General features: G+C 43.3%; 2 protein-coding genes across 6 annotated transcripts in view; one reads left to right on the top strand and one right to left on the bottom strand.

The window, feature by feature from the left end:
• Positions 1 to 5,501: 5,501 nt before the first annotated feature.
• Positions 5,502 to 322,114, top strand: STAU2 (staufen double-stranded RNA binding protein 2). Of its 5 annotated transcripts, none has more exons than XM_088471437.1 (16): positions 5,502 to 5,607; positions 18,103 to 18,340; positions 21,890 to 22,020; positions 25,175 to 25,334; positions 25,673 to 25,726; positions 34,384 to 34,519; positions 98,627 to 98,786; positions 111,446 to 111,553; positions 125,974 to 126,186; positions 156,329 to 156,466; positions 164,619 to 164,750; positions 166,247 to 166,304; positions 180,832 to 181,139; positions 231,134 to 231,247; positions 318,081 to 318,166; positions 320,972 to 322,114. In XM_088471437.1, the coding sequence occupies exons 2-16, from the start codon at positions 18,112 to 18,114 to the stop codon at positions 321,066 to 321,068; spliced, it is 2,124 nt and encodes a 707-aa protein (XP_088327563.1). In that variant the 5' UTR covers positions 5,502 to 5,607; positions 18,103 to 18,111; the 3' UTR covers positions 321,069 to 322,114. The 5 variants fall into 5 exon arrangements, with proteins under 5 accessions (XP_088327563.1, XP_088327564.1, XP_088327566.1 ...); XM_088471438.1 differs by having other exon boundaries at positions 25,190 to 25,334; XM_088471440.1 differs by lacking the exon at positions 231,134 to 231,247.
• Positions 322,115 to 563,486: 241,372 nt separating this feature from the next.
• RDH10 (retinol dehydrogenase 10) overlaps positions 563,487 to 576,716 on the bottom strand; it is a 19,105-nt gene continuing 5,875 nt past the window's right edge. The window contains exons 3-6 of the mRNA XM_088471570.1: positions 567,625 to 567,723; positions 566,881 to 567,026; positions 564,680 to 564,811; positions 563,487 to 563,898 (exon numbers count right to left, since the gene is read on the bottom strand). Coding sequence (XP_088327696.1) covers positions 563,775 to 563,898; positions 564,680 to 564,811; positions 566,881 to 567,026; positions 567,625 to 567,723 — 501 coding nt within the window. The 3' untranslated portion in view covers positions 563,487 to 563,774. The remainder of the gene's footprint in view (positions 563,899 to 564,679; positions 564,812 to 566,880; positions 567,027 to 567,624; positions 567,724 to 576,716) is intronic.

Genomic DNA, 576,716 nt, shown 5'->3' on the forward strand with positions numbered 1-576,716 from the left:
GGTTCAGGATGGAAATCTTACGATCCATCACACATGGGTGGTTGATCAATTGGAAAAAGTCCTCCCTAATTCCCTCACTGAGGATGGTTCATTTGGGAGCCCTTCTGGACTCTCACCAGCAGAGAATCTTTCTGACTCCAGAAAAGATCTCGACACTGCAGCTGCGAGACACAGATGTCTCCGCAGTCACCGGGTGTCAGTCCACTCGGCGATGAAGGTTCTGGGATCCATGGTGTTCACATTCGACATGGTGGATTATGCTCAGTTCCATTCCAGGCCCCTGCAGGTGCTGATCCTTTCCAGGTGGGACGGATTAACCCACCGGATAAGAGCTCAGATGATGGTACTCTCTCCGGAGGTGCATCTGTCCCTCTCTTGGTGGCTGCAGACATCTCATCTAACAAAGGGTTGCCCCTTTTGGATCCCAGACTGGATACTCAACAACGGATGCACAGTGACCGGTCCTCACTTCTTTCAGGGCTGGTGGACAACGGTAGAGGCATCCCTACCCATCAACATATTGGAACTTCGGGCTGTGTACAGGGCCCTCATGATGGCAATGCACATTCTTCACGGAAAGCCCATGCAGGTTCAGTCTGACAACGCCACCACAGTGGTGTTCATCAACCATCAAGGATGCACTCGAAGTCGGGCAGCAATGACAGAAATGTCACGCATTCTGACATGTGCAGAATCTCATCTCCTGGCCATTTCAGCAGTGTTCATTCCGGGAGTTCTCAATTGGGAAGCAGACTTCCTCAGCTGTCACGATGTGCATCCAGGGGAATGGTCTCGTCACCAAGAGGTGTTTCAACTCCTAGTGGACAAATGGGGTCTTCCAGAGGTGGACCTCATGGCCTCCCATCACAAGTTATCAGTGTACGGGTCCAGAATAAGAGATGCCGAAGCAAGCCTGGTGGATTCTCTGTCAGTAAAATGGACCTTCCGGTCTGCGTACATATTTCCTCCTGTCACCCTGCTTTCTCGAGTTCTTTGGAAGTTCAAGGAAGACGGAGGCACTGTCCTGCTGGTGGCTCCAGCTTGGCCCAGACGTCATTAGTACTCAGATATTCGGAGTCTCTCCATCGACACTCCGTTCCTGCTGCCTCAACGTCCGGACTTGTTGTCTCAGGGTCATTGCCTTTACCCACACCTGGATCGTCTGTCTTTGACGGCATGGCTCTTGAGACATCCCTACTAAGGTCCAAAGGATTCTCTAGCTTGGTCATCAACACGATGCTTACAGCACGTAAACCTGCCTCCGCCAGGATCTGCCACAGAGTGTGGCATACATATTTCCAGTGGTGTCGTACAAAGGCTTATGACCCTCGGGTGTTTTGAATTTCCAGAATACCGGCATTCCTTCAAGCGGGGTTGGACCTTGGCCTACGCCTGGCCTCGTTGAAAGTGCATGTCTTTGCCTTGTCAGTGTGGTTCCAACATAGAATTGCTCTGCTTCCGGTTATCCGCACCTTCCTCCAGGGTGTCCTCCGGATTCAACCTCCCTTTGTCCCACCAGTGGCTCCTTGTGATTTGGCAGTAGTTCTATGGGCCCTCCATTTGAACCACTAGATTCAGTGGATCTTAAGTGGTTAACAGCTAAGACTTTTTTTTTTTTCTTCTTCTGGCCATTGCATCTGGCTGGAGGGTGTTAGAATTGGGAGCGCTCTCCTGTCTTCCTCCTTTTCTGATATTTCACCAGGACAGGGTGGTGCTTCGTACTCGCCCTGAGTTCCTTCCTAGAGTGGTTTCTAGTTTCCATATTAATCAGGAAATTATAGTACCGGCCTCTCTGTCTCCAGACCTCTCAGCAATGGAGGCCTCATTGGATTTGGTCTGCGCCCTCAGGATTTATGTTAACCGTACCAGTTCTCTTCGGAAATCTGACTCCTTGTTTGTGCTCGATGGATTCCACAAGAAGGGATGGCTAGCCAATAAGCAAACATTGGCTAGATGGCTTCATATGACTATCTCAGAAGCTTACATGCAGGCAGGCCTGCTTGTTCCGTCTTCTGCTAAGGCTTATTCTACTTGGTCTGTGGGTCCCTCATGGACAGCTCGCCGTGGCGCCTTGGCTATTCAGCTTTATTAAGGCGGCCTGTGGAACCTATGGACCCTGAAGAAGAAAATGAGTTATGGTAAGAACTTATCATTGTTAACTCTTTCTTCGAAGTCCATAGGTTCCACAGGGCACCCGCCCTGACGCACCTGGCTTCATATGGGCGATATTGCTAGTCACTGGTTTCCCGTCTCCTTTTCTGTGAGAGTGTTTCTTGAGGTTACCAGTTTTCCTTCTCTCTTATCCTCCTCCGGCCTTTGGCTTCTTACCAACTGAGGTGGCTCGGGGGTGGGGTATAGGGAGAGTGGACCCAGTGCATTCTGGGAGCTAAAGCTTTAACTACGTGGTGCCCGGATTGGTTCCCATCTTCTACACCCCAAGGTCTCCCTGTGGACCCTATGGACTTCGAAGAGAGAGTTAACAAAGGTAAGTTCTTACCATAACTTTCATTTTATTGACTTTTCATTAGTGCTCGTCTATTCTTTTCAAGATTCTGGCTTAGTGACGGAATCTACTGTGCATGTGCGGCTCTCCGGCAAAACTGTGCCAGCGTATTATTCCAAATGGCCACTGCCTGACACTGCAGAGCAGCACTCTGGAGTCTTCAGAGATGTAAGATAAACTATATATGGGTGCAGGGTTTGCGGTGTGGGCCCATAATAGATACACCATTGGATAACACCTAAGCAGTGAGCTTGTGCGGTAGGGTTGATTACCATCAACAGTGATAGAGATATCAAGTTTGCAAATACTACTGGCCAGTGGAAATATTAATTCTGTGTTGGAAATATTAAGTTTTAGGTGGCGAGATGACATCCAAGTTGAAATGGCAGAAAGGCATTCAGTGACACGGACCAATACAGATGATGACAAATCTGGGTAGGATAAGTAGATTTGAGTATCATACGCATACAGATGATGCTGAAATCCAAAAGAGCTGATTAGTTTGCCAAGAGATGTGGTATAGATTGAGAAAAGCAAAGGAAATGAGACTGAGCCTTGCGGTACTCCACCATATAATGCAGAGTGTGTCGCAGTGACCGCCATATAATGAGGTTTGTCTCGCAGTGACCGCCATATAATGCAGAGAATGTCGCAGCCACTACCATTTATTTACAACGATCATCGCAGTGACCAATAATGCTCAGAGCATTGCAGTGCCCACCATATAGAGCAGAGAGCATCGCAGTAAGCTTTGCAGTGACTGCCATATAACACAGAGACCATTACTGCCCACCATATAATGCAGAGCGCGTTGCAGTGTCGGTATTACCTGCCATACAGATATCCTCATACATCTAGCCGCAATACGCCATGTAGCGCGACTTGATTGGCATGAAAGAGCTGCCAGGTCCTGTACTACTCTGCTAGCGTCGGGCTCTCTCTCTTTCGCTGAAAATGTGCCTAAGTTGCGATGCGATGAGAATGCAACAGCAGACTGCAGATTGATTTAATGTGTGACAATTTTATATGTGTGCGCACCTGAGTCCTGTATATGAAGCACAACAGAACTTGGAATGAAAAAAGCTGCTGCCACTACATTGTAGCACTTTCTATACAGATTGAGATGTACTAATCTCTGGAAAGTGATAAACTACCAGCCACTCAGCTCCTAACCATCATGTTACAGGCTGTGTTTGAAAAAATTACAGGAGCTGATTGTTTGGTAGTTTATCACTCAACAATTTATCACTTTCTAGAGCAGGGGTTCCCAACCATGGTCCTCAAGGCACACTAACAGTCCAGGTTTTAAGGTTTGCCATACTTGAGCACAGATGACTTAATTAGTACCTCAGTTACTTTGATTTAACCATCTGTGCTTTAGCATGGATATCACTAAAACGAGGATTGTTAGACTGTTGTATGATGATGACATTGGTTATCTACCTACACAAACAGGCATCTTCCGGGCCATGTGATCTCCTACACACGAATAGTGAATACTGACTGAAGACACTGTTTGCCCAGGGAGGATCAATTTCATCAGGGGTTCTCGGTTGCAGAGAAACAAGCATATAGGTAAGGTGTATTTTTATTTGGTACACAAAAAAAAAAAGAATAAAAACTCTGCTGAGGGGGGAAAATGTATCCCTTCGCAGCACTACAGAGAGGGGCAAATGTCTCCTTTTACAGTGCTGCTAAGGGGGGCAAATGTCTCCTTTTACAGTGCTGCTAAAGGGGGCAAATGTCTCCCTTTGTAATGCGCGGCACCACAAAGGGGGCTGGCCACGTCTCCTGGATTTGGTCACACCTCCCCATGTCCTATATTTTGCCAGAACAAGATGCCAGCCCTAGGTAATAGTAACGAGGGGATTGTTTTCATGTTTTAAACTGCACTATAAAAATATCAGAATCTGATCAGGGAAACAACATTTTTTTGCAGATTTTCTTTTTAATCCTTTGCACCTACTTTAATAAATATTAGCCACTTGTTGAGAGCCTAAATGGTTAACAGAATGAAAATTAATTTGTTTTGAGTTCAGATACAGAACTACGGTGTGTCCTTAGGGTGCGGCCACTACAGAGCCCGGAGGTGAGGGCTGCCCGGGTACGTTCAGCAACATTGCCAGGCCTCTACCTATGGTTTGCTATGGGGCCCAGTGATGCACTGTTATCACCCTGCTTGGTAAAACGGGTATATACTTTCAGTATAATTTATGCTTCATCTGTCCTAACTATCCGAGTTGCAGAATAATACATACTAGCACTCCAGGGGGTCTATTTACTAAGCAGTGTTAGGAGACAGAGTGAAAAGTGATAAGGTGCCAGCCAATCAGCTACTGTCATTTTTCAAACACAGCTGAGCTGATTGGTTGGCACCTTATCACTTTTCACTCAGTTTTCTAGCACTGCTTAGTAAATAGACCTTCCAATCTTGTAGGAATAATTTCTGTATAAAACAGCAGCTAGAAAAATACATGGCTGTCTAGTTACTAAGCAGTGTTAGGAGACAGAGTGAAAAGTGATAAGGTACCAGCCCCCCCTCCCCCCTCCCTCTGTCCAGAAACTGCGTGATTTATTTATTGGGACAATTGTTTCCCATTGTGATTGCTGCTTCCAGTAACTTCCTCCCCTCCTCCTCCTCTTTCCTTTATCCCGCTGCTGCTTTTCTTCCTTGCTGCTCTTCTATGGGCAGCAGTTAATCTAGCTGCAATGCTGAGACTGGCCACTGGGGGCCGCTAGTGCTGCGAATAATGGCTGCTTTTTATTACCGACGAGCGTGAGGGCGGCGGCCTATACCACTACGTATACGGGGGGATACAGATATGCTAGGTTTCCGATGTAACCATAAAACTCGCCGTGTAAGAACGAACGTATATGAATATAGATATATAACATGATAAAAAAAATATATTGACGCTCTGCGCTCTGTTTGTCCGGTGTCGCTGGTGAAACATACAGCACCTAGGTGTGCCTGGCCTCCCCCCTGCGCCGCGTATTGGTTCGAGCCATCACTGTCAGGGAATGGGGGCGGTGCGTGGCCGCTCTCATTCTCTTTAGTGTTTGTCAATGTTGGAGGTGTGACCAGCCCGGGCCGGGACAGCCAGGTAACTGTGCAGCACATATATGTCAGCCAGGTATCACCGTGACATGCATGACATCTGGCTAGGGACCACAGTGCCTGCATCATATCAAATATCAGGGTATCCCCGGGCATCACACAACCTTATCAGTCATTTAGTGCATCATTATCCTGTGCATCATAAAACACATGCATAAAAAGCAGTGGCTCTGTCTGGCCATGTAGGATACAGTGCACCATAATGTATAGGCAGGTGGAAAGGTGTATTGCAATTTATTTGCATATAGAATAATGCTTTGCAAGTCTTGGGTGCAGCACAATGCATCACAAATTAGACCTCTCGCAATTAGACCACAAGATCTTGCATTCTAGGTAGTAAATTGCAAAGCTCACCTGTACAGCTCATTGTATGACAATATCTTGCATTATAGGGTAGTGTACATTGCATAGCTCACCTATACAGCTCATTGTATGACAATATCTTGCATTATAGGGTAGTACATTGTATAGCTCACCTATACAGTTCATTGTATGACAATATCTTGCATTATAGGGTAGTACATTGCTTAGCTCACCTAAACAGCTCATTGTATGACAATATCTTGCATTATAGGGTAGTGCATTGAATAGCTCACTTATACAGCTCATTGTATGACAATATCTTGCATTATAGGGTAGTGTACATTGCAAAGCTCACTTATACAGCTCATTGTATAACAATATCTTGTATAGGGTAGTGCATTGCATAGCTCACCTATACAGCTCATTGTATGACAATATCTTGCATTATAGGGTAGTGCATTGCAAAGCTCACATACACAGCTCAGTGATTCACAGCATTGAGGCAGATGTCACAATATGTGTAAAATGCACAGTGCAGCACAAAACTCATGTAGATATCATACTGGTGTCACAGTGAATAAGAAAATGCTACACAGGCATGCTCATGCACAGCAAAACTAACATGCTACATACTACACCATGCAGAACTCATTGTATCACTAAACACCAGACATAGATTACACTGCAATACCTCTGACAAGTGTAATAACATGTCACAAAATTATATTTATCCCAACACAGGCGCTTTACTCCATTGCTCTGATCTGCCTCAATATCCAGACAAATTGCATTATGCATCATAAGCCCCATAGTTTTAGATTTCCGTTGTTATATGGTATAGTACAACGCTACTACATATCATAGTATATCTGAGCCATTTCAGGCAGAAAATGGCATGGCTACACCTTACTGTTCCTTGGTATGTAGAACACTGTTTTACAAAGTCTTTCCATGTAATCTGGAGCAATACGATGTGTTAAGAATTGTTAGTATGTATGTTGGGCCTTGCTACAAGGGTTATGTTGTGGTCTGGGTTCTTTGCACACTACAGTAGTATGGAGAGGGTACTGTGGCCTGATACTGTATATAATCTAGTTATAAGCATGAATGGCACAAGTACAGTACTCCGAATAACCTAGGGGATGTGTTGACAGAGCCAGTAATACCATTAGATTAGTGCATGTGGCAGTAAGATACAGCTCTTGTAATTTATGCAGAATAAGCAGTTACTGATGATTATGATGCATTATGGTGATGCTACTGGTTTTTATAGCTGTCTTGTACATCTCAGTTGTGCAGATTTGCAGCCCTCCTATGCATTATAAGTATAGGCTTATGAAATAGTATCTACCTCATTGTAAAATATTGAGTGGCTTATTCAATTGTAAGGCGCAACGGCATATGCTGGTGTTTTACAAGTAACCGTTAATAAATAAAACTACACTTGAGTAGATCTGGACAACTTGGTCTGTCGGAGGTACTGGAAGGCAGGGTAACAAGTTTGAGAATTACTGTTGTGTAATGTGGTTTAAATTGGGTGATGATGTAACAGTTATTTTGATTCTAATTTAACAACATTTATTTTACCCAATTGTTTAGGTAATGTGGGCACAGTGGCCGCAAGATAACTTTGTATTAAGCTACACACATGGGTTAGTCCTAACAAATGGAGTACATTTTCGTTGGTGATTGCCAAATAGAAAGTGATGCAGCTATTTAGCTACAAAGGCCAAGTAGCCTGATCTAATCTAGCATTGCAGGGTCTGGTTATTGCAGTCAGAGGATGACCCTCACAGGTATAGTGGTCTTTTTCTGACTACATTTTTCAACATTCTCTAGGTAATATGAACTCTGCAATATCGCCACATGTTTAGCTAGCATGTGCCTGTAGCCGTACCTTCCAATGTGGCACAAGTCAACTCTGAGACGGTAGTCTGCTCCGTCTTTCCCTATTTCCCTGTGCAGTTGTTGATGTTCGGTATGTATTTTTTTTGGTGGCCCATTTTCACAAGTTTGTAGTAAGTTTTGTTGAAAGGTGGCACCCTGAAACATACTGGGACTTTTATGATACTGGTGATCTGGTACCTATGTAAAACAAAAATTGTTACCGATAGCAACCAGTGTACAGTTACAGTATATACAACAAAAGGAAAGATTTGATTGGTTGTTGTGGTTCACAGCACATGTATTGGATGAATAGCGCTATATAAATTTACTAGCGTCCCACCCCGGCTTCACACGGGAGCAATTTCATCTCACCACAACACCCTGCATCTCACAAGAGGCTCCTGCTTCTAAGTCCTACCCTTTGCATCTCACAACAGCCTCCTGCTTCTCACTACTTCACTACTGCCCCCTGCATTTCACCACAGCATCCTATATTTCACTGCTGTCTCTTGCATCTCACTACAGGCCCCTGATTCTCACTCCTGCTTCTTACCACAGCCCCTTGCATCTCACCACAGGCCTCTGCATCTCACCACAAACCCCTACTTCTCATTTCTGCCCTCTCCATCTCACCAGTGTCACCACAACACCCCCCCTCACCACCCCCTGCTTCTGCCCTGCAACTGGCTGGGGCACGGCCACTGGGATGTGCTAGGAAGGGTAGGAGTATCATGGATGACAGATTTCTATTGCAACTACCATAAGCATTAGCGGCAGCATGTCCCTGGGGCTGGGGTACCTGTGGATATTTTCCCAGCCTCTGTCCCTTCTCGGCTGCCAAATATGGCGATGAGCAATGTCCTCTTTGCACAATTTACCCTGTATTTCCTGGTCTTCCTGTTGAGCTTCCTCGCCGTGGTGCCCCTGTCTGAGAACAGCACTGACTTCCATGGGATGTGCCTCCTGTTCACCATGGGTGTGTGGCTCAGGAACATTCCACTGGTGAGGAATCACTTCACGGTGGAAGAGTGGCTGTTGTTCACCTGCAAGTTCAGCTTAGGGATGGATATTGGAATCCGATGGTTACTAACCATCAATATTTTTGTTCCAATAGTGGTGTTTTCACCATTTGATGGTGGCAGTCTGATGTTTGCCACCATCAAATGGAAATCATTTGATGGTGTTCTGATGTTGTTTTCTTTTAATTCCTGATAGCTATGCCTCCCCTAGCTCCTACTTGGCTACTGTATCTGCATCAGGGCATCTTCATGGGTTCGTTAGAGGCTGTCTCTCACTCTGTTTTCCTCAGACATGAGCCTTCTCAGTCCCTAACTACCTACCACTCTCTAGACTGCTGCTAAGCAACAGGCACATTGCTATCTCTGATTGGCTCCCACTGTCTCTTGCTGTTTCAACACTCTGGCCAGCTACTGTACAGCAGACTGGTGCAAGATCATTTTCTGTGATTTTGCTTCACTAAAATAATCATTGCTCGGCTCCCTTTTGCCACAAATGAGTGGTTCATACACCTAAACCTACCTCAACTAAAGCTGTATAGAATAGTGAAAACTCCATCAAAATCTGTCCAGTGGTTCAAGAAATTAGCCCGAATGAACAAGCAGGCCCCTAAACTTGGGACTTTATTTTAATATCCCACTAGGCGGTTTTAGTGGGACCCAAGCCAAGCCAAGGTACCTATTCAGGCGCTACACAGGGCTGCTTTGCTAGCAGCTGTTTAAAAAGGAGATAGTCTCCAGGGTACAATAAATATCAGAAATGGAAAAAACAGAGCTTATTCGGAGAGAATGAATCCTATATAGCGCAAAATTAATTCAAATTAATATATATATTAAAATATCATAAAATGCAATTCATGATGTAATCTGACATACTAAAACACACTTTGAGCAAGCATAGCCCCTGGTCAGTCCATTAGAGATCTTTAAAGTAGGTGGGCCTAGATCTGGGATACAGTCCTGTTCCTATTATAATCTCCAGTAAGTGAAAAAGCCTATGTAATTGGATGTCCAGCAAATAGTGGTTCTAGTTATCGCTTGTGTGAATAGGGTCCTGTGTAAGTAGCGGAAAGCATGGCAGGAATAAGGATCCCTTGTAATCGGCACTCGGCAATCTTGGCTAATGTACCCTTTTTTATGTTTCTGAATTTTTTTTTTTTTTTATCCATTCATGAGAATTAAGATGAAAACTTCCACTTGTGACTTTTTAGCCTTCACCAAATTGAAGACTGTAGAAAGTATAATGGTTCATTGGGAGCTGCATGTGTAGACTTGATATAATAAATTTGCAGGCACTGCTCGTGCAGATGATTTGATACATTTTAATATAATTGTAGAAATAATTGTTAGTAATGGAATTTAAAATAGTTACATAAAATTATTTAATTGCGGTGTCAATGTAAAAAACAAAAAATCTGGTTTATAGAGGTTTTACATGTCTTGGAGAGCCAATTATGTAGTAAAACGGAGGTTAGTGCAAGATGCAATACAGTCAGATCATAATTAAGGCAGTTGTGTCAATAGACCAACATGTTAGAGATGGGTTAATGGACTGGCATTTTATTCAAGCTTCCATAAAATATCTCAGGATAAGTAATAGATTAGGACAGTGGTTCTTAAACCGGGTGCCGCAGGGCACTGCCAGGGGTGCCACAGGGTGGTGATCCAGTGACAAATAAATACACTTTTGGTCTATGCCAATCATAAAATGTGTACAGTGAGAAGCGCTAGCCTGTCCGCCACCACATAACTGGACCTAAGGGTGACAGGTGAGCTCAATTCACTTAATTTAATAATTTCTCAGTAAGAAACTTTTGGTCTGTGGGTGTCGTGGAAAAAATGTTGATGCTCTAGCACGCCGTAATTCCAAAAAGTTTGGGAACCACCAGGATTAGGATATATTTGGGTGTAAAAGATAACTCCTGCCAACTGCTAAAGCTGGGTAGAAATTATGCCATCTGTCTTTTAAAGCGGATCAGAACAATGTATCGTGCGGATTGTACAATGTGTACACCTGATCGCGCGTGCACAATGGTCGTTTATGCCGTTGTCCCATCTGCTGTGCTGATGCAATGAACAATGCCATGCTGCTAAAAGCGGCATAGAACTATATATCGCATGGTTGTACACCGCATCGTGTAATGTGTGTACCCAGCTTAAAACTAGACTAAGTATGAATTAACTTGCTCCTTGCATCTGCTGGCACTAGCTGGGGCATCCCCGCAGCCTCCCTCTGCTCACTTTCTAAATATCTCCCAAATGTCCGCTGCCCAAGCCTGTTGTTTTTCACCCCTGGAAATTATCTGATTGATCCCTGGGAATGTTTTTTCTTAGGTTTTTATTTGCTAAGATATGTGGATCTCTCTTATTCTAGTATATGCATTACAGTTTTGATTCATTCACTTCTTTCACAGTAAGTATCCTTCCAAAATAACCAGCTTTCTTAGTCTGGTGTTGTGCAAGAGGGGGATGAGCATATAAATAGAACTGCATTTAGATGAGTGCTAGTCAGCATCCCGACAGGATGCCGGCAGTCACAGTCCCAATAGCAGCATCCCGACTTTCAGAATCCCCATAGATTGCGGAGGTAAGTATTGGGGTCAGCGGGAGGGTTAGGGTTTGGCACTAAGGGGAGGGCTAGGTGTGGGAGGGGAAGTTACGGTTAGAATGCGGGAGGGTTAGGGGCGAGAGGGGGGTTAGGCTGGGAGCTGGGTGGGTTAGGGTTAGAATATTTACAGAAATCTGATGGGATTCTGACTGTCGGGATGCGGCTGTCTGTATTCTGACCGTCTGCATCCTTGCCATTGGGATCCTGTACACAATCCATTTAGGTTGGGGATATATTTTACCTGTCCTGTTTGAATATTTGACTCTCCCATGTGCTGAGGTTCTTGGCTTGGGAAGCCACATAATAGTTGTACAGATATGGAACTATGAGATTCCCCTTCGTGTAGTGTGTAACCTGTACTTTTGCCCTGCCCATAAAAATAAATCGGAATAAAGAGTGTTTGAAAATGCATTTGGGAAGCAAAGCAATGTAGGAGCAGCATATGAGCTGTGTTATAACCCTCATTCTAATGATGCTTATGGCTGTGGAGTGGACAGGGATAGGGATCTCCGATGTTCGTTTTTTTGCTGTGGACGTTCGTCTCCAGAGTGATATTAAAACTAATTCTACCTGGATGTTAAATATACAAGAACGTATAAGTATGAAGAGCTTGCGCATACCATGGGGCTGGAAGGCAAATCAGGGATAGGCTGAGAATAAATAAGAACCTCACATCATCCATAGCCTAATGAGTGAATCATATTCTTTTTAACAGTGTTGCCATTAGAGAAGTGTGATTCAGACAGAAACATTAGTGTCAACAACATAGAAAACTGCCCATTTGTGTAGATCCCTCGGCCCTAAATCCCATGACTCATGAATTTGTGTTTTGGTCTGTACATTAATGGGCAAATATGTACGCAGCCATACATTGAGGCGATGTACAGTGGCACATTGCACTTAATTGAATTGACCACTAGGACTTAGAAAGTTGATGATTTGAATATAGACATTGTTTAGTATCCAATTTGGTCCAGGATTTTATGTTGTAAAGCTGAGCAGATGATTACATTAATTTTCTCTGCCTTTCTTGCATAACCTAGTGCCTTTCTGTTATTTACATCAGTCCCGAACAACAAGACCAGCATAGATCTTAAACAGAACAGGGGGTGGATGTATTTTTTGTTACGCAAGTAGGGAGGGGGTGTTTATGATATTGGTGAGCAAGATCAGACGTTATAGAGAAGATGAGAAGAAGGTTCAGTTGCATTGCCATGGGGCGAATGGTTACGGGAACGAGCTCCAGGGGATGTAGTTATATGTATTTTTTTGAGGGGAAGGGGGTGGGTGCCAAATTAGGAAGATCCATAATTCTTCCAAATTTAGAGATTGGGAGATTTGCAGCCCCGCCTTCTAATAAACAAAAGATCAAGAAAATATTCTAATTTCTCCCATTTTCTAAGAATCCTGAGTACACCACCAGTATGGCATTTGGGCAAAATAGCCCCATCTCCTTGTAAATCAAGATCTCCTCCAAGAATATTGATAGCAGGCTGCTTTATTAATGTAGTTCAGACATAAATAATGACTGTTTAGTAGTAGTAGTAGTAGTTTAGTAGTAGTAGTGTGCAAGCTTCCGCCTCGATTACAGGACTTTGGCCTCTGGCATAGGAGAGGTACCTGTGAGTGTAGATTATTACAGTTGGGTAGGGTAGGTGATTTAGACCTGTGCCAACCACCCTTCCAGAAATTGTTCCAAGGATGATTATTCAGCCTACTCTGGGAGAGACCCAATATTCTCATATTGTTATGCTGGAATTAGTTCCTGAAGATCTCAGTTTGGACTACCCACTACAAGCACCCCAAACAAGGTCACTTATTTTCCAAGTAGGTGTAACCTGTCATCTATTCCAAATATGCATGTTTCAGCTTCAGTAATAAGATCTCTGACATTAATAAGCTCCTGTCTCATTAGAATCTTGACCTGTACTTTATCCAGAACTTGTGACTTTTGCTTCGCTTTTTGAAGTTTGTCAGCAGGAGCTGGAAATGGAATTGTTGAAGTATAATGGGAGAGCAGTCTCAATAGATTATGCAGGATACTTATGAAGCCGTAGCAAAAACACTTTCCCAGCTCAGTATGTGCTCTGTTCTCTCTATACTAATCCTAAGGCTGGGTGCACACTAGATCACCCGGTAATCTCTCCAATGGTGAGAGCGATTACCCTTCGCCCTGGACCATGCAAGATTGCCAGTACACACTAGGAAGATTTACCGAACAATGGAATGATCACTCGTTCTGTCATTCATCAAACTACAAAGTACTCCATTTATTATGAAGTCAACTTAATGTGATCCAGATCCCTGAGTAATGAGAATGTGATATCTGTGGTGTTGCTCTGTGCAGACCATATAAGGTCTGATTCTGAGTCACGTAAAGTGGCTGTAGCTGCGGGCAACCGAAGAAGCCTTTTGCTACCTTGTCGGTATCTGATCAACTATTGTGGAGGATTGTGTGTGTGTGAAAGCCTAAACCCCATTGACCATACACTGGCCACCGAAACAGTCATCGTTTGTTTCTGCACTTGCTCCAGCCCCAAACTAGGTACAACAGATAGGTATGAAACAGGATTCCCTACCCCGTATGCACCACTCACAGAGCTTTTTGGTACACGCTCATCAGTCAGGGTGATTGCATGCGATCTTAACTTTTGGCCTCTGGACTAAGCAGTCGCATCCTGGCGAGCTCTTTACTCAGGGGCCCAGGATTTCCCAAAATCTGGGTCCCCGGACCATCTAGTACCACCTGACAGCCACACTTAGATGAAGTGGAGATCCCTACAGACCAAACCCGCCCAAGGCAGCAAAAGTTACCTGAGACCCGATCAGCTCCCATTGCATGCACTTCTATGGACTGGCCATCCTGCCCAATGTAAACTATGTAGTGCGCCCTAAATATCTTCCTCACCTGGTACTTTCAAGGGTAGGATGGGCAACCATGAAATTGCTTGCCTAGTGAATACTCTGTTGAGTCACTGTTCATTTTATCCCTGTGCGTCCTCCTTCCATGTATTGCTTATTCACACATGGTGACCAATGAAGTGCACCCAATATGGCTGTTTCACCAGGTGCTCTGTGTATAGCGAAAAAATGATGATTTTACAAGGATCTTGCTGTTTCATTTAATCTTGCAAATTATTATCTGTCATCAGTTCCAGGTATTGCATATTCTACCAGGTGTAATCCTATGTAGTGCATCTAAAATGGCTGCCTCACCAGGACCTCTTTATTCGTAGGATGAATAATCTCTGCAATTGATGACTCAAAATTGCTGCTAGTAATTCCATGGTATCAGTATCTCTTGGAAAGCTAATCCCCTTTATTGTTGTTAATGACTATATATTGTATTTTGTTCCTATAATCCGTTAAACTGAGTGCTATTGGAGAAAGGGCGCTATATAAATAAGATGATTATTATCTCTGTGCAGCTTACGCCCGAAACTCCCTTTTTTCACGGACAGATATCCGGCCAAGTTGTGTCTCGCTCAGAATTGGATGGACATATGCAAAGATGCGTATATTTGCATGCACTCTATGCAAAAACTCGTAGATAATTGTGTTGTCTCAAGACTATCCAGGGAAGCAGAGGAGAGATACAGGGGTAACCACTGTCCATGGGCGGTTTGCTTGCAGTGATGAAGCACACATTGAAATTGATGAAGGTTGGATTAAATGGGATGTAGTTATGATCCTGGTGGTCGGGATGCCGGAGCTCAGAATTCTGGTGCCGGGACCCCAACACCAGTCAGAATCCTGGCACCAGCATCCGAACCGCTGACATCCCGAGGGTAAGTACTGGGTTAGGGGTAGGGTTAGGGGTGACGTATAGGCACTAGAGGAAGGGTTAGGCTGCGGGGAGGATTAGGTTTAGGGGGTAGGGTTAGCCTACTTAGCGGTAGTTGTCGGCATTGTAAACCAGTCGGTATGCTGGCGGTCGGAATTATGAGCACTTTGAATTAAACCGCTATCCCATTTGTCATGATCATAATCCACCACTGGTGTGTTATACAAATGAAGTATTTCAGCCCACACTGTGAAAAGGGTTTTACTGAGCAGTAGATTGACATAAAAAGAAAAATCCTCTTAAGTTACTGCTGCCTCCCTCTTAGTGACTGTGGGAGTCTCTCTTGGAACCTCCATTGCTGATTTTGGTTATACCATTTCCAGGCCTGGGAAGAATCTGGATTACAGATCTAAATCACTGAATTTGACAGAAGACTTAAAACTGTTACGGATAAGAAAAGAGAGGAAGTAAATCTGGCTCCTGGTTAGAATGCCTTCACACCTGTCAGACCACATGCTGCATTTATTACCGCACTCATTTCCCTATTAGTTTTTACTGTACAGTACTGCAGCCCTGAAAACTGCTGGGATCAGGGCTGATTATCACAAAACATTGTCACTCTCATACTAAGTTATTATACAAGGGAAGATTCTTATTGTTCTTATTGTTACCAGTTATTAACTGGGCAATGTGTCATTACAGAGTGGAGGGTTTTAATGTCCAGATCTCCCTATACAACCTTCAGTAAACTCAGGTGGAAGCTCATTTGATGCAGTAGGTTGTCTATTGGGCTACCATATTGGCTCCACACAATTTTGGTAACCTGTGTATTATCCTGCTTTTTCCTGTCTTGGAAATGTAAAGTATTCTTGGTGGTTATTTAATAAAAAAAAATAGTTTGTTCTTTTCTTACAATTTCAACAAAAAGAAGTATAGACACTTCTGCCTGTTTTGGGTAGATTTTATGTCCCGTGCAGGAGGAATAAGTAAAATAATAGCTAGTTTCTGAAAAACCAATAATAAGTGTTGATTTGTGTGGCTAAAGTATAAAAAAATTACTGATATTGAAACAGGTCTGAACAGACTGGAAAGTGCCAAAATAAGACAGACCTAAGACAATCCTCAGTGATGAATGGGTTTAGAATGGAAGTTAAATACTTTTTTTTTTCGGGCTTTCTGATAAGTATTGTTCTTAACTCTGTACTTATACAAGTCGTTATCTCCTTTTCACTGACTCTCTGGAGGTCAATCAAAATGACTTCCAATTTATCACAGCTCATATTATGTGATGGCAGATGGGGTGGAGAAGAAGGGGGATGGTGCAACAGAGCATACACGAAACACATTGGCCCTGATGCCTAGTTTGAATTGTCCGTAATTACTCCGGCATTGCATGCATGACAACATAGGCAGATTTTTGCACGTATGCAGAGTTGTATGTATCTTTTTAGTGTACCCACCCTCTGTTTGTATGCTTGGATTCATTGTCATCTTCAGCGCACACTTGTACCAGCCAGTGCAAATGAAACGCCCGGAAACAGGTGTACTAAGTATGTACGGTAAAGCTTTACATGATAAGATTTAAGTATTGTTACTGTAATGTAGTAACACTATACTTTCATGGTTGTCCAATTCATTTGGGATTCGTAAACTGCTTTGTTGCCATGTCAAACTGCATTTCTGCTGTATACCAAGAGAGTATGTTGAAGATATTTTGTCTATGAAAATTATTGTTAGTGTACAGTATGAGTTGCCTACACACAGCGCAGGTAGTTGTTTTGTTGATTTATTCATGAATATTGGTTCACAATTAACAAAGTATTATCAAACTAGTAACCTCTCTGACCTGTAAGGCACAATGCCTGTTTTGTGACTTAAATTCCTCAGTTTAAAAACGTTCTACATGAATCCTAAATTACACACAGCGCCGTGATAGAGCACATTACCGTATATTTACTCAGCAGTGATGTGCAGAGGAACCACTTTCCCGAAACTTGAGACTCACTGTGTGCAATACATCAGGCTGATGAATCACTCAGGACTCAAGTCTTTGGTCAAGAGTAAGTTTCTGTGAAGTTAGAGCCACTTTGTTGATTAATGATATTATTACTGTGGTGGTGGTGATAGTTTGCAAACTGAACGTTGACCAATAAATAATATATTTATACAAATGTACACAACTGAAGAGATAATAGACATATATGGCTAGATTCAACTGGCTAGTGTTGACATTATTCATATATCCATTATTAATGTCTACAATCCGGCTTTGTAGGTTCATGTGCTAAAGGTTGGTGAACATGTCGACATTACAGGTTTAGGGTTAGTGCTATCACAGTAGAAAAATTACTGTTGACATGGTGGAAGGGGTCAGGCTCCCCCTATGGCACAATATTAATGGCTATCTGCTTCCATCCCATTTGTAAGGCAGACAAAGTGTATTTCCATTCTAGCGGGACAGTTCAATTGTTTGTGCTCCTGCCTTCTGTAGCTTCTGTCTAAAGTGGCTGGGAGCTAATTTAATTGGTTTGGGCGCCCTGTACGTATTACAGACCCTTCTGAGGTGCGAGCAGAAGTCCGCGTAAAGTAGGGCTTTGGGCCTGGTCGCGAGTGCTTGACACGCCTTAGCAGCGTGCCCTGCACTTAGCACAAGAGAAGGTTGGTAATCCTGTGCATTTGGGCGTGAAAATGGGGCTATCGCGACCAGCGCGAGAGTGGTCATCCAAAACAATTGAATAGCTCCAGCAACGTGCGCGATAAATAATTGAATCGTCCCCTAATTGTTCACTGAGTATGTTCCTCACATTTACGTTAGGTACAAGAGAAATTAGATATTGCATTTGACATTGTTTTTATGGTGGTTTTTGTTTTTGCATGTTGCAGAGCTAGAGAATGGCACACACCAAGGCACCATCACCTGCGTCCATGTGTGACTCTTCTTTTCCCTCTGTGCTACCCGCACCTGCAGCCGGTGCCAGTCAGACGAGTGCACAAAGTTCCCTGAATGGATCTACTACGGAGACTACCACGGACAGTCCCACTGAAAGTCTTGTGGACTCTTCATCCTCTCTTAGCTCTCCAGGCGTGGTCGCTGAAGAAGAGCAAGCCAAATTCTTGGAAGGTACATATTCCGTTTGTGTCATGTACTGTGCATAGGACTGCCTCCGTACATAATACCCTTTATTGCTAATTTCTAACTTGAATCTTGTTCCAACTAGGGGCATCAGGAGTCTAGATAAGCATTCTAAGTGAGTGATCTCCAACAAGAAGGGTCTATCCTCTGATAGCTGATAATATGAGGGTCATGGCTATACTGTAGTGGAGTCATGAAAAGAATATTTTGTTGTTAGTTCTCTATTGTCCTAAAGTGAACGACTCCTTTACATGATAAATTGTGATTCTATACATAGTTAGGATGCTGAATTCTGGATACTTGGACTATAGTAAAAGTTTATTAATTATGGGTATATAGCAGGGCTTGACAATTTTTTCTAAAATCCAGGAGCCAGGATGAAAGTGTAGGAGCCAGATCACCCAAAAATAATTACAGGAGTGATTGAGGAGCACAGCTCTGTGTGTTATGCAACTTTTCTACACACTATACTAGTCCACAAAATGGATATAGTAACATGGAGGCCCCCTCGCTGCTCTGCACAACTCCCCTGCTCCACCCCCCACCCTCCAGTAGTAATGGCCCACATTTCATATAAAACAATGGTGCCAGAAAGTACAACAGAACCCCTCTCCTCTCGTGGTCACACCACTATCCCTCTGAAGCTGCTCTGCAATCCCTGGCCACGCATAGACCCTACTACCGGGGAGCTCTGTGCAGCCAGAGATAGGCGACAGTAGACAGCCGGGACATACAGGAGGATCACCGTAGACTGAGACAGACCGCATGGGTCAGAGCAGGACAGGAGGATCCAGCGCAGACCAGGATGGACACAGGCACAGCAGTCACCGCAGACGACACTCAGCACATGCACTCCTGTGCATGAAATGAACGCCGCAATATTATAGGCACAAATCTCTGCGGGGGCTGATGAGGATCTGCTTCCTCCTTCACTGCAAAATCTGGTAGCCAGGCAGCAAAATCTGGTAGCCATGGTGACCTGGCCCCTGCGATTTGTCAAGCCCTGGTATATAGTATTTTTCACGATTACTCAAAGCGTGTCTTGAGACCTATAATAGCCCAGATTAACCAGTTCAAAACTATCTGGTTAAACATCACAATAGCCTAACTGGATGTGTATAGAGGTTGTCTCTCCCATATCCAAATATTCCGAAATACAGATTTATTTTTTTCAGCGTGACTGAGATAGTGAAACCTTTGCTTTTCGATGGTTCAATGTACACAAACTTTGTTAAGGCGCAAAATTATTAAAAATATGGTATACAGTTACCTTTAGGCTTTGTGTATAAGGTGTATATGAAACATAAATTAATTTCATGTATGTACAGAAACTTTGTTTGAGCCAAAAAATTATTGAAAATACTGAATAAAATGACCTGCAGGCTGTGTGTATAAGGTGTAAATGCATCATGTGTTTAGATGTGGCTCCCATTCATAAGAAATTTCATTATAGTATGCAAATATTCCAAAATATGGAATATTCCGATATCCAAAATACCCCTGGTCCCAAGCCTTTTGAATATGGGAGACTCAACCTGTATTTGTGTTTTATATAATATTTGGTGCTCATTCCTCCTTGGAGCATGGCTGTCAGTGACTACATCTGTAAATCGCCCGTAAATGTGTCTAATTAGCCGCGTGCTACAGTGTTTAATAAGAGTTCTTAAGAGGTGTTGAATTGGGGTTGTCATGTAAACCTGGTGACTGCATCCAGTGAGGGGGACCAGCGGGAGATGCGATTCCTTTTGGCATATTAAATCAACACACTCAAAAACTGCTATAGTATTAAGGAAAATTAATTGTCCCAATTTTTGTGGATTGGCATGAAATTCTTAAAATGTTATCTATTCATCCCAACCTATCCTACCGTATCTTATTCCCACTTTAATAACTGGTTCCAGTTACTGCTGTACGAGCAACTTTATTGCACATGGAGTAAATCTAAAAAAGTTGCAACTGTTCCTGGGATTGTTAGCGTGAGTTCAGGTGTGAGGGCAGGCTTGTCTTTGCTTTGGTATTAGCCAAACAGTATTTGAAACACTAAGGGGGGAATTTAATTAGTCACGGTAATTTACAGCAGGCTAATTGATCCCCCGGGGCTATTCAATTAACCTCGAAGTGCAGCACTTATCGGGGATTTTTTTTCACCACTGCACAGACAGTGTAAAAAAAAATCCCTGATAACTAGGTGGTTAACGGGTGCTATGACCCTGTTAACGCACAAATCCGTGAACTTTTCACGGATCTGTGTTAAGGCCTGTTAACACGTCAATTTAATGGGCGTTAACAAAGGTATCTTAGGAAGCCTAATTGATAAGGTCTAAGGCTACCTCCCTTTTTCACCCGTGACAACTTTTCATGGCTAATTGAATTGGATTTTAAGGTAATCTGTGCTGTGCGGTCTATGTGCAGTCCTATTTTCTGAAAATAGCACTGGGTTTCTGAATGCGGACAGGTAGATGCAAATTGTTTCTATTGCATTTTATTGCAGACATTTTTGTTTAGCAGTATATGCTTTGTTGCACCATTGTAGAAATGGATCAAAATTTTTAACCTGTAAATTTGCTGTGCAAAAGATATAACGGTGTATTCTGTATCTGTAAGGTTCTTTTGTCATGACCTGGTTCCAACCATGCTGATCAAATCCCGGACCCAAGATACATACAGCTTCTAAAAACCTTCTCCTGGTGCATTTGTTAATTTCTTGGCTTTAATGTAGACACTTAGGGGTGTATATATGCTAAAGTGAGAGTTTTTAGAAGTGGGGATGTTGGCCATAGCGACCAATCAGATTCTCCTTAACATTTATCTAGCACCTTCTAGAAGATAATAGCTAGAACCTGATTGGTTGCAATGGACAACATCTCCACTTCTAAAAATTCTCACTTTAGTAAATATACCCCTTACTGTATTCTTTTCCTCCAAGATGTGGCAAGCTCATAGAGACTTATCCAAAGCGACTTGCAGCTGTAATTGCCGCAAAAGGTGGCTAGACAAAGTACTGACTTTAGGGGGTGAATAGTTATGCATGCTGAAGTTTTCTGTTAGGTTGTTTGATTCACAATATAAAAAAAAAACACAACTTCACAGTTGTAGGCATGTTCTGTGAATGTAATAATGCACACCTTCAAACAATCCATCTTAATTCCAGGTTGTGAGGCAACAAAACATGAAAAATGCAAAGGGTGTGAATACTTTTGTAACGCACTGTACAACACTGGGGGCATTATGCCCGATTTTATATGTACGGCATAATAATGTATATAAGTTATTGTCTCCAATTTCCCCAGGTCCTCCCTCTGTCCCATAGGTTACCTGTTGCCTTTAGTATCTCCTTTTATATTTATTGCAATATGCTGTTTGTTTACATTTGATATTTTCACAAAGATTACAATAAATTATTTCAAGCTAAAACTTAGAATAATGAACATATGGATGTTGTTTAGGGCCTGTTGTGTCGTTATTGCCCTAATTGGTGCCTGTTCACATTTGAAGATAACTTCATCTCATTAGTTTGTACTTCCTCTGCTTATTCAGTGCCTCTCCATGAAAACATGACAAACCCCAAAGAGAAAACGCCAATGTGTTTGGTGAATGAGTTAGCCCGCTTTAATAGGATTCAGCCACAATATAAACTATTGGATGAAAGAGGACCAGCACATTCCAAGGTAAAGTCACATCGCAACTGTTCTGCTGGGATATAGTTGACATCCTTGCTGTTGGGATGCAGGCCCGGGACTCCGACACCAGTCAGAATCCTGGCGCCAGCATCCTAATATCAGAGAGGGTTAGGCTGCGGTGGGTGGGGTGGTTAGGTTTAGGCTGCGGGGAGGGAGGGGTATGGTTAGTATACTTACTGAGAGGAAGTCATTATCCTAACCCTGTCGGGATGCCAGTGTCTGCATTCTGACCGTTGGGATCCCGTGCCCAACCCATTCTGTTTGTATAATATTTTTCCTGATGAATAAAACACACTTTTCCGTTACCCTCAGAATAGTATTGTTGTATGGCAAATACTGGTATTAATATCGGTATTCATGTGATACATCCTTTTCCGCCCTCTCTTGTATTTTTTGGTGCTTTAGGAAGCCAACTTATCTTTATGTGCAAAATATATGTTACTACTTAATCTAACACATCCTGGATCAGGGCTTGAAACCTCAGTGATTTTTGCAGTTTTGCTAGATATGTCTGACTACCTCTGTAGTGACTGCTCCTTTGAAGAATTGGTTCTATAGTATTATTCCGGATGGGATGAACATCTAAAGGTGCCCACACACACAGCGATATTTTACCCAATCTGGCAGATTCCGACACATTGGAACATCAGATCGTGTAAAATATGACCAAATCCGGAGTAAATCGTGAGTCCCCCACTCACGATCACGATGCGATTCGCGTCCCCGCTGGTCGCACATCGCATCTTCAGATCTGCCATGCTGTAGGGCAGATCTGACAATCTAGGAGGCGATGCACTGTGACAGTGTGGATGCAGGAGAGATTGTATGAAGATTGGACACCAAATCGTGTGCATATCGTGTGCAGAGCTGCCGGAGAGTTTCAAGAGAAATCGTACACAAATCGTACACATCGGTTGATGGTGTGCAGATCGCCATGTGTGTGGGCACCTTAATACGTGATGCTTCCAGCTACTCCTCTTTATATTGATTTTCTTATTTTATTCTCAGGCCCTTGAACAGTACTCATTGTGACATTGGTACCTATATTAAAGTATGAACTGCTGTTCTTTAATACTATGAAATAAATTATCTTTATTTTAGGTCCGACGAATGTTATTACAAGAGATTGAGGACTTGTGCGAAATAACCTTTTTAAAATATGATTGCTAACTATTCTATTAGGTAGTAGTACTTTGTATGTTTATAGGGAGAGAATAAGGTTTGACTATGCTGATTAACTGGTAAAACACCTTTTTAATAGCTGATATATAAATAAAATCTAGATATAAAATGCATTAAGCAATTTGGTATTGTAATTAAAAAATTTATTATCAAGGAGATATTTTTATAGATGTAGTTGTTAGTGTCTAACAACTACTATCCTTGCGCTAGGTTCACCTACCTAGGCTGCTGAAAGTCCAAATGGTCTGTTACCAGCTGACCCAAAAAGGAGCGCACTCACAAAAGAAAACATATGTACATGGATAAACATATACACACGTGTTCACATATACACCTGTACATATATATGGGACTGCGCCAAGGTGGTGAAAATATGCATCACATTTTTTTTGCTTGGATGTAAAGGTATTAACCACTTAATATAACAAGGCTTCTCTCAATAAAAGAATAATATATTTAATATCAACATAATACACATATTAAAAAAACAATACAGTACAATGTTAAATATGTGCAATGAGATAAAAATTATTGCTGGTACCACTTGTGGTTCAGTGTGTATAAGTGGAATGATGATTCTTATTAGTCCAAGAAAACTTTGATCCTTACAAGTGTTGAGAGTCTCTCATAATAAAAGATATAAAAGTATCACAAAGTTTAAAATCTGCTCATCGGCCGAGGTAGCTATACAGTATTATTCTCTTACCTGTAAGTATACTTGTAAATCGGCCGAGTCTGTAGTATGGTGGGCTGAGACAGCCTGTGTATACTCCGCACTGGGTAACCCGAGCTGGCTTTATACCATATGCTCCGTGCTAGCGTGGGCTGTGCGTCCTCTGGAAATGTGGAAAACACCAGGCTGCAATGTAGGTAGCGCCCGCTACAGAATGGGTGTCAACTTGATTACCAGGTACACTGTGCTCTGCACGAGTAACGGGTGTCCTTGTAATTAGGCAGATTGTGGCACAGATCGGTAACTGAGCAGAAGGACTTGGTCTCACACAAGTGGTTAGGGAGCCCCTATATCGACATGTTTTCTCTTCAACCTGGAGCTTTTTCAAGACCTTCAAGGTTAGGGAGCCTCGATATAGGGGCTCCCTAACCACTTGTGTGAGTCCAAGTCCTTCTGCTCAGTTACTGATCTGTGTCGCCGATCTGCCTAATTACAAGGACACCCGTTACTCATGCAGAGCACAGTGTATCTGGATCAGTGTACCCAGTAATCAAGTTGACACCCATTCTGTAGCGGGCGCCACCTACATTGCAGCCCGGGGTTTTCCACATTGCCAGAGGACGCACAGCCCACGGGAGCATATGGTATAAAGCCAGCTCGGGTTACCCAGTGCGGAGTACACACAGGCTGTCTCAGCCCACCATACAACAGACTCTGTCGATTTACAAGTATACTTACAGGTAAGCGAACAATAATGTTTGGCTACCTCGGCCGATGAGCAGATTGGAAACTTTGTGATACTTTTATATCTTTTATTATGAGAGACTCTCAACACTTTTAAGGATCAAAGGTTTCTTGACCTAAAAAGGATTATCATACCACTTATATACACTGAACCACAAGTGGTACCAGCAATAATTTTTATGTCATTGTATATATTTTAACAATTTGTTTATATTGTTTTTTGTTTTTTTTTGTGTGTGTTTTTTATGTGTATTATGTTGATATTAAATATAATATTCTTTTATTGAGAGAAGCCTTGTTATGGTAAGTTATCAGTCAACCAGTACCTTTACATCCATGCACAAAAATGTTTTATGCATATATTCACCTTGGCGCAGTCCTATATATATGTATAGGTGTATATGTGTACACGTGTGTATATGTTTATCCATGTACATATGTTTTCTTTTTTGGATATTTTTATTTTTACATAGTATACTGTATTTGTATTTTGCTGTTTAATTAGTTGGTGAATTTTTTTATTTTATTTTTTTACTTTAAAAGTTATTTACTGTACAGCTGACACTTGGTGAACAAATGTGGGAAGCGGAGAGCACGAGCATTAAGAAAGCGCAACATGCTGCCGCCACACTCGCTTTATCGGAAACCACACTCCCCAAACCTGCCATGAGACAGACACGGAATATCATCAACAATAATCCAGGTACCATCTTTTATTTTATTTTTCTTAATAAAATAAATAACTAAAAATCATGTGTATTATTCTTTAGCATTTTAGGCTGTTGTGGGGTTTACGGTTGTCTACATATTGCTTCCTGTCTATGGAGGCGTCCAATTTGTGGGTTGAAATAATATTTGAGACTGAAGTTGAGTAATTCACTAGGAACCTTATGCCTTGCTGACATCACTGGTTTCTAGTGAATGCTTAGGAATATTGGTTGAGCAGGGTATTGGTGATTGGTGCACTTTAATAGGTAATTTTGAAGTAACAATCCCTACCTTAAGGATGCATGGTAATTGTTTTTATCTGCCGCTACACAGAAGCTGCTCAGCTGCATGGAAATAAATATACTTCAGCAAGACTCTCTGCTAAAGGTAAATAGATCTCAGGATTTGCTGTGGGGTCACGTTCCTGTCACATTGTTACCATTTATTAATGCTGTCTTTTGAGAACAGGATGTCTGCTGGCATATGGAAGATGCTTCTGTTTTACACTTTATCCTAATTTGTAATCTATTTTGATTGCTGCAATTAGCACATTATGAATGAGTTGCCGAAACTCTGACCAATGCTTTTGGTTGTGAGAAGGGGGGCGCTCTCCCATGTGACTGGTTCCTCCGCACCACCACAGTCCAAAATAGTTTATTGCAGGAAAATGTACAGTGTGACACACCCATCACCTTGTAACCTCAACTGCTGGGGATAGGTTGAAATGCATTGGGGAAGAGAGATTGTTCCTAATGCTGGCCATACACGCTACAATTATCAGGGCGATCCGCCTGATATCGGGGAGGGCGACCGAGGGTTAAATATTGCTCGGTCGGGCATGCCGGATTGTCCAGCATGCCCGTCCGATGCAATATTTCCCGGTAAACTGTCGGCCGCATCGGGCAGTGTATGCCCAGCCGCGGCCGTCAGACAGACAGACACATTTCCTGTGTTCCTTCCTACGGAAGAAACAGGGAAATGTCTCCTCCCCCGGGGGCAGAGCGCGGATGTCAGGCTGATCCACTGTGTCGGTCTGACAGACATTTTATCTGGCCGTGTATGCCCAACATAAGTATTCACCAACTAAGACGCGGTTCTTGCCTTGCATTATGGGAGGAGCTGCATTCTGTGTAAATCACTGAAACGCTTTCCTGCTACAGTCGACTTCAGCTACGGGTGTGGTAAAAGAGATAGACAGTAATTAGTCAGACAATGTCTTGATAGACACCAGATTTTAGACAGTCAATAGTTAGACACAAACAAAAGTCAGACACATTAAAGTTAGACATGTAGAAAGTTCGACAGGTACAAAAGGTCGATAGGGTCAAAAGTTCGACATGAAAATGGTCGACACAAGAATGGTCGACAATTATTATTTTTTGTTTTTTAGCCCTAATCTTAACCCATAACACCTCCCTTGGTTGCCTAACCCTAACCGTCTGGGTAAGTGCCTAACCCTCCAGTAAGTGCCTAATCCTAAAAAAAATGTGTAGACCATTGTTGTGTTGATCTTTTTCATGTCGAACTTTTGACCCTGTCGATCTTTTGTACCTGTCGAACTTTTTAAATGTCTAACTTTAGTGTGTCTAACTTTAGTGTGTCTGACTTTTGTCTGTGTCAAACTTTTATCCTTGTCTAACTATTAACTGTCTAACATCTGGTGTCTATCGAGACATTGACTAACTAATTACTGTCTATAGTCCGGAACCCTCAGCTACAGCATGATAGAAGTAGATAAACTCATTAAAAATGAATGCTTTTTTTGTGCAAAGTCTGTAGAAAGTGTTATGATATTAATACTTTAATTCAATAAAGATACAAACATGAATGAAGCCATTTTTATTATTATTCTTTATTTATATGTCACCACCAAGTGTCCATAGCGCTAACAATGACATTGAAAACACAACCACTTCAATATAGAAAGTACAGCAAGAACCGTACAAAGCTATAGACTGAACAATGAAATAGAGAACTTCGTGAGTGACAATAAAACGTTCTCACTCAATGACCCGGTGCCCTGTGGTAGGCAGACAGATAGGATCATTGACCAAGAACATGTGTGGGAGCGCACACTGTGGACACGGATAGTGCTGGAAGAGAGCAAGGAGGTGGAGGGTTTTGCTTATGAGAGCTTACAGACTAAGGGGTCTAAGTACTAAACCTTGGAGAGAGAAAGTGCCAACCAATCAGCTGCTAACTGCCATTTTTCAAACACAGCCTGTAAAGTGACAAGACTTTATATTTCTCCAAGTATTAGTACATATGTATCAAAGCTTGGAGAGAGATACCAAACAATCAGCTTCTGTCATTTTTCAAACACAGTGTGTAAAGTGGCATTTAGAAGCTGATTGGTTGGTACTTTAGCACTCTCTAAGGTTTCATACATCTCCCCTTAAGGGAGACATATTATGTTGCTGTTTCTTAGTTGGAGTAAAATTATAATTTTTTTTTTTTCATGACTGATTGTTTTGGAAATTAACCCAAGAGCAGCCGACCGTTCTTTCATAGGCTGTTTGTGTTACTCTTTATACTGTATATACTCAGAGGGTTGGTATAATGTATTTGCGGTGATGTGGGATTCACTGGTAAATGCAATAAAGACAGTATATAGTGTTTAATTTTTCTCATTATATAGGCATGTAATTTGTGACGTCCGTGATTGTGGTGACCACACTATGTACTTTTCATTTTATTTGAGGGAAATATCCTAAAACAAGAAGATCGTCAACTTCAAGCAATTCCTTATTTGTTGTCCCTTAATTGCCACTCAGACCTCTTCACAGGCTGATAGACTTCCCTACGTCCTTCAGAAATCCTCACATGGCAACAGCTCAAGCCACATATCCCCCACATGTCCTCCAATGTTATCATATGTCTCTGGGATCACCCACACATGCTCTGAAACCACCCCGTTTAGCTGATACGGCCATCAGATCCGCCACATGCCCCCTATAATGCACATTACATTCCGTAATGCTGCTAGTACATGACAGTCAGCGTCCTGTGGATGTTGCACAGTTAGCGGTTTATTGCTTGTTATTGTACACTGCACAAAGCTCAGCGGACTCTTTGGAACTGACATCAGTGGTGCCGTACAGGAGCTCTCTGCAGTTAGTGCACAGAACCATATACTACCCTGGCTCTACCACCACTGACATTAAATATATATATATATATATATAAATGTGGAATTTGGAAAAGACATGCGCCTGATAGTGTAGTATTACGAGTGAGAAATGCACGTGCTCAAAACAAAATGTGCATACCGAATAATAAATCGGTCCCAACGCGTTTCGCCTAATAAGACTTCCTCAGGGGTATGTGTGTGTATATATATATATATATATATATATATATATATATATAAATATATATATATATTTCCAGAGGATAGGGGTGCACTCACCAGACTTCATAAGTTTTTTCATAAGAATATAGTTTTTATTTAAATCTTCGTAATAAAAGTACAGCCATCGATGTTTTGGTCCAATCCAAGGACCTTTGTCAAGATGCAAGTACATGTAACATTAAACACATATCAATTGTACAATTAACAATGGCAAGTTCCTCCCACCATGGTCACCTGTAATGTATCAGCTACACTCATCGGTAAAGTCATATAGAGCACATATAGTATTCAAGCTGTTATTAATATCCACCAATAACTATCAGGAGTAAACAAAATAAACATATGAGCGTTCACCAATCTCTGAGCTTTGTTCAGTACTGAGTCTCCAGCGTGCGTTCCAGCCACTACCTGTTCCTCCTTCTGGAACACACACCCTCGGTGCCAAAGAAACTGCATCCGGAATGTAGACAAATAACTAGCGTTATTCAAGGCAAAAATGAATAACGCTAGTGGCCGGAATACACTCCGGTCATCTAGCTGTGGTCTACTCCCACTTAACTCCATGGAAACATGACAACAAAAAACAAATGTTGTCATAAATACACACATATGGTATGCGATCCAGTCATTGCTTCTTACACTGGAACACACGCTCACCAGGCAACCAGGTTAAAAAGAAAAATACATTCTGCTAAATAAAGAGCAAAAGATCTAACACTATACTATAAGACACGTCCCCGTTCTCCATGGAAGCAAAAACGGTCAATGTAGCGAACAGAAGGTATACTCAGTAAACCTAAGAAAACACTCAAAAAAACTAATTCAATACTAAATATAAATGATACATAACACAATTAAATAACAATTAAACAACTGAATAAACACAAAAAAAAATAAAAAAATAAAAATAATAATATGAAAATATCAAAAATACCACAATGACACACAACACATAGCTCTCCATCAATCATCAGAAAATGAATAAATGGAAAAACTGAATGTAAAATATATATAAAAAAAATTTATACAGATATTGATGGTGCACCCCTATTTGTAAAGTCACAAGAACATACTCCAATGTGCTGCTTCATTGAGACCCTTTGGGTAAATAGTGTCAAGTTTATGAGTCCATAACGCTTCCTTTTGAAGCAGCAGTTTACCACGGTCTCCTCCTCTGCTCGGTGGTGGCACCCAATCTATAATTATGCATTTCAGAGTAGATAATGGATGCTTCAGTTCGCAGAAATGTCGAGTGACCGGTTTATCGAAGGTCCCATTCGTCAAAGCAGATCTAATGGATGACCTATGATTGGCCATTCGTTCACGAAATGGTCTTATAGTCTTGCCAATATAGTATAGCGAGCACGGACAGATAAGAGCGGTGCAGGTAACTGTATGCCGAATCCAGAATTTGCGACCAGCACGTGGATGGCAGAACGTCTGACCAGTGAGCATGCTTCTACAGGTGGTGCATCCAGCACAACGATGGCACCCTGGTTTAGGAGCACTCAGCCAAGTGTGTGAAATGCTTAAACTCGGCCGATCTGGGCGCATCAAAATGGATACATATATACAAAAAACATGCGCTCCTCCAGCACTCTGTTAGCATAGGGCATACAGCCTAACTGGCTCTGGTGCACTCCTGTTATTGTGTAATATATATATATATATGTGTGTGTGTGTATATATATATATATATATATATATATATATATATATGTGTGTGTGTGTGTGTGTATATATATATATATATATATATGTGTGTGTGTGTGTGTATATATATATATATATATATGTGTGTGTGTGTGTGTGTATATATATATATATATATATATATATGTGTGTGTGTGTATATATATATATATATATATATATATATATATATATATATATATATATAGAGGCCAGTAGTCATCAACAGAGAGGTGTAGTGTGTATGTATATATGTGTGTGTATATATATATATATATATATCTATCTATCTATATCTACACATCTACACTAGCGCCACCTCTCTGTTGCTGACCACTGACCTGTATTACCCCCACTGTCATTGCATGTATTGGGGGAGATGTATCAAAGCTTGGAGGGAGATAAAGTACCAACCAATCCGCTCCTAACTGTCATTTTTCAAGCACAGTCTGTAAACTGACAGGAGCTGATTGGTTGGTTTTTTACCTCTCTCCACTCTATGGGGCCTATGTACTAAGTCTAGGAGACAAAGTACCAGCCAATCAGATCCTACCTGGCTTAGTACATCGATTCCCCCCTAATCTCTCCAAGGCTTGATACATCTACCCCTTCTCATCTGCTGCACATGAATCTGTATTGCCCACATTGACATAACCAAAACTGAAAATCTAGTCTTGGGAGGAATATCTTAAATACAAACTGATACCTGTAGGTCACTTATGTAGGTTAGGGCATTCAGGCTGTTGGATCCCTCAGTGCCTTCCACTTGCCCAGTGCACCCTCCTGTACGCTCATTGCATCAGCCGGAGTGTGAAGCTTGTAGTAGACATGAAAGGACTCTCTTCGCTCCGGCCATCTCCGTCTTTTAGCGAAGCAGCGTGAGTGTACTGTGGCAGACACGTGCTAAAGTAAGGAAACCTTCCAGCTATCCTAAATGCTGGATCGTAGATGATTAACCTTTTTTAGAACATGATTGTATGTTAAAAATATTCCACTCAAAACTCTGTTTTTCTTTGTGGAATTGGCCTCAAAATCTGCTAAACTGATGAAAGCAGTAATCTGATTAGATGTACTGCTGTCAGCATGTTTGTAAAACCGAAGTCCTGTCTGAGGCCGTGTGGGTGCAGCAGAGTTGGCCACCATTGTGCCCCAAATCAAGGTTGCCAAATGTGTTCACTAAAAGAGCCACCGTAGCATGTGCACCAGGTCTAGTTTAGGCGTAATACTTACATCTACTATATCTTAACCATTTATTTGGTTTGCAAAATACGCATTCGCAATTGGGTTTAAAAAATTAAACCAAAAAAAACCTTCCTCTAATACAGCAGCAGGTACAGCTCTCCATCTCGTGTAACGGAAGAGAAAAATGACATGCAAATATACGCTCACAAAAATACAATTTATGCCTGTAGACATAGAAAGCACCTATCTGTGTTAGCAGAGCATTTGTAATCAGCCAATCATAAGTGTTTTAGTGCTGGCAACAGTCATCATCCTGTAAGTGCTCCTGCCCGTGACCACCCACAAATAACATGGCTCTCACAGACCTTCTGCGTTATATGCTGGTCTGCATGTGCAATTGTGCAAACCTGCTCTTACTGTCCTCGGCATATATTAGAACGCCCGTTTCCTTCCCCATGCCATCTCCAAGAACAAGGGGCAACATGAGCCAAAATCACTATGGGCCATATTCAATTTGGCTGTGAAAAGTCGGAATCGCATGTTTCAATTATCCCCGTATTCAATTTAAATGACTTTTCACCGGTGCGAGAAGTCTGTGAAAAAAAACGGGGATAAGTTTTCACCATGTTTTACATGGCGAAAAAAAGTGCAGAATTGGGGTTTAGGTGTCTGGAAAAGTTTTTCAAAAACATCGGGACACCACAAAAAAGTAACTTTAAATTTGGGGGTGAAAAAAAATAAAATAATAGGGGAACATGCCAAACTAACGAAATTAATTCTGGTGGGATCCCCAAGTATGCGGCAGGAGTTTTCTTCATTGCGCAGAGTAGCGGCAGGTGCATTTCTGCAGAATTTTTTTAATTAACTTTAGGGAATTAAAAATATGCTTACCCTCATTTTCATGTACCCCACATTTGATAGGAACAACTCATTTTTCAAAAAAAAAATCTAAGTGCTATTCTTCATCACTTCTTCCTAGCCACAAAAAAAACAAAACACATCTGCCGCGGCCATTTAAAAACGCTAATTACCTTCAGCAGGGAAAAACGGGGGTACCCACAGTGATCCCCCATGTCAGGACATCATTAGGGGGGTCCCAGGATGAATTCCCGAAAATTCCCCTATTTTTCCCGATACTTACCTTTTCGCCGGCTCCTGTTTTCGCCGGCTCCAAATTGAATACGGGGATAAAGCGGGCACGCACCCGATACTTTATCCCCAGAAAAGCTCCGATGTGGAGCGAAAAGTCCAGCACGGACATCTCGCTCCATGTTTGAATATGGCCCCAAATCTTCATAGGAGCACCTGCATGTGGATAATTTTCTGGACACATGCATAGCAATCTTAGGCATTTTAAGCATCACAAACGGCATCGATCTCTATCTGCATCAGTCCCTGGGGGAGAAGTGATAAAGTGGAGGAAGATAAAGCACCAGTTAACCAGCTCCTAACTGTCATGTTACAGGCTGTTTTTGAAAAATGACAGGAGCTGATTGGTTGGTACTTTATCTCTCCAATTCTTAGACATCTCCCCCCCCTTTGTGCACACCGTATAGGACACCACGTTGTCAGCTGTACATCAGTGGAAAGACACCAGCCGTGTAGAAGAGCATAAACTCACTTAGATTTTTATACTTGTAACATTCATCTTATCGATACTTTATATTGAGACCTTATTACCAGTACCCTGTGCAAAACTAGACGTGGGCAGTTTGGACAGGCAAGTACCAGTAATATTATGTATTTTCCACAGTGCGTAAATAGCATTGTTGCAGCATGTTTATTATATTGTGCAATGTACCCAGCTGTTGACATCTTTGTGATAGCTTCCAGTAGCATCATATATTTCACACTCGCTTACCCAATGTCTAATAATTTACATCTCAATTGGAGATGCCAGTGACGTGAATCAAAGGAGGACAATATTATTGACAATAGGTATCTGCGTAGGCAACTCTATATATGGGACATACAGTAGTACTAGTAATTAAAATTGAAATGTAGCTGTTTGTGTCTACGCCTATGCTACCTGAAATGGCTGATGACAGAGGACAATAGCTTGCAGTTATAGTGTAAACTTTTACACTTGCACTATAAGCATTTTTTTCCCCTGACGCATCGACTTATATTTTAGGTTTTGTGAGCCTTCAGTTTAAAAATGTAATGTTTCTAATATGTACTGATGCGGGGGCCAGGGGCATTGTAACTAATATGACTTCTTTTCCTTTTCTGTGTGACTGTGTTTTGTTGTTTTTTGCCTGTTTAGCTGTGACTTTCTAGTTCACATAATAAAACTTGTTTTCCCATGATGGGAAACCTGTTGACTGTGCTTCCAGTTTATGTTACCTTATCGTCCACGCGTAAGAGGTATATTTTAGCCATTATCCAATTTTCTGTCCTGAAGGAAATACAGAACGCAACAGGGAGTGTGATAGATACATTTTCTGACATCTAAAACATCACAATAATTAGTATTTGTGTCTTTGAAAAAAAAATAATTTTAGGAAATCAATAGGTAACGTATGGAAAGATGTTGTATTTCATAGCAACCACTCTTATTGTGGCTGTAACTTGTCAAGTAAAATGAAAGCTGATGTCTGGTTGCTGTGCGTTACAGCATAATATCCTCACATTACCCGTGAACCAGTTTCCATGAGTGTTACCCAGTCTTCAGTGTCATCTTGGTCTCCTTGATAATTAGATGGTCCCTTCTCATTTTTAGATGTAACCCCGTATTAATACAAAATGGGTAATGATTTGTTTTGTATTTTATCTTTAATATTTTTATAGTCTAATTCTCAGTGTTCTGTCGTTGCAGGTAGTATAACACCAACAGTTGAGCTGAATGGTCTTGCTATGAAGAGAGGTGAACCTGCCATCTACAGGCCGTTAGATCCCAAACCACTTCCAAACCACCGAACTAATTACAATTATCGTGGCATGTACAATCAGAGGTTAGTATGAGAGTATTGTATAAGTCTTTACTGTATACCTTTCAATCTAGAGATGCTGGATCCAAGTTTACCGTGAGATTATGACTTCAAAGTTGCTGATCTGTTTAAATTTGGTTTCCCTTTGACCAAAGCGACCTATGGTGTAATATGAATGTTGGAACTATTTATTATCAATATTATTGTGCAAGCTGGATCAGTTGCGCTTTGCAATGGACTATAATTGTTTTATAGAGATGCTTTCCAAGATCAACTAAACGCATTGTAAGTTTGATGGGTGAAATTTGAATTTGTATGCGGGGGTGGGGGAAGCCATCGGTACCACAGTCACATCCCTGCTATGTGCTGTTGGCAGACCCTTTAAGGGGTAAATTTACTATGCAGCGCTTTTCAAAAACAATGAGTCTTGGGCGACTTTGGCCATTGGTTTTAAATGGGCAATAATATTAAATGCAGAAAATACCTGGTTTTGTATCTGACATTATGGCCCCTTTCGATCCAGCCCCCAAAGTCTGCGAGTATGTGACATTCCGCCTGCAATTATTCCATTCCTCACAGTTGTGGACAGGTCACTGGCTCCCACGGTAATGACACACGATAAGCTCTCTGGCTGTATACATTCCCACTGTCTGATAGGATACAGTTTGTTCTGTAAAAGTCCACTTCAAGATTGGGTCATACTGAAGGGCAGGAAATTGAATATGGACCCCAGACAAATGCACTTTGCGACCTGAAAATTTGGCAATTTTAGTGGGAGAGAGAAGTTGTCTGTACTGACCAATCAGCTTCTAACTGTCATTTATCTAGCCCAGCCTGTAAAATGACAGAAGCTGATTGGTTGGTATGGGTAACTTCTCCACTTTAGGTTTCTCCTTAACGAAACAATGTAAAAGTAATATAATGGCAAAACAAAAATTACCAGGTAACCTTTAAGTCAATGATGTAACTGATGAGTTTATAAATTAAAGCAGTGCTTCTCAAATCCAGTCCTCAGGACATACTAACAGTGTATGTTTTCCAGGTCTCCTGACAGAGGGCCTGATTCAGACCCTGGCGCAAGTAAAACATTTTACATATGAGCATGCGTCCCAATGGTCACTGCCTGGGGACCTAGATCAGAACTGCATGGAGAATTACAAGAGAAATAATTAAAGCCACCTGTGTATCTTTCAAAAATGTGTAAATCGGTAATGAATATATCTTTGCTTTAGCAAGGAGATATGGAAAAGATGCATTGTTAGTGTGTCCTAAGGATTGGATATAAGAAGCACTGAATTAATGTATAAAATGTGAAGGAAAGTCTTTATCTGTAATTCCAACTCTTGTCATTAGGGGCTGCTATATGCTGTAGAAATACATTGCATTAAAGTCCCAGGCTTAGAGGTATGGTACAGTGAAGATGAAAATATGTTTTGTTGTTCGTCGTCTATTTTTTTTTAATGTTTTTTAATTTGGATGTGTTTCTTTACTCTGAAGGATGAGTGGGATTCGTCCACCGCATGTACTTGAAAACTGTGGTGTATGAGCCCCACTAGTCTACCACAGTGACAGGCAACATACAAGTAAAAAATAAAAGAACTTACTGACATGTTCCCCTACCAGTCCAGGCCACCAGTGGGGGAAAAAAGAGAGAGATGGACAATGGTGGGTGAGGAACTTTAAGTGCCCTATAACTCCCCCCTCCCTGGCACGCACAGAAATGGAGGCCCCCTCGTTTGAAAGAAGGGAGTCCCCTCTTTCAAATCTGCTGCCCCCATAAAAAGCTAATGTATGGGGATATGTAACCAATACAGTGCAGAAATATAATGGAGTCCAGGGATGGGGTAAGATCTCCCCCCAATATGGTATCCATAAATAAAGGAACACTGTGCCCTATTTTCAACACATAGGGGCATCCTTTTTTTAAATGGTGCTCTATTGGTTGCTGTTGTCTAGTGAACAACAGATTAATTCACTAAAACAGTACAGAAAAAAATCTAATGTTCCACAGATGGGATTGGCTCTAAAGCCCAGATCTCCCCCATCGTGCATCAAATAAAAAATGGGTCCCCTCATTTAATGCATTAAGTTTTCCACTTTTTAAAAAAAAATGGCAGGGCTTGTTGGGCTACAATATTATTTTTACATATTGCAAGCTTTTAAACCAAAATAGTGAAAATTATCAAATTAAAAAATGTATGATCACTTTTAGGTGCAGATTTCTTGTGTAAAAACCTCTGCATAGTATCCTGCTTTTGGCCATTTTAGAAATTGGAGTATTGCCACAGCAAGAACCATAAAGCTTATATTTGAGGTGTTTTATATATATATATATATATATCAGTTCGGGTTGGTCCACACTCACGTCCTCATAGTTAAATTGCTGGGGTAGCTTACCCAAAAGGAAGTCCAAAAACCACCCATAAAGAACAAAAATATGCAAAAATGGGGTGCACTCACCAGTCTTCCAATAAAATCCTTTATTTAAATGTTACATAGCAGCAGGTATCATAGTATGTCGACATACTATGATACCTGCTGCTATGTAACATTTAAATAAAGGATTTTATTGGAAGACTGGTGAGTGCACCCCATTTTTGCATATTTTTATTTATATATATATATATATATATATATATATATATATAAAAGCCAACGTTGCTGTGGCTCAATGAAAAAAAAAAAAAATCACCTTTTTTGGCTATTTTGGTTACATTTCCTTTGACGTGTTAAACAGAGCAAAATTACTAATGTTATTTCCTGAAAAATAGTTTGTGTAATGCATGAAAAATTATGTGATATTGAAATAGAAAAATGGCCTCAGCACAGGTGTGAGAAAACCCTCAGCAGCACAGGGGTTAAAGTTAACATTTTTCTTTTTGATCACTGTGCAGTTGTTTTCTTAAAAGAACAGCTAGGCTTCACTTTATGGGGTCTGTTGTTCCATTTAGATCAGCAGGAGGAGTAATAGTGACAGGCTACAGCTGTCCGCACTCTGCATTATCTATGCTATCTGTATATTGGCCCAATGTCATGGTGTGAAAAAATCATGATTGTTTAAAAGAAAAAAAAAAAAAAAAATCAGATTTGTTTTTTATTTAATTTTTTGTTTTATTTAAATTGTTTTTGTTAAATTTAAATTGGATTTTTATAAAAATGATCAAGTAAACAAATAAACCAAGTAAAAACAATAAGAATTTATTTTAAAATACTGTAACTTTAATATTTTTTATGTAAATGGCTTGACCATGTCACTATGAGGCATGGCATGGCACCGCAAACTACACACAAATCACACACACTGCAAAAGAAAAGAAGCAGCAATGATGTTAAAAGTTACAGTAGTAACTTGCCTTGCCTGATTTGTAAATCTGAATAAGCCTACACATTAGGTTTATTGAACGCCTTAAAAAGAAACACAAGTTTTGCAGCTTTGTCAGTACCCAAGCGGTTTTTCAGTTTTGACTGCACCAAACCAAATGTCGAAAATATTCTTTCTACTGAAGCTGATGATGCTGCAGCTGCAGTTTCTGAACCAATGTGCATTTTCCACCAAATTTAACAATATATTAAACACCATGATTATTATTTTTTTTAAATCATGTGATTTAAATCAAGTTGATTTAAATCAGCACACCCTGCCCAATGTATCACCTTGTATGTGAAATTACAACACTTGTGATGCCCGATATTGAAATTGATCTGTAGCAGGCCTATGCAGCAAGTGATCTTGCTACATGGCCCAAGCACCGCCCACCTAGGGGTAAATGTACTAAAGGACAATTTTTATTGTTTAAAAATCAATCAACAACATTGATGTTGTCTTGCACATTTACTAACACTTAAAATTCAATATGAAAAAAAAATCGTCTGTTAATGTGTGATTTAGCCACGGAAACAGCAACATCAATGTTGATTCATTTTTGTCGATTAACATCAACCTTTATCAAATTTACCCACTAGATTTCATCCAATCTGACCACCCATAAGCGTAGACAAATAGGACAGTGGTTATATTCTTCGGCTTGGTGCAGGAAACCGACAGTAAAAACAGTTTCCGTAATAAAACTAAATTTGAACTTTCTGTGCAAAATGTTATTCCCACAAAATAGGTTGCATAAAGAAACGTTTTTAATGTTATATTTTAATATACAAATTGGACACACTTTCCCATTTTAAAGCGATTTATTAGTGTAGTGATCAATAGGGCCGAATCAATGCAGCGCACTGTTGATGGCCGGGAGAGAGCTTCCAGAGCTAATCAATTCAGCGCGCTGTTAGGTCGACTAAATGATATCTTCTCGCACCCACCCGAGGGTACGTGGAGAAATGCGACAATAATGCCAGCCGCGAGGCTGTTTTACGGCTTAGCTCGGCGCTAGCAGCCTCTCGGCCGGCACTTTAGGTTCCTGCGACTAAACAACCAGGTTAAGTAGCGAGAACCGGCATTCTCCGACTTAACTAGTAAGTGCTGCACTAAACAGCGCGCTGAAATGAATAGCTCAGGGACCAACTTCCTGGCGCTATTCAACTGCTGAATTGAATCACCCCCGATGAGATACTGGGATAAATTGTATTTGTATTCGGCAGGAGGAGAAATAGTGTGACATTGAGATGTGATGTATATGTCCATTGAAATGCAGTAATTGCATGACAGTCAAACCAGTCCAAACCCACAATACCATCCTAGTTCTAGAGACCCTGGCAGGCGCCACCTCACCACCTTGTGACTCTAGCCTTGCCACTGCTGCCAGCATGCTGAAAGATTAAGCAGGAAAGTGGGTGGGGATGTTAGGTGTAGATGTAGACAGGAGGTACAGTTATGAGGGGCTGTAGACAACAGTAGGAGTTTTGGTGGTTTTGAGATTAGTGTATTTACCCTCCCTGCAGATGATTTGCCATGCCATCAATTGGAATATATATATATATATTTTTTTTCATTATTCTGCGGTGTTGATTGTACAGCAAACAGGATGGCTTGCACAGTGGCTCTCATTGAACAAGTCCAACCACAGCTTGCAATAGAGCTCTGTGGCAGAGCTTGTCGCTGGTTCTAGCCACGGGATTTAAAAAAGCAGTAATAATAAAAGCAAAACCAGCAGTGTGTGCATGTAATATTATTGCCCTTTTAAATCTAGCGGCCAAGACCTCTGACAAGTGTTCGCTTTGAAACTGGCAGCTTTGTAAATGTTCACCAATATGTTTGCTGAAAGGAAATGAGCAGCGTTACTACATTTCTATATATATTTGTAAAATGCATAATGTACCTTAACTGAATATTAATGTAACAAGTAAAAATTGGTTATAGTCGTACTATTCATTACAAATGAATAGGTTTTATATGAGAGTACATTTTCCTGATTACGACTGCTAATTTATTTGGCATCCCAGAATAAAGATTTAAATGTTAACGGTGCCTGCAATCCTTTTTTTGACACTAGATGGTGCTATACACTGTCTAATACAGGAGCTTTCCACCTCTTACTTTCTCTGCCCTCCTCATGCTTTACCAAATCTTAAGGTGCGTACACACTGGACGATATTTTGCACGATTTTCATTATTTTCACGCATCGGAACGACAAATCGTGTAAAATATGTCCAAATCGTGAGTGTCCACTCATGATCACACCTGCCTAGAGCAGGCAAGATCTGCCAATCTCTTACACGATGCACTGGAAATCGTTAAGGACGCACGATAGGTCACTGGTCAGATTGGACACTTTTAAGCACCATATCGTGTCCCGGAGTGCCGAGGAGAGTTCAAGGGAGATCGGTAACGATATATCGCATCGTAAGCGCATCGTCTAGTGTATACGCACCTTAAGTCCCACCTGCTTCACAACAACTTACTTACTACATCTGCAGCACTAAATGCTACTAGTTATGCACTGAAATACTTTTCAGCACCAAATGTAGTCTCATATTTTTACTTCCCAACATTTTACTCTATCCAAGGGGGAGAATTATAATAACAGATTTTGTTTTTAACGTAGACTTGTTCCACTTTTTCTCCCCATGCAGTTCCCACTTTTTCCTAAATCGTGCACTGTCCATCTCCCTTGTTTCCTCCTTACTAGCAGCAATGCCTTCTCTTTGCACTCTCTCACTATTCTCCTTGCCCATCCACACTCCAGACCCCCTTCATCCCCCCATGTTGATTGGAAGACATGCAACAATAAGTGACAGAGCTTGGTCCAAAGTGCAGCCGCAGCCAATGGAGAATAATTTCCTCCGCCACTCTGGTTATGGACCTCTGTGTTCTTTTTTCTTTTTTAAATTTTAGGTTTATATATAACAAGTTGCATTGGCGCTGAGTGAATAAGCATGCTTGTTACCTTAACTCACATTGCGGTATAGAATAAAGGTACAAAACCGTAAACCATTCTTATAGTTTAACATGAGCGTACACACTGCACAGTATCTGGGCTTTGTCTTTTTTATAATCTATCCTTCCTGATACCCAAATTAGGTTTTAATTAGCTCTGTGTGCCCACAACAATGCAGACTTACGGTCTTCTCTGTAAGCTTACATCTGTTTCTGTAGATAAAGATTGGGGTTCTGCATAAAATACTATAATCTTTAAAATCTTTCAAAGCCTCGGCAAATGTTTTGACTGCAAGTCAAAGCGGTTATATTGACGTTGTGATCACTGTTATGTGAGTAATCTGCCCATTTCATATCATTGGTGCATTTATCCTATATGCCGATAGTGCTGCTTAATTAAAGCAAGATCCTCTGCCGCGGTGTTTGTGTACTATCAGCGGGAAAGGTGAAAGTTCTTATAAAGCCTCTGGTAGCTTATTTGGGACAGCAACAGCTTGGTTCATTACTAATGTTCTATGCCACAAGGGACTACTGTACCAGGTTTGATGTAGGACAGTGTCCAGAATGTTAAGCTCTCTGGTGAAGCTGTGTCCCAAGGAGTCCAGGTTGCCCTGATGGCAAATGGTAGAGGTACATCTAGAATAAATAATCAATAATATAATAAATGGTAGTTACATCTAGTTATTAGGTAGATGTGCCTATTTTAGGGGAGTAGTAGAGGGATACTTGGAGGGTTACTTACAGGTTTACAGACTTTACTTGCAGAAACTTATTTGAGGCAGTTTAAAACCCGGACCCGGGTCTTCCATCTAACGTTGGACGTTTGAAGATGATGTCCTCTCCAAGCACTACTGTGCCTGCCAATCAAATCCTTTTAGGCATGACCCAGGTCATCAAGAGCCGGGTTATGACTTTCAGACATAAATCCGCCGGGCCAGTGACACAGGTTGCAAGTCCCCGGGAATAACCCTAGTCAATTGCAGGGTCGTGGACATGGGACTGTCAACCCAGGTCAGACCCTTTCAGAAGTAATCAGGACTCCGGTCGACTCGCCATGCTCTGGCAAATTCTTTTGCTTATGTCTGAAAGTGGCATTAGAAACTGGTTGCAACTTCTCCACTTTATACATCTCGAAGATTTGATAAATCTCTCCCTACTATATTTTAGTCAACGAGTTATAGCTGAAATGTTTGATTTAGTGGTCCTTTATAATAGCTATTGGTCCCACATAATAGCGACTGGTTACAGAGAATTACATCAAGGGCTGAATTCAATTAGCCTCAAAGGGCTAATAAGCCGCGATGCAGCCACTTAACGCAGATTTCTATTCACCTTCTCCTGAGGCTCGAAAAGAAATCTGCGTTAAGTATTGCTTGTTCCCCTCATCACGGCCACCGAAAGCGCCTTAACCCATAGCTCTGGGTATTTATCCAGGAATAACGTGCATTAGCTGGAGATTTACTGCGCGGGGAAAAGGGCTTCTAATTGAATAGCCTTGGGCGTAAAAGTCCCTTTTCCCCACGCTGTAAATTAACGAGGCTAATTGAGTCCAGTCCTTAATGTCTTAACATGGTAAGTTTTTTTTTTTTTTTACTTTGCTCCTTTTCTGAGTTTTCTTTTCTGGCCGTATAGCAAAAAATGTTCTACCTAAGTTTCTGCAAATATCTTCTCTGATTTATTGCAATGTTCTTTCTCTTTACTGAAGCCAAAGTAATCTCTACCAACAGCAATTTAATTAGTAATGTGAGTAATATTTCCCTTTTGTAATTGGGTTTTTCTGCTTGCCTTCATTTATCTTTCTATGAAGGGCTACACGTTTTTTGTAATGACTTCTGGATGCCAGATTGGAATATAAAATACCTTATTCTTGTACCCCAACAGTTCTCACATCCCGTGGGCAAAGTAGTGGTCCCAATATTGTCTATTTAAGACGTATGTGCATAAATTCCATTATGCACAGTATATATAAAAAGTGTGTGGTTTGGGTTATCTCAATTTATTGTTGTTCATAAAATGGTATGACTACTTTGACAGCTTTCTCCCCAGGAAATTATGAAATTATTAAGAAGTAGCCGGATAGGGGGAGTGTAATCTAGCTGGACAGAGAGAATTTTGGAAGCCACTTGCAGATATTGTGCACTTGCTGAATGGACAGAAATATAATTGTGTCCAGCAATGTACACTGAGGAGGTGCAGGTCTGCAATGTTCCCGTCATCCAAATTGCGCCCTGGCTCTTAAAGAGGGAGGAGGGATCTCTGTTATTGTGCCTGTCACAGTAACGTAAGCGCAGCACGATTCTGATTTTGGGAGTCAAACCCCAGGAGCAGGATAGCGCTAGGTGACATGTAGAAAAAGCCGGATGGAGCGTACGTTATAAATACGCAAAGAAGATAGTTGCCCACTTTCCCCAAATTTATAGGAGACTCTCCGGTTTGGAGGAGTTCTCCCGGCTTCTGGTATAATAGGCAACTCACCTGCATCCCACTCAGTTCTCTTATGAAGTGGATGGGGTAGAGGCATGATGACCTGAGTCGTTATACAACATAATAATGATGCGGCCAGGATGATGTAAATGAGTCATGTGCCTCCCACCTGGACTTGCCCCCACCATAAATGTGGTATGTATGGCACACTGTTAAGCAGTATTTTCAGTTTACCACATTTATTATTTTCTTAAAGGGATACTGTAATTACATGTTACAGATGTGTCCTCATACACTGTTGCTGCAGTCGTGCTAAACAGCCCTTCATGATGTGTCAGGTCCTTTGTGAATCTGCTTGTGCCGGGTGTAATTTTCACCTGAAAATGCGTCTTAGTCGCAAAAACGGATGCGTCATACCGCTCCATGAGACTGCACTGATTAACTGGATATGCGACACTGTTATATCTGTTCTGTGACTGAGTCTGAATCTATATACAAAGTGCCACGATGCAGCAGCTGTGCCTTCTTCCACACCAAGTTATGTTGTGCTTCATTTCTAATGAATAAGTACAGTCTCGTGAAGTGGTTTTTCAGATCAGTTTGCGACTAGAGGCGCATATCCACTACACGAGAAAAATGAGCGATTGAACGATTACGACATAGTTATCGTTCAATCGTTCATTAATCATGCAGTGATGCGCACTCCCGCTGGTCGTTGCCGGCATCGGTCATCGCCTGAACATGCAGATCAACCTTCCGATATCGTCAGGTTGTGCATGTTCGGGCATGAGGGAGGGTGCCTGCACTGAACACCATATCGTTCAGTGTGGGCACATTATCCATTGCACAGGATGGTGAACGATTACGATGTTGTAATAATACAGTTTTTGTACACTTGTGTAGTGGATACGCACCTTTAGGTACATTTTTGGCATCTGCATTGCATATCGAGGCTAGATCTTTATTATGTTGTGAGTTATTTTCTTTTAATATAAGCTCTCTTTTAGATATAAGTTTTCATTTATGTTGTGGGTGTGGCACACTAGACACAATTCCTTTTAAGACTCTGGATGATATTTAATTCTCTATTATTGGCATATGGTAGCTCCAATTAACAATAACTTAGGTATTTATCAACATAATAAATACCGGAGACCGTAGTGGTTAGCATTGCTGACTTTACTGTGCTGTGGTCATGGGTTAGATTCCTAAAATGGCCCTTATATGTGTGAACTGTGTATGGTTCTCCCCATGTACAGTATGTGTGGGTTTCCTACCACAATCCAAAAACCTACTAGTAGATTAAATGGCTGATGACAAAATGAACCCTAGTGTCGGCCTGTGTGGTTGGAAAATTAGTCTGTAAGCTCCATTGAGTCAGGCACTGATGTGACTAAATATTCTCTGTGAATTGCTGCGTAATATGTAAGTGTTACATAAGAAACTGTTAAAAAAAATAAAGATAGGACGTGCCTTCCGTTTAATTTTTTTCTTTATTATATTTTTATTTAAGAGAAACATACAGAAGAAAGTAAAACTTGCCAGACAATAACATCACACTTAGAACAAGAATACATGGACCAACATAAAGCCTGGACAATGTGGAGTTGGTAGTCATGAATTGAGAACACGACCTGGCGAAAGCTTATGTTAACGGAAGTCTAAAGGCAAAAATCTGTGTCCAGATGTGTCCACGTACATCTATCCTTTGTGCGCTAAGTGTCGCGTTACACATAACGCATTGTGCGACGCTGTAGCGCCGAGCACAGTTTCATGCGACTTTTTCCATTACAGTGCATCTTATTCCCACAAGCAACTTATGCTGATTAAAGTGATCTGCGGCATGCCTATAAGCTGTGTGACACTGCGCTTATATCTTCATGCGAAATGCTTAGTCACAGTGTCAGCGGCCGTGACACTGTAACGTAGCATTTCGCATGCAGATACAGCTTTAGTCGCACACAGAATATGGGCATGCCACATATAATTGTAATCAGCTTAAACTTCTTGTGCGCCCATTTTGCGAATTAGACGCACTGTAAGGGAAAAACGCACAAGAAGATGCTCTGCGCTACTGAGCTGTTCCACGGCATGGCACGACTAGAAGAGCTGTTTAACGCGCAAAGAGGCTAGATGTATGTGGACACATCTGTAGAAAGTAGGTTCCCATTTTTTTGAACATGTATGTCCTCTCTTTAATGTTATATACATGTTCTGTGCAATACACAGACATAATTTCCTCCTCATCTTATTTATCTTTATATTTCTATTTCATGTTTTAATCGCTCACATCTGTCCCTGTCCTATGGGATCTTACAGTCAAAATTATCTACCACCGGTGCACACGCCAGGAACCGTTCCGTCTATAGCCAGTTTACTGGAATTTTTGGGTGTGGACTGAAAGCGGAAACGGAAATACCTGGAGGAAATCTATGTGAACTTGGAGACGCCATACAACCCCCAGACATTTAGTAGCAATCATGGCCGCTAACTGTGAGGCTGCAATGGTGACCAATGTGCCACCATGGTTATATACGGTTGCTTGTACTCGGCAATAGGACCTCGTCTACCGGAGCTTGGTAAATATGATCGCTTTGCAGTCCCATAGAAACCTAAGGGAGCTGCGGCTTCTTTCTTAAATGAAGGGTGTTTTTTAGTTACTGACCATTGAAAATTGGGCACCCCCCCTATAAATATGCATATAACGAAAGACCAAAACCAGATTTGAATTCATTGTTAGGTTTCCAAATATTCACCATTCACAATTATTAATGAATAATATAACAATTGGTCTGAATTGCAAACATTACATGAGTAATTATCCACCCTACACACATTAATAGTAAGGTCATGGCACCACCTTTCACTGTACCCCCAGGAACCCCTGATGAAAACGGTCTTATACATAGGAGGGTCCCAGTGTGCGGATCTTGCCACAGTCTCCTTATTGCTTCAGTGCACTAACACCTATGGGGCTTTGGAATGGTAATATGCTATTATTTTTTATTTATTTTTCACCATTTGAAACGTGTAAGGTCTTTAAAAGTTGCATAAAAGCATAGTCTTTTTTTATTCTCAAATATTCCTTTCTAGAAAATCCGTCCTGTGTTGTAGCTCTGATTGTGGAGATACGTGTAACGCAGCCCAGCCAGTTGAGCTGCTTAGGCTGTTTTTTTTTTTTTTTTTTTAAAAGGTGGAAGGTTGATTGCTTCCAACACTGAACACATGCATGAAGCTGTCAAACATTTTAACAGTCTTTGCAAAACTAAAGTCATTTTGTCGGCACGGAAAAAAAAAAAAAATCCCGTGGAAGGTTGATGCATTGAGAATGTTTATAGAGCACATTCCAGAGATCTTATCTCTTTAGTTTTATACCTGGTTTATCTTAAGTAAAAAGGGAAAAAAAAGTTGGCATGCTAATTTAATAATTTTAAACTCTTTGAAGTAACATTGGTGAGTATGGGATGTGGAGGTCCTATCGTGAATGATCATAATGAGTGTTTGCTGTGTGCCTTGTTATTTGAATGACACAGTACCTTACTGTGCTGTAGTCATGCTTCAGCAAGTCCAGTATGCCCTAGATGTATAGCTTGTATTATCAGCTAGAGCGACAGAAGAATGACTGTGACATTTCCTCATTGGGATACTGTACTCTAGAGGACATAGGGGTTTATATTCTAAAGTCTGGTGGTGTATGTTCACGTGGACGTAAATACTAAATCCTTCCTTCAATTTTGTTGCAAAATGAAACAGAATTTTTGCGGAAACCAGTCGACACAGCATGTGCACTTCAATTAGAGATGTCAAGTCGCCGGCGTTGCACTGAATCAGCTTGCGGACTAGGGGAAGTGCATGGAAGTGAGACACTCGTCCTGAACCCCGACAACTTCTGTTAGTGGTCATAAGCAAAGTATGGGAGGCTGTTTGAAGGTGTCAAATGGTTGATTTTTACAGCTTTTATAGGTCACTACCCCCGGAAACAGAGGCATGTCGCTCCCGTTTTCTGGGAAGGACAAGGCCAGGGTCTGCGTCGGTGGGCGCAGATTTTTGAAGTGACCAGCAACCGGTCAGGATGCGGTAAGCTTCAGCTCTCGCAGCCTGGCCAAAGTAGCAACCATCAAGACCGTTGGTTTCGATGGTGATCCCAGCCTGTGACATCGGTTCGCAGTGCTGGGATCGCAAATGCAGCAAGGAGGTGTCTGATACCGCCATTTGCACCTGAGATGGATGGAATTGCGCGGCCGCTTGTGTGCGTCTTTGCAAATCTGTCCATCTCTAAATCAGGCCCTTAATTAGTACCTCAGTCAATTTGATTTCATTTGATTTAACTGCCTGTGGCCAACATTGAATATCCTTAAATTGTACTGTCAAGCTGGATACATGCTATACAATGTATCGCACGGACGCGGATCGGAATGCTATATCGTACACATTGTTTAGTGTGTACACCTGATCCATCGTTCACCTCATCGTCCCATTTGCTGTTATGCATGGCGATGTGACTAAGACGCACCAGCAGACTTTGCTGGTTCATTTGATATGCGACATTTGTATATCTAGCGTAGCACGGAACCTGGCGGCTCACTTATGCCTGGCAAGTCTCTCTGCGTTTAAAATAAGAATGATTTTTCTCATTTTCATTCAGTCTGGAAGTATATGAACTAAAAGCCACAATTTCTCCTATTGAAACCTGCATTCATTTAATGCAGATTTCTAATTGAATAGCAGAAAGTTGCGGCTACAGGTTTTACTTGGGTAAAAGTCTCACAGCCTAGTTCATGTCTAAATGAGACTGCTCCTAGGAGACCAAGATGTTTGCTTTTAGCTGGCACCATTCAGCCTAGTGTTTTTAGTTTAAATTACCAATATAATAATATAATATAATATAATCTTATTCCAGGCATGTTTAGAAGTATGCGAAATCTAAATACAGTTCTGTTTGATATTTATCTTTTCAATTAATTCTTAATATGTATTATGTCAATGGAGACGGACACATTTGTATATGTACATATTGGGAGCTAGTGCTGTACTATTCTCCAATGGAAAGTTGTCAATTTCAGAACTTCTAAGGATTTCCATTTCCACTCAACATTGCCCTTGCTGCACCCATATGTACGTCGTGACTTTGGTACTGTAGATTCCAAGGTTCTAAAGAAACCCCAGATGCATACTGTAGATTTCATAGACATGGACAACATCGGATAGATGCATGTATTGGAGGCACGGCAATATGGGGTAGATGAAGGTATTGGCGACACTGGCAACATGGGATAGATGTAGGTATCCGAGATACTGGCAACATGGGATAGATGTAGGTATTGGAGACACTGGCAACAAGGGATAGATGTAGGTATTGGAGACACTGGCAACATGGGATATATGTAGGTATCAGAGACACTGTCAACATGGGATAGATGTAGGTATCTGAGACAGGGGTAACATGGGATAGATGTAGGTATCGTAGACACGGGCAACATGGGATAGATGTAGGTTTCAGAGACACTGGCAACATGGGATATATGTAGGTATCGGAGACACGGGCAACATGGGATATATGTAGGTATCGGAGACACGGGTAACATGGGATAGATGTAGGTATCGTAGACACGGGCAACATGGGATAGATGTAGGTTTCGGAGACACGGGCAACATGGGATAGATGTAGGTTTCAGAGACACTGGCTAAATGGGATATATGTAGGTATCGGAGACCCGGGCAACATGGAATAGGTGTAGGTATCGGAGACCCGGGCAACATGGAATAGGTGTAGATACCTGAGACACGGGCAACACAAGATTTCCAGGTCTCTCACAGCACATCCGTTTGTTTGTCTTGTCTGACTATCATGTAATCCTGGATTTAGGGAAATAGCCCGGGTAAGAGATATACAGGCTGATTATACCATAAATATGCTTCATTAATCAATACAATGAGGCAGGAAAGCAATACTATCCAAGCCTGGTATATATAAAATCATGTCTTAAAACATATTGGAAATTCTCAGTGGCCTTTGATCGACTGTTCATTCCTGTAAATAATATTTGACTTAACGGTGAGTTTGTTGCTATCACGTCTGTATTCTTTAAGTGACCTAGGGGCAGGTTCAACTAGGCGGAACCCCACAAGATGAGGGTCCGCTGGATGTTAATGGTTTAAAGCACTGATTTTATTAAAATTCAAATAATATCCCCTCCGTTCCATTTCTGGCAAGTGAACAGAGGAGGGACGCTCCCTTAGACATTTGTTGATCTTGTTATATAAAGGCATTGGTACAGTCCATATATTTGCTTGTCTAGACCGGCTATATGAGCAGAGTGGAGGTAAATGCTTTACTCTTGTGAAACCATCATTCAGATGCATTGATCGCTCCTGTAACCGGATTATTTGCCAGTGTCAGCTGTTGATAACATTGCTACTTTAGTAATGATGGGGAGATGTATCAAAGCTTGAAGAGAGATGAAGTACCAACCAATCAGCTCCTCACTGTGATTTTTCAAACACAGTCTGTAACTTGACAGTTATGAGCTGATTGGTTGGTACGTTATCTCTCTCCATACTCTGATAAATCTCCCCTATAAGATGGGGCTCCAGCAGTAACAACAGGCTTCTATTTGGCAGTTACCTACCTTCATTTTAATTTTTTTTAGCTCCACTCCTATGGATATGGTAATAGTTCCCCAATTAGAAAGTCTTTGTGTTTGCACGTTACTGGCTCCGTCTCTAACACACCCATTCTTCAAACAGTTACACACCACACCCAAACTGCAATACGAGAAATCTAGCCCACCCAAATGGATGGAACGTTGTTTTCAGAATGGAAATGGCATTTCTCACATATTCCAAGTGTGGTTTAGTTTGGAAGCAAAATTTAGTTTTCCTTTTAGGTATTTGTATAATACGAAGGTTTGGCAAAGCTACAGATACAGATTTAATTGGTCTTTCTTTGTGGTACGGTAACAATGTATGTTAGCTGAAATATTACATAGCATTGGATATTTTTAATGAAATTTGAATTCATTTAATAAACCCAGTTGCTGTTTCACACTTGGCAGAGGTGTTTTTCACTATGGTGTCTTCAGAGGTCCCTTTTTTTTTTTTTTTACCTTTGTTTCATCTGAACATCAATGGTTTATCCATTTTTCTTTCATGGTGATAAAGTATTATTACAGCAATATTTCACCATGGCTCATTGCCACTGCCTGAGATTTATGACCAAAAAAAGAAAAGGAGCGTGAACAAAATACATAGTGAAAGACTAGACATCTGTTTGTCATTAGATGTTTGTTCTCTCATCGCCTGATGGCAAAATAGCCTGTTGAAGATGACCTTTGCTGCTTAGTCTTGGGCCTAGTCACCTAGTTTGTATTACCATCGCTGTATTGACATTTTTGGTGTGCGTTGCTTCTTTCTTATATAACACACAGTTCTTTAATTACGTTACCCACCTAGACAACAAAGCTGCTTTATTTTTAAAAGGTTACATTTTTTTTCGTGAACCGTTAACCTACTGAAGCTTATGCATTATTCAGGTTTTTCATTTACTAGGAGCTATTGATGATATGCATACTAGTGCCCCCATTGGAGAGACGCAGTCAGTGTAGCACAGCTTTGCTTGAATTCAAAGCTCCATCTCGGCTGCGTAATAGTTTACTCCCTTCCGATTTGCATTCACTGTTAGGTTAATTGATGCTGAGCTTGGGTATCAAACCCACAGTCAACCCAAGTTCTGCACTTACCTGTCACACCTGTTAGAGAATACTGCATCCTGTCTGTGTATCGTTGTTTTGATATACATATTATAATTTCTCATTTATGATTAGGGATTCTGAGTGTGCTAGTCTTGCCATTGGAAATCTGTAGCTGATTGAAGGTAGAATAATACAGGGCCATAACTAGGGGTGTGCGAGCAGTGCCGTGGCACACTGTCCCTGCCTCACAGCCCTTGCTTCTGGCTAGCAGGTTGCCTGTAACTGCATCCTGCAGCCATGATCGTTGCTGCAGTATTGCCTGGGGCATTCTTTATATGCTCTAGACATGCACCCTGCAGCCCTGTACAGGCTCTTGATGCTCCGGGCAGAACTGAACGTCCTGGCGCTGGCAGCCCCACCCCCAGGTCACCTGGTCAGGGGGCGTGGCCAGCACATGGTGCCGTGCCGGCTAGTTATAGCACTAGAATAATCCAATGATCATCTTCCTACATTTTTGTGAAAAAATGGCTTGTCAAATTTCCTATCTCACAGGTGTCTGCATATTCTATTTAAGATTACTGGTGCCCTATTTATAATATACAGGGTCTATTTACTAAGCAGTGTTAGGAGACAGCGGGCCTGATTCAGAGCTGCTCGTAAGCGGCCACTCGTTCACTCCGAGCGATGTTCGCACATCTGCGCATGCGTATGGGTCGTAATGCGCATGCGCCAACCAGTCATTGCGTTCGGAAATCGAGCGCTCGCAAAATAGCGAGTGCCTGCTAATTTGAGTGACAGGATGAGGCGTTTGTGGGTGGTAACAGGGGAAGGTGCTTGAAAACGGGGAGTGGAGATCCGAACGCAGGCATGCCAAACGGTCAAAACGGGCATTTTAAGGGTGTGCATAATTAACAAAGCAGCGTCATCGGCCACGTCACATCAGCCTGGACTGTTCGCATGATTGCGGTAGGAAAATCCAACCATAAGCACTGCGAGCAGTTCAGACGCCTTTCGATGTACTCGATTAATCTAATAAATAGCGGAGATGACGTAGGATCCGCGTGGCCAGTGGGCGTCTTTACAAAATAGCGAGCGCATGTTTCGTTCGTTCGCTCACACATAGAGGCGTCAACAGACCGCAAAGAGCGAGCGCTCAATTTAAATAGCCAACCCCTTTTTCTGAACGAGCGAGCGCAAATAGCGTCCGGCTCTGAATCAGGCCCAGAGTGAAAAGTGATAAGTCTGTGATAAGGTACCAGCCAATCACCTCCCAACTGCCATCTCACAAGCTGTGTTTGAAAAATGACAGTTGGGAGCTGATTGGCTGGCACCTTATCACAGACTTATCACTTTTCACTCTGTCTCCTAACACTGCTTAGTACATAGACCCCTATATGTTTGTTTTCTTTTGTAAAATTGATTTTGTAGTTTACAGAAACAGAGCTCTATGAATGCTCGTGGCCATGCTGACCTCCTCTGGAAGAGATAACTTGGCTGCCAACAGTTAATTGCTCCACACTGATGACTCACAAAAAATAAGTTATTTTAATGATGATCTCTGGTATATAATTAGCTATTTTCTTTCCGTTTTTATGAAGTTGCTGCAATTATTAGGTGCTCTCATGCTTTTACCTTCTATTTATATGCAGAACTTGCAAAAAGTTTTCAGACAAGGGTACAGCGAGATTGCCTTTCATTAGCTGAACATTTAATTACAGCATTAAAATGACTTGGAACATTTCAAGGGTCCATTGGGCTTAGTAGCTACGCACATGGGGAAATGTTTACAGCTGACAAGACACCATTTATCCTCCAGGCAATGGTACTTTTGCCGTCATCTTGTGAAGAATTGCATCTTGCTCTGTGAAACGTTATACTTTGCGCAGTCCCTGCTAATGAAAGCGACAGCATGCCTCTAATAGTATATGGTTTATGCTGCATCTGAGTCATAAAGCAATGTCAGTCCCTCATTTTGCATTGCTAAGGGCAAGTCCTCATTATTATGCTCATCTGTTCTTCCTGTCGCACCACACGGTACGTCCTCAAAAAAACCAATCTCCGTTTGCATACATGAGTTCATCAAATCTGATTTGCATGATATAGAGAGCTTTGAAAAACGTGTTCCATAAAGGAACATATACAGAGAGGATTTACATTTAAGACATTTCCATGATGACCTTGAGAACATCAATCCATACATTGAAGCAACTGTGCAAACTTCTTTTACAACAGATTTATGTTTCAGAGAATAAAATCGTACAACTACTATCAAATAGGCTACGTCATTTATGTCTGTGCTCTCATCCAAAGTGAGACTAAAAACGTCACATTTTTCTCGATCAGTTTTCTACTGTCCATCAACCTCCTCAGTCAGGTCCCATATACGACATTGAACAGTTCGGGCTGAAAGCAGTCTATCTCGAATTTGAGCAATTTTATATATATTTTTTTAGCTTTGAAATGTCTTGAAAAAGGTCGTCAGAGCATTGTAAGAAGGTCTTTCTCCAAACATCTGTCATACAATGCACATAGCTACGGTGTTGCTTACTTTTGAGAAATTTCATGATGTTTTATAAATTTAATTACATTACTGGTTTGTTTTTCATAAGTCAACACGCTTCCTTAAATATTCAAAGTGGTGCAGACAAGATACAATATTTATATGCTGGTTGTGTGGCCAAAATGCCCTAGGGGTTGTATTTACTAAGCAGTGTAAAGGGGGTTATCCACTAGACGATAAAGTTGAACGATAATGATAAAATCGTTCGATAATCGTTCAAACATCGTTTGAATATTGTTTGCAAATCGTGCAGTAATTGTTTCTAACGATGTACGATGCGCGCTCCCGCTGGTCGTTTGATCGTCTCCTCCATCGACTGAACATGCAGGTCAATTTCACTTGATTGCTTACAAATCGTTTACACATCATTTACACATCGTTAACACATCGTTCACGCTAAACGATCAAACGATGAACCACTATCTGCCCACTATAGCTGAAAGCTCTCAATCACAGATTAAAACAACATAGGGCCTGATTCAGACCCACTCGCGAGCGGCTGACCGCTCGCAAGTGGGTCGATGGTGTGCACTGAGCATGCGCACGACGGAGGGAGCTCCGTCGTGCGCATGCGCCAGACGCGACGAGCGAGGGACTTTCCTTCGCTCGTTGTGTCAGATCAAAGGGGGCGTGCTGTCGATGTTGATTGACAGCACGCCCCCTTTGGTGGGCGTGCCGGGGGCGTGCCTCCCAGACGGGGGCGTTCCCAAGGGAACGCCTACCGTCAGAAGCCAGCCCACTGACATCACTAGTGATGTCAGTGGGAGTGATTTTGGCTCTGATAGAGCCAAAATCACTTCGGGCCTTGCGGCTGAGAAACTCAACCGCAGGCTCCGGCTTGCAGTGGCGATGGTCGCGATGGTCTTGACCATCAACCTGCACGCTCGTATAGGCTGTGGGTGGTCACCCACAGCTATACGAGCGTCCAGGAGGACGCTCCATTTTTATGGAGATCGGCCTTCATTCATAGCGTGCGCTCTGCTCAGAGCGTCCGGCTCTGAATGAGGACCATAGTTTGTTAGATCTTTTGCAAATCGTTTGCAAATCTTTTGCAAATTGTTCAGAGTGGAAGATCATATTTCAAGGGAAACTTCAAGGGAAAATCAAGGGAAAATCGTTAAGAGGTTGGACAGGGATAAAATCGTCTAGTGGATGCCCCCCATTAGGAGACAGAGTGAAAAGTGATAAGGAAGTGATAAGGTGCCAGCCAATCAGCTCCCAACTGTCATTTTCCAAACACAGCCTGTGAGATGGCAGTTGGGAGCTGATTGGCTGGCACCTTATCACAGACTTATCACTTATCACTCTGTCTCCTAACACTGCTTAGTAACTAATTTTGCAATGCGATCAGGGCATGCAGTACCGCCCCTGATCGCATTGCAAAATGCGATCCTATCTGCCGGATGTATTATCCGGGACATGCCGGGAGACGGGCTCCGAAAAGAGCCCGTCCCTGCGATGTCTCCTGAGGGCAGTCGGGGCTTCTGCGCATGCGCAGTCCTGCGGACTGCACGTGAGCGGCGCCCATTGCCGGCGGAGGGATCTGGCAGATCCCTCCGACGGCTGATATGCGGTAAGTGCCCATAGGAAACAGCGGCTAACGCTATCTTTAGATAGCGTTAGCTGCTGGGGCCAATATCGGGAATGCTTCGCATTCCTGATATTGATACATTTGGCAGCATCGCATCCCCCATAGAAACCTATGGGGGAGGCGGCTGCCGGCGGCAATGGAGGGATCGCAGCAGGTATCGGAGATACCTGCTACGGTCCCTCCTTCATACATTCGGGGGATACTAAGTATTTGAGGTAAACCCCCGAAAACGGGTGTTTTCGGGGAATTTACCTCAAATGCACTTTGATAAATGGGCCCCTTAGTCTCCTATGGTGTGGCTGCCCAGGCACGCTTAAAATGTCTCTGCTCTGACGAAGAAGAGGTATAGCAGGAAGGGCCTAGCAGAAGCAGGAAGGGTGGGGCCAAATTCTTGGTTGCGTTAAGAGGCACATCCACTAGACGATCTACTCTCTGTCCAATCTCTAAACGATTTTCCCTTGATTTTTTCCCTTGAAATTTTATCTTTCAGTCTGAATGATTTGCAAACGATTTGCAAACTATCTTTAATAGATCAAGTGAAATTGACCTGCATGTTCAGTCGACTGACGAGACGATCAAACGACCAGTGGTAGCGCGCATCGTTGATCGTTAACGACCAAACACTGCACGATTTATAAATGATTGAATGATAACGACGTTATCGTTCAATCACTAGCTAAAATCGTGTAGTGGATGCCCCCCTTAACAGATTAATCAGCACAGCCACACAACATGACAGAGTTTGGGATGGAAGACCTCTCCTAAGTGCCCGAGCTGTGGCACTAAAGTTCTGCGTGCCAAAGGTTGCCGACCCCCAGATCTGGGAGAGGCTACCGTAATGGTGCAGTTCAGTCATTTAGACTTCAATGGGGACCTCACTGCTCAACCCCTGTAACCTGCTGCATGACACGTGCTAAAAATGGCTTCCTCCTTGTCATTGCATTTGTGATGTATACAGAAGTTCCATTACTTTGATTACTCCATCCCTTTTCATTGGCTTCAAGGTGGGATAAACCTGTTGGCGCTGACTGCTTAAAATATTTCATGTTGTCAGGCTTCTCTTTTGGCATTTGAATTAGTCCCATAAAACTTGACTGTTCATTAGTGTTAATTGGCTGTTAAGGACCAAGTCCTGCAGTGCTGTTTGGGGAATAATAATAATAAAGTTAAAACATCTCAGATGCTGTTGGCAATGATGAATCTAACTTTAAAAGGGATTTTATAATAATAATAGGTGTTGTAGATCTTTTCGCTGACTGAAGCAGAAGTGTTCTTATTAGGAAGAGATCCCTCTGTGCATGTTTCCTGGAATAGACTAATGTAAATTACCCCTGGTAGCCAGCATCTTTCAGGTGTTCCCTATTTGTTACATGGCTCAGGAGTATCACGTCATTTCCTCAGAAATTGGGTCTGTTTTCACGTTCTCTAAAGGTATAACAACAAAAATGTTACAGCAATAGTGCACTGTATACTGTTCTCTCGTCTACACTTCTAAGGTAAAGTCACATTTGAATATAGATTATCTTAGTCATTCCAATTTTAGTTGAACACACTTAGTGGGATGTAGTCAGCGTCCCGACAGAATCCCGATGCTCACAATACCGGCAGCGGGATCCCGACTGGTCAGAACGCACAACGTTAGGATTAGCCTGTGAGAGGGTTAGCGTGAAAGTACTTAGCGAAATTCGCCGGCATATTCACCGTCGGGATCCCGCTGCCAGCATTCTGACCATGGGGATTCAGACTGCCGGGATGCCCAACGCCACTTAACACTTTCTATTAAGAATGTCTCTTTGGTACAGCCTGCACTGTACACGCCAGATTAACCTGCTGTCAGGTGAACACTGTATTGATTATTTAAATAAATCAGTATGTCATACATATTCCATCATCTCGTTTTCCAGTCCACATTGCCCTGAGGGGTTTATTTGCTAGTGTATTTGAAATCCTGACTCTCCCCACTAGTAGCAAGAAACTGTAGAATTCTACACACAAAGGATCTAATTGTGAGCCTGATTCAGAGTTGCTCACAATGCCAATATTTCCGCAGATCGAGCGATTGTTCACTATCGCGCATGAGTGTAAGCCACACTGTGCACGCATTGCAATTGTTTTGCGACTACGCTTGCACAGAGGAGTCAATCTAAGTGACCGGTACTCAGTGGAGGTAACAGGGATGGTTAGGTAATGGCAGGCGTGTCTGACCATGTAAATTCCGTATCATGGGCGTGCATAAATTAGCCATTGCAATCTCCTTCACAGCATGAGAGCTCTCTGCGTGTCAAGAGAGACGCTGTGTTTGAGACTGGTCAGACTTGACTTACATGCTACATTACTGCCTGATCTGCGTCAATGTTACCGATGTTTACGCTGGCGTCAGAGCAGTGTGCGTCCCTATGCTTGGGTAAGCTTTGGAAACAGCATATTTTCGCTATTGTGAACAGTGAAATTGAAGCTGTGATTGCATTAGTGTACATATTGTTGAAGCTGAATAATTGGCTGAGACAAGTTCAGTTTAAAATTTAATCGCAGCGACGCCATCTTTCGAATGGCCGCAAGACGCCATCTTGAAAATGAAATTGCAAGATGCCATTTTGCGAATGGCCGCCTAAGCGCCATTTTAGGTAAACTCACATTTTAGTACATGTGGCGATAATACTAATAGCACCATGCGATTGCATTTTTCATCATTTCCCATACGCACATTAATACACACAATAGCGCTGTTAACTAGTCGCATATTAGCGAATGCATAGGACTTTGTATGAAACCGCTGTTTTATTAGCTTTATGCGCACGCATCTGCCCCAAGTTAACTAGCGTCCTTATATCAAACCCTCAATACCCACACATTACATATTCACATATAAGGCTCAATAAGCTTTAAAGTGTATGATTTAAGTAGGTTCAGTTAGTTTAAATGCTAAGAAATAAAGATATTTGATAACTAAGGTATTATACATGCTAAACCAGTCGTGTTTGGAGTTGTACTGATGCGTACTCTTTTCACAGTATTCCGGTGTTATCGGTGGGGCGATCGCATCATGCATTCCTGAGTTATGGATCGCAGAGCCTACAAGCAACAAAATGTATATTTTAGAAACAACTGTTAGGATGCTGACGGAGGCGTGAAGAGGAAGACCCCCAGCTGTTAGAGGCAGGGAGAGTCTGTTTGAACCAGCCTGTTAAATGTGCTGTAACAGATGCTTCACCCCTGAGAACCAATGATATCAGCAACAGACTTCCCTTTTGTCCTGTTTATTCTGGGGGGGTATAAATATGAGTGCACGAACGCTGATTCTCAGTCTTCGTGCTGAATGACGAGGGGTCTCTTGCTGAAGCCTATCTCTGGGTCCGGAAGCGCCTGCGTATGTATACTGTACTTGTGTCTGTATAATTTCCTTTTGCGCCTAAATTGTGTCTTGATCAATTGCGTGTAACTGTCTGAACTTTTACCTGAATATCACTTGTGCTTTGGAACCACAGATTCCACGTCTAAGTCTTTATTTATGGTGTTAGCGTCATCCTTAGAAGGTATAGGCAGGACATTAGAAGGTATAGGAAGGTGTGTATAGAGGTTCTGATGCAGTATCGTTAGTTGGGGGTTCGTAGTGAAGTCACTTATCTGCTCACACGGTACATACGGTCATCGATATTTCAGCAAAGGGTGGAGTGGCCACATGCAGGGTTTGCCTGCAACCGCTTTGTGCTGAAAAACCGCTATCCGTCTCCGTGTGAATCAAGGGAGCTCACTAGAATCCAGGGACAAGAGAGGAAAAAGTTTGTTTTCCTCTGTTGATAGAACCTTACATTTAAAGGGGTGTCGCAGTACTGAGTACGCAGCTAAGTCGCAGGTTTGCGCATAGCAAAGACGCACTTTTGCGTACGCAGTTAAAAAGCCATTATATGGTTGTGGGGTAGTCGCATTATTGTGTATGTGGCTGGTCGCACAATAGCGTATACGTACTTCCGGTTGTGCTGCCACGTGCTTGAACAAAGCCATTGAGGTTTTCATTTTTTTCTATTACCAATATCTGGGTTAACGTGCATTTTTCTGCGCAGGAAAAAAGTGTGTAACAGTGAATATTTGTTGAACAAAGTTAAGGGTATCGTATGATCCTTAAAGGCTAGGTGCAAGGGTTAGTCTAGCCGCTCGGTAAGCAGCTTTACCGTTCTATACACAGTAGCAGGTGTACATGTTGTCTTTGTTGTAGAGAGGTGCGTGAGAGTAGCCGACATACAAACTCTCATAGGTGTGGAAGTTGCCTTACTAAATCTTATCCGGGTGTGGAAGTTGCCTTTTTCAAATCTTATCCAGGTGTGGAAGTGGCCTTACTAAATCTTATCCAGGTGTGTGGGTGCCACCGACTTAAATCGTCCACAGGTAAGTGAAAGTGTCTTGATTGTCTTTCATCGGTTTAAATCTTTATTGAAAAGCGTAGGAGTTGTCTCAGAATGGGATCCACGCAAACAGTAGAGATGTTAGGCAATGATGTGCTGCTAAAGGAGGCGCCGATTGGATCGGCCCGTCATATCATGCATACCAAATACGGTACTTATGCAATAAGGTATTGTGATTTATGGTTTAATATGACGAGAAAGAGTGTTAGACCGTTTCCCAGAATTGGTAGTTTCGATAAAAATGTGTTAGACAATGTCCGGGATCACATCAGTTTGATGCGCTCCCGATAGAAAAAGGTGAAATATTTTGAATGTTTAAAACTGTGGCAGCATGAAGGGGATGCGTGGCTTAACAATGTGGAAATGACGCAAACTAGCGTCACGAGCACATTGTCAGACAATACATCTGCGACGCTAAATTGCAATACGGGCGAGCCGCAAAATGGCGCGCACGTGCGACAAGGTAGCGTCGTGGAGAGTATTGCCAGCAGTTCACGCTCACCTCCCCCACCTTATGTGGATGGAGGTGCAAGTACAGTAACCAATAATACCCATAAAAATGTAACAAGCACCTTGTACCCTCTCTCAAACAATTATAAAGAAAATGTTCATGATGCGGATGATGAGCCTATTGTAATGTCTGCCATTTCCCATGCTGTGCAGATGATAGATGCTGCATCACCACAATCACGAGTGGTGCCGCCATCTCCATCGGTAACAGCAAGGGAAGTGTTAATGCCCTCTGCACCCGTAGAGGAAGTTGTTCATACCATACGTAGCAGCAGCAGACTAAACCCCCAGCCAGGTAATCAGATCAAAGGTAGCAGCGCTACCAGTCTGCATCCCATTCGGACAATAACTGTTCCAAATGGAAATGCAGACGCAAACGGTACAGTGCCCACGAGGGAAGTAGTAATGCATTGTCCTTGGACAAGAGCAGAACTAAATTCCATCATAAATGATTTACCCGATCCCAAAAAGGAATTAGCCAAATGTCAAAGATTTTTGAGAAATTTGGGTAGTTCACATGAGCCCACTAATAAAGATTGGCGTGTGGTGTTAAGGGCCTGCCTGCCACGCAATACCGACGTGACAAAATTTATCACGGATTGTGTATTGGATGGTGACGTTCCCTTAACAGACCAAGTAAACCAAGGTAACATTTCCCGCATTGTAACTCAATTGGGTATATATTTTCCAGTAGTAGTTAACTGGAACAAAATTTTCACCATTAAACAAAAAGAGAGTGAGACTGCAGAAGATTACTGCAATCGGGCTCTGCAGGCTATCACCCAGTACACTGGGATAAAAGATATTAAAGATAGCACTCACCACAGGGGAATGATAGTTACGGTACTTGTGGACTGTCTGAAAGAGAGTTTAAAAACTCGGGTTCAGACCTCACAGCCTGGCTGGCGGGGACTTACAATAGATACCCTCATAGAAACCGCTATTGAACATGATAAAAACATCTCCAAAAAGAGAGAAGCCCAGAGCAAAAAACTAATGGCTGTCAGTATACAAGCTCTGGAGGGAATGACGGTAACACCACAGCCAACAGGCACACTTGCACACACACTCACTTCTGAACAAGTATGTGCTCTCACTAACCCCACTCAACAACAAACACAACTCTATCCCACTAACCCTATGCAACCACAGGTCCCAGGCTATCCACCAACCTCTTATCCCCCACAATACCCTTACCCTCCCTATCCTTACCCATATCCACCACCTTTACCCTCTGCGCAAACCTCACAACACCACATGTCTTCACCCGAAACACGAACATGTTTTAACTGTAAACAAACAGGACACTTAAGTAGAAACTGTACAGTAAAAGGAGTAGGGATCTCACATCAGGGAAGACCTAGATATCCCCATAAGGGATATGCACAGAGGCCAGCAAATGTTCAGCAGGCACCAACGATAGGGGTCAGGTCATACCTGTAGTCTACAGATGGTCAGGTTATCGGGAAGTACTAGGGAAGAACCGGTCATGATGGTTGATGTAGCTGGTACTGAATATCCTTTTCTTGTAGACACAGGGGCGACCAGGTCGGTGATAAAATCTCCCGTTAATTTGCAGGTGACCAACGAGACAGTACCAACAATGGGTGTAACAGGTAAAGTGGAACATTATCCTTTAACAAAGTCCACAGAGGTTACTATTGGGCTGTTGCATACCAGACATTCTTTTCTCCTGGCTGCTGCTGCTCCAACTAACCTGCTGGGCAGAGACTTGTTATATATTGCACCCCTGATGGTGTATTTTTAGATATCCCAGAGAGAATGGTATACGAGGTGCGGGATATGTTAGACACTCCTCAAAGGAGAATGTATCACTCTACCGTTTTAAATGAAACTCCATCACAAGTAGATGAAATGTTGTCCCTAATTCCAGATTCCCTTTGGACTAAAGATGGACAGGACACTGGATTAATGGCAAACGTAAGCCCAGTAATGGTAAATTTAAAAAGCGGAAGGCAAGCTCCAAAAATTCCCCAGTACCCACTAAAGCAGGAGGTAGAACTAGGAGTTTTTCCAATAATTGAGCGATTATTGCAACAGGGAATATTAGTTCGTACAGCTAGTGTAGCCAACAGTCCCATCTTTCCAGTGAAGAAGAGTGGTGGGAGGGGTTATAGGCTGGTACAAGACCTTAGAGGTGTTAATAAGGTAGTAGAGAGCCAATTCCCCGTAGTGCCGAATCCAGCTGTCATTTTGATGCAAATCCCACCAAATGCAACCCATTTCACTGTCATTGACCTCTGTTCAGCTTTCCTCTCTGTGCCTCTCCATCCTGACTGTCAGTATCTATTCGCATTTACATACAGAGGTTTACAATACACATGGACACGGTTACCCCAAGGTTTCATAGACAGCCCCGGTATCTTCTCCCAGGCATTGCACGACTGTTTACAATCTTTTCAACCTGCCAATGGATCTGTTCTAATTCAATATGTGGACAATTTATTGCTATGTTCTGACTCGTTTATGTCATGTTTGAATGATACTAAACTTTTATTACTTCATCTCTCACAAACAGGACACAAGGTGGCTAAGGACAAACTACAGCCGTGCCAATCCAGAGTAAAATATTTGGGACACTGCCTAACCCAGGGGTTACGACACCTTACAACAGATAGAATCCAGGCCATACAAAACATGACACTGCTGCAGAATCAACAGCAAATTCGTACCTTCTTGGGAATGTGTGGATACTGTAGAATGTGGATACCAGGTTTTTCTATTTTGGCCTTACCTTTACAGGAATTAGTCTCTTCCTCAAAGCCCGATCGTGTCATACACACAGAGGAATCAGAACAGGCTTTCCTCAATCTTAAGGATAGTCTGACAAGAGCTCCTGCATTGGGAATACCTGATTATGAAAAACCTTTTGATTTGTATTGTACGGAAGCCAATGGTTGTTCTGCAGGTGTCCTTACACAAAAACATGGTGATGCCAGTAGGCCCGTAGCATACTACAGTGCCCAATTGGACACGGTAGCAAAATCACTCCCCACCTGTTTGAGAAGTGTAGCAGCTACCGCTTTATTGGTGAGTAAAAGTGAGGACGTAGTATTGGGCCATGATATGATTGTCTACACTCCCCATGCTGTATCTGCTCTGTTGAACTCAGCTCAAACCAGACACGTCTCCTCGGCTCGGTTCCCCAATGGGAACTAGCTTTAATCGCTCATGCAAATATTACAGTTAAACGTTGCAGTACGCTGAATCCAGCAACATACCTACCATATGTACAACATGATGTACAAAGGGTGGAAGGAGAGGAGTTGCTGGCGGGAGGTGAGTTCGGCAGACATAATGATACGCACGAATGTATGACATCTGAATCAGACCTTTACTGCTAGACCTGACATACATGACACACCTTTAGAGAATGTGGATGTAACTTTTTATACGGATGGGAGTTGTCATAGACAAACAGACACGGGTGAATTATGTACAGGTTATGCTGTTGTAAATGACACAGACACCATAGAAGCTAAACCTCTCAGTCCTCCTCACTCAGCCCAGGTGGCAGAGTTAGTAGCACTGACTAGAGCATGTGAACTGGCAGCAGGCAAATCTGCTAACATTTACACTGACTCGAGGTACGCGTTCGGGGTGGTGCACGATTTTGGGGCTCTATGACGTCTGAGAAATTTTATGACAGCAGCAGGCACACCAGTTGCACATTCCCGACACATAAAACATATTTTAGAAGCAATCCAACTGCCCAAAGCAGTGGCAGTAATTAAATGCAAAGCCCACACATGTGAGGATGACCCGGTGTCACTGGGCAACAACAGAGCTGACGAAGCTGCAAAATGGGCAGCAGGATTAAAAATGTTTCCTCCAACTGAAACAATTATGTCATTTCAAACTATTGATATGCTGAAGTTAATTGAGATGCAAAATTTGTGTTCAATTCAGGAAAAATCCATTTGGAAGTCCAAGGGGGTGTGGGCAAGAGTCCTCTGGGCTCTGGAGGGACGGACATGGAAAGCCAGTAGCCCCCAAGGCATATTACCCCAGCCTGGCTGAGGCAGCACACGGTCTGACTCATTTGGGTAAACAGGGTTTGTGCAAGATGGTGAGGACATACTGGTGCGCACCAGGTTTTTCACAAGCAGAGAAGATAGCAATGTCCTGTCTGACCTGCTTGAGAAAGAACATAGGGAAAGCGATCCCTACCGAACCGTCCCACATTCCACCGACTGATGGACCTTTTCAGGTGATACAAATTGATTTCATCCAATTACCACCCTGCAGGAACCTTAAGTATGTATTAGTGTACACAGACGTATTTTCTAACTGGGTTGAGGCTTACCCAGCGGCCACTAATACTGCTGCGTTTACTGCTAAGAAAATAGTTCAGGAATTTTTATGCAGGTACGGTATCCCTAAAATCATCGAGAGTGACAGGGGAACCCATTTCACAGGTGATGTTTTCCAAAATATGTGTTACCTGATGGGTATTAATAGCTGACTTCACACCCCCTACCGCCCGCAAGCCAGTGCCAAGGTAGAGAGGATGAACGGGACTATTAAAAATAAGTAAAATCATGGCAGAGACTGGACTAGGATGGCCAGAAGCTTTACCTTTTGTCCTACATAGCATAAGGACCACTCCTAGACCTCCTCTGAATCTGTCCCCATTTGAAATATTGTTCGGTAGACAACCTCATTTGATTATAAGTCCACAGGAAGATCTAAAGGGTAACAACGAGGTAACTGTGAAGTATCTTATATCAATGAGTAAGCAGTTAAAGCAACAGCAGCAGAAACTGAAATTGTTGTCTAATGATATGCCTGAAACGAACTGTCATGATGTTGAACCAGGAGAATATGTAATGATCAGAAATTTCTTGCATTCAGGTTGTTTGACTGATCGGTGGGAAGGTCCGTACCAGGTGCTGCTGACGAGTACTACATCTTTGAAGGTGGCCGAGAGAGATACCTGGGTCCATTCCACTCACTGCAAAAAGGTCAATCAACCGGTGGAGAAACAAGTCGGAAACAAAGCTGATAGCGTGGATCTGTCGCTCGCGAGCTTGTTCCGGGAGGATTGAAAAGGTCGTAGTAAGATACCCGAACTGAGAGAAATTTGCAGGTCTTGTTGTGACAATGGACGGGCCTGCTGTGTTCATTTTCATATTCTCTTTTAGAGTGTTCACCATCCTGGTCAGTCCAGGGATATCCAGTGTCTGTGATGGAGGACCGATTGAGGAAACGGGAGCTGATGGCAGTGCTGATGAAGTGGAATCAGGAGGAGTGCAATGTCAATCAGGGGAGTACCTTTCCAATCTTAGTACTGTTGTTAAAAGAGCTGTCATTACGGATACTCGGGGAAGGTGTGGAGGGTTATCGCCTGAAGATTCCTGTATTTGTGAGCTTTGTGGGTCCCTAGTTGATGAGAACTGTATCCAACGGTGCCAACCTAAATATAATCCGTACTGGGGTGGGTATCCTCTAGAGGATTATCATAGCATGGTAGGCAAAGTGTTAAATCAAACTGATTGCTGGGTGTGTTCACATGTGCCCCAGGGACAGCATAACGTAGGGTTGGTGCCATTTCCGCTGAATATCACGGAAATTTTAGAATTACAAAAAGGGAAAACATTTAATGGAAAATTCCTCTCATCCAAACCACCTCATTTCAAACACTATCAATTCCAAGTAGATAGATCACTTTTGTGTTTAAACATAACCAACCCCAATAAATCCGGGAGTTGGGAAGTGACGGGGAATAATCAGACGATGACCTTCTCACAAAGAGCTGATAATGAGTCCATAAACCATGATCTGCTGCGCTCCATTAAGTCTGGTGGGAAACATTTTAGGTATCGGTATACATTGAGTTCCACCAAAGAAATTATTGGTAAGGTGCCAAATGGTTATTGTGCTAAAATAATACAGCCAGAAACTTGCATGTACCAGATGGAAGAACCAGAAATAGGATTGTTTGCAAGGGAAATGTGCTTAATGATAATGATGCATACCATTCCTTATGTTCTCCCTGATAATGTATATTTCATCTGTGGAAGAAAAGCGTATAAATGGCTCTCCCCGAGTTCCGAAGGTTTGTGTTACCTGGGAAGAGTAATCCCAGAAGTTATGACCCTCACACATGTTGAAATGCTGGGTATACATAAAAACACACAGTCACCATATCTTCACACACTATATGAACACAGAGGCAAAAGAAATATGGTACCTGGTGATATACATAAAGCCACTCAGTTAATCAGTGAGACAACTGGCTTTCAAGTTCTGGTCGCATTGGACCCCACCAGGATCGGTCGGGGTACATTAAATTTTAGATATATCCAGGAACTTGCTAAATTAATAGATAATATCACCGAGATGTACGATGACACATTTAGGTATACAGGGAAAGAATTGCAAGCGTACAAGAAAGAACTGGTGCAACACAGGCTAGTGTTGAATTATTTAACTGCTGTTACTGGAGGGTATTGCGTAACATTGGCCACCCAATTTGGAGTAAAATGTTGCACCTATGTCACCAACGATACCAGCGACCCTAAGGAGGTGATCGACCGGAAGATGGATGAAATTCTGCAGCTAAAGTGGGAGTTTCGCAAGAACCATAACGCTTCAGTGGCTGAAGTAGGGGAAAAGATAGAAGGATGGGTGTCATGGCTGAACCCAGTGAAATGGTTCTCAGGTCTAGGGGAATGGGTCCAGGAAGTGATCGCCAGCATAGGCAAATTCTTAATCCTTTTACTGATTGTCATCATAATAATTGGCATATGCGTCCGGTGTGTTCCTATTGTGTTGAAGTATGGAAAATGTAAAAACAGAGTGAAACGAAAGAATGAAACTATGATGGTGATTAGTAATGACAATATGTATACTGAGGTAAATATAGAATTGCATTACAACCCTGAACTAGGAAATACAATTGTTTGATGTATTATATTTAGACATGCATAGAATGTATTATTGAAATGTTATTCATAGAACACCTCAGATGATGTAAAGTCTCAATTCCTCTTCAAGACTGCTATTATAAGACTGGTGCATTCCCACACCTTTCACATGATCTTCCAAGATCCGCGGTGTGCATATCATAGTAGTTTTATGTCCCCACCCAGAGACATATTATTGATGGATTAAGAACCACCTTGTGCCATCCCATAATAACACCAAATAATATGTAAATGTAAGCCTAAATTCAATTCTAATAGATTGTGATAGCATGTTGTTTGCTATCAAAGGGTGGACTGTCGAAGCTGAATAATTGGCTGAGACAAGTTCAGTTTAAAATTTAATCGCAGCGACGCCATCTTGCGAATGGCCGCAAGACGCCACCTTGAAAATGAGATAGCAAGACGCCATTTTGTGAATGGCTGCCTAAGCGCCATTTTAGGTAAACTCACATTTTAGTACATGTGGCGATAATACTAATAGCACCATGCGATTGCATTTTTCATCATTTCCCATACGCACATTAATACACACAATAGCGCTGTTAACTAGTCGCATATTAGCGAATGCATAGGACTTTGTATGAAACTGCTGTTTTATTAGCTTTATGCGCACGCATCTGCCCCAAGTTAACTAGCGTCCTTATATCAAACCCTCAATACCCACACATTACATATTCACATATAAGGCTCAATAAGCTTTAAAGTGTATGATTTAAGTAGGTTCAGTTAGTTTAAATGCTAAGAAATAAAGATATTTGATAACTAAGGTATTATACATGCTAAACCAGTCGTGTTTGGAGTTGTACTGATGCGTACTCTTTTCACAGTATTCCGGTGTTATCGGTGGGGAGATCGCATCATGCATTCCCGAGTTATGGATCGCAGAGCCTACAAGCAACAAAATGTATATTTTAGAAACAACTGTTAGGATGCTGACGGAGGCGTGAAGAGGAAGACCCCCAGCTGTTAGAGGCAGGGAGAGTCTGTTTGAACCAGCCTGTTAAATGTGCTGTAACAGATGCTTCACCCCTGAGAACCAATGATATCAGCAACAGACTTCCCTTTTGTCCTGTTTATTCTGGGGGGGTATAAATATGAGTGCACGAACGCTGATTCTCAGTCTTCGTGCTGAATGACGAGGGGTCTCTTGCTGAAGCCTATCTCTGGGTCCGGAAGCGCCTGCGTATGTATACTGTACTTGTGTCTGTATAATTTCCTTTTGCGCCTAAATTTTGTCTTGATCAATTGCGTGTAACTGTCTGAAATATCACTTGTGCTTTGGAACCACAGATTCCACGTCTAAGTCTTTATTTATGGTGTGACTGCGTACGCAAATTAGCGTCATCCTTAGAAGGTATAGGCAGGACATTAGAAGGTATAGGAAGGTGTGTATAGAGGTTCTGATTCAGTATCGTTAATGTCTCAAGTCAGGTCCTGTGTTCGATGGAGCTTTCTGCTTTAGAAGGATTCATATGCCTGCGAGTGACTTATTAAAGAATCCTATAGATGTGTCCTCATACACAGCCGGTCTCGGTGCGCCAGTTCCCGGGCAACTCGGTCACGCTGACCATCTTTCTCGCTCAATGTGCGCCTTATTCATATAAATTAAACTGGAAGCGACAAAACTACTAGATTACACTGATTAATTAGAAGTGTGACATATGTACGTCTGAGTGCGACTGCGTCTGAATCTGTATAGGAAGTGCCTCGCTGCAGCTGCCGTGGTTTTTTCTCACGCCAAGTTTTGTTGTGCTTCATCTGCGGCTTTGTACGTGTGTAAAACGAATTCCCGTGCGGCTAAACTTACATCCCAGAGTTTGTAGCGCAAAATTTCAAGAAATGGACTGTACCCTACACCTCTCTGAGCGACTTTGCACCGGGCGTCTTGCGCCGTATGGTGTACTAACACTAGGTGTGTGAGGACACATCTGTAAGTGTTTCATCATTAAAAATGTTGCCACCATAGCCACACTTTTATGATGAATTCTGATGAATTAAGGTTCATTTTGAAGCCTAACTTGCATTTAATTTATTAAAATGTTTTTTTTTCCTTTTTTAAGAGACCTGCAGTTAAAATTATTTATTTAAACCAAAATTGCTGTGCTGATTTGCGCATTGCGCTGGTCAGATTGCTATTCTAGTAGTCTGATTTTTAAGTGGCAGGTGTCCGGTGACCGTTAATCCCTTTCGTGCGTATTTAAGCTGCTTTCATTCACAAAAGTAAAAATTACCTGTCCATCATTCCTTGCTTAAATGCCTGGAAACTTTATGCTCAGACAGAGCATCAGTCAAAATAGGGAACAGGTGCAACTTCTTTTCAGGGTAGAGCTGTGCTTCTTCATTTAAAAAAATAAATAAATAAAAGACTTGTTTTTGTTTTGTTTTTTGTTTTTTTAGAGAATACATTATATTTAAAATAGCCAAAGTAGCCACCTGTACTTTGACGAAGTTGTTTTATAGCCCCTTCTAAAAAGTTGAGCAGAAGTACTGGATTGATAATTCTCCTCTGGAGGTCTTTCCATTGGAAAGGTTTTAGAACTTTTTAAATAGCTTAATTTGCAAGCACATGCGTGTACAGCCTACATACTGCATTCTCCCCTTGGGCTCTTATTTGCATTTTTTTTATGGCCTAAAGTTTACTTTATTGAATATAAATCACATGTAACTTTAAACAGCAATCTCTATCACTATGGTGATCGCAATGGGCCATTCACATTGTAACTTGGAGCAATGCATGGTATAGTCGGGGGGAAAAGTACGTCGAACATTGACTCATTGTTATCTGGAGTGGCTGCATGAGTTACTATTGTGAGCACTATATTTTGTTTAAGGTGCATTCAGGCTCATGGAGAGTAGATGGAGGAACTCAGTGGTTTATAAAAGATTGTCCAACACTGGTTCAGCTAGTTAGCTGTCCTACCAGTGGATGTTTCATGAGAAAATCTGAAAATGCGTGTGCGTGATTGTAGGTCTCTCCTGTTCTTACCTGCCTTCCTGTAGAAGGACATTGCAGTGAGCATTCAGTAGCCTTAAAGGGAGATATTGAGAGTGTGACTGCTTAAATTTGTCACCTGGTGCAAATGTGTTGCTATACCCTAAAGCTGACCACACACTAGACCAACTTACATCCAACCAGCCAACTTGTTGATTGGTTGGAATGAAAATTTGGTAAGGAATGGGAGTAACTGATGATCAGCAATTTGCTCCTAAATGCCAGAAAACTGATGAAAATGGTCGTTCAGACAAGTTTGTTAAATGTTTGATCTAAACTATTTGTTCAAACAACAGTTTTGATCCATTTTCCAGCGTTTGGGAGCAAATTGCTGATTGTCATTTGCTTTCATCCCTTACCAGATTTTCATTCCAACCAATCATCTAGTTGGATGGTTGGATGTAAGTTGGTCTAGTGTGTGGCCAGCTTAACACTCCAAATTGTATTATATAAAGTCTTGCACCACTCGTGTTTCACTGGGCTCTATTAGTGCAGTTGGATGGAGATGTAGTTATAATGCTGACGCCCGGGTAGCCGTCTGACGGAATCCAGTCATCGAAATACCGACATAGCATATCTTTAGCCCGGAAACGGAATCCCGACTGACTGCTTTCCAAACGAAGGTAAGTGGGGACAGGTTTAGCGTTAGGCACTGGGAGGGGGGGTTTATGTTTAGGCACCCCCGGGGGGACTTACAGTTAGTCACCGCCCGGGAAGTGTTAGGATTATATACCCAACCTGTTGGATGATGGACACACACACACACACACTAATATTAATGATCTACCTGCTGCATTTACCAGCGCAGACGGTAATGACTATATTGATTTTGATACCATCGTAATAGACATTGCAGTAGTTTTGGGTACACACCCAAGTGTCAGGGATACCGGTCGATTGGTCAACATTCAGAATGTCGACACATTCTAATTGTCGACATGGTCATTAGAGCGACCATCACTTTGTAGACATGTATTTAGCTTGACCAGGTTAAATGGCTGACAGAGTCAAAAAGTTGACATTTAACATGACAGCACTATTTTTCATGAGGGTTAGGCTATAAATAACACAATGTGTCAACACATTAGTGTCCACATGTTAAATGATGACATTTTGACTGTCATTTAACCCTGTTGACCTAAACACGTCTACAAAATGATGGTTGACCTAATGACCATGTCAACCTTTTTACTGTCTACATTCAGAACCGTTTAACCTTTTGAATGTCGACCTTTATATTGTCTACATTTTTATACCACACCCAGTGTCAGGTAGGTACGTTACCAGATATTGGCAGCTTTTGGCCAGCATTACACATGAAGGAATAAATTGCTCATATGTGGTATCTGATGTATTAGGCTTTCTGATCCAATCACAGAGTAGAAGGACCACCTTCTACTGCCAGTACGGCTGCTGGAATCATGTATTTGAACTAGCCCGGTGAGTGTCTCTTAAATATATGCTCTTAGTAAAAGGATCTTTTTAAAGTGTGCAGTAATTGCTGGCAGTTATATGATTTATTCTTAATTGCCTCTGTTTCTACATGGTTTCCCAGGTCATGTTTGATAATGGCTCAACCACGAAGTCATTTGCTGACGTAAAACGCAATACAATACAGTGTAGTTCTTTTGTGGGTAGGAAATTGCATGACAGATTAGAGCCGCTTTCTTCATAACATTTTGTTCCGCTCGTCCATATTGGTAAATCTCAAGTAGTGGGGAGAAATGTCAGTGTTCTCCTGTGTGAATCATTATTTTACTCATTGCTAGTTTACGGTCTTCTAGAGAACAGGCTTACATGCTATTTTATGTGTTGGTAAACTCCAATAGTCCAATCAATAATCTGAACCCTGGTGGAAATAATAGTAAAAAAGTTTTGTGGACAGTTACACTCATTGTTGTCTTACATTTGCTTCTGAGATGTTTACTGGCTAGATCAGGAATTAAGTTCTAAAAGCGTTTAAACACGCTCATTGACTGCACACAATTAAGACATCCATTTTGTGTGCTGAACCAGTCATTATGAAAAAGTGGTATTTCCAGACAAAAGTTACTAGCTGAAGTACCCGGCGTTGCTTGGGTTTAAATCTTCACGTTGTTAAGTTTTATTTTGTGATGTTGTCCAAATCCATCCAGTGGAAGGCCCAGAACAGGCTCCCCTGGTCAAAGTTCTGCCCATTGTACACCAATGGGAGGTCCGTCCAGGACCCCAACCCCGCTAAAACCTGGACAGGAACCAACTGGACCACCTAGATGGCTACCAGACAAGCAACAACCACTCTGTACATATGTTTTTAAGCATATCTCTGATAAGCATACACCCTGTAAATTTCACGTGTGTAACCTAACACACGTGCTGAATGCCTCTGAATAAGGAAACACTTTTCAAAGAGTTTTGTCTTCTGCAAGCCATGCACCATATTAATAGTTTTAGAGGCACAGGTTTGCTTTGGTTCCTTAGTCCAGTATAGTGATGGTGATCTGAGTAGTTGTAAAGGCTGCTTTGGCCATGTCAAGGCTCTGTCTTCTAGTAGAAGAGTGTGCATATATTTATGCAAGAATGTATATGATTATGGTGTACTGTACATGGTTTGAGGGGCAGTGGCGTTACTAGGATATTTGGAGCCCAGGGCAAAAGGAGAAATTGAGCCCCCCCTATGTGCACGCCGAAGTGGTCGTGGCCACATGCCACAAGGGGCGTGACCACTGGAAAATGTCAACATGACACACCATTGTTTCTCGTCACTCTGGGAACATTCCTTTCCATTCCATATGTCCCCAGTAGTAGTGCCCCTCATGCAATGCCCACTGGGGTAGTGCCCCCCCGAGTAGTGCACCCTTATACAGTTCCCCTTATACAGTGTCCCCAGTAGTGGTCCCCATATGCGGTTGTCCCCATGTGCAGTGGTCCCCTCTATGCAGTGCCCCCAGTAGTGGTCCGCCCTATGCAGTGCCTCCAGTAGTGGTCCCCCCTATGCAGTGCCCCTTACATATATCACAAAGACGCACACAAAACACAATATTTAAATCCCCGCTCCTGAGCCCGCCGCTGACCACTTCTCTGTCCTCCTGCTCGGCACTATGTGAGAGACGTCCCTTCACCCACTGAGTGAGCTCCGGCCGTGGGTGCAGCAGCCAATGAGAGTCTGTCTGACCCTCATTGGCTGCTAAAACAAACACAGCCGCCGCCAGGTAGTAAGAGTGTACTACCCGGCGGCTGTGTTTTTTTTTTTTTAATGTGTAGTTCACCACATTGCGTGAAACGGACCGCGGCGCCCAGGTCACGAGCCCTGGCTGACACCTCCCTAGTTTCGCCACTGTTGAGGGGTGTTTTTTTTATATACAGTTAGCAGAGTACAGTTGGATCTATTTACAAATGGTCATGTGACAGTTGGAAGTAGTTCAGGTGAATATATCTGTGTACATCTGAGTCTGTATACAAAACACAATGGAACATGGTGTGAAAAAAGGCTGCGGCAAGTGTACTATAGCTATTCGTATACAGATTCAGACAGTCGCACACAGATATACAAGTATCACATATCAAATTATTCAGTGCAGTCAGTGAAGACACATATTCGTGCGATAGACGGTCGGCGCAAGCCAAGTCACACAGGTTCTGGTGCGACGAGAAGGGCTGTTTGGTGCAAGTGCAGCAATAGTGCGTGAGGACACGTCTGTATGAATGAAGGGGTTGGTTCTCTTTTTTGACTGGTCTCTCTGTCTACTTCCTGGGTAGACAGACTTGCTTCCGAAGAGAATGAAATTAGGCATTACAGAAGTATTGGACACTGGCAATCAACGGTCTCCCTGAATCTAACCTCACATTTTGTGTCTGACACACTCAAACCAGGGAACCAGGGAAGATTTGCATACTTAGTACAGTAGGTCGCTGTATCTACACCAGAGGTTCCCAAACTCCGCCATTACTGTTCCCGTTTTAAGGATATCCATGCTTGTGCATAGGTGACATTAGTATCTCAGTGAATTTGATTTAACCATCTGGACTCAAGCATGGATATCCTTTAAAACCTGGACTATAATGGTGATGTTTGAGGACCACTGATCTACACTAATCTGGAACTTGAGCCACTGCTTTCTTTGATACTCTGCGTGGGGTTCGAGCACTTTGTGGTCAGCTTGAAAAGATTAGAAGATTTTTAGGAAAATCTGTTTCAAAATAGGGATAGACAATTGAAATTCCTCCATTGGTGCAGGAATGGGCCCAGTGCATCAGTGACTTTATTCATTGTTGGGGAAGCACCCGATATTTAGCAATATTGATGCGCCATGCATGTGCACAGGAGACCCGCTTTTTCTTTCACAGAATGCAGCAGAGTGACATGCCCCCCCCCCCCCAGTCCTTTCCAGTGAGCAGGCTGCACTTTCAGAATTATAGAGTTTCCCCCAATGAGGATGTGTGACTGGGGGGGCTGTGAGTGTCAATGGGGGGAGACAGAAGGCAGCACCACACAGCTGGTCAGAGGGGGCATCTCTGGGAAATAAAATCAACGGAACTCATTGTTCTGGCCGATATATTGTACTTCCCTGATTGATATAAAATAGCGCTAGCAGCAAACACCAGTGATTGGTGGTTTTGCTTACATCAGTCTCTACTGCAAAACTTAATGATAGCAGTATTCATAGTGTCCACATTGTAGTTTTTGCCTTATTTAAAACCCAGCCTGGGTTCGGCCGCTGGATTTAAGTGGGCTATATAATAATAAAAGCAAAACCAGGTGTGTATTATAATTAATATAAAAAAATTAAATTTTTAAGTCCATTTCTTTTGTACTTTTACAATATGTTGCCTTTTCTGTGCATCTTTTCAAAATACATTTTATCTAACAAAACCAATAGGGTGGAAATGCTGAAAGCTTAGAATAGTATTAAAAGAAAAAGATCTGCCTAGTTGCCAAGTTAATGAAGGGATCAAATTTGATAAAATCAGAGTAGACAGGCAGGAAATGGCTAGGGAACGATCAAGGACCTAGGACTTTCTCAGCTTAACTATAAACAGGAAAAATGCTTTTAACCATATGTGAACGTATATTGGTTGGTTCATGAGGGACACCACTACAGTATTTTGCCTTAAAAGTGCTTGTTTTAGTATATTTTTAAGGTCGCTACTGCCGCATTATATTGTCTGATTTTCTGTTCATGAAATTTTCAGTCTTTCTAAAACATGATACTCAGATTGTCACATTAAAGAGACATACTGGTCAGGACACAATATTACTTGTTGGTAATTTATATATGTTGTAAGTGAGTTGGGTACGGAATGCCGACAGTCAGAATCCCAATGCCAAAAGGTAGGTTGCCTAACCTTCAACCCCCCGCAGCCTAATCCTAACCACAAACCTCCTCGCAGCCTAAACCTAACCCATAATACTTACCGTCAGGTGGTAGCATCTCCCAGAGATTTCTGCTTTTTTTGGTATGATAAATATTTAATAACAATAGTAAAAAACTGTGGGTGGAATTAACATTCTTCTATAATGTCACTTCGGACAGCTCCTGTAGGTCAGTAATAACCTCCTCAGCCAAGTAAAGTTTGTGAGACACGTATGTGGTCAGATGAAATGGCTAGATCCAAAGTGCAGCACTAGCATGGATAATCATCTGAGGATACTTCTCGCCGGTCCTGAAGAACCTCTTCATTGACCCAGTAGTTTGTGCTTGCAGACGATGTGACGCGCTTCTATTTGCAGCACCTTTTAGTTTCAATGCTAGGAACAGGTGAAGTGAGCTGCTCAGTGTATTCAGTGAAGATACGAAATAAGCATATGTATCAGGAATTCAATAACTTGGCATGTGCCGCCGAGCATCGCTGCCATGTTGGACTGCCCACATATCACCTAGTTATGTTCTCCCGATGTTGCCCATTTTTTTCTTCCTCTGTGGGGTCTAGGCAAAACGTACGATGTGCTTTTCTGGAATGGCACAATGTGGCAATTCAATTGAATCTTCCCCCATAGATTCTTATATTCAGTTTAAACTAGGGGTGAGCGGGTTCGGATTTCTGAAATCCGAGCCCCCCCGATCCGAGGCCGATCCGAGTCAGGCTCGACTTTTCCCGCCTGACTCGAATCTGAAATCGAGGCAAAACGTCATCATCCCGCCTTCCGGGTCTCGCAGGTTTTGGATCCTATATAAGGTACCCGCGTCAGCGCCATTTTCTCACTCGGCTGTGGACAGTGAAGAGGGAGGGTGGGAGTTAGGGCTGGCTGGGCTGTGTAGTGTAGTGCAGAGTAGTGTTGTGCTGCGCTGTGCTGCTGTTGTCCATAGGGGCTGTGTCCACTACTTCAAAGTCCATAGGGGCTGGCTCTGTTGTGCTGTGCTGCTGTTGTCCATCGGGGCTGTGTCCACTACTTCAAAGTCCATAGGACTGTGTTGTGCAGTCAGTTGTCCATAGGGGCTGTGTCCACTCCAAAGTCCTGTGCAGTGTCCCAGTCCTAAAGGGGTGCTGTAGTGTTGTCCAGGGGGTGCTCTGTCCGTCAGGGGTGCTCCTCCCAAGTGCTAAAAAAAAATATATTTTTTCTGTATTTGTGAATTGTGTGCGCAGTAGCCGCACGTGCATCAACAAAGTAGTGCCAAGCGTGCGCCTGTGTCATAAGTAAAGGGCCGGCTGGCTTGACCGTTAAAGGGTGCTGTAACCCCCAAAGTACACTCCAAACCAAATAAAAAAATATTTTCTGTGTTTGTGAATTGTGTGTGCAGTAGCCGCACCTGCATCAACAAAGTAGTGCCAAGCGTGCGCCTGTGTCATAAGTAAAGGGCCGGCTGGCTTGACCGTTAAAGGGTGCTGTAACCCCCAAAGTACACTCCAAACCAAATAAAAAAATATTTTCTGTGTTTGTGAATTGTGTGCACTGTGGCTGCACGTGCATCAACAAAGGAGCAGCGCCAAGCATGCGCCTGTGTCCCATAAGTAAAGAGCCGGCTGGCTCATTTCTTAAAGGGTGGTGTAACCCACAAAGTGCACTACTCTCCAGCAAAAATAAAAAAATATTTTCTGGGTTTGTGTGCGCCTTAGCCGCACGTATATATCAATATAACATAAATGGAGGACCAAACTTTCTCCGATAAAAATAAAATAGGGAAAGATCAAGAACCACTTCCTCCTAGTGCTGTTGCTGCTGCTGGGAGTTGTTCATCATTCCAGAGAGGAAGTAGGAACACCACTACTTTTACTAAACAATTGACCCTCCAACAGTCCCTAGCGATGAGGATGAAGTACGACAGCAGTCATCCTGAAGCAAAACGTATAACTGAGGCCTTGACTGCTATGTTGGTGTTAGACGTGCGTCCGGTATCCGCCATTAGTGCAGTGGGATTTAGACAATTGATGGAGGTAGTCTGTCCCCGGTTCCAAATCCCGTCTAGATTTCACCTGCATCCTCAAAGTAGCAGCGACAAGCGTGCGTCTGTCTGTTAAAGGGTGGTGTAACCTTCAAAGTGCGCTCCACAAACAATAAAAAAATTCTTCTTTTTTTTTCTGTCTTTGTGAAATGTGTGGGCTGTAGCCGCACCTGCATCCTTAAAGCAGCAGCGACAAGCGTGTGTCTGTCTGTTAAAGGATTACATCGGTGACAGCATCCAAGTAGGCATGTCAGACAGTCCATACCTGTACTGGCAGGAAAAAGAGGCAATTTGGAGGCCCCTGTACAAACTGGCTCTATTTTACCTGAGTTGCCCCCCCCTCCAGTGTGTACTCCGAAAGAGTGTTTAGTGCAGCCGGGAACCTTGTCAGCGAAAGGCGTAGGAGGTTGCTTCCACAAAATGCGGAGAAGATTATGTTCATAAAATGAATTATCAACTCTTCCAGGGAGACCAGCCTCCAGAACGTACAGGGGGACCTGTGGTTGTGGATTCCAGCGGGGATGAATTAATACTCTGTGAGGATGAGGATGTACACAACACTGAAGAGGGTGAGGAATCGGTGGATGAGGAGGATGAAGACGACATCTTGCCTCCGTAGAGCCAGTTTGTGCAGGGACACATTAATTGCCAGCTTGTTTTGTGGGGGCCCAAACGAACCAATCATTTCAGCCACAGTTGTGTGGCAGACCCTGGCGCTGAAATGATTGGTTTGTTAAAGTGTGCATGTCCTGTTTTTACAACATAAGGGTAGGTGGGAGGGCCCAAGGACAATTCCATCTTGCACCTCTTTTTTTTCTTTGAATTATGTACAGTTTGGGGCCTAGTTTTTCAAACTGCCATCCTGTCTGCCACTGCAGTGTCACTCCTAGATGAACCACGTGTTTGTGCCACCCACTCGTATCTCTTAGCATAGTCATCCAGCTACCTCGGTGCAACCTTTTGGATATAAAAACACTATTGTGAGGTGTTTAGAATAGACTGGAAATGAGTGGAAATTAAGGTTATTGAGGTTAATAATAGCATAGGAGCAGAAAAACACACAAATTCTGTGATTTTAGCTGTTTTTATGCTTTTTTAAAAAAAAATACAGATCCAAAACACAAAACCCAGAACCCAAAACACGGAAGGGTGGTTTTGGCAAAACCAATCCAGATCCAAAACACGAAGAAAGATGCAGATCCAAAACCAAAACACGAAAAGTGGCCGGTGCACACCCCTAGTTTAAACTATATATTACAGATGAAAGTTAATATCCCATTGCTGCTCGATTGAAGTTTAAAACTTTATATAATGTTTTTTACGTTTTAGATCAAGGGAGGAATTCAATTGGCCACAAAGAACCCTGATTTAAGGAAGAAATGTCGGGACTTGGTTCAAAACTACTGGGACACACGCCTTAATGACTAATTAGATAAAATTAAGGGCCTGATTCAGACCCGGTCACTATCTGCCGTTCGCTCGCTGCTGCCGATGTTTGCTAATCTGCGCATGCGTAAGCATCGCAGTGCGCGTGCGTGAACTACTCATATCGATCGGAAAGCGCTCGCTCGCCCTGCAAAGACAGCCCAGTATAATGAGTGACAGGAGAGGCCGTTTGTGGGTGGTAACATGGGCAGTCCAGTAAAAACGGGGGAGTGGAGGTGTGAACGCAGGTGTGCCTGAGTGTTTCAACGCCTTTTTAAGGTGTGCATAATTAACAGGCAGCGTCATAGTTCACGTTACTTGGCTGTTTTTTACACTGAAGTCCTCGCAGTGATTGTGGTAGGGTAAGGCAACCACAAGTGCTGCGTTAGCTTCCGATGGTGCTCGATGTACCAATGTTTTAAGCAGGGGTGTATCTAGTGATCCAAGCTCCCCTGGCAATGTAATGGACTGCCCCCCCCCTCCTATGCAGTGCCCCCAATAGTAATCCCCCCTATGCTGCATTGCCCCCTGTAGTAGCCCCCCCTATACAGTGCCCCCAGTAGCAGTCCCCCCATACAGTGCCCCCCAGTGGTAGACCCCAGTAGTAGCCCCCCCCTATACAGTGCCCCCAGTAATAGTCCCCCCCTATACAGTGCCCCCAGTATTGGCCACCCCCCCTAAATTGCCCCCAGTATTGGCCACCCCTATACAGTGCTCCCAGTAGTGGCCACCCCCATAAAGTGCCCCTACTCCTATACTTTGCCCCCCAGTAGCGGCAACCCCCTACTTCAGTCCCCCCCCCCCCCCCTCGTAGTGCCAGGCTTGCACACACAAAAAGAGCAAAAAAAATTTCAACTTACCTGCTCTGAGTCCCGGCCGCTCCTCTCCTGGATGGGAGAGACATCATGACGTATGACGTCTCTCCCATCACCCGCTGCGGGGGGAGCCGGGACACGGAGCTCATTAGTGAGCTCCAGCCTGCACCCTCCGCGGTCGACGCAGCAGCAAATGAGAGTCTGTCTGACTCTCATTAGCTGGCTGCTATTACAAACACACAGCCGCCGCTGGCGGATGTGTGTTTGTGAACGGTGTAGAGCAGACCACTATCACTGCGTTCTGCCCTACACTTGTGGGGCCGGGGGACTTGTCCACCCCATGGCTACTGGTGGCACTGTCGGGTGGCACCCCTCCTTTGGTCGGCGCCCCTGGCGAGTGCCATCCTGGCCAATGGGTAGATACGCCCCTGGTTTTAAGACACTTCCAGGAGATGATGTGCGCTAGTGGGCGGCTCTGCATACTCTGATGGGCGGCTGCATACGCTGAGCGATCGCCCGCACAGCCAAAGTGGGTGTGCTTTTGTTTTGGCGAGCGATCGCATCCCGTGATGTCAATTTTAAAAACTAGCATATGCAGGATGCAAGTGGCCGCAACATGCGAGTGGGTCTGAATCAGGCCCTAAGTTTTTAATTAGCATAATTTGGCCAATAATGACATGTCAGTTTTGGGGTGATAAAGTGCAGGAAAATGGGCTAATGGATGTGGGACAGGTATATGGGGGTGCTGTATGAATGGGACAGGTTTTTTTAAGATTGCAGGTGGGTGTTCAAGGTGAATTTTGTGAGTTTTTTAAGTGTCTTTAAATGACACAATTATATAAGCCATTTTTATGCACCCCCATTTTACTAGAATATTTATTATGCCAAAAACACATGCTTTCTAACATTGTGACTGTTTGCATATAGCAGCCATATGACACAATTTAATAACGCCAAAAACTTTTATTAGGGCCACTAATTCACTTCTTTACTGTAATCTTATATAACTTTGCCTTTCTGGGGGGTACAGGCAAATTTCCCCATTTTCACCTACACTTGTTGCGGGTAAAAACAACAAGAATTATCGTGTGAATGCCGCAACACGACTTTTGCAATTGGATTGCGTGAAGAATGGGAGCGCGCATAGACGCCTTACGTGAAATTATCGCACGATGGGTGTGATAACTTAATACGCAGCAAGTTATCGCTTTGACGTGGCTAATTGAATTGCTCCCTTAATTTTAAAAACAGTATGTTTGAAGCAGAGTTAAATGTATGCCGGATTATGGTGCCTGTCTAACGTGGCATTGCACTATGTATGCTCTGAAAATGGTCGTACATTAAGTAGGGGAATTACATCTATATGGTGATAATTGTCAGTCAGGCATTTGTCAGTTATTATAAGTACACCGCAGAATAGTGATGACACCCTTAGGTATTATTGGTGGCATATCTTTGTGTTTTTCAGTAGAATATTTGCCATATGTTGCTGTAGACTGATACTGAATGCCTTGTCTTTTACTATCCTAAATTTGAGGTCTGCTAAACTGTGACAGAAGCTGAGGATCATGAATTGTGGCAGGAGACCTGACCGGGTCCTTCCTACCCCAGGCTCACTTCATTTAGCCACTTTTGCAATCTTCAGGTGCTATTAATTGGAGACGTCCATAAATCCTAGCCATGCATGTTATTTATCTGCAAATTGTAATACCTCCTATTGCAAAAAAGTATAAATACAATTTTTGGAAAGCCCTCATGACCTTTTTAATGAAGCCCAGGGGCCTCACACAACGTAGTTTAATGACTAATACACATCTGTCACTAACAGGAATTTCCTTCCTGATTTAGTAGTATTGTGATCACCGCATGGGGTGCTGGGACTCACAGAGCAGCCTAACAAGCAGCCGTTTGTGCCCCCTATGTGCTTGATGCCATTCCAGTTTGTCAGAACATGTTTTTCTGTATTTGGGGCGGTGATAGGGGTTGTACCATGCTAAAGACGGTAACAGCTGCTGCTGGAGAATTGATATTGATGTGACAGCACTGTGTTGCAGTATGTTATGTGGGTTCCATCTTCTTTGGAATACAGTAATATGTGGTTTGTTGAATGTTTGCTTGTTGCATGATAAATTGATTGTATAGTTCCGCAAGACGTTAAGTACGAAACCTCAGCCCAACCACCCAATTTTTGGAGACAAGTTAAATCATTGTATGTACAAAAGAAAATCTATGGGGTTTTCTTCACAAAAAACTAAACATTGCTCCTTCCTGTTGACTGTTTAAAGGGTCATTATAGTGCAATATGCATTTCTGAAACGTATGTTTCAGTTTGGGTATGAAATCCCGGCTGTCGGGATGCCGCTGGTTAGAATCACGACAGCCAGAATCCTGACACCCATAAGTATTTTCCTAACCCTCCCTGGTGCCTAACCCTAACCTCCCCCCCCAGTGCCTAAACCTAACCTCCCCCTCCCTGCACCCTAATCCTAACACTCCCTACCCGGTGCCTAACCCTCACCCTAATGCCTAACCCTAACCCCGCTACCTAACGCTAACCTCCCCCTAACACCCTGATACTTACCTTTGGGATGCCGACGGTCAGGATTTCGGCGCCGGTATTTAGACCGTCGGCATCCCGCACGCCGAGATGCCGACTGCATCCCATATCAAAGATATCCCTGTGTTTGTATCATCAGACCTGGGGGAATATTAGGGTCTATTATTTATTTTCCTTGGCTGAACAAGCAGGACTGCAGCCCTGATTCATGTGTGATAAATGCAGATATACAAACGTGCTTTGCAGGATACCATATTCCCACTCACAGCTTGGTGGCCCTGGAGCTATTGGATTTTATCACTGTTGCTGGCCCACATGACTGTTGCATACAGCACTTAAATTGAATGTGGGAAAACAATGTTTATGGAGTGCACAACACGCACTGCAAGGTGTTGCTGGATTTGCTCAAGTGCGCCTGGATTTTCTCCAAGTAACATAAGTTTACAGGGTAAGATGTCAGTGTTTGCGGAAGCACAGAGCAGGAATTGCACAGTAGTGGAGTTCATGCATTGGAGCGCCTTGGCTGAAACAAGATTTTATATTTTGGAGCAATATTATTAAATAAGATCAAGGGGTGGAGTAGGGGTGTTTTTAGGGAGGTTCTTTTCTCTGCGGAGAGACAGACAGCTGCTTTCTCTTAACTAAAGGACTCAAATAAGGGGCGGGTATACTTTTGAACTACTGCAAACATCTTTTGTGATCTATCAATTTTCCGCGCACCCAAAAAAGGGTGCTTGGCATACCTCAAAAAGGGGCATGTTCTCGCAACAAGGGGCGTGGGGACTGTCCAACCAAAATCACACATTGGCCTTCACAGGAAAAAAAAAAAAAAAAACACATTGGACCCTACATGAAAAAAAGCATATACATTGGCTCCCACAGGAAATGATAAAACACATTGTCCCCCACAGAAAAAATCCCAAACACTTTAGCCCCCACTGGAGAGAAAATAATTGCCCCAGCCCACCTGACCTGTCTGAGAGAGAAGAGCTCCCAATCTATCACTGCCTTCAGCTGTGGGCGGCACGAGCAAGCCAGCAGCAGCCGCAGGGCAGACACCAGAAAACTGTGCGGCCAGGGTGGCGGGCGGCTGTGGTTGACGCCAGCCTTGATCAGTCGGGGGTCCCAGAGGCGGCCATACTGTGCCCCCTATGGGGTGGCACCCTCGAGCTGGGTGGCACCCTCGAGCTGGCACTGCTCCCGTCCTCCCCTTAATCTTGCTATCTGGCACCGGCGCAATGGAGGCTTACATGTGGCAGCCTCAGCCAATAAGAATCAGCCTGATTATTTTCTTCTATTGCTGGCACAGTGACAGCCGTGGCTTCAGCTAGCCACGGCTGCTTCAGTTTGGCGCAACTAGCCAATAAGAATTTGCTTGATTACTTATTGGCTGCTGCTGAACGTTTAACACGATTGACAGGTCGATTGTCTGTGGTCGATCGTTATTGATGCTTTGGTCACACCTGACTTAAATCTTCCCAGCTTGATACTGTCAGTATTTGGGTCTTGTCCTATACTTTCCATTGGGTCACAATTTGTGCCACTGTTTTGCACGTCTGCAGAGAAGTGCTTTTTCCAGATGCACTCAAAGCCATTTAATAAGTTTTGTACAAACTTATTTTTGCCATTTTTATTTATTTGTTATCTTTACTCACTGTTATGGTGCGTACACACGGTACGATTAAAATGGATGATGTGAACGATATCGATCATATCGTTATCATTCATATCGTGCATTTTTCCGTGCCCAACGACCTGCGATGCGTCGACGCGTATGGTCAGTATAGACCATCACCCGTGCAAGCAGGCCAACCTGGTCGATATCGACCAGGTTACTATAGGAATATCATTGTCAATCGTCCCGTATGTACGCACTATTAGTCTGTCTCCTTATACAATTATTTGTGTCTGTTTTTATAGTAAAGTGGTTGTGTTTTCAATGTAATTGTTTCTCTATACAGTGCTACAGACATTTGGTGGCACCATATACACAAAGGATAGTAATAAAAATACATGCCCCATCTGTCTGATATAAAACAAACCAAGAAACTTCTATTAAAAGGAAGGGTGGTGGGATTTGATGTAGTTAAAATGCGGGGCCAGTTAATCTCCCCCCATCACCCACATCTTGTCACCCTCTCAAAAGGCTCTGAAAATAAATACCCGATAACTATCAAGAAGGCGCAATTGGTGGTCATCTCCCACGATGTGGATCCTATCGAGCTGGTCGTCTTCCTGCCAGCATTGTGCCGCAAAATGGGGGTACCCTACTGTATCGTCAAGGGCAGGTTTTCGGGCAGGTGCCGGCATTAACACATAAGAGGATCCGTGAACCTGTCAGGGATCCTATGTGTATTTGCCCAAAAACTGATATTTTTTCGGCTGAATACAACGGGATCTAATTGAATTGCCCAAAGGCAATTCAAGTGTTAAAATCCTGTTTTGTTTGCCCGAAAAAAATATCGGGTCTAATTAAATTCTCTCCATAATCTCTATTTTAATATCAAATAAAGCCCTCTATTCTTTGTAAAAGTGTACAATCTGAAATGTTGTCAAAAGGATCACATTGTTGTGTCAACAATTATGATGTTGATTTTGTCAAAATGTCAATAAGCAACGTGTTGATGTGAAATGTCGACATTGGGGTTAGGCTGTTGGACAGCTAAAGTCAGGCTGGGGGTGGTGTTAATGTTAGGCACTAGAGGGAGGGTTTAGTGGTAGGGATCACAGAAACTACTTACCCGAATGCCGGTAGATCAGAGGTCTGACCCAGAAGTGACGGTGACATGACCACTGGGACCCGGAAGCCGCACTAGAGCCACTGTAGCCATCCGGAGCAGGTAAGTCACCGCTGGGCTACCAGGGATTATAGGTCGACATTTTAACATGTCGTCATTTCACCACTGAGAGTCTCCACATGACACAGGCTTGCTATCTGCTGTGCTGTAATTCTTCTCAAGAAACTTTAAAAAAAAAAAAAAAATGTATACAGTATATCCATCCCCACCTCCCTCCAATGTAAACCTTGCTACTGCCGGTAATGCACTCTTTTGGGCTCCATGCCGAGTGCAGTTAAAATGAATACACCACTCAGTCTAGTAGTGCTAATAGACTAGATTGGACGGCAACTGGTGTTCTATTAGCTTAATGAAATATAAGCCAAAGTGCAAGAGCTTTTGCGTTTTGCATTCTATAGCCCCTGAAAATCAACGTAACCCTTTTCCCTTTTCTAATTAAATAGCGTGTGCAGAATAGATACCACTATTCCTGTCTGTCAGCTTTATTGTACTGGGTGCTTTATACAAGTGACCATACCTGGAGATAGCATTGATGGGTTGTCGTGGAACGGCAGGAAATGGGGACTTTGTGATTCAGACTTTTGTATGTAGTTCTTCTGGTATATAAAAAAAAAAGTGGTCGGATGTAAATCTGGGCTCTTAGAATGAAATGAAAGTCCTATATACAGTATATATGTGTGTGTATATATATATATATACACTAATATATTATTCCTTAAACGTTCTACAGTTACAGCTATAACTACCATTTCCCTTCATAAATAGGCGACATGCTTTTCCATACACACCTCCTAGGTGTGTATGGAAAAGCATGTCGCCTATTTATGAAGGTTTTCATAGTAATAAAATAAACTTTTCATGATATTTACAGTACATGACTTCCTTATTTTCTTGCATTACTTCTAAATGCTTATTCCTGGAGTCTGTCTTCCCTGGGAGGACGATTCACAACCAAGAGCGGTCGTCCTATATCACAGTGTGTGCGGACACAGACCTCAGGCAGAATTGCATCTGTGAAGAAACCAAACGGACCACATCTGAAATGCACTTATCAAAACCTGTGTTGGGGATTAGGGAAATTGAACATACAATTGAAACCAGCTCCTCTAGCATGTGTGGTTTAGATGTTGGCAGAAAGGGTTTTTTATTATTTATACAAATTTTTGTGTTCTTCCCTTTTTTTTTCTTTTAAGTAATCAGAAAGAGGTGGGGTCAGAAAACTGCTGGGCTAAATACACACAGGATTTCATACATTGTAAGTAAACCAAATGTAGATTGACAAAAAAAAGCACAAAGCTGGTTTCGGAGACAATGCCAGACATTCTTGTACATATTTAAGTTAAATCACTGAAGCTTGTTGCGGATCTGGGTTTGTCATAGTGACGGGAAAAAAAAAATGTTGTTCATTATGTTTTTACAGAAACATTATGTCATACCCGAAGCGCGCACTGAAACAATTTTGCTCTTTTGGCTAAGCATATTAATTGCACACCAAGAAAAAGCTCCCTTGGGCCTCTTCTCCCAACAAGCTTCTCATCTATATCTCCATCTGCAAAGATAAATACATGGCAAGGAATCAGATACTAGTGTGAAAAGTGTTTACGTGATAAGACAAATAGAGCCGTCACTCAGAAATACTCCAGGAATGCACATTTTGGTTCTATTAGTCTTGGACAGTTATCTTGTGCATGATAAATGGCTCTATATCAAATTTTGATGCTGTGCAGTGGTGTAAGACACTCCTTGGGGAACGCCAATATCCAATAACTTAATTCTGTTTAATGTTTCCATTTATTTCATTTTTTTTCCTGTGGTTTTTTTTTCCCCACTACAGAAGTAAATCCTTCTTTATTTTCCCCCTGGGGAAGATTTGCAATCATATATTTTTTTTTTTTTTAGGGGGGGGGCAAGATGACTTTTCATTCACAGTAATGCTTGTCAGTACAATCTGATACAGAAGTTGATATTGGGCCCAGAACCGACTGCAATGGCTGATAATGATTCTTTGAAAGTGGACAAGAAGATATTTGTGTATGGGAGTCATCATGAGATTGCACCAACCGGACCGGTGATGCCAAAGTGATTTGATTGAAGGGTCAAATCTTTCCCGTCTTGGCCATTGACATAAATGTGAAAACTGGACTTTAATGCTGGCGCAAGTGTTGAGTGGTAGGAACCCATAACTGTTGTGCCTCAGCATGAAAAGTAGAGTAAAACACAATAAAAACAGGTTTGGGGTAATTCTAAAAATAAAAAAAACAGTACAGAAAAAATTAAGTGTAAATAGTTTTCCCTCACAAACTGATCATTAATGTCCAAATTCTACTATACTTCTACTACCTGTAATTCATAGGGGCCAATTCAATTAGTGGCTGTGGTCACAGAGTGCTCAGGAAGCAGTCAGAAAGCTGGCATCTTGTGGCCACCAGTAGAAAGGTTGAAGTCAAAAGGTTGACAGTGATGATTTTGACATTGATAAAATGTTGACAGGCAACTGGTCGAAATTCTCAGAATGAGGACGTTAGGGTTAGGCTTCGGGGGGAAGTTTGGGATAGGCACTAGAGGGGGGGTTAGGGATAGCGGAGAAATACTTACATGGTCAATGTCGATATTACGTATGCCCCCAGAGATTGACGGGTGGGTGTGCTGAGCTTTCTTTGTTTGTAAACGGCATGTCCACGTAAATATGTAGACTGAAATCTAAATGTGTGTCTGAACCTTAGCTGTTCGTGCTCCCATAGAAATAGCAAATCTTGCCCTATGAAGGATGGTGAGTTTAGCACATGGAACTGATGATATTAAAAAGAACCTCTATATACCCCTGCCTGTACCTTCTAAAATCCTTCCTATAACCTCTAAGGATGACGCTAATTTGCATACGCAGTCATACAGTAAATAAAGACTTAGACCTGGAATCTGGTTCCAAAGCACAAGTGTTATTCAAGTAAAAGTTCAGACAGTTACACGCAATTGATTCAGACACAATTTAGGCGCAAAAGGAATTATACAGACCCAAGTACAGTATACATACGCAGCGCTTCCGGACCCGAAGATAGGCATCAGCAAGAGACCCCTCGTCATTCAGCACGAAGACTAAGAACCCAGCGTTTGAGCACACATATTTATACCCCCCCAGAATAGACAGGACAATAGAGAAGTTTGCTGCTGATGTCATTGGTTCCCAGGGGAGAAGCATCTGTTACAAAGCATTTAACAGGCTGGTTCAAATAGACTCTCCCTGCCTCTAACAGCTGGGTGTCTTCCCCTTCCCGCCATCCTAACAGTTGTTCATGAAATATACATTTTGTTGCATGTAGCCTCTGCGATCCATAACTCGAGAATGCATGATGCGACCTCCCCACCGATAACACCCGGAATACTGTAAAAAGAGTACGCATCAGTACGAAACCAAACACGACTTGTTTAGCATGTATAAAACCTTAGTTATCAAATATCTTTATTTCTCAGCATTTAAACTAACTGAACCAACTTAAATCATATACTTTAAAGCTTATTAAACCTTATGTGTGAATATGTAATGTGTGAGTATTCGGGGTTTGATATGAAGACGCTAGTTAACTGGGGACAGATGCGTGCGCATTTAGCTACTAAACAGTATTTTCATTCGGGGTCTTAAGCATAATGTGTGTATGTGAAATGGTGAAAGATGCAATCGCATGATGCTAATTGTGCATTCGCTCCTGGGCGTCATGTTAGCAGCTCAATTGTGCGTAATATGCGGTGTTTATGCATGAGATTCCATCTATGCAAATGTGATCTCCAGCTGTGAAACTAAACCATCCTATCTGGGTATGAAACTAAAACCTGCTTGGATTCAGACAAATCCAGTTGTGTAGATCAATGCCTGGATTATATTACAATTGCCAACAGGGATTCACAATTTGTATGTAAAACACTTACAGTTTCTGGCACATTGTCTATTCTATTTAGATTATCAAAAACATTGCCATCTGTTCTTAGCTCGTGAGTTGTAACTTAAAGTGACGCTGGTTGCAAAATGGCGTCTTGCAGATTCTTGTTTCTAAAATGGAGTCTAGCTGCCATTCGCAAGATGGCGTCGCGCACGCTTTCATTTTAAACTGATTTTGTCTCAGCAAATTATCCAGCTTTGACAGAACCTATGTTGTAATGTCCATTTCGGTATTGCTGCTTGGTGAATGGGTTTATGCGACCAGCAGTGCAATGTCAGTAACTAGTAGTTGTTCCATGCTGCACAAACCAGAATCACTGCACAGTAAGAAGTTGTGCCCAGATGGTTAAATCAAATTGACCGAGGTGCTAATTAAGTCACCTGTGCTCAAGCATGGATACCCTAAAATCAGAAACAAATGCAAGTGCACACTCTAACTATGCTGAACCTAATAATAATACTGCTAAATTGCATCCAAGAGGTTCTCCACGTAATGATGGCCATAATTATGGGCCTGCCCGCCATATCCAGGTGAATCAGGCAGGTGCCTAACACTCCTATGGAACAAATACCTCAGCAGGTAGCACCTCACATTGTGCTTTGTGCTTAGGGTGTGCAATCTAGGATCCCTCCCCCTATGGATACCCTTAAACCTGGACTGTAATGGCGGAGTATGGGATCCTCTGATGTAAATATTTTAAGGGAAAAGCACATGTCCTGTATACAACATTTACTACCATTGCCACATTCGTATTTCCTCTTGTCAAGTGGTGGTCATTCTGGGGAGACAGAACAGGAAGGGTTGGGTATGGGATCCCGACAGTCAGAAACGCCAACCCAAATAGGTAAGTATTCTAACCTTAACCCCACCCCGTAGCCTAAACCTAATCCCCAGCAGCCTAACTGTAACACTCTACCACCCCGCAGCCTAACCTTAAACCTAATACTTACTGTCGGGATTCCAGCGCCGGTATTCTAAGCGCCGGCATCTCGACCGCCGGGATGGTAACTACATCCTATCAGGAGAAGTGGTACTTCTTATCCCGCCGGGAGTGGGATAACAGTGATCAAGGGTCAACATGGTTGTCCTCTAGTAACTTGGGCCTCTATATCTTTAAAGTTCCTTGATGTCCAGGTCCTCAAAAATGTTCTTAGACTTTATTCCCTCAACATTCGATCATTGATTATGTCAGCTCTAGCGGAACTTCATAAATGGCGCAATCTTCCACTTACATAGGTAGGGATAATTTACTTAGGATGATCTTTTTTCCTAAATGATTATATCCCCTTCCGGCTATTCTAATCCAACTCAATCCCCAGGGTGGGAGGCCGCTCAGTGATTTTAGTAAGTTCATATAGCAGAACAATATAACAGAGGATCACGGAGGGTGAAATACCTTCGGCTATATAAGTTTGCCAGTACTTTGTGATATATCAGTGACTGGTTACATTGCACAGATCTGGCTATAGATTTATGTTAACACTCCACTCGAGCAGTAATTCCTTCTGACCATGTCTTTAGTTTCCTTTCTTCATTGCGTTCTAATCTCTTTGAGGAAGTACAGGATAAGCTCTTATTAATGTCGTCTTGGGCTACTTGTAGAAATATTAGGAAATTTGAGTCTCTTAATAATCAGCACACTTTATTTCTTCCATTCCTTTCCAATCCTGCATTTCAAGATAGGTAGGCCACTTCCCCTTCAATAGGTGGACTGTTCAGTCTTACCCATATATGGCAAATTGTAGACATGACTACTCGCAAACCCTTGATGGTCACTGACACTCTAAAGGTGCCCACACACTAGGCTATATTTCAACACGATAAGATCGTGTAAAATATGTTCTAATCGTGAGTGTACACTCACGATTATGATACCGATGCGCGTCCCTGCCGGTCGTACATTGCATCTTCAGATCTTGCCTGCAGCAGGCAAGGTTTGCCAATCTCAGACCCGATGTGGTGCGGATCGTACGTGTTATGGATAGCTAATGATCTATATACCTAAATGTCGCTATTTAGCGTTGTAAGTCGCACAAGAAATAATTGCTTTCCAGACTTTGAGTGTGGCTCCAAAGCACAAAAAGTTATTATTCACATAAAAAGCATGTAGTTACACGCTGTGATCTAAATACAATTAGCGCAAAAGATTATACATAAACAAGGTACAGTCGATACATATGCAGGCGCTCTGGATCCAGATTTCCCGGCATCAAAGGTGAAGCCTCCGTCAAAAGAAAGAATATGATGACTAGCTACTGGAAATAGAGCGCCTGAATATATACCGTACAGGGGGCCTGATTCAGACCCGCTCATGAGCGCTGTGCGCTCGCAAGCGGGTCGATGTTGCCCAAGTGCGCATGCGCACGACGGAGGCTTCTCCGTTGTGCGCATGCGCGAGACCCGAATAACAATGGCCATGCCGTCGTTATGGGTCTCGCACCTATGGGGCTGTCGATGTAGGGAACGCCTACCGTCTGGGGCCGGCCCCACTGACATCACTAGTGATGTCAGTGGGAGTGCTTTTGGCTGTGATAGAGCCAAAAGCACTCCAGGGCTTGCGGCAGTGAGACCCTACCGCAGGGTCTCGTCGCAAGCCCGATGGTCGCGATGGTCTTGACCATCGCGACCATCATTTTGGCCGCGCGCTATAGCTGTGGGTGGACACTAGTGATATCAGTGGGGCCGGACCCAGACGGTAGGTGTTCCCATGGGAACGCCTCCGTCTGGGCAGCCACGCCACCGGCGCGCCCACCACAGGGGGCGTGCTGTCAATCACCGACAGCACACCCCCTTTGGTGCGAGACCCTTGTCGTTATTTGGGTCTCGCACATGCGCACGACGGAGCTGCCTCCGTCGTGCGCATGCGCACTTGGGCACCATCGACCCGCTTGCGAGCGCTCAGCCCAGAGAGTGGGCAATACAATAGGAATGAGTTGGCATAATCCCATTGGTTCTTCTGTTACTATATAGTTCATAGGTCAGTTTAAACAGTGGTAGTTCAGCTCTCCAACGGCTCTTTGTGTATCTTTTCCCGCCGAAGAACAAGTCTAAACTGGCTAGTAAACATTACATTACAGAGTACATTTCACTGCCTAACTCTCTATGATTCATAACTTGCAGACGCATGTTGCAATCTCCTTGCCGATGGAACCGGAGATCTGCAAATAAATAGTGGTTTAGAATGGCACCAAACATGGTCTGCTTATCATGTACTAAACCTTAGGTATCAAATACATGTGTTTCACAACATAACTGATAATGAATAAAACCTTTAATATTAATGCTAGGGAACCTTTCAGTGTAAGTGTGCAATATGTAAGTACAGGGACATTAAGTAAAGATGCTAGTATGCGTTGTGCGTCTACGTGTTTGTGGAGTACAGTATGAAATGTGCTTAGCGGGGTTGCTCATATTATATGTATTAATAAATGTACGTATTGTATTGTGAGGACTTTTGGCATAGGGCAGTGGCAGACGCACAACGCTAATAATAATAATATAGCGCCGTACACTGAGGTATCGTGTAGACGCCGCAAAACGGCGTCTTGCAGATATTAATTTTAGGATCTGGTCTCAGCCAATCATCCGGCTTCGACAGTGTGTTTGTACTCACGATCCAATGCACAATCTATCGTCCATTGCGTCACTTGACTGACTTCCCCTGTACACACCCAGTCTCCGTTTTGTGGGGCATCGTGACTTCATGGAGACGGACGCAATCGTGGAGGCAGGGATTTGGTGAGTATATTTTTTGTACAGAGCATCAATGTATATGCAGACCCTGTCCACCAATGAATATGTGACCCACTGACCACCAATGTTTAATGCATCGCCCACCCACTCAGCACCTATATGTGTTTAATGCATCGCCCACCCACCTACCACCTATGTGTCTAATGCATCGCCCACCCACCCACTGACCACCTATATGGGTTTAATGCATCGCCCACCCACTTACCACCTATGTATTTAATGCATCACCCACCCAATGACCACCTATATGTGTTTAATGCATCGCCCACCCAATGACCACCTATATGTGTTTAATGCATCGCCCACCCCCTCAGCACCACTGACTCAAGTAAATTACTGTTATTTTAAAAAATAAATTATTTTAAAATGCAAACAGGATTTCAAAAATGTAAAACACCATAACAACATAACCAAACAACTTTTAAAATGAATATATATATATATATATATATATATTAATAACATTTTTTATAAACTATTACAAATTAGGACAACATTGTATACGTCCATATTTTTACTTATTTTATTTTCCCAAACAGAAATGTCTATGAATCAGGAACGCGAGTTCGTCACAGGCTTCCTGGAATGTTGGGAGGCAAAGGAGTGCTTATGGAGGATTAATAGTCGCGACTACTCCAATAGGGTGAAGAAACTTATTGCGTTGGAGGAATAGGTTGAATACAGCCAGCAATTCTACCATGATGCTACACTGAAGTCAGTGCGACCTCAAAATCCAAAACCTTTGCACTGTGTTTATAAAAGAGCTGAAAAAGGTTGAGGATTCCAAGCGATCCGGAGCATCTGCTGATGATGTCTATCGCCCCACCCTATGGTATTATCCTTTGATATAATTTCTAAAGGAGCAGGAACCACAACGACAGTCCATTGTACTGATGGCTGAGGGAGAGAGAGAAGAGGAGGCGGAAGATGGTCCGAGTGCTTCTTCCCAGGCTAGTTTGGGAAGTATAGTCTTTAAAAAATCTGGCCAATCACCTCCAGATGGTCTGGGTCTTCTTGCATAGCTGTGCCTGATGCCAATGGTAGGGTGGTTTTGTGGCGTAAAAAGTTATGGAGAACACAGCATGCCATTACAACCCAGTCTATCTTCTCCACATGCAGGTTTATGCTGGTGTGTAAAATGCGGAACCAGTTACTGAGTATCCCAAAGGTATTTTCCACAATCCAGCATGCCCGAGAAAGCCGATAGTTGTATATTCGCTTTTCAGAAGTCAAGCCCCTTGGCGCATATGGCTTCATCACTTTTTCATGTAATGCGAAGGCTTTGTCAGCCACAAAAGCGAAGTTTATGCCGTGCGTCGTTTCCTCCACTGACGGCAAGTTGAGAGTTTTGGAGGTGAGCCTCTCATAGAATGCTGTCTGCTTGAACGATCCACTGTCTGAAGCACGGCCATTCTTGCCAACATCTACAAAAACAAACTGATAGTTGGCATTCACCACCGCCATGAGAACGATACTGAAGTACCCCTTGTAGTTGAAATACTGTGATCCGCTGTTGGCAGGTGGGTTGATGCGGATGTTTGCCATCAATTGCTCCCCTGCAGTTAAGGAAATTCCATCGCCGTTCGAAGTCTTCAGCTATGGTTTGACACTCCTCAACTGTATTAGGAAACTGGAAAAATGACAACAAAAACAAATGTTAAAACATTTAAATTTTTTTTTTCTTTCAATACAGACTCAAACACAAGAACTGCATTTGGGGTCTACGCCTGATTTAAGCTGCATTGCGGACAGTGAGGGGGATGTGTGTTTATCCCAATGCACAACAACCACAACACCCCCAGCACCTACCCAGCAAAAAAGAAAACATCCTGCGAAAAAGACACAAAGCAAAGATAATGTGGACACATTTCTGCAACAAGCAGAAGAGCTGTTAAGAAGACCCCCAGATTGTCTTGATAATTTTACCACTCATATTAATAGCACCATGCGGAATATGAATGATGAAACGCAAAATCAATTCCAGCGGCTTGTGTATGAGTTGCTCATCAGGGCTTTGGGTAATAACCTATACCCAGCGACCTATATTGCTGACTCTGTACCCTTCCCACCTACCCCAGCTGCCTCTGAGATGCCTCCATCCCAAGCGCAGCCTACTCCACCATCCGCTAACCCTCCCACCACAAGACAGGCTATGTATAGTGCCCTTTTAGAGGCAGATGATGACAATACAGGGTTTTACCAAATGTAATCTTTGATTTTTGTTGTTGTTGCCTGCATTCTCCCCAAACTTTAACACTCCCAATACCTGCCCTATGGTATACGGTGGGAATTATGCATATTGGACACGGTCAATACCCACATGGTGCAAGGACAGACTGTTGGAAGCCGGGCCACAATCTGCCCTTGCGCCATGTGGGTATTGGCCTATTCAATCCGATATCTGACCCACCGTATATCATAGAACAGGCTAGGTATTGGGACTGTTAAAATTTGGGGATAATGCAGTTTTGACATTATGAATGATTTTACATTTTAAATTCATATAGCGACTTGCTTCAAAACCACAATTGCTATGTTATGTATTCCATGTTTGGAATGGCAATGTTTATACTGTTGTCATAAAGACAGGTGCTTGCTGCCATAATGGGTGAAATTTTGACCCAGTTTTACACTGTTTATACAGTTCTTTTCAACCTATGAAAATAAAAAAAAAATAGTTTATTTTTTCTTTCACAAGAAACAATTGTGTATTGTTCTTTATCCTTACCTAGCAAAACTGGTACTGCAGCACTTTCACTATAGCCTTGCAGGTCTCCGTAATGATGACGCCCAAAGCCTGAGGGCATATGAGGGTCCCAAACTTCAGATCTTCCAGTGACCGTCCTGTAGCCACCAGCCTCTCCTCAGCAGGGATATCCCTCCGCAGCCTTGTGTCCTGCTTCTGGATAAACGGGGTCATCAGACACAACAACTCCTGGAATGTGGCGTCATCCATGCGCAGGTAGTTGCAATAGTCATCCGGATTGTTCTCCCAAATCTCCATCTGCAGGGACATGTGAGAGTGACTCTCCCTCTGCAGCAGCCACTCCTTAGTCCAGCATTCTCTCCTCCAATGCTGGGCTCTCTCCTTCATCGCCTTCAACTTAGCATAAGCAACCATCACTCTATACTGATAGGGATCCATCAGCACAGAATACAGGCTAGAATAGATAGAATGCAGCAAAGAAAACACTTTGTAGAGCAAAACAAAGTATAGCACAATAGCACTGTACAGTAGCAGGTATACACCAAGCCTAGTCACAGAGCAGAAATGCTGACCTAAAATGGTGCCTGCATTATATACCCCTGACTTAAGCACGCCCATTATTTAATTTTTTTAGCAATCTGACCATTCATTGTGGTGTGCACATGATTTATCGTCTACGATCTCATGATTTCGTCATTGGACACGATGCACGATAGATCGTGAGATCGTGTGACAATTTGGAGAGTTTTTGCACAAAATCGGGTCCACGACTGCCGGGAAGAGTTCAAGGGATATCAGACATGATATCGGATCATCACCAGATCTCCCTAGTGTGTGGGCACCTTAACGCAGTTTGACCTAACTCCCACCCATCTTTTTGCATTACACCAGGCCTTGCATTATGCTCAGTGTGATAACTCACTTCACTCCCTCTGACTGGTCTAACGATCTCGATCGGGTTTTGACTCTAACCCTTAATAACAGCGCATTATCTATGCTTTATTATTTGCTTAGTCCGAGGGATTGACTTCTCCAAAGTTACTGTGGGAATATCCCGCTGGCATGATGTTATCCCTGATCTCTTTGTTGAAATTTAAAACACTAGCTACTCCTCCACAATGCAGCTGTTTCCTGTAGAGAAATGCTTCTAAATGTGTACCATAAGGGGTATATGTCCCCTCAGAATAGATGTACAATGGGTTTGTCAGCTCTGACTCCTGCCTTAAACGTGGTCAGTGTGTGGTGTGTCTCTATCATTGTTTATAAGACCGCCCACCAATTAAACTTTTTTGGGTTAAGTACAAATCTTGGCTCAAACCCATTTAGTAGAATATACCCCTATGTCCCCGGAATGGGCGTCTTTGACCCTCTGCTTAGGTTTTCTTAGGGGTAGTCAAAAAAATTCTTACTATCAACCCCAGTCCACTCCCTGTTCCTTTTCGTGAACAAGTTATTTTTATGTTCTTTGCATGTGGTGGTTATAATTCTCGCTCCGCAAGGATGAATGCACAAAACGACTCTTTGAGACTTGGGTGGGTTTCATTAATGCCTTACCACTGTCTTTGCGAACACAAATACATGATCTGTTTTTACAGAACCTCATGGTATACTCCAAAAATATACTGGTAGGTTTATTGGCTCCCAACACAAATTACCCCTAGTGTGCATGTGTGCGCGTGAACATGTGGTAGGGAATATAGATTGTAAGCTCCACTGGGACAGGGACTGATGTGAATGTCCAGATCTTCTCTGTTAAGTGCTGCGGAATATGTGTGCGCTATATAAATAACTGGTAATAATAATAATGGTATGAGACTAGAATTTTACTTTAAGATCCTCCAATTGTTTTGTCTGATCTACCCTAGGGGACTTATCTCCATACAGGTTTCATATCTGTAGCTGTACAACCGTGTCCGAGACGCTATAGAGTGTTCTTATGCTCTGATATTTGGGTTTCTTTTACTTGTCACAATTGTTTTTTACGATTTGTTTTTTTTTGCTTATTCCATTTTCCACATGTATGTATTTTTCTGTACATTGGATACTTGTTTTGTACTCCTCTTTTACAATAAAGTGACTTAAAAAAAATTTGTGCATTTACATTATTTGTGACCTAGTCTATTGTTTTTAATGCTACTATGTATTGATTGATTTGAATCATCCTGCTCTCACAGTCCAATAGTTTCATTGTCTGCATTGTTTCGTTCTTATTGAGTGCCTGTGATTTTGGTTTGATTTATTTGATGTCTTGAGAGAGTTTGGCATTCTTTTAATAATGTTAGCAGATGTGGGAGGGGAGGTAGATGGGTCTGTTAATGTCAGTAGGATAAGACCACATGTGTAGCCTTATCCATGAAATTAAATGTTTAAGGGTACATATATTGCTATTTGAACTTTAAACACAAGAATATTGTAAGAATTCTAGAAACACATTTTGGTGTTCTGTGACTTGGTAAATGTTTTATCCAGTTTCGGTTAAGAAAATTATGTAGAAATTGTGCATTTTTTTAAGACACGAAGTATGATTTGAAGTTTATGTACTCATCGCATATGTGCAGCCACATCTGAGTTCAATAGGTATTGCTTGATAAATCCCAGCAACTATTATACCATTTTGTTCATGATCATTTTGCCACAATGGGGCTAATTCAGTTAGTCGTCTGCAGCTTGTGTTGTGCCTTTTTTAGTGCATTATAGTAGGCAGCTCCATAGGCTGCAAGCAGAATCTGTCTTCTGGACCTGTTCCAGCAGCTTACGCGACTAATTGAATCTACCGCTATTAGCACTGTTTTATAGCTGGTTTAATTTTGTTTTAGCCCAGCAATTAGTAGTATGACATCTCTTCACTGCTTTTCCTTATTAAAGCTATGCAGAGAACAATGGAGTGTTGCAAGTAAAATGGGGGTGCAATAATGGTTTTCCTGAATTTAAATGAATAAATCTTAAAAGGAAATCTTGGAATGGTGGAGCTTTTGGTGGATCCAGTGATAAATAACACCGCATGATCTTCCCATTAATGCAAATGAAAAGTTAAACGTAAAGGGTCCCGATACACAATAAAAGGCCTGCTGTAGCAGGAAGTAGGGTCTCTGCTTAGATTGCTAGATTAATCATTGATCTGCCATATTTCCACACTCACTGAACATTAGGAAGTAGAACTGTTCTAAACTGGGTTGCTCCAGATATAAACTTTTTTTTATTAATATTTTTATTTTCTTAATTGCAATCTGATATTTATGCGTGGAATCAAGGGAACATTACAGACAGTAGTGCCTAGTGCATGTTGTAAAGGTGCGTTTCCTAAAATAAAATGAAATGTGTTTTTTTGTTTTATTATAGATACCTATGCCCAATGCTTAAGACTTTTTATGTACAGCTAACGGTGGGCAACAGCGAGTTTTATGGAGAAGGAAAAACTCGCCAGGCGGCAAGACACAATGCAGCATTAAAAGCTCTGCATGCACTGAAGAATGAGCCTATACCAGAAAGATCATCAGTGGTAAGTCAGCTGTCGCTCAGCATCTCCTTCCTATGCTTGTTCCCAAGCTTCATCCTCTATGAACAGTCCATGTGATTTTATGGCAATTACCCCACCATTAAACATACACAGTACTCGACCCTTGGTGCTCTACATTTCGCAATTGGTTGCCCAGTATAGAGTGAAGCTGGTCCTCTCTGGGCTGCGTAGTGTGCTGCATGTTGCCTTTCCCCCTGTCCCTCTTCCTTGTACCCCTTATATTCGCACCTTTTTTGTTATTCATGTGATTTTTTTTTTTATATTGTTCATTTGTTATGTCTTTCTTATTGCTATTTTTGTAATGTTATTAAAATTATAAAACGAATGGTTGTAGAATTATTTAGATGTACAAATTAACATTTAGGATTAATGTTGTACTTGTATTACAATGTACACGTTCTATTTTTGTTTTTTGGTATGTTGTATTTTATATAAACTATTATACCAAATAAAGAGAGTAAAAAAAAAACCCACAGTACACATAAAAATATAATAACATTAACAGGTACAACATTTATTAATCACAATAGATTGAAAAAAAAAATCCCGGGAGTAAGTAATAAGACAAAAATAATTAATCAAAAATAGAAAATAAACTGCATTATACATAAGGATTCTCTCCCAGAATTAAGCTTATAACAGGTGGCTGACACTGGTTTGATACACTGTATTCAATAAACAGGTGTTACAGTGTAAATGGTAGCCAATAAGCAAGTAGATACAAACAATACAGACTGGTGCTCTGCCAAGACCCACACAGATGATTTCTTAATAGCCTTTAACACAGCAAGAGAGTTGTGTGTAACTCCTATTGATAAGTAACTGAGTATTCCTGAAGTGTCTATAACTGGTTCACCAGTGCTTATATTTCGACAGTAGCACTAAGTTGCTGGTTTGCAGTCAATGAACAGTACAATTGCTTCCTTAGGCTGGGTCAGTGTACATGAGATCCCGCAAGGTGAATGCTATAATTGGTCATATGTGGTACACCCTGCAAGAGGTTGCTCTGGTCTTGAGATGCAGTCAGTGATAGCGTTCTGGCAGATACATAAGCTGTTGGCAGAGAAAGCTGCGATAGCACCAGGACAATGTCAGCGCCGGGGGTAGGACCAAATCAGTTGCCCGCCAGTCAGAGTAGAGCAGCCATACTTCAGCAATAAAATCAGCAGTCGGCAGAGGGAACTGAGGACCCGATTCAGACCCGCTCGCTAGATGCATTTGCACGCTGCCAAAGTATGCAAAACCCGCATCGCGCGGCAAGGCATTAGCACGCCCACTATGTCCTGGCGTGCAATCGCGGTGTGTATTTAGATGCCCACCAGCCTGTCTTAAGATGCCCACTTTCCCTTAGTAACACATGTCATCTCCAGGTAGTGTATGCAACAATCTGTAACATCGAGGACCATCAAATCCATACGCAGTACTTGTGGTAGACCATACCCTAACGCAAGCACTGCGAGTGCTTCAGTGTGTACTTCTTTCATGTGACGTGTACTGTGGCGCTGCGTCTTAACTATGAACGCCTCTGACGCTCAGACACGCCTGCGTTCGCACCATCACTCCCCCGGTTCCATCGGCCAACCCCTGTCACCACCCACAAATGGTTCATCCTGTCACTCAATCTAGCAAGGTGTCTATGTCCAAGATGCGATCGCATGGACTGGTTTGCGCACACACACTGCGATTCATACGCATGCGCACATTGCAAATATCGGCAGGCCACGTGCGAACCAGCCTCGCGAACGGATCTGAATCAGGCCCTGAGGGTGCTCTTATAGTAAACTCAATGAGAGCAATGGGTCCGTGAACACAGCTTGGAATGGGTGATATAACCACAGCCACCGGTAACTTCAACGCGTTTTAGCAGTGTTTCCTTACCATAGCAGCCTTGTGTCTGTTGTATTGACGGAATTGACAAATAGCACATTAATATAGTGCACATTAATTAAACTAGGGTTTTTATCTTGGTCAAGAACATGTTGAATATTAAAATAAGTTCCCTACAGTAGTTTCATTGTTAGTGGAGATACTACAAAAGTATTCTTAATAAATGCTTCTAGGCTGGGTCAGTGTACATGAGATCCCGCCATTCCGTGTCAAGTCAACACACTTTGTTAAAATTTGACCTCACCAGCTCAGATTTTGTTCAAATTTGGTATATGGAGAGTAGATATGTAGTCTAAGAAAAGTACAAAATTGTATTTAAATATCTCATGCCGTAAAGTTTTCAAAAAACTGTCAAAAACACACATCCAGCATATTTTCAAATCGCCGTAGCAGCTTTCCTAATTAAGCTTGAGAGGTGGGACTGGTGTCATTTTACTGTGCCCTTTCCTATGATAAACAACACAATAGGCTGTGAGGAAAAACTTTTTCCAAATTCAAACTGAAATTTTTGATCATGATTATCTCAAAAAGTGCATCGACAAAAAAGTTAAAACAAATTCTGGAAATCTAATGTTAAATGTTTTCCAAAATGTAAAAGTGGGAGGATAATTGGTTCATAGTTAAAAAATAATTTCAAACAAGAGTAGGCCCTACGTTTGAAAAAATCATGGCCTACTTTTAAATCCAATTATATGATTGAACAACTAAAATTAGCCCGACACTCAATATTTCAATTAAATGTAAATTCTCTTACTTTTCGTCAATATCTACATGGGAGAATATATAATATAGATGATATATATTCTCACATGTAGAGATTGTCAAAAAGTAATTAAGAGAATTTACAAAAATTCAAATATTGGAGTAAAATTATAAAAGTTCCTGTATGACTTTATTAACTAAAAACAATGAATAATGCTTGCAAGAAAATAATGATCTTCAATAATGTTAATGCATTGTCTATAGTCATTGTTCTCATAGCTCAATGGTCAGGAATCGTGCTCTGTATTGCAGGACAATTTGTAGCATATCTGTGCAAGAAAAACTTCACAAACTTGTGTTGCCACAAGCTAGACTTCGATGTTGAGGCGGAGTGGCATTTTTCGGCCACAGCGCATGAGAAAGGCCCCTGTGATTGAGTTGGTGGCACAGTCAAGAGACTGGTAGCTAGAGCCAGCCTACATCGTCCATATGAGAACCAAATCCTCACACCTCTCCAACTTTATGAATGGGCAGTAGAATATATATTTGGAATTAATTTGACGTTCACAACACAAGAAGACTATTGAGTCTGAAACATTTTTTAATGATCATTTCTGCCAGTCAGTAACTATTCAGGGAACACAACAGTATCATGCTTTTATACTTGTTGATTCAAGTACATCAAAAATATCTGTGAAAACCTTTTCTAAGGCTACAACATCATCTACAGTATTTGTTACAAAATCTCTATACAAACTCCAGTTGACGCAAGTAAATGCCTATATATCCGTTGTGTATAACAAGAAATGGTGGCTTGCTTATGTGATGGACAAGAATGAGGATGAAAACGAATTATAAGTGACCTTCACCATTATTCTTCTGTCCAAGGAAGCCTGATGTACTTATGGATACCTCTAATAGATGTCTTATGCATAGTCGACCCTATAACTCCAACTGGAAGAATTTGTCATGTCTCCTGAAGACACTTTAAAAACCACTGAGGCATTGTCAAACTAGCTTCAGCTAACATTGTTGACTGACTAATACAATGTAAATTATTTATATTCAACTTGATTTATATAATTAAACTAATGAAGATATCAAATCTTTTATTACCTATTACTACTTGTAATGCACCCGGCCCTTTTGAATAAACTAATTTGCTTTAAAATTATTTTAACTATGAACCCAATATCCTCCCACTTATAAATTTTGACAAACATATAACATTAGTATAGACTATTTCCAGAAATGTTTTTAACTTTTTTGTCGATGCATTTTTGAGATAATCATGATAAAAAAATGTCAAAACCGTTTTTCCTCACAAAGCCTATTGTGTTGTATATTATAGGAAAGGCCATAAAAAAACACAGTAAAATTACACCACTCCCACCTCTAGCTTAATCAGGAGAGCTGCTATGGCGATATGAAAATATGCTGGTTGTGCGTTTTTGACAGATTTTTGAAAACTTTACATATATTGGAAACGGCATGAGAGATTCAAATAATATTTTGTATTTTTCTTAGACTACATATATATACTGTCCATATACCAAATGCTAACAAAATCTGAGTTGGTGAGGTAAAATCAGTGTGTTGATTTGACACGGAATGACCCGATTTTTTCATTCCTCTATCTGGGGGACACTCTTGACTTTGGGGTGCAGTGAGGGGTGAGGAGCAAGCACTTCATAGGTTCACTTTTTGAGGTATATATGCTCCCTCCATTCCCCTCTTCAGTTTTAAAGTGCTGAAGGAGTAGGTTAGCCTTGGGATATAATCTCATGCTGTCTGCACTTCAGTCACCTCCTTTTGAAGCTTTGCAGAAGGTGGAACTGAAGTGGGTAACCTGGAAGAAGCTTTGCAGGAGGTGGAACTGAAGTGGGTAACCTGGAAGTTCTTTTATCTTATATCTATTTCATCAGCCGGAAGAGTATCAGAATTAGGAGCTTTATCTTGTAGACCTCCATTCGGGCTATTCACGTGAATGGATCAGTGTTAGGTATACTACCTTCGTTTCCATCTAAACTAGTGTTGGCATTTCATGTAATCAGGAAATTGTATTATCAACTTTGGCGAAATCAAGCAAAACAACGGATCAGGGTCAGCTGTCCCTACTAGATATTGTAGGAGAAGTAACACAAGTGAAGGTAGTGTTGTAAGAGAAGTATTTATCTGCAGAGGACAACCAGTATAAGGAAAACTGATCATTATTTTTTATTTACGACACTAACCAAATAAGTTTGCCAGTATCCAGGCAGACTTCAGCCAGATGGATTAGGCCACAATTCAGTAGTCATATGAAGGGGCTGAACGACCACTCGCTTGGTTGGAACTTTGTGGTTGGGGCAACATGGACCTTCGATGGAGCAGTTATGTAGAGCAGCTGTTGATACATTCCCCAGAGTTTTCTAGAGTCATGACTTTTCCATGGACATAAAGTGTTGAGTTCAGCCAGGGCTGAACCTACCCTCCCCTAGGTCAGCTTTTGAATAGATGTGTCCTCATACACATAGGCTCAATACGCCAGGCAGCGCAAGACACCTGACATTAGCGAGGCGCCAGTTCCATGTGACTCTGCTTGTATTGAGCATCTGTTTCATTCGAAAATGCATCTTATTCGCAGTTGAATGTGTCAAACTGCTTCAGGAGGCTGAACTGATTAATTTGATATGTGACACTTGTATATCGGCTATGACTGAGTCTGTAAATGAAGCACAACGGAACTTGGCGTGAAAAAAAGCTGCTGCCGTTGCACTGTAGCACGCTGTACACAGATTCAGATACAGTCGCACACAGATATACAAGTGTCACATATAAAATTAACCAGTGCACGTCTCCTGGTGCGTCTTGGATTCATCGCATTGCGACTAATACACATTTTTGGGCGAAAAAGATGCTTGGCACAAGCAGAGTGGCACGGGACCTGGCGTGCTGAGTGGGGCTATTTGGAATGACTGCAGCGAGCTGTACATCCCTATGGTCAAGAGTGTCCCTAGAAGGAGGAAGGGGAAAATTAGATCTTTGGTAAATTACCGGACATTACCATCCCTCCCTTGTGTTTGTGAATTGCGTGTGGAAGAAGGATGTAATCCAGTCCTTATTCTTCAACCTATCCTTAGGGTTTATTAACTTTAATCTGAGAAAGGGGTTGTAGGGGAGGAGCTTATATACCCCAAAAAGTTAACCTAAGTGTTAGTTCCTCAACCCTCACTACACCCCATTGTCAAATGGAGAAAGAGATGTAACGGAAAACTCCAAAAATCATCGGCACACTAGGATGGACTAGTCTAGTCCTGATTCATTTACAAGCAATGACAGTTCATGTTGTGCATTTTCAGGTGGCATCTGAAAAAAAAAAAAAAAGTTGTTACCTTTACTCAGTTAAACCGTTATTGAGGGAATACAACCTTTCAATTCACTAGAGACCAGTGTCACTGAGGCATCTGCAAGAAATCCAGATGTTCGTGCATAGCTGCTAATGTACCAGTTCCCACCCACACAACAATACGCCACGATGCACCAACAATTTGCGCAGCAGTATGACTAATACTCATGTCTCCTATTGTCACTTGCTGCCTGCACTCCTCCCTCCCCTATAATCTACATATTCCTAAGGAATCTGCTACACTTACTGGAGTTGAATTGTCAGCAACAGCTCATTGATCCGGGAAATACAGTTAGAAGATAAGAGTTCCAAGGACCTGTTAGGCCAGCAATGCACAGCTTTCTGTGCATACAGTTGTGTGGGTACAGCTGGTGCATACAGTACGTCCAATATAAACCCTGATGATGTTGTATGACTGAGTTTCCTTGTTGGAAGGGGGAGCCACTGTCTGTCAAAGCTCGTATACTTTCTCTCCAACCTTTAACCATAAATAAGTGTACCTCTATTCTATCTACATAAAGTGTGCAAATATTTTGTGGGTTTAACTTATTATTTAAATTTTTTTGAAGCCGTTAAGTTCATTGATGCCCTGTGACATCTATGATCTCATGGAATCCTAGTGATCCTTACAGAAGTGTCCTCATACACTGTTGCTGCAGTCATGCCAAACAACCCTTCTCTGCGCCCCGGGTCCCGTCTGAATCTGCTTGCGCCAAGTGTATTTTTCACCTGAAAATGTTTGTCGCAACTGGATGCAACAAACTGCTTTCCGAGACTACACTGATTAATTTGATCTGCGACACTTGTATGTCTGTGTGCCACTGAATTTGTATACAAAGTACAACGGAACTAGCAGTGTGAAATTGCGGCGGTTGTTGCAACGTAGCACTTTGTATACAGGTGCAGACTCACCGCGCACAGATATACAAGTGTCGAATATCAAATTAATCGGTGCAGTCTCGTGAAGCGGGATTACGTATCAGTTTGCTAAGATGCACTTTCGGGGGTGAAAAAGACACTTGGCTCAATTAGAGTCGCACTGGACCTGGTGACTCACTCATGCCTGGCGTCTTGCGCAGCATGGCGTATTGAGACCAGCTGTATGCGGACACATCTGTATAAAATGCTTTCTAATCACTATTGGATCAGGATAGAAAATGGCTGCCACTGATGTGTGGAACTAATGGTTGCGTTTATCGCTATTTCTACTTCAGGGTCCATAGGGTATCCACAGGATACCTTGGGGTATAGGTGATGACGTCAGGCATCGGGCACCATAGAGTTAAGTTTTCAGCCTCCCAGGATGCACTAGGGTCCCCCTCCTATACCCCGCCCCCGAGCCAAGGCATCTCAGTTTCGTGTGGTGCCCGGCCTGAGTCGGATGCACCTGCTAGAGGGGGGCTTAGAAGAGCCCCTGAAGTTTTCTTCATTGCAGCTGTGGCTGCACATCTGGATGTACAGCATGGACTGTCAGTACTGACGTCCATGCTGTCTTTCCTACACCCCCGCCGGTACCAGAACGCCGGTACCGATCCGGGGATGCTGGTAAGCATCTGGGGTCACAGCTAGCGGTGACCCCAGATGTTTGGGACAATGGCCGGATCTAAGGTGGACAAAGGTAAGCAGCAGGGGTCCCGCGGTGGGACCCTGCTGAACATGGTCCAAAAGTCCCCAGGCAGGGGGCTCCCTGGGGACTGGCTGCAGCGTGGAGCCAGGTATTAACCTGTGCTTCCACTACCCCCCTGGGACAGCGGACTAAGGCAGAGCGGTAGCGCTGCGGCGTCCCAGGGGTTAAATGCATGCCAGGGGAGCGCGCCTTCCCTGTCTCACAGCCGGCGCTTCCCCCGCTGCACACAGCCCTCTCTGCACAAGCCAACTGGCCTTGTGGCAGCGCTCCTCCCCCAGGCCAGCCTCCTCTATGCTCCTCGGTGGCCATCTTCTGAACGCATGGTGAACGCTGCTGGAAGTCTGAGATCGGAGGCATCGTGGTCTGGTTCCCCCTGCATACCTCTCCTCCGCTTGGTCAGGTCTGTGTATGCAGCGCTGTGTCTTACCAGACTCTGTGTCTGTGTAGTTGAGTGTCAGCGCTGATAGTGCAGGAATTGATTTTTCTTTGCATTGTATGTGACTGTGCTAGCGCTGCTGCCTGTACTTTTACTTTCAATACTGTCAGCCTTATCACTGTCCCTGTTCTTTCTGCTAAAGCCCTTGCGGTGCGGTGCTGCAGGGTGGTCTCTCGCTATACTAACAAGTATTGCGAGAGGAGTCACATACTTTCCACCATCATGTCTGAGAGTGACTTTCCTCTCCAGCTTCAGTGTACTACGTGTAAAGTACCTATAGCAGAGGGGGAGGGTAGCGCGGAGGGGCTATGTCGGCAGTGTTTTTTATTGGCGCGGCCAATTACGGTCACAGCACCGGTACAGGAGCTGCCCTGGGCTTGTTTCACTAAGGCGCTTACAACCTTGGTGGGCCAGTTAGCTCCGCATCCCGCGTTCTCACAGATGGGATTGTCCCAGCAATCAGTGGTGTCGTCACCCATGCAGGGTTTCCCGGGGCAATTGATGGTACCCCACAGTCTCCCTATTTCCCCTCCCCCTGTCTCTCAGGAGCCTGCGTGGGTTAATTCCCTGACTAGTTCTGTACAGCACTTGTCGGATGTGTTACAAGGGGAGTGTGTGTTGCGGCCACATAAGTGGCCGGTGGCGTCTCTGTCTGCTCCTTATGAGGAATCCCCTCCACAGGTGGATTCTCATGTGACACGCCTAGTCCGTAGTGCCACATTACCCATGCCATCCATGTCTTCCCTTAAGAATGCTACAGACCGCAAGGTGGAGATCTGCCTAAAGTCCGTTTATTCCCTTGCAGGGGGGCAGCTAGGCCGGCTATGGCCATTTGCTGGGTTGCCAGAGCTATGGAGCGCTGGGCTGACACTTTGGAGGCATCCATCGATTCCGACTGTTCGGCTGAACAGACGGAGTTGATCGTCAATCTCCGGGATTCGGCCACTTATATCAACGAAGCGGCCTTGGATATCAGTACCCTGGCGTCTCGCATTTCTTCGGCAACTGTTGCTGCTCGTCGCACCTTATGGTTGCTATCTTGGAAGGCGGACGCTGATTCCAAAAAGGGCTTGGAAGCGTTGCCTTTTAACGGAGAAGTTCTACTTGGTCCGGACTTGCACAAAATTGTAGCCACACTGGCGGCAGCCAAATCGGCATGTCTCCCGTCTGCTGCAGTTCCTTCCGGTTCAGGTACGTCGTCCTTTCGGATTTATAGGGCCCAGGGTAGGCCTAAAGCACAATCCTTTCCCCGACAGGCTGGCCCCAAAAAATCGTCCAAGCCCCGGAAGCAGGCCTGGAGTACCAGGCGTCCGGCCCCTAAGCCAGATGACAAGCCTGCGGCCTGACGGTCCGGGCCTCCCTTTGGGGGATCCCAAAGTGGGAGGCCGCCTGCTGCAGTTTGCCCGGTGTTGGTCGGTCACCACGACAGACACTTGGGTTCTCGAGGTGGTCTCCCACGGGTATGCCCTCTCCTTCCGGCACAGACCCCCGTCTCGATTCTTCACCACGGGTCTGCCATCAGACCGGAACAAAGCCACGGAACTGCGGAAGGTCTTGCACACTATGCTCCAGGCTGGAGTTATAGTGCCTGTATAGTGCCAGGGTTTCTATTCCAATCTCTTTTTGGTGCAGAAACCCAATGGGTCGTTTCGTCCGATACTCAACCTCAAAGCTCTCAACAAGTCTTTGCGGGTACCGAAGTTTCGGATGGAGACCCTACGGTCCATCATTCTGGCGCTGGAACCTGGGGACTACATGGTGTCATTGGACATACAGGACGCTTACCTGCATGTCCCTATTCTTTTACGCCATCAGCAGTTCCTCAGGTTTGCAATCCGCAGCGAACACTTTCAGTTCCGGGCGTTACCTTTTGGCCTGGCGACAGCACCACGTGTTTTCACCAAGGTGATGGCGGTCATGCGGCTGCAGGGAGTCCGCATGTTGCCGTACTTGGACGACCTTCTCTTAGTGGCAGGATCTCCGGAGCTCCTTCTATGCCACTTGGTCCTGACCATTGCGGTACTGCAACGGCATGGCTGGTTAATAAACTGGCAGAAGTCCACCCTGATCCCGTCTCATCGGATTCTGCACCTCGGAGCCTTATTGGACTCCGGACAGCAAAGGATCTTTGTGACGGGGGAAAAGATCTCTGCCTTGCAGTTGAGGGTGCGCAGTTGTCTACAGAGCCGCCGGGTGTCTCTGCACTCGTCGATGAGGTTACTGGGCTCCATGGTGTCGGTATTCGACATGGTGGAATATGCCCAGTTTCACTCCAGACCTCTGCAGCAACTGATCCTGTACAAATGGAATGGACTGCCTCAGAGTCTAAAGTCCCAGACGATGGTGCTCACTCCGGAGGTTCGCCTGTCCCTAGCCTTGTGGTTGCAGACGACCTATCTCAACAAGGGTCATCCGTTCTGGGTGGCGAATTGGGTCCTGTTAACAACGGACGCCAGTCTTCGGGGCTGGGGAGCAGTCTCGGGTCCACACTTGTTCCAGGGCAGGTGGACTCAGGCAGAAACAGAGCTTCCGATAAACATTCTGGAGCTCCGCGCGGTGTTCAATGCCCTCCGGCAGGCACATTGGGTTCTCCAAGGTCACCCAGTGCAGGTCCAGTCGGACAACGCTACCACCGTGGCCTACATAAATCGACAAGGAGGAACCCGAAGTCGGGCGGCTCTCGTAGAGGTGTCCCGAATCCCGGTATGGGCGGAGCGCAATCTCCTGGCCATATCAGCAGTCTTCATCCCGGGAGTGCTAAACTGGGAGGCGGACTCTGTCGCCAGGACGTTCATCCGGGGGAATGGTCCCTGCACCCAGATGCTTTTCAACTGCTGGTGGACAGGTGGGGTCTTCCAGAGATCGACCTCATGGCGTCCCGGCACAACAACAAGTTGCCGGTGTACGGGTCTCGCACAAGAGATGAAGAGGCGTCTCTGGTGGATGCTCTGTCCGTCCGGTGGATGTTCCGGTTCGCTTATCTGTTCCCTCCGTTTTCCCTTCTTCCACGGGTAATCCGGAAATTCAAACAGGAGGGAGGGACACTCCTGTTGATAGCTCCCGCATGGCCCAGACGGCACTGGTTCTCAGACCTTCGGGGTCTGTCCGTGGACAGTCCTCTGCGGTTGCCGCTACGACCGGACCTTCAAGCGGGACTAGACCATGGGCTTCGCCTTGCTTCTTTGAAGGTGCAGGTTTCTGCCCTGTCTGTCTGGTTTAATCGTAGGATTGCTACAATCCCTGATGTGCGCACCTTTATGCAAGGTGTTCTGCGAATTCAGCCGCCATTTCTCCCACCTGTGGCGCCTTGGGACTTGGCTGTGGTCCTGAGGGCTCTCCAGGGACTACCGTTTGAACCACTGGGCTCAGTGGAGCTTAAATGGCTAACAGCTAAGACTGTTTTCCTTCTGGCCATAGCTTCGGCCAGACGTGTTTCTGATTTAGTGGCTCTCTCTTGTAGACCCCCTTTCTTGATTTTTCATGGGAACAGGGCAGTGCTGCGCACTCCTCCTGAATTTCTTCCCAAAGTTGTTTCCCAGTTTCATGTTAACGAGGAAATAGTTGTACCGGCTTTTAACTCACCCGGCCTTTCAGTGGGTGAGGCCACTTTGGATGTTGTGCGGGCCTTAAGGACTTATGTTGACCGCACTTCTTCGTTTAGGAAGTCGGACACCTTGTTTTCCTCTATGGCTTCCGTAAAAAGGGTTGGCCTGCTCTAAAGCAGACTTTGGCAGCCTGGATCCGTATGGCGATTTCAGAAGCTTATCTTCATGAAGGCCTGCCGGTTCCTCCTTCTGTGAAGGCTCATTCCCCTACGTCTGTGGGTCCTTCGTGGGCAGCTCGACGTGGTGCCTTTGCAGTCCAGATCTGCAAGGCGGCCACGTGGTCCTCTGTCCATACCTTTGTGAGGTATTACGCGTTTGACACCTTTGCCTCACAGGATGCTTCCTTCGGGCGGCGGATTCTCCTTTCAGCACAGGAGCGTCCCCACCCTTGAAGGATACTGTTTTGGGACATCCCCAAGGTATCCTGTGGATACCCTATGGACCCTGAAGTAGAAAATATGAGATATGATAAGAACTTACCCTTGTTATCTCTATTTCTACGAAGTCCATAGGGTTCCACAGGACTCCCGCCCTGTCGCACCTGTGCTGCAGATGGGCTTTACTCTGGTCACCGGTTTTTCCGTCTCCCTCTGGTGAGAATGTGATTCTTGTGTGTGTCCAGATCTTTTTTCTCTCTCTTCCTTCTCCTCCTCCGGCCTATGGCTTGGTATGTAACTGAGATGCCTTGGCTCGGGGGCGGGGTATAGGAGGGGGACCCTAGTGCATCCTGGGAGGCTGAAAACTTAACTCTATGGTGCCCGATGCCTGACATCATCACCTATACCCCAAGGTATCCTGTGGAGCCCTATGGACTTCGTAGAAATAGAGATAACAAGGGTTCTTACCATATCTCATATTTTTCTTTACATAATCCAAATAAAATTAGGTTTTTATACTCCTATGCTATAAAATAATTGTGTGATGTCATTGTGTTGATATAAACAATGTTCTGCCAATGAATAGGGTTGATTTTATTATATTTTTGTTTACAAGCAGAATGGGGAGACGATTCGATGTCCTGAAGAAGATAAAGATGCGAATAAGTCAGAGATCAGTCTGGTGTTTGAAATTTCATTGAAGCGTAATCTGCCTCTCAGCTTTGAGGTAAGAACCCAGCAATGCTCAGCTGCTCTCTATACCAGCCTGCACAGTCCAGAGGTGACTGTGAATTAAGACTGAGCATTCTCCATTAGCATCTCAGCAGATTCTTCCTTTCACTGTAGAGTGTTATTACCAGTGTCAGGGTGCATACATAACTGGGTTCTTAAAATATAGTAACCCTGCAAAGAATTGCTCAATAAACCTCTATGTAGCCATTACCTTTAAGCTATAAAGTAAGAGATGGTAATGTGTTAGAGTTATATGTACCTTAAATATATATGGGTTGCTGTCAAGCCTCATTGATTTTTCAGTAGCAAGCATATACCATGATGCAATCGTCACTGGAAGCCGCCCTGATATGAGGCAATGATTCAGTATGTTTAATCCACATGAGAGGAACAGCCACTCATAAAACTATCCTGAGGGGGAAAACTGCTCTCTGGAGCACACTGATTAGGCACAATAAGCAGAGGCCTGGTGATAATCATTCTGGATGGTAAACTGAGGTTTGATTTTATTTTGAAAATACTTTGTGTGTGTTGGCTAAAATGTCGTTCATCTAGAACAGTCCTTGCTCAATAATAGAGAACTGACTGATTAGTAGTATATTTTTTAAAACTATCTCAAGTAATGGGGCATTCTCTAATTTCAAGCGGAACTGCCACCTGCACAGAGTGCATGGAGCCATATTGTTGGCGGAGTCAATATTTAGCCGATCAGTTGGTGCTAAAATATGGTTCTGCCAACAAAATGGCTGTCTTTACCGCGTGTAGACAAATAATCATTTATTTGATTTTTTTGCTTACACTGATAGAAGTTACACATATATCAATTTGTATATTATAAGGAATGCTACTATATATGTGGAAAAAAATACCCTTTCTTTTGAGTTCTATAAGAGAATACCATTTTAAAACACCTGCAGCAGATAAGTCCATACACTGGTGTTGTGTTCACTTATTTATTTATTTTTATTTATTAACAGTTTCTTATATAGCGCAGCATATTCCGTTGCGCTTTACAATTGGAAACATTGATAGAACAAAACAGGGTAATAACAGACAGACATAGAGGTAAGAGGGCCCTGCTTGCAAGCTTACAATCTAAAGGTAAACAGGCATTGATACACAAGGATAGGTGCTATATATTGCAATTTGGTCCGGCCAGAATGCAGAGTTTCTTGGTTGGCTGCATGATCCAGTCACACAGGAATGTCGGCAAAATGTCAGGAGTATGTGAAAGAAAGACAATGTGTGAGGTTATGTGTGGACTGTGAGAGGGGATGTAATAAGAAATGGAAGCTATGAAGGTTATGTGGTCAGTTCTGGAATCTGATAAGCTTGTCTGAAGAGGTGAGTTTTCAGGGAACGCTTGAAGGATTGAAGACTAGAGGTAAGTCTTATTGTGTGTGGTAAGGCATTCCATAGAGTGGGTGCAGCCCGAAGAAAGTCCTGTAACCGTAAATGGGAGCAAGTAATGCGCGGGGATGAGAGACGCAGATCTTGTGCTGAGCGGAGAGGTCGGGTTGGGAGATATTTTGAGATGAGTGAAGAGATGTATGTTGGTGTAATTCGGTTAATGGCCTTATGTGTAAGTAACAGTATTTTGTATTGAATACGGTAGAAAACCGGCAACCAATGGAGGGACTGACAGAGCAGGGCAGCAGACGATGAACGTTTGGCAAGGAAGATAAGCCTCGCAGCTGCATTCATAATGGATTGTAATGGCGATAGCCTGTTTTTGGGAAGACCAGTAAGGAGACTATTGCAATAGTCAATGCGGGAAATAATGAGTGCATGGTTTAGAGTTTTTGCAGTGTCTTGTGTGAGATATGGTCGAATTTTGTATATGTTTTTTAGATGTATGTAACATGATTTTGAGACAGATTGAATGTGGGGAACAAAGGACAGTTCAGAATCAAGGATGACACCAAGGCAGCGAGCTTGTGGGGTGGGGTGGATTGTTGAGTGATAAAGAGATCAGATTGGTAACTGTTATTGGCCGGTGGAAATATAATCAATTCTGTTTTAGAAATATTAAGTTTCAGGTAGCGAGAGGACATCCAAGATGAAATGGCAGAAATACATTCAGTGACACGGACTAATACAGATGGAGATAAATCTGGAGAGGATAGGTAGATTTGAGTATCATCCGCATACAGATGGTACTGAAATCCAAAAGAGTGGATTAGTTTGCCAAGAGAGGTGGTATAGATTGAGAATAGCAAAGGACCTAAGACAGAGCCTTGCGGTACTCCAACTGATAGAGGTAGCGAAGAGGAGGCAGAATCAGAAAAACGAACAGAAAAAGAGCGATCAGATATGTAGGAAAAGAACCAAGAAAGAGCTGTGTCCTTAAGACCTAGGGATTGTAATGTTTGTACAAGAAGAGAGTGGTCAAAAGTGTCAAAAGCAGCAGAGAGATCTAGAAGAATTAGGAGTGAGTAATGGCCTTTAGCCTTGGCAGTGACCAAATCATTTACTACCTTAGTCAGTGTTCACTTACATGCTTCGAACATGGACATGTCAATCTTTTTATGGACTGAAAACATTTGTAATCACAAATCATAAATATGTTGTGCTTTATCGGTGGACGTGAGAAATGGAATCGGCATGAGAAGCCGGTGGCTGAATAACCGCCGGTTCAAATACCGACGCCGGACTGCTGAACGGTGGAGAATCCTGACAGGTGCATGTAAGGATCCTAACCCTCCCCTCCACCCCCCCCCCCCAAACCCTAACCCTACCCTAGTGGTGTCTAACCCTAACCTCCCCTGGGTGGTGCCTAACCCTAACCCCCATCCCCGGCTAACTGGACAATAATGCTGCCATCTGGACGTTCGTCATTCCAGCAGTCGGGATGTTGACGCCGGTATCCTGATGTCCTTCGTGGTATCAGCGTCAGCATTATGCCCTGGAGGCGGGATTCCGGCGTCAGTATTTTGACTGCCAGCATCCCGTCCGCCGGAATATGAACTGCATCCCATGAGAAACATGTATGTTATGTTTATTTGCCACACCCAGAAGTCCCTCTGGTGTCCTTCTGCGCATGTGCAGAAGGCCAGGGGGGTGATGGAAGGGATCTGATTGGATCCCTCTCAGGGGGAGCGTCCCGAACCGAAGCCCATAGGCTCTATTGGGTAACACCACCGAAGATGGCATTACCCACCGGGACGATGCATTCCGGTGCTTAGTACATGTGGGGTATACGGTAAAACCCCCAAAAACTGAATTTTTGCGTTAAGTACATCCCGCCCCATGAAAGGTACCATTCATTTGGGGAGCAGTAACTGTTTTTTTGTTTGTATTGTGTTTTTTTTTGTATTGTTTTTTTTTTTACATTGGATTACAGTAATATACTATAGAAATAAATTCCACCTAACTTATATCTATAGCTTAACAAGAGTGCGTGTAGTTGTACAATTTGCAGTGTCTCAACATAGTTCATTTTGTGTGTTTCATAGACTACAGAGATTTTTTTGGGTAGATTTAGTAAAGTGTCTCAAAATGAAATCTGGCTATAATTTCTTTAATGCATCCTAGAAAATCTTAGGCCGAATCTGATTGGTTCCTTTGGGAAACACCTCCACCTATGGGAAACTCCTCCACTTGTCTGTATTAGTAAATCTACCCCCTTCCACATCTCCTCCCTTGTGGTACACTGGAATGTGTTTTGTAACAATCTGTGCTGTGAAAGTCTTTACTGGTTTCACTCACATGTTTTGCTCTTTGTATAATGGTGACCTGAGGGCGTGATGTGTAATAATGAGGTTCGTGGAATCCTTTTTCTGCCCAGGCTCTGAGAATCTGACACGCTGAACCAGTCACGTTTTTTCACTTGACTGACGCAAGTATTATGCTGCGATATTCAAAGACGTTTTCTAGGAACAGTGGGCAAAGATAAATACTTTCCTTTTAAATCGGCATGAAGCTGTACCTGTTACTTTATTACTTTTATTGTCGCCAGACCACATATGTTGTATCTATGAAGGGGAAACACGCAGCTGCATTCCAACATGCTGTTTGCATTCATTTCATATAATCCAAGTCGTATTGTGCAGCTTCTTGTCTCATTTTCGGCTACTGTTCATTTTCTGGTCATGTATCTACTACCCACTCTGCTCTGCAGAGCATTTAGTAATAAGAAAGAGATATAGAAAACTGTTGAATTATGTTCCTGGAATCTGTATTTTTTTTTTTTTTTTTTTTATTACCTTACCTGTGAATGTGGTGGTTTCAAGTATATGCAGTTTAAAGACACAACAATATGTAGTGGACTTGTGGTTTGACTGGAGATGGCAGGTTTTTTCTACTTCAGGGTCTATAAGGCGTCCACAGGGTTGACCTTGGGGTATAACTGGATCTGGATCCACGGGCACCACGCAGTTAAAGCTTTTGCTGCTCCCAGGATGCACTTGGGTCTATCCTCCTCTATACCCCGCCCCCGAGCCACAGGCACCTCAGTGTTAGTTGGTGCCCGGCCGGAGCCGGGTCACCCTGGCACAGTGGGGCTGCACAAGCAGCCACTAAGCTTATTTTTATTTTTTAAAAGATGTTTATTTATTTTTACTCTTCAGAGCGGCAGCATCAGACTATCCATCTGGACGTCCACGCTGCTGCTCCAACAACCCCGCTGGCGCTGCGACGCCAGTACTGGTCTGGGGATCGCAGCGGGACCCCGGAGTCAGTACTAGCAGTGCTCCGGGACCTCCCACAGACTACTGCCGGATTCACCGGGGTCAGGTAAGCCGTGGGCAGCGCATTGCGTTGCCCGCGGGGAAAAGGCAGTCTTTAGCCGCCGGTCTCTGGGGACAGACCGGCGCCGCTAATTAGCAGCGGCGGGCTCCTCCTATCAGGCATATCCTGCTTGTCCGCTAGACCACCAGGGAGTAAAGGCTGGAGTGGGAACCAGCGTCCCTGGGGTTCATTACTGGCCAGGGGAGTGCGCCTTTCCCTGTCTTGCGGCTCCTCCCCTCAGCTCAGCGCGCCTTCTCTCATGTGTGCTGGCGTCGCTGAGCTGTTCCTCCTGCGGCCACTCCTCCGGCGGCCATCTTCTCTGGCAGCAACGCAGATCTCCCAGGTGGTGCATGGACTGGTCCCCCTGCGTACCTCTCCCCTGCTAAAGGACAGTGTTCACAGCGCTATAGCCCTCCCAGACACTGAATCTGGGAGGTTGATTGTAGCGAAAGGTGCAGTGAGTATTATATTTCTGCATGGTATGTGACTTTTGCTAGTGCTGCCTGTCTGTGTTAATTTCTACTAACTGTCAGCTTATACCTATCCCTTTCCTTCTCCTACGGCCCGGCAGGTGTGTGGGGGAAGGGCGTGTTTCTGTGAACCTCACTTTTATAGAACAAGTATTTGTGAAGTCAGTCACATACAGTTGTGTGCTACACAGTACCATATTGTGGGCTGTTTGTGTTGCATACTTGTGAGTGTGCAGGTGTTATACGCCACACCTCTTCTTTGTGATACATATTTATTGAAAATTTATTGTGTCATGTCTGACGAGGAGATTGAGCACTCCGTGGCTTCTGTGTTGTTTTCCTGCAGACGCTGTTCTGCAGGGGTTGATAGGGAGGATTTCTCACAGGATGGTCTGTGCGGGCGGTGCCAGCTAGTGCCTGGCCCCTCTAAACACCCTACGTCGCAGGATCCTCCTTGGGCGATGTTTTCACAGGTGCTGGCGTCAATCGCGGACCGTTTAGCGGTCCTGACTGCAGTCCCTACTAGGGCGTTGCCCCAGCATACCATCCCCCATTCCCCGGGTATTCTGCAGTTATTGTAGTCTCCCCCCGGGTCTCAGACTGTGGGTCCTTATACGGGGTTGCCTGTGTATGTCAGTCTGCTGACCTCTAGAGTTTCGGCTGCAGCTGTGTCTGCTCGTAGGTCCTTGTGGCTGAGGTCCTGGATAGCAGACACAGACTCTAAAAAGGGCCTGGAGGCCTTACCTTTTAATGGGGAGTTGCTATTTGGTCCAGACTTGGACAAATAGTGGATACTCTGGCTAAATCCAAGTCAGCCTTCCTCCCTTCGGCTTCAGCACCTGCTAAGGTGAGGAGCTCTGCCTTTTGGGTTCAGGGTAAGGCCAAAGGTCTGTCCTTCCCGAGGCAGTCTTCGACCAAGGCCGCCTCTAAGCCCAAGAAGCAGAAGAGGATAAACCTTCTGCCTGATGGGACGGGCCTCCCTCTGTGGGACCCCAGAGTGGGAGGCCGACTTCTTCAATTTGCCCAGTGCTGGCACAATACCACCACGGATGCCTGGGTTCGAGAAGTGGTCTCCCAAGGGTACGCCCTGTCTTTTCGGCACAGACTGCTTCACCAGTTTTTCTGCACGAATCCTTCTCAGGACAAAACCAAAGCTTTGCAGATTCAGGCAGCTATAGAGTACTTGCTGAAAGCAGGGGTCATTGTTCCCATTCCTCAGTCACAACGAGGGACGGGGTACTACTCTATTCTGTATCTGGTGCAGAAACCAAATGGTTCTCATCGCCCTATCCTCAATTTGAAGTCTTTGAACAAATTCCTCAGAGTTCCCAAATTCAGGATGGAAACGTTATGTTCCATCATTCTGGCGATGTAACCTGGGGATTACATGGTCTCCCTGGATATCCAGGACGCCTACCTCCATGTTCCGATAGCACTTTCGAACCAGCGGTATCTGAGGTTCGCTATCCTACAACATCACAACCAGTTTCGGGCGCAACCCTTTGGCCTCTCCACGGCACCAAGGGTATTCACCAAAGTGATGGCGATCATGGCTGCCTATCTTCGGAGCCAGAATGTACGGCTGCTGCCGTATCTAGACGACCTCCTTTTGCAGGTGAGCTCTCCGGAGGTACTGCTTCAACATCTCCACCTGACGGTAGCTTGTCTGCAAGCACACGGGTGGTTGATAAATTGGAGAAAGTCCTCCCTGATTCCATCACAGCGGATGGTTCATTTGGGAGCCCTGCTAGATTCTCGTCAGCAAAGGATCTTCCTGACTCTGGAGAAGGTCTCCTTCCTACAGCTGCGGATACACAGTTGCCTGAGCAGTTGCCGACTGTCTGTCCATTCGGCAATGAGAGTTCTGGGGTCCATGGTGTCGCCATTCGACATGGTGGAATTTGCCCAGTTCCATTCCAGGCCCCTGCAGGGGCTGATTCTATCGGAATGAAACGGGTTACCTCACCGGATCCAGTCTTAGATCCTGGTGTTGTCCCCGGAGGTTCGGCAGTCTTTTGCTTGATGGCTTCAGACAGCTCATCTAGTCGAGGGGCTCCCCTTTTGGATCCCGGACTGGGTCCTGCTCACAACAGATGCCAGTCTCCGGGTGTTGGGGGGCAGTGACAGGCTCGTTGTCACTTCAGGGACGTTGGACTGCGAAGGAAGCGCTTCTCCCCATCAACATTCTGGAACTGAGGGCCATGTACAGGGCCCTGCAGTCATCCGGCACCGCTCTTCAAGGAAGGGCGGTTCAAGTTTAATCCGACAACGCCACCACGGTAGCGTACATCAACCACCAGGGAGGAACTCGCAGTCAGGCTGCGATGTTGGAGGTGTCTCGCATCCTGGCTTGGGCAGTGTGCCACATTCCAGCAATCTTCATCCCCGGAGTCCTCAATTGGGAGGCGGACTTCCTCAGCCGTCACGACGTGCATCCTGGGGAATGGTCGCTTCATCCAGAGGTATTACAACTACTCGTGGACAGATGGGGGCTGCCGGAGCTGGACTTGATGGCCTCCTGTCACAATCACAAGTTGCCCGTGTACGGGTCAAGGACAAGAGACGCAGGCGCAAGTCTGGTGGACGCGCTGTCGGTGAAATGGACGTTTCAACTGGTGTACCTGTTTCCTCCGATATCCCTGCTGTCTCGGGTTCTGCGGAAATTCAAGCAGGACAGCGGCACGCTTGTGCTGGTGGCTCCAGCGTGGCCCAGACGTCCTTGGTACTCCGATCTGAGGAGCCTCTACATCGACGCTCCGTACCTTCTTCCTCAGCATCAGGACCTATTGTCTCAAGGGCCCTGCCTTTACCCGGATCTGGGTCGGCTGTCTTTGACGGCGTGGCTCTTGAGACAGCCGTCTTAAGGTTTCGGGGCTTCTCGGGTTCGGTTATTAGTACCATGCTCAGGGAACGCAAGCCTGCTTCTGCACGGATTTACCACAGGGTGTGGCACACTTACTTTCAGTAGTGTGAGTCCAGAAACTATGATCCTCAGGTGTTCCGAGTTTCTAGGATCTTGGAATTTCTTCTATCAGGTTTGGACCTAGGCTTACGTCTTGCCTCCCTGAAGGTTCATGTGTCCGCGCTGTCTGTGTGGTTCCAACGAAGGATCGCTACACTGCCAGATGTTCACACTTTATTCAAAGGTGTTCTCCGAATCCAGCCTCCCTTCGTGCCTCCTGTGGCTCCTTGGGACTTGGCGGTGGTTCTTCGGGTCCTGCAGGGTCCTCCTTTTGAGCCTCTTGAGTCGGTGGAACTCAAGTGGTTAACGTTTAAGATTGTTTTTCTCCTGGAAATTGCTTCTGCCAGGAGGGTGTCAGAATTGGGGGCGCTTTCCTGTCATCCCCCTTTTCTGATTTTTCACCAGGACAGAGCGGTGCTTCGCACTCTTCCTGAGTTTTTGTCTAAAGTGGTTTCTAAGTTCCACATTAATCAGGAACTTGTTGTGCTAGCTTTTCAGTCACCTGATCTTTCAGCTGGTGAGGCTTCCTTGGATGTAGCCCGTGCTTTCAGAGTTTATGTGGACCTGACTGCTTCCGTTAGGAAGTCTGATTCTTTGTTTGTTCTCTTTGGTTTTCACAGGAGGGGTTGGCCTGCCAACAAACAAACTTTAGCCCGTTGGCTTTGTTCTGTTATTTGTGAGGCTTATGCGCAGAAGGGTTTACCTGTTCCAGCCTCCGTTAAGACTCATTCCACTCGGTCTGTGGGTCCTTCTTGGGCTGCTAGACGTTTGGCGCCTCTGCTGTTCAGCTATGTAAGGCGGCCACCTGGTCTTCTATTCAGACATTTTTGAGGTTCTATGCGTTTGACACCTTTGCCTCTCAGGATGCATCCTTCAGGTGCTGGATTCTCCTTTCTTCACAGGAGCGTCCCCGCCCTTAGTTGAACTGCTTTGGGACATCCCCAAGGTCAACCCTGTGGACCCCCTATGGACCCTGAAGTAGAAAACAAGAGATATGGTAAGAACTTATATTGGTTATCTCTGTTTCTACGAAGTCCATAGGGTCCACAGGGCACCCACCCTGACGCACCTGGCTTCATATGGGCTGTGTGGCTGGTCACCGGTTTTCTGTCTCCCATTTCTGTGAGTATGATTTCTTGTGTGTTCCAGTCTTCCTTCTCTCTGTTTCGTCTCCTCCTCCTTCCTTGGCTGCTTACCAACTGAGGTGCCTGTGGCTCAGGGGCGGGGTATAGAGGAGGATGGACCCAGTTGCATCCTGGGAGCAGCAAAAGCTTTAACTGTGTGGTGCCCGTGGATCCAGATCCAGCTATACCCCAAGGTCAACCCTGTGGACCCTATGGACTTCGTAGAAACAGAGATAACAAAGATAAGTTCTTACCATATCTCTTGTTTTTTTCTCTCTGTATGATGTTGCTACATTGATGTAGCAACATTATACATCATGAAACATTGAACAAACAATGGGGAGAGGTATTAAGACTTGGAGAGGGATAAAGTGGAGTGAGATAAAGTACCCACCAATCAGCTCCTGTCACTTTATAGGCTGTGATTAAAAAATATGAGATGGCCAGCAGGCGTTGAGTCCAATTCCTGCTAGATAAGTGGAGACCTTATGATGTAAAAATCTTCATGCAATTCTTTTATGTAGATGAGCTTCAAGCACACCTCCCTTATGGGAACAGCTCACCTCGATGATGCTAGATATGTGCACCGAAAGGTTTCTTTGCCTTATTTCTTGTTGGACCTCTGTTCTTTTAGCCCTCCCAGAAGACCTGTATTCTCATATGCAAAATAAGCACAAAAAACTCCACATGGTGCAGGAAAACTTTTAACAATGTATTCATACAAACATCGACATAAGAAATGTCTTCGTACCGTATCTGGCCTTCCAAGTAAAGCACAGTCATAGATGGAATAATAATAAGGAGATCCCCGTGTTAGATCACCTCCCCTGGACAGTGGCTAAACCTCAGAAGCAGCAGGCACAGCACATCAGACAACTCTCTATACCACCGACATGTTTTTGGACTTCCTAGTACTTTCTCAAGGTGCATGTAGGTGTTGTCTAATGATCTCTACTTATACCCTTAATTAATCATGTGACCAGGAAATTTGCATAACAAGCAATCAAACATTTATCCAGTATATACAATTATATGGCAATTCCTATTGCAATTCATAGTCTTTGAATATACTAAAACAATTCATGTACATATAAAAACATAAGCCTAATAATTGTGTTTATAATGAATGAAGTGTTTTATTAGGTTTATTTATGTTTTTAGATGTACATGAATTATTTTAGTATATTCAAAGACTATGAATTGCAATAGGAATTGCCATATGATTGTATATACTGGATAAATGTTTGATTGCTCGTTATACGAATTACCCGGTCTTCAGTACACAGCCCTTTCTTGGTTCTTATCATACCTATCTAACCCCTCTTTCACTGTTTATTCTTCTGATTCTGCATCCTCTGCGCTACTTCTCTCTGTTGGAGTACCCCAAGGCTCAGTCGTGGGTCCCCTGCTTTTCTCAATCTATACCACCTCTCTTATCAAACTAATCAGCTGTTTCGGTTTTCGGTATCATCTACGCGGACAGTACTCAAATCTACCATTTCCTCCCCAGATTTGTCACCATCTGTGCTGGTCCGTGTCACTCAATGTCTTACTGCCATTTCATTTTGGATGTCATCTCGCAACCTCAAACTTAATATATCCAAAACAGATTTAATTCTATTTCCACTGGCCAGTAGTAGTTACCAACCTGATATCTCTATCACTGTCGATTATTCGACAATCAACCCCACCCCACAAGCTCGCTGCCTAGGTGTCATCCTTGACTCTAAACTGTCCTTTGTTCCCCACATTCAATCTGTCTCATAATCATGTTACATACATCTAACAAACATAGCCAAAATGCGACCATATCTTTCATAAGACACTGCAAAAACTCTAATCCATGCACAGATTATTTCCTGTATTGACTATTGCAATAGTCTCCTTACTGGTCTTCCCAAAAACAGCCTCTTGCCAGTTGCCACGGCTGCGAGGCTTATCTTCCTCCCCAAATGTTCATTGTCTGCTGAGCCGCTCTGTCAGTCTATCCATTAGTTGCCGGTTTTCTACCATATTCATTATAAAATACTTTTACTTACACATACTGCTATTACCCAAACCACACCATGATACACTACATCTCTTCACTTATCTCAAAATATTTATCAACCCGACTTCTCTGCTCCGCATAAGATCTGTGTCTATCATCCACATGCATTCCTTGTTCTCATTCATGGTTACAGGACATTTCTCAGGCTGTGCCCACCCTGTGGAATGCCCTCCCACGCACAATAAGACTTCCCGCTAGTCTCCAAACCTTCAAGCGTCCCTTGTAAACCCACCTCTTCAGACAAGCTTATATCAGATTCCATAACCGCCCACGTAACCTTCATAGCTTCCCTATCCAATTACATCCCACCTTACAGTTCACACATAACCGCACATATTTTCTCTTTCCTCAATTTCACATCCTCCTAACCCTAGGCCAACATTCCTGTGTGACTGGGTCATACAGCTCACCAAGAACCTCTGCAATCTGGCTGGACCAATTTGCAATATGTAGCACCTATCCTTGTGTATCAATACCTATTTCCCTATAGATTGTAAGCTTGCGAGCAGGGCTCTCTTACTTTTACGTCTGTCTGTTACTGCCCAGTTTTGTTCTGTTATTGTTTAAAATTGTAAAGTGCAACGGAATATGCTGTACTATATAAGAAACTGTTAATGAATAAACACCAATGAGACTGGGATTACCCACTTATTTATTTCAGCTGTTTCTGCACGTTTCCACCATACAACAAGGAGTGCACAACCTGTTTTGCCTCTACAATTTTAGTGTATTTTCTTGATGCCTAATAAATTTGCTTTTAGGCCCATATTCAATTAGAGGCAAAAAGCCGCAATCGATGCTTGGTTTTCGGCTGTTTCCGAAGTATCGCCCTATTCAATTCCAGGCCGTTTTCCATTGGCAAAAACAGGCGAAAAAGTTTCTCCATCAAAAAACAGGAGAAAAGACGTGCAAAATCCATATTTTGCGGTACAAATGTGGGGACTTGGCTCACAACTCTTTAGACACCCCCCCTCTCCCTGTTATGACTAACAAGGCAAAAATATTCTCTTAATTCACCCCAAAAAAGATATGTCATTTGTGGGGCAAAAATGTGATGGATAATGGGTCTAAAGTACTGGGACATGTATTTTGGGGTGCTGTTTGGATGGGACAGGTGTTTTTAGGATTGCAGGTGGCTGTAGCAGGTGTATTTTAAAATGTTTTCATTCTGCACTTTATAGACTCCAAAATATACTAGTACCCATTTTAACGTACCCCCAAATTAACTACAGCAATTATTTTTGACAAAAAAAAGCCTTCCATCATTTTTTGTCCACACTTATGCAAATATGCATATGACAGCCCTTTGACTCAATTTAAGTACCCTAATTACTTTTATTAGGGTTATTAATACACTTCTATATTGATTCCCCGGGTGAGTTAGGCTTTATTGGGGATACCAACTGATTTCCCACCAATAAAGCTCTTGCGAGCAGGGCCCTCTACCCTCTTGTGCTTTCTACCTACTCTATTTTCATCTACTTCTTACTCCCCACTAGGGCACCTAACACTTGGTTGCTTATGCTCTGTTTCTTATTTGGGTGTTATGGTTGCCATTGTAGCAATGTATATTATCCATGTCCATGTGCTGTATTGTATTGTACTGTAAGTCACTTATTTGTTTATGTACTTTGTAAGGCGCTGCGGAACACTTGTGGTGCCATATAAATAAACAATAATATTATAGAAAGAGATATAGGTATATGTATGTTATTAAAAAAAATAAAATAGCGCCATATAAATTAACAATAATATTATAGAAAGAGATATAGGTATATGTATGTTATTAAAAAAAAAAAAAATAGCGCCATATAAATTAACAATAATAATATAGAAAGAGATATAAGTATATGTATGTTAAAAAAAAAAATAAAAGCAACAGTAATTGCTCATGGCAACTATGTTTCATGTTTACAGAGTATCATCATCATTTATTTGTATGTCATCACAGATTCCAAACCGCTGGTCATACAATTACATGAGTACAAATTAAACTTAAGAAGGCGTGTTATACATATAAGTATGTGTTGTAGAAGTACAACAACAGGTAGTTCCAAACAGGAACAGATTCTACGTAGAGGTTGAATGTAGCAGTATAACACTCATATAATTGCAGCATAAAACATGGAAAAAGCGGTTATGGATTGAAAGATCTACAGTAAAAAGGTAGACAATGTCTTGATAGACACTAGATGTTAGACAGACTAAAGGTCGACACACTAAAGGTCAACATGTAAGACGGTCGACAGGTACAAATGTTCGACCGGGCCAAAAGGTCAACATGCAAATTGGCGACATGCAAATGGTCGACACTTGTTTTCTTTTTTCTAACCCTAATCTTCATCCTAACCCTAACCCTCCCCTTGGTGCCTAACCCTAACTGTCTGGGTAGGTGGCTGACCCTAACCATCCCTTCTATTGCCTAACCCTAACCCCCCCGCTAAGTGCCTAACCCTCCCTCCTGGTGCCTAACCGTTGGGGTAAGTGCCTAACCCTCTGGTAAGTGCCTAACCTTAAACCTAACCCTAAAAAAACAAAAAAATGTGTTGACCATTTTCATGTTGACCTTGTGACCCTGTCGACCATCTTACATTTCGACCATTTAGCGTGTCGACCTTTTGTCCCTGTTCACCTTTTGTCCCTGTTCACCTTTTGTTCCTGTTCACCTTTTGTCTGTCTAACATCTGGTGTCTATAAAGACATTGTCTGCCTTTTTACTGTAGATCTTTAGACCGGATACCGAAAAAACTGGGTAGACAAAGCAGGAACATACATAAGAGTGAGGGCCCTGCCCGTGAGAGCTTACAACAGGTGTTATTTTATGACAGGGGCGACCAGTCCAGAATACTGTCGTTTTATTTTTGTGTGTGCAAAAACTTTTCACCTCAGTTATTTTGTCCTTACATGAAGGTCATAAGATAATAGATTTGTTTTACTTTCTATATTTAATGTGGATAGTCATTTTGTAGGCCAAATGAGAATTCAGCTTTTAAATGCACCAGAATTGAATGACGAATGCACTTTGTGACTTGTCTTAATGATTTAGATTAGTTCTAACTGACTTTGCTTACTTTGCTTCAGGTGACCAAGGAAAGTGGCCCTCCCCATATGAAGAGTTTTGTTACAAGGGTGACAGTGGGAGAATTCACTGCTGAAGGCGAAGGGAACAGCAAGAAGCTTGCAAAGAGGAGGGCGGCCGCCGCCGTGCTGCAGGAGCTACGCAAACTCCCACCTCTTCCTATTATCGAGAAACCAAGACTTTACATAAAAAGGCGCCCTAAAACCATAATAAAGGTGTGTACATAAGAATCTAAAAGCTGCTGATTGTTGTGCTGTTGCAATTCAGTGTTCTAAATGTTTTGTTTCTTACACTTTTTTGTTTGTTTTAATAACTTTAATTAATGTATTTGGATGAAAAAGTTTTAGTAATATACAAAGTAAATGTGCATTATGAGGTGACTGCATTTTAAAAACATAAATGGACTTATAAAATTACTCTTAAAATCTTCTCTTCAAAGATACACGGCAGTGACCGATATTACACCAATACTACTGGAATACCTGCAGAATGTTTTACTTTGTCATTTGCAAACTATTTCAAAATAAATTATTTATATATATATATATATATTATATATATATATATATATAAAGAAAAAAGTTATGATGTTAACAAATGTCCTACCTGTGTAAATTGATGCTTTTAGGGATTTTAATTGTGTAATGGTGTACACTGGTATGTCAGTTTCTACCTGCAAACGGTAATTAATATTACTCCCCTTATAGGATGTAAGCTCTCACGAGCAGGTCACTCGTCCCTCACGTGTTTCTCATTCCCATGCTTATACTCTCATGTAGTCATAACTGCCTAATTGGAACCTAATACTTGGTTATGCAGAAATGGTATAAACCATGTCCTTGTACAGCATTGTTTTGTACTGCTAATAACGGGGGGGGGGGGGGGTTTGTAAGGCGATGCGGATCCTTTGTGGCGCCATATAAATAAAGGGTTATAATAATTAACCAAAGCTTTTGGAAGGCATATTACCCATTTAACTGACAAAAATGCTGCCACATCACTCCCAGGAGGTCTGAGGAGGGGTAGGAGGTGGAGGAGGAAATCTGTTCTGCGCAGGATTTCCTCAATAACACAAGAGGGATCTGGATATGCAGCACTAACGCATGCGATGTAACCAGGTCAGATAACGCGCTCCTGGCTGCGGTCAGATCTCATGCGTTAGTGCCAGGCAAGTGGTTAAAGACATTGATCGTATCAAGACTTCAGGTGGACCAGGCCTCTAATTGTCTGGAATAAGAGGGGCTTAATGCCGGACATATACGTTAAGGGTGCTCATTTACAGTTCGGAGCAAATCCAGGTAAATGGTGCAAAATTGCAAATGGCCAGACCTGTTTTGCAACAGCCTGTGGCCATAGGTCCTCCCTAAATCATTCATTCAAGAGACATTTGAGACAAGTAAATCCAATTGTCCTGCATTTGTTTTTGCAAATATAATGTTACTGTTTAGAAGTAATAATTAATTATAACTTGGACACAGGATGTAATATGCCTTTTTTCCCACTATGCATAATATCACATCAAACTACTTTAATAATGCAGAACAACCAAAGCAAAACCTAATTTGCAGCCTTCTACCTGCGAGTGTGAAAGTTTCATTCCATGCAATCTGGGGATATATTATAGGCATCTGTTTACCAAACCCAATGATCCCTATCCTCAAGTCATTGTTGTATGGTTCTGTCGATCGCCACGGTGACAGTTGTGAACAAATCTCTTCATATACATTACTTGGGTGTGGTATATATTTTTTTCGACATTTACAATGATGACACGGACATAATGTTGGCGTTGTGAATGCTGACAATGTCAGCAATAGGATTTTCAATGTGAACCGAACCCTAAAGTCAGGTGCCAACATTGTGATTTTTAACATGTCAACATTATGCTGTCTGCATTATGAATGTCAATAATATGACTGCATACCCATTACTTAGGGCTCATAGGCATAATTGTATCTATGGTGATATAAGCAAGAAAAACAAAAAACAAAGGCACACATCAATATAGCGATAGATACATAGACATACAATCAGCATCATTTATGCAAGAAAAATCAGTATATAATTAAATAAAAAATCTTATTTTAATATCACAATCTTAATTTGTGTTCCATGTCCTCTAATGTGTGGCAGCTTGCACGGATGACAGTATAAATCAAATAGTGCACAAGTCTCAAGGTGGGTACACACTATACAGATATATCTGCGGATAATGGTTGTTCATACACACTGAACTTCCATCATCTGTGTCTGGATGCGGGTCCTGGGGGCGTGTCGGGGGCTTTTCCCTGTGGGCGGGGGCGTGTCCCGCACCCCTCCCTGCGGCTGCTGCTGTGTGTGTCTGCAGACCGCCCGTACACACCTGCCGATGGACAGATATGTCTGCAGATCTGTCCATCAACTGTGCAGCACAGCCAATGCGATATGTCGGTGAACGATGGCGTTCACCGACATATTGCGGGTACACATTGGCGAACGGACAGCAGATATATTGGCCGATCAATTGATCGGCCAATATATCTGTCAGTGTGTACCCAGCATCAGTCAAAAGTATATGTATTTATGTTACTAACCATTTGCATAATTGACTGATTTGCAGTTAAGCTGATCAGATGCATTTACCCAAATGACTGAACAATCATATTCCAGGAGAAAACTGCTTTGAGGTTACAGACAGACAGGTATAGTGAGTTATATCATTGAACACAAAATTAGAAACAGTTGTGGAGCGCTGACCTTAACTGAACGAATTGATTAATTAGAAAAATATGTCTTTGTTCATAATACAAACCCTTTAATTCATATCACAATTTAGAATACTAAAAAGTATCTATCAATTCATATCTGTGGCAAATATAAATGGTAAATACAAAACTAATGTTGACACACAAATGGAAATGAATACAAAAACCCTTAATACTCAATAAAAATCAATACATAAGATAAAAACTAAAATAGTATAATATATAAACCAGGGTTTTGCAGTTTTTCACATATCATAGGAGGGTCAGCTCCTCCAAGTGGTAGCGAGTGACATTAATCTGATTAAAGTATAATCACCACATAAATTCCCCAGCGCCCTAAAGGTACCCTTTCTCTCTTTTTTTTGTATATCATTGGACAGCCAATCCAGTAGTATTAATTGCATTTTTTGGTATGAAATACCGACGGAGGAGCCGGCTGTCTCTACACTGACAGCGGCATCCTGATGGTTCTAATCCTGACAGAGAAAGGTATGTTCCCCTGTCCTATTTACCCCCTAGGATCTTCTGTTATAACCTTTTGCATACTTAACTGTGTTCTGAATCTCCTTGCCTGCTCCCTTGGTACTGCTTCTTGTAGCTTCTTGGTTTCGACTTTGGCTTCTCCAGACCTGATTTTGCTTGGTCCCCAGTACCACATTTCCACCTGGTTCTGACCCCTTTTTGACGACCACTCCTCAAGTACGCCTCACTGCACCAAGTTTACTGCCTGCCTTCACTACCTTCAGAGAGCCCCGTACATTAGGAACCCAGTCAGAGGCATATGTTCTGCTTTTCGGGTGCAGTGAAGTCCAAACCCCCTTGTGAAAACCACCGATATGTTAGACTCCTCGTCTCAGCTCTAAGTATTCGCATCTCCTACCTATACAGTCAACATCTATACCGTTGTGACAGGCACTTAATGTGTATGGTCTCTCCCATCTTGACACTTACCCTTACTATCCTCCCGCAGCCCGGTCATCTCGCGCTCTCTCCGTCAAGTAGGGTCATCTCACCCGCCTTCCCCGCATATACGCACCTCACCCGCCATATCTGCCACAACCGCCCCCCCAATCCCAGCCTCTGGCACCCGGAGTGTCCCCCGTGTGTGTGTGACATGGAACTGTGGGGAGGGTACTATACAGCCAGGCAACCTGCGGGCCTCCCCTGCCGGGGAACTATAAGACCTAGCATACCCTGCCCAGGGATTCTGCTTTGTGTTGGTGTGCAGTGAGGCATGCTGGTATCTGCGCCCCCCTCCCATCTTTCAGGCCATGCTGGAACATGTCCATCCTCCATCCCTCCACCAGGCCATGCTGGGACTTGTGCCTCCTTCCTCCAGGCCATACTGGGACCTTTAGACCATCTATGCCCCCTCCCTTTTGGCCATTTAGGGACTTGTGCACCCTCCCTCCTTTTGGTCATGCTGAGACTTGTGCCCCCTCCTTGAAGCCATGTTGGGACTTGTGCTCCCTCCCCTCCTTTGGACATGCTGGGACTTGTAGTGTATAGCAAGCGGAGAGCTCAGGCTGCCTGACTGTATTGTTATGTATGCCTGTAGTGTGTTATGTACGTGGTGCAGATTTGTGGTTACAGTAATGTACTTAATAGATCTATAAGAATTATAGCTTACTATACCAAGTATATGGGTAGTATGGTGCATGTCCTTGTCCTGCACTGTACAGTATTGTATTGTAAGTCACTGGTCACTTATTTACGTACTTTATTAGGCGCTGCGGAACACTTGTGGCGCCATATAAATAAACGTTAGTAATTCTTCAAATAATGTACAGGTAGTAGTTATTGTCTGATGATCGCCAGATAATAACAACCCTATACTACAGAAAGTGTTAATAAATATAGAGACGGCTGGTTTGTAATGCACCCGACATAGTATAATATTGCTGTGGTCTGAAAAGTTGACATTCAAAATGTCGACATGTGCTGAATGTTGGCAAGCAATAGGTCAACAGACATGAGATGGACAATCAATATATCGACATTCATAAATGATGTCAATACGTTAAATGTCAACAGATTGTTGACATGGGGTTTTTTTTGCCTATTTTAGCCTAACCTCTAAATTTAAACCTAACCCTAAAAACAACACACAAATGTATTGTCTTTCCGGTCAACATTCTGGTGTTGACATGATAAATGTCGACATTATGAACATATCAACATTTTAACCATAGATATTTGTGAATGTCAACATTTTTCTTGTCAACCTTATATTCATGTCAACCTTATATTCATGTCGTCATTCTGACCGGATCCTGTGTAATATAATCTTATGCTGGGTACACGCTGGCAAATTTATTGGCAGATTAATTGATCAGCCTATATATCTCCTGCACGTCGGCAAGTGTGTACCAGCGATATATCTGCAGACATATCTGTCCATCAGCAGGTGAGTACGGGCAGCCTGCAGACCACCCGTGTACACACAGCGGCAGCCACAAGGAGGGGGGCAGGATATGCCCCGTCTACCAGGACACGCCCCCGATACCCCCCCCCCCCCCACTGGTCGCAGGGACCTGCTGCAGCATGCAGATGATGGTTGTTCAATGTATATGAGCGACCATCATGTGCAGATATATCGCTTAAGCGTGTACCTACCATCAGTCACCCATGTGTCAAGATATTTCAATTTAGCTATTTTCCTCAGCCACTGTTGCTCACTACCCTGCGGGCAATCTAATTAGATAGAGAATATATTGGATTTGATCTACTTGATTTTAAGGTCTGAAAAGAGTATAAATCCTCCAACCATCTAGAACAGTGATTTTTCTTCCTTTTTCAACTCGAGGCACACTACACAAGATTTTTAAATTGCCAAGGTACACCATCCGTGTTCCCCATAAAAAATAAAAAAAACATTGGCTGGCCCCCACAGAAAAAAATAAGCACATTGCTCCCCCCAAAAAAACAAATCACACGAGCTCCCACTTAAAAAATAAATTTACATTTTACTGCGTCTACCTGTCCCTCATCGGCTGAGGGTCCACACAGTGCACTGCAGAGCTGGCAGCACAGGCGGGCAGGCTGGCAAAGCAATGTGCGTGACCTGGGATGTCACGCCGCCACGTCTACATAGGTCACTGCCCAGGTGTGCCTGAGCCTCCCACAAGAGCTCAGCGCTGCCCGGTGCGCAGTACAGTAAAGATGGATCTGAACGGCGGTTCTGACCACGCTGACCCCGCGGCACACTTGACAACCGCTCGCGGCACACTAGTTGAAAAACACTGATCTAGAGCATCAGTGCTCCAATTCTCTACCACGAACCCTCGGTTGTGTGAAATATCTTTTTCATGTTCTAGGTGTTGTGCATCCTTGATTGGTTCCCCTAGAGACCAATACTGAATTGTTGTATTACTACACAGGTATATAAACTACACAGAGACAAAGAACTTGGTATAGGCCAAGGACACCAATACTGACAATGATTCAAAACCCAAGTACTAAAATGAAACCTAGTTGGAAAATTACCGCAAGTGTAGTAGCATGCCCATTTTAGCTAATGCTTTGCTAGAATTTCTGATGGTTGACACCATGAGCCTGACCTAATATAACATTGGCATGAAAGGGTCACTAGAAGGGATGCACAGAGGTAGATCACTGTTGGTTACAACGGTCTGAAGAATAATAATTCTCTCAACCATAGGGTGCCAGGGATGAGAGCGAAGCTAAAAGTATAGTAAGTGTAATAATCTGACCTGTGCTGAATATAAAATAAAATAAAATCATCCAATATATATTCTATTTTGCTCTCTCCATGCCCCCTTTAGGCACAGCTCACGACTGTTAGTTACTTGGTTTCTTTGGAATATTCATCATCTACTGGTCAGGAAGCAGTGTTCTCCAATCACAGCCCACTGATGATATTCCAGAGTTACTGGTGTGCACTTCTATATCAAAGTAGGTATAGATAGTTCAGTGTAGCCGCAAAATGAACCCCACACACATCAGCAAGAGCCAGCCTTGGTACAGCTGCCAGTTTCCCTAAGGTAACTAGTAGGGTTTCAGCAGGTTGAATATCACAAAGTTATATGGTAAAGCTAAAGTGCCTGCAAATCTTACCTCGTGTGTCCCCAAGATCCCCCCTGATAATTACACTTCGTAAGGCAAAGTACACAGCTTTTGTAATTTGACCATTTAACATTCATAGAATTTAAATACAGAACATATATTTGGAATTCCTGTAAAGTTAAGAAACTATATTTTACATTTACATTATACAGTAAAGAATTTTATTTTTTTTATATTTTCCATTGTGTGAAAATAAAAAGGCATCTATATAACATGTTCTATCAAAGGAAAATGAAATGCTGTTGCTTTTGTACATAAAGCAGTAAAAGAACGCAGAGCATAATTGTGGAATATGATGTCCGAAAGGTGTAAAATCCCTCTAGTTGTGAAGGGGTTAATGCTGTAGATCAGTCTCCTCAGTGATATACGGCTACTTCACTTCTCCTTAAACTTTTTTTTTTCGTATTCTTACTTTGCCTACAGGAAATGTGTTTCCTAACTGGTTTTCTAGTACATGAGTTTTAACCAAGAGCAGAGCATGGCTGCCAACGGTTTAATCCCTCCAATAATCTGCCAGATGCACACAGAAGACACATTAGTCTGTTTATTGAAATCCTCTTCTTTCGATCTCCATTTTGGCTAAAAATGTCAGGTTCATTAACCAAAGTCCCCCAATCAACGTGACATTTAAAGGCAGTATCCTGGATTCGCAATACCTTTTTAAAGACCACTTGATTGGTTCCCAGCACAAAGGTTAGCCCTGGCTGAAAGCCATTGTCCGTCTGGACATGCAACATTTATTTTGTTTTCCTTGCATGTCAAAAACTTTATTGACACTGTGTGTGGTAGTTCTAGTACGTGCAATGTCATTATGGAAGTATCCGGTCTTTTAGCTACTGCTGCAGTTTCCATTGACATTAAAAGTCTGAGAATGCTGTGAGGCCAAAATGTTACGAGCAAAACTGCTTTTGCAGCAGTCATAAGCGTTGTTTAAATTAAATAAAAAAACACAAGTGCTTAGATTAATTAATGCTCATGTAAGTGATATGATGTAATAGATTTCACATTCCATTTGGATGGATGGGCACTTGAGGTGTCTGAAGGTGGGTACACACTAGGACAACGTACACACACTTAACAGTCGTCTGCCCAATGTGACATGCCTGACATTGCAAGTGGGCAGGTATTTACATGTGCCCGCCCAGTTGTGATGTCAGTCACCCGCAGCCTCTGCAGCAAATGTACGGGCGGTCATCTGACTGCCTGTACACACCACACAAGTAGCCGATATATCTGCAGTTATATTGGCCATTGACTGTGCTGCACAGCCGATGCGATATGTCTGTGGACTACGTTGTTCACAGCCCTGTCATCTGTACACACTAGCCGACACACACACAATATATTGCCGATCAATTGAATGGCCAATATGTCGTCCAGTGCATACCCAGCATTAATCTTGGTAAGCTGCAGAAACACAAATCCTTAACCTTGACGCGTTTCTCCATGGGATCTCACAGTTTAAGCAGAAGGAGACTGACTGGCGACTCTCATTCCTTGGAGGGTCCCTGTGTCCTAGAATCTACTTGGAAACTTGTACATGATCTGGTCCAACCCAACGCGTTTCGATTTCTTAAAAATCTTTGTCAAGGTATATTCCAAGAGTATCCCAACTAACGGCAGCATATAAAGTAGAGTTTATGTACGACCCCTTATACCTTGACAAAGATTTTTAAGAAATCGAAATGCGTTGGTAGAGGTTTCTTTCAACTGGTGGACTACTGTATTTGAGACATTTTGAACCAATATATACCTAAGAAGGAAGGTCCGGACTTTTATCATCACTTCAAAGGTTATATACAGGATTTTTTTCAGCTACTCAGAATGCCCTCTTTAGATTGACACTATAGAAAGACTGTCTTTTCATTTTATTGGATTTTTTTATATACCTATATGTACTTTTGTCCATTAAAACATTCGATACATATAAGGTTATTATCTCTGTTTTTCAAACACATTCTTCCCGTAACATATTGATACCCGATATTGAGGGCAGGAATAATATGGCCGGAGAATAAGAATAGAGAAGCTACAAAGAAACCTTGATGTGTCTGAATCCAAGATCTTCTATTGTAAGTAGGGTACGCTACCATTATCGTCTATTTTATTAAGTATTTTGATATTATTTGGAGTGAATCTTCTTGCCTATGAACTATCTGGATCGGGGAATTAAAGAAACTGCTACCGGTTTTGTCCCGCTACAATACTTGTGAGTGGGGTATGATATATATCAATCAGTTAGATCAGGGATGGGGAACCTCAGGCCCGGGGGCTATATAAGGCCCCTGGAATCATTTGGTCTGGCCCTCTGAGCTTTTTTATGCTAGCCTCATCTGGCTATCAGGGTACCTAGAATGGCACACTGCAGCCAGAATCTATGCATCAGTGCCGCCTGGAGCATCCTTAGGACGCTTCAGATGGTCACACCGCTGCCCTTACAGCTCCCTGGAGCATCCTCAGGATGCTCCAGGCTTAGCTGTAATCATCGGCAATTGTGGCCCCACCCCTGTGTGATGTCACACAGAGGGTCGTGGCCTGCATCGGGTCCGCAAATAAATGTTATATATATCAAAATGGCCCTCGGCAGAAAAAAGGTTCCCCACCCCTGAGTTAGAGCAACGTGTATAAGTGACTGTTTAATTACATGAATATATGTTATATGAGTTCTACTTTTACTTGTTGTTTTGCATATAATATGAAAATCTGATGAATATATGAATAACGTTTGAAAGGATCACTCAATTCCTGATCATCGTGGAACACATTTGAAATTAAGTATAAAAAGGATTTAATCAGTATTTATCCTTTTTTTTTTGCTACATTTCTTCTGAAGTGTAAACAGCGCAATCTCACATGTGGGGTATATTTTTCTTGTGTACATTTATACATTTGTTTTTATTTAAACAATGTTTTAGGTTTAAGTATTTTTTAATTATATGGTTATGTATCAATGATACATTATTAATTAATAAATTTTCTACCTGGATGCTAACATGACATATTCAAACTGAACAAAGCGCTCCCAACCATTGTCTTTCCTATTGTAGTATTATATGCACATTCTATCACTTGAGCAACTAATTTAACAGAACTATTAGAAACAGGCAAATTAGAGCACCGTATTGCTGGGACCGGTATGTGGAAATAAAATCTGATTGGACTGTGGAACAGTCAATCTGATCTGGTATCACATCCAGTGTACACCCCAAGTTTTATCAGACTGAATCTTGACGATTGCGCTTCCCGCTGTAAATCACCATGATGTGGATTGTCTTATTAGTGTATCTGAAGGTTTAGGTGTAAAGGGGCAGAAGTAATTGGGGGTGTTTGTCTAAAGCAGACACCGACTTTTATAAGAGATAACGTTTTCAAAATAAATAATATATACGATAATACTTTTCTTGCTACACTTAAGCCGGGTACACACTAGACGATATGTCGTTTGATTCCGCAGACCGGGCCGACATATCAGACGCATCGTCTGGTATGTACCTACTATGCACACTCCCGCAGATCATTCGTCGGGGTCGTTCCATCGGCCTGCATGCGTTGCTGACGCCTGAAAGGTCAATGGTGCCGGTGATCGTGTAGTGTGTACCGACCACCCGATCTATCGTTCATTGGCACCATCGGGCGTCCTATTGGCGGGTCGCTTAGTGTGTACCCAGCTTTAGAAAATAATAGGGTGTTTGATTCTTAGCCATAAAGTTGTGAGCCTATTTTGTAAGAAGCCTTGTAGATACAGTCCAGCTAGCCTTTTATGTGCGATCCCCTGCAGGCACCTTTAGGTTATCTTTTACAATATTGATGACTTTGGGGAAAATATATTAACTGGATGTGCAAATTGTATTGGTGCCAGTGTGATATTTGGTTGCCTTTAACAGCTGTCGCGGTTGCTTTATTGGGTGGGTGTGTAAGCAGCTACCCATGACGAAAGTTTCCTCTCTGCACTTCACTTTATATTTTCCTTAAGAAGTTCTGTAAATAACCAATAGCTATTAAATGGTTTCCGGTTTTTATGGCAATATATTACAGTTTCCATTACATGGCTATAGTCATCCTTGACTCCAAATATTGACTATACAAAGTTTTTTTTTTTTTAAGTAATCCATGCCATGTATTTTAAATTTAGCCCGCAGAAACATTCCAAATCAAATGCAAGATACATTGCCCCTTTTATCCTCAGTCTGTCTGCTGCAGGGCATGGTGGAACTCGTGGCCCGATCTCGCCAAGGACTCGTACATTTTTGCTCGAAGCCCCATAGGGTTGCAAACAAAAATGTGCGGGTCCGGAGGTACCGTAAATGCAGCATACAGCGCTTACTTGCGGGCGCAAGATAATCGCACCTAATTAGATCAAGCCCTTAGTTTACTTTTAGTCCTGATCATAATTTAACCTCTGGCTCCATCACTGTGAGGCGGCACTGCTGACCACTGTGCTGTGACTTATCACTTGTATTTATTTTGTGAATGTAATAAGATCCCAATTCCATTAGAATGTTTATAATTAAAACCACCTATAAGGTTCTTTTCATTTAGTACTTTGTGCCAACATCAATATCCCATTTTGTCTTAGGTTCCCGGAGGGCCTGTTTCAGGTGTATATGCTACATGTATTTTGGAAATGCCCAAGGGCTCGTGTCTATGGTCTAGAGCAGCATTTCCCAACTGCAGTTTTCTGGGAACCCTAACAGTTATGTTTTTCAGGTCACCTCACGGAATCATGAATTAAATTATTTTCTTCACTTGTGGGTCTTCTAATATGTCTCCATTAGTAGAAAATATACATGTGCTCTAGCAAGGGGAGATGCAGAAAACATGCACTGTTAGGGTGTCCTTAAGACTGGAGTTTTGAGAAACACTGGTCTAGAGCGTAAGATTGTCAGATCTGCCCTACTGCACGGCAGATCTGAAGATGCAATGTGTGACCAGCGGGGACGCGCATCGTGATCGTGAGTGGGGACTCACGATTTCCTCACGATTTGGCCATATTTTACACCATCTGTCGTTCCAATGTGTCGGAATGTGTGTGGGCACCTTAAGACACAGGCCCTTTAGTTTATATAGATGCAATGTACCAATGATTCGTCCCACTGCTCAATTATCTTTCAATATAAAAATGAGTGCATGCACTTGTCAATAATTGTTCCGATCAGAACGATTATAGAATAACACTTGAATTGCTGCAGTGGAAATCGGCTCATCATTTTGAAAAATGTTATTAATGCAGATCCGATGAGCTGATCCATACAACTGTCCCAATGACCTTGAAGTGTGATTATTCCAGGAAATAATAACTGGCAAATGTACTGTAATCATCTACACATGTTTCTTTTCCGTTGAGGATGACCTGTGTTTTGATGTCTTGTGAAGCAGATAGTTGTGTGGCCTATGTGATTGTCATTGTCTGACCTAGATAAAAGCATCAAGGCAAATAACTAGATCGGATTTCTTAGGGCACTGGGGGTCCATTTTTAGCATATAGAAATCCATGCCTACATCATTAATGCTTTAGATGAAGACCATGAATTGCCCTTGAATGATAATGCGGAATTAAGACCTAGAACACAGAAAAAAAGTTTGTAAACCGAAAGATAAAATGTTGAAGGCTGCTAGTTGAGAATAACATGAAAGACATGAGAATATTTGCAATGTGCGCTAGGTCATCTATAAATGTTATCGGTCACTAAGAATCTTCACAGCTACTGTATGTATTATAAATAATAACTTGGTATTTAAAATTAGTTAAATGAGTAACAGGCTGATTGCAGTTTTTTTTTTTAATCAATTGATCAGCACTCACTGTCCAAGTTGCAGAAATGTGTCTGTCGGACAGATCGATCCATGAATTCTGGCCTGCACCTGACCGCACTGCATGGAGGCTTCTTGTCCTATGAAATTCCTCATCTGAGTGTGAGTGAGCAGAGGAAAGGACTTCCTTATTGTAAGGGTTGTCATGCTGTAGAAGTGTTTTCCATGTGAGGTGAGGATGGCAAACTCACTGGCGCTATATTGAGCCTTGTTTAGATGAACACGGTTAAGTGATGAACGGTTGAGCTTGATAGTTGATAGGCGCTTCCTATTTTCAAACTTACCAAATATGTAAGTATATAAAAGGGTGGATGTTTCAGGATTGCTAACACTACAATGATTGGCAAACTTACTAGCTGATGTCTAGATGGACCAATCAAATCCAAGTAAAGCGCAACGGACTATGTTGGCGTTATATAAGTAATTGTTTATAATAAGTGTTTGTGGCTGGTGTAACCCCGGCTGCTTATAATGACTTGTCCATTCTTACTCGATTCACATATTGGGCCTGATGCAGAAGTGGAAGTAAAATGGGCGTAGTATGGTCAAGAGAAGCGTGCACGGAAATAATGCGTAGAATTGCTCACGTGCTCAGATGTACGCATCTCCAGATGTGCGCGCATCTGCGTGCGCCAGATGTACAGACATTATCATTAAACCTTCCCAATATAAGGCGCAAAAGGTAGGCCTCCAAACAGGCGTATCTTCCCTCACTCCCAGCTCTGCACCGTCTGCATTTGCATGAATAATCCAGTTCCACCTCTTCGGTGGTAAGTGTAGATACGTACGAATGCATCACTGGTGCTTGTTTGCTCCCATTTCCAGGACATGCTCACTGCAATTTCAAGCAAGATGCACTATACAAGCACTTCAACTCTGTATCAGGACACGTTTTAGTGGTAGCAAGAAATTGATATATACATCTAGTGGTATGCCAAGAATTATTCCTTTGGCACGGTCTGTCTCTGTGTATATTTATAGGGAAGCAGGGAAACTGGTGTAAGGCATTTCACTTATTAAAGTCAGGCCCTGACAATCATGATACAGATGTGTCCTCATAAATACGCCGTGCAGCGCGACTTGCCTGGCATGGTTCAGCTGCCAGGTCCCGTGCTACTCTGCTAGCGTCGGGTGTCTATGCCGAAAATGTATACAATGCAACTAGGTCGCACAAGCAGACTGTGCAGATTAATTTGATATACTTGTATATCTGTGTGCACCTGAGTCTATATTTGAACTACAACAGAACTTGCAATGAAAAAAAGCTGCAGCCGCTTCATTGTAGCACTTCGTATACAGATTCAGAGACTCAGGGCTTAATTTACTAAGATTCGTGTTGGTCCCGATTTGTTTAGTTTTTCAACTCTGATAGGATTGATCAAAAACGTAATTTTTTTTTTCACATTAAAAATCGGGAATTTACCAAGCTCCCTGTTTTGAAAGGATCGTTTTGATTGATGGTGTATTTGGTCGACCCTGTCCGTTTTGAAGTCCCAATTTCACCGCCCAAATTTCTCTCCCGAACAAGCAGGGCTGCACATATCAGTGAAATATGCACAGACTGCTTGTTTATTTTTTAATATTTTAAGGGTAAATTTTAAGAAAATAATTGACATGGGCCCCCCCCCCCCCCCCCAAAAAAAAGGCTAACCAGCCCCGGACTGGTCAGCCAGTCCTGGTTCCTAAAATTACGGGTAACAAGACGAGTAATTTAAGAACCAGCACCTGGCTGCAGGGCCAGTGCTGGTTTTAAATATAGGGGGGAAAAATTGCATTGGGGTCCCCCTATAAAACCAGCACCGGACCCAAAACGACCAGGGTGTAATACCACAGCCCGGAGGCCCTATTACCGTGTCTCCAGGGCCAAAACATTCTCACCCCAAGCCGGTCAGGCCAAGCCGGGGATCTCAGCGGAGGTGGGGACCCCCTAAAAAAGGGGTCCCCCCTCTCCCGAACCCCAAGCTTGGTCTGAAGCTCGGGGTTCTTCCCCGCACCCCTGGAGCAGTGGGTACGGGGGTTATAAAGTGTAAAATAGTATTAAACTACAGGTACCAGCATGCCTGTCCTTTGGCACTTGTGGAACTACAAGTGCCAGCAGGCGGCCAGCAACACCGGGTGCTGGTTTGTTAAATTACGGTGGAACCCTACTCATTTTGTTCCCCCTAATTTTAGGAACCAGTACTGGCTGACAAGTCTGGGGCCGGTTATGCTTTTGGGTGGGGGCCCTATGTCATTTTTTTTTTTTTTTTTAAATTAACCCTTACAACACACTTACCATTCATAAACATACACAAATCACACTGATTTGTGTATGTTGGATTGCAACTCGCAGCTCTGGAGGGGGTGCATTTAAAACTACTATTGAGTCCCCGATTTGAGTGTAAAACGTCTAAATTTAGCAAAACGAGTAATGGTAAATTCCCAATTTAGGCAAAATGAATGAAAAGTACTTCCGATTTGAGCCGATGGTGAATTAATTTCTAATGGAAAAATGGAAAAAATGGATGAATTTGCAGGATTAAATCACCCGATTTTAACCCCAAAAGATGAACAAATCACCAGTTTGCAAAAAAGTGATATCACCCGAGAATGTAAATCGGGACCAACTTGATTCTTTGTAAATTTACCCCTCAGTCACACGCAGATATACAAGTGTTGTATATCAAATGAATCAGCACAGTCTGTTGGTGCGTCCTCGTGACATCACATTGCAACTTAGATGCATTGTCGTCAAAAAAGACGCCCGGCGCTACCAGAGTCTCACGGGACTTGGCGTGCCAAGAGGGGCTTTTTAGTGTGACTGCTGCAAAGATGTATAAGGACACATCTGTACACTTCCACAGTGCAGAATGTATACCACCTTATATAACGTTCTCTGATTCCCAATACTCTGATAGTTCCAAGGAGTCCAGAGAAGACCCTCTGTAGAATTCTATAATGATCTACCAGTATAAAATAGTGTAATAAATTGACACAAGTAACAATAACAGAAATTGGTCATAGGCGTACGAGATGCACTGATACGATTAGCACACTGCCACTGTATTGATCTGTTGAAATCATAAAAAGTTTCTCTAATATTTGAATATTTTTATTTTTGAATTTGTTTTAAGCAGCTTAAAAAAATTATTTTAACACCATCAGAAAATGTTAAATGCAGGATTTGCATCTTTATAATATGATAGATCTGTCTCTCTTGTCATATGAAGCCGCTATTGCAGTATTAGTGCTGCTATTAGAGTGCCAGAGACAAAGCACTGGATGTTTCTTTTAACCCACGTGCAATAGCTAATTTTCTGCCATTAAAGCCAAGCTAGACATGATTTAACAAGAAGGTGTCATCAGGTGGGGTCAGCGCTTCGGCTCAGGCAGTCTCCAGTTTTTCATTTTAATGAGACTGCCTTCTAAATGTCGCATATTTATTACTGTGTGTCTTCTGCCGCAACCTGCCCCTAAAGGGATCATTTTGTAATGGGCCTCCAAAGCATGTTGCCAATGGTGGCTGGTAATGGCGTGTCACGATGAGATATACAGCCCACTAACAAACCCATAAAAAAGTCCATAAAACAGACATTAGCACATTTACTGAAGTCTTCCTGGTCAGTTACATTGAAATACAAGCGGAGCTTACAGACTGCTTCAGTCAAGCTGTTAGAAGGGCCTGTCATTTGAAAATAAAGAATTTACAATGCCATTTAAAAGTCAATGATCTATTCCCCTGTACAGAGCTTTGCCTGAATCTTGGAAACCGTCCAATAGCAGAAAACCTGTCTTGTCCGAACGGACTTCATTTGATAGAAATTCATTGTTTTCTGTTTAAAAACGTTGCTATCATCGGACTGCGGAATCATTTCTCTTCTCTTATTACTGCTAATGCAGCTCACCTCTATCAGCCTTTCCTGTGTGACTCTATATCCTTCCCCGAACCACATTCTCCGTTTCTCTCTCACCTCTTTAAAATGTCTGTCTCTTTCCACCAGGCTCATACATAAGCTGTTTCCACTGTTGTATTTGCCCCCTTATCTCCCAAAAATATTTTAATGAGGTAACAGGATTAAATGCTTGGGGCTTTGGATTTGTTTATGGCCCATGCTTAAACAACCGTGGAGCTCTCCTTCCTTCCGTGAGAGATTGTACTCAGCTGTTTTAAAATCATACTAATGCTCCTTGCAGCAATAAATATGATATAACTCTTGTCCCTTGCATTTGTCTTCACATTATATCTAAATAGTGTATTGCTTAAAATTCCTTTTTTCACTGACTTGAAAATCCCGGTTTATTGCACATGAACCTGGGATTTTTGTCAGCGGAAATGGCTCCATCCAGGTCCACTCACCCAGGAATCCTTCCCGGGTACCTAGCAGGGTTTTACACAGGAAGGACTCGGGTGAGCTGAGGTGTAAACACGTAACCTGGGTTGTCCAACCTGGGTCCCGTTTACAGCATGGGGAGAGCCGTATTCAGACGCAAGGACATGATGTCCTCTCCAAGCGCTGGCACCACACCCGTGTGTAGTGTGAACGTGCCGACGCGGGAATAACACAGATCAGCACTGCAGTGGAAAAGGGTCTGTGCCGTGTCTGACCTGGTTTGGAACTGTGCTCCAAATACTGGGTCAGACCTGGGACTTTGGTGGATAAGTAGTATAAGTTTCTTATGTATAAGATGGGAGCGGTGTCTCATTGTGAGGCTTTATTGAGGGATTTGTTATGACCTGAGTTTTGCATTTACTGTACTACTTTAGCTCTGGAAGTTTTGTACGGGTTTATACTGCTTGTGTCTCAGTATTTATTCTGATTATTGAGTTGTTACACCTCTCTTAATAAACAGAGATACTTAAGTAATGTTGATGTTCATGCTGTCGTCGGTCAAAATGTTAACCATGAAGAGTACACAAACATTTGTAGGTACAGAAAATAATACAGTACTCTTTTATTAAATAGTGCCTACAGATCCACCTGCAAATTCCAGACAAATAGCATGTAGTGCATATTAATGTAAAATACTGTTTAGTTTTTGTTTTTCAGTTTGGTTCAGGGAAAATGTTCACAAATACAAATTTGGCTCTGATGTATTATAAGTTTTCTTCTCAGTTTAAAAAACATCACTTTAGTATTCTCCTATAATTGGATGTTTTTTTTTCAAAATTGTGTATAATTTAGGTTGATTTTGGTTATGACTTTAATTCTTTGCTATTTCCCTGAATAAAGCAGCTTTTGTCTCTGACCAACTCAGTTCTAAATGGCTTAATGTTGGCATGTAAACGCTCCTTAATACTAGGTTCCTTACAGGTGGTACATTACGTGGTGTGTTCTCAGGGTGGTGGTGATACATGACCTACAGTGCCTTGCAAAAGTATTCACCCCCATTGGCTTTTTACCTTTTTTGTTACATTACAACCTGTAATTTATTTATTTTTTAATCTGAATTTTATGTGATGGATCTGCACAAAATAGTCTAATTTGGTGAAGTGAAATGAGAAAAATATATATAAAAAAGAATCTTTATAAATAAAATACTGAAAATTGGCATGTGCATATGTAATCACCCCCTTTGCTAAGAAGCCCCTCAAAAGTTCTGGTGCAACCAATTACCTTCAGAAGTCACATAATTAGTGAAATGAAGTCCACCTGTGTGAAATCTAAGTGTCACATGATCTGTCAGTATAAACACACCTTCTCTGAAAGGCCCCAGAGGCTGCAACACCACTAAGCAAGAGGCATCACACCATGAAGACTAATGAGCTCTCCAAACAAGTCAGGGACAAACTTGTTGAGAAGTACAATTCTGGGTTGGGTTATAAAAAAATATCCAAATCTTTGATGATCCCCCGGAGCACCATCAAATCCATCATCATCAAATGGAAAGAACATGGTACCACAACAAACCTGCCAAGAGAGGGCCGCCCACCAAAACTCACAGACCGGGCAAGGAGGGCATTCATCAGAGAGGCAGCACAGAGACCAAAGGTAACCCTGAAGGAGTCGCAGAGTTCCACAGCAGAGACTGGTGTATCTGTGCATGTGACCACAATAAGCCTTACACTCCATAGAGCTAGTCTTTATGGAAGAGTGGCCAGAAAAAAGCCACTAGTGATAAAAAATAAGTAGACACGATTTGAGTTTGCCAAAAGGTATGTGGGCGACTCCCCAAATGTATGGAGGACGGTGGTCTGGTCAGATGAGACTAAAATTGAACTTTTTGGCCACCAAGGAAAACACTATGCCTGGCGCAAACCCAACACATCCCATCACCCCAAGAGCACCATCCCCACAGTGAAACATGTTGGTGGCAGCATCATGTTGTGGGGATGTTTTTCAGCAGCAGGGACTGGGAAACTGATTTCAGTCGAGGGAAAGATGGATGGTGCTAAATACAGGGGTATTCTTGAGCTAAACCTGTTTCAGTCTGCCTGTGATTTGAGACTAATGGAGGTTCACCTTCCAGCAGGACAAGGACCCGAAGCATACTGCTAAAGCAACACTCGAGTGGTTTAAGGGGAAACATTTAAATGTGTTGGAATGGCCTAGTGAAAGCCCAGATCTCAATTCAATTGAGAATCTGTGGTCAGACTTGAAGATTGCTGTTCACAAGCGGAAACCATCCAACATGAAGGAGCTGGAGCAGTTTTGCCTTGAGGAATGGGCAAAAATCCCAGGGGCAAGATGTGGCAAGCTCATAGAGACTTATCCAAAGCTACTTGCAGCTGTAATTGCCGCAAAAGGTGGCTCGACAAAGTACTGACTTTAGGGGGGTGAATATTTATGCACGCTGAAGTTTTCTGTTATGTTGTCCTAAATGTTGTTTGATTCACAATATAAAAATAAACACAACTTCACAGTTGTAGGCATGTTCTATGAATGAAATGATGCACACCTTCAAACAATCCATTTTAATTCCAGGCTGTGAGGCAACAAAACATGAAAAATGCAAAGGGGGTAAATACTTTTGCAAGGCACTGTGTGTGTGTGTATGTGTGTATATGTATATATATATATATATATATATATATATATATACAGTCAGGTCCATAAATATTGGGACATTGACAGAATTTTCATATTTTGTCCTTTATTCACCACCACAATGGCTTTGAAATGAAACAAACAAGATGTGATTTAACTGCAGACTTTCAGATTTAATTTGAGGGTAATTACATCCAAATCAGGTGAACGGTGTAGGAATTACAACGGTTTCTATATGTGCCTCCCACTTTTTAAGGGGCCAAAAGTAATGGGACAAACTAAACAATCCTAAATCTAACTTTCACTTTTCAATACTTTGTTGCAAATCCTTTGCAGGCAATTACAGCCTGAAGTCTTGAACGCATAGACATCACCAGATGCTGGGTTTCATCCCTGGTGATGCTCTGCGAGGCCTCTACTGCAAATGTCTTCAGTTCCTGCTTGTTCTTGGAGCATTTTCCCTTCAGTTTTGTCTTCATCAAGTGAAATGCATGCTCAATCGGATTCAGGTCAGGGGATTGACTTGGCCATTGCATAACATTCCACTTTTTAGCCTTAAAAAACTCTTTGGTTGCTTTTGCAGTATGCTTCGGGTCATTGTCCATCTGCACTGTGAAGCACTGTCCAATGAGTTCTGAAGCATTTGACTGAATATGAGCATATAATATTGCCTGAAACACTTCAGAATTCATTCTGCTGCTTTTGTCAGCAGTCACATCATCAATAAATACAAGGGAACCAGTTCCATTGGCGGCCATACATGCCCACGCCATGACACTACCACCATCATGCTTCACTGATGCGGTGGTATGTTTTGGATCATGAGCAGCTCCTTTCCTTCTCTTCTCTTCGCATCACTCTGGTACAAGTTGATCTTTGTCTCATCTGTCAATAGGATGTTGTTCCAGAACTGTAATGGCTTTTTTAGATGTTGTTTGGCAAACTGTAATCTGGTCTTCCTGTTTTTGTGGCTCACCAATGGTTTGCATCTTGTGGTGAACCCTCTATATTCACTCTTGTGAAGTCTTCTCTTGATTGTTGACTTTGACACATATACATCTACCTCCTGGAGAGTGTTCTTGATTTGGCCAACTGTTGTGAAGGGGTTTTTCTTCACCAGGGAAATAATTCTTTTATCATCCACCACAGTTGTTTTCCGTGGTCTTCCGGGTCTTTTGGTGTTGCTGATCTCTCCGGTGCTTTCTTTTTTTTTTAAGAATGTTCCAAACAGTTGATTTGGCCACACAAAATGTTTTTGCTATCTCTCTGATGGGTTTGTTTTGATTTTTCAGCCTAATGATGGCTTGCTTCACTGATAGTGACAGCTCTTTGGATCTCATATTGAGAGTTGACAGCAACTGATTCCAAATGCAAATGTCACACCTAGAATCAACTCTAGACCTTTTACCTGCTTAATTGATAATGAAATAACGAGGGAATAGCCCACACCTGTCCATGAAATCGCTTTTGAGTTGATAGTCCCATTACTTTTGGCCCCTTAAAAAGTGGCAGGCACATATTGAAACTGTTGTAATTCCTACACCATTCACCCGATTTGGATGTAATTACCCTCAAATTAAATCTGAAAGTCTTTAGTTAAAGCACATCTTGTTTGTTGCATTTCAAAACCATTGTGGTGGTGAATAGAGGCCAAAATCTGAAAATTCTGTCAATGTCCCAATATTTATGGACCTGACTGTATGTGTATATAGAGAGAGAGAGATTGGTTTCCCCTGGTTAAGACAGGAGTGTCCTCTCTCCCCTTCTCACATTTAAGCCATTGCTAGACCCACATGACAAGGTTCCCTGGTATATTCAACCTGTCCAGAGGAAGCCTTGTATTAAAATCCCCCCAAAAATGGACTTCAGCAATCATTCCAGTATCCTTGTGAAGATCAAGGGTAACCACATAGTCCTTGCTATAGTAATGCATCTAGAAATTGTTAGACTGGGAACGATGGATCCAGCAATATTTATATTCTTAATACTCGGACCCGTGGAAATGTCTCCATCGGAAGTGAAACATAAGGGAACATTGCGTGGTTAGATCTCTCATAGGTACGTTATCTTTTGGTTAGTCCATTTTGTTCATACGATTGAATGTTTCATTGAGTCGTCTACATCAGTCTGTAAGTGGTTAAAGGGAACTTTTCAAAGATTACGTCAACCAAAAATCTCCCTGTAATTGCAGTACTGTAGATAAATATAATTAATCACATATACAGAATAAACATGCTAAATACTTTTTGTGAAACTATATAAATTGTGTCCATCAGGGAAATCACATATCATCAGTTATAAACAAAGTAGATGCCGTGTATCGGAAGAAAATTAGAAAAAAATAAATACACTGAGAACATAGAAGAAAATATTTAATAATGAGATAAAGTATTCAAAGAAAACTCCCAAAGCTGAATTCATTATTTGATCTGTGTGGCCTCTTTGGCTCTGATGTGGAGCCCTAAAACAGCTTGTTCTGCTGCAGCGTGCCTTGTAAATCAGTTTGGCAGGCACAGGAACCTCTCAGTGGCCTGCCACCATATATCATACTCTAGAATAGATCCTTCTCTTCTAGAAATGTTTGCACAAGAGAACATCTAATTATTTAAACTCTCCTCTTAAAATCTGAGTGCACAGTTTTTAAGAGTTTTTTTATTTAGTCTATTACAACATAACTCTACTTGTCTAACCAAAATATTAAAATCCAAATTCACAATTCCTTAAGGACATTAAATCTGATGTCACAAGTATTAAACACTTACTACTTTATATGGACTCTTGTACTGCATATATTTCCTCTGCCTCTCCTGTCCTTATTCCTATCATGGGATCAGTTATACGGCTTATTGGTGCAGGGAATGGAGTGAGAGAGGACCTGATGAGATGTATGTTTTTGCCCTGGAGGCAAAATGAGCCCATGGTCTCTGCTGCACCCAGGGTAGTGCCACCTGAGACTAATTTCTCACTTCATTCTATGGGAGGAATTAATATCAGTCCATGTAAAGGATGCATCATTCCTTCATATTTAATGATACTTTCCGTGGATACGTGGAATTGTCGCAAAATTCCCCCGAGCACACTGTGATAAGCCAACAAACAAGGCCTGCTACATGATGATAAAATACAAAGACTCTGAGCCCTGTTTAACAACGAGTGCTAAGCAATTTAGCACTTGTGTGTGCTAACAGTCAAATCTGTATTCATCATTGGTGGAAAGGGCAGTGTTTTTCACTGTGCCGCTAGCGCTAGGCACTTTTCACTACCCTATACGAAATGACAGGACATGTTTTCATCAACGAACGCTAATTGTAATTTACCGTTCGCTGACACTAATTTCTTTCACCGGCTCCTTGTTGGCATTGTGATGCCTTGTCGGTCTTAAAGGGGCAATGCGTACACAGAGCCCAGGGAGCCGACCAGCCGCGACAGAAGCAAGGCGGTGGAAAGTGCCAGTTACACAAGGAGACAAGAAAGAGTGCTGATCTCAGCCCGCTCCCCCACTCCTGCCAGCATGTGTTTAGTGTCCAACGGATCAAGTTACCCTATACATAATAGTACCGGCCGGGGGGGCCAAATGACACCCTGCCCCGCTGCCTAGCCCCTGCAGCAGCAGCTACCCTAGCCCCACAAAACATGGGACTCAGGGCTGCCGCAAATGCAAACAGCCCCAGCTACCCTTCTACCGTTGCCATCCGATATGAATGGCGCTTACCTTTTTACAGTGGGGGTCCGCCGTAGGCATGAGCATCAAAATGTCTCCCTGGCTGCTCTGATGGCGTTCTCACTATCCAACTGCGCATGCTCCAGACACGGCTAGCCCCTCCTTGCCGCCTGCCAATCATTTTAGCCACTTCTCCGTCATTCGTTCGTCAGTGCTATAACCAAGTACAGATATCGCTGGATGCCTTTTTATCGTTTTCACTTGCCGGCTAGATAAATCTTGATAATTCTAGGTAGGGATAACTAAAATAGCGCGACAAAGTTTGGTGCTAATTAACACTAATTTTAGCACTCGTTGTTAAATAGGGCCCTCAGTTAAACACACTTGCAAATATAGGATATACCACCAATGCAGCATTTTGTTTATCACTTACTGAAGAGGCATGTATGGGATCAATAGCTGGAAGGAATACTGGTCCTTGTAGTGCCATATTGGTACATTTGGGGTATCTTCTGGTAAGTTAGCTCTCAATTTAAAAACACACGTTTAGGCACATATTGTTTAGTGTTAGGACCAACCTTAGCAGAGGGGCCTTGATATGGCTATGTCATATATTGGCAAATGTGTATTACTGAGTCTTCTGCTTTCTGTCACCATGTAGAGGACAAGCCTTTTTTGCTGGCTTATCGCAGTGTGCTGGAGGGAACATTTTTGTGTCTTCTCTCATCTAGATTAGTTCCTCCCTCACATGCACCTGTTGTAAGCTAATAAATTGCGCATCTTAAGGTGGATATCCACTATCCGATTAAAATGAGCGATTGAACGATATCGTTCAATTGTTCATTAATCGTTCCCAAATCGGCCATGAAAATTTAGAAAACTCCCGCTGGTCATTTTAGACATCTATCATCGCCTGAACATGCTGGTCAATCTGCCCATAACGACAGATCGCCCATGTTCAGGGATGAGGGAGGGTGCCTACACTGAACGACCGATCGTTCAGTGTAGGCACAGCACAGACTGTGAAACGCCTGCATGAATACAATGTCGTAATCGTGCAGTCGTTTCACAGTCTGCTAGTGGATACGCACCTATAGCTTACTGTACATAAGGCATATGCCATATTCAATTAGCCGCAAGTTGGCCCAACAATTGCTTAACGCTAAACAAAAACTTTTTTGTTATTCAGTTAGCCTGTAATAAGTTAACACAGGTCTTAATGGGAGTTTGATTCAGCAAAGAACGCACGGATGCAGACGCATGCACCCGGCCGCTGCGAGAATATGCTAATGAATCCATACGCACGGCAATCGCAGCAGAATAAGCAGACGCCCAGCACTACATAATACCACCCACTTCCCTTTACTTGCATCCTCTATACCTGGCAAGAGAGCGGAAACATCCGTAACATACGTACAGTAGTGGCTGACCTGACCCTCCCGCAGACATAGTGAGATTTCCTGTGTGCAACTAGATCTCAGGCTGCGTCCGCCACCGCCATGGCTTAATTATGCACACCCCTGAAGCGCCGTCCAAACACACAGGCACGCCTGCGTTTGCCCGACCACTCCCGCCTCATCATCAATAAACGGCAGTCCCTGTCAATCACTTGTTCCTAGGGGGGCGGACTCTCTGTGTACGCATACTCCATTGCACTGGCCGGTTTGCGCACTGCGATGCATCTACCGGTTGCATGCGTCTGCCTCCGTGCATTCCTCGCTGAATCAGGCCCTCTGTCCAACAATTACATGTCATTTTTTTTCAGGTTATTTTCTCAAAAAAGGGTTGAATTATGTGGGACATGTATTTTGAGGTTTTGTTTAGATGCAAAATTAGTTTTTGAACTTGCAGATAGGAGTTGCAAGTGTTTTTCCCAATATTTTTTTAAACTAGCTTAAAACAATTAAAAATCACTTTGCAGACATTTTTCTATACATTAAAATTAAAAAAGTGACTATTCTGGGTCTACCTAATTCTTATTCAGGGGATACTTTGATTTGTCTGAAGTTATTGTTGGTTTCCTTTCAGTGAAGCAAATTTAATAGCTTGCCTTAGTTTGTATCTGATTGCAAAATATTTGCAGTATATACATACAGTGTGTATGTGTATATATATATATATATATATATATATATATAATATAATTTTTTTTTTTTTTTTTTAAAGAAAGAGCCTTTTGTGACTTAGATTTTTATTGTGCAGTAAGTTTATTGTGAAGCAGTGTGTTCCTATCCGCATCCTTCTGTTATAGGTCAGTGATTAGTTGATTGTCTCTTTTACGGTTTTCAAATAAATGCACCTAAACTCTTGCATACAATTACGTTAATGTTATTATTGGATGTGCTGTATTAAGATACTTATCAATAAACAGTGAATCTGAACCTGTTAAATTAAATTATCAGTTTAATTAATTGTGTATATATTTACTCTCCATACAGCTATATAATTATTATTTACAATGTATCTAATTATGAGTGTTTGATCAGCTGGTAAGTGTGGGTTGGGTACGTGATCCCAGCGCTGATAATGTCGGCGGTTGTAATCCTGGTGGTGGAAATCTCAACGCATGTAGGTAAGTATTCTAACCCTTCCCCTAATCCTTAACAACCTTTCCCTCAGCCTAATCCTCACCACCCCTCCCCACAACCTATCCCTCCCCCTAGTGCCTAACCCTAATGCTCATCGTGTAGATTGCAGTCGCCGGAATTCTGACTGCTGTCGGGATTCTGGCAACTGGCTTCATGTGTCCTGGGATGCCGACTACACCCCGTAAATATAACTCCACAAGTTGTACTTGTGACCCCAGTTCAAACCCCAATTTTGTAACTTTGCCCCTGAAACTAAAAACTAGATTGTAAGCTCTACTGAACAGGGAGAGTGTGTTAGGTAAAAATTGACATCGGTACCAAAGATATTTACTAATAGGGAAGAATACTTTTGATAGGATGGTAAGTCGTTTTATAAGATTGGTGATTTGCATCAGTTGGTCAGTTTATCATCAGGTGTTACAATGTAGCGTAATGAGACACTGCTGAGTGAATGGAACAATAATGTTTCACTTACATGTAATTGCTCAATGTGTAGTTTGTATGTCACATAAGTCTCTAACCAATACAAACCTTCAGCGTCTGATTTTCTTTCCCCAGTTTATAATCATTGAGCGAATGTACATATTTCCCGGTGTGATTGATAATAGGCTGACCAGCTGACGATGCACTAAGGCTACTACACTTTGTAGTATGTGTGCCGCATGAATGTCTGAATTTGCTTGATGAGTATAACCCATTATTATTGATTCCATTTTGCCTGAGGCTCTCCTACTGCAGCAGAATTGCCGGGGGATGGGGGGTGCTGCTTTTAAAACACTACAAACAGATTGACTGATTGACAGAGGTTTGCAGGCTTGACCTAAAGACGTGTGTAGTTGTCAGTTGTTGCATCTAAGCACATCATGTACAGTCCTGGTTAATCTTGGAGCACTGCAGTCCCCGTTATGTGATGTATACAGAATATGATTGAGATTGTCTTCATTTTAAATGTTCACCAATAAATATGAAAATGTAAAGCCCAGATGATCAGCGTAAAGAATTGTATTTCTTTAATGACCTTCCGTGTCTATTTCATTGTACTCTTCAATCTCAAGTTGATTTTGGTCATACTCCGTTAAAGCTGGCCATACACCATCAGACATACAGACTAATTATCTGTCGTTGCCATACACTGTCAGATCATGGGTCTGTATCTGAGCACAAATTATCGGGCACGTTGAAAGATTTTTCATGTCCGACAAGTGGTGCTCGGCTGCGGCCATACACTGCGCACCCAATCAGCCGATAATTGCAGTGTCCATCTTTACTCACTAGTCTGGAAATAGATTCATGTCAGAAGCTATTAGCACATTTATATAATACACACAACACTGCAAGCTGCTTCACGCCAACTCAAATTAAAATGTTCCATCTAATCTGCTTGAGTTATCGATGGATTTGGCCACATACATTGTTTGACTTGTGCAGATTGTCACCCCCACACAGCGATTCAGTCCCTAGTCGGATTGCAATGTGTGTGGCCATCTGTACAATTCTTATTTTATTCTTACATTGTGAAGCTGGGTTTTCCTGTAATAAACATTGTTGTTTTAAAACTGGCTGCTAACTCGACGACTCTCGGCACTTTCAGAAACTTGATACTTATTACATTTTGTCCCATGGTTTCACTAAAACCCCTTTTATACCACTTTCAGTCGAAAATGGCAAAAACCCCGGATTTTATCTGGCATTTGCGTACCAGGTTGTTTTGCCATTTTCTGCCTGTACCCCTCTTCAGACAGAAGAGCAAATTACGGGGTTAAACATTTCAACCCGGAAATTTGCTGATTTACACGGGTATTTCTTCTGTCTGAAAGGGTCAACCCGGGTCTAAATTCCTGTGTCTCAGACACTGGTAAATTCCTGGGTCGAAGTCCCGGGAATTTAGACCCAGCTTGTCCCTTTCAGACAGAAGAAATACCCATGTAAATCGGCAAATTACCGGGTTGAAGTGTTTAACCCGGGAATTTGTTTTTCTGTCTGAAAAGGGGTATTAGATAGAGGATTTGATTGGGGAATTTGCTGCGTGAACCCTATTCCTTTTTCTGTGTGAAAGGGTCTACCTGGGTCCATGTTGCCCGGGTCTTCGACCCTGCTCTCTACCAGGGTTATTCCCGGTCCAAGCCCCGGTTTCTGTCTGAAAGTGGTATACAGTAATTAGCTAATTGTGTTGTCTAAAGACAGTCTATACAAGGAGAAAGGAAGAAACTGATATAGTGAATGCTTTGTACATTACAACAATACGCAAGTCCTATTTAAAATCTGTAATAATAAGTTGTAAAGTTTTTATTGCATCATTTCTTATGCTTGTGTTTATGTGAGTACCAAGGAGGGAACCCTATTTCATGTCCAAAAATCGGGTCAACCAATGACCACTGTCACCGCTGCGTGTGTACCATTAGTGACTGTTTCTGTCTAACTGTGCCGTCAATATGTTTTAAGCCTGTTGGGAGACAGATTATGGTGGCTCGATGCTTAGGCTCTCTTGTTGCCATGATAATGAAAAGAGCAGGAAATATGTGATTGATGTCACTATTTTTAAAGGTTCTTTTAGAGAAATAAGGGGAGATGTATCAAACCTAAAGAGGACAAATGGAAAAGTTTTCCATAGCGACCAATCAGCTTGTAGTATATTCTGTAATATATAGGCGGGTGTGAAAATATCAATTGTAAACATCAACTTGGCATTTTATTACAAAAGACAAAGAAATAGTTCGGTCCCGGCGCTTTCTTAGGATCTAAAAATTGTCTTGATATTCCCCTCAAGAAAAGAAAAAAAATATATAGTGTGAACCTACAAGAATAAATTGCAAATCAGAGTTAAAAATCACTCACTCTATTCAAGTGAGTCTATCACGTTGGACCTAATAGTCACCGTGGTCCTACGGTGGTTGCCAATTGCAACAATGGTGTCACAGATGGTTTATCTTGATAACTTCAAATGGTCAAGTGAAGAAAGACATAGAATACACTTCCATAGTGCAGATCACTGCGTTCTCCACTTCTTCTTAATATAATTCTATTTTTATTTTTAAAATGTTTTTTCTTTTTAAGATTTTTTTTATTTTTATAAGTCTATGGGCCTGATTCAGACCCACTCGCGAGCGGCTGTACGCTCGCAAGTGGGTCGATGGTCTGCACTGAGCATGTGCACGACGGAGGGAGCTCCGTCGTGCGCATGCGCCAGACACGACGAGCGAAGGACTTTCCTTCGCTCGTTGTGTCCGATCAAAGGGGGCGTGCTGTCAATGTTGATTGACAGCACGCCCCCTTTGGTGGGCGTGCCGGGGGCGTGCCTCCCTGACGGGGGCGTTCCCACGGGAACGCCTCCCGTCAGAAGCCGGCCCACTGACATCACTAGTGATGTCAGTGGGAGTGATTTTGGCTCTGATAGAGCCAAAATCACTCCGGAGCTTGCGGTTGAAAACCTCAACCGCAGGCTCCGGCTCGCAATTTCGATGGTCACGACCATCGCGGCCATCAAAATGCACGCTCGTATAGCCTGTGGGTGGTGACCCACAGCTATACGAGCGTCCAGGAGGACGCTCCATGAAAAAGGAGCCCGGCCCTCATGCAGAGCGTGCGCTCTGCTCAGAGCGTACGGCTCTGAATGAGGGCCTATGTTTTTAATATATTTGATATATTTTTATGGTCACTTATGATTCACAAAGTACCAATTTTTACTGTATGTACATATCTTAATTATCCAACTTTTTAACAAAAGAAAAGAATATCTTTGTTTGAAGAAATAAAATATATATTTTATATACATTACATAATCTTCGACCATTATTTTGAGCTTTTTTGTTACCCTGATTGAGGGAAACCGACGGACATCGGGGTGCATACAAATGAATGTCCAAAGCTCACAATATTGTACTGGTTATAAATTGACTTTTTGGAACGCATTGACCTGCACTATGGAAGTGTATTCTATGTCTTTCTTCACTTGACCATTTGAAGTTATCAAGATAAACCATCTGTGATACCATCATTGCAATCAGCAACCACCGTAGGACCGCGGTGACTATTAGGTCCAACGTGATAGACTCACTTGAATAGGGTCAATGATTTTTATCTCTGATTTGCAATTTATTCTTGCAGGTTCACACTATATATTGGTTTTCTTATCTTGAGGGGAATATCAAGAAAATTTTTAGATCCTAAGAAAGCGTCGAAACCAACCTATTTCTTTGTCTATCGTTAATCTGAGGAGCTCTGTTGGAAAGCCCCTGCTGTTCATGGCTGCATATCTGATTGGATCTATTCTTATCTGAAACTCAGCGCCAGTCGAACATCCCATTTATACACATTTTATTACATAACACATGTAATACATTACAAAAATGGAGACAGTAGCGTCAAACGAGAAAGGAAGTCTTCGTTATTAAGCGTACTACCTCCATATTTAAATGCAATTAGTGCAAAACCGTGTTTTTTTAACAGTGTTACTCCTTTTATGACCGAGACTCGGGTTCCATTATTTTAATGCTTTCATTTAGGCTTCCCCAGAATATGGCCAGGGGATGAATCCAATCAGTCGCTTGGCTCAAATCCAGCAGGCTAAAAAGGAGAAGGAACCAGAGTACGTATTGCTGTCGGAGAGAGGAATGCAACGGAGAAGAGAATTCATTATGCAGGTAGCGTATCAGATTTACCTTTCTCTCTGCCAATTTACTTGTGAATGTTATTGCTGGGTTATAAAATTAAGATATATAATGTTACATAGACTTATAGATTTGTGCTGTATTCTTCAAATTAAAAGAAAAAAGAAAAGAAAGAAGCGTCAGTTTTGGCTATTGATGTCTACCATCTGTTACACAGCAAGTGTACTGAATACAGGTTGCGGAGAAACATTCATATTTTACCATGTGCACTAATTATTTACAGCAACTGTCCCTGAAATGTTTTTTTTTTGTTTTTTTCTTCTTTTAAATAACGAGTTAAGTATGGGGTTTTTTTTTAGCTATCGTCTTTTAAATGGTTATTCTTTTCAAAATCTCTCTGGAGGTTGTACAGTATGGATGCCAGTTACACAGACAGAGGCTCAAAGCTCTCAACATATTATGTAAAAGCAGGGGGTTGGAGGAGTAGACCAAGCGCAGAGGGGCGTTCCAAAGTCTCTCTGCTCACTAGTCTGTGACTCTTGTTGCCGTAGGAGTCAGACATTAGAATTATAACACCTTAATGGCAGCCTGAAGAAACCAGAAGAAAATTGTAAATACCAATATTCTTCTTATAACCTGATTTTTAGTGTGTTATTTAAAAAAAAAAAATCACACACCTACTTTTTTTCATGGGTAATGTGAAGGAATGAGTAGACTTTTATTAGTTACATTTTAGTCATTAATGACTACAGTATTTCAACTTTTCTCTGATTTGACATTAGCAAGCAAACAGTTTTGGACATTTTGCATCAACTCCTAAATACCAGCATAACATAGGTGTACACAGGGCCGTAGCTAGGATAGTGCGGCCGGTGCCATTGAACAGGACACCACGTGTCAGGGGGCGCTGTTTGGGCCTGTCAAATTTCTGTTTATTATCATTCTTGCTTGTAGCTTCCTCTTTCCTCATCCCCAGCATCTCCTGGCCTCTCCTATCTTTTCCCTGGCCCTTCCCCATGATCCTGTCCCTTTGAAAAATGAGGGGGGCGCCAATGCTCTTTCTGGCACAGGGCACCAAAAAGTCTAGTTACGGCTCTTGGTGTACGCATTGTTAAAATGAACTGGAGATTTGCTGAATGCATGGCAGCTGTATCGGAACCACATGTGCAGGTTCCATGTGTTGATAGGTTCACACTGCATTGGTGAGTAGAATGCTGTGGCCTCCACAATGACGGGCCTTACTATATAATATACAGTATAATGAGGGATTTCTGTGACCGTTTATCAGGGTTTATATCGTCAAAGCAGAAATAAATCTTCCCCAGTGTACTGTATACTGACCAATGTGACACCAATATTTCAAACTAAAGTGGGTATTTCACTCACATATAGCTAAGTGAAAAATATTTTGAACAAAAACTATGAAGCAATGCCATATTTATTTATAAAAAGCTATTTATTTTTTCAAGAGCCCTAGGAATTGCAGTTGTCTGTAATCGCCTTTCAAAAATGACTTTTCTCTCTAGATTTATCAATTTAACTCCACAAACATCAATGCGCTGTGCACAATTAGGACACTGGTTGTAATCAAAGGAATGTTTACCTCAAGAGGTGGTGTTGGGAGTATTTGCACAAACCCCACATTCCTCCGAATAGCAGAATGGGGGTAATTCCTTACCCTAGGATTCCCATCATTATCCATAAAATGTAATCTATGTTTAGATTGGCTGTGTTCTGTAGACACAAGCAAATAAGGGTTTGTATTTGCTATGAATGCTGCCTTATCTGCATATCCCACAGAGCTGTCTGCTGTATACAATTAGTCTATCACTGTGCAGTTTATAAACAGTGAGATTCCCCATGCTAAAAGAATATACAGGTCCTGAAAATAACAGTAGTGTCTAGTTTACATAAAGTGGCCACACACCATGATATCGCATCCGCTATCGTCCTCTTATAGCAATGGGATCTTCTAAACCATGATCCCCAATAGCGATCCACTTGAAATCCTGAAAGCTGTCTGCCTCTGTGTGCAGTCATCTCCCAAGCCCAGTAACAGGCAGTGTACGTGATGTGGCCCATCACCACAATGGCACAGTGCTTGGGGAAAGTGAACAGTGAGGGGCGGCCCGATTGTGGCCTTCGTTAGGTTATGTAAGAAATCAATCGCTTTTCGAAGCTCAACGTAAGAGGGATATATCCATGTAATAAATAAGAGTAACTTTTACTCAATTAGGTCTGTCGGCAATGTGCCCCTGCGTTAGATGACCTGAACCGCAGCACAGACTCCTCAAGTGCAGATTCCCCGTCATAGTAAAGTCGGAAGCTGTCTGGGCAGAGCTGGCTCCTTTTTAGGGAGGTAGAGGGCTAAAACGAGTGTTAAAAGTGTCTCCACACACTAGTCACCTTTATCCTAACCTGCTGCTTCATGCTTCTTCCTCACTGTCTAGCCCATCTGTATCACCCCTGTCTTTCTGCCCCTCCCCTTTACAATGTAAGCTCTCATGAGCAGGGCCCTCTTCCCTCATGTGCTTCTCCTTCCCTCACTCATACTATAGTCTACCCCCAACTCCCCACAAGGGCACCTAACACTTGGTTGCTGACACCCTGCTGCTTTTTTGAGTGTTATGATCGCTATTGCAGCATGGTTTATAAACTATGTCCTTGTCCTGCATTGTTTTGTACCCTCGCTCGCCGTCCACCACCGATCCAAAATGATTAATAATTCTGGGCTACACACCTTAGACTACCACAGTCGAAGTTCTATCCAAGCTACTTTATTTAAACTCCGACAGGTACACAGAACAACACAACATTTTGGAGAGGATCCCCCCTCACCCTTCTTCTGGTTGGGAAGAGCTCAAGCACTTTTCAGCCTGAGGTTGGCAGCCTATAAGAGGGGGCGAGAGGTTGCACTGTTTTTTTTTTTTTTGTTTGTTTTTTTACTTACTCCCTAAACCAAATCATATGCACATCTAGAGAAAGAGGTTTATGAGTAAACTGTTAACCACATATTATTTGTAAAGCCATTACATGTGGAGAGAGCAAGAAGGCAATTGATTTACCAGTTTATGCGAGAGTGCGACAGACGTCTCTGCTCTATGCAATGTTTAGGTTTTAACATGTTCTGCCATAAATTACTGGGAATTGATTAGAAATGTAAATGTCTTTTTATGTATGGTCAAGACCTGCCCAGGAAAAGCGGCTGCATGTAGCAGTCCCTAGGGACATAATGAAAAGGACAAATTTATTTTCTCATAATACAAAATAAGTCAGACAAGCACCTGTAAAGTCATCACCTAAAGCCACTAACCGTATATGAAGACAACATAACTCATCAACAGAGTTCATACATATGTAGTTGTGAATGGAATTAATATCTTATGTTCATTTGTCATACGTGGCAACTACAACATATCTGCTGTGCAAGGCTTCGACATGTAGACAGACGTCACACTAGTTAATATGAAGCGCGCCAAAAGCAATCTTTGCGGAAACAACTCAACAGCGTTACATCACACGCTTAGAAAATAAATACTTTACTATAAAACAGTATTAGAGCATGATGTCACTTCCTGGGAATTGGGAGACTTTTTACTATAAACTTTTCCATAATGTACATGTGTTCCAGGGTCAAAACTAGAAAATAAAATTATATATTATTATAAAAGACAAAAAGAAAGACAGGGAGTCAAAAAGTAACAAATGCTAATTATGTATAGTATTGGAAAACTACAGTATTTCCATTGTTGCACAGTTCTACTAAAATAACCAACAAGAGACCAATGGAATGCAACACTTTTATCTACCGAACACTGTCTTGTCCAAGAGAAGGGATTATTAGTACGGGTAATTGACACACTTTAAATTCTACAAAAATGAGTCTCAAAAGGAGACCAGCATCCATGCTCCAACAAATTAGAAGGATTCTCCAATTTAATGTATATAACGGTAAACCCACAAGGTCTATTGATTTTGATAATGTTTACATTAACGGGATGGGTACGGGATGCCGGCAATCAGAATCACGACGCAAGCAACCCGGCAGGGTTAGAGTACAGACACTTTGTAGGTTGATATCCTAACCCTCTCTCCCCAGTGCCTAACCCTAACTTCCCCCCTGGTACCTAACTCTAACCTCCCCCTAATGCCTAAACCTAACCTCTCCCTCACTGCACCCTAAACCTTACCCTCCCTCTAGTGCCTAACCCTAACGCTGCTACTTACCTTCGGGATTCCGGCAGTCAGGATTCAGGCGCTGGGATTCTAACAGTTGTCGGGATTCCGGGGCCAGCATTCTGACCGCCGGAATCTCCGCCGTCTGTATTTTTGTTGCATCACAGATTAACGTGTATTTCAATTACTGTGTTACCATAAATCTTATATTGGGATGTAACACTTAATGAATTTGTTAGTCAGTTATTTTATCCTATTCCCTATCCTCCTATTCCTAAGTCTCCATCTGTTGCCTACTTTAGAAAGCCAGTGCAGGAGAACTTAGGACCTCATTCAGAGCCGCTCGCAAAATGCGGGCGGCCGCATCTAAAAAATGCTCCGGCCTCCTGGCTGCTCACTAGGTTGTGGGTTACCACCCACAGCCTTAACAAGCGGCCAGGATGATGGTCGCGATGGTCAAGACCATCACGACCATCAGGGCTTGCGACGAGACCGTTGTGGTAGGGTCTCGTCTGCCGCAAGCCCAAGAGAGCTTTCGGCTCTAACAGAGCCGGAAGCTCTCCCACTGACATCACTGGTGATGTCAGTGGGGCCGCCCACAAACAGCAAGCCTTCGCTTGGGAACGCCTGCATTTGTGAAACCACCCCCCCGCCACACCTACAAAACGGGGCCAGCTGTTGATCAACATCGACGGCCGCCCCTTTTGTAGTGAGCCCCGGAGCGAGAGAATTTCTCTCTCGCTCCGGGGCTTGTGCACGCGCAGTGCGGCCGTTGCACGGGCGCACAGCCAAACATCGACCCGCTTGCGAGCGGGTCTGAATGAGACCCTTAGTCCATCTATAGCACTTCAGTAGACCTCTGTGGAAGCTAGTCTTTATGTGCTGACTTTACGTTAGGACAAATAGCATAAAAAGTTCAGGACATAATTGTGGGTGGAGCGGAATTGAATAAAAATAGATTGTCCAAAAGTGAATGATCAGTGTTCATAGCACTGTGTTGTCTATACCGAGAGCAAGAACATCTCCCTTACAATTGTACAGTGGAAGTAACCTTTCTCTCCAATTAGGGAAGAGCTAATACATTTGGCACACTGGTAGCTTTTAGCAGGAAACATTCAATATCTTTTGATTGGAGCCTAAGGGCGGAATTCGCTTAGCTTGCGAGACTCCAACCTTGTAAGATTTTGGGTGGGCTCTAACCAACAAATATGGTAGAGCCACCTTCACGGGTTTCTGCTCGCACTTCCTAATGTTGCATTTACAAAAATCAGTGTAAACATGCAGCGTAAAGCTCTGTTTTAGGTTACGGTTTTTGGGGGCGATTCAATTAGCGCCAGCGTCTGTCAGTGACGAGCGGTAAAGATGACCATGGACACATCTGTATGTATGTCTGTGTGCAACTGAGAATGTAAATGTCACTTGGCGTGGAAAGAATCTGTGGCCGCTGCATCGTAGCAATTTGCTTGCTGATTAAAAGACTCAGTGGCACACAGATATACAAGTGTCACATATCAAATTAATCAGTACAGTCTCCTGGTACTTCTTATTCACAGCACATTGCGACTTAGACACATTTTCGGCACAGACGCCCGGCGCTAGCAGAGGCTCACGCGATCAGTCTCACCATGAGGGACTGTTTGACATGACAGCAGCAAAATGAGTGAGGACACATATTTATTTGTAGAAAATAATGGTAATATGTATTTCTTCACACCACACACACTACTCATGCCCAGCCATTACCCCTTTAAGTTCAAGCACCTGCAGTTCCCTATTAAGCTGTGTTTTGCCTACACCATCAACAAGACTCATAGACAGTCCTTCAAAGTGGCCAGAGTCAACTCGGAGGGGCCATTGTTTGAGAGTCTTCCATTAGCACAACCTCCACATCCTGACTCCTTCTGGAAGAACCCGCATTGTAGTTCTCAATGGTTTAACTCATATATAAATACATTGTAAATCAAGTATTCATTTAAAGCTGTCAGTAAAATTTCAATATAATTTGTTTGAGAAATACATGCAAGGAAAGGGTATAAACGTGCCCATACATACTGCCAGTAAATCTGTGCCTGACCTAATTAGCTGAAAATCATAGCACATACTGTATATGCATGAAAAGACGCCTGATGTTCAGCTGTCGTTTAAGATGCATTTTCAACTTCATCTAACCATATATACAGTTATGGTCCAACCCCACTGAAGGTTCAATATACATTCTATATCCACACAGCATTTAGACTGAGGTGCACAGGAAAGGAGATGAAACGGGAACATCTCTAGTAATTGATCACACAATAAATAACTTCCTATGGCTTTTTAGGTAATTTTAACCGCGGGTGTTTTATTTCCGGTCTCCACCATTAATGGCTCGAAGCAGTTTATTATTGTGCTAACAGGGAAGCTAGCTACTCGGAGGATGCAACTACAGATACTCCTAGTCAAATTGTCTTTGCAGATTTGTGCGCAGGATAACTTTTTCTGTGGACTCGGCTAAAACTCACGTTATGCTACTGAGAAGCAGGATGGTTGATTCAGCTGTCTTAGGAGATTTCAGGTCTCATCCAGGGCTCAGTTAAAGCTGTGTTTGTGGTTGCATCAGGCCCCATGTACGGTCACTGTTGGAGCAACCTGTGATGGACCCACGCCCACAGCCTGGTGTTTTTCTTTGTTTATGTGCAGATTGTGGAGCCCTGCATCTACAGAGTACGTCCTTATTGACTCTGTGTGTTTTCACACTTTGATAAGTATGGTAGCTAATCTATAACCTAATGATAAATTGGAAATGTTTAGAAACCTTTAACAAGAATCAGAATAAATGTAAAATGATTTTGTATATAAGCAACATAAAGTTTATTCAGTATAATTTAATGTAATTTATAAAGCATGGGCCCTGGTGGTAGTGTGATGCTACAATTATTATCCTTTATTTATATGGCGCCACAAGTGTTCAGCAGCTCCTTACAAAGTACATAAGCAAATAATTTGACAACTGACTTACAGTACAAAATAGGACAAGGACATGAATAATATACATTGCTACATTTAGTGACCATTACACCTAGATATGCAACAGAGCGTAAGCAACCAAGTGTTAGGTGCCCTGGTGGGGGGTAAGAAGTAGGTGAAAGTAAAGTAGGGAGAAGCACAAGAGGGTATAGGGCCCTGCTCGTAACAGCTTACATTCTAAAGGGGAGGGGTAGACACACAGATGGGGTAAACGGGGAGGAAGGAGCATGTAGCAACAAGTTAGGATGGGAGCTGGAAGGCTTTGATGAAGTAGTGGGTCTTGAGACCGATAAAGGTGGGAATTCAGTGCTATGTGATGTGCCGCAGGGCTTTGTGGCAATGCTCGGGCTGCACACATATTATCCTGTTACAGTAGTGCTGACTTTGCAAGTTTTCTTTCTCACCTCTATGGGGTGCGAGGGAAAACTAGTGATGCTGGCGGGCTCAATGTATATTCTTGAATGGCACATCGTACCTCTAACTTACAATGTAATTCTCCCCAAACAAACGTATCTATCACGCGATCTTACTCTGTGGGGAAAATCTTATTACTCCTCACATTCAGTCCATTATCTCAATGCTTCATGATTCTTGTTTCACATTTGGGCATGGAGTTTTCTTCATTGATAACACAATTGCTGTATTTGGTTTTAAAATTCAGTTATTCCATGTAATGACGGGAAGGAATATGCCAGACTTCCATTATGGAAACAAGACAATAAAAATAATTGTCCCGTTCATGTCCCTTTTTTGTTTCCTTCAAAATTAACAGCAATTAAAGGCAAATGGAAAAATACTATTCCCTCATACACACAACTTGTTTTTGTAGAGTTGGAGTTATTTGAATTGACCAAGGTAAAACAGGGCGCTATTACATAGGCTTCTCACTATTACATAAGCTTCTGTACAAATGGAGGTATTTTCTCAACAGATAGCTGCCAGAAAGTTTACAAATTTTTTGACTGCGCAGTTGTAAATATTATTATAATTATTATTTGAATAGGTCAAAATTGGGGAAGAAACAGCCACAGGAACAGGGCCCAACAAGAAGACCGCAAAGAGAAATGCTGCGGAAGCCATGTTGTTGCAGCTCGGTTATAAAGCTTCTACCCCTATTGCAGAAAGTAACAGAAAGGTAATAAAGCATACTGTATACTATAATGCATTTTCACAACTTTCCAGTTCTATTTAAAATGTTCCAACCATTTTTTAATTCTTCCATGCCCCTTAGAATTTATGCATTGTCAGGTGCTGTGTGCTGCTGCTCCTGTATTGTCATTCTGACTGACAGTCCCAGTTTTGCGCAATCACTCACTGATCTGAAACTGGAGGCTTCTGGGTAGAATGAGTTTTGTTGGGTTTTTTTTCTAATTTTTTTTATTAGTGTTTTATGCGGTTATACTGTATATACATGCCTGATAAACCTCTCACTGTGCAGTATGTTGGGTGTGTGGGTTCCTACACAAGTGGAGATATGACAGAGGAGGCTTGGTAGTGGCCAATAAAATCATAAGTACCATGCAATATTTCTGGACAGGCTTTGCCTCAAGCTGCAATAGACACCTTTAAACAATACACTTTGAGGCAGATGTATCAAAATTGATAAATTGGAGAAGCTGCCCATAGCAGACAGTCAGCTTCTTATGCTGGGTACACACTTTGACGACGGATCGGTCAGCAGACCGATCCGACAACAGAGCAGCTATAGTAAGCTTATACACACTTGTTAATTGGCCGCTCAATGTGTCTTTGCTGACATCACAACTGGACAGGTATTTAATTTTGCCCGCTGAGTTGTGATGTCAGTGTCAGCGGTTCCTGCAGCCAGTGTACGGGTGGTCGGCTGGTCACCTGTACACACATGCAGATGCAGTGATAGATCTTTCAGATATAACGGCTGTACTGTAGGTCGGACCTGATTATGTCTGTGAACGAAGTCGTTCACAGACATACCGGTTGTACACACCCACCCATGCAATCATGGTATATCATTCGTCAATCGAATGCTATATCGACAAGCATGTACCCAGCATAACTGAACTATGCTACATAAATAAGTTATGCTGGGTACATACTAAACGGATATATCTGCAGATGATGGTTGTTCGTACACACTGAACAACTATCATCTGTGTTTAGTGTGTAGGAGGGGGCTGGTCCCACTGGTCAGGGGGCAGGGCATGTCCGCCCCCCTCCCCGCGGCTGCCGCTGCATATGTATGAGTGGTCTGCAGACCGCCCGTACACACTTGCCGATGGACAGATTTGGCTGCAGACATATCTGTCCATCAGCTGTGCAGTACAGCCAATACGATATGTCTGTTAACGACGTCGTTCACAGACATATCACGGGTACACACTGGCCGACTGGCAGCAGATATATTGGCCAATTAGTTGATCGGCCAATATATCTGTCAGTGTGTATCCAGCTTTAGAAGCTGCTTGGTTGCTAAACGCAGCTTCTCAATTTTATCTCTTTTTCGAATGTTTGATACATCTCTCCCCTTATGTGAGGTAAAGTATCTTTAATTACACTTTGTGTCATCACTTTTATATTGTCACAATAAAATATGCTTTGTTAGTAATGTAATGGGAAAAAGAGCTGAGAGATGTGTGTTGGGTTTTTTTGCAGCAAGGTGACGTTCAGACCTGGGGAGAGCAAGGCGCTGGAGCTGCTGATCAGACAAGCAGTAAGTGTCTTGTTTTTACTACCTTTAATTGTCTTGGGAGCATAAACGTATGGGAAGGAGGGTTATATGGGGATCAATGGGTTGAGGGGGATACAATATTCCTTAGAATATATTTGATGCAAGAGGCAGAGATGACTCCTCTGCTGCGGTAAGTGTCTTTACCAATGTACTGAGAGTGCTAAAAACTGTCTGTACAATTGACCTCAATGAAACAAATTACTCGTGTGAAAATAAAAAGTTAAGCCCCATTTCTGTTCTAAAGAAAATAATGTAGAGTTTGGAGAAATGTTAAAAATTACAGAAGCCATTTACGTCAGGATTCCGGCTAAACCACATCAACTTACAGTAGAATAAGTGATTTACAGCTTTAAGTAATGCAATAACTTGCATTGTATTTATAGAAAGAATAAGGTATTGTTTTGTTTGTAAGGTGGACTGACCTTGCTGTTAATTCCACAAGTAATCACTAACTACAAAAGCGTGAGATAAAGTTTCTAATAAAATCACAGATGACATGTGTCTGTTGCTTTTGCAATTTGGACTCACAGTCGAAAGCTTTCTTGTAATAGCTAATGCTATGCACTCACAGGGGTTGTACATCTGCCCGTAATACATTGGTCTTAAGGACACCCCAAATAAAAATATCTATTGACCGCTGTGAGTAATTATTTGTCTATACTCTAGTGCACTTTTAGTGATCTGTCAGGGTTTACCTAAAGTGAGTATAGATAAAGCATTGCTCATAGGTGGACAAGGACTGTCTTAAGTAGTCCAGTAGTTGGTTCCATTTCAGACGATTTCTGAGAGCAGCACCTGAATGGACGAGTGTCGCTCCAGTAAGCCGCCTCCTGCCAGTGCAGCCTCCCGTGCTTAGGGCTCTTTACTACTGTACAATCCAATGATTGACATCTTGTCGTTGTCGGGGGTTCCCCATCAAAGTACTAAGAGAGTAGGCCGGTAGCCATAAAGATGGGGAGGGGGGGATCACTTAATCGCAGATTAGTTTATTTAGGATAAAATTGTGGGTAGAAGTGAAAAATGATTGCTGAGAAAAGAATATATTCTTAAGATTTCTGGAAGAAAATGGTCTGGAGCCAAGAGCCGAAAGGGTATATCACTTTTAAGTAACATTTTCTTTTAGAATGGTAATGTATTTCAATTTTCCACCTTTTTGTACTGAGCTACCATCTTTGTCATGTTATGGCTGAGCTTACTGTCTACCCACTATTGTGTTATTAGCTTATAATGACCGTATGATGTCAGGCCCCCAAGTTCTCATTACCTAATTTGACATTGGCCTCTGTGTACGCCAGATGGCTTCAATGTTCTTATTCTGCTTCATTATGTTGGAATGTAAGAAAATGTTACATGATGCGATGAACAATTGTGTCTGTTTAAATTGCTACTACTACTAATCTAATGCAAATCATTAAAGCCTAAAATATAATTGTTTGCATATATTGTCATCCTGGAAAACGATAGCTACTGTAATTATTGATCTATTTTAGTTGAGATGTTGACCTGTACATTTTAAATCAAAATAAACTTTACATTATAGCATACACTGACTATTTACTGTTAGGAGATTTTGGATAGAAAAAAAGAGCATGTCTAACTCTAGATTATCTTGCCTTTCATTCATTTGATAACAGCTATGATTAAAAAGTTACTGACTGTATTCCTGCCATATATTTCTGAAGGTCCACCATATCAAAATGCGTATACAGCATATTCTGATTAGCTACAATATGCACTATCGCAGGCTTAACTTAATGTTCGTTTTACATGCCAGACCTTTGTCTATTTCAGGTGTAAAGAGAGTCCGATTGAGCGCCCGATATGTCGGCCAGTGTGTACTCTGCGTTACTAAGTCCATCAGTACAGCTCCAAGTCAAGTGGAGCTGGGACTGTGCTGGGACTGTTTAACCCCAAGAGCTGTATACAAACACACTAGCTGACAAGCGTTTGCTTCGCTTTATGTGGCCCGCTGTGTTTCCAGGCAGTAGTGTTCGGTGTAATATAATGGAAGTGCTTCTTAAATACATAGTGGTGCACTATGATGCAGGGAGGCTTTGAGAACACTCCTGCAATTCTAGGTTAGAAGTGAAAAATTACAAGGTTAAGTCCATGCTATTAACAGCCATTGGGCCTGATTCAGAGCCGTTCGCTATTTGTGGTCGCTCGTTTAAAAACAAGGGGTGGCTATTCAAATGATCCGTACGCACATTGCAGTCTGTTCACACCTCTAAGTCTGAACGAGCGAGCAAAACATACGCTCGTTTATTTGTTAAAAACGCCCCCTGGCCGCTCGCATCCTACGTCATGTCCGCTATTTATTAGATTAATCGAGTACATCGACCAGCGTATGAACTGCTCGCTATTCTTTTCAAGCACCTTCCCCTGTTACCACCCACATACGCCTCATTCTGTCACTCAAAATAGCAGGCCCTCGCTATATTGCGTACCAACGATTTTCGGCCGCACTGACTGGTTCGCGCATGCGTACTAAAAACCGTACGCATGCGCAGATGTGCAAACATCGCTCGGAACGAGCGTACTGCCGCTAACGAGCGGCTCTGAATGAGGGCCATTGTTCAATGCCAGTGTGTACAAGCCCTCAGTCAAAATGCAAACGTTACATTTTTCGGAGTTCAGAATTGTCCGTGTAAAAGGTTGTATATATTTTATATAAGTATTTAGTGTGCACTGTAGGGAACCGATATATAATGCCGCCTGATCTATTCCTGGCGGACCAAATGCAGATGCCGGAAGCCAGAACAGTGAAGATCCTGACTAGGGCTGGTAAGTACCCTAACCCTTCCCTCTCCCACCACATGACCCTAACCCTCCCTTAGTGGTGCCTAACCCTAACCTCCCCCCAGTGGTGCCTATTCCTAAACCCTAATCCGCACTCCAAACCTAACCCTCCCGGGGGGGTGTCTAACCATAAACTCCCCCCAGTGGTCCCTAAACCTAACCCCCCTTACCCTAGCCTAACCCCCCTTCCCCGGGGATGCCTAACCCTAAGTCCCCCCCGGGCCTAAACCTAACCCTCCCCCACATCTAACAGCTAGAAAGCCCCAGCTTACTTTCCTTCGGGATGTCATTGCGTCAGGATTTTGGCGTGGGACTAAAGATAGGCGTCAGGATTTAGACGCCTATCTTTAGTCCCTGGACGAGCTTCCAGCAATCGGGATGGCGGGCGGAATTCCGGGCAGCTGTATCTTAACCGCATCCTCACTGTAGCATCTGTTTACAGTTTTTAGCTGACACGAGTAGAACCCGGTGTGGTCATCACTGTTGTAACGCAGCGTTCCCCTGTTTGAGTTACTGTACCCTTCCTGTCAGCATGAGCCAGTCTCCTCTGACCTTTCTCACCAGAGCCATAACAGGGAATAAATGCGTCCCGTGTTGCCCTACCCCCTTGCAGCCAATGTCATTACACTGTGTGGAGCCAGCAGCACCGGTAAGTGCGACACTGATTGGAGTGTCCTGAAGATGCTACGATCAGCTTCACACACTGCAGGGTGCCTGTTTGGAGCATCTAAAGGATGCACCAGTAGCGCCGCAGAAGTGATCCTGACTGCAGCGTGCCGATCCAGGCATTCATATTTTTTTAAACACACAACTTTCGTTAATCGATACATTGGTCTATTGCATTTCTACAGTCGGGATGGGGGAATTGAGATTATTCAATATGTTGAGTATCCTTGATGCCCGACATCAGCAGAACAGGGCATTGTGACAATCAGCTGCAGATGTATGGGCCCCTTCGTTTTATTGCTATTTGTCCCCAAATTATAGCTTATGTGGGTCCATAAAGGCTGCTAGCACTCATCAGTGCCTCATTGGGATCCTTCAGATCTCAGCCTGGCTGGCAGGAAGATGCATCTGGCTGACTACACTGTTACCAATGCGATCTGTATAGTGACAGATTTATCCTCTTCGGTCTTTAGCCAGAGTATGGGCTCTGTGTCTGTGTGTCTGTAGCATGTAACATTTATTATTGTACTATGTGAGAGGTACAGTTGTGTCACATCTCCATTAGCTCACAGCGGGTATATGTAAAAGCTGTGGTAGCTGGATGTGTCCTATTTGCTTATGCAAAGCTGTGATTAAAGCATAGTCCTACTGGGTTTGTCTTTTAATCCTATTATAAAACACTTGTATCTCCACTTTAAATAGCCTCAGCATAGTGAAAGTGTTACTGTGTCCACAAAACGGCGTTTACAGCCAAGCTGGATTCTCCTTTTAGTACACTAAGAAACAGTCAAATTCTATTATTTTTTGGTTTTAGATCGTTAGTAAATATTTTCCATTTTGTACCGTACGATTGCTCCTGGACATCAAGAAATGACTAATGTTTTGCATGTCAATCAGTGCTGTCCATCTCTTTTTATTTTGACGGTTACTTGTACCTTTATATTGTAGACACTAGCAAACCATGCTCCCTCTCGTATCCGTTTCCTCCCATTCGTAATGTCTGGTTATCTTATAGAATTTGCACAAGATTACATATATTGTTTGCACTTTAAAATTAATATTAATAACCTCAAGCAGTACATTCAGAAAACAATAAGTTTTTATTGAGGGTGACTATCCAATAAGATACAGCAAAATAATAGCCGAACATAGTAATGGGTAGTCAGACCATACATGTGTCAATATATACAAAAAGTACATAAATTAACATATAGAAAACAATACAAAATAGACCACCTGAAATAGTATGGAGAGTAGATGTCTATGAGGTCATCCCTCCTTTTTTTTTATACTTATATTAAAAAATAAAAAAATGATAATATATAAAGTAGAAAATAAAAAAAAATGGGGAGAGGGTGTTAAAAAAAAGGTATGGTGTAGATAAAGATATAGATAAAGATATCAGAGTCTAGGTGTAGCTAGGGATTGCGTGAGAAACCGGGGGGACTAAGGGCCTGATTCAGAGCCGAACGCTCTGACCAGAGCGCTCGCTCTGAATCAGTGCCCTCCTCCATGAAAATGGAGCGGCCTCCTGGCCGCTCGCATAGCTGTGGGTGACCACCCACAGCATATGCGAGCGTCCATGATGATGGTCGCGATGGTTTTGACCATCGGGCTTGCGACGGAGACCCTGCGGTAGGGTCTCGCTTCCGCAAGCCCTGGAGTGATTTTGGCTCTATCAGAGCCAAAATCACCCCCACTGACATCACCCAAAGGGGGCGTGCTTTCGATGTTGATTGGTGCGAGACCCGGAGCGATGGAGAGCCCGTCGCTCGCCGGGTCTCGTGCATGCGCACGACGGAGCTCCCTCCATCGTGCGCATGCGCAGTGGGGGAACATCGACCCGCTTGCGAGCGTCCTGCGCTCGCAAGCGGGTCTGAATGACCCCCTAAGTATCGTGAAACTTGGCAACAGTTTTGTAGACTGATAATATATTCCATAGAAGCTATAAAGTTGATTTTTGCCACCAAAGCTGCTCTTGAGGGTGGAAGATGGCATTTCCAATGTTTAGCAATAAGGGATTTAGCAGCATTGCAAATATGGGTAGTAAATTTGTCCTGAGGTTTAAGTAACCCGGGGGTCGGGGCATGCAACAAAGTCACGGCAGGTTCAAGAACAATAGCGGGGCCAAGAGTTCTAGTGATCAAACTATGGACTATGGCCCTGATTCACAGCCGGACGCTCTGACAGAGCGCTCGCTCTGAATCAGGGCCGTCCCTCTGTTTTTTTTTGAGCGGCCTCCTGGCTGCTCGCTTAGCTGTGAGTGACCACCCACAGCTATAGCGAGCGGCCAAAAGATGGTCGCGATGGTCAAGACCATCGCGACCATCGGGCTTTGCGACGAGACCCTTGTGGTAGGGTCTCATCTGCTGCAAGTCCTGGAGTGCTTTCGGCTCTATCAGAGCTGAGAGCACTCCCACTGACATCACTTGTGATGTCAGTGGGGCCAGCCCCAGACGGTAGGCGTTCCCATGGCAACGCCTCCGTCTGGCCAGCCACACCCCCGGCACGCCCACCTAAGGGGGCGTGCTGTCACTCACCATCGACAGCACGCCCCCTTTGTAGCGAGACCCGGGTCTCGCGCATGCGCACAACAGAGCCGGCTCCCTCGTGCGCATGCGTACTGGGCCAACATCGACCCGCTTGCGAGCAGGTCTGGATCAAGCCCTATGTTCCAAAAAGATCGAATGGATGGACTCAAGCACCAAGTTTTATTAATGTAAATGTTCCTGTCTTGTAGAATGTCAGATTAATGGCGTGTTATTATTCAGGTATTCTATATCTTTTGATGTCCATATACAAATTTCTGTTTTCATTAATATTCGGCAAGACTATTGATGTGGTCTTGTTAATAGTTTTTAAAGATAAACCCAGCTATATAATACCAATCTATGTTTGTTAATAGTATTTAAAGATAAACCCAGCTATAGAATACAAATCTATGTTTGTTAATAGTATTTAAAGATAAACCCAGCTATAGAATACCAATCTGTTTCACTGAGCAAGGGCTTAAACATTAGGAATATACCCAATATGGTTTTTGTGCAGCATGATAATTTGCAGTTGTCAGTACACAATAATCTGTAATATATTCTTGTCTATTCTCTATACAGCAAGTAGAATGCCGAAGCCTGACATTTTGGCGTTTTACAAATATGGTATGTTCCACCCCCTGGGTAGGTGGCCGCCAGGCAGCAAAATGCATAGCAAGCCTTAACTAAACCCTGTGGTCAAAGATTAGTCTTCATTTCATGGCCGTGTTATCTGTTTTGCCTTTGATATGCCATTTAAAAAGAAAAGATTGTCAGATAATCCTTTTGTCTGTGAGATTACATGTATTCATGTGCATTGCAGGGTGCATGATTGCATAATGAACACCAAATTGTGTTCACACCCTTTGAATGCGCCCCCCCTCCTCCCAGGGTGATGATGTGTATTGTGCCTGCAGGGGGGAGAAACCTTTTTTCATTTCACTCTTTGATAGGCTTCCCAATGTTTTATCAGCTGAATATCTGCTCTGATCAGTGTATGTTTGTCAAGATGTTTCTTAAAAAAATTAATGAGGAAAATCAGATTTTTATTTTTTTTAAAAGAAGCAATTTGTTACTTGGAAGGTTCTTATCGATGCATAATTTAGTGGTTTTAAGATAATCCAAGTTATAACTTCAAATGTGTGGATCATAGAGCATTCTTGTAAATTGCTTATTTGTCAATTTAAATCTTTATTTGTATGTTTCTATATTGGATCATTTTGTATGTTTTAGTTGCTTCTCAGCTGTCATGGATTTACAAACGCCAACAGGTCTTCCAAGCCGTTACACAGGCTCATGTGCAATGTGCAAAAATAGTATTCCGGCTGGCCCAACTGGTAATTTATTAGTAGGTGTAATAGTTAAGTGTGACCCTCAACTACAGGGAAAGAAAACAAGGAGCTTTAAAGAACATACAAACAGAACACATATCACTGGCACTGGCAGGGATCCTCTGAAGTAAAATATATATGGTTGGGAAATGTATCAAACTTTCTATTGAACAAAAGTGTAGGTGTTCCTCATAGCAAACTAATCCGATTGTAGATATCATTTTATAGAATATACTAGATAAATGCTAGCTAGAATCTGATTGGATGCTATGGGGACACCTTAATTTTTGCTTTTTACAAAGTTCGATATCTCTCCCCCAAAGTTGCAAAGGTGTAATGCAGGTTTAAATACTATATATCAGGGTCTGAACGTAGACAGAAGACAACATTTTACTCTCTCCATTTCAGTAAGCTGTAAACATATAAAGATGTCCATCTGGTATAAGTTTTCAAATGATTAAATTGCATTGAATAATGCCGATGTAATTATAATGGCATTCTGGTATCATTTTTAAAACGATTAATATTGTTTTTGGAAAACTTATTTTCAAATCTTAAAATCGAATTGATGCTTTTTAGACATTATTTTGAAAGTTTCAAATGAAATTAAATTGTTTGATCCCCTATCCCCGGACGGACATCTTTCTAATCATAAAGAGTAATCATTTATCTCTATCTCCGCCTACGTTCTGACATCCTGACGTGCGATACACGACTTTGGCTTTTCCTCAATTCTATGGATCCCTACTAGCGCTGGAGATGTACTCTCTGTCTAAATGCTCCACAGGCTAAAGCAATCTTGTACATTGTGATTGTGCAATGTAGTTGATGATGGAGAGTGATGAAAACGAGGAGAAGAACTTGATAGGGTTATTATTTAAAATGCCATCTGTGTACCATTACAAGTGTATCCAGATTGCCTCCAGAAGGTGTAATCTGAAACATGTAACACTGAACAGCACCAGACCTTTTCCTATTCCACTGGTGTAAGTGCTATTTACTCTTCAACTGGTGTAAAGGTGGGTACACACTGCAAAGATATATCTGTAGATCGAGTGATCTTCAGATATATCTGTAGATGATGGTCGTTCATATACACTGAATGACAGCCATCTTCCAGGCATCCGTCGGTCCCGCTGGCTGGGCCGCGACCCCCTCCCCGCGACTGCTGCTGCATTTGTACGGGTGATCGACTGACCGCCCGTACACACTGGCCTACTGGCACCAGATATATTGGCCAGTCAATTGTTCGGCCAATGTATTTGTCAGTGTGTACCCAGCTTAAGTACCATTTACAAAGTTGTTAAACATAGACTTGAACTACGAAGTGCATTCCTGGTATTCAGATCTCTCCATTGCTGTATATTATCCCTGGTCATATGCCTGTTGTGCAGGTACAACAGTGTTAAAACCGGGTGTGGATTAACAGAGACAGTAAAAAGTTGACAGTGTCTAGATTAGGGGTTCCCAACCACGGTCCTCAAGGCACACTAACAGTCCAGGTTTTAAGGATAGCCATACTTGAGCACAGGTGTCTTAATTAGTACCTCAGTTATTTTGATTTAGCCATCTGTGCTTCACCATGGATATCACTAAAACCTGGACTGTTAGTACATGTATGTCTTGAGGACCGAGGTTGGGAAACACTGGTCTAGATAGACACCAGATGTTAGAAAGTCAATAGGTCGACTGGGACAAAAGGTCGACGGGGATAAAAATGTACTGTAGATACACTAAAGGTCGACTGTCAAAAGGCCGACACAAAAATGGTCGACACATGATTTATTTATTTTTCTAGCCCTAATCTTCACCCTAACCCTTCCCTTGGTCCCTAACCCTTCCTCCTGGTGCCTAACCGTTGGGGTAGGTGTCTGACCCTAACTGTCCCTTCTAGTGCCTAACCCTCCCTCCTGTTGCCTAACCCTCCGGTAAGTGCCTAAACCTAACTTCAACCCTAAAAATTAAAATAAAACACGTGACGACCATTTTTCTGTTGCCCATTTTTTTGTGTCCACATTTTGACCTTGTTGGCCATTTGTACCTGTCGACCTTTAGTATGTCGACATTTAGTCCATGTTGACCTTTTGTCCATGTCGACCCTTTGTCCCCGTCGACCTAGTGACTGTCTAACATCTGGTGTCTATCTAGACATTGTCGACCTTTTTACTGTCTGTCTATAGTCCGGAACCCGCTAAAACCAATTGAATGACCCTGTGTTCCTGATACTAACAAACCCATCACAGGCACACTCCTGGATTTGTCATGGCAAGAACTAGCGACACAAATATAGATGGAATCGTTCAGTGACCTAAGTGATCATGTCTGAGTCTCACCAGCCGCCAAAATGGAGAATGGAACATTCTAGGTTAAATTGATAATTTTTGTCCTGAACACACAGATCTGTTTTTTAGACTACAGGTTTGTATGCTTGAAAATTCATAATATGTAGAAGTAGTGATTGTTTCTAAAGACGAATGATTTTAAAGTACACACGCCTACAGGAATTTGATTTGCCTTTGGTTAAAGAGTAAAATGCAGATACTAATGATAAATATCGAGCAGTTTGCAGATTATTAACTGAGTTTTTGCATTCTTGAAGTTCAAGGTATATAAGTAGTCAGTCATTTGTCAGATAGCAAACTCATTATAAGTGAATTAGCCCCAAAATGATTGCCTCTATTGTAAGTATCCACCACGGGATAGTCTTATATGAAGCAGGCGTTTGTTGCACAAACACTATTGCTGATTACTTTTTTGTACATCTGTGCATCTGTGCATGTACGTATTTAATACTTCTCGATCTTCATTATAGCACCAGATGGGCTGCAGGTTACAGCGTACTGTGTACTGCTAAGAGCCTAATTGTAATGGTTTTATTTGTAACATTGTTGTGCCACTTTTTGTGTGTTACAACACTTGAATACAGAGTTGATACGCTGAAATATGTGAACTAACACAATGAGTTATCTATTGATGCAGCACTCATTACAATGTTTAACAAAGTTCACGTTTACTCTGCTCAGTGTTCTTGTTATGCCTCAGATCCATCGTTCTGTGCCGCTTAGCAGCTGTGTGTGGGGCACTTGGCATGCCAACCCAGTTTAAGTGGAGAGCTGGCAAGTGTGGGCTATCGGGGCATTGGATGGTGTCTTATTGCAATAGCCTGTGTTGTGGTTCCATATGCTTACATTCTGAATAGAATGGCTCTATATTTGGCATTTTATTTGTAGCCAACAACAAAGTAAAGAATTACTTAAAACAACTAATGAAAATGGAATTTCCCTTTGTAAACAAAGCATGTTTTTAATTACACGATTCGTACACTTGTGATGTTGCATAACAATGCAGTCCACAGGATATAGGTTTTTTTTTTTATTTGTTTAATCTATCTGAATGCTATCCAAGTCCATGTCCTAGACATCATTCTGATGCTTGGGCAGATCACACAAAACCACGGAAAGTGCTTGCAGGCCAATGCCTAGAGTTTGTTTTTCGTTATTAATACATCAAACAGACACACATCTGCTGCCTGGTACTGCTTTTATAAAACACTTTACAGTGTGTACAATCAATCATGGTTGTTCAGATCTAGAACCGTTCATTCAGTTCTATCATCCTTGGTTTGCCTGCTCGGCACTGGCACCGCTCCATAGGAAATGACATGAATCACAGCCTACAGTTACTTTCCTCATTTGTTTTCTGAGCTGGACCATTTAAACCAGCCTCCATTACAGTTCACAGAACAATTGCATAGATACACAGAACATGCATTCTGTTCTTTATGTGCAATGATTATACGTACATTCAGTAGGGCAGGTGACTGGTGTAAGGTGCTTTGATCATCTGTCTGTGGTTTCTATGTTCCGCTGCTTCTGAGTCTTCCCATGGCTAAAAATCATTCTGTACTGATCAGTTAATAGGCATTGGTGCAAACGTTTGCTCGCCACACTAAGGTACCAATGGTTACGGGGCACATCAAACACTGAATGAGTAATATAGGGGGGAATTTAATTAACTTGCCCCCTTCGCGGCTTGCACTCGTGCCGTAACCGCACATTTCTGCTCACTGCCCTATGAGACTGCGAACAAAAAATTTCCGGAGGCACTGTAATTGCGGCATATAGCCTTTCTTGTGCCACTGCTGGATACTACTTCCTCTTGCTAGTGCTATGCTGGGAGTCTGTGGAGCTGTGGATGCTGCCCTGCCTGCCTGCCAAGGTATGAGGCAGAACCAGGTGCACACTCTAGGCACTAAGAATACTGATAATCAAAACAATTATAATAAACTCTACAATTAACATAGTGTATAAAGGAGGTTCTTAGCACGTTTGGCCCATCCACCACGTCAAGGTGAACCCCATCAGATGGGTCCCTAGCATTGTAGTTTATCATACTTGTTTTGACTATCCGTATTCTTAGTGGTTACAGTGTGCACCAGCATTTTCTCTTTCCTGCATGGTGTTACAAGTCAAAGCATGGTTGCACCTCTTGTTATGTTTAATATTAGGGTGTGCAGTCCACCTATAAATTACTCTTAAAGGTAGCGACGCCTTCTGCCTGGTACTAGCACTTCTCCCATATGCTCTTATATGTAGACAGCAATGTAGGAACCTTATCATCTAAGAATGGGGTAAGTCCTTGATAAATTGGAATAATGTATTAGGGATGTCAGGGACCTTCTGAAGGGGTAAAACGTGATGTGATAGGTGGACAAGCATTTTTGACCAAACATGTGCTAAGAAGCTCATTTCTGCTCCATGTAATTGTAACGTTTATCATACTTGTTTTGACTTTCAGTATTCTTAGTGCTTAGAGTGTGCACCTGCATTTTCTTTTTCCTACATGGCACTACAAGTCTCAGCATGGTGGCACCTCTTATTATGGTTAAAATTAGGGTGGGTAGGGTAGGTGTTACATCAAAACTCTGGAGCATGAGAGGGAGTATGACATGGGGAGCTCTGACTGCACGTTCCTGCTGTGCACTAACTTTCATAGTTGTCATCATCATCATCATCAGTGCACACTTGGACCAGCCTATAGTTTATATTTACCCCATTACAGTCCAGTAACGTCCCTTCAGTAGCTATTGGAGATGCCACTGAAATATGTACTTCGCCTGTACTTGCCTTTGCTCAGTTCTATAGAATACACAGAGCGAAAGCAGGTCCCACACTGCGCCGGCCACTTATGGGTAGGTATAGTAAAGCTGGGTACAAACCTTATGATGGTGCGATAAGGCAAGCGATATAACAACACATTGCAGGCTCCGTACACACTGCATGATCCGCCGTACGATGGCGTGATGTCTCCTTACATGCCGCATCTACACACGCGCTATTCATGAAATCGTCCCATTGGGCGTACAGCACATCCAATGGGATGATTCAATGAACGCTGTGCACAAATTGTTTAGTTCCTCATCAGAACGACATATCATATGGTGTATAGCTCAACAGTCAGTATATCAAAGACACCGCTAAATCAGGCTTGTTTAGTATTTATTACAGTTGCCGTTTTAAATTCATCGGTCAAAGCACCCAGTCTTCAGCAGCTTTGGCAAACAGTGGATTATTGTAGAATACATTTAGCAGCATCTTCTGGAATGATATTTTGGATTACACGATTTGCTCATACATCAAGTAGCATGAGGTGCAAGAACACGCACACACATACATTGAGGATAAATGAATAACCAAGTACCCTTTGTGGAGGCTTAAAGACATACTGTTTAGCATTATCCACAGATGTAAAATAATTGCTTTTCTGAGAGTTCCCAATAAAATTGGTGAATGTGAGTAAGGTAGCACTGCCTCAGGAAGAATGTATTACTTATTTATGTAGTGCATTCCCAATACAGAGTTTGGACACACAGAATACTAAACCGTATTTGTGAACACTAACCTTTTATAAGAACACTAGTTTACTGATATGCAGTCTAAAAACAAATATTGTGACTTTAATCTATACGAATATGATAAGAACGTTGTGTCCGTCTGTTCCACGTTGGCGCAAAACTACTGAACCGATTTTCATGAAAACTGCATCATTTTGTAGTGTAAACTCCTTTAATAACCTTTGTTTCATCGTGATCCATCAAGTTAAAGCTTAGCAATACCAAAAACAAACTTTATTGACCTCTTCAATACAAGAGATAGGTGTGGCACCATGAGCGTGGGCAGGAGAGGTGCTTTGGGCCATACTTACCGACTTTGCAGGGCACCTTTCCGGGAGAAGCCGGAGAGGAGCTACTGCTCTCATCTTCAGGGGGGCGGGACCAGACTATAGCCGCCAGTAGGCCCCTACCCCTTTACAGGAAACCGTGCAATTTGCAAGTCCGTGAGGAGGGGGCGGAGCTAAATGATGCGAATCGCGACATTTAGCCCAACCCCTCCCTACGGATCCGCAAATGTCTCGTAAAATCTCCCCATCCTGCCCACTTTACTAGGAAGTAGGCGGGATGTATGCCTACTCTTTCGGGGGTGCGGGGGATTACCTAAAAATTTGGGAGCCTTCCAGGAGAGAAGGCAAGTATGCTTTGGGCCCACATTCACTTAAATAGGATAGACTACATAGCAGGCTGTGCACAGGGCACACAGTGACATTGGTGTGATTGGTGTCTGTATAGCGCTGCTGGTCATGTAGGTTACATAGCAGTCTGTGCACAGGGCACACAGTGACATTAGTGTGAGTGGTGGGTGATGGCGCTGCTGCTACCAGTCTGTATAGTGCTGCTGGTCACGTATGGTACATAGCAGTCTGTGCACAGGGCACACAGTGACATTGGTGTGAGTGGTGGGTGAATAGGATAGGCTACATAGCAGTCTGTGCACAGGGCACACAGTGACATTGGTGTGAGTGGTGGGTGAAGGCGCTGCTGCCACCAGTCTGTATAGCGCTGCTGGTCACGTGGGCCACTCCAGCGACAAGGCCCCTATGCAAAGAAATACAACTAGAAAAACTGAAAAAAAAAATGTTAAAAGCGATTTCATCTTAAGCGAAGCCGCGCACAACAGTTGGTCATTATTATATTTAACAACAAAGTTGGTTTCTGTTGATTTTAAACTTTTGCAACAAGAAATATTGGTATTTAATACATTTACTATATTTTTGCATTACAATAGCTTTTATTACCTTATTATTTTAAATAACAATAAGAATTTTAATGTGTTTTTATCTCAACAGCTCCGAAAGGCATTCTTCACCTTTCTCCAGATGTCTATCAAGAAATGGAAGCCAGCCGCAGTAAAACTGTCCCTACTCCTGCTGTCAACTTTCTGTCAACCAAAGAGTTGAGCCAGACATCCAGTTCATATTTTAGCACACCAGTAGCCCAAAGTCGCACAGCTGCAATTGCCAGAGAGCTCTTGACCAACGGCAACTCACCTACGGCAGAGGCTATTGGTTTCGCAGGGAACAACATGACATGTTCCAGCTCTACAGTACAACCATCCAAACAGCTTGAGTATCTGGCGGGGATTCAAGGCTTACAGGTGAGCCATAGTGTTATCTCCCTGAGACACTGCTGTAGCATCATGCCATGCATGTGATATTCATAGAAATCACATACGCAATGTTTTTTTATCTTGTATACTTTGTTTTGCTTCTATATACATGGGTAATGTTTGTGGTTTCAGTTGAGTAGTTTGTTTCTAAATGTTACTTAAAATGACCACTGTTTACTTCATTATAAATAATGTCATAAGACATGTTTCAAGCATTTGTTGTTAAAACATGTTTTTATCATATTTTTGTTGAGTACGTGTTCTTTACAAGGGATTGTGCAAGGTTCAATGATGGTGTGACATGTGTTGATCAAAGTTTATTATTGCATGTGTTTATCGTATGTTGGTTATATGACAAGGAATCAGGATCCATGGTCTTTAGAGTCACTTTCTTTCACAATGAGTTGAAAATGTCTTCAACACTGTAGTATATGCTGATATGCAGAGAAAGCCCCCATTGATAATGCTGTTTGCAGTGAACAACGTTTGGGCCATGGTAAATGCTTGATTAGCCAGCAGTTTCTAAAGGAAAGAGGATGTATGCACCCCTAAAGTAAGATGGTGATGATGCACCATTGGTCTAATATGCTATAGATAAAGGCTAAGTTTGCCGCGCTCTGAATTCCAAACTTGGAGTGAAGATTCTAGCCTAAACCGAATCGCTCATCTCTTATATTGTAAGATGGTGCTCTTCTAAGGTAAGTTGGTGATGGAGCTCCCATAATGTAAGGTGGTGATGGTGCTCCCATAATGTGATGTGATGATGGTGCTCCCATAATGTGATGTGGTGATGGTGCTCCCATAATGTGATGTGGTGATGGTGCTCCCATAATGTGATGTGGTGATGGTGCTGCCATAATGTGATGTGGTGATGGTGCTCCCATAATGTGATGTGGTGACGGTGCTCCCATAATGTGAGGTGGTGATGGTGCTCCCATAATGTGATGTGGTGATGGTGCTCCCATAATGTGATGTGGTGATGGTGCTTCAATAATGTGATGTGGTGATGGTGCGCCTATAATGTGATGTGGTGATGGTGCTTCCATAATGTAAGGTGGTGATGGTGCTTCCATAATGTGATGTGGTGATGGTGCTCCCATAACGTAAGGTGGTGATGGTGCTCCCATAATGTGAGGTGGTGATGGTGCTCCCATTGTGTGAGGTGGTGATAGTGCTCCCATAGCGTGAGGTGGTGATGGTGCTCCCATAGCGTGATGTGGTGATGGTGCTCCCATAATGTGAGGTGGTGATGGTGCTCCCATAATGTGATGTGGTATGGTGCTCCCATAATGTGATGTGGTATGGTGCTCCCATAATGTGATGTGGTGATGGTGCGCCTATAATATAAGGTGGTGATGGTGCTTCCATAATGTGATGTGTTGACGGTGCTCCCATAACGTAAGGTGGTGATGGTGCTTCCATAATGTGATGTGGTGATGGTGCACCTATAATGTAAGGTGGTGATGGTGCTCCCATAATGTGATGTGGTGATGGTGCACCTATAATGTAAGGTGGTGATGGTGCTCTCATAATGTGATGTGGTGATGGTGCTCCCATAATGTGATGTGGTGATGGTGCTCCCATAATGTGAGGTGGTGATGGTGCTCCCATAATGTGAGGTGGTGATGGTGCTCCCATAATGTGAGGTGGTGATGGTGCTCCCATAATTTGAGGTGGTGATGGTGCTCCCATAGTGTGAGGTGGTGATGGTGCTCCCATAGTGTGAGGTGGTGATGGTGCTCCCATAGTGTGAGGTGGTGATGGTGCTCCCATAGTGTGAGGTGGTGATGGTGCTCCCATAGTGTGAGGTGGTGATGGTGCTCCCATAGTGTGAGGTGGTGATGGTGCTCCCATAGTGTGAGGTGGTGATGGTGCTCCCATAGTGTGAGGTGGTGATGGTGCTCCCATAATGTGAGGTGGTGATGGTGCTCCCATAATGTAAGATGTTATTGGTGAACCCATAGGACCTGATTCTGAGTCGTACGTTATCCGCACGCAATGCCGATGTTTACCTAGTTGAGTGATTTTTTCCAATTGCGCATGCACAAAAATTTCTGAAAACCCGTACTGCTCAGGCGTAACACAGAGTGTAGGCATAAAGGTGCTGCTGTCATCGGGTCAGACACTATCAGGAATATTTTAGACCTTCCTAGGGGGTGACTGGCAGGTGGCTAGTAGTTCAGGCAAAAATGGTCAATTCAGTGTGTGTATTATGGGAGTATTGCGGAGGAGTCAATGGAAGTGGGTACGTTCCCAGATGCACAGCCGCAGGTATTGTAGGCCATGGTTGGATGGGTAAACTGCACCTGCCAAAGGGCTGGTGGAGTTTTCCATGGTGCGACCGATGGTAGCGTCCAAGGATGAACCAATCGGTATTGCATCGTGCACGGACGCTAAAAGCTTGCGTCTCAATTTATGTGCATGCGGCCAAATGGATGTAGAAAGGGGAGGAGATTGTAGTGTTATTTGCATAAAGTTGCAGACGGGCTACAGCCAGGAGAGATTGCTGCGTGGGCATGACTCAGAATTATAATAATGTCAGGTGGTGTTGGTGCTCCCATAATACAAGGTGGTGATGGTGCTCCCATAATATAAGGGGGTGATGGTGCTCCCATAATGTAAGTTGGTGATGGTGTTCTCATAATATAAGGTGGTAATGGTGCATCCAAGATGTAAGGTGATTCTGCTTCCTTGATGTAAACTGGTGATGGTATATCCATAATGTAAAGTGGTGATGGTGCTCCCAGAATACAGGGTGGTGATGGTGATCCCAGAATACAGGGTGGTGATGGTGCTGCCATAATGTAAGGTGGTGATGCTGCTCTCTGAATACAAGATGGTGATCGTGCTCCCAGAATACAAGATGATGATGGTGCTCCCAGAATACATTTTGGTGATGAGTCTCCCAGAATACAAGGTGGCAATGGTGCTCCCAGAATACAAGGTGGTAATGGTGCTTGCATAATGTAATGTGGTGATAGTTTTCCCATAATACAAGTAGGTGATGGTGCTCCCTGAATACATGGTGGTGATGGTGCTTCCTGAATACATGGTGGTGGTGGTCCTCCCAGAATACATGGTGATGGTGCTCCCAGAATATAAGTTGGTGATGGTGCTCCCATAATGTACTGAGGTGATGGTGCTCCCATAATGTACCAAGGTGATGGTGCTCCCATAATGTACCGAGGTGATGGTGCTCCCATAATGTACCGAGGTGATGGTGCTCCCATAATGTACCGAGGTGATGGTGCTCCCATAATGTACCGAGCTGATGGTGCTCCCATAATGTACCGTGCTGAGAGTGCTCCCATAATGTACCGAGGTGATGGTGCTCCCATAATGTAACGTGCTGAGGGTGCTCCCATAATGTAACGTGCTGAGGGTGCTCCCATAATGTAACGTGGTGATGGTGTTCCCGTAATGTAACGTGGTGATGGTGCTCCCATAATGTAACATGGTGATGGTGCTCCCATAATGTAACGTGGTGATGGTGCTCCCATAATGTAACGTGGTGAGGGTGCTCCCATAATGTACTGAGGTGATGGTGCTCCCATAATACAAGTTGGTGATGGTGCTCCCAGAATACAAGTTGGTGATAGTGCTCCCATAATGTACCGAGGTGATGGTGCTCCCATAATGTACCGAGGTGATGGTGCTCCCATAATGTACCGAGGTGATGGTGCTCCCATTATGTACCGAGGTGATGGTGCTCCCATAATGTACCGAGGTGATGGTGCTCCCATAATGTACCGAGGTGATGGTGCTCCCATAATGTACTGAGGTGATGGTGCTCCCATAATGTACCGAGGTGATGGTGCTCCCATAATGTACCGAGGTGATGGTGCTCCCATAATGTACCGTGCTGAGAGTGCTCCCATAATGTACCGAGGTGATGGTGCTCCCATAATGTAACGTGCTGAGGGTGCTCCCATAATGTAACGTGGTGATGGTGTTCCCGTAATGTAACGTGGTGATGGTGCTCCCATAATGTAACATGGTGATGGTGCTCCCATAATGTAACGTGGTGATGGTGCTCCCATAATGTAACGTGGTGAGGGTGCTCCCATAATGTACTGAGGTGAGGGTGCTCCCATAATACAAGTTGGTGATGGTGCTCCCAGAATACAAGTTGGTGATAGTGCTCCCATAATGTACCGAGGTGATGGTGCTCCCATATTGTACCAAGGTGATGGTGCTCCCATAATGTACCAAGGTGATGGTGCTCCCATAATGTACCGAGGTGATGGTGCTCCCATAATGTACCGTGCTGAGAGTGCTCCCATAATGTACCGAGGTCATGGTGCTCCCATAGTGTAATGTGCTGAGGGTGCTCCCATAATGTAACGTGGTGATGGTGTTCCCATAATGTAACGTGGTGATGGTGCTCCCATAATGTAACATGGTGATGGTGCTCCCATAATGTAACATGGTGATGGTGCTCCCATAATGTAACATGGTGATGGTGCTCCCATAATGTAAAGTGGTGATGGTGCTCCCATAATGTAACGTGGTGATGGTGCTCCCATTATGTAACGTGGTGATGGTGTTCCCAAAATGTAACGTGGTGATGGTGCTCCCATAATGTAACGTGGTGGTGGTGTTCCCATAATGTAACGTGGTGATGGTGCTCCCATAATGTAACGTGGTGATGGTGCTCCCATAATACAAGGTGGTGATGGTGCTCCCAGAATGTAATGTGGTGAGCGTGCTCCAATAACACTGTACAACAAAGAAATACTTTTAATTTGTTTCCTTTCTAAAAATTGTTATACTTTGCTATACCATACTAATTTGAGGTCAAGAAAAATGTTTTTATTAGCTTTAGTTTTTGAACTACAATATTTGCGCTAGATGTACTTCAGTAATATAGTCATAGTGAAAAGCAACTTTAAAATAACCTGATATTTTCTTTATACAACATAAACAGTAGTTTCAATTCAGTTGCAAATAAGAACACAAAACAACATACAGAAACCGAAAGTACTGTCTCATTAGTGGCCTATTCAGGAGAGCACTTTCTCTTTGCTAGTCACTTGTACTCCTCTTCTGGGGCATCTCTTGTCAGGAATACATATGTTACACCGCCGGCCGAAATCCCGATCGTGCGAAAGGTAAGTATTTCCTAACCTAATCTACCCCCTAACCCTCCTTTAGGGTTCCTAACCCTAACATCCGCCCCTGTGCCTACACCTAACCCCCCCTTTCCCCGCCATTTGAACCTAAATCCCCTGGGGGGGGGTGCTTAACCCTAAGTTACCCCCGGGGGTGCCTAACCCTCCCTCCCCCTAGCCTAAACCTAACCTCCGGGGGGGGGTGCCTAACCCTAAGTCCCCCCCGGAACCCTAAACCTAACCCTCCCCCCCGCGGCTGTCCGCGCCTGGCATCCCTTCGATCGGGATGCCAGGTGCCGGTCTCCAGGCGTAGGTTAATTAACCCTCGCCCGGATTCTGTAGTGGAGATGCTGGCGGTCGGCATAGCGACTGCCGGCATCACAAACGCGTACCTCTTGTCACTGTCCAACAGTAGTTCTGCGTTCCATTGCTGAAATGTCTTGGTGGAATTGTTCGCTGTGCTCATCACTCACTGCACCTGAGTTATCAGGGAGGAATTCTAGATGAGAGTCGAGAAAGTGGATTTTGAGTGAAGAGAGTTCAAGCCTAATTGATACTTTTCTAGAAGGTTGTTCATAATCTCAACATATTTTCCAACTCTTCTGTTAACCAAGAAGCCATGCACAACACCTTTAAAGAACATGTCTTGCAGCAAATATGAGGTGCAAGGGTTTGTTTCCCTACCTTGACGCCTAAATAATGATAGTAGGCTGTCTTCACGAGTTTAATATGGCGTTTCTTGGTGGAAAATGTCACATCACACACAATAAAAATTGTCTGCAATGTTAACACTTTTATGTGGAATTCTGGCTTTTAACATAAATTATAACCACAAAACTCAAAACAAATTAAAGGGACATCACACATAACCTTCACTTGATGCACTCTATACACAAACAATAAACAACACATGGCCTACAAGGACTCTATTCAGGTTTGCCAACTTATATATTCTCTAGACGCCAAAATTCCCCAGTATTTAACAAAATATCCGTACATCATCATATCTCGAAACTAAGAGCTGAGAGTTTTAAACGTCAAATTTGTTTTTCGAAATGCTGAATTCAATCAGAAGTAACTATTTTCACGTCTGAAACATTTTCACATTTGTGGAGTGTATTGTAACTTGGTGATAGTGCTTTCGTTATGTAACTTGGTGATGGTGCTCCCATAATGTAAGGCAGTGGTCGCCAACCTTAATTGAGGTGTGAGCTACTTTAGTAAAATGGACTTCCTGAAGAGCTACTAAAATTGTAGAAAAAAAATCTGGCTATTAAACGAACAATTGAAGGTCATTTAATGAAAATGTAAAATAGTATTTCATAGAAAACAACAATGCATTTAATTATTACAGTGATATTGTTGTAGTTTATAAATAAAATTTAAGCACAGTCACATTTCACTGTTAATTACTGGCTCCAAGGACCTGGTACGTGGAGTAGAGTAGCAAAAGATACTGTATAGGCAGGGCTGCTGTGTGATTTTCCAGCAGGGCTGGGGGGGAGTCACTTGCTCCGCCGTAGAGTAGACACCATGGGTGGAACCACAAAGAAGCACGTCAAGTGAGGAGGTCACCTCTTCCTAGTTTTCTCGGCAGTACTGGAGCTAGGTGAGCTACCAAAATTAAGAACCCGCGCTACTGGTAGCTCGCGAGCTACAGGTTGGAAACCACTGATGTAACGCATTGTTCTTTCATAATGTGAGTTGGTGACGCTGCTCCCATAATTTAAGACTCTGATGGTGCTCCCATAATAGGTGTAGGTTTCACTATTATGTAAAATAGTCATGGTGCTTCTGTAAAGTTAAGTGGTGTTCCCATAATGCAAGGTGGTAATGGTGCTAGTGCTACCCATAACGTAATATGCTGATGGTGCTACCATAATGCAAATAGGTGATGGTGCTCCCATAAAGTAAGTTGGTGATGGTGCTCCCATAAAGTAAGTTGGTGATGGTGCACCTATAATGTAAGGTTGTGATGGTGCACCTATAATGTAAGGTGGTGATGGTGCGCCTATAATGTAAGGTGGTAATGGTGCGCCCATAATGTAAGTTGGTGATGGTGCGCCCATAGATTCAGGTGGATGATGGTGCGCCTAGTATGCAAGGTGTTGATGGTGCGCCTATAATGTAACGTGGTGATGGTGCGCCTATAATGTAAGGTGGTGATGGTGCGCCTATAATGTAAGGTGGTGATGGTGCTCCCATATTTTAAGGTGGTGCTGGTGCGCCTATAATGTAACGTGGTAATGGTGCTCCCATAATGTAAGGTGGTGATGGTGCTCCCATAATGTAAGGTGGTGATGGTGCGCCTATAATGTAAGGTGGTGATGGTGCGCCTATAATGTAAGGTGGTGATGGTGCACCTATAATGTAATGTGGTGATGGTGCGCCTATAATGTAAGGTGGTGATGGTGCGCCTATAATGTAAGGTGGTGATGGTGCACCTATAATGTAAGGTGGTGATGGTGCACCTATAATGTAATGTGGTGATGGTGCACCTATAATGTAATGTGGTGATGGTGCACCTATAATGTAAGGTGGTGATGGTGCACCTATAATGTAAGGTGGTGATGGTGCTCCTATAATTTAAAGTGATAATGGTGCACTTAAAATACAATTTAGTTCTTCCCACTGACTTACTGCATAGATGAAATTACATATGATGTTATAACACCCAAGTATTTTTGTCTATGTAATGGAGAGCTGCTTTAATCCACAGAGTTGCAAGAAGTTGAAGAAAAAAACATTTTCATAGGTGATATTTTCAAACTTGTAACACTAACAAGATGTTTCTTACTTTACAGGGTCCACTAACCAATTATAACAGGTAACTTATAATAAGTGAATTGTTCAGTTACCAAATCATTGTTCAGCTTTATCAGTGTAGATGGTTTCTGGTAATTTGAATTATGAATTCCAATAGATGAAGACTATTGTAGTTCCAAATTGCACGTATCCCATAACTTATTTGCAGCAAGTATTTTCCCCCCACCCTTGCATCTAAATGTAATGAATAAGGTGTTTGATTGATTATACTGATCTGAAAATGGTAAAATTGCACTATAATCTACTATTTCATATTGGATAATTTTTCTGGGTATGTGCAATAATAAATGTTATTCCAGCTCAATGTCCGGTCTCACCATGAGGTCTGTCTGCCATTACACTGCGGAAAATGTATCTGTGCGGCTTGGCTTTTGTCTCCGAATGATCTTGATACGTTCTTTTCCCTTCATCTAAACCTGGGCACCATCCAAGTGCTGTCTATCTTTTACAACATCATTGCTTACCTTGGTACCCAATATGCATATCTCTTCATTTCTGTGGGAAACCAATACAGTTTGATTACCTGCAGGTTACATCTATCTCGCAATATCTCTCTGCTGTTTAAACTAATGAAGTGGGAAATTATGTTTTGATATAATGCAGGGTGTACGTGATTCCTGCGGTTTGGGTATGGGATCCCGGCGGTCGGGATGCCGCCGGTCAGAATACAGACAGCGGCATCCCGACAGTCAGAATCCCGACACCATTAAGTAAGTGTCTAACCCTTAGGTAAGTAAATAACCCTTACATCTAACCCTCCCCGGTGCCTGAACCTAACCTCCCCCCCCTAGTGTCTAAACCTAACCTCCCCCCTTTGTGCTTAACCCTATACCTAATCGTCCCTCTAACCCCTGATACTTACCTTTGGGATTCTGTAGCCGTAATTTCGACGCTGTCGGCATTCCAGCACCGGTATTTTGACTGCCGGCATCCCGCACGCCGGGATGCTGACTACATCACGATTCCTGCTACTGTGTTTGCACTCACTTTAGTTATAGGGATCCCTAAACAAGTGTTGACATTCCAACAATGGTTGACCATTTAGTTTTGTTAATGCGGATTAATTATTGATGCTTGTATGAAGAAGCACACAGCGAGTCTCGTATCGAGGCTGAAGGTTTGTGCTTCCTGGTTTTAGACAGCAGTGTCCTGTTTGGATCTAGTTTCCATGTCATGCTGAGAGCCAGAGCACTTGTATAATAAGATCCATCACCTACATGCCCACTTAAATGATAATCCAGGCTAGCCCTCACACCCTGAGGCTTCCTGAACAAGCATGCTACCACGGCAATGCATAACTAAGTTGTAGGCGTGATAATTAGAATGATGTTAATTCCATGTTTATTAGCAGAAGTTTGTTTATTTACATTAAGAATTTAATTCCGGAATCCCCATATGTTTGGGCAGTTTGTGTAGAAGTCCTCCGTCTCAGGAAGTCTCCCTGGGGTCATTTGTTTTGTAAACAAAACCCCATGTGAAGTTTTTTTCAGATCAACAACCTGGCTGGAAACAGACCGTTCTGTATATTCCATATCCATCTATCTGTAGCTACTGGTGGGATTGTTTTTTTTAAGTTTTAAATGCAGTACAAACCATTTATTTAAACATTCCACTCACAAAATGCTTGGTTTACTACTATAGAAATAAATTATGACATTATGTGAAATTAAATTCATTTCATCTTTGCAATTTTCTTTAGTTTTCATTAGGTTTTTTTTGCAGTGCATCTCCTCTTGGATATTCTCCTGCCCTTTGAATGGCACCCATTGCTTGTGTGCATAGAGGCAGCAGACATTATAGGGATTGATCCCAAATTACCGTCTACCTATTATGTAAGAACTAATGAGTTTTGTTAGTCAATCTTCGCACTTGGTGGGGACATTTTCTGCCCCGATCCGATATTTACACATATAAGTGCACCACAAACTTGAGGTATACTTATATGTATGTGAGTGTCATGTCAGACCTACTACCTTACAAACACTCCTTTCATTAAGTTAAACTTTCAGATTGTCTCGTAAATTAATGCTAGGTTTTGGTCTAATTTGTGGCTATTAATTACAGATGTGTCCTCATACATCTAGTCTCTTTGTGCGTTAAGCAGCCTTTCTAGTCATGCCATTACGTGGCGTGGCTCGGTAGTGCTGAGTGTCTTTTTGTGCGACTTTTTCCCTTCAAATGCGTATTATTTGCTCAGCGATGAAGCTTCTGCTGATTGAAATGATATGCGGCATGCTGCCTATATTCTGTGTGCAACTGCCGGTGTATATGCATACGAAACGCTACATTACAGTGTCACAGGCGCTAAACTGCAGGGAACTCCTATCACAGTTGTGCTATCTCCAGCTGTAATTTAATTTAATACGATCTCCACCAATTCAAATCTGGTGTCTGCACGGTGTACAGATTATTGGTCGTTGACTAGATTATTTTGAACAGGAAAATACTTCACTGGAGTATCTAATACTGTATGCAGAAAAAGACTACTTTTCCTTTCATTATTTTAGTCCTATTGTAATGCTGCTAATTAAACATTATAGTATTTAGCGTACACTGGGCGGGATGCATGGAGCGTCACATTCGATGGGATCCCTCCCTTGGCACTCTCCCGATAGAAGCCCATAGGCTTCTATAGGGTAACGCCATCAGGAAGATAGCGTTACCCACCGCAACCAAACCCCGGAGTATATCCCATTCTGGGGCTTAGCGCATATGAGAAATTTCCTGCTGAGTATGTGGGGAAAAAAATATAATGTTTTCGCAAGCTTAGAAGAATTCAATTCTACAAACTATAGTTTAGAAAATAGAAAAAAAATGTTTTTTTTTTAAATAGTATAACATAATTATAGTAGAAGTGGCTGCAGGTAATATTTTTTGAGTAATACAGGAGTTGCACATCTTCACAGAAGCGTGTATGTATTACCGCAGAGCTTGGTGTACTGAGAAGCCAAATAGGATTGTAATAGGTTCTATCATAGGCTGAGTCTGTGAACTGAATCTCTGTGGGAAATGGCTCAGTGCGGAGGTAGTTTTAATTACACGACTCCACTGTAGAAAGCGCTCTGTGTTTTAGAGTATAAAAAGAAAAAAAGCACACACTTTTGCTTTGTCTTTTTGTCTGCGTGTGAGAGAGCCATGTTTGAAAGGCTGTTTTATATATCACTTTGTTCTAACTATATCAATATGTGTCCTTAGTTTGGTAAGTACTGATTCATCACTTATATTTGCTGAGCAGAGATGTCACCTTGGTCACACACATTATTATGATAGTGTTTCATATAACTTTCAGCAAAGGGTAAAGGTCACCTTGCTTTGTCTGAAATCTTGTATAAGGAGTAAAATAAAAACAATGTTGATAGTTCGCTTGTTGTTGGTTCTTTTTACATATTAACTAAATTACGTAACAGATGAGTGTAATTTTGAGCAAATCAGGGTTACGGCCATTACTCTTCGAGTTACGCTTTTTGCTGCAGTGTTCGCCGGAATGATGTTTTGTACTGGATTTGTACAGTGGGAAATTGCCGAATTTATGATCATATGAAGAGCTGAGATAATGACAGTCATCCATGCATTCTATAGGTGGTTGGGTTGTTATAAAATTCAGATCACTTATGGCTGAGTTCCGATGATTAAATGTGTCAGATTTCACAGCCAAATGTGGAATGAGGCAGACATTCTGCCGACCAGTTTTGAAAACTGAGCATTAATTCTCTAATTTACATAGTGATGAGTAAGTTTTCTCTTCAGTACATCTCCACCTCATGAGTGTATATTCTGAGTGAGCACCAGCTGAATTGGCAAAGAACATTTCTGGAGAACAAAACTAGTGACATTTGGGTTATTTCAGAGTTTTATTTTTGTTTTTCCTTTTTTTTTTCTTTGTCAGAATGCGCTACATACCTTGCCTTATATGTACTCTATGATCCAAAAGGATGAGCAGTTCATTTGGTTTCTGTTACATAACGTGCAGCCGTTGCAAGGGTATTAAAAAAAAAACAGTCCGTTATGCTAAAAACACCTATTGTTCAAAGTTTGCCGTTATTTCTGTAGCCATATTTAATATTATTTTTTACAGACTTTTAGATCAAAGTATTACAACTAAGGACACTTTGAACAGTATATTTTTTGGGGTTTTTTTTGTGCTAGCATCTTCATCTGCCTCTCACTACTAGCTGTATAGCATATAGGGGGAGACTTTTCAAATCTTGGAGAGATATAAAATACCAACCAATCAGCTCCTACCTGTCATTTGATTAGCAGAGCCTGTATAATGACAGAAGCTGATTGGTTGATACTTTATCTTTCCCCAAGATCTGATAAATCTCCCCCATAGTAGGTACCACCCCTTATATTTGTTGCCTGTTTGTGACTTTGGATTGCACAAAGCTCTGTAGATAAATTCCATGTACCGGGCTGAAATATTAATGCAATTTTTGTGTAGTGAGGAATGAACACTGGTTGTGGAGTCCCCATTCATCTCTGTGGACCCGGACTTGCCAGGGGAGCATAGCCACACCCCCAGGATGGCACGGCCATTCCCCTTGCTTCTGTTCACTGCAAAGTGTAGCCACAACCCCTTTTCACTACAATAGCTGAGAAGTCACATGTTGCCTAATTCCTAGCTGGCAACACCCGATCCTGCTGTCAAGTGAGAAGATTAATATTCAATTTAGTTACACAATTAGATTTGAGGGTGTCCAGGCGTTAGTGCTAGTGCTGCTTCGAAGCACTAGCAGGCGGAAGCAGCACTAGCAGGCGAAGCAGGAGCGCCAATAACTCCACGTTAAGTAGACTGTTAGTAAATAGACCCCTAAGTCTGTTATTACTCTGTCTTGTTTTATTATGGTTCTATTTATGACCGTTTTGTTCAGTGCAATGGTATATGCTGGCAGTGGCGGTTCTAGGGGTGGGCTAGCAGGGCCGTCGCCCGGGGCGCCGTCCCCTAGAGTCCCCAGAAGGTAAATTTTTTTTCCCATAATAAAAAAAAAACCCCAGCACCGGACCCCCCCGCGTTGCCGGGCGCCCGCTGATATTTGTTATCAGCGGGCACCCGGCTCCCTCCCTGCAGCGGCAGCCGAAGCTCACTCCAGAGCTCCGGCTCCCGCATAGAGCACTATGGGAGGGATGTCATGACGTCTTTCCCATAGATCCGTGGTGGAGCCGTGGTCGGACCGGATGGCAGCAGACGCAGGAGCGGGGCCTAAGGTAAGGATTGTGTTTGTATTTTTTATTTTTCAGAAGGGAGGCATGGGGGCATTACTACTGGGGGCATGTCTATAAGGGGGCATTACTACTGGGGACATGTCTATAAGGGGGCATTACTACTGGGGGCATGTCTATAAGGGGGCATTACTACTGGGGGCATGTCTATAAGGGGGCATTACTACTGTGGGCATGTCTATAAGGGACATTACTACTGGGGGCATGTCTGTAAGGGGCATTACTACAGAGGGCATTACTACTGGGGGCATGTCTATAAGGGGCATGTCTATAGGAGGGCATTACTACTGGGACCATGTCTATAAGGGGCATTTCTACTGGGGGCATGTCTGTAAGGGGCATTACTACAGAGGGCATTACTACTGGGGGCATGTCTATTGGGGGGGCATGTCTATAAGGGGACATTACTACTGGGGGCATGTCTATAAGGGGGCATTTCTACTGGAGCATGTCTATAAGGGCCATTACTACTGGGGGCATGTCTATAGGGGGGCATTACTACTGGGAGCATGTCTATAAGGGGTCATTTCTACTGGGGGCATGTCTATAAGCGGGCATTACTACTGGGGGCATGTCTATAAGGGGGCATTACTACTGGGGACATGTCTATAAGGGGGCATTACTACTGGGGGCACTAATGGGGGCATTAGAACTTTGGGCACTACTATAGGGGGCATTCCTACTGTGGGCACTAATATAGGGGGCATTACTGGGGCACTACTATGGGGGCACTACTACTGTGGGCATTGTATTAGGGGCACTACTACTCAGTACTGTGGGCCTTGCGTATAAGGGGCACTAATTTGGGCATTGTGTAAAAGGGGCACCACTGTATGTCATAACATGAATAAGGGACTAATGTGTGGCGTAATTTGAATTGGGGATAGTGTATTATAAAGGGAATTACTGTGTGTGGCACAATGTAATATACAGGGCATTCCTGCATGTGGCATAATGTGTTATATAGGGCATTACTGCGTGTGGCATAATGTGTTATACAGGGCATTACTGCATGTGGCATAATGTATTTATAAAGGGCATTACTGTGTAAGGCGCATTACTGCACATGGCAATTATTCGCCATGAGGGGAGAGCTTGGGGAAAGCCCAGCACCTTCATAAGTGCTGGGCATGCCCCACAGTGTGATGAATTGGGGGTGTTCCGCAAGGACACGCCCCCTTTCCGGAAGCACGTGTGCTTTCAGCGCAAGCAGAGAAACGTCATCTACAAAAAGTTTTGTGTTTGGGAACTTTCTGTGAACTTATCTGTGGCGTCACTAGGGGGTTGCAGGCTGCACCGAGTGACACCATCCAAGGGGATGACACCCAAAAGCAGAGCAGAGCTGGAGAGGCTGGGGGTTTCCCAACAGCTCCCGGAGCACTGGGCAAGACCCAGCGTGACGACAACGGGTAGTGTCACGCAGTCACGCCCCAGAAATGGGACGACTTGTGTGACGTGGCCTCACGGACAAGAGGTTGTGCATTCGGCACATGCGGGGTGTTAGTAGGTGCCGCACACCACCCAGTGTGATGCCTTTGGGCTATATAAGTAAAAGGTAATATATTATCCAGCTATGTGTATTAGAGAGTGTACATTGAGACCAGTTTGTATGGAGGAATTTAAAGGCTTGCCAAAGCCTAAATAAGTGCATGGTGACTGAATAGACACCCCTGCTGTAAATATTTACAGGTTGTAAGTGGAGATTTATGTTAATTGCAGAGATAAAATCTTGTTAAAACCTCATTATTAGTAATTGCCGGCTGCATCACGTCAAACGTAAACACGTTCTCCTTTAGCACCTCTATTCACATAGTGTATTACATAACACTTTCAGCTGTGGCAAATACACCTCAAGTTACTTAGGTTAATTAAGCCAAAAGCTGTGCATACAGCTCTGCCCCAGAGAGTCTGGTTCTCATTAGCAATAACTGTTAGCATTAACATCAGTAATATAGCAATTAAAGTTGTTTAGTTAATATGCGTTTCGGCATTATCCAATGTAAGTTTCACTGTGTATGTATGTATATATATATATATATATATAGTTCAGCAAAAAGAACCAGCACATCCGTTTATAAACGCAAAAACATATTTATAGCAGCAGCAACATCATAAAGTGCATAAGAGCGATGTGTGTACCACGAATCAACAAATCAAATAGAGAGGCATGACGGTGTAGTGAGATACTTAGCACACGCCAGGGTGGTCATATAGATAGCCAGTCCGTCATCCTCAATGTACACACTCAGCCTCAGGTCCGACAGCTGTTTCGGCGTGACCCTCACGCCTTCCTCAAGGACACAGTGACACAAATACCGAGCACTACTTTATACCTGAACAAATCAAGCTAAGCCCAACTCACCTGCGGGGGCTCATGTCCCCGCCGCCAGCCACAGCGAAACCGAAAGTGACGTTGTGCAACAGCAGGGTTCAATGCAAACCAGCAATCCTTTGTACAGACCCGGCCCGAAGACCGGAAATGACGCAACTTTGTCAGAGCAACAACGACAACAAGCACCATGGAAACTGCAACCAGCATAAAAGCCAATCATCAAGCATCAAACTCAGGGATACCATACTAGAGAAACATATATGGCCCACAAATAAGTCTCCCAATAGGAACAGTAATATCTATTGCGTAGCGTTACATAGTCTTCATGAAAGATGGATTAAAGCATCTGAAACGTTCCTGTCACTAAGTCTCATGTCTGATGATTAAGTCCGCGGAGTGCTGCCCGTTTTGGAAGGATTTGTCTATGATGCCTGCACGGTAGTTTGGGGTCCTGGGATAGATGCACCCCAGCTGTTGGAGTATTGTTATGGAGTGCCGATCAGCAAAATTGTGTGTGTGTATGTATATATATATATATATATATATATATATATATATATATATATATATATATATATATATAATGTGTATATCTATATGCATACCTTTCTTGTCCCTAAATTATGTAAAGAAATGTGTATTTGAAAACTTATTGGATCCACCAGATTCCCATACTTGAATTACATAAATGTGAGGTTGTCATGTGGTTCTGTGCATATGTCTGATTAATGTCTGGGGATTTAATGCTCTATGACTAACCAGGTCTCATTCTCTCTCTGCTACTACTTTGTTGCTCTTACAATGCAAGATTCGCCCACCGCTGAGACCTGGACACACCGATTAATGATGGTTGAGGGTACTAATCAAGCATATGTTTCCCTGACATGATGATTGTGTTATATATCATTGCTGAATATGTCTGCCTTTATGTTCCTCTAATGACCAAGTAAGCTGGCTTTCTGACATGTGTGTATTCCATGCTCCCCCTAGTTTTCCTCCGCAGGGGGTGACCTTTTCATGCATAGCAGACAAGCAAAGAGCCAGATTCCCACTGAGACTAGAAATATACTGTACTACACTTCAGCTGTGGTTGCTAGAGATGGGACTTCAGTATGATAGGGTAATGTGCCAATACTGCTGTTTCTGTAAGAGATTTCTGCAGATAAAACTACCAGGTTGAAATATTGCAAATTGAAGAGAGGTTTGTTATAGACATAAACTAAATTTATTTTTCTGTAAATTGTGGCTAATGTTGTAAAAATGACCTTTGTCAAGGACGATCTTGTAAAGAGCATATGTAAACTTGGCTGACATCATTCATAATTGCATCTTACCGTGAGGTAGGGGCATTTATTGTCATCTGGCTTCTGTTTAAAGCAGAGCGGTCACCACATCTGTAAGTATAAAGCCTAAAAATGTTTACTAAATACTGCTTATTGGTTTTCCAAGTCCTTTGTAATAGACGCTCTCCTTTTGGGTAAATTTGAAGAGTATTGGTCTCAACTGCAACTGTTTTGTTGGTGATATTCATGATGACAGCTATCACTCCGGCTACGTATTAAAACCCCAAAGAGGTACTTGTCAATATAACTGGTGTACATCTTCTATTCATTACCTTAGCATATATATTCCTCTATTTTCTAAATCGGTTTTTGAGGTTAATATTCCCGCCCCACCTTTACCAGATCTTGGCTTTCTTATGAAATATCTTGGTTAGGTCATTTGGCTACTTTTAAGATGTCTTTATTACCAAAATTAGTGTATATATTTTGCCCGATCCCTTTTATGTTTCCTAGACAAGGTTAGGATTAGTTAGTCTCTGGATTCCCTGATTTTTCGCTTCCGTCTCCTGAATTATCTAATAAAGAGATTAAAGATAAATTGATTCCTAACCTTAATGTTTTTGTTTGGTATATGTACCTTAGGGGACCTCATGGATTCTCCCGTTTTCTTTCTTACAGTCCCATTATTCTCTGCCTGCGTCAGAGTTACTACATTATATGCAAATTTTGACATTGGTTACATAAACTGTCAGGATTAAGTGGGGTGATCCATCCACCCCCTCATATACTTTCTAATTGGGATATGTCCTTCTGATAGATATGCAGCTCAGTTGAGATGTGGGTCACTCCATTTCTGATTCTCAATGGAAATTAATTTACTCCACCTCTTCCGAATGTTGCGATGTTTAAATCACACAGAGATGCAGGTCAAATTATTAAATAGACTTTATCTCACCCCTAATAAACTACATTCTTATTTGATTCATGCTCTAAGTTTTGCTGACGTGATTGTGGAGAGGGGGGACATGTTTATCATATCTTTTGGTCTTGACCTCTCTTGCATAATTACTGGCTAGAAGTTTTTTCTTTAGTACATAAGGCCTTGCTACATTTATATCCTGCCTCTGTACCAGTACATCAGCGTTATATACTTGGACATATCTCTATAGCGGCCCGTGCTGCGTTAGCGCAATTTTGGAAACAGCCTCTTCCTCCCCCTATTATTAAAGTGTTTTATAAAGTCTATTTTCATTTTCTGATGGAGACAGAATTTATGCAATACTCTATTTCTGATTCCTCCTCGATAGTGAAGTGGATGGCTTGGCATGAATATGTAATGGTTGGGGAGGGTGCTGTTCTCCTGGCCAAATCGTCCTTATCTGACCCTCATCAATGTAGTTTAAATGAGTCTCCCACCTCTAGTTAATGTTTTGCTTATCTACAGTATGTTTTATTATGTTTTTGTGACTCCTTATTCTCTATTGATTGTTTGTATTATTATGTTGTTTTTTTTTGTTTCATTACATTGACAAATATATACTTTATACCCCTTTCCCCAATATTACCCCCTCCTTTACAATTTTTTTTTTCTTTCTTACAAAATTTTCAATAAAATATTATTGATGTGAAAACCCCAAAAAGGTATTAAACAAAATAAAAACCTGATATAGTTGTTACAACCATATATACTATTGATTGAATTTCTGTATAGCTTATAATAAGTAAAGGGGTTGGGCACCACTTTCTATAATACGAAAAGGTCCAACAAAATGCGAAAAAAGCCAACAATCATATAAAACCAATTCTGTATGTACATAATGATGAAATGGAAACTTTGCATTAGCCTTGAATTCTATTTGCGTTAATACACTCACAGAAAGGGAGATCTGTGACCATACCAAAGATGGAGTCAGCATTCCAAGAGTATTATACAGGTATAGCAGTCCTATCTTTAAAGTGTGAAAGACCTTCTACACATCACTCGGTTCCAGTGTGTTAAACAATTATCTAATGTAGAAAATAAGAACAATACATACAGGTAACATCATTCCAAGATATTCTGATTGTAAACTCTCACAGTCATCGCCCTGTTTCCTCATGTTTTCCCGCCTCTATGCATGTGGTACAAAATGGTGATATTCAGAAGGCCGACATGAATGGCCATAATGGCGATATTGTGCATGTTATAGCGCTTTTAAGGTATTTGAGCCCTAACACTAAACCTAACCGTAACCTACATGTACTGTCGACCTTTATGTCCATGTCAACATTGTTAATGTTGACATTTTCACTGTGGACATAATGACTGCATACTATCTTGTCTACCTGCGCATCCATGACACTTTGTGCCTGGTCTCTTAGACTCCACCTATAGTATCTCTGGTCCGGTTTGTTGCTCCCGTGCTTTTACACACAGCTTTGCACTTGTATGTTCCCTGTTTTGTCCCCATCCCTCGTCTGAACTCTCCCCCTTATTGTTTGTAATTATGCAGATATAAGTGATTACCTTATCAACCACAGTCACAAGGCACTTGTTATAGTGAGCAAAAGGACTTTGGTTCTGTTATCATTGTAACATCGTTTGTCCCGTCTATGGTCGCATAACATGCTAAGATCTATGAGCCTGTAACTGTGTAGCAAACTAATTGGGGGGAATTCAATTAAATGCAATGTTAAATAGCGCCGGAAATGAGTGCCCGGAGGTATTTGTAAGCATCGCGTCCGGCGCTTAAGTCGGGAGATGCAGTTTACTGTGTCCTAATGTCAGGGGTTTAGTCGCAGTAAACTGCATTTTCCTGACTAGCATTGCGGCACTACTGTAGTTTAGTCGGATGATGCGAGCAGAAATCCTCTATTCACGGTTTTACAGCATTGTGCATATAGTGAATGTGCTCAAACTGTTTTGACCGCATTTTGGGCTTGATGCATTCCGTCCAAACGCAAATTGAAAATTGTAATTAAATCAATCGTGCAATGCCTGAATTTGCATTAATCATGATAATGCTACACCACAAAAAAATAAAAACATAACTGAAACGAACAATTGGCTAAATACCTGTCTCACTGGATGCCCCACCCACCCACCCAACATAGAGCCATCTTTCCCCTTCATCAACCAAGTAATAAGGAGATGCATCCCAGGAACCCCAGATAAGATCATACTTCAACACACAATTACGGTTTGTGTACCCCATGCACCATATTATCATACATCAGACGGGAACCAGTGATGAAAATTTGGTCCCCTGTCTGCAGCCATACTACTTATTCTGCTAATGACTTTTTCACAAAGAAGTAAATTTCAGGACATTCCCATAAAAAATGCCAGAAAATACCCCACAAAATTAATTATTTTGTGCAGTCACAAGCACCTCTGGTGCTAAATCTGGCCATCATCTGTGAAGTACGGTATACCCTATGCAGCAGATAAACCTGGTGCTGTTGAAATCTTATTGGGGTGACTCAACACCAAGGTCCAGGCCTCATCCTCCAAAGACCAATATCTCACTCTCACTTTCCCCTAAGCTCCCCAATACATTTTCAGTGGTAACAGTAAGTAAGCAGTTAGTAAGTCTGGTTTAGAATTACCCCCTAATGACCATAAAAGGGATTTAATAGGATAATTTTTTAGTTCTTGCAACCAAGTGACAAATTGAGCTTTTAAAGCATGCCGTAGTTGAAGGCACCGAAAGAACATCTAGTTTGGGACCCTAAACTCTCCTCTAAGTGGAGAGTAGAGTTGAACAATTGCCATGGGATAAAACACCAAATTTATATTACCCCAATCAAAACAAGCTCTTTAGGTTTATTACAGTTTAAAAAAAGGGTCTCTTGATCCAAGCCCTTATGCCCAGCCAATTTGAATGCCTGTCACCATATCTAAACTGCCTGCACAAGCAGCAGGGACATATTGCCAGAGCAGCGTCTTCAAGGAAGAACTGTGTGTCCATCTTGTCTTACAAGCAACGATATAAGGTCCTAGCTCCCACTGTCTTAGACCCACCTCTTTAAATGTGCCAATTTGGAGGCAAAATAATATAGTTTGAGATGAGGAATTGCAGTATCCTGAGGGCCTAATTCTACAAAGTGTACCCAGCTTAATCTAACCAATATATGGGAAGGAATATATATCGAGGCCTACTGGAAACATTGAGGAACTTTGTTTGGAAAAGCATTTTAATTCGATTACTATGTGCAATAACCATTGGCGGAAGTTTTTCCCATTTTGGACATGAAGAGATATGTAATCAGACATATCCCTCATAACTCAAATACCCAGATACTTGAATTTAGTAATCCATTTCAGGTTGAACTTTATGAGACTCAAATTAATGACCAAGTAGGAGTTTTTTGATGTTTCAACATAAACAATATGGGCACCCAGGTCAGCTTAGGACTGTTCTTCCATGAAATACGCTATTATGAATCAGTAGAGATACTCCCCTATAATTCGAGATATACCTGGTATGATGGGTTCACCCAATTGTTGGCTTGCACAGTGCCAAAGTTTTACTGCTAACCAAGTGCATTTACAGATAGCATCAGCATCAGATTTCTTTTTCACCTGGTTGAGAACCAGGGAACATTTTACCTGGTCATTTAGCCCCTTTACATTGCATGAGAGCACCCAAATTGGGGAGTCATCCCCACTTGTTATGAGATTCAAACAGCAAAATAAAGATGCACAGAAGAGAATGCAAAACAAAAGGATCCAAAGAAAGTGGCCGGTAGACCAGACAAATATAATTTAGATGTGCAATAATTAAAAAAAAAACAATCAGCAGTCAATGAAATTCATCATTATATAAAAAAAGAGTTTAGAGACTTTAGCTCACCCCCCCATAAAAAAAAATAAAATTGAACAAGAATCCCTACATAAAGTACACAATCAAAACAAAGTATATCTAGATCCCAAGCTAATAAACCCCCCTATTCCACCTAACCAAAGAAAACAAGTGTAAATGAGGAGCAACTCTTACCTCTGAGCGCAATGTCATGAGACTTCCAGGCATGAATAAAGAAAGACCACCCGACACCATTAAGGCAAAACTAAACATGTGTATAAGACCATGAGGATTATCAACAACCGCAACATAAATGCCAGTCATGCAACATACAGTATATATGGTATTGACCCGCTCATTCACAGGAAACATGAAAAGAAGCGCAATACGAAAAATTCAATGGAACAGGCAACAGTGATAAACATACACTTAGACATTGTCAAGCCTGTCCGCTGGAGGAACCCGGGATGGCCCCGTGCAATCCAGCCAGGCTGCAGCATACCTTGATGAATCAAAGAAGTGGTTCCTTTCATCTGCTACGACTCCTAATCTGGCTGGAAAAAACATGGCATCAGGAAGATCAATATTACATAACTGTCTATTAACTTGGAGAAACAGATCTGGATTTCTGAACTTTAATGGATAAGTTTGGTAAGGCAGCAAACCGCTGCTCATTGTATCCCATAGGATCCTTCAGACGTATCATGAGCAGGATTGCAGTGTAGAATATAGTTTTGCAGCTGTGCTCATGCATATCATGATGAATAAGGATAAGGTCTATCTGAACCTAAGCAATTTTTTTGGTCATATTTCACTGAGATGAGGTTGTGTCTTGCAACACTTGTTGTAAAGTAATCATCTCCAGGTTCTTCAGACACCTCAGAAACCACATGGTACACCTGAGCATAAATGTGGCACCACAGGGATGGCAAATGGGTCCCAGGTAGCGATTAGTGTGGAGAATTCACCCCAGCAGGGGTACCAGGAGTGCTCCTCTCAGCAGCAGTACTGGTGGTGTTCGAGCAGGGTTAAGATAATCAGGATGGCAGAAATGAGTAGCAGGCTGGAGAGCGACAGGAACCACATCCTACTAAATGCCTGTCCAGGCAATTCCCCTCCATTATTATTCATATTATTCATTTCTTCTTCAGGTTCCATAGGGTCCACAGGAACTACCTTGGGTTTTGTGGTTGGAGTAATCCAGGCACCAAACAGTCAAAGCTTTAGCTCCCAGAATGTACTGGTCCTCCTCCATATATACTTCACCCCTAGCCACAGACATTCAGTTTTTAGTTTGGTGCTCAGCAGGATTCAGATGCACATTTTGAACAGGGGACTGCTTAGGCAGTCCCAAGCTTTAATTTTATGATTTATTTCTATGTTACTGGGTTAGCAGTTCTTAGCATCCTAATCAGACGCATGCACTGCGACTCATTCTACCTCTGCCAGTGCCACAACACCAGTAACGTCTATGGTGATTTCTGCTGGTCACAGCGGAGCTTAACTGGCAGCTACGCTGGAGGCCCGGACTGCAATCGGACTCACAGAGATGTCAGGTAAGGCAATTCCTCGTTTACAGTCCAGAAGCCGCTGCGGTGACGGCATGGGACAGTCCGCTTCCTCACTAGACGACCGGGGCCTTATCATCTGACGCCGGGGAACGGCAGTAGACGCATCTACTGCCATGAGGCCAGAGTACCCGGCCATTTGTTGTAGCCTAGGGGAGGTAGGCTCTCCCCCGGCAGCTGCTCCCCCGACCCAGACGCAGTTCCTGCGAAGGTTTCCGCATCTGTGTTGCCCCTCCTGCCCGCCTCATGTATATGAGACGCTCACAGTCCATCATTGATGCTCTGTGAAGCTGTTTGTTCTCAGAAGGTTTGTCTCCCTGTATACCTCTTCCCTGGTTCAGGTATATAGTGCTCTACATCCTACCAAGCCTTGGGTGTTGGTCAGTTAATTCAGAGCCCATTGCGATTAAATTGCATATGCATTGTATGTGACCTTTGCTAGCTGCTGTATTGATACTGCCTTTTATTTCTGTGTACTTCACAAATACTGGTACATGTGAAGACTGTCACATTGCATTGCATTTATACCTTGTACCTTTTATACATTGATATGTCAAAGGTTAAGAATAAACAGGAGGTTGAGGCACCTGTGCTGGTTTCATAATGTTTGGCGGGCCTGTCGGCTCAGGATGTCATGCTAGATGGTTTGTGTGCTGCCTGTTATAACCAGCAACCTCTCCAAACCAGCTAAAAAAGTGCATTGTTACCTTTGTACTTATATATGCGAAGCATAAAGGGAAACAGGAGTTCTTGCACGTTTTATTTATGTCAGTTATAACTATCACTGCTATTGCTCCATTTAACACTTGTGGCGGACAACATGGGCAGTCCAGCGGACGTCCGTGCTGCCGCTCCGTCACCCTGCCGGCGACGATACGCCGGTACTGATCCGGGGATCTTGACTGGCTTCCGGGGTCTTCGCTAGCAGGGACCCTGGAGGATCCCTGGACTATGGCCGGACGCGACGGGGATTAAAGGTAAGCAGCTGGTCTCCGCGGTGGGGACCCGCGGAGACACAGTCCTTCTTCCCCAGGGCTGGGGACGGTAGCATGTGGAGCCAGGCACTGCGCTTCCACTAGACCACCAGGGACATCGGGGCTGGAGTTATGCGGAACGCTCCAGCGTCCCGGGGGTTAAACGCTGGCCAGGGGAGGCTGCCTTCCCTATCTAACAGCCGGCTCCTCCTCGATTCACAGCGCGCTTTTCCCACTGTGGTCTGGCTAGGCTGTGGCAGCTCTCCTCCTCCGGATCCGCCCCCTCAGATATCTCTGGAGGCCATTTTCTTATGGCTGAAAGTTGCAGATCACAGCAGGCAGTGCGGAGCTCGAGTCCTCCTACATACCTCTCCTCCTGGACGTGGTCAGTGTATGTTATACTATATCCTACCAGACACTTACTCTGGGTAGTAAATTAAGTAGTGCCATTAAGTGCAGGTGTTATTATTCTGCATTGCATGTGACTGTATGCTAGCGCTGTCTGTCTGCGTTTCACTTTCTAAATCTGTCAGCCATTTCACTTTCTCTGTGCCTGTTTTTTCTCACTGAGCCCTAAACACAGATGTTGTCAGGGTGCAACCTCACAGTCAGTTAATTTCTGTGTGGTAGGTCACATACAATATATTGGTATCCTCTTCACCATGTCTGGCAGTGAGAGTGATGTGCCAAATTTAAAACCCTTCCAGCTGTCATGTAAAAAGTGTACAGCAGAATTCGGGATGGGAGACATGGTCTTTGAGGGATTATGTTTGAGGTGTTATGCTCCTCCAGGTCCCTCTATGGTCTCTTCCACGCCGCTGGAGACCCCTTGGGTGTGCTTTACGCAAGCGCTTGCGGGACTTTTAGCTGTCACTTCTGTGTTTTCCCCACTGGGGTTCACACTGCAACATCTTATGCCCTCTCAAAGCCTGCTTCAGCCTGCTGCAGCCATGCACGTCTTATCCCCCCATAGGTTAATACGATTCCCACTGCGTTGCAGAATGTGGCTGAGGTGCGGCAGGGGGAGGCACCCCAAAGTAGACAGGCTAAAAGATTTTTTTCGTCGTCTCAAGCTACTCTATATTATGATGACTAGATCTCCTCTGATGATGGAGTGCCCCCGAATGAATCTGACCCTGAGTCCTCTACACATAAGGTGGATTCCGGGTCTGATACCAGCTGTCCGAGCAGCCCTGGTCATAGAGGAGGACGAACCTCTAGCTCCTATGTCCATACATGCATATTTCAAGGATGTAGAGGTGACCGCTGCTATATTTCCCTTGTCCGACCAGCTGGTGGTTAGAGTTAGCATTGGAAAGAGGTACCAGCCGCAGAGGTGTCTGGCCTATGCTTATCCTTTTGCTGAGGACTATTTTACTAAATGGGAAAATTAACGCTTGGTTAAAAGCGCAACTCTCCCTATGCCTTCTATGTCATCCCTGAAGGAATACTACAGATAGGACTTTGCCTAAAGTCTATTTATTCCCTTTCAGGTGCCGCCTGCAGACCACCCATGACTATCTGCAGGGTGGCTCGGGCTGTGGAATGTTGGGCAAACACCCTGGAGAAGTCCTTGTCTCCGGAATGCTACCAGGGAACAATTGAATTTGGTGGGTAACCTCCGAGATTCAGCTACCTATATTAACAAGGCTGCCTTAGATGTCAGCTTATTGAATGCCAGGATTTCCACGGCGGCCATTGCAGCTTGCCGCTCCCTGTGGCTTCGCTCTTGGAGGGCAGATGCGGACTCCAAGAAGGGCTTGGAAGGTTTACCCTATAATGGTAAGGTCCTGTTCGGCCCTGCTTTGGACAAAATTGTGGATACACTGGCAGCCGCTAAGTCGGCTTGTCTGCCTTCTGCTCCTGCTTCCTCTGGGTCTCAGACTTCATCCTTTCGGACCTATCGGGCGCCAGGTAAGGTTAGAACCCAGTCCTTTCCTAGGCCGTCAACCACCAAGAAAACTACCAAGCCTAAGAAACAAGCTTGGGATGCGAGACGACCAGCTGCCAAGCCTGACTACAAGCCCTCAGACTGACGGGGCGGGCCTCCTCCAGGGGGATCATAGGGTGGGAGGCCGACTTCTGCAATTCGCCCAGCACTAGTGTCAAACTACCACAGACACCTAGGTAAGAGAAGTGGTCTCTCAGGAGCAAGCCCTTTCCTACCGCAGTCGACCTCCCCATCAGTTCTTCTGCACAGGCCTCCTGTCAAACAGGGACAAGTCCATAGCTATTCAAGAGGCAGTACAATCCATGCTTCAGGCAGGGGTCATTGTACCGGTCCCCTTATCCCTGAGGAGAACGGGTTATTATTGCAGCCTTTTTCTGGTTCAAAAACCTAACTGATCCCACCGACCTATCCTCAATCTCAAGTCCCTGAACAAATTCCACAGGGTACCTCGGTTCAGGATTGAAACACTACTTTCCATCATACTGGCTATGGAACCTGGGGATTTTATGGTGTTTCTGGATATTCAGGTTGCATACCTGCATATTCCGATTGGTTCAGCTCACCAGCGTTTTCTCAGGTTTGCTGTGTCACAACAGCATTTCCAGTTTCAGGCTCTGCCGTTTGGCCTCTCTACTGCACCTCGGGTGTTTACAAAAATTATGTCTATCATGGCAGCCCATCTGCGGCTGCAGGAGGTCCGCCTGTTACCATACCTGGACAACCTCTTGCTGTTAGCAGGGGCTCCAGAAGTACTTCACCACAACCTACAGCTGACAATATCTGTACTACAGATGCACGGGTGGTTGATCAATTGGAAAAGTCCTCCCTGATCCCATCTCAAAGGGATTCTCAACAGCAGTGGATTTTTCTGACCACAGACAAAATCTCCACTTTGCAGATGCGAGTGCGCAGATGCCTCCACAGTCGACGAGTGTCCATACACTCAGCCATGCAGTTACTGGGATCCATGGTGCCGACGTTCGACATGGTGGAATATGCCCAGTTTCTTTCCTGGCCTCTGCATAAATTGATCCTCTCCTTGTGGGACGGATTACCACATCGGCTAAGGACACAAATGACGGTACTCTCTCCGGAGGTGCGTGTATCTCTGACTTGGTGGCTGCAATCGGTCCACCTCACCAGGGTGCGCCCCTTTTGGATTCCGGACTGGGTCCTTCTGACGACGGACGCCAGTTTCCGGGATTGGGCCCAGTGACAGGTCCACACTCCTTTCAGGGACGGTGGACAACAGAGGAGTCTGCCCTACCATTCAACATATTAGAACTTCGGACAATCTTCAGGGCCTTTCAACAAGCCAGACTCATACTTCACAGAAAACCCATGCAAGTTCAGTCAGACAATGCCACGACCGTGGCTTACATAAACCATCATGGAGTAACTTGAATTCAGGCGGCAATGTCAGAGGTGTCACGCATCCTGACATGGACAGAAGGCCATCTACCTGCCATATCGGCAGTGTTCATTCCAGGAATTCTCAATTGGGAAGCGGACTTCCTCAGCCGTCACGATGTGCATCCCGGGGAATGGTCTTTTCACCAAGAAGTGTTTCAGCTCCTAGTGCACAGGTGGGGCCTTCCGGACCTGGACCTCATGGCCTCTCGACAAAATCACAAACTGCCACTGTACGGGTCCAGGACAAGGGACCTTTTCCCTCCCTTCCTAGAGTGCTTTGGAAGTTCAAACAAGGAGGCACTGTCCTGTTGGTGGCTCCAGCGTGGCCCAGACGTCACTGGTACTCAGACCTTCAGAGTCTCTCCATCAACACTCCGTTGCTGTTGCCTCAATGTCCGGACCTGTTGTCTCAAGGTCCTTGCCTTTTACCCGGACCTGGGTCATCTGTCTTTGATGGCGTGGCTCTTGAGACATCCCTCTTAAGGTCCAAGGGTTTTTCCAGCTCTGTGGTTAACACCATGCTCAGAGCACAGAAACCTGCCTCTGCCAGGAGATTTACTACAGGGTGTGGCATACCTACTTTGAATGGAGTCATCCCAGAGATTACGACCCCCAAGTGTTTAGGGTATCCAGAGTTTTGGCTTTCCTGCAGATTGGTTTGGACCTTGGTCTCCACCTTGCTTCACTGAAGGTGCATATGTCTGCCCTTTCAGTGTGGTTCCAGCGAAGGATCGCTCCTCTTTCTGATATCCGCACTTTCCTTCAAGGGGTCTTTCGTATTCAGCCTCCCTTTGTCCCTCCTGTGGCGCCTTGGGATTTGGCTGTTGTTCTTAGGGCCCTCCATTTGAACCCCTGGACTCAGTGGATCTCAAATGGCTTACTGCTAAGGCAGTTTTCTTCTGGCTATTGCTTCTGCCAGAAGAGTGTCTGATTTGGGTGCTCTCTCTTGTTGTTCCCCATTTCTATTTTTTCACCAGGACAGGGCGGTGCTTCGAACTCGCCCTGGTTTCCTTCCTAAGGTGGTCTCTAGTTTCCATATTAATGAAGAAATTATTGTGCTGGCCTTCAATTCCCCAGACCCCTCGGCAGGTGAGGCCTCATTGGATGTGGTATGTGCCCTCAGGATTTATGTGGACCGTACTAGTTCCCTTCGGAAGTCAGACTCCTTGTTTGTACTCTATGGATTCCACAAGAAGGGAAAGAAGGGATGGCCAGCCAATAAACAACTTTGGCTAGGTGGCTTCGCATGGCGATCTCTGAGGCTACAGTGATACCCCTTTTACACCGATGTCCCGGGTCCATCCCAGGACGATGAACCTGGTTTTCTAGCCGTGTCACAGCGGCTTAAACAGTGTTTACATCGCAAGCGTGACCCAGGATATTGCCGGGGCTGACTTTTGCTGGCGTTTGAAGATGATATCACCAAGCGCCAGGAATTCGGCTCTTTTTAATCAGTGGACGGGACCCGGGTTGGACGACCCGGGTTACCCGTTCACACTTCCCTGTAACCCGTCTCCTTCTCAGACCAACACGGGTAGCTAGCCAGTTTGGATTCTTGGGACACTGGACCCGTGTTAACCCTTTTAAACCGAGCCATGACCCGGGTTAATAATACTTTTTGGCAGTGTAAAAGGGGTATTAGGGGAAAATTATGTTCTCTCTGTGTAGACCTCAAATATAATACAAAATATTTCCATGTTCACTGCTTACCTATTGCCACACACTTCCAAATCCCCTCTGCTGGCTCCAGATACCTCAGACAGAACCATCACTTCATAGCCGTGCCTAAAAATCTGTAATCGCTTTTGTTTTGTTTTTTTCTCTGTGGGAATAATTCGTGAGCCCTTTCTTGTACAGTTGTTCCAAATTCATGAGTACAGCACTTCACACTATACACGCATCCTAATTCATAGGTTTACCATTGTCAAGTTCGTGATTTTCTGCACTCCCTCTAATAAAGCGTTAACAGTCACAAATAGTATACTGCTTGCCAAAGCAACCTGTGGCTTGCCAGCTGTTTTTGGACAACTGCTCCGCCATGCTCTGTAAACCAGCGATTTTCTAAACCTGCGTTGATGTTCTAAACATTTTTCTTATCTTGTAACTTTCAATCATGAAGCGTATTCCAGTAATGTAAATACTGTCACCCAATGGTCTTAGAAAGCAATTCACTTTTGATTTAGTTTCAAACTGTTTCAAATTCTCAGTGCAAATTGTTTTGTTTTTTTGAAGGGGACAGGCTACTCCAATTTACAGTATTCTATACAAATGATTTTCAAAGTTTTTTCCTTACTTGGTGAGATTTAATGTTTCATTCTATATCAGTTTCTCTTAGAGTTAAGGTGCCCATACATGGTGCGATGCACCGTGTAGGGTGACTGCCGATCCGTCTGCAGACTGTTCGTGCTGTCACCGCCGGCAATCGTGCGGTCCCCGCTGACCGCAAGATATGCCGGCTCCCCCCTCCTCCATCTAAATGGGATCGTACATTGCATCCCAGATCAGATGAACCTGCGGGAAGATCTGGGGTTGCGATATGCAATCCCGCGGGAGCGCGCAGCACGATATCACGTAAGATATCGTGCCCATACACGGCACGATATAGCACCTATATCGTGCCGTGTATGGCCACCTTGACTGTGTTCTATTCGTCTTCGTTTTAGACCATGGGCCTCATTAAGTGTCTCCATATTTTAAACTGAGACCTATTCCCCTGAATTTTATGCTGGTTGCAAGGAAATGGATCAGTAACAATTGGTTGAATGAAGGAAGATATGAGTAACCACTCAGCGAAGGTATTATTGTTAGTAATGAGTGTTGGTTACTTTTTTTTTTATTAATGTCCACGCTGGCTTGAGGTGCAAAAGACAATACTGTACTCATTTTCCAGTGTAAACTGTTACACACTAGGACCATGTCGGCCCAATATGTAGTTTCCGGAATATTCGGAACAACATATTGGTTAGATAGTCCAGTGTGTACGGACTATCAGCGCTCTCCCGCGGTCGCATGCAAAATTGTCTGGTCGGCTGTGCTGCACGTCCAACCGAACGATACCGCATGCGGTGCCGTTGCAAGTAATGAAGGAGGAAACAAGGGATCATTCCGTTGTTAATTACATCGCCTGATGTGTACCCACGGTACAATATGTCGGGCCCACACACATCGCTAATTGTTTACCCTTCTTTTCTGCAATTTAATAATTGTGATGGATCTGTTAAACGCCAAATGTACCGTATATCTATTTTATGTAACAGTTGTGCGAGGCTTTGTGACAGTATAAAAAGCTCTGAAGCTGATGTGGAAATGCTCACACGACTATAAGACCTGCGTATCTGAATAACACGTTTAAGGTTGGTTTGCTTTTGACTTTAACTATCAGTAGAAGAATTACAGTTTAATTGCCTTATCCCAGTGAATTAGTGGCCACATTTTTATTTACAAGGGAAGGATGTGCCACAAATCTTCTCATTATTTCTGTGGCATTTACAGGTTTGCATAAATTCTGGGGAAGCATTAAACAGCATCATTAATCTTCCGTCCATACTCCAAAGTCTTGCCCGTTTAATACTGGAGATTTGCGAGGAAGACTGCTTCCAGGATTTTTATTGCCTGATGAATTTCTGTCCTGGCACAGAGGACTCCCGCTGTTGTCTGTATCTCCCAGAGCAAGTTTTGTATTGGGGAACATAAATATCACTATGTTTGACCATGTCTTTTTGCTGCTGCCTGACCCCACAAGCCCTCTCCCTCCATCTCATTTTTCTTTTCGCTTAATAAATGTGCATCGGTGAAAATAGGTGGTGCAAAACGTTTGCCAGGCTAAAGTTTCTTGCACAGTGTGAGCCCAAATCTCTAGAGCTCACGCCTGTTGCTTTTTTTTTTTCTTTTTAATTATGCTGATTTATCTCAGTTAATCCGCTGACATGAAAACAGAAAATGTAGATTAATACAGAAAGGATTCATTGCCAAGACAGCTAGAGGAACAATAGCATTCCTGGAGATGAGATCAAGTTACACCTCATTTGTTATCAAAAGAACAAAGTACTTTTTAATATGAATTACCATTAAATGTTTGATGTTTTGCATTTGCTAACAAAATGTGCCTGTTTCTACAGCGCTTTGTCAGTGCTGATAATGCAGTAATCACTTTTACTGTATTTGCATAGCATAGAAGAATATATAACAGTATATTTCATATAAATCCTAGCTCACTATCTCGTTAATGCCCACTGCACTGGTAGGCACTGTGCATAACAAATAGTGTATGCAATTGTTTTCAATATCTAAAATACATAAATATTTTTAAAATGTGTTAAAAAAAAAAAAAAGAGACATCTATTCAATATGAAATATTTTTTATTTATTTACTAGTTATTTATATATCGCACACATATTCCGTAGCGCTTTACAGAGAATATTTGCCCATTCACATCAGTCCCTGTCCCAGTGGAGCTTACAATCTATTTTCCCTACTACATGTACACACACATACATACACACTAGGATTCATTTTTGCTGGGATCCAATTAACCTACAATTATATATTTTTGGGAGGAAAACCGGAGTACCCGAAGGAAACCCACGCAATCACAGCGAGAATTTACAAACTCCACACAGTTAGGGCCGTAGTGGGAATTGAACCCACAACCTCAGTGCTGTGAGGCAGTAACGATAACCATTACACCGTCTGTGCTGCCAATAGGCACAGGAGCCTCACATTTGCTCCACTATATCAATATTAACATTGTCCATGCTGTTTGCACTTTGTAATACAGTATGTAAAATTTTAATGCTAACTCTGCAGTAAAAAATTCAGTGACAAATTATTATTATTATTTTTTTACCAATACGAAGATTAATTTTCGTGTCTCCGACGTACATGCTTATTTAACGTATATGTTTCATAAATGTGTACAGAATGTTTGTTTTTATTTTTTGCAATAACATGGTATATCCATCCCAGTGTTCAGATAATATTTTTACTTTCTATTCCAGAGTGGTTGCAGTGTCCGTGCTCCAGACCTTGTTAGTCATTGATTTAGGCCAACAATTCAGATTTATGAGCATGTTGGTCGGTTGGTGGCTTAGAAATTGTATCTTCTACAAAACAGTGCCGTTTACAAACCTGATACTGTGGATTGTATCCAATGATATTAATTTAGAAGATTACAGGTTGAGCCTCCCATATCCAAATATTCCGAAATACGGATTTTTTTTTTAGCATGACTGAGATAGTGACACCTTTGCTTTTTGATGGTTCAAAGTACACAAACATTATTTAAGGCACAAAATTATTAATTTATTGTATAAAATTACCTTCAGGCTCTGTGTTTAAGGTGTATATGAAACATAAATGCATTCTGTGTTTAGATTTCGGTCCCTTTCCCAAGATATCTCATAATGGTATTCAAATATTCCAAAATATGGAATATTCCGATATCCAAATCAACCCTGGTCCCAAGCATTTTGGATATGGGAGAGTCAACCTGTATAAATGGAATCAGTATGTAATACCGCTGGCCACATGGCAGGGGTGAAGATCCCAACAGCTGATTTTGGTAAGTACCCCTAACCCTCCCTCCCTTAGGGGTGCCTAACCCTACCCTCCCCACTAGTGCCTAAACCTATCCCCCCCTTCCCCGTAGCTTAAACCTAAGTCTCCCTGGGGGGGTGCCTAACCCTAACCTCCCCCGGGGGTGCCTATCCCTAACCCCCCCTTCCCCTAGCCTACACCTAACCCTCCCGGGGGTGCCTAACCCTAAGTCCCCCCCGGGAGCACTAAAACCTAACCCCCCACACCCTCCCGCAGCTGTCCGCGCCTGGCTTACCTTCGTTCGGTATGCCGTGCGTCGGGCTCCTGGCATAGGTCTAATGACAGGCGTCGGGATTTCGACGCCTGTCATTAGTACCCTCTGGGATTTGACAGTCGGGACGCCAGCGGTCTGCATTTCGACCGTCTTCTTCCTGACTGCATGCCGTATAAACCCCTAGGAGTAATGGGCGATTTTACATAAATCCAGCATTTTTTACATAGCCCTCCATTGAAGTTGAAAATAAAAGATTTAGGGTCATGGTTGAATATAGTGTTTTCCTGATAGGCTGCTAATTAGCCAGTACATAGGTAAGGTCTTTAGTTTTGTAATTAACAATTTGCAGTATAATATGCTCCTTTTGTGTTGGAACACACCCTGCTAACCATTGCTTTCAGAATGCAGGCTTGTCATATTAACCAAGGGAAGCAATTTTAATAGCTTTAAATTCGCCTCTGAGGTTTTCAATTTTAAGAGGAAATGTATTGTTGAGAACCTGAAGTTCATGAAGGTTTTTTAAAGACTTTGTTAGTGGAAGTCCCTATAGCGGGCACATTTCAGCCCCTTGCCTTTTTTGGCTTTTCGTCTGCCTTCATAGGGGTATGGTTCTAATATAAAAAAAAAAACCTAATATATTGATCCATTGTTTATAGTTTCCATATAGACCTTAATTGAATGATGAGAGAGAGACGTTCAGAGGCAGAGTTTATCCCCCCTCCCCCCCCAACAAAATGCACCACCCCCAGTGTGCCCTGAGTCCGTGCACTGGTAGGTTTGAGACTTCCCATTGAAGCACTCTTTGCTAATCACACTCTGGAAAGGCAATCCTAGGAGGAGGTGTTGTCTCTGGGACTGCCAGTCTAGACTGAGATTAGAATAGAGTGCTTCCAATGGTAAGCCTCTCCCATGCCTTTCAGTCAGCTTTAGTTGGTTTCTACGGGCTGCAGTTGATGCTGTGGCCCCTGGACCCAGAGGCAGGTGTGCACCCTGGACCCATTATAGATTTGCCCATGACCAGCTTCAATCCTTCGTTTAAGAACTTTATTGGAATGTTTCCTGCTAATTGTAATGATTGTTTCTTCTTCAGGGTCCATATGGATCAACAGGGATACATGAGGATAATGGGGTTGGAGTGATCCGTACCCCAAACAGTTGAGCTTTCAGCTCCCAGGATGCCTCTGGTCCACCTCCACATATACCCCGGCCACATACATTCAGTTGTTTGTTTGGTGTAGCAGGATTCAGAAGCACCTTTGTAACGGGACTGCTCAGGCAGTCCCCAAGCTTTTATTTTGTTTTATTTTATTTCTATGTTTTTGAGTTAGTGCTGAGCGTCTTATATTAAAAAACGCATGCACTGCGACTCCATCTACCAACGCCGGGCCACAACACCAGTAACGTCTCTGGTGATTTTGGTGGGTCACTGCAGAGCATGCTAGCAGCGATGCTAGGGCCTGGCCTGCAACCGCATGCACGGAGATGTCATGTAAGGCGATTCCTCGCTTATGGGTAATCGTGCGTGGCAGTCCTTGCTTCCAGTGCTGGAGACACACCGGAAGCTGCTGCAGTGAGGGCCTGGTGCGTACACGTCCTCACTATACCACCAGGGCCTTGTCGTCTGACGTCAGTGATCGGCAGCAGACGCTTCTGCTGCCATGAGGCAAGCATTCCCGGCCAGTTCATGCAGCTTAGGGGAGGTAGGCTCTCCCCCTCTACTCAGACGCAGATCCATCAAAAGTTTCCCGCGTCTGGGTCAATGGTATCCACCTATGACATGGTGGAATATGCTCAGTTCCACTCCAGGCCTCTGCAGAAATTGATCTCTTCCCGTGGAACGGACAGTATCATCTAATAAAGTCCCAGAGGATCTTTCTCACTTCGGAGGTTCATCTTTCTCTTAAGGATTCTGACTTTAAACCTCTATACGCTCCTGCCTATACCTTCTAAAAACCTGCCTATACCATCTAAAATTTACGCTATTTGCGTACGCAGTCATACAGTAAAATAAAGACTTTAGACCTTGAACATGTGTTTCCAAAGCACAAAGTATTATTTCAAGCAAAGTACAGTTAGTTACATGCTTTGATCTAAGTACAATTTAGCGCAAAGAATTTATACAGACCCAAGATACAGTTATACATACGCACGCGCTCTGGGACCAGATTCCGGCATCAGCAAGAAACCTCCATCAACAGCATCAGCATGAAGACTGGGGTCAGAACATACATATTTATACCCCCACAGAAATAGACTACACAATAGAGAGGTTCATTGCGATCCCATTGGTTCCCCATCACGTTGCTTCTGTTACAGGACATTTAACAGGTTGAGTCAAATGGACACAGACCAGCCTCCGACAGCTGGTTATCTCCGTTTTCCCGCCTCATGCAAATCTAGGCTGTTGGCTTTACAAAGTACATTTTGGTGCTTTTACTTTCTGCGGTCCATAAGTTGAGAATGCATGTTGCTATCTTCACACCGATGATACCGGGAAGCTGTTGAGAAAGTGCAGATCAGTATAACACCAAACACGGCTTATTTATCATGTATTAAACCTTAGATACTAAATAGCCTTTATTTCACAGCGTTTGTAATAAATGAACAAAACTTGAATCTTACACTTTAAAGCTATGGAACCTTTTATGTGAGTGTGCATTGTGTTAGGGGTTTGGGAAAAGACGCTAGTTAACTTGGGGCAGATGCGTCCGCACAATGCTAATAAACAGCGGTCGCATGCGGGGTATTATGCATTCGCTAATGTGCGACATGTTAACAGCGCAACTGTGTGTATTAATGTGTGTATGGGGTATGACAAAATATGCGATCGCCTGATGCTAATAATAGCATCGCCATATGTACTTAAGTGTGGGTTTATCTGAAATGGCGCTGGGCAGCCATTCGCAAAATGGTGTCTTGCAGATCTCATTTTCAAGATGGTGTCTTGCGGCCATTCGCAAGATGGCGTCGTTTTGATCTAATTTCAAGCTGATCTTGTCTCAGCCAATTATCCAGCTTCGATAGTCTCATGGTGGCTACAAAAGGATCATCTGGACAAAGGTCGCCCATTCTGTATTCCAAATTGTGTGTTACTCACCACGGACGCCAGTCTTCACGGATGGGTGGCAGTGACAGGTCATCACACTTTTCAGGGAAGATGAACAAGTCATCTGCCCATAAACATTTTGGAGCTTCGAGCAGTATACAAAGCACTCACTATGGCACAGGCCCTGCTCCAGGGCAGGCTGGTCAAGATCTAATCCAACTACAAGACCACTGTAGCCTATCTCAATCATCAGGAAGGCACGCGACGTCATGCAGCCATGAGGGAAGTGACAAACATTCTGGTTTGGGAAGAACGTCATCTTCCAGCTATCTCTGCAATATTTATACCAGGGGAGTTCTCAGTTGGGAAGCAGACTTCCTAAGTCATCAGGGCATACACGCTGGAGAGTGGGCTCTCCACCCGGGGTTTTTTCAACTCCTAGTGAACAAATGTGGCCTACCGGCTATAGGCCTCATGGCATCACTTCACACCCGTAGGGTCCCCAGGTACGGGTCCAGGACAAGAGACCCATCAGCCACCTTAGTGGACACACAGGCAGTAAGATGGAACTTCAAACTGGCCTATCTCTTTCTCCCAATTTCAATCCTCCCAAGGGTCCTCAGGAAATTCAAGCAAAATACTGGTGGCTCCTGCTTGGCCCAGATGTCATTTGTTTCACCGACATACGGAATCTATCCAGAGACCTTCCGTTTCCTCCGCCTCTATGGCAGGATAAGTTAGCACAGGGTCGCTGCCTACATCCGGACTTACACCGTCTGTCTTTTTAACGGTGTGGCTCTTGAGAGCCAAGGGTTTCTCCAGCTCTGTGATTCAAACGATGCTTAGGGCACTAAAACCTTTCTTTGCCCACATCTATTACAGAGTTTGGCACTCTTTTTGGTCAATGGTGTTCCAAAAGAAAGTATGACCCTACGGTTTTTAGGGTTTCCTGGATACTTTCTTTTCCCCAGGCTGGGTTAGACCTTGGTCTCCGCCTGGCCAACCTGAGTGTTTCTGCACTGTCAGTCTGGTTCCAGCGAAGGATTGCTTCCTTGCCAGATGTCAAAATTTTTTTTTACAGCGTATTCTCCGAGTTCAGCCACCCTTTGTCCCACCGGTGGCACTGTGGGATTTGTCTTTGGTTCTCAAGGGGCCACCGGCTCCCCCATGTGAACCTCTTGATTCTGTAGATTTGAAATGGTTAACAGCGAATACACTTTCTCCTCGCTATCTCTGATTTGGCAGTGCTTTCTTGTCACTCCCCATTTTTTTTCCACCAGAATAGAGCTGTTCTCAGCACAAGAGAGGGTTACCTTCCTAAGGTAGTGTCCCATTTTCATATGAATGAAGAGATTGTGGTTCCAGCTTTTCAGTCTTCAGACCTTTCTGTAGGTGAAGCCTCCCTGTATGTGGTTCGTGCTCTCTGTATCTATGTGGAGCGTACGATCTCGGTTAGAAAAGCAGATGCTGTTTTTGTGCTATATGGTTTTCACAAACAGGGATGGCCAGCTAACAAACACACACTGGCTAGATGGTTACGTATATAACTATCTGTCAGGTATACACATAGGCTGATCTCCATGTCCTGAACACGGCGACAGTACATTCTACCTGGTCTGTGGGGCCATCGTGGGCATTTAGTTGTGGTGCCTCTGCGGAGCAATTATGCAAGGCAGCCACATGGTCTTCGGTCCACACTTTTCTTAAGTTTTACGCCTTTGATACTTTTGCCTCTCAGGATGCTTCCCCAACCCTTAGGGGAACTGCTTTAGGACAACTCCATGGTATCCCTATGGACCCTGAAAAAGAAAATAAGAGTTATGGTAGACTTACCATTGACGACTTTCTTTCTTTGAAGTCCACAGGGCACCCACCCTGACGCAATTGGCTTCATTGGGTAATTTTTCTTTCGGGCACACATTCCCGCTTTTTTATGAGTTTTTCTGATGTATGATTGTTCTTCCTTCTCCTCTTTTCCTTCTCCTGCCTTGGGCTTGTTTACACAACTGAATACCGGGGGCAGGGTATATGTGGAGGAGGACCAGAGGCATCCTGGGAGCTGAAAGCTTAACTGTTTGGTGCCAGGATCACTCCAACCACATTATCCCCATGGTATCCCTGTGGACCCTATGGACTTCGAAGAAAAAGAGTTATCAATAATAAGTCTACCATAACTCTTTATTTTTATGGGATCTCATTTAGTAATGGGAAAACCAGGGCTCACTCTGACTGACGAGGGCATTAGTTAGTTGTGAAGACATTGAGTCACATTGCATGTGTAAAGCATTACATACTGTAGCAGACTGCTTTGTTCACAGTAGAATTAATTTTGGGAGCTGGTGCCATGTACAGAAGAGGCAGGGATCAAATTCTCAGACTGGGGATTAATTTAGGATTAACATAAAATAATAATAGAAGGACAGTAGCACCTAGAACATGGGCCATTAGTTATTCACTTTCTTAGAAGAGATGGCATTTATCTTCTATATGTTACTATGTTAGTATATTTTAGCTTTTTACATGTCCCTTGTTGTTTGCAGCAAACGGTGTCAAGTCTATTATTTTGCAGGTTGCCTAATCTAACCTCATTGAATGATTCTCTTTTAAGTTAGACAGGCTTTAAAAAGTTGCAAGAGAAGTTTTAGTACCTTCAATGGGAGAATACCTATCACCATGGCTCAGAGCCTTCTTATTGCCTTATTTGCAGCTTCAAGAATTAATAATTTCGTTGCTGCAAGTCAAGTATGTCTGCCTTAAGTGCTTTAGATGTCTGGTTATTGGAGGACTCGGGCAGATATAGATTTGGGGCAAACACGCCTACTAATGTGCATAGTATGTATCTGTATTGGCTGCATATGCGTCTGGTGTATGCCTTGTAGCAGACGATACACCTTCTGCAGGCGTATTTGCTGGTGTGCATGAGCCTCATTGGTGTGAACGCTCCCTTAATGAACATTGCCTATAGGAGATAAAAAAGCCAATTCACCTGCAGATTGAAAGGTTTGATCCGTGCAGATTACATGCGGGGCTATAATCGGGCTTTTGCATATGTTCACTTTCTGCGCCAACGCAGAGTGATATCCATGAAATACAACACAATCTAATCCAGTACTTTCTCTGGATCAGACTCCCTGTGAACATTTCATAAGAAGGTCTAGGACTAATCAGTATGGGAGAGGGACTAGAATGAAATTGTTTTAAATAAGTTTGTGTTCTGTCTGGTCAGGCTCGTAAGGAATCTTAAACCTAACCTTGATTTTCCTTTTATGGGATGTAGTTTGGAAGCCGACGGTCCAAATCCTGACCGCCGGCTTCCAGACTTTGCAATGAAATTGTTTTAAATAAGTTTGTGTTCTGTCTGGTCAGGCTGGTAAGGAATCTTAAACCTAACCTTGATTTTCCTTTTATGGGATGTAGTTTGGAAGCCGACGGTCCAAATCCTGACCGCCGGCTTCCAGACTTTGCAATCCTGGCGTGGTACTAATGACAAGTGTTGAAAACCCGACGCCTGTCATTAACCAGACGCCGGAAGACCGGCGCCCGGCATACCGAACAAAGGTAAGCCGGGCGCGGGCAGCCGCGGGAGGGTGGGGCCGCGGGTTAGGTTTAGGGCTCTCGGGCGGACTTAGGGTGAGGCACCCCCTGGGAGGATTAGGGTTAGGCGCTTGGGAGGGAGGTTAGGGTTAGGCACCCCCTAAGGGGAGGGTTAGGGGGGGAATAAAGTTAGCGATGTTTACCTTAGGGACGATCAGGATTTTCACCTTTGCCAGGCTGCCGCTGCGTCCAGCGGTAATACCTACTACACTCCTTTTTATAGCTGTTCACTATGGATAGGGTATAAATATGGCTAACCTGGTTGGTTATATTTTAGGATTATTCCTTTAAGAGTGTGGCCCCAACACAGACAGTGACATTAGAACTAAATTCTGATTACATAATGCTTTTAGGTAAATGAGAGTTTAATCAATATAAACTTTAAACCTATTTATAGTTAGTATTCCGTTTCCAGTTGTGTTTAATCGTATCTGAAAGAATGCTAACAGGGTAGGTTTTGGGTTACTATCTTATATACTGGGCCCAAAGGAGGCCTGCTTCAGTGGCTTACACTGAGAACGTGAGACTGGACCCCATCTGTTTCCACATTTGTCAAGTCTTTAATGGCTATCAGTGGAAGGATATTAGATTGTAAAATGGGTAACAAATGCCAAGAAGTATAAATGTTGATCGTACACTTGGTTAAGTAATGATGTCTGCCAGATTGAGACTTTTTTTTGGTATCTAAAGGAATTTTACATGCATAAAATTATGAATGGTCAAAACAAGTGCATCCAGAAATGTATGTCATCCATTGGTGGCCTGTGCTTCATAAATGTAGAGCCTGAAGTGTTGTGTAGAAGTGACCTAATACATTTGTTTAGACATATTCAATGAATTAGAGAAAAGGCTGCATTATTCAGCTTGGTCATTTATGGCAGATTTCCTAACACATGGACATATGCACTAGGGTTAATTTATTTTGTCAGAAGCCAATTAACCTACCAGTATGTTTTTGGAGTGTAGGAGGAAACCTGAGTACTGGAGGAAACCCACATAAGCACGTTAAGAACATACAAATTACACAGAGTGCCTTGGTTAGGAATTTAACTCATGACCTCAGGTTTGTGAGGTAGTAATGCTAACAAGAAGCGGAACTTCCGGAGGCAGTGGAGTCACTGGCCTCCGGGCGCCTGCTGTCAGAGGGCACCAGGGGCACACAGATAAATCCACCTATAACCGCTGCCAGCAAATTGCAATACACAAAAATATAATTATTGAACCAACCACCGACCGTGACTGAAGATTTGTGACGTGGCAGTCAGAGGAGCGGCAGCATGTAGAAGTGCAGGTAGACACAGCCAGTACCCAGAAGACCCAGTAGTAGGTAAGCTGGAGGGATGTGGAGGCAGGAGCTGAAGAGACACTGTAAGGCTTGCTTGAGAGACAGTGGAGGGCTGGCAGGAGAGACAAGACGAAGGCTTGATACATCTCCCCTAGAGAGAGACAGTGGGGGGAAGGTGAAGGAGAGGTGGAAAGAAAGAGAGAAAAGGGGGGAGAATGAGAAAGAGGTGGGGAGAAGAGAACAAGGTGGGTGGGGGTGGAGACAGAGTGAATAAATAAAAGCCAGGGCGTTACAACTAGTAATACATATTTCTCTAAATCATTATGGCCGCATCTATTATTAATGGAGTATAAATAAGTAAGAACTTGGAGGAAGTCTGATCACCATTGATCTAGGTTTTCATCTTTAATGTTGGACCCACAAAGGACACTGCCTGGCTTTGTACTGCTTGGATCACGCTGTTCCGTTGTGCAATGTGTCAGTCAGTCTTACAAGTCTATGGTAAGAGTAGTACATGAGGAAAAAAGAACCCGGAGGAATATTACAAAATCTGACCTAGCTGTCCTTTCTTGCTTTTATCTGTCAGCAGCAAGCCTTCCCTGGTATATACAGCTATACATCTATATTCATGATCTTATCTGGGCAGGGACAGATAAAAGAGAGGCGATACATAGAGGGTCACTCCTGATAAGGCACAGCTGGTGTAAATGGATGTTTTCATCAGTAATTCACAAGTACTCATGTTCTGGGTATTAATATTCCATATATGCAGTGTCTTTAGTTTTCCGTAGAGGAGCATGCTGCATATCCAGCCTGTTATCAAAATGTTGCCTACAAATACAATATTATTGTTCTGAAGGGTGTGCAAAGATTTTGACTAAAACTAAAGTTTTCTAAGTTTGCAATTATTACAATAACGAGTTGATATTGCAAGTATTTAACAATCACAGATGTAAAAGTACATCTATCATTGCACACAGTAATAGTAAACAATCTAATGCTAAATTTGTAATAGTGAGAATGCACTCAGTTACTATGGACAGGGCCAGACTGGCCATCTGGCACTTCTGGCAAATGACGGATTGAAACCCTGACAGAACAGCTCCGCCTCCTGGGGCACTGCTCGGCCGGGATACTGAGAGTCGGGCTTGTGTGGCAATGCCACACCCCCATGTGGTCAAGCCACACCCCCATGCGGTCAAGCTACACCCTGACCGTCAAGGCCACTCCATCTTTTTGCGAGTGCTTGCTCCTTCAGCGCACAAATCAGGGATTCAGACTGGCTTCTGCTCAAATGAATATGTGCAAAAGTTATAACCATGTGGTTTTCTGTAAAATAGTTCATGCGTTTATACGGGTTCGGTTTTACTCGGTTCTTATCGCCACTTTACCGCAATTTCGGTTCTATTTCATTCGCTATCCAAAACACGTGTTCGGCGATAGCCAATAAAAAGTTCCGAGTAAAACCGAACCCGCTCACCCTTTATACATTGTTACAAATATTGCTTTGTGAAAACAAGATATTTTCAACTGTTGTGTAGTGTAATATGCAAAATGCTATTAAACATAGTTTATTGTATTGTAGTTTTTGTTAATTTTCAGCTTTAATTAGTCACAGGTCATGTGAAGCTGTTGCAAATTGTAGTAATCCATATTTTATTTATAGTATTGCAGATCAACATTGAAAATAATGTATATGTAACTCTGCAAGAAGCATCTCTCCATGTCTGTGAATAAGATGCAATATTTCATTGCAATTTTTTATGTTTTTTTTTTTTTTTTATGGAAATTTTTAGGGGAAGTTTGAAAGCTACAAAAATGTTACCAACAGTAGGGCTCCACTCTTCGCCATTCCACTAATACCTTTTTCAGATTATGAATGCTGGGTCTGACTCAGGACTTTGAACAAGGGTCCAACTTGGATGTAACCAGGGTCAGACCACGTTCACACTGCACCTTGGACCCGGGTTGTTCCCGGGTCAGCCTTGCAGAATCTATGGATCTCATCAAAAATGCCCTTTTTCACACTCACAAAGATGAGGTCACAAAAGAGGAGATGAGGACTGCTCACGGCATTGCAGCAATCATGGCCGACGGATTACTGCTGTGTAGCCTGGAGTTCCTGAGTGTTTGTGCTTTACTGCTGTTTGATGCAACTGTGCAGCATAGTGTACAGTTATTTTGTGAGGAGGATGGGGCAATTTTTTCTGGGAGGGCTTGGAGTCGACACCAATATTTACGCAGGAAGAGAGCCCTCATAGCATCCAGCATAACAACCATCCTGAAATTGAACATGCTGCTGTCTCTGCTGTGTGTTCCTAGGCTCTGCCTGATGACATCATGTCAGAGTGCCTCAGGAAGCTCCAATCAGCTGCGTTTTTTGGGTCCAACCTTGGTCACTTACCCGGGTTGAAATACTTATATTTTTTTTAGGATCCATTCACACTGAGCCGCGACCCGGCAATAACTTCAGTTATTGTTGTATTCTGAAAGGGGTATAATACTTACATTTTCTATTATATCTATGGCCCCGCTTCAGAGATGTATGCTAATGCCATTTCAGCTGCGATACTGTACGTAGCTGCTGTGTTAAAATATGCAAATGTTGCAGACGATGGGAGATGCATCGAGACTCCTACCTCTGACTTTGCAAATCCAAGCTTCCGGTTCCAAAAACGCAGCATCGATTGCAGATCATTCGATTATCGGACTTCTGAGTAACCATATGGTCGTGCAGAATGGACGTGGGAACTGAGACACCAGATCCATTTTTAGTGCAAACGGGATTGCAGACTGGTTGGGTACGGGATGCCGGTGCTTGGGATCCTGGCGGTCAGAATCCTGGTGTCAGCATCCCGACAGGGTTAGGATACCGACACCCGTCGGTCGGTATCCTGACCCTCCCCCTCTCTCTACCCTAACCCTCCCTCCCCGGTGCCTAAACCTAACCTTCCCCTCCCTGCACCCTAATTCTCCCCCTAGTGTCTAACCCCTAACGATAACCCTCCCCCTTACCTTAGTACTTCGGAACTCCGGTGCAGGCATTCTGAGCCACTCCACCAAATGCACCTTGACAATCACACTGCCTGTAAAAAGATGCTGCGAGAGACTACGCTAATGTACCTTCACGCATGCGCAGTGTGACTTGGATGCATACGCAGTTTACTCATAATCACTCAACTGCAATTTATTGAATAGCGCTACCTACGATTATTATTATTATCATTTATATGGCGCCACAAGTGTTCTGCAGCGCCTTACAAAGTACATAAACAAATAGGTTGATTTACATTCACTTACAGTACAGTACAATACAATACAGGACATGGATAATATACATTGCTACATTCGCTACCATAACACCTAGATAAGCAACAATGCAAAGCAACCAAGTGTTAGGTGCCCTGGTAGAGAGTCAGAAGTAGATGAAGGTAGAGTAAGGAGAAGCACAAGAGGGTAGAGGGCCCTGCTTATAGGAGCTTACATTCTAAAGGGGAGGGACAGACATACAGGGGTGACACAGATGGGGTGGGCAAGGAGGAAGGATTATGTAGCAGCAAGTTAAGATGAGAGCTGGAAGGTTTTGATGAAATAGTGGGTCTTGAGAGCCCAATTGAAGAGAGGTGGAGAGTCTGATGGGAAGCGGGAGAGAGTTCCAAAGGTGGGGAGCAGCGCGGGCAAAATCTTGGAGGTGGGAGGAAGTAATCAATTGGCATGAGAGGCTGCGTGCATTTGTTGAATGAAGAGGGCAGACAGGAGAGTGAAGGGAGATGATATCAGAGATGTAAATGGGAGAGGAATGGCGGAGGGCTTTGTAAGTGAGTGTCAGAACCTTAAATTGTGTTCTAAAAGGGAAGGGGAGCCAATGGAGAGCTTGTAGGAGAGGGGAGGTAGATGCAGAGCGTTTTGAGAGGAAGATGAGCCGAGCAGCAGCACTGAGGACAGACTGGAGAGGGGAGAGAAGGGAGTTGGGGAGGCCAGATAGGAGGTTACAGTAGTCCAATCTGGAGATGACCAATGAGTGTATGAGGGGTTTAGTGGCATCCTGGGTGAGAAAGGGTCTAATCTTGGAAATATTTTTAAGATGAAAACGACAGGACTCCAAGACAACTCCAACTTGAAAACTCCAAGACAGCGCACTTTGGGGCTAGAGGAGATAGTTGTGCCATCAATTGATAAAGAAATGGTCGGAAGTGTGGTTATGTAGGGGGGTGGGAAGATAATTAGCTCAGTCTTAGACATATTAAGTTTAAGAAATCGCTGGAAGAGATGGCAGAGAGACAGTTGGAGACACGAGTGAGGAGAGAGGTCAGGGGAGGAAAGGTAGATCTGAGTATCATCAGCATAGAGATGATATTGGAGGTCAAAAGAGCTGATGAGTTCACCTAGTGAGGATGTATAGAGTGAGAAAAGGAGAGGTCCAAGAACAGAACCTTGGGTAACACCTACTGCAAGAAGCTGTGGGGGAGAAGAGGAGATAGAGAAGGATCGGTCAGAGTGGTAGGAGGATAGCCAGGAGAGGGCACTGTCACGTAGACCAAGGGAGTGAAGGATTTGCAGGAGGAGAGGGTGGTCCACAGTGTCAAAAGCAGCAGAGAGGTCAAGGAGAATGAGTAGAGAGTAGTGGCCCTTGGATTTAGCAGCAAGGAGGTAATTGCTTACTTTTGTGAGGGCAGTTTCAGTGGAGTGGAGAGAACGGAAGCCAGACTGAAAAGTGTCAAGGAGGGAGTGGGAGGAAAGAAGAGTGGTAAGGCAGTTGTAAACAACACGCTTAAGGAGCTTGGAGGCAAAAGGGAGGAGAGAGATGGGACAGTAGTTGGAGAGAGTGTTAGAATCAAGGGTAGGTTTTTTTTAGTATGGGGGAGACAAGGGCATGTTTGAATGCAGACGGGACAGTGCCTGATGATAGGGAGAGATTAAGGAGGTGGGCAAGATGGGAGCAGGCAGAAGGAGAGAGGTAGCGGAGGAGACGTGAAGGGATAGGGTCAAGGGGAGAGGTGGAAGGGGGGAGGACTGGATGAGGGACATTACTTCCTCCAGATACAGGGGAGAGGAAAGTTAGAGCCGGTAAAATGGAAGGAGAGGGGTGATCTGGGAAAGGTGGAGGTGGATAGCAGGGGGACTGCTGGGATATGATGTCCTGACGTATGGAGTCAATTTTAGATGTAAAGTAGGTAGCAAAGTCAAAGGCAGAGAGCGAGGAGGGGAGGCGAGGAGGGGGTGGGCGGAGGAGGGAGTTGAAGCTCTCTAACACTCCCCCCAACTTGCAGGGCTGTGGGTTCCCTGCCAATGACTCCTGCAGGTCAGAAGATCACTCTGACCTTATCAGAGCAATGGTTCTTCACTCTATTCTACTTTGGTTTATACCCAGCAAAAGGGGGAACCTTAATCAGGGCGGTATTAGTTTATAACATTGGGTAGAGGCTCAGGTTTCTTCTATTCGAAGACTGTGTTAGATATGTGCACCCAACTATATCACATTAAACTTCCTTGCTGTGAAATCCTGGACCAGAAGCCACTAGTTGTGCAGAAGGGGAGTGTTAGGTAAACTTTAATATTAGTTGGAGTCAGCCATTAAGTCATATGTCTGATAAAATAATAGGCACTAATCCACTATATCTCTTTGCTATTCACAACCTATGACAGTTTTAAACCCTTGTCTTTGGTGCAGTGACCATCCATATTTAGTAAGGTCCTGTAGATTGTGTTTTGCGATTTTCCACGTTAGCGGAAAGGATGTAGTTTGGCATATCTGTAGGTGCGAGTTTGCATGCAGTTTCATGGAACGTGTTTCCCTACAATTTGCACAGATTTCCTTTCTCATCTTCCCCAAAAATCCATCAGCATTTCCTGGAAATAGAAAGCCAGTGGATCTTTAGAGAACAAAATTAGATAACAGAACCCGATCTATATGGGTTACAAGGTAAATTTCAGTGTATCATTTGAAATATCTTTTATACAGAGAGCATCAATGCATGTGGGAGCACAGACCGGACCACAGAAGCATTCGCTAATAATAGCGTAGGTGTTACTGGAGAAACAGAGCTGGTGCTAGTTTTATATTAGTTTGATGCCTCTAATGCTAAAATCCAGATCCCATACCTCTACTTCTATTCTATTTTGCTTTATATATACACACAATACTGTACAGGTTCCGTACAGGAAAATGTTCTAGGTATGTAACGGTTGCGGTAAATTGCACTGTGTAGAATTATGTGATGGAAACTCCCACTTTGCACCCATTCTAAATGTATGTTGATGCACCTGTAGACAATATTTTTAGCCCACATGTAAATGAAAAGGAGCTTATTTTTAAAAGAAAAAAATAAGTCTATCTTAGAGTAATGGATTGTAAAAATCTTGTTTCATTCTAAGGACAAAACTGAAGCTATGACGGTGAATTAATTTTAAGTGCTTTGCAGAGAGGTACTTTATTCAGAGGATGAGTCTCCGGTTGTTCATATCCTACAGCTTCCAGCACAATCACTGCAGTGTCTGACTTAGGAAAACATACCAAATATAAGAGGGGCTTAGCCTTCATTAAGCTGCCTGGTAATAGTTTGGATCATTTATGTATGGCATGAAGTGGCTACCATTAGAATACCAGGCCATAATTTTGAAGTAAAATGAAGACTATCCATGAAACCCAGTGCACATCCAACTTTCCTTTTTCTTGTGTAGTTTAGGAAATTAAATCAAATGTTATGGGGTGGCGGAGAGGACATATCAAACTGCTCAGTAGTCAAACCTAGGGCCTTGATCATATGGTGACTTGTTATTATGGTCAGCAGATGATAACATACACAGGTTGACTGCCGATAAGATATACTGACATGAGATTTGACTAAATGTGATAATTCTTTTTTAAGATGATTTGAAATGCAGGTGTCATTTTAACAAAACTTTATCACCCATGACTCTTTGGTAATTCCGATTAAAATTAGCATTCTTACAGTAGCAGGGCTTAAGCCTACTGAACATTTTTAAATCATTTTTGAGGAAAAGTTAGACCAGATAATACCGTTAGCTGATTTGTCTATTTACGAAGTGTCTCAAGTATACGCAATACATACACGCTTCCCACTGTCCTGTGGTTCCAAAATGGGTACTGCGGCAGGCCACATGCAAGGGTGCCATGGGTTGGTGGTCCTTAACCAAATCAAATTATTTATGGTCAATGTGCTAGTCAAAATCAAAGCTGGCAGCTGCCAATTATATAATATGTGGACAAACAGAAGTGCAATCTTGTCCACCACCACATAATTGACCCTCAGGGTGACTTGTAAGTACAGTTTACTTTAATTTCTCAATAAGAAACTTTGGTCCTAGGGTTGCCGTGAAAAAAAAGCTTAAGCTATAGGGAGCCGTGATTCGAGAAAGTTAGGGAATTATTGCCTCTTTCTGTACACGCAACAGCACTGGTAGGCCAGTCTGTGTACTTCTTACCTGGTTATTATTAGAGACATCTAGTTGTGTGCAGTAGAACACTATGAGATCTTATATAATTGTGATGCAGTCTGTTCTGTCCTTGTCTTACAGCGCCTGTTCATGAGTATTTGATCCTTAAGGAAGTTAATTAAACCAGATATAGATCTACATGGGTTGGGTACGGGATGCCAGTGGTCAGAATCACAAAACCTGCTTCCCGACAGGGTTAGGATACCGACCGACTGGTGCCTAAACCTAACCTTCCTCTCCCTGCACCCTAAACCCAACCCTCTCCTAGTGCCTAATCCTAACCCTGCTACTTACCTTCGGGATTCCGCCGGAGCCCCAATCCCTGCGCTCGGGAACATGACCGAATCCCATCTACATCTTACCTAGAACTCTTGTGAATTACACATTATCCCATGAATGTATATAAACTGGACACTAGGATCACTGTCCAAATTGACTATGATGTAGCCTACACAAATGGCCAAATCTGACATTTTAGATGCCCCAGCAGATTGAGTTTCATTAGCTAAGTTGGACAATGACCCCAAATACTGTACCATTCGACATCTGATGGCTCACATGGGGATTGGTGACCACATTGAGACCATACACACAGTGTTTATGCAACTTATTAGGTCCTAAATAGCCTACTTGGCCAATAATAGTAAGTCTAAAAATAGTATGTCCCTACCCTGGAGGAAAAAGTGGTTAACAAATAGACAGATGTGTACAGTACCTAAGTAGATAATACATCTGTTACAATACAAATGTTTGGTGTTCCTATAAACATTGTATTGTAGATTTAGCTATATATTTGTGGGTTCCGCTTATAATCAATAATCATTGGCAGAATCCTATAAATGCATATTTTATTTCTCTATTACTGCACATTTTCCAATAAAATGTTATACAAACAAAGCCCTAGATGTCTTTGGAAAACATACAAATATTAATAAAAATACATCATCAATATATCAAATAGATTTCTGCAGTTCCACTCATGTGTTGGTAGTATATAGTGTTTTAACAATTTACTTTGCATATTTTGTAAACTGGTCAAAAATTCACATTAAGATCGACTGTGATTACTCTGCAATGCTACTGTATTTTTTATGTTTCTAATTACATGAAAAATATAAGAATTACCCCCCTTCTCGCCACCCTTTGCCACATTTGGTATAATTTTAGGCGTGAACTATGTTTTGATGTGAGACACTATTGCTAGTGATGTTATTTCACTTGTATTTGAACATGATATTTGTTCCTACAAGACTATCTCAGAGTTGTACTGCCGTGCCTAGATATGGTTCGTAGTTTCATTTTTATTTTTTTTCGGTTCTTATCGTAGGTAAATTACCGAGATAGGCAAAATGGGAAAGATTTCCTGACGTGCTTGACTCTATCACCGGTGCAGATGACATTCCATGGCATTGGTAACTCTGTGGAAGCCAGTCATGATCAGGTAAACGTAGTTTCTTGTTCTGTGTTATTTCCAACAGAAGAATAACTACACGTTACCAAATACAGAGCTTGTTCTTTCTCGCTCCCTTCTGCCATGAAAAACAAAAACATTCTTTTTTTTCCTTCTTGTGGTTATATTAAGCCAACTTCTTTTAAACAATGAATGTAAATATTTGTTTCTAATCTAAATAATTTTGTATGATTGCCAACACATTTAGCGTTAAGGGGGATGGGCACAGAAACATTAGAGGACATGTGGCAAAAAGGAGTTCCCCAGTATTAGTAATGAGTGTCACATGATCAGCTCACACCATGGGTCACCTAGCTCGGCTGGGGTACGTTCCTATTGCTGTGTTCCAAGGTCAATCATAATAAATATGGTAGTGTAGGAGAGAGCTTCCTTTTTTATCTAAATGGCAAAGATTTAAATAGATAACAGTGAAAGGCAAATCAAATAATTATTGTATGACTTAAAATATAAGGTATTGAGCTGTTCAAACACGCGCAGTGCTTACCGAAAGCTCTACAGTTAATGTGCTTGTTCAGCATAGAGGAGGAGTTCCCTTTAGTTCTGACGGTGCTCCATATCCTATACCCTGCTTTAGTAAAATCCCTGAAGTCAGCGAACATATTTTTCAGGCTAGAAGTAGCACGATTAAGACCTAGTGTGGTCATAAAGTTCCAGAATCCTTATAGTCCAAAGATAGGGCCTGATTCACTATGGATCGCTATTCTGATTATACGCACGCAAAGCAATTACTAATATCAGCAGTGATATGTAAATGTTTGCATTCGCATTGCGATCGCAGCCTGACATAAGGACGTCCACTTGCCCTTACTAACATCCATATACTTGGCCAATATAGAAAAACAATCAGTAACATTGGACAGTTAATGAAGCCCAGACCTTGCTCAGGAATTGCTTTTTTCAGCGCATGCTATGAGGCCTCAGTCGGCATCTGGTAAAGCAGATCGCAGTGGCTAATTTATGCACGTCCATGCAAAGGCGTTGAAACGCTCAGGCACGCCTGCATTCTGTCTATGTCGACATTTATACATCAACTCCTCCTTAGAAGCATTCTGTCTGTTGCTGCTTGTGTCCAGTCCTCTCTTCATGATATCATGTGGAGGGCTTCTGTAACATGTGCTTAAAAATAGGATTCATGTTACAAGCAGGAGGTGAAAATGCGCACCTGTGCTCGGGGAGATCTAGGGTAATACATTTCAGTGTACTTTTCTGTGGTTGCTAATATATATATTATTTTTTAGAACAATTTTATTAATTTTCATGAACTGTCATGAAAGACGTATACAAAAAATACATGTGAACATTAGATTAAGGATTGACCATAATAGCAGACATGGTAAAAGACAGACGCATATTACAACATTGTAAGGATATCATACAATCTGCTATAAGTATTAGAAGGACTAACACACAATGATCACACTTGAAAAACAAAAGTGTTTATAGTATTTGGTGGGGGGTAAAGAGGGGAGAGGAAAAGACACACGAGGATAAAAAAGGTAATTACGAGCACAAGGCAGCAGAATACATCTGGCAGCAGACTGAAGTATATGGGGTACAATTTCTATATGTTGACCAATTGGTGTAAACAGCTGAAGTGAGAATATGGATCTAACCTTCCGCCTCTATACGTCTCAAAAGGAACCAGGTAGTCGTCTCAAATAATTTGTGTACCTTAGCCTGAGTGGAGTTATCTAACTGATCAATAAATATGCCCCATTTCTTGTGGAAGCGAACGATTCCCTTTTCAACATTAGGCAAATATATATTTTTTAACAATTTTTGTTAGCTTTACCCTAGCTAATGGATGTAAATTAATAAATAATTTTTTTTAATATGTTACCAAAATACACCACTATGGGGCAGATAGTAATAGCTGCAGGTTGAGTCACGCAATCTGTTCATGTGGGTAAAATCCTTGGAGCTATTCAGTTACAGACCCTAAAGTAGAACCTAGGCAGCAGTAAATTCTTATTTACAATTGTCAAGTTCCACTTTAACTTTGTTATTCCGCAGAATGTTATATTGCACTCTATTTGCAAGTTATTATTTCACAGAACTTATGGATAGGCTAAACTATTGAATCGTTCTTCGGTGAGGTGCGTTCTTCGGTGAGGTGCGTTCTTCGGTGAGGGAACACTTAAGGCCAAATTTCATCAGACACTCCCCCAGCTTCCCAACCTATTTACCCCCCAACCATATTCCTCCTAACTCTCCAGGCTCTGCAATACTCAACTCTGCTCCCCTCTCTTGTATGTGTCCACCCATAGCCTCTCTAGAATGTAATCTCTTGCGAGAAGGACCCTTTCTCCATCTGTGGTCTCTACGTAATACATAAAATGTGCATTATAATAATGTATATATGCAAAGTGTCTGGTGTGATCACCTGTGTACTGTATCATTTTGCTGTATGTCCCACTATGTACGGTGCTACGGAACCCTTGTAGTGCCATTTAAAGAAAATAAAATAATCATCTATAAAATGTAATGACTTCAGTAGAATTTGCTTTAGGATGAAAGACTGACCAAGGATACCAGAGATAATTAAATTGTTGTGCTTCAAATTGTAAGCTCCTTGGGAGAGATGCATCTCTCAGATTGCACCTAGCATTGCTGCAGCTTATTTCAGAGAAATGATGTTCTTTGACGGCCTAGTTTGCACTTAAATAACACTATTAGAGCCGCTTTGAATGGCATATTTTGGTAGCTTGCATAATGTGTTCTTTTTTTCTCAACTCTGTCTCATTAAGTAAGATTGTGCTCCTTTGTGCTTGATTTCAGAAGCGTTAAATGAGTTGTTTACATTCCCATTCTACACACAGGGATACTATTGGTTTGGTGTATCCCAAGCCGAAAATTCTGAATTTTATTTTGGAAATCATATACCTTGAAATTAATTAAACACCACTAACTCACAGTCTGTGGATGCGAGAGCCTGAACTTGAAATCCAGTTCTTACTGACTAAATTAGTACATACAGCGCTTTGCTGATTGCTCACTTAGCAAAGAACTGTAATAAGTTTATAATCCTATATGGGAAAGTGCCATTTGCCTGTCTTAGTTCTTGCTAGCTAATCCCCCATGTTTTTTATGTTTAGTTGATCTTGTATAGTTTCAATTATTATCATAATCATCTCTGGCGTGAATCTGTCTGACTACTGCAGAGAACCATGTCTAGTATTAATGAAGGAATTTTTTGCTGTCCTAGTTGTTCTAGCAAAAGGATGCCAATTGGACGCACCAGCTACTTCTGCTGATTAAAATGATAAGCGGCATGCCTATATTCTATGTGTGACTACGGGTGCATCTGCATGCAAAATGCTACGTTACAGTGTCACAGTTGCTGACTCTGTAACATAGCATTTCGCATGTAGATACAATACACTCGCTCTGGCACACAGAATATAGGAATGCCGCCTATCATTTTAATCAGCAGAAGCTGGTTGTGTGTCCTATTCAAATCAGTCGCACGCCGCTAATGTGTTATGTGTAACGCGACTTGTAGCGCACAGAGGATAGATGTAACAGTTTGTTACCGTACTCATGAGAAAATGTAGATATGATGTGACTAGCCATTAAGTGTTCTGTGTATACCGATTTGTTGTCAGGAGGTATCACTGTTGGTATTATTCCTGCCCATGGACAGTTCTATATTTATACCAGCGGTGATGACAGCAGGAGCTCCATGAGATTTATTTTATATAAAGAACACTGTGAGAATAGGGGTCTAGTAGACAGCCCCCCTCTTTCCTTGTGCCTGTAATGGAGACAACAAGACCAGGAAGAGATTGAAAGCACAGAGCCTTCATTGAACGATTGTAGATGCAGCTGACTGGGCAGAATGTACTAATGATGACAGTGGTTCATGTCTTTAATTTGAGATGTTTCCTAGAATCTCACAAGTGATATTTGATAGCGAGGTCTTTAGTGTCGTCCTATTCCTCGAATTAGGTGGTAAACCTGTCATTTATTGATGTTAAAGATAAAAGGGGCAACCCAGGTATATTAACTTTATTAAATCTCAGAGGATGGGCTCTGAAACTTCACTTTTATGTCAGCCAGCAGTGCAGAAGAAGTTTGACATGGGGGATTGAAGCAAATTGAGCATATTTTAGTAGAATAAATGACATAGCCCTGCAGCATTTGGAAGTAATTACACCACAATAAGTTTAGCTTTTATAAAACTCTGTAAATTTTGAGTGGCAGCGAGTACTTTGCCAGCTTTATTACTGTTGTGGTCATTTCATTTGTGTTAATGACATGGACAATACTTTATATGTTCTGCACGCTTTAGAAAGCTTTGCACTCAGAAAAAAATGCATTTTTAATACATTTGGGGCCTGATTTAGATTTGTACCCAGTGCCAATATTTAAGCAAATGGAGCGATTCTTTGCCACTGTGCATGCGTCTGACTTGCACTTTGCATGTGTGGAGGTACAGTAACGTAGTCGCACGCTGACGATTCTTTGTTCGCAGCGCAATTGTCAGGCACTGAGCGTTTGGGGGAGGCAACGGAGTGTCGGCTAAAATATTGCGGCAGCAACAGCGTACAACTCTGAATGAGTCCATCTGCAGACTGTTTATTATTTGATATGTGACACTTGTATATCTGTGTGCATCCGTCTGTATATGAAGCACAACGGAACTTGGAATGAAAAAGGGTGAACGCTACATTGTAGCACTTCGTATACATATTCAGAGACTCAGTTGCACACAGAATATACAAGTGTCCATATCAAATGAATCAGCACAGTCTGCTGGTGCATCCTAGTCGCAACGCATTGCAACTTAAGCTGGGTACACACTGGAGCGATGTCGACCCAATTTGCCACTTTGTAACGACAAATCGCTTGCATCGCTCAGGCTGTACCGGCGATTCCACGCTTCCCTGGTCACAAGGTTTGATGTAGCGCACATCAAACCTAGCGATATCGCTAGCGACCTATAGTAAGTTAATGAAGGACGGAACAGTGATCATTCCGTCATTCGTTAACTCGTTTTAGTGTGGACTCGTTCCAGTGTGTAGCCAGCTTATGAAGCATTTTCGGAAAAAAAAGACTAATAAAATTACGCCCAACTCAAGCAGATTCTCACGGGACCTGGCGTGCTGAGAGGGGCTTTTTAGCACGACTGCAGCAAAGATGTGTAAGGACACATCTGTACATGTTGAGGAGTCCTTGGCACTGAAGGGGTTAAAAACTTTTGGTTACAGTTGTACGCTCTCTTAGCAGCTAACCCCACCAAATGAGAAATATTAGGTCAGCCTGAAAAGCTTATTTCATACAGTCTATTTTTTGAAGCGGACAGAATTGGACTATGGTACTAATAATTTAGTTTGTAAGACTCTTTAGATCCCAAAATGACCAAAGTAAATGGCCAGTGTAGTTATGTTTAATAAATTGACTAATTAAAATTGCACCATGTGTGGCGAGGTTAGGCAAATACGACTCAACTGTTTTTGGTCATATCTAAGCCTTTGTATTGAATATTGTGACTGATGTTAGTACATTGTGTTATATCTTTAATAAAACAACTTCTGAGATGTTTAGTAATCCATACTACTTCTATGCAGACATAGAACATTTACATTGACTTAACATGAACTCTCCCGTGACCATGATCCTAATGAAGTACTTGTACACTCATAACAGATATAGGACACTAAGGACCCCATTTATCAACGAATGTTAATACCACCGGCATATTTTGTTTAGTTCCGCAGTGATATTAACGAATTTGCCACTGGTATTCAACATTACCTCGCCAATGAGGTCCAGCGATGTTCTCCTTGTCGACAGCTGCCTCCGCTAAGCTGTTGGCAACCTAACGCAAGCGGTGGGCTTCTGTCTCATGTTCATGTGCGACGGGCAGCCTGCGCATGGGAATGACTGTTTCACTCGGTGGGGAGCCAGAAGTGCCTGGAAGGCTTTGCTGAAGCCAGAAAGGCTGCGCTGAGTCTATAGATGGCGTAAGCGATAAAGTGACAAACAGCGGTAATCTTAGATCACCGCTGTTTGTTAAATATAGAAAGAGCAACATTAATAAATGGAGCTCTAAGTGGGAGATGTATCAAGCTTGCTAAAGAGTGGAGGAGTGGACAAGTAAAGAAGCCATCCCTAGCAACCAATCAGCTTTTAGGTAGCATTCATCAAGTACATTCTCTAAAATGATAGGTAGAAGCTGACTATGAGCAAATTTTCCTCTTCTACACTGTTTAGGAGGCTCAATACATCTCCTCTTACATTTATCCATCACGACCTGAGCATTGAGTGTGATTATAATACTTTCTACACCTATGAAACATTAACCTGATCGCAGTTATCTTTCATTTGAATTTCTGATCCATTGCATTTTGAATACTCCCTTTGCCTATGGAATGGGCCATTCCTGACCGTTTCATTTGATCTACAATGCTGGCCTGGTGTTAATAATGTACATTGCTTCCCATGGGTAAAGTGAGTTTGCAGAAGTCCATCCAGCAGGATTTAGATTGAACACCTGTTGATAAAGTACACATCTAATTACCAGACTGCCCTGATTGTCAGTGACCACTGTAGTCTTCTTCAGCATCTCCCACGCAGAGAAAACGTTGCAAGAACTGTTTGATGTTCCCTAACGTTTACAAGACGTTAATCCAGCAGGACATCTCTACTGCAGTTCTCAATGTTGCCAGACAGGCAGCTGCTACAATTCATTCTGTGCAGCATGACATGTTTGGGTAGGGAGGCCTTTCTGGGTCTGTGACAACAGGAGGGTAAATAATGCAGGCATATCCTGCTGCAGCCTTGGTTTACTTTAGTTAACCTATAGATCTAATCCTCCTGGTAACTTTTACTTATTGTAAAGGTACCAGCTCTGTATATTTATGGAAGGCATGTATATTACTCTGAATTTTTTTTTATATCATATTGTTGTTTTAATAGACCGGTAGAAATATTTGTAGAACATTTGGCCAGTTTTCATCGTACTTTTCCCTTAGTATATTATACAGCCCAGTATACCAGCATAGCATTGAAGCAACTCACCCAAGGGGAGATGTGTCAAGCCTTGGAGAGAGTTGGTGTGGAATTTGCCCAAAGCAACCAATCAGCTAGTGTATTTTATCTAGCACAGACTTTAAAATTACAGAAGCTGATTGGATGTTTTGGGCGGCACCTGTTGTCATTCGTCATTATCATATGGGGTTTGGCTGCAGCACAGTCCAAAATTCAAAGGAGCCACACCAACTGCCAGTGAGTCCCAGCTATCTAGGTTTGGCAGCGTTTGCAATGGCAGTTGGCGTGGTTCCACTATTTGAATTTTGGACTGCGCTGCAGCCCCAACTCTGGAGCCACCACTCTATGTCAGTATTTTGCACGCCCACCTGTCATCATCTGCACGTATTTTACACCAGGGTTCAAGCACCTGCAAGTAGTCCACCTCCAAGCAGGCTCTTGTGCATCTGTTTACTGGGTGGCATTTTGACTGACCAGTCACTTATTGTACTTTCTGGCTCCTTTGTCGCCAGGAGCCTTAAGTACGAAATGCGTCTCAATTGGCATGGTTAAGAAGCGTAACAATTTTTGGTGTGCTTGTGTATTAAAAAAAAAAAATTGCTAAAACAGGGCACAAAAAACACATTTGCATCTAACTCTACATAAGCTACATAATGTCTAAAATATCAATTAAAGTAAATAAGGACAGTTGCTTAATAAATTGGTATAATGTTCCTCGAGTCTTCTCCCACTCCTTTGCATATATTTATAATGATATTAAGAAGAGGCTGCTAAGGAAAGGACTCGGCAGATATAAATAAAGCATTAAGCTTTTCCACAATCAGTGTTATGATCTATATACATAACATAATAAATAATGTCAGACAGTGTTTATTCATGATAATGACTTTGCTTTAGAAACAGCCTTGGCTTCAGCTGTATTTCTGGAGTGCAGTTAATAAGTGCATAATAGTTATGTGTACAACACTAGTGTTAGAAAACATAATACAATAGCATTGCCTCGTCACAGTACAGTAATATGTGATACAGTATGGGATGACTGTTCTGAATAAATTCAGCTTATAAATGCTTTGGTGCAGATTACTTTAGCCAGTTAAGTGCAACACACCCATTATAATAGGGCAGCTGACCAGTATAAATTGAGAAAGTAGCACTTCAACCACTGCCTAAACAGTTATGAATAAAGCAGTCTTCAGTCTGATGGATAACCATTACATGTCTCTTGTGTTTACTATACATAGCATCTTTATTTTGCTAAGGGTTTTGTAAGTGTCTATAGCTTGATGGAAATTGGGGAGTGTAATGCTGGTACTAGACTATCATTTGTGCAGTCAGCGAATGATATATCGTTCAGTCCATCTGCACGTGTGTATACACAATATATCTGTGAATGACATCTTTCACAGATCGGCCGTGCCGCACGGCATATGCAATATATTGTACAGATATATTGTTCACATCTTATAGTGTGTACACACGACCAAACAACTACACGTTTGTTGGCCGCAAAAACCATTCCAAACAACATCAAATTTGCAATCCTATGTTGAAATTGCCGCGTTATAGGCCGGAGAAATGCGTCAATTACTTTTTACTAGTAGCACACTTCTTAAACGCAGGCCCAGAAGCCAGAAGTTTGCTGAGTGTGTGCAGCACCTCTCCTGTGTATTGGGATTGGCTTGCACACAAACTGTTGGGGTCCTTACAGCACCCCAGGAAACCAGTAAGTGGAGCCCATTACCTCCAGTGCTGGACACATTGGCCTTCCTTGCACTGAGGGTCATTCAGGAGAAGGAGTTTCTGCTCCACTTCAGTGTGGTCCTAGCCCAGGGAGCGGAGGCATAGGAGATCCAGTGCAGCTTTGATCGGCTTAGCAGGCATTAGGAATTAAGTATCCAGGGAATTAAATTGTGCATTACTCCCCAATGCAGGGCTGCATATGTCCCACAATAATGATACAGTGACAATATAACATTATACTCTATGCTTTACTAACTTCTTCTGCATTGCCACTAACTTGTGTTACCTGCTTTCAAGCTGTTTTTTTCAACTCTCCTTTATATATTCTTAGCATGCTTCCTGGGACCTGAAAAAAGTTCACTAAACGCAGCTGTACCTGTGATTTAAATTTTGTCTGTGGCCACAGAATTATTTTTTATATATGTCCGGGTGGTCCTACATGACCTGAATTTGATGTGTGATGATATATGTATTAACTTTATAAATAAGTGCTATGTTGTTGTTGTTAACAAAATAAAAACTTTTATAATTTCCAAACTAGCAGCTGTGTATGAGTGCCCCTATTACTATTACTATTTCCATTACTATTGAAAGGGGGTGAGTAGGTAGGGAGGTGGAGGAGGCCCGTTATGCTTAGCTAAATTGTGTCGCGGGCGATGGGAGTCAGACCCTATGTCTGTCTGTCTAACAGAACTAAGGGGTCTATTTACTAAGCTTTGGGCAGATATAAAGTGAACAGAGATAAAGTACCAGCCAATCAGCTCCTAACTGCCATGTCCCAGGCTGTTTGAGAAATGACAGGAGCTGGTTGGCTGGTACTTTATCTCCAGCCAAGGTTTAGTAAATAGACCCCCTAAGACCTCTGAGGTGGGGTATGGCATTCTCTCATCTCTAATGCACAACTGGAGACAGAATTTAAGCCCATTATATTACAGATAAAAGCATGTATGCCAAACCCCTTTATCATAACCAGATAAAGGGGCATATGTAATAATATACGTGTGGTGGTTCAGCGCGCTCTTAACACAAAGCTTTAAAAATTGTAAAATGGTGATAGTGTAGTTACAATGAATATCCTAATGCCGCCTCAAAATTACAGTGGCTACCCTATGCCACTCAAGACTAAATTGATAAATGATAAGCGTATAGGGCGCAAATAGGAACAATTGTTTTATTAATGTAGAATAAAATATGAAAATAGAAAATAAAATTGTTAAATCATTAACTCAGCAATGCATTAATAAAATAAAGAATAAATCCATAAAATGTGTAATACAGCTGCTGCCGCGGACTTACGCCTCCATGCATACCATGTTATTTATGGTATGCATGGAGTATGGTATGCGCTTATCATTTATCAAGGGGCATATGTATCAAAAGCTTGATGTGAGATATATATCACCAACCAATCAACTCCTAACTATCATTTTATAAACAGCCTGCAAAATGTAAATTAGAAGCTGATTGGTTGGTCATATATATCTCACAAATTTATCTCACATCATGCTTTGATACATATGCCCCCAAGGGTCCAGGTTCAATCTGTTGCATAGTTAGGCCTTGATAGTAAACTTAGTTAGGCCTTAAGAAGCCATCTCTGTAAAACTGTATAAACTTAAAATAAAATAAATCGTAAATATACGTATTATGATTCAATCTAACAGACAAGACACAAGGTAAAAATTCTTCATGCATGAGCACTTACAGATAGTAATCTAAAGATGGCATTGCCAGGGTTAAAGTACATGTGATGGCAACTGTTGGCCGTAAGGGCAAGTAGAAGTGCTTCAACCCATCCTGCCCACCATCCCTGAAAAAAATAGTGAATAGCTACTATTACTGTACTCATGCCAACAATCAGATACTTAAAAATATATAGATTTTTTACATTCTTTAGATTGCAATGGCCTGAAAAATGTGCCAACGACTTCGCCTGATTATTTTCCAGCTGCGTCAGACAAGCAATTTTTGTCCTACAGTTTTTGTAGCTGGGAAATCATTGGGTCTTTAAAATTAACGATTTTGAAACTGATTAAAAATATGTTCACTAGAAACCATGGACTTGTAAAGCGACTGATATGGCAGCTGAGAAATTCAGTACAATATTCTGTCAGTGTACTACTTTAACGGAGCAGCATTTTCTCCCAGCGGTGATCAAAGACACAAAATCAGAAGTGAGACTGCCTAACACGAGAGACCTTCTTTTTTTTTTTCCCCAATGGAACCATATTTGGCTATAAAATAGTTGTCATTAAAATAATGTGAACATTGCTGTTGTGACACAGTTTTGATTTTATGTATATCCGCAAAGCCAGATTAGACCCTATTATGCCCTGCAAAAACAGGTGCCGTGACATCACAATCCCGCAAGATTGGCTTCACCACTGAACCTGAACATTGTAAATTAAACTCTGTCTTCTAATGAGTAAGTTTGTAGCATGTGATATTCCCAGCACTCAACAACTCAAAACCACTGACCAATAAAAAGGAACGTCTTTGTTTCTTCAGTCTCATTAATAAGCTTACATTCCTTAATTCTGGGAAGTGTGCAAGTAAACAATGCTTTATATTATGTTTTTGTTGTTTTAATTGTAATAGTGAAGTGTATTATTTTAACATTCTTTAGTTTATCCCCCCCTGTGGTTTGCAGTTTTTCCCACTATGATCAGATTTCAATATATATATATATATGGGAAGAATTATCAGATCAGCTTTTTCTCCGGCATGACAGCACTAAGTCCGCCTGGAATTTGGGCTTCCCTCACTTTGCAGAATATTGTGTAAATCAGGCTCTCGGGTTACAGAGGGAGGCACAGGGTTGCACAGCATCCATTTGTCAAGTTGATTGCACATCGGTGAATTAGCATTAGATCTTCTTTGAACAGATATGAAATGTAAAGCTCTTCTTTCTGTCTTTCCCCTTAACATCTCTGTCTTCTAAAGAAAGACCTCTTAGAATAACAAGACGATACCACAGAGGAATCAGTCACTCAAACTGTCTGCCTGGTTTTGTTTAGGAAATGGCTTTTAAGTTGGCGGAGCAGAAAATTAGCAGAAGATTATAGAAGTTGCAGACACGGTCCAGCTTGGTGGCCTTACGTGGTGGTGTTAGCTAGGTTAGATATCTGCCTGTTTTTATGTTTACTGTAGTTTTGCAAGATAACATACTGAGCTCTAGTTCTTTGGATAGTTAATTAGTCATGGGTCAAGTGATCGCATCACATTTAAATTATAACTTAATTTGATTGGTTTATTTTAGTTTTTTAATTTTTATTTAGTCCTTAAAACTGACAACTGGTAACAACATAACTTTTCATTGCTTTGATCTTAGATTAAGAGAAGTAGAAGGGCACAGTTATGTAATTATGATACCAATAAGACTGAATACTCTAGCTTGCAGAACTGTAACTGTACAGTGCCCTAATATTAACTGCACAAAGAAAAGGTTGTAGTGGACTACAGGAATAAAATGAGCCGATTGATGCTATAATTGTCTACTTGTACGGTCCCACAGGACACACACAAAGCAGGCCATACAAAGTCGGTAGAATAATAGCAGGCATGAAAACAACAGGTAGGGAGGGCCCTGCTTATGTGAGAGATGACAGTCTAGTAGGAAACCAGTGGGGTAAGTGTGGCTCAGGGTGGAGAGTGGGGCAGTGGCAGTACAGTAGGCATTAGTAAGATTGTGGGACTTCAGAAAGAGCATTCAAAGCATGGGGGGGCAATTAGTGTCCCTCCAGCTGCTGTTGAACTACACATCCAAGCATGTCCTGCCTCAGTTTTAGCATGTCTGACATCGAAACTGCAGCAGGGCATGCTTATTGGTCTACCCCTGGTTTAAAGGCTGGGAGATAGTCTTATGTGTAGTAGGGTATTCTATACATGGGTAGTGCACAGGAGAAGTCTTGTAGGCATGACAGAGAGGTTGGTTATCATAGATGAAGCAATGTGCAGGTCGGAGGTAGATCTTAGAAGTGGTGAGGGAGACTATTTCAGTATAAGGTTTCAGATGTATGAAAGGTGGTGTTGGTGAGATAAGTTGGATAATATAGTGAGGCAGTGTAGCAATTTGCAGAGAGATGCAGCAGCAAGTTTCCTGTCTGTAATGACATATATTTACTTACTGTATGTGTTATGGTGCAGTGAGATTTATCGTGGCGAGATCTTTGGTGCTGGATGATCTACTAGACCAGCCATGCACAACTTGCAGCCCTCACTTTCTTTACTACATGCAGCCCTCCGGTGGGAGCCCCAGACAGGGACGCCACTTTGGTGGTGGTGATTATGTTTCTCTTCTCATAAACATTTTTACCATTTCTTTTCTGCACATAATGCTGGATACACACTGGCCGATATAGGGCGATCAGTTGATTGGCCAATATATCAGGGCGCCCGTCGGACAGTGTGTACAGACAATATGTCTGTGAACTGCGCCGTTCACAGACATATTGCATTGGTTGTGCTGCACAGCCGATGGACAGATATGTCTGCAGACCACCCATACACACACAGCGGCAGCCTCGGCGAGGTGAGCCACTCCGACCCGCCTCCCTGCCAGCTGGACCCGCGGCTGCTGGGCAGATGATGGCCATTCAGTGTGTATGAACGACCATCATCTAAAGATATATCTGCAGATCACACGATCTGCATATATATCTGTTCAGTGTGTACCCACCTTAACACTGTGGAGAGGTGTGTAAATTACACCACATGACTTGGCACATGCAGAGTATCTTTTCTGCCAGCAGTTGGGTGCGACAAACCGCTTCACGAGACTGCACTGATTAATTTGATATGTATCACTTGTATATCTGTGTGTGACTGAGTCTGTATATGAAACACAATGGAACTTGGCTTAGAAAAAAGCTACGGACGCTGCATCCACAGCACTTCGTATACAGACATGAGCCGCATACAGATATACATGTGTAGCATATCAAATTAATCAGTGCAGTCCTGTGAAGCAGCTTGTCGCATCTTTTTGCAACTAAAATGCTTTTTCGAAAAATGGGAAGTAGACGCTCAGCACGAGCCGAGTCGCATGGGACCTGGCGTGTCAAAATGGTCTGTTTGGCGCGACTGTAGCAGTAGTGTAAAGGCGGGTATCCACTACCTGATTAAACAAAGCGATTGACCGATAACAACATCGTTATCGTTCAATCGCTTGTAAATCAAGCACAAATCGGGCAGCTTAATGTCAAAAACGACAAGCGATGCGCGCTCCCGCTGGTCATTTTTGACATCTATCAACGCCCGAACATGTTGGTCAATCCGCCGATAACGACAGATTGGCCATGTTAGGGGATAAGGGAGAGTACCTACACTGAATGACTGATCGTTCAGTGTAGGCACAGCACTGACTGTGAAACGACTGCACGATTACAATGTCGCAATTATGCAGTAGTTTCACAGTCTGCTAGTGGATACGCACCTTAAGAGGACACAACTGTACAAGTCTCTTGGCACTACCAATGGCCGCCTGTGCTGCACGCATACTATATATTCTCTTACTTGGCTGGGCTTGTCTCCTGTTTGGCTGTGACACCCCATTATTGGATTGCCAACATGATTAAATAGACAAACAAAATAAATATTGGCAAAATAAAAATAAGTAATGTATTTGAAATCCAGAAAATATATTTCTCGTGTTTTTTTTTTATTCCTCAATGTGACCAAGCTGCACTCCATGTGAGCCTCTGCTTTACTCACTTCTTCAATGAAAGGACATGTCCACCTTTGTAAATGAAAATAAATTTTATATATATATATATATATATATATATAGTTATATATTAGGGATGTGCAGGCTCGGATAGGTTCGAGTTTGCACGTGGAGTTCGGATTTTTCCCTCCAAAAAAACGGAACTCAGAACGAGGCAAAACGTCATCTTACATGGACGAACATCATCATTCCTGGACAAAAGACCAGGAATGATGATGTTCGTCCATGTAAGATGACATTTTGCCTCGTTCTGAGTTCCGTTTTTTTGGAGGGAAAAATCCGAACTCCACGTGCAAACTCGAACCTATCCGAGCCTGCACATCCCTAATATATATATATATATATATATATATATATATATATATATATATATATATATATAAAGAGTCTTTCTCTTTAGAATGTAAGCTCTCACGAGCAGGGACCTCTTCCCTCATGTGCTTCTCTTTACATTTTCTTCTACTCTTTACTCCCCATTAGGGCACCTAACACGTGACCGCCAACTCCCGGCTGCTTATTGTGAGTGCTTTAATCGCTATTGCAGCAATGTATATAAGTCGTATCCTTCTCCTGCACTGTAATGTACTGTAAGTTACTTGTTTCTTGTTCACCTATTCTATGTACTATGTAAGGTGCTGCGGAACACTTGTGGCGCCATATAAAGGATAATAATAATAGTACGCTCAGTGTTTGGGCCATTTTTGGCCATAGTGGTGATAAAAGATTTCCTGATTTCCCATAAGAAAGACCACAGCTCATGTTCACACTCTGCTCCAAATTCTGAAAAGTCATTTAGGGGTATTCAATATGGAGCGAAAACGCCGTTTCTGCAATGTTTTCGCTCAGATGACGTCATTTTCGCCGCTTTTAAATTGACACCGTATTCAATTTGAAAACTTTTCGCCGGTGCGAAAAGTATATTGCATTCGACCCTGCGAAAAAGTATCACCAAGGAATGGGTGGCGAAAAAAAGTGCAGAATTGGGGTTTTGGGGTGCAACATTTCGGAAACCACCCTGCAACCGTCAGACAGTCCCCCAAAGGTAAACTGTGTCAAAAAATAAAAAAAAAATACCTCAGAACACCCCAAAAAAGGCACTTTCATTTTGGGGGTGGAAAAAAAAATTGGGGGGTACAAAGTTAAAAACTAGCGAACTACAATCTAGGGGGATCCCCAAGTATGCCCCAGGTGTTTTTTTTCATTGCAGGTGTTTGCGGCAGGTTGATTTTTCACGTTTTTTTTAAACTTCACTTTAGCAACTTTTAAATATGCTCACCCCCATTTTCAAGTACCCCAAATTTGCTGGGACTACTTATTTTCAGCAAAAAAACCTTCTAAATACTATTCTTCACCATCTTCCCAAATCCCCAAAATAGCAGCTATTGAGCCCGTTTAAAGACCTCAAAAACCTTCAGCGGGGCTAATCGGGGGTATCCAGAGTGATCCCCCATGTCAGAGCATCTTTTTGGGGTGTTAGGTTCATTTCCCCAAAAATCTGCGATGTTTTCGATGATTTCACATTTGCCGGGTGCCGTTTTCGACGATTTCATATTGAATACGGGTATAATCGGGGGCACGTGCGATACCTTTTCGCCGGCAAAAGCGCCGATGTGCGGCGAAGACTTCGACACACATAGACGGCGAAGTTAACGTTTCATATTGAATACCCCTCCAAGTGTCTTTGCCTTAATTGATGTAAACCCCTGAAGAAGTCCTGTGTAGGACAAAACTCGTAGGGTGCTTGTGCCATATTTAATCGCCACATTAGAAGCATCCCGTCTTTAAGCTCATACCCGGATGAATGTAGGCGGGAATAACTCCATCTCTTCTATTAGTGTCGATTTCATAGACACCATTTTATATGTGTAAGCCACACTTTTTATTCATGATCATTTGTTTAAATTTATTACCATTTAAATAGAAATTAAACTAATGAGTGGCCATTGGCCTATTTTGGGTGATTCTGGTGAGTGGGTATTTTTCGTTTGATAAATTAGTACATGTTAAAGCGACTCCAGGGAAATAAGACACAATTTTAAAGGCTTTTGAATATTTAATTTGTTTATTAGACATATTGCCAGAATATACGCTTAGTAAAGCTGTACAATTAAGTGCAATATCACATAGTATTCATTCTGACATGGTAGTTAGCACTTGAGTATTTTTTATACATATTAGACTATTTGGGTACTGCTAACAGAGAAAGGACATTTTTGTTGTTTATACAGTGTGTGTGTGTGTGTATATATATATATTATATATATATATATATACATGTACACACACACTTTATTAGGCGTAGTATTTACCATTTATTTGACTTCATTCTTCATGATAAATAATTTGTAATTTTTGTATATTTGCAAAATTGAAGTTTATTTAGTTTAGTTAGATACAATAAATAGTATAGTTTATCCAAAAGTATGTTGCAAGTGCAGAAACTGTCCGCAGAAGATAGTGCACTGTATATGCAATGATAGTGCTGCATAAGTCTAACCTTCACATTTGCTAGCGCCAGTGGATTTGCAGTCCCCAGCTCCATGCACCGTGGATTGTAATGAGGCAGAAGGGGATTGGACATATGCAGAGGAATGCATACAAACCATATCTCAGAAGAGAGGAGATTGCTATGCAGGTAGTTATTACTATCCACCATCATGTGTCTGCTGACTCAGCTTATTGGCTCCAGCACTATGTGATGTGAGATTGCTCTTTCAAGCCTATTATACATGCTTGATATTAATCACTCTACGTTATCACTGCAGTAAAGTATATTTCACTACAAAGTAGTGACTATCTCTCAATGCCACCTTCCTCTTCTATTTATCACTATAATGGCACAGACCTTGTGTGCACCACTCAATCCTATTAATGCTGATCTAGCTCTGTTGCTCTAAAGCTTTTTCTAAAAGGTATAAACTGCTTGAGTAGGGTTTCCCTTCAATCTGTTATGTAGGCATTGTGGCTCAGCCCATCAGTACTTTCCCACTTGATTCATTATTTCAGTTGGGATCTGCATTAGATATGTAGAGGACATCTCTGTAAGGGGGATATGTACTAAGCATTCGAGAGAGATAAAGTACCAACCAATCAGCTCACTTTACAGACTGTATTTGACAAATGACTGGAGCTGATTGGTTGGTAGTTTATCTTTCTCCAAGGCTTAGTGCAGTAGTTCTCAAACTCTGTCCTCAGGACACCAAACAGTTCATGGTTTCCAGGTCATCCAGCAGGTGCACAGGTGTATTCATTACTCACTAACACATTTTAAAAGATCCACAGGTGGAGCTAATTATTTCACTTGTGATTCTGTGAGGAGACCTGGAAAACATGCACTGTTTGTGGTCCTGTGGACCGAGTTTGAGAATTTGTGGTGAATAGAACCCTCCTTTCTCTCTCTGCTGATGACCAGGTATTGGTTCCTGAATGACTTTAAGTAGCTCTTTTCATTTTGTAAATTATATTTTTGGGGTTTTCACAGCAAATAATAACCAAAAAAAAAAGGTGAGAAATTGATATCAACAATAATTGGGAACATCATGGCAATGACCAAACATTATAGCCCAACCAGTGGGTATAACAATCACCACAACAGTATCATATGGAGAAAAATAAATGATATAGATATAACTCGAGAAAAACACAGATTGAGATAACAAAATGAGTGACATAATGTGTAAGTAGCGAGTTATGTATTAAATTTAGTTCACAGCCACTATGGCTAAGACAATATTTGGGGAAAAAGGTAATAACAAATTAAGGAATAAAATACAGTGACCCAACATAAATTTGGCATAGACTGAGGAAGACGCAGAGAGGATACACATTTTTATGATGAGGCTAATAGCTGCCTGTATAAAAACCAGTCAGTATATTTGTGTTTGGGAGGTAATGTCCAAGGTGTCGATATAGAAACCCATTTGCAATAAAACCGTAAAACCCCATTCTCCACATCCGGCAAGGTGGATTGTCTGTCATAATATAACAATCTCAATAACATTAGAGTTACTACATTAGATAAGAATGGAGAAGACTTAGACGTCCTTTGTTTCAAAATGACTTTCTTAGCTACAGTCACAATGACCGCACGGATAGGACAAAGGATGCTGCTCTTTGTGCCCAAATCCCAAGTAAAATTTGTACATAAAAATGCTACAGATCAAATGTTAAGCATCATTTAAACTAGGAATGTGCAGGCTCTGATTAGTTTGAATTTTCCCGCCAAATTCAGATTTTTCCCGCCAAAAATCGGGTCTCAAAAAGAGGCAAAACGTCATCTTTCATGAACAAACAATCATCCCTGGACAAAAGTCCAGGAATAATGATGATTGTCCATGAAAGATGACGTTTTGCCTCTTTTTGAGACCCGATTTTTGGCGGGAAAAATCTGAACTTGGCGGGAAAATCTTAACTAATCCGAGCCTGCACATCCCTAATTTAAACGCGGCATTGAGGAACACAATCCGTTTGTTCCAAAACGTATTAATAATTCCACAATCCCAAAAGTTAGAAGTAAAAGTAGCAAAACTGACATTTTAAACAAGCACCAGTCTCATCAGTCAGCATAACTTCATATTGAGACTGAGAAATGTATGCTCTATTCATCACCTTGATAGGTACTTCTTGAAGTGCATGCGACTGTAATATGCGGAGTGTGGAGTTATAGTGAAGTAATATTTCCTCACCACTAGTGAGGGTAGGAAAGCCTTCTTGCCATGTTTGAATTAAGTGGCTTTAGTATATTAATTGAAGTTGGCAAATAAGGATGCCCTGAGTGCCAGATCATTATCTAACTAGGACCTTTCAAATAATATACAGAAACAGAGGTAATGTATCTTTGCGCCAATTTTGTCCAACAGTGGTATTAATGTTCCATAGTCCTGAGTTCTCGTCCACATATACTGTAAGTGTCTTTTTAATTGAAACAGGTGGGCTCAGCAGCAAAGAGGGAAAAAAAAAAAAAGAATACGTATTATTATATGCCCATGTACTTATATTTTGATAGTAGGTGTGGTAAAGATCCAAAGGCCTATATAGATGACACCAGTGTTCTTTAAACAAAAACACTGCATTTCCACACCCAGTGTTATCATGCAAGAACAGGATGGTTCAGCTCACATTTATGCTTACATGGAAAATGTGGTAATTCTCCTATAAAGGTATCTAGCTTGTATAGGTGAAACACCATATACCCTTGGAAACAATATGTCATACCATATAACAGATATGCTCACTATATCTTACTTGGATGCATGTACTTATACTCCTATAAAGGTTCCTTTAAGAGCTTTCCAGTTGTCCAAGGTCACAGAAAAACCATGTAAATACACAAATAAAAACTCCTCATGGTGCAGATTTTCTAAAAAGCAGCTTTAATATATTCCAAATGATAAAAACAAGTAAGGGTTTACTTCCTACCAGATGATGGATAAATGATCAACATACCCGAAAACAGCAACAGAGCCCGGGTACTGGAAAGGGTCTTTAGCAGCTAGTATATGAAGTAGAAGTAGTAGATATTCCCCTTGTCACTCCTCCGACATGTTTTGACACAATGTGTCTCTTTTTCAAAATGGAGTGACACTAGAGTTTAAATACCCCCAGACCGGAAGTATGAAACAGGAAGTCCACCGCCGATAATTTGTTTCATTATATTTTATATATCCATGGGGTGTATAACTCAACCGCATATGCTACTCACAAGGGTACTTGTGTAGTGGGACATGATGTGGAGTAAGAGACTCGAAAACACAGGTCAGTTTGCCGCGAGATGTAAACAAACGGACGTTATCTTGTCCATGTCCCAACAAACTTATTTTGGGACACGTGATCACGGTCTCACAAGCATTGAATAAACAATGCAGTCTGAATGATCCCCTGACCACCAGTCATAGGCAGGTTCCCGATATAAACAAAATAGTCTCCATGGTAAATCTCGGCAAGACAAATATCCTACCCTTAGAGGTAACTTAGGATTTAAAACTACCCGGCTTCTGTATATACAAACAGAGACATAATTATATAATCAGAAACAGCACCGTTAAATATTAAAAACATTGCATTTCCATAATTTAATCACAAAATCACATGTTCAGCCCATCTTATCTTAAGCTGCCTTTTCAACATAAACCAAATTGCATGTGCACTCTGTTGCATATATAGCATATCTCGTATTGCACGTAATAAAATCAGTAATTTTCAGACTCCTATTTAGGGTTTTTAATTCCACTACTTTGGAAGTATTCCCAGGTCATGCTCTGCAAAGTTTGTAGTCACTACATCTATAGAATCCCTTATTTCTCGGTAGAAACTTATTCCCATCCATGGGTTAGGGCCGTTACGCCGACTACGCAGGTGCGTAGGGCGCCAGCCAGCAGAGGGCGCTGTGAGTAGCCACCGCCACCGGGCCACAATTCAGTCCCCAGCGCCACATCTCCTTCCCGCACTCCACCGCCACCGCACTCCATATCCCCCCCGGCCACCGCAGGCTGCATTTGTCGTGTGCCTGCTGACATTGAATTACCAGCGGGTGCCCGGCTCCTTCCCCGCAGCGACAGCTGGAGCTCACTCCTGAGATCCGGCTTCCAGCTCCCCCCCTACTGGCACTATGGGAGAGACGTCATGACATCTCTCCCATAGTTCCGAGAAGCGGCGGGCGGAAGCGGGATCGAGGCTTAAGGTAAGTATAGTTGTTGTTTTTTTGTGTGTGGGCATGGCACTCATACTGGGGGCACATCTTACAGGGGGCATTACTACTGGGGGCACATCTTACAGGGGGCATTACTACTGGGGGCACATCTTACAGGGGGCTTTACTACTGGGGGCACATAGTACAGGGGGCATTATTACTGTGGGCACATCTTACAGGGGGCATTACTACTGGGGGCACATCTTACAGGGGGCATTACTACTGGGGGCACATCTTACAGGGGGCATTACTACTGGGGGCATTACTAATGTGGGGCACATCTTATAGGGGGCATTACAACTGGGGGCACTCTTACATACTCACAAGTTCTGAAAAAAATACTGTGGAAATTATTGGGGGAGAATTGTAACCAGGAGATATCAGTGATATCTTCTGCATTACATGCTTAACCACTTACCTGGCATGGTCACATATTTGCAACCACACAATGCGACCAGTCAGATAAACAGTGTGGGCGGCTGCAGGAAGAGAATCTTCCCGCAGCTGCTGCTCTCAGAGGGACCTTCCGCTCCCTCTACTTCCCTGCACCCTCTCCTTCCCTGCACCCTCCCCCAGTGTCTGCCGTGCTGCCGATCACTGCTAATCAGTCAGTACAGCAGAACCCCCTACTCTGCGGCTGCAGAGATTAGCAGTCGCTGTAAAAAATTAAATTAACCCTCATCCAGGGGTTCCCAACCACGGTCCTCAAGGCACACTAACAGTCCAGGTTTTAAGGATAGCCATACTTGAGCACAGGTGTGTTAATTAGTACCTTAGGTTTTTTGTATTTAATATCTGTGCTCAATCATGGATATCCTTGAGGACCGAGGTTGGAAAACACTTCCCTAGAGTGTACCTGGTGGCAGAAGCCGCTCTGAACTGGAATGTCGCGATGGTCCCGATGTTCCGATGATGGTGATCCGATGTTTGAAGAAAAATATTTTTTACAATTTTTTTTTATTTATTGAATTATTTTGGATAAGTTGAAATACATGTTCTTCACCTAATTCGCTCATTTAAAAAAAATTTAATTTCTGAGCGGGTTTTAGAAAAATAAATTGTCATTTAAGTTCTTAATGATAGTTCCTGAAATTTAAGCCCCTTTGTCATGTGTTTTAATTAAAAAGGGGCATGGTCTTAAAAGAAATAGTTAGGATACTGAGTGACAAGTGTCGGTATCCTAACCCTGTGAGGATGCCGGAGTTGGGATTCAGACCACCAGGATCCCGAGTGTCAGAGTCCCGTATCCAATCCATCTGAAGAGTGCGTACGTACCCTCGATCATGTTTTATCTGAAGAAACTGATCGCATCTGTAGATTTTTTTTCGGCATCCTAATATTCATCAGACACGGTGGTACAAAGTCGGCCAAACCAGGAAGTGTGTACGCACTACCGAGCGTTCTGTCTAATGATTCTGCTGCTGCTCCTGCAGTCAGGACCTTTTTCAGCAGATGGTTTCAAGAGATGAGGATCACAGATCGAATGGTAGATTTGTAATAGTGTGTATGCATGAATATGCATGTTCATCTGGACTTTCGATCGTAAGTGTAATTGTAAGAAAAATTGTATCTCGAGTATGATTGTACATGTGCGTACCTAGCTTTAGAAAGTATAAATTAACAAAAAAGGGCCAAATTTAAAATGTGAAAACCCATTTAGAGTTGTGAAGTATCTTAGATCATCTCTAATTTACTGTGTAAAAATTCTATTCTATATATACCCCACAACCACCACCACAGAAAAGGCAGTGTGTATCAATGGGGGCATTGAAATGCTTTACTCATATTAAATGAATAGGAGAAACTCAGCTAATGCTGTGATTGGCTAAGCAGATGCTGACCTCTAGCCCTATTGAAACCAATGAGGCTGGAGGTCAGCACCTGCTCAGCCAATCATATTCGGAACAATGCTGTTGGGGGCAAAGGCAATGAAATATTACTGTGATGGTGTTCCAGGCTGACCTGGCATGCTGGTGTTAGCAGTTCCACAATTACCAGCAATTATGTCAGCATGTCTAAGCAGTTAGTGCAGGGGTTCCCAATCACAGTCCTCAAGGCACACTAACAGTCCAGGTTTTAAGGCTAGCCATAGCTGGGCAAAGGTGACTTAATTAGTACCTCAGTTATTTTGATTTAACCATCTGTGCTTAAGCATGGATATCACTAAAACCAGGACTGTTAGTGTGCCTTGAGGACCGTGGTTGGGAATCACTGCGTTAGTGGTTTAAACCATTGAAATTAGTTTTTGCAGGTTACTATGGTAAGTTTGCAAATCACTTTGAAAAAAAAAAAACCCTCCTTCCACGCTGTACTTCACAATGCAGAAATCTGTGATTTCAGTGATTGTGAGATGTGTGGTGATTTATTTCGGGAGGTGCGAAACTGTAGTGTAGATTTACGGTTATGGATTGAAAGATCTACAGTAAAAAGGTAGACAATGTCTAGATAGACACCAGATGTTAGACAGGCAATAGCTCGACAGGGACAAAAGGTTAACACACTAAAGGTCGACATGTAAGAAGGTCGACATGACATGGTCGACACATGTTTTTTATTTTCTAACCCTAATCTTCACTCTAACCCTCCCCTTGATGCCTAACCTTCCCTCCTGGTGCCTAACCGTCGGGGTAGGTGCCTTACCCTAACCCTCCGGTAAGTGCCTAAACCTAACCCTAGTTCTAAAAAATAAAATCATGTGTCGACCATTTTCATGGTGACCTATTGACCATGTCGACCATTTGCACATGTCGACCTTTAGTGTGTCAACCTTTTGTCCCTGTCAACCTTTTTTCCCTGTAGACCTATTGCCTGTCTAACATCTGGTTTCTATCAAGACATTGTCTACTTTTTTACTGTAGATCTTTAGACCGGATACCTAGATTTACATGGCAGGTGGAATCTAATAGGTTAAAAGAATTGCAAATCACCATGCAAATTACCAGAAATATTGGAGATGTGATGAAAATGTTATTTTGATAGCTCTCCCCTTAATGCGCAGCAGGGGTTATAGCCTCCTTGGGATTATGTGACTGCTTTATTCAGAAAATGCTGCTTGTAAAGGTTCAAGAGGTACATTGCTGCATGGGGAGAGGCAAAGCCTTGTTAGTAAGTGATGTAAGAATAAGGCTAGTCACAGAGAAGTGTAGGGAGCGAGCAGGGCTTTTAATCAGAAATGCACTGGGTGCAAGCCAATAAAAAGAGCCTTCAACTACAGTATATGAGTATATAATAAGGTCTAGCAGTCTACATTTTCTAAAATATTGTATTGTATTTGCCTTCTGAACCGTCATTGTGTCTTGAGGTATATTTACTAAACTGCGGGTTTTTAGAAGTGCCCCTAGCAACCAATCAGATTCTACATATCATTTATCTAGTGCCTTCTAGAAGATAATAGCTAGATTCTGATTGGTTGCTATGGGCAACATCTCCACTTCTAAAAACCCTGACTTTATAGTCCCCAGAACATGACAAATACAGTAAATAGTGTTTGCGTTTATACGTGTCAGATTGTGTGTAAATGCTAGGCACAAGTACATGCTTGCAAGAAAAAAGGGCAAATGTTGCTCTTAATTAGACTTTGCTGAACTGTGTATCAGTTAGGTAATGCACTTTTATTTGTTTTTTTTCTCTCCCAAAGTTATCTAATTAAAGTGTAAGCTCAGCAGGCAGGGAATTGTTCCCCCAAGTGTTTTGCTTGTAATAATATCATACTCCGGTCATTTGTAATTTATGTTTAAAAGAAATGTAAAGTGTAGCATACCAGAAAGAACTATAAAACCGGTGCATGCATTAATTACATACATTTTGTGTTTTATATCCTGGCTCAGTGCCGGGGAAAAATGCCTATGGCAATTTGCAAGCGTTTCCCACTCCCACTCTCTCACTCCTTGCACTGGATGGGAAACGTGTAACCTAAAGTTTTCTTCCTAGACAAGAGTTGACAGTATAAATTCACAGACTCTCATATCGCTCAGTAATACCCTCTCCCAGCAGCCCCTTGTGCAGTGCTGAGAGATCACTGCAGAGAAGGAGCAATATGATACATGTCAACACAATATAGATTATATGGGCAGCGAATCAGCTACTAATTAGATATTAATAGTTATATCACCTGGTTTGGAGTATGTCCAGCACATTATGAAATAACACACGGTACCAACCACAGAAAGCTGCAGGTATTTAACTCCTTTGTGGCTACTAGCGGACACCATTTGAAAATAATTTTTGCTCTTATACGGGTTTATATTTTTGTTTGTTGGATGGAAGTAAATCTACAGTACTTTCTTTTTCATTTACAGACACCTCAGCTCAGAGGGGAAAATAGTGTCTTTGGAAGTTTAGACTGTAAACTCTAATGAAGCATAGAAAGACTGATGCGAGTAACAAATACAGCAATACAAATACAAAACAAATACAGAAAGAGAATATACTGCTGCTATTTAAATAAATAATTCTGCCATATAAAAACAAATAGGCAACGTTTATAAAACCAAAACACAGTTTTCCATCACGCTATTTTTCATTAATTTTGTGCACTTTAAACTAAAAAATTGACCACAAATGTATTGTGCAGTTTACATAGTTTGGTGGGATTACATTTATCATAGGGTATATATAGCGGGGGCCGGATGTGCGATACACACGTGACTTTTACCTAGCTGGTGCCTGCAAGCAGGTCCCCTCTCCTACGCGCGCCATCTTCCCACTGACCACTTTGGAAAGATGGTGCCGTGTAGTGAACGCAAAGACTATGGCACAGTGCCAGAGCCTTTGCTATCTTGTGCATTTGCGCCATCTTCCCAAACATCACTGGGAATATGGAACGCATAGGAGGCGGTGCCCATTTGTGGGAGAGGCAGGAGGGGGTGGGAATTGTCCTCTTCCGCAATGAGGGGGCCTGTTGTGCACGTAGCCCTCAGACGTTAATACGCCTCTGCCATTTGTGTTTATCTTTAGAAGATTGGTGCACATTTGTGGCCCAAATAAAGATTACAATTTGTATTTATTTATTAACAGTTTCTTACATAGGGCAGCATATTCCGTTGCGCTTTATAATTGAAACATTAATAGAACAAAACTGGGTAATAACAGACAGATATATAGTTAGGAAGGCCCTGCTCGCAAGCTTACAATCGGGGCGGGATGTACTAAGTAGCGCGTTCGCAATCCGGTACATCGCACCTCTCATTGGGTACATACCTTCTGGCTTCCTTCTGCAAATGCACAGAAGAACACCATCGTAGCGCGGGAAGATGGGATGGATCTGATCGGATTCCTCTCAGGGGGTGTCCCGATAAGAAGCCCATAGGCTTCTTTTGGGTAACACCGCCTGAAGATTGCGTTACCCACAGGGACAAAGCACCAGAATGCAGCACATTCCGGTGTTTAGTACATATGGGAAATGCGGTAAAACCCTGGAAAACTGAATTTTCAGGGGTTTTAGCGCATTTTCCACTTTAGTACATCCCACCCACAATGTGTGTTTTTACTTTTTTTTTTCCCCTGAATAGAGGAGTTAGTATGTTTTGTATGATTTTTCTATTTAAATATGAAGTTATTTATATAGCACACAGCACGTTGAAAGAATATTTAGTCATTTACATCAGACCCTGCCCCAGTAGAGCTTACAATCTATATTCCCTATCACATGGAATCACATACACATTAGGGTTAATTGTTTTGTTAGAAGTCAATTAGCCTACCACTATGTCTTTTTGTGGCCATAAGTATATTTATCTTTCATGTTCTTGATAATTTTGCAAACAAAATTTGAGTTAAATGATATCTAGTGATATATATGATACAATACAGTTTTCCCAACACATGAAATTACTAATGTTTTATTATTTATTTATTTTTAATTTCCAAATGAACTGTATTCCTGCACTGATACTCTGGTTACAATAGCATTTTTTAGCAATCCAATATTTTTTTTGCTTCACATTACAGAGAAATTCCTTAAGGCACAGTTATAGGACACTCACTGCTTCAGTGCAATAGATTCTGTAGGAAAATTTGGGATTTAAATGCTTCTATACATCAGCGATCTGTTTGGGCAGTTTGGCCTTTTTGCAGATGATTATGTAAACAAATCTGCTATGTATGGGGATCACAGATCGCAGATTTCAATCAAAAAGTGATTGAAATTGTTAAATCAGGGTTTCTAACATGTTGGATTTCACAGATCAATTGGGGCTGTAGATTGCTAGTGTAACAATCAGCTGATTTGCAGACTGTTACTAGACTGTTTATAGCATCCTAACCCTCCCTCCCCGGTGCCTGAACCTAACCTCCCCCCTGATGCCTAAACCTAACCCCCCCCCCCCCCCCTTAGTGCCTAACCCTAACTTTCCCCTTAATGCCTCATTCCTAGCCCTTCCCCTACCGCAGTACTTACCGTCGGGGTGCTGGAATTCTGACAGGTGTCAGGATTCCGGCATTCTAAGCGCTGGCATGCCGTCTGTCGTGATATTGAACGGATCCCGTTGATATACCGAGAACAAAATTGGGTGTTTTCAGTGTTTAATCATGTAAAAGTTGATGTAAAACTTTGTAATAGTTTATTTCCTTGTTTTGGAAAACACACTTGTCCCTGTCTCTTCTTGTCCATGTCACAGTTGTACAGTTTTTACCAAAGCTATTCATTCATTTTAATAAAAGGCAATCTGTGCATAAAGGCTTTCTAATTGCTTGCCTAAACAAGGGAATGACAATACTGATATTTTATCAACCCATTAAGCCCTTTCAGTGTGCACATTCATCACACGAACAAAAAATCAACATGCCCCATATAGAGAATCCTAATTCTGTAACAGTAATTGTTTTGATAATATTAGACTGATAATCAGTTTACAATTCAAGGCCCACACTATGGTTCATTAACATGATTATTCCATTTTGAAGCAGCGTAATAGAAGTAAATATACACATTGCTAGCGTTCAAGCTGTGTCAGACTGAATGCAGACATGGAATTTCTGAGTGTCACCCGGGGTTGAGTTGGGTGTCCGCACAGATCAATCTTGAGAGTTTATTTTTCCTATCAACCGTTATGATAGCTTTGCTAAGGCACAACATTCCTTGTTTCCTCTGTTGACTGATGATTTTATTACAAAGAGTTGTTGAACAGAAAAAGACATCCAGTTTAAGATTTTTATTTTGCATGCGTTAGGCTGTTAAAAACATATTTATTGTGTTTAGTTTCATTTAATAATAAATTAGAACTTTAATCACATTTGTTTTGTGTCCTCTATACTAGCCGTTATTGAAGCATGTTTTGTATTGTAGTTCTACATCCTACCACTTACCGGAACATATCTAATCTTTTGTTATTTTGGTAAATCTTTTCATTACATAGAATGTTTACTCTCGTTCTTTTTAGTCTAGTCATATTAAGTTCCCCAAAACTCCAGCTTGTATTGATATACAGGTATTGTGGAGATAATGAGTCTGGACATAATTAATTATTAACTCCCTTTTAATCGTTAGCCGGTCTTTTCAGACCGTTTTGTAATGTTGACTGACCATTGATTGGGATTTCCTGCAGTATTCAGTACAAATGCACTGTAAGTGTGCCCCTGTGTAATAGAGATTCATTATGTCTTACTGCAGGGCTGCACACAAATGGTACAACATTGTGTAACATTGGCTATTTATTTTCAGTAACCAGTAGTACAATTGTTAGCTAAATAGAGAATAAAGAACTTAGTTAACATTGATACATATATGTCTTACTTTTGCCATAAACATGCTTGGTCTACAGATACATTAGTATCAGTATTAGTCATCCTTCAAACACACAATAGGCCTTGTATCTTGTAGAATTAGCGCTGCTGCTACCTACGCTGAATAACTTTGTCTGTCCCAAATGGAACAGTTGCCCCAGCCCATATTAGGTTGTGTTGTAAAGAAAATAATTTCAGGGAGGGTGATACCCACAGTTAAGATATTTGACGCTTTATGTAACTGATCTACTGCTGCATGGTGGCACAGAGGTTAGCATTGCTACCTCACAGCGCTGGGGTCATGGATTCAATTCCAACCAGGGTCCTATCTGTGTAGAGTTTGCATGTTGATTTTGCCCAGCAATCCAGACACATTCTTGGAGGTTATTTGGCTTATATCAAAAATGAACTGTAACGCGTGTCTATGTTGTAGGGAATGTATATTGTAAACTCTCATCAGGGCAGGATCTGATGTGAAAGCTTAAATCGGGTTTGTAACCGCTATCCACAAGTATCACTAATGCTGGGTACACATTGGCAGGTATATCAGCCGGTCAATTGAGCGGCCGATATATCGTGTGTGCATCGGCCAGTGTGTACTGACGATATGTCTGTGAAGAATGGCGTAGCAGATATCTGCAGATATATCGTGCTGTGTGTACAGGCGGTCAGCCGGCTGCTCGTACACTTGCTGCAGAGGTGGCGGGTGACTGACATCACAACTGGGCGGGCATTTAGAGTTAAGATGTGTTAGGCATGACACATCAGGCCAACGATTGGTAAGTGTGCATGCACTTACCAATCGTCAGATAGGACGGCGGATCGTCCAGATGGCCGATCCGTCGTCCTAGTGTGTACCCACCTTAGCAGGTCACGGTTTGTGGATTTTCTGTTTGTGGAAACAGGAGGTATAATTACTGATCCAGTAAAATAAAATTACTTCCCTGTGCATGAGTAAATAAATCCTCCAAACATGACCTGTTTGTGGTACCTGAAGACTAGGGTTGAGAACCATTGGTTTAAATATTTACTGTAAAGCACAGCATAATGCTCTATATGAAATTGTCATCAGCCATTTTAGGCTTGGATAGACCTTTTAACGTGCTTTTTTTTACTAACTGGGCATCTAGTGTGCTTTAAATTGGATGGTTAAGATTCATGATTGAACTTTAGACATGAGGCAGCCAAGATAATTGTTACTGAAATCTAGGTTCATTTTGTTAATTTAGTTGGCGAGCATGAGACTTATATTAGTGCCGATTTATTAATTTTCACAGGTTAGGCTGGTCGGGGGTGGTATTTTAGATCAACATGCAGCATGTCAACATGCTTAGCATGTCTATATATTAATCATGTTTACACTGATGACATGATAGAATGTCGACCTAACATCCCTGGTGGCCCAACGTTCACTTACCTGGTCCTGGAGGTAGCAGCGTCATCTTCCCTGTCCTAACAGCCATGTGACAGGCACTTCAGGCGGAAATGTATGGCGGACTGGCTTTCTGGTGAGTGTTTTACCCCCTAATTCCTCACCTTCCCCCTGCAGCCTAACTCTAAGCCCCGCCATAGCCTAACCCTCCCAGCAGTGACATTTCAGAATGTCGACATGGTGCCTTTTGATATTCTAATGTCAACATTGGACTGTCGGCATATTGACTGTCGACCATGAGACCGGGTCCTTGCTGGTCACGTACTGGTGGGGCAGGTCATGTGCGGGTTTATTGGGCCAGGTGCCTGGCATAGCCCATGAGATATATGTCCAGTACTACAGATAGGTGTTGTGCTCTTAGCATTTTACAGCTGTCTTCATTTGGCATTTTGGCTAAAAAATCCATAGCATTAAAGCGATTTTTTTACCCGATTTGGTCGATTTCAACGAATCGTGATGACAAATCGTGTAAAATATGCCCAAATTGTGAGTGTCCACTCATGTTCACAATGCCGATGCGTGTCCCCGCTGGTCGCACATCGCATCTTCAGATCTGCCGTGCTGTAGGGCAGATTTGCCAATCTGGCACACAATGCACTGGATGCACGATAGATCTTAAGTCAGATTGGACATTTTTTACTCCAAATCGTGTGTAGGATTGCCGGGGAGCTGCCGGGGGAGGGTTCAGGGGAAATCGTACACATCGTGGGATCGTGTACAGGTCGCTATGTATGTAGGCACCTTTAGTTCACATTACTAAACTGGGTCCAGTCAGTGCTAGATAGTGCCGAGAAGTGAAACAGGCTATACAAAGGTCCAGGATTAGCAAAGAACTGAAAAGTACAACAGTAGTTGTATTTTACCAATGAACAGCTGGAAGAGTCCTGAAGTGCTGATGTACAACATGATGAATCCTTCGTAACCCAGGAAATCAAGTAATAACAGTGAACATTGGCATAGATTCTAGACGGACAGGTGTGAATGGTTCCTGTTTAATTCAGAACATCTAGAATGTACAGTTGTGTAATGTTTGCAAATATAAAAATATACAAAATTGTCCCAGCCTGATACATTAGTGCAATGCGCAGCAGATCTATTTTCACGTGCTCCTACTGTCGCCGGCTATTATTTGATGCATGTGCCATAGTTCAATTTAAAGCTGACATTAGCGCAGTAAAAAAATACTATCATTTTGGTTTTATTGCCAGTGTTATGGCTCTAATGAATAGGTTGTAAATTAGAATTGGCATTAAAGGCTTGTAACATTAAGCACGGGGCTCTGTGTATCCCTCTGCTGCTGTGTATTGCAGGCCTTAGTACATCAGCTGGCCACTGAAAGCTTTCTCAACGGTCATCTTTCATGAAAACATTTATTATGTCATGTAGCTTTAAATATATAGTAGCATCATAAAATCTAATTTTACAGCAAATTAAAGTGCCAAGTTTATTGTCCGTAGAGGATTTATTGATTTACAATCCCTGTGTTTAGGGGAGACGTTTTGTCTCGATGAAAACCTGTTTCCTGTTATTTATTTATTTCATACATAATGCTCCAGCATCTTCTGCAGTGCTGTGCGCAGTAAATAGTACATACCTAGCATATAACCATTGCATGATTTTTACCATGGAACAAAAATTACATCCTTATAAAGGGGATAAGGGCACAAACAAGTTTATCTTTTTTGCAGATAAAATAAATCTATATACAGTCTCTGGTGCTTTAAAGTACCAGTGATTGTATAGGTTTTATTTTATTTGCATATGTTTTAATTACAGTTATACAGGGACTGGTTGGGTACGGGATGTCGGCGGTCAGAATTCCAATGCCTGCATCCCGACAGGGTCCCAATTCCCAACCCTCCCTTCCCAGACTCTAAACCTAACCCTCCCCCCTAGTGCGTGAATCTAACCTACTCTTGCTTGCAGCCTGAACCTAACCCCCCCCCCCCAGTGCCTAATCTAACCCCAATACTTACTGTCTGGATGCGGGTCGGGATTCTGACTGGTGTCGGGATTCCAGCACCCTGACAGTCAGGATAATAACTACATCCCATAGAGACTATACCTAACGTCAGGGCAGCTATAGAAATTTGTTGAAGCTCTTTAAAAAAAAGAAGTGTTTTCTCTGGTTTAACTGAATGATTACTAAGCGTTTAAACTAGGGGTGAGCGGGTTCGGATTTCTGAAATCCGAACCCCCCCGATCCGAGTCAGGCTCGACTTTTCCCGCCTGACTCGGATCTGAAATCGAGGCAAAACGTCATCATCCCGCCTTCCGGGTCTCGCGGGTTTTGGATCCTATATAAGGTACCCGCGTCTGCGCCATTTTCTCACTCGGCTGTGGACAGTGAAGAGGGAGGGTGGGAGTTAGGGCTGGCTGGGCTGTGTAGTGCAGAGTAGTGTTGTGCTGCGCTGTGCTGCTGTTGTCCACTACTTCAAAGTCCATAGGGGCTGGCTGTGTTGTGCTGTGCTGCTGCTGTTAATAGGGGCTGTGTCCACTACTTCAAAGTCCATAGGGGCTGGCTGGACTGTGTTGTGCAGTCAGTTCTCCATAGGGGCTGTGTCCACTCCAAAGTCCTGTGCAGTGTCCCAGTCCTAAAGGGGTGCTATAGTGTTGTCCAGGGGGTGCTCTGTCCATCAGGGGTGCTCCCCCCAAGTGCTAAAAAAATAATATTTTTTCTGTGTTTGTGAATTGTGTGCGCAGTAGCCGCACGTGCATCAACAAAGTAGTGCCAAGCGTGCGCCTGTGTCATAAGTAAAGGGCCGGCTGGCTTGACCGTTAAAGGGTGCTGTAACCCCCAAAGTACACTCCAAACCAAATAACAAAATATTTTTTCTGTGTTTGTGAATTGTGTGCGCAGTAGCCGCACGTGCATCAACAAAGTAGTGCCAAGCGTGCGCCTGTGTCATAAGTAAAGGGCCGGCTGGCTTCACCGTTAAAGGGTGCTGTAACCCCCAAAGTACACTCTAAACCAAATAACAAAATATTTTCTGTGTTTGTGAATTGTGTGCGCAGTAGCCGCACGTGCATCAACAAAGTAGTGCCAAGCGTGCGCCTGTGTCATAAGTAAAGGGCCAGCTGGCTTGACCGTTAAAGGGTGCTGTAACCCCCAAAGTACACTCCAAACCAAATAAAAAAATATTTTCTGTGTTTGTGAATTGTGTGCGCAGTAGCCGCACGTGCATCAACAAAGTAGTGCCAAGCGTGCGCCTGTGTCATAAGTAAAGGGCCGGCTGGCTTGACCGTTAAAGGGTGCTGTAACCCCCAAAGTACACTCCAGTCCAAACCAAAAAAAAAATGTTTTCTGTGTTTGTGAATTGTGTGCACTGTGGCTGCACGTGCATCAACAAAGGAGCAGCGCCAAGCGTGCGCCTGTGTCCCATAAGTAAAGAGCCGGCTGGCTCATTTCTTAAAGGGTGGTGTAACCCACAAAGTGCACTACTCTCCAGCAAAAATAAAAACATATTTTCTGTGTTTGTGTGCGCTTTAGCCGCACGTATATATCAATATAACATAAATGGAGGACCAAACTTTCTCCGATAAAAATAAAATAGGGAAAGATCAAGAACCACTTCCTCCTAGTGCTGTTGCTGCTGCTGGGAGTTGTTCATCATCCCAGAGAGGAAGTAGGAACACCACCACTTTTACTAAACAATTGACCCTCCAACAGTCCCTAGCGATGAGGATGAAGTACGACAGCAGTCATCCTGAAGCAAAACGTATAACTGAGGCCTTGACTGCTATGTTGGTGTTAGACGTGGGTCTGGTATCCGCCATTAGTGCAGTGGGATTTAGACAATTGATGGAGGTAGTGTGTCCCCGGTTCCAAATCCCGTCTAGATTCCAGCTGCATCCTCAAAGCAGCAGCGACAAGCGTGCGTCTGTCTGTTAAAGGGTGGTGTAACCCTCAAAGTGTGCTACACAACAATAAAAATATTCTTCTTTTTTCTGCCTTTGTGAATTGTGTGGGCTGTAGCCGCACTTGCATCCTCAAAGCAGCAGCGACAAGCGTGCGGCTGTCTGTTAAAGGGTGGTGTAACCCTCAAAGTGCTCCAAAAAATAAAAAATATTTTTTTTATGTGTTTGTGACTTGTGTGCGATGTAGCCGCACGTGCAGCAACACAGTAGCAGTGCCAAGCGTGCGCCTGTGTCATAAGACAAGGGCCGGTTTGGACATCTGGTCCGGACTGAAGGACGTGCCAACAATTTCTGACAAGTCTACTGTCACTGCATATGATACTGTCCTCAAAGCAGCAGAGACAAGCGTGCGTCTGTCTGTTAAAGGGTGGTGTAACCCTCAAAGTGCGCTCCACAAACAATAAAAAAATTCTTTTTTTTCTGTCTTTGTGAAATGTGTGGGCTGTAGCCGCACCTGCATCCTTAAAGCAGCAGCGACAAACGTGCATCTGTCTGTTAAAGGGTGGTGTAACCCTCAAAGTGTGCTCCACAAACAATAAAAATATTCTTCTTTTTTTTCTGTCTTTGTGAAATGTGTGGGCTGTAGCCGCACCTGCATCCTTAAAGCAGCAGCGACAAACGTGCGTCTGTCTGTTAAAGGGTGGTGTAACCCTCAAAGTGTGCTCCACAAACAATAAAAATATTCTTCTTTTTTTTTCTTTCTTTGTGAAATGTGTGGGCTGTAGCCGCACCTGCATCCTTAAAGCAGCAGCGACAAGCGTGCGTCTGTCTGTTAAAGGGTGGTGTAACCCTCAAAGTGCGCTCCACAAACAATAAAAATATTCTTCTTTTTTTTTCTGTCTTTGTGAATTGTGTGGGCTGTAGCCGCACTTGCATCCTCAAAGCAGCAGCGACAATCGTGCGTCTGTCAAAGGATTACATCGGTGACAGCATCCAAGTAGGAATGTCAGACAGTCCGTACCTGTACTGGCAGGAAAAAGAAGCAATTTGGAGGTCCCTGTACAAACTGGCTCTATTTTACCTGAGTTGCCCCCCTTCCAGTGTGTACTCCGAAAGAGTGTTTAGTGCAGCCGGGAACCTTGTCAGCAAAAGGCGTAGGAGGTTGCTTCCACAAAATGTGGAGAAGATGATGTTCATAAAATGAATTATCAACTCTTCCAGGGAGACCAGCCTCCAGAACGTACAGAGGGACCTGTGGTTGTGGATTCCAGCGGGGACGAATTAATACTCTGTGAGGATGAGGATGTACACAACACTGAAGAGGGTGAGGAATCGGAGGATGAGGACGACATCTTGCCTCCGTAGAGCCAGTTTGTGCAGGGACAGATTAATTGCCAGCTTGTTTTGTGGGGGCCCAAACGAACCAATCATTTCAGCCACAGTCGTGTGGCAGACCCTGGCGCTGAAATGATTGGTTTGTTAAAGTGTGCATGTCCTGTTTATACAACATAAGGGTGGGTGGGAGGACAATTCCATCTTGCACCTCTTTTTTTTTCTTTGCATTATGTACTGTTTGGGGCCTAGTTTTTCAAACTGCCATCCTGTCTGCCACTGCAGTGTCACTCCTAGATGGGCCACGTGTTTGTGCCGCCCACTCGTGTCGCTTAGCATAGTCATCCAGCTACCTCGGTGCAACCTTTTGGACATAAAAACACTATTGTGAGGTGTGAGGTGTTCAGAATAGACTGGAAATGAGTGGAAATTAAGGTTATTGAGGTTAATAATAGCATAGGAGCAGAAAAACACACAAATTCTGTGATTTTAGCTGTTTTTATGCTTTTTTTTAAAAAAATACAGATCCAAAACACAAAACCCAGAACCCAAAACACGGAAGGGTGCTTTTGGCAAAACCAATCCAGTTCCAAAACACGAAGAAAGATCCAGATCCAAAACCAAAACACGAAAGTGGCTGGTGCACACCCCTAGTTTAAACTTAGCGTTTTGAGAACCAAGCTGTATAAGTGTGAGTGGGTTAGGTGAAAAGAACAAGGCCAAAATGTAACAGCCTTCAAGTTGCGGACAAGTACGCAATTGTGCTTATATAGCCGTTTCATTTAACGCAGCAGTTCACAGGCTATTGCTTTTGGGAGCAATTCCTTTAATTTAATAAAATTGTGAATTATGTGCACGTGTGCTTTAACCCATTGCAACCTATCAGGTGTCTGTTTTCAATTTCATTGCAAAAATTAAAAAAAATAAAAGCAGTCAGAATAATGTAATGGCCCTGATGCTGCGGCTTCTTATGCATCCCCCCACGCTATGTGTAGATTAGGAAGGGTGTGGAGCTATAATAAGCTGTCACACATTTTGACAGATGAACTAGTGCGCAGCCTACCAGTTTTGTTAGAACCCACGTAGCCATCACTGAGGGCACTGCCTTGTACCTCACAGGAATCATGATGTAACAGTGACATGGTCACATCACAATGGGCTGAGCCTAGCTCCTCTGGAGTGCTAAACTGCCCCAACACCTTCCCCCCAAAAGACACTATTACACTGCCACATGTCCCAGGGGAAGATGTGTGTGACATCTGCTCACCGCTGCTCTTCTGTGCAGAACATATCTTCCAGCAATTCTGACAAGAGACCGCCTGCTGGGACCGCAGTACTGTGCCACATAATTGTTACATTGATAGGTTACACTGTCATAAATGGTTATTCCACAAAATGATGCTGACATTAGGGTTTAGTTGCGGGGGTCGGATTTGGAGAGAGATTAGTATCACCTGACAACACTGCGCTGAACAGAGGTAAATGATTCACTGTTTTTCCAACATTTGAGCATGTCGACATGGACAATATTGACATGCCGCATATCGACATTAGGACCATTCTCATGTTGACAAAACATACCAAACCGTAAAGTCACATTGAATTTCTACTTCCTATTACTTTAAGACCACACCTCTCATTAAACAAAACAGTTACATTTTCAGCATTAACTGCTATGTACGCCGAAAAATAGGGATGTAGTTTGGAAGCCGACGGTCTAAATCCAGATCGCTGGCTTTCAGATGTTCTAATCCCGGCGTGGTACTAATGACAGGCGTCTAAATCTAGACACCTGTCATTAACCAGATGCCGGAAGACTGACGCCTGGCATCCCGATCGAAGTGATACTGGGCGCGGACAGCCGTTCGGGGGGGGAGGGGGTGTTAGGGCTCCCAGGGGGGATTTAGGGTTAGGCACTCCCCTGGGAGGTTAGGGTTAGGCTAGGGGAAGGGGAGGGTTAGGGTTAGGCACCCCCGGGGGGGAGGTTAGGGTTAGGCACCCCCCCGGGGGACTTAGGTTTAGGCGGCGGGGAAGAGGGGGTTAGGTTTAGGTACTTAGAGGGGGGATTAGGGTTAGGCACCCTAAGGGAGGGTTAGGGGGGGGGGGAATTAGGTTAGCGATACTTACCTTAGGGACGATTGGGATTTTCACCGTTGCCAGGCTGCCGAGATTTACCTGCTACACCCTGAAAAATATGCTTTTAAAAATATAAGACAAAAATCCCAATCTCCACCAGCTCAGAGCTAGAGAAAATGTAAGCTCACAGCAATAAGCATCCCTAACAATCTACCTTCCTGTCTCATGTAAATAACGTTCCTCCGCGGAGCTGAATATTTATTTTGCAGTACTGAGACAGGTGATGCTGTGCACCCAGGCCGTACTCTGCAAGTAATGCCCTTTCCTCAACAACTCCTCCTATTGGCTCCCCAGTGTTGCACTTGGGCAAACTGTGCAAAGGTGCCCGGTCCACTTTACACAAGTCCCATTATATAAAGGCATCGTACAACAGCCAGCAGTGATATTTTACTTACTAGCTGATTACGCCACATGATTTTAATTGTTTTAAAGCAAGATGATTGTTTTCTGCTATCCAGCTTACAGTATATTAAACATGACAATATATTAAATGAAAGCATTTTAGTAACAATGCAGTGTTTTAGATTATTTCTCTCCACCAATAGTCATTGCAAATGTGTTTTCTGCAAAGCACTGATTGTGCCCCATTACCAGTCTACTTCTAAATTAGATTTTTTTTTCTTTCCCCAGGGATATTTGTGGTTGCTTAATAAGGCTTTTGTTGTGTTCATCCGGCAGGAATGTGTGAGTTGTCTAAAGTGATAGGCATTCATGTGTAGCCAGACACCCACATGAGCTAATAGTTTATCCTCTTTTCAAGTTTAATTTCAGTACAGACTTGGAGGAGTCGGTCTTCTACCTATGTCACTGTCAGTAGCAAGCAAGAAATCCACTGTTGTCATTCAGTTTTCTTATACAAGTTGAAGTGTCCTAGACTTTGGTTACAAACAAGAAAGATTTTTTTTTTCTCAAATGAAACACAGAAAGTCTTATTATTTCTTTCTATATGTTTTAGAACTGCCTCTTATTTCATCCATACTTTTTTGTCCGCTGTTTATGCATTCGTTTTCCCCACACACATGCAGATCTCGTTACTCAGCCCAACCAGAATGGTGAGAAAGTTTGTCTCACACACATGATGCCATTTTGTACAAATACTGACTCATGACATACCTACTTTTCAGCTCTCTCCTGCGGGAGATGCCCAAGGAGAGATGCCACTGACTGGAGGTGGGGGCAGGGACCAGCACTATGCATCTTTAGACCCCGCCCCCTCGCAGAGACCGCCGAGATTCGTGGGTCGATAATGAGGGGGTGGAACCAATATGACATGATTTGCATAAAAACATGTCATGTTGCCTCCGCCCCCTCCCCATTTACCCGCAATTTGCTGCATTATCCTCTCCTTTGTTAGGAAGTGGGCAAGATGCTACTCTTCGGGGAGTGCGGGGGACTGCCTGCAAGTTCAGGTGTCTCCCGCAACGTGATGTAGTTATGAGACCGGCGGCCGCAATACGTTAGCATCATGGGGATAGGGTTAGGTTTAGGGAGCGTAGCGGGGTTAGGTTTTGGGGGGGAGGTTAGATTTAGGCACCACTAGGGGGTTAGGTTTAGGCACTAAGGGGGGGGGAGGGTTAGGATTAGGCACGAAGGGGGAGGTTAGGTTTAGGCACTAATGGGGAGGATTAGGATGCGGGGAGGATTAGGGTTAGGCTACAAGAAGGAAGGGTAAGTATACTTACCTGACCCCCGTCGGGATACAAACCATCGGGTTGCCGCTGTCAGTATATACAGGAGGCATCCCTACTGGCATTACGTATACATTCCTCCTGCGGAATCGGTATAATATGCTGGCGGCTGAATAGCCGCCGGCCGAAATCCCGACACTGGAAGGCCACCTGGTGCAGAATCCCGACAGCAGAAGGTAAGTATAGCTCAGTTTCCCCTTTTGCTCGTGCTTGTACACTACAGGGCCTGATCTAGCATTGCATGTAGAGACTTCAAAATATCCAAAATAAATGCAACTCTCCCCCTATGTTCCAAGTCTGCTGCATCCCCAATATCCAGCTGTTCAACACCAGCACGCATTAGCGCCGGCCCTGTCCTCGGTGCTAGGTATCTGTATGGAAACGGACAGATCTATGTATTCCATCACCTATAAATAGCCCGCAATTTTGTCTCCACGCCCACAACATACCCAAAGAATAAAACCTATACAGTCAGGTCCATAAATATTGGGACATTGACAGAATTTTCAGATTTTGCCCTCTATTCACCACCACAATGGCTTTGAAATGAAACAAACAAGATGTGATTTAACTGCAGACTTTCAGATTTAATTTGAGGGTAATTACATCCAAATCAGGTGAACGGTATAGGAATTACAACGGTTTCTATATGTGCCTCCCTCTTTTTAAGGGGCCAAAAGTAATGGGACAATCTAAACAATCCTAAATCTAACTTTCACTTTTTAATACTTTGTTGCAAATCCTTTGCAGGCAATTACAGCCTGAAATCTGGAACGCATAGACATCACCAGACGCTGGGTTTCATCCTTGGTGATGCTCTGCCAGGCCTCTACTGCAAATGTCTTCAGTTCCTGCTTGTTCTTGGATAATATTCCCTTCAGTTTTGTTTTCATCAAGTGAAATGCATGCTCAATCGGATTCAGGTCGGGGGTTTCACTTGGCCATTGCATAACATTCCACTTTTTAGCCTTAAAAAACTCTTTGGTTGCTTTTGCAGTATGCTTTGGGTCATTGTCCATCTGCACTGTGAAGCGCCGTCCAATGAGTTCTGAAGCATTTGCCTGAATATTAGCATATAATATTGCCTGAAACACTTCAGAATTAATTCTGCTGCTTTTGTCAGCAGTCACATCATCAATAAATACAAGGGAACCAGTTCAATTGGCAGCCATACATGCCCACGCCATGACATTACCACCACCATGCTTCACTGATGAGGTGGTTTGTTTTGGATCATGAGCAGTTCCTTTCCTTCTCTTCTCTTCCCATCACTCTGGTACAAGTTGATCTTTGTCTCATCTGTCCATAGGATGTTGTTCCAGAACTGTAATGGCTTTTTTAGATGTTGTTTGGCAAACTGTAATCTGGTCTTCCTGTTTTTGTGGCTCACCAATGGTTTACATCTTGTGGTGAACCCTCTATATTCACTCTTGTGAAGTCTTCTCTTGATTGTTGACTTTGACATATATACATCTACCTCCTGGAGAGTGTTCTTGATTTGGCCAACTGTTGTGAAGGGGTTTTTCTTCACCAGGGAAATAATTGTTCTGTCATCCACCACAGTTGTTTTCTGTGGTCTTCCTGGTCTTTTGGTGTTGCTGAGCTCTCCGGTGCGTTCTTTCTTTTTAAGAATGTTCCAAACAGTTGATTTGGCCACACCTAATGTTTTTGCTATCTCTCTGATGGGTTTGTTTTGATTTTTCAGCCTAATGATGGCTTGCTTCACTGATAGTGACAGCTCTTTGGATCTCATATTGAGAGTTGACAGCAACTGATTCCAAATGCAAATGTCACACCTAGAATCAACTGCAGACCTTTTACCTGCTTAATTGATAATGAAATAATGAGGGAATAGCCCACACCTGTCCATGAAATAGCTTTTGAGTTGATAGTCCCATTACTTTTGGCCTCTTAAAAAGTGGGAGGCACATATAGAAACCGTTGTAATTCCTACACCGTTCACCTGATTTGGATGTAATTACCCTCAAATTAAATCTGAAAGTCTGCAGTTAAGGCACATCTTGTTTGTTTCATTTCAAAACCATTGTGATGGTGAATAGAGGCCAAAATCTGAAAATTCTGTCAATGTCCCAATATTTATGGACCTGACTGTATGTGAACGCTCCATTGCTGCCGAGAAAAACCCACTCACCCGCTAGTGGAGATACGGCTGAGATCTAAATTTTTGAGTCACGCGGAATTACTAAAGAACATCCGCACATGGACTTGCCTGCCAATCAGAATCAACTTCTATTATTTAGTTATTAACCTTGTTTTGCAACCGATCGGTTGAATTGTAAATGTGTCCTTTTATGTAGTTTTCAGCACTCAGCTTGGACAGGGTCACATCAAAAGTCATATTTATACAAAGTGTATAATTATATGTGACAGCAGACAAATCCATCCCCAACTGGCTAGAATTCAGAACCGCAGATTGTAATATTACCTATTTAGTACATGTTGGCATGCACAGACTGGTGATGTATTGTAATTCACTCTTCCGTGTGTATGATTCATGACTACCAGACACACCAGTTTGAGATTTTAGTAGACAAGGTGGGGTAAGTAATTGATATGGGGTGAGGGGGGGGTGGGGGGGGGGCCAGATTAGAAAACTACGAGCGGAATAAAACACATTGGCAATTCTTCTCTTGGAAATCATGCCAAATGCCGTCCAATGTTAGTCTGATGGTCACGCACTGACTCTTGGGGGGAGGCCACACTGGCATAATGTAAGAATTCCTAGGCATCGTGGCTATTAGCACTGTCTTTTATTGCTATCTTACAACTTTCATAAATCTGTCACCACAATTCAGCTCTAATTTTTATATGCTGACAGACAAGGAGCTGCCATGATGCTCACACTATGTAATAATTAACTTCTTTTTTTTTTTTTTTAAGTAAATGGCCATTGCAAAGTTTAGCATGCTCTCAGGTTGATTCTCTAATTAGGATTTATTTATTATTAAGCTATTTATACAACGCACGCATATTCCATAGCACTTTACGGGGAATATTTATTCATTGATATCAGTCCTAGGGAGGCCAATCCCGGGATCGGGATTGGCGGTATCCCGGGACTTGAGGCTAAAAATGGCCTCCAATTCTGATCCCGGGATTGGCCATAATATTTTTATTTTTTAAATGCCGGGCAGCGCTGAGCAGCTCCAGCAGAGCGCTCAGAAGCTGCCTGGCTCCCGCTTCCCCCGGCTGGCACTGTTCACAGGGCGCAGCGTGACGCCGGCTGGACCAGATCCACCTCTCTCCAAAGATTGAACCGCCGCCGCAAGCCCCGCCGGTAAGTGTATGTGGGGGCTGGGTGGGGGGCTTTTTATTTTTAAACCAGGCCAATCCCAGGATTGAGGTTTTTTTCAATCCCGGGAGTGAAAAAAAAAGCCCGGGATTGGACTTCCTAATCAGTCCCTGCCCCAGTGTAGTTTACAATCCCTATTCCCTACCACATGTACAAACATGCATATACACTAAGGGTCATTTTATTTTATGCTTTAGTACTGTGTAAACAGGCTTAATATACTTCAAGTCAGTGGCTTGTGTGTCATGGACTTTTTATAAAGTTATTAACAACTCCTATAATGCTTATATTATCTGTTTGTTCATATGTACTCAATGGACAGCATCCAGCCATCTACTCATACTGGGCATGATTCAGACGTAGAACGCAGTGGCGTTGTTAGACACAAGCGGCAGATGCTTTCAGTCTGCACGTGCGTGCCAATTCAATGAGAGTTCTTGGGAGGTAACATGGGGCAGCAAACCAGACGCTAACATGTTGTCAACAGCGATTGTGCCCAAAGATGCATTAGCACTGACACAGGACGCTATGTTCAGACGGCACAATTGCACCTGCCATAGTGCTGGTGCAAGCGTTGATGGTGCGGCCGACGGTGTGGCTAAATACGCAATGAGAAGGAATAGCACGCTGCCAGTGGGTGTCGCAGTAGGTAGCTGCATAAAGACGCAAACGCGCTTGCAGAAGAAGTCACAGCCGCGTCTGCATGCACCTTAGAATCAGGTCCATCGTCCTCCTAAGACAGGCCACGTAACAAGTGCTGTGTTTATATGTACACAAAGAGAACAATGTAAATGTGGAATCCTTACGCGTTCCGTTCCCAAATATGGCCACCTCACAATATCTCTGCGAGAAGAAAATGACTTCTTTCCGCTTGTCATTCTCTAAATTGTACCCAGTGAATGATCATCTTAAATAGGTTTGTCTTGCCCTGGTCACATCTTTAGGGAGATTTTATTGGGCAACATTCTTAACCTTTGCTTTCAGGTCACATAGAGACCTATGGTACGGACATTGTATACTGGAGACTCCCGTGCCCCTCTGCTTTTGTTTTCTTTCTTACTTTTTTTAAAAAAATGTAATGCCAATGTATTCATTCCTTCTTTTCTGCATCCAGCTTTGTACATGTATCAGTCCTTTTTTGATACCAGTATATATACTTTTTCTTTCTTTTCTAACTGTTGTGTATCAGCTCACATTACAAGTGAAAAACATATTTCAGGGAAAAACTGAAGCTGTTCAGCTTGACATCATTATGGAAACATTTGGTTGCTCGCTATAACAACTTCTTGGCTCTGTACGCATCTAATATTACCTTCTTGTTTTAAGATTTGTTTGTTTTATAACTTGCTTCTAGCCACTATCCACTGACTTTGCCTGAAAACAATTAGTGACTTATAAATGTACACTTTTCCCAATCCTTTTACTAGCACTGGCATATTGTGTCTTTACGTCAAGCACTCCAAATGTATATTCCTTTTCCACACTGCCTAAACTTTTTATTTCTGTAGACTACTTGAGGGGGGCTTCATTGTTTCATCACAATGTACAAAGCAGCGCGATTGTCAAAGAGAGGTCTGTGAATGAGAAGTGAAGGCCATGTCACCATCACGTCTGTAATGAACTTCTGCATCACTTAAGCACATCATTTCTTATGCGGCGACTACCGGTAACGCGACATGAACAATCCCAGTGTTATTTTTCTCCTATAAACGATGCTGTCACTTCTGCTTAGTCGCTTCGTTACATAGCTCACAAAGTGCACATTCTATCCCTTTGATATGTGTTGTAGTTTTTTCAAGTTGTCAAGAAATCGTCAATTACTATTTTTTTTTTATTATTAGGTTACAAACAATGACATGATTTGCATCAGATTGTTGTTTCCCATTTCTGTCTGTTGAGTCAACAGTAAGCGGCTGCATTTTGATCGTCCCGTGTGATACAGTCACCAAGCCTTGTTCTGCTTGGCAAGGACAGGACATTATGGAGACTCAGTCGCAGAAGCTGTCCTGGCTAAATCTCAAGATGCATTTATATTAAATAAATCATTTGCAGTGTTGATTTGTCTTATAGCGCACACTCTGCTTAGTTGAATAGACATATTCAGGAGATGCATTCACTAAAGAGCCACTTACTGTAGGTGGTCCTAAGCAGAATCTAATTCCAATGTCTACCCTGCCTTCCACTACACAGTGTTAATGAATGAAAAATTCACTACTTCCATTATAAATATTATTATTATTATTATCTATACTAATATTATAAGAACGTTGTGTCCAGGGGCGTATCTATAATGGGTGCAGGGTGTGCGGGGAACACCCTGCACCCATAATATTACTTACCTCTCCGGAGTCCCACGTCGGTGCGGTGGTCTGGCACTGCGGCCCTTTTCCCGTCATTAGCGCATGCGCATTACAGGGAAAATGGCCGCAGCGGCCATTTTCCCACTGACCTGTGCATTCATTATAGACTCTGGGCACATTCTAGTGCCCAGAGTCTATAACTCCGGCGTTGGCTGCGCACAGCTCAGTGCGATGCCGGCCGCCGGGCAGAGAGGAGGGGGCCCGTGTCGGAGACTGCACACGGGCCCCCTCCTCTCTAGAAACGCCCCTGGTTGTGGGTGTCTGTTTGTTCTAAGTTGGTGCAAAAACTACTGAACCAGATTTTCTTGAAAACAGCATCACTTTGGAAATAACCTGTAGTTTGTTTCATCTCATTCCATCACGTTAAAGCTGAGCAAAATTTATAGACCTTTTCAATGCAAGAGATATATGTGGCACCATGCACGCGGCCAAGGTCCACTTGAATAGGATAGACTACATAGCAGTCCGTGCACAGGGCACACAGTGACATTGGGTGGCGGTGCTGCTTCCACCAGTCTATTGCGCTGCTGGTCACATGGGCCACACCAGCAATAGGGCCCCTATGCGAAGCAATACAACTAGAATACCTCAACTAAGAAAAATGTTGGCAGAAGCAATTTCATCGTGGGCGAAGCCGCGAGCAACGGCTAGTTAATAATAGTAGTAGTAATATTATCCTGTATTTATAGGGGTGCTACAAGGGGTCCACAGTGCCTTACAAAGTACATAAAGAGAAACCATTGAACAAAACAAGAAAAAAAATACAAAGCATTGCAGCACATGGTTTATAAACCAGCAGTCATAATACCCAAAAAAGCAGCAGGGCGGCAGAACCCAAAGGTTTGGTACGATTCTAGGCAGTGAGGAGTATATGCACTGTTTTCCTTTCACTGGTACAGCTGTCATCAACAATACTGGCACTTATACCTACCCTAAGCTGGGGTGTAAATGTTCCGTCTGAAATAGGATATACACGACTCAGAGTAGGATGCAACTATGGGTACACAGCCACGAAATTCCCATAAGACGATTCTCTTCCATGTTTCCACCCATTTGACACCCTGATTTCACTGCCTGAGAGAAGCTATTGAGATGCGTCCGAATCATAAGCACATAAAGTTATGCAAAAATGCTCAAGTTTACTATAATCCATTAGAGCATTAGGAACTGCGTGCGTCTCGGGGTCAGGCTCCTTAAGTGGAAATAACGTCTGCGTCACTAAGTTGTATAAGATCTGCACATGAAATATAGCGACAGTCTAGCAATGAGTGAACACTCTAAGGGGTAAATTTACTAAAGTGAGAGTTTTTAGAAGTGAGTCTTAAAAGAGATGTTGCCCATAGCAACCAATCAGATTCTACTTAACATTTAACTAGCACCTTCTAGAAGATAATAGCTAGAATCTGATTGGTTGCTATGGGCGCAAAATCTCTTTTAAAACTTCTAAAAACTCTCCCTTTAGTAAATTTACCCCTAAGCCTCCTTCCAGGTTGGTTGTTATCCTCCTGACGAAGAAGCCTGGTGCGTTGAAACGTGTTGAGTCTGCCTCTCGTGCCCTCCGAATTAAGCTGCTGTTCTGCTAACTTTCACCTACATCTGGAGGAGAACATTCATACCTGGTTGCTCAGAGCTTATTAGAATATAACTACAGTCACCTACTGGACGTCAGTACCTAACTACGGGTTACACAGATTCACGATATGAATGCAGATCCCTTATCTTATATCCTTTCATATGATCAGCTGCGACCGTCAAATCATACCAACATTGTACTAATAGATGTTGAGGCCACTAACTGGGATGTGGCTTCTTCTGTCTGCCAGGACACGGCTCTCTCTATCTGGATCTAACTACCCAGACACTGCTCCCTCTATTTGTATCTGGCTACTCGATCAGCTGGGGATTGCCCGGAGTCTCACCAACAATACAGCAGTGGACACACCTCCTCTGAGAAGCGCTGCCCGTTTACACGGAGGCTTTTGGATGCGTTTCCACGATCCAGCTCCACCACAACATCAGATTTAATGTCCGGCCTGTTTCTTACCCCCGATATAGAACTATACCTACAGTATTCGCAGCAACCCCAGAAGGCAAATAAGATGAGCCCAATAGAACTATTGGCCAATTAAATGTTATTTATTAGTGGCCATTAATTATATATTCAATGATGGCACCTTGGAAACATTAAGATTAGCTGTTTTAGTGACTGTTTTATTTGATATTTATATTAAAAAATGTGAACATATTTGTGATATGTTTAAATGTTTTTAATCAATATATAAAATATCTTTGATTTTTGGGATGCATATTTGCAGTCGAGCAATACTGTAATATTTTTGTGGGGAGAATTGCACACCCTTTTATTTTTGACAGCTGCATTTTCATAATCTTCAGACTTATTGTGGGGTACACAGTTGGCTGATGGATCGATTTGGTAAGTATGAAGCTGTGCATACGCACTTAGCAGTTGTGACAGCATTGTCGCTGGATTTTGCGGCCAGCATATGGGTCGGTCGGCCGGTTGCACACACAGGCAGATGTACATGTTATATCTTTGTGATCTGTGGCACCTGCAGAGCAGCATGTCCAATGGGATATATCTGTCAATGACATAGGGGTCTATTTACTAAGCAGTGTTAGGAGACAGAGTGAAAAGTGATAAGGTGCCAGCCAATCAGCTCCCAACTGCCATCTCACCGGCTGTGTTTGAAAATTGACAGTTGAGAGCTGATTGGCTGGCACCTTATCACTTTTCACTCTGTCTCCTAACACTGCTTAGTAAATAGACCCCATAGTATTGTTGCGACAATATATCTGTCGGCTGTAAGAAAGATTTATCATCCAGTGTGTACCCAGCATAAGACTTGGCACCTTAATCTAACACTGCTTCCTGTATGTTAGTATATAAGCCTAAATTAATAGAATTCATATTTTATAACTAAACCCCCCACCCCTGAAGAGCCCTAACTTTATATAATTAGAATTCACATGTATTAAATAGTTCTCCTTTCCAAACCCCTAACTCACCTGAGCGTTAAATGAATAGTCCACCATCCCACAGATAAATGATTATTTTCTACCCACCGTTATTAGCCAGCCATCCCATTATTAAATGAATAGTCCATGCACTTACCAACATTACATTAGGCTCCCTTCTGCCCCCTCTCTCTCCCAGCCTGGGACTGTACTGTACATGCGCTATTATATTTCTGCCATGTTTGAATTCTAAAAGGATTGAAACATTTTTTTTTTCTTGTAAGAGTCTTACTGTTATCAATGGTATCAGATATGCAGTTTCCAATAATAAATGAGAAATAACGTAATAAAGTGACTCAATTTTCAATGTCCAAATAATGTAGACTTCAGCTGTGACATGATATGGGATGTATTGGAGAAACCAAACATTAATTCCAGTTGTCATCTGTAATTTCATTATGTTTTATGAGTAGTTGTCCAGAGGGCCCTCTGATTGTTGGAAGTTATGACAGCAGTTCTGTCAGCTCATACTCTCATAGCCCCTCTCTAGGTAGTGCATGTAAGGGGAAGCATTTCCTTTCATTGTCATTAGGTTGGGTTAAAGTGTAGCCTGTGTAATCTCCTGCTGTGCTAGTATCTTATGTTTTCAAAATCCTTCATGCCTGCGTTATCTGCTAATAAGATATATATATATATATATATATATATATATAGCCACATAAAGTTCTATTATGCCATGTTTGTAAAAAGTTTGAGGCAGCAACCCTGTAATAACTTCATTGCTACATCTTCCCCATAGTTACAGAAGTGGTATAGCCAGAGACAAAAGCCAGGCTCCAACATGTACATAACAAAAGAATGTGGGCACCTCTCCTAATTAGTGTGTTTGCACATTTTAACTGCACCCATTGTTAACAGGTGCAAAAAAAATCAAACACATTGCAACCTCCACAGACAAACGTTAGCTGTGAAATGCATTGTTCTAAAGTTATTCAAAATTCCCGGTGTGCCCTAGGATGCCAACTTTCCAACAAGTCAGTTCCGTAAATTTCTACCCTGTTAGAGCTGCTCCTGTCAACTGTAAGTGCTGTTATTGTGACGTGGAAATGTCTAGGAGCAACAACGGCTCAGGTGCAAAGCAATTGGTCATACAAACTCACAGAGCGGGAGGACAGAGCACTGAAGTGCACACAAATCGTTTGTTCTCGATTGCAAAACTCGCAGCTGCACACAAGCTTCTGATCACAGCGCACAGGACCTGATTCATAGTAGTACGCTATGCCGATATGAGTGCAGTTGGGACAGTGGGATTCAGAGATGGACGCTAATGCAATTTTCACGCAGATCGAAGGATTATTTGCCATTGCGCATAAGCCGTACCGCGCGTGCGCAGCGATTGCGGACTCGCAGTGGATCCCATCACAAAGTGGCTGACAGATTGTCAGTAATTGTGGGTGGTACCAGGGAGTGGTCACAAAAACGCAGGCATGCCTGTCTGCTTAAACGCCGTGACTTTGCTAACAGCATATTTTGTGTTATCGCAGCTGCAATCGCATTAGCGTACATCTCTGAATCAGGCCCAATGTTTTAATTACTGTGGGTGTCTGAGGCGTACCACACCGAGTCACAGCATGAATTTGGACACAGGGAGAATGATTTTTAAATGCCGTTAACAGGGGTGGCATTGTACTATTTTTGCAAATACAGGGCCAATTATGTCCATACACACTATTACAATGTTGGCTGAGTCAGGGTCCGGTTCATAGGTGGTGGAGCGCAAATTCAGCAATGGCTTTTACATCCATTGGGTCAGAGCACTGGCCCATGAAGACAGGTGGCTTACATTTGCTGCAATGGAAACTTGGAACTCCTTTGGTGGCGCGGTGGTGATTCCAGCCCGGATGGAGGATACTTTATCTACAAACAAGTGTGCAAACTCATTGCATCTTCACTGGGAGAAGGTTTCATCAGCTGCAGGCATGCCGGTTTGCAAAGCATCTCCACTGTACGGAAAAAGCTGAGCTGGCCTATTGGTGGCTGCTATGATCTCACTGGACAGGAACTCTGTTTTCTTACCAGTGATTGTGGATTGGTATTCTTCAATATGCTTGTGTTAGCTTATACCCTACCAGGTTAGTCTTCCTTAATCGTCTTTCAAGTCTGCGACCCCTTTTCCTGAGCTCACTAACACTATTGTCAAGCCAAGGAGCTTGGTAGTGTGGTATGTGGGGTCATATATGCACAGGGGCGATAATATCCATTGCAGCTGTGTCATCCCTGTTATAGCAATGGGCAAAGGAACAAGGATCTTTACAGGCACCCAATACAGCAGAGAGTTCCAGAATTGCTACAAGAGCATGGGGAGTCATACCCCTCCTTGGACGATACCTGGCCTATTCCATGAGCAAAGTTGTATTTTAACGGTCTGCGACTGAGGGCATTATTATGATAAGTCCTTGATGAATTGACATAATGTAATGTTAGGGAATAATCTGATGGGGTTCACCTTGGCATGATGGGTGGGCTCACATGTTACACTAAGAACAGGGCCGGACTGGCTCTTATGGCAAATTCCTAAAGGTTGATGGCCCTCTGAAGCCGCCTGTAAGACTGACTGAACAGCTCCAGCTGTCAATGCTATTCTTGGCTGGCATCCAGACAGAAGGGGCATGTTGTAAGGCCATGCCCCTGTGGCTCACGACACACCCCGCAAGGCATGACCTCTGCCTCTTTTCAGAGTGCCCCCACAGAGCGCATGCACTTACAATGTCGGGCCTTATTAGGGGCCCCAGTTCGTCACCTCAATTATACTCTGTTATTTGCAGAATTTATTATACTTTAATATCTGTGATTTTAGTGCTTATTTTGCACCAGTATATTCTTTTTCCTGCATGGGAGTACAAGTTTCAGCATGGTATCACCTCTTATTAGGATGTGTGGTCCTAGCCCCTTCCCCACACATCTTTTACATCTGAAGTGATCATAAACACTCACAGCCTAAAAGGTGAATTTAGACATTATTTAAATGTGTCAAATCCGTATCTAGAATGATCATTTAAAAACTGCTCTATGATTTTATTCCCATTATTTAACTGTGGGTGATACAGAAGGAAGGCAAAAAAAAAATAAAAAAATAAACACTAATAACTTTATGTTAATATAATTTCCTAATTAGAGCAAATTGCTGCATCTAAGGAGATAGTCTATGTTGTAGCACATCCACTTGTCTTTTTACCTTCATGCTGTTTGATCATTGTCTAAACAAATGCAGTGTCGTTACTACAGCACCAAGACTGCATGTGTTTACTATGAGGGGAAGCAACTTTAATTTGACACAGGCAAGTCATGTTTAGTGTTTTCACAGCATGCTTACATTACAGTCCAGCTGTTCCAACTACTACAGTAAAAGATAGCCATCCGTTTTACAGAGCACATGCAAACAAAACATGTTTTTCCTGATATCAATGTCTAGTGCTATAGACAGTTTCCATCTGATTGTCCTCCCCATCCTATGTTATGGCAGGCTCAGGCATTCTGTGGGTTTCCAGCTGCTGTGAACTACAGCTGCCAGCATGTGTTGCCAGGAGATGCACAGGTTGCTTGTTAGTAATCGACAACTACAGTGTACAGCTTGTGTTGTGTTGCCATATATGAGAATACAGCTTATCAGGTGACATCACAGAGGAACATGACACTGTGGCACATTTTACAATAGGAATATTAGGGTAGATGGACTAATGTTGCGTACACACTAGACGATAAAAGTGAACGATATGAACCATAACGATATTGTTCAAATCGTCTAGTGTGTATGGTCTAAACGACCAACGATGCGCTCTCCCGCAGGTCGTTAACGATATTCCCAGTCGGCTGTACATACAGCTCAATCGTTAACGATGCCATGCTACCGAATGCAGCATGGGCATCAACCCCCCAGCCGTGGCTCGTTGTTACCGGCAAAGGCAAATGTGTATGCACTTGCCGAAGTCGGCTCATACACACATCGTCTAGTGTGTATGAGCCTTAAAAGCCTTGGAAAGAGATAAACTACCAACCAATGCTCCTAGCTGTCATTTTTCAAACACAGCCTGTAACATGGCAGTTAGATGCTGATTGGTTGGTACTTTATCTCCACTTTATCTCTCTCCAAGGTTTGATACATCTCTCCCATTGTGCAATAGCTCAGACTCAGGTAGCTTAGTGTACAGTGGTTAGCATTGAAGTGTTTTAACTCTGGGGCCAACGTGAACACTGTCTGTGTGGGGTTTGTATGTTCTCCGTGTGTTAGCATGGCTTTCCTCTGGGTGCTTCTTATATAATTATTATTGAAAATCTTAACTACTATCTCTTCTGTCAAAATATTCACTATATCATCTCTATTATTTAACTTAACATTTTGTTTATTTGTTAATGCTTCACTTATTACATCTAAGTCCAGGGCTGGCCCTAGGGGTGTTCGACATGAGCGTTCGAACAGGGGCGCCACCCTTAGAGGGCACACCCTTCCCCAGCATCCCGATTTCAGCGGGACAGTACTGAGTCAAATCGGGGGTGAGGCGGTGCTGGGACCCCGGAGTCTGAATGGATGCTGCGCGCATGCACACGGCATCCATTCAGTGCCGTGTGAGGGCTGGGGAAAGCCCAGATAGTGAGACTCCCCTCAGCCTGACATTATTTGGAGGTGTGCCATGCTGGCACGCCCCTCAGATAACATCACGTAAGGAGGCGTGGACTATGGTAATTAGGCCACGCCCCCAATATCCCATCCATCAATGACACCCAGATGTGTCCCAACATACTGGTTAGGGTTCATACACCTACACCACGTTATTCAGTAATGGCAGCTGTCATGCACACACCATGGACCGTATTCAGAATTGTATAGAAATGCATGTTGCTGCTTTTTTTGTGCACATGTGAGTCTTTGTCTGCATGCTACTTGGACTTATGACTCTCTGTGCCTAGGGGGCTGGGAAGCGGGTTGGAGTGGGCTCGTGGACATGGCCAAAGTACAGTAAGGCAGCTGAAAAGATGCCATCGCGCCTGCCTAGAGGAATTTGGCTTGCGGGTGCTGAAACCCTTGTGCAAGTTTAATGACGTGGATGCAGGGATTCGTCTGGACGAAAATTACTACAATTCAGACATTAAGGCAAATAGAGTGAAACTGCAGTAACAGTGTTTTAAATGTCTAATTACACTGCATTGGTGTAACGCTTCGCATTACAGATGCTCCAAGGCACTTACTTAACCCTGGTATGTGAAGGGGAAGGAACCACAGTTGATCAAATGCAACGTTTACTTCAGACGCATTTTGGGTTTCCGTCTGTGTCCAGCTCTGAATGAAGCCACGTGTATATAGTTATTTGGCGTGCAGGCAGAGTGATTGGAACACTTACAACGTCATTGAGGCCAGTTAGTGTATGATGTCACTCAAACAAATAGCTGTCATCTACTATCAGCATGTGCCATCAGCCAGGTACTAACAGCATTTTCCAAGTTATCAAGCAGTAAGTAGATTTTGAACCCCACATGCTGAGATAATGGTCCAATTGAATGAATCACTGAGTGTGTGGCCAAATGAAGTCTCCACAAGTACACTAAGCTGTATGGAGACGAGGTAGTTCATTGATAAAGGGCAAACACCACTATAATAATGACAATAATCCATTTTAAATGCCAGCGTCGGGCCTCTTGGCTGTGGACTTGTCCTCTAAACACCAAATATTTGTAAACTCATTGGGCAGGGGCTGATTCAAGTTGTTTGCTCTGTATTCAAAATATCAAGTATATAAAATAAATGAGCAGCATTTTGCATGATAACCAGTATAGGTGCTTTCCACTGGCCATATATGCCAGAAATGATTCCACTCACACTGAGTCACGCTGGTTAATCTGGAACAAACTGAAACGATTCCTCTCCTTTTTTGTAGCATCTGGATAAACACGGATGTGAGTGTTATGCATTTTAATACAATTTTAAATAATGTGAAGTCATCGGTAAACAGCAATTGTCTTTATTTATTCAGATTGAGAGCGGGATGTGAAGGAGTTTCCTTTGATTCTCTCAGCCTTTAATTAAAATAAATATTTTATTTTGAGCCTAAACACTTTTTTCTTAGCTGGCGTGAATAAATCTCCATCGAGCCTTGACTTTGGGAATATTGGTAAAGTGGGTTTTAACAGACTCCCTTTTTTTTCCCCTTCTTTTCAATCATTCTTTTTTTTAATAGGAGTGTACACATCTGTCTTCATACCCAGCAGCTTTTCTGGCCCAAAACAAGTCCTTTGTGAGTTTCCGCAACTGAGCTCAGCAGGATCTTTGTCAGCTGCAAGATTTATGTCATCTTTTTCAGTCCTGAGAACTGTTCCTACAGCCTTCTACATCTGGACTTCATTTGGAAGACATTAAGTGTACTAAAAAGCACATTTTGGTAAAGATCCTTATAGTTGATTATTTTAAAGAAATAGATGAAGTGGAGATTGTTGAGCGTGAAGGTGGGTGATGAAATTATCTTTTTTTTTCCGCAAAGGTTCCTTTTCAAGGCTTAGAAAGATCAAAAACATTTTTGAATCATCCACCGTTGCTAGGTGTCCCTTGGATCTTACTACCATATATCTTGTTAATGTTTGTTGAAAGTTTCTTTCATGGAACCAGGTGCTGTGTGATCCCACTTTATTGGATAGACTTAACGCATTGATAATCATCATAACAACACTTTTCAGCCCAAGAATTGTGAGGTCAAAGAATGAAATTTGATGAACTGTCTTGAAGTCAAATCGTTGTTTTTTTTTCACAGCCTTTCAAGATTGGCATATTATAGGAAATTTATGAAAGCCGTATATCTTTTTTTTTTTTTCCCTTAATTTTCTTTAAAGATATTGATGCTTTTATTAGGAAAATTCACACAAGACTAGTCATACAGAGTGTTTTTCTAATACTTAGTGAAGCAAAAAAAATGGATTTTCAGCCAGGAAGGAATTGATTTCTATTATGAATATGTTCTTAGTTATGATTTCTGTTCTAAACGAGAACATATTATAACACTAGACAAGAGGAGGCAACAATTAACATACCTAAACAAGTATTATAGAATTGAAGGGATGGGTGCGGGATGCCGGCGCTCTGGATCATGGCGTCCAAATCCCGACGATGCCATCTTGACAGAGTTAGGATACCGACACCTGTCGATCGGTATCCTAACCCTTCCTCCCCGGTGCCTAAACCTTTCCCCCCACCTAGTGCCTAAACCTCCCCGCACTCTAAACCTCACCCTCCCTCCTTAGTGCATAATCCTAACCCACCCTCTAACAGGGGTGGACAGTAAGCAGCCCTCCGTTGTTGAACTACACATCCCAGCATGCCTTGCAACAGTTTTAGCATGGCCAAATAACAAAACTGTCAGGGCATGCTGGGATGTGTAGTTCTACAGCTGGGGGGCCGCTTATTGCCCACCCCTATGCTAGTGCCTAACCCCGCTACTTACCTTCGGGATGCCGGCGCAGGGATTCTGACAGGTATTCTAAGCGTCGGCATCCCGCACGCCGGGATAAAGATCACATCCCGAATAAGAAGACTACAACAATATGGTGGGATGTTGCATTTGATGTTTGCTGACTACTGATATGATAAAATAGTATTAGCGATAGCGTTCATTTTAGTTTGAGCATTCATTAATATGTCGATAGTCGACATTATGAATGTATACCTAATATACAAACTTGTGACTGTTAAAGTCAAATCTTCCCCCATCCCCACACGTAGACTCATTTTTCACACACCTGCCTCTGGCTACTAAAATAAAATAGGCTGGGATAGACTAGTGCATAATCAACCAAATATATGGTGTTGTATAGGAGTGTGTTCCAATTTTCATTGCAAATATAGATATATGGGCAAATTCAATTAGCCGTGGCTTGTCTTGCGCTGTCTTTTTCAAGGGTAAAGAACACGCGAGCAGCCCCACAGCTGGGTGCGAGCAGAAATACGCGTTAACGGCTGCATCGGTGCAGGTTACATTTTGATTGTGAGTCTCTAGTTTAATAAATTCAGGCCCTTTACCCTGGAAAAGAGACCATGCGGCAGAACCAGCAAGTAAATTGAATCTGCCCCTAAGTGGTCCAGATATATGTGTCGCATATCAAATTAATCAGTGCAGTCTCTGGACGCGGTATGTCGCATCTGATTTTGACTAAGACATATTTTCAGGCAAAAAAGGCACTAGGCGTAAGCAAAGTCGCACAGGACCTGGTGGCTCACTTGCGCCAGGCGTCTCTCGCCGTCTGACGTATTGAGGCTTGGTGTATAAGGACATACCTGTAGTAAAAAAAAAAAATTACAACCAGAATGTGCACCTGTTTTTAGTCTGATTTATTTTATATATCATTTTTGGCTATACAAAGATAAAAAAAAAACATAACCCAGAATTGACAACGGTTAGTAAATGGTCATTTTTACAGCTCTAGACAACTTTTGATCGTATTGGCACATACAGTACCATTCTGTATGTACCTGTAAAAAGAATTAAAAATATTTGTACAGTAGCTATGAGTTCTTGATTTGAAGACTCACTTCAATGAGTATCTGCAGCCACGTTGTCTTCACACAATGGGCGGAATTCAATTGTTTTCGCGGCCCGCATCTCCCATCTAAAGTGACAGGAGATGGCAGGCCGCAATGCAATTGTTCTAGATTTTCGTGCTGATCGTGCCCAAAGTGGTCGGGTTTAGCCACGTACAGCAGCTAAACCCGACCACAAGTGCTGGGCGTGATCGCGAAAAGTGATGTTTGGGTGCCCAAACATGTCACTTTTCGCACATTTCAGCTCTCATCCCCCAGGGGCTGCGAGCTGAAATGTAGCGCTGACAGCTGATCGTGCCCGACAGGAGCAAGAATAGAATAGCTCCGTCGGGCGCGATGGGGGCAGGAAACAATCGAATTCCGCCCAATGAGAGGGAGCCAGAATCTCATGGGGTGCTGTCTTGTACCGGGTCTGGTGTGTCATCTGTTCTCCTACTTCCAGCGCTGGCTTCTGTTGTATTCTTACTGCCTCTGAGGGATTCTGTAATGGGGTGGCTACATAAATCTATTTGAGGTTTAAAGGACCAGACCTGTGACCACTGGAAGCTTACCAAACCGATCTGAGTCTGCCTAACTATTTAAAGTAGCTCTGGCACATAGCATGTTGCCAAAGTGTGAAGCTCCTACCTGTACTCCTGAGCATTCCAGTGATTGTTCCTGGAGTATTTGTCCCAAGTCGACTCTGACTCCTCTGCTGCACAGCAGGGGTATATCTAGGGGTCCGTGCGCCCCTGGCAAAGTAATGACCTGGTGCCCCCCCTCCACCCATATTTTTTATATAATTACAATCTGTACTTATAATGTCTCCCCAGCCATCCTCCTCCTATCTCCTCAGGCATCCCCCTTCTGTCTCCCCAGCTTCAGTCCCTGGCTCCCCGCATCCAGCCTCCAAAGCCCACAGATACTTATCTTCTGGCTGTGGCCGACTCCTCAGTGCCTTGTCTAAAAAAAAAAAAAAAAATGTTATTCAGTGTACCAGGCAGCCACCGACAAGCACCCGCAGCTGCCCAGCCCTGGACATCTAGGAGCTAGGGGCGTACCCGGGGCACCAGTCCTGGCAGTCCTGTCTTGATTCTACGCCCTGGCCGTGGATGGCACCGCCGGACGGCTCCCTCCCTTGGTTGGCTCCCCTGGCAAGTGCCATTCTGACCAAGGGGTAGAAATGCCCCTGCTGCACGGTGTCTTAGATTCTGACTCTCATCCTCACCTGGCTTATCCTGACATTTCTTCTGCATTCTGCTGGGCACTTTAGTTCATCTTTGTAAACTTCACACAGTTAGGGCCTTGGTGGCAATCGTACCCAAGACCTCAGTGCTGTGAGGCAGTAATGCTAACCATTACACCACCCAATTTTTTTCTTTTTTAAGATAGGTTTATTGAACTATTAATAATGTGTTTACCCTGGTAACCTAAAAAGAAAAACAAAGCCACTATTAGTAACAACAGTGTGTAAGGTTATAATAAAAAAAAAAGGCATCGACCCAATTTACATCGGTTTTACATGAAAAAAAATTTCTATGTAAAATACAATTAAAAAAAACTTTTCTGTGACGAATGTCAGAATCAATTAAAACTTACCAAACTGATCTTTGTTTATTCACTACTATATATTTAGATGCACAGTAGGGTGTCAGCTCACAGTCCAAAAATGAACTCCTCTATAAAGGAAAGTGTCAAAGAAAAGCTGAAACTTTTTTTTTTTTAAATGTGATTTGCTTTTTAATTGATATTTAATTGTGTTTCTTTCCCAAACCAAAATCTGTCAAATTAAATTGAATTAATATTGAAAACTTCAAAGCCTCCTAATCTTGTATTGTGTTTAGCTTCCAGCATGAATATAATTGCTTGTTTTGTTTTTGTTCTGGCTTTCAAAGTGTGATATGAAAACACAGAGCAAGTTTGACACATAGGGGTCAATCCAATTGTTTGCGAAGGAAGCGATGTGCCGATGCTACGGCGTTAAAACACTGGCAACTGCACCGCATCTCGCACCCCTTGCAGCCCTCTACGAGCCCAAATTTGCATCATTTTGCTCAGAGCTCTATGGGAATGCGAGCACTTTTATGCGAATTTGAGCTGCCATCAAGTGCGGCTGTTGTCGCGATGACTCACAGCCGCAGGATCATCCCAGACAATTGGATTGAGCCCATAACTTGAGGTCTATCATTTAATAAGTCCACTCCTAAACAATTTGCCTTATATGTACCAGTGACATTTTAATGGGTATGCAGTCAGAATATTAAAGGTCACAATGTTGACACCTGATTTTAGGGCTAGGCTGGGTTTAGGGTTAGATGATAAATGCAAATGCATTCCGACTGTTCTTTCACAATGCAGCCTAACCCTAAAATTGGATGTCGTCATTTGACAGCTCAGCGTTCTGTATATGTCAACATTACGGTGTCATCATTCTGAATGTCGACTTAATATACTACACTCTTTTAATGAACTGCGATTAAATTCATCCTACTTTCTCAACACCAGCCTTCTAAGCTCATCAATGGTTAATTGTGTTTTGAGCACAGTGGAATTGATTAGAACTCATCAGTATCAGTCATTTATAATTGCTAGCTAAAAGGAAAGCTTTTAAAGTGGATTTAGTACATAAAAATATAGTGTTGCTCAAAGAAGTAGTGAAAACTGAGTGTGACTTATCTAGTGACTGTCATCTAGCAGTAGTCACACATACAGGTGACCGTAACTAGTGCTCCCGGTGCAGGACACGCCCCTTCACGTGATGTAACGCAGAGGGGGCAGGGCCACAATCGCCGGTGATTACAGCAATGCCCCTAGCATCCTCAAGATGCTCCGGGGAGCTGTAACGGCAGCGGTGTGACCGCTGATGTGTCCGAAGGATGCTCCAGGCGGCACTGCATTATAGATCATGGCAGCAGGGTGCCATTCTAGGCACCCTGCTAGCCAGAAGAGGGAGCCGTGGGTGAGCGGCAGTGCCACAGAGCACTGTGCTCTGTGCGGCCACACCGCTCGCACACCCCTAGATACGGCCCTGTACATGTGTGTGGAACTTACCTCTCTAACTGCCCTGCCGATTAGGACAATGCAGTTCCTCTCGGGTAGGTGGGACAGAGCCCTCAATTAGAGACTGTTCTGCCAAAATAGGAATTGTCGGGAGCTAATGGGGCTAAATGTAATAGTCTCCGAGTTTCCGATGCTGCAGGGATTTATGCGAGCCATTACCAGCTTGGTTTAGCCTTTGTTATGATTACCACTTTAAAAAAATGGAAGACTCGCATAAATCCTGCAGCTTTGTAAACTCAGGGGCTATTACATTTAGCCCATGATCTCACTTTAAGGTTATTGTGCTAAAATGTATTTATTAGTAAATCTCTAAGTACCTAATACTTTCTGGCTGCCTTTTAAGAGGACATTTTTCTATAGTCTTAAAATACAAAAGTTATTTAAGCTTTCTGCTTTTTTTTATTGCATAGTGAGTTTATTATTACTAAAGTTAATTTTGCTGTGCTGTCAAGATGTGTCCTCATACAATGTTAAAACAGATATAAACAACCCTTCTAGTCGTGCCATGCTATGGCGTGACTCGGTAGCGGCCAGCGTATTTTCGTGCGACTTTTTACCTTCAAATGCGCACATCTTATTCGCACAGTGATGAGAACAGGATGCACAAGCTGCCTCTGCTGATTAAAATGACATGCGGCATGGCTATGTTCTGTGTGCAGCTGCGGGTGTAGCTGCATGCGAAACGCTACGTTACAGTATCACAGCCGCTGATGAGACACACTTGAATGTAAATAGTCGCACAAAAAGATGCTCAGCGCTACCGAGTCACGCGGCTCTCACGTGTTATGTGTAACACGACTTATAGTGCACGGAGGAAAGATGTATGAGGTCACATCTGTATACTGTACTTGTTCTTTGTATAATTACATTATTATCACATGATACATTTAAGGGTCACTTCAAACTGGGGGGTGAGCTATAGACTTATCCAATTATGTTTTTTGTTATCTTATTTATTTCCTATCCTTATATTACATTCTATCTCTGTTTCTACAAAAGTCAGATATTCATCACATTTTGTTTATAATTCTGACACAATCTTTTCCACTGTTTTGTCCAATATGTTCACAATGGAAAACTTAGAAATCTGGTTAAATAGTTTTTTTGTAATAATTTCCTTTGTATTGCTTTCAATGATTTTTGTTAATGTAAGCTCTATGCGTGATTTCCCAACAGTCATGTCCTGCATGTTGGTTTTTCGTTGTATTGGGGCTGCAAAATGTGTGATTGGGCCACCACTGTTTTGTCCAGTTCACTGGGGGGAAGGCAGTGGCGTATCTTTAATGGGTGCAGTGTGTGGTCCCGCGTTGGGTGTCAACGCTGGTCAGAAACATCAGAAAATGGCCGCAGCACACACACTAGTGCTCGGAGTCTACTAATGCTCCGTTGGCTGGCCAGGCACATCAGTCGGCTGCTGGCCCCCGGGGAGAGAGGAGGGGGCCCCACACAGGGAGTGCACATGGACCCCCTCCTCTCTTAAGACGCCCCACTAAAATTTGTTGCGGAAATTTCCAATTATTTCAGTCAGGCATCATTCACATAGGCAGGGGTGCTGAGAGAGGGGAGAGCGCGTACTAATTACCCGGGCTTGTTAGAGGGGCCTGCGTCCGGTCCGAACCCCACACACACACTCACAGACCTTTCCTGTAACACTTCTTACCTGTCAGTGAGCAGCAGCAGCAATCTCCTCTCTGTGCCTGCATGATATGACAGTCCCCTACCATGGAACTGTGGGGCGTGACCACACCTCCATGGTTTGGCCACGCTCCCTCCTATACCCCGGGCCCTTTCACAGCTCTCTACAGCCTTGCACATGGACTCTAATTGGCCGGGATGTACTAAAGGAAAAATTTGGTAAAAACCCCGTTTTCGGGGGTTTTACCGCATTTCCATATGTACTAAGACCCAGCCGCACTTTTATCGGTGCAGAGGGTAACGCCAGAAAAACCTGGCATTACCCTATAGATGACCCTATGACAGGAGATCACGTGGATCATCTGACCAATGATCGGGACGCCCTCTCGGCAATATGCACATAAGGTGAGAACAGAAGTTCTGTTCCTTAAGCAATGGTGAACAAGCCCACCACGGGCGAAACGCGCGTCCAAGGACTCCTATGATGTTGGTCCGGCTGGTGCACAGGCCGACCATTTTTGCTCATCCGGATATCTACTGAAGGGTAAATTGTATCACACCACTCAGACCTCCATGTCTGCTCTCCATATTTGTTACAGTATATTGCTCTCTTCTATGACTTGGAGACATCTAGTCATTTTATCTTTATATCAATTAGACACAGCAAAACTGTAATCAGGTATTTGTGTGCACACATGTTTGTGAAAACACACATATCTATATATTGGTTGTGGTAATGACATGGTGGGTGCACTCATGGATACTGTGTCTTATTGCAAAAGCAAACACTAGACACTAATAGATACAATGTGTGGGTAGTGCTCCATAGCTCTACTAATTAGTGAAAGTTCATGACCAGTATTTTATATATCTGTTAATCACTTTGACATCTGTCCTTCACAAATTTGGGGACTAAAGAAATGCATTGCTTGTCCCCATGTATCTAACAAGAATATACTGCTGATATGATTGGGGTTCTTTGTGGGATAATTATCTATAACAAGTAAAAAGACTCCTTTTATGGAAAGTGATATACAGCATTTGTGTCAGTTTGGGACACTATTATTTTTGGAATTATTTTCTTGTTTCCCACAGGAGATCAGACCAATGCTTAAATACTATCACATATACAGATAAATTAGTGTGTGGGACATATACTATATTACTGGATTACTATGAATGTTATACCAACTCCCTCCTTCACTCAGGCCCTGATTCAGAGCCGGACGCTCTGACCAGAGCGCTCGCTCTGAATCAGGGCCGTCCTAGTTAAATTTGGAGCGGCCTTTTGGACGCTCGCATAGCTGTGGGTTACCACCCACAGCTTATGCGAGCGTCCATGATGATGGTCGTGATGGTCAAGACCATCGCAACCATCGGGCTTGCGACGAGACCCTGCAGTAGGGTCTCGCTGCCGCAAGCCCTGGAGTTATATTGGCTCTATCAGAGCCAAAATCACTCCCACTAACATCACTAGTGATGTCAGTGAGGCCGGACCCAGACGGTAGAAGTTCCCATGGGAACGCCTCCGTCTGGCAGCCACGCCCCCGGCACGCCCACCAAAGGGGGCGTGCTGTCACTCACCATCGACAGCATGCCCCCTTTGGTCCGAGACCCGGAGCGACAGCTTGGCTGTCGCTATCCGGGTCTCGCGCATGCGCACGACGGAGCTCCCTCTGTCGTGCGCATGCGCATTTGGGTACCATCGACCCACTTGCAAGCGTCCTGCGCTCGCGAGCGGGTCTGAATGAGACCCTCAGTCTCTACCTAATCCTCTATTCTGCCCCCGGCTTCCACCATTATCCTTTCCCCCTTATCTTTTCCACCTCCTCCCCTTCTCTCCCCTCCTCTGTCTGCCTACTCTTCCCTCCTCTCCAATTACTCCACTTTCTTCCTGTTCTACCCCCCTCTGTCCTACTACCCCCACCACCAAACCCTCCTCCTACACTCCTCTCCCTGTCACTTCACCCCACTGCCATCCACATCTCCCACCCTGTCCACCTCCTATAGGTTCCCTCTCTAGCTCAGGTGCCCGCACCATCACTAAACTCTATTCATATCGGTCCCCCAAATTAATCTTACCTCCACGTTACAGCAACCTGGATAATCTTATTCACATCTCCCCCACAAATGCTATCTCTCTATCCTGTGTCTTTTGGAATGCCAGGTCAGTCTGTAATAAACTGGTCCCCACTCATGACCATTTTATCTCCAACTCCCTGAATCTCCTAGCCATTACTGAAACTTGGATCTCACCCTCTGACACCACTTCTCCTGCTGCTCTATCCTCTGGGGGCCTTGCCTTCTCCCACACCCCCCGGCCTGGGGGTCGCCATGGTGGTGGTGTTGGGGTCCTTCTATCCACCAGTTATTCCTACCATTCTGAACCATCCCTTACATTCCCCACATTTGAGGTTCATGCTATACGCCTCTTCCAACCAGTAAACCTTAGAGTAGCTGTCATTTACCGTCCCCCTGGCTCTCCCTCCAAATTACTTGACAACTTTGCTTCCTGGCTCCCTCACTTTCTTTCGTCAGATCTTCCCTCCATTATCCTAGGTGATTTTAATATTCCTATTGACATAATCCTCTGCAGCTAAACACCTTACCCTCACCTCATCATTTGGTCTCGCCCAATGGACCTCATCACCCTCCCATGTGAGTGGGCACGCACTTGACATGGTCTTTACTCACCGTTGTGATATTTCTGATTACTCCAATTCCCCATTCCCCCTCTCTGACCATCACCTTCTCTCTTTTAACCTATCCCTCTCTCCTTCCCCTCCTTTAACTCCTAAGGCTACCATTACTAAGCGTAATATTGAGGCTATTGACACTGTTGGTTTTTCCTCCCTGCTGGACTCTCTTCTCTCCCCTATTATTTATCTCTCCTGTCATGAACAAGCTACTTCCCTGTACAATTCCTCCCTTCTTCTCTTGATTCTGTTGCTCCAGCAATAACTACTCACCCTCGCAGATCCACACCACAACCCTGGCATTCCAAATGCACCAGATACCTACAAAAGTGTTCAAGAATTGCAGAGCGTCAGTGGAGAAAGTCACGCTCTAAGGCTGTCTTCCTCCATTTCAAATTTATTCTCTCTTCCTACAGTGCTGCCCTGTCTCTCTCCAAACAAACATATTTCAAGAACCTCATCTCCTCCCAGTCCTCAAACCCCCAGCATCTCTTTACCACTTTCAACTCCCTACTCTGCCCTTCCCCTCCTCGCCTTCCCTCCTCGCTCTCTGCCTTGACTTTGCCACCTACTTTACATCTAAAATTGACTCCATACGTGAGGACATCATATCCCATCAGACTCTCAGCACTCTTCCCCCTCCTTGCCCTTACCACCCCTCCCCTTCTGTCTCACCAACTCTGACATCCTTCTCGCCTGCTTCTGGAGAGGAAGTCATGGGCCTCATCCGGTCCTCCCCTCCTTCCACCTCCACTCTTGACCCTATCCCTTCCCGTCTCCTCTCCCACCTGTCTCCTTCTGCCTGTTCCCATCTGGCTCACCTCTTTAATCTCTCCCTATCATCTGGCACTGTCCCTTCTGATATTCAAACATGTTCTTTTCTCCCCCTTTCTTAAAAAACCTACCCTTGATCCTAACATACTTTCCAACTATCGACCCATTTCTCTTCTCCCTTTTGCTTCCAAACTGATTGAGCATATTGTCTACAACCGCCTTACCACCTTTCTTTCCTCCCACTCCCTCCTTGACTCATTTCAATCTGGCTTCCGATCTCTCCACTCCATTGAAACTGCCCTCACGAAAGTCAGCAATGACCTCCTTGCTGCCAAATCCAAGGGACACTACTCTCTGCTCATTCTCCTTCACCTCTCTGCTGCATTTGACACTGTAGTTCACCCTCTCCTCCTGCAAATCCTTTACTCTCTCGGTTTAGGTGGCACTGTCCTATCCTGGCTTTCCTCCTACCTCTCTGATCGTTCCTTTGCTGTGTCCTCTCATGACTCCTCTTCCCCCCCACTTCCACTAACAGTAGGAGTTCCCCAAGGTTCTGTTCTTAGACCTCTCCTTTTCTCCATATATACATCCTCTTTAGGTGAACTCATTAACTCCTTTGACCTCCAATATCATCTCTATGCTGATGATACTCAAATTTACCTTTCCACCCCTGAGCTCTCCCCTCGCTCCTTACCCGTATCTCCAACTGTCTCTCTGCTGTCTCTTTGTGGATGTCCCAGCCTCTTCCACTACATCACTTCCCACAATTTCATTATCTATTGATGGCACAACTATTTCCTCTAGCCCCAAAGTGCGCTGTCTTGGAGTTATCCTAGACTCCTCCCTCTCCTTTAAACCGCACATTCAGCACCTCTCGCTTTCCTGCCGTTTTCACCTAAAAATATCTCCAGGATTAGACCCTTCCTCACCCAGGATGACACTAAAACTCTCATCCACTCACTGGTCATATCCAGATTGGACTACTGTAACCTTCTCCTAGCTGGCCTCCCAGTCTCCCACCTCTCTCCACTACAATCGGTTCTCAATGCTGCTGCTCAGCTCATCTTCCTCTCCAGACGTTCTACATCTGCTTCCCCTCTCCTTCAAGCCCTACATTGGCTCCCCTTCCCCTTCAGATGCCAATTCAAGGTTCTTACATTCGCCTACAAAGCCCTCACCAAATCCTCTCCCGCATACATTTCTGACCTTCTCTCCCTTCACACTCCCGCCCGTCCACTTCGCTCAACTAATGCATGCCGCCTCTCTTGCCAACTGATTACTTCCTCCCGCATCCGAGATTTTGCCCGTGCTGCTCCCTACCTTTGGAATGCTCTCCCTCTCAGACTCTCCACCTCTCTACAAATCTTCAAACGGGCTCTCAAGATTCACTACTTTATCAAGGCCTTCAAGCACTCATCCTAACCCACCTCATGCTCTTTCCTTCCTATCTTCCCCTTCTGTGTCATGCCTGACTGTCTGCCCCTCCCCTTAGAATGTAAGCTCTCATGAGCAGGGACCTCTTCCCTCATGTGCTTCTCTTTACATTTTCTTCTACTCTCTACTCCCCATTAGGGCACCTAACACGGGACTGCCAACTCCCGGCAGCTTATTGTGAGTGCTTTAATCACTATTTCAGCAATGTATATAAGTCGTGTCCTTGTCCTGCACTGTAATGTACTGTAAGTTACTTGTTTCTTGTTCACCTATTAGTTCTATGTACTATTTAAGGCGCTGCGGAACACTTGTGGCGCCATATAAATAAAGGATAATAATAATAATATCATCTGAATATGCCCCATTGAGAAATATCATCATTACATTTACAATTGTGGAGCAAAATATTTACCCTATGTACCCAATACAGGGTTGTATATCTGAGTTTTACGAACACTGAGTGTTCCATGTCATCATTTATTTATATTTTCGCCCTTTGTTCTATACTGTGTTACAAGTTTGCTCATATGGAATTAAACTGCACTGATTAATAGGCAAGGACTCAGGGTTCTAGATCTATTAGATCCCTGTAGAGCGTATCAGACGCCATACCCTTATATATATGCATTAGAATCTGATTCAGTTTCCAGAACACACATATGGAAATATTGTAACACATTATGACTCTATATGTTGTTTGTGTTGTATATGTATTTTGGGAATTATTTTAAAGGACTATAATAAAAGTTTAATTTTAATCATTTAATAAAATTTGATTGCCCCACAAAAAGAGCCTACTTTTTCTTCTTTCTTCTGGATATTACCCTGTAGAAGCCTATGGACTTCTTATCGCTCCCGACGATTCGCTGTCGCCCAGCGCTAGCCCCCACTCACCTGCTGTCTATGGTCGCCGGCCCGCGTTCCTCCTGGGTCCTCCTCCTCCTTCTAATCTTCCGGGTGCAGGGAGGAGGAGCCCAGGGCTTCCTGCACAGGTGACCAGCAGGAAGTTCCTGGGGCTCGGAGGGGGCGGTGTCCCACGGAGACCCTGTCACCAGGCGCCGGCTGCTTCGCAAAGGGCAGCTCTTATCGCAAGAGCTGTCCTTTGCGATACTAATCGCATATGTTAGAACATATGTGATTAGTAAGGTTGCGGTGACTGGCGGAATGGTCACCGCAACCTTAGTACATCCCGGCCATTGTCTCTTAAGTGTTTTCATAACCTTCATTTTGGCACAAAGCCCATCTGGTCTTTGTGAATCAGGAGCAACAGTAAAGGCCAGAGACAATTTGCCACCATTTTCAGCAAGATTATTAGTTATCTGTTTAGTAGAAATTAGAGATACTCATGGGAGTTGTCTATCGAAGGCTGGACAATAGGATTGCGTAGCAATGATTAATGCACTCATCATATTCATTCTCCTTATACAGGGGATATAAAGTGTGTGCGTTTGTATGGTGTGTGGTTTTGTTGATAGGCCCAATGGTAATGTTCCAGCCTATCTGATTATGTGCAACACCAATTTTCCTGGTTTATACTGTAAATGTCCCATATGTATATTCTATGCCAGAAATATCCATACTTGAACACAATTGACTTAATTGGTACCTCAGTCAATTTAACCATCTGGACTCAAGCATGAATATCCTTAAAACCTGGACTGTAATGGCGGAGTTTGGGAACCTCTATTCTATGCCAATGTTTCTCAAACTTGGTCCTCATGGAACCTTAACTGTGCATGATTGCCAGGTCATCTACCTGCAGCACAGGTGTGTTAATTGACTAATACAGCAGATCTACAAGTGGCCCTAATTACACTGGGGAACAAAAATATTTATTTTTTCTTGCCAAGGGTTTAAGATCGTTGTGAGAGTACTCGCAGATCCTATTTTCGCATTAGATCTTCGCTATAGCTGTATTGGCTCCACTTTTCATATTAATGAAAAATTATAAAATTCAATTATTTTCTCCATTTGAAGTACATTACTAGTCTAGGCCTGTTTTACTTAACAGAATCGACTTAGTTTTGCTTTTTTTAACAACAACCTTCTTTCAACAATAACAAGAATTTGTTTTAGGTGTGATAACGTAGCTGGTAGTCACATCTGAGACACATAAAACATTCATATCTCCTCACTAACGCTGGGAGGAGGCGTGGCCAGTGCACTGCTGGGACATCCTCAGACCACAGCCACGCCTCCGCCCAGCATACAGCGAGGAGCAATGGTAGAGGACCGAGTGACGCAGTTAGCGCACCTCCTGTTCCTTTGCTCGGCCCTCTCTCTGTCCCACCACAACCAATTTCCCGCCGTTTGGGCTTGTTTTGTTCAGTACATCATCAGCTTTTGTGGGAGTTAGCACTGAATGTGTGAAACAAAACGTTTTCGCCATAAAAATTAGTTCTTCTCTGAGAAGGTGTACTAACAACCCTGATGTTTTTTGTTATATTTGTGGCAAATATAGTGTTGCAAAAGAAAGAAAAAATCTAGCTGTATTCGCAAAACATGCGTATCGGGCTTATTTTGGATGTCATGTAAGCCAGCAAGACAAGATTTGGGTGCCTCACAAAGTTTGTAAAACCTGAATGGAATCAGTCCGCAATTGGACTAAAGGTGATCGAAAAGGACTTAATTTAGGCATACCTATGATGTGGCGTGAGCCAAAAGATCACTTGGGGCCATATTCAATTGCCGGCGAAAAGCCGTTTTCAGCGATTCTTTTTTGCCGAATCCCAGTTATCCCCGTATTCAATTGTTCTGATTTTTCACCGGTGCAATAAGTCAATCCATCGGTACATGCAAAAAAGCAGAATTGGGGTTTTGGGGTACAAACTTCCAAAAACCACCCTGCACCCTTGGACAGTCCCCCAAAGGTATTATGTGTAAAAACGATTTAAAAAAAATAACATGGGAAACCCCAAAAAACTACTTTCGTTTTGTAGGCGAAAAAAAAACCACTAGTTGGGGGACAAACTTCTAAACTAGCGAAATAGACTCAGGGGGGGTCCCCAAGTATGCTACCGGTGTTTGTTAGTTTGCAGGTAGTTGCGGCAGGTGGATTTTTCATGTTTTTTAAAAGTTCACATTACCCACTTTAAAATATGCTTGCACCCATTTTCAGGCACCCCAAATTTGATGGGACTACTTATTTTTCCCCCCAAAAAACTTGCTAAATCCTTTTCTTCACCACTTTTTCAAATACACAAAATAGCAGCTAATCAGACCATTTAAACTAGGGATCTGCAGGCTCGGATAGGTTCGAGTTTGCACGCCGAGTTCTGATTTTTCCCTCCAAAATAACGGAACTCAGAAAGAGGCAACACGTCATCTTGCATGGACAAACATCATCATCCCTAATGTAAACACCCCACATACCTGCAGCAGGAGTTTTCGGGGGTACCCATAGTGAACCCCCATGTCAGAGCATCTTTTGGGGGGTGTCGGCCTGATTTTCCCAAAAATGGCAGCACTTTTCTTCTTTGTGCGAAGTTAAAGGAACTAAACGATTTAATTCGTGACTTGAATTTATCGGAAAAAGGAGCTGAGCTTTTAGCATCCTGACTTCAAGAAAAGCACTATATTGAAACCTCAAGTCTGGGGGCTGGCCTGGGTAACACCATGTGACTTAATTGCCCTATTAGGATAGGTTTGTATGTTTTAGCTTGGTATGTGAGGCTGTGTGGGCTGAGACAAAGCCTCTTTGGTTCCTGTCTACCCACCCTCCCTCCCTATGTGCCTTTAGTGGGATTTTCTGTAGTTAGCTGTTTTCTGTGGCGGGTAAGAACGGCAGGTCGCCATTTAGGGTGCAAATCTCTTTCAGTTAGTAGTATTATTGTCTTTGGGTGCGCTCACTTTCGTTGACTGGTTAGTTCGCTGGATCACCCTGCCGGGGATAGCGTCATCACCCTTCGGGGTGGGTAGTCATGTTAGAAGGTTGAGTGGATACCTTTTGTTGACAGTTGTTTAGTTATTGGTTGCTCTGCACCTTGGGCGGTGTCCGCTTGGTATGCATGTCTGCGTGCTGCATGTCTGGAGTAAGCTGAATGTTGCCGTCCTTCCTTTACCACCATACTTTCGATCAGTTAGATTAATTTAATATTCATTCGATAATTTTAATAAATTGCTAACTAATTATTCTGCCAAATCTCGTGTCTCCGAGTCTTTATTTCATATAATTTATTAAGAAGGTGTCTTATTACATGGTGTTACATAAGGTGCCCCTCTGACTATAGAAGGTTTATTAGCCAATCTTGAGTATTGCAACAATATTCCGGAACTTCTCCAGATGATGGGTTACCAGAATATCGAGCACAAGACTGACGGCACTTTTTGCATAGTTCTAAAAGGAGCTTAAAATGCGTATTACTGCTCAATGGGAATAAATTTGCGTTGATTCCTGTCGGTCATTCCACAAAACTTAAAGAACAGTATGAAAATATCAAGTTTAGTCTTAGGAAAAATTGCTTATTACTCTCCCTGTGTTTGCGTGGGGTTCCTTCGGGTACACCGGTTTCCTCCCACACTCCAAAAATATACTGGTAGGTTAAATGGCTCCCAAAAAATTAACCCTAGTGTGTATGTGTATGTTTGTACATGTGGTAGGGAATATAGATTGTAATCTCCACTGACCAGGGACTGATGTGAATGGCCAGATCTTCGCTGCGGAATATGTGTGCGCTATATACTGTAAATAACTGGCAATAATAATATATTGCAATTCTGTACTAGTATTTTTATATTACTTTATTGTCATGTTCCTTGATCTGAATTATCTTTCTTATCAGAGATTTTAATTTGGAAGGTTTGCAAATGTGCTTCCTGCTTTTCTCCTAATTTCCTTAACTAGTAAAACAGCCTTTTCTCATAAAGTTTTAACACAAATAACTTGACATTGGGCTAAGACACAAGCCAGTCATTGCTACTCTTTCTGTTGCAGAATTTACTGTAGTTATAAGTGTAACCATGTGTATTTAATTAAACACATGGAAGCACTATGGAAAGTAATTAGGTCATGTAAATTTGCTTTGCAGTTCCAATTGTTATGTGTATCTAAACACACCTATGTTATTGCTTGCTCAGAATTGATTTATCGATGTGGGAATTCGTTTCTTTGCTAATCACTGTTGATTGGCTTGATACATGTTTACTAAGAACTTCTATCCCAAATGGGACTTTTAAGATTTTTACAGCTGTCCGATCTGAGATATGATTCATCAAATGACCAACCTCCGATAAATACAACAGTTGTACATTTTTGGGTATACAATAAAATTGAAATAAAACAGCAATGATGATTATCATAACGAGCCCCTAAAGATCATGGAAGCATTTAGCAAACAGTGAAGGACTTAATGTTGTAGCAGGTCCAGTTTTTATTTCCAGCAACCCGCCCCGGTTCGCAATTGAGCAATCCTAAATTTACAGCAATAGTCTTGTTGTAACCAAGGTCTTATAAGTAGGGATGTGCACCAACTCCCGTGTTTTGGTTTTGGATCTGGATTTGGTTTTGCAAAACCGTCCTTGCGTGTTGTTTTGGTTTTGGATCTGGATTTTCTTAAAAAATTAATAAAAACTGCTAAAATCACATAATCTGGGCCTTTTTTTTGGTTCCTACAGTATTATTAACCTCAATAACAGTCATTTCCAGTCAATTTTGATCACTTCACAGCTCACAATATTGTTCACCAACATTAGCCAAAGGCTGGCTGGCTAAACTAAGCAACCAGCAGTGGCACAAACACCAGCAGTTATTTCTGTTTGCAAATGTTGTGCAAATTAGTAATGTATTAGCAATAACCAATCAAACTAACTCATAAGTACGTTCAATAGAAAACAATACAACACAGAAATTTACTAAAAATTGTGTGTGGAATATCCCTGCTCAAGACAAGTAGTTGTAGTTATCAAGCAGCAAACAAAAAAAAACCTAAACCACGTGTAATAGCAACAGCAGACATGAATGCCTCCAACACACAAGTGCACATGCCCCCAGCACATGACTATTCGCAGTGCCCAATTTGTATTTCCCTCCTGAGGGTGCTGGGCCACTGATGACTGGCACTCTGTGCCCATGTAATTCCCCGTTCAATCAACCTTTTTGTAGAGCAGGTCCCCAAAATCTCCCCAACCATAAAAACAGCATTTCATACCTGTGGGTCAGAAACAGTGCAGGGTACAGTGCAGGTCAGATATAGTGCAGTATACAGTGTGGGTTGGATACAGTGCAGTATACAGTGTGGGTTGGATACAGTGCAGGATATAGTGCGGGTCTGGGTTGGATACAGTGCGGGTCTGATACAGTGCGGGTTGGATTCAGTGCGGGATACAGTGCAGGCCAGATAGAGTGTGGTATACATTCTGGGTTGGATACAGTGCAGGTCGGATACAGTGCGGTGTACAGTGTGATCCGGTTACAGTGCAGTTTATAGTGCAGGTCGGATACAGGGTGGGTTGGATAAATTAATAGTGCACTTACTGTGACAGCTGTGTCAGCATTACGGGGTTGCCAAGTGGCGTCCTCAGTGCGCGGATGCTGATGGTATCGGCAGTGTGGGCGTGTCGGCAGTGCAGGGAGGGCTGACTGTCCTCAGTACGGGGGGCGGGGGTACTGGCAGTATCGTCAGTGCAGGGATTCTGGCGGTGTCGGCAGTGCGGAGGTGCCGGCGGTGTCCTTAGTGCAGGCAGTGTCCTCAGTGCGGGGGTGCCAGTAGTGTTGGCAATGTGGGGTGCTGACGGTGTCCTCAGTTACGTGGGGGGCAGTTTCCTCAGTACAGGGTGCTAGCGGTGTCCTCAGTGCGGGAGTGCTGGTGGTGACCTCAGTGCAGGGGTGCCAGCAGTGTCCTCAGTGCAGGGTACCAACAGTGTCGGCCGAGCCAGCAGTGTCCTCAGTGCGGGGGTGTCGGCAGTGTCCTCAGTGCGGGGGCAGCTGTGCAGAATGCCCTCAGTGCACGGTGTTAGCAATGCAGGGGGCGGCGGTGTCAGTGCCCATTGAAGTCTATGGGCAAGCAGTTATTGGTTGAGAGCTGTGACAGATAGCTATCTCAGCCAATCAGCGGGAAGCCCATAGACTTTAATGGGACTTTGTAAAATGGCCGCTCGAGGCAAAACCTCGAGATCCGACAGCGGGATCTCGAAGTTTTGCCTCGAATAGGGATTCGGGGAGGACGGGGAGATCCGAGCTGTGTCTCGGAACCCCTCCGGATACCCAAAGTGCGGGTGGGCTCGGTTCCCTGAGAACCGGCCCTGCTCTTCTCTACTTATAAGATCACCTTGTAAACAACATTAGTCGTTTTTCCTCCTGATGTTAGCAAATTTAGTTTTGATGTGACATGCAAAAGGGACACGTAAAGTTGTCCATGAGCAAAACAGTCTCCACATAGGTCAACTCCAGCCAGGTTAAGTGTCTGTCTGTGCTTTATTTATTGTCATGCCAATGCAGACTCTTACTGGGAATTGGACTTGTTTTAAATGAAAGAATCGTGTTTCACTTAAATGAAATAGGAACCGTAAATTAAAAACTGAAATTTTGTATCAGTAAACAGGGATTACATAAATTTTTCTGGATAAACCGGATAATACATATCAATCTCCACATGGTATGAAATATAGTCCATCGTTGTGATATATCTTTAATGGTTTTGTCTGTGTAAGCAAAGAAAGTGCTCGGACATCCATTTTTTTCATTTATTTGCTTCACTAAAATCTGATCAGCTCCCTTTTGTCATACATTAATGTTACATACACCTAAACCTACTTCGACAAATTCTCTATAGAATAGTGAAAACTGCATCAAAATCTGTCCAGTGGTTCTCAAAATTAGCCCGAACAGACAGACAGACGCCTACCAGGGTCTTTATTTTATACTATGTGTAGACACATTCAATTTCATATACTATACCAGGTGTAGGCAACCGATGGCACTTCAGCTGCTGTGGAACTACACATTTCAGCATGCACTGTCACTATTGCTGTTGGGGCATGCTAAAATTGTGACAGAGCATGCTGTGATGTGTAGTTCTGCAGCAGCTGTAGTGCCATAGGGTACCAACTCCTGTAATAGGGTAGGGTATGGGATCTTGGCGGTCAGGATGCTGCCGGTCAAAATACATACAGCGGTATCCCGATAGTCAGAATCACGACTCCTCTAGGTATGTAAGCTAACCCTAACCTTCCCTCCCCGATGCCTAAATCTAACCTCCCCCCATAGTGCCTAACCCTAACCTCCCCCTTTTTGGTGCCTACAATTAACCCTCCCCCTAACTCCCGATACTTACCTTAGGGATGCCGGTGGTCGGTATTTCGTCTGCCGGCATCCTGCACACCGGGATCCTGACTACATTCCCTTGTAATATACTCACGGACAGGGCCATCTTTTTTCTTGTTCTTCCTTTCTATCTTTACCACCAGTGCTCCATGGCTTTTGTCTCCTTGGGGTCTATTTACTAAGCAGTGTTAGGAGACAGAGTGAAAAGTGATAAGGTACCAGCCAATCAGCTCACAACTGCCATCTCACAGGCTGTGTTTGAAAAATGACAGTTGTGAGCTGATTGGCTGGCACCTCATCACTTTTCACTCTGTCTCCTAACACTGCTTAGTAAATAGACCCCCTTGTCCCCTTCAGTGACTCTGACACTGTCTGTTCGCCCATATTGTGGTTACAGATTCATTGTGAGCTTTGTGTGCCATCCCCACAACTCACTAACTGCTGACTAACTACAGCGAGTTGTCCTACCCTTGCCATGTACTTGCCACTCCTTTGGGTATATTTAGTAGAGTGAGGGTTTATAGAAGTGGAGGTGTTGCCCATAGCAACCAATCAGACTCTAGCTATTGTATTCTAGAAGGTGCTAGATAAATGATAGTAGAATGTGGTTGGTTGCTATATGGACAACTCCTCCACTTCTGTAAACCCGCACTTTAGTAATAATATCACCTTGTCCGTGGTTTTAAATGCAATGTTTGCAGTTATTCCTTGTAGTCATGTGATCCTTACTCTTGTACATTGTATCCATACCAATTACTGTACTTGTGTTTTTCTTACCTCTCTTTACGGCGCTGCGTGCACCTTGTAGCCACTAACAAATAAAATATAATGATAAAGCAAAAAAGTAAACCTAAAAAGGCAGTATAATCACAAATTGTCAAAGTGTTGTACATAGAAGTGTATATTAAAAATAATAAATTATGTAACGTAACCGAATATAGAAAAATGTTCTGAAAGGACGACTACTCTGTTTTGCAAGAAAAAGAAGAACATTGGATGGGGAATATATGCATTTTCTTTAAATGTTTATTGTAGTATTATATGGTTTTGTACTCTAATATAATGGGTTACTTTCTGGCCAGCTATGGGCTCTCTACATATATTACCCTAGCCTAAAGTAGATTTAAGTTGCGGTTTGCTAACTGTAACTGCATTTTTATGATGTCCTGCTGGGTAGATTAATGATGAAATCATTATGGAATCATATGGCCTTTATCATACCGTTCAACATCAGGAAGATGATAGACTGAGCACCATGCACAAGCCCGAAAAAGGGGCATATGGGTGTTTGGGGAAGGTGCGTGGCCTCGCAGCACACCCTCATTTTCATTACTCTGGGGATATGCCAGGACTCCTGGAGATGCCGGGCTGCCCCTAAGCTCTTCCCTGCACTGCGTAGATGGCGTGCATATCTATGCACCCACAGGTATGAGAGCGCTGCGTGCGTTTGCTGTAAGTGCTCATACAGTGAGATCAGTACACATTGAAATCCCTGTAGTGAAGCGTTTTGTTTTATGTAAGAATCATCCATGTGAGACAGAAATTGGAGAGTATGGGATTAATTCCACCATCACCACCATCATTAGTATCTGCACTCTTCCCAGTATGCACCACTCAGAATCACATAGAGCTTTTATCTACGACACTCCCACATGTCACAGTGGTTACATACAATCACATTGTCACTGCCCAGATCACACCCCCGACAAGCCCTATTTCACCAAAAGATAGATTTGGCTAAGTTGCGTCCGACTCAGGATAAGATGGACATGCGTAAGTTCACATCTGGACATAGGTCGTATTCACAAAATCGCCATTTGCATCCATTGGGAGAGATCCGTGTGACTCTGAAGCAGCCCCTTTATGTGTATGGACAACGTACAATAATGTCTGTCAAAATAGTAATGATTTCCCTCTCCCAACCTTTGTAATACTGAACCAAGGGGGTGATTCAGCTGCAGATGCATTTGCTATCGCAGCTGCTAACATGGTAGCTGCTGCGATAGCACTAACATGGTAATGCAGCAGGAGGCGTTATGCCAGGGATGTAGTTAGCATCCCGGTGGTCGAAATACCGACACCAGAATCCCGACCGCCAGCATCCCGGCGATAAGCGTTAGGCACTAGGGTTAGGGTGAGGCTGCGGGAGGGTTAGGGTTAGGCTGCAGGAGGGTTAGGGTACTTACCTAGTTGGGTTGGGATTCTGACTTTTGGGATGTTGCTGACGGTATTCTGACTGTCAGCATCCCGGCCCTTCATGCCTCCAGCATTCATTACTGATTCGAGCTGAGTAGTATGGGTCACTGAGTAACATGCGCAGTACAGGTCAGGTGCATGCCCAGATTCCCGATGATCGTAAACCCTGTCACTGTGCCCGCAGCTGAATCACTGCCCAATACTACATTCTAAAGCAATGTGTCCAAACGAAGTTTCACCTGGGCGGAGTTTAGACCATTTAAATACAGTTTGATAAATGTTGATTGACATAAGGAGAGATAGAAATGAAATCTCAAAAGGAAAAATTTACCTCATGCTGATACATTCGCATATTTAGAAGGAGGGTTCCTGCCAAAATAAACAGAGTCCTGCTGGCATCTGCTTTCTGGCACCACTGAAACAAGCAATACATAAAATTTGCAACAACATCTGTTTCAGAACCTGCGGGAATTAGCTCACAATGCAGTTGTAAAATGTTTGTAGAGTGAAATATCTCTTTATGTATTTGTGTAAATAATGGACCAGAAATCATGTGTTTTAATTAACTGGAGGGCGCTAGTTTTCCCCAGGATTTGCCAATCTGTTATTAACCTTTCCTCTGCTCCGGAAAATGCCAGATGAATTTTTGTTTCCCTTTAAGGTTTCAAGGCTGAACGTTTCTCATCAGCAGGAGACAGCTTTTCAAACACTATTCCAGTGGTATCAAATGTAATTAAAAAGCATTACCCTTGCAGCGGTTTTGACACAGTTGTACCTTTTGGCGTCTCGTATCATTTTGTTTCAGGCTGTAATCATTGGTTTGACTCTCCAGCATCGTGTTAATGACTCCCCTGGGTTTGTACATTGCATTTTAGAATTTTGTTACCTTGTTTGCCCCCAACACATCCCAAGCAAAAGGGTCCGCCACCATAATATTAGAAATAGAGTTTTTAAAGATCATGACTGTGCATTGAATCCAAAACAAATTGTAAAACATGTCTCTTTGTATAGGATCTAGGTACTTTATACATTTTGGATATTTTTACTTATTCACATCATTAATGGCAGGCCGGCGTCCTCCATACTAACAGCAGGATAGCCGTGATGCGTAAAGGAGATCAGCTATTTACTGTGACTGACTGACTTTGCAGCTGAGTTTTCAGATTGCAGAATGCTCGCTCCTGGGCTGGCTTCCTCTGTACCTCATAACAGTCCTCCTGTGCTTTCTGGAGGAAGTTTAGGCGAGACCAATATGGGTCTGAGCAAAATGCTTTTTAACAGGTGCATGGAACCACAATGGAGTGCAAAGGGACAGCAATCCCATTTAGCCAAATTAGTATTATACAATGCATTATTACAAATTAAAAAAATATTTATTAGAAGCTAATTGCACAGCTGGAGTCATAGGTTCTTTTAACATGTTTATTGTAGTCCGTTGTGTTCAGCGTTATATTTTTATGCACAACTAAGCAGTAGTGATTTCTGCCGTGAGCTTAAGCTCGATAAAGCAGGATGATCCCACTGATTGGTACGATTTGGCTGCTATATCGCACCGTGTATGGGCCTGATGTCGGACCGTGCGCTCACCCCCTGATCTTAATGCAGGTCCAGTTGATTAGGGGATGCGATGTGCGATCTCATGCAGCGCTATGCAGGAGGAGGAGGGGGGAGCCAGCATATCGGGCGGTCGGCCACCCGTTTGCACCATGTGTGGGGACCGCCCGATATGTCTGACGTCAGATCCCCCGTCGTGTCGCACGGTGCCTATCGCATTGTGTTTTGCCAGCTTTACAGTTGATCCACATAAATCTCCCTTTTACTATTCAGTGAACTCAATAAATTGTTTGCTATTTATCACATGCTAAAGATGCCATCTGAACCCGCCGCGTATTGATGGCTGGTTCTTTTGAGTAAAAGGCAGTATTTATTAAAAGTCCTACTAAAAAAAACGCTATCAACCTCCGGCAGTTTCTAAAGGTCTAGTTCTTTGCAAACCTGCCATTGTCCCTAAGTAAAGACACTGTTTGACATTAGAAGCTTATGAGCGGGATGTACTAAAGGGAAAATGTGGCCAAAAAATCCAAAATCTGCAGTTTTCTGAGGTCTGGCCGTATTCCTCTTATGTACCAAGCTCCGAAATTCGTTACTTTCCGGTGCTATAGATGGCTTTGCACAATAGAAGCCTTTAGGCTTCTTTTTGCATTATTCTGTGAGAATACCACATCCTTAGCGGCACACGCATAATACGACTCATGCTCAGATAGGACTCCCGGATCATAAACCCAGAAATCCAGTCAACGCAAAGGACAAAAAAACAATATATATAAGGACGCAAACCTTAATATAGAGAGTGCTGCTCAATTAAAATATTATTTTATTTATTGGTGACACATCAATTTCAAGTTGTTAGCAATACACACACTTCAATAAAAAAATAATATAATCACTAATTAGTGCAATACATACAATTCATTAGCAGCTGGATTAATAAGCAAATGTGAATAGTCATTAGTCCATATCTGTCATTAGCAGCAATACCTATTCACTTATAGACTTAATTATAATAGCAAAAATACTGGTTATTGCATCACATAAAATACGATTAATGGCAGGATGAGTAAGCACTGTGATTAGTTAGTCCATGTCCATGTTAGTAAGCTTACCTTGTTGTTAAACAAAGTCTAATCCAGGTCAATAAAAAGCTTTTTTAGTTGTTAGGATAAAATATTTTCTCATACCAGGGCATGGAAGTTTATATCTGGCTGTTAATTATATATAGTAGCTGGTCCGTGTCCAGGTAACCAATATCGCAAAGGACACCTTATTTTTCGGAAGAGTTTTCTTTTGCGATTTTAATTGCGTTAACGCCGGTTTGTACCCGATAAGTGTCTGGATGTACCGCATCAAAAATACGATGTGTAGTAAATCCCGCCCTATGTCACAAGTTATGAATTCCTGAGCTGAATAATATACATGAAATAACTGAAGCGTTAATTCACTGTTCTATTACTTTTTTTTTTTTGGTTTGTTTGTTTGACAACTTAAACTACACAGCTTCTATACCACATAGTCTTCCCTGATCCACACCATGTCCCTCTTTTTTTATAACCCCCATCCTTTTTCTATAAACTGTTCCCCCTCACCCCTAGCCTTCTCAATATCCTCCTCCACCTGTCTCCACATTTCTGTCTACCTTACGCCTCTCTGGTTCCTTCTCCTGTAACCCCATTCGCTTTCTTCTCTATCCCACCATGGTCTTACTGCCCCACCACTAAGCCCTGCTCTCCCTGTCACCTGTCTTCACCTCACACTTAACTTTCACCTTGCCCAAACACATGCAGCTTCCCTTCCCCCACTCAGGTGCCTGCACAATTTCTCCACGTTCTTCTTCTCAGTCTCCAAATCAATCTCAACTCCACGCTACAGCAACCCTAATAATCTCAGCATGGATTTGGGGTCATACTATGCTCTGGTTGCTCCTATAAACTCATACCCTCAGAACCTTCCCTTTCATTCTCTAAATTTGAGGTTCATGCATTTCGCCTCTTCCACCTTGTTCACCTTCGTGTAGTTGTCATCTATCATCCCCCTGGCCTAAGCTCTAAATAACAGCTTTGCTTCCTGATTACCCTACTTTCTCTCCCTCATGTTAGCTGACTTCAATATCCCTATTGATGCCCCCACTGACCCATCACTTGACACTGGCCATTGACACTGTATCCTTATCCTCCCTACTCAACGCACTTCTCTCCCCCATTGTCTCTCTATCCTGCCCTGACCAAGCTGTTTTCCTATACGATGTCTCCCTTACTTTGGCTTTTGACTCTGTTGCTCTGGTGGTCATTGCTCACCTTTGCAGAGCTACACCTCAACATTAAGAATGCACCAGATACCTGCAAAACGTACTCACAAACTGCTGAGTGACATTGGAGGAAATCGCGCTCCAATGCAGACTTTTCCATTTTAAATTTTCGCTCTCGACCTACAGCTCTGACCTCTCCCTCTCTGATCCATCCTATTTCAAGACACTTATCTCCTCCCAGTCCCCAACCCTTGTCGTCTATTCACTACTTTCAACTCCCTCCTCTGCCTCCCATGAAGTCATGGCCCTATTCCCATTTCCTCTTAGATGTCCCAGCTCTTTCTTAAATTTAACATTTCTTAGGGGTATATTTACTAAAATGCAGGTTTTTAGAAGTGGAGGTGTTGCCCATACCAACCAATCAGATTCTAGTTATCTCGTAGAAGATGCTAGTAAGTGATAAGTAGAATCTGATTGGTTGCTATAGGCAACGTCTCCACTTGAACCTGCACTTTGGTATATATACCCCTAAGATTGAGCTGATAATCTTCCCACCCTCCCAAATTACTTCACCCTCCACAATCTCCTCTATCCCCACAAGTGCACTGTCTTGGAGTTATTATTGACTCTTCCCTCTCCTTCAAACCACACATTGAGTACATTTCGCAGTCCTGCCGTTTCCATCTCAGAATTATCTCCAGAATCAGACCCTTCTCACCCTGGAGGCAACTAAAACCTCATCCACTGACTGGTCATCTCCAGAACTGACTACTATAACCTCCTCTTATCTGGCCTCCCTGACTCCCACCTCCCTCCACTCCAATCTGTCCTCAGTGCTGCTGCCCACCTCATTTTCCTCTCCAAATTTTCTACATCTGCCTCCCCTCCCCAACAAGCCCATAACTGACTCCCCTTCCCCTTCATAACCCAATTCAAACTCCTCACTCTTACTTTCAAAGTACTGACCCAATCCTCTCCCATTTACATCTCAGACCTTATCTCCTTTTACACTTCCACCCGTCCACTTCGCTCCACAAATGAATGCAGACTTTCCACACAATGGATTACTTTCTCCCACTCTCGCTTCCAAGACTTTGTGCTGCTCCTTTCCTCTGGAACTCTCTCCCTATCAAACTCTCCACCTCTCTACAAAACTTCAAACTGGCTCTCAAGAACCATCTCTTTATCGAAGCCTTCCAGCTCTCAACTTAATCCACTGCTCCATGTTCCTTGCTCACTGTATCTCCCCTCTGTGTCACCTGTGTCTGCTCCCCCCTGTAGACTGTAAGCCACGGGTGGCCAACCAGTCAGAGGCAAAGAGACAAAAAATATCTGTGGTCAAGTTAAAGTGCCGATCGCATGCGTGTGCGTGCAAAAAACGGGGCGTGGCCTAGCTGTCACAAGGCCACGCCCCATTTTTGTGCACACTCCTTTGGTATGACATTCGCAGGAGCATGACCTTGTGTCACACTCCCGTTTTTAGTCACACTGGCGGCGAGCCCAGCATATTGAAAATACACAAGTGAAGTGAAAGAAAAAGACAGAGCAATATAGAAAACATTGAAATAGCCACATTCACATAAAATACACAGAAACAAGCCAGATCCACATAAAATACATTTAAATACACATCCAAATAAAATACATATTGAAATCCAGAACCACATAACATACATTGAAAAAGCCAGTGCCCATTATGTTGTGCACCCATGTAGTTGTGCCCATTAAGCAATACCCCCAGTAGTTGTGGACCTTATGCAATGCCCCCCTGTAGCTGTGCCCATTATGCAATGCCCCCAGTAGTTGTGGCCCTTATGCAATGTCCCCTGTAGTTGTGCCCATTAAGCACTGCCCCCTGTAGTTGTGGCCCTAATGCACTGCCCCCTGTAGTTGTGACTCTTATGCAATTCCTCCTGTAGTTGTGCCCATTATGCAATGCCCTCAGTAGTTGTGCCCCTTTTTCAATGCCCCCTGTAGCTGTGCCCATTATACAATGCCCTCAGTAGTTGCGCCCCTTCTGCAATGCCACCTGTAGTTGTGCTCATTAGGCAATGCCCCAAGTAGTTGTGGCCCTTATACAATGCCCCCTGTAGCTGTTCCCATTATGCAGTGCCCCTTGTAGCTGTGCCCATTATGCAATGCCCTCTGTAGTTGTGCCCATTATGCAATTCCCCCAGTAGTTGTGGCCCTTATGCAATGCCCCCTGTAGCTGTGCCCATTATGCAATGCCCCCAGTAGTTTTCCCCTTTCTTCAATGCCCCCTAGTTGTGACTATTAAGCAATGCTCCTAATAGTTGTGGCCCTTATGCAATGCCCCTTGTAGCTGTTCCCATTATGCAATGCCCCCTGTAGATGTGCCCATTAAGCAATGCCCCCGGTATTTGTGGCTTTTATGCAGTACCCCCCTGTAGCTGTGCCCATTAAGCAATGCCCCCAGTAGTTGTGCCCCTTCTGCAATGCTCCCTGTAGTCGTGCCCCCTCAGGTAGTGCCCCCAGTACTATCTCCCCCTCCCCGTCTGCACCCCTATGAAGAAACTTACTTGTCTTCATGCTGGCACTGCTCCACGCCGTCAGGGCTCCCGTGTCCCGCCATTGCTGCTGCCTGCTGGATCTAACTGGATCCAGCAGGCGCGCGGGCTCCTCACATTGTGTCACCTGCACACTGCATTACTGGGAACGCTGGCCTCTGAAGCTATTAGAGGCTTCTTTAGTCTCTGACCGCTTCAGAGATCAGCATTCTCAGTACTAGTGGGGGGTCTGCCGAGCCGGGAACCACATTGGAAACTGGAAAGAGCCAAATGCGGCCTCAAGAGCAGCGGGTTGGCCACCCCTGCTGTAAGCTCTAACAAGCAGAGCCCTCTTCCCTCATATACCTTGCCGTGATTGACTTATACCATCATCTCCTACCCAGTGCCTACAACGGCACCTTTCCCCTGGGTATTATGACTGCTGATACATCAGTGTTCATAAACCATGACCATGTCCTGCTATGTTATGTACTATAAGTAACTTTTTCTTGTTTCGTTCATACTCTTTCTGTCTATATACCTTGTTAGGCGCTGCGGACCCCTTGTGGCGCCATATAAATACAGGATAATTTATACTTCACTAAATTAATTTTCCTTGTTAGGTGAGAGGTGCTTTTTAGACAGTAGACACAGAGGCCCTGATTCAGAGGCGGGCGTTAATCCCGTTACGGCTGCAAATCCGTAGACATCAGTTGTGTGAAAATATGAAAAGTTTGCTGCTGCTGGAATTTGTATTGAAACGCCCACTAGCTGTGTCTCAAGTCCGCTGCTTGTATACACAGATACACCATTGATGCAGCATTGATGTTCTGAGCAACCTTATGGTCGCTGAGAATGTTCATCGGACGCAAGCACAGGGGCCCTAACCACTGTACAAATTCCTAGGCTCAGTCACCCCCAAAATGGTCACAATACGTCTTCGTTTAAGATGCCATCCCTGACTGTTACGACAGGACAACACACTGCATAATAGACAGACTATTAATCAAAAGTGACTGAGATGACCAAACTAATCTGTGTTTGTGTTTCCATTTTAGGATTATTTTAGGTGCACCTGTTATATTTCTTCTTAAAAGCATTATGATTTTTATTTCCATCCATATTCTTAAATTTTTTTCTTTGACCTCCTTTGGAATATTCATGTTATTGCTGTTTATTTAACTCCCGCCATACTCTGTTCTGTCCTCTGATTCATACCATTACAAATTTGCTTAATTGTTTCACTTCCTATTGAAATGCTCAACTGCATTTAAACTGTCTGTGTGGGGCAAAAGCTAGTTTATATTTAAATAGATTTTTGTTCTAAAGAATCTCACACAGAAAATATTGTACAGGGCAGCGAAAAGCCTGTTTGTTCCTTCAATTTCTTTTTATATATATATATATATATATATATACATACACACACACACTGATCTCAGCCATAACATTAAAACCACTCAAGTGAATAATGTTGAATATATCATTACAATGGCACCTGTCAAGGTGAGATATATTATGCAGCAACGCATAAGGTGAAGTTGATGTGTTGGAAGCAGGGAAAATGGGCAAAGCTTAAAGACCTGAGTGACTTTGACAAAGGCCAAATTGTGATGGCTAGTCGACTGTGTCAGAGCACCTCCAAAACAGCCGGTCTTGTAGGGTATTCCCGGTCTCCAGTGGTTAGTATCTACCAAATGTGATCTAAGAAAAAACAACCGGTAAATCAAATACGGGATCATGGGCGCCCAAGGCTTATTGATGCGTAAGGGGAGTGACGGCTGATCCTATCCCAGAAAGCAGAGCCGGCCCTAGCTAAACTAGTGCCATAGGCAAGATTTTAACTGGTGCCCCCCCCCCCCACCCTCCCCCCCATGTGGAAAGGGATGTGGCCATACCATGCAGTATAATCCCCCGCTCACTAGATGTTACACAATACACAATGGTGGTCAGTGTAAGAGGCACCCGCTCCGGTAGTGTTCCATCGGAGAGGTTTCTCTGAGTGGGAATGAAACAGCTGAACCGCAGCCCACATATTGTTCCAGTCACAGGCAGACGGGGCGGTGTACAGTAGAAACTGTGTGACTCCTCTGACAGGAGTCAATTGATTGGCAGCCAGCGGGGAAGGAGCCGGAGTGAGAGGGGGGGCGAGATGCCCCCCTTTCCTCCAGCCAGACCACCTTCATCCTCTTTATTTATTATCATTACGGCATACTAATAATGAGTTAGTCTGAATCATTATTAGTACTGCTCTAATAATTATGCCGGCAGCTGATCACTTCATTGTTCTAACCCCCTGTACCTCATACTGCCTCCTCCGAGCCAGAGCAGCCATCTGCCCCATCCAGCCTGCTCCCTGTTCTGGACTGCATGCTGAGCTGCCCGGTCCTCCTGCCGCAGTAGGCAGAGCAGCCGTCTGCCCCTTCCAGCCTCCTCACCGCTCTGGACTGCATGCTAAGCTGCCCAGTCCTCTGACGGCGGTAAGACAAGGCAGCGGACCACCCATCCAGGTGCCCTAAACATTTGCCGGCCCTAGGCTTGGAATGCCCCTAGGCACTCCAAGTGCCCCTAGGCATTTGCCTAGATTGCCTATGCCTAGGGCTGGCTCTGCCAGAAAGTGCTACTGTAGCAGAAATTGCTGAGGAGTCAACTTTGGCTATAATAGGTGTCAGAACACAGTGCATCACAGCTTAGCTGCAGACCGGTCAGAGTGCTGACCCCTGTCCAATGCCGATATGCACATACAATGGGCACGTGAGCGTCAGAACTGGCAGTGTGATGCTCTGGGAAATGTTCTGCTGGGAACTCGTGCCATTGCTGCGGATGCTACTTTTACACGAACCACCTACCTAAATACTAGTGCAGACCAAGTACACACCTTCATGGCAACGGTATTCACTGACGGCTATGGCCTCTTTCCGCAGGATAATGCACCCTGCCAAACTGCATTCATTTTTCAGGAATCATTTGGGGAACCAGACAAAGAGTTCAGGGTGCTGACATAGCCTCCAAATTCCCCAGCTCTCACTCCGATGGTGCATGTGTGGGGATGTGCTCCAAAAACAAGTCCGAGCCATGGAGGCCCCACCTTACAACTTGCAGAACTTAAAGGATCTGCTGCTATGGTCTTGGTGCTGGATAACACAGGACACATACAGTACAGAGGTCTTGTGGTGTCCATTGTTCAACAGGTCAGAGCTGTTTTGGCAGAGTGAGGGGAACCTACACAATATTAGTCCGTTGGTTTTAATGTTATGGATGATAAGTTTTATTTATAGATATAAAATATATATGTATATATATAAAATGTGATATTAATATGAGAGGACCATTTTTAACACTTCTGAATCTGGTGTGTGCTGAGTAAAGCTGGCCATACACTGCACAATAATCGTTCAAGGCATTATCGTGGTTTCAACGATCATCGTTCAGTATATGGTGCTGAAAAATAATCATTCACAGCGTAAAAAAATGGTCTGGATTGTCTGCTTTCCAATACTGTCTGATCACCCAACAGTTGTTAAATCAACTCCATTCTCTGTGTGTAGATTACCTCTCTGCATCTTGCAGTGTATGCAGGCGCTCTGATGAGCTGCCCGTTGTGTGCTTAGGCTGTGCAGTGTTCTTTGGTCATACATTTCCTAGTAACCTTATGTAGCAAAAGCATCAAAGCAAATCTATATTACCAGGATATTTGTGATAGATGTATGCATGTGGTATATGTACATTATTTGTCATGCATTCAGCTTAGAGTGTAAAAATTCAGAATGTTGTGATTTATTTATTTATTTTTTTACTTACATTGATGCTTTTATTATCTTCATGGATTACTATTTTTAATTTCACGGTATACACTGAAACTTTCATTTCATTAGATGTTTCAAGCTTGATTCACTCTTGACTTTTGTTTTGTCTCCAGGCAGCTTTAAGTGCCTTGAAACAATTTTCAGAACAAGGACTAGATTCCGTGGAAGGCGCTCTTATGGCAGAAAATGGGCCATTTGAGTAAGTATGTTTAATTGCACCATTTTATTTTATTTATGTTTTTATTTCTTTTCCTAGAATGTCACTGTTAATGTATTTTGAATGTATAAACAATATCATGGGAATCAAAGAGGTTCAGAGATGAAGTCCCTCAGTTTCTAAAGCAAAGTTTTGCACTGTAGAGATACGAAGACATTTATACTTTCCTCTTTAGAAGTTAGGGTAATATTTACCCACTCTTGTTTGTTAGATCATATAAAAAATGTATTATTATTATATAATAATAATAATAATAATAATAATAATAATAATAAAATAAATATGCTGAAAAGAAATGTTATAAAATCCAGGCCATTAAATAGTGTGTATGCATTGCTAGTAGGTTCATTAAATCATGCATATTGGACAGCCATGCAATCCCCATAGTTAAACATTAGCAGTAAAATGAGATGAGCTCAGTGACTTTCAGCATTGCACTTTCACAGGTGTTTGTGACAACAGTTTGGGGAGGCCCTCTCTAGTTTCAGCATGACAACCCCACACACGCACACCTCCCTTGGACAAAGCAAGGTCTATATAATAGATTGCTGTGTTTGGCGTGGATGAGCTGGACTGGCCTACACCGAGCCCTGACCTCAACCCCATCAAATACCTTTGGGGTAATTGAAAAGCCAAGTGCGAGCCAGGCCTCAATAATGCTCCTGTGGCTGAATGAATGTAAATCTCCCACAGCCAGATTCCAAAATCTAATGGAAAGAATTTCCTGTAAGAGTAGAGGCTGGTACAGCAGTACATATTGGTTTTCTATACACATTTAGCCGTGTAGTGTATGTTTGTTTTTGTATACAAAACCGGAATAATTAAGATTGGGTTTTTCTATGCTATCTCCAGTTGCGGACTTTACTTAGGGGCTGCAGCTCACCAGTAAAATCCGCCACCCACAGGGACTGCCAAACAGTGTGGCAGTATACTCCCATTGGAAGCACTCCCTACTAATTACGGCTGGACAGGCAATCCCAGGGGGAGGTGTTCTCCTTCTGGGTCTGCCAGTCCGACTGCAATTAGCAGAGAGAATTCGCCCAATGGGAAGCCACTCCCCTGCTATAACGGCAGCCCTATCTTACTTCTAGGGATTGCAGCCCCTAGAAGCCTGCTTGATGATTTGTGCGGAATGTCGAACCAGCGCATGCGCACATTTCAGACCGGAAGACCCAGTGGTCGAAGTGGAACTTAAGTCACGGTGCCCAGAGGCAAGCACCACCACCCCTGGAGGCCTGATCGATCTCCCTGGCAGCTGCTTATTATTAAGAGGGAGTGCAGCGCAAAAACAGAGAGGTGCACAGGAGCACACAGACAGTACAGCCTGTATGGCCAGCCTCTTTATCATTAAAGGCGGTGCACGGCACTGGAGACCTGGCTCCCTGGAGACTACCTCCTTTCACCCTCCAAGTACTTAGCATGCGGAGGCTAACGCAGACATTCCTGGGACATAGAGGTAGGAGCCGCCGCTGGCGATCTCTACTCAGGAGAGAGTGTAGATAAAGTGTTTTCTGTGTGCAAGTCTCAGGACTGTGCGCTGCGCTTCCATTGTACACTAGGTGCTATGTGAATAACAAATTATCTCAAAATTGGCAGGCTTTCTTTAAACAAGTAAATGTCATGGGCTTTTCAGGTCTGTTTTCTGCTTAGATCCTTTCTTACAAGTCAAACACGCTGCGGGTGGACCAGTCAGGAGAAACTTAAGTTTCTCATAAATCATTTTGATCTTTTAAAGTGCTTCTGTCACCGACCCATAGAGGAGGCAGCCATTTTCCTAGCTAAGACTATATTCATGGGGAAGTTGCCAACATGTCCAGGACATCACTGAGACACTGCATCTTCTTGAAAATATTCAATCTGCCAATAAGATAGCAGCCTCCACTGTATAGAGGAAAAGCACACTGTAACAATCGCCTCTAAATCATTTTTGGATTTAATTAAATTGATATTCACTTTATATATATGACCCTGTTGCTGGTTCACCGGTTGTCCTTCCTTAGACTACTTTTGTCAGGTACTAACTACTGCATACAGGGAACACCCCACAAGTCCTGCCGTTTTGGACCATCAATGAGTCTTGGGTGCCCATGAACCTGTCGCCGATTCACCAGTTGTTCTTCCTTAGACCACATTTGGTAGGTAGTAACCACTGCATACCGGGATTACCCCACAAGACCTGCCGTACTGGAGGTGCTCTGACGCAGTTGTCTAGCCATCACAATTTGACCCTTGTCATAGTCGCGCAGATCCTTACGCTTGCCCATTTTTCCTGCTTCCAACAAATCAACTTCAAGAACTGACTGTTCACTTGCTGCCTAATATATCCCACCCCTGTGTAAGGAGATAATCAATGTAATTCACTTCACCTGTCAGTGGTTTTAATGTTATGACTGGTCGTGTGAATTATATCATTTTTCTTTTATTATAATGGATGAAACATTTTCTTTCTGAATGTAAACAAAGTTAAGCGAGAGGGCTAACAAACATCAGGCTTTCAACTCCACATTTAATTAAACTAATTGCATATGATTTCGGGAGATTGCCTTGTGACACGGTGAAGTTTTTCAATAAACAAGGTACCTTTTTATTTTATAAACAGTAATTCCATCTGAGAGGTCCCCACATGATCTCATCATCATGCTATCTGAACATAAATATTGTTGTTTCACTTTAAAATGTCACCCCTCAGGTTGACCTTTGAATCTTCTGTGCCATCAGCTAATAAACATGTCTTGAGATGTGCAGCCTTGGACCCTAAAGCCTCTTGTTAATGTATTAATCTTTCAGACAAGCCAAGCAGCGTGGAGGAGAGAAGACAGACAGTATGCAGGCTAACTCAGGCACCACCGCTCAGGACTGCAAGGATTCAAAGGCCGTCGTCTAGGAGTTTTGCTGCGGCCACTGCATCCTTATAAACCTGTCAACACGCAATAGGGTATACGTGTACAAGGAAACGAATCACTAATACCATTAAACAAGTCTTATGTGAAGACAACACTATCCTAAAGCAAGAGATAATACACAGTACTGTTTATACAAAGAGGGGGAATATACTCGCTTAAAGCACTTCCCCTGCAATTTGAAACCACATCTTTAATTTAATTGCTTTGAGACAGCAGAAATCTGATCTCACTAGTGCTTCAACTTAGAGTTTATTAGCAAAAGTGTTAAGAGAAATGAAAACTTTAACCAGCTAAACTTTAGCAAAAAAAAAATGGAAAAAATAAGTTAAGAAATCCACATTGGTTAGCGTTTTAGTGTTCCATCTTACCAATACTATTATTTTTGTTTGTTTTTAGTAACTGCTTTGATATTTTAAAACTTAACCAATGACAGTGCCTAGTGCTTGTGAGAATTGTAGTTGTTGTCTTCATATATATTCACAGCTTATCTTTTCTAGAACAAAACGCAGCCTTCACTCTGAAATATGTTACAGCATTTAGCGGCAAAAGGTCCAAAGTAACGAATCCAAATCATGACCGACATTTGCTGAAAGACATGAGCTGATGTTTGTAGCATTGAGTCACAGTGTGCCCCAGATTATGCAGTTTAGATTCCACCTTCCCTGTAACTAGTCAGCAGAAAAATTTCATTTTTCCGGTTTAGTCTTTCATTTTTCCTGTACCCTGCCAACCACGCTCTTGTGTGAAAAAAAAAAAACCCAGTTACACCCATTGTGTTGTAATGACTCACAGTTACATCAACTGAGTGTTTTTAATACCTGCATTCTGTGCTCTGACATCACCTAGCCCAATGACGAAAAGCATGTAACAATGACCTGAACGAAATATTACAGGAGTTAAACTTTTTATGGCTGGATAGACGCTGTTCTACATAATAAAAAAGGTTGTGTTTATGACCTGTGTACCATCATGTTTTCAGACAGTGTAATATGGCCAAATGCAGTAAAACCACATCAGTTCGTGTGAATCTTGTCTCCGACTGTTTATTGAATTTCCTTTTTCAAGCGAAGAGCAAAAAATGAATATGTTCCACACATGTGTTGCTTTTTTTGGAACCTAAAATCAAGTGGTGGCAACTTGGTCATCTGTAAGAGCCTTAAAAGTGGCCCTTGGTCCAGTAGATGGCTACACATTATTATTGCAAAGAAGCATCAGGTCACTATAGGAGATCAGTGCACTTTGAACAAATGCAAGTGCTGTCTAAACAGTAGTTTAACCTGTAATGGCAAGTCCAGCTGTTGAGAAGACAGCAACTAATGGTCATCCTACATAAACTTGGTCAATGCACTACACTCACAATGTGGCTTCAGGATTATTGGAAGATGCTTACATGAAGTAGACAGAAAAAGTTAATTTAGGCAGATTACTGGAATGGTCAAGAGTGTGGCAACTACAGTTTAATACAAATCCATGCACTTGAGCCTGTAAAATCCAAAGACTTGATACAGTATTAATGGCACAATAATGACAACTACTGAGGAGTTAATGGATCTAGCACAGCAAGAAGGAAGGTCAGTCAGATGCTAGATTGCTCAGGAAGAGGAGTTAGTAGCAGAGCCATGTCATTGATCTCACACAGAATACCGATATTCAGTTCTGATGGCCGTGTCTCGAGAAGGAGATAAACGAGAGAATAGACAAAGTAAGGCGGATGAAATGGTACAATCACAATACTTACTAGGAGCGACCAAAGGACATCTGTATGTATAGTTTAAACGGGATATAACAGAAGACTAGATATATAAAGAATTTTAATAAGGTACAGGTGGAAGGTATTCTGCAGAGGAAGGGGCATGCACTAAAATTGTAGTGTAGCAGGTTTAGGGAAAATGAGGAGTTATTGTTTTTAAGGTGAGTATACAATATATCATCAAAATCGCATAATGTGTATGCACTATGTAGACCCATGCACACTCCCAGTTGGTCGTCAGCGGTATCGTCAGGTAGGCCCTACATGCAGCTCAATCTGACAACGTGACTGATGACTCCATGCACATCAAGCAGTCGTTCACCAGATCGTGTGATGTGTACAGACCGCACAACATGTCGCCCTTTGTACCGTGGGTTGGCGGGATCATCTGTCGCATCGTGGGTCGACTGATATGTACCCACCTTTAGAGAGGTGGAATAATCTTCGAGAACATTATAGAGGATAATACGGTAGAGAAGGTTAAACAATCTTGGGTTAGCCATAGGGGTATCCTAAATCTGAAAAAGTTAAGAACAATATAGGATCAGACTTTTAAGACTACAAATAGTCAGATTAGATGGGCCACATGGTTATTTTCGCCCATAAAATTCAATATTTCACAATTCATACACTAATCTGGGCCACCGGAGGTCAACCTCTGCAAAACAAAAAGCTTATTAGTGGAAAGTAAGGCATGCCCACCTACACTATGTGCCTCCTCTTTGGATCTCTCATCAGGCCCATTCCCACTGTTGCGCCCACTTCATAAAAAAAGAGATCCAAGAGGGTGACCTGTTTTGACGGCACTGAATTAAGGACTTGCAAAATATTAGATGGGGGGTTTATGCCATCTGGTGCACTGGAAAAAGGTACTTTATGAGCCAGCAACCAGATTAGAATTTATACATTTGCCTGTTCACACTTTTCATAAATGTTCCTATACAGGCATTTAACAAAGTTGGAAATGAGCCAACAGAATCCTGATCTGCCCAAGAGCCACTAAATAATATAAAAATAGTTCCTCATGCCATGATATTGTAAGTAATATTGGCAGCTAGCTGAGTGCTGTTTCAGTCTCCAAATAACTTCTACAAAGTGTTTCGGCTGACATACAGGCATAACGATGAGAGTGCTTCCTACACATTTATTAGCTTGTCTTTAAGCACTTCAAGTTCTTCTGTCAATACACTGAAACTTCTTTCTGTGACCTCATAGGATGAAATGTAGTGATTTTTAATCAAAAGTGGCAAAAAAACAAACTGGATGAACCCACCGCAACCTGCTGCTAACCTCCCAGAACTCCCAAACATTCTGTAGCACAAATGACTACTTCTGTTCTATTTAGTAATCGTTTTCATATACAGTATTATCTGTACTGTAGCTCTCATGCAGAATAAATTATGTCCCCTTCACCCTGCTCCAAACCCAGTTGGCAACAGCAGTACACCAAGAGAAGGTATCCAATTAGCTCCGAAAAATTTTCGCCTGTAAAAAAAACAAAACTTTTTTTTGCCGATTTTTTTTTTTTATCGTGCTACCAATTAAACCCCGTTTATTACGCCCGAAAATGTTCTGTTTTTCTCACGAAAATACATAGGTCCGTGACTTTTCGCTGGTCCTATGTATTTTCTCTGCCGCGATCGGGAGAAAAACACATTCTTATCGGGGATGTGGTTTTGCCTACCTGAGGCAGGCGAAACAAAATCCCTGATACATGCCGGCTTCGGGGCTAATTGGATAGCGCAGGGCGAAGTATTTAGCCGCGGCTAATTGGATACCTCCCCAAGGCTGAAACTGTGTTTTGAAACTGCGCTTTAAAAAAATTATAAAATGTCTGGTATTACCAACCTTATCCAGGTTCTATCATCACATACATTCTGTGTGTATCACCCAAGTAAATAAGAGGGGGTAGAACAGGATGTTCTCATAGGAATACTCTGTACAACAGGTTCTGAATGAGGTGATCTAAGAAACGTTGTTTCAACACTTTGAAGAAATCCAGATCAAAACGAAACTATCATCCTGAACTCTGAAATATTGAGATCTCGATTCGATGGCACGGTGCATACTGAGATTCAGTAATTGCTTACAGTGCAGCAAAGTTCAATTAAGACTATTTGAATACGCTATATATTAAAAAGTATTTAACTTTTTTTTTTTGCATAAATGTTAATTACTATATTTTACAAATGTTACTTTTTTCAATTGGTGCATCCATATTACTTGTGTTTTCCAGTAAAATCACATTGCCAAGCTAACAATCATATGACTTTGTTTAACAGACTTGACATACAATGTGGATTTAGTAATGCTACAGGAACAAAAAGAAAAACAATAGGGGAGATTTATCAGATCTTGGAAATTTTCATGAAAATGTCAAATCTTTTTCGAAGCTAAATAAATCCATCTAAAAAAAAATATATATATATATTATATATACACACACACACACACACACACCAAGGGCAAGTAATACTCTCCAGACTGGGGCACTCAACCTACCACAAATATTAAAACTTATCGGTTTTTGGTATATAATAAAATAAGAGGTTGGAAATATTATAATGTATTCATCTTGCAAATGACAAATCCAAAAGAAAAACACACAACAATAATCTACACTGATAACCGGATTGACACTGAGGAAAACAAACAGTAATACTTAGGGACAAGATTATCGGTGTACAGAAAATGGAATATAGTAGAGCTGGGTCAAAGTAATCATAGTTCCAAGGTATAAAACAAATAAGCTACATAGCACACACTGAGGTCAAATAGGTCTAAAATTTCATAATTGGCTAATAATATATTGTTATACAGGTTGAGTCTCCCATATCCAAAATGCTTGGGACCAGGGGTACTTTGGATAACAGAATATTCTGTACTTTGGAATATTTGCATATCATAATGAAATATCTTGGAAATTGAACCCCAATATACACACAGATTGCATTTATGTGTTATATACACCTTATACACACAGCCTGCAGGTAATTTTATACAATATTTTCATTAATTTTGTGGCTCAAGCAAAGTTTGTGTACATACATTAAATTTATTTATGTTTCATATACACCTTATACACAAAGCCTGAAGGTAATTTTATACAATATTTTTAATAATTTGTGCCTTAGACAAAGTTTGTGTACATTGAACCATCAAAAATCAAAGATTTCATTATCTCAGTCATGCCAAAAATTATTCTGTATTTCAGAATATTCCGTATTTCGGAATATTTGGATATGGGAGACTCAACCTGTGGCATGTACCTTACAATTTGTGTGATACTATGATCCACAACCTAAGCCGAAGATATCTTATGTACAAAAATCAATTGGGGATAGTCTCCCAAACTATGTTTTTCGCCATCCACAAAACAGGCAGTAATTACACATGACACTCAAGTACCTTTAACAGCTCATGTGAATGTTGTCAGAAATAAAAATGCACCTCTCTATCTTTCTAATAACCTGGTGCAAACATCACTGAAGCCAAGAGATCAGAATGTGGCCAAGAGATCAGAATGTGGTTCATGTATAATATATATAAATATATATATATATATATATATATATACAGAGCCGTAACTAGAATTTTTGGTGCCCTGTGCCAGAAAGAGCATTGGCGCCCCCCCTCCCCTATTTTCCACATAGGGACATGAGATGGACATCCGAAAAAGGGCCGTGGCCTCATGGGGAAGGACCACGGAAGAGATAGGAGAGGCCAGGAGATGCTTGGAATAAAGGAAGAGGAAGCTACAAGTGAGAATGATAATAAACAGAAAATTGACAGGCCCAAACAGCGCCCTCTGCCGTGCCCTGTGCCATGGCACAGGTTGCACTACACTAGTTACGGCCTTGTATATACTATAATAGTTTTCTAACTTGGATGTTGCATAATATACATATGCATCTGTGTCTAAAGAAATGTCAAATTAAAATAAATTGTAGATAAAACCAATTGTCTGCCAAATAAGTAGATTTAGATTGAGTTGGATACAGGATCCCGGCAGTTGGAATGCCACTAGTCAGAATACCGAAAGCGACATCCCAACAGTCAGAATCCCGACGCTCAAAGGTAAGTAGCCTAACCCCTAACCCATCTTTCCCACAGCCTTACCCTCCCCCCCTCAGCCTAACCCCCCACTCGCAGCCTCACCCTAACCTCCCAGCCCCCACAGCCTAACTCTCCGCTAGTGCCTAAATCTAACCCTAATACCAGCTGGAGGCCGGAAGTCAGGATTCTGGCTCCGGCATTCTGAGTGCCGGGATGTCAACTTTATCTTTTTACATGTATGCCTCCATAGAGTATTATGTCCTGTTCGGTCTCCTCCCTTTTCAGGATCAACCTGTCAAATTGCCCTTCTTCACCTTGATTCACCCTACTATCTCCCCCTAGTTTGGGACAGAACTAATATATAATTCAAATTATCCCCCGTGCCCAGATCTATTTCTCCCTTTATTCAACATGAAAATCTTCCCTTTCTCCTGTACTCTGCAGTCTTTGAGCTCTTGTCTTCTTCTAACATGAAAGATAAATTCCACATATCAAACAAGTTCTTTTTTCAATACTTGCAGATCCGAATATTTCATACTTCTCGAAAATTTTGCTTTGTTCCAGACATTTTACATCTTTTGAAACATGATGTCTCAAGCAAGCCTTCACTAAAGGTCTGGTACCCTTCTTGTCAGAAGAGCTACACCCAGCTGTTCAGTTAGAGATCCACGAGGGTGCTTGTGAGAGAGATTTTTTGGAGAGACATTAGCTGATGATGAATGGGAGGAAATTAGACAGAAATCTGCCTCCAGCAGATGTGTAAGGGTAAAAGAAAATGCTTATAAGCTCTTCTGACATTGGCAGTGGTGTAACTATGGCCCTCGCGCTGGCTTGGGGCGCCGGTGGCCGTTGCTTCGCCACTGCAACTGTGAACGCTGGGCTCTAAGGTGATCAGAGACTAAGGAAGCCTGAGATCACTTCAGAGGCCAGCGTTCCCTGTCAAGCAGTGCGTGGATGACGTGCGGAGGCTGCGCCTGCTGGATCAAGTTAGATCCAGTCTGCACGGCAGGGGGAGTGACAGCCCGGACAACAAGTCAGGTAAGTACGGGGGGGCACAACTACAGGGGGCACGGCATGTGGCCATAACTACACTGGACATGGCATATGAGCTCAACTACAGGGGGCACGGCATATGGCCATAATTACACTTGACATGGCATTTGGTCTCAACTACTGGGGGCACGGCATATGGGCACTACTACAGAGGGCCCTGCATAAGGGGTACTACTACAGGGGGCATTGCAAGAGGAGCACTACAACAGGGGGCCTCCATAATGGACATTGCTTAAGGGGCACTACTACAGAGGGCATTGCTTAAGGGGCACTACTACAGGGGACATTGAATAAAGGACACTAGTACACGGGGCATTGCATAAGGGGCACTGCTACAGGAGGCACTGCATAATGGGCACTACTACAGGGGCATTGCATAAGGGACACTAGTACAGGGGGCATTGCATAAGGGGCACTGTATAAGGGGTACTAACTTGATACACGCAGTTTACAGGTTATAAGATATGTTCCCAATAATCTGGTTCTACACGGACATAGAAACTGTGCGACCTGTCTTGAGCTGAGGTGACAGACTGGCAGGAGAGGAGGGTTGGTGAAGTAGATCTTTCAGGGTGGGCTGTAATGGGCATTACTGTGCGGCACAATATACTATTAGGGGTATTAGTGTGGCATAATTTGTTATAAATGGTATTGCTGTGTGGCATGTGTTATACGTGGCATAATATGTAAGGGGCATTACTGTGTAGCATAATGTGTTGTAAGGGGCATTATGGTGTGGCATAAAGTTATAGGGGCATTAAGGTGTGGCATAATTTGTTATAAGGGCATTACGATGCGGCATAAAGTGTTATAAGGGGCAATACTTAGTGTGTCTTAATGTGTAAGGGACATTACTGTATCATGAAACCACCAACCTTAAACATCGTCTGTGGGTGTGTTTGTTTTATGGCCAGGGGGGGGGCGCCTGAAACTTTTTTGGCAGGGGGGGAGCAAAATGTGTAGTTACGCCACTGGCCATTGGTATCTGGTTTCCACCAGTCTGCATACATTCTCCTCAACCATCCCAATTGGCTTTTGGAGGGGATGTTCAGCAATGGGCTCTTTTAGCCAATTTGGTGGCGGTGCCTAAACTGCCACCTAAACCCTAGACGTGTCAGTAACTTACTGTCTAGTCTTTTGATCTTGGTGGTTCCACTTTCTCCCAGGTTCCTTCTACTGCCACTGAATATACTTTTGGCCATTTAGCATCAAAACAGACTAGCTCAACATATTGATTCAGCAAACACATGTCAAGTCACTGCTAGACATTACATCCGCCCATGCAAGCAGTTTTGAACAGTTTATTGCATTGTTATTGGATGGTATTCAGTTCCAAGATACTCCAATCTCTAACAGTCATCAATAACTTTGTCAAGATCAGACGTCACTTGAGCCTGTGTAAAGTGAGTCTGACACAAAGTTAATCAAAAAACCAACCACCTGGTCTGTCTACAGAAATGATTCCACTCCTCAGTATCTCTCTCAATCACTATTAATGCTTAGGCTCTGCCACTACTTAAGGTTGATTCAGGATCTACTCACTTCAAGTAGAAAGACTTAAGTCCTCTATACAACTACAATTGAGTTCCAGTTATCCTTACCCTAATAATAACCTGTAGTAAAGATATGTAGCATGGATTACTGAAATCCACTGGCAAAATGGATCCAGTAACACAGAGATCAATCTTATTAAATTAAATTTAATATGAGAGAGACAATGCTTAAAGTATATGCAAAATACAATAAGAATGACATACAAAAATAGTTTCAGGCAAATAATTTTCTTATAAACAATAAAAAAAAAGTCTCACTTACAGGAATTTGTTTGTGGAGACACAAGAAGATGGAGCAATTACCCAACATCAGATTGGCTCACGAGAATTGTACACATTTCTGAATGTGGGATACAGTATTTATTTATATCTAGGTTTTTAGTCAGAATACCCCTCCCACCCTTTGGTTTTTTAGTCAATGCCATATTAGTTCTGATCCTGTTTATCATTACAACATTCTTGCTTGGGGTATGGTGGTGGATTACTGCACTACTATCTGCTGATTATACTACATGTATTATACTCATTCTATGCTTGCCTATTATTCTCGATCAAATTTTCCTGATAATTATCTTATGCATTATTTTTTAAGAAACCTATGTCTGACAGGTCCAATTCAAAGTGTATTATTTCACCACTGTGGGACCTGGAATATCTTCTCAGGACGAGACACTATTTAAGTCTCGTCACTTTGTGTTTGTGTGTGATTATTTTGTTGTATTTCATATGACTGTTTTCTCTCATTTTTTATATATTAACAATAAAAGTTAAGCTTTGTTACGTAATATTTACGATTTACACTTTTCTTATGATGGATTAGTGCCCCACCAAGGACAATAAATATACCAGTCTTCCCCTCACCTGGCATCTTCTCAAACAAATAACCCTGCAGCTGGACATTACACATCAAGGATCATTTGCAGGTCACCTTACTGGAAATTTAAAGAAATACACTTAATAAACACACAGGGTTACATGTTACCTAATATCTCTTGATCCATAACATAATCACAACATACATAAAAATTCAGACTTTAACAACTAATGGGAGCCTTGGATTTTGCATTTCAGTACTCATTCTTTATGGAAAATGTTATGGTGGCGGCTCACTCTGTACCTTTCTTCCCCTCCCTTTTATCTGTCTTTCCTATTCTCATCTTTCCACCTTTTCGAGCGGCCAGTCTCACAGCTTCTATTCTTCCTTTTTTTCTCTGTTTCTTAGTTTGGTTCTTTCTTTTACAAAATTGTTTGTCTCATATAGTCTTTGACGTTCTTGTGACGCTATATAGAACTCACTATTGTTTGTTTTTATACTGCTAACGTGTGTGACCTTCTCAGTCAATGTTAATACTCTGTTTTGCATAAAACCATTTACTTAAGATCTTACAAATAAAAAAAAACAATGTTTTCCCAAAATGTACAATGTCTATTTCAGGATGTGAGTGACAGGCTCGGCCCATGTGTGATAAGGGAAAGACTTGGTATGGCATTTTTTAATCCTTTTAGTAGTTTCATCCTTGGAAGAACATCTACTTTCAGTTAAATAATTTGCATATTTTAATAAGTAACCAGACTGCATGCGAATCTGCCAGATACATTTCCACATTCCAAGACAAAAGCAATCTCAAAATCTGCAATATTGGGTCCTTGGCTCTCCCCCCCACCTTGCTTCAATGAAACCAGTTGTGCGTGGCAATGTTGACCAGGATACAGAATGAAGAGCACATCATAATGTTCTTACAATTTCTCAAGATTCCATTCTGATTTTAAGATTTACTGTTATTACCTCTAAATAGCTATATATTTTATGTATTGGTTTGAAGTCCTTTATGTAATAAGAACACATCTAATAAATCCTACAAGTGCCAATTGGCTAAATCAAATATTTCTAATTTATGTCCAGACTAAGTAAAATTACAATTCCCCCTAAATGTAACGTAGTGATGAAAATAGGTTTGCATTTTAAATAATATCATGTTTTATAACTATTAATAAATTCTGCACTGTAATTTAATATTCAATATGATTTGTTGGAAGCAGCCATTTTGTTTGAGCCCACAAAGTCAGCAAGCCCATCAATTAATGTATTTTGAATGAAACAACACTCTACATTTTCATATGCTGTGGTGTGGGGCACGACCTGAAATTTTCACTTGTCTTCAAACTGCTGTTGCAGTTGAATCAGTCTGAGAAGTAGAGGATTATTTTTCCATGAGATATAGGTAATGTACTGTGAAATTAGACACAGATAAACTGCAACACTCGCTCTCTTTTTTGATTTTTTTTTTTGTCTAAAAGTGAAATCATATCCTTCAGCTTTGCATAAATCATTTGCATGTGGTTTATAGCATAGTGAATTGCAAGCTGTCAGTGGCCAATAGACGGGAGAGCACGGGTTGTTGGGCAGGGCCGAAACTAGGATATCTGTCACCCGGTGCAAGGTAGCAATTTTGCGCCCCCTCCCTTCCCGTACCTGGATTTTGTCCTTGCTCCTCCATAAGGCAGTGCACTAGTCAAACGTCCCTGGTATAGTGACTTACATTATTCCACACACAATAATGCCCATTACACATTATGCCACACACTGTAATGCCTATTACCAAAGTGCCACTTACTTATTTGCCCAACACCATTGTATGCCCCACAGTAAGGCTTCTAATTACTTTAAAATTACCTGCTCGTTGCCAGGGGGATTCATGCTCGTTGCCAGGGGGATTTCATGCTCGTTGCTAGGGGGATTTCATGCTTGTTGCCAAGGGGTTTCATGCTCATTGCCAGGGAGTTTCACGGGAGAAGATGCAGCTTTCAGCATCTTCTCCTGGCACTTGCGCTGGCCTAACAGACACTAGCATCTGTCTCCTCCTTGGCAGCGGCCATTTTTGGATGGCCGTTTTCTGACTCCAGCCCCCAAGTCACCACGAGTCATCCCTTTTTCACCCCCTGCATTCCGGCACGTGCACCTCTAGCCCCCCCCTAGTTGCGGCCCTGTGTTGGGAGAATGCAACACTAATCTTTTCATAGTCACAATGTTGAAATACATTACAGTCACCATAAAACTTCCTTTCCATTGTCTTTACATAGCAAGCTGTACAACAAGTTGTATGATAGACAGGTAGGTTTTATTCTTGTTTAGCAACATGACTGTTTATGTTTTTTGCGTGAGTGTGTACTGTGGGCCTGATTCATTCCCGCTCGCAACTGCGATTACGCACGCAATCGGACGATTATTGCGTTCTGCGCATACATACGCATAGCGATTAGGACTGCGATCTCAGTGGTCACGCAGAGCCATTACAGAGTGATTGACAGGAAGTGCTGTTTGTGGGTGGTGACAGGGGGTGATCGGGGAAACCAGTGCGTTTGAACGATGTTGCAGGTGTGTGCATAAATTTGCCACAGCTATGCCCTACGCAGCCTGAGTACTCATAGCATGCAATGATTTTAGACATTTCTGAGTAAGGTTGGAGCTTGTGCAATTGTGCGTGAGGCTGCGATTGTACCAATGATTTCACAGACTTACTAAACATTACGGATGTGTGTAAGGTAAAGTGGGCGTCCTTGTGTAGTGCTGCGAGGGAATAGCGATCGCAATTAATTAGCATACTATCGCAGCTGAACTGCGTGCGTAATCGCTATTGCATTGGCAGTTGCGATAAGTGGTGAATCTCGGCCATGTGTCTTCTATGTACAGATGTGTCCCATACTATACACTTGCTGAAGCCCTGCCAAATAGCCCCTCTCTGCGCTCCAGGACCTGGTCCACTCGGCCGTGCTGAGCGTCTTTCTCGCTCAACATGTGCGTCTTGTTTGCATAAATAAAACTGGGAACGACAAAACTTCATTGCTGGCTGGCACTGATCAATTACATGAGTCTGAATCTGTGTGAGAAGAGCTCCAATGCGTGCGGCTGCGTCTTTTACTCGCGCCAAGTTCCATTGTTCTTTGCACGTGTTTAAAACTAATTCCTGTGCGGTTACAGTCGCAGCCCAGCGTCTCTAATACACTTTGGTGAAAGAAATGTGAGGTACGCTAGTCTCGGATTGTCTCAGTCACGCCGGGGATCTCGCTCCTTATGGCATATAGATGCTAGGTGTAAGAGGACACATCTGTATGACTGGTTTCCACAATATGTCACAAACCGGAAGTCTGTTAATAATACACATGATTTGATCTTCTCAGTTTACACAGATGACAGCAAAATGTGGCTAGAAAACGCATCAAGTAAATGATTGCACATAGGATAGGGACTGTTATCACACTCCTTAAGCATTATTGTGTATTGGACACATTTGCACTCAGTAGGTGCAAAATGTTGGTCAAAACAAAAGTGTGTATACTCGCATCTAAGAAGGATCAGCACGACCATTAGGCAAACCAAGGCGGTTACCTACATGTAAACCTGCCAGCTCCTACTTCTCCATGTCAGTGTTATGCTGGTAGTGCAGTGCTTGTGTCTGATGTCACATCCAAGTGCCACCTCCTCAATCTGAGTAACCTGTCACACGCTGCCCGTCTGCCACGGTAAGAAGGAAGGATCACTTACTCCATTATAGGGTCACAAATCAGATATGGGATTTTAACTATTGTGATTTAAAGATCTGGGTTGGAAAAAATGGGGACTACCTCGCTAAGCCCAGGACACAATAATAATAATATAGCTATTGATTGTTCAAAGGAGATTTGAAGTACCAATCACTGTTATGTTTTTTTGTTAACTTTGTTTTTTTTTGTTAAAATTGATCGCTTTTTAAAAAAAAATTAAATCTCTGCACATTGCTTCTGATGTCTTATAGAATGTGAACTATCAGGTGAATTCTGCAAATGATGACCACAAGTCCTTAAACGTCGCTCCACAGCTGGTACCTCGGTTTCTCATTTAAAAGTATTTAGTATTCTGCACATACTTTTATGTCATCCTATTCTATTTCTCAATGCTGTCAGCAACACTGGACTGGAATATTGTTTGTTACAGCCACCAAATAAAGCAAAAGTAAAATGTAAAATGCTCATTTGCTATTACATAATCAAACTGTTAAGAAGATTCACAGTGAAACCAAAACCAGGAAAATGGAGCCCAATTTAGTATAGTGAGTTGATTGATTGTGGAGCTAGGTAAGTCAATTGATTAAGAGTCAATTGATAAAAGATTCTTGTAGAGTCAATTGACAAAGAGTCGATTGATGAGGAGTTGTGAGGATAGATGGCTCATGACAGGAATGTGGCCTTAAAGCTGATATATACTTAACTGGTTGCAACCTTGAGAACTGGAATGGACTTGGCTAGTTGCAGCCTTGAGAGCTGGTATGCACTTGGCTAGTTGCAGCCTTGAAAGCAGGTATGCACTTGGCTAGTTGCAGCCTTGAAAGCTGGTATGCACTTGGCTAGTTGAAGCCTTGAAAGCTGGTATGCGCTTGGCTAGTTGCAGCCTTGAGAGCTGGATTGCACTTGGTTAGTTGCAGTCTTGAGAGCTGGTATGTACTTGGCTATATTGGAAACTGCTGTAAATGTTAATTGCTGTTTGAACATGCAGTCAGCAAATTGCTACTGAACTGAGGAATTGTAAATTGCAGATAGTGCACATATACACTGAATTGTAGTGCAGACAGCTGGGTGTAATTTAGCTGATTGGCCACACAGACACAGGTGCTGCTGAGACTGCTGGAATGAATACAGGTTCACACAGTACTGAAGTGCAAATTGGTCACTGCTATGATGTACTTGCAGGAAATTCACACAGACGCTGAGGTGTGGCAGGCACTGCTCTGATGTTACTTATACCCCTTTTCCACCTAAAATCCGTGTCTGACCTGGAGTTGGAACAAAGGGCCTGATTCAGAGCCGGACACTCTGACAGAGCACTCGCTCTGAATCAGGGCCGGCCTTCTGTTTTTTTAGAGCGGCCTCCCGGCCGCTCGCATAGCTGTGGGTAATCACCCACAGCTATAGCGAGCGGCCAGGAAGATGGTCGCGATGGTCAAGACCATCGCGACCATCGGGCTTGCGACGAGACCCTTGTGGTAGGGTCTCATTGCCGCAAGCCCTAGAGTGCTCAAACAGAGCCATGGGAACGCCTCCATCTGGGCAGCCACGCCCCCGGCCCGCCCACCAAAGGGGGCGTGCTGTCACTCAACATCGACAGCACGCCCCCTTTGGTATGAGACCCGGAGCAACGGTTTGGCCATCGCTATTCGGGTCTCGTGCATGCGCACTAAGCCACCATCGACCCACTTGCGAGCGCTCATCGCTCGCGAGCGGGTCTGAATCAGGCCCCAAGTTGCTATCCGGATCAGACCCGGAATTTTGCCGGCGCCGCCTCGGGATATTCCTAAGTCGGCGCCGCTCACACCAGAGTCGGGTCTGCATAGACCCGGCTTTTCCAGAGTGAAAGTCGTCGCTTGGAGATGACATCATCTCCAAGCACCACTGAAGCCGGACCGATCGACCGGCTAGCAGCGCACTCTAGGTCATCGTGACCCGGAGTGCGCTGTTCTCACAGCAGGGTTTCACGGGCTACGCCCATGTTAAACACTGCTAGTTACCTGGGTTGGATTGCCGGGTCGTTCGACCCGGCGATCCAACCCTCTCCCCTTTTACACAAGGGAGCTGCCCGGGTTAACCCTTCAAAAACCCGGATTTTAGTTCCGGTGTAGAAGGGGTATAACAGAGAATCCAATACAGACGCTGAGGTGTGGCAGGCACTGCTCTGATGTTACTTATACCCCTTTTCCACCTAAAATCCGTGTCTGACCTGGAGTTGGAACAAAGGGCCTGATTCAGAGCCGGACACTCTGACAGAGCACTCGCTCTGAATCAGGGCCGGCCTTCTGTTTTTTTAGAGCGGCCTCCCGGCCGCTCGCATAGCTGTGGGTGACAACCCACAGCTATAGCGAGCGGCCAGGAAGATGGTCGCGATGGTCAAGACCATCGGGCTTGCGACGAGACCCTTGTGGTAGGGTCTCGTTGCCGCAAGCCCTAGAGTGCTCAAACAGAGCCATGGGAACGCCTCCGTCTGGGCAGCCACGCCCCCGGCCCACCCACCAAAGGGGGCGTGCTGTCACTCAACATCGACAGCACGCCCCCTTTGGTATGAGACCCGGAGCAACGGTTTGGCCATCGCTATCCGGGTCTCGTGCATGCGCACTAAGCCACCATCGACCCACTTGCGAGCGCTCATCGCTCACGAGCGGGTCTGAATCAGGCCCCAAGTTCCTATCCGGATCAGACCCGGAATTTTGCCAGCGCCGCCTCGGGATATTCCCAAGTCGGCGCCGCTCACACCAGAGTCGGGTCTGCATAGACCCGGCTTTTCCGGAGTGAAAGTCGTCGCTTGGAGATGACATCATCTCCAAGCGCCACTGAAGCCGGACCGATCGACCGGCTAGCAGCGCACTCTAGGTCATCGTGACCCGGAGTGCGCTGTTCTCACAGCAGGGTTTCACAGGCTACGCCCATGTAAAACACTGCTAGTTACCTGGGTTGGATTGCCGGGTCATTCGACCCGGCGATCCAACCCTCTCCCCTTTTACACAAGGGAGCTGCCCGGGTTAACCCTTCAAAAACCCGGGTTTTAGTTCCGGTGTAAAAGGGGTATAACAGAGAATCCAATACAGACGCTGAGGTGTGGCAGGCACTGCTCTGATGTTACTTGCAGAGAATTCACACAGACAATGGGAAGCGGCAGCCACTGCTAGATATAACTTGCAGGGAGTACACAGACACTGGGAGATGAGGGGCTGGAACACACAGGAGGATGAACTTCTCACTAGAACCGGAAGCCACAAACAAACATTATAGCCGGCACCAGAGCAGAGAACCAGCAGAGGTAAAAAAGGAAGGAGATCCAATCAGCGCAGGGAGGTGGAGACAGAACCGTCAGGTAATGAGACATTCCAACAGGTGAGTAGCTGCACGTAGCAGCCAGAGTCCAGGTAGCTAGGAAGCGACAGAGAGCCAATCAGGCAGAGAGCCACAGCGGCACATGTAACATAAAGTGGCTGACACAGGGTTGGCGACAGCTGTGCCCCAAATCACAGACACAATTTTCTTTTATGAGTATTTAAAAAAACTCAACTGTGACAATATGTACAGTGGCAACCATGTTATATGCAGACCGGTTAGCAACAGTAACATAGGTGCTTGGTTTACACTAGTATTACGATCATACACTTAACCTGTGTTTCTAACCATTTATTGAATTTTTTAGGACCGACAAAAAATTTTTTTTTAGGACATTTATTGCGCTAATGTGCATTTGATAAGCTAGATTTTTTTTTGTCACTCCTAAAAAACTTTTGTCGGCTCTTTCTCTCTAGTAGGCAAACCACAGCTTGCTACTACAGGTTGAGTCTCCCATATCCAAAATGCTTGGGACCAGGGGTATTTTGGATAACGGAATATTCCGTATTTTGGAATATTTGCATATCATAATGAAATATACTGGGAATGGGACCCCAATATACACACAGAATGCATTTATGTGTTCTATATACCTTATACACACAGCCTGCAGATCATTTTATACAATATTTTCATTTTTCAATAAGTTTGTGGCTCAAGCTAAGTTTGTGTACATACATGAAATTCATTTATGTTTCATATACACCTTATACACAAAGCCTGAAGGTAATTTTATACAATATTTTTAATAATTTGTGCCTTAGACAAAGTTTGTGTACATTGAACCATCAAAAATCAAAGGTTTTATTAGCTCAGTCATGCCAAAATTATTCCGTATTTCGGAATATTCGGATATGGGAGACTCAACCTGTATTACTGCAGCTCTGTAGGTAATATACCAATTTGTATATATAAAAAAATTCTTTAAATCTATGTATTATTGAATAGCGCCAGTAGATAATATTCATATTGACATTTATTTTATTTGCAACAAACGCATTCAATATACTATAGGTCACTAAAACCTTTCCAATACAAGTGAATACAAGTGAAAGGACTCCCAGGAGTAAATACACTAAACGTTTGCTTTTCCAAGCCACCATTTCTCTGCATGTTTAACCTTGAAATGTAAAATGCTATTAAAAGGAAAACACGTTTCCTTCTCATATAACTGACATTTTAAATTTCGAGGTTAAACACTCCAAAAAGAGCAAATTTACCTTCCTCTTGTGTACAGGAAAAAAGTTATTCTGAAACATATATGCAAAAGATGAAATCCTGACACCGGAAGATGAAGATCCCGACTGAGGTGAGTAACTACCCTAACCCTCCCTTAGTGGTGCCTAACCTCCCCCCCAGTGTCTAACCCTAACCTCCCCCCAGGAGTGCCTAAACCTAACCCCCCCTTCCGCGCGCCCTAAACCTAACCCTCCCGGGGGGGGTGCCTAACCCTAACCTCTCCCGGTAGTGCTAGATCCTAAACCCCCCTTCCTCTAACCTAACCCTCCTGGGGGGGGGGTGCCTAACCCTAAGTTTCCCCGGGAGTCCCTTAACCTAACCCTCCCCCCAGCGGCTATGAGCTCCCGACGCCCGACTTACCTACATTCAGTATGTCGGGAGTCCGATTTCGGCACGGGGCTGTTTATAGGCGTCGGTATATGCCGGGCTTTCACTGTCTGGAAGCAGGCGGTCGGCATATCGACCATCGGCTTCCTGACTACATCCCCCTTAAAGTGCCTGGTTATTTCATATTGCAATAATGCTGTATACAATCTCATAGAAGATACTAGTGGAAGTATTTAAGATGTTAGAGGAAATGTACTAACAATAGAATCGGGAATCTTACATTCAAAAAGTTCTCCTAAAATCACTGTAGCATGTTTATTAATACATAATAAATCTGGAGTTAGTGCAGCGGTTTCCTCATTGCTGGTCCTTTTCTGAGTGTCAGACAGTTTATTTCCCCTCACCTCAAGTGCTGACAGAATCTCAGGAAGCTGGATTTGATCTGACCTGTCTGCTTGTCACTGGAAATAAATGTATCACAGGCCTATTTAACTTCATGGAATTTCAGATAGACTTCTTCCCCTGCAAGAATAACTGATGGTTTCTACGCCTGAGTGCAGGGATTTAAAAAAAAAGAAAATTGCAATAAAAATAAACTGAAAGGTGTCAACTCCCCTGATGGTTGTAATTTATATTTATAGAGGTGATAAAAATCTATATCCTGAGAACACGTGGGAGAGTATCTGAGGCAGGGGAAAGATGTGTGGGTCCATTCATCACTGAACGTTCATTTCCAATCTCCACTGTGCACACCTGTCCTTGTTTAGAGTGAAAGTGCAAAAAAATTAGATATATTATGTAGCGTGTTATGAACAGCAGGTATCTGCGGCATTCGTGGGGCTTTTCAGTCTGTTTGCGATTCATTGTGATCAGGCACAGCAGTTATTTTGTGTAGCAGTGCATTCTGGATGCTTGTGGTCACATGCTTTATATACTCTCCGTCCTTATGGTGGCTTGTCTGAAACTGCGTGCTGATTGGTGCTAGTTGCTTTAAATAGTTTCAGTGGGGGATCCTTGACAGTTACAGTGTTTCAGGTTAGTGTACCTATGCCCATCTTGTCTGCTGTTGTGTCCTTTTACCATAATCACTGACGGTTTTGGGGAGCCAAACGCACCCTTTCTCGGTGCCTCTGTGTGTACACCAGAGGTTCCCAAACACAGTCCTCAAGGCTCCCCAACAGTTCAGGTTTTAGAGATATCCATGGTTTAGCACAGGTGGTTAAATCAAATTGACTGAGGTACTAATTAAGTCACCTATGCTCAACCATGGATATCTCTAAAACCTGAACTGTTGGGGAACCTTGAGGACCGCGTTTGGGAACCTCTGTGTGTACACTGACTCTGCTACTTGTATGCCAAATGAATGGACTGCTAATGGTGTAAAGCGCAACGGAATATGCTGGCGCTATATATGCAAAGGTAACAGTACCCCGACTCTGTTTCACTGTGCTGCTGGGTTCATCTGTTGTATCAGTAAAAATATGAGCGCTAATTTATTTGGGATGTTGCGGTGGTGTGAATGTAATGCTCTGTGTACAGTGCATCCGGAAAGTATTCACAGCGCTTCACTTTTTCCACATTTTGTTATGTTACCGCCTCATTCCAAAATGGAATAAATTCATTTTTGTCCTCAAAATTCTACACACAATACCCCATAATAACAATGTGTAAAAAGTTTTTTTGAGATATTGCTAATTTAATTTAAAAAAAAACTTAAGAAATCACATGTACATAAGTATTCACAGCCTTTGCCCAATACTTTGTTGATGCACCTTTGGCAGCAATTACAGCCCCAAGTCTTTTTGAATATGATGCCACAAGCTTGGCACACCTATCTTTGGGCAGTTTCACCCATTCCTCTTTGCAGCACCTTTCAAGCTCCATTAGATTGGATGGGAAGCGTCGTTGCACAGCCATTTTCAGATCTCTCCAGAGATGCTCAATCGGATTCAAGTCTGGGCTCTGGCTGGGCCACTCAAGGACATTCACAGAGTTGTCCTGAAGCCACTCCTTTGATATCTTGGCTGTGTGCTGAGGGTCGTTGTCCTGCTGAAAGATGAACCGTCGCCCCAGTCTGAGGTGAAGAGCGCTCTGGAGCAGGTTTTCATCCAGTATGTCTCTGTACATTGCTGCATTCATCTTTCCCTCTATCCTGACTAGTCTCCCAGTTCCTGCCGCTGAAAAACATCACCACAGCATGATGCATCCACTACCATGCTTCAATGTAGGGATGGTATTGCCCTGGTGATGAGCGGTGCCTGATTTCCTCCAAACATAACGCCTGGCATTCATGCCAAAGAGTTAAATTTTTGTCTAATCAGACCAGAGAATTTTGTTTCTCATAGTCTGAAAGTCCTTCAGGTGTATTTTGGCAAACTCCAGGTGGGCTGCCATGAGCTTTTTACTAAGGAGTGGCTTCCATTTGGCCACTGTACCATACAGCCCTGATTGGTGGATTGCTGCAAAGATGGTTGTCCTTCTGGAAGGTTCTCCTCTCTCCACAGAGGAATGCTGTAGCTCTGACAGAGTGACCATCGGGTTCTTGGTCACCTCCCTGACTAGGGCCCTTCTCCCCCGATTGCTCAGTTTAGACCGGCCGGCCAACTCTAGGAAGAGTCCTGGTGGTTCCAAACTTCTTCCATTCTTCCATTTACGGATGATGGAGGCCACTGTGCTCATTGGGACCTTCAAAGCAGCAGATATTTTTCGGTACCCTTCCCCAGATTTGTGCCTCGAGATAATCCTGTCTCGGAGGTCTACAGACAATTCCTTGGACTTAGTTTGTGCTCTGACGTGCACTGTCAAGTGTGGGACCTTATATAGACAGGTGTATGCCTTTCAAAATCATGTCCAATCAACTGAATTTACCACAGAGGAACTCCAATTAAGCTGTAGGAACATCTCAAGGATGATCAGTGGAAACAGGATGCACCTGAGCTCAATTTTGAGCTTCATGGCAAAGGCTGTGAATACTTATGTACATGTGATTTCTTAGTTTTGTTTTTTTTCTTAAATTTGCAAAAATCTCAAAAAAACTTTTTACACGTTGTCATTATGGGGTATTGTGTGTAGATTTTAAGGACAAAAATGAATTTATTCCATTTTGGAATAAGGCTGTAAAATAACAAAATGTGGAAAAGTGAAGCGCTGTGAATACTTTCCGGATGCACTGTGTGTGTGTGTGTGTGTGTATATATATATATATATGTATTTGTTGATAAAAGTTAATGTGAGCTATGTACTTCAATCATATGATATTAAAACATATATGGCAAATAACAAAAAAAATATATAGATATATAAAAAACATTTGAAAATAAATTAGAAGGAATAACAAAAACATACTTTTTTTTATTCCTTATATTTTATTATGTTATATAGTACTGTTTATTACTGTTATATATTACTAGATACCCATACTGAGCTTCTTTACACAACAAGTGCGGAATATTCTATCAATCTTCTTGAATCTGTTGGTGGTACTCATGCACTCTTGTTTAGTTTATTGCATCTCATTTGGATTAACCTGTACTATGGTAACTGTCACTGCTGCCCTCTAAAGGTGCCTACACACATAGCGATGTGCTCACGATCCGACCTGAGGCACGATTTCCCCTGAACTTTCCCCCGGCAGATTCCCGGCAGTCGTGGTCACGATTTGGAGTAAATAATGTCCAATCTGACTTAAGATCTATCGTGCATCCAGTGCATTGTGTCCCAGATTGGCAAATCTGCCCTACAGCACGGCAGATCTGAAGATGCGATGAACGACGAGCAGGGCCGCGCATCGGCATCGTGATCGTGAGTACAAACTCACGATTTGGGCATATTTTACACGATTTGTCGTCACGATTCATCGAAATCAGGCAAATTGTGTAAAAAATTACCATGTGTTTAGGCACCTTAATGCTTAACTGTGTTGCTTACTGGCAATCCTTCATACTCTATCCTGTTGTTATCTTCTTGTACCTTGGTGTGGTTCCATCAGGGTAGTCCCCTGTTATTCATAGATTCCAGTTTGTTTTAGAAAATGCACTTGATAAATGATCACTATTTGAGTATAATGCTGGGTACACACTATACAATTATCTGACAGATCAGCTGAGAATTTTATGATCTGACAGAGGATTGTTTAATGTGCAAATCGGTTTTATTGAATGACCGCATTTTCTAGGTCATTCGATAAAAATGGTCACGGTATTGTAAACATTTTACAGTGTATACGCACTGCTGACCGATATCTGTGCAGCTTATATAAGGACATCATCTTTCCATCCAATAAGTAGGGCATTAACTTTTCCAGCAATTTGTGCTACAGTAGCTCTTCTGCGGGATAGGACCAGGCGCTTTAGTCATCGCTCCCCACGCGCATCAATGAGCCTTGGGAGCCCATGACCCTATCACTAGGTCACCGGTTGTCCTTCCTTAGATCACATTTGGTAGGTACTGACTACTGCATACCGGGAACACCCCACAAGACCTGCTGTTTTGGAGATGCTCTGACCCAGTTTTCTAGCCATCACAATTATATATATATATATATATATATACACACTACCGTTCAAAAGTTTGGGGTCACCCAGACAATTTCGTGTTTTACATGAAAACTGACTTTTATTTATCAATTGAGTTGCAAAATGAATAGAACATATAGTCAAGACATTACCAAGGTTAGAAATAATGATTTTTATTGGAAATAATAATTTTGTCCTTCAAACTTTGCTTTCATTAAAGAATGCTCCTTTTGCAGCAATTACAGCATTGCAGACCATTGGCATTCTAGCTGTTAATTTGTTGAGGTAATCTGAAGAGATTTCACCCCACGCTTCCTGAAGCACCTCCCACAAGTTGGATTGGCTTGATGGGCACTTCTTGCATACCATACGGTCAAGCTGCTCCCACAACAGCTCAATGGGGTTGAGATCTGGTGACTGCGCTGGCCACTCCATTACCGACAGAATACCAGCTTCCTGCTTCTTCCCTAAATAGTTCTTGCATAATTTGGAGGTATGTCTTGGGTCATTGTCCTGTTGGAGCTGTAAATTGGTTCCAATCAAGCTCTGTTCACAGGGTATGGCATGGTGTTGCAAAAATGTAGTGATAGCCTTCCTTATTCAAAATCCCTTTTACCTTGTACAAATCTCCCACTTTACAAGCACCAAAGCAGCCCCAGACCATCACATTACCTCCACCATGCTTGACAGATGGCGTCAGGCACTCTTCCAGCATCTTTTCACTTGTTCTGCGTCTCACAAATGTTCTTCTGTGTGATCCAAGCACCTCAAACTTTGATTCATCTGTTCATAACACTTTTTTCCAATCTTCCTCTGCCAATGTCTGTGTTCTTTTGCCTATATTAATCTTTTCCTTTTATTGGCCAGTCTCAGATATGACTTTTTCTTTGCCACTCTGCCTAGAAGGCCAGCATCCCAGAGTCGCCTCTTCACTGTAGACGTTGACACTGGTGTTTTGTGGGTACCATTTAATGAAACTGCCAGTTGAGGACTTGTGAGGCGTCTATTTCTCAAAGTAGAGACTCTAATGTACTTGTCTTCTTGCACAGTTGTGTACCGGGGCCTCCAACTTCTATTTCTACTCTGGTTAGAGCCTGTTTGTGCTGTTCTCTGAAGGCAGTAGTACACAATGTTGTAGGAAATGTTCAGTTTCTTGGCAATTTCTCGCATGGAATAGCCTTCATTTCTAAGAACAAGAATAAACTGTCAAGTTTCACATGAAAGTTCTCTTTTTCTGGCCATTTGGAGAGTATAATCAAACCCACAAATCTGATGCTCCAGATACTCAACTAGCTCAAAGGAAGGCCAGTTTTATAGCTTCTCTAACGAGCAAACCCATTTTCAGCTGTGCTAACATAATTGCACAAGGGTTTTCAAGGGTTTTCTAATCATCCATTAGTCTTCTAACACGCTTAGCAAACACAATGTACCATTAGAACACTAGAGTGATGGTTGCTGGAAATGGGCCTCTATACACCTATGTAGATATTCCTTTAAAAACCAGACGTTTGCAGCTAGTATAGTCATTTACCACATTAATGTATAGAGTGTATTTCTGATTAATTTAATGTTATCATCATTGAAAAAGACTGCTTTTCTTTCAAAAATAAGGAAATTTCTAAGTGACCCCAAACTTTTGAACGATAATGTGTGTGTATATATATATATGTGTGTATACACAGTACTGTGCAAAAGTTTTAGGCAGATGTGTAAAAAAATGCTGCAATGTAAGAATGCTTTCAAAAATAGAAGTGTTAATAGTTTATTTTTATCAATTAACAAAATGCAAAGTGAATGAACAGAAATCTAAATCAAATCAAAATTTGTGTGACCACCCTTCAAAACAGCATCAATTCTTCTAGGTACACTTGCACACAGTATTTTGCAGGAACTCGCCAGGAAGGTTGTAACAAACATCTTGGAGAACTAACCACAGATCTTCTGTGGATGTAAGCTTGCCCAAATCCTTCTGTCTCTTCATGTAATCTCAAACAGGCTCGATGATGTTGAGATCAGGGCTCTGTGGTGGCCATATAATCACTTCCAGGACTCCTTGTTCTTCTTTACGCTGAAGATAGTTCTTAATGACATTGGCTGTATGTTTGGGGTTGTTGTCCTGCTGCAGAATAAATGTGGAGTCAACCAGATCCCTCTCTAATGGTATTGCATGATGGATAAGTACCTGCCTGTATTTCTCAGCATTAATCTTCACCAAATCCCCAACTCCCTTTGCTGAAATGCAGCCCCAAACTTTCAAGGAATCTCCACCATGCTTCACTTTTGCCTGCATACACTCATTATTGTACCGCTCTCCAGCCCTTCGGTGTACAAACTGCCTTCTATTATAGTCAAATATTTTACATTTTGACTCATCAGTCCAGAGCACCTGCTTCCATTTTTCTGCACCCTAGTTCCTATGTTTTCGTGCATAGTTGAGTCGCTTGGCCTTGTTTCCATGTCTAAGGTATGGATTTTCATCCACAATTCTTCCATTAAGACCACTTCTGGCCAGACTTCTCCGAACATGAGATGGGTGTACCTGTGTCCCACTGGTTTCTGACAGTTCTGAACTGATGGCACTTCTGGATATCTTCCAATTTCGAAGGGAAGTAAGCATGATGTGTCTTTCAACTGATGCACTAAGTTTTTTGGGCCAACCACTGCGTCTAAGGTCCTCAACTTGCCCATTTCTTCAAGCTTAAACAGCACATCTTGAAACCCCAGTCTGCCTTGAAATCTTTTCATGGGAGAGACCTTGCTGATGAAGTATAACTACCTTGTGTCTTGTTGCTGTGCTCAGTCTTGCCATGGTGTATGACCTGTGACATGAAACTGTCTTTCACAACCTCGCCTTTGTAGCAGAGTTTGGCTGTTCCTCACCCAGTTTTAAGCCTTTTACACAGCTGTTTTGTTTGACTTAATGACTGTGTTTCAGCCTACATATGAAAATGATGATCATTATCACCTGTTTTGTATGTTTGGTTAATCATACACCTGACTGCTGTTTTGAAGGCAAAGAGTGGTCACACCAAATATTGGTGAGATTACGTCAGTGTGTGACTCTGAGCTAAAATAAGAGTGGAGACCATCTCTGGTCAAATGGAGCGGGGATTGATATAAACCTGCATATACATGTGTTAAGGAGTCTTGAAACAACGGGCGATTTGTATTAACTATTTGTTTGGAGGCCGATAATTATATTGGAAAAGTGCTACATTCAATATAAGACACCAGAGATACCTTCTGCAGGGGTTATCTGTTGTGCCTTTTTATAATTACATTGAACCAGTCTGCATGTTATTGTTTTGTATTGTGTGTGATTTTTAGATATTTTATATTTTTGTCTTTTATGCATTATGTAATAAATTGTATATTTAGCGCTCTTTGTCAGTCACAGTCATATTACACCATTAGGTTTATTATCCAACATTTATCTAGTGACGCTATCCAGATTTACATTTTCTGGCTGGTTAGAGGTGTGTTTACAGGTACTACCTTTTAGGAGCAGCTTATGTATAGACACTATATTTAGATTTATTCTTTTTCTTTTCATGCGCCTGAAATTTTTTTGTTCTTTCGACACCAAATATTGATTTGATTTAGATATTTCTCTCTCCTGTTCATTCACTTTGCATATTGTTAATTGATAAAAATAAACTATTAACACTTCTATTTTTGAAAGCATGCTAACTTTGCAGGATTATTTCCACACCTGCCTAAAACTTTTGCACAGTATTGTGCATATTTATATATATATATATATATATATATATATATATAACACAAATTATTTTGCTCAAGAGAGTACATGCAGGAATTATTACTGCATTAAGGCACATGCTATTCATTATGAATGCCCCCTGTCCAATTCAGCAGGCTGTCAGGCGAGCCAATTAATGGGATGTATGGGATTGATGCATTAGAGAATGTACACACTTCAATTAAAGGTGTTGGAGGAAAAATTGTATAATCGATGACACAATTCATCAAGTAATAAGAAATCAATGGTTAACAAATAAATTAATGGCTGATAGTTACTATCTGTACAATTTATCAGGGACTGAATATAGTAAGCCATTCAAGAAATCAATTAATGGTATAAAGGAGTGATGCATTAGAAAACATATTCTTCAATTAAAGGTAAATGATATAATCAATTGGAAACATTTCTGTGTCATTGGGCAATAAATGAATTTAAGGATAAAGTGTCCATTTATATTATATACTAAATGGGATTATGTCACTTGTACGTGTAGAGAATGAAGCAGTTTCATTTTTAGAGGATGTCTCCAAAAAGATAGAGCACCTTCAATTGTAAATCTATCTGTTCATGCACAGATCATGTTATGTTGAATTTTCATGATTCACTGTATACAAAATATAAGTTATAGCTTGAAATACAGTACTATGCAGGTAACTTATGACATAGAATGCAGCATAGAAGTACTGTAATTAAATTTTCTTTTTTTTTTTTAAGTAATGGCATCTATTCATACATGTGACAGTGATAAATGTGCTTTTCATATGGACTTAAACTGTTTTGTTGTGTCTGTCTGGGAATAATAGTAATTAGCTTGTTAGGGGTTTAGTGCTGTCCTTACTAGAGTATATTCATGGAAATGTTCTCTCTAATATTTGAAATAGTTAATAATAAAATTACAAGAAAGTCTGCTGTAGCATAGTTTCCCATTAACAGAACGGTGTGTTCATTGGCTAAAGTCAGTGAGGCTCATTCTGAGTTGGGACCAAAGTAAAACAAAAAGCAAGTAACTGCGCCTGGACAAACCATGTTGCAATGCAATCTGCTCCACCTGCAGAGCAACTTGGTTTTGCCAAGGTGCAGTTACTTGCCCTTTTTGCTTTGCTCCCAACTCTAAATCAGACCCAGTGACTAGTGACATTATACAAAAATAAGCCATCGCTAAGGGCCGAATTCAATTAGCCGCTGTAAAATTGTTTACCAGGGCTTGGCTTACGGCGCTGTCATTTTGCTTGCCGTATATGCGCGCTCCCGCTTAACATTCAATTCAAAAAGGCTTATCCCGGCGGAATAACTGTATTGAAGTCTATTAGTGGCCAAAAACAAAGTATTTGGGGCTCTTAAAAGTTGTGAAATGGCTGATTTTTTTTAATTTTTAATAACAGAGAAGCAGATAGAAAGCAATTTTTTAAAGCAAATTAATGCTGTAGATAAACTTGAGATGCATGAAAATGCCATAAGTTGATTTTTTTTTGTGTAATTTTTGCCACTTTTAAAAAGTTGTTAAAAACACCCTTTAAAACAACTGTCCCACATCTTTTAACTACATCTTTAACCCTCCCCTCTCCTACCCTAACCCTTCCTTTGGGATGCCTAACCCTAAGACTCAGAGGGGGCCTAACCACAAGTCCTCCCCGTGGTCCCTAAACTAACCCCAGTGGTGCCTAACCCTAACCCCCCCTTCCCCTAGCCTAAACCTAACCCTCCCAAGGGGGTGCCTACCCCTAAGTCCCCCTAGGAGTGCCTAAACCTAACCCTCCCCCCCACGACTAACACACCACGACGCCCGGCTAACCTAAGTTCGGTATGCCGGGCGTCGGTATTTCAGCGTGGGGCTAATGATAGGCGTTTGTATTTAGATGCCTGTCTGTAGTCCCATGCCTGGCTTTCAGTGTCGGGATGCTGGCGTTCGGCATTTCGACCGCCAGCATCCTGACTATATCCCCTTTTAATCCATTCTACATTTTGCCGAATATCACTCCCAAGATGAGATGTAATTTTGTTCAAATTATGCTAATTAAAAACTTCTAAGTGCCTATTTATCATTAGGTATTCTGAACCAACTCCCGACATTGTTATTGTAAAATAGGTGTATTTTCACCTGCTCAGGGGCTGCGAACAAAAATCTGTGTTAAATCCCATGGAGAATTAATGTGGGATAACTTGCGAGGCTTATTGAATAGAAAAAAAGTTCACACCCAGCCGCATTAACGCATGTATATGGGTATTATGCTGTTAAATGAATAGCAAAAAAAGTTGCATTTACCCGCGTTAACCCATGTATATGGGTTACCCCAGCTAATCTAATTCCCCCCTAAGCAACATGCAACCCTTTTCTACTTAATATTTGTAGCAACAATTGCAGACAATTTTGTTATCTATGCAGTTTATAAGTTGGTACTGTTTCCTTAATACAACCCTATACCTACCTATTATTTTGTTAGATAAACACTGTAGCAGTGTATCTGCGAGTTCCTTTCTTCGTGATGGCCTTTCTCAGCTGATGTACAGAGATGCTGGCTATCACCACTGAATAATGCTGCCAACCACTGTGGACATAATATACCGCACAGAGGGCCTGATTCAGAGCCGCTCGTAAGCGGCCGCTCGTTCGTTCCGAGCGATGTTAGCCCAACTGCGCATGCGTACGGATCGTTATACTCATGCGCTAACCAGTCAGTGCGGCCGAAATTCATGTGCTCGCAAAATAGCGAATGCCTGCTATTTTGAGTGACAGAAAGAGGCGTATGTGGGTGGTAACAGGGGAAGGTGCTTGAAAATGGGGAGTGGAAATCAGAACGCAGGCGTGCTTAAAGGTCAAAACGGGCGTTTTATGGGTGTGCATATTTAAAACAGCAGCGTCATGGACCACGTCAATGGGTTATTTTATAGTCAGATCTGCTCGCAAAATTGTGGTAGCAAACACCAACCCCAAGAATAGCGAGCAGTTCATACCCTTGTCGATGTACTGGATTAATCTAATAAATAGCGGACATGACGTAGGATGCGAGCGGCCAGGGGGCGTATTTTTCCAAAAACGAACGCAAGTTTTGTTCGCTCGTTCAGACATAGAGGCGTGAACAGACCGCAAACAGCGAACGGTTCATTTGAATAGCCACCCCTAGTTTTAGAACGAACGACCGGAAATAGCGAGTGGCTCTGAATGAGGGCCAGAATGCTATCAGCAATGTACATTTCACACCAGCTAATGTCAGCGCAAGGATGTGAATCAATGGGTGGGCATGGCTGCACCGAGTGCCATGTAGCAGGTTCAGGAATCCTTAAAATCTGGACTGTTAGGATGACTTGAGAACAGAGCTTTGGGAACCTCTGCACTAGTAGAAAGTATTTCAAAAGGTGCTTACATACACAACGATTTTTTTGAATGATTATTGTTAACGATATTGTTTATCGTTCAATCATTAAAAAAATCGTTCACTTTCTAAGTTAAAACGATGAACGATTATCGTTCATGCGCGTTCACGTTTGTAGTTCAGTCAGACTGACCAACTCAACGATTTTCAATAAGGGAATATGCCAAAATCGTTTGTAGTTCAAAAAAAAGTTCATTACATTTAGTAAATGAACGATTTTAATAAACGATTTTCGTTCATTTTTCCCTTGAAAAAATTAACGAAAATTGTTTACTAAAATCGTTGTGTGTGTATGCACCTTAAGTGTATCTAACAAAAATGCTTGATAGTTAATCGGTTGTTTTACCCAATTTCTCTGTTTTTTTTTCTTTAAAAAAGGATCTGCAATGGACCAATGGATATAAGTCTTAAAACAAATTACCGTATATACTCGAGTATAAGCCGAGTTTTTCAGCACATTTTTTGTGCTGAAAAACCCCCCCCTCGGCTTATACTCGAGTCATGCCCGCATGGTACGCTGCTGAGTAGCGTACCATGCGGGCCGCGGTGCAGACTGTGTCACTGTGACACAGTCTGCACCGCGTGTGTAGCGCTGACCGGACGGAGTTCGGTCAGCGCTACACACTGCCAAACACACAGCCGCCGGAGCCGGCAGCTATGTGTTTGGTGTAATCAGCAGCCGCTGAGATACTGCTGCTCCCACTGCGGGAGCCATCTTCCGGCTCCCGCAGTGGGTAATGGGAGAGACGTCGTCATGACGACGTCTCTCCCATTATGCAAAGCGGCGGGGGAGCCTGTAGCAGCGTCGGGACCAGGAGCGGGGTTACAGGTAAGTGTTTTTTTTTTTTACATTTCTTTCTACTGGGGGGGCTACTACCGGGGGGTACTACCAGGGGGGGATATCGCTACTGGGGGCACTACCAGAGGGGGGGATTAATAATGGGGGAACTACCAGGGGGGGGATGTTGCTACTGGGGGCACTACCAGGGAGGGGGGGAATACTGGGGGCACTACCAGGGGGGATGTTGCTACTGGGGGCACTACCAGGGGGGGTTAATACTGAGGGCACTACCAGGGGGGGATATTGCTACTGGGGGCACTACCAGGGGGGGGATTAATATTGGGGGCACTACCAGGGGGGATGTTGCTACTGGGGGCACTACCAGGGGGGGGATTAATACTGGGGGCACTACCAGGGGAGGACATTGCTACTGGGGGCACTACCAGGGGGGTATTACTACTGGGGGCACTACCAGGAGGGGATATTACTACTGGGGGCAGTACCAGGGGGGGGATTACTACTGGGGGCACTACCAGGGGGGGATTACTACTGGGGACAGTACCAGAGGGGGGATTACTACCAGTAGCTGCTGCATTTCCCACCCTAGGCTTATACTCGAGTCAATAAGTTTTCCCAGTTTTTTGTGGTAAAATTAGGTACCTCGGCTTATATTCGGGTCGACTTATACTCGAGTATATACGGTATCTAAATTGTGCAACTCATTAACATTTTCCATAATAATTGTAATATTTAAAAAAAAAATAATAATTACTGATTTAAAAAAACAACTGTCATAAAGATGTGTTTATAGTGAATTTACAGTTTCCCCAATATAAAAAAAAAACTATTCATTTTAAAATACATTTTTATTTTTAATGATTGCTTGGAAATAAAAATGAGACCTTTGTGAATATGGCAAATTATGTTTGTTTGTCTGTAGCAGCCAATCAGATTTTAGCCATCAATTTATAAAGAGTACTAACTAAATAATAGCTAGGCTATGATTGGTTTTTATGGGCAAAACCTCCTCTTGTTCTATTTAACAAGTTTGACAAATTACCCCTAAAAGCATTATATCATTTGGTATTAAACTTTGTCTATTTATGTTTAGGTGAAAATAAATAGAAATTGTGCTAAAATGTAGCCAGAAAGGGAGAAATACTGGATCTTTGTACCCATCTCATATCTAGTCATCTCTCTCGTATTTACCTTTTATCATTGTCAATTATATATAGATCCTTTTTATCAGAGGCCAGATAACCAACCAGCATGTCTACAGAATGCAGGAGGAAACCGCAAGCACCCACAGGAATATGTGGACAGCATACAAGTTTCACACAGACAGTATAGTGCTCTGGACAGAATGAAGACATGGCCCCGACATTGCTATCCACTGTGCCTTCTGTCATATCTATATCTGTCTAATATCAGTTCTTTATCATATTATCTCATTTCATAATTATCATATTTATCTATATTTTTCTTCTCAAAATTGTCTGATATCTAACTATGAGCCTGATTCGTAGAAGTGCGCTAAGCCGATGTTTTCGCAGTTGAGCGACTATCGGCCCCCGTGCGTATGCATCTCAGTTGTACTGCACATGCGTCCATGTACATTACCATAGTCGCTCGGAGCGAGTATTGACAGTCGGGGAGTGTTTGGGGCAGTAACAGGGAGTGTAGGCTGAAATCGCAGACGTATTGTGACCGTTTCAAGGAAGTGTCGCATCCTGTGTCTGTGATCCCAAATGCAGTAAACATGGCTCTATCATCTCATTTCCCAGGGTCATTCTGCGTGACCATCGAGTTACTCAGGACTGCTAACATCGAATGGTCTGCGACCAATGCTGCTTGGATTTGCAAAAACGCCGGCAGGCGTCTCAATGCATATCCCGGCATCTGTGGCATTTGCATATTTTTATACAGCAGCTGAGTTCCGGATCGCATATGCGGTGCCAGCAGTGTAGACCTTTAAATCAGGCCCTATCTTTGTATAGAATGATCAGCACTTCCACCATTTTGCTGTAATTAGTGATTGGGAGAACGTGTACTGTATGAGTTATGGTAGAATGTTAGCAGAATTTAGGGAGTTATGGGTCTACTGCTTGTGCTACATATTATAGTGCTTTTGAAGTCAGGTCTTTGGGCCAATTTAGGCCTATCGGACATATTTTAAATTATGAAACAATTATAGAAGCAAAAGCTAAGTGTTTTCTAAAACTTGATTGCTCTTCAATATACGTTGCTAAGTGGTAGCGCTCACTGAAGAATGAATGAAGTCATGCCAAAAGTTCTCATTTAAATTAAATGCCTCTTATGGGTGAATGGCTGTGATTGAGTGGCTGAAATACATTCAGCATGGCTTCCAGGAACATCTGGTATATTACTTATTTAAATAATAAATTACAGATAATAGTCTCTACCTTGTATTATTGCTGTGATTACTCTTGACAGACAAAGTGATCATAACTTTGCCCCATGAGTAGACTTGGAACAGGGATATGATTTAGGGATGAAAACGACTATAGATGACAAGGTTGTAGCAGCTGTAGAAATCATAATGGGAAATGTATGTTACAGGGTGAGATTGGCCCATTTAGATGGATTGCAGTGTGCAGACAATGTTTGTATGTGGGAAGAATTTATTTTACATGGTGTAAGGTGAAATGTTTCCCCAGGGTGACCCGTATTCTAGATGCAAAACAGCTACTCAAATCCCATTACTTGTCCTTACACACTGGCAGCTATAGAGCACTATTCATTTAGTTTTGGGTAAACTGTAAATCTCCACTGATTGCTGAATTATAAATCCAGGTAGCAGTGGTGTTCTATAGACTGTGGGATATAGATAGTGTTATATAGACTGTACTATAATTTACGTGTGGATTGTTTGTGACATAGCATTCAATGGTGGAACTGCGCATTTCTACTTGGAGCATGAGATTATGTTGTGATGAGAAGCAAAATATGTATTTCATATATGACACACATTGGGCTCCCTTGTTACCGGGTCCAGCGGTGTCACCTTGGTGCCATCTGTGTCCCCGCTGGTTACATGCGGCATTCCTAAGACTGTGGGCATTCATCTGTAATGTGCTGTTCTGCATCATGGGTGCCGCCATCTTGGACTGTATCACAGCTACTCTTGTCACATGATTCAGCCAGCCTATCAGTTTCAAAGACGTCCTAAAACCAGGGGCAGCTGACAGCACATTGCCATTACAACATATCTCTCAGAGGATCAGTACCTTGGCTCCTGGATCTGTTTTGCATCTTTGTAGGCTGTTCCAGTTATTCAATTCAGCATATCTACAGTGCAATCCAGCAAACCTGTTTCACCATTGGCTTCACAATGCATTCTGCCTCAGTGTGTTCCAGCACACCTGCATCAGTGATTAATTCAGCATACAGGATCTCCAGTGCAATCCAGCTACCTGCATTAACAGGTGCATCCTGCAACTGACTCTGGGCCTGATTCAGCAAGGAACACAGTTGCTAATACGCACGCAATCAGCCGATTGTTGCATACTGCGCATGCCATTGCGATCAGGACTGCGATCGCAGTGGCCACGTAAACCCTTTGCAGAGAGATTGACAGGAAGTGCCATTTGAGGGTGGTACAGGGGGTGGATAGTCGGCCGAACGCAGACGTGCCAGTGAGTTTGAATGCCGTTGCAGGGCGTGCATAAATTAGCCACCGCAATGCCCTATGCAGCCTGAGGCCTGATAGTGTGTGTGGAAGTTAGCAATTCCTGACTAAGGGCAGGGCTTGTGCAAGTGTGCGTGAGGCTGGCTGCGATGGTACTTGATTGTACCGATGTTTTTGCAGTTTTGCTAAACATTACGAATGTGTATAAGGTAAGGTGGGCGTCCTTATGTAGTGCAGCGGTGGCATAGCGATAGCAATAAATTAGCATACTATCGCAGTTGCTTTCTGTAGTGAATCAGGCCCTCTTTCATCAGTCTCCTGCATTTGTTATACAGCACCAGACTCAATCATCAGTCTCCTGCATTGTTACCAAGCATTCTGCATTCATCACTTGCAGCCTGCTACGATTGTGCAAAGCACTTAGGGGGCGATTCAGACCTGGACGCAACGCTGCGCTAGCACGCAGGTGCCAGGGGGCCGAGTATGCAAATCCTGTGATCGCACAGCAAGACATAAGGACGCCTTCTATGTCTTAGCGTGTGGCAGCAATGTCTTCGCAAGCCAGTGTAATGACGCCCACTTGCCCTTCATTACGCACGTCATCTCCAGGAAGTGTATATAACAATCGGTAACATTGTGAACCATCGGAGGCATACGCAGTGCTTGTGGTAGCACCTGTCACCACCCAGAAACGGCACATTCTGTCAGTCAAACTAGCGGGCCTTCTGTGTTATCCGAGCGATCGCTTCCCGATCGCTATGACTGGCTCGTGCATGCGCATTTTGGCGCATATGCATGCGCAGATGGGCGACAATCGGCCATAGCGTGCGAGTGCAGCGTTGCGTCCGGGTCTGAATCAGGCCCTTCATTTCTAAACCATCAGCAGTCTGCCTCCAGAACGCAGAGAACGTAGCTCCAATACCTGCAGTATGCTGCCTTCCCTGTACTATCTTTAGTCCAGCCCTTTTGTATGTATATTGACTTCATCATGCTTCTGGGACTCACCCCAGTGTTACTCAGTTGTTCCTTAGTTGCTATTACTACTACTACTACTACTACTACTACAGGTTATCCTGATATATGTCACTGCTCTGTATTCTGCACATCTTATTCATTCTTGTTACAGCGACCTGTATGGAGAGGAGCATTACCAGTCCCCCATGCTTCATACACTGTCCTACAAGTGTGGCTGGGCCTGAGGGTTCCCAATCCCATTCTACAAATCCCCAGTGATGTGACAATATAGTAACAATGGTGGTGTTTACTGTATACTAGAAACAATAATGTACTATGAGTGGCAGTTGGTAATTGTGAAGTACCAGGGCACACTAGGTAATCCTGAGTGAGTACATTAGGGTTCAGGGCCACACAGACAAGACAGCAGGGAAAATACAACAGTATCTTTATAATATTTTACACCAATATAGCAATGCCAGGTAAATTACCAATAACCCTAGTTCAGATCTTACCCACACAGTGTTTCTGGGAGGAGACAGGACTCCACACCCTGCAGGCTGACTGATGTAATTCACCTCCAAAATGCCCACCCAGAGACAAAACTCCAAGGTGCAATGTTCTGCAGCAGCATGAGTGAGCTGCTTACTCCAGCAGAAGAATAACAACTCCAAGGCCTAGACTTCTTCCCACTGTAGATTTTGTAACACTCCCGGTGGTATTAGGTGACTACCCACACGCCCAGCCCTCCACAGGATCAACAACCTATTTCTACTAAGAATGTATCCTTATTTCCACTCAAATTCCCATTCTCCGTGCCTCCCCTGGGCTGATACCAAATTATTATATAGTGAGTGGCTAATTCACCTAGAGCAGAGGTTCTCAAACTCGGTCCTCAGGACCCCACACAGTTCACGTTTTCCAGGTCACCCAGCAGGTGCACAGGTGTATTCATTATTCACTGACACATTTTAAAAGATCCACAAGGGGAGCTAATGATTTCACTTGTGATTATGTGAGGAGATCTGGAAAACATGCACTGTTTGAGGTCCTGAGTACCGAGTTTGAGAACCTGTGACCTAGAGGGATGTATAGTACGTGTGGAGGCCTTCCTCTAGTATGCTAGGTGCCCCCTGTTGTGTAGGTGCCACAGTGTATAGCTGCAACAATAGTAACCAAACAATGTTATCGTTGCGGAGTGTGTATGGTAATGAAGGGGGGTTATTCCCTCCTCGCATTAACCCCCTTTTTTGTTGCATCATGTGAACGACCGAGTGTGTATTGTTTACCTAGAAAAGAGAAGGCACCAGGAAGAAAACAAGCTGGTGGACGGATTGTGATGCTTTGGGCGATGTTTTGCTGGGAAACTCAGGGTCCGTTCAATTTGATGCGTACCACCTACCTAAACATCATTGTAGACCAAGTACATCCTTTTGTGGTATCAGTATTCGCCATTGGCGGCAACCTCTTTCAGCAAGTATAGATGTCAACGACTTTGACAAGGGCCAATTTGTGATGTCTACACAACTGGATCAGAGATTCTCCAAAACGCAGGTCTTGTGGGGTCTTCCTGCTATGCAGTGGTTAGTACCTTCCAAAAGTGGTCCAAGGAGGAACAATGGGTAAACCAGCAACAGGGTCATGGGCACTCAAGGCTCATTGATACATGTAGGGAGTGAAGGCTAGCCGTATGGTCTGATCCCACAGAAGAGCTACTGTAGCACAAATTGAATGCATGAAAAAGTGAATGCATTGCTGGCTATAATAGAAAGCTAGAAAGACATCAGAACATACAGTGCATTACAGTTTGCTGCATATGGGACTGCGTAACCACAAATCTGTCAGAATTGGAGCATGGAGCAATGGTAGAAGGTGGTCTGGTCTTATAAAACACGTCTTCTTTTATATAATGTGGATGGCCAGTTGCATGTACATTGTTAACCTAGGTAAGAAATGGCACCAGGATGCACTATGGGAAGAAGACAAGCTGGCGAAGGCAGTGTGAAGCTCTGGGCAATGTTCTGCATAGAAACCTTGGGTCCTGGCATTCATGTGGATGTTATTTTTATACGTACCTCCTACCTAAACATTAGTGCAGACCAATTACAATCCTGAGTTGGTCTCTGGATATATACAGTACAGTATATATAGTGTGTGTAATATACAGTATACAGTGTGTGTCCTGTGTAAATTGTATGGGGTCATGACACTCTTCCATAACACATTAAGGGGCCCATTTTTCAAAGTATATTTGAGTTATAATTTCCGAAAAAACACCCTTAGAGTGCGCACCCCTCCCCAACATCCCGATTTTAGCGGGACAATACTGTCCCTCTTCCACCCATGGGCCGAAGTGGCCCACGGGTGGTCAAATCAGGAGGTTGGGGACCACTCACCACCGCAGCTGTGCAGCAGTGCCGGACCCCGGAGACTCTGAATGAATGCAGCGCGCATGCGCGCGACATTTATTCAGTGATGGGAGAGGGGCTGGGGGAAGCGGGCATGCCTCCTAATAACGTTGAGTAGGGGGCGTGGCCTATGGTAATTTGAGACGCAGTGAAGAGGACCGGCACAGGGTGCTCTGACCCCTGGAGCCAGCCCTGGGACCGATACCTGCTGTGATCCCTCCATTGCCGCAGGCAGCCACATCCCCCATAGGTTTCTATGGGGGATGCGATGCTGCCAAATTTACCAATATCCGGAATGCGATGCATTCCAGATATTGGTCCCCTCAGCTAACGCCAGATGTCGTTAGCCACTGTAGCCTATGGGCTACACCGCGCATAATTAGCTGGCGGAGGGATCTGCCAAAACCCTCCCTGGCTATAGCGGCTGTGCATGTGCAGTCCCCTGCACTGGCCGGCAGCACTCCGGAGAAATCGCAGCGACTGGCTCCTTTCGTAGCCCGTGTCCCTGCATGTCCCGGATGATGCATTCGGCCACTATGATCGCATTTTGCAATGTGATCATGGGCGTTACTGACATGCCCTGATTGCGTTGCAAAAGCCATCATTAATAAATGGGGGCCTAAGTCACATGTCTCAGACATCTGCTATGGTCTGTCTGAAAGAATAGTATGTAGTGATTCATATATCGTATTTTAGAGCAAAAAATTTAAGTGTATTACTTGGGTAAATTGTAAGCTACCATTGCAAGTGGGTAATTAATGCTACTGGGGGGTAAATTTACTAAGAATCATGTCCTGCCCATGTCTGTCCATTTTTAAACACGGGTAGGTACGATCAGAATCGGGAGAGATTTTTTTAAAGAAATTTGGGAATTTACCAAGCTCCTGTGTTTGTCAGGATCGCATTTCCTGATGGTGTATGTGATTGTTCCTACTCGTGTTTAAACCCCAGCCAAAGCATTAAAAGTGCATACACACCATTGAAAGAACAGTTTTATTACATGCAAAACACACTCACACATACTTACCTTCTGCCAAGTGATCGGTCCACTTCTCCAATTTTTTTTCTCTTCATATTAATCATTAAGAAGCAGATGCAGAAGCAGCCACAGATCACACTGATCTGTGTACGCTTCTGCCAAATACACTGCTGAGGAGGGAATGGGATTGAAATACCGGCGGCTGTTCAAATCCCGACTGCAGTAGCCTGACAGGAGGAGATCCCGACTAGGGCTGGTTAAGTATCCTAACCCACCCTAGGTAGTGCCTAACTCTAAAACCCCCAGGATGGTACCTAACCCTGTCCTCCCAGGAGTATCTAAACCTAACCCCCCTTCCCACACCCTAAACCTAACCCTCCCCGGGGGAATGCCTAACCCTAATCACCCCCCCAAGTGTCTAACCTTAACCCCCCCTCCACAGCCTAACCCTCCCTGGGGGGTGCCCAACCCTAAGTCCCCCCGGGTCTGCCTAAATTTAACCTCCCCCCCCAACCCCCACCCGTGCGGCTAACTGCTAAGACGCCCCGGACTTACCTTTTTCTTGGGCAGCGTCCTTCTGCATTCCTAACCTCCCCCCAGTGGTGCCTAAACCTCCCCGGGGGGTGCCGAACCCTAAGTCCCCCTGGGGGTGCCTAAATCTAACCCTTCCCCCCCCCCTCCACGTCTAACAGCTAAGAAGCTACAGACTTACCTTGTTCGGGACGGCTTCCTTCTGCATTCCTAACTACCCCCTAGGGGGGCCTAACCCTAACCCCCCCCTCTATAGCCTAAGCCTCCCCAGGGGGTGTCTAAAGCTGGCCACACATCTAAAGATTATCTGTAGAACCAGCCAACTGGTTGATTGGTTGGAATGAAACTCTGGTAACGAATGGGAGTAAATGATGATCATCAATTTGCTCCTAAATGCCAGAAAACAGATGAAAATGGTAGTTCAGACAAGTTTGTTAAATGTTTGATCGAAACAATTTGTTCAAACAACAGTTTTTGTCCATTTTCCGGCGTTTGGGAGCAAATTGCTGGTTGTCATTTGCTTTCATACCTTACCAGATTTTCATTCCAACCAATCAACTAGTTGGATGGTTGGACAGAAAATCTTTAGGTGTGTACCCAGTGTGATACTTGGGGTAATTAGCTTGGTAGACTAGTGTCAGTGGTGCAATGATTAGGTGCAGAATCAGTCTCCACACATGGCATTCAAGTAAAACAAATGAACGTGGTGCTTTACTTCCAGCATAATCGGGAACAAACAGAAAATAATAAATGCCTAGCCCTTTCTTAAGGCACTAGCTCACTTCTTGAACCCTCTCTACAGAAGCAGCTACTCTGCATGAAAATCTCTCACAGTTGCTGAGTTTGGTGGTCCTTCCTGCCACATGCAGGACTGGACACTGGCCTCCTGGCCTGGTATGGCTTCCTTAGCTTGTTGGCTGCCGCCTGTCACAGTCTGGCCTGCTTCCTTGCAGGTACCATAGCTCAGTCCCAGAGTTGGATAGCCTTCCCTGTATCTCACAGGTCTAGACTCAGGCCTCCAGACCCTCACTAGCTTGCTAGCACAGTGAGCTCTGTCTGACTGGTCTGCCTCACTTGGCAGCCCTTACACCTCTTCCCAGAATCCTTTTCTTCTCTGTGTGGCCGGATCTCTCCTGCCCCACACAGAATCTGCTGCTCATCAGCGCCATCTCTGGTGATACTGCCACACCAGCTTAACCCTAGGTCCCCCTAGTGCTATTTTTAAACCGTGTATGCTTAGAGTATACCTGTGATTATAATGGTGTATCGGTATTTACACCTTCATTTTAAGTAAAAAAAAAAACTCCTGTGTTCACCTGTAAAAGCCCCCCCAACCCGAAAATACTCCCGTTTTTGCCATAGTATATTCCCGAGTTTGTAAAAATGACAAAAAATGACAAAATACTCCCGTGAATGCAAAAACGGACCAACCTGATCCTTGGTAAATTTACCACTGGTTATATATAGTTATTAAATTGTCATTACTTAATTGTTATTCCTAATTATTATTAGCACATTCTCATACAGTGTTTAGAAGATTTTGTTTCCTGAATTTATTAGCGCAGAATATATTTCAGTTCCAAATTTGCCTGGCTAAATCTTGCATTTGGAGTCAGTTTGTCTCAGGCACTAGTGAGGTTCATGATGACACAATCTTTCAAAAGATACCAACTTGTGCATTTTTAGCATGAGGACAGAAACACAACTGATGTTATATCTCAGCCAGGTATAAGACTATGAGTGCAATATTGATTGCAAGCTCTTTAATCTGGGTACCTTCTGGATGATATATTGTTCCGACCTTCGGCCATTGGGTACACACGATTTATCTGTGAACCATGTCGTTCACAGATTTATCGCGGCAGCCGTGCTCATCTGCCTGTGCTCTGTGTATGGGTGCCCGACCGGCCCATATACTGGCTTTAGGAACCAGCGACAAAGATGTCCCAACTGGTTCTTGTGAACAGGTTGGGTTCAGGATCCTGGACGTCAAGGTAACAATGCTGGTTCCGGAATCCCGAAAGTCAAAATCTCTGCACCCCCCCACTGCCTACTTTAATCTTCACCTCTTGAAACCTAACCCTAACAGTCCCCTCAGCTGCCTCACTCTCCCATTTACACACACCTATTTAAGGCCAGCATGTTCAGTCCACTGCAATATCTTGTAATAAATATGTGGAGAGCCGTGCTGGGATCAAGTGGCTGATCCCAGCATCGGCACAGACAGAGGGGATATGTCCTCTGCGGGACACATCCGTTGCTGACGCTGGGACAGTGATGTCTCCAGCGTCGGTGCAGACGCCGCAGGCACCTGGTGAAGGAACCGCCTGGTCCCTTTCACCAGTGCCGACGGTACTGTTGTGCCTGGAGAAGCTTGGCTCCAGGCGCAAGCTCTGCGGAGCTTAGCACACGGCAGCCAAGAAGCGGCGGGTAGCCGGCGCTGGGACAGAGTACCTGTTCCCAGCGCCAGTCGGTCACGGCGTTCGGTGCGGCGGGTATTTGGCTCTGGCTGCGGGCCAAACATGGCTCGTGGGCCAGCAGCCAATAGGAGGCGGATGCGACAAGCCAATCACAGCTCGCCACGTCATAGCCCTGCCCACTTGCGCCATCTTGTATTAGATGGCGCCGAGCGGGAAAAGGCAGTTCGGCGGCAGAGAGGGAGGAGAGAAGACCTCCCGAAGAGCGGAAGATCATCGCGTCAACAGGGGCGGTGGCTGCGGAAGAGGCCAGAAGACGCCGCTGTCAAGAGAGAAGACGCCGCCAACTGGAAGAAGAAAAGAAGAGGCGGCGCCGCTGGCCAGGATGGGGAGGGACTGGAGAGGACTGCGGGGGAGGGAAGTAAAAGAGCTTCACGAAGTTCCCCCCACAGCCTCTTCCAACAGAGCCTACCTTATACCCCCTCCCTAGACCACCAGGGTTGTTGGGCACTAGGTCCGTGGGTCATTGCCAGGCACTAGGCCCGTGGATAAATAGGTGGGCACAAGGCCCGGGGCACAGTAGCGGGCATTAGGCCCGATAAAAGGATTTCCCCTTAATTAGGTGTAAGTGGTCTGGGTACTAGGCCCAGGCCACTATTCAATAAAGTACGCGGACACCAGGCCCGTGGCCATAAACCAGGCTAGGCCCTATATAGTAAGCCCCATCATTAGGCAGGCCCATAGGCCTGAGCCACGTTTTGGAAAGGGGACTCTGGGCAGTAGGCCCAAGTCCCTCGTGTACCCTGCAGTAGGCAGGCATAAGCCCTGAGCCGCTGGTAAGACCCTGGGCGTTAGGCCCATGGCCTTGAGCCCATTAGGTGTGCCACTCATATAGAAAGGTAGCCCCGCATAGATGATTAGAGGTGTGAGCAGTGGTGGAGAGCTGTCTGGCTCCCACCAATGAGGTAGCGTTTTCCCCAGTCACTGAGAAGAGGAGCTGGCCCGCTCTGGATAGGTAGGAAGCAGACATTTAAAGGGACAGCACCGTGTTTTGCTCTTGTGTACTTATAGTCTGTGGTTGGTGTTCCGTGCAGGGTAAAAGTTCAGTTATTGTTATACATGTCGCACTACACACACTGTAGGTTGAGGGCTATGTTGTTTTAGTATGTGGAGTTGCGTGACATAGGTTTAGAGACCCTGCACGGCTGTGTTGTGTATCTCCTTACAGGGACCTGTAGGCGAGTGAGCGGGCAAAGAGCAAGAGTGGACACGGTGAGAAATATCTGTGTGTACTGTCTCTCCCTGTTTGTTTGTTTGTCACTACCTATCCTTCCTTCTTTCTGGGCAGACGGTGAACATTGCAACCCGGTGCAAGGACGGATTTTCATCTGGTGCGTGTGCCGATAGGTGAAAATTCGGGATCTGAGGCCAAAAGTGCCAATGATGATCTTCACTTAAAACCTGAATTTATCCCTCGGTGCAGTAGGGCGTGTTGGTCAACGTGAGGAAGGACGGTACTCACATCATCTCCTTCCTCCTAGGTCATCGTGTCCGTGTCCTATTCGGGAGTTCCAGGACCATCCGTTCAACACACGGCCTGAAGGTGAGAGGGTGCGACGCAAGGTAAGGAACTCAAGTACACCTGCACGGCAGCAGGCACTGCACCGCACCCCTATTACAAATATAAAAGCACACATCTCTAATATGATTTGTATACACCACAATAGTCCTCATTTGCCAAGCCTAAAAGGGGAGGGCCTAAGATAATTGTGGCAGGCTGGGTACCTTAGGGACCTATTTATGTGATCAGTCCATGGCTGAAATCTGTCCTGAATCTTTTACATGTGGTAATTGGAAGTATCTATAAACTTGTGATGTAGACTGTATAAGGATTTGTCCTTTGTTTTTCTTTTTGTTATTTCTAGAATGTAATTCATTAGACCCAAAGATATGGAATGGGTATGAAATACCGCCGGCCGCATGGTTCGATTCCCGTCAGCGGCAGGCCGACATCAGCAGATTTCCGAGCAGCGGAAGGCTGACAGCGCTGGAAATCCCGATCGTGGATAGGTGAGTATCTACTAACCTAACCTAACCCCCCTAACCCTAACCCTCCTTAGGGGTGCCTAACCCTAACTTCCCCCAAGTGCCTAACCCCCCCTCTAAGTGCCTAACCTTAACCACCCCCTTCCCCGCTGCCTAAACCTAAGTCCCCCGGGGGGGTGCCTAACCCTAACCCTCCCTCCCCCTAGCCTAACCCTAACCCTCCCGGGGGGGGGGTGCCTAACCCTAAGTCCCCTCCGGGAGCCCTAAACCTAACCCTCCCCCACCGCGGCTGTCCGCTCGCGGCGCCCGGCATCCCTACGATCGGGATGCCGGGCGCCGGTCTCCCGGCATCGGGGAAATGCGGGCGTCTACATCTAGACGCCCGGCATTTCACCCTTGCCGGGATATGACAGTCGGGAAGCTGGCTGCCGGTATTTAGGCAGTTGGCTTCCCGATTGCTTCCCAAAGATATAATATCTGATGACGAAAATGATTTACTCAAGATCAAACACTTATCTCAAATGCAGGATCAAATTCACCAAACTGAGTATTAAAATTGTACTTTGAAAATCAATGTTTTTTTTTTACTGATTAATTAAAGCTCTACACCACTTGATTCGGACGCTGTATACACAAGACTAATAATGGAAGTGTATTAGATTAGACCCAGCTGCTATGATGACATGGAGTGAAGTTGCAAACTCCATAATCAGACTAAAAAGAAAGCAGAACAAAGCAGTGCTCTGGAATAATATGTAAAAAAATCTAAAACTGATTTATTAAAAAATACTAACATATATTTGGTACGCAATACATACATGAAAGATAAACAATCGGAACCAGGTAAATAAGTGAACAGGCATGTAGTATTCCTAACCCAAGTACTTACCATGGGTTCGGTATGATTTACCGTTGGCCGCATGGCTGGCGGTTCAAATCCCGACAGCGACTGCCCGGCAGGGGTGAAAATCCTGATCGTCCAAGGTAAATATGTCCTAACCCTATTCTACCCCCTAACCCTAACCTCCCCCCCAAGTGCCTAACCCTAATCCCCCCTCTAAGTGCCTAAACATAACCCCCCCTTCCTCGTCGCCTAAACCTGTCCCCCGGGGAGGGGGGTGCCTAACCCTAACCTCCCCCCAGGGGTGCTTAACCCTAACCTCCTGGGGGGATGCCTAACCCTAAAGCTAGCCACACACTAGACCAACTTACATCCAACCAGCCAACTAGTTGATTGGTTGGAATGAAAATCTGGTAAGGAATGCAATCAGCAATTTGCTCCCAAAAGCTGGAAAATGGACCAAAACTGTTGTTTGAACAAATAGTTTAAATAGTTTTCATCTGTTTTCTGACATTTAGGAGCAAATTGCTGATCATCATTTACTCCCATTCCTTACCAGATTTTCTTTCCAACCGATCGACAAGTTGGCTGGTTGGATGTAAGTTGGTCTAGTGTGTGGCCAGCTTAAGTCCCCCCTGGGTGCCCTAAACCTAACCCCCCCCTTGCGGCTGTCCGCACCCGGCTTACCTTCGATCGGTAAGCCGGGTGTCAGGCTCCCGGCGTAGGTAAAATGACATGCGTCGGGATTTCGATGCCTGTCATTTAACCCTTGCTGGGATTAGACAGTCGGGCAGCCGGTGGTCAGGATTCCGTCTGTTGGCTTCCCGACTGCTTCCCCTTACCGTTGGGATTCCTGGATTCTGACAGGTGTTGGGATTCCGGCATCCCGACTGTCAGTATTATGACCACATCCCAACTTAATATATACTCAATTCCAAGTATGCATATGTAGATGAATTTATAATGAAAGATGCAAGAGTCTTGCAAAGTAGATAGTTCTAAAGCAGGGTGCTTAGAAAACAGGGTAGTTCAGCTCAGTACCATATGTACATTCCTGTGTAAGTCATGTATATTACAACATGCTGGAGCTACACAGGGATTGCTGTCCTTCCAACACAGACAGATGTAAATCCCAATGTTAGTAGCCTGTCTAAGAAACCTGGATCCATATGTACTCTGACGCGTTTCATTTGTGCTGACTTTTATCATGTATGCCAAATAATTAGAATAGGGGCTTTATAACATTCATTACACTCAATTTAATTAGTTAGTACCATGTGCATTCATGTAATGGAGGGGTTTCTAATTAAAGGGGGGTGGGGTTGTATCTAGATGTGCAAAGTGAATATATATATTGTACTGTACATGTATGGATTACATACAATTAACTATAATACATAAACATCTCTATAAATGTGCTTATATCTCTCTTAGCAAATTTCTTACAACATTAAGGGGTCTATTATTTTTCTATTAATATCGCTGGGGATATTTTAATTTTTAATTAAAATATCCCCGTTATGTACAAAGGGGAACTCGCAGGTACAGTGGTTGTGGTAAGCGCTGTCCCTGCTAGTTATATCCCCAGCAAATTGTAGAAGTCTTTCACAGAAGTGAAAGACTTCTCCTGTGGAAGGTGACTCTGCGCATGCGCACAGTGTGAGCTTCTGGAGCCGGCCGGGTGTTGTGGGGGAGAGATTGAAAAATCTCTCTCCTGCTCCTGAAGCCTCCATAGGCTTACAGTAGTTTACACCATCTGAAGATGGTGTAAACTACCAAGGCTAATCTCCGAAAAGCTTTGCTACTCTACCTACTCTCCTGAAATCCAACTAAACATGGTCACTGAAGCATTGTATTTGCGATTGGGAATGCAGCAGACTGTGACACTCCCTAACACGCCAATGAAACTGCCCCTTTTTGCAATCACTTTAGGTCACTTCCCAGTCTCCATCCTGATAGGACCAGGAACCGCAAACCCCTAACCAAGATGTTAGCAGCAGATCCTGTAAGTTCTACGGTGGGGCCTCCATGGCTCAGACTTGTTTTTCCTGCACGGATGAGATCTGGGGAATTTGGAGGCCATGTCAACACCTTGAATTCTTAGATATGTTCCTCGAAACATTCCTGAACAATGTTTGCAGTGTGGCAGGTGGCATTATCATGCTGAAAGAGGCCATTGCCATCAGGGGATATCATTACCATGAAGGGGTGTACTTGGTCTGCAACAATTTTTAGGTAGGTGGTGCGTGTTAAATAACAGCCACATGAATGACAGGACCCAAGGTTGCACAGCAAAACATTGCCCAGAGTATAACACGGTTTACCTTCTTCCCTAGTAAATCCTAGTGCCATCCCTTCCCCAGGTAAAGGTCGCACATGCACCCAGCCATCTACATGATGTAAAAGAAAATGTGGTTCATCAGACCAGTCCATCGCCTTCCATTGTGGAGCTTCTGGTGATGGACAGGGATCAGCATGGGAACTTTGAACGGTTGTCAGCTACACAGAAAGCTACAATGCACTATGCGTTCTGACACTTTTCTATTATAGCCAGCATTCATTTTTTCAGCAATTTGTGCTACAGTAGCTCTTTTGTGGAATAGGACCAAATGGGCTAGTCTTCACTCACCGCGTGCATCCATTAGCTTTAGGCGCCCCTGACCTTGTCGTCGGTTCACCGGTTGTCCTTCCTTGGACCACTGCATACTGGTAAAACCCCACAAGACCTACCGTTTTGGAAATGCTCTGAACCAGTCATCTAGCAATCACAATTTGGCCCTTGTCAGCTCAGGTCCTTACCCTTGCCCATTTTTCCAGATTACAACACATCAACTTCAAAAACTGACTGTTCACTTGCTGCCTTATATATTCCACCTTTTGCTTTGATAAGCAAGAGGTGCCGTGTGTGTAGAAATGTATACATATATGAATTCATATACATATATACTGTATAAATATAATTATATGTGTGTGCATATAAGTATGTAATACATATTTACAGTATACGTTCAGAATGTCGACACATAAATCAACAATCAGAATTTTGATATGGGCATAATGTCAACAAGTTGAATGTCAACATTCTCAATGTCGAAAATTCAGGTGCTTCCATTCTTAACATGTACTTATATATATATATATACACATACACACACACACACACACACACACATACATACATATACATACATACACACACACATATATACATACACACACACAGGTTGAGTCTTCCATGCTTGGGACCAGGGGTATTTTGGATATCAGAATATTTGCACACCATAAAGAAATATTGGGAATGGGACCCAAATCTAGACACAGAATGCATTTATGTGTTATATACACCTTATACACACAGCCTGAAGGTAATTTTATACAATATTTTTAATAATTTGTGGCTCAAACAAAGTTTGTGTCCATACATGAAATTTATTTATGTTTCATATACACCTTATACACAGAACGGAATTTTATACTTTATTTATTTTTTTTATAATTTTGTACCGTAAACAAACTTTGTGTACATTGAACCATAAAAAAGCAAAGGTTTCACTCTCTCAGTCATTCTAAATAAATTCCGGCACTCCACAAAATGCCTGGGTGCCCTCAGCAGGTAAATAATAACAAATAGTAGCATGTATTAACTGCGGCATTCACAGGTCCTTTAGGATAAGACTCCAGACAGCAATTGTCATATGTTCAACGTTTCAGTCTCCACAGACTTTTATCAAGAATCGTTCTTGATAAAAGTCTGTGGAGACTGAAATGTCGAACATATGACCCTGGACGGAGATCCTGGCCTCATTGTCACACCCCTACAACGGCGGTGACACGTCTTCATTTTGGGAAATGGAGGCTGTCACCATGGTACCCCACCCCGAAACGGCAGCAGACTGTCGATCATTGACAGCCTTGTGCCGAATTTCGAGCGATACCGCAGACCCATACTGCCCATGCGCAGTACGGGTCCGGCACATGCACAGATTCCCAAACATCGGGAATATGCGTAAAAAGCTTCCATGTGTCCTCTCCTGAATCATAGTATACAAATGACTTGAGTATACTGTATGTAACAAATCATGTAGAATATATAATTTTACCGGAAACTCCTTGGTGGCTTTTTACATTTTACAATAGGGCGTATATTTATATATTTAAATGTTTATAGTGCGCATGTTTGTAAAGTACTAGTAATAAAACAAGCCATCGATTAACCCCTTCACTTCATAATTAGCTTACACATAACTGATATGTACTGCTCCTTTCTCCAGGAGGAAACTTAATAAGACTCACTATCTTTCGCATCAAATGTATTTATTGTTAATGGTACATTAAATGCAGAAACATATAATGCAAATACCAGATGTTCAATAGCAATGTTTGTACACCTGTTTTCTGTATATATTTTTTTGCATTGTGTCCTATGGGGTTTGGGATTGGGAGACAGGTGCCTGACAAGCTCATGAATGGAGTTATTGTGAAAACCACAGAGCATGTAAAAGACTGAGTTACCTATTCTTCACAAATAATATAGGTACAGCTTGCTATACATGCATGTAACTATTCTGTAGAATAATCTGAAATAAGAAAAAGTAATTACGTTTATGTACAAGTGAGAGGTTTTGTGATTTGTGCAATTTATCTCACCCACAATGAGCTTTTGCCTGCAAAGTGAGACACTGTCAGCCATTGTTTCTGTGTTCATTGTTCTGTTCCAACTTTAGCTATAGGGGTATATTTACTAAAGATCTCCTCTTCTAAAAACTTTAGTAAATATACCCCATAGTTTCAGTTATTAGTTAAATAAGAGAATAGCAACGTATTGTGATCTTGTTATGTATTTGCAATGAAATACTTGCACAATAGTGTAACCTCTTCACATTTAGAAAATGTTGACATTCTGGTGTCAACATTATGACTGGATACCGCACGATGGGTGGGGCAGCATGTGCAGAGAGATTTACATGTGAGAGAGTAGTGTCCAAACTCAAATCTGAATTGCAGTGTAATATGAAAGCTGTCTACATGCAAAAGCAGCCAGTATTTACCCCACATGAAAATCAATAAATGTATTTGCACCCCTTGTATTGCAGCATGGTTTGTCCAGGGGTGAGGTTGCTTTTTTTTATTTTTATTGCTTTGCTCCCAAGTCAAAATCAGCCCCATAGTGTATATAAACAGGGTGCTCATCACCTGAATTTTTCACAACAGACCCCAGACATATTCAGAAATAGATAAATGGAAATCACTTTCCATAATAATTAACATCCGAGTAGGCTTGGCTGTTACGCATAGGGGGTTAGGGCTAGGCTGTGGATGGGAGGGTTAGGGTTAGGCTGTAGGAAAGGAGGGTAAGGCTGCAGGAAAGGTGGGTAAGGTGGAGGGTTAGGGTAATTACCTACAGGTGTCAGGATTGTGACTGTTGGGATGCCGCTGTCAGTATTCTGACCGCCGACATCCTGACCGCCGGGATCCCGTACCCAACCTTGATCCAGAGAGTTAGGAAGATAATATGTGACTGTAATCCCTCTCAAAGACAAGGGTGGGTTTTGAGGATATTGTTCACAGCGAAACACTCTGTGTAAGTAAAGAAGGGGTTAAAGTATGTTGATGTTGCTTCAGTATACAGTAACTCCCAACTGTCCTGACTTCAGGAGAGCAATGCCTATTTGAGGGCTCTGTTCTGCTGTTGTGACTGAATTGTCCCAAATGCCAGGCAAGTAGGTGGTATTTCCATTGGCTGGAGAGCGACCATAAATGTTAGCATAGCACTTTTCAGCACTAGGCTAGCCCCTGGAGGCGTGACTCCCCCCATTGCACACATGCCCCCTGTCCTGATCTGCACACCCAAAGGGTTGGGAGCTATGTTACAAACACCTGTTTTTTAGTCACCTAGCTTAGATTGTATACCCAGAAATGCCTTGTGGTCTCAGACACCAGTCAAATATGGTTTATTGCACAGACTACAGATGCTTGGACTACAAAGGACAATATTTCTGGTTATTCCAAGAGCATTGCACATTATTTATAGAGAAAATGCATCAAACCAATTATTTTCATGTTTGGCAAGACCACTGTACCAATTTATATCCAGTGGAAACAGGAATAGAGAATAACGAACTCATGCAGACATATTATATGAGGGTGGCCAGGGGCAGTTAGAGATATTAAATGATGAAGATGACAGCCGTCAGAACTGGTAAACCAATTGTGATTGTCTGATTGCAAATGCACCACTGATGCTGATGGGACCTTTCTTCATTGCTGAGGCATATATCATTATTTTGCATGTATTTTTGCATTTTTTTTGTACACAAGAGTTGTTTCTCCTGTAAAGAGGTTTCTGAAGCTTTATTGATGCCTAGCAAGGAATATGTATTGATTGTGCACTTAAAACAAATGGTTAAACACACTGGGTACATATACCGTATGTTACCGCTGTTGAGTTGTACATGTCTCAAGATGTGTATGGCTTATCATATGGCTAGAAATATGCTATGATATATGCATTTTTAGTAGCGTAAATTATGCCCATTTTACTACCAATGTATCTTTCCAAGGTGTCCATATACCCTAAACATGTTTCTTATGCATGTGTGGAAAATCATACTCTGTTTATTGGAATTATCCTATCTCTTAGCTATGTTTTAGAAGAGAGTTAATATGTATACAACTCATTAGTAGAAATGTTTTAAACAATGGGGCAATAAAACAGGCACAGTGAAGAGTAAGATTGAAAATGAACATTATTTGAATAATGGACTGTTCTTTCTACAGATGAAAGGTCTATACCTTCTAGCATTCTCTAGATAACAGATAGCATTAGTGTGTTATAAGCCTGCGTCTGTTTTCATTTCTGTTTTATTTTTTTTTACAATTTTTTTTTAATGAAATTTGTAGTAGTTGTGTAGTGTAGCGTAAAAACCTGAATTATACTTTGAAACTAGTTGGATTGGACCTTACTACACACCCAACACTATGGGCCTGATTCACTACAGAACGCAACTGTGAATATGAATGCAGTTCCACTGCGATAGTATGCTAATCCATTGCAATCGCTATGCCACCGCTGCACTAGAACAACCACTTTACCTTAAACACATCCGCAAGACTGCGAAACTATCGGTACAATCGAGTACCATCGCAGCCTCATGCACACTTACACAAGCCATGACCTTACTCAGAAATGTTAACATCCATGCACACTATCAGGCCTCAGGCTGCGTAGGGCATTGGATAATTTATGCACGCCCAAGCAACGGCGTTCAAGCGCACTGGCATGCCTGCGTTCGTCTGACACCCCCCCTCTACCACCCAAAACGGCACTTCCTGTCAATCACTCCGCGATGGGTCTGCGTAGTCACTGCGATGCATACACAGTACGCAACAATTGGCTACTGGTTAGCACTAGGACCCTGGATATGTAAGACTGGGAGTCCACAGCTAAAATCTGTACACATCCGCTTGCTAAATGGAGGCACGGCTCTTACAGAGATGGCCACTGCCAGCTTTACAGATGTGCACACTTAAACCCAGAACTCTGTTCCTCTGGGTATATAGAATAATTAATTATTTTAGTTATATTTGGGTAATAACAATTTACTAAGTATTTGTGGTCTATCCCACAGCTTTACTTAAGTTCTGGCAATACATGGGATCTTTACCTACCTGGCTTTGGAATGGCTATAATTTGCGCTTCCAGCATATTTTTGGAAAATGGCCCTAATCAGAAGCCTCCTTATATAGTTTAGTAAGGATCCGAATTCATTCTTTTTGTAAGGTTATATAAATTTATTAGCATACCCAATTGTGCCCTGGCGCCACATGTCTAGGTACAGGCTTGGTTGCATAGGGCAGGGGTGTACTAAATGGAAAATGCGATAAATACCCTGTTTTCGGGGTTTAACACATTTTTCATATGTACTATTGGGTGGCCACCGGGGCTCCGACACGGAGGGTAACGCCAGCAAAAGTTATGTGGGCTTCTACCACATTGCGCTGGTATGAGCGATCCCTCCCAGCATGCCCCGCGGGCGCTGCGTCACATTTGCATGTGCAGGTGGACTCCCTGGTCATAAACCAGTCCAGGCCGCAGCACTGATCGCAAAGGACAGCTCTTATCGGCAGAGCTGTCCTTTGCAGTACTGATCGCATATGTTAGTACATATGCGATCAGTAGGGATGCGGTGTCTGGCAGAATGTACCACACAATGTTAGTACATCCCGCCCATAGGGAGAGGAATCAGTAGCAGGAAGAAAGAAGTAATAATACCACTGTATAGGTCATTGGTACGACCTCATCTAGAATCCTGTGTTCAGTTCTGGAGGCCGTATCTCTAGAAATATATAAATACATTAAAGACTGTACAAATGGTGCAGGGCCTACATCACAAAGCTTACCAGGAAAGACTAAAGATCTCAATATGTATAGTTTGGAGCAAAGAAGGGAAAGTGGGGACATGATAGAAACTTTCAAATATCTTATGGGTTTTAACAAGGTACAGGAGGGAGAGATTCTTCACAAGAAGGGAAGTACTAGAACAACAGGACAAACACTGAGACTGGAGGGAGGGAGGTTCAAAGGAAATTTGAGGAAAAATTACTTCACAGAAAGGGAAGTAGATAAGTGAAATAGCCTCCCATCAGAGGGGATAGAGGCTAAGACAGTAGACAAAGTTAAACATGCTTGGGGTAGGCACAAGATTATCCTTACAAAGAACTAAAGGGGCCTATCCACTAGGTGACCTGAAAGACTGAAGTCTAGCGTTCAGACCTTCAGGTTGCTGAGGTGCTGTGCCCGCACTGAACGGCGTTCACTGCAGGAGTCCAACCTCCTATCTCTGAACATGCCGAACCTGACGAGCGTCGTCAGGTTGACGGGCATGTTCAGTAGATAGTCGGGGACAGCAAGGACCCAGCGTGCACGTGCATCGCTGGTCCTTGCCGGCTATCCATTACCCGACTTTTTGAACAATGCGACCCATACCTCCTGGTTTTGGTCGGATTGTTCACAAAGTTGTGTAATGGATAGGCCCCTTAAGAATCACATAGGGTTGAGGTTACCAAAAGAGAAAAAAGGGCAGACTAGATGGGCCAAGTGGGAATGGGTATGAAATACCGCCGGCGGTTCGATTCCCGTCAGCGGCAGCCCGACATGAGCAGAGTGCGACGCAGCGGAAGGCCGACAGCGCTGGAAATCCTGATCGTGGATAGGTAAGTATCCACTAACCTAACCTAATCCCCCTAACCCTAACCTTCCTTAGGGGTACCTAACCCTAACTTCCCCCCCAAGTGCCTAACCCTAACCACCCCCTTCCCCGCTACCTAACCCTAAGTCCCCCCCGGGGGGGGTGCCTAACCCTAAGTCCCCCCCGGGGGTGCCTAACCCTGAGTTCCCCCCGGGGGTGCCTAACCCTAACCCTCCCTCCCCCTAGCCTAACCCTAACCCTCCCGGGGGGGTGCCTAACCCTAACTCCCTCCCGGGAGCCCTAAACCTAACCCCCCCCCGCGGCTATCCGCTCGCGGCGCCCGGCATTACTACGATCGTGATGCCAGGCGCCGGTCTCCCGGCGTCGGGGAAATGCGGGCGTCTACATCTAGACGCCCGGCATTTCACCCTTGCCGGGATAAGACAGTCGGGAAGCCGGCTGCCGGTATATAGGCAGTCGGCTTCCCGATTGTTTCCCGCCAAGTGGTTCTTATCTGCCGTCAAATTCTGTTTCTATATTTAAGTTCATCCCTTCTGGGAAGTTCTTAATCTTGAGGTCAGATTGTTGCAATGTACAGTATTTGGGTCTTTGTTCAGATTGTAGCTTTTCCTATAAACCTGATCTACTAAAAGTAAATTTTCCTACTTTTTTTTTTTAAACAAATTACTACAACTTTTACCATATAAAACAAAACTGTTTAGTTAGTGTGTTCTTCCTGTGTTTGTATGAGTTTCCTCTGTGTAAAAACATACTGGTAAGGTTAAGTGTGCATTCATGCACGCTTTCGTGGTTGAGAATGCAGACTCTGTTACAAAGAGGGCAGGGGCTGCTGTGAAGGAGTACATATCCTCTGTACTGAGTAGTACAATAGTAATTGTGTCACTATATTAATTATAATAATTAATAAAAAGAATATTGCCCTATCTCTAATCCAGAGGTCCCCAAACACGGTCCCCAAGGCACCCCAACAGTTCAGGTTTTAGAGATATTCCATTCCACACTTATCCTGTGCTGAACACGGAGTCCTGTTTTCTACCCTGCAGTGCTGATCCAATGTAAGAGGTCAGGAGGAATCAACCACAGTCACCTGCAAAGAGGTGCTGCAGGAAATATGCACTCACACAATGCTTACTGTAATAAGAGGCTGAATGAGGGCTTCTTGTATAGAACAGAATTGCCTTCTGGGAGATTTAGCAATCCTTCTAAAACAGGATAAGTGGAGGGGTTGACTATAGCAATAGTATAGTACAGTATAGTATTCTGTACAATGATCGCTACAATCTGATTGGTTGCTAGGGGCAACACCTCCTCTTGTCCTCTTTATAAGTTCTGATAAATGTCATCCTTTCTCTTACATTATATTGGAATAGGTAAAAATCACTCATGGGGTGGACCACATTTTTTTTTCTTATGAATATAACTTTATCTAAAGAATAAATATATTCTTAAATGTTTCTAATTTTTGTTTTATGACTAGCAATCTTAAATAACTGTACACACAGTAATAGATCTTAGATTTTGAGAAAAATGATAGGCAGAATGTATCAAACTGTTTATACGCCATCCATGACCAATCCACTTTTCATTTGTAAAATAGCAGAACAGATTAGGAAATATTGGCATACACACGCGCCCTCACCACAATGCCGAGCTTTGTTACTCCCTATATGTCACATTTTAGTGGTCTGAAGACTAGCAGATTACATCAATAACCCAGCCTCTCGTTCTGCAGATCTGACTGAGGCGTAACTAATCAGCGGATGAAAGTGTCTTTGTAGGGATTAGATTTAATGAAAAGGAAAAGGAATCATTATTTTGATGCTTTGAAATCTTCCATAAATCAAAGACAATACTTATAAAACAGGTTCATATGATAAGACTGAAGCCATTGTGAATGCAATAAACAGAACAGCTAGCTTTATATAAATCATTGGTCCTGGGATGCCATAGATTAAAGATCTGTTGGAAGAAGTCTGTTCCACCTTTCAGGTGTGAAAGTATTAACATCAGGATCAAGCGTAGAACAAGCAGCAACCATTAAAAATGACATTATTGATGTGTATATTAATTAATACATACAGAGTTTTAATTGTTTTGGCCATGCTAATTAGTTTGTGGCTTCATTAGGCATCATTCTTACACCACAAATGTTTTCCTTTCATACTCCTCTCCTATTTACACCTCCTAACTCATCTTGCTTCACACGCCCACCCACTTCGCTCCACAAACGAACGCCGCCTCTACTCCCAACTGATTATTTCCACGCTTTCAACCAAGATTTTACCTGTGCTGGTCCCCACCATTGGACCTCTTGGTATCAGTAAAGTATGTCAACATCCCAGGGGAAAAAAAACCCATGACATGACATAGGCAATAAGAGAAAAGAACCACATGTCACATGAACAGGGTCAGGCGGGTGGTAAGGCATAGTGGCAGTTGGTCAGGGTGGAAGACAGTGAAAGACAGTGACATTTTGTTACGGTGAGGAGGAGGAGAGCAATGGTTTTCAAAATTGCACTTCAAGGAAGAGAAATTTCGTGAGGAAACAATAGCTGAAATTGAAGCCACAGAATCTGCGCAGAACAACAGGTTAATAATTCGGACTGATGATACTGAAGGGTTGTTGACATGCTTTATGAATATCGGAACCCCCTCCTCTCCTGATCAGGCTCTCCACCTCTCTACAAACCTTCAGTCGGGCTCTCAAAACCCACTTCTTTATTAGGGGTCTATTTACTAAGCCTTGGATGGAGATAAAGTAGACGGAGATAAAGTACCAGTCAACCAGCTCCTAACTGTCATTTTTCAAACACAGCTTGTGACATGGCAGTTAGGAGTTGATTGGTTGGGATTTTTATCTCTGTTCACTTTATCTCCACCCAAGGCTTAGTAAATAGACCCCTTATTGATGCCTTCCAACTGTCATCCGAACCCACTGCTTTATGCTCGTTGCTCGATGTACCTCCCCTCTGTGTCACCCCTCTCCACCATTCCCTTTTAGATTGTAAGTTCTCATGAGCAGGGCCTTCTTCCATCATGTGCTTTCCTTCCCTATATTATACCATTATTTCCTCTGGGATACAGTCAAAATGCCAACCGCCAGGAAGCCGTCTGACTAAATCCCGCCGTCTAAATACAGACGTGGGACTAAAGAAAGGCATTGAAATCCCAGTGCCCGTCTATATCCCATTGCCAGAATCTAGATGGCTTCCTGAATGAAAGTAATCTGGGCAGTGTTAGTGCTTAGCCACGGAGGGGGGGGGGGGGTTAGGTTTAGGGACCCCCGGGGGACTTAGGGTTTAGGCACCCCTAGGAGAGGTTTGGTTTAGGCACCACCCCGGGAGGGTTAGGTTTAGGGTGCAGGAAGGGAGAGTTAGGTTTAGGAACCCCGGGGGAAGGGTTATGGTTGGGGGGGAGGGTTAGGGTACTTACCAACCCCAGTCGGGATCTTCAGCGTTCGAGCTTGCGGTGGCAGAATTTAGTCAGACGGCTTCCTGGCTGTCGGTATTTCATACCCAACCATTTCCTCCTCAATGCCAAAAATTACACCAAACCTTGGCTCAGCCAGTGGTTTGGCTGCCAGCTGATGTGGCAATGTTTATAAACCTTGTAGTCCATGTTCTGCAATGTTTTGTACTATAAGTCTCTCTTTTTTCTTGTTTTGTTCATACTGTTTGTTTATATGCTTAGTAAGGTGCTGCTGACCGTTGTGGTTCCATTTAAATAAAGGATGATGATGATGATAATAAATAATACTACACAGCAAATTGTCATCATCTTACCTAGTGTGGTGAGAGAGGTTGTCTCTCAGCAGAATTGCACACATTCTGGTGGAATCGGCTCCCTCCAAGGGAGGCTGGAGTGAAACCTGTGCGTTATGCATTAGCAGTGGAGGTGTGGCATTCCAAGTTTTCATATTTACATAGACCCAGCTGGAATAATCACTGGAGCACCGGAAGGGTTTAAAACTATCACACACCTGATGCTCATTGCCCTGATGCTGATTGGCAGCCAGGAAGTAGGGACACAGTGTTGAAGGGCTATGCTGGGAATGCATGCCCAAATTGTGGCTGCAAGACACCGCTGACTGATTAGCACAAGGAGTGCTGAGACTTTAATGTTTGTTTATTTATTTTCTGTGACTGTATGTGTGCAGGCCTAAACTCACATATGCTAAGGTGTAGTGTATGCTGCTATTAAAATGCCACTGCTTTACCAAAAATACCTGCACGTCTGGAAACCTCATTTCAACACCCCGTGTAGCATATGGTGGCCCATACGGGGACCTCTGTACTGCTGTGTCGCAGGGTATACGCCAGTGCGCTTCTAGCATGGCAAAGGAACTGACAAGGCAGAACTTTCGGTATACGTGAGTATGGTTGGCGAACCAGAAAACACGCAGTTATATTAATAAAACTGTAACTTGCTATGCATTGTGCAAAAGCTGTTTGTGTGTGTCTGTACTGAGAAAAAAAAAGTGAATTTGCTTTTACTAAGGTGCTTGAGATATAACAAATGTTGATTAGTATCTTCACCAGCTAGTATGCTGTCTAATTAAGTTCACCTGTTGACTGAACAAGAGCAAGACACACATATTACTGAGGTCTAGTTAAGCACTGCAGTGCTGGAAGAGGAAAAGACAGTTTTTTCCCCCTGTGTTCTGTTTAACCCCTGCATTTCAGGAGAAAAAAAGCAGTTTTCTTCTTCTGTATTAAACGTGAACTACAATTTCTTTGCTGAAAGATATATTTATTTGTGTAAACTGGCTTGTTATTTAAAAGCACCTACACTTGTGCATACCCCCCCACTATAAAAATGGAGGAAGTTTTTCGCACTATAGTAAATTTGTTGGACTCTCACCAAAAGACAGAGAAACAAATGTTACAGTTAGTGACCCAGTCAATGGGCATAACAGGTGCTGGGCATCTGAATAAAATGTCTGCCTCAGATGACCCAGGGGCATATTTGCTGATATTTGAGAGGGTGGCACAGCATTTAAAATGGCCAGCAGATACTTGGGCTGATAGACTTGCCCCCTGTCTCACTGGTGAGGCTCAGAAAGCCTATGCTGATTTGTCCTCTGCTGATGCGGAGAAATATAACCTAGTCAAAAGTGCTATTCTAGCTAGGTCAGGTCTCACTCCTTCTGGGAAAGCACAGCGCTTCCATGAATGGGCCCTACTACCAGGGGTCCCTATACGGGAGTAATTTTGCAGAACTCGCCAGACAGGGACGGAGTTGGCTCCAGCCAGAAGACCACACTGCCGCTCAGCTTGTAGAGACAGTGGTTGTTGACCAGTGTTTAAGAACTCTAGGGCAGAATATGCAACGCTGGGTCAGACACGCTGATCCTCAAAATCTAGAGGAATTAAGTAGTGTGAGACCACAGGAAATATGACAAAAATGCCAGAAAAGAAAGCAGGGAATGAGCGAACTGTTAAGATGGCACCCCATTGGCCTGTGACCCCGACTGTCATCCCTCCTCAAGGAAACGCCACTGGAGATGCCAGGTCATATAAGGCGGGACTATCCCAGAAAAACAGAGCCTATGGAGTGTGGGGTTGCTAGTATGGGCGCCAAGTACCCCGATTTTTGCATGATGGTACCCCTGGATTCCAGACCCTCGTTAATGTGAGAAACTGTGTTACTGAATTGCCGAGAACTCCCAGCTATTATAGACTCAGGGAGTGAGCCAACCCTGATCTCAGAGGCTGTCCTGCCCAGGCCAGTGGAAAAGGTGCCAGGGTTAGTTGAAAACTTTTCCCATGTGCGAGTGATCCTCACCATAAAGGGGCGTGCTTATGTGGTGGTCACCGTGGTTGGTCCTATGGTCCCCTATCCTATCATATTGGGACGCAATTTCCCAGGATTTGTTGAGCTCTTAAAGGAACCACAGAGACAACGCCAATGTAAAGTCTACTAGACCCTACCTCTGAAAAGGGAGAAGAGTGGAAAAGCATGGCCAGTCCTCTTTAGAGAGCGAACCTCTTTCTAATTAATTTCTGAGGAAGAAATCCGCAACACTTTGGCCAGTTACGGCCAGACAGAAATATTTGCAGATGTATCATACCCAATACAGATGTTGCCATGGATGTGCTAGAAACCTCCACACCTCGGGTTCTTGGGGGCCGCACTAGTTCACTCGGTCCTTCAGATGTTCTGCTGGCGGACAACTCGTAAGCAAAACAGTGAAAAAAGCGGAAGCCTTACTTCGCAATAATCAGGATGTGTTTTCTTCCCTGCCAGGGCGCACTGCCTTAATGGAGCACGGGATAAATACACCTGAAGGAGTGGGCGTAAAGCAGCGACCGTATCACATTCCTGAGGAACGGCGACAAGTTTTCCAGCAAGAAGAAAGTCCAGTCCCTGTACTTCTCGCTAGACTTCTCGGATGTCGCACTGGCTCTTTGAGGGATACTTTGTCTGCGGGGCAGCGGAAAAGAGAAGAACCTGGTGTCCGCAAGAAAAGAAGGATGGCTGCTTCTCTGCCAGAACACACTATATTCAGTGGGTATAAAGAATACACACCTGGAGAGGTGGTTCAGAAGGCTGAATGGTCTCGGCTGTTGCAAAAGTGCACTTCCCCAAGCTTGGAAAAGTGAAAAGGAGGGATGTGTGGTCAGAGAGGTTGTCTCTCACCTAAATTGCCCACATTCTGGAGGAATCGGCTCCCTCCAAGGAAGGCTGGAGTGAAACCTGTGCATTCTGCATTTTCAGTGGAGGTGTGGAATTCCAGGTTTTCACATTTACAGAGATCCAGCTGTAATAATCACTGGAGCACAGGAAGGGTTTAAAACTCTCACACACCTGATGCTCGTTGCCCTGATGCTGAGTAGCAGCCAGGAAGTAGGGACACAGGGCCTGATTCAGACCCACTCGTGAGTGCTCAGCGCTCGCAAGGGGGTCGATGATCTGCCACTGCGCATGCCGGAGCCGGCTCCAGCGTGTGCGAGACCTTGGTGCTCCGTCACTATGGGTCTCGCACCAAAACGGGGCAGCTGTCGATTGTGATTGACAGCTTGCCCCGTTTTGGAGGCGGGCATGGGGCGTGCTGGCCAAACGGAGGCGTTCTTGAAGATCGCATTACTGATCGCATTAGCGAAACTATACTTATGTCTGCCAAAGTTTACCAGAGTATAGGGACGCCCACTGCTGCCTTCTCATATCCATCCAACAATGTGCATCAGCATAAACATTGAGAACATTGACGCAGATCAGGCAGCCATGCAGCCACTGCGTCAAAAAAACGATAACAGCGAAGGGGTAAAGGGACTTGTTTAGGGAGAGGTTAGTCAATTTGAACATATTTACATGCTGAACGGGGCAATAAGCCATAAAGGGGTAGTAAAGAGGGATGTAGTTAAGAGACAGGTGGCCAAGTTAAGATAGGCGTCGAAATACTGATGCCCTGTCCGGGATACCAACCATCGGGATGTCGCTGTCGGTATTGTGACAGGAGGCATACCGACAGCTGGCATTACATACCCATTCCAGTAAAGATATCATATGTCACAAGAACTCACTTTGGGGTCAATCCTATTCCATACGAAGGGTGCAACGTGCCGTTGCAACAGCGTTAAAACGCCAGCAACGGACCGGTACATCGCACCCTTCATAGCTCAACTCGACCCTGAATTTGCAAAATTTGTCGAATCCAGGCTGCCGTAAAGTGCGGCCACTGCCGCAATGACTCGCACTATCGAGATCATCGCACGGAATATGATTGACCCCTATGAATTTGCACTCTACCTTATTACAATTTAGCCTATATGGTTTGCCTAGACTAAAATAGACTGTTGCTACTAAAATAATTTGTCAAAGGATCTAAACTCTTTGATGGTGATTATATGTCCAATAAGTAATTCTGACAAGTAAAATCAGCCTTTCAATATTGAACATCTACGATTTTATATATAAACAACATGGCCATAATTAAAGTTTCCCTATTCATAGCTGCATGTAGCTCTAATAGGCAGAACTCCACCAAATGAAGTAAATATACTATTCAAGGCACTATACCATTGCATGAAAAATTGGCTCTAAGACCTTCCGATAGTGGAAAATATGGCGCTGTACAATGTAAAATACATGAAAAAGTACAAATAAATGAATAACTAAGACAAACCTAAAATTACATTTGTAAAAACTGAAAAAGAATTCTGAACTGACCAAGTTTTCATTCAAAAACAAAAGATTGCGCACTGAAGATTTATGTCAATTTTCTGCTCTGTTAAGTAGTGTGTACACTTTTTTCATTATTTGGCAGAGTGTCATTAAGGCACCTTGCAGACTACAACATTTATCCTGATCTGCTGCTTTTTTCAGCATGTATAACACTTCCTAGTCTCTGGTAAAACCCCTGTATAATAACTGTTAGTGGACGCTTTAATGTGATGGTTGTTTTATTCTTCTCACAAAGTACATTTTCCGAGATATCTACAAATTGCTGATGTTCATGCTATTGACAGTATGATAACGATGGGACAAAACCAACACTGTTGTAATGTTATTTAACAGTGTCAGCATTATAAGTTTAAATATAATGCTTTATGGTTGTGTTTAAAGTTATAAACACTGACCAGATTATAATGCTTGGCTGTCCTTGGTCCGTACCACTGTTGAACATGAAAAACATGTGTTTATTTGTCGCAAAGCTGAGAAGAAGTATGAACGTATCTGGAGCAGTTGGCTTAAATCCTGTTATGCCCGTGCACTGCCTAATGATTGACCGGTATATTATTGTTAGGATAATGAGGTAGATTATTACTTTGTTGGAGGTAATGTGCTGTGTGATAAGTTGAGAGCAGAATTTATTGGGATCTAGTTGATTTTGCCAATTTTTCAGGTGTTATTTTTGACAATATTCCAATATTTGTATAGTGTGGTAATTTTTTTTTTTTTTTATATATTTTATGTGTATATATATATTTATATATACTTTTTTTTCTCTATGTATATTGTTTTGGTATACAGATTAATATTATATTTTTTATAAGCAATGGATCTGGGATGCAGTTTGTAGATCTAGGTTTTATATTCCAGATACTGTTATTTGATTATGTATTTATGTGTATGTGTATGTATATGTGTGTGTGTATGTATGTGTGTATATATATATATATATATATATATATATATATATATAATTATTATTATTATTTTTTTTGTATATATTTTTTATTATTTATTTTGTTTGGTTATTTGTTAATGTATATCTATAAACCAATAAAAATGTACTCAATTTAAAAAAAAAAAAAGTTATAAACACTGGTACAATGTTTTAACATAATGACTGTGACAGCATGAAAATCAAAAAGCAGCAGCAGACTAAGGAGAGGGTGGGGGGGAGCATGGTGACCTAGACCACCCTAAATTAGCCAGAGCACACTGCTGCACTGTTCAGTCCTTTGCATTTTATAAAAGCCGGCGAGTGGGGGCGGGCAGGATGACGAGTGGGGACGTACGACAAGTGGGGGTTGGCCGGATGACAAGTGGGGGTGATGCTGACAAGAGGGTGAGGGCAGTCAGTGTCTTAAGTATCTCAGACCCCCCAAAGGCTTAATCCGGCCCTGTCAACAAGGCAACTACTTCCTCTCAAGTGTTGCTTGACTTAGTCTCATTTAGTCATGAGAATGAGGGGGCTGTCCTTATGTTTTGTGACCCTTTTTAAAAAAAAAAAAAAAGATTACATTACCTGAAGTATACTTAGTACTAATTTTCTACAAAAGTGTTATTGGAAGGTGCCAAATGTATTCCTTTACTAATATATGACCAGCTAAAGAATTCAGACCATTTTGCGGGAAACAAATTACTGTGCGTCGGCCCCTAAACTGTGGAATACCTCCTTGCATTCACCTTCTTTGGGATGTAGTCAGCATCTTCACATTCTGAATCCCGACGCTCACAATACCGACAGCGGGATCCCGGCGGGTCAGAATGCCGACAACTTCTAACGGTAAGTATGAGGGTTAGGCTACAGGGGGTGGAGGAGGTAAGGGTTAGACTGTGAGAAGAGAGGGTTAGACTGCGAGAGGGAAGGGTTAGGCTGCGGGAGGAGAGGGTTAGGGTTAGGCTGCGGGAGGAGAGGGTTAGACTGTGAGAGGAGAGGTTTAGGATTAGGCTGCGGGAGGAGAGGGTTAAGGTTAGACTGCAGGAGGAGAGGGTTAGACTGCGAGAGGGGAGGGTTAGGGTTAGGCTGCGGGAGGAGAGGGTTAGTGTTAGGCTGCGGGAGGAGAGGGTTAGGGTTAGGCTGTGGGAGGAGAGGGTTAGGGTTAGGCTGCGGGAGGAGAGGGTAAGGGTTAGGCTGCGGGAGGAGAGAGTTAGGCTGCGAGAGGAGAGGGTTAAGGTTAGGCTGTGGGAGGAGAGGGTTAGGGTTAGGCTGCGGGAGGGAAGGATTAGGCTGCGGAGCGGGAGGGTTAAGCTGGGTACACATTAGACAATATGTCGCCCGATCTGGCAGATTGGGCCCACATATAGGACCTCATTCAGACCCAGCTGCAAGCGCTGAGTGCTTGCAACCGGGTCGATGTTTAGGCCCTTGCATGTGCAAACCCCGGAGCGAGAGAGAAACTCTCTTGCTCCGGAGCTCACTACAAAAGGGCTGGCTGTCGATGTTGATAGACAGCTCGGCCCGTTTTGTAGGCGTGGCGGGGGGGTGTATTTCACAAACGGAGGCATTCCTTAAGGAACGCCTGCCGTTTTGTGGGCAGCCACACTGACATCAGCAGTGATGTCAGTGGGGAGCTTCCTGCTCGATCAGAGCAGGAAGCTCCCTGGGGCTTGCGGCTGCCGAGACCCAACCATAGGGTCTCGTCGCAAGCCCTGATGGTCGCGATGGTCTTGACCATTGCGACCATCAACCTGGTCGGTCGCTAAGCTGTGGGTGGTAACCCACAGCTTAGCTAGCGACCAGGAGGCCGCACAAAAAAAAAAAAAAAAGAAGCGGCCGCCCTCATTCAGAGAGAGCGATCGCTTCTTGCGACCGCCTCTGAATGAGGCCCATAGTCTACATCAGCAAATGTCTAGGGTAAGGGTTACTGTAGCATGTAAATACTACCAAAATTTGTCTGCATTTTCACTGTCTGGATCCTGCTATCGGCATTCTGACAGTCGGGATTCTGAATGTCGGGATACCGTACCCAACCCCCTTCCCTACCCTCATGTAAATATTCAGGGCTGTCAAAATGAAATCGTATTTTTCCACAAAATGAGTCACTTTTGTGGCCAAACCTGTTCTCAGGGGCCTAACTCCGAGTTGCACGACCGTCCCACACTTTCCTTACGAGAGAGCAGTTGTCATTATTATCAGCAGCACCTACACCTACCCCATGCTACTGTAGGTGCCAGAGGTATGGCTGAAGTAGACATCCCCTCAGCACATGCATGAATGAGATGTTACTATGTCCACATGGACCCTACATGCCTGCAACACTCCCACAAAATGATTCTCTTCCAGGTATATGCCCAAGTGACACCCATAAACACCCATATCACGGACAGAGAAATAGGAGTATGTTTGCTACGGGACATGCACATTTTGCTAAAGCTCGCTAGATGCAGCCACATTCGGATCTGCATGTGACTCAGAATCGGGCTCTTAGCCCTAAGCCAGGCAGGTGCTAATATCACTAAATACAATGTACTGTATACTGGGGGATTGTAGTTTTGCACATACATAAATGATGCTTGTTTTTATCTCTATCCTGTAATACTCTTCTCTCTTCCCAAACCCTCCTGTAAATCTGGGAGTGTATATGACTATATAACTGATCCAAAGTACCAGATTTAGGAGCATATTTATCACAATCCAGCTTTGTGATGTGATAAATATTTTTTGCATGAAGATGAATTATCTCCATATATACCGGGTGCTTTTTGGACATGGCATTCTTTGCTCCCTTTTCCCCAGGTGCCCTATTACACGCAAAACCACAAGACATTCCCTAGTTTCTTCGATCCCACATATTTAAGGACACCTTGGATTTTAATTAACTTCTGGAGATGGCAGAGCCGAGCTTGGTACATCTGACATCTTTGTAGGCCCCATAGAAACCTATGGGGTCTGTGACTCTATCAGAAATGGAGGGACCACAGGAGATATATCGGAGACATCTGCTGCGGTCCCTCCTTCATACATTTGGGGGATCTTTAATATTTGTGGGTAACCCCCGAAATCTGGTGTTTTTGGGGAATATCCCAGAATATTATTTGATAAATAGGCCCCAGTAGAACAGGAAATGGGTGCAGCAGTCAGATAAGCGCCAGTTATGCCCGTAGCTTGCACAATGAGATAATAATAAGTCTTTGCTCATAATAATTAGACACAATAATTAGTTACTGTAAGTAAGCAGATAACACTTTTCAAGTTTGCTTTTATTTGACAATTATAATTGCATGACATAACATGGTCAGTAAAATATTTATTAAGTAAAAGGAAATCACACTTACACAGTACTGTATATGTGTTACATGAGTGTGCACCTATATTGTATCCTGTGGAGATTAATTTGTTCCAGAGAAATGGGGAATGTAGCTATTTTCAGCTAATCCCTAATTTGTCAGTGCCAGTGAACTAGACTCATTTTTATATGCTTTCTATAGAGTTATTGCCGTCACCTGAGACTCCCATACATACTTTAAACACAGACAGTCAACAAATGTATTTTATTAAAGCTCCAGGTTCTAAAGCTCATGAATCAACCAGATGAAGCCAAATGATAACCTTAAAAAGAAAAGATCAACTTCAAATGGTTGATGACTTTACCCACTGTGCATTTTCTGACTAGTCAGAATATTAAAAATAAATGGCTATTGGATAAAGGATGTTAGCTAACATCTATTCAGTACATTATGTGTGTGAAAAAAAGAAATAAATAAAAATAATAATAAAAAAAATAAATAAATAAATATATATACACACACACACACACACACACACACACACACACACACACACACACACACACACACACACACACACACACACACACACACACATATACTGTATATATAAACAAATTCAGCAGCACTCAGGGATTTGAAAAACATGTCAGACATCAGTCTATGCGTCAACGCATAGACTGGTGTCTGTCATGTTTTTCAAATCCTGAGTGCCGCTGAATTTGTTTATCTACCTACATGTGCTGCCATATGCTGTGAAGAGGGCAACAGGGTAAAGAGTGCTGGGCTTTTGCTGGATATATACATATACACACACACACACACACACACACACACACACACACACACACACACACACACACACACATACACACATACAGTCAGGTGCATAAATATTGGGACATTGACAGAATTTTCATATTTTGGCCTCTATTCACCACCACAAAGGCTTTGAAATGAAACAAACAAGATGTGCTTTAACTGCAGACTTTCAGATTTAATTTGAGGGTAATTACATCCAAATCAGGTGAACGGTGTAGGAATTACAACGGTTTCTATATGTGCCTCCCACTTTTTAAGGGGTCAGAAGTAATGGGACAAACTAAACAATCCTAAATCTAACTTTCACTTTTTAATACTTTGTTGCAAATCCTTTGCAGCAATTACAGCCTGAAGTCTGGAACGCATAGACATCACCAGACGCTGGGTTTCATCCCTGGTGATGCTCTGCCAGGCCTCTACTGCAAATGTCTTCAGGTCCTGCTTGTTCTTGGAGCATTTTCCCTTCAGTTTTGTCTTCATCAAGTGAAATGCATGCTCAATCGGATTCAGGTCAGGGGACTGACTTGGCCATTGCATAACATTCCACTTTTTAGCCTTAAAAAACTCTTTGGTTGCTTTGCAGTATGCTTCGGGACATTGTCCATCTGCACTGTGAAGCACCGTCCAATGAGTTCTGAAGCATTTGACTGAATATGAGCATATAATATTGCCCAAAACACTTCAGAATTCATTCTGCTGCTTTTGTCAGCAGTCACATCATCAATAAATACAAGGGAACCAGTTCAAATGGCAGCCATACATGCCCACGCCATAACACTACCACCACCATGCTTCACTGATGAGGTGGTATGTTTTGGATCATGAGCAGTTCCTTTCCTTCTACATACTCTTCTCTTCCCATCAATCTGGTACAAGTTGATCTTTGTCCCCTCTGTCCATAGGATGTTGCTCCAGAACTGTAATGGCTTTTTTAGATGTTGCTTGGCAAACTCTAATCTGGTCTTCCTGTTTTTGTGGCTCACCAATCGTTTACATCTTGTGGTGAATCCTCTATATTCACTCTTGTGAAGTCTTCTCTTGATTGTTGACTTTGACACATATACACCTACCTCCTGGAGAGTGTTCTTGATTTGGCCAACTGTTGTGAAGGGGTTTTTCTTCACCAGGGAAATAATTATTCTGTCATCCACCACAGTTGTTTTCCGTGGTCTTCCGGGTCTTTTGGTGTTGCTGAGCTCTCCGATGCGTTCTTTCTTTTTAAGAATGTTCCAAACAGTTGATTTGGCCACACCTAATGTTTTTGCTATCTCTCTGATGGGTTTGTTTTGATTTTTCAGCCTAATGATGGCTTGCTTCACTGATAGTGACAGCTCTTTGGACAGCAACTGATCCCAAATGCAAATGTCACACCTAGAATCAACTCCAGACCTTTTACCTGCTTAATTGATAATTAAATAATGAGGGAATAGCCCATACCTGTCCATGAAATAGCTTTTGAGTTGATAGTCCCATTACTTTTGGCCCCTTAAAAATTGGGAGGCACATATAGAAACCATTGTAATTCCTATGCCGTTCACCTGATTTTTATGTAATTACCCTCAAATTAAATCTGAAAGTCTGCAGTTAAATTACATCTTGTTTGTTTCATTTCAAAGCCATTGTGGTGGTGAATAGAGGCCAAAATATGAAAATTCTGTCAATGTCCCAATATTTATGCACCTGACTGTATATAATCTCACACACACATACACTAGCTTGCAGTAATATTTAACCCCCTGAAAAGTCAACAGATTTGTTTGTACTACAAATGCCACACATATATGTCTAAATAGTATTTTAATTGCCAACCAGTAGATCAAATTCCTAATTCATTATTTGCAGATTTAAAAGAATGTAAATAAAAAGTGAAAGATGCTGCTTCCTTAAGTATTCAACCCCTGTCCTGTAGAAGCTCCAAGTTTACACAAATGAAAGATGTCATGGGCAGCACAGATGGTGTAATGGTTAGCATTACTACCCCACAGCACTGAGATCTTGGGATCAATTCTTACCATGGCCCTGGCTGCGTGGAGTTTGTATATTCTCCCTGTGCCTGCATGGGTTTCCTCCCACACTCCAAAAATAGCACTGTGGAATATGTGTGTGCTATATAAATAACTGATAATAAATAAGATATTGCCATAATTATTTACTTTAAATTGGCCTCATTAAAGAAGGTTAGCTTTTATGGATATACGGCCACATATTTCAAATAACATTGATCATACTGTGAATATGAAGGAAAGCTGTGAACATGAATACAAAAGAAAACTAAAAAGGTAAAGAAGACTACATACAACTGGCTTGCATGGGAGGGTGGCTCAAAAGAAGCCATTACTAAACCACAAAAAAAATGGCTGGCCAACCTGCTTCAGTCTTCTATAAAACTAGAGCTTTGGAGAAAGTTCATCTTTCAGGACGACAATTATCCCAAGCATGAGGCCACTGGCATTGTTGAACACCAAAAAGGTGAATGTTCTACAATAGCCAAGTCAAAGTCCACTATTTGAAAATTGCAGTCCACAAAATGCAACCAATCTGAACAACCCGGAGCAAATCTGCAAGGAAGAGTGGTCAATCACCACTCAAACAGTGTGCAAGCCTGGTAGACTTATAGCTGTTGTGCAAGGTTGGAGGTGATGTGCAGACATGAAACAGGGCAGAGAGGGTCCAAGTTAATTTATTTTATGTGAAACTAGGTACCCAGCATTGCCCAGGTTTAAATCTTCAAGTTAATAAGTTAGGCATCGCAACCAATTGCCACCACTCTGTGAAGTTTTCATCCAAATCCATCCAGTGGATGGCCTGGAACAGGCTCCCTTGGTCAAAGTTCTGCCCAGCGTACAACAACTGGAGGTCCGATCAGGGACCTAATCTTCAAGTTATTAAGTTAGGCATCCCAGACCAATTGCCAGGCATCCCAGAGCAATTGCCACCCCTCTGTGAAGTTTTCATCCAAATCCATCCAGTGGAAGGCCCAGAACAGGCTCTCGGGTCAAAGTTCTACTTAGCATAGACCAATGGGAGGTCCATTTGGGACCTCAACCAACTACTATGTCTTATGGGATCCAATGTTACCACTCTGTGAAGTTTTCATCCAAATCCATCCAGTGGAAGGCTCAGAATAGGCTCCCCGGGTCAAAGTTCTGCCCAGCGTATACCAACGAGAGGTCTGACTGGGACCCTAACCCCCCTAAAACCTGGTCAGGATCCAACTGGACCACCTTGTGTTGGTTTCATCCCAATCAGCGCAGGGGTGTCCGAATGCATAACCGGACAGACTGACAAGCATGCAGACCAGTGAATTTTATATACAAGATTAAATTATGTTTTAAGATTATGTGATGTCATCCAAATCCATCCAGTGGAAGGCCCAGAACAGGCTCCCTGTGTCAAAGTTCTGCCCGGTGCACTCTGCCATGAGGTCAGACTGGGACTCCAACCACTCCATTATGCATCCCAGACCAGTTGCCACCCCTCTGTGACGTTTTCATCCAAATCCATCTAGTGGAAGGCCCAGAACAGGCTTCCTGGGTCAAAGTTCTGCCAAGTGTCCCCGGGTCAAAGTTCTGCCCAGCATACACCAATGGGAGGTCTGATCGGTACCTCAATATCCTAGTATGTCTTCTGGGATCCAATGTTACCACTCTGAAGTTTTTGTCCAAATCCATCCAGTGGAAAGCTCAGAACGGGCTCCACGGGTCAAAGTTCTGCCCAACGTGCATGAACGGGAGGTCCGACTGGCACTCTAACCCCTCTAAAAACTGGCCAGAATCCAACCGGACCACCTCGCATTGGTTTCATGTCAATCAGTGCAGGGATGTCCGAATGCATAATCAGAGAGACAAACAAACAGACAAATAAATGTTATATATAAGATAGGTTTCTTTTTGTACATATATTGTGGGATGTGGTGCACTGATTTCATTCACAAAAGTAATTCCATTTATAATATAACGAAGTGGGTTTCAGGCTCTAATCAGCATCTGCATTTGCTAAGAGCAAATACTTATGAAAGGGTTTCAATCGGATAAAATCTCGACGATCTAAAAACTCTGACTGCAACCTTCTGGCTATGAGTTTTAAGCTATGACCTATTGGCATATCTATTATGGGTGCAGGGTGTGCGATGCACATGGGCCCACACTGCACCCGTAATTATACTTACCTCTCTGGAGTCCTGCATCGCCCAGCACTGCAATACAGCAGAGATCACTGGGAAAATGGCATGGCCAATAGAGAAGTCTCTGCCATATTCCCAGAGACCTGCACATGCTCAGTAGACTCTGAAAAAATACAAGTCTACTGCACTCATAGAGATGGGGGCCCACTCAGACCGTGCACACAGGCCCTCTACTCTCTTAAACTGCCCCTACTTTGACCCGCCAAAGAGTTGCTCTAAATTCCATAAATTCTACTTAAATTTGTATAATCTCCATTAACTTTCCAGTGTTTTAGCCACGTAGAAGCAGACAAGAGCCATAGAAGACCTGTTAGTGGCTACCAGACTCCATCAGAGGTTGCCTGGCTTAGTGCTGACATTTCACTGGAAGACATCAAGTAGGTTGTGATGGGTCAGAACTAGTCTACAATAAAAAAAATTGCAGATGTCCTGGTGCCCCATCTTCATACACTCTTTAATCCCATGCTAAACTGAAGGACCTGGTCCAATCTCTGTAGGCTAGGACCACAATCATCCAGAAGGAGGGCAAAGATATGTATAGCAGTGCCAGGTACTGCCCAATCTCCTTTCTTAACTGTGATGTCAAGTGCTCTGCCACGATCCTGGCCAACAGACTTAATGCCTTACTCTATTCCCTGGTCCATTATGACCAGGTCGGCTTTGTTCCTTGTTGGAAGACATAGGACAACACAAACCATTGACCTTATTCACATCCTGAATAACAGGAAAACTTCCTGTTGTGATCATGTCTTATCCCTAGACAGGATCACATGGTAATCTCTGTCTCAAACCTTGGAGCACTGTGGCCTTGTGGGATTTTTTTCTCACAGGTGTTGAAGCTCTCTACTCCCAATCAGCAAGGGTTATGGTCAATGGTTCTCTCTCTGATCCCCTCACGGCACATTATAGGGTCTTTGTTAGCAGATGACATCTTACCATCTCTGCAACAACTGAGAACCTCCCTTCCAGCCTGTTCAAACTCATAGTTATTTTTATAAAAAAAAAAATGTATCTATCAAATAAAATCAGATACCATGCTTTTACATTTTTCAGGTGAGGCAGCATAATACCTCCGATTATCAATTTTAAATAGCAATTCCTATGAGCGCTTATACTGGGAGAGATACCTGGGCCTCTTTGACAAAATGGTCACTTGTGATGATGTGGCTGGGCAGGATCATTGTCATGACAATGGACATTCTTCCACAACTTGAAATTGTTTTCAAACAGCCATCCCACCTATGTTTCCCTTCTTCATTTCCCTTCCGTTTTCCACACACACTACATTCCCAAGGGAAGAAAAACTTCATGTTAGTTTTGCCCTTTACGCTGTTATGGATATTTCATTACTGTGTTCTCTGTAATTGTTTTTGTGATTACTTATGTTTGCTGTCTTGAAAGTTTTTCTCCTGTGGATGCTCCAGATCAGCTGTACACACTGTCTAGAGTATCTAAAGGACGCTCCAGCGGGTCGCAGTGGTGATCTTGGCTGCAGGGTGCTGTTCCAGACACCCGGCTGCAAGCCAGAAGCAAGGGCCGTGGGGCAGCCACGGTGCCACCTACAGAGCCTTGCACTCCTAGATACAGAGCTGATGTGACTAACTGGCATTATCCAGTCCTCAAGTCAATCACAGGTCTAATTTGGTGGATTATGTAATCATGCACAGGTGAGTTATTCTATTTTGCTGGGTCAGTAATTATCCCACCTGCTTCCACAGACAGAAATCCTGAAAACATGGCCTGTTATGGATACTTGAGGGTTAAGGTTGAGAACCACTGATGTTCAGTAGGTAGTTATTGTCTATCTCTCTATTTTGTAATGTTAAGATTGTTCCACAGCACTTTAAAGAGAATATTTAGTCAGTCATTCACATCCATCTCTGTCCCAGTGGAGCTTACAATCTATATTCCCTATCACATGGACACACATACACACAAGGGTTAATTTTTTTGTCAGAAGTTAATTAACCTATCAGTATGTTTTAGCGAGTATGTTTTAGCGAGGGAACAGACAAACTCCACACAGATAGTGCCTTGTTTTGTTTCAACCCCCCTGCTTCTCAGATCCTTTATCACGTGTTTATAGTTTGCGTACAGTAATAATCTTGCCAAATTCATTAGGAGGATGTGTTCATATTAACTTCAGATCATGTTACATTTTTACACTGCTTTGTAGCAGAGTGTTGTCTGGATTTCTATGTAATGTAATTTCCTGTCTGAATACTTCAGCAAATCAGACTTATTTTAATGTAATACATTTGTGCTTTGGGTGCGGTTCATCGAGATACTGCAGACATTATGATGCCTCCACATTTACCAGAAAAATGCACCGGGTAACGTCTGTAGATGTTCTACGAATCCAATTATTGTGTCGCCAAGTAGTGAAAGTATCAGAAAAGAGACAGCATCAAATGTTAGAAGTACTATTAAAATGCTATGTAAGTCCCTGATGTAAGAGATATTTTTGCTTTGAAAAAATAATAACTATAAGATGAATAATCATTGTAATATGTTTTTTGACTTGTAAATGAAATATACTATTGGAAACATAGTTTGTATTTTGAAATAAAAAAAAAAATAAGTTGGATTGTATATTATGTTTTGTAATAATAGTCTCCCCTAATGATGTTACTAAATATGGATAACCTTTGTTCAATGACTGTATATTACCATGATCATTGATAACAACAGTTGCATTTTAGGTTTTACATGTCCCATTCAGGCTTCTTAGACATGATCTGAAATTTCACAAAACCTACTGAATTTGTGCCACTCAAACTAAAAATAGCAATGAAATTATGATCATGGACGTGTTCCTTGCGCAATACAGATATGGTATGCCATCACACCCTGTGGTTAACTGCAGATTCAGCACTCTCACAGAATGAGATTGCTGTCACTCACAAAATGGTGGAGCTGCTAATTCACAGAATTGTGTGCTCATTGGCATACCATATCTATATTGCACAAGGAACACGTCCATTAAGGCGTCAGCCTTAATGATCGTAATTTCATTGCTTTTTTTAGTTTGAGTGGCACAAATTCAGTAGGTTTTGTGAAATTTCAGATCATGTCAAAGAAGCCTTAATGGGACATGTAAAACCGTAAGGTTTTTTGTCTATGGAATTTCATTGCTTTTTTATAATTTATTAACCATCAGGGTTTTGGCGAGCAAACCGGGCCACCTGCAAGGCAGAAGGACAACAAATAGGCACACTAACACGGGTGGAGGAGCAGACAGCACACAGGAGGTGTTTTAAGGGTGCAGAGAGAGAGACGGCTGCAGGGGCAGGCTGCAGGTGTATGGGGCAGTGGCAGTAGTGGAGGTACGGAGCAGTGGCTGCAACGGGCATGCACAGAAGCATCAGCGGGCAATAGAGGGACTCACTGGTGCTGGGCATGTACCTGAGAAAATCAAATCAATAAGACGCAGATGCATGGACGTATCAGTGAGATCCATCCATGTATTGTTTTAAAAAATGAATGTGTAATCTAAAAAAAAAAAATTGCGTGCCTCCACAGCACAACCAGCATCGGGCTTTGGAGCCCCAGTGCTGGTTGTGCTAAACAGAGGGGACAAACGACATAGGGGTTCCCTGTATTAAGAACAACCTACACCAGGTTAATCAGATCCAGTCTTGGTTGCCAAAATACAGGGGACGAGCGATGTAGGGGTCCTCTCGAAAAAAACAGAATTTTCTCATAGAGAAATCCCGAGGGGGCATGGTGTTTAAGGGGCTACTCCTCAAAAGCTATTGGAAGTACGGTGCTGAAATTTGGCATTGGCTGGTAGAACTGTCGCTCAGTGCTGCATGCCAAATTTCAGGGCAAAAACCTAAAAAATGAGGACTTGGGAGTAATTTAAATTTCCAACTGTCAGTATTTTCTGACACTCAATTAGAACCACTTTTCTGCTGTTCTGTATGGGGGATTTTTGGGAAGGCATAACTCAGGGTAGGGGGAAAATTTACACTTTGGGTTTGTTTGATTAGGTAGCTATTGTTCCAGGATAGGTGGTTTTGGGATTTAGGTAATTGAGAAAGTTATAGTTTTTAAACTATTACCTCACAAATCCACCATTTTAGAGATAGGAAGTTTCAACTTGATACACAGCCTCAGTAGGAGCCTCCATCAGGTGTACTCACTGTGGCTTCACTTGGGTGCACCAAGATGGCAGGTCAGTGTGGGTAGTAGTGGCGGTGGGCTCGGGGGAAGGAAGCAGCTGTAAGCTGTGGCCGGACCTTGGGGGTAGCAGACGTTAGCTGAGGCTGGGACCCACGGGTGATAGTGGCGGCGGTGGTGCAGGCAGCAGGACCCGGGGGAGGTAGCAGCAGACTGATGCAGGCTTGGATTTGAACGATCCGTGATACCTGTATTTAAATAAACACAGAAGCAGGGACGGGTCAGTGAGACCTGTCTGTGCTTCTGTTTAATAAAAGAAAACCCTGTATAAAAAAAGAAAAAAATGGCGTGGCCCCCTCCCCAAAAACAACAACTAGTGCTGGCCTTTGGAAAACCAGTTCTGGTTGTGCTAAATACAGGGGACAAATGACGTAGGGGTCCCCCGTATTAAGCACAACCAGTACCAGGCTTATCAGAACCAGTCCTGGTTGCCAAAATATGGGGGGCAAATGATGTAGGGGTCCCCCGTATTCAGCACAACCAGCCCTGGGCTCTGAGCCGGCCCTGGTTCTGGAAATACAGGGAGAAAAAATGTGCAGGGTCCCTCTGTATTTACCAGAACCAGCACCAGACTCTTTCTAGTGGGGGGTGATGCCACAGCTAGGGGAGCCCTTTCACCGGGCCCCCCAGCTGAAGCATCAACCCTGACCGCTAGACAGCCCAGGCTGGGGATCCCTGGGGACCCCCCAAATAAAAGGGTTCCCCTCTCCAGGGCACCCCAGGCTGCTAGCCCGGGGCTATCCCTGCACCCCTGGGCGGTGGGTGCTGGGTTGATTGTGTTGTGTGGTGCATATGAAAATTTAAATATTGTCTTTTGCAGTAGTACTACAAGTCCCAGCAGGCATCCCCGTATACTGGCACTTGGAGAACCACAAGTACCAACAGGCAGGGCATTAAGGGCCTGCTGGTATCTCTAGTACACCTGCAAAATAAATATTTAAATAAAAAAAGACAACATTTTTAAAAAATATTTTATTATGCCGCACCTTCACCTGGGGGTGGCAGCTTTTAAGCTCTTTTCCATGGCTGCCGCTTCCCCCAGGACTTCTACAGTGTGTTTACCTGGAGGGCGGCGTCCTTTAAGCTCTTTTGCGCGGCCGCTGCCCATCCAGGGCTTCCCGGGCATCTTCTGTCTTCGGCAGCTCTTCTCTGCTGCCTCCCGGCCGATGGACTGAGTGGACGGCGCCTCGCGCTGGCTGTATATAAACCAGCCGAGGGGGCGGGGCAATTACGTCGCGAGCCGTGATTGGCTGATGGCAGCCATCTTTGAATTTCAAAAATGTCGCTGAGGCACTATTTTTGAAAAGGCCACGCTCGGTTCTCACCATTGAAGCCAATGGGAGAACAGCTCTTTGGCTGAGAGGTGGAAGGCTCGCCTCTCATAGCCAATGAGTGCTCCGCACTGGGATTTCTGTTCAGAAATCCTGGGCGGAGCTGTCATTCGGGTAGTAGTGTCCTTAGAGGACACTACTAATGTACAAGGGTCCACGTAATTGCGTTTTTTTTTTTGCCAAGACCCTGGATTGCCTGAAGAGGACAGATCCACGCATAGGAGGGGAGGATGGAATTTTTATTACAGGTAATCCATAGGATTATCTACTTGGAGAAGAGGACAGATTGGCTAAAGGGATACTAGGTGAGTATGTGAGATAGTGTGTGCATGTGTGAGTACATGTATGTTTTAATAAAATTTTACATTTCTATGGTGTGGGTGTTGCGTGGTTTTTTAATATTGCTTTTGCTGTGGAACTGCAGGTACCAGCAGGCCCGTAATGCCCTGCATGCTGATATTTGTGGTTCTCCAAGTACCAGCATGCGTGGGGGGGGCTTGCTGGGAACTGTAGTTCCACAGCAAAAGGCAATATTTTAACTCATTACTTGCACCACACTTTACACAATCAACCTGGCACCCACCGCTCTAGGGGTGCAGGGGATAGCGCCGGGCTATCAGCCTGGGGTGCCCTGGAGAGGGGGACCCATTTATTTGTGGGGTCCCCAGTTCCCAGGGATCCCTGGCCTGGGCTGACTAGCAGTCAGGAGTGATGCTTCAGCTGGGGGGCCCGGTGAAAGGGCTCCCCTGACTGTGGCATATCACCCCCCCCCCCCCCCGCTAGAAAGAGTCCAGTGCAGGTTCCGGTAAATACAGGGGAACCCTACGCATTTTTTCCCCCTGTATTTCCAGAACCAGGGCCGGCTCAGAGCCCAGTGCTGGTTGCGCTGAATTCGGGGGATCCCTACGTCATTTGTCCCCCGTATTTTGTCAACCAGGACTGGTTCTGAAAAGAATGATGCTGGTTGTGCTTAATATGGAGGACCCCTACATCATTTGTCCCCTGTATTTAGCACAACCAGTACTGGCTCTCCAAAACCCGGTGGTTTTTTTTTTTTTTGAGGTGTGGGGCCATGCCACTTTTTTTCTTTTTTAAACACAGAAGCAGGTATCACAGATCTTCCAAATCAGAGCCTACATTCTGTGTGCTGCTACCTCCCCTGGGTCCTAACGCCTGCCCCACCACTGACCGCACTGCCGCCCGCACTGCCACCACTAAGGCCCGCTACTGTCCCCGGATTCTGTCCGCAGCTAGCTCCCGCACCTTTCCCCCGGGTCCCGCTGCAGCTAAAGGCCACTTCTTTCCCCCGAGCCCATTACCACTAAAACCCGCAAGTGACAGACATCTTTGTGCACCACAGTGAAGCCACAGTGAGTGGAGGAGGCTCCTACTGCGGCTGCGCAACAAGTTGAAATTTCCTACCTATTCAATGACGCATTCTTGAGGTAATAGTTTAAAAATTGTAACTTTCTAATTTACCTGAACCCCAAAAGCACGTACCCTGGCAGAATAGCTACCTAATTAAACAAACCCCAAGTCTTAATTTGTCCCCTACCCTGAGTTATGCCTTCCCAAAAAATCCCCCACAGAGAACAGCAGAAAAGTGGTCCTAATTGAGAATGTCACAAAAAAGTGACATTTGGAGCTTTAGATTACTCTCAAATCCTAATTTTTAGTGGTTATGCCCTGAAATTTGGCATGCAGCACCGAGCGACAGTTCTACCTGACCGTGCCAAATGTCAGCTCCGTACCTTCAACAGCTTTTGAGGTGTAGCCCCTTAAACACCATGCCCCCCTCTCCGGAATGCTCTATGGAGATTTCAGTTTTTTAGATGCAGCCTTAATATAAGGGCACGACTGTAATATAGTGACAAGAATCACATAGACCGCGTAAAAGCCATCAGTAGCTTTATTGCTCACCACAGGCAGGTACGCAGGATATGCCAGTTTCACAGGCAAGATGTCATACAAAGTCTTCCAATACAGCAATATTTCTTCAGTGGACTCGCAGGTGCAGGAACCCTAACACTAGTCAGCCCCAGGCCTATAAGCTGGCTGACTATTTCACTGTTCGGCTCAGTTTCCCCGGTGTCTCTGCAGTTCTAAAACCAGCTTCTCACAGGTGTCTGTAATCAGCTGCCTCTCCAGGCACTGATTGAGGCAACACCTGAACTGGACATTTACACATCCTAATGCCTTTGCTCTGCAAAACCTGGGAAATCTGGATATTCCACATTTACTTCATGTGGAATTATGCTATCCCTGTCGCACTTCTCCCCCCTTAGCTTCAACCACCCTGGTGAAGCTAAAACACTTTCAGGCGAGCTATCTGCCTCACCCACATCTATTTGTGCCATCCGTCCAGGTACACAGCTCTCTGCCATTTTCCATAGTTCGCCATCCTTCTCCTCCTCCTTCAGCTTCACCAGAGGGTTGTTTGGAGGATCGACCCAACAAACCTTCTGGAAAGGGCATCAGCATTGAGGTGCTGTTTACCCGGACGATGCTGCACCTCAAACTTAAATGGCTGCAAAGACAAAAACCAGCGGGTTACACGAGCATTCACTTCTTTGTTCATTTGCATCCATTGTAAAGGGGCATGATCTGTAACCAACTCAAACTACCGCCCCAACAAATAATTTTTTAACGAGTCTACTGCCCACTTAATTGCCAAGCACTCTTGCTCCAAAGTGGAGTACTTGTCCTCCCTGGGCAGCAATTTCATGGGTAGAGGTAGAGGATGGGTTTCTCTTGCCCTTCTACCACTTGGGAAAGGAATGCTCCCAATCCTGTACCTGAGGCATCTGTCTGCAATATAAACTGCTTTTTAAAGTTAGGAGCCTGTAGAACAGGTTCTGCACACAAGGCGCACCTTAAATCCTGCCATGCAGCTTCTGCTGCTCTAGACCACAGTATCTTGTCTGGGGACTATTTTGTAAGACACTCAGTTAATGGTGCTGCCCTAGTGGAAAAATCATGAATGAATCTGCGGTAGTAACCCACTAGGCCAAGGAATGTTCTGAGCTGGGATTTACATTTGGGTTTAGGCCATGTGAGGACCATCTCCACCTTACTGGGCTGAGGTTTCACCTGCCCTCTGCCTACAATATAGCCCAAATATTTTGCCTCCACCATTACAATGGCACACTTCTCAGGATTAGCAGTAAACCCATGAGCCCGTAAAGACTGCACCACTGCTTCTACTCTTGGAAGGTGTGACTCCCAGCATGCAGCTGCATATTCCTTGTGAGGTCGCAGCAACCTGTTCATAGACCTCTGGAAGGTTGCCGGAGCCCCATGCAAACCAAACGGCAACATTTTATACTGAAATAAACCTTCTAGGGTATAGAAGGCTGTTTTGGCCTTAGCATCCTCAGTTAAAGGAATCTGCCAATACCCTTTAGTCAAACCTAAGGTGGTGAGATACTGTCTGTTGCTAAATTCTCCACCAGCTCATCCACCCGGGCTTCAGATAGGAATCAAATTGTAACACTTTATTTCATTTGCGAAAATCATTGCAGAATCTTAAAGCACCTGAAGGTTTAGGCACTAAAACTATGGGATTATTGCATTCGCTATTTGATTCCTCTATGACCCCTAGGCGCAGCATTTTCTCTACTTCCTGTTTAACCGCTGCCTGCTTTGCCTCGGGTATATGGTATGGCCTCTGTTTTATTACCACTCCGGGAGGAGTAACTATATCATGCTGGATAATTTGGGTTTTTCCCGGAATGGCAGAGAACACTTCTTGGTGCCGTGCTGCTAAACTCACCGCCCCCTGTTTCTGGCGGGGATTAAGGGTAACTTCAATGGGTACCTGACATTCTGGGGTTTTCTTGGCAACCAAAGAGGGCTGAACAGTGATCTCTTTCCAGGGTTTTAACAGTTTTACATGGTAGATTTGCACTTCTTTCCTTCTACCCTCCTGTCGAACTATATAATTATCAGGTCCCACTGCCTCTATAACTTCATAAGGGCCTCGCCACTGGGCATACATTTTGCAATCAGTGGTGGGTACTAGAACCAGTATCTTGTCTCCCGGTTTAAAAGACCGATTAACCGTGGTCACGTCATATCTACGTTTTTGCTGCTGTTGTGGCCTATCCATGTGCTTGTTCCCGAGTGGTGCAATATGCCTTAAACGGACATACAATTGGGTCACAAACTGAACGATGTTAGGCTCTTGGCATGACTGTTGTTCCCACCCATCTTTCAACAGATCTAAAACCCCTCTAGGTTGCCTCTCATAGAGGAGTTCAAAGGGACTAAATCCCGTAGAGGATTGGGGTACCTCTCGCATTGCAAACATTAAATTGGGTAGGAGTAAGTCCCAATCTCGCTTTTCCTCAGATACCGCCCTTTTTATCATTTGTTTAAGGGTCTGGTTAAAGCGTTCAACAAGCCAATCTGTTTGCGGGTGGTAAACTGAGGTAGTAATCCTATCCACCTTTAACATTCGGCACATATCTTTCATTAGTTTAGAGACAAAAGGGGTACCTTGGATCGTTAAGACTTCCTTTGGTATTGAGGGGAATATAGAGTGACATATTATGAGAGATAACACAACCCCCAGCATACACTGATATGTGGTATTATTATATAGGAGAGATGGAACAGTACAGTGATATGAGGGGGAATAACACAGCTCCCAGCACACTGATATGTGGTGGTATTATTATATAGGGTAGAGAGGGGACTTAACAATTATATATTGGGGGGAATAACAGCACCCAGCACACACTGATATATGGTATTATTATTATTATATAGGCGAGAGGGGACTGTACAGTGATATGAGGGGGAATAACACAGCTCCTAGCACACGGATATGTGGTATTATTATTATTATATAGGTGAGATGGGACAGTACAGTGATATAGAAGGCGAAATAACACAACCACCAGCACACACTGATATGTGGTATTATTATTCTATAAGGGAGAGAGGACAGTACAGTGATATATGAGGGGCAATAGCACAGTCCCAGCACACTGATATGTGGTATTGTTATTATATAGAGGAAAGGAGATTGTACAGTGATATATTAGGAGGATTAACAAAGCTCCCAGCAAACACTGATGTGTGGTATTATTATTATAAAGGGGAGAGGGGACAGTACAGTGGTATATGAGGGGGAATAGTACAGCTCCCAGCACACACTGATATGTGGTATTTTTCTATAGGGGAGAGGGGACAGTACAGTGATATGAGGGGGGAATAGCACAGCTCCCAGCACACTGATATGTGGTATTATTATTATAATATCGAGGTGAAGGCACTATACAGTGATATGAGGGGGAATAAAACAGCCCCCAGCACACACTGATATGTGGCATTATTATTATTATATAGAGGAGATGGGATTGTACATTGATAAATGATGAAGAAAAAAAAAAGTTTTCATATCTCTCTAGATCTCTCGTTTGTTGCTCTCCCTCCCCCATCTCTCTCTGACATTTCTTGCTGTCTCTCCTCCACTTGTCCCCTATATACCATCATATCCATTTAGATATGTCATCAGATCCTGCCCCCTTCACAGATTCTACCTCCTCCCATTTAGGGCTGCTGCAGAAATTTCCCGGGCTGGTTTTCCATCCCAATGCGCCCCTGGTATGAGCCACCCTTAATACCAACTGCTCGTGTTATCGGGGAGCTAACAATTGGTCTACTCTCTTACCCTGCAAATAGGTTACACGATATAACAAATCATTTTTCAATGCAAAGTATGGTACACCTTCTGCTGGTAAAGCCGTGATTACTCTACCATTTATCTCTACAAAATTTTCAAATGCATTTATCAAGTTCCTATCATTCTGTTGATCCTGGCCAAAGTCCTGCATCCCCATGTACACATATAATCTTTACTGGGGGTAGCACCTGATCAGCCCCAGGTGGAACCAGGTTGGCAGAGATGGTTAATTCTCTGCCAGTATCCACTAAAGCCCAGACCACTGGTTGAGTTGTTTTTCCAGCACTACAGTCCATCAGTTCGCCCTGCTTTGGGCAGTGCCGGCGCAAATGACCGGGCTTACCGCATTCAAGACACATAGCTGGAGGTGGGTTGTTGGCTTTAACAACTGGGACCTGGGTTCTAGGCTTGGGAACTGTCTGGAATGCCTGTTTGACTTTAACTTCCCAAAAGTCAGGTACCATTCAATCACTGCCGCTAACTCCTCAAACGTTTGAGGATCAGCCTGTAGAGGCCATTCTTGCACCACATGATCTAGTACCTGCACAGCATGGTCCAAAGCCACCACCTCTACTATAAGCTGAGCAGAGTTCTTATCCGGCTCCACTCCTTACTTAGCCTGGCGAATTTGGCCAGCTGGACCCTTGGAGCTTCAGATGGGTTTAGCCGCCATTCCTGAAACTTCTGAGCTTTGCTAGGACCATTCATTCCAAATCTGCCTAATATGGCCTTTTTCAAGTGCGGATAGGAGTTTGCCAGTCTGGCAGCCCACTCCTCCTCAGGCCATTTTAAACATGCAGCAATACGCTCAAAGGTGCACAGAAAAGCTTCAATGTCATCAGATGGAGTAAGCTTCCGTAACACCTCTCGCTCATTATTATTATCCTTTATTTATATGGTGCCACAAGTGTTCCACAGCGCCTTACAAAGTACATAAACAAATAATTTGACAACTGACTTACAGTACAAAATAGGACAAGGACATAGATAATATACATTGATACATTAGTGACGATAACACCTAGATATGCAACAGAGCGTAAGCAACCAAGTGTTAGGTGCCCTGGTGGAGGGTAAGAAGTTGGTGAAAGTAAAGTAAGGAGAAGAACAAGAGGGTAGAGGCCCTGCTCGTAAAAGCTTACATTCTAAAGGGGAGGGGCAGACAAACAGGTGTGACACAGATGGGGTAAATGAAGGAAGGAGCATGTTGCAGCAAGTTAGGATGGGAGCTGGAAGGCTTTGATGATGTAGTGGGTCTTGAGAGCCCATTTAAAGGATTGTAAAGAGGAGGAGAGTCTGATAGGGAGAGAATTGCAAAGTTCAGGTGCAGCACAGGCAAAATCTTGGCGGCGGGAGTGGGAGGAAAGTAATCAGTTGGCATGAGAGGCGGCGTGCATTAGTTGAGCGAAGGGTGCAGCCATGAGAGTTTAGGGAGATTAGGTCAGAGATGAAAATGGGAGAGGAGTAGGTGAGGGCTTTGTAAGCAAGTGTGAGAACCTTGAATTGGGTTCTAAAAGGGAAGGGGAGCCAGTGGAGGTCTTGTAGGAGAGGGGAGGCAGATGTAGAGCGTTTGGAGAGGAAGATGAGAGAGATGGGAGTTGGGGAGGCCAGATAGGAGAAGGTTACAGTAGTCCAATCTGGATATGACCAGTGAGTGTATAAGGATTTTGGTGGCATCCTGGGTGAGAAAGGGTCTAATCTTGGAAATATTTTTGAGATGGAAACGACAGGACTGTGAGAGGCTCTGGATATGTGGTTTGTAGGAGAGGGAGGAGTCCAGAATAACTCCAAGTTGTGCCATCAATTGTTAAAGAAATAGTGGAAAGTGACGTTATATTGGAAGGTGGGAAAATGATCAGCTCAGTCTTAGACATATTAAGTTTAAGAAATCGCTGGGACATCCAGGAAGAAATAGCAGAGAGACAGTTGGAGATACAAGTGAGGAGAGAGGGGGAGAGGTCAGGGGAGGAAAGGTAGATCTGAGTATCATCAGCATAGAGATGATAATGGAGGTTGAAAGAGCTGATGAGTTCACCTAGAGAGGACGTATAGAGGTCCAAGAACGGAACCTTATTGAACACCTACTGTAAGAGGCTGTGGTGGGGAAGAGGAGTCATGAGAAGATACAGAGAAGGACCAGTCTGAGAGGTAGGACGACAGCCAGGAGAGAGCAGTGTCACATAAACCAAGGGAGTGAAGAATTTGCAGCAGGAGAGGGTGGTCAACAGTGTCGACGGCAGAGATGTCAAGGAGAATAAGCAGAGAGTAGTGGCCCTTGGATTTGGCAGCAAGGAGGTCATTGCTGACTTTTGTAAGGGCAGGTTCAGTGAAGTGGAGAGAATGGAAGCCAGTCTGAAAAGGATCAAGGAGGGAGTGGGAGGAAAGAAAGGTGGTAAGGTGTTTGTAAACAACATGCTCAAGGAGCTTGGAGGCAAAAGGGAGGAGAGAGATGGGACGGTAGTTGTAGAGAGTGTTGGGATCAAGGGTAGGTTTTTTAAGAATGGGGGAGACTATCGCATGTTTCAATGCAGAAGGGACAGTGCCAGATGAGCTGGAGAGATTGAGGAGGTGGGCAAGATGGGAACAGGCACAAGGAGAGGTAGCATAGGAGACATGAAGGGATAGGGTCAAGGGGGGGGAGGTAGAAAGGGGGGAGGACTGGATGAGAGCCATGACTTCCTCTCCAGATACAGGGGAGAAGGATGTCAGAATCGGTGATATGGATGGAGATGGGTGATCAGGGATAGAAGGAGGTGTAGAGCAGGGGGACTGGTGGGATGTGATGTCCTGATGTATGGAATCGATTTTGGATGTAAAGTAGGTAGCAAAGACAATGGCAGTGAGTGAGGAGGGGAGGGGTGGACAGAGGAGGGAGTTGAAGGTGGTGAAGAGACGCTGGGGATTTGAGGACTGGGAGGAAATGAGGTTCTTGAAATAGGACTGTTTAGAGAGGGAAAGGGCAACACTGTAGGATGAGAGCATAAATTTGAAGTGGAGAAAATCTGTCTTGGAGCGTGATCTTCTTGAACTTCTGCCTTGGAGCATAATCGCTCAGCGGTTCTTGAACACTTTTGCAGATATCTGGTGCATTTGGAATGCCAGGGTTGTGGTGTGGATCTGTGAGGGTGAGTAGTGATTGCCGGCGCAACAGAGTCCAGAGCAGAAGTAAGGGAGGCATTGTATAGGGAAGCAGCTTGTTTACGGCAGGAGAGAGAGAGGCTAGGGGAGAGAAGCGAGTCAAGCAGGGAAGATAAAGAAACAGCATTGATAGCCTCAATGTTATGCTTAGTGATGGTGGCCTTTGTAGGTAGAGGAGAGGAGGGAGAGAGAGATAGGTTAAAAGAGAGAAGGTGATGATCAGAGAGGGGGAATGGGGAGTTGGAAGAATTAGAAATATTACAGCGGTGAGTGAAGACTAGATCAAGTGAGTGCCCACTCACATGTGAGGGTGAGGAGGTCCATTGGGAGAGACCAAATGAAGATGTGAGGGTAAGGAGTTTGGAGGCAGAGGATTCTGTGGGGATATCAATTGGAATATTGAAGTCACCAAGGATAATGGAGGGGAGGTCAGAGGAGAGAAAGTGAGGGAGCCAGGAAGTAGTTGTCTAGGAACTTAGAGAGAGGGCCAGGGGGATGGTAAATGACAGCTACTTGCAGGTGTACTGGTTGGAAGAGGCGTATAGATGAACCTCAAATGTAGAGAATGTAAGGGATGGTTCAGAGTGTAGGAGTAACCTGGGGATAGAAAGACCCCCACACCACAACCATGGTGACCCCCGGGCCGAGGGGTGTGAGAGAAGGTGAGAGCAGAAGAGAGAGCTGCAGGGGAAGTGGTGTCAGAGGGTGAATTCCAGGTTTCAGTAATTGCTAGGAGATGCAAGTTTTTGGAAATGAAAAGGTCATGGGTGAGAACCAATTTATTACAGACTGATCTGGCATTCCAGGGGGCACAAGATAGAGGGACAGTGTTTATGGGAGAGATGTGAATGAGATTATCAGGGTGGCTGTGAGGACATGGCCACCTTTCCTTATTTCAGTTAACTCTGCATGTATTAACTGAATTAGAGTTTGTTGTCCTTGCATCTGTGCTTGATGCCCTGCTGCCAGAGCTTGTTGCTCTGCAGCTATTTCAGCAAAACCTTTCAAAAGCTCCTCCATATTACACTTTATGGACAAACTTAGGAGGCTTTAGTTTATATATTCTCTTTTGGAAGACAGATTCCCAACAAATATGGCCCTGATTCAGAGCCGCTCGTAAGCGGCCGCTCGTTCGCTATGAGCGATGTTCGCACAACTGCGCATGCGTATGGGTCAAAATGCGCATGCGCAAACCAATCATTGTGGTTGGAAATCGTGTGCTCGCAAAACAGCGAGGGGCTGCTAATTTGATTGACAGAATGTACCGTTGTGGGTGGTAACAGGGGAAGGTGCTTGAAAACGGGGGAGTGGAGATCCAAACGCAGGCGTGCCTAATGGTAAAAAGGGCGTTTAATGGGAGTGCATAATTAGTAAAGGAGCGTCAGCGACCACGTCACTTGGTTGTCTTTTAGCCTGAACTGCTCGCAGTGATTGCGGTAGGAAAATCCTACCACAAGCACTGCGAGCAGTTAAGATGCCTTTCGATGTACCCGATTAATCATATAAATACCGGAGATGACGTGTGATGCGAACGGCAAAAGGGCGTCTTTACAACATGCGCTCGCTCAGACATAGAGGCGTCAACAAACTGCAATGAGCGAGCGCTCAATTTAAATAGCCGGCCCCTTTTTTGGAACGACCATCCGCAAATAGTGTCCAGCTCTGAATCAGGCCCTATATCAGCTGGCTTCTGTTAAAACTGCACCGCAGTTTTTATATTGTGCACAATTTGCATATACACAGACATATTATCACTGTGAACAACTGCTGTTTTATGGCTGGCCTGCCACACTCACCCACCCAGCTGCTAGTAAAGCGACTTACTCACCAAGCTGCTGCGCAGTGGGTAGCATCTTCCAAAGCATTTCACTGCCGCTGTGGGTGGATCCGGACACTGTATCTGGGCTCTTGCTGCGTAGCAGTATCCAGCAAGAGTCCCTGTTCGGGCGCCAAATGTGACAAGAATCACATAGACCGGGTAAAATCCATCTGTAGCTTTATTGCTCACCACAGGCAGGTACGCAGGATATGCCAGTTTCACAGGCAAGATGTCGTACAAAGTCTTCCAATACAGCAATATTTCTTCAGTGGACTCGCAGGTCCAGGAACCCTAACACTAGTCACCCCCAGGCCTATAAGCTGAGCAACTATTTCACTGTCAGACTCAGTTTTCCCAGTGTCTCTGCAGTTCTTAAACCAGCTTCTCACAGGTGTCTGTAATCAGCTGCCTTTCCAGGCACTGATTGAGGCAACACCTGAACTGGACATTTACACATCCTAATGCCTTTGCTCTACAAAACCTGGGAAATCTGGATATTCCACATTTACTTCATGTGGAATTATGCTGTCCCTGTCACACTCCTCCCCCCTTAGCTTCGACCACCCTGGTGAAGCTAAAACACTTTCAGGCGAGCTATCTGCCTCCCCCACATCTATTTGTGTCATCCGTCCAGGTACACAGCTCTCTGCCATTTTCCATAGTTTGCCATCCTCACCCTCTTTCTCCTCCTCCTTCAGCTTCACTAAAGGGTTGTTTGGAGGATCGGCCCAACAAACTTCCTGGAAAGGGCATCAGCATTGAGGTGCTGTTTCCCCTGACGATGCTGCACCTCAAATTTTCCAGGCACTGATTGAGGCAACACCTGAACTGGACATTTACACAATCCTAATGCCTTTGCTCTGCCAAACCTGGGAGATCTGGATATTCCACATTTACTTCAAGTGGAACTATGCTGACCCAGTCACACTATATAAAATCATATCACAGGCAACAAAATAATTAGATGCATCATAACAATGTAACAATTAACTGTTAGTTATAATTTATTTTATACAACACATTATTTTTTTATAGTTCTCTCCAAATGTATCAACTTATTTAATATGACCAGCCCACCTCTATGCCCACCATCAATGTTTTGATTTTACCTTTTTATTTTTGCCAACTGAGCTGTATTGATTTGCTACTTTGCCGTGTGACTCACCCTGCTTTGTATTAAGGTGCCCATCCACTAGACGATTTATGTGGGCGATTGAATGATAACGTTATCGTTCAATCGTTCATAAATAGTTTGCAAATCGCTTGCAAATAGTTTGCAAAGATGTCTTAAACGACGAGCGATGCGCGTGACTACTGGTCGTTTAGACGTCTATCATTGTGCAAACATGCTGGACAATGTCTCGATATCGTCAGGTTAAGCATGTTTGCAGATGATTGATGAGCCTGCACTGAACGACTGCTCGTTCAGTGTAGGCTCATCACAGACTGACAAACGACTACACGATTACAATGTCGTAATCGTGCAGTCGTTTTCAGCTCGTCTAGTGGATGGGCACCTTAACATTACTTCCAGACATTTTTTTATGCCTCCAAAAAAGCTGAAATCACTTGCAGTGCCCCCAATGTGGTTTCTTACTTGCACCTCTCCTAAGGCTGGGAACCCTTCTGTACCAATACCTAAATATAAAGAACTGTTTACTCCTACTGGTCAGCTGGGGATAGCCCTGCCTCACTTTTGGACTTAGGTGCTAATCTGGATCTAGATGCTCCCTTACACCTAGGAGCAGACCTCTCCTCTGAAATGCGCTCATCTATGGAGGAGCTTCAAGTGGAAATCTTGGAGGTCGGTGGCCGCCCTAATCATTTGGAGGCGAAGATGGAGGTAATTGTAACGTCACATTACTAATTACAAAACTATCTCCCCTGAACAAAACATGTTGCAATGCAAGTGGTGCAAATATTTTGTTTCCATGCAGGGTAAATACTGGCTAACTTTGCATGTAGCTCACAAATTGCTTGGCATGTAGTTATCTTTGAAAGCTGCATGTTGGTAAGACTGAATCCACCACTGTATTCACTGAGCGCAGCAGCGGTGGGCGGGAAATACCTCCAAACATTTCCAGCAGTCAGGACAAATACCCTATCTGACAGGGCAGTCTCACAGAATTGGTTTGTGCCTTCCCTGCTATGGGGATTTGACCTGTGCCAGTGACTTTATTTGCCTCTGTCACTATGTGGAATCCTCATCCCTGTCATCCATCCTTTTTATTACAGGCATGAAACCTAAATAAGTCTCGTATTCCACCCATCAGCCTTTCTCTTTTAGGGATTGGCTGCTACACCCTCCACCATCTTTCTGAACTAAAGGAGTGCTATCCACATTGCATGCGAGCGTGCTCACTCAGTTATACCAGCATATCACCGCACCTGTGCCCAGGGGACCGGATCCGTGCAAAGGCCTGCCAGCATTGCTAATTAGGACCCCATCCAATATTTGGACACTGGACTTGGTAAATATTGGTCTGGACTATTATTGACAGGACACAACCTACATTAAACACTGGATTACAATATATGTCTCCTAATATCCATGGACTAGTTATATGAATGGTGGATTGGGTAATGCATTTGTACCTTTATGGTTTTATATTTACAGGTATTGATTTGCCGTATATTTCTCATGATAATATACCTAGCTAATAAATTCCTTCTCTTTTTTTATATTATCTTTATTGGAGCGCTGTTATCTTTTTGTTTGTTTTATTCTTTTCTATTGAGGACTGACTATCCAATTATATACAGCTGCTCTTTATTGTATGGATCACTACATTACCTATTAGTGCTCCATCAGTATACATTACTGTGATTATTTTGTTAGCCTTCCTCTTTCTGCCTGGAACCCTGACGTTATATATATATATATATATATATATATATATATATATATATAGGGTGTATTTATAGTGACCTGCGCATACTCTATAGACTCTCTAGAAATGCCCCTGTGTGTGTATGTATATATATATATATATATTAATTATTTGTTGTACATTATTTTTCCACTAAATATATTACACTATTAGGCGCCCTTTCCTCTCTCCCATTTTTCCATATATATATATATATATATATATATATATATTATATATATATATATGGAAAAATGGGAGAGAGGAAAGGGCGCCTAATAGTGTAATATATTTAGTGGAAAAATAATGAACATACAACAAATAATTCTTGTGTGTGTACCAAATATTTTCTTGAGAGAAATTAGTAGATATATTCCAATTTTGAGTGTTCCAGTGCTTCCAAAGAGTGAACCAGTGCAAAATGTATTTAAAAATATATGATTTAAAAATTAAAGACCAAAAATGTGCATAAATGGATCTGGTTATTGTAATACACTCTTTATAAAAAATCATTGGAAAATTCAGAGAATAAAAATATGTTTAATGGAATACAGGGGACATGGGGAACACTGGAACACTCAAAATTGGAATATATCTACTAATATATACTAAATTGTAATCGACTTCCTTGACTGCCAATTTTTTTTTCTGGTGGTGATTTCCAGCATGACATTTTGTTTTCGTATGATAAGAGGGTTGTGTGTGTTTATTCTTAACATGACAGCTTTATTATTCAGATCAATAAATAAGTATAATGGCTCAGACAAACACAGACTCTGAGGTCTTCCACAATAGCAATTACAATTTGCTGTTTAGTATGTAATCAGACATAATATACTGTCATAATCATAGCATAACAACCGCAGGAATTCTGGCCAAAGGTGGGATTATGTGTTCTGCAGATAAAAACTGTTGTTTAGTCAGTCACACAATGACGTATAATTCATAATATTTTTGCAAAACCCCAGAATGAACCATACAGTTACTGTGCATCGTTACAGAGTAAGGATGGGGGAATTAGGCTATGATAACACCCACTGTGTAACTAGATTTGTGTCTTACTGTAGTAAGCCCCTCTTATCATTACCCACCCATATCTCTCACCTTCGCTTTATGTTCATATTCTTGAAGCACATACCCTATATTGGCTCCTTTAGGAAGGCTTCAATCCCTAACCAAGATGGCTGCCATCTGTACTACTGCAAATGTGCGACGCCATCTTGTCAGTGTATTGCAGTGGGACACAGACATGTCCCACTTAGCTCCAGAGAGACCCTGTGCTATTACAGTGTGTTCCATCCTGTTACATCCGCTGATACTGCTTGCATCCTGCATCGGTACTCACATACAGTCACCCTCTGAGGCAAGCTCTGCTCAATGCTGTCTGTATAATGATAACTGAGAACAGCTGTACTTATCACACTACTACTGAATAAACCAGCCCACTGGTACTGGGCTGCTAACTGACATCCACTGGTGTGTACAACTACTTTGTCATACCACTGTCAATAGTACACACATATTTTCTAACACATATTAGGTTGGTCACCCGCTGGTATTATGTTTGTGTTAGAAACACAAGTTCAAACCGCAAGAAAATGCTTATACCTGCTTTGCCCACAGTTGCTATACATGACACAACCAGAACAGAGCATTTCCCCATTCATGCTGATGGGGTCTCCAGCAGGTAGCCACTGTTCAGCCCCTCCTACACAGTTCCTCAATCAGACATTCTAGAGAGCCTGAACTCGTCCCTGATACAGCAAGTGTGTGGTCCCCTGAAGAGAGGAAGCCAGCAAGGAGAGGTGGAAAACATGTACTGCTAGTGTGACCTGAGGACTGGATTTGAGAAGCACTGCTCTACAGCATAAAGAAGAATCTGATACACTAATTCTCATACCAGAGTATTGGATGACATAAAGGCAGACCTACTTGGGCTCCTCTCTCGTTATTCTGGATTACACCCAAAAAGACAACTCCGGTAGCGTGGCTTCCCCCACCCCTGCAGATTTCAATGTATGTCTGGGACAACTGTAACCGTGATTACAATTTAGAATGACACCCTTGTGCATTACAGCCTTTCCTTCTGGCCTTGATTCCAAGGAGTTTCATGAATACAGTATGTAAGACAACACAGTAAGCTTCTGCCAGATATAGTAACCTTGTGTTTCTTCCAGTAGAAAAGCTTCTGTCTCCCCACAAATAGATTCTACACGTATCTGCAGAGCTCTATAATGCACGTGTGACCATGCACACTGCCGTGCAGCATTCCCCATTACTCTATAATGCACACTGCCGTGCAGCATTCCCCATTACTCTATAGTACACACTGCCGTGCAGCATTCCCCATTACTCTATAATACACACTCCTGTGCAGCATTCCCCATTACTCTATAATACACACTGCCGTGCAGCATTCCCCATTACTCTATAGTACACACTGCCGTGCAGCATTCCCCATTACTCTATATTGCACACTGCCGTGCAGCATTCCCCATTACTCTATAATGCACACTGCCGTGCAGCATTCCCCATTACTCTATAATGCACACTGCCGTACAGCATTCCCCATTACTCTATAATACACACTGCCGTGCAGCATTCCCCATAACTCTATAATGCACACTGCCGTGCAGCATTCCCCATTACTCTATAATACACACTGCCGTGCAGCATTCCCCATTACTCTATAATGCACACTGCCGTGCAGCATTCCCCATTACTCTATAATGCACACTGCCTTGCAGCATTCCCCATTACTCTATAATGCACACTGCCGTGCAGCATTCCCCATTACTCTATAATACACACTGCCGTGCAGCATTCCCCGTTGCTCTATAATACACACTGCTGTGCAGCATTCCCCGTTGCTCTATAATACACACTGCCGTGCAGCATTCCCCGTTGCTCTATAATACACACTGCCGTGCAGCATTCCACGTTGCTCTATAATACACACTGCCGTGCAGCATTCCCCGTTACTCTATAGTACACACTGCCGTGCAGCATTCCCCATTACTCTATAATACACACTGCCGTGCAGCATTCCCCATTACTCTATAATGCACACTGCCGTGCAGCATTCCCCATTACTCTATAATGCACACTGCCTTGCAGCATTCCCCATTACTCTATAATGCACACTGCCGTGCAGCATTCCCCATTACTCTATAATACACACTGCCGTGCAGCATTCCCCGTTACTCTATAGTACACACTGCCGTGCAGCATTCCCCATTACTCTATAATACACACTGCCGTGCAGCATTCCCCATTACTCTATAATGCACACTGCCGTGCAGCATTCCCCATTACTCTATAATGCACACTGCCGTGCAGCATTCCCCATTACTCTATAATACACACTGCCGTGCAGCATTCCCCGTTACTCTATAGTACACACTACTGTGCAGCATTCCCCATTACTCTATAATACACACTGCCGTGCAGCATTCCCCATTACTCTATAATGCACACTGCCGTGCAGCATTCCCCATTACTCTATAATGCACACTGCCTTGCAGCATTCCCCATTACTCTATAATGCACACTGCCGTGCAGCATTCCCCATTACTCTATAATACACACTGCCGTGCAGCATTCCCCGTTGCTCTATAATACACACTGCCGTGCAGCATTCCCCGTTGCTCTATAATACACACTGCCGTGCAGCATTCCCCATTACTCTATAATACACACTGCCGTGCAGCATTCCCCGTTGCTCTATAATACACACTGCCGTGCAGCATTCCCCATTACTCTATAATACACACTGCCGTGCAGCATTCCACGTTGCTCTATAATACACACTGCCATGCAGCATTCCCCGTTACTCTATAGTACACACTGCCGTGCAGCATTCCCCATTACTCTATAATACACACTGCCTTGCAGCATTCCCCATTACTCTATAATACACACTGCCGTGCAGCATTCCCCATTACTCTATAATACACACTGCCGTGCAGCATTCCCCATTACTCTATAATGCACACTGCCGTGCAGCATTCCCCATTACTCTATAATACACACTGCCGTGCAGCATTCCCCGTTGCTCTATAATACACACTGCCGTGCAGCATTCCCCGTTGCTCTATAATACACACTGCCGTGCAGCATTCCCCGTTGCTCTATAATACACACTGCCATGCAGCATTCCCCGTTGCTCTATAATACACACTGCCGTGCAGCATTCCACGTTGCTCTATAATACACACTGCCGTGCAGCATTCCCCGTTACTCTATAGTACACACTGCCGTGCAGCATTCCCCATTACTCTATAATACACACTGCCGTGCAGCATTCCCCATTACTCTATAATACACACTGCCGTGCAGCATTCCCCATTACTCTATAATACACACTGCCGTGCAGCATTCCCCATTACTCTATAATGCACACTGCCGTGCAGCATTCCCCATTACTCTATAATACACACTGCCGTGCAGCATTCCCCGTTACTCTATAATACACACTGCCGTGCAGCATTCCCCATTACTCTATAATACACACTGCCGTGCAGCATTCCCCATTACTCTATAATGCACACTGCCGTGCAGCATTCCCCATTACTCTATAATACACACTGCCGTGCAGCATTCCCCATTACTCTATAATGCACACTGCCGTGCAGCATTCCCCATTACTCTATAATACACACTGCCGTGCAGCATTCCCCGTTACTCTATAATACACACTGCCGTGCAGCATTCCCCATTACTCTATAATGCACACTGCCGTGCAGCATTCCCCATTACTCTATAATGCACACTGCCGTGCAGCATTCCCCATTACTCTATAATACACACTGCCGTGCAGCATTCCCCATTACTCTATAATGCACACTGCCGTGCAGCATTCCCCATTACTCTATAATGCACACTGCCGTGCAGCATTCCCCATTTACATTAGACTTGAGAGGCTTAATTTCACCTTTTCTTTGATCGACTTCTGGTAACATATGGTAAGCTACAGCTACTGAAAAACACCCACAAAATGTGGGTGGGGGGAGTACATGGGGCAGATATAAAACCCTGAAAACTGTATTAAAATTAAAGAGAAGCTAAAAGATCCATATGTATCTAGATGAAGTATAACTATTCTAAACTCTTATACAGCTACTGTCTGGTACCCACCTGGCTCCATACAATTTGCCCAGATTCATCTAATCACTGCTGTTGAGTTGCAGGCTCAAGGCTACCCCGGCATAAGACACTCCATTTATCAGTAACAGGAGTTGCATACAGCGAGGCTCATTGGAAAAATATTTAAATGCAGAAAAGTACCTTAAAGATGAAAGCTGTTAGGCTTTCCTACCCTCCCAATTTGGCTGGGAGACTCCCGAATATCAGGCATGGCTCCCGGCCCCCGGAAAGGCAGGCAAGCCTCCCAGCGTCAGCCCCCCCCCCCGCACTAATGATAGAAACCTCCACGCTGAATCGTGTCATCGTGGCCCCGCCCCCTGCTTCACAATGCCTTTAATTTCGGCAGTGTAAAGAGGGAGCTGAATGTGGGCAAGTATGCTGTTAGAAGTCGAACTAATCCTTGCTCTCATCAGCTATCTGCAAGGTTTGGCAGCAGGGGCCGTAACTAAGGTAGTGTGACCTGTGCCATGGCACAGGGCACCGCAGGGCGGGGGATGCTGTTCGGGCCTGTACATTTTCTGTTTATTATCATTCTCACTTGTAGCTTCCTCTTATTTTATCCCCAGCATCTCCTGGCCTCCCCTATCTCTTCCCTGGCCCTTCCCCATGAGGCCATGGCCCTATTTCAGGTGTGTTATCTCCCTATTTAAAAAATAGGGGGGTGCTAATGCTCTTCCTGGCACAGGGCACCAAAAAGTCTAGTTTGAAACATAGAATTTGTCGGCAGATAAGAACCATTTGGCCCATCTAGTCTGCCCCTTTTCATATATCCTTTAGGCAACTTCAACCCTATTTGCTCCTTACATGGCTCTGTTTGGCAGATCCAGTGCTTGGAACATACAGTATTACCAGCATGTTTCATGGCTACACCAATAAGTTCAACAGCACCTGGGTGGTCTGGATTGCCTACTTTGAGTCCTCATGCTTTTCTTGCACTACACAACTGAAATATCATTACATGATCCACTTTCATGTCTGAGCTGCTTTGTCTCTGACATCCCACGTCGATCCATCACTCCCTCTTTTAGCCCCTCTTCATTCCAACCCCTGAATTCTCCAGAGGGCACCTCATGGACATTATGCCTCCTGCTCCTCAGGTTTAGCAGCCTTTATGTAGACGCTAGATGACTACAATTGGTGGGATAAGGTACTCTGTGCAATCTGTGTAACCTATATTACCTGTATGTACTAAATGGTTGCTATGTCTGTGTGCCCCTAATTCTTTCCTATCCATTTCCTTTTTTTCTGTACCCAAAAAATAGGGTCCAGTTAGGAAAATATAAATTATCTGTCATCGTAAAGAGGTGAAGTGTCATCAATCAATACAACATCACTAGAGCAGTCATCCATGGGATCCTTTCAGTAATCATATTAGTATGTGAAGCCACTACATGGGCAGCTTCCCCTCAGGTACAACATTTTCCGCATCCAAGGCCTGGGCACATTTCATGAAATCACATTAAGGGCCTGAATTAGAGTTGTACACTAATGCTGCTGCCTCCGCCGCATTGTACTGAGATGCCCACCTTGGCCATAGCAGCTGTCCACACCTGGGTACCCATTATACAGCATCTGACTAAGATCAGGCAAACATCTAATCCTTGAGTGAGCCTATGGCCACTCAAAATGGCCGCCGGAACTAAGTCACTGGAATCATACAGAATCGCAGACACAGGATGTGACACCCCCGAAACGGCCTGCGGTTTTAGCATACACTTCCCATGCCTTCCATCAAACGCTCCCTGACTGTCAATCACACTGTGAATAAAGACTCGCAGTGTGCAACTACGGTATTGTACATTGTCGCAAGCACAATGTGACTCAGACGCATGCGCAATGGCAAAAAATCGTTCCATTTGCATTTTGCAAATACATCGACGTAGCGTACAACTCATCAGACCCTAAGTCAAAGGTTCCCAAATGCTGTCCTCAAGGCACCCCAACAGTTCAGGTGTTAGTGATATCCATGGTTGAGCACAGGTGGTTAAATCAAATTAACTAAGGTACTAATTAAGTCACCTGTGGTCAAGCATGGATATCCTTAAAACCTGGGGGTATATTTACAAAGGTTCGATTTTGTTTTCTATTCGATTTGCCATTCAATTTTGGTTCGATTTTCTTAGAGGGGATTTACTAAAGCCCAAATCGAAAGTCAAATCGAACAGAAAAATTAGTTTAATTCAAAATCACATTTCTGAAAAACATCGATGTTTTTCCATAGAAGATTATAGGATCCCTTCATTTACTAACATTCGATTTTGAAACCGAAAATAAAATTTACTGAAAAACAAACTGCAAATACGCAAATGAATAGAAGAGCTTCATGCTTTTGTTTTCAGCATGAACAGTTCTATTTGACACAGATGCATGCATACATCAGTGAGATGCATGCATGTATCTTAGTGTAAAAAGCTTGTTAAGTGTTAATAAAAAAGAAAAATTCCCCCCCTTCAAAGCACAACCAGCCCCGGACTTTGCATAGCCAGTCCTGGTTGTGTAAATACAGGGGAAAATTGAGTAGGGTTCACTTGTACTTGGCGCAACGAGCACCAGGCTCTGAGCCGATCCTGGTTCTGGAAATACAGGGGGAAAAAAGCATAGGGTTCCCCTGTGATTTCCAAAACCAGCACCAGACCCTTTCTAGAGGGAGGGTATGCCACAGCCATGGAAACCCTATCACCGGGTTTGCCGGCCGAAACATTACCCCTAACCGCTAGTCAGCCCAGGCCAGGTATCCCTGGGGAGGTGGGGTCCCCCCAAACAATTGGGTCCCCCTCTCTAGGGCACCCCAGGCCTAGGCTGATAGCCCGGGGCTATCCCCGACACCCTCATAAAAACATAAAATAAAACTGTTAAAGGTTGTAAAACCCAGGAATTTCTTCCTCGGACTCCTAAAGGGCACTATAAATAGCCTGGCTTAAGGTAGACAGGTTAGAGGGTGGGGGAGTCTGCTGTGACTGGGTGAGGCATCACAGAGGTGGGAGGGGCAGGTGGGTAGGGATAAGGATCAGCAATGTAGGTGGCTGGAGACAAATTATTTCTGAGCCCCCTGATCACCAAATCATACAGCAGATTCTGAAATTCAAGCTGCATGTCACATCTGCCTCATGGAGCTATTTATGTGGGAAGTTAGGTGATCAAAGTGGTCAGGGGGCCTTCTTAAGACCTCTTCAGCCTGCCTCAAGGAGTTATCTGCAGGCTGCGTGGTCTGCGGCTGCTTTCTTTCCTGCCAATGCATTCTTTTTTGTGTAGCTGTTGGTGGTGGGCATGGAGGCAGTGATACCTCCTCCTCACTTTCCCCGATGAGGCTCAAATCAGGAGTCCCTGCCAACTCCAGTTCTTGGGTGGGAGTCTGTTGGAAAAAAATAAACCAAAAATGAATGTGTTAACCAATATATCCTTTTTCTAGTTTCCTACAACCATGGATGAGTGGAAAACCACTGCTGAAGAATTTGAACGGCGTTGGAATTTCCCTAACTGCGGAGGAGCCGTTGATGGGAAACATATTCGAATCACCCCACCTGCCAACAGCGGATTCTATTATTATAACTATAAGGGGTATGTCAGCATCGTTCTCATGGTGTTGGTGAATGCCAATTACGAATTTGTGTTTGAGGATGTTGGCAAGAATGGCCATGCATAGGATGGCGGGTCGTTCAAACAGACGGCATTCTACCAGAGGCTCACCTTCACGACCCTCAAGTTGCCGACAGTGGAGGAAACGAGGCTTTCGCATTACATAAGAGTATCATGAAGCCATATGCACAAATGGGCCTGGCCAGAGAGAAGCAGATCTACAATTACAGGCTTTCCAGAGCACGCCGTATTGTGGAAAATTGGTTTGGAATTCTCAGTAACCGCTTCCGCATTTTCCACCCCTCAATAAACCTGCGTGTGGACAAAATTGACTGGGTCGTCTTGGCATACTGTGTCCTGTATAACTTTCTATGGCGCAAAACAACCCAAGAAAGGGCATCTGGCACAGCTATGCCAGACGACCCTGACCAGCCTGAGGAGATTGGCCAAGTTGTCGTCTGTGGCAATACCTGAACTGCAAAACACAGGGACAGCACGGGCAAAACAATGAGGGAGGTGTACATAGCCTATTTTAATGGACCGGGGGCAGTGTTATGGCAGGAGGATTGTCTCAGATAAAAAAAAAATGGAGTGGACATTTGGGAAAAGGAAAGAAAGTAATGTAAAAAAAAGCAAAACAAAACATGGTGTGTATGCACTGTGGACCTGATTCCGAATCACTCGCTAAGAAGCGTTCGCTCGTAGCTGTCGATGGTTCGCATTGTGCGCACGCATCACAGTGCGCATGCGGGAACCACTGTGAGAGATCGGGAAGCATTCGCTCGCTGCGCATAGACTACCCAGCAGAGTGAGTGACAGGAGAAGCTGACGGGGGCTGGCTGCTAGAAACGGGGGAGTGGAGATGCGAATGCAAGCGTACCTGAGCGTCTTAACACCATTTCATAGTTGTGCATAAATTAGAGACAGCGTCATAGTACACGTCACCTGGCTGGTTTTTACACTGAAGTGCTCGCAGTGCTTGTGGTAGGGTGTGGTCAGCCTTCCTATATTCACCTTTCAGAAATTAGCTTGGCTACAACAGCACATAATATATAGAACCAGTAGGCTGCAGTATCCGGGTCCATCTGGATTAAAAGTTTGAATTCTGGGAAAATAAACATCTCTAATTTCCCATTGTCAAACACATGGAGTATCCTGGGTGTTCCGGAAAGTCATGTACAATCATGTGTATTCATTTACTTTCGGTTAGGATGGTGTCTTTTGGGCCGTTGTATAAAAATTGTTTTGTGGTCAGTCCTTAGATAACGGCATTTTTTTTGGGGGGAAATTGCCACATAATTTAAGTAGTGGAGAGATATGTAATATAAGACCCCTCTGATATCGTTTGCAATTGCATCCCCATATAGGTTCCCAGGGGGGCTGTGAAAATGGCAAACGTATCAAGGGTTACGTTTTAGGATTTGGAGTTTGCCCCCTGATTGGTAGCAAGATCATTATAGCCTATAGGCTGCAAGATCATCAATTGTTTCAGAGAGAGACCCTTCGGGATGGTCGTACACGCAGTGGCTCTGCATTTGCCTTTGCACTGCCTGGGTCCGAAACTGGAAGTAAAGTGATTGCGTAAGTGATCATATTGCTCTTTATTGTTGTCTTTTGAGCCCGTGGCCCTACAGGAGGTTTTTGATACATACATCCAAAAATTTATCCCTTATTGCCACGATACCTGCTGTTGAGAAATTATGCTTATTGGGGGCAATTGGTACACTGGTCCCTTTGTCAACTTGCAGATTACAAACAAGTACATCGCCCACCAAAGCAGATACTAACTACAGAACTGCCTGAAAGAAGGAAGCCTAATATGTAATTATGTTTTTAAGGCTACTTTGTAGTTAGAGGATTAACAAACACATGTATTCTCAAGAGGATTTTGCAAGAAAAAAAAAAAACTAAGCGCTGTAACGAGATTCTTGTCCCAGGGATAAAAGCTAAATCAGGTAACTAACAATAAAACAGTGTTCAGAGAAGTACATACAATATAAAACTGAAAGCCATTTGTGCTGGAGCAACTGTAATACAGCCGGACATTGGCTATGAGGAACAGTTCTCGGGGGGTTGTAAAACTGTTTGCATATGTAAACGCGAAGTCAGTATTTATATGACCTAATTCAAGCTCAGGTAAACATTGCAAACCCATATAATGTACTAACATACTAAACAGTGGTTTATCTCTATCATTATCATTATTATCATTAACCTATTATGCACGATTATGTTATCTTCAGCATTGCCTTTCACTCATTGCTACCAAAAGATTTTTGTTAAACCAGATAACTGGAAGAATGTCTGTCTGTCCTTATCATTAAACTGACTGATAACTAATGTTTATCTTTTGGGTTTGTTTTAACTCCGTAAGCGCCCCCATGACTTATTTTCATGATTTCCAAGTCTTGTTTTCGTGATAAAGAGGGTCTGGTACCATTTAAAAAAAAAAAAAAAAACATTGACAATTAGCAGAACAGATGGTGGTTGAACGGTGTTGACTCAGAGCAGAGGTTCCCAAACTCGGTCCTCAAAGAACCCTAACAGTCCAGGGGGTAAATTTACTAAAGTTCGATTTGAGATTAATTTTTATGAATCTCTTAAAATCTCCTGAGACCACATTGAAATCGAGCAACAAAATCCCTTAGCAATTCTCAAATTTACTAAAGCTGGGTACACACTGACAGACACATAGACCGATTAATTGATCGGCCAATGTATCTGCTGCCCGTCAGGCAGTGTGTACCCACGATATGTCGGTGAACGTCGGTGTTCACAGACATATCGCATTGGCTGTGCTGCACAGCCGATGGACAGATATGTCTGCAGACATATCTGTCCATCGGCAGGTGTGTACGGGCGATCGGCAGACTGCCCGTACACACACAACGGCAGCCGCGAGGAGGGGGGGGCAGGACACCTCCCCCGCCCACTGGGACACACCCCCGACGCGCCCGCTGGCTGCTGGGACCTGCAGACAGACACAGATGATGGTTGTTCAGTGTGTACGAATGACCATCAACTGTAGATATATCTGCGGATCACTCGATCTCCAGATATATCTGTATAGTGTGTACCCACCATTAGATTCTATTTTCAAATCGAATTCGATTCGATCTTGTTTCATTTTAAGAAGGGATATGAAGTTTCAATTTTGCATGTTCATCTACAAATTCCCACTCCATTACGAACTTCAAATCCCCAAATGAATAGACCTGCTTCATGCTTTCATTTTCAGAATGAGAAAGTGGATTTGACACGGTCACTAAACACATGGCGTAAGGACAGATTGTTGGAAGCCGGGGCCACAATCTGTACTTGTGCCATCTGTTTCTTGGCCTATTCAATCCGGCATCTGACCCACCATATATCATAGAGCAGCATAGCTATTGAGACTGATAAAACTTGTTGATAATGGCTTTTTAATTTATAAATGCATATAAAGTAAAAAAAACCAAAAACGCGCATTTTCAGAGATGTTTTTTCCATGTTTGGAATGCCAATGTTATAGTGTTGTCATAAAGACAGTGTTATTACACGCAACCATGTTTCTATATTTCCAAAAAAAGAATAACTTTTTTCTTTCTAAAGAAATTAATGTGTAGTGTTTTTTGTACCTTTCAAAACTGGTACTGCAGCACTTTGACAATAGCCTTGTAGGTCTCTGGGATGATGCCGCCCAAAGCCTGAGGGCAGATGAGGGACCTGAACTTCAAGTCAGCCAGGGACCTTCCTGTAGCCAGGTTCCTCAGGGTAGCCTCCAGTCCTCCACAGCTTAGTATCCTGCCTCCGGATATAGGGGGTCACCAGAAGCAGCAACTCCTGTAACATGGCGTCATCCATGCACAGGAAGTTGCGGTAGTCATCCGGATTGTTCTCCAGAATCTCCTTCAGCAGCGACATGTGAGAGCGACTATCCCTCTGCAGGAGTCACGCTCTCCTCCTTTGCTGGGCCCCTCTCCTTCACCACCTTAGCCCCAGCATAGGCTAGCAAAGCACTATAGCGATTGGGATCCATCACCTCAGAATACAGGATTGAATGTAGTATAGAACACACTTTGTTAAAGGCAAGCCAAAAACAAAGCAGAGCACAACAGCGTTCAGCAGGTATTAACCAAGCCTCACTAGTCACAGAGCAGAAGTGCACAGACCTAAAATGGCGCCTGCTTTATATACCCCTTAGTTAGGCCCGACCATTATTTAAATTTTGATGAAATCTTGAAGATCACCGTCAGTTGTTTGGTAAGCTAACAATATATCATGTACGATCTAACTATTTGCAAATCGTCAACGACTCACAATAGATCGTTAAATCGTTGGTCAGATTGGACACTTTTTAGCACCATATCGTGTCTTGGAGTGCTGGGGAGCTGCCGTGGAGAAATCGCTAACGATATTGCATCGTGACCACATCATCTAGTGTGTACGCACCTCAAAGGCCCCCACACACGGTACGATTTGCAGATGTTCCAATCTCGTTTGCGATTTCCCTCAAACTCCTGAACACTCCCGGATAAATGATATTGTGCCTACACATGGGACGATTGTACAAACGATCAAACGATATAGATGGATCGTTAACGACTGCAAATAGTTAATGATATATCGTTTGGCAGCAAACAACCTCACGATGCATCTTCTGGAACATTTAAAAATAGTGGAGGGGATCAGTGACGACAAATCGTCCATCGCATCGTTCATCGTGCAAACACACGAAATGATGTGTGCCAAATCGTGAAAGATAGGTCGATATTTTTCTGCAGGTTCAATTGATCAGTGACCACAATCAGCAACAGCGGGGAGTGAGCATCGGCATTGTTATCATGGCCACACATGGCACTTTTTAAACGATTTGTCGTTCCAATTGGTCGAAAATGGCCAAATCGTTTAAAACATTGTACCGTGTGTGGGGGCCTTATGAACAGCAAGTAATATATAAACAGTGCATAACAGCGGCCAACAGTGGCCACCATAGAAACTGCATTTGAAATATATAATACTCTTGTGGCCTAGGGGTTTATTTACTAAGCGTCAAGTTCTAAAACTCGGGGCTTCTAATTGTGTTTACGCCCAAAATTTATAAGGGCAATGCTATATGACACGTTAGATTACTTAGATGTATAACTATAACTTCGGAAGTGCCGGGTTTTAGAATTCCAGATATATTTCCAGATTGAATTCAGTGCACTTGAGTTATCTTATCTCCCTTGTTTGACTCCATATAACCTGTCTTTGTACCATTTTGTTATCTATATTTACTTTTACAATATGTTTGCATATTATGTTACTGTCATATCCTGTATCTGTCTTTATCTTTATCTTATTTCCTGATTGGGATATTTCATTTTGGCGGTCTCTCCACTGGCCCTTTCATCCTAGGCTGGATGCACCATTGCCTTACGGTTCTTGAGTTGAGGGTCAGGCAATCTTAGCGTAGTTAGGGGAGTTTTGTTAGGGGATCCAGGTATGCCGTAAATTGGGGGTATGGTCATACAAGGTGGGTCATACTTGCCAACTCTCCCTGATTGTCAGGGAGACTCCCTGAAATAGTAGCTATCTCCCGGGCTTCCTGAAGAGTCTAGTAATCTCCCAGATTGCACCTTACCCCTTATGACGCTATTATATTAAAAAAAACATTGAGCTATACATTCAAATGGGATCGTTAGTATCATTCCCTGCATTGGTTATAAGACACAATGATCCCTATGACTTTTCTGAAAAGTATTGGTGTGTTTCCATCAACAAGTAGATCTTGCTAACTGCTTTGGGGCTCATTTACATTTGGATGTAAGTCAGTTTTATGACACGCCTCTCAGATGTAGTACACACCCACATTATCGCCGTGCTCATAGGTGGTGCATTCACAATCTCCCTGAAATGCTTGGTATGGGTTGGGGAAAACTGTGAGGGGTGGGGTGTTATTATATTTTGTTGTCCATGATTTGGAGACACTGGCTAGTGTGCAATTTGGTAGTTTATATTGATATGATATTTGTTTGATACAAACCTTATCTAGGCAGGTTGACGTCAGAGCAACTAGGTCTGGTGTTAGGTGTTGTGGTGTAGATGTGTTGCATCAATCCTTTTTCAAGAGCTGTGTTCATATTGGTCATAATGATACCCACTATTCTCCAGGTTTTGTGTTGCGTGGACCTGAATGCCACTTTGGCTACCTACTTCACTACTCTTATATTGTATGGGGTTTTAGTATAAGTAGATTGTTTATATTTTGGGCCTGATTCATTACGGATCACTGTTGCGATTACGCACAATTGTTGTGCATGCGTATGCATCGCAGTGTGTGAAGGCTCCACTGCAACGGCACTGTGATCGCAGAGACCACACAGACCCATCGCAGAGTTATTGACAGGAAGTAAGAGTTTGTGGGAGGTGACAAAAGTGATAGAAGGAACGCAGGCGTGTCAGTGCGTTTGAACGCCGTTACATGCATGCATAAAAAGTTGTGATTGTGCGCGAGTCTCCGATGGTACTCAGTGTTACGATGGTTTTGCAGACTTGCAAAATATTACGGATGTGAGTTAGGGGAAGTGGGTGTTCTTATGTTGGGCTGCGACGGTATCGCGATTGCAAACATTAGCATATTTCCCAGTGGGTCTGCGTGCGTAATCTGCTTTTATTTCTGTGTCATAATTGCCCCATTTTCCCCAAAGTACAACTAGCTATAGAAAACATTATATTGATTAAAAGTTACAAGATTGCAGCTTCAGAAAAATAAATTGAAGAAATCTGAAGGTGGGAAGCTTCTTTAATGAGCAATATAATCCAAGTGTCACATGGCTATCCCGTTTTGTTGTAAGAACATAAGTGAAAAGTAGAAATAGTTTCAAAACAAAGTTAGATTAAGCAGGGATTTTCAACAATCTACTAAAAATAGTTCTACATCTAAGTAATATAACGTGTCTTATAGCACAAACCTTGCTGTTGTCATATTCAACTTTTCTTTAGTATGACATTAAAGTTATGATGATGAGGATTAATGTACTACATTTACATTTTTTCTGTCTTTAAATCCTCATTTTTTGGGTTATAATTTTAAATTAAGTGACATTATTATTGCCAAAATATACAGCCATGCTCTTTTTGCTAAATTGCATGACTATTCAAGTTTCTCAAGATCAAATGAAGAGAAAATTAGTTGTTTTTTTTTAATTAGACTTAATTTTTGTATAATACATACAGCATCCTTAACAGTCGCTACGGGGCTCGCTGTCGATAGTGAGTGACAGCTCGCCCCGTTTTGTAGGCGGGTAGGGAGGGTGGCTGCACAAACACAGGCGTTCCATTAGGAAAGCCTGACGTTTGTGGGAGGACCTACTGACATCACTAGTGATGTCATTAGTGGACTTCCTACTCTTTTAGAGCAGGAAGTCCACTCAGGTTTGTGGCAGCCGAGACCCTACCCCAGGGTCTCGTCGCAAGCCAGATGGTAGCGATAATCGCGACGGTCTCCAGCCCGCTCGCACAAGCTGTGGGTGGACACCCACAGCTTTGCGAGCGGCCTGTAGACTAAAAAGAAAAACCCCACAGACCCTGCGAGCTGCCTGAGGCAGCGAGCGGGTCTGAATCAGGGACTCTGTGCCACCCGCGCCTCCTAAACCTGTGACATTATAACATCGCACCTAGGGGGCAGGACCATTGGCCCTGGGAAGTAGCGTACTGCTCAGAACATCCTAAAGAAGCTCCGGGCAGCTCCACAGACTGCAGAGTGCCCTTTTACACATATGGTGGCTCTGCAGTAGCATTACTACCCACATTCAGGTAACATGGGGCAGTGATGGTGCTACCCTCAGGGCCCTGTGCCTCTTCCCTGCCTGGTTTAAGCCCATCGAGTCAGTGCCGAGAAAGGGGGGCATGACATGCGGTCACGCCCTCAAGAGTGGCACACATAAGTGGGTGTGGCTTCGGGTTCGTCAAGCTCCTTTGCGTGCACGCAAACGCGAGTGGATCACTAATCAGCCACACCACGTATCACTTAGGTTAGTGACACCGCTGATGGAAAGTGATGTGCCAATAAGTAGGGAATAATGTATAAATTAGATGTATTTTTGTATCATGTTGCTCAATTTAATGATTGTAAAAAAAGTTTTTTTTTGTCTTGTAAATGACAAACAATATAAAAATTATTGTGGTCATCACCATTAAAGCTGTTGCATCAGGCAGCAGAATAACTAGACCAGGTACAGTGCGTGCTATAAAAAATGGGCGTGGTCACTCAATCGTATTCCCAATTCAAATTACGCCACACAGTAGCACAATCTTATTCACTTTACACTGCATAGTGCCCCTGATTCACATTACACCTCATAGTAGTGTCCCTTATTCATGTTATAACACACAGCAGTGTCCCTTTTACACAATACCCACAGCAGTAGTGCCTCTTACACAGTGCCCTCAGCAGAAGTATCCCTTATGCAATGCCCACTGCAGTGGTGCCCCTTATGCAGTGCCCCCAGTAAAGGTGCCACAGTGGTAGTGCCCCTTATGCAGAGCCCACAGTAGTGGTGCCCCTTATGCAGTGCCCCCTATGCAATGCCCCCAGTAGTAATGCTCCCTATGCAATGCCCCCTGTAGTAATGCCCCCTGTAGTTGTACCCCCAGTGGTAATGCCTCTGTAGTAATGCTCCCTGTAGAAGTGCCCCCAATAGTAATGCCCCCTGTAGTAGTGCCCCCAGTGGTAATGCCCCCTGTAGTAGTAATACCCTCATTAGTAATGCCCCTGCCTAATGCCCCCAATAGTAATGCCCCCTGTAGAAGTAATGCCCCCTTTAGTAATACTCCCCGCAGTAATGCCCCCTGTAGAAGTAATACCCCCTGCAGTAATGCTCCCTATAATAGTGCCGTGCACACACACTAAAAAAAACAAAAACACAATACTTACCTTAAGCCCCACTCCTGCATCCTGCGTCCGCTGCAGTCCGGTCTGCCTGGCTGGTCCTCGGAACTATGGGAGAGACGTCATGACGTAATGGCGTCTCTCCCATAGTGCACACTGTGGGAGTCAGAAGCTGGAGCTCAGGAGTGAACTCCAGCCTGCGGCTGCCGCTACTGCTGCAGGGAAGCAGCCGGGTGCCCGCTAGTAACCAAATCTCAGCGGGCGCCCAGCAAATAGAGGCTCCCTACGGCTCCGGGCTGAGGTGGGCTGGAGGAGGCGGAACTGGTTCCGTCTCCAAATAGAAGTGACAGAACGCAGTTCCGGCCCATTCCAGCCCACTTTAAACCCTGAACTAGATCCACCACTTAAGACAGGCCACTATAGGACAATGGTGTACCTGCATAATATTTGGCAACAAATTAGGCCTGATTTTGCTCCGTACCTGTGATGTACGGCTTCTATAGGTCCCAGGCTGCGACCTTTTTACATGGAAGGAATTGCACAGGTGCTTGTGTGCGGCTCTGCAATTTCGTCCATCTCTGAATCAGGCCCTGTGTTTTTCTCTTGTTTATTTTATAGCAATTAGATATGAGGTTTGTAATCTCTGTGTGTTCCCTAAAGGCAAAACAACACATCAAATATGATCTAAATCCCCAAGTTTTAAAATCATAGAAATGGTACAATGTAGATAGTTGCAATTTGTAAAATTACCACAAATTAGGAGCATTATTATTAATGTCCGGGGCAATGCCCCAGAACTGTATTCTACCTTGCTCTGGCAAGCAGGGGCACCGAGAGGGGGGGGGGAGCGGGTACAAATTACCGGGCCCGGGCTTGCTGGAGGGGCCCGGCGGGGACCCGGGTCCGGCACTGCTCCCCCCCTCTTACATCACAGCTGCTAAGAAGCAGCCACAGCAGTCTCCTATGCCTGTAGGGGGAGCAATGAAGCTGATCACGCCCCCCCACTGGTAATACGCCGGGATGAGCGGGCTCTCTGCTTTTTTTTTTCTACCTAAGGGTGCGTGGCCACGCCTCCCACGATTAGATCATGCCCCCTTTTTTACCGGGGCGCGGCTCTCGATGGGCCTGCTGGCAAGCAGGTCCCTCCTCTTCGCTGCCCCATTTTCCCCTTGATATTCGGGAAGTCTGTGATTTCACAGTGAAGCACCATCTTCCCAAAGGGGATGTAGTTATGAGACCAACGGTCTCAATACCGACAGCAAAATCCCAACAAGGGACATAAGGTAGGTGTCGAAATACCGACACCTATCTTAATCCCAATGCCAGAACGCCGAAGGATGCCAGACCGAATGAGGTAAGTCCGAGGCGCCCTTAGTGTTAGCAGCGGGGGGAGGGATAGGTTTAGGAGCGTAGAGGGGTTAGGTTTTGGGGGGGTTAGGGTTAGGCACCACTGGGGGGGTTAGGCACTGAGGGGGGAGAGTTAGGTTTAAATTACATAGCGGGGTTAGCGTTAGTTTTTTTTGGGGAAGGGTAGGGGTTAGGCACCCCTAGGGAAGAGGGTTACGGTTAGGCACCACTGAGGGGGGGTTAGGGTTAGGCACTAAGGGGAGGGTTAGGGTGCGGGGTGGGAAGGGTTAGGCTACAAGAAGGGAGGGTTAGGGGGCTAAGGGGGGAGGGTAAGTATATATGACCCCTGCAGGGATATCAACAATCAGGATGCCGCTGTTGGAATTCTGAAAGCAGGCATCCCGACAGCCGGCATTACATACACATTCCTTCCCAAAGATGTCACTGGAAAGTTGGCGCCACAGAGGAGGCGATACCCGCTTGCCAGAGCAAGGTAAGTATACTTTAAGAGCAGTGTGTGCGGTGCGAGGCACCCCTGGACCCAGGTGCCCATGTGCACTGTACACCCTGCACCCATTATACATACATCTATGTGTGGGGGAGAGATAGGAAAGCACTGTATAGAAGCATGATCTTGCCTCTCCAGCCGCCGAGACTTTATGGTACAGCGCGGCTCTCTGCTCCGGGCCCAAGATGGAGACTTGCTGCACTTCCCAGTACTAAAGGCAGTTGGGCAGACCGCTGCTTCTGACCGGGACGCCGGCAGACAGTGTTACAGCAAACAGGTGACAAGTAGCTCCTATACAGGATCGTCGCTGCATTCGCATACACATATATTTATTTACCTGCCTACCTTGCCTACTATTTGCTGTTTTAGTATACAATCTGACTGGTTAGATCGTGGAGAGTGTGCATGTTGCTTTTATAAGTAGTCCATTGCTTTATTGTAATTAAACCTTGTAACACAACCTTAAGCTAACTTATATATTAAAATAACCACACAGACACCAGTGTATTGGTATTAATTGAATTACCTTATTTTAATTCCTAAAAAGGGTGGCAAAGAAGGCGCTAAAAACCCAGCTACAACCAATTAAAACATTAAAATAGGGGGGGGATGACTAATACGATCCCCCCCCTGTATATAGGTGTAACCTGTGCTGCAAATGTCTCACCACCCTTTAATATGGGCTAGTCCGGATGCTCCCGCAAGACAGCGCACATTATCCCGCCCGCATGGGTGGGACATACCCGCCGTCCTTCAAAAGGGCGAGTGCCCCACAACAACAGATGTGGCCGCTGGTTAGCAGAGCCTTCCCGCCTACTGTAGCTCCACCTATTTTATAATAATCCCTAAAGGACAAACAAACAAATGTATAGCGAGGCTTTGGGTGGGAGGCTTTTTTACATGCAACTGAAAAGAGGCTGGACTAAATTCAAACTGGCCCTTAAATACCCCTGCAAAGTATACGCCCCCCTGCTATCTTCCAATTGGCTACCCAGCACCCATGAAGAAACCTACTAACCCTGCCTAGCAACAGCTTACTTACACTACACAATTACAAAATATAAGGCCTCTTAAATAGCCTCGTGCCTAATCAGCCCTCATCTAGTCTTCACGCTGACATACACTCACATGGCAATATATACATTTGACTGTTTGTGGACTTTAAGTGTACACCTGTGGTACCCCCAAGTTTGTTCCCAAATAGGGGTCCTCCAATTTTTTTTATATATAGAGATAACAGCCCCATTCGCTTAGTACAGTGAACTTTGACTGACCCTGCTCTCCCTGAACCCCACTGAGCATGTGCAAACAGGGAGGTAAAATGGCCATTTGGTCAGCAATCCATTTAGGAGGGAAAATCCTGCCCCATTGATAGGTAGCCTGGGTGTCCAGGCAGAGATCCCTGTAGGTGGCCTGTTGCTGGGGTCCCCCTGTCCACTCATAGATGCCAGACCGACAGGGAGGAGAATATGGAAGAGTTTATAAAATACCCTCCCCAGGGCTGTCAGTGCTGAGTCTAGGAGGAATTTCTGAAAAAAGGACTGTCTGTGAGGTGTTTCTGTGGAGTGTCCCTGGATCTGTACAAATATAGGGGTGCAGTAACCCCTCTCATTTATCCTGGATTACAAATACTGCACCTGGTGCTGTCTGTAATGAGTTGCTGTGGCGTGCCCTTGGATCTGTAAAAATAGGGGAGAGTATTCCCCTATGCTACCGTGGATTACAAATACTGCACCTGGCATGCTGTCTATAATGAGTTGCTGTGGAGTGCCCTTGGATCTGTAAAAATAGGGGTGCGGTATCCCTTTTTGTTTGCCCTGGATTACAATTACCAGACTTCACATTAACCTGGAGGAAGCTTGCCTCGGGACTTGCATAGAGCACCCTGCTTTGGAAGAAGCCCCCTCTGAGTAAAGGACTGCCTTCCTAAGTGCCTGTTATCAGGAGGCATCACATGTGGAAGTCTGCGCATGCTGGGAGAGAAATGGAGCTGCCTGGGAAGGAGGCCTCATCGCTCCATCATCACGGACGAAGCCCCAGCTGAGGAAAAGGTCCCGCCAGTGGCGAAAACCCTGCTGGCACCCGCACGGGCAGAAGAAAAGACAGCCCCAGAGGAAGAGTGCTTCAGGACCCCTCCTGCTGCTGTGTTTGTTTGTCGGACAGAGCCCCTGTGGAAAGGGATTTTGCACCTGTTGCTCCTTGTAAAATACCTGCTGGAGGTCTGCAGCTGGGTGCCTAGCATCCCGGAGTTTCCCTGGACATCGTGGGGGGGCTGAACAGCCACAGCCAGGGGTAAGAACACCAGACCTCCCTCTGCTAAGCTCTTGCCTCCTTTTTTTCCCCTGAATGCAGCTCTTGCCTTTTATAGTATCACCCAGCCGGGACACCCCCTCACCCTCTTCCCTTAGTGCCTTTTAGTGGGTCCCCAGAATTTTTTTAGTGGGTCCCTTATCCCCTCCTAGGAGCTGCCGCCATGCAGTTGTGCCCAGTACCTACTCTTAGGCCCACACAGGGGGTTTATCAGTTTATACTAGCCTGCCATTTATCCTCTTATTGATAGTGCCTTAAAGAGGTAAAGTGTGAAAATAGGGGGGAAGTGAAAGTTAGGTTACCTCTTCTGTCCCCCCAAGATTTGTATTGGTGGTTATTTCTCTCCTGTGAACGTCTGGCTCATGTCCAGGAGGGGACGTGATTTATGGGTGTCGACTCATGTCCAATGCCACCGTGGGTGATGTATAAAGTATTTTATGTCTATCTTTAAACTAAATGTAATGCCATATGATATGTATTTGGCTCTGTTTACTGTTTGACTCGTTTGTTAGCTAAAGTGGTTGATAGTGGCCCTCCGTGGCCCTTTATCTGTTATAACACTCTGTAAAGCTGTTCACTGCTCGCTGTGTTATTGTCGTCAATGCTGATTATTATTTTGCTTGCCATGAAATGTTTGATCACTTGCTGGTATTGGTGTTAATGTAAAGTGACCTTTATACACTGCTTGTTGCCGGTATCCATTTTAAAGTACATTCATGCTGATGTAATGTATATTATTTGCTGTCATCTCTTAGCACCGGTCTGGTTACTGTGTCTGCAAAAAGGGGAATAACAGGCTTGCCTCTCTGTCACGGTGTGTCCTATCTTAGCTACGGGGAAATCGGCCACTGAAGCATTCCGAACACACTTGAACCTGGTGCTAGTGGTGCACCAGTCAATACATCACACACCCATACAATGTAAGATAGGGTCTACCGGCCTTCTGTAATAGAGCCCACAGCCACTTTCAGTGAATCATTAGTCTGGATTTTTAAAAATACATGACTACTCCAAAGACTAAATAAAGGAAAAAAAAAGTGGATGTTACTAACAATTCACATAAAAAAATTCTAGCAAAACTTTGTTACAGAACATATTAAATAAGATCATTAAATGGAATAAGTGTTTCCTGGTTATAAACATAGGAGTGTATTAGTTTTGTCTTGGACAGATATAACAAATATTCGAAATATGGCAATTGATTATTTTATTTAACTTTATTTAGGCAAAGCCAATGTACATCTGGATGTTTCACAACTGGAATTACTATGCGATTTGATAGTCCAGGGTTTGCAAACACAGATCAGATGTGATTTAAGTTTTCACAGTATAAAACAACAAGGTGCCTATAATGACATATATGCGTCTATCAAATAGATGATAAAACAGCTTATCTGGGGGATGTATTGCTGGGATCCTCAGGTAGCAATACCGTCTACTCCCAAGGGTGTAGTATTTCAAATTAAATTTAGTAAACTAAGATTATAAATATACATTATTATTATTATCCTTTATTATTATCCTTTATTTATATGGCGCCACAAGTGTTCCGCAGCGCCTTACATAGTACATTGAACTAATAGGTTAACAAGAAACAAGTAACTTACAGTACATTACAGTGCAGGACAAGGACACGATTTATATACATTGCTGCAATAGCGATTAAAGCGCTCACAATAATCAGCCGGGAGTTGGCAGTCATGTGTTAGGTGCCCTAATGGGGAGTAAAGAGTAGAAGAAAATGTAAAGAGAAGCACATGAGGGAAGAGGTCCCTGCTCGTGAGAGCTTACATTCTAAAGGGGAGGGCAGACAGACAGGCGTGACACAGAAGGGGAAGATAGGGAGGAAAGAGCATGAGGTGGGTTAGGATGAGTGCTTGAAGGCCTTGATAAAGTAGTGAATCTTGAGAGCCCGTTTGAAGATTTGTAGAGAGGTGGAGAGTCTGATAGGGAGAAGGAGAGCATTCCAAAGGTAGGGAGCAGCACGGGCAAAATCTTGGATGCGGGAGTGGGAGGAAGAAATCAGTTGGCAAGAGAGGTGGCATGCATTTGTTGAGCGAAGTGGACGAGCAGGAGTGTGAAGGGAGAGAAGGTCAGAAATGTATGCGGGAGAGGATTTGGTGAGGGCTTTGTAGGCGAGTGTAAGAACCTTGAATTGGCATCTGAAGGGGAAGGGGAGCCAGTGTAGGGCTTGAAGGAGAGGGGAAGCAGATGTAGAACATCTGGAGAGGAAGATGAGCCGAGCAGCAGCATTGAGAACAGATTCTAGTGGAGAGAGGTGAGAGACTGGGAGGCCAGCTAGGAGAAGGTTACAGTAGTCCAATCTGGAGATGTCCAGTGAGTGGATGAGGGTTTTAGTGGCATCCTGGGCTGGGTTGTCTTAACAGCAGTGTGGGCCCTGGGCAAAGCAATGCACTGTGGCCCCTACCCACCCATTCACGGGAAAAAAATGTAAATGGTCAATAAAATTAAACCCTCCTGCATGCTCATCAGACCTCCCACACATGCAGAGAGACTCTGTCTGACTGGTCTGAAGCCGGCGGATGACGTGAAACTGGGACTGAGGTGAGTACTCGCCACCGGGGGGGTGGATGGGGTGGGGGAGGTTTGATCGGAATACAGTGCACCGGCAGCCAGCTTATAAAAATATACTGGCCGCGGTTGTAGGGGGGCGGGTTGGCGGGCCCCTACAAGCTTCGGGCCCTTGGGCAACTGCCCAACAAGCCCAATGGAAGAGATGGCCCTGATCCTGGGTGAGGAAAGGTCTAATCCTGGAGATATTTTTTAGGTGGAAATGGCAGGACTGCGAGAGGTGCTGAATGTGTGGTTTAAAGGAGAGGGAGGAGACTAGGATAACTCCAAGACAGCGCACTTTGGGGCTAGAGGAGATAGTTGTGCCATCAATGGTAAACGAAATTGTGGGAAGTGATGTAGTGGAAGAGGGTGGGAAGATGATCAGCTCAGTCTTAGACATGTTAAGTTTAAGAAAGTGCTGGGACATCCATGAAGAGACAGATCATTTTGCTTGTATGGAGTTAATGGAAAGAAGAGTTGGAAGTCCCCTGACACTGGCTGTAGTTCTCGGTAAGGTTCTTCCATGCCAGGACTGAGTAGGAGACGCAGCAATCTTCAAGCTACTCTACACTTTTTGTTTTGCAAAGGTGTCATGGGTTTGACATAGTTATACATAGTGCAATTACATATGACTTTTACGCTTAATACAACATTTGAAAACCAATGTATTTAAATCAAATGTATTCCAATTTGGTTAAACAACTATATATTTAAAGGAGGTGTATTAGTCATATATTTATAAATATCACATTGTGAGCTAGGACGGCTACCCTTTTCAGTAAATAATTGTAGGATTGGAAGATGATGATGATGAATATGTTGATTCGATAGAAAATGGTTTTGAATTGACTGTGGGTGGACATGTTACTTAACAGCTAAGAGCACGGGCAGATTGGCCATAGACCTCACCAAGAGCTTTCTTGGTGGAACGGACAATTTTATTGATACTGAAAAAAAACAAAACACAAACTTTTCCTTTTCCCATAAGTAGGTGACCCGGTAATCAGGAGCAGGCCAGCTCTAGCATAATAGTGGCACAGACATTAATTGGCTTAATTGGGGTTGCCCCCTCCCCAGGCACCAACAACTTTACAGATGTGCTGTGCAGACACCGTGGATTAGACACCCCCTCCCCCATCGTACTCTGTTGCCGGCGCTCATTGCCTTGAAACCTGATTAAGTCAATTCCTCCTGCACCACCTGTCCTAGCTCCTCACCAACGCAAATTGATGAAATAATGAGACTGAAGGTGCTGCATCTGGTGCTGCAGGATTAGTGTGCTACATTTACTGAAATGTAGGAACTCTTTCTTCCCCTTTGCCACCATTCTCCTTAAGCAGATCTTTTACAACTCCTTGCCACCTTTCTTTCCTCCCACTCCCTGCTTGACCCATTTCAGTCTGGATTCATCCACTCCACAGAAACTGCCCTCAGTTAAGTCAGCAATGACCCTCTCGCTGCCAAATGCAAGGGCCACTACTCTATGCTCATTCACCTTGACCTCTCTGTTGCTTTTGACACTGTGGTCCACCCTTTCCTCCTTCAAATCCTTCACTCCCTCAGTCTGCATGACACTGCCCTCCTAGCTTTCGTCCTACCTCTCTGACTGCTCTTTCTCCTTCTCCTATCATGACTCCAATTTTCCCCCACTTCCACTACCAGTAGGTGTCCCCCAATGTTCTGTTCTTGGACCTTTCCTATTTCTCTTTTACAAATCCTCTTTAGGTGAGCTCATCAGCTTATTTGACCTTCAATATCATCTCTATGCCTTTAATACTCAGATCTATCTCTCATCCCCTGACCTTTCCCCCTCTCTCCTTGTATCTCCAGCTCTATCTCTGCTATTTCCTCCTGGATGTCCCAGCACTTTCTTAAACTTAACATGTCTAAGGGGTCTATTTACTAAGCAGTGTTAGGAGACAAAGTGAAAGGAGATACGGTATCAGCCAATCAGCTCCTAACTGCCATATTACAGGCTGTGTTTGAAAGATGATCAGTTCAACTGCTAAGATTGAACTGATCATCTTCCAACCCTTCCGAATAACCTCACCTCTCTCAATTTCATTACCTATTGACAGCATCACCACTTCCTCTAGCCCCCAAGTGCTGTCTTGAAGATATCCTTGACTCTTCCTCCTCCTGCAAACCACACATTCAGTACCTTTTGCGGTCCTTTCATTACCATCTCAGAAATATCTCTAGGATCAGACCCTTTCTCACCCTGGATGCTACTAAGACCCTAATCCACTCACTAGTCATCTTCAGATTGTCCTACTGTAACCTTCTCTTATCTGGCCTCCCTGACTCCCGCCTCTCTCCACTCCAATCTGTTCTCAATACTGCTACCCAGCTTATCTTCCTCTTCAAATGTACTACATCTGCCTCCTCTCTCCTACAAGCCCTACACTGGCTCCCCTTCCCCTTCAGAACCCAATTCAAGGTTCTCACACTCGCCTATAAAGCCCTCACCCAATCCTCTCCTATTTACATCTTTGACCTCATCTCCCTTCATACTCACATCCGCCCATTTCGCTCCACAAATCAATGCCGCATCTCCTCCCAGGGCTACGGACCCCTTGTGGCACCATATAAATGTAGGTCTGATTTTGACAGCTGCTCTCCAAAGTGGAGTGTAGTGGAGTGCTGGGGGTAGTGTGGTCACGTTGACAGACATGCAGGATACATGCAGGATGTTTACATGCGATTTCCAATAACTGGTAGTGACTGGAATTGCAACGGCATTACTCGTGCCTTAGAATCAGGCATATGAAACTCTAAAAAGATAATAGTTATGAAAAAGGATAAATTGTATGCAGGAGCGGTTTAAGAGAGGAAGGGGCCTGTGTACAGCCTCTGTGTAGGCCCCCTCCTCTCCTAGTAGAGCAATAGCTCTGGCTTTAAAGACACAGTCATCTCTAGTGCGCCGCGCCATTTTCCCAGTGATTTCAGTATGCAGCACCAGCTGAAGCAGTACTCCAGTGAGGTAAGCATAATAAGCATATGGGAGCAAGGTGTGCGGTGGTCCCAGGGGCCCATGTGCGCCACACACCCTGCACCCGTTATAGACATGTCAATGATTGTATGATATAAACTATTAAATGAACATTGGTTAAATTGCCACTATTTTTAAATTGAGACTGGATTACTGAAAACCTTTGTTATACAAGTTAGAACGAAAGTGCTGATATCTATTATGACCTAAAGGAATGTGTTCTCCCAAATTACTTTCTTCTAAGGTTATAACACAGTGTAATGGACTACCTTGGCAATCCCACTCATATGGCACATGATGGTGAGACCCTCTGATTTCTGTTTGCTCTGGGTATTGTAGTGGGCACAGATAAGTTAGGAAAGTGGAGATAATAGGAGATATGGTAAGAACTTACCCTTGTTATCTCTATTTCTACGTAGTCCATAGTGTTCCACAGGATACCTTGGGGTTTAGGCGATGGCGGCAGTCATCAGGCACCTCAGAGTTAAAGTTTTCAGCCTCCCAGGATGCACTGGGTCCCCCTCTTATACCCCGCCCCTGAGCCAAGGCAAATCAGTTACGTACCAATCCATAGGCCGGATGAGGAGAAGAAAGAGAAAGAAGAAAGTTCTGGAACACACAATAATCACATTCTCACCAAAAGGAGTTGGAAAAACCGGTGACCAGAGCAAAGCCCATCTGCAGTACAGGTGCGACAGGGTGGGAGTCCTGTGGAGCCCTATGGACTTTGGAGAAATAGATATAACAAGGGCAAGTTCTTACCATATCTCATATTTTCTACCTCAGGGTCCATAGGGTATCCACAGGATACCTTGGGGATGTCCCAAAGCAGTATTCTTTAAGGGTGGGGATGCTCCTGTGCTGAAAGGAGAATCCACCGCCCGAAGGAAGCATCCTGAGATGCTGAGATGAAGGTGTCAAATGCATAATACCTCACAAAAGTATGGACAGAAGACCACGTAGCAGCCTTGCAAAGCTGAACTGCAGAGGCACCTCGTCGAGCTGCCCACAAAGGACCCACAGACCTAGTGGAATGAACCCTTAAAAAGGATGGAACAGGCAGGCCTTCATGAATATAAGCCCCAGAAATTGCCATGCGAATCCATCCTGCCAAAGTTTGCTTAGTGGTAGTCCAACCCTTCTTCCGGAAGCCACAGAGGACAAACAAGGAGTCCGACTTCCTGAATGAATTGGTACGGTCAACATAAATCCTTAGAGCCCATACCACATCCAAGGTGGCCTCACCAACCAAGAGGTCTGGAGAATTAAAGGCCGGCATTATGATTTCCTCGTTAATGTGGAAACTAGATACCTTAGGGAGGAAACTAGGGCAAGTGTGAAGCACCGCCCTGTCTCTATGAAAAATGAGAAAGGGAGGCCGACATGAGAGAACCCCCAATTCTGAGACCCTTCTGGCCGAAGCAAGGGCCAGAAGAAATACAGTCTTAGCTGTAAGCCATTTCAAATCCACTGAGCCCAGTGGTTCAAATTGTGGTCCTTGGAGAGCCCTTAGGACCACAGCCAGATCCAAAGGAGCCACTGGTTGAACAAAGGGAGGCTGAATATGAAGTACACCTTGCAGAAAGGTGCAGACATCAGGAAGAGTAGCAATCCTACGCTGAAACAACACTGACAGGTCAGAAACCTGCATCTTCATAGAAGCAAGGCGAAGACTGTCGTCTAAACCCGTCTGTAGGAAAGCCAACACCTGGATATCCGGAACACCTGAGGATCATAGCCTCTAGGGCGACACCATTCAAAGAAAGTATGCCATACTCGGTGGTAAATTCTTGCAGACGAAGGCTTCCGAGCTCTGAGCATGGTGTTAACTACAGAGCTTGAAAAACCCCATGACCTTAAGAGAGCTGTCTCAACAGCCATGCTGTCAAAGACAGACAACTCAGGTCCGGGTAATAACAAGGACTCTGTGACAACAGGTCCGGACGTTGAGGCAACAGCATCTGAGTATCTACGAAGAGACTCCGAAGATCTGAGTACCAATGATGTCTGGGCCATGCCGGAGCTATCATCAGGAGTGTGCTGCCTTCTTGCTTGAATTTTCAAACCACTCGAGGAAGAAGGGAGAACAGAGGGAAGAGGTACGCAAACTGGAAGGTTCACCGGACCGACAGAGCGTCCACCAGAAGAGCCTCCGTGTCTCTTGTTCTAGACCCGTACACAGGCAGCCTGTTGTTGTGTCGGGAGGCCCCACTTGTCCCTCAGGAGTTGAAACACCTCCTGGTGAAGAGACCATTCTCCTGGATGCACGTCTTGACGGCTGAGAAAGTCTGCTTCCCAGTTGAGGACTCTTGGGATGAACACCGCCGAGATGGCAGGGAGATTGCCCTCCGCTCAAGTCAGGATGCGGGACACCTCTGTCAGCGCCGCCCGGCTTTAGGTTCCTCCTTGGCGGTTTATGTAACCCACCGTGGTGGCATTGTCTGACTGTATCTGCACGGGTTTTCCGTGAAGAACATGTTTTGCTTGCTGGAGAGCTTCGAATACTGCACAAAGTTCCAAGATGTTTATTGGAAGCACAGATTCTGCCAGGGTCCACCTGCCAATGGAACAAGTGTGGACCCGTCACTGCTCCCCAGCCTTGGAGACTGGCATCCATCATCAGAAGGACCCAGTTTGCCACTTAAAAGGGATGTCCCCTGTTTAGGTGAGTCGTCCGCAAACACCAGGCCACAGACAGACGTACCTCCGGAGAAAGCACCATGGTCTGTGTCTTTATCTGATGGGGCAACCCATTCCATCTGGAGAGGATCAACTTCTGCAGAGGTCTGGAGTGAAACTGGGCATATTCCTCCAATTTTGAACAGTGACACCATGGAGCCCAGTTACCTCATCGCTGAGTGAATAGACACTTGGCGGCTCTGAAGACAACTGCGTACCCTTGCCTGTAATGCAGAGATCTTTTCCTCCATCACAAAGATCCTCTGTTGTTGAGAGTCCAACAGGGCCCTGAGATGGAGCATCCTTTGTGAGGGAACCAGGGTGGATTTCTTCCAGTTTATTAACCAGCTGTGATTCTGCAACACAGAGATTGTCAGTTGCAGATGGAGCTGGAGGACCTCTGGAGACCCTGCTAACAACAGAAGGTTGGCCAGATAAGGCAACAAGCGGACCCCCTGCATCCGCAGGTGGGCTGCCATTACCACCATGACTTTGGTAAAGACTCGAGGCGCTGTTGCCAGACCAATGGGCAGTGCCTGGAACTGAAAATGTTTGTTGAGTACTGCAAACCTGAAGAATTGCTGGTGTGTTAAGATAATGGGGACATGCAGGTAGGCATCCTGAATGTCCAACGACACCATGAAATCCCCAGGCTCCATCGCCAGAATAATGGAACGCAGGGTCTCCATCCTGAACTGAGGAACCCTCAAGAACTTGTTGAGGGATTTGAGGTTGAGGATAGGTCGGTAAGACCCATTGGGTTTCTGCACCAGAAAAAGATTGGAATAGAAACCCATGCCCCTCTGGGAGAATGGAACAGGCACTATAACTCCTGCCTGGAGCATAGAGTGCAACACTTTCTGTGGTTCCAGGGCTTTGTTCTGATCTGACGGAAGGCCTGTGGTGAAAACCTGCTGGGGGGCCTGCGCCGGAAGGAGAGGGCATACTCCCGAGAGACCACCTCGTGTACCCAAGTGTCCTTGGTAGTCAGGTACCAGCACCCTTAATATCCTTAAAGAAGGCATATTTGGATTTGGCCACGGGGGGATCCTCATCCTCAATAACCAAAGCCGCACGGACTGCCCGTATAAGGCCAGGTATATAGATTTTGACTCTGCCTCCTTAGTACGAAGGGGCTCTTGGTCCGAAAAGTCAAAAATCTCACCATCATCATACGTGACTTCATCCTCATCAAACTGAACCGTCTGATACACTAAAGGCCGCTTAGGAGGCCGTAATGAAGACTCCCCCTATAAAACATCCGTCAGGTGCTGTACCGTATTGGACAATGAATTCACCCACGCAGGCTCCTGTGAGACCTTGGGGGCGAAAGCGGGAGACACTGGGGTACGATCAACTGCCTGGGGAACCCCATGATTGACGACACTACCGACTGCTGCGATAACCCCATCCGGGGAAATGCAAAGGGCTTCGCCAGCTGGCATACAAGGGTTGTAAGTGCCTTAGCAAAACAAGCCCAGGGCGGTTCCTGCACAGGCACAGTGACAGACATCGGGCGTGATATAAGATAACAAGCCCTACATAATCCCTCAGTGTTCCCATCACCCTCCGCTAATGGTATATTACATGTGGTACACTTTAGCAGAAGAGCAAAGTCACGTTCACTCTCAGACATGATGAGTGTGAATGGAGTGTATGTGACTCCCCTCACAGAAAATACTTTCACTGTGAGGTAATAATCACCCTGCAACACCGCACCACAAGGGCTTTAGCAGAGGAAGAACAGGGATAGTAAAATGGCTGACAGTCAGAAGTGAAAGTACAGGCAGACAGTGCTAGCATTAAGTCACATACAATGCAGAAATAAATCCTTGCACTACCAGCACTATGATCAACTACATAGACACAGAGCCTGGTAGGAAACAGTACTGCATACTCTGACCTTAATCGGAGGAGAGGTATGCGGGGGACCCGGACCACAATGCCACCTGTATCCAGCGTCCAGCAGCGTTTGCACACTTCACTCAGGAAATAGCCACCGTGGAGCTCTGAGGGGAGGTGGGCCCGGGGGAGGAGCGCTGACACAGCCCACCAGACCGCTATGGAGAGGCACTGTGCAGCGTGGGAGGCGCCGGCTGTGAGACAGGGAAGGCGTGCTCCCCTGGCATGCAATTAGCCCCTGGGATGCTGGAGCTTTACCGCTCAGCTGCAGCCCGCTGTCCCTGGTGGTCTAATGGAAGCGCAGGTTAATACCTGGCTCCACACGCAGTCTGTCCCCAGGGAGCCCCCTGCCTGAGGACCTATGACTGTGTATCGGCGGGTACCCTCCGTGGGACCCCACCGCTTACCTGACCCCCTTGAATCTGGCCACAGTCCGGGTAATCCGGCGTCACTGCTAGCTGTGACCCTAGACACCCACCAGCATCCCCGGATTAGTACTGGTGTTCTGGTCCGGCGGGGTGGAGGAGCGACAGCATATACGTCAGTACTGACTGTCTATGCTGTGCAGCTCTTGTTGCAGCAACGCTGTTTAAAGAACTTCAGGGGCTGTTAACAGCCCCCCTCTGAAAATGGTGAACCGACTCCGAGCCGGGCACCTACGAAACTGATTTGCCTTGGCTTGGGGGCGAGGTATAGGAGGGGGACCCAATGCATCCTGGGAGGCTGAAAACTTTAACTCTGAGGTGCACGATGACTGCTGCCATCACCTATACCCCAAGGTATCCTGTGGATACCCCATGGACCCTGAAGTAGACAGATAAAGTACCAACCAATCAGCTCCTCACTGTCACTTTACATGCTGTGTTTGAAAAATGACAGTTAGGAGCTGATTGGTTGATACTTTATCTTTCACAATTTTATTTCTCTCTAAGCTTTCATGTATATCCCCCTGTAGCAGAGAGGCTAGCCCCATACAATAAAATTACATAATGTGGTAAATAGAATAATCAAGTACATTTTTAAAAGGGAACAGGAGGATGTATATTTAGGGCAGTCACTGTATGAAAATAATGATCATCACACAGATGACAGGAGATTCCAGCACAAAAGGTAATATAGCTAATTCAACACAGTAGTTAGCAATACAGTAATGCATAGACAAGGGGCAATAACTGTTTCCAATAGTTAAACAGGCTTCTTTATCTTTGCTGCTGCAGCACCTGTTTGGCTATAACTAGGAAAAGGGCAATTTCTCAATTGTTTCAATATACTATACTTTAAACACACACTAACCGCTGCAAAACAAAGATATACAGTAATAACAACACAGATTATTACTCAGCAGATTTAGCAAAAACTTCAAAACTTTTGAGTATTTTACTCCAAAGTGAACACCAAGTTCTGTTGTTGAAATATTTTGTTGATGGACTATCACTGACCTATAACATGCATGTAATCCAATTTGGTAATAGCAATAGACTTAGCATCTAATGCTGGCTTTTCCTGATTCCTGAGAGCAATAGATGTGGCTTTCCAATGATAAGGCACAATAAACACAGCTCCCCTTGCAATATGTCCCAATTATCTTCAACAGTGCACTGTAGCAATAACTCACAAAGTGCTCTTTTACTCAGCTTAGTATTCACACAAAATGGCTGGCACACTTTACACTGATAAACTCAGGCAGTGTTTCTCTAGTGCAGAGATGGGGAACTTCAGGCCCGGGGGCCGTATAAAGCCCCTGGAATCATTAGGTCTGGCCCTCTGAGCTTTTTTCTGCTAGCTTCATCTGGATAGCAGGGTGCCTATAATGGCACCCTGCAGCCAGAATCTATGCAGCAGTGCCATCTGGAGTGTCCTTAGGATGCTTCAGACGGTCACACAGCTGCCCTTACAGCTCCCCAGAGCATCCTTGGGATGCTCCAGGCATTGCTGTAAACACTGGTGATTGTGGCCCCCTCCCTATGTGCCTGTACCAGGCCCGCAAATAATGTTATATATATCAAAATGGCCCTAGGCAGAAAAAAGGTTCCCCACCCCCGCTCTAGTGTATTACAAAAAACAATGACAATAACCTAAGGCATTAGAATGGACCTGATGACAACTATATAGAAAATATGTTAAGAAGTACACTGTATAGGCCAAGCTGCTATTTAATGGGTACAAGCCAATAAAGTAACCCGAACACACAGCCGCCAGCGGTGGCTTTCTGTTTGTTATAGCAGCCAGCCAATGAGAGTCAGACAGACTCTCATTGGCTGCTGCGTCGTCTATGGAGGGAGTCGGCTGGAGCTCACTCATGAGCTCCGTCTTCCAGCTCCCTAGATCAGAGGTTCTCAAACTCGGTCCTCAGGACCCCACACAGGTCACATTTTCCAGGTCACCCAGCAGGTGCACAGGTGTATTCATTACTCTCTGACACATTTTGCTGAACTCAGCAATAGACGACGTCTAGAAGACTTGGAGGGTATCTTCTCTAGTGAAACTAGTAATATTGAAATGGATTCTAGTTGGGAAGATGAACTTCTCAAACTAAAATGAACTTTACAAAGACAAACAAGAATTAATTGGGATCTTTTTAGCTTGGAAAATTATTGTAAACATAAAATTACTCCAAGAGGCCTACGCCCCAAACTTTTTCCCACATTTGAATTATGCACTGAAAGTTTACACAAAGAATGGGAAAATAGCCTACTTAAGTGCTCCCATGAATTAATGGGAATTTTAATCAAACACGACAATTTGGTTTTAGAAAAATGCACTAGAGAGGTAGAGAAGCTAGGTCAAACCCTTGAACAATGGGAGCAGAAATCCACCTTTCAATCTTCTTTCAATAAAATAAAATAAAAACTAGAGGAATATGACAAAACTATAATTCAACAAAAACGTACTAAATTTATAAGGGACAAATGAGACTTCACCTCAGGAAATATTTTCCGCTGGAATAAACCTCAAAGAAGGAGGAATATAGGTTTAATGATAATACACCCTCCTCATCCGAGGCAGAGATATCAGATACTGAAGAACCTGGAATTATAATTTCCATACTAAAAACCAACTGGTTCAAAGAAGTGACAACCCTGTACATTTTCCCACGAATTTTTTAGAAGGAACCAGGGGTACCCGTGGACGCCCGCAAACACCAAAGGAGGCGGAGGGGGGCAGGAAGAAGAGAAAGATGGGAAACTCAATCACCAAACCGTTACCTAACCAGAACCAACAAGAGGTAGAAACACCTACCACAACTCTTAAAATCATTAATCTATCAGAGCATGTCCTTAATACAGTACAAACAGAAATTTTGAGTAAAGGATTATCTTTCTCAGCAACCCAATACTTCAACAGATTTAAATGGGAAACTAATTTGAAATTGTTTGGTAGGAAACTTCTTTTAACAAAATTCCATAGTTCCAAACGGGAGGATATGGACTATATGCCCCAGGAGGAGAATCTTTCACAGTTGGAACAAGATGCATTGTCACCATTGGAAGAATTGGCCCTTGACACTGACATACAACCAATTCACCAGAGACCTTCCTGCAAAAAGCGCTCTACTTTCTTTCCACCAGACAACATATGTCCAGAAGTAGGCGTGTTTCTCAAACTTGTATCACGTGATTTTGATGACTTGCACAAACAACAGAAGTACCATAAATATGGGGGCAACCTCAACTCATTACAGAGAAGAGCAATTAAAGAAATTAAAGACTGGGATGATGTGGTTATTAAACCATCAGATAAGGGTGGCAATATTGTCATATGGCCAATCCATCTATATCTTAAGGAAGCCAATAGACAATTACGAGATACTTCATGCTACACAACCACTCTCTTTGACCCCACCGAGAACTTTAAAACTAGGTACTCCAGAATTATTGATGCAGCTTTCTATAAGGGCATAAAAACTAAAACAGAATACGATTATCTTTGGGTATCACACCCCAGAACTCCAACCCTTTATCTTCTACCCAAGGTCCAATAAGATCTGACCAATCCACCGGGTAGACCAATAATGTCAGGTAATGGGGGACTTCTGGAAAAAGCTAGTTGCTTTCTGGATATTCACTTACGACACCATGTTCTCTGTCTTCCATCATATACCAGAGATACTACTGACATGCTTAAAAAAATACACGATGTGGTACTTGAGAATACTCATATTCTCGTTAGCTTAGATGTAGAATCCCTATACACATCTATCATTCACGAATTGGGGATTAAAGCCGTCAGGTACTATCTCACTATGGAAGGAATGGGTGATTTTCAAGTCTTTCTTCTCGAACTTCTGCATTTTGTGTTACATCATAACTATTTTCCTTTTAACAACCGTTTCCACATCCAGATAAGAGGAATGGCAATGGGGGCAGCCTGTGCACCCACATATGCTAACCTCTTTCTAGGATGGTGGGAGAGAGAACACGTTTTCCATGAATCTAATGATATTCACACTCATCATGTAATTGCTTGGATGCGATACATAGATGATATTTTGATGATTTGGGACGGCTCACAAAAAGAATTGGATACCTTTGTCACGCTTCTTAATGACAATGATATCAATCTAAAATTAACTTACAACTTCAGTAGTACCAGTATCGCTTTTCTGGACCTCAGGATTTTTAGAGGAGAAAATAATAAAATACACACTGAAATATATAGAAAGGAAACATCTACTAACAGTCTACTTCACTGAAACAGCTCCCATTTTCCTCCAACCGTGAAAAATATATACCTAAAGGAGAATTCCTCAGACTTCGACGTAACTGTTCAGGGGAAGAATCATTTGAGATTCAGAGCAAAGATCTAACCTTGAGATTACAAGAACGCGGGTACAGTAAACGTCTGATTAAAAGTGCTAAGAATGAAGTCCTCAAAACTAATAGAGATTCCCTTATCTTTGGTGATAAACCTAAAAAAGAGAAAACAAATACTATTAGATTCATTGGGGATTTCTGTGGCAACTGGAAAGAAGCGAGGGATATAGTACATTATGTAGGGTTTTGGAAATGTTCATGTCATCTAGAGAAAATACAAACAGAGCGAGGTTAGGCTTTATGTCTCCGGACATTTCTGGGTTCGGTTATGAGGATGGATTTAATAATGTTTTGATTATGTTATATTGAGATATATACAATATTTAAGCCACCATTGTATGTATATGCATACTTTTTCTTCCTTTTTAATGTTTTTATATGCATCACTAATGACACTGTATTTTTCACCTATGTATTTTTTCACTTATGGATTTCCATGTGTTATACACATGGTCCGACTTAACTGTATGCTTCACCTTCTCTCCCTACACCACAGCGTTGCCTGCCAGAGAGGTGTGTTGTGTTAGGGGCTGCTAGGCAACCGCATGAGTCATCCCCTCCGTCACTTCCGGTTTTAGGCTAGTCAGGGGCCCGCCTCCTGCTCGGGCGGCAGCGCTGTGGGGAGGAGAAGTTTAGCTGTATAAGGTAAGATGCCTGCACACGCAGGTTTGATTGGTTTTTTTTCACATATTACGTGACCCATCCTGATGAAAAGGTAGATGGACCTTGAAACGTCGATGATATAATGTGTCACTGAGATCACTCAATACACATTTTATGTACCATCATTTACTGGGAGTGCCGCCTCGTTCTTGCAATGGGACGTAAGATGACTATATATATATATATATATATATATATATAACTTCTAATATCCAGTATACTACACTATGTTACATTTTTCACTCACTGTACCTAGTGTCTTCTGCAATCTCATTTTATTTCATACTGTACTTTTCTTTGCTTTTTTACTACATTTTCACCTTTCACTGTTTTCACATTTGATACATTCATCACTTCATCTCACTCTCACAGATGTTCTTTCACATCACATATTTTTCACTTTACTTATTAACTGTATATTTATTACAGTCCTTATTTCTTTGGTCTTAGTATTCTTCTCACAATCATTCATATTTCTCTCTTTTTCTTTCTCTTCCTCCTTTTTCTCTTTCTTTTTCCTCTTCCTCTTCCTCTTTCCTTTTTCTTTTTCTTTTATGCATTTCTACATTATTTGTCTTCATTTTTCTATAACTCTTCAACACTTTCTTTCACACCACATTCAATCTCCTCATTTTTACCCTTTTTTGAGGGGTATTTAATATGAAACGTTAACTTCACTGTCGAAGTTAACGTTTCATATCGGAGTTTTTTCCTGCGTTAAAGTATGGTGCGCGCTCCCGCTTATCCCCGTATTCAATATAATATTGACGAAAACGGGAAACTCTGAAGTTGGATTTGCGTAAAGTTACGAATTTTTCCTTAAAATAATTGTAAGACCCCCCTAAAGTTGTAAAAACATGGAGGAACACTATGGGTACGCCCGTTTTAGCCTTTAATTGAAAGTCGGGGATTTAAATAGCCGCAGCAGGTGTTTTTTTCCCGACATTGAAGAAGTGTTGCAGAAGAGCACTTAGGTTATTTTTTTCATTTTTTTAAGTGGTCCCATCAAATTTGGGGTACATGAAAATGGGTACTAGCATATTTTGATGTCCCTAAAGTAAGTTTTTAAAAATTCTGCATTTGTGCACCTGCCGCTATAATTCTATTCTTCAAAACACCTGCCGCATACATGCAGAATAGCCCTGAACCTGTTTCCCTATTGTTAAACAATTTTTCCCTATTTTTTTTTTTCACCCCAATTTTTAATTTAATTTTTTGAGGTGTCCCTATTTTTTTTTTTTACTTTTTTTGACACAGTTCTTTTTTAAATGTCAGTCCCAGGGGTGCAGGCTATTTTTTTTAAGCCTGCATCCCTAAACCCCAATTCTGCACTTTTTTTCGACACCTATTCAATGGTGAAAAGTTATCCCCGTTTTTTATCAAAGACTTTTCAAAACTGCGATAAGTCTTTGAAATTGAATACGGTGTAAAAGTAAAACCTGCGATAATAACGTCTTACCTCTGATATTAACGCAAAAACGATGTTTTCGCTCCCATATTGAATACCCCTCTTTGTCTTTCAAATAACAATTTTCTCTCTATTAGTCACGCAAAATTTTTATTATATTTCTTATCATTAGATTTATCTTCATTATCTATTTTACTTTCTTATTCCTTTATTTACGTGTATTACTTATTTATTTAGCTATTCATCATCTCATTATTAATTATCCGTTTATTTTTATTATTATTATTTTATTATATATTTTTTTATATATATTCTTTTATTATTTTACTTCTGCACTTAATATTATATTCCCCTCTTTTTCCCAGTCACATTTTTTCACTGTCTTATTGACCTAACACATTTTTTAAGCAATCTACTTATATTTTTCACTACTGTTGTCTCACCCCACACGTATCATTTCCATATTTTTCACTAGGGATTTACTTAGCTCTACAATCATCACCCCTCAATATAATTCATTTACTTTTGGCTTATGCAGTGATATCAGTATCACTCTTAATATTATTCTTCCTGCAGATGCTGATTTAATCTTGTTTTGATTCATGCTCGTGTCTTTGTTTACTTATGCTAATGACTTTCTCATTAGCATACTTCCTCTCCAGCAGCTGTTACTATTACAGACTGTAGAGAGAGCTTCCTCATTGGCCGCACTGACAGCCACTCATAAATTTACCACTATGATTGGACTGCCAGCGTGTTAAAAGGGAGGAGAGACAGGGGAGAGATAGCGATCAGGTGATCAAGGTTCCCGGCGAAATGCGCGTCCTGTGTTCCCGCTATTTGCAGTCTCAACGTCACCCGCTCCACACCCACTTCACAGATACCCTCTCTCTTGGACCGTGGACCCAGGTACTTTTCTATTTTCTCTCATCAGACTGCTCTGGCTGAGTCCCTCGGCGAGCGGCTCCCTCTGCTATGCCGGCTGGTAACAGAGGAGAGCTGTAGCCGATATCTCTGCTCACAGCAGCGCTGTAAGGATTCTGCCTTTGAACCTTATAAATACCCCTGCCTATACCGTCTTATATCCTTCCGATAAACCTCTAAGGATGACGCTAATTTGCGTACGCCATCATACAGTAAATAAAGACTCCAGACCTAGAACCTGTGGTTCCAAAGCACAAAGTATTATTCAAGTAAAAGTACAGCAGTTACACGCTATGATCCTCATATAATCTTAGTGCAAAGAGATTATACAGACCCAAGTACAATTATACATACGCAGCGTTCTCTGGTCCAGATGTTAGGCATCAGCAAGAAACCCCTCGTCAATCAGCATTCAGCATGAAGACTAGGAACCCAGGGTCAGAGCACACATATTTATACCACCCCAGAAATAAACAACACAATAGAGAAGTTTGTTGCTAATACCATTGGTCCTAAAGGAGAGGGCATATGTTACAAGGCATTTAACAGGTTGGTTCAAATAGACACGATCCAGCCTCTAACAACTGGTGTTCTCTGGTTTCCCACTTCATGCAAATCCTAACAGTTGTTCATATAATGTACATTTTGTTGCTTGAAGTCTCTGCGGTCCATAAGTTGAGAATGCATGTTGCGATCTCTCCATCGATATTACCGGAATACTGTAAAATGAGTCCGCATCAGTACAATACCAAACATGGCTTACTTTTCACGTATAAAACCTTAGTTACGAAATAATCTTTATTTCATAGCAATTATAGTAAATGTGCATACTTGAATCTTATACCTTAAAGCTTATGGAACCTTGTATGTGAATATGTAATGTGTGAGTATGTGGGATTTGATGTAAAGACGCTAGTTAACTTGGGGCAGATGCGTGTGCATGAAGCTAATATTCAGCGTTTTCATACAGGGTCTTATGCATTCGCTAATATGCGACTAGTTAACAGCGCAATTGTGCATATTAATGTGTGTATGAGAACACCTAGCAGTGTGGAATGCTGAGCATTATAGTTCCATGACTTGCTCATGCCCCAGCAGCCCCCACCCTTTTCAGGCTCCAAAATACTGATCTTTGTTCTCCCAGGGCCTGTGTGGATGCAAATTAGCATAGCTACAAGACCCAAACCTCAGATAACACTCTTGGCTTTGAAGGTATTTTATTGTAGGAAGCCTGCCAATGTAAGGTGCTACAAACGACCCTCTTGCTGTATTCGAGCAGGGCCACCTGGAGTGAGAGCAGACGTTATGTCCATGAAGCTTGTCTTCACAGGCTAGTTGTCACGTGGCCATTTGCTCTGTTTAGCTAATGCAATCCAATTTTGACATACTGTACAGCCATTTCTGAAATATATCCTTTAGGGGAATTATAATAATACACACACTTTATCTAGAGCACCCAAACTACGTAAAGTCATGAAATGGGCTTTTGATGAATCGCCGTAACTCATGGCGATGGTCACAGATGCAATCGCATGATGCTAATAGTAATGATGCTAATAGTAATATCGCCACATGTACTAAAGTGTGAGTTTATCGCAAAACGGCGTCTTGCGATCTCATTTCCAAGAAGTCGCAAGATGGTGTCGCTGTGATTCAATTTTAAACTGATCTTGTCTCAGCCAATAATCCAGCTTCGACAGTCCACCCTTTGATAGCGAACAACATGCTATCAAAATCTGATTTTAAAATATAATTTAGGCTTACATTTATATACTATTTAGTGTTATTATGGGATGGCACAAGGTGGTTCTTAATCCATCAATAATGTGTCTCTGAGTGGGGACATAAAACTACTATTATACGCACACTGCGGATCTTGGAAGATCATGTGAAAGGTGTGGGGATACACCAGTCCTATAAAGGCAGTCTTGAAGGGGAAATTTGAGACTCTACATTATCTGAGGTGTTTTAAAATAACATTTCAATAATACATTCTATGCATGTCTAAATATAATACATTAAATGATGGTATTTCCTAGTTCAGGGCTGTAATGCAGTTCTGTATTTACCTCAGTATTCATACTGACCACCATCATAATTTCGTTCTTTCATTTTACTCTATTTTTACATTTTCCACACTTCAACACAATAGGAACACACCAGACACATATGCCAATTATTTTGATGACAATCAGTATAAGGATTAAGAATTTGCCAATGCTGGCAATCACTTCCTGGACCCATTCCCCTAGACCTGAGAACCATTTCACTGGGTTCAGCCATGAAACCCATCCTTCTATCTTCTCCCCTACTTCAGCCACTGAAGCATTATGGTTCTTACGAAATTCCCATTTTAGCTGCAGAATTTCATCCATCTTCCGGTCTATCACTTCCTTAGGGTCGCTGGTATCATTGGTGACATAGGTGCAACATTTTACTCCAAATTGGGTGGCCAATGTTACGCAATACCCTCCAGTAACAGCAGTTAAATAATTTAACACTAGCCTGTGTTGCACCAGTTCTTTCTTGTACGCTTGCAATTCTCTCCCTGTATACCTGAATGTGTCATCGTACATCTCGGTGATATTATCTATCAATTTAGCAAGTTCCTGAATATATCTAAAGTTTAATGTACCCCGAGCGATCCTGGTGGGATCCAATGCGACTAAAACTTGAAACCCAGTTGTTTCACTAATTAACTGAGTGGCTTTGTACACGTCACCAGGTATCATGTTTAGTTTGCCTCTGTGTTCATATTGTGTGTGAAGATATGGTGACGGTGTGTTTTTATGTATACCAAGAATTTCAACATGTGTGAGGGTCATAACTTCTGGGACTACTCTTCCCAGGTAACACAAACCTTCGGAACTCGGGGAGAGCCACTTATACGCTTATCTTCCACATATAAAGTATACATTATCAGGGAGAACATAATGGAATGGTATTCATCATTATCATTAAGCACATTTCCCTTGCAAACAATCCTATTTCTGGGTCTTCCATCTGGCACATGCAAGTTTCTGGCTGTATTATTTTAGCACAATAACCATCTGGCACCTTACCAATAATTTCTTTGGTGGAACTCAATGCATACCGGTACCTAAAATGTCACCCACTAGATTTAATTGAGCGTAACAGATCATGGTTTATGGTCTAATTATCAGCTCTTTGTGAGGAGGTCATTGTCTGATTATTCCTTGTCACTACCCAACTCCCGGGTTTATTGGGGTTGGTTATGTTTAAACACAAAAGTGATCTATCAACTTGGAATTGATAGCGTTTGAAATGAGGTGGTTTGGATGAGAGGAATTTTCCATCCAAGGTTCTCCCTATCTGTAATTCTAAAATTTCCGTGATATTCAGCGGAAATGGCACCAACCCTACATTATGCATTATGCTGCTGAACACACCCAGTAATCAGTTTGATTTAACACTTTGCCTACCATGCTATGATAATCCTCTAAAGGATACCCACCCCAGTATGGGTTATATTTAGGCTGGCACCACTGGATACAATTCTCATCAACTAGGGACCCACAAAGCTCACAAATACATTAATCTTGACGATAAACCTCCACACCGTCCACGAGTATCCGGAATAACAGCTCTCTTAACAATAAAAGTACTAAGATTGGTCAGACACTCTCCTGATTGGCATTGCACTCCTTCTGACTCCACTCCATCAGTGCTGCCATCAGCTCCCATCTCCTCTATCGGTCCTCCATCACAGAAACTGGGTATCCCCAAAGAGATCATCACAACAAAGCCCTGGAAGAAAGAACTAGGATGACCACAGCAGACCACTCCATTGCTGGGAGCACTGATCTACACATTTCTTTAGCACAGGTATCTCACCGTCACCTTTTTAATCCTTCTGGCAGAAGCACGCAATTGACAGGTCCACGTTATCGGCCTCGTCTCCGCCTTGTATCTCCACCGGTTGGTTAACCTCCCTATAGTGAGTGGAATGGACCCACGTATCTTCCCCGGCCACCCTTTGAGGATGTGGTACTTTGTCAACAATCGTCAGATACGGACCTTTCCACCAATCAGTCAAACGACCTGAGCTAAAAAAAATTTGGATCATAACAAATTCCCCAGGTTTGACATTATGACAGTTTGCATTAGACATGTTAGTTAATAACACTTTCAATTTCTATTATTCTTATTCATCTTCATATTTCAAAGGGGGGACAGATAAAAGAAATGACAGTCTGGAACAATCTTGGTTTTATTACCCATCACCTTACACAATGTTCTGGGAAACGTCACCTGTAAAATGAGTCCCCCTATCACTTTGAATAATTCTAGGGATATAGTATCTGCATACAGGTTCCTGCAATTAAATCTTGTTATTAATGGCTACTGCTCTAAATAATGCTTGGGCCCCTGGGTTGGATAGTATTCCGAGTATTTGACCTTAGCCTGGCATGGCTGCCGATTATCCTTAGCAACCTTGTGTCCTGTGTGTGAAAGATAAAGCACAACAGTTAAATATCATTTAAACATGACCTAAATACAACAATAAATCGTCCACATTTTACATTAGAACAGATCTATTGGCAGGTTGAAAAGATTGTAAACAGTCATATAAGGCCTGGGAGAAGATAGTGGGGTTGCCTATGAACCCATGGGAAACCCGTGTTCATGTGTGGTGTTCTTCACTTTGCAGTACTTACTTATGTGTCCCACTTTGTGACAGTTAAAACATCTTTTTTGAACGGGGTGGATGAAAGGATTGTTGTGGGAGTTGAGCAAGAGGGAAAGATGGTGGGTATGGGTAAGAATATGGATGATAAGGGTATGGTGGGAGGTATGAAATTTGTGGGTAACATGGGACCTGTGGTTGTGTATGATTTGTGGGGTAAAGATGTGTTTGCTGTGGTGTGGAATTGGTGAGGACGTGTAACTGTTCAGGTGCAAGTGTGTTTATAGTGCAGGTGTGTCTACTGGCTGTGATGTTACAGTCATTCCTTCCAGAGCTTGGATACTGACAGCCATTAGTTTTTCGCTCTGGGTCTCTCTCTTCTTTGAGATGTTTTTATCATGTTCTATGGCAGATTCTATGAGGGTATCTATTGTGACTCCCCTCCAGCCAGGCTGTGAGGTCTGAACCCGGGTAATATTATCTTAGTTTACTTGGTCTGTTAAGGGAACATCACCATCCAATACACAATCCGTGACAAATTTTGTCATGCCGGTATTGCATGGTAGACAGGCCCTTAACACCACACACCAATCTTTATTAGTTGGCTCTTGAGAACTACCCAAATTCCTCAAAAATCTCTGACATTTGGCTAGTTCCTTTTTGGGATCGGGGAAATCATTTATGATGGAATTTAGTTCTGCTCTTGTCCAAGGACAATGCATTACCACTTCCCTCGTGGGCACTACACCGTTCGCATCTGCATTTCCATTCGGAACAGTTATTGTCCAAATGGGATGCAGACCGGTAGCGCTGCTACCTTTGACCTTGTTACCTGGCTGGGGGTTTAATCTGTTGCTGCTACGTATGGTATTAACAACTTCCTCTACGGGTGCAGAGGGTGTTAGCACTTTCCTTACTGTTACTGATGGAGATGACGGCACCACTCGTGACTGTTGTGATGCAGCATCTATCATCTGTACAGCATAGGAAATGGCAGACATTACAATAGGCTCATCATCCACATCATAAACATTTTCTTTATGGTTGCTTAAGAGAGGGTACAAATTGCTTGTTACATTTTTATGGGTATTTTTGATAACTGTACTTGCACCTCCATCCACATAAGGTGGGGGTGGTGCACGTGAACTACTGGCAATACCTTCCACACCGCTACCGTGCTGCACGTGCGTGCCATTTTGCGGCTCGCCCGCATTGCAATTCAGCATCGCGGATGTGTTCTCTGGCAATGCGCTTGCAACGCTAGTTTGTGTCGCTTTGCGCATTTTTAAGCCACTCATCCCCTTCATGCTGCCACAACTTTAAACATTCATAATATTTGACCTTTTTCTCTCGGGAGCGCATCAGACTGATGTGATCCTGGACATTATCTAATACATCTTTATCAAAACTACCAATTCTGGGAAACGGTCTAACACTCTTCATCGTCATTTTAAACCATACATCACAATACCTTATTGCATAAGTACCATACTTAGTATGCATAATACGACGGGCCGATCCAAACGGCGCTTCCATTAGCAGCACATCATTGTCTCTATTGTTTGCATGGCCCCCATTCTGAGACAACTCCTATGTTTTTCAATAAAGATTTAAACTAGTGAAAGACAGTCAAGATACTTTCACTTACCTGTGGACGATTAACGGCAGCACCCACACACCTGTGAAGATTTGAAGAAGGCTACTCCACCCACCCGGATAAGATTTAAGAAGGCAACTTCCACACCTATGGAAGTTTAAGTCGGGTACTTCCACGCACCTCTCTACAACAAAGACAACATGTACACCTGCTACTGTGTATAGAACAGTAAGCTGCTTACCGAGCAGCTAGCACTTAGGCCTTAAAGGTCATACGGTACCTCTAACTTTAGGGAACAAGTTACCCCTACCAACAAATACCCACTGTTACACACTTTTTTTCCTGCGCAGAAAAATACACGTTAACCCAGATATTGACAACAATTGAAAAGAATGTAAACCTCAACGGCTTTGTTTAAACACGTGGCAGCACGACCGGAAGTACGTATACGCTATTGTGCGACCAGTCGCATACACAATGATGCGACTACCACACAACCGTATGACAACCTTTAGCTGCGTACACAAAAGTGCATCTTTACTGTGTTCAATACTGCGACACTCCTTTAAATGTTAGGTTCTATCAACAAAGGAAAACAAACTTTTTCCTCTCTTGTCCCTGGATTCTAGTCAGCGTCCCTGGCTCACACAAAAATGGGTAGCGATCTCTCAGCACCGAGCGGTTGCAGGTAAACCCCGCATGTGGCCACTCCACCCTTTGGTGAGAAATCGATAACCGTAAGTGCTGTGTGAGTGGGTAAGTGACTTCACTATGAGCCCCCAACTAATGATTCTGCCTTTGAACCTTATAAATACCCCTGCCTATACCTTCTAATATCCTTCCTATAAACCTCTAAGGATGACGCTAATTTGCGTACGCAGTCATACAGTAAATAAAGACTCCAGACCTAGAACCTGTGGTTCCAAAGCACAAAGTATTATTCAAGTAAAGGTACAGCAGTTACACGCTATGATCCTCATATAATCTTAGCGCAAAGAGATTATACAGACCCAAGTACAATTATACATACGCAGCGCTCTCTGGTCCAGATGTTAGGCATCAGCAAGAAACCCCTCGTCAATCAGCATTCAGCACAAAGACTAGGAACCCAGGGTCAGAGCACACATACTTATACCCCCCAGAAATAAACAACACAATAGAGAAGTTTGTTGCTAATACCATTGGTCCTAAAGGAGAGGGCATATGTTACAAGGCAATAACAGGTTGGTTCAAATAGACACGATCCAGTCTCTAACAACTGGTGGTCTCTGGTTTCCCGCCCCATGCAAATCCTAACAGCTGTTCATATAATGTACATTTTGTTGCTTGAAGTCTCTGCGGTCCATAAGTTGAGAATGCATGTTGCGATCTCTCCATCGATATTACCGGAATACTGTAAAATGAGTCCGCATCAGTACAATACCAAACATGGCTTACTTTTCACGTATAAAACCTTAGTTACGAAATAATCTTTATTTCATAGCAATTATAGTAAATGTGCATACTTGAATCTTATACCTTAAAGCTTATGGAACCTTGTATGTGAATATGTAACGTGTGAGTATGTGGGGTTTGATGTAAAGACGCTAGTTAACTTGGGGCAGATGCGTGTGCATGAAGCTAATATTCAGCTTTTTCATACAGGGTCTTATGCATTCGCTAATATGCGACTAGTTAACAGCGCAATTGTGTGTATTAATGTGTGTATGAGAACACCTAGCAGTGTGGAATGCTGAGCATTATAGTTCCATGACTTGCTTATGCCCCAGCAGCCCCCACCCTTTTCAGGCTCCAAAATACTGGTCTTTGTTCTCCCAGGGCCTGTGTGGATGCAAATTAGCACAGCTACAAGATCCAAACCTCAGATAACACTCTTGGCTTTGAAGGTATTTTATTGTAGGAAGCCTGCTAATGTAAGGTGCTACAAATGACCCTCTTGCTGTATTCGAGCAGGGCCACCTGGAGTGAGAGCAGACGTTATGTCCATGAAGCTTGTCTTCACAGGCTAGTTGTCACGTGGCCATTTGCTCTGTTTAGCTAATACAATCCAATTTTGACATACTGTACAGCCATTTCTGAAATATATCCTTTAGGGGAATTATAATAATACACACACTTTATCTAGAGCACCCAAACTACGTAAAGTCATGAAATGGGCTTTTGATGAATCGCCGTAACTTATGGCGATGGTCACAGATGCAATCGCATGATGCTAATAGTAATATCGCCACATGTACTAAAGTGTGAGTTTATCTAAAATGGCGCTTAGGCGGCCATTCGCAAAATGGCGTCTTGCGATCTCATTTCCAAGATGGCGTCTTGCGGCCAGTCGCAAGATGGTGTCGCTGCGATTCAATTTTAAACTGATCTTGTCTCAGCCAATAATCCAGCTTCGACAGCTGCTCTTTATTTTCTTCTGGTGTTCTCGCAGCACCACCACTCACTGATCCCCTGTCTTATATAGACAGAGATAGTCAGGAGGATTTCCACGACTCAGAACTCCAGACTCTGCTCTATTTTCTATACATACAGTACCTTATTTACTACAACTGTACATAGCTATTTATTTTATACCATTTTCTTTTTATTAAGGGATATTAGTTCCCTATGTGTCCATCCTCATTATATAATAAAAGCATTAAACTTTGGGTCATTGCATATCGTTAACCATACTATTTTCAAATTAATTAAAACAATATACATTTCCACTCCATTTTTCTATATTTTCTTTACCTCCTTCAAGCTCTCTCATCTGGGTTCCCTTTCTACGATATCCCCATGCAATGTTTATAACAACAGGGGAGAGACGTATATGATATCCTAGAAAGCAGAAGCATTGCTGTATACTTTCACCTGGGACTAACATATCACTCGCTCTCTCATCCCCCGTTTGATGTAGACGGGCGACAGCAGAAGTGAGTGTACGTAATTATATCCCAGGACTTTTCTTCCTTCAATGGTCCACTTAACATCATTTTTTAGTTTTCATAATTTTGAGAAATAATTCATTATCTAATTTGCAGACTATTATCTGCACCTAGGTGTATATTTGAAAGCGGTGTGTTTCCCCAATAATTGACATAATTATACTCACACTTATTAGGGATTTGGGTGTGTGCCATATTTGCACAAACATTTTTTCGCCATATGTGATATGGTCAGATGAGTATTTTTCTGTTTGATATGAATGCATCATACATCTGATCTTTGCTTAGTGTCTTGGATTATGATTGATTATTATATCAATTTAGATCACCTTTGATAATTACTATTTTTTGTAGATTATTGTATATTTATTCAAGAAATTGCACATGACCATCTTTTATGAATTTTGAATACTCTGCCATTCGGGAGAATATTCTACCATTTTTTAAGGTTCTTTATTAAATGTTAAGTTTTAACTTTCTTATTCATTATCTCATTTACATACTTTGTATTTATGTCAAGAGTGCCCCAGAATAGGCAAAATTTGTCTTTTTGTTTTTTTGCTCTGAGCGAAAAATACCCCTTTATGTGTATAGCACAAATTCTATGGGTGCACCACCAACCAATGGTTATCCAGAAATTTTTCCAAGTGATAACTTTATATGTTGGTTTTCATAATTAATTAAATTATCATTGACTTATTACTAGATTAATGTCTAGTGCGGACTCACCTCCCCCTCTTTTATACATTTTAAAAGATCCACAGGTGGAGTAATTATTTCACTTGTGATTCTGTGAGGAGACCTGGAAAATATGCACTGTTTGGGGTCCTGAGGACTGAGTTTGAGAACCTTTGCCCATGTTAGCTTACAACTGTGAATCACGCACTTTATGTAGTATTGGAGCTAATAATGCAGTTGTATTTTCCACGCTTGTACCTGGTATTTTCTAGAAAATAAAATACCTACTGTATAATATTTTTATAGAATCCTATTAAAACTAATAAAGAGTAACTAATGCTGGGCATACACTGCCAGATAAAATGTCTGTCAGACCGACAGACATTTTATCTGTCAGCCTGCCAGCCGCAGATGTCGCCGGCATACACTGTGAGAGAAATCTCACAGTGTATAGCCCGACATCCGCGCTCCGCCCCCGGGGGAGGAGACATTTCCCTGTTCCTTCCGGAGGAAGGAACACAAGAAATGTCTGTCTGTCGGCCGCGCTGGGCATACACTGCCCGATGCGGCCGACAGTTTCCCGGGTAAATATCGCATCGGACGGGCATGCTGGACAATCCAGCATGCCCGACCGAGCAATATTTAACCCTCGGTCGCCCGCATACACGCTGCAATTATCGCGGCGATCCGCCGATATCGGGCAGATCGTCCCGATAATTGCAGAGTGTATGGCCAGCATTAGGAGCGTTACTGAAGTGTTAAACCGCTTGGATGTTGTCAAAACGTTTGAGTCCTTGTCAAAATATATTTATTTAGTAAAGTTAACTAAACAGAGGGCATTCAATACCTATTCTTAGTATGAAATCTTGCAAAATGACTTATCAGAAATGAGTAAAGGAAATAATATTCTAACACAAGCGATCACTTTCCTTTCTCCCAGCACAGTAGCCAGGAAAATCTTACTAAGTGCTTGTTAGCTGTATACTTTATCAATGACTAAATAATAATATTAGCATTTTCTGCAAAATGGGGATCACCTAAAATCAGCATCATTCCCTTGTTCCAGGAACAACGTGTGCACTAGCTCATTGAGAAAAAATTTACAAGCAAGAGCAGTTTTTCCTCCTCCACACCGAGCAAAAATCCCTGAAATGCCATGGACTGGAATTCCCACCCCTGACTCTTTATCACTGTTGAGTAATCCCCATATATTCACACTCAGACTAAGTCTGTGTATTCCATGAGGTTGCATGACATAGTTAGGGTCGCCCTATACTGAGGCAAATTAGTTGATTGTCTCATACAGTATGACTGGGGCCCTGGGGGTAGCAAATTAAAAATAAATTTTTGGTTTGTATTGTGGTTTCCTAAGCAGCTGTCTTTGTAGTTGCTCCCCCTAGTAGCTGTCTCTGCGGTTGCTCTGTTATTCTCTGTCACGGATTCCTGTCAGCACTCTTTCCATTTCCATCTGTCACTCTGCTAATCATCACCGCAGCAAATCACCAGTAATGTTTCAAACTATTCCCCACCTTATTCAAAACAGCCAATTTCTAGCATATTAGAATCACATACTGTTGCTTAATGTAATGCATTTAGTGTGTAGGACGGGACCCAGCAGGGATGTCTGCACCGGCAAGAGCCGTCAGCAATGGAGCAACGGCGGGAGCCGTGCTGCATTCGGCAGCATGGCCCCCACTAATGATATCACCAATCGGACCTGCATACAGGGTGTGCGCATCGTCAGCGACATAGTGGGTACACACTTGACGATGTGCGCGATATGTCGATCCGATCCGCCATATTGGACGACATATCATCTAGTGTGTACCCACCTACAGTTCAATTAGCCATGATAAAATATTAAGTTAACGCGTGTTAACTTAACGCACCTATCGCTCCCAGTAATGCCACATCGCCTGTATGTGTGCTCCCATTTTGCACCCAATTAAATTCGAAAAGTTGTCTTCCGACATTTGGGTGATAATTCTTGCAGGTGTTGCACGCAGGGCCGCCATCAGGGGGGGACTGCCGGGACTTTAGTCTCGGGCCCGGCCACTTGGGGGGCCCGTCCATCTGCCTGCCACTACCCTCCTAGCCCACAGTGGTAACTGACAGCCAGTGCGCCCGCTCCTGCCATCGTGCTGTGGCCGCCCGCGTATGGGTTTATCCCCTCAGCTGGGCCCTCACAATATAATGAGTGACTAGTAAGTCACTTATATCACCCACCCGCAGGACCGAATAAAGGGGCGACCCCCTCTCTGATAGGGCCACCCGCCGCAGATCGGAACTTTATTTCCGAACCGCAGCGCACCAGCTTCCCTAGCAGCCACTGCAATGACTGCCGTCATACAGTCAGCGCCGCAGAGCATTGCTGGGATACCGGTGGCCATCCAATAGAATAGAAGGTAGCAGCCTGAGGCTGTGCAGGCTTTTAGTGAGTGGCCGGCCAGCGCTAAAGCTGCAGGGAAGAGGGGCTCATGGAGGCTGATCTGAGGAGGAGAAATGTGCTGTGCCATGCAGCTCTTCTGGATCATCAGAGTGGATAAAGTAAGACACACAGTAGTTCACTTTTATTGCTATCAAGCAAACTGTAATAAAATAAAGGCACCAGGTCCTATTACTTTAAATGTGTTTGTGTGTGTGTATATATCAGCTTGGCCCTCTTCTCCATATATATATATATTTATATATATATATATATATATATATATATACCGTATATATATATATATATATATGGAGAAGAGGGCCAAGCTGATAGATGCTGTTATTTCTATCTATCTAGAAAGAGGGACTTTATTGGTCGAGGTGCACCCCTTCCTCAGGACAACACCCCGAAACGTCGACCAATAAAGTCCCTCTTTCGAGGTATCATGTTTTGTCACCAGACTCCGAGTGCCGTCTGAGATTATGTCTGCATACTGTGTTGGGGGTGCTGTCCTCCTTGGAAGGCACCGGAGCAAGTTGGGGCTTGATGCCCAATGACACTGAGTGAAGGAGTGCCGGAGTGCTGTTTTTGTGTGTGTGTATATATATATATATATATATATATGTACTGTATTATATATATATATATATATATATATATACACACATACAATACATACATACATGTATAGAGGTAATGGGCACTTTAGTGTCCAAATTTTTATCAAGGGTGCCAGGATACAGTAGGTGCAGCATAGGAGATGGAAAATTACGCTCCAATGTTTTTATTTACAGCATTTGAAATATACAGCTAGCTACATGACCCCAGCTCGCTGTATATTTCAAATGCTACAAATAAACACTTTGGAGCGTTTTCCATATGTATATATATCGGGGGAAGGGGGCTTGTGGAGGGGAGTTGAGAGGGGGGCCCTGCCCATTTTGTCAGTCCTGGGCCCCACAATTTCTGATGGCAGCCCTGGTTGCACGCATTAAGTATATGTGAAAATGGGGCATACAGGGCCTGATTCAGACCCGCTTGTAAGGGTAATGTGGGCTTTTTTTTGTTTGTCTCCTGCCGCTCGCAAAGCTGTGGGAGCCCACCCACAGCTTGTGCGAGCTGCAAGGAGCCCGTCTCGATAATCGGCCTTGCAATGAGATCCTGCGGCAGGGTCTCGGCTCTAATAGAGCAGGAAGTCCACTACTGACATCAGTTGTGATGTCAGTAGGTCCTCCCTCAAACGCCAGGCATTCCTAAGGGAACGCCTGCATTTGGCCAAGCACCCCCTCTACCTGCCTACAAAACGGGGCGTGCTGTCACTCACCATTAATAGCCGTTCCGTCTTGTAGCGAGCCCTGTAGCGACTGAACTTCAGTCGCTCGATGTGGCTCACGCATGCGCACGCCGGACTCGGCGCATGCGCAGATCACAAACATCGAGCCACTTGCGAGCGCTGTGCGCAGCTCTGAATCAGGCCCACAGCCTGTACCCCAAAGAAAATCAAACTAATATAGGATAACAGTATAGAAGTCTGTTAGTGGCCCAAAGCAAACTATTTGGGGTTCTTAAAGTGTGTCAAATGTCTGACAGAAATATTTTCAATAACAGTGAAAAAAATCATAGAAAACAAGTGTTCTTCAGCAAATTAAATGCCGTAGTAGAATAAGGGCTGTATATAAATGCCTGTCGGTTTATTTTTGGTTAATTTCAAGCCACTGTAAAAAAGTGTTAAAAAAAACCTGTAATTGTTACCTGGAATGTTTAAAACACCTGCCACATTTATACAGCACCCCCATATACCTGTCCCACATTTTTTAACCCATTATTCGCCACTTTGCAGAACTTCACCCCGAAAATGACATGTCATTATTGGCCAACTTAGGCTAATTAAAAACTTCTAAGTGCCTAATTGATCACTAGGGAGGGTGTCCCAGTGGTTCTGAACCAAGTCCCCATGTTTTTACCTTAAAATAGGGATTTACCCCAACTTTCCACCTGCTCAGTGGGTCCTGATAAAAAAGACGTGTTAACCCCTATGTAGAATTAGCACACTTGAACTGAGTGGCTAATTGAATAGGGCGTAAAAAAATTCACCTGAAATTCACTTTCCCACACAAAAAACGGGTTATGGTGGCTAATTGAACTCCCTCCTAAATCGTACAAATGTACACAATCCGTTTTCTGTTTTCTGTTGGTAAAAGAAGCAAAGCACATTGTAGTAACTAAGGGGTCTACGTACTAAGCAGTGATGAGACAGAATGAAAAGTGATAAGTAAGTGATAAGGTACCAGCCAATCAGCTCCCAACTGCCATCTCACAGGCTGTGTTTGAAAATGACAGTTGGGAGCTGACTGGTTGGCACCTTATCACAGACTTATCACTTTTCACTCTGTCTCTTATCACTGCTTAGTACATAGACCCCTAATATTTAGAAGTGCTTTAAACATGTGATATTGCTGAAAGCAATTGTTACGACCTGCCCATTGAACATCTAAGGTTTTGTTGTGTGCATCAAACAGGTTGATGATGATGTCATTCAACAAACATGTCTACCGTACACAGAAGAGGTGATTAGTGCCAAATGTTATTTCACACTTGCAGCGAACGTCGGTATGTATGAAAGCAGAAAACATAGAGAAAAATAACTTCTCTACATTATCTGCAAACATCGAATGATTTTGGCGCCACCATACAAGTGTATGGCTATGGAAAATCATTCAGGTTTTATTAAAAATTGATAACGCACTTTTGTGGCTTATCATTTTTTTCACATATTGGCAGGATTATCTGCTGGTATGTGTACTAACCTGCGATAGCTGGGCGGTTTCTGTGGGTGTCTCAGGCTGCGTGTGAAATCTTGCGATGTTTGCAAGATCTCACACGTGCAATGGGGCTGGCCAGGTGGTAATACACAGTGCGTCAGCACTAGCCTGATGTGCTATGAGTCTTGCATAGATCACCAGAGAGGGGAGGTTTCTCTCCCCCTTTCCAGCTGTGCCCATATGTTAAGATGGCCCTGATTTTTGCTTCCTGTTTCGCCTCGATAAGAGGCAAAGTAGGAAGAGTTATAACGGCATCATAAGTAATTTGCCCCTCAATTCTTAAAGAAAGGCCCTTGTCATATGTCTAAAACTTAACGAACCACTGCACTACCACTAAGGACAAATTAATATAGAAGCATTTAGTAGGCAGCCCAGGGCTCAGACATTCTCCCTTTAAACTCAGAAATTATGAACTTGACAAGAGATAAAGGGCCTCATTCAGAGGCGGTCGGAGGATGCAAGCGGTCGCTCAGAAACTGGGCGGCCACTTGCATCCTGTCCGCCCGCCTCTGTTGCGGTCGTTAGGCTGTGGGTTAACACCGACAGCTCTAACGACCGCTCCGGTGATGGTCGCGATGGTCAGAGACCATCGCGACCATCGGGGCTTACAACGAGACCCTAGGGTAGGGTCTCCCTTGTCGTAAGCCCCGGAGAGCTTCTGGCTCTGTCTGAGCCGGAAGCTCTCCACTGACATCACTAGTGAAGTCAGTGGGGTCGCCCCCAAACGGTAGGCATTCCCATGGGAACGCCTCCGTTTGGGCTGCCACCCCCCCGGCCCGCCTTCCAAACGGGGCGAGCTGTCAATCAACATCGACAGCTCGCCCCCTTTGGATCGAGACCCGCTACGACCGGAGCTGTCGGTCGTAGCGGGTCTCACGCATGCGCACGACGGCACCGGCGCCATCGCGCGCATGCTCTGTGGGTGGCCATCGACCCGGTCCGAGCGCATCGGCGCTAACGACCGGGTCTGAAAGACCCCCAAAGAGGTCTATTAACTAATGTTCAATTTTGATTTTCATTCGATTTTGCATTTGGAGATTTACTAAAGGCAAAATCGAATGTCAAATCGAACATAAAACCAAATTTCACTCAAATCCCACTCAAAATCAAACATCGGAAAAACATTGGTACTTTTACATGGACCAACACACAAATCCCTTATTTACTAAAATTAGATGTGAAATCGAACTTCAAATCTCCAAATGAAAAGAACTGCTTCATGCTTTCGATGTTAGCCTGAGCAGGTCTGATTGACACAAATGCATGCACAGATCAGTGAGATTTGAACATGCATTTGTGTGTAAAAAGCTTTAAAAGTGTTACAATTTTTTTTAAATGATGTGGTTTCCCCCCCTCCTAAAATCACAACCAGCCCTGGACTTTTCAGAGTCAGTCCTGGTTGTGTAAATACGGGGGACAAAAGACGTAGGGCTTTGGCCAGGGGCAGGGCCGGTTCTCCAATTACGCATGGTACGCAGCTGCGTAAGGCGCCACATAGTGAAGGGCGCCTCAGCTGCGTACCATGCGGGCCGTGGTGCAGACTGTGTCTCTGTGACACAGCTGCACCGCGTGTGTAGCGCGGACCGGACGGAGTTCGGTCAGCGCTACACAGCACAAACACACAGCTGCCGGTGCTGGCAGCTGTGTGTTTGCTTTAGCAGCTGATGAGAGTCAGACAGACTCTCATGGGCTGCTGCTCCCACTGCCGGAGCCGGACATCTTCCGGCTCCCGCAGTGGGTAATGGGAGTGACGTCATGACGTGACGTCACTCTCATAATGCAAGGCAGCGGACGGAGGAGCTGGGATCGGCGGCGGGACCAGGAGCGGGTTTCGGGTAAGTGGGTTTTTTTACATTTTCATTACGTCTCTACTGCGGGGGCACTACAAGTGGGGATTACTAGGGGGGGAATACTACTTATGACACTACAGGGGGTAATACTACTGGGGGCGCTACAAGGGGGGATTACTAGGGGGGGAATACTACTTATGACACTACAGGGGGTAATACTACTGGTGGGCGCTACAAGGGGGGATTACTAGGGGGGTAATACTACTTATGACACTACAGGGGGTAATACTACTGGGGGGCGCTACAAGGGGGGATTACTAGGGGGGGAATACTACTTATGACACTACAGGGGGTAATACTACTGGGGGGCGCTACAAGGAGGGATTACTGGGGGAATACTACTGGGGACACTACAGGGGGTAATACTACTGGGGGGCACTACAAGGGTGAATTACTAGGGGGAGAATACTACTGGGGACACTACAGGGGGTAATACTACTGGGGGGCACTACAAGGGGGGATTACTAGGGGGGAATACTACTTATGACACTACAGGGGGTAATACTACTGGGGGCACTTCAAGGGGGGATTACTATGGGGGGAATACTACTGGGGACACTACAGGGGGTAATACTACTGGGGACACTACAGGGGGTAATACTACTGGGGGCACTACTACTGGGGGCACTACAGGGGGTAATACTACTGGGGACACTACAGGGGGTAATACTACTGGGGGCACTACAGGGGGGGAATACTACTGGGGGCACTACAAGGGGGGGATTACTACTGGGGGCACTACAAGGGGGGATTACTGCTAGGGGCACTACAAGGGGGGGGAACCACTACTGGGGGCACTATATAAAGGGCACTGCATAGTGGGTACCACTACTGGTGAAAGGGTTCCCCTGGCTGTGGCATTACACCCCTGTTAGAAAGAGTCCAATGCTGGTTATGGTAAATACGGGGGACCCCTATTCATTTTGTCCCCTGTATTTCCAAAACTAGGACTGGCTCGCTTAGCCCAGTGCTGATTGTGGTAAAAACAGGGGACTCCTACGTCTTTTGTCCCCCGTATTTACAGAACCAGGACTGGCTCTGAAAAGTCCGGGGCTGTTTGTAATTTTAGGGGAGGGGGGCATGTAATTTTTATTTTATCACTTTTTAAGCATTTTACACACAAATGCATGCACAAATCTCACTGATCTGTGCATGCATCTGTGTCAATCAGACCTGTTCAGGCTAAAATCGAAAGCATGGAGCAGGTCTATTAATTTGGGGAAGTTCGATTTTGAGTAGAATTTGGTGTTCTATTTGTACATGGGCATCCAAAATTGAATATCAAATCACTGTTGAAAAATTAACCAAATCGAATTCGATTTAGAAAAGGCTTCTAAAATTGAATTTGAGTAAATGTGGTAATTGATGAGGGATTTCTACATTTGATTTGATTCGATTTGAGGTGAGCTAAATCGAACATCAAATCGAATGTAAAATAGAACTTTGATAAATATACCCCAAACGGTCTCATTCAGTGTTGAGTGCAAATGTGGTCAGCCTGTATTCAGATACGGCCACACTGCCCCTCTCCACCTGTTTGTGAAGGTAGCCATCATCATTACCAGTGCGGACTTGCAACAGCCCTTTTTTGGGGCAAGAGGTCCATCTGAAATCAAACGGATCTCTGGGTACGCTCATATCTGAATTGCCTGCAATTCCCTCCACATGCCCATGGCACACTTATCCTGCGTCTAGTTACACCCACTCATTTGCAAAGTGGAGTTGTGGCTGAGATGCATAAGACTCTGAAGCAGCTGCTGAAAGTTGCATATTTAAGCCCTTTTAATGTCGACTTGTTGGTGTCAACATTATGAATGTGGACATGGTTACTGGTCGACACTCCGACCTGATACCATTTATTTGTGGTTGGGACCATATATATGCAAGAAAAAGGAATCTCAGGTAACAGGAAACCATTCAGCGCTTAAACCCTTTCTTTGGTTAACTACACAAACACCTCCACTATCGTATCAGGTGGGAATAAAAATGCTTATTCTGCAGGGAGTCTGGGGAAAGTACTTTTTTCACTCTCTTTGATATCTGTGATGCAAAGGCCGGCTGGCAACATTCAGCTTCGACACAAAGAGAAGCTTTTCAAGCAGCCGATTACAAAAAGAAAAAGGACGGGCTTGACAAAAACAATGTGGGTGTGGCTTGTCTAATGTTTAATAGGCAAATATATGAAAAAATGTTATGTCAAAGAGATATAAAGAAATATAACACCTGCCAGCCACATCGAAGAAAGCAAAGACTATTCTAGTGGTTGATATACAATACAAAGAGCATTAGAGTGGCCCCTATACTACATATATAACATTACAGTGACCAATATACAATACATAGGGCTCAATCAAATTACACATGATTTACTTGTGGTTTCTAGTAAGTGCGACTATATACCACACTTGCAATACCGCATGATTTGTGGATTTTTGTTCACAGCCACATAGGACTGCGTATTGAAAATCCATAAATCTGGAGCAAGATAGGGCCACAAGGGGAAGAAAATACAATGGCATTGCTGGTGTGTTGGGGGCGAGTTAATTATATTGAGTTCCAGGGGGTAAATTTACTAAGAATAGAGTTTGGGTGAGATTGCAATCTCACGTGAGTTTAGGCATGTTTTTCATCTCACAAATTTACTAAAGACAAACTGGAGCGAGGTTGGAAGAGAGTTCTCTCTTTTCACTGTTGAAACTCGTGTGAGATAGCAAACTCAAAAAAACTCACCATCGGCCATACTAGGATGTACTTTTCATGAAAAAGATGCAACTCGGGAATTTACTAAGATTCGAGTTTACAATCTCGAGTGAGATTGTAGCAAACTCACTGATAAATTGAAGTTTCAAATAGACCACCTCCTCAGCTGCGAGTTTGCCAGAAACATACACAGGTCAGTGTGATTTGTGCATGTTTCTGCATATACAGTATATACCTAATGTAAAGTGTTTAGATTAAAAAAAATGATGTAGGGTCCCCCCCAAAAGACATAACCAGCCCCGGACTGGTCAGCTAGTGCTGGTTCCAAAAATTACGGGGAACAAAATGAGTAGGGTTCCACCGTAATTTAGGAACCAGCACCAGGCTGCAGGGCCAGTGCTGGTTTTAAATATAGGGGGACCCCTTTGCAAATTTTTCCCCCCTATATTTAAAACCAGGACTGGCCCTGCAGCCTGGTGCTGGTGCCTAAATTACGGTGGACCCCTACTCGTTTTGTTCCCCGTAATTTTAGGAACCAGGACTGGCTGACAAGTCCAGGGCTGGCTATGCTTTTGGGGGGGGGACCCTACATAATTTTTTTTTTTATAATTTAACCCTGTTTTTTACAGGTACATCACAAGCAGCCTTCACATATCTCACTGATATGTGCAGGCTGCTTGTTCGGCCAAGTTTTACAGAGAGAAAACACTGCAATTTCGGTTGAGTAATCACATCTAAACTCGCAACTAGGGGAAGAAATCTTGATCTACTTCACCACGGAAAACTCACTTTCAGCTAAACTCACAAATTTGCGAGTTGAAAAACTGAAAATTCACCCGAGATTCGGCGATGCAAAGAGTGTTTAAAAAAAAATAAATCGACCAAGCTTGATTCTTAGTAAATTTACCCCCAGGAGTTTTCTAGTAACAGATGTACAATACAGGGAGTATTCTAGTGACCACTATACAATACAGGGGACATTCTACTATGTATATACTACAGGGAGCATTCTACTGACCAATATATAATACAGGTAAAATTCTAGTGACCGATATACAATACAGGGAGCATTTTAGTGACTGATAATTAGTCTTGTAACCACTATACAATACCTAAAGCATTTTAGTGACTGATATACAATACATGGAAAATTTTAGTGACTGATATACAGTATATTCACGGAACTGATATACAATACAGAGAACATTTTAATGACCAATAAACAACACATTCTGTGGAGCATTCTAGTGACCAGTATACAATACAGTGGACTTTCTAGTGACCAATACACAGTACAGAGAGCCTTCAGTAAAAATCAAACCCCATACCAGAATTGTTCCCCAATACCGGCAGTCTGGATGCCGACGCTTACCTTACTGGCGCCAGAATGCTGACGCCAGTCAGAATCCTAGTACTGGCATCCCGAGCCCCGGGATGCTGAAGGTAAGTAGCGGGGTAGGGGGGAGAGTTAGGTTTAGGGGTTAGGCACTAGGGGGAGGGTTAGGGTTAGGCACCAAGGGGGGAGGGTTAAGTTTAGGGTGCAGGGAGTGGGAGGTTAGGTTTAGGCACTAGGGGGGAGGTTAGGTTCAGGCACCAGGGAGGTAGGGTTAGGGTAAGGAGAGGGGGCGGGTTAGCATACCGACCACCAAGTGTCGGCATGTTAACCCTGTCGGAATCCAGGCGTCGGGATTCTGACCAGCTGCCGGTATTACATACCGATTCCCTCAGGGCTATATGCCAATCTGCACTCTAGCAACCATTTACTGAGTATGACAGAAGCCTTGAATATGGCGACCTCGGGCTGCATGGATGTGGATGGCAGCCAGGAGGCAGGTAAAAATAAACATAATCAGAGCGGCCGGGAAGCAATGTCTGCCTGTCTCCAGCTGTGTGGATGAGGCTCCAAAATAGCAATATTGTACTGCTATGATGACGCCCTTTATAACTATCATTCAGCACATACAATTTCATATATTTCCCATTCACATTACACATGATGAAAAATTGCGGTTTGAAACAAAGATACAATCTCTTTGTCAGGAAGCATCATCCTCTCTGCATTATTTCATTGACCTAACAGGACGTTGATGAAACATGACATTTATATTTTGAGAAAGAAGATTTGAAATGTGAAGTCCTTACACAACAGCTCTGAGATCTGTCCAAGATAAACAGATAAGAGCAATGACTCTGCTCTAACGTAATGTGCATCTGCCTGCAGGGAAATCCCACATTTGTTATTATTCCTCAGATTCATTCTTATTACAAATAGTTTATCATGGTTTCCCAAAAAGAGAAACTTTTGGGCCACGCTATCTCCTCTGTGATAGAATTACAAACAAATCTGTAACTGCTGATTCATAGTTCAAGGTTCCACAAAACTCTCTCTGAGGCTAGAGTCCTACTAATCAGTAACTGCACAGTAAAAGGTTATCAGAGCGCTTACTGTAATCCTCAAGAGCTGAGTTTTTACTTCTTAAAAGAGATTGCAGCATGTATCCTTGCCAAGTACGCAATGGACAAAATATCATCCTACTTAAGACTGAATACTTAGGGAATGCTAGGTCTGATCCCATTCAACAAACATGCTATTGTATTCTTTGATGGGTTAAACATTTCTTTACTTATGTTCTACAAGTAATTAACACATACTTGATCTTTGTACAAATAAGGGTTACATTAGTTTTGTTGTAATACATCTGCAGAAGTGTTCAGATCTGCAGAAGCAACAGAAATATGAGGTGAACAGAGACATTGCTGTCACTGTTGCTACACATACGAGCTATAATAGCCCTATCTCCACTCCTGTGGCTTTAGCCAGGGGCGTAACTAGGGTGGTGCGACCTGTGCCATGGCACAGGGCACCGCAGGGCAGGGGGCGCTGTTTGGGCCTGTCAGTTTCCTGTTTATTATCATTGTCACTTGTAGCATCCTCTTCTTTTATCCCCAGCATCTCCTGGTCTCCCTTATCTCTTTCCTGGCCCTTCCCCATGAGGCCATGGCCCTTTTTCGGGTGTGTTATCTCCCTATTTAAAAAATAGGGGGGGTGCCAATGCTCTTCCTGGCACAGGGCACCAAAAAGTCTAGTTAAGGCCCTGGGCTATGGGAGCGGATGCAACATGACAGGAGAACAACAACTATGGTTGGAGCAACCCATGCGCCCACTTCGAGACTGAAAATGGTGAAAATGGCTGGAGATGCTAGACAATCGGCTCCGCTATTTTGCATTGCCCTGTCTCTTGAACACTGACGCACCATTTAGGTTTTCATTTGCAGAACTGAAAGTGCAAACAGGATGCTCATGCTCCAGCCCCCAGGAATGCTCAGACAGAGCGGAGCTGATGGAACAGCATTTTCAGCCTCCTGCTCACCCCCAACCCATACATAGAGGAGTGGATGAAACATTTCTTACCACAGTTTTGCTATGGGGCCAGGTCATTTTGTAGTATGCCCTTTAACAATAAGCTATATTATATAGCCTTATATGCCCCTATGTATTGTCATATGCTCCCATATAATAGTCTACTACTATAAAAACACACTACCGTGTTTCCCCGATAATAAGACACTGTCTTATTTTTTTTTTTGTTCAAAAAAACACCATAGGGCTTATTTTCAGGGTAGGTCTTATATTAATTATCATTGACAGCAGTGCCCCTTATGCAGGCCCCCTTGTAGAAGTGCCCCTTATGCAGGCCACCCCCTTGCAGGCCCCCTTGTAGAAGTGCCCCTTATGCAGGCCACCCCCTTGCAGGCCCCCTTGTAGAAGTGCCCCTTATGCAGGCCACCCCCTTGCAGGCCCCCTTGTAGAAGTGCCCCTTATGCAGGCCACCCCTTTGCAGGCCCCTTGTAGAAGTGCCCCTTATGCAGGCCACCCCCTTGCAGGCCCCCTTGTGGAAGTGCCCCTTATGCAGGCCACCTCCTTGCAGACCCCTTTGTAGAAGTGCCCCTTATGCAGGCCACCCCCTTGCAGGCCCCCTTGTAGAAGTGCCCCTTATGCAGGCCACCCCCTTGCAGGCCCCCTTGTAGAAGTGTCCCTTATGCAGGCCCCCCCTTGCAGGACCCCCTGTAGCAGTGTCCCTTATTGCAGTGCACTTACCTGACTCGCCGCCGTCCAGGATGTCGCTCTCACTTGCGCGCTGACTGGATCTAACATGATCCAGCAGGCGCGGCCGCACAGGACCCTCAGGGCGCGGGTGACGTCATGACGTCACCCACGCACTGCATGACTGGGAACGCTGGTCTCTGCAGCGTTCCCAGCTCAAAATGAGATTCAGGTAGGTCTTATTTTCGGGGTAGGGTTTAATTTGGACCGGGTTACAAAATTAAGGGTAGGGCTTATTATCGGGGTAGGTCTTATTATCGGGGAAACACGGTACTTATCTGGGGTTTGTGAAGCATACTGCCTATATTGGGCTTTTTGGCTGCATAGTAGTATTGAGGCTGTATGTGCTAGCTGGATTATATAGACTAGTTGGTTTCCTCATTGACTCAGCTACCAGTTTGTCCGCTTAGGACAGGGTGCTTAGATTGACAGACAGGAGACTGATCCAATTCTTCTTTCCTCCCCTCTGGATGGCTCCCTTTCTGTTCTTCTCCTTTCCATATGCTCACTTACCTCCCTCCGTCATCTGTATTACTTTCCTTTTCCTCCCCTTTGGACCTCCCCCTCACCTCCTGTGTCACAATGCTTCCACCCTTCTGCTGCTCCCCTCTTTCTCCTCATTTTATTCCAGCCACATCTAACCTTCAGTCATCAGTTCAGATCATTTAAATCTGGTAACTATCTGGTGGGACAATGCCGATTTTAGAAATTGTCCCACACCGTAATGGTGGGTACACAACTACACGATATGCTCCCTGAGTGATATCATGTAGTGTTGTCCCCGGCAGGCTGTGCTCAATGTCGTTCATGGGGATAAAAGAAGAGGAAGCTACAAGTGAGAATGATAATAAACAGAAAAATTTACAGGCCCAAACAGTGCCCCCTGCAATGCGGTGCCCTGTGCCACGGCACTGGTCGCACTACCCTAGTTACGGCCCTGGAAACTATGGCCCTCATTCAGAGCCACTCGCTAGCGGCAGTACGCTCGTTCCGAGCGATGTTCGCACATCTGCGCATGCGTACGGATCGTTATATGCATGCGCGAACCAGTCAGTGCGGCCGAAATTCATGTGCTCGCAATATAGCGAATGCCTGCTATTTTGAGTGACAGAATGAGGCGTATGTGGGTGGTAACAGGGGAAGGTGCTTGAAAATGGGGAGTGGAGATCAGAACGCAGGCGTGCTTAAAGGTCAAAACGGGCGTTTTATGGGTGTGCATAATTAATACAGCAGCGTCATTGACCACGTCACTGGGTTATTTTATAGCCAGAACTGCTCGCAAGATTGTGGTAGCAAAAATCAACCACAAGAATAGCGAGCAGTTCATACGCTGGTCGATGTACTCGATTAATCTAATAAATAGCGGACATGACGTATGGTGCGAGCGGCCAGGGGGCGTTTTTAACAAATAAACGAGCGTATGTTTTGCTCGCTCGTTCAGACTTAGAGGTGTGAACAGACTGCAATTTGCAAACGGATCATTTGAATAGCCACCCCTTGTTTTTGAACGAACGACCGCAAATAGCGAACGGCTCTGAATCAGGCCCTATGTTCCAATGTCCCAACACAGATCTTACTGTGTCTCACAATCCACTCTCATTATCCTGCCCTTCTAGTATGTCTTTGGGTTTTCAGTTGGCTTGGATTGAATCTACTATATAATCCTACTCTGAGTGTTTGACTCGTGCCGGATGAATGACAGTCGGAACAGACAAAGAAAATGGAATGGAGAGTCAATTGAACACAACTTAAATAGCGCCGGGAGGGAGCTCCCGGAGCTATTCAATTCAGTGCGCTGTTAAGGATTTCTTCTTGCAACCCTCCAGGGATGCGAGCAGAAATCCACCAAAAGTACAGGCGCGATGCTGTTCTCTGGCCTTAGCGCCGCGGAAACAGCATTGCGCCGGGCAGTTCAGTCGGAGAACGCCCATTCTCGCGACTAAACACCCTGTTTAAGGCGCAAGGGGCAGGAGAATGGTCATTCTCTGACCTAACAGCGCGCTGAATTGAATAGCCCCGAGAGCTCCCTCCCAGCGCTATTTGATTTGCGTTCAATTGAATCAAGCCCATAGAGAAGGACTAAGGGCCCATTTATCAATAATCAAATACTCAATGCGATCCGGGGACGATATTAGTGCCCATGAGAATATGCAGCAAATATTTAATGATAAATGGGTCCCTAACAGACAGAGAGAGAAAAAGAGAGCGATACTAAAGGAGAAAGCACTTTCACTATCAGAGAGAGAAACAATAAGGGGTATATTTACTAAAGTGCAGGTGTTTAGAAGTGAAGATGTTGCCCATAGCAACCAATCAGATTCTACTTAACATTTATCTAGCACCTAATAGCTAGAATCTAATTGGTTGCTATGGGCAACATCTATCCCTTCTAAAAACCCACACTTTATTAAATATACCCCTAAAGGAGAGAGAGAACACACAATGCGGAGGTTCTGGACCTATCAGAGAGGGCTGAGTACTCCCAGCAGACGATGGACATGGTGGAGATGTGAGAGGAGGGGAGAAAGAGAAAAGAGGGGAAGAGAGGAAAGAGAGGGAGAGAGAAAACTGGGAGAGAAAACGGAAAAAGGGGAAGAGAGAGAAGGGAGAGTAAGATAGACAGGAAAAGATGGGGAGGGAGTCGGGAAAGAAGGGCCTGATTCAGACCCGGTTGCACGCAGCCAAAGTATGCAAATCTCACGATCGCACGCCAAGGTATTAGCACGCCCACTTGGCATTGTGTATTTAGACGACCACCAGCCAGTCTTAAGACGCCACTTTCCCTTAGTAATACACGTCATCTCCAGGAAGTGTATGCAACAACAATCAGTAACATCGAGTAACATCGGATCCATACGCAGCACTTGTGGCTGACCATACCCTACCGCAAACACTGCGTAGTACAGTGAATTGCAGAGAATTACAGTGTGTAATTCAGCCATGAGACATGTATTATGACGCTGCATGTTAATTATGCACGCCTCTGTAACGGCATTAAAACGCTCAGACACACCTGTGTTCACACCACCACACCCCCGTTTCCATCGACCATCCCCTGTCACCACCCACAACCGGCTCGTCCTGTCACTCATTCTAGCGAGGTGGCTATGCACAGCGAGCGAATGCTTCCCGATCGCATGGACTAGTTCACGCACGCGCAATGCATCTTATACGCATGCGCACATTGCAAACATCGGCAGGCTACGTGCAAACACAACCTAGCGAGCGGGTCTGAATCAGGTCTATAAAGCCCTGAAATGCTGGGTGCAACAGCCACGAATACCCATGCATACCAAGAGGATAATGGGTCCAAAATACTGGTAAACTATAGTTAATCAACTCATCAAAATGTTTGCAGCCGGAGAAAATAATGCTGCCATTTAAGTTGCCGCCTGAAGCACAGCCCTGGTGATCTGATACAACACTGGTGAATTATATGTATCAACCTGCCTGAAAATTCAGTTTTTTTAGTTTCAGTACCAAATAATCGTTTCGACCCTGCTGCAGAATAAGACAACATTACGCTACCTTATAATACCCTGATTATGTGAGTCGTTTTTGGGTCGTGTTATTTACATCAAACAAAAAGGACATATTAGGAAGATATTTAGACCGGTATTTCTATTTTAAAATTTTCAATTGCTTAAATACATTATGAATAACACACAAAAAACACAAAACTATTTATCTTGTGCTTGATCCTAAGAAGTAAAGTTAGGAAGAGGTCCATGAATTTGGTGGGAGGTGAGATGATGCTGTTACTGACATCAGTAATGTAGTCTGGAATTTGTGGGGCATTTCAGGTTATAATATTCAGCTTTGGGTAAAATACAGACATGGATACAGCAAATAAACAGAAAACCCCTCATCATAACAAAGAACACTATGCATATAAGTTATTGCTAATCAGGGGCGTGGGACCGATTTTATGTTGGGAAGGAGGAACATTAAATCATTCTGATACCCCTGCACCCCCCCTCCCTCTCTCTTACCTGTTGATGCGCGCAGGGACTGTAGCAGTGACTGCAGACGGTCAGGGGCTGTGATTTACAGCAATAGTAGGAGGGGTAATGTGCAGACGTTTAACTTAAAGACTGCACATTACCCCTCCTCCTCTGTGCGGTGCAGGGGCCGTGTAGCCTATTGCTATAAAGCACAGCCCCTGCCCGTCCATGGCCGCCGCTCCTTTCAAATGTTTTGGGGGGAGCCGCCCCCTTGCCCCACCCCTGTTCCGACGCCCATGTTGATATTATAACGGACAATGAAAGAGAACCTGTCTGGTGCATAACTTTAACTACGCCTCACCATCAGACTAAAGCTGGGTACCCACTATACCATATATCGTTCCGATGAGGTTCGGAACAATATATATCGTATACATCATATAGTGTGTACATTTGTTTCGATATTAACGACAGTCGTTTATTGCATTGTTCCATCTGCTGTTCTGCGCGGCAGATGGGATGCAATGAACTACGCCATGCAGTTATATGCAATGTAATACACACTGCATCATTGTACACCGGATTCTGCAGTGTGTACGGCATGCACGATGTATCGTTACATCACATTGCACTGTCGCTGGGAACACACATTGTATAGTGTGCACCCATTTTAACACTACAATCTGGTTTAATACTGTATGTAAACATTCTTGCTAAACTTTGTAATCCCAATATCTGTAAAGCAATACATAATATCAGGGCCAGGTTAACAATGGGGCGGATGGAGCTCCAGCTCCAGGCATCCACATAAAAATAGGCCCATCAACATGAAAGCATGAGTACCAGGTGCCTAACTGCCCATAAATTTTAAGTATTAATTTTAAATAGTTTTTCTAGTCCCCCCCCGCCCCAAAAAACAATTTTGCAATTTTTCTATTTCTAAGTAGTTAGGGAGACATTGTGTTCATAGTGATGGGGATGTACACACCAAGTTGACTCTGACCACACCCACACAGCACCGATCACAGCTCTTGCCCTTCTCAATATAGGCCCTTCTCCCTCATCTCTATTACCCTTCCACTCCTCACCCCTTTCTCTATCCCGATTCTTCTTTCTCTGTCCCCCTCTTTTTCTTACCAGCTTTCTCTTCCCCACCTTCCTTCACCCCTAATTCTTTCTTTCTCAACTGCTTTCACATCTCATCCCCCCCTCTCTCAAGCTCTCAGTTCCTCTCCCCCATTTGTCTCTCTGTCTCTCACACTGGGTAAAAGTCATGACCACAAATGTGTGCGGGAGATCAGCGGCCATTTTCTTGTAGTACACCTCTTCCTGGTAATTAATCTTTATTTATCAGGAGCAAAATATTGAAATTATTTCAAACATGTGACTATTAGCGCTTTCATATTGTACATTCCATCTGTAGATGTGATGGTTAATAAATCCTGAATACATGTATGCAGCAAACACAGCTTGAATATTTATATAAAAATAAATAATAAAACATTACAGCTCCATAAATTAGAACTTCTGGCCCTGGGTATCAGGCCCTCAATGTTTGATATTTGAAGGACTGAACAAATAAATCTGTTTGCGATCTATTGCCGGGAGTTCTCCACAGCGAGGAGGATAATATAAAGTCTGAGCCAGTGCAGATGTTTTTCCTCAACTCTTAAAACATACCACCGAACCTTGATATATTACATTTTGTTTTTATTTGCACACCCTTAATCCATTTGTTATCAGAATATCTAGCAATGCCCTGTGTGAATTGGTGTTTTATGAAACACAAACTCCTATTAATCATAATTAATGTATGAGATGGCAGAGGTTATGTTGTTACTGACGCAGATTTATGTGGCAGACTTAATCCCACAGACCGGATAAGAATATGGAAAAGTTAGATCCACCAACCATCACATCCCCCTTAAAAAAAAGTATTGAAATCCCCCCAGCTGTGCCTTTTAATATCTGACTGTCTAGGGAATGGTGGGCCCCAGCAAAAATGTGTCCAATTAGCTGGGAAGTAAAATACAGATAGTTAAGGAAGTTGATTAGGTTAAAATATTTCATCAGTTTTAAAGTTGAATACAATAAAAAGTATTTTTTTGTTATGTTTTGGAGCCTGTTGATAGTCACTGGTTATAGTGCATTCAAACATATACATCATAATATAAAGTTCCCAAAGAAACTCTTATGTGAGTTTATAATAATTTTGTTGTTTAAGCCAACATGGGGCAGAAGAAATGTAAATAATGCAATGCACATGACAATACAGTTTATACATTCGTTATAGTATCTTAAAAAGGTTTTTATTTACCGATATGAGGGCCTGATTCAGACCCACTCGCAAGCGCATTGCGCTCGCAAGCGGATCAATGGCGGCCCAGTGCGCACGCGCGGCGTGTGAGCCCCATAGCGAGTGAGACCTTCACTCTCTCCGGAGCTAGCAGCAAAACAGGACGGCTGTCAATTTTGATCGACAGCTCACCCCGTTTTGTAGGCGGGTAGGTGGGGTGGCAGAACAAACGGAGGCGTTCCCGAGGGAACGTCTGCTGTTTGTGGGCGGTCCTACTTCCAGCTCTGTTAGAGCTGGTCCACTTGGCATTGCGAGTGCTGAGACCCTACCACACAAGGGTCTCCTCGCAATGCCGATGGTCGCAATGATCGCTACTATCGCCAGGCCGCTCGCACAAGCTGTGGGTGGTCACCCACAGCTGTGTGAGCAGCCTGGAGGCCGGAATAAAACAAAATAGGAACGCCCTGATTCAGAGCGAGCACACGCAAATAGCGTGTGCCTCTGAATCAGGCCCTAAGTTATTTTCCTTGAAACTGACATTAAATGTATTAAACCTTTTAAAATGGAGAAGTGGACAAGTGGAAATGTTAACCATAGCAACCAATCAGCTTCTAGCTAGCATTTGTCAAGTACATTATATAAAATGATAGGTAAAAGCTGATTGGTTGTTTTGGGTAACTCCCCCACTCTTTAAAAGGTTTGATAAATATCCCCCATAGTAATTGTATTACAGTCTAGGTACAGTAGTGGGGAGTTCGTAAAATATGCCATTTTTAATGTACATCTTGAAAACACCTTTGTATGTTGAGTTACACCAATGTGTACGTGTGATAAGATACATGCAACCATGGCCATAACTAACCGATGCTGCCAAACAGAGTTCTGAGCTCTGCGGGCGGCACAATAATCGCCCAACAGCCCTTGCTTCTGGCTAGCAGGGTGCCTAGAATGGCACCCTACAGCTATGATCACTGCTGTAGTGCCACCGGAGCATCCTTTAGATCAGTGATTTTGAACCTTTTTCAACTCGAGGCACACTATGCAAGACATTTCCAAGACACACCCAGATGGCGATGCAGCATGCACAACCTATGAAAAAACATACATATTGACTCCCACATAAAAAAGAACACACACATTGGCCCCCACAGGAATAAAACACACTACATTGGCCCCCATAGGAATAAAACACACTACATTGGCCCCCACAGGAATAAAACACACTACATTGGCCCCCACAGAAATAAAACACACATACATTGGCACCATAAAAATAAAACACTCATACATTGGCCCCCACAGGAATAAAATGCGCATACATTGGCCCCCACAGGAATAAAATGCACATACATTGACCCCCACAGGAATAAAATGCACATACATTGGCCCCCACATAAATAAAATGCACATACATTGACCCCCACAGGAATAAAATGCACATAAATTGGCCCACAGGAATAAAATACACATACATTGGCCCCCACAGGAATAAAATGAACATACATTGGCCGCCACAGGAATAAAATGAACATACAAAGGCCCCCTCAGGAATAAAATACACATACATGAGCCCCCACAGGAATAAAATGAACATACATTGGCCCCCACAGGAATAAAATGAACATACATTGGCCCCCACAGGAATAAAATGCACATACATTGGCCCCAGGGCCGGCCCTAGCCCAAATTTTTTGGTAAGCGAGTATTTTTTTGGCGCCCCCCCTATGCAGTGCCCCTTTTACAGTGCCCTCGGTAGTGGTCCCCGCAGTGCAGTGCCCCTTGTGCCCCCAGTAGTAAGCCCCTTATATAGTGCCCCAGTAGTACTCCCCCCCATGCAGTGCCCTCAGTAGTGGTACCCCCCTATGCAGTGCCCATTATATAGTGCCCCTAGTAATAGTCCCCCCTCTTGTAGTGCCCCCAGTAGTAGCCCCCCTTGTAGTGCCCCCAGTAGTATTCCCCCCCTGTAGTGCTCCCACTAGTCCCCCCCTTGTAGTGCCCCCAGAAGTATCCCCCCCTTGTAGTGCCCCCAGTAGTATTCCCCCCGTAGTGCTCCCAGTAGTCCTCCCCCTTGTAGTGCCCCCAGTAGTATTCCCCCCCTGTAGTGCTCCCAGTAGTCCCCCCTCTTGTAGTGCCCCCAGTAGTACCCCCCCTTGTAGTGCCCCCAGTAGTATTCCCCCCGTAGTGCTCCCAGTAGTCCCCCCCCCTTGTAGTGCCCCCAGTAGTAATCAACCTCCCCCCGCAGTAGATATAATAAAAAAAAACACTTACCTGACACCCACTCCTGCTCCCGCCGCCGAGATCAGCTCCTCCGTCCGCCGCTTTGCATTATGGGAGTGACGCGTCATGGGAGTGACGCGTCACTCCCATTACCCACTGCAGGAGCCAGAAGATGTCCGGCTCTGGCAGTGGGAGCAGCAGCCGATGAGAGTCTGTCAGACTCTCATCAGCTGCTAAAGCAAACACACAGCTGCCGGCGCCGGCGGCTGTGTATTTGTTCTGTGTAGCGCTGACCGACCTCCGTCCGGTCAGCTCTACACACGCGGTGCAGCTGTGTCACAGAGACACAGTCTGCACCGCGGCCCGCATGGTACGCAGCTGAGGCGCCCTTCACTATGTGGCACCTTACGCAGCTGCGTACCATGCGTAACTGGAGAACCGGCCCTGATTGGCCCCCACAGAAAAAAATTACTTTAACTGGCCCCCACAGAAACAAATAAAACACATTGCTCCCCACAGACATATAAAACCTTTGGCTGCCCTCACAGGAAAATATCAACCACATTGATCCCCACCAAAAACTAAACTTTACACTGGCTTCCACATACCTACCTGTCCCTCACACACAGTGCAGAGCTGTCAGAAGCATGCAGGCATGTAGGTAGGTGGGCGGGAGAGCGGGTTGGCTGGCTTGTGGAACGGGAGGGTGGGCTCGCTGGCAACGTGGCATGCATGATCTGTGATGTCACGCCGCCACATCTAGGCAGGTCACGGCCCGGGCGTGTCTGAGCCTACCAGAGGAGCTCAGTGGCAGCCGGGCCGCAGTACTATAATGTCCGCAGTTCTATAATGTCCGCAGCTCTGACCGTAGCTTCTAACCACACCGTGGCACACTTCACAATACGCTAGTGTGTCGCGGCACATCGGTTGAAAACTGCTGCTTTTGATGCTCTAGACAGGCACCCTGCAGCATGTACAGCCAATTGGAGCTTCCTCTGGATGCACCGGTCAGCGTCTACATACTGGTGCTGCTGGCCCCACCTCCTCTGCGCGACATAATGATGTTATGCGCACAACGTCATGATGTCAGGCACTTGGGGGCAGGCCGGCACAGGGAGCATTTGAGCCCTGATATGGGACTGCATGCAACTCTTTTTTTTCATGCAGATGTATCTGGAAAAAATAAATAATTCATCAATTTGATCACCTGAAAAGTGTATTTTTCAACATATTTGTATTGCTATATTTACAAACATCTGTTCGTGATAGATGCAATCAATAAAAGTATTACCAGAAAGTTGTATTAATGTTTAAAACCAATCCTTTCATTAAATAGCACTTTTGCAATTGTCTGCTGGGTTTATCCTTATATAGGGCTGACATTAGTCAACGAGTGGACATCGAGTACTACCTTTGGGCAAAGTATTCCTAGAAATTAGCTTCTTCTAAGTACTGCTGTAAGGTCACTGTGTAAGTTCTATGTACCCTTCCACAAAGCATGGAGAACAACTAAACATCAATGTTCCTCCCCTGTACTTACACAAAACTTTCCACCTTCTTTATAACTCCTCTCATTGGCAGGTGCTAACTTCTGCTCTTTTCTTCAAACGGCATCATAAACTCATTACTCTTTCGACTATAACATAAGTGCACCTGTGCAAAGTGAGTTGTACAGCTCCACCCATCTTACCATAGAAACACCTTTATGTAAATGGCCGCCTCCAATGTGTTGCTAAGATTAAGGCAAGATTAATTTTTTTTCTCTCAAGTTTTCATTTTCTTTTACTGTAAAAATCAAATCTTTGCATGAAACCTTCCAAAATTTCCAACTGGCAAATTTCACCATACTTTTTGACCATTCAACAACAACCCTGTCATCCTCAGCCATACCCATTTTGGCCAGCCCAGAACAAATTTTGCATGTTTAGTGGCAGTCATCAGTGTTGCAGGAACTCAGGTTTGTGGTCTCATCTGCTTCTGAGGTACATGCCTCTGCTCTAGAGGGCATACACTGAGGCTGGCGCATGTGCAGGAATATGCAGAATGCCCAATTTGGTCTTTCAGGTCCAAAATGCAAGGCCCAAATGGGGCGTCAATGTGCACACTGGCTCCCATTTAATCTGTGAAGAGAAGATCCGAAAACTATAGAGATGAATGGTTACTTCCGTCAATAACCTAACTTTGCTATGGTGCCCAACATTGAAATGCTACATCTATATATGTTAGGTCCCATCCCATTTGCTCTCCGGAATCATGATAGTACCATGAAAATCTATTGGGAGGTAGTGGTGCCTTGTGTTTATGGTCTTCTGGCAGGAAAGAACTCTGCTGTCTATCATTTTCCTGTCGCTCACCAGTTATCAAGCCAGATCTGGCTTGTAGCTGTGACCTGTGTGATTTGTCAGTGAAGGCCATGACTTGTGGTGCTAGGAAAAGGAATTCCATTAGACCTGGGACTCAGGCTTAGCAAGAGCCAATTGCATGTGACCAAGTGGGTCTACATCCTTACTTGTCTAGACAGTTTGACCAGGAAACAAGTGATGCTCTATTAGCATTCTATGCATTAGAGGGCCTCCCTGATTAGGAGAATGAATAAGACTTAATTATTTTCTGTAAGATCTTAGTAACTACATGGATGCACTTAATCATCTGGATCCATAATTTATATGCAGTACATTCTATGTCAATCCTAAGTATTCTACCACCACGTCTCACTTTAATGGAGAGCCACACCTCAGAGTTAATTAATCATTAATCAATACACTTTGAACATCTACCAAGGACAGTTGTCTCTCTTGGACAAAAGTATCCATCATTATTTTGTTAAAATTCAGTCAGATCTGGACTTTCTCCTATGTGGGTAAAAAAGGTCCCATTCAGTATATAGTTATTTTTTTGCTTCAGCATTGTCACAGAGGGCCTGATTCAGAGCCGGACGCTCTGACCAGAGCGCTCGCTCTGAATCAGGGCCCTCCTACATGAAAATGGAGCGGCCTTATGGAGGCTCGCATAGCTGTGGGTTACCACCCACAGCTTATGCAAGCGTCCATGATGATGGTCGCGATGGTCAAGACCATCACGACCATCAGGCTTGCGATGGAGACCCTGCGGTAGGGTCTCGCTGCCGCAAGCCCTGGAGTGATTTTGGCTCCCAAAATCACTCCCATTGACATCACTAGTGATGTCAGTGGGGCCGGCTTCAGACGGTAGGCGTTCCCATGGGAACGCCTCCGTCTGGCAGCCACGCCCCGGCATGCCCACCAAAGGGGGCGTGCTGTCAATCAACATCGACAGCACGCCCCCTTTGGTGCGAGACCCAGAGCGACGGAGAGCCCGTCACTATCCAGGTCTCGCGCATGCGCAGTGGGGCAACATCGACCCGCTTGCGAGCGTCCTGCGCTCGCGACAGGGTCTGAATGACCCCCAAGTGTTCCGTGTCTGTGGGTCAATATGCCTAACAGTTTTTTACAATTATACTCTAGCCTCTGCATTATGCTGCAGCAATGAAGAACTGTCATTATCTCCCAGCAAGGTCTCTCTGAACTTATAAAGACTAAAGGCCTGATTCAGTGGGATGTAGTCAGCATGGGATCTCATACCGAAATCTTAGAGTAATGTAGTCAGCATCCCACCATGCCAGAATCCTGACCGCCGGCATCCCGAAGGTATTGGGCATTAGGGGGAGGGTTTATGGTTAGGCATTAAGGGGAGGGTTAGGGTTAGGCACTAGGGGGGAGGGTTAGTTTTAGGGTGCGGAGAGGGGGAGGTTAGGTTTAGGGTGCGATGAGGGTGAAGTTAGGTTTAGGCACTAGGGGGAAGGGTAGGTTTAGGCATCGGGAAGGGAGTGTTAGGTTTAGAGTGTGAGGAGGGGAAGGTTAGGTCTAGGGACTAGGGGGGGAGGTTAGAGTTAGGCACAGGGAGGGATGGGTAGGGGTAAGGGTTAGTCTTACCTTAGTACCTTATGGGTGTGTCGGGATTCTGACTGTCGGGATGCCGCTGTCGGTATTCTGATCAGCAGCATCCCGACCGCCGGGATCTCATACCCAACCCGAGATGGACGGAATTGCAGAGCCACACACAAGCAGCTTTGCAATTCCGTCCATCGTAATGCAAATGCAAAAGGAGGTGTCAGACAACTCCTTGCTGCATTTGTGAGCACCATCGCGACAATCATTGCTTCTTTGGTCAGGCTGTGGGAGCTGAAGCTTCACGCAGCCTGATGAAGTGCTTCTCACTTCAGAGCCCAGGAATCTGCAGACGCAGACCCTGGCCTTGTCTCTCCCGGAAAATGGGGGCGACACGCCCTCGTTTCCAGGAACGGTGACCATCCACGCCCCTGCTCCGCCCACCCAAATGCCGCAGCATGTCAATCATGCTGCAGCTTGGGGGTTCTGCAAGCATAATCGCAGGACCCATTCTTCACATGCGCAGATCCCTAACCATCGGAGATGTACATTCATCATCAGATGAATGTACGTCTCTGAATCGGGCCCTAAGTGGAAACCCCCTAACACCCTTTGATGATCTGATGACCTCATGCAGAAATGTAAAATTGTAGAGGCTACACAAGGGGAAAATCAACCTTCTCCTGTTAATAAATAATTTTAATTTTTCAGTCATGGCGAACATCCTTTTTGGTAAAGTAACTATTTATATAGCTTCTGTCCTGAATTCTGAGGGCTACTGGAAATGTTGTTGAATACAGCATGGTACAGATATTTGGAATCCCCACTATTCCCTTGATCAAGTCACATGCAGTTAGTGCTATTAATGAGGTTCTATTTCATTTCGGACAGTCCCTCATTAAATGTATAGTCCTGTGCGGACATTTTTCATTACTATGGATCTTAAATATTAGCAAAGCTCTGATATATTTCATGTCATTAGCTAGAAAGGCATTCCAATAATTGTAGAATGTTTGATTGGGCCAGAGAGAATTTTTTTTTTTAAATCTATGATAGTATAACATTCAATTCCCCTCTATCTTTAATGAGCTGTCTAGGTGTTTTGGGTGAAAATGGCTCTTTGTGAACTGTGTCCAATTTAGATATCTGTGTTGTGAAGGCAACTGATCTTGTTAAGTTATTATTTTATATTATAAGAAGCACAACTAATAAACTTGTCTCTTATTGTTTCCCACATGGCTTCCCATATTTTGGCATTGGGAATTTTTGGTTTAGTGGTGGTGTTATCTTAAGTCTTTAAGGTTCTTAGAGTTAGTAGATATAAGCCAAGAACTTTACAAAAGGGCTTAATTTAGTCTCCACGATTGTTTGTCTTTGTTGAGGAATGGAAAGTATCTTAGATTATGGTCTCACCAGGGGACAGGGTGTATAGTAGAATATTTAATTAATTGCATTGTTTAGGTATTTAAAACTATTATGAAAATGTTGATGCATGAGTGTTGAGGGTTGGAGAAGAATGTAAAGTCTTCTCTAGCCTCCCAATCTTTTGTTGTTGATGATTATTCCTCTAAAAATCAAGCAAGTCTAATGCCAGGATAGGGTGGTTGATGGATTTTAGTAATGGAATTGTCCATTGTACTGTCCATAATTAAATTCTCCACCTAGAATAACAGGAACCTGTTTTTTACTTTTGATTTTTTGAAAGAGGTGAAAGAGGAATCTGTTGTGACCTACATTGAAGTATGCAAATATATACTAGAGTTAGATCAAATTGTCCAAGCTTATCAGAAGGTAAATTCCTTCAGTATGGTACCCCAATGTATTTTATTTACAAAGGAAGGAAACTCCTGACCAACATGGCTACTTTAACATGTTTTTTTTTTGTTGTTGTTGTTTTTTTTTAGCAATCAATTGAGAAAAGGGTCCAAGTGTATTCTCTAGTAAGCATATGGTGATGTGAAGAAGTGCAGTTATGTGTTTCTTGGATAAAATGCAACTCTCTTTTTAGTTTTTGAAACGTGTTGAAAGTGATGGATCTTTCTTTGTAGGGCGTTAAGACTTTTGGTATTAAGTGAGATCTGTTTAACTGACACGCTGGCACTCATACTAAATAACATAAATCTGTAGATGATGCTGATCCCAAATAAGGGTGGAGTTTTTATAGGGACGGGAGGTACTGATGGGTTTTTCTGTGATCTCTTTTCATTTTCATAATGGAATGTGAGCAAAGTGTTATTTGTAAAAGAGCTAAGTAGTAGGTTGTAACAACAATGTGAATGCTAGCAGATCAGGGGAATAAAAATGGTGAAAACAACACAGTAACTAGTTAAATGCATATAAGTATATAATGATATACAGTATATGGAAGAGAGACAGGTAAAAAACTGTAAATTAACCTCTGACAGATAATTATAAAAACGAAGAAAAAACTTATTTTTACAGTCACATTAGTCACTTCGTAGTCCTTCACCCAGGCCCCTCTACCTCTTACATCTTTAGAAAATAATCATTAGACTGCTCACCTTATGTTTGTCAAGAAACAGTTTATAGTGAAAAGAAGGGGAATGAAAACATCTAACATCTTAATATTAATGTTGTGTGGTAAAGTAAATGGAAAGTTACATTTATAGTTGAATGAGTCCTATTGTCCATTAAAACAGATTGTCGCTAGGATAGGTGTCATTGATAATAAGAGTGAGGAATGATTCATCAGCAGTGCAGGAGTTCTTACTTGGAATAATCATACTTACCTATGCCCCCATTGTAGTTACTGTAAATAGGGGCTGGGAGAGGAGGCTGAGCAAGGGTGAAATAATTGTGACATCACTTAGCCCCCCGGACTGTGGGGATGATCACGATGGCATTGCGCACCCCCACCATCGTACATCATCGCTGCTGATCAACTGAACGGAAGATTCGACCTATCGTACACGATTGGACACACATCGTGCCGTGTGTGTGCATAATGAAAAATGCAATGGACGATGGACTATATGTTGTCATTTTTCCTCCCACTATTTAAATTCCACCATCGTGAGGTTGTTTGCTGCAAACGATATATCGTTTTTGATCTGCAGTCGTTTAGGACCCATCTATCGTTTGGTAGTTTGTACAATAGTTCCGTGTGCAGCCACAATATCGTATGACCCGATAGTTCAGGAATTCAAGGGAAATCGCAAACTAGATTGGATCGTAAGCAAATCGCACCGTGTATGGGGACCTTTACTCTAATTGAATCCTAATCCTAAACTAACCCTAATCTAACCCTAACTGCAGTCCAACCCTAACCCTAATTGATCCTAACCCTAAATTAACCCTAATCTAACCCTAACTGCAGTCCAACCCTAAACCTAATTGATCCTAACCCTAAATTAACCCTAATCTAACCCTAACTGCAGTCCAAACCTAACCCTAATTGAGTTCTAACCCTAAATTAACCGTAATATAACCCTAACTGCAGCCCAACCCTAACCCTAATTGAAGCTGTAACTCTAAAATCATTTGTCTATGTTCAGAATACATACCAATTACTGATATTGATGCTGGAATGTAACCAGTCACAACATGCCAAAGTAGACTTTTTGCAGGAGCCAGAAAATCCTCAATGACAGAGGGTTAACGTCTTTAAATTTTTCATTCATTTTTATTTTCATTATGGCGGTCTGAGCATTTATTGTATTGAACTCAGATTTGACATCACTGTAAATAATTTTCCCATCAAGTTCCACCAACAACCCATCCTGGAACACAGAGTCAAGGCACATCCAGTACCAGCACTTTAGAAAAGTTAGTCAAACAGACTCAGACTCGGCAACTTCATGTCGCTTAGTTTTGTAGTGGTCCCACTGGTCATCGAAGAGGATGCAGAAGCCGTGCAGTGGGCTGCACGGCCCAAACATGGGAGGTTTTAGTTACTGTACATTATTCTGTGCCTGCTGGCCGGTTGCATCATCTCTGCACCAGACTGCGCGGTGCAGACCCTAACAACTGGCCCACTGGCCTAATAGAAACATTGCCATTGTGGCTGTATTACCCAACAAGCCTGGGCCAAGGTAGCAAAATATAGTACTGGCCCGGGGGACATAAACTAATACAAACTATCATTACGTAGAAAGTGAGTAATAGAATCGCTGCAAAAAGTGTTCATAAAATCACAGTGGGCCTGAATTTGAGTTGCATGTAATGCGTCCGCAAATCTGGAAGCCTGCAGTGAACGGATGGGTAATGTGACTATCTGGCCATATTCTGCTTTCTACACATTTATGGGATCAAAAAAGACACCCGTTCCCTTTCAACGTCTGATCATGATTTAAAAGTTGTCAGTTGGGACCGAGTATAGGAGGATGGACAATCACCACATATAACGGTGCATGGAGTCATTGTCTGATTGCACTAATGGTGCTCAAGCAGCCGTATCACACATATATTTACATGTACGATCATATCTTTCAGGGAACCAGCCATTGGGTCATTGTACCGAGACTGAGTGGCTGGATCAACCTTTGTATGGTCAGTTTTATCTTTAATTAACAATTATGCACTCAACAGCCTTAGTCACTAGCAGGGGCAGATTGGAATGGAAAACCAGCACGGGAAATTTATAGAAGCAGCCCTAATGGGGGGGGGGGTCTGTTGAGGGGGTGGGGTCTGTTGAGGGGGGCAGGATCCCTCCTCATAGGGCCTGATTCTGAGTTGGACACAATTGCAGCTTTCCTTGCATCTTTTGCTGCAGTTCGTCTTTAGGCTAATTCTGCTACAATGGCCTTTTCTGGTGTACATCTGTGTTTCCAAATGTCTACAGACCCTGCAATCATGCTTTGTGCATCTTTAGATGCCACCATCGGTTGCACCATTGGAACTTTCACCAGCCCTATGCTCGGTACAGATCATTCATCAGAGTATGGCCTCCAATCTGAGCAATTTAGTATCTCTATAGCCAACCCTCTGTAACTGCCCAGGAACGCCCAACACATTTCTAGTACATTTCTTGGAGCATGCGTCTGAATTCGTACTGCAACTCTGTAATAATACCATCGGGACACATGCATGGTGTAACTCAGACACATGTGCAGATAAAAAACAATGCACAAGAAAAAAAATTAAAAATCACAAATGCTCCCACACACACAAAAAAACATTATCCCACACAGGAAAAAATAAAACACATTAGCCACCACAGTAAAAAATAAAACACATTGGCCCCCACAAAAAAACCCCAAACACATTGGTCCCTAAAGAAAACAATAAAACACATTGGTCCTCACAAGAAAAAAAAACACATTGGCCAGCACAGAAAAAAAATTAAAAACATTAGTCACCACTGGAAAAAAACAACACATTGACCATCACAAAAAAATAAATAAAACACATTGGCCTTTACAGAAATCAATAAAACACATTGGACCCCACAGGAAAAAAAACACATTGACCCCCAACAGGTAAGAGGAAAAAACAAATGCATTTTCCCTCACAGGAAAAATAAAAAACACATTGGCTCCCGCAGGAAAAAATATGATAACACATTGGCCTACGCAAGAAAAAAATAGGGTGAGCAGTTTGCATCCCTGGGGCCAGGGGTGGTTGATGGTGGTGGGTAATGTATGTCCCTGGGCTGGGGCTAGGGTATGATTCGGAGGCTGGGGTTAGGGTGGGTTATTTATATATAAAATCCTGTGTTTCTCTAAACTTTACTGTGTTCTGCCAGGAGAACACAGTGTCAGAGCAGCGGCCAGGTAGGTGGGGGGCAGGGAGGGGAGCGGAGGGGATGAGGGGAGGGCTGGGGTGGACACACAGAATTACCTCAGCGGTAGGCAGTGCTGCACATGTGCCGCTTTTGTGAACGTAACGACGCATGCGCAGCACTGATTACAGCTGCGGTAAGTTAGAGTAGAGAGGGATAACTATATATTTCACAAAAAGCTGTCATCGCAAAAATGACAGCTTTTCGGAATAGATAGTTATAGGGAGGAGGAATGATGAATTCCTCCTGTAATTAGGTAGAACTCCATGCGAGTGCTAAACCTAATTACCTCCATAGAATTTTTAGTTAGAATGAATAGGCCCCACAGACAGTTAATCAAATAAACAGTCCAAACAGGGAACCCTCTTGTTTATTAACCAGAAGAGAAAAACAAAAACATTAAACAGACACAATTCCAATCCTTCTGGTCTCATTTACTACACATATTACATACCTCTAAGCAGTAGGATCAGCAGGGGTTACCTGGAGAGCCGAACTATTGTTGTTTTATCCAACAACAAACTGTTACTCACAGTATGAACTTTATGCCAGATCACAGCTCCTGGCTTTAATAACCAAAAACTGCTTCAAAAACATAAGATAGCAATTTTTTTGAGAGATTCCACTATGGTTGAGCTTATTTCCCCTACGCGCTAGGGACCTGGAAGTGACGCGCAGTGAGGGTGGAAGTGCGCTTCCATGCCCATAAAGTCCACCTAGAGGAGAAACTTGTCCCCTCGCTCACCACGCTTCTGGCACGGTTCCTCGCTACGTTCGCCACAAGATTATATTCCCCCTCTATGTCCACGTGGATGGTAAGGAATGACGTTGGACAGTAGCTAATGACCTCAGGATCCTCTCCGTGAAGGGAATCTAGACACTACCATTACACTATTAGGCTCTAGCTTCTCAATAAGCCCCATACAGAAAATGGGCGGGATTGTTGCTGAACTTTACCTCCTCAAACACTGCAGCTTCATGGATGGAACATAATTACGTGGGAACGTTTAACAGACACTTTTCGTCATTACACAGTAACTTTTTTTCTGGTGTTATTTTACAGTCACAAGAGCAACGTTGTCTGTATAGAGGGCAACAGTGGGGCACAGTGTCCCACTGAACTGGGGTCATGGGTATGAATGGCACATATCTGTATGGAGTAGGGGTGTGCACCGGCCACTTTTCGTGTTTTGTGTTTTAGTTTTGGATCTGGATCTTTCTTCATGTTTTGGATCTGGATTGGTTTTGCCAAAACCACCCTTCTGTGTTTTGGGTTCTGGGTTTTGTGTTTTGGATCTGTATTTTTTTTTTAAAAAGCATAAAAACAGCTAAAATCACAGAATTTGTGGGTTTTTCTGCTCCTATGCTATTATTAACCTCAATAACCTTCATTTCCACTCATTTCCAGTCTATTCTGAACACCTCACACCTCACAATATTGTTTTTATGGCCAAAAGGTTGCACCGAGGTAGCTGGATGACTATGCTAATAATGTAAGATGCATTAGTTTTCTCCCAGTGCATGTGTGGTTATTCTACAGGTGCTTCGGTTTCCTCTCGCAATCCCAAAAATCACTGGTATAGCAATCAAATAAAGTAAATAAATGAAAGATTATGTTTGAAGGGGAAACAAAATGTTGAGAATTATTCTATATTTTTTTAAATAAAATAAAGTTTTTAAAGTCTTAATTAGAGCAGGCGGTGCAAATGCTAATTAAGACTTAAAACATGCACTGAGAGAAAATGCAAATTCCATACAGATGGTTGCCATTTAGACCCATGCCCTGCACCCACCTCCATTTGCGGCAATTTTGTTTAAAACTCTAAATTGGGCCCAAAATTTGTTATAACTTTAGACTATAAAAAGAGTAAAGGATACATAGAGGGAAATATTTTGTCATTATCAGTATAGACTTTATATTAAAAGCAATTGTAACTAAAATACTGCAACATTTAGCGATCGATCCTTGCAACTTTCTGTGACTTATGTTTTTTTTTGAAAATGTGAAAACAATAAGAGACAGGACACAATTAAAATGATATTACGGCTTTCAGACTAGTTTTCATTTTGTTTTACAAGGTAACTACATCATTAAATTGTAACAATATGAAATAATAAATAATAATTATTATTGTTGTGTATTCGGCCAAGAATTCTAGTTGAAATTGGGCATTGAGCTCTGTTGAAGCACAAAGTAGAAATATTTCTGTTTATGATTAAATGTCAGGAATCTAAACGTTTAGACACATAAAATGTCTGTAATGCGTCAAGGAGCCAACACGGAATTACTTATAGCTCTTGTATGCCAGCGATCTTACCACATAAATATATATTACAATGAGTGGGTTGTTTAATAAGTTTATGAAAGCAACGTTTTGTTACCGGGCCAGAGGTGATTAATAATGGAACAATAAGGGTAGAAAATAGATAGAGTCATGTACTTCACAAAAGCTGACTGGTTACAAAGGAAACAGACTGGAAGACTAATCCTGAGACAGATGATTCATTATTATTCAAATTAAAGTCTGTTTAAAGCTTTTCTGCTTGGTGTTTCTCTTGCTAGATTATTCATAATACACAGTTTGCTGAAAGCATCTCGGACACAAACATGTCTTTGTAATTTGCATTGCAGTCACCACAGAATCACATGGTTAGACGTTCGCTACTATATTTATTAATACACAGTAACTCCCCCCCACCCAATCATCACTATGCGCTTCTATTACCAACATACAGCAACAAAACCACAGACAAAATTACAGACGTATGCGATTTCAAGCCACTGAGCACAATACAAACATGCTTTTGTTTGCAATAGTGTCTGGCAGGTGAAAGGAAGTACTGAAGGTGTAGGCAACGCTGTCCCCAGGAGAGAGAAATTAGCGCTGTGTTTCCCCGGCTGCCATCCAGTGAATGGTTCTAGGAACTAACAGGGACAAAGGTTTTGTGTTCTTTTTACTGGGAGAGATCACCTTAAATGTAGAATTTACCATGTTTTTATAAAATGAGGCTCTGAGTGAGAAAATATCATTCTTCAAATAAAACAATACAGCTTCATATTAATAATAGTGTCTCATAGTAATGGGTGACAACATGTTAGCAAGCTGTATCTGATGGCCATCAGCTCCTGGCACTTAGGGGCATAGAGGTCTATGCACTAAGCCTTGGAGAGAGATAAAGTGGATGGAGATAAAGTACCAACCAATCAGTTCCTAACTGTCATTTTTCAAACACAGCCTGTAAAGTGATAGGAGCTGATTGGTTGGTACTTTATCTCTCTCCAGGTTTTTAGTAGTGGAGTCATTGCCCATAGCAACCAATCAGATTCTAGCTATTATCTTCTAGAAAGTGCTAGATGATAAGGAGAATCTAATTGGTTGCTATGAGCAACACTTCTGTAAACTTACACTTTAGTAAATATATCCCTTAGCATCTCAGAATCCCATTAACCACCTGGCACAAACATTTTGATGCCTGGCATGGGATGACTGACAGGGAAGTTCCTGGAGACAAACTGCCTCATCTTGCTATTACTTGACAATGCACATAAACTATCTATATACTGTAGATACTACAGTCAGGTACCAACCCACTTCCCAAAGCTTCTAGACAAGCATCAGTGTTGGTGTGATTGAGTAAGGTGCCTGACTCAGGAGGCATTTATTTGAGGAAACCCTGTAGTTTTGCCAAGGGTGTAACATTGCCTCTTTACTGGTAGTAATAAGTAACAATGTTGTGATGGATTTGTATAACTATTTTCAGTGGAGCCCATGAACAATACTCAAATAAGTATGGAGTAATTAACATGGTCAGAAGGCAGCATTGAGTGGTTGGATTTATTACAGTCACCTGTAGAGCAAGTTAAAGAAGGTCGAACAATGAAATGAAATGGAGCAACTGGTGCCGTTGTATCTCAGGTACATCTAATTATATGAGTTATATAATATATAATATACATTGTATTCCTTATGACCTACCTCTCTGCAAGTGCTGAATGCACAATCACCTGTCTAAACCTGCATCCTTAGTGCACTGCTGCTGATTCCTCTGCAGCCAGTTATCAATGCTTGTGCTCCAGATGTGAATACCTTCATGCGGGGGCAATGTAGGGGCAATGCTTGTGTTCCAGGTGCTCCAGATATGAATACCTTCATGCTGGGGCAATGTAGGGGCAATGCTTGTGCTCCAGATGGGAATACCTTCATGCTGGGGCAATGTAGGGGCAATGCTTGTGCTCCAGATGTGAATACCTTCATGCTGGGGCAATGTAGGGGCAATGCTTGTGCTCCAGATGTGAATACCTTCATGCTGGGGCAATGCTTGTGCTCCAGGTGCTCCAGATGTGAATAGCTTCATCTTATGTAGGGGCTGGCTGGGGCAATGCTTGGCTCCAGATGTGAATACCTTCATCTTATGTAGGGGTTGGTTGGGGCAATGCTTGGCTCCAGATGTGAATACCTTCATCTTATGTAGGGGCTGGCTGGGGCAATGCTTGGCTCCAGATGTGAATACCTTCATCTTATGTAGGTGCTGGCTGGGGCAATGCTTGGCTCCAGATATGAATACCTTCATCTTATGTAGGGGCTGGTTGGGGCAATGCTTGGCTCCAGATGTGAATACCTTCATCTTATGTAGGTGCTGGCTGGGGCAATGCTTGGCTCCAGATATGAATACCTTCATCTTATGTAGGGGCTTACTGGGGCAATGCTTGGCTCCAGATGTGAATACCTTCATATTATGTAGGGGCTCGCTGGGGCAATGCTTGGCTCCAGATGTGAATACCTTCATCTTATGTAGGGCTGGCTGGCAAGTTTTGCTCTGGGGTGCTGTCAGGGAAATATCCTATCACAAAATAACTTTATATGAGCTGCGTTTGAAGGACCCAAGAATGGCAGAAACAATATACAAAATATAGCAGCAATAGATTACATACACAAATACAGTACTAATATAGCAATACTTATTTAATCAAATAGAACAATGTCATATATAGAAACACCGGTGTCAAAGTTTCAAAAGAAAAAACACAAAAAGTTACAATTTATAAAACATTTAAAAATAAATAAAAAGTAAAAACAATGTTGCAATGTGAAGCATCAGAATTTTGAACTAAAGATCCTTCCTTGTATGCAGAAAATAATTTTATGGAGAAAGTTCACTAGAACAACATGCAACTGCAGTATAAAAAATTGATGTATCAAAGAGAGTGGTCAAGGTAATCCTGAAGAAATGCAGATGTACACAGAAGATGTATGAAATGAAATCCTAAAGTCTTATAGTTCAATATGGTGAAGAATAAATATTTTTTAATTTGATAAGAAGTCTGTCCTGTAGTAAGGTTTATAAACTTCAGTAAAAATAATGTCCACGGTTTAAACCGGGTAGTTTGGAAACTATTATTTTTTTAATATTTTTTTTAAATATCCTACCACGTTGGAATGCCACAAGTACATATGTGTATTTGTTTGACCACTTGTTTTTTAAATTTGTTTCTCTCCCTTGACCTGTTTAGAGACAAGAGGACAGCCAGATGTATATTTGAGCTGCTTAGGTTACAGAACAGATAATAGTTTATGTTTAAGGTCGTAAATGCCTAAGCATACTAACTCTTCTTACTAATGTCAATTTCCATATGACATGCTAATTCACTCCCCAAATTACTTGAAGATATGTAAACTTCACAGTTCCTGATTTTGTTCAAAAAACCCCTCTACCCCTCTCTTTAGGGCATAGGAAAAAATAGGAAACATGGATTCCTTATAATGTGGTCTTCAAAGATTATATCACCCTATCTATTAGTTTGAATAAAAACCAAAAAAGAGAAACCACTAAGTCACACAAGTCCAACATTGATCATTCGAAAATCTATTATTAGTTTTTACATCCTTAAATCATTATTTACAGTTTTCCTTGAACATTATCATCAGATGTATAGATTGATTTAAAAAAAAAAATTAGAACAATTGGTCCAATATTCAAATCTTTCCATGAATTATAGAGGATATTCAATCAGATGTTTGTCTCAATATCTTGATTACAATATGGCATCATTTACATACAGTATACTGTATCAGGTTCAACTAGTGCATGTACTTCACACAGTAGTAACTAGAGGCTATGGCTTCTCTCAGCTGCTTGACTCAGTAACATTGCCTTCTGTATTAGCCTGCTAAAAGTGGGGATGCCTAAGGATTGGTTCCTTCATAGATGGTGGAGGAGTGGAAAGAATGTCATTCATCAGCAGGCTCTGTGCTTTGGGAAGTGGGATTATAGTCTCGGTAGGATAGGCTTGGCGTGGTGAAGCCCCTGGTACTTATTTGTGCAAGGTGCTGTAATTACTACAGTGTGTGTTGTTTTACAATAAATTACTTTTATTTTAAGCAGTCACATACTTAGATAATTTTTCAGACTGCATTAAATATTAAATCATACTTGCATCCTCTCCCGGAATGTCCAGGGGACCCCCAAATTACACTGTGAGGGCAGGGCCATGATTCAGTGACACCATACTTCCACACCTGCCACCTGGGCCTTCTCACCCTGGATATCCCAGATGACACCATTAACATGTAGGTAGGTAAACTTAAATATTTGATTGGCAGAGATTACACCCACTACTCATCTCCCCCGCCAAATATAGTTCCTTATTGATAGGACCTTCCAATCTCTAACTAATGCAATTATAGAAGCTGGTATTACCTCTTTCTCTTGGATGGACTAAGCACAAAGAGTCCGGCACTCCCTTAACAAAACAGTACTTGCCCGGGTGCCTGACTGAAAATATCTAATGTAGGGAACAGCGGTAGTCGGCACTCCTGGTACAGATGACAAGGTATAAACAGCGTAATATGTCAACGTTTCAAAGCCTTTATTTTATGGCTTTTTCATCAGGACTAACAACAAACTAATGCATCTTACCTTATAACAGCTATCTCACCCAGTGAACAAGCGCCATGTCCGCATCGGGACCACACCCCCGGTGGGCAGCGGTAAAATGACGTCATCAAGCCCAGATCACATGGTACGCCCTGGCTGATGACCTCGCAGTGCTCCCCATCACCATGGAAACCAGCATAACAGCTGATCTCTGCAAAAATAAAATGACAACATAAATACATAGGAACAATATAAATAATAATGGCTAACCAAATACAACAATAATAATGATTGAATAAATATATATTTTTGGCAGCAGATAACCATTAATATAACAGACTGACAACCGTGGCAAGGGCACAAAATGTATTTCACCATCCACACTCCAGTAAGCCATATTATATTAGATTTACACTCACATGTAATTCCACGTTTGTGGTTTACCAAATTTTGTGCCCTTGCGGGTTATCGTATATTGGTAAGACCGAGAGAAGCTTTAAAGAACGTATGGCACTCCATCGTTCAGCTATTCGCGCAGCTCTACATACAGGGACCAGCGAACAGCCTGTAGCCAGGCATTTCGCCACAGTGCCCCATACCCTTGCCTCCCTTCGCTACCGCATGATTGATCATGTGCCGGCCTTTATTAGAGGTGGAAATCGACCTCTTAAATTACTTCAATGTGAGGCCCGTTGGATACACACGTTGGGGACCCTTGCTCCCAAGGGGCTCAACGAACAATTGGGTTTAAACTGCTTTATGTAGGTGCTGCTATCTATTGGTATTAGTCATAGGGTTTATTATTTATTGCCATGGTTGTCAGTCTGTTATATTAATGGTTATCTGCTGCCTAAAATATATATATATATAAACTATCCAGCATCTATGGGTGCTGTAACATTAAGTGTGATTATGAAATGTTATCATGTGCTTTATTTGGTGTCCATGTCGCTATTTCCTTAACTGTGCAGTCGTTATGGGCTGCTTGTCCTTGATTTATTCAATCATTATTATTGTTGTATTTGGTTAGCCATTATTATTTTTATTTAATAGGGATCAGTCCAATATTATTGATTGTTGCTATGTATTTATGTTGTCATGTTGTTATTTTTGCAGAGATCAGCTGTTATGCAGGTTTCCATGGTGATGGGGAGCACTGCTAGGTCATCAGCCAGGGCGTACCATGTGATCTGGGCTTGATGACGTCATTTTAGCGCTGCCCGCCGGGGGTGTGGTCCCGATGCGGATATGGCGCTTGTTCACTGGGTGAGATAGCTGTTATAAGGTAAGATGCATTAGTTTGTTGTTAGTCCTGATGAAAAAGCCATAAAATAAAGGCTTTGAAACGTTGACATACTACGCTGTTTATACCTTGTCATCTGTACCAGGAGTGCCGACTACTGCTGTTCCATATATATATATATATATATATATATATATATATATATAATCCTTGGTATCTATTGCTCCCTTCATGGAGTATTCTGAGTATTCTCTGTCTATCTATATAAGGAGTATTCTAAGTATTCTCTGCCTATCTATATAAGGATTGTATTTTGAGGGAGAAATCTGAGTGTGAAATTGGTTGTGTCTGTATCTGTGTTGTGAATTCTTACTAGGTGTGAAGTGATACTAGGAGGAGGGGCTGAATCTAAGGTGAAGTGATACTAGGAGGAGGGGCTGAATCTAAGGTGAAGTGATACTAGGAGGAGGGGCTGAATCTAAGGTGAAGTGATACTAGGAGGAGAGACTGAATCTAATAACAGACTATTTAAACAGTGTTCAGACTCATTAGAGCTTGCTCATTGAGAGAAGCTTGCAGTCTAAAGTGAAACTTGAATTCTTAAGTGAATTGTGAGTTTGAAACAGAAGCAGGTGAGTTATTATACACAAACAGAAACACATATTTCCGATACCACTTACATCTGAGACAATGTTTGGCCTAGTGCAGTGCAGGGGATTTAATGCATTTGTTTTGCGGGAAGAATGCTGGAGACTCAGCTGCTGCCCAATCTGTAAGCAATTTTCTCTGCTGCAGGAGGAGACAGCAAAACTGCATGCTGAGATATGTAGGATGTCTGTGTCCTTGAGGCCACCACTGCCTCAGAGAGCCCCCAGAAGAGATACTGCCTTGACTACAGTGGGCTCTGAAAGGGATGTAGTCTGGAAGCCAATGATCTAAATGCCGCATGCCGGCTTCCAGACTCTCTAATCCCAGCGTGGTACTAATGACAGGTGTCGAAAACTTAGTCCCTCTGGGAGGTTTAGGGCTCCCAGAGGGACTTAAGGCTAGGCACCCCCCCGGGAGGGTTTGGTTTAGGCTAGGGGAAGGGGGGGTTAGGGTTAAGCACCCCCGGGGGGAGGTTAGGGTTAGGCACCACCCCGGGGGACTTAGGTTTAGGCAGCGGGGAAGGGGGGGTTAGGTTTAGGTACTTAGAGGGGGGGTTAGGAACTTGGGGGGGTTAGGGGGTAGAATTAGGTTAGCGATACTTTCCTTAGGGACGATCGGGATCTTCACCCTTGCTGGGCTGCTGCTGTCAGGATTTGAACCATTTGAACCATGCGGCCGGCGGTAATACCTACTACACCCCTCTGAAAGGCAGAGGTTTCTAGAGGGACACAGACACCTCCCACAAGCTGTGACACTGCAAAACTCATATGCTGCTCTTGCAGGGCTGGAAGGTACAGCTAATATAGGCAATACAGAACAGAAAGATATGGGGTCTTCCACTGACTATAGAAAAAGGAATACGAACAGGAAAATTACATCTTCAAAAAGGACTACATTTCTCTTATGAGATTCCATTATTAGAGGAGTACATCTGGGAAACACTGCTGAGGTAGAGAGACAAGTAGGTGTTTACCTGGAGCCACAGCTCCAAGGGATAAAGAGCACATGCTGAGAATTGTAAAGGCAGCAAGAAAAGAAGGAGAGGTGGATGTCATTGTCCACCTAGGGACAAATGACCTGGTCAATGCTGAAGTCATGGCAGTAAAAGATTAATTCAGGAAGTTAGGGACTGCTGCTCTAAAGCAGGTGGCAACCATTGTAACTTTTTCAGAAGTATTGCCAGTACACAGAGGGGAAGATAGAAATCATTGCATCAGAAACTTAAATGTTTGGCTACAGAAGTGGTGTTATGAGGAGGGATTTGGATTGACAGTCCATAGCCACACATCTGGCAAGATAGAAGCTTATACAAATATGATGGCCTGCACCCATCTTCAAAAGGAACTAGAATACTGAGTGAACAGTTTGAAAGCTTTGCCAAGAACTATTTAAACTAGAAGAGGGGGACAGTGAACCAAACAAGAAAAAAGAAATCTGCTCCCCCATTAAAGAGGTATTATTTCTGCTGGCAAATGGAACAGGAAGTATATCCACAGCAACAGAAGATAATTCAGAACAAAACCAAATAAACATAGGCAGAGAGATGAACATACCTAGGAACAGGAGAAATAAGCAAACAAATAAAACTCTAAGAGCAATGTGTGCAAATGCTAGGAGCTTAGGAAATAAAGTCCCCGAACTAATTGCAATAATGACAAGAGATGATCCGTATATTGTGGCTATTATGGAGTCATGGTGCAATGAAAATCATGACTGGGACATAGCTATAGCGGGATATACTTTACTTAGGAAGCACAGAATGGGAAGAATAGGAGGATGAGTAGCAATGTATGTCAAGGAAAGCATAAATACTACGTTAATACGTAGTACTGAAGAAAAACGAGTCCCTTTGGATGACTATAGAAACAGGGGAGAAAGTGATTCTTCGTATTGGGGTGATCTACAGACCACCAGGTCAGGAAGAGGAACTGGACAATACACTATTGCAGGACATCACTAAAAGGGCATTAAAAGGAGAGGTTATAATCATGGCAGATTTTAATCTACCCAATATAAACTGGGAGGTGTGTGCAAGTTCCACTAGAAGTAAGGACATCTTGATTTCATTGCAGGGAGCCTCCCTCCAGCAATTGGTGAGGGAGCCCACTCAGAAAGACGCAATATTAGACTTATTACTTACAAATGGAGATAGAATATCTGATGTAAAAGTGGATGAAAACCTGGGATCCAGTGATCATCAAGCAGTATGGTTCAGAATAAAGACAGATACTGACTCACCCCATACAAAAACAAAGGTGTTAGATTTTAGGAAGGCTGATATTGCAGGGATGGGAAGATGTGTAAGTGAATCTTTGGCAGAGTGGAGGAACTTGAAAGGCGTGCAGGAGAGGGGAGAAAATTTAAAAAGTGCAATATTAAAGGCAACAGACCTTTGTATCAAAAGGGTTAGGAGAACCACAAGGAAAAGGAAGCCAGTGTGGTTTGGGAAAGAGGTAGCAAGTATTGTGAAAGCAAAAAGATGGCCTTTAGGAAATACAAGCAGATGCAAAATAATGAGGACAAAGGTGTATCTTGTAAAACAGAAGGAGGCTAAGAAAGTAATCAGATGTGCAAAGGCAAAAGCTGAGGAGAAAATGGCACAGTCAGTAGGTAAAGTCAGTGGGTAAAGGGGGCAATTTTTTTTGAAGTATATAAGCGAAAGGAGAAAAACAAAAGGTGGAATAAAAAGACTAAAGATAGAAAGAGGGAGTCTTGTTGAGGGAGACAATGTAATAGCTGATCATCTTAATAATTATTTTTGTTCAGTATTCACTACTGAAAGAGCGGGAAAGGGGCCACAGTGAAGTTGCAGGTGTAATCAGAAAAATGAGGTAGGAACAAGCACATGTACAGAGGAGAAGATCCTAACAGAACTCTCAAAACTGAAAGTGGATAAATCAATGGGGCCAGATGGGATACATCCAAGGATACTAAAAGAGCTTAAAGGGGTGCTGGTAACACCATTAACAGAATTATTTAACCAGTCACTAGCTACTGGAGTCATTCCAGAGGACTGGAAAAGAGCAAACGTCCCACTGCTCAAAAGTGGAAGCAAGGAAGAGGCAAGCAACTACCGACCAGTGAGCCTTATATCAGTAGTAGTGAAATTGATGGAAACACTCTTAAAAGAAAGAGTCGTAGATTATCTCAAATCCAGCAATTTGCAGGATCCCAAACAGCATGGATTTACTGGGGGGAGATCATGTCAAACAAATCTTATTTACTTTTTTGACTGGGTGACTAGGGAAATAGATAAAGGGGGGCCATAGATATAGCTTATTTAGACTTTAGTAAGGCTTTTGACACTGTTCCACATCACAGACTGTTAAATAAACTGGAAAGCATGGGACTGGATACAAATATAGTTGAATGGATAAGATAATGGTTCCATGATAGGAATCAGAGAGTTGTAGTAAATGGAGTGCAGTCTCAAGAGAGAAATGTTACCAGTGGAGTACCTCAGGGATCTGTACTTGGACCAGTGCTTTTTAATATCTTTATTTGTGACATTGCAAATTGTATTGAAGGAAAACTATGCCTTTTTGCAGATGACACAAAGGTATGCTATAGGGTAGACACACAAGGAGAGGTAAAACAAATGATTGATTATCTAGGTAGACTAGAGGAATGGTCAAGAACGTGGCAACTACAGTTTAATGCCAAAAAATGCAAGATCATGCACTTGGGTCTCAAAAATCCAAAGGCTAAATATAATATTAATTGCACTATACTGGAAACTACTGAAGAGGAAAGGGTTCTAGGAGTCACTATTTCAGGTGACTTACAGGCAAGCAAACATTGCAACAAAGCAATGAGGATGGCAAGTCAGATGCTTGGTTGCATAGGGAGAGGAATCAGTAGCAGAAAGAAAGAAGTGATAATACCACTGTATAGGTCATTGGTACGTCCTCATCTCGAATACTGTGTTCAGTTCTGGAGGCCATATCTCCAGAAGAATATTAATACATTAGAGACTGTACAAAGAAGGGCAACTAAAATGGTTCAAGGTCTACACCACAAAATGTACCAGGAAAGACTAAAAGATCTTAATATGTATAGTTTGGAGCAGAGAAGGGAAAGGGGGGACATGATAGAAACGTTCAAATATATAAAAGGTTTTAACAAGGTAAAGGAAGGAGACATTCTTCAAAGAAAGAGAAGTATTAGAACAAGAGGACATGTTCTGAAACTAGAGGATGGTAGGCTCAGGGGAAATTTGAGGACAATTTAATTCATAGAAAGGATAGTGGACAAGTGAAATAGCCTCCCATCAGAGGTGGTAGAGGCTAAGACAGTAGAGCAATTTAAACATGCATGGGATAGACATAAGGATATCCTTCAGAAGAAGTAAGGATCAATAAGGGTTGAGGTAAAACTATGTTTAAAAATGGGGCAGACTAGATGGGCCAAGTGGTTCTTATCTGCCGTCAAATTCTATGTTTCTATGTTTGTAGGTGGTTCTTGGATGTCTTCCTCCTTCTACCCCCACCAGCATTTCCCAAATGAAAAGCAGCTATTAGAGATTATTTTACAAATAATTTCTAAACTGAATTTAAACAACTTCTCTCTTAGAACAACACAAGTGAACCCCGCCAAATGTTGTACCTCCTCAAATCGAGGCCCTCAAATCCCAACTAAATACCCTAAATTATTGTAGGACCACTAACTATAGCATTAGTTCCACATAGCTGACAAAGCAGACTCAAAGTTAGTGAAAAAGATAAGGCCAAAAAAAGCTTTTGGGCAAATAAAGAAACTAAAAAAAAAGTTAAACTGTTCCATAACCTATAACCTAAGGGACATGGTAGAGGAGTTTTGTGATTTTTAAAGCTGCATATATAATCTCTCTAAACCTTTCCTTTATCCCCCTAGAGCAGGGGTATGCAGAATTACACATTCCAGCATGCCCTGTCACAGTTTTAGCATGCCCTAATAGTAAAATTGTGTTAGAGCATGCTGGTATGTGTGGTTCCACAGCAGCTGAATGGCTGCATGTTGAGTACATCTGCCCTAGAGGGCCTATTCAGAAATATTTAGCAAATACTGCTCTTCCCCAACTGTCAGACTCTCAATTTACTTTCAGAATAAAGTGTGTGTGTGGGGGGGGAATATCGCGCACCGGACTGTGGCTAGATGTACGTGGTAGGCTGCACTTATAGAAGGGTATCTAAACTTCTAAGGTATATACAAATATGGTAGTTATTATAACAATTAAATGCGCTCTATACCCCTATTAATGATGATATGTGCCAGGTATTGGTAGATAGCTGGCTACAATGTTAGTTGGTGTAAGTAGGATCAACTCGTGAATAAATGTTTAAGGGCAATACTTTACTGATGTGTATCAAGGATACAGACATATGCGATGCTACTGGTAATCAGTCTATGCCAGTGAGCCCAGTGGGGTGGTCTGTCCTCAATTGAAATTGTAGACTGTAAACAAAAATACAGGAATAAAAATGAAATAAAGAGTGGGATAAATGGAGCAGATAGCTGATAAAATCAAGTCCAAAGTACAAGTCAAAAAGGGAGAGTGAGGTCTGGAGACCCTTGAGTTCAGTGTGGAGGTATGTCCAGGATATAGCTGTAAGGTGGCTGGTGCGGCATCCCGCTCTAGAATAATTTAAAGGTGCTGCAGAATTGTGTGGTATGAAGTGACCACCCGGGAGCTGTTCCCGGAGTAAGCAGTACGGACTTGGGCTGGAGTGCACTGGGAGGTGTAGCTCAATCCCTGTGTCTCTCTCTGAGGGAAGGTGCCGGAGAGCGCTCAGACCACCTGACAATCTACGGCATGCCCTGCCGGAAAGACCGCTGGGTGTGCGAAGGGGGGGATTAACGGTTGTGGCTCACAGGAACAAGGCGCCGTTTTCCCCCTCCTTCCTGGGAACTCACCTCCTCTGGACTCGACAGGGTCCGCTCTTAAGGTGCCCACACACATACCGATCTGCACACGATCCCACAATGTGTGCGATTTCCCCTGAACTCTCCCCCGGCAGCTCCCCGGCAGCTCCTACACACGATTTGGAGTAAAAAGCATTAAGATCTATCGTGCATATTAACTTTTTTTTTTTTTTCCCAGTGCGTTTTGTCCCAGATTGTCAGATCTGCCCTACTGCACGGCAGATCTGACGATGCGATGTGCGACCAGCGGGGACACGCATCGCATCGTGATCGTGAGTTAGGACTCACGATTTCCTCACGATTTGGCCATATTTTACACGATCTGTCGTCACGATTCGTCTGAATCGGCCAGATCGTGTAAAATATCGCTATGTGTGTGGGCACCTTTACCCCTAGCCGGCTCGTCGATGTCACGATTCTTCTCCTGTTGTGATGTTCTTCCATCTCCTTAAACATGTTCGAGGCTCGTCAGGTGCCGCCGATGTAACTGGTCTCGGGGGTGTATTCCAATGCATTGCATAGAAGAAGACCCCACGTGGGTTGAAAAGTGTTGGCGCTATACACGTTCACCGAGTGAGGACCCTGGAATACATCCCCGAGACCAGTTACATCGGCGGCATCTGACTGTGATATAGTATAGATTCACTATATTACAGCTTGTATCACTATTATTAAACAATGATAAAAATAAACAGAAGAGATTCAAAGAACAAAACAAAGCATACCTATTTATTTTTAACTAAAACAAAACACGTCTGCACATAGAAATCTGTATTCAATTTCTAGTGTTATGCCTGCTGGAGATAATGATAACAGTGTTCTGCAAACCACTGAAATCTGGACGCCAAATGCTTCACAATCCAGACTCAAAAACTGAGAACAAAAATCTTAGTGCCATACATCAGATGTGACTATAAGAACAGACATGTGAGGAGTTTCTTAGAGATTGCAGGGAATACTCAGAAACTGCCCACTGTTCTATGCTGCACTATTACATTGAAAGTAATCAGAGCTCCCGGGTTATGCTGAAACCAATTATCTTATTCTACGAACATTCAGGATCTCCTGTCTGACAATCATCTACTTAGAATATACAGCTTTCTAGGAAAAACAAAATGCAGATGCCCACTCTAAGCACTAAGAATACTGACGGTCACAACAATTATGATAACTCTACAATTAAGATGCAGTATAAATGAGGTCCTTAGCATGTTTGGCCAAAAATGCTTGTCCATCCACCACATATAGGTGAACCCCATCAGGTGGGTCTCTAACTAATACTAAAGTTGGGTACACACTGGTCCAATTCTCATCCAATTCGACCTCCGATCTACCAGTTGGTCAGCATTGGTGTGTACGCTCACACAACCTCTGGTTTCATCCCATCCTGGTTGTCTGGTTTTGTCAAAAGATTTTTAGACCTGCTGAAAAATCAGGAGACCAGATCACCAATCACCTGACCAATTTATAATGAGATTTGTATTTCCATTACCGAAAATATGACATTCTGAAGAGATTTTGTTTCGCACATAATTGACAGAACTACAGGAGAAACGGTCATATTACAGAGAAAGAGAGATGGGGGGTGGGGAGGTAATGACATACCGTCCAATTTTCAGAGGGACAGTCCTGCTTTTCGGCCACTGTCTCGCCCTCGAGCTACAGTGTCCCGTGGGAGGTTGGGGGACACTGTCACTGCCGTTGCAATGCAGAAGTTGGAGAAAGGTGCAAGCACACGGCGTCCATTTAGTGCAGGGAGGCGGCTGGGGGCAGCTGCCAGAGTGTTGGGCTCACCCCCAGTGTGATGTGAAAACGGGGGAGTGAAATGCAGTCCCCCCTTCCCCAAAATGGCACAATCAGGGGGTGAGATGTGCTTCCAGTGTAACTGTTGTTGATAATATGGTGAATTTAGGTACTAGGCATCGTTGCCCTGAATTAGAAAGTTGTGTTTGATGTGTCAGGGATCAGTTTTATTTACCGCCATATGATTCAGGATATTACATTCTACTACCATAGAATTAACACTTTAATCCATTGGTTCCCAAACGTTTATGAATTACAGCGCCGTATAGTAGCTGCATTTTTTTCATGGCTCTCCTAGACCATAAGTTTCTTATTAAAAAATTTTACAAAAAAAATAAAATGAAGTAAAATCTGCTTATATGTCACCCTTAGGTTCAGTTATGTGGTGGTGGACAGGGTTGAGATTCTGTTTGTCTACATATTTTATGATTGGCAGCCACCAGCTCTGGTTTAGCCTATCATCTGGACCATACATAATTTGACTTGGTCCTGGACCACCAACCCGAGGCACCCCTCCAAGTGTCCGTCTCACCCAAGGTTGCCACAGCACCCAGTTCTGGAACCACTGCTTTAACCCCTGATAAGGAGTTTTTCTTTAAAAAATAATAATTTTGTAAAAATCATTAGGCGTTTATTTTTAAATATTTGTAGTCTATTATACAGTACACAGTATGTACACACAGGATTCAGGAAATGGTCTATGACTTTTATAAGACAATGATGTAGCAAACATCCCGGAATTAATTAGTCTGTTGAAACTGCAGCTGTAATATCTGGGGCACATAAGGTTCTCCACCGGGACGTAACTCCTACACTTTCTTACTCCCCCTGGCTCATACTGTACTATTAGACCCTCTCCCTTCTCAGCTCTGCTAATCCTCTAGTCTGCTTAGTTTAAGAATTTCCTGGGCGGGAGATTGTGAGTCCCACGTGAAAGAATAATTCTTGGGCCACATTCAACAATGTTTGATATATTAAGTAACACAAACTTGGCTTTCAAAGGTAGATTTGAGCAAATCTTATTCTGTTTTCCTATCTAATAATTTATAGACGTCTAGTTGAAAGATGCCGGAGAAATTGGGATATCTCTTCCTATTCAGGAACTGGAGATAGATTCCAGAAGTTGTGTTTCCATATCACTTGATTATACTGAAAACATAAACTATCATTTCTGATGCAACAGTAGACAAACCTGTATGCTGTTATCTATTATCTCACATTATTAGTAAGAATAAGATGTTTAATTATCTGTTGGAGATTGAAATAGGTCATGTTTTCCTTTCCTAAATGTATTTTTGCCAACTTCACTAAAACATAGGTCCCATCGCAAGGGTCAGACGCATCTCTTTTCACAGACGCAGATAGCGAGTGTTGGCGTCCAGCGCATACGCAGAAGCAAATGTACACATTTTAATATCTCCGGCTGTCTCTGATTTGGTCGGAAATTGGCTGGATGCCTCTTTGCGTGAAATGGGTGTTTCAGGGTGGGAAATGGGTGACACAGAACTATATGAACTGTATCATCTTGTGGGAGTATTATGGAAGTGTTGTGGTAATACCATAGGGTATGCAGTCGGGATGCCGACGGTTGAAATCCTGACCGCCGGCTTCCCAACTGTCAAATCCCGGCAGGGTACTAATGACAGGTGTCGAATCCCGACGCCTGTCATTAGACCTAAGCCGGGAGCCCGATGCCCGGCATACCGAACGAAGGTAAGCTTGGTGCCGGGCGCGGACAGCCGCGGGGGGGGGCTTAGGTTTCAGGGCTCCCGTAAGACTTAGGGTTAGGCACCCCCTAGGGGAGGTTAGGGTTAGGCACCCCCCGGGAGTCTTAGGTTTAGGGTTCAGGGAAGGGGGGGGGGTTAGGCACTAGGGGGGAGGTTACAGTTAGGGTCAGGGAAGGGAGAGGATTAGGAATAGTTAAATACTTACGATCTGCATTTTCAGGCCTGCCGGTCTTGCGCTGTCAGGACTTGTAGCCGGCCGGAGCCTCGCAGTAGCCCTACAGAAACTGACATTAGCAAGAGGTAGTAAATCTGGTTTCCCCGGCTTCTCGTGAAAAACAGTCACTTTACTTCCGATTCAGAAACTGTTCCATAGTGAGCAAAATGCACAGAAGAGTGACAAAACTATTCTAAGGTCTCATAAATGTAAATTAAACAAAAACATTTATCCCTGTCATACATCAAAAGATTAATAGAGAAGGAACAGATTGCCCACAATGCAAAGACTAGATAGAATGGTGGCTAGTAAATTATTATTTTTGTTGTTGTTGTTAAACTAATTGTATAGCAATTTATATACTCACAAGTATATTGGAGCTGAAGATAGCCGGGTCTAGTGGTCTCTCCTGTGTTCCCCCCCCCCCCCTATATTTCTCAGGGCCTGGCTCCCTTCTCTCTTTCATTGGTGGTCATTGGCAATCCTACTGCACATGTAGATCTCAGGACATACCAACCTTGATTATTATATAGATTACATTTGCCGTAGCACTATTCCATGCCACCTACTCAGATTACGGAACATTTAGTAGAAAAGTCTCTTATTGCCACTGGCCCTGAGTTGTTTATAAAACTAGGGACACAGGATGGAACTTCTTTTGAAGGCAGAGATATGCCAATACAACTTGCACAGTTATTGAGAGATTTACTAATATGACCACTCTGTACTACAATCATAGCAGCCAATCAGTTCAGGTTATGAAATGACAGTAACATAACCATATAAACTGACATAACCATAGCAGCCAATCAGTTTAGGTTATGAAAAGACATAACCATAGCAGCCAATCAGTTTAGGTTATGAAAAGACATAACCATAGCAGCCAATCAGTTTAGGTTATGAAAAGACATAACCATAGCAGCCATTTTGTTCAGGTTATGAAATTACATTACTATAGCAGCCAATCAGTTCAGGTTATGAAATCACAATGGATGTAATTTGTAAAATGTAAAAAGACAGCTCCACGTGCAAATCCACCTCTGGACCCACCAATGGATTAATTTACATACGTGCACCTTAGATGCCACATTTGCAGCAGCATAAACATTTCGCAGAGGCAGGAAGGACTTAGGTGAAGTGAAGACATTCTTACTGAAGTACGGAGCATTGCAGAAAGAAGATCTCGTATACAGACCAAAATTATTGTAGTGGGATGTGGAGGCATAGCCATTCACACTCCATAAAATAACTTGCACAAATTCACAGGTGCCAAAGATTGGGTCCTACGTGTTTATTGAGACCTGCTTTGCACTTGCATGTTGCACTTTGCCAGATAAAAACATTTGCCTATGGACCATGAGCCATTAATGATGCACTTAATACACAAAATCCTGATGATTCCTGCAGATGATCTTGACACTGGCAAATTGGAGGTCATGGAAGCACTGCTAGTGATAGGGGTAAAACACTGTATAAAACAGCGTCTATCATAGTGGTGGAACTCTGTGTGTTTGTGGGTGACATTACCCTATGAAGGCAAAGAGAGGTCTCCAGCTGCCATTCTATTCCTCCTACTACACAGTGGATTCTTTGTTCCTTATATGGCCTCTAGTTTTTGATAACCAGAGGTGATATATATTTTAGTGCTGCCCCTGTTTGTTGCCACTGTTGATTGCATACCTTATTGCAATATAAGAATAACACTTAAGGGGCATATTCAATTGGGCGCGAGGTTTAGCGTTGTAAAAAACCTTGCACCCCTTGCACCCAATATTGGATTACCGTGGGTATACTCGCTCCCGATACCCGCAGTATCCAATTTTAAAGACGTGGTTACTGGGTTTTCAGCTCTGAAAACCCAGTGCCGCGTAAAAAAAATTAATTCTGCACTTACCTGCCCGGGGGTCTCCGGTGGTCTCCGCGGCACCCGGTGGCCTCCGCTCTATCTTCTCACTGGATAGGGGGCTGCTGGGAGTGCTGGGGGCTTGTGGGAGGCTCCAGGGCTGGGGGGAAGGGCAAGGGCCGCTGGGAGATGTAGTTCTCCCAGCGCCCATTCCAGGGGGGCCACACTGACACTGGATACACACACACACACTGGGGGTCACAAACACTCACTCGTACACACTCATACACACTACATACTCACCACTGCTGCTGGAGTCCGGGTCCCGACGCTGGATGCAGAAGACAGCACTTCGGAAGGTGAGTAATTACTGATTAATTAAGCTAATATTAAAAAAAATATTGAATAGCAAAAAACTTGCACCTGCAGGAAAAACCTCGCAGGTGCGGGTTTTTTGCTTTTCTTTCACCCAATTGAATATGCCCCTTAATCAACATCTGGAGAGAGAATTTATCATAAGGTAAGTTTTTACTTATAGACTCCTCCTATGACCGTCTCAGAAAATGACCAACTCATGGATACTATGGAAGTCCCTCTGTAGACACTAACTGCCTCCAAAATCTTGGGATCTTTCCTGATGTTTAGAAGAGGGCAGACATCGGAGAGTTTCATGCTATATGATTATACAGTATGGACCAGCTAAATTCAAAATTCGGCTGAAGAAGTTTTTCCTGTAATTGTTGACTTGCGAGTTTACAACATTCGGCAATGAGAGCGTAAAGATTGGGCAGAGAGATCAGAGGGTTTGATAATGTGAACTTTGTGTCATTGGCAAAAAAATGGTAATTGGTGTTCTTCACCACCAACCTTTATAACAGAAATTATGCCCATCCCTATCAACCAGAACAGCCAATGGGCGGAGGATACGGGAATTCCTAAGACGTGTATCTCATATTGCATTTTTTGGTGCCATGGATGACATAGTATCTGACTTAATTTCTGAAATAGCCTTTGAAATTATACTCCATCCCCAGTGTCAACCACATATACATCTAGTCCTCCCTCTCATATGTCTGCTAGGTATTAAGTGAATGGGCGACTAAAATGATCTTGTTGTTATGAGAAATGTGGAGAATTAGTATAAGTTTCAGGATATTATGAGAGAAATCTTGGGAGATATGCAGCTTTCATCTACTACAAGAGATGCTAGTGAGGGGTCGTTCCATAGCCAGAAACCCTTCTTTTTAGCCCTAATGTTATGTAACTAGCAGAGAGGGACACAGAGATAGAGGTGAATATAAGGACCCGGCCTTGCCCTCACGCCACCTGCAGTCTCAGCATAGAATTTCTGGTGTCTGATATGCACAAGGGGTTGATGCCATGCCCCACATGTGTGGTCACACCCTTCAAAGTATGGCCTGGAACTTTTCATGGCGGTCCTGGTCAGCGGACTTGACTACATACTGTAATTTGTCATTTGAATTGGATTATAGCGCCAGCCCCCTGCATTCTCTGTAAGATGCTGTCATATTTTTTTGCTATGAAATACTTGCAGTTTTTGGTCTTTCATACATTTAATCGTAGGGCAGTATCGTTTCCTTAAATGATTTTCTATATCTGTCAATTTTGAAACTTTTTTTTATATAATGATATCTTTTCTCACGCCTCAGTAGTATTGTGGTTCTATGGGTGAAACTCACAGAAACACAAGTATCTTAGTCATTTTTGCATCACATGGTAATATGTTTCATGTGAATCCATTTCTAATGAGCTTGTGATAGAATGTCCTAGAATGTTCTCAGTAACACCCGCTCTTACACAAGATCTATTGTGAAATAAAATGAAGAAATATGTCTAATCTATAATCTCACATCACGTGCAGGAGTTTGGCTAGCAGATTCACATAACTAACGTGAATATTAAATACATGGGTCCAGTCTCCATTTATGCTTGGCACTGCAGTTGAAAAGCAACTATAGCTATACTGATGATCAACTATATCAAAGACCTGGGGCCTGATTCAGAGATGGGTCGGATTTGCGGAGCCACACACAAGCGTCTGTGCAAATCCGTCCTCCTCTAATGCAAATGCAGAAGGAGGTGTCAGACATTTGCAATCCCAGCACTGTGACCGATGGGATGGTTGCTTCTTTGGTCAGGTTTGGGAGCTGAAGCTTCCCGCAGCCTGAACGGGTGATGGTCGCGTAAAAGGCCAGGAATCTATGTCTGCCAACGCAGACCGTGGCCTCGTCCCTCCCGGAAAACGGGGCTACGTGCCCCCGTTTCCGGGAATGGTGACTAGCCACCTCCCCACTCTGCCCCCCAAACACTGCAGCATGTCAATCATCCTGCAGCTTGGGGCGATCTGCGTGCGTAATCGCAGGACCCGTTCTGCCCAGTTAGATTCAGGCAAATTAGCAGATGTAATTTAATCTCAGCCTTAAATATGCAACAGCAACTTGGACAACCATTGTTCTTATTTTAGATTGGGTTCACCCCAAATAGCTGTGAGTGTTGTCCAGAAAGATCAACGTGGGATGAGAAGTTCTATAGATTCTGGTTGGCCAGGGAACATGATAAGTACTGCATTTGAAATCATTGGCCTGCAGCATTAACTAGACCCAGTATAATCATGGTTAGCTTAGTTTGAGTGTGATCAACCAGATCCCTCCAATTTGCCATTTCAGAGCCATATAAGGGGTCATTTTGACCTCAGCCATACTACTACATTTTCTTACAGTCTATTGGGCGATACAGAATTGAATGCAAGTTGCCTGCAATTACACTCACATTGCGTGCATGGAAATAAATGCGGATATTCACTCGTATGCTGCATTGTTGGCATCTGTGTGACGGCACTGCTCCTAACTGTGTGCCTGGGTAAATAGCGGTCATCATTTTCAGCTGGCACTTAAATTAGCCCTATCCTTAGTGCAAGAGATATGTATGAAAACAGACAAATCTTTTCATATGCAAAGCTCTGCCTAGTCTGCAGTCCCGTCGATATGCCCGCAACCCTTACCCACTAATCTTAGTCGACGTGCAAATTCCCAGTTGATGCCTAATTCTGCATCAAGTAGAGATGCCACTGAGTTGTTTTAGACTTGGAATCTCCTGTAGATATGTACGCTTGGCTCCAGATCATGCACAGATACAAACAGAAATATTCATCCGTAAAGCTTACTTGCATACAACTCTGCATCAGTTTCAAATAGGTAATGTTTCCTTAATTCAGGACAAATTAGGTGCCTTGCCTTTTTTCTTAATTTCCATAGACCGACCCACTCTTATTATAGAGTATTTTAACATTCCCTACTGGCACTGCTACCACTGAACTCATGCTTCTGTCCTCCTGCAGTCTCTGCTAGTAGATATGATCTTCCATCAACAAAATGGGCATTTCCTGGGTCTTGTGCTCTCATTCCTGTGCCATCTCCAGCTTCTCAAACTCTGTCTTCCCACTCTCTGACCACAACCTCCATTTCTTCTATATCACCCTGCCTCTTGCAGTCCCACTTGCAACCAAATACGTTTGCACGCAAGTACAACCAAATGACCTTGACCTGATCCTCTTGTCAGCCTCACTTTATCCACTCCCCTCTCCTATTTCTGCCTTGGCCTGCCTTTATGCTGATGTCTAATTCTACAGTATGCCTACTACAACACTACACTCAGCACAGTACAACGTCTCCAATGAATCACAACCCTGGAACTCCACCAGCTGCAAAAGGGTTCTGAACTGCCAAGCACAGTTATATGTATCCTGTGTACTTACCATACGTAAGAAACTGTATCGCTGGGACAGCTCTACATCAGAAAAGCTATATAAGTGGTTAAATATTCCTGCATAGCAGCGATCAAAAATGCCAGTATGTAGGAGAATAGGGGGGAGATGTATCACGATTTATATGTATGAATGATACATCTTCCTCTTATGTGCGATTGTATTTTATATGATTTATAACTGACTATTTGGCACTGCATTTTTTGGTCGCCTTACGAGTAAACAATATAAGGATGATGATAATATGTGATACACCGCCTCCAGCGAGTCTATCTACTTATAGCCTTACCTCCTGATTAGCTGTGGAAGTCACCGATTTTCAGCTAGTTCATTCTTCCTTCTTTCTTGGTCAGAGAGACAAGGACTTCTAGAAATTCCCCAGACACATTAATTGACAACCAAATTTCAAATATTCAATTTATTAAATATAAATTTATTATTAACGTCAGAATATACCGTATATACTCGAGTATAAGTCGACCCGAATATAAGCCGAGGTACCTACTTTTACCACAAAAAACTGGGAAAACTTATTGACTCGAGTATAAGCCTAGGGTGGGAAATGCAGCAGCTGGTAGTGCCCTCAGTAGTAATTCCCCCTGGTTATGCCCCCAGTAGTAATCCCCCCTGGTAGTGCCCCCAGTGGTAATCCCCCCTTTTAGTGCCCCCAGTAATAATCCCCCCTGGTAGTGCCCCCAGTGGTAATTCCCCCCCTTTTAGTGCCCCCAGTAGTAATCCCCCCCTGGTAGTTCCCCCAGTGGTAATCCCCCCTTTTAGTGCCCCCAGTAGTAATCCCCCACTGGTAGTGCCCCCAGTGGTAATCCCCCCCTTTTAGTGCCCCCAGTAGTAATCCCCCCCTGGTAGTTCCCCCAGTGGTAATCCCTCCTTTTAGTGCCCCAGTAGTAATCCCCTCCTGGTAGTACACCCAGTGGTAATCCCCCCTTTTAGTGCCCCCTGTAGTAATTCCCCCCTGGTAATGCCCCCTGTAGTAATCCCCACCTGATAGTGCCCCCAGTAGTCCCCCCCCAGTAGAGAGAGACGTAATAAAAATAAAAAATAAATCACTTACCTGAAACCCTTGCTCCTGGTTCCGCCGGTAACAGCTCCTCCGTCCGCTTTGCATGGGAGAGATGTCATTACTCATGACGTCTCTCCCATTACCCACTGCGGGAGCCGGAAGATGGCTCCCACAGTGGGAGCAGCAGCAGCCGATGAGAGTCTGACAGACTCTCATCGGCTGCTGATTACAACAAACACACAGCTGCCGGCTCCGGCGGCTGTGTGTTTGTGCTGTGTAGCGCTGACCGAACTCCGTCCGGTCAGCGCTACACACTTCACTCGAGTATAAGCCGAGGGGGTGCTTTTTCAGCACAAAAAATGTGCTGAAAAACTCGGCTTATACTCGAGTATATACGGTAATACTTTTATTTTGTCAGGAACCCTTCGGGGATGAAAATCAGGAGCATACCATCAACTAAACCTCCTCATCTCCTAAGTAGCAGTGGATCATTTGATCATCAATGAACATTACACAAGGTATATACTGTATACAACTAACTGAAGTACCCGGCATTGCCCAGGTTTAAATAATTAATTTTTTGCGATGTCATCCATTCAATGGAAGGCCCAGAACAGGCTCCCTGGGTCAAAGTTCTGCCCAGTGCACTATGCCGTGAGGTCCGCCTGGGACCCCAACCACTCCATTAAGCAGCCCAAACCAATTGCCACCCCCCTAAATCCATCCAGCTGAAGGCCCAGAACAGGTTCCCCGGGTCAACGTTCTGCCCAGTGTACACCAACGGGAGGTCCGACCGGGACCTCAACCACCTAGTATGTCTTCTGGGATCCAATTTTAACACTCTGTGAAGTTACCGTCTAAATTCATCCAGTGGAAGGCTCACAACAGGTTCCCCGGGTCAAAGTTTTGCCCAGCGTACACCAATGAGAGGTCTGACCGGGACCTCAACCCCCTAGTATGTCTTCTGGGATCCAATGTTACCACTCTGTGAAGTTTTTGTCCAAATTATGTTATGTCATCCAAATCTATCCAGTGGAAGGCCCAGAACAGGTTCTCCAGGTCAAAGTTCTGCCCAGAGTCCCTGGGTCGAAGTTCAGTCCAGCGTACACCAACAGGAGGTCCGACCGGGACCTCATCCCCCTAGTTTGTCTTCTGGGATCCAATGTTACCACTCTGTGAAGTTTTCGTCCAAATCCATCCAGTGGAAGGCTCAGTACAGGCTCCCTGGGTCAAAGTTCTGCCCAGAGTACACCAACGGGCGGTCTGACCGGGACCGTAACCCCCCTAAAACCTGGCCAGCATCCAACTGGACCACCTTGCATTGGTTTCATCCGATTCGGTGCAGGGGTGTCCGAATGCATAACTGGACAGACAGATAAACATATAAATAAACAAACAGATGAATTTTATATATAAGATTTATTGTATAGGTCTATATAAAAGAAAACTTGTAATAATAACAATTCATATAAATTCTAGCAAATTCATATAACTTTTAACGGTACTTTCACATCTGATATCAAACCCCCAATAGTAAGCAAATTCATACATTAACTAATACAGGCTTTAAGTATAAATTACATAAGATGAGTGCTAAAATAAAAATATCTATGAATAGTTTTTATTAACTAGGCATCGGTGGTACACTTATAACTGGATCTGTCGTAGGCTCGGCCTTGATACGTGTTTAACTGCTTTAAAATAGCTATTGCTGGACAACTGGTTTTAGTTGAGTACTTAGCAGGTATACAAGTGGAATTTGTTTCTATGTAGAACAAAGTATATTAGAAGAGTGAGTTTCTGCTCCTGGCTTATCAGCTGTGTCGATAATGACTCTGTCCAGCTTTTCTCATATTAGTGTGAAAATCACCACTATTGTCTTATTACCAGCGAGACTGCAGCCTATGGCTACCTCAACAGATTGTACATAGATGTAGAGTCCTCCTCAAACTGCCTGGCCCAATATGCTGCTGTCAGTTTAAGGTTATCTTCTTTATCGGGAGGTATTATCGATGCCCTACACAGATAGGTATGGACAAAGGGAGTTTAACTCAGTAATGCTGTTACTGGGTGTCTCTGCTTCTGGCTCATCCCCTCCATCACAGACCGCTCCACCTAGTGACCTGGGCCCATTTATCATTGTATATTGTCTCTGATACCTGCTGCGACCCCTCCATTCCTGTGGCAGCCACATCCCCCATACTGTAGGTCTCTATGGGGGATGCAATGCTGGCAAATTTTCCAACATCCAGAATGCGATGCATTGCAAATATTGGCCCCCGCCTCTAATGCCATATGAAGGTGGCGTTAGCAACTGGAGCCTATGGGTTACACTTCGCATAATTAGCCGGGAGAGGGTACACCACATATTTGGTATTGCAATTAATAAATTGTTTATTTGTAAAGACTCTATCAATCCCCTCAATATTTAAGGTTTTGGCTTATTGACTACATGCTGACAGGTTATACATTTATTTGTGCCACATTTGTAAAAACCAAGAAGTTTTGTTGGGAGCCAATCGGATGATGGATCCTGACACTAGTGTATTTTGTGAAATTGATTTTACAGAACTCGGCGATCTACAAAATGTTGTCTGCTCTAATGCATCACAAAAATGTGGAATGGGCAGTGGCATAACTAGGGTATTTGGAGCCCAGAGCAAATTTGAAAAGGGAGCCTCCCCCCCAATGGGCGTGGTCACTTAAAAATGGGGCGTGTCAACATGACTCACCCCTTTATTTTCACACTGAACATTCCTATCCATATGCACCTTAACCCCAGTAGTACCCCTTATACAGTACCCCCAGTATGCAGTTGTGGTCCCTCTTATGCAGGCCCATATTAGTGCCCCTTATACAGTATCCCCAGTAGTGGTCCCCCTTATACAGCCCCCAATTAGTTCCCCTTACTCAGTACCCCCAGTAGTGGGCCCCCCAAATGCAGTGCCCCATGTAGTGTTCCCCCTTATGCAGTGCCCTTTATGTGGTGCCCCCAGTAGTAGTCCCCCCCCTATGCAGTGCCCTTTACATAATGCCCCCAGCAGTAGTCCCCCCCCATGCAATTTTCCCAGTAGTGGTCCCCTTATGCAGGCACCCAGTAGTGATCTCCCCTATCCAGTGCCCCCTGTAGTGGCCCTTCCTATTATTGCCCCCAGTAGGGGTCCCCCGAGTGCAGTGCCTCTAGTAGTAGGCCCCTTTTATAATGCGCCCAGTGGTAGTTCTCCCCCCAAGTAGTAGTCCCCAGTAGAGGTTCCCCTCCCGATTAAGTGCCCCCGGTAGTAGAGGTCCTCCCAATAATGGTGCCCCCAGTAGTAGCCACCCCTCCCCTGTTGTGCCCCCACCCCCAGTAGGGGTCCCCCCAGTAGTAGCCACCCCCCTCCCCCAGTAGTGCAGATAGGTTAAAAAAAATATATATATAAAAATATACTTACCTGAATCCACGCTGCTGCTGCTCCGGTCCGCGCCGCCGCTCCCGCCGCCCGCCAGTCCTCCCTGGATGGCGCGCTCAGCATTATGGGAGAGACGTCATGATGTCATGACGTCTGTCCCATTACCCACTGCAGGAGCCGGACAGAAGCCCGGCTCTTGCAGTGGGTGCTGCAGCAGTCAATGAGAGTCTTTCTGACTCTCATTGGCTGCTGTTTAACACATGCATCGCTGCCAGCGCTGGCGGCGATGTGTGTGTTATGCACAGCCTGAGCCCGCCTCCTAGCGCTATTGGGCAAGCGCTCAGGGGGAGGGAATGGGCTCAGCTGTGCAGCACAGGACCAGCGCTGGAAACCTAGCGCCGGTCCTGTGTAAATGTGTAGCGCTGACCGCACTCATTGCGGTCGGCGCTACACTGGCTACCTAGGGCGGGCAGGCCGGTACCGTGGCCGGCGGCGCCCCCCCCCCCACGCCGCCGGTCCAACGGCGCCCAGGGCACGCACCCCGCTCGCCCTGCCCTAGTTATGCCACTGGGAATGTCGGTGTACATCTGGAAATAATACACTTAACACTAGAAGTACAGAAATTATCCCTAATGAAGTATTCCATTTGAGAGACACTAAAAAAATTATGTAATTAGTAATTACACTTTTTTTAATTTTAAATATTTAAGATTACGGGACACTCGATTCCACTAATCGAATACATCATCATTTCTACCAAATTGTGTGAGACCTTCCGCAGCTCTCACTTGGAGCTGTTAAATATGTACTGGGAACAATTACCACATATTACTCGCCACTGATCTCTGACCCTAAAATTATTCACTCAAGGTGTTGGTTTAGGTTTCCAAGGTAAACTACCTTAAGGAAAAAACATTCTCTTTGGAATTAATGATAGAAGATGTGTTTTCGATAACTATTTTGAAATTACTTGAAATGACATTTATTTACCAGCCTGAATGGGGCACAGACATTCACCAACAATGTAGATTTAATAAAGTAACTCACCAAGTGTTTTGCTGCAAAATTGGCTATCCAAAACTCGTGACAGCTGATACCCAATAAGATTCGGTAAAAGAAAAACGAACGGAACCGAGTAGAACCAAGCCTGCACATCCCTTTTGCAACAGGAAATCTGTAGTGAACTGAACAGGGGAACGGGAACAGTGGGCCTAATTCAGACCCGCTCGCGAGCGCTGAGCGCTTGCAAGCGGGTCGATGGTGCCCTAATGCGCATGTGCACGACGGAGGGAGCTCCGTCATGCGCATGCGCGAGACCCGCATAGCGACAGCCAAGCTGTCGCTTTGGGTCTCGCACCAAAGGGGGCGTGCTGTCGATGGTGACTGACAGCACGCCCTCTTTGGTGGGCGTGCCGGGGGCGTTGCTGCCCAGACGGAGGCGTTCCCATGGGAACGCCTTCCATCTGGAGCCGGCCCCTCTGACATCACTAGTGATGTCAGTGGGAGTGTTTTTGGCTCTGATAGAGCCAAAAGCACTCCTGGGCTTGCGGCAGCGAGACCCTACCGCAGGGTCTCGTCGCAAGCCCGATGGTCGCGATGGTCTTGACCATTGCGACCATCTTTTTGGCCGCTCGCATAAGCTGTAAGTGGTCACCCACAGCTATGCGAGCGGCCAGGAGGCCGCTCCATTATTAGGTAGGAGGGCACTGATTCAGAGCAAGCGCTCTGGTCAGAGCGTCCGGCTCTGAATCAGGCCCAGTTTCTCTTATAGCTGCTGGCTGGTGTAACAGCTTTACCAAGTCTCCTTCACTACAACCACTTAAGAGCCCTTCCGTTTTTTCTCACTCGTTTACACCTATGTACTGTTAATGCATTTTTCATCCGCTAACATCTGAATACCACATTAGGATGAATGGTTTCTTATGGCCTCATTCCCCTCATTATATCATAAAATCTTAGCGCTGCATTCGACATTTAAAATGTAGAACTGTCTATTACTCATGTGTTACCAGGTGCTATCAATACAGTAGAATGTATTGGTAAAAGCTTAACATGTGAAACAGATGTAAAATGCATTAAGACACATCACTGTAATGCATCAAAAACAAGTGTTCATTTATATATTTATTTTTATTTAACACTATGGCCCGTATTCACTAAGCCGCGAAAAGTAGGAATCCGCGAAAAAGTATTGCTGATTGCGACTTTTCGCCGGGCGGAAACTTATCTCCGTATTCAATTGCAAACACTTTTCGCATACGCGAAAACGCAATGCAATGTAATAGGCAAAAAATATATGCCTATGAATAGGTGGAGAAAAAAAGTGCAAAATCGCTATTTTGGGGTGCAAAGGTGGGGAAACCATTCAGCACCCTTGGGACAAGCCCCCAAAGGATAACTGCATAAAAAAAAAAAACTAAAAAAAATTGAGGAACACACCAAAAAAGCACTTTTAAAATGGGGGCAAACAAGTGTACAGTTGGGGTACAAACTTAAAAACTAGCAAAATAGACTTTTGGGGGATCTTCAGGTATGGGTGAGGTGTTTTTTTGATTGCAGGTGTTTGCTGAAGGTGCGGTTTTTACGTTTCTGATAACTTCACTTTAGCGACTTTTAAATATGCTTACATCCATTTTCAGGTACCCCACATTTGACAAGACTAAAAATACTGCTTTATGCTATTCTTCACCACTTGTGCAAAGACGCTAATTAGTGGCAATTGTGCGAACTTAAGTACCCCAAACTGTTTCACTAGGGCTAATCGGGCACTACTGCATTGATCCCCAATGTTCCTGCATCTTTTTGGGGGGTTCAGGCTGATTTCCCCGTTTCAGACACCACTTTTCGTCTGTTCTGACTTCGCTCTCCATTTATTGCGTCTTTTGGAATTGAATAGTGCGAATCGCAGGTACGCGCACGATAAGTTGCCAAGGCTAAAATACGCGATGTAGGCGAAAACTCCGGCAGGCAAAACTTTATTGCATACGCAAAACTAATTGAATACGGGCCTATGGGTGAATGAACCCTTATAGTTGAGTAACATGTCTCTTCTATGTCAGTTCAGGTTAGCTCACATTGATGAGCCATAGAATTGTTTGTTATCTCCAAAGCAATCACTAATACCCATCCTATTGAATTAAATGTTATCTGGATACAGTAGACTTTTCTTTATGTTGACCCCTATTGCCCTGTGTGGGGCATCATACAACCAATAAGTCCAGATGGAAATGGAGAGCAATTCCCATGGGTGTTGGGGCTGCATCTGAATAACCAGATCAGTGCATTGTAGATTCCCATGTTACGTGGCAAATTAATCTCTGATCTGCTCATTTGTTGGTTGCCCCATGTAGTTTTCTGCACAATCCTGGTCCTCACAGCCGTGTCCGAAATATGGCACTGTGGAGAGTGTCTGTCCTATGCAGAGGAATGTACACAACTGGTCACTTCCGGGTGTAAGACTTGGATGTTTCATCCTAAATTACCCAGTATATAGCATTCCAGACCTGGATTTAGCCTGGACAATAATTATTGTCGTCGGGTGTCATAAGAAACCAACAGACATCGGGACTACAAATTAATGTCCAATGGCCACATAACCAATCATCAAAGGGTGAGTACAATATAAAGCCGATTATGGATTGCCATCTGAGTTGATAGTCCCATTACTTTTGGCCCCTTAAAAAGTGGGAGGCACATATAGAAACCGTTGTAATTCCTACACCGTTCACCTGATTTGGATGTAATTACCCTCAAATTAAATCTGAAAGTCTGCAGTTAAAGCAGATCTTGTTTGTTTCATTTCAAAGCCATTGTGGTGGTGAATAGAGGCCAAAATATGAAAATTCTGTCAATGGCCCAATATTTATGCACCTGACTGTATATATATATATATATATATATATATATACATACATACACACATATGTGTGTGAATATATATATATATATTTATATATATATATAATACATATAAATAAACATATGTATGTATGTGTATGTATATATATATATATATATATATATATATATATACATACAGTATATGTATGTGTATATATACAGTATATATATATATATATATATATATATTCAATCCTCTTTTGTCTGGCTTTCCTACCAAGTATAACAACACTCTGAGCCACATTTATAAACAAATGAAAATACCAGCGGTAATTTTCATTTAGTATCACTGTGATACAAACGAAAATGCCACTGGTATTTATTAATACTTACCCCTCCGGCGAGATCCCACAAAGTCCTCCTCATCGGCGGGGTTCTCTGCTCACTGGTGGTGGGCCGGTGTAATGTACATGCACAATGGTTTGCATGTGCATGACACGGGGACCCAGCAGTACCTGGAAGGCTTCTCTGAAGCCAGAAAGGCACCGCTGGGTCTCCATTGCCAGCAATGGGGAACGCATCGCTTTCGTCATCTAAAACATGGCAAGAGTGATGCTGGACAGACAGCGGTAATCTTATGTTACTGTTCTTTGTTAAATCCAGAAATGGAGGCATAACCCCTTCAGCGAGTGCTAAAGAGGTTATTATTCATTGTTTAATGGGGGCCTCTGTCAGTGGATAATGCATGACGGACAATATGTTTGAATTTTTCCCTGTTTGGGGCAATGTGTTTATTTCCTGTGGGGGCAATGTGTTTATTTCCTGTAGAGGCAATGTGTTTGCCAGCCACCATGCACAGGAATGACTAGGAGCTGGGGATACAACTGCAGGGGCGGGCGTACACATGGCTTCAGACCTAGTCTGGCAGCTCTTAAGAGTGAGTTTTTCCTAAGTCAGCTCAGCATGAGCGAGGGGTGCTGAGCTGACTGCTGTGAGAGGTGCTGTGTGCTGGCCAGGTGAGGGGTGATGTGTGCTGCTGGGTGAGGAGTGCATGCTGGATGAGGATTGCTGTGGGTGAATGTGACGGGTGTTGCTGTCTGCTGCTGTGATCTGTGCTGCTGTGAGTGGGGTGCTGGGTTAGAGGCGGAACTAGTGGCGGTGCTAGGGGGCACAAGCCAGAATCTTGCCTAGTGCATCAAATTGGCTAGGACCTGCCCTGCCACTATGTACCACCCAATGGTGAAAAATGTATATAGTACATTTAACTTTGACATGGAAGATGGCCCCCCCCTCAGCTTTGGACCCCATAGCAGCTGCACCCCTTGCACCTATGGTAGTTATGCCCATGGCAAGAAGCATTCAAGAGGAGCCAATTATGGGAGGTGAGTAATCAGGAGCACAAGGAACATATGGGTGGGAGGCACTGTGGATCAAGCTAAGCAGCATAGTGACCGGGTGCCCCCACAGCTTTCATAGTTTGAGTCATCCGTTGGTGTGTGCCTATATGACTCTGCAGTATCAACACCTGCACACACATCATTTCCAACATCAGTATATTTCAATAATTCATGGTAGAAACCATGCACATACTTGGAAATGGGAGTTAGGTGGGGGGACTATGAGGGGGTGTAGCCACATCATCTTGGGGGGATGGGGGGCTTGGTTACCCTTCCTTGGCAAGCCAGAGCCCCTTTGTACCTGGTACCCTTGGGCACATCGAGCACACTCCTTTAAAAATATTAAAACTTTGGCCCTAACTAAGCTAGCTAACAGTATAATTATTAGAGAAGTGACACAGTATACACATTAAATAAGATGACCAGAAAAGCCATAAGTGTTCATGTGCAAAGAACCTTGAATTCACTTTGCTTTGAGCAGATGTTAATTGGATGATTTAGTATCCCAGGAATTACATATAGCTTGTGGATTTAATTTCACGACATTCAGCCTGTTTTCCTGTGAGTTATTATTCATAATTACATAGTCATTTATAATATCCAGCACACTGATCAATGGAATACTATAAATTCACATCAAAAGACTTAACCGGCATCTGAAGAATCATGAAAGGAAATTACTCTCATTCACAATTTCAGTCTCTTTGGTGTAGTTTGTGCTGCTTGCCTGAACATATTTTAAGATATTGCAAGATAATATTGTCTCGTGTTGCCAAATTAGTGCGCCTCCAGATAAAGTAAATAAATTCAGTGTACTGCACACTTCTAGGGAAAATATACCGTGTTGATACTATCAGATGCAGGTGAGAACAAAAAGCTTTTGCAGTATTTTAGAAAAATTGGATGGTTTTGTGGCTTATTTTCATTCTATCACTTTGTTCAATGATTGCATCAAAGTGAATGAGATAATGACAGGATAAACACTTTACCTACCAGACAGTGTCGGACTAGGAGATGAAAGGCCCACCAGGGGAATGCAGTGGTATGTCCCATGCTTAAAGGGTGTTGCCAGCCACTACAGAGGGTGTGTCCAGCTACCAGAGGCCTGGTCAACCATTAAGAGTACGTAGCCTGCAGACAACACGGATACTACAGGGCAAGGTCTGGGCCCCTTTAAAAATATATATATAAAGTAGTAAATAAATACTGATAGTGCATGCAGTATAATTTACCAGATTATACACTGTACACAATAGTCCTTGGAATGCAGTACAATGGATTCTGCTGCTGGTATTGTGACTGCCGGGATCTGACTACATCCCATGATAATAAAGCACATGATGATAATCCTGTCCACCAAATTGATGTACTCTACATATGATAGGGGACCCCCCCTACACACCAGCCAGTGTCTAAAATACAATGAGACCTGCATTAGGACTAGTAAAGCCCAAATACAGGCCATCGTAAGAAAAAACAAAAGGTTAAAAACAGGTTAAGTAATTATTACCACTGTTGGTTACTTTGTTTTTACAACTCAATTCAACTCAGTTTGTAAAATGCTATATTTAAAATGTTATTTCCACACAAGAAAACATTAACTTTGTTAACCCAAATGCTAGGTTTCAGTGACAGAAGGGTGACTCTTGCTGTAGTCTCAATAGAAACAAACCAAGCACCTATGTTCATCCACCTTCCTGCTCTACCAGATAACTGAACCCCTAATACCCTAATACAGAGGTTCCCAAACTTTTCTGAATCACGGCACCCTACAGTATCAGCATTGTTTTCACGGCACCCCTAGGCCAAAAGTTTGTTATTGAGAGATTCAGAAATTTTTTTAGTAAAGTGCAGTAAATTGTGCTGGCCTGCCATCCTTAGGCTCAGTTATGTGGTTGTGGACAAGTTTCAGCTTCTGTTTGTCCACATATTTCCATTACATTACCATAGATAATTTGAATTGGTGCTGGGCCAGCAACCTGAGGCACCCCTGCAAGTGTCCTGAGGCACCCCAGGGTGCCACGGCGGCGCACAGTTTGGGAACTACTGCACTAATAGCATACAGTGTATAATTAGAGTGCACAGTCTGGAACCTGATATTAGAAGAGGGAGTGGGGAGGAGATTGTAGTCTCGCAATCTAACAAATCTTTATTTCTGCTACAACATGCAGATAGTAAGATCGGAATTTGGAGTAAACTAAATGTATCCATCCTATTATGGGGAATGTTTTCTTGGCACACATTAGAACCTTTAATAACAAATTAGCCCTGAGTAGTTATTGACCATCTGCATCCCATTATGGCAACAGTCTATCCATCTTCTAATGGTTACTTCCAGCAGGATAACGCACCATGCTACAAAGCACATGCCAACTAAAGCTGGTTCCATGGCCATGTATTCTCACATTGGAGTCTGGGTCCCTATTACCAGGTCCAGTGGTGTCAAATTACTGTCATCTGTGTCACTGCAGACGCCTGCAGCATCCCTGAGACCTATTATCAGGGCCGGATTAACGGGGGGGCGACAGGGGCGGTCGTCCCTGGGCCCCACACGTGAAGGGCCCCCACACCCATCGGAGTTAAAGTGGGCCGGAGGAGACGGAACCATTTCCGCCTCGTCCGGCAACCTAACCCCAGCGCCGCAGGGAGGCTCCATTTACTGTGTGCCCGCTGAGATTGTAACCAGCGGATGCCCGGCTCCCTCCCTGCATCGACAGCTCGTGAGCTCCGGCCTTCGGCTCACGCAGTGCACTATGGGAGAGACGTCATGACGTCTCTCCCCTGGTGCAGAGGAGCAGCCAAGCGGACTGGACGTGGATGGCAGCGGATGCGGGAGCGGGGCTAAAGGTAAGTATTAGGGTTTTTTTTGTGCAAGCGGCTTTTCTACTGGGAGCATTACTAGGGGAGTGGGCATTACTACTGGGGGTATTACTCGTGGGGGGCATTACTCGGTGGGCACTACTACAGAGGGAGCATTACTATTGGGGCACAAATACAGGGGCATTTATACAGAGGGTACTACCACAGGGGGCATGACTACTGAGGACACAACTACAGGGGTATTACTACTGGGGGCATTACTACTAGGGCATTACTATTGGGCACACACAGGGGGCATGACTACTGAGGGCACAACTACAGGGGTATTACTACTGGGGGCATTTACTGTATACAGGGGGCATTACTATTAGGGACACTACCACAGGGGGCATAACTACTGGGAGCACTACTAATGGGAGTATTGCATAGAGGGCACTACTACTGGGTGCACTGCATAAAGGGCACCACTACTGTGGGCTCTGCATATGGGGCACGACCACTGTGAGCACTGACACTACTGGTAGCTCTGCATAAGGTCCCCATTGCGCATACCCCCAGTTCGTCACATTTAATAGGGACCCCCACATGTTTGTTGCCCAGGGGCCCCCACAGACCTTAATCCGGCCCTGCCTATGGTCACTCATATGTAAACATGCAGTTCCTGCTCTTGGGCAGTGTCACATGATACACTCTCACAAACCAGTCTCCAAAAACTCTAGTCACATGATTCATCCAGCCTATCCGTTCTAAGGGGCACCATATGTAAACCAGGAACTGCTGACTGCTCATTGCCAGAACAACAACTTTCTTTGTGGATCAGTTCCCTGGCTCGTGGTTCACTATCCTGCGCCAGTGTTATCCAGAGAACCTGCTCAGGTATTGCTTCACAGCATACTGCTCCAGTGCTATCCAGAAAACATGCTACAGTGTTGCGTTACAGGATTCGGCTCCAGTGCTATCCAGAAAACCTGCTCCAGTATTGCTTCACAGCAGTCTGCTCTAGTGCTATGCTGAAAACCTGCTCCAATATTGATTCACAGTATATTTATTAGTAGCTTGAATCAATTGTGTTCCCGGCACCAGTTCTAGTGTATTGCAGTCTGCCTCTAATATTTTTCATTCTGCTACAGCCCTCTTCCCTCATGTGCTTTTCCTTCCTTTACTTATATTGTTATCTACTCTATACTCCTTACAACAGCACCTAACCCTTGACTTTTGCCATCCTGCTACTGTTGCAGTAATGTTTATATACCATGTGCCTGTCTTGCACTGTCTTGTACTGTATGTCACTGTTTTCTTGTTCTGTTCAACTGTTTCTGTACTTTGTTTCTGTACTATGTAAGGCGCTGCGGAACCCTTGTGGCGCCATTTAATAAAGGATAATTATAATACAGTCACAAGCTATCCTGCTACCCTGCACTTGTTCTCAATACCTATTGTGTTAATAATTCTGCTGCATCAGTCTTCTACTGCTACAACTAATCTGCATGAGGAACAGCATTATTAATCCACCAGGTTAATTCGCACTCCAACCAAACATCTAGCCCAAGGGGCCCCGACCCAAAGCAACAAACCTCTAGTGCCATGTTTGTTCTGGCCCAATGGATTCAGCAGGGAAACTGACCCAAAATATGGACCCAGTGGCGTAACTATAAATTTTGCTCCCCCATGCCAAAAAAGTTTCAGGCGCCCCCCTCCCGCCCAACTCCCCCCCCCGCCCAAAGATCAAACACACCCAAAGACGACGTTTAAGGTGTGTGGTTACATGATACAGCAACGTGCCTTACACATTATGACACACTAAGTAATGCCACTTACAACACAGTGTGCCACACCGGAATGCCCCTTACAACACATTATGCCACACAGCAATGCCCCTTACACATGCCACCCTGTAATAGTGCCCCTTATGCAATGCCCCCTGTAGTAGTGTCCATTGTGCAGGGCCCCCTGTAATTGTGCCCATATGCAGTGCCCCTTGTAGTTGTGCCCCTTCAAGTAGTGCCCTCTGTAGTTGTGCCCCTTCTAGTAGTGCCCATTTTAGTAGTGCCCCCTGTAGTTGTGCCCAGTAGTTGTCCCCTGTAGTTGCCCCGTGTGGTTGCCCCCAGTGGTAAGCCCCCTGTAGTTGCCCCCAGTAGTTAGCCCCCTGTAGTTGCAACCAGTAGTCAGCCCACTGTAGTTGCCCCTAGTTGATCCCAATAGTGAGCCCCCTGTAGTTGCCCCTAGTGAGCCCCCTGTAGTTGCCCTGCCCCCCCCCTGCGCGCCCACAAACACAAAAAAAACCACTTACCTTTATACCCGCTCCAGTGCTGCTGCCGCCCATACCCCGGCGTCCGTTCCTTGGCACTATGGGAGTGACGTCATGATGTCACTCCCATAATGCTCTGCGGGACCCGGAAGTCGGAGGGAGCTCCGTCCTCCGGCTGCCACCGGGGGTTTCAATAGGTGCCGGGCGCCCGCTGGTAACACACTCAGCGGACGCCCGGCAGATGGAGGGAGTCACGGGAGTTCCTCCACTGAGTGGCGTAACTACTGCCCCCGTCGCCCCCAAGCTATCCAGCGCCTCCAAGCCATCGCGGGGGCTGCGGGGGCAGTAGTTACGCCACTGTATGGACCCCATGCAATACTGTGGGACCATAGGTTGTGCAATTCCGAACTCTTTCATCAGAACTTTATTGCAAAAATTAGGTGCCTGTCGCTGTCTTCTGACAAGACCTTTCAAACAGAATTAAAGATGAATTGGCTGCTCAAGAATTACCCACCAGCCTAGACAACCTGATATCCCTTTGCAACAGGATGAATCTCCATTTCTGTTAAAGGGCCATGGAAGGGGTAGGGTGGAGTGTCCCAAGGTTCCTCCTACTCCACAGTTACAGCCATCTCCTAAATCAAAGGAATCCATGCAAGTAGCTTGTTCTCATCTTATACCAGGAGAACGAGAAAGACGATTGCGAGACAACCTGTGTCTCTACTGTGCTGGTCCAGGTCATATGTTTGGATACTGTCCTAAAGGATGGCCAAATGCCTGCTCCTAGCTGATGGTGGACAGGGTAGTTTAGGAGCATTTACATATTGTGTTATCCATGTGACCCTCAAAAACCTCACGGGGTCTTTGTACCTCCCTGTTCTTCTCATTCTGGGGCAACTGGACAGCTTCCTTAGCTAAAGAATTAGCCATTAATCTCCATGCCCACTCCAATAATTTAATTACTGTAGTAGATGCATTCCATGTGGGCGCCATCACTTAACCGACTCTTGTGAATCTAAGAATAACTTCATTCCGAGTTGCTCTCCTTCCAATCCAAAGGCCTCCAACCCACTTATCCTCGGGTTCCCTTGGTTATAGCAGCATAATCCTCATATTGACTGGAAGACTCCACACCATAGATTCAGGCTTGGGGTTTCTCTTGCGCTGGGTGGTGCCTTGAAAAAATTCTTCCTCACCCACCACCTTGACCTCTGAAAATCCTATCATCCTTCCAGTCTACAGGAAACTTCAATATGTTTTTAATAAACAAGCTACAGAGACTCTTCCACCACACCAAGATCTGATACCAGGGAAAACTCCTCCCAGGGGAAGAGTTTATCCTCTCGCTCTTCCAAAACCTAGTCTATGCCTGAATATATACAGGAGAATCTGGAGAATATGCCCTATCACCTTTCCTGATGGGGCAAGGTTCTTTTTTTATCAAGAAGATGATGGGCCTGCGTGTGTGTATTTATTATCACGGTTTGAATTACATCACAATTAAAAATCGATATCCACTTCCATTGGTTTCTGTGTTGTTCAACAGAGTCAAAGATGCAACAATGTGTATAAAACTGGACCTCAGAGGTGCTCACAACATCATCAGAATCCATCAGGGAACGAGTGGAGGACAGCATTTATTACTATGATATGCAACACTCCTGTTTTTTTATTTTTATTTTGTGACTTAAATTACTTTTAAAATTAAAAATTACTTTTTATATGTCACTGTTGTTGTGTACCTGGATAACGTCCTCATATTTTCCACAAATCTTGAGTGCCATCGCCAGAGCCGTAACTAGACTTGATGAAGATTCAATGTTATGATTTGTACAGTGTACACCACTCTGTGTGCACACAAAACACATTTTAGTTTAATATAGACTGTACAATTTGCTGAACTTGTCAGTATTATCTACATGGAATTTGTTGTGTGTTATTATGAGATTCATTTTATGGCTCCAATTTCCACCTACTGCACAAAAACTTAGTGGTAGATGCATTGAGTTTTGCTGTGTGTGATGGGATTGAAAAAAATACTCCAACACTCCTCACTTTTGACAAAGATGTGGTGGCACCGAAGGCCTGTGAACTTTACATTTATGCATTGTATGTACAGTATATGAAACTGTACATGTTTTGGCTTAAGTTGATCTTTAATAGGTTTCTATTTCTCCAGCTATCACCTCACCCCAAATAGTGCATCCACCCTGTATAGCAGTCATATGGGGGGATCCCACCATCACTCCTAATGAAAGGCTCTTGGATTCCTAAACATTCATTTTGTATTTTTGTCCAGGAAGAAATTCCAAGTTGTGTAGGTGTTCTCCAAGTCATAGCTGTCCAATGACAATCTGCTAAACCAGTGGTTCCCAAAGTTTCTTGAATCACGGAATTTTTTTTCAAGCCACCCCATGGTCACAAATTTCTTATTGAGAAATTCTGAAAAATAAATAAATTAATACGTTAAGTAAATAGTGCTTATCTATCATCCATAGGGTCAGGTGTGTGCTGGCTGACAGAGCTGTCTTTTGTGCCTCCACATATTCTATGATTGACAGCCACCAGCACTGGATTTGCCTATTACATTGGCCATAAATGATTTGATTTGGCTTGGACCACCATTAGGTAAACCTAGGCAGTTGCCTAGAGAATAATTAGGGACCAATTATGAAACACAGAGTCATAGGGGTAAATTTACTAAGATCGGAGTTCTATTAATAAGTGATGGTGCCCATATCAACCAATCAGATTCCAGGTATTATCTTCTAGAAGGTGCTAGATAAATGAGAAGCAGAATCTGATTGGTTGCTATGGGCAACATCACTTCTTAAATAGAACTCTCATCTTAGTAAATTTACCCCATAATGTCACTTATCCTTAGATGTGAAGCTGGAGGCTGCTGTCCCTCCATATCAGTGTTACACTAGAAGGAGCCAAGAATGCTGCCCCCACCCCCCTCATGAAGGTAAAAAGAAGAATGGGTGGGAGTACCTATTCTAAGGGAAGGGGGGGTGCCAATTCTGAATGGGGAAGGGGGGGGTCCCTGTCTAGAACACCCGCGGAACACACTCCAGACCAACAATATTAATGACTATTTTGAAATTCAAAAGCATGACATATAATGAATAGGCCCCATGTGATAATACTCTCGGAGGTTTATTACAGTATGTAATAATGGTTTTCAAGTATAGTCACCAAAACTTTCATGGGGCACAGGAATATCTACAAATGTGTCCTCACACACTGATGGTGTATTTTTCTTCTTTCAATTTTGTGATCTAGTCACAATGCAGACGCATGGGAATGCCGCTCTCAATGTACCAGAGATGCTGGGCTGCTACTTTAGCCACACAGGAATTGTTATAACACTTGTACAAAATCACAAATGAAACAGAAAATGGAGAAAAGCTGTGACTGCTTGTATCGGAGCCCTTCTTACACAGATTCAGACTCAGTCGCACTCAGATGTTCAAGCCCCAGAGGTCAATGTACGCTAGCAATATAGTTTTGTCACTTGTATTTGTTTTAATTATGCAAATAAGACACACATTATGAGCAGGATAAGACCTCATTGTGTCCCAGTCGCATGGGACCTGTCGCACCGCGGGGGGCTAGTTGGCACGACTTGAGCTACAATATATGAGGACACATCTGTATATACAGCTACACATAGATGACAAGTCAGTAAAGGCCACACAACCTTTTTGGGAGCGCGCAGATGTCCCGAGTGATAATCATCAAATGTTGGGAGATATGACAACAGGTTCAGCAGTCTTGGCGCTAGCTGATTGGTCCTGCTGGTCAGATGGGTGGTGATTACTAGGCAAGCTGCAACTGATTTATATAATGGTCATTTATAGTATAATGTTATGGTGGTTGCAGTGGAATGGGTGTATAAATGTATTTATAATGGGTGCACCGCACAATCTGCATCCAAAGTACACTTACCGTGTACTGGTAAGTGGGACCCTCTCCTCCTCTGCAGCCACATCTTCCCAGTGACATCTTCAGGCAGTTGGCACCACGCAGTGAAGGCAGACTCTGGTACTGTGCCTTACACTTTGCTCTCTTGTGCGGATGCGCCTTATTCCCGAAGATCACTGGGAAGATAGCGCCAGATAGGAGGGATCCACATGCCGGCACAAAGTAAGATGCGGGGCCCGCTGCACATGGCCCCCCTCAGGCATTTATATGCACCTGAATGAGTGGGTTGTATTTAAATTTCATATTTTGTTATTGTAACTGTAGTATATACTGTATTGTATCTTTACATTTTATGTGCTCACACAATAAGCAAGCTCTGGCTACAGTGGTGCCTACAGGAACATTTTTCTGAGAACTGCTGGTATAGAAGTCTGTTGTACTTACGTTCTGCTTTTGGTATAAAACACTGCAAACATTCCAAATAAAGTGACACATGACGCACATGGCTAGAAAATAGGACTGAAAGAAGACACGTTTGTGAAATGAAATTTTTACAAACAGCTCAAGTCCTCAGCTTTAAATTCTGGGAAAAGTAGTATCTACTCTTCCTGTACATCCTTTCATGTTAGAGCCAGGACAGTGCAGAAACACACGTGTAACTTAAGGTGGTAAAAGCAAACACTGTCCTGTTATTTATATGTTCTTGTATTAGACATTGCTTTGCAACCACTTGTACTATTGGTATGCGCTCGGCATCCCAGCGGTCCGGATGCCGACGCTCTTATTACCAGCGCCAAAATCCCGACACCGGTCAGAAGCCCGGCGCCAGCATCCCGATTGCCGAGGATACCGAAGGTAAGTATCAGTGTGTTAGGTTTAGGGGTTAGAGTTAGGCACTAGAGCAGGCCTGGCCAACCTGTGGCTCTGCAGCTGTTGCGAAACTACAAGTCCCACCATGCCTTGCTACAGTTTTGCTATTAGGGTATGCTAAAACTGTTGCAAGGCATGCTGGAACTTGTAGTTTCACAACAGCTGGAGAGCCACAGGTTGGCCAGGCTTGCACTAGAGGGAGGGTTAGGGTTAGGCACCAAAGGTTAGGGTAGGGAGAGGGGAAGGGTTAGCGTACCGACCAACAAGTGTCGGTATGTTAACCCTTTCGGGATGCCGGGGTTGGGATTCTAACAGCCGGGATCCCAAGCGCCGGCATCTCATACCGATTCCCTACTATTATTAAGTGCAGCATTGATTAAAATGTTAAAAGAGGAGAGAAAAGAAACAATGCCCCTTGCTCAAATCATGGCTGTACCTGAGGACTCATACTTGATCACCTTTCATACATTAAGGCCCCCATACATCAGCAATCGATTGTGGCAATTCTGCAATTTAGAATCGATTGTGTGTAAAAATCTGCAATGTACGGTCTTCACAGATCACAGATTGCAACCAAAAAGTGATTGGAATTGTTAAATCAGATTTTCCAACATGTTGGATTTCACAGATGGATTGGGGCTGTAGATTGCTAGTGTATGGACATGATCAGCAGATTTGCAGACAGTTACCAGTAAAATGATGGGCCTTTCAAGATTGGCAGATCTGTGTTTGCTGCAATCGATCTGCAAATCACTGAAAAAGATCTGTAATGTATGGGCGCAGATTGCTTGATTGGGAAATCCTAATATCGGGCAATAAATCTTCAAATTGTTTAATTGTGGTTTTCATATTGCTAATGTATGGGGGCCTTTAGATCTGGGCAAGACTGGATATCGTTATTTGCCTCACAGTGGCCAGGGCAAGTCTTATGGTGATGATAAGTACATTATCATATCCCTGCCCTCTCGGTGTTCACTGAATGACGTGTGTTGTATTATTATGTCAAATCTCTTTCCACCACGCAAGTGCTATTGTGGGAAAATAGTTTGTTCTCCTTATTCCTGAATCTCCTGGCTAAATCTAGAAGATACTAATACAACTGAATAAAGTGATTTTAGAAAGGGGAGGGGTGGGGGGTGGGGGGGGGTGCAAGGTTTCCTGGCGCCCTAGGCAAAGATTTCCTGGCGTCCCCCAGCCCCCAGGACCAACTTCACTACTTTCCTCACATGCCCTGTGCAGCCTGCCAGCTTCTATCTCTCATATTCATCTGCCTAACACCTAATTTCTAACATGCACATCTGCCCTCAACATTTCCCTCACATGCACATCTGCCTACCTCGCACGCACCCGGCCTCTGCGAGAATATGCTAATGAATGCATAAGCACAGCCAGGGCCTGCTCGAGACATGAGACCATGCCCCCATTTTCAGGCGCGCGAGGGGGAGGCAAAGTGGCGACACTCACCGGACCTGCACAGGGCGCGGTAACCCCTGGAGCCGGCCCTGAGCACGGCAATCGCAACACAAGATGCAGACGCTCAGCAATATCTAATGCTGCCCCCTTACCCTCTCCTCACATCTGTACCGATGTGAGAGTCTGCAAAAACATCGGAGCCTTACACACAATAGTGGTAGATCTGACCCTGCCACAGAAGTTGCTAAACTGAGGGACGCCAGGCAGCTGCATATGCAATTGCAGCAGCTAATTTATGCACGCCCATGCGACGGAGTCACAACACACTGGCACACCTGCGTTTGGCCAACCATTCCCCATAACCACCCACAAACAATACTTCCTGTCAGTCAACATCGGAGGGCTCTCCGTATTCACTGCGTATGCTGTGTATACCCATACCCGATTGCAGTGGCTAGTCCTCGCACTGCGAAGCGGACGCATGTGCAGATGGCAAACACTGGCCAACTGCACGCAAATACGCGGCAGCGTTCCTTGCTGAATCAGGCTTTAATACACAATTAGTTTCCCCCAAATTGAGATTCTGATAAGTGAATTATTCAAAATGATTATAGATAAAGAAGGCCCAGAAGAATGTAATAAGTGAATTAAAATTCCATATTGACTATAATCTTCTCAGGATATAGTTTTCTATACATTTGTTGGAGGCAGTTGCGGCCTTCCTTGCTTCTGTTGCTGCCTTTGTGGCTATGACTTTATTGTAATGCCATGGTAATGGTTGCCGTTCCCTGGTGAACATCCGTGCGTCCTACTGTGCAAGGACTGGGATACCCACTCTCCGCATCACCATAGGTCGCACCATTGAAATTTGCACTTGCTCTATACTAGGGGCAAATCATCCGTCTGTGTATGGCCTCCAATTTCCAAAAAATAAACACACATATTGCCCCTTACAGGAAAACAATAAAACACATTGGTCTTCACAGGTAAATAATAAAAAACATTAGACCCCACAGGAAAAACAAAAAACATTGGCCCCCACAGTAAAAAATAAAACACATTGGCTGCCACAGGAATAAAAAGCAAACATATTGGCCCCCATTAGAAAAATAACTAAACACTAACGATACTGGATCAGAACCTCTATATACACCTTCATATACCTTCTAATATCCTGCCTATACCTTCTAAGGATGACGCTAATTTGCGTACGCAGTCATACCGTAAATAAAGACTTAGACGTGGAATCTGTGGTTCCAAAGCACAAGTGTTATTCAGGTAAAAGTTCAGACAGTTACACGCAATTGATCCATACACAATTTAGGAGCAAAAGGAAATTTATACAGACCCAAGTACAGTATACATACGCAGCGCTTCTGGACCCAGAGATAGGCATCAGCAAGAGACCCCAGCATTCAGCACGAAGACTGAGAACCAGCGTTCGTGCACACATATTTATACCCCCCCAGAATAAACAGGACAATAGGGAAGTTTGTTGCTGATGTCATTGGTTCCCAGGGGAGAAGCATCTGTTACAGCACATTTAACAGGTTGGTTCAAATAGACTCTCCCTGCCTCTAACAGCTGGGGATCTTTCTCTTCACGCCCCCTGCAACATCCTAACAGTTGTTCCTGAAATATACATTTTGTTGCTTGTAGGTTCTGTGATCCATAACTCGAGTTTTCATGATGCGACCTCCCCACCGATAACATCGGAATACTGTAAAAAGAATACGCATCAGTACAAGACCAAACACGACTTGTTTAGCATGTATAATACCTTAGTTATCAAATCTCTTTATTTCTCAGCATTTAAACTAACTGAACCAACTTAAATCATACACTTTAAAGCTTATTGAACCTTATGTGTGAATATGTAATGTGTGGGTATTGAGGGTTTGATATAAGGACGCTAGTTAACTTGGGGCAGATGCGTGCGCATAAAGCTAATAAAACAGCGGTTTCATACAAAGTCCTATGCATTCACTAATATGCGACTAGTTAACAGCGCAATTGTGTGTATTAATGTGCGTATGGGAAATGGTGAAAAATGCAATCGCATGGTGTTAATAGTATTATCGCCACATGTGAGTTTATCTAAAATGGCGCTTAGGCGGCCATTTGCAAAATGGCGTCTTGCGATCTCATTTCCAAGATGGCGTCGCCGCGATTACATTTTAAACTGAACTTGTCTCAGCCAATTATGCAGCTTCGACAGTCCACCCTTTGATAGCAAACAACATGCTATCACAATCTGCTATTAGAATTTAATTTAGGCTTACATTTACATATTATTTGGTGTTATTATGGGATGGCACAAGGTGGGTCTTAATCCATCAATAATGTGTCTCTGGGTGGGGACATAAAACTACTATTATATGCACACTGCGGATCTTGGAAGATCATGCGAAAGGTGTGGGAATGCACCAGTCTTATAAAAGCAGTCTTGAAGGGGAATTGAGACTTTACATTATCTGAGGTGTTCTATGAATAACATTTCAATAATACATTCTATGCATGTCTAAATATAATACATCAAACGATTGTATTTCCTAGTTCAGGGTTATAATGCAGTTCTATATTTACCTCGGTATACATATTGTCATTACTGACCACCATCATAGTTTCATTCTTTCGTTTCACTCTGTTTTTACATTTTCCACACTTCAACACAATAGGAACACACCAGACACATATGCCAATTATTATGATGACAATCAGTATAAGGATTAAGAATTTGCCTATGCTGGCGATCACTTCCTGGACACATTCCCCTAGACCTGAGAACCATTTCACTGGGTTCAGCCATGACACCCATCCTTCTATCTTTTCCCCTACTTCAGCCACTGAAGCATTATGGTTCTTACGAAATTCCCATTTTAGCTGCAGAATTTCATCCATCTTCCGGTCTACAACCTCCTTAGGGTCACTGGTATCATTGGTGACATAGGTGCAACATTTCACTCCAAATTGGGTGGCCAATGTTACGCAATACCCTCCAGTAACAGCAGTTAAATAATTCAACACTAGCCTGTGTTGCACCAGTTCTTTCTTGTACGCTTGCAATTCTCTCCCTGTATACCTGAATGTGTCATCGTACATCTCGGTGATATTATCTATTCATTTGGCAAGTTCCTGGATATATCTAAAATTTTATGTACCCCGAGCGATCCTGGTGGGGTCCAAAGCGACCAGAACTTGAAAGCCAGTTGTCTCACTGATTAACTGAGTGGCTTTATGTATATCACCAGGTACCATAATTCTTTTGCCTCTGTGTTCATATTGTGTGTGAAGATATGGTGACGGTGTGTTTTTATGTGTACCCAGCATTTCAACATGTGTGAGGGTCATAACTTCTGGGACTATTCTTCCCAGGTAACACAAACCTTCGGAACTCGGGGAGAGCCATTTATACGCTTTTCTTCCACAGATGAAATATACATTATCAGGGAGAACATAAGGAATGGTATGCATCATTATCATTAAGCACATTTCCCTTGCAAACAATCCTATTTCTGGTTCTTCCATCTGGTACATGCAAGTTTCTAAATGTATTATTTTAGCACAATAACCATTTGGCACCTTACCAATAGTTTCTTTGGTGGAACTCAATGTATACCGATACCTAAAATGTTTCCCACCAGACTTAATGGAGCGCAGCAGGTCATGGTCTATGGACTCATTATCAGCTCTTTGTGAGAAGGTCATCGTCTGATTACTCCCCGTCACTTCCCAACTCCCGGGTTTATTGGGGTTGGTTATGTTTAGACACAAAAGTGATCTATCTACTTGGAATTGATGGAGTCTGAAATGAGGTGGTTTGGATGAGAGGAATTTTCCATCCAATGTTTTCCCTTTTTGCAATTCTAAAATTTCCGTGATATTCAGCGGAAATGGCACCAACCCTACATTATGCTGTCCCTGTGGCACATGTGAACACACCCAGCAATCAGTTTGATTTAACACTTTGCCTACCATGCTATGATAATCCTCTAGAGCAGTGTTGGCTAACCTTGACACTCCAGCTGTTGTGGAACTATATATCCCAGCATGCCCTGCCACAGTTTTAGCATGTCCTAATAGCAAAACTGTAGCAGTGCATGCTGGGTTATGTAGTTCCATAACAGCTGGAGTGTCAAGGTTAGCCAACACTGCTCTAGAGGATACCCACCCCAGTAGGGATCATATTTAGGTTGGCACCACTGGATACAGTTCTCATCAACTAGGGACCCACAAAGCTCACAAATACAGGAATCTTCAGACGATAAACCTCCACACCTTCCCCGAGTATCCAGAATGACAGCTCTCTTAATAATAACAGTACTAAGATTGGGCAGACACTCCCCTGATTGGCATTGCACTCCTCCTGATTCCACTCCATCAGCACTGCCATCAGCTCCCGTTTCCTCAATCGGTGCCCCATCACAGACACTGGATATCCCCGGACTGACCAGGATGGTGAACACTCTAAAAGAGAATATAAAAATGAACACAGCAGGCCCGACCATTGTCACAACAAGACCTGCAAATTTCTCTCAGTTCAGGGATCTCACTACAACCTGTTCAATCCTCCCGGAACAAGCTCGCGATCGACAGGTCCACGCTATCAGCTTTGTCTCCGACTTGTTTCTCCACCGGTTGATTGACCTTTTTGCAGTGAGTGGAATGGACCCAGGTATCTCTCTTGGCCACCTTCAAAGATGTAGTACTCGTCAGCAGCACCTGGTACGGACCTTTCCACCGATCAGTCAAACAACCTGAACGCAAGAAATTTCTGATCATTACATATTCTCCTGGTTCAACATCATGACAGTTCGTTTCAGGCATATCATTAGACAACAATTTCAGTTTCTGCTGCTGTTGCTTTAACTGCTTACTCATTGATATAAGATACTTCACAGTTACCTCGTTGTTACCCTTTAGATCTTCCTGTGGACTTATAATCAAATGATGTTGTCTACCGAACAATATTTCAAATGGGGACAGATTCAGAGGAGGTCTAGGAGTAGTCCTTATGCTATGTAGGACCAAAGGTAATGCTTCTGGCCATCCTAGTCCAGTCTCTCTCATGATTTTACTTAGCTTATTTTTAATAGTCCCGTTCATCCTCTCTACCTTGGCACTGGCTTGCGGTCGGTAGGGGGTGTGAAGTCGGCTATTAATACCCATCAGCTTACACATATTTTGAAAAACATCACCTGTGAAATGGGTACCTCTATCACTCTCGATGATTTTAGGGATACCGTACCTGCATAGAAATTCCTGAACTATTTTCTTCGCAGTAAACGCAGCAGTATTAGTGGCCGCTGGGTAGGTCTCAACCCAGTTAGAAAATACGTCTGTGCACACCAATACATACTTAAGGTTCCTGCAGGGTGGTAATTGGATGAAATCAATTTGTATCACCTGGAAAGGTCCATCAGTCGGTGGAATGTGGGACGGTTCGGTAGGGATCGCTTTCCCTATGTTCTTTCTCAAGCAGGTCAGACAGGACATTGCTATCTTCTCTGCTTGTGAAGAAAAACCTGGTGCGCACCAGTATGCCCTCACCAACTTGCACATACCCTGTTTACCCAGATGAGTCAGACCGTGTGCTGCCTCAGCCAGGCTGGGGTAATATGCCTTGGGGGCTACTGGTTTACCATGTCCGTCCCTCCAGAGCCCAGAGGACTCTTGCCCACATCCCTTGGACTTCCAAGTGGATTTTTCCTGAATTGAACACAAATTTTGCATCTCAATTAATTTCAGCATATCAATAGTTTGGAATGACATAATTGTTTCAGTTGGAGAAAACATTTTTAACCCTGCTGCCCATTTTGCAGCTTCATCAGCTCTGTTGTTGCCCAGTGACACTGGGTCATCCTCACATATGTGGGCTTTGCATTTAATTACTGCACTGCTTTGGGCAGTTGGATTGCTTCTAAAAGATGTTTTATGTTTTGGGAATGTGCAACTGGTGTGCCTGCTGCTGTCATAACATTTCTCAGACGCCATAGAGCCCCAAAATCGTGCACCACCCCGAACGCGTACCTCGAGTCAGTGTAAATGTTAGCAGATTTGCCTGTTGCCAGTTCACATGCTCTAGTCAGTGCTACTAACTCTGCCACCTGGGCTGAGTGAGAAGGACCGAGAGGTTTAGCTTCTATGATGTCTGTGTCATTTACAACAGCATAACCTGTACATAATTCACCTGTGTCTGTTTGTCTATGACAACTCCCATCCACATAAAAAGTTACATCCACATTCTCTAAAGGTGTGTCATGTATGTCAGGTCTAGCAGTAAAGCTCTGATTCAGATGTCATACAATCGTGCGTATCATTATGTCTGCCGAACTCACCTCCCGCCAGCAACTCCTCTCCTTCCACCCTTTGTACATCATGTTGTACATATGGTAGGTATGTTGCTGGATTCAGCGTACTGCAACGTTTAACAGTAATATTTGCAGGAGCGATTAGAGCTAGTTCCCATTTGGTGAACCTAGCTGAGGAGACGTGTCTGGTTTGAGCTGAGTTCAACAGAGCAGATACAGCATGGGGAGTGTAGACAATCATATAATGGCCCAATACTACGTCCTCACATTTACTCACCAATAGAGCGGTAGCTGCTACACTTCTCAAACAGGTGGGGAGTGATCTTGCTACCATGTCCAATTGGGCACTGTAGTATGCTACGGGCCTACTGGCATCACCATGTTTTTGTGTAAGGACACCTGCAGCACAACCATCGGCGTCCGTACAATACAAATCAAAAGGTTTTTCATAATCAGGTATTCCCAATGCAGGAGCTCTTGTCAGACTGTCCTTCAGATTAAGGAAAGCCTGCTCTGATTCCTCTGTGTGTATGACACGATCGGGCTTTGAGGAAGAGACTAATTCCTGTAAAAGTAAGGCCAAAATAGAAAAACCTGGTATCCACATTCTACAGTATCCACACATTCCCAAGAAGGTACGAATTTGCTGTTGATTCTGAGGCAGTGTCATGTTTTGTATGGCCTGGATTCTATCTGTTGTAAGGTGTCATAACCCCTGGGTTAGGCAGTGTCCCAAATATTTTACTCTGGATTGGCACGCCTGTAGTTTGTCCTTAGCCACCTTGTGTCCTGTTTGTGAGAGATGGAGTAACAAAAGTTTAGTATCATTCAAATATGACATAAACGAGTCAGAACATAGCAATAAATCGTCCACATATTGAATTAGAACAGATCCATTGGCAGGTTGAAAAGATTGTAAACAGTCATGCAATGCCTGGGAGAAGATACTAGGGCTGTCTATGAAACCTTGGGATAATCGCGTCCATGTGTATTGTAAACCTCTGTATGTAAATGTGAATAGATACTGATAGTCAGGATGGAGAGGCACAGAGAAGAAAGCAGAACAGAGGTCAATGACAGTGAAATGGGTTGCATTTGGTGGGATCTGCATCAAAATGACGGCTGGATTTGGCACTACAGGGAATTGGCTCTCTACTACCTTATTAACACCTCTAAGGTCTTGTACCAGCCTATAACCCCTCTCACCACTCTTCTTTACCGGGAAGATGGAACTGTTGGCTACACTATCTGTACGGACTAAAATTCCCTGTTGTAATAATCGCTCAATTATTGGAAAAAACCCTAATTCTACCTCCTGCTTTAGTGGGTACTGGGGAATTTTTGGAGCTTGCCTTCCGCTTTTTAAATTTACCATTACTGGGCTTACGTTTGCCATTAATCCAGTGTCCTGTCCATCTTTAGTCCAAAGGGGATCTGGAATTAGGGACAACATTTCATCTACCTGTGATGGAGTTTCTTTTAAAACTGTAGAGTGATACATTATCCTTTGAGGAGTGTCTAACATATCCCACACCTCGTATACCATTCTCTCTGGGATATCTAAAAATACACCATCAGGGGTGCAATATATAACACATCCCATCTTACATAACAAGTCTCTGCCCAGTAGGTTAGTAGGAGCCGCAGCAGCCAGGAGAAAAGAATGCCTGGTATGCAACGGCACAATAGTAACCTCTGTGGACTTTGTTAAAGGATAATGTTCCACTCTACCTGTTTCACCCATTGTTGGTACGGTCTCGTTGGTCACCTGCAAATTAACGGGAGATTTTATCACCGACCTGGTCGCCCCTGTTTCTACAAGAAAAGGATATTCAGTACCAGCTACATCAACCATCATGACCGGTTCTTCCCTAGTACTTCCCGTTAACCTGACCATCTGTAGACTACAGGTATGACCTGCCCCCTAGCGTTGGCTACCATTCTCCAATAAAGCATTTACGGCTACAATTGGAGCTGGTGCCTGCTGAACATTTGCTGGCCTCTGTGCATATCCCTTATGGGGATATCTAGGTCTTCCCTGATGTGGGATCCCTACTCCTTTTACTGTACAGTTTCTACTTAAGTGTCCTGTTTGTTTACAGTTAAAACATGTTCGTGTTTCGGGTGAAGACGTGGTGTTGTGAGGTTTGCGCTGAGGGTAAAGGTGGTGGATATGGGTAAGGATAGGGAGGGTAAGGGTATTGTGGGGGATAAGAAGTTGGTGGATAGCCTGGGACCTGTGGTTGCATCGGGTTAGTGGGATACAGTTGTGTTTGTTGTTGAGTGGGGTTAGTGAGAGCACATACTTGTTCAGACGTGAGTGTGTGTGCAAGTGCAAGTGTGTCTGTTGTCTGTGATGTTACCGTCATTCCCTCCAGAGCTTGTATACTGACAGCCATTAGTTTTTCGCTCTGGGCTTCTCTCTTTTTGGAGATGTTTTTATCATGTTCAATGGCGGTTTCTATGAGGGTATCTATTGTGAGTCCCCGCCAGCCAGGCTGTGAGGTCTGAACCCGAATTTTTAAACTCTCTTTCAGACCGTCCACAAGTACTGTGACTATCATCCCCCGGTGGTGAGTGCTATCTTTAATATCCTCTATCCCAGTGTACTGGGTGATAGCCTGCAGAGCCCGATCGCAACAATCTTCTGCAGTCTCACTCTCTTTCTGCTTAATGGTGAAAATTTTGTTCCAGTTAACTACTACTGGAAAATATATACCCAATTGAGTTACAATGCTGGAAATATTACCTTGGTTTACTTGGTCTGTTAAGGGAACGTCAACATCCAATACACAATCCGTGATAAATTTTGTCACGTCGGTATTTCGTGGCAGACAGGCCCTTAACACCATACGCCAATCTTTATTAGTGGGCTCATGTGAACTACCCAAATTTCTCAAAAATCTTTGACATTTGGCTAATTCCTTTTTGGGATCGGGGAAATCATTTATGATGGAATTTAGTTCTGCTCTTGTCCAAGGACAATGCATTACTACTTCCCTCGTGGGCACTATACCGTTCGCATCTGCATTTCCATTTGGAACAGTTATTGTCTGAATGGGATGCAGACTGGTAGTGCTGCTACCTTTGACCTGGTTACCTGGCTGGGGGTTTAGTCTGCTGCTGCTACGTATGGTATGAACAACTTCCTCTACGGGTGCAGAAGACACTAACACTTCCCTTGCTGTTACCGATGGAGATGGAGGCACCACTCGTGATTGTGGTGATGTAGCATCTATCATCTGCACAGCATGGGAAATGGCAGACATTACAATAGGCTCATCATCCGTATCATGAACATTTTCTTTATAGTTGCTTAAGAGAGGGTACAAGTTGCTTGTTACATTTTTATGGGTATTTTTGGTAACTGTACTTGCACCCCCATCCACATAAGGTGGGGGAGGTGAGCATGAACTTCTGGCAATACTCTCCACGACGCTACCTTGCCGCACGTGCGCGCCATTTTGCGGCTTGTCCGTATTGCAATTCAGCGTCGCGGATGTATTTTCTGGCAATGTGCTCACGACGCTAGTTTGTGTCATTTGCACATTTTTAAGCCACGCATCCCCTTCATGCTGCCACAGTTTTAAACATTCAAAATATTTAACCTTTTTCTTTCGGGAGCGCATCAAACTGATGTGATCCCGGACATTGTCTAACACATTTTTATCAAAACTACCAATTCTGGGAAACGGTCTAACACTCTTTCTAGTCATATTAAACCATAAATCACAATACCTTATTGCATAAGTACCGTACTTGGTATGCATGATACGACAGGCCGATCCGATCGGCGCCTCCATTAGCAGCACATCATTGCCTAACATCTCTACTGTTTGCGTGGCTGCCATTCTGAGACAACTCCAACGCTTTTCAATAAAGATTTAAACCGGTGAAAGACAATCAAGATACTTTCACTTACCTGTGGACGATTTAAGTCGGCAGCGCCCACACACCTGGATAAGATTTAGTAAAGCAACTTCCACACCTATGAGAGTTTATATGTCGGCTACTCTCACGCACCTCTCTTGAACAAAGACAACATGTACACCTGCTACTGTGTATAGAACGGTAAAGCTGCTTACCGAGCGGCTAGACTAACCCTTGCACCTAGCCCTTAAGGATCATACGATACCCTTAACTTTGCTCAACAAATATTCACTGTTACAAACTTTTTTTCCTGCGCAGAAAAATACACGTTAACCCAGATATTGGTAATAGAAAAAAATGTAAACCTCAATGGCTTTGTTCAAACACGTGGCAGCACAACCGGAAGTACGTATACGCTATTGTGCGACCAGTCGCATATACAATAATGCGACTACCACACAACCGTATAATGGCTTTTTAACTGCGTACGCAAAAGTGCGTCTTTGCTATGCGGAAACCTGTGACTTAGCCACGTACTCAGTACTGCGACACCCCTTTAAACTTAAGGTTCTATCAACAGAGGAAAACAAACTTTTTCCTCTCTTGTCCCTGGATACTAGTCAGCTTCCTTGATTCACACGGAGACGGATAGCGATCTTTCAGCACAAAGCGGTTGCAGGCAAACCCTGCATGTGGCCACTCCACCCTTTGCTGAAATATCGATAGACGTATGTACCGTGTGAGCAGGTAAGTGACTTCACTACGAGCCCCCAACTAACGATACTGGATCAGAACCTCTATATACACCTTCCTATACCTTCTAATATCCTGCCTATACCTTCTAAGGATGACGCTAATTTGCGTACACAGTCATACCGTAAATAAAGACTTAGATGTGGAATCTGTGGTTCCAAAGCACAAGTGTTATTCAGGTAAAAGTTCAGACAGTTACACACAATTGATCCATACACAATTTAGGAACAAAAGGAAATTTATACAGACCCTATACAGATAGGCATCAGCGAGAGACCCCTAGTCATACAGCATTCAGCACGAAGACTGAGAACCAGCGTTCGTGCACACATATTTATACTCCCCCAGAATAAACAGGACAATAGGGAAGTTTGTTGCTGATGTCATTGGTTCCCAAGGGAGAAGCATCTGTTACAGCACATTTAACAGGTTGGTTCAAATAGACTCTCCCTGCCTCTAACATCTGGGGATCTTTCTCTTCACGCCCCCTGCAACATCCTAACAGTTGTTCCTGAAATATACATTTTGTTGCTTGTAGGTTCTGTGATCCATAACTCGAGTTTTCATGATGCGACCTCCCCACCGATAACACCGGAATACTGTAAAAAGAATACGCATCAGTACAAGACCAAACACGACTTGTTTAGCATGTATAATACCTTAGTTATCAAATCTCTTTATTTCTCAGCATTTAAACTAACTGAACCAACTTAAATCATACACTTTAAAGCTTATTGAACCTTATGTGTGAATATGTAATGTGTGGGTATTGAGGGTTTGATATAAGGACGCTAGTTAACTTGGGGCAGATGCGTGCGCATAAAGCTAATAAAACAGCGGTTTCATACAAAGTCCTATGCATTCGCTAATATGCGACTAGTTAACAGCGCAATTGCGTGTATTAATGTGCGTATGGGAAATGGTGAAAAATGCAATCGCATGGTGTTAATAGTATTATTGCCACATGTACTAAAATGTGAGTTTATCTAAAATGGCACTTAGGCGGCCATTCGCAAAATGGCGTCTTCCGATCTCATTTCCAAGATGGTGTCTTGCGGCCAGTCGCAAGTTGGCGTCGCCGCGATAAAATTTTAAACTGAACTTGTCTCAGCCAATTATTCAGCTTCGACAACACATTGGCTGCCACACAGGAAAAAGATAAAAACGCACATTGGCCCCCACAGGGCACCAACTGGAAAAATACGGTAAAACCCCGAAATTGCCGGTTTGACCGCTTTTTTCATATACACCAAGCCCTGGCTTAGTTGAGGTGGGTAATGTCATCTTTCTGTTGGTGTTACTCATAGAGGCCTATGGGATTCTATCGGAAGAGTGCTGATAGAGGGATCCAATCGGATCCTTCCCAGCACCCCCTGCGGTGTGTGCGTCCTTCCGCGATTGCGCAGAAGAGCCCCAGAGGGGCTTCTGTGTCATAGACCTGGAAGTCCCTCCATCGCAAAGGGCCGCTCTTACCAACAGAGCGGTCCTTTGCAGGGATCATCATGCATGCCGGCATTACCAATGCCGGAATGTGTGTGATCACCGGCAGAATGCATCTCATCGAGAGTGCAATGCATCATGCATCTCGCCCATATTGCCCCAGCACTCCAGAGAGGAATGACCTTACCTGTTAGTAGCAGAAGAGAGGAGCTCCCAGTCCCTTCCTCGGACACGGGTGGCACCACCATCAGCAGCCCCAGTGTCTGCAAGCACAGATGTGGTGGGTGACAGGGTAGTTTGCGGTGACAGATCTGTTCACAGACAACCCTTCCCCCCCAATGATCACCCGTCACAGCACATCTACACCCCCCTTCGGCCACTTCAATGTCCACCTCTCACGGCACTGCAAACCCCCCCCCCTCTCGGCCACTTTATTGTCCACCTCTCATAGCACTCCTACTAAGTGCCGTAGCTGGATGGCAGTGTGCCCTGTGCAGCACTGCCACCCCTCTCGCTCAATCCCGGCCCCCCTCCTCCCCCTGAGTGCTTACCTTTCCATGCAGGGGGTGGAGGGTGGGCGGGTCCTTCCGCTGGCTTTCTCGGTGCGCCGTGCAGCACTGCAGGAGGTCTACTCCTGCAGACCTCCGGAGCCGGAAACTGTGCGGCTGGTGACCCAGGAAGGATTCTGCCATGTGCGGAGGCACCGGCCGCACCAATCTTCCTACGGCCCTGTTCCTACCCCCCCACCCACAACCCCTCAGCCACTTCAGTGCCCTGCTGGAAAGGCTGCATTTTTTGTTATTAGATGAAACCACAAAATAGCTGCTTGCACTGAGCCTCAGTGCTAGAGAAATATAGAGTCTTTGGTGGTGCACCTTGATTTCCACCAAAGTGTACGGTTTTGCAGAGCACTCGCGGGCAAGGCGAGAATGTTTCTTGTTGCAGAGTAGTGCAAAAGTTAAATTCTATTTTGAAGAGCTGGATTATACAAAATAGATACAGTAAATGTGCAAATGTTTAGCCAGGTGTGGAAAAAATGCTAAAGTAAGAATGCTTTAAAAATAGAAGTGTTAGTTTATTTTTTATCAATTAACAAAATGCAATTAAGTGAATGAGCAGAAGAGAAATCTAAATCAAATCAATATTTTGGTGTGACCACCCTTTGCCTTCAAAACAGCATCATCTCTTCTAGGTACACTTGCACATAGTTTTTGAAGGAACTCAGTAGGGAGGTTGTTCCAAACATCTTTGGAGAACCAACCATAGATCTTCTGTGGATGTGGGCTTGCGTAAATCCTTCTGTCTCTTTGTGTAATCCCAGATCATGGCTATGTGGGGGCCATATCTTCACTGCCAGGACTCCTTGTTAATCTTTATGCTGAACATCGTTCTTAATGACCTTGGCTTTATGTTTGGGGTTGTTGTCCTGTTGCAGAATAAATCTGGAGCGAATCAGACGCTTCCCTGATGGTATTGCATGATGGATAAGTACCTGCCTGTATTTCTCAGCATTGAAGACACCATTAATCCTGACCAAATCCCCAACTCCATTTGCTGAAATGCAGCCCCAAACTTGCAAGGAACCTCCACCATGCTTCACTGTTGCCTGCAGACACTCATTATTGTACCGCTCTAACAAACAGACCTCTGTGAATTCAAAATTTGAAATATTTGGCTGTATCAGTCCAGAGCACCTGCTGTCATTTTTCTGCATCCCAGTTCTTCCGTGCATAGTTGAGTCGCCTGGCCTTGTTTCCACGTTGAAGGTATGGCTTTTTGGTCGCTATTCTTCCATGAAGACCACTTCTGACCAGACTTCTCCGAACAGTAGTTGGGTGTATCTAGGTCCCACTTGTTTCTGCCAGTTCTGAGCCGATGGCACTGCCGGACATCTTCCCATTTCGAAGGGAAGTAAGCATGGTGTGTCTTTCATCTTGTGCACTAAGTTTTCTTGGCCGTCCACTGCATCTAGGGTCCTCAACATTGCCCGTTTCTTTGTGCTTCTTCAAAAGAACTTGAACAGCACATCTTGAAACCTCAGTCTGCTTTAAAATCTTTGCCCAGGAGAGACCTTGCTGATGCAGTATAACTACCTTGTGTCTTGTTGCTGTGCTCAGTCTTGCCATGGTGTATAACCTGTGACATGAAGGTCTTCCACAACCTCACCTTTGTAGCAGAGTTTGGCTGTTCCTCACCCAGTTTTACATCTCCTACACAGCTGTTAATGACTGTGTTTCAACCTACATATGAAAATGATGGTCATTATCACCTGTTTGGTATAATTGGTTATACACCGGACTATAATCCCACAAAATCCCTGACTTTGTGCAGGTACACCTAGAAGAATTGAAACTATTTTGAAGGCAAAGGGTGGTCACATCAAATAATGATTTGATTTAGATTTCTCTTCTGTTCATTCATTTTGCTGTTTGTTAATTGATACAAATAAACTATTAACACTTCTATTTTTTAAAAGCATTCTTACTTTGCAGCATTCTTTCCACACCTGCCTAAAACTTTTGCACAGTATCGTATAAGGGCCAAAATGTTAGGGAACTACTCTCCCACTTTTGTTGGAGATTTGACCACATTTGGTTAAGCCATCTGATGTTGCATCAATGAAAGAACATCTATATTTTGTATGCATTCATTTGTTATGCAAGAGTTTTTAAGAACATTTATTATTGAATTGTTTGTTGGGGGGGGTTAAAACAGAGATTTTTTTTTTTCATAACAGAATCTCCGGGCAGCTCCCTGGTGTAAAAGGGGAGAGGGTAGGATCGCCTGGTCGAGTGACCTGGCAATCCAACCCAGGTAAATAGCAGGGTTTAACACGGCGCAGCCCGTGAAACCCTGCTGTGTGTACGGCGCACTCCGGGTCTTGATGACCTGCAGTGCGCCGCAAGCCGGCCGATTGGTCCGGCTTCAGTGGCGCTTGGAGATGACGTCATCTCCAAGCGTCCACTTTCACGCCGGAAAAGCCAGGTCTATCCAGACCAGACTGCGGTGTGAGCGGCGCCGACTCGGGAGTATCCAGAGTTGGCGCCGGCTAAATTCCGGGTCTGATCCGGATAGGAACCTCGTTCCAACTCCAGGTCAGACCCTGAATTTTGGTGGAAAAGGGGTATAAGTCTCACTACCTTCAACATTCACACCTTTTTTTTTTTTTTTTTTTTTTAACCAAAGCCTATCATCTGTCCTCCTAAATCTCCACTGTTCTCTTCTCCCCAGCTTACCCTTCCCTTGTTCTACCACCCTCTTAGCATGCACGTTCTCACAGGAAGGGTCCTAATGTTCCTTCTAAGCACTACCCTTTCTTTCAGTGCTTCTTGCTGCCTCATCTCCTTTAGCGACACTGATTCTGTATACTCTAAATCTCATTGAGTGTTGAAATGCCTTCCTCTCTCCCCGACTAATCGCCCCATGCCTGTCTAGAAATAGGCCCATATTCAATTTGGAGCGAAAAGCCAGAATCGGCAAAAATGAAAGTCAATGCAATGTAATAGGCAGAAAGTTTCGCCTATGAATAGCAGGCGGAAAAAAGTGCAGAATTGGGGTTTTGGGGTGCAACATTGCAGGAACCTCCGTGCAGCCTACAGCCAGTCCCCCAAAAGGTAAACTGTGTCAAGAAAATGACATAAAAACACTTACCACCCCAAAAAAAAAATCACTTTCAATTTGGGGGTGAAAAAAATAATAATTGGGGGGGACAAAGTTAAAAACTAGCGGACGATACTCCAGGGGGGTCCCCAAGTATGCCCCAAGTGTTTTTTTTCATTGCAGGTGATTGCGGCACGTGGATTTCTCACAATTTTTTCATCTCAACTTTAGCGACTTTAAAATATGCTGGCCCCCATTTTCAAGTACCCCAAATTTGCTGGAATAAGTTATTTTTGGCAAAAAAACCTCCTGAATACTATTCTTCACCACTTATACAAAAATGCTATTTAGCAGCTATTGAGCCCATTTAAAAACACCAAATACCTTCAGCAAGCCAAATCAACCATAGCTAACCCCCATGATAGAGCATCTTTTGGGGGGTGTCAGGCTGATTTCCCCAAATCTGACAGTACTTTCCGCTTGTTTAAGTTTCGCCGGGTCCTGTTTTCGCCTACTTTCAAAATTGAATACGGGGATACGCGGGCATGCTCGCGATACTTTTCCACATGCAAAACAAGTGAAGTAGGCGGAAAAACCGAGAGTCGAAAAAGTATCGCGGGTGCGAAACAAATTGAATACGGCTGATAGTCTCCCAAACGTTGCCCCGTTTGTATCCTACCTAGTATGTCAGTTACTTGCTTTGTGTTGTTTCAGTGTGAAATTACATTTACTGTACATTTGATATGTCTATATTCCCTGTACGGAAATTGTCTGGCACCCTAAAATGATAATAATAAAAGCTAAACAGCAGCAATATTTTAGGCAAAAATAAAATAAAAAAATAGTACAGGATTTTTTTTTTTCTTCTTCAGAGTTACCATGCACCTTGATACATGCCAGGCAGACCATGTAAACATATTAGCAGCACAACACTAAAAGGTGGGTACACACCTGACAGATATACCTGCAGAACAAATGTTTTGCCTATAGACTGCCCGATTTGTCTTCACTGACATGACAACTGGGTGGATATTTACATGTGCCCGCCCAGTTGAGCTGTAAATTACCACCAACCTGTGCAGCAAGTTTACGGGCGGTCGGCTGACCGCCTGTACACACAGCACAATGTACCAATGCAGCTGCAGATTTATTGGGCATCGGCTGTGCAGTACACGATACATCGGCCGTTCAATTGAACAACTGATATGTCGGCCAGTGTCAGACACTTACTGCTTATCTTTTGTGGATCATAATTACTGGAGATTACCATTATGGAAGCACAAAGTGTAATTAAACCCTTTTAGCTTGGAATTGCATTTTATGAAGAAAACAAATATGATCTAAGCCCAAAGAATGCGCTCAGACACATGCCGAGAACGAAGACAGGAGAGAGTTTTGATGGTGGAATTTCAAATAGTAATTGGTACCTTAGCTGGGGATCACAGGCTATTTTATCTGAATGACAAGCGAACGTAAGAGACCGATCGGATGAAACATATAGGCGGGTTTGTAAGAATAATCTCAGCGTTGGCACTTAGGCAGAATCATGGGCTGCTGCTTTAGAAGAAGACCTCAATTGTTACCAATACTCTTCAGCATTATGACCAAGTAAAAAGTGACAGCGATCTCATCATCACATACACACCATCTTTTGTCTCCCACTGAAAGATGAACACAGACAGACTCTCCGATATTCTTTCATAGATTGCTTTGATCTTTGCAATTACAGGTGGGAATTTTTCAAGCAATCTGCAGCCTCTTTATCCTTACTAAAGAAAAAACGCACAAATGATGTTCCATTGAAACAAAAAAAGTCTCCAAACAAGTGGAACGAGATACATCAAAATCAGTAACACAATTTGTAGACATAGTTCGACAGATATCGTCTAATAAAGGCGATCCTCTACAAGTGAGCAACTTCGATAGTTATGGAAACAACATTTTCTTTCCCTGATGCCCTGGGTCCTTGTTGGATCTCAATATAAAACTACATTTTGACTATGTTGCAACATCACTAAAGCCAGTGATAAAATATACAAAAGTATACTTTTTCGTCTTAGATTTACTAAAGCATCAGCAGATGTTTCACAGACTGCTTAAACTGCAAAAAAAACTTTTTAGTTCCACTGCTGTGAAAACATATCATGTGCTTCCTTTCAAACTGAGCCAATACTTCATTGTCACCAAAGTGTGTGTGTGGACGACATTCAAACAGTAATCTAAAGTTACCATGCTTTAAAAAAAAAAAAAAGTGCAACAATCTCGCAGTCAGTAAATAAAATACTACAACTGTTTAGATTTCTTTTTGCAAGATGGAGAAAAAATTATCAGTGCTCTCTCCGTCACAGTGAGGGAGACCAAAAGATAAACAGTACTTTCCTTCCTGATGAAAAGTTTGCAGTCCACTATTATTGCCACAAATGGCTGGGACTCTACTAAAAAATAAAAATAAAAGAGAAGAACAGATGTTTGGGAAAGAATTACCCCCTCATAACAGGACCACTAAAATATTTATATATATATATATATATATATATATATATATATATATATACATACACATACACACACACACACACACATATATATTAATAACACCAGCACTCCACAATATAGGTAATACTCGCCTGGGTGCCTTCCAATGGTTGTTAACCAAGTATATGCAGAGAAAAACAGCGGCACCCACAGGACTTGAAATGAATAAGACTCACGACTCCAAAGGATCTGCGTTAATTTTTTTTTTTTTCAACGTTTCAGTCGGTGACTTTTATCAAGAACAACGGTGAAGTGATACATAACATACCCACATACCCTGTGACATTCCATAAAGTCCATGCTTGACCGCCCGGCCGCCCACCAAGTGAATGACATCACAGGGGCGGGACCGGCGCATCCGTGATGACGCGGCTTCTGAGAGCTCCAGGTGCCGCATGTTGGTTCCCAAGGCAACCCAGCTCTGATTAGAGACCACGTGTCATGACGCGGCTCATACGAGCGTCGGGTGCCACTGTGGATCACCACGGCAAACCGGCTCTGTATGAGCGCTGCGTGGGGCAAAGAAAAAAAAAACAGCAGTCTGAGTGACATGCTAAACAAGGCTCAATATGATACATAACATAATGTATAAATGCATCTACAATGGACATAGTCAAATTGTTATAAATACAATACAGGTGAGTCCACGAAATACACGGAAGTATGGGCAATAAATATGAGCAGGGCAAAATGAAAAACACAGTTAATAATAAATGATAAGTGGACAAACAAGGAAAGTGAGCGAACAAAAAACAGATATGCAACAGGTGGTGCATATAGAAATAAAATGCAAATAGAAACCAAATAATGAGACATTTTCTGTAGACAGGATATAATAAAAACAAAACAGGATGGGAAGCAAGTAGCCCAATAGGTATGATGCATCCATGGGCAAATGAATGGTAAGTGGTGCCCAGAGAACAGTGCTGTCAGCCCTACATATGTGTACTGACATAACAAACTGACAAACTAAATATAAATATATAGATACTAAAAACAACAAGCAGCAGGAAAAATGCTTGGTACCTCTGTAAAACAGCCCAGGTGTGCCAATATAACAGATGTTGAGCACTATCATGGGAAGGACTCAAAATAAGAATGGATATATAAGGCAACCAGACAATAGATGGATGGGCAGTGGACAAACATGGGGAAAAAAAAAGGAAAAATGGGAATGGGAAAGTGAATGTATTGACTCAAAATGTAACCATGGATGATGCCATCTTACAGTACCAGGTATTCCAAGGAGGTCTCCCATCCAAGTACTAGCCTGGCCTACACTGCTTAGCTTCAAAAGATCAGACAGTATAAGGCATGTCCAGTGTAGAGTGACTGTAATCTAGGCGTATGTAATCCAGAATATAGGTAGCGCGCCTTAGGCCTGATTGAGACAAAGAACATCCACAAGGAACAGGAAAAGAGGGATGGAATAACGAAGGGATAATGGGGGAACGATATTAAGAGAAAAGAAAACAAAAGCAAGAACACAATGCAAGGCATAAGGTAAAAGTATCCAATGGAACAAATAGGGGGTAATACATACCCAAGTTAGTGGTATTAAGGTGCTGCTGCTCCAACCAGAGACAACTCGCACTTTAGTAAAAACATGAGAAGGATAATTGTTCATTGAGTCCAAATGGGGAAACAGTGTTTATTTTAAGAATCCAAAATGACTCGCAGATCCTTTGGAGTCGTGAGTCTTATTCATTTCAAGTCCTGTGAGTGCTGCTGTTTTTCTCTGCATATGCGCATATATATATATATATATATATATATATATATATATATATACACACACACATACACACACACTGTATGTATGTGTATATCTATTTATATTATATATAAGAAATGGCATTGGACATAGAGTCAGTTATGAGACAGACTAAGCACAATGGTTTCAGTGTGGGAAAATAAACACTTTAATGCCATAAACTAATGAAATTCAAAATGTAGTCAGTAATATAACATGGATTGCCTGCGAACAGAATTATTGTGGCTATGAGACAAATCTGCACCGTGTCAAGTGGATGAACCGGATTATCCCCATAATAAGGCTGTATATAGCAGTAACAGTACCAAGGCAATAAGGTGAACTCCTAAACAGTCTTCTCTATAGACCCCATACTATTTATTCTCCTTGCGTTAATCTACATTTTTTTAATGTATTATTTACATCAAATGTTTTCTTCCTACCTGTCCAACCGCTACATCTGTGTATCCACACCAGCCTCCACCCCTCCCTTCCCTTTAGCATCCCCTAAGACTCTCTTCTGTGGGACCCTTCTCTTCTCCCTCTAGGAGCTTATCAGCGCCATCCATCTACAATACCATATATGTATGCCACAGACAAACAATTTTACCTCTCCTGTGTAAAATGCTGTCTGTCAGTCATCTTGTCTTTGGTGTGTCACCGCTTTCTAGAACTCCACCTCTCCAGACACACCCACCCACACCTCTGCCAATGACTGCTGCCTCGCCTTCTCCCCGATCATAGACTTCCATGCCTGGCTTAAGGACTTTCCCTGTGCTGCTCTTATCCCTCCCAGACGGACAATCTCAGCGCTCAAACGTGCCTACATCACTTCAGCCAGGTCAACCTCTGAAAACCCAACTCACAGCCCCTCTAGGTCATAATCCCATGTGAGCAGGGCTCTCTCTCATTTGGTGGTCCCTACAGCATTATGAACTGGTAGATTGTAGTTCAGTTATGTAAAGCTGTACAGTTGTGAACTTGTCTAGAACTGTCCTGTTTGTAATTGCAGTATGTTCCATCCACTACATAAGAGTACTACAGAACTCTTGTGGTGCCGCATAAACAAACAATCATTGTTACTACTGTAGATACTTGGAAACTGTCCCAAATGCCCACCAACATAACAGTTGGCAATCATATCATGGTGTATATTAAAGGTGGTGTTGTAGATGTGGCATATGGAGATAGCCAATTAAGGATTTCACACTGTTCTCCAAGTAAGACAGAAATTGGAAGTGGAATGAAAATGTGGTTAAGTGGACACATTACAGATCAAATAACAGCTTTGCAGTAAATGGAATGTTTTCAGCAGACTACCATTGGTGTACTCCCCGATCTGTACTCCAATAAGTGAAATGATGGAATAGTATAGAGACACCTGTGAGGGTGAGATTAATGCTTTAAGACATTAAAAAAAAAATTATTTATTTTTAAAATGGGACTTTGAGCTATGAGTTCCTCGCCATGCAAATACCCTCAAAGAAGTGTCCAATTGTGGGGAGCATAAGAGACTACTAAAATGGTACATTATCCATGTAGGTTTTGAGGTAGACAAACAAAAATAACTTCAATGGGTGTGTTTGTGTCTGGATGGGTGGCACAGTCAATGAAACTGTCAAAGTACAGGCATGGAAGGCATTACATACAGTCAGGTCCATAAATATTGGGACATTGACAGAATTTTCATATTTTGGCCTCTATTCACCACCACAAAGGCTTTGAAATGAAACAAACAGGATGTGCTTTAACTGCAGACTTTCAGATTTAGTTTGAGGGTAATTACATCCAAATCAGGTGAACGGTGTAGGAATTACAACGGTTTCTATATGTGCCTCCCACTTTTTAAGGGGCCAAAAGTAATGGGACAAACTAAACAATCCTAAATCTAACTTTCACTTTTTAATACTTTGTTGCAAATCCTTTGCAGGAAATTACAGCCTAAAGTCTGGAACGCATAGACATCACCAGATGCTGGGTTTCATCCCTGGTGATGCTCTGCCAGGCCTCTACTGCAAATGTCTTCAGTTCCTGCTTGTTCTTGGGGAATTTTCCCTTCAGTTTTGTCTTCATCAAGTGAAATGCATGCTCAATCGGATTCAGGTCAGAGGATTGATTTGGCCATTGCATAACATTCCACTTTTTAGCCTTAAAAAAACTCTTTGGTTGCTTTTGCAGTATGCTTCGGGTCATTGTATATCTGCACTGTGAAGCACCGTCCAATGAGTTCTGAAGCATTTGACTGAATTGGAGCATATAATATTGCCCGAAACACTTCAGAATTCATTCTGCTGCTTTTGTCAGCAGTCACATCATCAATAAATACAAGGGAACCAGTTCCATTGGCAACCATACATGCCCACACCATGACACTACCACCAGCATGCTTCAATGATGAGGTGGTATGTTTTGGATAATGAGCAGTTCCTTTCCTTCTCCATACTCTTCTCTTCCCATCACTCTGGTACAAGTTGATCTGTCTCATCTGTCCATAGGATGTTGTTCCAGAACTGTAATGGCTTTTTTAGATGTTGTTTGGCAAACTCTAATCTGGTCTTCCTGTTTTTGTGGCTCACCAATGGTTTGCATCTTGTGGTGAACCCTCTATATTCACTCTTGTGAAGTCTTCTCTTGATTGTTGACTTTGACACATATACATCTACCTCCTGGAGAGTGTTCTTGATTTGGCCAACTGTTGTGAAGGGGTTTTTCTTCACCAGGGAAATAATTCTTTTGTCATCCACCACAGTTGTTTTCTGTGGTCTTCTGGGTCTTTTGGTGTTGCTGAGCTCTCTGATGCATTCTCTCTTTTTAAGAATGTTCCAAACAGTTGATTTGGCCACACCTAATGTTTTTGCTATCTCTCTGATGGGTTTGTTTTGATTTTTCAGCCTAATGATGGCTTGCTTCACTGATAGTGACTGCTCTTTGGATCTCATATTGAGAGTTGACAGCAACTGATTCCAAATGCCACACCTAGAATCAACTCCAGACCTTTTACCTGCTTAATTGATAATGAAATGACGAGGGATTAGCCCACACCTGTCCATGAAATAGCTTTTGAGTTGATAGTCCCATTACTTTTGGCCCCTTAAAAAGTGGGAGGCACATATTGAAACTGGTGTAATTCCTACACCGTTCACCCGATTTGGATGTAATTACCCTCAAATTAAATCTGAAAGTCTGCAGTTAAAGCACATCTAGTTTGTTTCATTTCAAAACCATTGTGGTGTTGAATAGAGGCCAAAATCTGAAAATTCTGTCAATGTCCCAATATTTATGGACCTGACTGTATAATTGTATGTGAGCAAGGGGATACACAAGAAACTGGACGGCAGCAGGATTTAGAAAAAAAAAAAAAAAAAAGGAGTACTTAACCTCAAGGGTAGTAGATAGGCGGAACAGCCTTCCAGCACAGGAGACAAGGCTTATACTAAAGGGGAATATAAAACATTTTTGGAATTACCATAAAAGGGTTCATTTTGTAGAGTGCGCCTCCTAAAAATGTTTGCACAGCTACAGACATTTTTTTTTGGAGGCCGCTCACAGGTGCAGAGAAGTGTACACCTTGGTGTGTGCAGAGCTAATCACTACATAGTTACCATACTGTGTCATGTGCTTCAAATTACTTTCACTAGGAGGAGTCCATTTTGTGGGCTGAAACCATATGCAGCCTATCACTATACAGTGACATCCTAGTGAATTCATAGGTTACATTCCTAATTTTTGCCCAGCCCACAAAATGGCTGCCTCCACATACTGTAAATGTAACATGGATGTTTAGCCTACACAGTGTATTCCCCAATATATGCTGTTCGATAAAAACAGAGGGATCATTGTATGAAGTTGCATGAAGAAACGATGCAACAGAACGTGGCTGTTTGGCTGTCTTAAAGGGTATCCCTTGTCTCAGAGGTTCCCAAACTCCGCCATTACAGTCCATATTTTAAGGATATCCATGCTTGAGCACAGGTGACTATCAATTTAACTGAGGCACTAATTAAACCATCTGGGTTTAAGCATAGATATCTAAAACCTGGAGTGTAATGGAGGAGTTTGGGAACCTCTGCCTTGTCTGCACACAGTGGAGGAAACCATTTTGTGGACTGCACCAACAAATAATCCATTTAAGCAGGGACAAAAACTGATATTTCAGTGATGTCACAGGCAGGATTCTTAAAAATGTTGATTCAACCCATAAAATCTGTATATTATAAAAAAGGGGAACATTCTGTTTTTTCACTTCATTAGTTGCAAAACTAAAAAGCATTACTCCGCCCACAGATTTACAAACGCACTCAAACCTTATTTGACACACCACATGTTCAGTAAGGTAATTTGCTTTAATAAAACCAGACACTGGTCAATATTTAAGACGTCAAAATGATAATAAAAAAAAAAATGTAAATTACAGAAGTCTGATAGTAATTTACAAGACAATTGAATACATTTAGATACAGAGGTAGAAATTCGCTATACAATGTTTTCTAGCTATATTTTTTTTTACTTAATTCAAGGCACAACTGTAAAAATGTTTTCTATACAAAAACATAAAAAAATTTTGTAGAACACAAAAAAAAAATAAAATAATAATAATAATCTTTACACCTCTACAAATTTCACATGTACCATAATTAGGATGCTTGTTGGCAGCAAAGTTGTTCAACTTATTTGTATGTAGTGTTTGAACCTCTAGGTTTGTATTTACTAAAATGAAGGTTTATAGAAGTGAAGCTGTTGCCCATAGCAACCAGATTCTACCTATTTTCTTCTGTTAAGTAGACTGATTGGTTGCTATGAGCAACACCTCAAATTCTATAAACCAGCACTTTAATATATCTACTCCCTAGAGTCCAGTTACAGGGCATTGACATCTAGTTCCACATAGACCCCAACACTTCTACCAAGATATTTCCAATGTTATTTATAGGTCCACTAAAAGGCAGACATGGTTTGTGTGCTGAAGTGGTAACCATGAGAATGCTGCCTTAACAGTGACCTCACTGAAGAACTTGGTAACCAATATGTGTATTGCCTGACTAATTGTCACAAAGCACAGACTCCTATAGAATAGGTAAACCGCATTCCGATGAATATTTTCTCAACTAAGAAAATGGCTGCCTCCACTAATGGTATGTGAGAGATGCATTTTAAGAGACTAAAAAGTGCTGGGGGAAATAGCGCCAACAACAGATTTGTTATGGAGGGGTCAAAACATACAGTTAACTGCTCAATACTACCCAATAACCTACAGCACTTTTTTTGCCGCTTACATCATGTTCTAATACATGCATGGTTTTGCAAGTAGCCACTTTGTTCTTAGAGTGTACCCATTGCAAAAGTGGCCATATTGTGGACTGAACCAATAACAAGGCAGCTTATCAATTTACAAGGAACTAGTCATATAACCAAAAGGTATGACTTTAATAGTATAATAGAGAAATGTGCCATCATGTATAGCATATTTCATCACTCTAGTGCAAGTCAGACTAGTAGAAGCTGGTCTAAGACACATACATGGGTTACAGTACATTCGTGCTGTACGTGGTTCAGGCCTTGCTGAAGGCACAGATTCCTAGCGAACTAACAGGTATCAATCTCCCGAACATCGGATGCCTTCACTGTGTGCAGCGGGCAGGTAGACTGAATAGGAAAATCAAATATGTTAAAACAAAAAAAGGTTAATTTGCTTCCCCTCTGATAGGCAGATTTTTATTTGATCTAGGCTTTGTTTGCCGTCCCGATACTTCTTTCTTCATTTTCTTTTTGTATAATACAAGTTTATGTAACAGTGCAGTTGCAGAAGTTAGGTTTACTGTTATACAGTAGCTCTACAGAAGACTTATTGCTACATTTAAGCTTTTCAAACATTTTTTACTTGGTCACATTTTGTAAAATCTCTAGGTCAAATTTACAGTGTATAGAACAAGAACAGAGGAACCAGGTATGACTTCAGAGTCCAGCCTCGAATAAAGAACAGATGCACCGAAGTGTAGAAGAAAAAACAAACAGTCACGAACGTTATGCTGATGCACTAGTGCCTTTCCCAAGTCTTTAGATGTGTTGACTGTTCAACAATAAAAAGTTCAGTCTAATCACGAGACAGTTACACTAAATGAAATAAAAAAAAAAAAAAAAAAGTTAAATTCCATTTTTAGCTTCATTATTATTTGTGGCTTGTTTCCTTTGAGCAATAAAGGGGTACATGCACTTGTCTGCTCCCAGAAACCGGTACATACAGACCACAGCTTCAAACGGCAGGATGCTGCGAAGAGAAGACATTGCATGTTACACACTTACTGACTAGGATGCAAAACATACACTTCTCTACTTAGCAAAGGAAAAGCCAGAGTCATCAGTAACTTATTTTACCAAAAGGAATGTACCAAGCAAAGCACTATGCAAAAGGGTTTAGATACAATAATTTAACTTAATGGACATTAAATACCTTGTGCGGTCATCACAGTCCATTCTTTGTAAGCAGAGTATATCATTTATGGGATTTCACACATTCTATTACAGCTATAATGATTAAAATTAGCATTATAAAAGCAGTCTAATGCTCACATTGGCTACAGATCTGTCTGTAGCGTCATCTTCCATGTGAAATTAGGGAAGAAGATGCAGGCGCAGAAGAGTGGCACTGCCCTGACTGAATATATGCACCACCTTTCCAAAGGTACCTCCCAGAAGATGGCACTGCTGACAGATTAATTACGGGGGTAGACCCGCTGCAGGCACACTGTAGGGTCTATTCTGGGTGCACAATGTGCAGAGCCCCCCCTTCACCACTGGGATGGTCTGTTTTGTGAATGTCCTACTACCATAATTGGCTAAAAGTTCAGTTTAAGCAAAGTCACAATGATTCTTCTTTTGTGAAGACGTTTGGAACCTCAAACTGATAAATCTTATGTCATTTATTTCCTTATTAATATTTGCCTGTCTTCTTTAACTAGCTTTGAGCAGGATAGTACATCAGTGCACTAGTTACCATGAGATAACACACATTATCCTTCTGTACAATGCTCTGCAGCACAGACAGCTACCTTTTCATGCAGGTGACAATGTACATGAGGCGAGGAGTACAGATCATGGGCTGGTCTGTGAGGATGGCTCTCGTGGCCTGCTTCACACAGTAATCTGGTTTCAGGGGCGGGAGGAATGGCTCAATTTCTTTCCTGAAAGATAAATGTTTCAGTGAGTTTTATTTACACATTCCAGCCTGTGTCTGTGTTGACACTTCATAACAGTGATAGAATAATGAGGCGCACCTGGATGAGAGCTGGTTGGCTGCCCATTAGATATTGTCTGGAGTTGCTCAGGACAGACAGATGGGTGGGGTTGATGAAAAGCCACTTCTACAATATTTCTAAATAAATATATATATATATATATATATATATATATATATATATAATACATACACTTTTCCACTTATATGGTTTATATACCTTCTAAACACATTCAGTAGTAAATGTTAATAGATTACACCTCCACCTAGCAAGCTAGTCGCTATTTAGTCAATTCAGTTTCTATCCATTGTTTATCAATACTTTTAGCAGTATTTTATTATTGACTTGGAGCTGACGCCATAATACTGTAAGGCTAAGTTTGCTACAGTTTTAAACACTAAATTGTACATCACTGTTCACTTTTATTATTGGCGCCGTACCCACCTATTTCTTTGGAGACTATTATATCATTAAATATTCCTGCAAATACCTTTGTCAACAAATTCATTTTAAACTAGGATGCCTCAGAGGCCTCCAATGCTGAATGCTTGGGTCATCCTGTATTTTCCACAAACCGAATAGCTTCAAAAGTAAAAGTAATGCAGGATAGCCCAATGCACACGGATGTGGATTGAAAGATCTACAGTAAAAAATGTAGACACCAGATGTTAGACAGTCAATAGGTCGACAGGGACAAAAGGTCGACATGTACAAATGGTCTACATTAAATGATTGACAATTTTTTAAATTTCTAACCCTAATCCCCTTGGTGTCTAACCCGAACAGAAAAGGGGAAGAAGTTGACCATTTTTGTGTCGACTATTTTCATGTTGACCTTTCTACATGTCAACCTTTTGACTGTCTAACATCTGGGGCCAAATGTAATAGGGTGAGAGTTTAGAAAATGTAAGAGTTTAGCCGTAAAAAAAAAAAAAAAAACACCTGGGATGAGAGAGTTTTAAAGGGCCTATATATATATATATATATATATATATATATATATATATATATATATATATATATATATATATATATCAAAGCTTGATGAGATAAAATTGTGAGCTATAAATCACCAATTAGCTTCTAACTTTTTTTATAGGCGGTGTTTGAGAGAAAGTATTAACCAATCCGCTCCTAACTGTCATTTTTCACACAATTTTATCTCTCAAGCTTTGATGCATAGGCCCCTAAATCTTGAGAGTTCTTTGAGGCTGAAATAGTGTTCACTCTAGCTCCGGGGGCAGGCAGGGCGCCGGAGCTAGAGAGGGCACTTCTGCGTGCGCAACCGAAAAGGGGGCACGTCTTTAAAACGCATCACCTTGTTGTCACTCTAGGGGGCGTGCCCTGCACTTACGGATATGCTGGGCAGTCCCCAAGCACTGCTGACAGCTAGAATAGATTCCGGGCGCATGTGCCCAGCGTCTATTCACCAGTGGTGACCGGGTCACCGCACATATCCCCACCCGCGGGACACTGTGACCCGCGGGTGAAGATGGCACCAGCAGGCTGTCTTAGCGGTGCACGGTGACGGCAGGGCGCTTTTTGCCCTCCAGAAAGGGGGCAGGGCGCAGCGCCCCGCTAAAACAGGCTAGCGAGAACGCTATGAAAAACGTGCAAGTTTGCATGTTTTGACTATTACTTTGGCTGAGTTTAGAAATGGGAGTTCTCTCACCCCATTACATTTGGCCCCATGGTGTACCTTTTTACTGTAGATCTTTAGATCGGATCCCAAGCACACACACCTGCTCCTGCTGTTGGTGAAGCTGTAATCAAATAGGGAGTGTTCTTACTTAGCAAATCACCTTTGAGTCACCAACTGAGGTACTGATAATTTATCAGACACACATTATGTGATTACCACCCCCACCATCAAAATATCTATAGTACAGAGTATTTGTCAGTCAGCAATAATCTAATTTCGGTTTTAGAAGCATTTCTTGAAACAGATTAACAGACAGACAATGGCACTGCATCAAGGACATAGAAAGGACGTCGCCTCTCCTATATGCACTAACCTGATTCTGCAACCCCGGAACATGCCTGTGTCCACCAGATAGGGACAAACCAAAGTAGTTTTAATCCCATCTTTGTCTGCAGCTTTCAGTTCATGGCTAAGAGACTCATGGAAACCCACAACACCGAACTTGCTTGCACAGTAATCCTGTGTTTTAGAGGGGAAGAAATAAGAATCCATACATTGGAGTTTTAATATTTTTATGGAATGTGGGTGAGAAGCAAATCTCAAAAACAAAAATATTTCTAGAGCACTGAATGTTTTTCCTACCAAGATCACATTTAATTAGCTATAAAATAGTCGCCACAAGCTTTTATGCCAGGCTACCTATGTACTGATGGGTCATAACTGCTAGATCATGTGATCAACGTGTCATGAAAGCAGGTGGGCCCTTTAGGAGGTTTGCATTGCAACACCTGAAATTGATTTTGGTTTAATTGAATAGTTAAGTATTATGTGACTGTTAATAAAATGCAAGATTCTATGTATAAAGTTTAGCGGAGCATAACAATGGCCAAACAGAGTAGATCCCATCTGTAATATGGTTCATCAACCTGCGGTATTAATTGAAGGCATAGTTGGCCTCTTTACATTGCCCTACCATAAAAGGTTCCCATTTTATTTTACAAGAGAATAGTACTGTCTAATGTGTTCATTACGGCATACAGCAGTAAGATTTGGGTAGAAGAGAAAAAAAAAAAAAAAATGTAACAGAAAATAAGACAAAACACACAATACCACTTACCTCTACACCTGCTGTGCTGAACAAACCCAGCGAACTGGCAACGGTAACAATATGTCCATGATTCATTTCCATCATTTTGGGAAGAAATGCCTTTGTGGTCTGTATAAGAGTGAAAGCATATAAGCAGCAGTTAATGGACAATGCCTCATTTGCACTGTTATCTAAGACACTGCAGGCAGCCAAAGGAAGATTAGCTAAATAACCGCTATCAATGCATTTAGTGTCTGCTGACTATGTAACAATAGCATGTAAAGTGACAGTGCCAAACAGCATGGTCTGCAGTCTTCAATTTAAAAACCAGATTCCTGGCACGGAGCAAGCTACAGCATATTGCAGTATGTTACACAATCAAAAACTGTAATAAATTTTACTCTGCCTAATCCCTTCAAAAATGTTTTATATAATTGGAAACAATTATATAGCACCAATTAATCTCCAGTGACCAGGAAATGCACACAGACCGACTTCACTTCCAGATAGATGGGCTTTACCCCCAGGGGACATTTGTGTCAATTGTTTTCGCTTTAAAAGGAATGAGTATTTTATGGACATTGGCTAGAAGAAATACTCAGAAGCCCAGACTCATGCAGTTTTCAAACCATAATGCAAATAAAAATAAAATGACAGCAAAATACATACCCTTATCAATTGTTACTAAAGTTGCATGGTGTAAGACACCAGCAACTTATGGTGGGTATACGCCTAAGCGATATATCTGCAGATCCAGTGAACTGCAGACGACGGTCGTTCATACACAATACACAACAGTCATCTGCATGCTGCAGCGGGTCCCGGCGGAGTGTCCCGGTGGGCGGGTCAAGCCCCCTTCCGGGCGGGCGCGCGTGTGTGTGTGTGGTCTGCAGACGATGGTCGTTCATACACACTGATCAACACTCATCTGCATGCTGCAGCGGGTCCCGGCGGAGTGTCCCTCCCCGAGGCGTGGTCTGCAGACCGCCCATACACATCTGCCGATGGTCAGATATGTCTGCAGACATATCTGTCCATCGGCTGAGCAGCGCAGCCAATGCGATATGTCTGAATGACGCCGTTCAGACAGATCACTGGTACACACTGGCCGATGTGCAGCAGATATATTGGCTGATATATCTGTCAGTATGTACCCAGGCCCAGCATAACTCGTTACCTCTGGATCATTAATCATAAACATCCAATAGCCATGTGATACTCTATACAATTGTCAGGTGCTCAGTCTCTACGGGGCTGGAGGGCAATTGCTGCGCATTTCAAACACGATACTACTGGCCGGAATAGTAGAATTTCAGCGTTTTCACAAACATCACATATAGCTCCATAGAATGGCAATGGAATCTGCACATTGAATAATCTTGTAAAGCACAGTTCACATTCCATTAGGGCTCCAGTGATCTATACACAGAATGCAGCCATCTTGTGAACCAATATCCTTGTGACTACAGCCAATAATTGCCTAAGAAGTGATGACATTAAGGCATGGCACAGGCCAAAAGACATGAGATTTCATATACCCAATTTAAATGATGTAAAGTTTTAAAGTCAGTTAGAAAGCAAAAAACATTCCAACCCTACTTAACAGTTTAAAATGGAAGAAGTTAAACACAATCTGTCTCACACACACAGCTATTTTGCTGGAAATATAGGTTCAGGAATAGTGGGCGGAGCTATAGAAAAAAAAAAAAAAAAAACACTTTACAGAAAATACATTTTGGCCCAGGACATTAAGTCATAGTTAATGAGAGGTTCAGGAGCAGAGTATATATTATATATATATTTTATGTTTTTTCCTCTTTTCCCTACATTCACACACATACACTTAGTCCAGAGGGAAAAAAAGAAAAAGAAAAAAACACAACCAGGCTCTGCTAAAATGGTTTTATTTAAATGTTCTGATGACTAGGCCAAGAAAAACAGGTAGTTTTCAGATCTCTTTGCACTTTTAAGGATTTCCAAGTAATTCTTTGAAGCATACTTAATTTCTGACTAACAAGATTATCACTGTGTCCCCTGAAATCAAATCTGCTGTAATTTCTAGCTCTGCTGGTGCCAACTGCTGAGCACAGAGTAATCATTGTAACTTAATCAACAAACTCCTGAGAACCATCTTGTGTTTGTTTAAGATCTAACAAAGTTCTGTGATCGCACCATGTCCTTCCTTCCAACACAGCTTTGTTACGACACTTGCCAATTCAAAAACAAAGCACTGGAGGAACAAGGGACCTGTGGAATAGATTTTTTATCTTGGGGGGGAGCAAAAGAAAAAAAAAAAAAAAAAACCCTTCCAAAACCGAAAGGTATTTTTATGCTGCTGGATGATGCTAACCATTAGGCCTGGTACACGCATTCCAAACCATTTCTCCCCTCAGTAAGCAAGTCCACATGTCCTTTGCAGAGTAGGCCTGCAGGTGTTAAGAAACTAATCCAAGTTGGCTAGCGTTGCACAAAAGGAGGTTTTAAAGATAGATAGCTGCCAAATACGCAGGATTAGCCGGCATCTCCAAACACTGCAGTCTTTTCTAATGAAAAGGTTGGGACTATTTTTCCATAAGAATTTTAATTACAAATATTAAAAAGAGCCATTTATACAGAATAACGTGACCATGGTGAACAGGGACTTACACATAACATACAGAGCACAATACCGCAAATCCCTTGGAGATACGTTCAAATATAAGTGAGGCATTTCATAAATTGCTCTACTAGATTTGAACTTTTCTGTTGGGGACACTGCAGATAACTGGGGTGTCCCAAGTCCCGCTTTAGAATCCATAGATTCAGTGAAATGGTAGTTTGAGGGACTAGTCTACCTTACTATTATATTCATTGCGCTATCATAGTCTAGCACATAACCTGGACAACCATGGCAATAATGCATTAGATAACCAGGCAGGACCACAGCTTTCCTGTTCTAGGCATAGGACAGCACTTTGGAGCAATGAATCACTTGATACTTCCCAGCACTTAGGTTTTGGGTTTGATTCCCACCAAGGCCCAATCTGTGTGGAATTTCTATGGTCTTGTGTATGCCTGGGTTTTCTCTGGTTTCCTCCCACAATCCAAAAGCATACTGGTAGGTCAATTGGCCTTGACAAGAAAAGAAGGGAAAAACAAAACAAAAAACAAACCCCTCCACTGGGGTAAGGACCGATGTGAAGTACCAAATATTCTCTGTACAGCACTGCTAAATGTGTGCAACATATAAACTACCCCTTTCACACTGAAAATGAAATTAGCAAATTACCTGGTAAACAACTCTGGATTTTTCCCTGTGTGAAAGGGTCATCCCAGGACTAAATTCACAGGTCTCCGACCCTAGTTTTTTGCAGGCTCGGAGACTCGGGAATTTAGTCCTGGGTTGTTTAGCAAATTACCATGTAAAAATGAATTACCTGGCAAATTCATTTTCAGTGTGAAAGGGGTAGCAAATAGAAAATGGCAAAACAAACAAACAAACAAAAAAAAACCTGGCATGCAAATGCCGGTTTTTTTTTGCCATTTTCTCTCTGAAAGTGGTATTATTAATAGTTGGAAATTGGAATTGTTGAAGGGAAACACATGCCCTTTAGTATTGCTTTACAGTTGGCTAGAAGAAGCAAAAGTTTATTTTGAAGGGAACTACTGGTGTCAAATCAATTTAGGTCGCTGTTGCAAATTTTGGGATAGACCAAGGGAACAGATGAGCCAAAACTACAAATTGGGGACCATTGATTGTCAGAGAAGTTAAAGTTGCTATTGGTAAACAACTTGTAGGATTGAAAAAGACATGGTACACCGACACTTGGGGTCCAAGAAACATGGCTCACCAAAGCTGGCTAGTTACGGCATGACTAACAAGATGGGAACCCTACCTCATCTCCAGTTAATGCTTCTTAGCACAGACCATCAATGACAAGAATAATCCCTCCATATTCAGGATCAATTTCTACAGTATACTTAGCCAGACGTACGTAGCGGTTTCTTGAGCACATCTGATCAATAGAACTAAAAGCACATTCCTATGAAATATTTGAGAAAGCATGGGATTTCCAAACACGTGGCGACAACATACCAAAAGAACAGAGATTTGTACCCCTGGCAGCTTTATAGTTCGTTCATGTATGTAGGAGAGGTTGAACAGAGAAAAGCAGGATTGTTGCACTATAGACCAGTCTCGTGGCATCGTCAAGACAGAATATTTACAAAGGAGGGTGACCATTTGTACATGTCATAGAAGAGATCAGCAGGGCTCAGCACTTATTAGCCAGACCACTGGTCGCGCTGATTGGAGTCTGCAAATTGATAATGGAATCCCCAAGTACCAGCCAGTCATTGCTTTATAGGTCTGCAGAAAACTGGGCAGGAAATAAACTGGCATTTTTGGGCTTCCTTCTCTTTGTAATAACATCGACATATGATTAGGTTATGCATTTTTATTGCACATAACCAAGAGCAATGTTTGTATTAAAGCAACGGCACTATCATAGATGTAAAGGTGGATCATTAAAAGCTCCATTTTAAAAAGATGGAGATTGCAAAGTTCTGCTGAGTTCAAATGACATAAATAAATGCAAATCTGAATGTTTGGTATAGCACCAGCTTTCTGGTACGCTTTAAAATTGGGATTTATACTGCAGGTTTATCAAGGATGTGCAATACTGAGGCTCTGTTCACTGAAAGGATTGAGCATGAACATAACTCATACCACTGAGTGTGCAGAAAGCCAGTACTTGCATTGTGCAGATTACTACACTTCTTGTGTGCGCGCAAATCAGCAATTACTTATTAGACACAAAATGTGTGAAACTGGACAAGCGTTTACATGTCACTTCATAGCTTTAGTAATTGGTTCTCAACGTTCTAGTTTATGGCAAATTAACTTCTAACAGTCTAGCACTTCTTCCCACCCCTTATCCAGAATTATCCAGTGCTTTTCATGCAGCACAACAGAGGAACGGTTTAGCCGCACAAAAGGCTGCCACAGCTGCAGTGTCAAGACAAATTAGGCAAAAGTAAAGCAAATGTGGAAACAAGGAAATAACGTATTGAGAGCAATGGGCAGTTTCATAATTACATTTTAGGATAATGACTTTTACAGACAGATTAACAGGCTTTTTCAACTTAACCCTTCATGTCATGTTCCGTACTAGAGCAGTTTACAGGACTTTGAGCAAAGGAAGAGTATTTTCCGTCCCCCCTATTTTGTCAATTATAATAAATAAAAAATAATAAAAAAGGGGAAAAGAATCAAAAAGATCATTTAGTTTAGTACAAGCATACTACCAAGATGTATACATTAAATATTTAGCAACACGAGATGAATGGATAATTCATAATGGGAGGGGAATTCAAGTAAATATGATCTCTTAGCCAGGAATCTTAAAATGAAATGCATGTGTCATTTTTGGAATAATGAAGTAATTGGATTGCCCTGTTACCTGTCAGCTAACAGACAGTCATTTTATTAAGGAGTTTGTTCCCAGTTGTTAAGCACTACAGAATATGCCGTTGCCATGTGGATAATTGTTAGTAGGTAGAATTAGGTGTACAGCAGTTTGGCAACTAGGTGCTTACAGTTCCACAACTGATGAGCTGCAGATGGTCACTACGAGACGACCATATAATGTTCCCCCTTGAGCACTCCGTGTAATAGGTCTGCAGACTGAGCCATGTGAGAGCGTGAGCACTACAAGTGTTGTGTTATTGCCAAGTAGTGACTAACCGAAAGCTGCTGGGGCCAAGACATTGTCGCAAACAGGCAGAAATCTATGACTAAATGCAGGAATAATGTAAAGCATGGGAAATGTGCAGATTGGACATGCTAGTAACTGGCCAGCTAATATCTAAGAACGTTTCTTACATGCCAAAGCTGGAGGGAGAGGGGAGTGACGCCAATACGTCATCAGCAAACAGTGAGTGAGTGGTCCATGCAGTTTTAGAGAGCAAGTAAAATTTCAACTTAGAAACGAATGCATTAAAGGCTGTGTACGCTGATATTCTAATATATATCTTATGCATTTTACATACTGAAGTGTTTCTACCCATCACTAAATAGGTCCACCAAGATTTCTTTCAGGCTTCCATATCCAATGGTATATTTCCTAACACTAACAGTTCTATCTGCAGAATTTACTGTGTGCAGACACATTGGGCCCCGATTCAGAGCTAAACCATACTGCCCCATCCATCTACCTGTAGCCGTCATGGCTATCAGCATGCACCAGCCCTATCCCTGCTGCAAGAGATTCATTTGAAGTTAAGCTGGGTACACACCAGATGATTTGTAAAACGATTTGCCGATTTCCGACGCATCGGAACGATAAATCGCCCAACGAGTACACACTAATGCTCGCATCTTCAGATCCGCCATACATGCTGCTCAATCTGAAGAGGTCAATGATTTGCCGCAAATCGTGCAGTGTGTGTACGCACTACTGGACGACCAGAAGATAAGTTAACATTATATAGGTAACGATGAAACAACCGAACGACGCACAATATATCGTTTGGAAGACTGCACAGTGTGTATGCACTATAGTGTTTGTCCGGGAGTTCAAGGGGAATAGGGACGACCATCACGTCGTTTGCACATTGTCTAGTGTGTATCCAGCTTTAGACAGGTCTCTGAATACGCCTAGCTTTACATAGAATGCACATCTACCTGCACGCCGTTAAGACACTCAGATGCATGCGTGAAAAATCATTAAGATTCATCTGCATAGTGGACTTTATTGCAATTCTATATTAGGAAGCTGATCACAAGAGACAACAAAATTTTCTTTAACTTTGGGACTCCAATGCTTCCAACAAGTCATGCCTGGAGGAGTTCCTTATTCATTATTAGGCCTCATACCCACTAGAAATCAGACATATTCAAGCATGTCAGAAAATGGAAATCCTTGTTTCCAATAACCATATATCCACTTGCGATGCTACTTGTATCTAGCAGCATTGCAATTTAAACAAATGTTGGCCGCTTCATTCAGTAGGCAGAATTCAATTGGCTTAGCCCGCCCGATCTCCAGTCTAAAGTGATGGGAGATTGCATGGCGCTATTGAATCGATGCCAATTATCGCGGTTACAGGGGTCGGGTGTAGACACGTAACACAGCTAAACCCAACCAAAATGCTGGGCGTGAACGTGGAAAGTGCCGTTTGGGAGTCTAAACTGGTCACTTATTGCGCAGTTTAGCTCGCCACCCCTGGGGGGGGGGGGGGGGGGGGGGGAGGGGTGCGAGATGAAATGCCGGCGCAACAATTGAATAGCTCAGTCTGGCACAAAGGGGTCGGGGGGTGTCAGCTGCCAGTGAAAACAATTTAACTGCGCCCAGTAGGTTTAAAACAAATTCAGGTAACCACCATTATCACATCAAGGAGTGTTTGAAATGCTGTCCAAAATCCTGCTTCTAACCCTCCTCTCTTACTAGAGAGAGGGGTAGTTTTAGCAAGGCTCCACGCCATGTCAGTTTTGTTAATTGTGAAATACACCCGCCTTCTCCTGAGAAGATACACACTGTAGGACCACAACGGAGCAAAAGGGGGAAGAGTTGGGTTCAGCTGCTCAACCAAGAGGCTGAACTAAAACAAAATTAGAAAGAAAAAAAAAAAAAAAACCCACACATCAGGTGTTGCAAAAGGGAATTTCTCCAGAAAGAACATATCTTTCTCCCTTTTATGGAGAATATAAAATTATTATTCACTATTGTTTGTCTCAGTGCGTGTGTTTATTTTGAAAGAATACTACTAGTATGTGGCATTAGATTTTTTTTTTTATTACAATAATTTTATATAATCAGCTTTAGCAACAAGTTGAGTCTAAAATTAAAATGTGCCCTCATCAGCGATCGGCACCCTGCACATTAAAAAAAAAAACAAAACAAAACAAAAAAAAAACGAAAGTTGAATTTTGAACTCAACCAACGATAGCACCAGTGACCGTGTGACAGAAGCAGATTCCATCTTTCTCCAGTAGATGTGAGCAAGTGTTACACCACAGCTCACAGCTGCTGGGGGAACATATTTATGGATATGGAAAGAAAAAGGAAGGACGATCTACCACTGAAATTGGCTGCATCCATTGTGCAGATGTCTCCAGTCACTGGAAGAAGTGCTAGATGACATCAAGTGATTCTTGCAGACATCTGTTCTTTGCCCAGCGGAGCACAGTCATTAGAATTTACAAATTTACGTCAATTTCCCTTCATTTGGGAGAGTACAACCCTTAAAGACCAATGTTAAAATTAAACAGTTTTCAGCCAGGGGACTAAATCTGGGGAAATGAACAATTATGATACAGAGACTGGGGTTACCAGACAAACTTATCTCAAATAAGGAAAATGTGCTTTTTTACAAGTTACCCAATAGAGTGCATGAGAACAGGGCACAATACAATTGTTTGATGTATAATAGACAGCAGGATTGTCGAGGAGAGAGTTACACATGTGGTTACATTTCAAGCTAATTAAAACATTATGGAATGTTTAGAAAGCCTAGTAGGTAGATAGATGCATAGGTGGGTATTTTGGACCTGGAAATTTCAGCAGAGAATTGCATTGGCTAAAAAAAAATAAAAAAATAAAAATAGGGCAATTGTTTACCTCTAAATTAAATGAGAGCGGCTAACAGGGCAGAAAATATTGTGACAGCTACCGAAAAATATGATACCTGTCAAAATAGGCCCCATACTGAATACCATAAACTACATTGATCTCAATGCTAACTCATTCGGCAGGCTTAATATACATAGCAGAAACCACAGGAACAGTAGTTTCCACCAGCAGCTAGTTGACTGCACAACACCAGTATTAAATAATGCTCTTGGATATTATTAAATGCTCCCACCCCCCCCCCCCCCCCAGCATCCAAAAGTCTTTACTGCAAAAGTCCAACAGACAGGTTAATGGAGTTCTCACTTGTGTATATTACCTCTGCCAGAATACTGAATCAGCAGTTTCAAGAACTTGCGGTTATCCAAAAATAGAACATTCTGATGCAGTGAGAGCAATCTTTTCTTCGGTAATGTTTGCCAAGGATTGTCCTACACCTGGGACTGCAACATGGGAACTAAGGATCGGGTTTAGCCGTCCTTTTCACACCAAGTAGGGTTTTCATTTCCTAGG

The sequence above is a fragment of the Taudactylus pleione genome, unplaced genomic scaffold, assembly GCF_031769625.1.
Source record: "Taudactylus pleione unplaced genomic scaffold, aTauple2 ptg000114l, whole genome shotgun sequence".
Lineage (NCBI taxonomy): Eukaryota > Metazoa > Chordata > Amphibia > Anura > Myobatrachidae > Taudactylus > Taudactylus pleione.

Excerpts from the sequence above, each read along its gene's own strand:
- STAU2 (XM_088471437.1), top strand. The coding sequence starts at position 18,112 with ATGGCACACACCAAGGCACCATCACCTGCGTCCATGTGTGACTCTTCT. Across the intron at positions 22,021-25,174 it reads GAGGACCAGCACATTCCAAG|TTATTTACTGTACAGCTGAC; the intron begins GTAAAGTCACAT and ends TTACTTTAAAAG. Across the intron at positions 231,248-318,080 it reads TGGAAGCCAGTCATGATCAG|GCAGCTTTAAGTGCCTTGAA; the intron begins GTAAACGTAGTT and ends TTTTGTCTCCAG.